The 576,716-nt window shown below is 45.7% G+C and overlaps 4 protein-coding genes across 4 annotated transcripts; 3 read left to right on the forward strand and 1 right to left on the reverse strand.

The window, feature by feature from the left end:
* Positions 1–10,541: 10,541 nt before the first annotated feature.
* On the reverse strand, positions 10,542–381,417 carry TUBGCP3 (tubulin gamma complex component 3). Its single transcript, XM_085622213.1, has 22 exons — positions 381,150–381,417; positions 290,480–290,587; positions 258,247–258,314; positions 240,515–240,592; positions 194,981–195,192; positions 189,006–189,178; positions 188,479–188,597; positions 184,602–184,727; positions 178,599–178,667; positions 158,342–158,474; positions 155,750–155,916; positions 137,345–137,455; positions 135,311–135,422; positions 130,796–130,985; positions 125,509–125,644; positions 110,906–110,974; positions 78,815–78,950; positions 54,535–54,623; positions 54,299–54,430; positions 39,865–40,005; positions 26,523–26,639; positions 10,542–13,935 (listed from the first exon to the last, which is right to left on the reverse strand). Exons 1-22 carry the CDS (start codon positions 381,223–381,225, stop codon positions 13,765–13,767), a joined length of 2,733 nt encoding a protein of 910 aa, XP_085478339.1. The 5' UTR covers positions 381,226–381,417; the 3' UTR covers positions 10,542–13,764.
* Positions 381,418–436,438: 55,021 nt separating this feature from the next.
* LOC146805077 (histone H2A, embryonic-like) lies at positions 436,439–443,276 on the forward strand. Its single transcript, XM_085620464.1, has 2 exons — positions 436,439–436,569; positions 442,764–443,276. The coding sequence occupies exon 2, from the start codon at positions 442,769–442,771 to the stop codon at positions 443,180–443,182; it is 414 nt and encodes a 137-aa protein (XP_085476590.1). The 5' UTR covers positions 436,439–436,569; positions 442,764–442,768; the 3' UTR covers positions 443,183–443,276.
* Positions 443,277–477,784: 34,508 nt separating this feature from the next.
* Positions 477,785–485,606, forward strand: LOC146805078 (histone H2A, embryonic-like). The gene is made up of 2 exons (XM_085622214.1): positions 477,785–477,909; positions 485,096–485,606. Exon 2 carries the CDS (start codon positions 485,105–485,107, stop codon positions 485,516–485,518), a length of 414 nt encoding a protein of 137 aa, XP_085478340.1. The 5' UTR covers positions 477,785–477,909; positions 485,096–485,104; the 3' UTR covers positions 485,519–485,606.
* Positions 485,607–520,711: 35,105 nt separating this feature from the next.
* Positions 520,712–528,160, forward strand: LOC146805079 (histone H2A, embryonic-like). Its single transcript, XM_085620465.1, has 2 exons — positions 520,712–520,838; positions 527,653–528,160. The coding sequence occupies exon 2, from the start codon at positions 527,662–527,664 to the stop codon at positions 528,067–528,069; it is 408 nt and encodes a 135-aa protein (XP_085476591.1). The 5' UTR covers positions 520,712–520,838; positions 527,653–527,661; the 3' UTR covers positions 528,070–528,160.
* The last annotated feature ends 48,556 nt before the right edge of the window (positions 528,161–576,716 follow it).

Genomic DNA, 576,716 nt, shown 5'->3' on the forward strand with positions numbered 1-576,716 from the left:
ATATCCCGGACCCGCTGTTCCGGTGGATAGACCCGGAACTGCATCGAATCGAGAACCGCTCCGATGAAGAGGAGCTTCTGAGAGGGACTCAGGTGTGACTTCGGCACGTTGATGGAAAACCCCAGCAAATGCAGGAGATCCGCCGTAGTCTGGAGGTGGGAGACGAGTGCCTGGGGCGAGCCCGCCTTCAGCAACCAGTCGTCGAGATAGGGGAAGACTGGAACCCCTGATCTGCGCAGATGAGCTGCGACCACCGCCATCACTTTCGCGAACACCCGAGGGGCACTGGTGAGGCCGAAGGGGAACACGGTAAACTGAAAGTGCTCTTGACCCACCGTGAACCGCAGGTAAGGCCGGCAGGACGGGGTTGTGGAAATAGGCGTCCTGCAAGTCCAACGCTACCATCCAGTCTCCAGGGTCGAGGGCAGCCAGAACCTGAGCCAAAGTTAACATCTTGAACCTCTCCTTCCGGAGGAAGGCATTGATGTTCCGGAGGTCCAAGATAGGGCGTAGGCCCCCTTTGCCCTTCTTGGGAACCAGAAATTAGTGGGAATAACAACCACGACCTACTTCTGGGCTCGGAACGTGCTCGACGGCCCCCTTGGCCAAGAGGGCCGAAACTTCCTCGTGGAGAAGATTCAAATGATCCCCCGAGATACGGTGGTGCTGCGGTGGCATGGCTGGAGGGGTCGTCTCGAAGGGGAGGGAGTAGCCCCTTCGGACGATTTGCAGCACCCACCTGTCCGATGTGATGGACCGCCAGTGGAGCAGGTGATGGCGAACTCTGCCGCCCACTGGCGTGGAATGGGCCTGAAAGCTCGGACTAGGAAGGCTTTGAGGCGGATGCTGCCGGGGTGGATGTGGGCTGACCGCGTCGTCCTCCAGAACCGCCTCGGGGGAAACCACGTCCGCGACCGCACGCAGGTCGGTTCTGCGGCTGGTGGCTAGGCGTATGTGAGGAGGCACCCCTTCCTTGGCCACGAAAGGGGCGAAAGGCGGAAGTTTGCGACTGCGGGGCCGAGAGGCCCAAGGACTTGGCCGTAGCCCGGGAGTCCTTAAAGCGATTCAGCGCACTGTCCGCTTTCTCGCCAAAAAGGCGAGTGCCATCAAAGGGCATGTCCATGAGAGTGCTCTGGACATCGCCCGAAAAGGACGTGGACCGCAGCCAGGCGTGACGTCTAAGCGCCACTGTGGTAGAAATTGCCCTATCCAGCGAGTCCGTAGTGTCAAGCCCACATCGGATAGCATGTCGCGCTGCATCCCTCCCATCGGCCAGAGCCTGGGTAAGTCGTGTCCGGACCTCCTCCGGACACAGGGGCAGCACGTCCTCCACCGCATCCCACAGAGTGGGAATAACGGTCCAAGAGACAGGCGGTGTTCAAAGACCGCAGGCCCAAACTAAGGGTGGAGAACAGCTTCTTGCCAAACTGTTCCAGTCTCTTGGAATCCCGGTCCGGCGGAGCGGTCGGGAAGGAGGATTGGGAGGTAGAGGCCTGGATAACCAGGTGTTCTGCTTTGGTTTTCGGATCGGGTGGAACCCGCTCTACAGAGCCCTTCTGACCCAAAACAGAACGTTACCCCCTCCCTAGGGTCTTTTTACACCCAAATAACCACATATATACGTACCACCTAAGGACAGGGAATTCCTATTATATATATATATATCAAGACCTCACAGCCTCACAATCTCAGCAACCACAGTCTCGTGGCCTTAGGCAGACCCAGAATCTCCTACCCATTCGGCAGCGACACACACACGATCTCGCGACCTCAGTCAGGTCCAGAATCTCCTACCCATTCGGCAGCGACACACACGATCTCGCGACCTCAGTCAGGTCCAGAATCTCCTACCCATTCGGCAGCGACACACAAAGTCTCGCGACCTGGGTCAGGTCCAGAATCTCCTACCCATCCGGTAGCAACACACAAAGTCTCGCGACCTGGGTCAGGTCCAGAATCTCCTACCCATTCGGTAGCAACACACAAAGTCTCGCGACCTGGGTCAGGTCCAGAATCTCCTACCCATTCGGCAGCGACACACTCACGATCTCGCGGCCTCAGTCAGACCCAGAATCTCCTACCCATCCGGTAGCAACACACAAAGTCTCGCGACCTGGGTCAGGTCCAGAATCTCCTACCCATTCGGCAGCGACACACCCACGATCTCGCGGCCTCAGTCAGACCCAGAATCTCCTACCTACACGGCAGCCTTAGCACGAGCTCATCCTATTAGTACACAACAGGGGAATTGGGACTATATATCAGATCACACAAAGACTATTAGTTGAGCACAACCTGTTCTCTAGTTCGAGGGGCTTGTTTTCCCCCTCATCCAGTTACCACTTACCTGACCAGGATTAACCTCTGTTCATTTTAAGGCAACTCTGACTAAAGAATAGGCTATCCTCCTATACAAAAGTACACAACACATGCTAACGTACAATAAGCTAAATACTTTATTTAAATGCCACATGCACATTTACGGAACACATCATACATATATAACCTGCAAGGAAAGTAAAAGATTAAGTTATACACTTCAAAGAAAAAGGGATCGACTTCACCTTGAGGGTACGTCGCCTGTACTCAATGGTCATCTAGGTTCCCTTCTCGTCTATGCCTCGGCTTAGCCTGGAAGTCACCCCTCTGCAGTTGTGGGTCTGCTCCCTTCTCCCTCTCCGAGTCACTGGAACCTCGTCCTTATCGGCTACTCTCTCCTCTTTGGATTCAAGTTCATCATCAGTCTTCCCTGGAATAAGTAATAGCTCTTCTGCTAACGGCCAGATGCCGCCTATGGTCTAGAAGCAAGTGCCCTTATCTCACTCAGACTTTCACTAATATAGAAGTGCATTCCCTCATGGAAATTTCCAGCTCGAAACCTGCCGCCCACCAAATTCCTGTACCTCCCCGTACCAAGGACACTTTCCCAGCCGGCCGGCCTGATGTAGTGTCTTCGGCATGAAGAAAAATACAATCCTTCGATAAGGGCCGGCCTGAACCGGTTCTCTCCGAGCGAATAACACCTCATAACTAAAACATCCCCCTCCCTCTGGAAAGGTCCCGGGCTGCCGGAGCAGAAAGAAAGATGGAGTCTCTCCCGTTTGAGGCCTACCAGGCCTGAATTCAACACAGCTCCATGAAACAACCTCACTATAGGGCAAATTATCCTCAAGGCTAATGAATCTATCCCCTAGGCTATGTGTGTAGGCCCTGAGCTAAGGGTAGGAGCACAGGATGGTGTCACAAGTGTCTAATAGATAGGCCCTACTCACTACTCCAGTCCTTAGGCTCGGATGGAAAGAGACTGAAGTCATATGGATTGCTCTGCAACACCGGAAGGCCGGGAAAATCGAGCAGTACACCAGGCTCTCAGGGTAGGGTGTTGGGACAGAAAACTGGGGTCGCCCGGAGCAGGGCGGTGGCGCCTGGCGACGTTCCTGTCCACAGGAGCAACTGTGGAGGGCTTGGACCAGGTGCCCTGCAGAACGTCAATGAGGGCCTCATTGAATTGCAGCAGAGGCTCAGTGGAGCTTGCTGCAGACTGAAGCACCTCAGTAAGGACGTTAGTCCTCACAGCCACGGCAGGCAGCTCGAGCCCAAGGGCTGCGGCCGCCTTGCGCAGCACCACAGAGAAAGCAGCGCCCTCCTCCGAAGCCACAGTCGGAGGAGAGACAAATCCAGTGTCCGGAGAGGTATCCAGGCCACTGGCCTCCCCCAGTTTATCTGCCCAGTCCTGTGACATTTGAGCCTGAACGGCCATAGGAGCCTCGGATCCCTCCCAGTTGTCCCCATCATCCGATTCCTGGTATACAGGAGGAAGGATCGGAGCCGGGCGATAGACAAAATGTGTCTCCAGCGGCGCCGAACGCGGCGTCCATAGACGCCGTATCGGCGCCGGGCCCGGAGCGGGCTGAACTGGGGCTCGACGTCGAGCGGCGTCGGAGGTGGTACCGGTGTCGACGCCGGCGGAGGAGGCGTGACGAGGTCGACCGGCGTCGGCGGGGACTCGGGAACGGGTCCCTCGGGCGCTTGCGGCGTCGAGGCCGGAGCCGTCAACGGCGCCGGAGCCGCCGGCAGGCAAGGCAGCCCAGTCGGGTCCGCGCGGCCCGAAGGCGCGCCAGCGGGCGTCGACGGCGGAGCCAGACTCCTCATGGCCGAGAGGAAGGCACTGACTTCCGCCGGCGTCGCGTCAGTCCCAGGTACCGGTGGGTATGGGGACTTGCGCGGCACCTGCGGCTCTGCTGGAGCCGCGGGGGTGGAACCACCCTGACCCTCGGCAGAGTTGTGGGACCGGCGAGGGGAGTCCGAAGAGCGGTGTCGCCTCTTGGACTTCTTGGAGTGCTTCGACTTACCCGAAGACTTGGATCCCGACGACCGATGATGACGTCGGCTGCGGCTCCGCGACCGATCCTTGGACCTACTCCTGGACCGGGATTGAGAGGCTCGCGGAGCCGAGTGGCGAAGCTCGAGAAGCTTACGGGACCGCTCCCGTCTAGCCTTCGAGGTCAGGGCCTTGCAGTCCGAACACGACTCCGCGTCGTGGTCGAGGCCCAAGCAGTAAAGGCACCGGCGGTGATGGTCCGTAACCGACATCAAGCGGCTACAGTCAGCACAGGCTTTAAAACCAGGCATCCTACCGGCACCGAAGTCGAGACAAGATCAAAAAGGATCGAAAAAGTTAGTCAAAAAATGACTAAAGGGGTAGCTCTCCTGGATCTGCGCTTACTGGCGCGGAAAAAAGAAGAACTGACGTCAGCGCGCGAGGGCGGCATCTAAGTACGGGGTATTGCTGACGAAAAATCTTCCGGATCCAGTCTGACGCCTTGGGATATTCTAAGGTGAGGAATCTAACTAACGTGTTTCTTTCAGATCTCACACATACAGAGAAATGTACACAACCTTACATACAGTCACCCACAGGCCAACAATGGGACCCAAGCATAAACACACACACTGAAATAGTCACAACCACCCTCACAACACACACTCAGTGATAAACACAACCACAGAATCTCACATGCAGTCCCCACACCTACAGAACAGACATGTACAAAACCACACAGTCACTCATACAATGCCACAAAAACAAAGTTACACATATACAAACACACCCAAAGAAACGCCCCAACACAACCATAGACACCACCACAATCTCTCACACACACATCCACATGTACAATCTCAGTCACATGTACAACCTCCAACATTCACACAGACACGTACACAATCAAACACATACACTCGCACATGCACACAACTCCACACACATTTACACAACCATACATACTCTTATACAACCACACAACCCTACACACCTAGACATGTAAACATCACATTGACATGCTCACAAACTTATAGAGCACCACACACATTCACACAATCATTAACACACACAACGCCAAACACAAATTCACAGAGGGACACTTTTTACAAACTCACTCACTCATATATAGACACACGCAACCACCTCCACAGTCCGAATAACACCCACCCTCTCAACACACAAGTGGGGACACTGCCAGCCCTGACATGCACAGACTCAAACAACCACAGGTATCTGTTACACTCAGTAACCCAGTAGCCCAACTGCAACCACTCATACATAACCTGACATGCATTTTGTACTCTGAACACACTCACTCACTATGTCATATAAAAAAAAAACCTTGCAACATTGACTGTCACACCTATAGAGACATGCATACAAATACATGACCTGGTTCTTCCGTTCCCACTCGGTCATACAGATGGACAACTACACCTGAACAAAAATACCCTAACACACACAGTCGGACAGCTGCACTGACCCTCTGGGCACAACACAATCACTTATTTATTCATATACACACTTCCATAACCAACACTCACTTACTCATATACACCCAAACGCTACCAGTGACTGTTACACCAAAACAGATACACTTCTGCATATTTCACCACAATGATCTATTCACACTCATTCACACAGATAGGCAAGTGCACTCACATAAATACCCTCACACATTTAGATAGTTATTGTTAGACTTGGAGGTCTCTAGTTGGCACAGGTATGCACTTGTGACAAATAGGGACCCTCGCCTCTAGTCAGGGTAAGGTGGCAAACTCCTAAAATAACCCCTGCTCACCCCCTTGGTAGCTTGGCACGAGCAGACAGGCTTATCTCAGAGGCAGTGTGTAAAGCATTTGTGAACGCATACAGTAATCAAGGGACAACACTACAGATTGACACCACACATGTTTTATATAAAAAATAAGTATTCTTCATATAGATTTACCACAAGACCATAAACGACAAAAATCCACAATACTGTTACTTAAAAATGGTAGTAGTTAGCTTAAGTCTCTTTAGTTCTTAAATGCGACACTTTAAGTCAATGTACCTTTAGATGCGACACACAGGGCAACTAAAGTGTTGCAGCGATGTTGATGCGATGAAAGTTTGGTGCAAAGAAATAAAGACGTGAAGATCTTCCTGATGCGGCTCGCTTCTGCGATGTTGCGAGAGATCTCGGCTCGATGCGTCAGCTGCAGCGGCGACACCCTTGTCCAGTGATGCGACGACAGCGGCTTTGGCGGCGACACTCTTCTCCAGCGATGCGAGACGCTTCCGCTCGTTGCGACAGTTACAGCGGCGACACCCTTGTTCAGAGATGCGACAGCAGCAGCTCCGATGGCGGCACGCTTCTCTGTGGATGCGAGGCGCTTCTCTTGATGCGGTGCAATGCTACAGCGGCGCCATCCAAGATGCGACGGCAGCGGCTGCGACACGCTTCTTCCTCGATGCGAGACTCTTCTCGTGATGCGGTGCAATGCGCCAGCTACGATGGCGACACGCTTCTTCGGTGTTGCGGGGTGCTTCTCGTAATGCGGTGCAATGCGACAGCTACAGCGGCGACACCCTTGTTCAGTGATGAGACGGCAGCGGCTGCGACACGCTTCTTCTCCGTGAGTCGCGCTTCCAGCTCCTTGCGACACGCAGTCCCTCAGAAGGCCCAAAACAGCAGCAGGCACTTCCAAAGAACTCTGGGGAGCTGGGGGTTGAAGCCTGTTGTCCCTGAGACTTCAGCAGGAGGCAAGCTCTTTTCCAAGCCCTTGGAGATCCTTCACAAGTTGAGCAAAAGTACACACAAAGTTCCTTTCGCCTCTCTTTGGCAGTAGGCAACCCCTGCTGGCTAATCCCCCAGGTTCAGGGATAGTCTCTCCTCAGTTTCTTCTTGGTTCCTCTCCTCAGCAGAGGTTTCTTCTTGTTTCCCAAAGTGATCTAAATTCTTGGGATCAGGGTCCCAATACTTATAACCCCAAAATCCTTTGTCCTCTGAGGGCAGAGGGGCCTTTGCCTAGTCCAAACCAGTTCTGGTCAGTCCTGGAGCACTTTGTTTACATGACTCCTTCTTTCCTTTCAGAGTGCAGGGCAGAGACATCAGACGCACCACAGGAGGTGGAGCCAGCATTGTGGAGGGAAGGCACAACCCTATTCAGGTCCCAGGTGCAACTCCTCCCTCCCATCTAGATGCAGATCTCTCTATTCACCACTGGGCTGCCTCACCCTGTCTCCTGGAATTCCCCAGCCCTGTCACTCAAACTCCAGACAAGAAATACACAGCCTAGCAGAGGCAGGTTTGAATGGTTAGACAAGAAAATACCTACTTTCTAAAAGTGGTATTTTCAAACACAATGTTAAAACCAACTTCACTAAAAGACGTATTTTATCATTCTTAGTTCAGGCCCACTAAATTCGAATTTCTACCATGTTCCCTGAGTCAGTTAGGATTATGAGATGTAATAACCAAACTGCCCATTCTGGCCTACGGAGAACAGGTAGCCTTGCAATAGTGAAAAACAAAAATGGCTGTAATTCACTATTAGAACATGCCACACACACCAGGGCATGTCCTACCTTATCCTTACAATGCACCCTGCCCTTAGTTCTACCATAGGGGTGTCTGATATGAAGAAAAGGGAAGGTGTAGGGACTGGCAAGTGGGTGCACTTGCCCAGTCAGCATGACAGTACCAGATGGCACGCAGGCTCTGCAATGGCAGACCTTAGACACACTTTTACAGGCTGCTTCTGTGGGTGGCACAACCAGTGCTGCAAGCCCACCAGCAGCATTTGGATTTACAAGCCCTGGGCACTCCTGGTGCATTGTACTAGGGTCTGACAGGTAAACCAAACCAACCAATCATGGAATCACAAATTCATACATCAAGTTACAATAGGGAGCACTTGCACTGTGGCACTGGACAGCAGTGGCACAGTGACCTGAGCAACTAACACCAGCAAAAACACATGAGGCAACAGAAAAAATGGAAGGGAGACCCATGCCAAGGTGCCAGGTCTAACAGTTATGCACACTTAGTTTGCATTCACTCACAAATATACATATAAATACACCTAATAAGCCTGTCACACTCACAGTAACATACGTGACCACAATCATCCATACTTTGACAAACTAACAAATAACATGCAGTATTTCTTTCTTTAGACCAAAATAGGCAGATCTGAGGAGTAGCATTTTTTCTTGATTTCTTTTTAACCGTTTGGGGTTTTAAAAAATTATTTTTGGGAGAATTAAAACTAACTTGGACAAAAATAATAGAAACGCACAGGACTACTGAAAACAGGAACTTAAAAAAAAGAAGGAAATCTACATTTCTGGTTGAGCACAGCCAAAATAAAATGGACAAATGCTGGCATGGATTACTGCTCTCCCACACACTCCATTTTATTGCACAGTGCAATATGATGCAATGTTTAGGATCTAGGGGACCACAGAAGGAATGTTTGAGCTTACAGAAGATGGTACTGCTTCTCCAGGAGTTACGGTTGGGTTTGCAGAGGTTGCGGCCTCCGGTGCATCCTGGGCAATTTCAGCTGTCGAGGACGTATTGTGAGTAGGTGTTTCAGCATGCAGGGTCGCATTTCACAACCCATGCAATAACTTTTGTTCTCTCCTTAAGGGATTGAGTAGAACTGCCAGTCTATAGATTTATTTTTTTGCAGGATGTGCTTACTCCTTGGTCTCCTGGTGCTCCTCCTGCTCCCTTTCTTCACCAGATGCCATTTTCCAAGGTTGTCTAGTATAATAATAAAAAAATTAAAAAACACAAGGAAAAGAACTTTCCAGCACTGCTGTGGACAGTAACCAGACACAGCCAAAGAAAAACACATGGGTAGGAATGTCCTCTACAACAGGGTGACAGGTCTTCCATGCAATCAGAATTCTTCTTAGTTTGTCACATGAGATTCGCTGTGGCATCGCAAATACAGAAAACCATTATTTAAAAACGGTCATAATTAAGAAATGATTAATGTAATATAAGTCCCTATGCTTTTTTTGAAAACCACTGTGACCAATGTTTAATAATACACTTTCCTATATATGGTAATAACTTATTTTAAAATCACTATGGATCTGCTGTAGTTAATGAATCCTGTAAGAGGAAGTATGGGCCCAAGGAGAATGCATGATCAGGCATTGGAACTCATGGTGGATCTGCAAATCAAAATCACTTTATTGACCCAAAATAATACTTTTTGAGCTTACACAAACTTAAAGTGCAAAATTTAAATATACTTATACACTACCAAAAACTTCAATTATTACAATAACACATGTAAAAGTACACCTATTGTCAATACTATTTGCACATTACCTAATAGAGACCCTATACATATTTCCTTAGAGAACATTTTTACAAAATTTGAACGGGGATGTGTTGTAACATACCATTTTTAAAAAAAAAAAACTTAAAAATTCACTGAAAAAAAAACAAAGATCAAAGTGAAGTTATAGTTAACTGGCAACGACCGCGTTGTGACAACGCATACCATTACTCCGCAAGTCGTTACAACGACTTGTGGAGGGCGGAGAAGGTTTTGGATTTGAAATCCAACACCTTCCCTACAGTCCGCAGTAAATTTTACTATTCCAACATCCAGCGCCCCCCCCCTCCCCCGCAAGTCATTGTAATGACTTGCGGGGTAATGGTATGCGTTGTCACAACGCGGTCATTGTTACGACCGCGTTGTGACAGCATGCGGGATAATGGTATGCGGAGTGAAGAGGCCTATTCTATTCACCTAACTAAAAAGTCACTTGAACCTTTGTTTTTCTCATTAAATATATATTTACCTTTGGAACACTTACCATGAATAGTAAAGGCACAAAAACATACCCGAGTGTTAAAAGCAGTTTCCACATTAGGGTGGACTATCACTTAAAGACATTTGCTGCATAACAGAAAAAAGTATGACCAAGTAAAATGATGTGAAGATGGCTGGTTAAATGCAGAAAATATCAAAACTCTGAGCGAAACACAGGTTGTAGTCCTCCTGGTTGAGAAGATGTGTGGTGAGCGGGCAGAGTATGGGGCAGATGCTGCTCTGCCCTGGTGGACTGCACTTGGCAAAATTCAAGCTTCTCCAAATCCAGAAAAGAGAAAAAGATAATGGAGCTTTGATACTCCATGGAAATTTCTCATGCTTGCGAATCAGTGAATTTGTATTCAAGATTGAAAATAGTAAACAAGACATGATAAAGATAAGTGTTTTATTAATCTAAGTGCAATCTGTGGATTAGTAAACATAATAAATGCATACTCCTATGATCGAATATGATTTCTTTATAAAAACTTGACCGACATCTGGACAATAATATAGAAATTATGTACAATGAAAAAATAGGAAACGAGAAAAAAAGGCTTTCTTTTCTTACATACGTCTTCTAATATATCAGAATGTCATCACAACATACTTTAATTTATCCTATTTACATATTCTGGACTACGTACAATGTACAAGCACTAGAGTATCGAATCCAGGTTCAGAATGTTTTATTACATTGTTATTAGACTATTTAGTGAAAAAGCTGCTCTCTAATGGAAATAACTCCTAAAATGTAAAACTCAGATCGCAGCACAAATGAATAAATTACCAATCAGTGAAAAACGTAGTGTTACCAAAATAGGAGTTCGTTGAGCATCGTTTGTGATTTTAAGGTGACAGCACTAGCAGCATTAGGAATGGACGAACTTTTAATTTTGTCGGTGAAGTTTTGCATAGGTGCTTCATAAAGTTGTGATGTTTAGCACCTGTCCAAAACTTCACCTGTGGTAAAGATTCTGACAAAAAGGTTTTTATACGAGATTTCTCAAATTTGCCAGCAAACAAAGGTTTTGTGAGCTTTGCTTCTCCTGAAAAAAATGTGTTATTTTTTTTACCTCTATTTCTTTGAAGTAATAGAACTTAAAGAAATACACAACGTTGGTTAAAACCAGTACTGCAAATATAGCAAACGCCTAGACAGAATAAAACTATGTCTGAATATATGTTACTTATAACTAAGTTTTATTTTACGCTGCATGCTTAGCTATTTAGATTTCCAACTTCTTATAAAGATATTAGGCGGAATGATGACAATGATAAAGGAAGAAGAATACATACTTTGGCCACACCAATGTACTGGCAAGAAAGCTGAAAACACCTGACTAAACTGGTTAAGAGCTATGTAATGTATGTGTTGGCAAGAAAGACGTGAGCAGCTGACATAGAAATATTATAGATCTGCAGATTAAGGATGACTTTAGGATCAGTGAAGGTGGAACACAATATGAGAGAATTAGAGGTTTTTAATCTCACATGACTGCTGGATACAACTCAGACATAAAACACATCTAGCCTGTATTCCTGATGTAGATTTATTAAACAGATTGGTATTGTAGTTCAACAAAATGAAAGCACTTTGCTAAGGATGGTGTTCTGCATCCAGAAGTGAAGGCCAATGCAAATATAAGGGGACAACTGAAGAATGGAGGACATGTTGAAAAAGGCAACTAAACTCACATCTCGCAGAAAAAATACAAAGGCAGAGACCGAATTCTAGGGTGTCAAAGTGGAATCAGTGCCACCTCATCTTCTTGAGATGTTGGACTTGCTGCAAGACCGCACAAGTAGGAGCACCCTATGCAAATGACAAGAATTCTTTAGTACGTATTTGGGGAAAGGATGTAATGGTCTGTTTTAATTCTTCCTAATAAGACCTGCAATATTAACCGGCATTTTACTTCTATAGGGTTCACCGCTAGACATTTTCCAAAAGTAGGCCACTGGAAAGGTAAAAAGTCGAGGTCTAGGGAATTAGTTTCACTTTTATTACAACCACCAGAACTTACCTTAACATACAGGCTTAGAATGAGGTTTGAGAAACATTTATACCAAACCTCAGATTGATGACTATGCCATAACTGAGAGGAAATAAAAAGGTTTATTGTTTTTCCCCTGCACGTGGTGTGGCTAAGAGTACCTGGTGAAAAAACATCTGCCAGTGAGAAATACTAATAGTGCACTCTAAGCAAATGAGTGGCTGTTAAATGCTTTCTGTCTGGGCTTTGCTTTATGATCAAAATTCAATTTTGTCCTTGAAAAGATTCTAAATGACAGACTACATTATAGTTTTCGAACTGCAGCACAGTACTTTCAACATTGACCATGAGGCTGGGAAGGATGTTTGCCCTGGTTCTGCTCAAGCATCTTCATCAGTACCTGTACAGAGAAAGATGCATTTCTTCTGCAGCTTAGGTAAAACATCATTCTATGATCAATACTGGCACTGGACCATTACACAAAGAAAAGATCTAAAACCTTTACAAGATCCTCAAACTAGGGTGCCACAATGCTTACAGGGCAGAGTTTAAAAAAACAAACCAAATCTTCACAATTCCAATACTTCGTTCGAAAGAATGAACCAGGGACTCATTCATATGTTGCGAGAACGGCATGATGCATGGTATGAACAGAGTTCACATAGAAAATATAAATACACTCAGACAAGAAAACAAGGAGGACTAAACTTACAAATGCAAAAGAAAGCTTATAAACAGCGAGTCAAACATGAATCCATAAGGAGAGCAGGATTCCGTATTTCTGCTGACAATGCATTGGTAGTGGTACATATAAATCACTATTTTAGGACTAATCAAATGTTCCCACCATGAACATTGAGAATTATGCAAGAGGACAATTTAACAGAGCTGGCATGTAAGTTGGAACAAGATGACAATTTGACAGAGATAGCATGCAAGTTGGAACAAGATGAAAATTTGACAGAGCTAGCATGTAAGTTCCCCTAACTGTTGACTGTGGAGACCTGTAGCTTTATATTTAGTCCTGGCTAAATAAAAGAATAGGAAATGTGCAGGTCAATGAAAACGTTTCCGCCAAAGAAGTCATAAATAAAAAATGTATACTGTAGCAAGTAAAAAGGCTTTCACACAGTCTCAACACATCATATTACTGAAAGGCATCCTATAGAGCTTTGTACAATTTTTAAGACAATATGCCTGATGTCAGAAGAGGTGGGTTGGTTTCACGCGCAAAAACCCACAAAAACAAACAAAATAAAATAAAAACAAAATTCAGCAACAGTGCAACCTAAAAAATTATGTGATCGTAGCTCCTCAAGCTTTTTACAGCATCACAGAGCATTAAAAAACTCCAAATAAAGGTTTTATTTTTTTTTTTGTATAAAAATGAACATTTTAACTGAAACTGGGACACCAGTGTTCTTTAGCAATATTAAACACATAGGTCGGTGAGAAAGGCCAAATAAGTGTTTTGTCCTCTGAATTATACTGCAACATATTCACAATACAAACACCCTTTTGTCAGCAGGCATGGTAATAACGTGTTGACAAAGGCATTTGTGATTTGGTTTCAGGATTACATTAACTGCTTTTTCCGATAGCACAGAGGTCCAGACTGCTAAATTTGGTTGACAAATTGTGAGCTGCGTCGCCCCTTCGTGCTCAGAGTTAAGCGGAGTCTTGGGTCTCTTGCTTTATAATGTTCATTAAAGTCCAATCTGAAGCTTAGAAACCGAAGGCTTTCGTCTGTACTTTGCGTCAGCAAGATCAAAAACTGCTGCACGATGCCCTGAAAAGGAAACAGAGTTCATTAAAAATCCGATTAAAAAGTTAATTATCAAACACTTGGCTATTACGCATGCTGCACAGTCAACATTTCCACCTCACTTTATCCAAGAAATCCAGACACAAACAACCGTGTGAATAGTTCTGCAGTTTGCCACTTTAGGACTGGCCAAACAAATGCTGGTACAACTTAGTTTGTATACAGCGAATAGACAAGATTTTACTTCTAATCACAGTTCTTCGTCCTGGGTATATTAATCACATTTATAAACTTTGTGATAATCTATGAGTTTCGAGCTGAAAATAGAACACCTTTTTTAAAACATTAAATCAAAACTAAAACTTTGTCTTAGCTTCTTTTTTTTTTTTTTCAAGCACAAAGGCAAGGGCTTTCAAGGGCTATTGGGGCGTTACGGCTTTGATCCTGTGGTCACACTAATGTCCTGCAGCCTGGTAGCCTTCTCAGTACAACTTATAGCTTGGCGAGTGAGTATGTAAATCCAACGTCTCCAACTAAACCCATTCCAGGTGTGCGAGTTCCCCCCGTCCGTCTTGGCCATACCCTGCATCGTCCCCTTCCCACCAAGCATTCAAGGGGACAATAGTTTGTGGTGTAGAAAGGCCGCAGTTTTATTACAAAAAACATGGATCATACATCTTGCAACTTACTGGTTGGTCATTCGCGACCAATTTTTTGTTTATTACATATCACTCTGAATATTGTCCACTGGTTTCCCTTCCATTTCTGTCTGACAGCACTGCCCCTGCATGATGGCCCCTTTTGCAGGTGTCTCGGCTTCCCTTGCTTCCGAACTCGTGGGTGGCCGTCAGACCCAGCCTGGGCTGAAAGTGGCGTTTTGCTTCCATGGACCCTTGCCGGCCACTCGCCTGCTCCCAGTGCCCCTGCCGTGTGGCATTTAAAGGACTCTGTCTGAGCAGCTCTTCCATTCTGGCTGTCATTATGTGCTGTCACCTGCGCCTCGTGTCCCTGACGTGAGGCATCCCAAGGACACTGTCTGAGCAGCTCTTCTGCCTAGGTTACTCTTTTCTCTAGGTCCTTTTTTAGTGCAGCGTCTGCCACGCAGCCAGCGCATTACCGATCGGTTGCAGCTCCCCCTTCTGCCCATTCGAGACAAATCCCACTATTCCGAGACCCCCACTTTCATAAGTGGGAGCGTGTCTATGCCCACCCCGGTTGAGCGGACCCCATCCTCTGAGTGATAACCTGGGATCCTGAGGTTGATACGCCCATGACGCACAAAACCCCCAGCCGTAGCCCTACGTATCTTTGCCACGGTGATCTTTGGTTCATGCTTTGACTTGTCTGCCGCCCCATGGTTGCATGACCTTTGTACCAAACGACCGAATAACATTACGCGTATTTGTAAAGTGCACGTTCATCCAAGGGTACCCTGGCACTGGATAATAGATGATTATTGTTATCCAACCCAATGGTACTCATTGTTGTGACCTCAGAAGGATGAAAGGCTAATTGGACCAACTGGTATTTGAACCTGGGACCATGAGATCGAACACAAGCCCCTACAGTGGATGCATTAGTCCACTAAGGCACCATACTCTACATGCCTGCTGGACGGGTCAGCAGTGCCGGACCGCTAGCCCCGCTGTGCCTGGCGTTTCTCCGGCTGAGCCACTGCCTGCGTTACTTTACCGTGGGCTGTCCTCACCTGTACGGCTCCACTGGTGACCCAGTCCTTAGAAACTTGTCTCCCTGGTCTCATAGTGTTGAGGAGCAAGCGTGTCGGCTGGGAATGGGTATGGTTCTCGGCCATTCTAAGCCCTTTACAACAATTAGAAACCCTTCCTGCTTTGTTTTTGGGCGAGTCGTGTATTCCTCCGACTCCGTTACCCCGGTACTTTTGTTTCACTAACTGCAAAAAATGATCAACCTAGTCTCACAAAAGGCTTCAACTTGTGGAGAGGCCCTGATGGACCCAGGAATTCAGGGTGCATTGGGATACAAAATAAAATCAGGTGCTCGGATTGGTACAGGGAGGGAGACACACAGTGATGCCCTTGCACCTTCTCAGAAGAGTGATGGGAAGGGGCCAATCCCACTTGGAAATCTTAGGTTTCATTTGGCTTTCCACGAAAGTCTGACATCGAAGTAGATCAGCCTTGGGAACACGAGAAGAAATGGGAGCCGTCCTGCACCCTCGACTTCAATTTGGAACACGACCTGCATAAGGTCTTCCGGTGCTTCGCCACATAGAGCTTTACCACTTGATCTTCAATAGCTTTCAGGCTCATTTGTGTGCAGTCGTCGAAGGCCTTGGAGTTGTGTGACAAACTCAAACACCAGAGAGACACCTCATGGGGATTTGGCAGACATTTATTGGCTCAAGCCCTGTCGTCTTTGGTAGCAACATCTCCAGCACACTGGAAAAAGCTTTGGTTAGAAGAAACAATATTTTTTCACAAGAGAAGAAAAGGACAAGTTACTTACCTTTAGTAACGCCTTATCTTGTAGGGACATGATCTAGCTGCAGATTCCTTAACATTTGAACTTCCAGGCATCAGACTGGATCCAGAAGATTTTTCGTAGCAGTATCCCTGCACACCGGTAGATGATGTCAGTCACCTCCGTGTGACGTCTGTGGCGTGGTGACGTCCGCGTTGTCAATATAATTACCACTCCGGCACGCTGACGTCAGTACTTTTCACAACTTTCCAGGCCAGAAACGCAGAGCCATGAACTGACTGACCATAGGGTGTTAAAAAAAAAAAAAGAACAGCTAGGGCCCTAAAGGACAACAGCCCTGACACTAAAAACAAGGTCAATAAGGAATCTGCGGTTAGATCATGTCTCTACCAGATAAGGTGTTACTGAAGGTAAGAAACTTGCCCATCTGATAGACACATCTAGCTGCAGATTCCTTACCTTTGAACAGATACCCAAGCAATAACTTCCCCAGAGGAGGGACTGCAGAATGTTTTAGACCAGAAAATCCTGCAGGAAAGAGCGGCCAAACAGGTCCTCCCTGCAAACCTGAGAATCCAGGCAAGAGTGTCTGGCAAACGTGTGCAGAGACGCCCAAGTGGCCGCTTGACAGATATCAGCAACTGGAACTTGAAGAGCTGTGGTGGTTGCCTTCGCCCTGCTGGAATAGGCCCTAAGGCCTATAAAGAGTTGGTCATCCAACCGGAACTTTTTAGTGCGATCAAGGTAGCTCTTTTGGGATCCAGACGGTGGAGATGCTCCTCTTCTTTGGAAGGGTACAGAGGTGCATAGAAAGTGGCTAGAGTAACAGACTGTCCCAGATGGAAGGGAGTTACAACCTTAGGCAGAAAGGTTGCCCTAGTTCTCAGTACCACTTTGTCCAGAAAGACGGTCAGGTAAGGAGGCTGCGATGACAGTGCCTATAGTTCGCTTATCCTCCTGGCCAAGGTAATTACAACCTAAAAAAGCTGTCTTGATAGTGAGCAACTGTAGAGAGCAGTTGTGCAGCAGCTCAAACGGTGCGTACATCAAGAAAGTCCCACTGTGGCATAAGAAAAGGAGAAGGGGGAAACAAGTAGGTTAACTCCTTCAAAAACCTCTGCACGAGAGGGGACTTACAAAGCAAAGGCAGCTGAAGAAAAGCTGAGAGGGCCGAAAGGTAGCCCTTCAAAGTGCCCAGAGCAGAGACCTGCTGGGCCAAAAAAATGATAAACAAGAGAATATCTGCCAGAGAAGAAGATAAGGGGCCAATAGACCGTTCGGTACAATGTTTTCAAAATTTGTTCCATCGTTCGGCATATACCTATTTTGTGGGGCGATGCCTGGCTGGCAGAATAACTTCACAGACGATGGGAGGATGGTCAAAAGCTGTCCTCTGTTGCCGGTCAAACTCCAGGCAAAGAGGCAGAGAGCGGACAGTTTCGGGTGGAGGACCCTCCCCTGCTGCGTCAGAAGATCCTCCCAAAGGGGCAGCCTGAACAGAGGATCGAAGCTCATATCCAGAAGCTCGGGATACCAAACTCTCCGTTCCCAATCCGGAGCCACAAGTATAACTTGTAAAAAATCCAATTGGCCGCACTCCGCTCGTCCTACCAGCATGTTACCCCAAGGAACTGTGGTCCATGGAGTGGCGACGGCGATTACGCCTGTGGCAAAAGTGTTCGAAGAATAACTTGTGCCCGGACGCTACTGATCTCCTTGAGCACTCTGGGCAGGAGTGGTATGGGCGGAAAGGCGTATAGGATGCCTGAGGTCCAATCGTGAAGAAAAGGGTCGCTGAGCGAGAGCTGCCTTGGAAACTCCAACGTGCAGAATTGCTGACATTGCGTGTTGTCCTCGGCATACAGATCTAACCAAGGCTCTCCCCACCACTGAAAGAGACTTTGTACCATCTCCGGATGGAGAAGCCACTTGTGATCCACTAGGCACCTTTGACCAAGTTTGTCTGCTCTGGCATTCAGAGAACAGGACAGATGTTGAACCACCAGGGAAATGTCCTGTTCCAGCCGAGTCCAGTGGCGCAGAACCTCTTGACAGAGGATCAACGACCTAACTCTGCCCTGTTTTTGCTGTACCACATGGCGGTGTTGTTGTCCGTGAACAGCTAAACTAGCCTCCCCTTGACGGATGGTAAAAAGCCTTTCAGTGCCAGTCGGATCAAACGAAGCTACAAGAGGTTGGTTGATATGGAGCTTGGCTTTCGCCGGACCCCAGAGTTCTCTGATCTCTAACTCCCCAGATGGCCGCCCCATCCCTGAAGAGAGGCATCCGTCACTACTGTGAGATCTGGGTAGAGAAGGGAGAGGGGTCTGCCTCTGGCCCACCGCGATTTGTCAGCCACCACCCTCGGATATCTAAACCAGGTCGATGAGATTTCCTCGATACTGTGCCCATTGGAACTTCAGGTCCTACAGCAGAACCTGCATATGCCATCTGGCATGTGTCACTAGCACGATGCAGGAGGCCATGAGGCCCAGCAGCCTCAGAGTCATTCTAACCGAAATTCAGGATAGAGACCGAAACATCTGTATCATAGCCTGAATATCTTGGACTTGCTGTTCGGGAGGATGGGTCCAAAACTGAACTGTGTCCAGAACAGCTCTCATGAATGGGAGCGTCCGAGAGAGAGTCAGGTGTGACTTCTGCACATTGATACTGAACCCCAGCGAATTAAGGAGGGCAGTCATTGTCTGGAGGTGGGAGATGACAGTCTGGGGAAAGCCTGCCTTCAACAGCCAGTCGTCGAGATAGGTGAAGACTGGCACTCCTGATCTCCGCAGATGAGCTGTGACCCCCACCATCACCTTGGTGAACACTCGAGGGGCGCTGGTAAGACCAAAAGGGAGCCCCGTGAACTTTAAGTGCTTGAGGCCCAACGTGAATCGGAGGTAATATTTGTGGACAGGCAGGACGGGGATGTGAAAATATGCGTCCTGCAAGTCCAATGCTGCCATCTAGTCTCCTGGGTCCAGGGCAGACAAGAACTGAGCCAATATGAGCATCTCGAATTTCTCCTTCTTAGGAAATAGTTGAAGGCCTGTAATTCTGAGCCAAAACAAAGGCCCTTTTCCTTTTGTAGGATCAGAAAGTAGCAGGAATAGCAAACTACAGCCTATTTCTGGTGCCGGAACACTCTCTATGGCTCCCTTGGCCAATAGAGCCCTGACTTCCTCCAGGAGCAAAAGTAGATAGATCCTCGGTCAGCTAGTCGAAGGATGGAGGTATGGATAGTCTCGAAGGAGAGGGAATAGCCCCTTCAGATAATCCCACCTATCAGAAGTAATGTTTTGCCAGTGTGGAGGTGATGGTGGATCACCAACTGGATGCCCATGTTCTTGAAGGGCCAGACTCGGAGGGTTTGGAGGCTGAAGTTGCGTGGGGTTGGGGGTATGTGTGTGGTGGCTTGACTGGACCTCGGGATACCCGACCTATGGGGTCAGAATGAACCGCGCCATCAACCGCGCAGGAGTAGTGGAAGTTGCGTGGCTCGGTGGCCTGGGGTAGGGTTGGTGCGGTTGATAGCCCCTTCCGTAGACACGAAAGGAGCGAAAGGCAGACTGGGGATGGAAGGCAACTGAGAAACCAAAGGACTTGGCCGCTGCCCGCGAGTCCTAGAGTGATCCAGTACTGCGTTTGCCTTGTCGCCGAAGAAATGGGTGCCATCATATGGTATGTCCATGAGCAAAGCCTGGGTATCCCATGAAAAGCCAGATGTGCTCAGTCAGGCGAGGTGTCTGACAGCCACCATTGTAGAAATCGCTCTGCCCAGCGAGTCGGTCATATCTAAGACACATCGAATGGCGAGCTTTGCTGCATCTCTCCCGTCTGTTAAGGCTTGGAAAATGATGACCTAAGGCAGCACTTGTGCAGCCGTTTCCCACAGTGTGTGATAATAACAGTCCAATACGCATTTGGTGTTCACCAAACACAATGTAAAGGCTGGCGGAAGAAAAAAATGTCTTGCCCCAACTGTCTAGCCCCTTGGATTTCCTGTCCGGGGCAGTGGCAGGAACGCGCTCTGGGAGGTAGTGGCTTGGACCACCAAACTCTCTGGGGTGGGTAGTAAAGAAGTTTGGGTCACTCCGGGCAGGGCGGTGGCAGCGGGCGTTCGTCTAGTCACAGGAGCCCTTGTGCTGGGATTAGACCATGTTAACTGGAGGTCAAGGAGTTCAGCTGCCCTACACACCACAACTGCGCAAGACGCTCACAGATGAGGCGCATGGCCTTAAAGTTCTTTAAAATGACCGAGGATCGCTCCGGCTCCCGGAAAAGCAGGAAAGCTTGGAGCCGACCCAGGTGTAGGTTCCGGAGAACAAGGCCATGAACAGAGAGAAGTAGAAGCACACTTTGACTTCTTGTGCCTCTTATCAGAGTGTCCCGAAAACCGTGAGCGGAACAAAGAGGACTTGGAACTCCTGGAGTGGGACTGAGACCTTCCTCTCGAAGAGGCTGAGCCCTCTGAGGAAACCGGCGCAGCATTGGCTGCAGGACTGCAAGCAGCTTTGGGACAGCTCCCTCAAAGCCTTCAGAGCCACGGCCCGGCATTCGGAGCACGACTTGGAGTTGTGTCACGCTTCAGGACGCCACAAAAAACCAAATGCGAGTCTGTCACCGACATGGCGCGGTGACAGGTGCCTCACGGCTTGAATACTGAACCTTCCTAGACATGACTCCTACACACCCAGAAAAAAGTCGAAAAGCCTTTCAAAGAGTGTCAGAGGGTAGCCCTCTTCATGGATCAGCACCCGACAGGTGTGGATGAAAAGAAATGACAACGGCGTATTGAGGTGGTTCTTATATAGGTGATACAGACATCATTTCCAGCGTAAGTGCCGCTGCCGTCATGCTGAGCCGACCGACGTGACCTACTGGCGCGCAGGGGTATTGCTCATAGAAAGAATTTCTGGATCTACTCCAATGAAAGGAAAATTCAAAGATAAGTATTCTATGGTAAGATGTCTCTATCAGATAAATACCATTCATATGCATAGTATTTGATTATTCAAAGGTATGACTCAACAGAGGACTGGTATATTCAGCATCTGGTATAATAAGAAAGGTGACAGAATGAGAGCTTTGGTAGAATTCAAACCCAGACTTAGTATGAGTCCTTTCATAATCCGGGAAACTACTATCCTAGTCCTGACTTAATAAGACTCTGCCATAATGTGGGACTTCACTGTATAGCCCTAAATGGACAAGTAGCTTTTTGTTACTGGGCAATTAGATTTCTGAACCAGCATGCCCGTGGTACACATAGATAATTTGTAAAATTGCACACCTCAGCAGGGTTACGTGCTTCACATTTTTTCTTTAAATGATTGAGTTAGAGTGACGTGTAAATTGAGTTCTACAAGGGCATGCAACTTGATGCTCAGACAATGTTACCTACAGCTCCCCCTTTAGAATACATCTTATCTCTTACTGGTCTGATTTACATGTCTCCTCGTTCTGACCCTCACTTTGTTCCACCATTCTGGACATGAGGGCTCCTAGGTAAAGCCAAGTGGCAAAATGCTAATGCAATTTGTACGATGAGGAGGGTGTTCGTCCTGTGACAAATGGGGAGCGAAAGGTCAGGGCAAAGACATCACCTAGTATATGTTTCCCATGAGAACCAAACCACTAGAACTATGGGCTATTAATAGATCACATTGACACAATCTGCATGAGTGCCACTATCCATATGGTAAAACAAGTTTCTTAGTACTTTCGGTAACACTCTAACCACAGTTTCCTCACCTTCAGAATATCCCAGAAGGCATATTGGAGCTGGGAAATTCTCCCAAGCAATGGCTCCTGTAAACCAACAGGTGCTAGACAGTGATCCTGTACTGCATCGGAAGTGTCAGATCAGGACTGCATATATATGCTGTGCGATGACATCAGTTTCTTAATCTTTCTCCTTCCGCACCCTCCAACATTATCATTGTAAACAAACTGTAGACAACAGTGTGCCTAAATCTAAACTGGGTCATTATTACAGCGTGCAGATTTCCCCTCCACAGATCCACCGAACAAGAGGAAGAAGGCCAGTAAGTAATATGTCTACCAGCAAGAGAGTAACTTCTGAAGGTACTTCAAACAGCAGATTTTTAACTTTAAGACTAGATGCCAAAGCAGTAACTCTAAAAGGTGTAAGGTGTGATGAGTTGAGTCAAACCAGGAAGTCTTACATAAATAAGAGAGGAAAATGCCTTCTCTGCAGACCTGGCTGAGAAGGCAGTAGTGCTCTGCGAAAGTATTTAACAGTGCACATGTTGCAGCTGCCAGATGTCACGGACAGGCCACCTCTTTGCCAGCAAAGTTGTTGTATATTTGGACCTAGCAGAATGGGTCTGTAGGCCTTTAGGGTGGCATTTCCTCACCAAAGCATAACCTTTTTATAGAAAGGACTACCCACCACATCAGAGTTCCATCACACTGCTTTGACTTTCTAGGTTTCAGCAAAACCCAAAAAGAGCTGGTCATCCACTTGTTGGTGCCGTGTATGGTCAATATAAAAGCCTGGGACTCATCAGGCAGATGAATCCTCTGTTCGCTTTCAAGGGACCTGGTGCAGTAAAAAAGTCTGGTAGGGAAACTGTTTGTAACACAAAAGGGTGACACCACTTTTGGAAGGAAGTCGTACCAAGTCCTCACTGAAAAATACAAATGGCTGGAATGCGCAAATTAATCACAGATACTGGTAATTACTTGCTGCCGCATTCCAGCCGTTTGTTATTTTGCACACCATGCTACTTCAGATTGGACCCACCCACAAGTAAATAAGTTCTTACCCTACTTCAATGGCAAAAGTCGACGCTTAACTGTTAGGCCAGGTCCTCCCTGAAAAGAAAACCAAGACGGGTTTCGCCATTATTCCTTCACCAATGTTCTCAACACCCATTTGTCTGGAGAGAAAGTGGTGAAGGGAGGCTGCACCAACATCACCTGCAGTTCACTTATGTTAACTGTGTGACAAAGAAAGTTTTATAAGTCAGGAGCATTATGCATCAGCTCAAATGGTGTGCACATGTGGAATAGGAGGACCAAAATTATTTCCCACTGTGGCATGAGAAAAGGTTTTGGAAGAAACATGAGCTAGACCTTTTAGAAACTGCATCACAACAGGTGATATGGAAGGCAGAGCTGGCAAACAAAGTCTATCTGGCCAATATACAGCCTTTAACCGTGCCCACTGCAAAACCTTGCTGGGTCAATTACAAAATACATGAGAAAAGTTGCATGCAGGGAATCATGGTTATGTGTTCCACACCAGACCAAAATCTTCTCTCAGCGTCCAGTGAAAACAGATTTTGTTGACGGACGCTTGGCTGCATAGAGGGCGTCCAGCACCTCAGAAGGTAAATCAGAGGAACTCCACTGTCATGACTCAATCTCTGTGTATTGGGAGATGATGGTTGCGGACCTTCTACTGTTGCTGAGGCAGGAGGTCCTCCTGAAGAGGTAGAGCAAATGTTCAGGCTCAAGAGATCTAGGTACTACACCCTCCTGACACAACTGGGGGCTATCAAGTTGACTTGGGCCCAGACTGATATTCTTAAGACCATGAGGCAGGAGACAATAGTGGGAATGTGTACAGAAGACCAGTGTCCCCAACGCAGATATAAAAAGTCTCCCTCTAATGCATACATGTTTTGAGATTGCGTGTTCTCGGCAGTGAGGAACAAATCTAGTCAAAGCAGGCTCTACTAACCAAAGATGCTTACTGCCACCTCTGCCTGGACCGGTAATAACTAACTGAAAGGTAAGTGACAACGTCTGTTAAATAATCTTGCCAGAAGAATTGATGAATCTGGCATCCTTATCAAGAGCAATGGCTGAGAATGCCACACTTTTGCTCTGATTAACACCCAAACTACGTGGGACGTAGCCAAACGACCCACCTAACTAAACCTGGTGCACTTGATTGTCATTACCAGAAGCTAAAGCTGGTCCACTGACCGTTGCAGCAAAACTAAGTGGAAATTCTGTCAGAGTTGAGGTGGAGTGGCAATAATGTAGGCATGGAGCTGCCATTTGTATTTAATGAGAGCATTGTCTCAACTCACCTGATCATGAGATAATTAGGCTGAGTTACCTCATCCGGTTATCTATTTAGGGCGCGGGGCGTTATGAGGCTCTTAAACATACCAGAAGGCTGTGACTACGTTCAAAGAAACACTTCACTGGAGGTGAGGAAGAACACTTACTTATCAAGTGTCAAATGCAGAGGATTGTGGCTGCACAGCAATGGTCAGCCAACACTGTTTGTGAAAAGCAAATATATTGGTCAGTGAACCTATGAGAATTAAGTTCTATTCACCCAAGTACTCTAGAGCCTACATACTCCTGAAAATTCAATAAAGTAATTAAACCAAAAAATGGAGGGGCCTGGAAAAATTCAGAATTAAATATTCCCTAAAGGAGAAAGAATCACCTTGCACTGCCAGGCCAGGAATGTGCAGCACACAATGAACGTAACAAAACAAATGTATCAGCATAAGGGAATGGCCTTAACATGATGGCTTTTCCCAAGATGGCTCAACATTTTGAAGAGAAGAACTGCAAGCTGTGGAACAATGTCTGATCATCTCAAACAGAAAAACTAAAATGGGGATTCCGACAGGCATATAAAAGAGCAGAGCAAGTTACACACGTGCTGGGGTTCCTAAAATGTTGCCTCCTTCTGTAGAGTATGTTACAGTGTCTTTCTTGTGACTGGAAATCTGGAGAAATTTCTCAGCACCTGCCTAACGCTGGGCCACAAGTAGCCAGAGCGTGACTTTGATTTGTGGTCACGCTGCAGGCACCAAAGACGCACATGGTGGGGATCCGTCACCGACATGACACAGTGACAGGCACCGCACAGTTTGAATCCCGAAGTCTTTTTGGACAGGATGGATTCAACTACACACCAATGAAATGTTTTTGACAAAGAGTAAAAGAATAAAAAAATTAAAAAAAGAAAGTCTGTCAAAAAATGACAGGGGGTAGCTTTCTTAAACGGATTTGTGCTGGCTGGTGTGGAAAGAAAAGAACTGACGCCAGCATGCCGCAGTGGTGCATAAATAGACGACCCGGACGTCACAATGACAGATGATGCTGATGACATCCCGCTGAGTCGACCGCCGCCGCCGCCACCTGCTCAAGAAAAAATTTGTCTTACGGTTGGAAACTTCACAGTTAAGGAATCTGCAGTTAGATGTCTCTATCAGCTATCTGCAAAAATTGATCTTTTCTTGCAGGCAAACAGTTATTACTTATTAGTGGCTCTGAGTTGTGTCGCGGAAATGTTTCTCCTTGAAAACCGACGTCAGCGCGCCGGGAGGGACTTATATGACCTTGCTAACGTCACGTACGTGGACATCAGGGTGGGGCCGTGTGGCGCTGTCCCCCGGCGCGCAGAGGTGCTTCTGCAAAGTTTTTTCCAGACCCAGTCTGACGCCTGGGGATATTCTAAATTAAGGAATCTGCAGCTAGATGTCTCTATCAGATTAAGAAAAACAAGCACACAACCAAAGCCCTTGAGCAATGTGATGCATGTATTTAACTGAAAGGCCAGACTACCTCCAAAATCTGGGATAAAAAAGCTCTGACTTTGAGAAGGCAAAATTCAGGAGCAGCAAAATAACAGCTACATTAAATCAAATCAATAGGGAGCACTGAGCACATCTATCATCTGGAATACAAATACAAGGAAAATGGAAATAGCATCGACTAATTGTTACAATGAACTACTATACATGTATCTACCTGGAACAGATCAAATCGAGGACGAAATATGGGTACCCCCCCTTCACCCAGCTGACCTAGATATGCCTTAACTGCTACCACTGAATTCTGAATTACTCGTGCATTCCCACAGGTAAATTCCATTTAAATACATGGACACGAGAAAGCGATTTAGAACCATTACCAGAGCTTCTTGTTTTTAAAATAATGGCTGTTAAATTCAGCCACTGAACTGGTAGTCTGAAGATTAGTGTGCCTACATTAACATTTAAAAAAAATTGTGAACTTTGTGATTTTACAACTGTCCAGGTCCAATTGACATGATCAGCTCATGATATCGTTAAGCAGTCATATTTACAGAGTTGAAGTTCAAATGTTATTAAACAATTTAATAAAGTGTTTTAATGTTTCACCTGGTAGAAATGTGTGAGTATCCGCAGCTGAGAACGCATTTTTGGTATAGATTCTTGAAAGGTTAGGATTCTTTTATTCTCTGCTTCCTCTTCTACTGAAGTGACTCCCCACTGCCCCTGTACAAAAGAAGATAGTGCTACACATTTTCATGTTGCAGACTTAATTTCCACATTTACTGCAATAGCACATTGAAAATAATACCAAGTAACAATAGTCTGGAAAAAATGAAATGTTTTACCTTCACAAATACTTAAATTTAATCATCATAAATATCCTCATAAATAGGCAAGTTCAACGAAAGCCCAGGATTTTGACCCAAGAATAGGTTCTAATACTTAGTAGCTCATGGGAGAGTTGCCAACATGATGAGGGTCAACAAGTTGGTCAGAAACATTTAAACTTGCTTCTCTCAGAAGACAATACATACATGTATATCACTGTGCATGTAACAAGTGACTTTCGTGAAAGTAACATTCTTCTCATTGTACTCTTGATCATCTTTGTAGATACCCATGAAGCAGGCAGAGGCACCTACCACATTTCAATCCCCAGAAGTGGAGTCACATATTTGCAGTATTATAAGATAACAGTCCCTATAGGCAAGACAGCTGTTCTCTAGTTATTAAAAAGCCTTTCTTTTTATCATATCGTATCCTGACCAGCATCGATCCCATCAATGAAGTAGCGACCTTACAATTTGTTGATGAAACGCTTAGAGAATTACATGTAGTCTCTCCTCAACAAAGTACCATAAAACGCGTTCTGATATAAAGTAGAAAACACCAGGCCACATATAACCGTCATCTCCATGTGTTGATGTCAGTTTTTTTCTGATATCTGTCCTCGCCATTGAACGCAAAGCCCTCATTAATCAGACTTGACAGTGTACAGATCCTAAACTGGAAACATTTTTAAAGATGGAAAAAATTAGTCCTTTCCACAGAACGAGGAGGGGCAGTGAGGAATCTACTGTTAGAGTATCCACCAGAAGAACAAGTTACTTACCTTCGGTAATGATATATCTGTAAGAAACATTAGTTAGTTAGATTCCTTACCTTAGAATATCCCCAGGTGTCAGGCTGGATCCGGAAAGATTTTGCGTCTGCAATACCCTTGCGCGTTACTAGGCGTCGTCTGCGGCTCCGCGTCCACCGTCAGCGTCGTCGTGATCACCGGGATGACGTCGGAGTACTTAGACGCCACCCTCGCGCGCTGACGTCAGTTCTTGCACATAGCTTTCTGCGCCAGAAACGCAGAGCCATGCAAGAAACCAACACTTGTGCCATGAATCTAGGGCCCTGAAAGGGATGACCTTAACCCTAGATATCAGTTCGCAGAACGGGGAGGTGGGGTGGTAAGGAATCTAACTAACTAATGTTTCTTACAGATATATCGTTACCGAAGGTAAGTAACTTGTTTATCTGAAAGAAACACGTTAGTTAGATTCCTTACCTTAGAATAGATACCCCAGCAATACCAACCCCGGTGGTGGGTCTGTGAACCAAGATCACACCAGGAAGTCCTGGAGAACGGAACGGCCAAAAAAGCCATCTCTCCGGACTTGGCTGTCCAGGCAGTAATGCTTAGCAAACGTGTGCAGCGAGGCCCACGTTGCTGCCTGACAAATGTCCTGCAGAGGGACTCCCCATCCCAGGTCAGTAGTAGCGGCCGTGGCTCGAGTGGAATGGGCCCTGAGCCCCACAGGAGGCTCCTTCTTAGCCAAGGAATAACATGCCTTAATGCACAAAACGACCCACCGAGAGAAGGTCCGCTTGTGCACTGCCTGCCCCTTCTTAGCGCCCACGTAGCCAACGAAGAGTTAGTCGTCCACCAGGAACTGTTTCGTGCGGTCCAGATAGGAGAGCCCACGTTTTGGGTCCAGATGGTGGAGCCTCTCTTCCTCTTTCGAGGGAAGCGGAAAGAAGGTGGGCAACGTAACAGACTGGCCGATGTGAAAGGCAGTTACCACCTTAGGGAGAAAGGAAGGACGAGTCCTGAGAACAACCTTGTCCGGATGGACAGAGAGGAAAGGAGGTTTAGAAGAAAGGGCCTGGAGCTCACTCACCCTTCTGGCAGAGGTGATGGCAACCAGGAAAGCAGTTTTAAGAGTTTGAAGACGAGGAGGACAATTATGAAGTGGCTCAAAAGGAGCACACATCAGATAGGTTAACACCAGGTTCAAGTCCCACTGAGGCATTAAGAAAGGGACAGGAGGAAACATATGAGTAATGCCTTTAAAGAATCTAGCAACAACAGGGGACTTGAAAAGAGAAGGCTGATCAGGAAGCCGTAAGAAGGTAGAAACAGCTGAAAGATATCCTTTGAGGGTGCCCAGAGCGGAGCCCTGCTGGGCCAGGGAAAGAAGAAAGAGGAGAACTTCAGAAAGAGGGGCGGAAAGGGGATCCACAGCCTTTGCTGTGCACCATGCCACAAATTTGTTCCACCTGCAGGCGTATATCGTTTTAGTGGAGAGACGCCTGGCTGCCAGAATGACATCACAGACTTCAGAAGGCAAGTAAAATGGCATCAACTGTCGCCGCTCAATCTCCACGCATGGAGGTGGAGGCTGGACAGGTTCGGGTGGAGCACCGTCCCCTGCTGCTGTGACAGAAGGTCCTCCTGAAGAGGCAGTTGAATAGGGGATCGATTGACAGACTGAGTAGCTCGGGATACCAGTATCTTCGTGCCCAATCCAGAGCCACAAGGATGACTGGGGCCCGGTCGCGCCTGATCTTCTTCAGCCCTCTGTGCAGAAGTGGTATAGGAGGAAAGGCGTACAACAGACCGCAACTTCACTCGCGACGAAAAGCGCCTCCGAGCGAGTGCCGCCCTGGAAATTCCAATGCGCAGAACTGATGACATTGCGCGTTCTCTTCGAGGCGAATAGATCTAACCAAGGTTCTCGCCACTGCCGAAAGAGGCCTTGCGCCACATCAGAGTTCAGACGCCATTCGTGATCCATCATACACCGGCGGCTGAGTTTGTCCGCTCTGGCGTTCAAAGAGCCCGCCAGGTGTTGAACCACCAGGGTGATGCCCTGATGTTCCAGCCATGTCCAGAGGCGCAGAGCCTCCTGACAAAGGGTCCACGACCCCACTCCGCCCTGTTTGTTGCAATACCGCATGGCGGTGGTGTTGTCCATGAACACCTGCACTGCACTTCCCCGTACAGAGGGAAGGAATGCCTTCAGTGCAAGCCGGATCGCCCGCAGCTCCAATAGGTTGATATGGAGCCGAGACTCCGCCAGATACCAGAGTCCTCTGATCTCCGCCTCTCCCATGTGGCCCCCCCCATCCCAAGAGGGACGCATCCGTCACCACCACATGCTCCGGTTGGGGTAGGGAGAGGGATCTGCCACTGACCCAATCGCAGTCCGTGAGACACCACTGCAACTGTCTTGCAGTGCCCTCCGAGATCAGGACGTGGTCGGACAGGTTGCCCCGATGTTGAGCCCACTGGAACTTCAGGTCCCACTGCAGAGCCCGCATCCGCCACCTGGCATGATGTACCAGCAGGATGCAGGAAGCCATCAGACCCAGCAGCTGCAGCACCAACCTGACCGAAACTCGGGATAAAGGCTGAAAGATCGGAATCAGAGCCTGAATATCCCGAACCCGCTGTTCCGGAGGATAGACCTGAAACGGCGCTGAGTCAAGAACCGCTCCAATGAAAAGGAGCTTCTGGGAGGGACTCAGATGCGACTTTGGCACGTTGATGGAGAACCCCAGCAAATGCAGGAGGTCGGCCGTAGTCTGGAAGTGGGAGACGACTGCCTGGGGCGAGCCCACCTTCAACAATCAGTCGTTGAGATAGGGGAAGACTGGAACCCCATATCTGCTGAGATGAGCTGCGACCACCGCCATCACTTTCGTGAACACCCGAGGGGCACTGGTGAGGCCGAAGGGGAGCACGGTAAACTGAAAGTGCTCGTGGCCTACCGTGAACCGGTGGGCCGGCAGGACGGGGATGTGGAAATATGCGTCCTGGCAGCCCAATGCTACCATCCAGTCTCCAGGGTCTAGAGCAGTCAGAACCTGAGCTAAGGTGAGCATCTTGAACTTCTCCTTCCGGAGGAAGGCGTTGACGCTCCTGAGGTCCAAGATAGGGCGTAGGCCCCCTTTGCCCTTCTTGGGAACCAGAAAGTAGTGGGAGTAACAACCATGACCTACTTCTGGGCCAGGAATGCGCTCAATGGCCCCCTCGGCCAAGAGGGCCGTAACTTCCTCCTGCAGAAGTTGCAAGTGATCCCCTGATATGCGGTGGTACTACGGGGGCATGGCTGGAGGGGTCGCCTCGAAGGGCAGGGAGTAGCCCCTTCGGACGATTTGCAGCACCCACCTGTCTGACGTGATGGTACGCCAGTGGAGCAGGTGATGGCAAACTCTGCCTGCCACTGGCGTGGAATGGGCCTGAATGGTCTAGGAAGGCTTTGAGGCAGATGCTGCTGGAGCAGATGTGGGCTGACCGGCTCTCTGTCCCCCTGCTCCGCCTCGGCGGAATCCACGTCCGCGTTCAGGCTGGTTCCGAGGCCTGTGGCTAGATGGACGTGTGGGCCGCCCCTTCCTTGGCCACGAAAGGGGCGAAAAGCGGAAGATTGCGGGTGCGGGTTGAGAGGCCCAAGGACTTGGCCGTAGCCCTGGAGTCCTTAAAGCGCTCCAGCGCACTATCCGCTTTGTCGCCAAAAAGGCGACGGCCATCGAAGGGCATGTCCATGAGGGTGCTCTGGACATCCCCGGAGAAATTAGTGGATCTCAGCCAGGCGTGGCGACGAATCGCCAACAACGTCGCAATCGCCCTACCTAGCGAGTCCGTGGTGTCAAGCCCACATCGAATCGAGTACCGTGCTGCATCCCGCCCCTCAGCAAGAGCCTGGGCAAGCCATGTCCTGGCCTCCTCCGGACACTGGGGCAGCACGTCCGCCACCGTATCCCACAAGGAGTGGGTGTAACGGTCCAAAAGGCATGCGGTGTTGATAGACCGCAACCCCAGACTGAGGGAGGAAAACCGCTTCTTCCCAAACTGTTCCAACCTTTTGGATTCCCGATCCGGAGGAGCAGACGGTAAGGCGGTCTGTGACGTAGAGGCCTGGATAACCAGGCTCTCAGGGGTGGGGTGCACTGACAGAAAGCTGGGGTCGCCCGGTGCAGGGCGGTGGCGCCGGGCCACGTTCCGGTCCACAGGATGCACTGTGGAGGGCTTGGATCAGGTGCCCATCAGGACGTCAGTCAGTGCTTCATTGAACTGCAGTAGAGGTTCCGAAGAGCTTACTGGCGGTTGAAGCACTTCAGTGAGGAGGTTAGTCCACAAGGCCACTGCAGGGAGCTCCAGATGAAGGGCTTCGGCAGCCCTGCGCAGCACCACAGAATAGGTGGCACCCTCCTCCGTAGCCACGGAGGGAGGAGAGATGAAGCCAGTGGCAGGGGAGGTGTCGAGACCACTGGCATCCCCCAGCTCTTCTGCCCAATCCTGATCAAACTGGCACTGATGTGTCAGAGGGTCCTCAGACCCCTCCCAGTTGTCCCAGTCATCCAACTCCTGGTAGACAGGTTGAAAGGACGGAGCCGGGCGGTACATGAATCGCTCATCCATCTGCGCCGGAGACGGCGCCGCTCCGACGCCGGACCCGGACTGAAACTGGGACGAAGTCTGAAGATGGCGCTGGGGGCGGCACCATAGGGGTCGTAAGGTCAACCGGCATCGACCGGGATCCAGGCCTGGATCCCACTGGGGCCTGTGGCATCAGGACCGAATTTGATACCGGAGCCCCCGGCTCGCTAGGCCTCCCAGTCGGACCTGCGGGGCCCAAAGGCACGCTGGCAGGCCCCGACGGCGGAGCGAGACTCCTCATGGCCACGAGGATGTCCCGGATCTCGCCCGGAGTCGCATTAGGCCCAGGGACCGGAGGGTATGGGGCCGGATAAGACTCCTGCGGCTCCGATGGAGCCGTGCGGTTGGTGCCACCCAAACCCTCAGCCGAGTCGCGCGACCGGCGAGGGGAGTCAGAAGAGCGATGTTGCTTCTTCGACTTCTTTTTACTGTGCCTCGACTTACCTGAATGCGAGGACTTCGAGCCCGACGAGCGGTGATGGCTACGGCTCCGCGACCGGTCCCTTGACCTCCTACTCGACCGGGACCTCTAGAGGCGCGGAGCCGACTGCCGGACCTCGAGGAGCTTGCGGGACCGCTCCCACCTAGCCTTCGATGTCAAGGCCCGGCAGTCGGGCACGACTCTGCATCATGGTCGGCTCCAAGGCAGTAGAGACACCGACGGTGGTGATCCGTAACCGTCATCAGTCGGTGACAGGCGTTGCACGGCTTGAAGCCGGGCATCCCTACCGGCACCAGGAGTCGAGGTCGACTCGAAAGATGAACCAAAAAAGTTCAAAAAGTGACTAAAGGGTATGCTCTTCCCCGAATCTGCGCTTACTGACGCGGAAAAAAGAAGAACTGACGTCAGCGCGCGAGGGCGGCGTCTAAGTACTCGGACAAATGTATGTCTGACGAAAAATCTTTCCAGATCCAGCCTGGGGATATTCTAAGGTAAGGAATCTAACTAACGGGTTTCTTTCAGATAGAGTGTTACTGAAGGTAAGTAACTTGTTGTTCTGATGGATACTTCCAACTGTGGCTTACTCACTTTGGGAATAGATAACCAAAGCAGGACCACCCCATGTGGTGGGTCTGTAGAACTGCTCAGACCAAAAAGGTCCTGCAGGCGTAAACAGGCAAAATGTCCTTTCTGCCAGAACCAGCTATTGAGTCAGTAGTGCTTCATAAACTTGGAACTGACACCCACGTCCGGGTCTGGCAGATGTCCAAGACAGGCAATCCATGTGCCAGCTCGGAGATTGAAGCTTTGGCTCTGGTCAAATGAGCCCTGATGCAAAAACTACAGTTGATGGACAGAATGCAGAACAATGTCATACATTCACCCCAGTACAGAGATCTGGACCTAAATCCATCGTTTTTTTGCTCACCATGCCATTCCAGTTTGAACCAAGCCATATGCAAATCAGTCTTGACCCTGTGCCTCATGGGAACAGTCCAGCCCGAACTGCCAAGCCAGGTCCTCCCTGGACTGGAAACAAGCATCCTAGGACCGGTTTCGGGGTTTCACCCCTCCTTAGCCAGGATAGCTTGATTCCAGTGGCATGGAGAGCACGGGACCTACGTCTAGGCATACCCGTCCCACTCGGGCTGAAAAATGCAAAAACTACAGTTGATGGACAGAATGCAGAACAATGTCATACATTTACCCCCAGTACAGAGATCTGGGCCTAAATCCATCGTTTTTTTGCTCACCATGCCATTCCAGTTTGAACCAAGCCATATGCAAATCAGTCTTGACCCCCTTTTGTACCGCTTTGTTCGCCATAAGTTGGCAGGGTATGCTCAGACGCGAGTCCCTTGCTCACTTTGCCACTGGATTCAAGCAAGCCTGGCTGAAGACGGCTGAAATGCCAGAAACCGGTCCTAGGAAGCTTGTTTCTGGTCCAGGGAAGGCATGGCTTGGCAGTTCGGGCTGGACTGTTCCCATGAGGCACAGGGTCAGAATGATTTGCACATGGCCATGTCTGACCTGGGGTGGCAGAGTGGGATAAAGAACGGTGATGGATCAAACCCAGATCTGTTGACTGGGTGTGAGTGTTTGATTTGTTCTGATGCTCCGTCCATCACCACCCCCTTTTGTACCAAATGAGCCCTGAGACATTCCAGAGGTGGTTTCTCGACCAATCTGTAACAGATCTTTATACAAAGGTCAATCTATCTAGAGATGGTCTGTTTCTTCACAGCCTGAGCCAGAGAACCCAACTAAGAGTTGAATGTCTGCTCGATGGTCCCTGGGGCGATCAACATAGACGCTCAGACAGAGCTCTCCAGCTGATTAATCGAAGCAGTCTTTCCTCCCCCTTGGACTGATGATGATCAAAGAGCACCATCAGGTGATAGGCCACCAGTTGTGGAGAGCCATGGCAACTTTTGTGAGGAACTCCGCTTTGATCCCAAGTACTAGCTTGTCCGGAAAGGTGGTGGCGTACAGCTGCTGGACAGAGTGCTTTTAGCTCACTCATGAAACCAGCTGCCATGATCGCAATGAGGAAATCTGTCTTCAAGGTTTGTGTTAGACTTGGCATCTTTTGGCGTGTTTCCCCTGAGTTTTTGCTTTCTGACCTCCCGGTTTGGACTCTGTTATTGCTGGTGTAATGATTCTGCGCACTTTTCTCACTGCTGATCAGTGGTAAAGTGCAAGTGCTCCTGTAGTAAAATGTATTATGGATTGGCGTTTCCATTATTGACCTATTTGATTTAGGTGTCAGTCCCTAGTAAAGTGCACTGCGAGTGCCAGGGCACATAAATCAAAGACTTTTGGTGGGCTGCAGCACTGGATTGTGCCACCCACTCAAACAGCCCGTAAAGTGCAACTCTGGCCTGCCATTGCAGAGTCTGTGTGCAGTCAGGGACTGCCATGTCGATTTGGCAAGTGCACACACTTGCCAGTCCCTAAACCTTCCCTTTCCTACATGTTAGTCACCCCTAAGGTAGGACCAATGTACCCGCATGGGCATGGTGCATTGTATGTGAAAGGTAGGACATGCCCTGGTGTGTGTAGCATGTCCTGATAGTGAATTACAGCCTATTTCGTTTTTTTACTATTGCAAGGCTACCTGTCCCCAATAGGCCATAATGGGCAGTTTGATTATAACATCTTATAATGCTAACTGACCCAGGGAACATGGTAGAAAAACGAATTTAGTATACTTGAACTCAGAATAATAAAATATATCTTTTAGTGAAGTTGGTTTTAACATTCTGTGTTTGAAAATACCACTTTTATCGGCATAGTCCGAAGAAAAACAATTTCTCTATTGTAATGCATCCTGTGGTGGTTACCATGACACCGATAGGTCACACTGTGTGTCTAAAACACTATGTCACATGCACCAAATAGGCAGCCTTGCTCATAATTCAGCTCTGTCTGCTCTCTCCCTATTTAAAATGTAGTTGATGTTGGCAGTATAACAGCGATCTTATTCTAAGGGAGAAAGAAGGGAGCAGCAATACGCAAACAAGGTAAAACCCGTCTACTGCCCATGCTCTCTCGCTAGTTGGTCCATACTAACAGTGCTTCATGTTTGGCCAGCAGTATCCAACTAGGTGTCCTAGACTCAGCAGAGTGACATTTAGCAGTTTCAATACTGGTCAGACAGGGTTAGCACCAGTGTGTTTGTGTGTATGCATGACAGCTTGTATTGCCAAAGGGCCAATGGCCATGTGGTGCATTTCTTTTTTTAAATCAGATGAGAAATTCATAGGTAGATTTAGTTTCAATACATGGTGATTACCAACCCTTACATTCTTAGGTATAATAGTAAATATACTTTCAGGCACGGCAAAAGAGACAAACATTAAGAAATATATATGAGGATGTATTTTAAATGATCAATTTCTCTTTCTTCTGTTGCATTTCAGGTTCAGGTAACCAGAGGAGGAAGGGTAACTCACTTGGATGTACACCAGTAAACAAAGTAAGGTGCATTTTAGTAGTATTGCTTCATTTTCTAGCATCACAGCTTAGAATCTGATATTCTAGTGGTTAGGACTCCGCGAATGGGGAACTGTCCTGATGAATGCCCATGGCAAAGGAAGGACACTTATTTGGGCAGAAGCAAGTAGACACTATAAGGGTGCACAATCTAACCTTATTTTTTAGGTTTTAATCATTTTTAAGGGAGGTGTAAAAATAAGCTAATGGTTCTACTGGACTTTGTCCAGGACTTGCCTGCTTCGCTGTGGAGACTTGGTACAATGCTGCTACTTCTAGCTAAACGTGCAGAACTGCTACTATGGTTACACAGCTCCCACTCACATCAAGGTTAATTGATGCTGATACAATACACCAACCCTGAAAATTACTCTATACTGCAACCGTAAGGAGGGAGACAATGAGTTATTTGGGACAGTAAGGAGGCTATTAAAACTAGAAGGAAGCCAGCCTGAATTAGATATGCTACATATAATAATCAAAAGCAAATGCTAAGCCACTGATGCAGCTTATTTGATCTATGGCAATTGCCTAATTGATTTGACATAGTCTCCTGTTGATGGTACCAGAAGCTATGCTGCTATGTTACGTTCTCACTTTTGAACACACTGCATTATTCATAATTAGATAAGTTCATCTTGGACTGCATGACAAATTATGGCTTGCAAACATTCTGCTTCAATAGCATATGTATGATGCGGTCTGTTAGACCTGGCATTCTTGGCGTGGTTTTCCCCTAAATGTTTGTTTTCAGACTTCCTGTTTAGCAGACTTCATTTTTACTGGCCTTAGGATTCTACACGCTTTACCACAGCTAACCAGAGCTAAAGAGCTTGTGGTCACATTGGCTTATACCCAACTGGCATATTTAATTTACTTATAAGTCCTTAGTAAAGTGGCACTACAAGTGGGCCTGCTGTAATGATTGTGCCACCCACTTAAGTAGCCATTCAAACATGTCTCCGGCCTGCCATTGCAGAGTCTGTGTGTGCAATTTTAAACTGCCATGCTGACCTGGCAAAAAAACCTTTTTATCGGGATCAAACATTCCTTGTTAATACATATAAGTCACCCCTAGGGTAGACCCTGGACAGCCCAGAGGGCAGGGTGCAACGCATTTTAAAACGTTGGCCATTTACTTTTGCATTTCACATGTTCTGGTAGTGAAAAACTCTTAAATTTGTTTTTCAGAACTGCAAGGCATACCTCTCCAACACGATAACATTGGAATTACCTTAGTACATTTTGCAAGTGTAATTTCCAAATGGGAACAGGTCACCCCTTTATGTTTGGTGTCTCCGGAATCACAATTTAAATTTGTAAATTATGGTGAGTCAGATTTTAAATTGCAATTCTGAAAATACCACTTTTAGAAAGTGGACTTTTTCTTGCCTCAGCCATTTGGTGCATGCAGGCTGTCTGGGTCACATGACTGGGTGTGGGTGACTGTGTATTCCTCCTCGAAAGCCACATACAATGGAGCTTAGGTGTGACTAGATAGGCCATCACTGGCAGGATAGGAGGGAGGGGCAGGGCTCAGCTTCACTTACACTTGAATAGACCGTGTCCTGTCCCCACACAAAGGGTTGCATATCTCCTGTAGCTAGTCTGAAGCCAAGACCAGGAAGGCAGAGTGCCTGTGCACCTTATAATCATGTCTCTAGACGCTTCTCCCCGCTTCAAAGAGACACCTGTGCATTTAAACAAAGACCTCAGACATATACTCTTCAGTACACTGCTGGACCTGTACATACTGTGACAGGAAGAATGACTGGTGTTCTGAAGGAACTGCTGCCCTGCTGTGCTGACCTGCTGCCCTCTTGCCTGGGGAGGAAAAACTCTGCCTGCAACTTCATCTTGAACCCAGGACCCCAGAGTGACTCCAAGGGCTAGTATGCTGGACTCCTGATCTGAACCTCAGGGACATAAAAGGCTCTTAAACATCCTGCACAAGCCCCTGGATGCAGCTTCAGCGAGTTCCTGATCACCAAGTGGTGCCTCTCAGGACCTGGAGCCTTGGTGTGGCTCGAGGGCACTGAAACTAAGCTTTCGGACTCATTGCGACCGCTTATGGCCCCGTTCGTACCAAGACCTCACCACTTGCACTGCAAGTTGGTGCGAAGCTCCGTAAGCCCGACTCTCCGCACTGCAGCATCGCCAACTCGGGGGAACTGCCACTGCGAAGCTTCAGCAACATCCACGACGCCTGCCCGCGCCTCGCGCTTTGCTGACAGCCTCCTGCAGTGCTCTCCCTGCTCCTCGCGGTCCTCTTCAACAGGACTCTTGGCACGAGCTTGAGAAGGTAAACTTCAACAGGCCTAACCTGGTGTCTGTATCCGACCTACACTCCACAGTGGTTAGCCTTAAAGTGTGACTTTGACCCGGTCCATTGTGATCAAATATCACAGATTGGTGCATTATGCTTTTTGGTGTGATTTTATACTTTAATCTTCAAAATTGTAGAACTCAAGTTCTACTGATTGGATGTTTGTCGTTTTGGAGTTACTGTATTTATTAAATGTTGCTCTATTTTCTAACTTGATTTGGGATCTTTTTGTGTGGTGTTTTCACTGTGCTACTGTTTGAAGTGTTGCACAAATACTCCACACATTGCCTCTAAATTAAGCCTAATTTAGGGTTTGCTTGTGCCTTACCCTGATCAGTATTGTAGCTGCTGCTTGACTAGGGCTCCCACCCCAGTCAACCAACAACCCAACTTCTCACACAGTCACAGATGTATGCTCACACATGACCAAATGGTATCTGTCAATAAATGACAAAACATTTGTTTTAAACCTACAAAGAATAACAATCGTGAACTCCTTAGACCAAAATGGATAATGGACCTTAGCTTAAGCCTAGGTCACTTTTACTCATCTTTAGGAAAATTGGGGTTCAGGTAAAAAGGAAGGTAATTACATTACCCAAGATTAAAGATATTCTCTAGGTGGAAAGAAGATTCAACCCCAAGGGCAACTCTTTCCTTAGAAAAAATGGAAGAAACCTAAAGATTACCCACACTTCTGGTCAAGGTCATGACAAGCAAACAATTGGGTTAAATAACAAAAACTTACATTGGCAAGAATTAAGGGGCTCAGACAGATGCTCCATCAGAAATGTAAGAACGAGATTTAGATGCCAAGTGGAAAAGGAGACAGACAACCTATTCTGTAAAGCACAAAAAACTCAAGACCACGTGAAATTTAAAGAAAGAACCGTGGTCAGGGCAAAACAAACAAGCAAATGAAGCTGCTAAATAACCTTTGGTAGTGCATAAATACAGTAATTTTCCAGATAAACTCATTGTAAACTGAACAGTATGAAAATGTCCAGCCTGCAAGGAATGCAAATACGTTGGGGAAGACCATTTTAGGCATTTAGGACAAGACAAATCAACAACTAGAGTATTTAACTTTCAGAAAGTGGAATGCATTGAGCGAGCAAATGCGTTCGTTTTGAGACCATCTGAGGGTCTGCTTTGTAGCTGCAGCGTTGCCCCATAAACACCCATTAAAGGAGTGGGAAAAATACTTTAGCCGTTTACAACAGTCAGGGACACCTTTAGATACAAATCTACATACCCATAAGACAGGTGACGTGTACATATTTATATTACTGTTAAGAATAATGCATTACAACCAATACTTTACCACATGCATACATTCTCCTAGTTTTTTCTGGACCATTTAAGAATGAAGTATACTTTTTACCAGCTAGTGCACATACTAAGAACAGTTTTACATTTTCATAGTTTACCCTTAATTATCAAACAGATATTAAACCTCAATGACCTGTACCTCAGTTTCGCGCACTTTCTTCCTCTCCTCAAATTGTAACCGCAGTTGAAGCTCTTCCAAAGCAGCTCTATACATAGTATCTTGAGCATTCTGAAATTCGATGATTTGATCAAAAACTGCACGCAATTGGTTAAGAAGTTCCTTGAATAAGAAAGAAATCACATTTTAATTTAATTCAATGTTTTTTTCTGGTATTCTTTCTTAGCTGTTGATTGATGAAGCCTCAATAGTTTTCAACATAGGTCTGAGATTACCATTTACCAGCGTTCTAATACTTCAAAAAGCTACAGGATGACTCCATGTCAACAGAACACAACTTTACCAACCCTGGCACGCACATACTCTGATCACTCGCCAGTGCATTTAAGGATTGATATACTGGGAGATGGAGGGTCGCGTCCTATTTGGCGACTTCAGCCTGCGGCATTGCTGGATGAGGTCTTCCGTACGGAACTGGAGGCGGAGATCCAAGGCTTCTTCCAGAGAAACAGGGGCTCTGTAGAGTCGATCGCCATAATATGGGAGGCCTTCAAGGTCACAAATAAGAGGGGTTTGTATTTCCAAAAGTTTCGGAGTGCTGCGGGATATTAGGGGACGACTCCAGAAACTGGAAGAGAAATTGAGGGCGCTAGAGATACACATGTCAGAGGGAGATGGAGGACAGGCTACAATCGAATTTAGAGAGCAATTATCGGAATATGTAGACGAGGCGAATCGTGAGGCAAGGTTTATGGGAAAATACTGGCAGGCCCGGAGATACGGGGAAGGGGAACGACCAGGGAGAATGCTAGCGGACATGATCAGAAAACCCAAGGGCTCCACCTCTATTCTTGAGATAATGGGTGGAACAGGGGATGCGCATAGGAATACAGCAGACATACAGGCCGCCTTCATGGCTCACTATACTAAATTGTACGCTACACAGCGCGGGGATACCCTGGAGCTTGAGTCCTTCTTAGGGGAAGTGGCACTGGGATGATTGGAGGATCACCAGAAGCTTTGATTATATCTATCCTGAAAGCAGGCAAGGAGCGCACGCTCTGCGACTCTTATAGACCCTTGTCGCTTCTGAACTGTGACACTAAAATATTGGCGAAGCTTATTGCAAACCGGGTACTTCTCTTGATAGACAAATTGGTGCTGCCAGACCAGGCAGGATTTATCCCTGGGAGGGCGACCTCCCATAACCTCCGCACATTGTTCTCAATAATGCAGAACGTGGCACCTGAGCTACCAATAGCTGCAATATTCCTCGACGCCACAAAAGCGTTCGACTCGGTAGAATGGGATTACCTGTTTGGGATCCTGGGCCGTATGGGTTTTCCCTTGGGATTCATCTCCTGGATACGACTACTTTATCAGCAACCCACGGCTAGAGTGTCCATTAATGGCCGGGTCTCAACTGCGGTCTCTATTACTAGAGGGACCAGACAGGGATGTCCTTTATCCCCTCTACTCTTCGCACTAGCGGTTGAGCCCCTGGCATGCAGGCTGCGGCAACATCATAACGACAGAGCGCTTCGATGCCCTCTGAGACAAATACTAATCTCGTTATATGCTGATGACTTGACGCTGTACGTTAGAGACCCTCAAAGTAATCTGAACCCGCTACTGCGCGAATTCATAGTATTTGGAAAACTCTCTGGTATATCCATAAACTGGGAGAAGTCGCAGCTATGGCCCCTGACGCCGGCGGTGCACAGGTTCCCCCTTGACTACCCGCTAACATGGTGTGACTCGGATTTGAGATATTTGGGCATCCGGATTTCTGGGGATAGGGACGAAATGATCCGCCTCAACTATGGAACGGCCGTGAGCCGGCTTGCCTCAAATATTACACGATGGATCACCCTGCCGCTGACAATGGCGGGTAGGGCTTCGCTGATTAAGATGGTGATCTTGCCGCAATTTTTATATTGGTTTCTAAACCTCCCCTATTACCCGGGACGAGCCTTTTTTTAAACGCTGCAGTCTGAACTGGTGCGCCTATTCAGGGGCGGTAGGAAGCCGAGAGTTCAGTGGGCGACGCTTACGAGGCCTGTAGCGCAGGGTGGTTTTGATATCCCGGACTTTGAATTGTATCACACATGTGCCCAGGCCCATTACTTATACTACTGGGTGAACCCACCAGCTTGCATGCCGCAGGTGGTGGCGGAGCACTGGCTGGCGGATCCGATACCCCTGGATGGGGTGATTTATGAACAACCTCGCCCTCGTAGTGTGGAACTCCCAACAATCACGAGTACAATAACAGCCGTATGTCTATTCCGTGGCCTTGCCCCTGACATACCTTCGGAATTATCGCTGCTGCAGGAGACAGGTTTTCGGCAGCTATGCGCTCGGGTACACAAACAGACTTGGGGAGCATTGTTCTGCAATGGGACCTTTTGCACCTCCGCTCAATTCTTTGGTGCCATACAGCCAACACCGTTAGAGATGTTCCTATATATACGGCTGCGGCAGGGACTAAGGGCCATTTTCCCGAGCTTCCCGCGGGAGCCGGTCTCTCTCAAGCCAATGCAACACATGCTGCAGAGCAGGACCCTTGGGCACTTGGTGTCTAACCTGTATCGCATGATTCGAACAGAAGGAGATCACCCCTGTATATGTTATGATCTCCTTGCTGCTGGCTAAGCGCAGAGTAGCGTGTAGATGGGGGAGGGGGCGAGCCCCCAAGTTTAAGGAATGGTTGCAAGACATGACATATTGCCAGGACCAACTTACAAAGTATGCGGAGACACTACCCAGGGCCTCAAGACCCCATGACATTTGGGACCCACTCAAACGCCATCTGTTGGCCCATACAGAGGGTTCTCAGGTGGGAGTTGGGGATGTCGCTCCCCTTGCCACCTCACACATATGTTGACCTTTGACTTTCCCGCTTGGCGGAGGCTCGCACAATACATTAGGATGGCGGGCTCCAGAACGTAGGGGGGACGGTCATGTTGAACCCCATGATGAGTCTAATGCTGTTAAGATATCCTCTTTGCTTACGAGAGACTAACTTGAACTTACAGCTATGCGGTGTTGTACGTGTACCCAATAGATCTAAGTACGTGTTGAGTTGTATATCTCCTGACCGAAATGTATTTTTGTCTTTGTGTGGAAAAACTACAAATAAAGTTTTTAAAAAAACTTTACCAACCCTGGGCTTTTGTATTAGAAATTACTGTTTTCAGGTGTGCGAGAGCTTTTAGTTCTTGGAAATGAATGAAGACTACAACTCTCAGAATGTACTGATTTCCTCAACTACGGCTCCAAGACTAGAACATGGTGCCTCAGTGACAATTATCGGGTAGCTCTGTTCTATCTTGGCTCAGGCCAACACTGTACTGTTGTCCGTATTACCGGAGAAACAATACACTCCAGCTAAGCTGGCTGGTCCAAGCTAACCAAGAAGGGCATTTGGTAAGAAATTAGCAGGAAATTGCTGTAAAGATACTTTAGAGATACTGCATACATACAATAAGCTTTCGCACTGAAATACTACAACATTGTTGCCACACAACTCTATTAATATAGAATACACTTTAATAATATCGGGAGATAGCGTTTTCATGTGGAATATTGTAATATTTGGATTCTATTGTTAAGCTCGGATGAAGTGACGTAAAATGTGTCAGCAATACTCAATTTTGAGACAATATTAAGGACATTTGCAGACATTACCTAGGTGACTGACACTATATGATTTGAAAATTTAGTTTTTCTTGAATTACATTACCATTTAATACTTTTTCTTTTAGATTTGTTCTGCTCAGCAGGTGCAACTTATTCTATCTTTGCACAGTCCGGACAAGCAAGGCTAGCACCCAACCTATAATAAACATGATTGGTCTTGGACAAGAAGTGTCATGTGAAATAAGTAACTCTCTTTATCTTTATGTGCTTATAGAGCGTGTGAATCACCCCATAAGGGAATCTCAGCGCTAAGACCACCTAGGAGTGCTGAGGAGAAATGATTAGAACAGCGATGTTTTCAGCATTTTCCTGCAAACCAGGTAATCCGTGCATTGATGCAGGTGTAAGGGGAGTTTGTTCCAGTAGAGTGGGGCAAGATGGTAGAAAGCCTTACCACCTTGGCGGGATTTTTTAAAGCGCGGGACTAGTAACAGGGCTTTGGCTCCGGAGCGGAGGGGTCTGGAGGGCATATAGTTAACAAATATATCATTTAGGTAGCTGGGGCCAGATCGGTTTACGGCTTTGTGTGCCACACAGCATATTTTAAATTGAATCCTTTTTCTTATGGGTAACCAATTTAATTTATGAGGCAAAGGGAGGGAGGCAGTTCTTGGGGGGCGTTGGTTACCAGTCGGGCCGCTGTGTTCTGGACAACCTGGAGTCTGTTTATGGCACTTTTGTTGGCTGAGATCAACAGCGAGTTACAGTAATCCAAGAGACTTAAGATTAGTGCCTGGATCAAGGTTTTTCCGGAAGATATTGGCAGGAAAGGGAAGACTCTTCGGAGTATGCTGAGGCTATGGAAGCAAGCTCCGACGGTAGAAGAGACATGGTCTCTCAGCGTAAGTTTATGATCTAATCTGACTCCAAGGTTTTTTACCACTTGTTTTGGACATGGGGTAGGACCCAATTCCTCTGGCCAGTAGCAAGGGGACCATTTTACAGTGGCATTGCAAAATAACATCATCTCTGACTTAGCAGCATTGAGTTGGAGAAAATACATTTTCATCCATTCCGCTATGGTCTTCATTCCTTCACCGAAGGCGCTTTAAGTATTGGGGCTGGATTTGTCAAGTGAGAGGAGTAACTGGGTGTCATCTGCGTATGATATGGGGATAAATCCCAATTTCCTCAACAGTCTCGCCAGGGGAGTGACGTAAATGTTGAACTGGGTTGGGCTCAGGCTTGAGCCCTGTGTTACTCCCTTGGTCATCTTGGTGGTCTTAGAATGATATGGACCTAGGTTAACGGTCTGTGTTCTGTCGGACAAAAAGTTGGACAGCCATTTCAGTGCATTTCCTGTGATGCCTATATCACCCAATCTTCTGAGTAGAATTTGGTTGGAGATGGTGCTGAATGCTGCGGAAATGTCAAGCAGCACAAGAAGCACCGCCTGACCCTTATCCAACAGCATCCTAATGTTGTCCGTGACTGCTACAAGAGTGGATTCTGTGCTGTATCTGGGACGGAATCCGGATTGTGAGGAGTCTAGGCAGTTAGTAGATTCCATAAAGTTGGAGAGGTGTATATTGATGTGTTTTGCTAAGATTTTAGTGTGGAGGGGAAGGAGAGAGATGGGTCGATAATTGGTTAAGTCTTCCATTGAGATTTTGGGATTCTTTCTAATCGGAAGTATCTGCGCAGCTTTCCAATCTAGAGAGAGGGCTCCTTCCTTCAGGGAGCTATTAAGAATAGCGCAAATGGGGTTGGCTAGTTGTTTGGACAGAGTGGCGGCTATTTTCGCAGGTATGAGGTCAAGTGAGGAACCTGATTTTGCGCACTTTAAAAGGGCTTTGTGCATTCTGTTGTGAGTAATGGGAAATTCTCTAGCGAACGAGATATAGGTGAGATGGGCGGAAGTTCAAATTCAAGATTAGTTTGAGGATTTATTGTGGAGAAGATTTTATTATAGATCGTATCAATTTTCTGAGTCAGATAGCTAGCAATGTTGTCGCACAACGTTTGGGATGGGTCTAATGCCGTGTCGCAAGCCTTAGGATTTGTGAATGTTTTTAGGATTTGATAGAGGCTTTTCTGAGAGCTCCCTGCTTGTTCGAGAGTGGTTGCGATGTGAGTTTTCCTTGAGTTTTTTTTAAATTGCGGTGGTAGTGAGTTAGAGCATCTTTAAATTTTTCTTTATCTGTAAGGTCATGCGAGCGTCGCCATAGGTGTTCGAGTTTTTTGCATGAACCTTTCTCTAGCCGCAAGGAGGCCGAGTACCACGGTGTCTGGCGTCGTTTTGTATTCGTAGGGCATTGTTTCAGAGGAGCTAAGCTGTCTAGGGTTGCTAGTAGGCTGGCATTAAAGGAGGCTAGGCGTACTTCAACGTGTTCTGATTCCGAGAGTTGAGGTGGGCAAAATGTGACTTCAAAGTCTGCTGGTGTGATTGTATGCCAGTGTCTGTAGCTTTTGTTTTGATAGTATTTGGGAGCAGGCTGTGCTTTGGGGCTGTTAATGCGGAACTCGACTATAGAATGGTCCGACCATGTCAGGGGAAGTGTAGCTACGTAGTATATATTGGGAGAGTTAGTTAATATAATGTCCAAAGTATGTCCAACTTGGTGTGTTGAGGATTGGTTTATTATGGTAAGATTGAGTGCAGACAGTTCAGTCAAAAGAGATGAAGCCTCTGGGTTGTCTTGGATTTCACTATGTATATTGAAATCTCCAAGAAGTAGAAAATTCCTGGAAGATGTAACATGTGGAGCAATGAGTTCCATGAGCTGTTGGTTAGTGTTCCTGGTTGGCGATATACTACAGCTCCTTTCCAGCTATGATTGTGATGTAAGTTCATACTGAAAACCAGAATTTCCAGCTGGTTATTGCTTACTTGATCTAAAATGGAAAAAGTGACAGGGTTTTTGTAGATTATGGCTATTCCTCCACCAGTTCTGTGTGGTCCATCTAGTTTTTGTATGTGGTAGCCGTCAGGGTGCTACTGCTATGTCTGGCTTGGAGTGTGGTTTTGTCCAAGTTTCTGTTAGGAACCCTATATAGGGGTTAGTGGAGGACAGCAGATCCCATATGTTGGCTGCATGTTTAGGCAGAGACTTTACATTGTCCAGAAAGCAGTTTCAGTCTTCGCTGCTATCTGATGTGGCAGAGTGCGTACTTTCTATGTGATCATGATCAGAGCCATTGCTCTGCTTCGTTTCTGTAGTGGTTCTCTGGGAGTGGGCTAGAGTGCTTTGGTATTGACAGCTGCAGCAGGAAAAAGGTCCCCTTACTTCAGTAGGAGTGGGGCAGGCCTTATTAGCTGTTACATTGTTCGAATTGCCGTTCTTGATCTCAAACAACTCTACTAGTATAAAGTATGAAGAGACCTCACCTTCTTGGACTGAGTATGGGCAAGACCTGCAGGGATTTCTGCTCCTGGCGACGTCCAGGCGCGGATGGGCGAAGACGGGCTTGCCTAAGGCGCGCCAGCGGCGCATCCGCTGCGCGTCTGTCTAGGCATATGCACTTTATACTATGATAGCTAGACTGCTAACCTCCCGTCGGGGTAGGGAGGGAAGTGGTCAAGTCTTACTTCCGGTCAGTGGCGCCTCCCTCCAGACAACCGGAACAATCCGTGCTGGACTGGGGAGGACACTGAATGCGAGGTGAGAAGAAGTATTTAACCCCTTTGACGCGCTTGACGGAACGGTTCCGTCATGCACGTCGGTTGGGCTGTGCTTATGACGGAACCGTTACGTCATGGCCCCGCCCGCGCACGGAATCTTCAGCGTGGCGTGGAAATCCGCGCCGCGCTGAAGGGGTTAAAATATTGTACAGTGCGCAGGTTTTTTAAAATAACATTTGTGAAGATGCAAGTGTCAAAAGCAGATCGGTACAGTACATTAAAAAGACATCAAAGCCCTTTCCCAGGTGCTCTCCAGTGCATTAAAAGCAAATTTCAGTGCAATTTTTAAAATGAACAAATAAAGTTGGATGGAGCCCTTTCCCAGGCGCTCCGTTTCCGTTCACAATCAATCACCTTTGTCAGCCTAAGCACGTCCACGTCTTTCCCATGGCTGCAAAACTTTCTATATGAACAACAACATGCAAACATTGTAAGGTCTCATGATTTGTAAATGTGCAGTAACCGCACAATTAACACCAATGGTTTGAGAGATCACAATCACTAGAATGAAGAAATAACGTTTACATAAAAGTACCACAAGCGAGTGGAGAATCGATCACACAATTTTTTAACAACTTTAATAAGTGACTCAGGCCGTCTTTGTTGACATCATACCGTAGTTTGCCGAATAATCATCAGTGCCAATGAGGAAATACGTAGTTCTTTTTCGCTTTGTTTTGCTGTGATAAAGCTATTCTGGGTTGTATCTATTCTATTTTAATTGCATTTATATAGCACGTCATACATCTGAGAAAGTGCCAAACAGTACCGGCATACTAGTAGCAAACTGCACCTTGGAGCTGTGCTTGGTTGGAAGGATTCTGAATTCCTGAGTGGCCAAGGTGTAAAGTATTTTGGTGGTGTTGACCAGAGCGGTGGTGGTACTGCGACATTTTGCGACATAACGCAACAGAGGGAAGACAAACTAGGTACAGAACACATGTCCGTACATTAATCTGCTGCTGGTTGTAATGGTGCTTATGAGTGTTGCCTCTTTGGGAAGTGGTTCATGTAATCTACGATGAGTTGTGGAATGCACTCCTTGTGCCGCTGCCATCGGGAAGCTGTGCTTACGCGTGAGTGGAGTAGGCGGTGAAGTTGTGGCTTATGTGAACTTGGCTATTATCCGATACAGGGTACAAGCTCTGGTTCTTGGCTGGGTTGGCAACTATGGTAAAGGATCTGAACAATGCCTCAAGAATTAACAGAGGAGCAAGTAACTACTCTTAGGTATCTCAAGACACGCACCTCTTCTTTGGGTGAAAGGATGTACTGCAGTACTAAAAAAACTGAATTTACTTCCAACATAATGTCATACTCCACTATCTCTGGATCTATTTAAAAAGGCTTTATAAAAATTGTCTTTGAAACGGTTTTTAATATGCCATAATCTCCTCATCTCTTTTCCTGCTGGGTCTAACTAGCGCCAAGAAGCTTCGGTGTTCGTGCACTCAAAAATACCATAAAGTAACATGAGACTGAACAGACATGCAGTGGATAGAGCCAACCACAGCAGAACCATGGAAGTCTATTCTGTACAGTTCTTGTGAGAGGACAATAATGCAGTTAATATAAGCGGTCCGCACGAGGATAATGCCAATAGGTCAAACTAGTACTGCCTCACTGTGCATGACAGCTTTCCTCGAATGGAGGTCTAAAGACTCTGCTTCAATGTGTTCTCTTTTGAATGGTACCCCTAGGACTTGTGCATGATTAAAAGAGCACATAAACAAACCATCTAACCTGGTTTAAAGAAAGGTGCAATTGCTGCAACTAATTTAAAGAGGCCAGTAGAGTACCTTGCACTCCGTTCAACAACTGTGCCGTCAACAGCTAGTAAGCGCACCGCTACACGACCATGCGCTGAAAATATTTTTGGGAGACTTCTGACCAAATAGCTTAAAAAAAACATTGGTAGTGCTGGCCACTTACAGCAAAATAAAGGCATTTTCAATGTTTTGGATGGAGGGGTATGTAAAACATTGCATCCTGAAAATGAAGACAAATATAAGAAGATAGCTTGGATTGTCAACACTGGACACAACTGCTTTCTAAAGTATTTGTTGAGCGGTCTTAGATCAATGGTGGCCACTGGAACAGAAACATTTGTTTCTTTGGCTCAACAAGGAAGTCCTTTAGGAGAAGGAGAAACTCTCTACCTTCAGCGTCTTTGTGTGCTTGTGTTTTTCTGGTTTCAAAGCTACACACTTCAGTATGTGGAAAACTGATGACATTCAACACCCATCTCTCAAATTTGATTTTCTTCGTAATGGGAAAGTCTGCCTCTTGAAGGTGTGGAGCAGGAGTGCTGAGATTAGAGAATAACTTATTGGGGGCCGATTACGAGTTTGGCAGAGTGGGAGCATGCAGTCATACCACCGCCCACTATCACACTGCCAAACAGGGCCACTGGGCACCCACCAGATGATGAGTCAAATCTTAGTCTGGCGGGTGGGCGGCATGGCAGTCCCGCAGTGGTGCAGTAAAAAGGCTCAAATGTGAGCCTTAATGCTGCAACCCCACATGACCGCCACAGCGCGTTCCAGTATGGCATGCCGTGCTGGAATTGGGGGGCATGCACACAGAGGGGCACAACATGCATGGGACACGGGGGACCATGTAGAGTCAATTTTGTTTCCTGCCTGCCAGCAGTTTCATGGAGTAAGAACCTCTATGAGACCGCTGGCGGCCAGGAAACTTGTAATATGCATGACAGTGCCGCCGCGGCACCACCTGCATATTGTGAACCCCTGACCGCTGCGCCACCGCTAGAGAATGCGGTTCCCTGGAGGATGCGGAGGTCTAATGGCAGTCTGACCGCCAAAGTTGTAATACAGCGGTCAGCCTGCCGGTGACCGGACTGCCACGCAACCATAATCATGCCCTTAGTGTCTTTGGTTGTGGACTGAGAAAGCCCCTCTATGCTTACAAGATGGACAGATGTACTGAAATCTTTCTTAGTAACTGTAGCATCCTTGCTGGTAAGAAGACGGACTGAAAGGACTGACGCAGGTTGTATATAACAGCACCTATTTATGGTATCTGCGCTATTCCACTTATGAACTGAAGGGAGGTTCTTCACATCCTAAAGTTATGTCACAGATATCTCCATACTAGCCTTTGTTGTTTGTAAAGCTCTGCCTACGAGTTTGTTAGTTGGGGGAGGGAAGGGTCAAGGGGTCTGCCTGTTAGCGAACATGCCTCTTAGGCTCGACTACACCTCCAGAGGAATTAGCACACAGCCAATCTTTTTTGCTTAAATCTGCTGCAGGAGCTGGACATATCACTGCTGTGCCAATAAACTGATGAGGCAAAGTACTTACCTCACTGTACCTTTCACCTAATGTGAGATCGCCCACCAGCCAATGCTTTTCACGCAAAGCTCTGAAACATGGTCAAATTTCCAGGTATAAAAGGTGATCTTTACAGCAAAGTTCTGTACCTGTTTGAGAATTGCCAATTAGTAAACAGGCAGACCGAGGTCTAGACGACTGCATTACTCTATTTCAGAGAGCAGACTCAACAGTATGGAAATAATGCTGGTCTTAGTGATAAATGGTGGGATGTTCTCAAACTCCTCAGCATGTGAAAGCATGCACTAGCCATCACACTAACCTGTGCCGTTCGATATAATTATTTAACGAATAAAACAAGCAACAACCTCGTTTTTGAAACAGGAGTAGGAAGTACTGCAATGAAGAGAGGTCCCAAGACAACGCCACAGCAGTCCTTGTTGTTGAGCCAAGCAGACCCATTTTCCCCAACATTGATTATCAGGCAGCGTGGCCCATCCGCTAATGAACTGTGCCCAATCCTCCAACCATATCATGGCAGACCTGGGAGGAGGTCTATCAAGCCTAATAATGAGATGCATGTCATCCACAAAGACAGGGCAGTGCACCCAAAAATGATTGTATCAGTCCTCATAAAGGTCAGACATAAATGCCAAAGCGGAATGGCAAGTGCAACGTATACTTGATAGTCAACTTGTTAGAACGTATGCAGGACATATGTATGTGGTATTCATAAAATGCAAACTTAGCCACAAGACAGTGGAGGCCTGTACAAGGTCAAAGACAAGCATCAAGCCAATGAGTGATAGCAGAAGTAGCTGGATTGTGGACAGGTAATGCACCGTGATATATTGTGCTTTAAAGAGGTACAACGTAAACTTGTTCCTAAATTCGACAGCTTTGGGGTAGTGCTGATGAATACAGGTATGTCCAGATCTTCCCAATATGCAGTCTGAAGGTGTGCTGGCAGTGCCAAGAACCACCAGAGATGGTGAGCTAGTTTGCAAGATAAGTAGGGATGCTGGTTGTGATGGCTTTGCAAACGATGCAGCCGTTTTTGAAGATAGCACGGGCCACCAAGGGGAGACGATGGAGATCCATACGAATAGGGGTGATGTGATCACATTGCTTCTGGCACTGGTTGGGACGTGCTGTGGCATATAGGAGGCTCTTGAGGGGTGCCAGCGTTGAATCTGGGTGGTTATTGGGCAACTCACTGGCACTATTCAAATGCAATATACAGTTCTAAAATTGTTTTCTGAAAGAAACACTTTTACTTTCCTTAGAATAGTAAAGAGCTGGTACCAAGCTGTCTTTGTTTTTTTAGCAATTTATTTCTTGAGGGCGAGGCTGGTGTCCTAGGTGAAACCAGTTGACTTGGCATCTGGGGAAAGCTGGGGTTTGTAACTGTCAAGGTTCATATTGTTCGACTTGCCAAATAACAGGCATTCTGTCTTGGTTGAGATGCACTTCAAGCAGGAGCTGGACGTCCAGGTCTGAATTATGTGCAGGTAGTGTTTGCGGCGTTGGGTATCTGAAACTGTGGAGACTTTCAAGTAGAGTTGTGTAACATTGGTGTACTGATGAATCCTAATGCCGTTATTTGTCGGCGGAGCACCAAGCAGCTCTATGTAAAGGTTGAAGACAACAGTATGGCTCCCCGGGGGACTCAGCAGGTGACTGAAATCTTTTGGGACATGGAGGCGACCGTGTGAGAAAATTGGTGTCGATTGGAAAGCTAGGAGAACCAGTGAAGGATGCTGGCTGTGAAATCCATTTGAGGTGCCAGGCTGCGTATGTGGTTGGGATGGTCGACTGTGTCAAAGGCTGCCGAGAGAACAAACAATATCAGAAGGCAGGACACTTGTCAAATCTGAAAGGGGGGTGAAAGGTTCTGAAAGCATCCTGACAATACCAAACCATATCAGCACCGCACCTTCATTTCCAATTTAAAAAAAATATATATTTTTAGATCTCGCTTGCACAAAATGTCTTTTTAAACTTGATAAACGGGCCTTTAGCCCACCCATTACTAAAAATATTCGTTAGCATCCTTAGCTACCTTCTAACTCAGCAGCTGTGTCCCAGGCATGCCTTCGGTTTCTTTGTGCTGTGCATAGACCCACTACAGATTCATTTAGAGTCCATCTGCTGCTCGTGTCTTGAGGTAATATTTTTTCTTTTATTTGCCCATTTTTTTTATATAGCGCAATGTCAACCCGAAGGTACCAGGGCGCTTTACATGAGCAACACAGTTACATTACACAGGGGCACATTACCAGTTTTTATTTTTATTATAAAGAAATGGGATATGAAGTGATTTGTCCAGAACCACAGGATATTGAGCAGACGCCAAAACTTGAACCTGGTTCTTCAGTACAGAAGTTGGCAGCTCTGGCTGTAGTGACACATCCTCCTCTCCCCTCCCACCCACTCCTTCACAATATGTGCACTGGTCGATCTTTGAAGGAGACACAACAAATTGATTTCGGATTCAGCAAATCATTCCCGGAAATATCATTTTCAATCACAGCTCGCTCTTAGCTCATTAAGCAAAACGCAGCAAGCACTCCACCTCAGTAGTTATTTCTAATTCAGGTCAGAAACAAAGTCACCAAGCGATCTTAATATATGTCAAGTAAAAATACACAACACGTGAGCACCAAATATGGAAGTTGAAGCCTCCGGTTTCCAACATACATTTAACAAGAAAGTAATATTCACATAGGTGCTCCAGTCATGTCTTGTCATTTAAACAAACTCTTGGCTTTGTCAATGTTTTTTTTTAACCATGTTGGACAGCAGGACAGGTAAATGAAAAAAAAAAGCGCTATAATGCGGCCAGCGTTGACTGCGTCATTGCACTTTTCTTTTGTTTCTTTTTTACACATTCAGCCATACAGCACAGCAGGTGGGCTGCTGTACAACATTGCTAAAAAGCACTGACACACCCAATAGAACTCGCAAAGGCGAGACCCTTTGGCTGTTGCCAATTGCATCATTTGATTGAAAATGTGTAGAGAAAGCATTGCTTTTCTATTGAAACAATAAGAATGATGCACATTGTGAAGACCCGCTGCAGTAATGAGTGGCACGGCTAATTCATTAAATAGTACTATACCATTAGATTGTGGCACTACTGGTTTGTTAAACTAGACTTGAGTCACCCAGAATGCACCAATTAGGATATTTGATGGATATACCTGAAATGGCGTTGAAGACATCTGTGACTGCTCTATTATCTGACGGTGGCCTGTACAGTGGCAGAGAAAGTAGGGGTAAGGGTACCTCGCATCAGTAGTGACTCAGCTTGATGACCATGTCTTTAGTGGTGGTGGCAGCACTTGATTCCTTTAATGTTATTGCTAATCCTACTCTAGTTTGGCTTGGTGACTGTACATTGCTTCAGTGTCCTGGTTGGGTTTGACTACAAGTGGTACGGTATCTCCTAGCCATGTTTCAATAATAAAAACAGGCCTGGTCTTGAGCCACTTGCTAGGTTGCAGATACATCATCGATTCCTGCAAACTAATCGTGCAATGATCAGCATAAAGTTTAGGTGGGGATGATGGTGTGAGGGCCAGAGAGGGCCGTCAGAGAAGTTGTGCGACACGAGTACGAGGAAGGCGTTTTGTAGGTGTGAATATGTTTGGAATGAGTCACATCTACAAGAATTGAGGGTTTCATCCATTCTCTACATCTTACCAAGTCTATTTAATAATACAGTAAACATAATATCAAACGGATAATCAATTTAGAATGAATGCAGACAAACATGAGCAAATCTTGCATATGATCAGGCTTATGGTCATCATAAGAAAGGAGGTAAGCGGCTTACTCTGGACTCCGCGTCAAGCAGGCAGCGCGAGATCACAGAGTCCAAGAAAACCTCGTGGGCAGCGATGATGTGATCCAGGTCTTGTGCCTGCTGCACTTTGTTCCAGAGCTCATCCCACGAACATTCAAGCACCTAACAAAAAACAAACACTTAACTAGTTTCATCTAAAACACATATCTGTTTAGGCAGTTTAACCTACGAGGCGACAAAAACACAGCATTTAATTCAAAGCATACCTCAAACGTGATGTAGTACTGCATCTGGTGTATGAAATGGACCATTTCCGAAGCCAGCACGTGACACTGATGAAGCACCCCAGACAGCTCTGCAACAAACGAGATAGGTCACTAACACCTGCACAATCCAGCCTATAATGGAAGGAATTACATTCTAGAAGACGATTCTTCACACAGGTTTCCTACACAACATCTCAGCTTCAACAATTATCCAAATCAAACACAGGATTATTCCTTAAAAACAGTTATTTTGGCTTGAAAATTATACAGCATGTGCCTTTTCCAGAAACCGGACACATTTCGAACATTGTTATTTACACACTGAATCGTGAAAAATCATGCAAGCACTGTGCCACATTATTAGGTTGGATCTAACATTTTAGTCTACTAAACAAGTGTCATATCTATAAACCACTTTCTCAGGGCAGCAAATGTGATTAGTAAACTGAAGCATAACACCAGTTTTTGCTTAAAAACATAAAATAAAAATTCTTAGTTTTACATGTCAGTCTGGTGTCTACTGTACAGTTTGGAGGAGTCATCATTTCGCCAGTGGAGTCTTAATCAAGGTACAATCGTTAATTCTTGAAAGGGAAACTAAAATAATGGCATGTGCATTGCAATTATACAGTGCTTTCTACCCATAACAAGGCACTATGGCGCATTTAATGGACGGGAAGCACACAGCTCCGTATGTTTTTGGCCATCATGGAGATGAATGTGAAACCGGATTTGCTGCCCCAGTCTAATAAAAAAAGGTAACCGACGGCACATTCTTACCCAGAAAGGGTTAATCTGATCCAGGTACAGGTAACTATAAACGTCGTGCAAGAGGAGTGATGCATCTCAGATAGGTCCCTCTCAAATGCCTAAATAGACCTTTTTAAGTACAGAAAAGAATAGGATCGAAACCCAATGAAGGATTTACGGATCCGATTAAAAAGATTTAACTCTAACCATGGTTAAATATTTCGAAACTGAACAATCACTGATAAGAACTGACTGATTCAAACCGAATAAAAAATACATAATACAAGGCAGGTTCTAATTTTTAGGAATTCCCTCGCATTCCTGATGGTGAGCCTTTTACTGCTCTGCAAAGGTATAGCATTCTATAAAAAATGGAATCACGTGCAATCAAAGTACTGGAAGCAAATATGTATATGAAGACAATATTTTATGGTTAGCTCTCTGGAGACAGTGTGTAAAAATCATATCTGCAACACTTTCCCTACGTTATTTTCTATACTATAGTTTCAACTCTATTATTGAGTAATAGTAATATATATATATATATATATATATATATATATATATATATATATACACACGTTATAGTTAGGAATTAGCATTTAAAAAACCTTAGAAATTCAATGAAAAAACCAAAGGTTTCACACACGTTATAGTTAGCTGGACATTTTACTCGTAAAAAACCATTGAAATTCCCCCGTTATAGTTAGTTAAGCTAACTATAACTCGCGCGCCCGCAATGCACTGCTGATGACGTCACATATTACATCACTCATGACATGGTCAGTGACATCACTCATGACATCACTGATGACATCTCAAATGACATCACTGATGACATCACTGATGACATCATCCCGTGAATGTGTGTTTTTCTGAAAATTAAATATGTTTTATATATGTATATCTCAAGGTCGATGGAAGAATAAATGGGTATATAAGTGTCTAAATGGATGATTTGTTTTTGAAAAATTGATTGTGTAACTGACTGATTAAGTGTATCTTAGTGAATACATGGCTTAGTGAGTAATGTTTAAATATGTAAATATCTGTATCAGTCTCTCACTTTGTGTATAAGTGGCTGCATGGGTTGGTGAGTAGCTACTTGAGTGTCTATATAGGTTATTAGTTGGTTTTTTGAGTATCAGTATAAGTGTCTGATGTCTGTATGGTTCGATGGGGGGTATTACGTAGTGCATAGGTGCATGAATGAGTGACTCACTGTTTGTATGTGTTGAAGATAGTATGTGTGCAGGACTGCATGGGTGGATGAGTGTGTGTATGGGTGTGTTAGTGAGTGAATGACTGTCTCTACAGTGTCTTTATGAGTAACTAAATATGTTTTTAACTAGTATATGTGACTATTGGTGTATATAAGTGAGTATATATGAGAGTGAGAGATTGAAAGAGTTCCTGTATGAATAAGTATGTGTTTCTATAAGTGATTGTTTAAAAGACTAAGTATGTGTAAGTTTTTGTAGAAGTAAGTGTGGTGGTGTGTGTATAACTGTATATGCAAGTAAATGGATGTTTGATTCTTTATTAGCATGAGTGACTATGTGTGTGAGTAACTCTACGGATGAGTGGCATTGTGTAACAGGATGTATAGGTGTATGAGTACATATGATGAGTGAGTACATGTATGAGTGACTGTATAGGACTGTTGGTGAATGAGTGGATGTGTATGTGGATCTTAGAATTACTGAAGAGGTTGTTGTAACTGGTATTGGTATGTCCATTGTTTTGAAAAGTTTAGTCTCTATTTATGAATGTGTGTATCAAAGGTTATATTAGGGTGAGAGGAGGTCTGCCACTCTATCACAAGGATGATGTCATCAGTGATGTCATCAGTGATGTCACTGACCATGTCATGAGTGATGTAATATGTGACGTCATCAGCAGTGCATTGCGGGCGCGCGAGTTATAGTTAGCTTAACTAACTATAACGGGGGAATTTCAATGGTTTTTTACGAGTAAAATGTCCAGCTAACTATAACGTGTGTGAAACCTTTGGTTTTTTCATTGAATTTCTAAGGTTTTTTAAATGCTAATTCCTAACTATAACGTGTGTGAAACCCATGGTTTTTTCAGTGAATTTGCAAGGTTTTTTAAATGCTAATTTTTTTTTTTCTTCTATTTTTTTAAACATATTTTTAATTTAATGTTCTAACCTTTTATAAAGACTATGGTTAAATTTTTAAAATTCTTTAATATGTTTTTTTAAATATATTTCATAAAATAAACGTTAGAATTTTTTGCAGTACATTTTTTCCTTTTTTTTTAGTACGCGTACCGTAAGCTTACGGTAAGCGTACGGTTTACGCAACGCCCGTAATTTATCTACGCTGTTTGCGTATAGTTACGCAATTTGCGTAGCCGCGCGTACTCCGCGTGGGACGCGTACGCGTGTACGCTACACGCGCACGTTACGCGGAAGTGTCGGGTAGTGACTGTTATGCGCATGCGCGCAAGCGCGTGTCTTTTTTACGCGCATGCGCACTTTTGCCGTAAGCGTACCGTAAGCGTACCGTAAGCGTACGGTAGGTCATGTGATCATGAAACACAACTTTTGATTGGTTGAAACTACTTTCAGTTCTAGAACTCTCCTACACCACACCCATTCCCCTCATTTCTGCTTGTGATCCCTTAGGAGAAGGAGCTGGGTTGTCTTTGTGATACGATGGCAGAACAGCAGAGCTCTTCTGAGAGTGAGGCTAGCACTAGCAGCACTACCTTGAGGCAGAGAGCGAGGAAACAAAAGACCTCTTATGTATGGGATTATTTTACTTTTCCTGAAGGCCAGCTAAAGGTAAATGCACCCTTAGTGACTTGCAAGCTGTGTAAGCGTGTACTTTCAAGAGGGAATCCTGACAGGAAGTATTCCTTTGGGAATCATACCATGATGAGGCACCTCAGGGATGTACACAGAAGGACACATGCTCGACTTTTTGGAGGTAACCCTTCAGAAAGTCAACCAAGCACATCCACAGCAGCTCAGCCTGGACCATCATCTGCAGGGCTGACTCCTTCTTCTGCAGGTCAGGTGAGCCCTTCATCTGTGGGGGGAGCATCTCCTTTTGCTGGCCCTCTGGAAATTAACCCTCGATTTCTGAGGGTTGATATTCGATGTGCCTCTTGTCATGATCTAATTTGTCATAGGGAGACCAGTGTTTCCCTAGTGAACCTCAAAATAGATCAGCACACTTGTCACAGAGACTAATTTTCCCATTCTTTCTTTCCTCTCTCCCTGCATGAACACAACGGCTCTTTTAAGAGCCAACCTTATCTTTCATCTTTTTTTTATATATGTTTTTAAAAACTTTTTTTATTTTTTTTTTACCGTACGTGTACGGTGCGCGTAATTTTTTTTTTTTTTTTAAAAACACTAAAAATCAATTATCACATTACAAGGTCTTTGAGACACTACAATTATTATTATTGACTTACCATACCCACTCAAAAAAATATTTATTCATTTGTTTTTTAAAAAAAAAAATTGCTTTTAAAATGGTTCTAGTTTTCGAAAATTTTCTATATCAATCTGAAAAAAAAGAAAAAAATATGAATATTTTTCAAACATTTTAAAATACAGTACACATATTTACATATTTACCAAAAAATATATGAATGTATTTGCATTACAGACTGAAACCTCAAAACCCCACTCGCTTGTAAATACTGTGCATGATTATACATGGAAAGGAGCTGGGTGTGTGCTAAGAGTCTGCTTCTGCACCAAAAAAATCGCTCCCCCTTTTTCCTACTAATGCAACTGTGAAATCACCAGAGCAAAACGCAATAAATCTCTGCCTGTAATTCCAATTTGCACACAGAGTCATGTTTTCACATTAGTCACAAAACGAAATTTCTTTGCCAATTTGAATGCACACTTACTGCTCTTTTTTTTTGGCAAGTGAAAATCACTTTTACAGACTGACACATTATGAAACCACTTTTCAGTTTTTTTTAAAAGCCCATGTCCAGACTGCTTTTTCAGACCACCACCATGTGTATCCTCGGTGACTGCCTACACTCCAGCAAGGGCAACCAGCCTTAGTGATGCTGAATGTATTTGCATTACAGACTGAAAGCTCAAAACCCCACTCGCTTCTAAATACTGTGCATGATTCCACATGGTAAGCAGCTGGGTGTGTGCTAAGAGTCTGCTTCTTCCCCCCAAAAAAATCGCTCCCCCTTTTTCCTACTAATGCAACTGTGAAATCACCAGAGCAAAACGCAATAAATCTCTGCCTGTAATTCCTATTTGCACACAGAGTCATGTTTTCACATTAGTCCCAAAACGAAATTTCCTTGCCAATTTAAATGCACACTTACTGCTCTTTTTTTTTGGCAAGTGAAAATCACTTTTACAGACTGACACATTATGAAACCACTTTTCAGATTTTTTTTAAAAAGCCCATGTCCAGACTGCTTTTTCAGACCACCACCATGTGTATCCTCGGTGACTGCCTTCACTCCAGCAAGGGCAACCAGCCTTAGTGATGCTGAATGTATTTGCATTACAGACTGAAACCTCAAAACCCCACTCGCTTCTAAATACTGTGCATGATTATACATGGAAAGGAGCTGGGTGTGTGCTAAGAGTCTGCTTCTTCCCCCAAAAAATCGCTCCCCCTTTTTCCTACTAATGCAACTGTGAAATCACCAGAGCAAAACGCAATAAATCTCTCCCTGTAATTCCTATTTGCACACAGAGTCATGTTTTCACATTAGTCCCAAAACGAAATTTCCTTGCCAATTTAAATGCACACTTACTGCTCTTTTTTTTTGGCAAGTGAAAATCACTTTTACAGACTGACACATTATGAAACCACTTTTTAGATTTTTTTAATTGCACATGTCCAGACTGCTTTTTCAGACCACCACCATGTGTATCCTCGGTGACTGCCTACACTCCAGCAAGGGCAACCAGCCTTAGTGATGCTGAATGTATTTGCATTACAGACTGAAACCTCAAAACCCCACTCGCTTCTAAATACTGTGCATGATTATACATGGAAAGGAGCTGGGTGTGTGCTAAGAGTCTGCTTCTTCCCCCAAAAAATCGCTCCCCCTTTTTCCTACTAATGCAACTGTGAAATCACCAGAGCAAAACGCAATAAATCTCTCCCTGTAATTCCTATTTGCACACAGAGTCATGTTTTCACATTAGTCACAAAACGAAATTTCTTTGCCAATTTAAATGCACACTTACTGCTCTTTTTTTTTGGCAAGTGAAAATCACTTTTACAGACTGACACATTATGAATCCACTTTTTAGATTTTTTTAAAAAGCCCATGTCCAAACTGCTTTTTCAGACCACCACCATGTGTATCCTCGGTGACTGCCTACACTCCAGCAAGGGCAACCAGCCTTAGTGATGCTGAATGTATTTGCATTACTGACTGCAACCTCAAACCCTTAAAGTATTCCTTATTTTTACCAGTACACCTTAATTTATCATGAAAAAATAGTCCATATTATTTTACATGTTCCTCACATTTAAATTTCTCCCAAAACAGAAAATAATAAACACAACTTCTACAAAAGGAATTCCAATTCTATTATTCATTTCTTAATTTACCATATACATCCCCTCTCAAACTCTAAACTCACCTTTAAAATTAGTTAGTTGTGAAAGAAATGTGGCACTCAAACAGCAGATTATCAGAGCCAGGATCTCTGTTCTCTACACCTCTCTCCTCTCAGCAGAACCAGATAATGGCAAACTTTCCCTCTATTTTTCCACACATATACATGTAAGTTTCAAATCTCAGTGCTTCCCCCTTTTTTTCAAATGTAATCACACATTTCTATTGGTTGAAAACCAACCCTTTTCCAAAAGTACCCTGCCCCCAACTTGACTTCTGCCTAGTACCCTTCCCCCAACTTGACTTCTGCCTGCTACCATAGCAACAGCTCATGGAACACTGCTGTGTGGAGTTAGGTCAGAAGTTCGCCACACAATGTTTCAATTCCACAGAGCAAGAGTGCTTGACTTTTCAAACCTAACAGCAAATCCATAGTACTGTTCTTTGGTAACACATTTTTCTGTACCAATACAAAACATGCTTCTATTAATTTACACATACAGCCTAGTTTTTATTCTAGAATGGTATTAAACAGCCAATCAGTTCTTTTTGTTTTGAAAAAAATATGTATGCCTCCATTTCCAAACTGTCTTTCTTTTCATATTGCCATTCTACTGAAAGACACCTCCTGAGTGCATCCAGTTCTCCTTTGAAGATGTTCACAGTGTGGATTGTAGGGCACAGCTATGTCTTCTGGAGTGAAAAGTTTGCAGAGAAAACAGGTATGGTGAGAGACCTTGCTTTGCCAAATGTAGACATTAAATGGATTGGTCAGAGAGGGTTAAAGTGGCACCAATTGATGCCATTGGTGAAATCCTTCATGCAAATCCAACACCCTGACCTCATAATAGTGCACTGTGGTGGCAATGACCTAGGCACTTTGACTGGGGTAGGTCTGGAAATGCTTATGAAGGACACCTTTGCACAACTGTTTTCACTTTTCCCTAAAACTGCCTTTGTGTTTTCCAACATATGCCAAAGGCAAAAATGGAACTGGTCCAATCATTTCTGTCCGCAAATTGACAAAGCAAGAAAGCACGTCAACAAATCTGTTTCTGCTTTCCTCCGTGACTATGGTATGGGTGCCATTTACCACAACAACTTGCGTTATGACATGCAAGACATTTATAGAGGAGATGGTGTGCACTTCAATGATGAAGGGAACAGAGTCTTCCTCTTGAACCTTAGACTCTGCATCGGTACTTACTTGTAGGTACCACTTAAAAAATCACTTCATAAACACAACGGCTCTTTTTAGAGCCCCCTAATATCTAAACTCTTAAATCTGCATTTCATTTCTTTTTTAATTTTTTTTTTCTTCCGTACGCTTACCGTAAGCTTACCGTACGCGTACCCCGTGATTTTTTTAAAAATCAATAAATGTTTTCTTTGTACTTTTCTGTCCTTCTTTGACCCCCTCACAAATGTAAGGGGGTCTGTAACTCTCCTCCTTGCCCCCTTTTCTTGTTTTCACTCTTTTTTTTCTGAGTGAAACACACAAAATGGCGGCCGCCGCTTCCTGGTTTCGGCCGATTCGAATGTTTACTAAGATCTAACAGCTAAAAATTTATGGAAGAAGACATGGGCAAATAAGTGTCTAAATACAGTATTAGCATCAGCAGAGGATTACGTTTTGTGACTATTGTGAAAAGAAATGTAGTAATATATTTAAATAAAATAAAGGATTTTTTTTTTAGTTTTTTTCAGGTATTGCTGAAGAGCAGTGGACAAAATTTAAGATGCCTACAAAATCCAGAGTTCAAAAAATGCACAAAAAAAACCTATATTTGAAGACAACTAGAGGACCAAAGTTAGTAGAAGATGCTCATGTTGGGAAAAAGAAAAAATCTTCTGGTAAGCAGAAAAAACAATTTCTAAAAAATATATTCAAAAGAATGAAAAATGTACAAAATGTCTGTACTCGAAAGGATGTTTTCAAAAAAAAAGGAGGAAAAAATTGACAATTTAGTTAATGCAAATATACCTTCAGCAACTGAAAAGATTTATATAAATAGAAAAACAGCGTTTAAAGAGATACGTAGAAAAATGTTTCAGAGAAGAGTTATGTCCAATTTGATGAAGGATGTGAAGAAATATAAGAAAAAGACAAAGTTGTATAAAAGAAAAAAAGAAATAGAAGCCATTGCAGCAAAGGCATTAGAATTAAAAAGGAAACTATTCATTTTAATTTTGAATAGGATGCGTACATTAGACAAAATGGTTAATGTACTGAAATCACATAGCAAAAGGAAAAGAGTAGTGAACAGAACAAACTTTTGTAAAGTGTTTTTAGGAAAGTGGATGCATAGTTCAAGTAGTGAACCTTTTTTTAATGAAGAGAGCTATTTTCAAAGTAATAGTTTGCTGCATGCAGTTGACACCAGAGGTCGTTCTTACGAAGTAAAAAATGGTTCCATAATGGAGAAGGAGATAATGGTTCAAGAGATGAGGTACAAGTGATGGCAGATGAGGCTATGGGGAGACGTCCTAAAGCCCCAGTGTACACTTGGAATTGTAGTAGTATTTGCACTGTGCGTCAGGAATCTATTGACAAATTTCGAGAGTTTCTAAGAGAATATAGTAAAAAAAGTATAAAACAGAAGATTAAGGTGCTTCAAAGTCTGGATCCATGCAGAGTGAGAGAGAATACTGGTTTGCAGGGTCATTCTCTGGCTTGTCTATCTAGAAAAGTGTGCAATAGTGTTTTCCATCATTTTAGGATGCTGGCTGTTCATCATACTGAAATGAGAAAGTTTGTGAGACGGTTGTATTTTGCCAAAAGTCCAGCAATAAAGTTAAATGAATTGAATAGGGCTCTGTTCCGAGGAACGGTATCAGATGTAGAGAAGGTTGTGGATGAAATTCAGTTTTGTTACTTTGGTCCTGAACAAAACAGTGCAGAGAAGGACACAGTAAATGAGGAAGAAGTGGAAGAGAATGTAGAACCCTCTGTAAGTAACACATTTAATGATCATATAACAAAATTTGCAATAGTCTCTAATGAAAGACCAAATTTTACTTGTATTTGTTGCCGCAGAACTCATTATAGAAAACAAACTAGGAATGTTGATCTCTACAGAAAGAGTGAAAATGAAGATAATTATAAGTGGAAGGATTTTGCCACATATATATTTCTGAAAAATTGTTTTGATTTGGGTGAAGATCAGCGTATTTGTAAATACTGTTACAACAAGTTAGAGGAAAATAGAATGCCGACCAGAGCTGTACATAATAATTTAGAATTGGATGCTATTCCTGCTGAACTTTCTGAATTAAATACATATGAGTCTATACTCATTCAATGTGTTCATCCGTTCCAGACCATAGTACGTATGGAGCCCAAAACTGGCAAATTGCCTCCTTCTGATTTACTGAGAGGTTTAAAAGGAAGAGTGGTGTATTTGCCCTTGGATTTGAAAAAAAATATGGAAACTATTGATGCGGATACTTTGGAAACTGAACCATTAATTATTCTGGTTAATGGTGTACCTACAAAGAATAAGAAGATTTGGCAGGAGCTGGTAGATGTGCGGAAAGTACAAAGAGCAAATTTGTATTTGAAAAGGAATAACAAATGGTATGAATCAATTTATATAGAAGAAGAAGAAGAAGAAGAAGAAGATTTACAAGAAGACACAGAAACACCAACTGGACAAATTGAAAAAGTGGACAAGTCAAAGGAAGAAGAAATTTATGAACATTTTAGCATACATCCTCTTCATTCAAAAGAAGTTATGGGAGATAATATTGATCTCTTTCAGATGAAGAAAGCAAAAGGAACTCCCGTGAGTGTATGGGAGGAGAGCTTGGAAGCTCGATGTTTTCCCCAGCTGTTTCCTAAAGGAAAAGGAGGACGATACGATGAACGTCCAGAACAGATTCCAGCTTCTGAGTATCGGACTACAAGACTATATGCTGAAGATCCCAGATTTCGACAAAGTATTCCTTATTTGTTCCATCTTTTATTTGAAAGCGACTTGTCTGCACTGTCTTATGCAGTAAATCACATTTTAAAAAGTGGAGTACATTTACAAAATGTGTCTGCTAAGGATTTTATGGAGAAAGTGCAGCACCGAGATGATCATTTGGAAACACAACTGATCAATCTGATGGCTTGTCAGTGTGGGACAAATGAATATTGGTACCGACGCCATGGTGAACTAAAATGCATGTTACGGAATTTAGGAACACCAACATGGTTCGTTACCCTAAGCTGTGCGGAGTACGCTTGGGATGATTTACTGGATTTTCTACGAGAGGCAAATTCAAACATTAAAAACATTGAATACAAGACAGCAGGAGAACTGTGCTCATTGGATCCGGTTAATGTTTGCAGATATTTCAATCATAGATTTGAGGCTATGATGTCCTTCATCTGCAATAAAAAAAATCCACCTCTTGGAGAAGTAGTAGATTTCTTTTGGAGAAAAGAGTACCAGGCAAGAGGTGCTCCTCATATTCATATGCTGTTGTGGATCAAGGATGCCCCAAAGTTTGGAACAGATACTGATGAAGCAGTGTTATCTTTCATTGAAGAATATGCAACATGTGCTATACCAAAAAGCACAGAAGAGAAAAAGTTAAAGGAGCAAGTTTTACGTTTCCAAAGTCATCGGTGTGGAAAATACTGTCGACGGAAATACAAGAGCAAAGATAAATACTACACTAAATGTCGATTTGGATTTCCTAGACCTGTTCTTTCAAATGGAAGAGTCAACAGTTTTATGTCAGCTGTGAGACATACTATCACAAGGAAATCACCTAAGAATACCTACAACCTAAAAAGAAAAGAAGAATCCAAAAATATAAATGACTACAACCCAGTCATTTTATCCATGTGGAACGCTAACATGGATATACAGTATGTAGCTGACAATTCCATTGCTGTTGCTCGATATGTAACGTCTTACATTACGAAATCAGAAAAAACAGAATTGAAGGAAATGTGGGAAGAGATTTCTCACGAGAAGACTGTCAGTAAGAAGCTGTACAGTTTCAGTTTGAAGATGGTATCGCATCGAGAAATTGGATCCTACGAATGTTCAGATAGGTTATCTTCTGCAAGTCTCTACTCGAAGTCAAGAAGAATAATTTGGGCAAGTTTAGGCCTTGCAGCAATGAGAAATCGGGTACTGAAATCTGTTGGAGAAATTGAATATTTGGCCGAGAATGACCCAGAAAGTACAGATATTTTGAAATCAAACATGTTGGACACATATTATCCCAAGAGAAGTCAACATCTGGAGAACATGTGTCTCTATGAAGTGCTGCAGAACTACATTTATTCACGGAAAGCCGCAGAAGACATCAACAATGGAAAATATAAAGTCGTTGGTGAGGAAGGATGTTTGGTGAAGCAAACAAAAGGAAGTTTGATAAATCACAGGAAGCTGAGTTGCGACACTACTGACAAGAAGGAATTTTACTACTTGGCTCTTTTACAGTTGTTTAAACCATGGCGTACAGAGGATGAACTACTGAAGTTATCTGCAAATGTTAAATGAAGAAATTGAACAGGAAACTACAATTGCAGCAGAAATAGCTAGAGACAGTTCTCAGGACAGCCAAAGTTCAGGAACACTCAGTCAAGATCCCCTAGGACAACCAATCGTTGAAAATGAAGCATCAATAGCCATGAATGAAGTGGAAACGGCTATGAATCAAGCTCAAGAAGAATTTATAGACTTAGAAAATTTGGAAAGACAACTGAATCAAGAGCAGCAACAAATTTATGAAGAGATCAGAAGCAAAATTGAACACGGATTTCTACATGAAAAAAAAGAGTGCTCATGCACATCATTTCATCCAATCAGGATGTATGTAAGCGGACAAGCTGGAACTGGAAAAAGTTTCCTTATAAAAGTCATCAGAAGCTACCTACAGCAAAAAACAGATTCTACTTTGTCTTGTGTGGTTACTGCTCCAACTGGGTTAGCAGCATATAACATAAAAGGAATCACTTTACATCGTTTGCTAATGTTACCAGTGGAGCATGAGAACAAAATACAATACAACAAGCTAACTGGAGAAGCATCCTTGGAAGTTTCAAGAGTATTGAAGAAGATGCAAGTTCTCATTATTGATGAGGTGAGCATGGTATCAAACTTAATGCTTGCCTTTGTGCATTTAAGAATGCAGCAAATTTTGAAGACAGACTATGACATGTTATTTGGTGGAAAACACGTCATAGTTTTTGAGATCTTTTGCAACTTACTCCAGTTAAAGGACAACCAGTGTTTAGTACTGTCACACATGAAGACACGAAGAAGTCATTGGGAAGCATCGGAAATACAAATATTTGGTCCTTCTTTGAGTACAAGGAACTTACTACTAATATGAGGCAAGCAAGCGATGAAGAATATGGAAGTATTCTGAAAGATATCAGAATTGGACTACTCACAGAAGTTGGCAAAAAAGCATTACAGAGTCGGCTGCTACATAATTTATTTCCAAAGGAAGAAATAGTTGCAGAGAAGATATACAAGAACATTGCAGAAAACAAAAGTGTCATCTGCTTAATGCCAACTCTACGTGAATGCTCAATATTTAATGAGGAGCTTTTGAAATTGGAAAAGGAAGAGATCAGGAAATTGGAAGCAGTGGACAAAATTGAGGATGGAAGAATTACTGTCACAGTAACAGGCAAACTGAAAAATAAATTGGACTCACTAGAGAAGAACATCTCCAAAACAGCTGGATTAGAAAAAAATCTATATGTTTGCATGAACTGTAGAGTATTTTTAAGAAGAAATTTGGATGTTGAAAAAGGTTTAGTTAATGGAGCTATGGGAAGAGTTGTGGGTTTTATTAATTATCAGAAAAAAGATGGAATTGAATGTTTAAAAATAAAATTTGATCAGATAGAAGAAGTTAAAGATATTTGTCGTTGTACAGTTCGTTTCATGCTTGTGAAAGACTTATATGTACGTAGGAAGCAGTTTCCGTTTTCTCTAGCATATGCTGTAACTATTCACAAGTCTCAAGGATTGACTGTAGATTGTGCATTTGTGAACATTGGTTCAACTGTATTCAAAGAAGGTATGGCATATGTTGCTTTGTCACGAGTGAAAACATTATCAGGTTTATTCATGATAGAGTTTGATGATTCAAAAGTTAGTGATGATACAAACTGTGTAAAGGAGTATAATAGATTAAGAAGAAGCTATGCTCCTCATTTAGGTCAGTGTCCTGTGTTGGAGAAACGTGTAGTTTCTCGTAAAAGAAAAAATGAGAATATCTGTAATGAAGATGTAGAGAAGAGGAAAAAAAAGAGGAGTGATGTAATTGCAAGCAAAAAGAAAAAGGAAAATGAAGAACAGGTTGTAGGATGTCATTTTGAAAATAGCTCTGGTGTCAACTGCTACGCAAATGTAGTGCTGAATGTTGCATTTTATCTGGAAAGTTTGCAAGAGCAGATAATAGTAAATCAGGGAAAAAGATTCTGTTCTGAGCGGAGTGTCCTTTTTCAAAAGCTGAGTAAAGATAAAACTCAAATAGAAAGTGCTACTGAAATTAGAAAACTTTTAGATATATGTTCAGGACGAACACAGTTTTCTCAAAATGTACAGCAAGATGCACAGGAATTCTTGATGTATTTTCTTCAGGTACTGGAAGAAGAAGGGGTTCCCATTGAAAATGTATTTGGTCTCTCTTATAAATGGGAACATAGTTGTGAAAACTGTTATAATATATGTGGCTCTAATGTTGATAATGAAAGGTTTATTTATTTGACATTGCCAGACAGTAAAACAGTCACTTTTGCAAAATTAGTTAAAGATGCTAATCATAGCATGAAATGCGGTGAGTGTAAATCTGACATGTTTTCAACATTAATTTTAAACGAATACGGAAAGTATGTAATTTTAATGATGCAACGATGTAGAGCTGATGGTTCAAAATTGGATACTTTAATAAAGAAGTTTACAGGACAGCAATTATCAATTTCAGGAAAAACTTTTGTAACTGTTGCAATAATTTTCCATGATGGACCTACTGTTACTTCTGGACATTACACAGTTTATCTTAAATGTGAAAAAGGCTGGACACTGTGTAATGATTCCCAATTGATTTTCAAACAACGTTTGCCTTTTGATTTAGCAAATTCCTATCTAATCTTCCTGAAACCTAAATTTTAGAGAAACTTGGCAAGATCTGGACAAAATAATTTTACCATTTTACTGGATTACCATTGGAAATTTCTAAAAAAAAGATTTTTTAAATTATCATTTGGCCTAATGGAAAGATAACCAATTGTAATGTTGACTTTTTTAATTTTTAATGAAACTTTCAAAAACCAATAATTTAGAGATAATCGGTAACATCTGCACAATTTAAATTTTGGAATGTTATTGGAGTGCCATTGGAAATTTTTTCAAAAATGATTTTAAAAATTACTATTTGGCCATGCGGAAAAGTAACCAATTCTATTGTGGACTTATTAAATTATTAAAAAAAAATTCTTGAACCAAAATGTTACAGAGAATCGGTGAGATCTGGACAAATTAAACTTTAGAATTTTATTGGATTACCGTTGGAAATTTAATCCAAATTTTTTTTTAAAATTACTATTTTGCCTAAAGGAAATGGAATCAGATGTATTGTGGAGTTATTTGAGATATAATATTGTGATTATACTTCTGAAACAAAAATATCAGACGGTATTTTAAAGAAATAAGTATTTTTTGATGATATTTTTTTAGAATATTATGCATTTCTGTAATGTTAAGTTTAAGTGAGAAGAGATTCTGGGCTTTTTTAATACAATCTTTGAGATTGTTATTTTTTTTTGCCCGCTGTTAAATGATGAATGCAATTGCTTTCACAATTTAAAGTGAAATGCAATATATTCTGAAAACAGCAAAAATAAGGCAAAAATATTTTTTTAAAAATATGTAAATACGAGTACTGTATTTTAAAATGTTTAAAAAATATTAATACTCTTCTTTTTTTTCAGATTGATATAGAAAATTTTCGAAAACTAGACCCATTTTTAAAGGAATTTTTTTTTTAAAAAACAAATGAATAAATATTTTTTTGAGTGGGTATGGTAAGTCAATAATAATAATTGTAGTGTTTCAAAGTCCTTGTAATGTGATTATTGATTTTTAGTGTTTTAAAAAAAAAAAAAAAAAAAAAATTACGCGTACGGTAAAAAAAAAAAAAAAGTTTTTAAAAATATCTATAAAAAAAAGATGAAAGATAAGGTTGGCTCTTAAAAGAGCCGTTGTGTTCATGCAGGGAGAGAGGAAAGAAAGAATGGGAAAATTAGTCTCTGTGACAAGTGTGCTGATCTATTTTGAGGTCCACTAGGGAAACACTGGTCTCCCTATGACAAATTAGATCATGACAAGAGGCACATCGAATATCAACCCTCAGAAATCGAGGGTTAATTTCCAGAGGGCCAGCAAAAGGAGATGCTCCCCCCACAGATGAAGGGCTCACCTGACCTGCAGAAGAAGGAGTCAGCCCTGCAGATGATGGTCCAGGCTGAGCTGCTGTGGATGTGCTTGGTTGACTTTCTGAAGGGTTACCTCCAAAAAGTCGAGCATGTGTCCTTCTGTGTACATCCTTGAGGTGTCTCTTCATGGTATGATTCCCAAAGGAATACTTCCTGTCAGGATTCCCTCTTGAAAGTACACGCTTACACAGCTTGCAAGTCACTAAGGGTGCATTTACCTTTAGCTGGCCTTCAGGAAAAGTAAAATAATCCCATACATAAGAGGTCTTTTGTTTCCTCGCTCTCTGCCTCAAGGTAGTGCTGCTAGTGCTAGCCTCACTCTCAGAAGAGCTCTGCTGGTCTGCCATCGTATCACAAAGACAACCCAGCTCCTTCTCCTAAGGGATCACAAGCAGAAATGAGGGGAATGGGTGTGGTGTAGGAGAGTTCTAGAACTGAAAGTAGTTTCAACCAATCAAAAGTTGTGTTTCATGATCACATGACCTTCCGTACGCTTACGGTACGCTTACGGTACGCTTACGGCAAAAGTGCGCATGCGCGTAAAAAAGACACGCGCTTGCGCGCATGCGCATAACAGTCACTACCCGACACTTCCGCGTAACGTGCGCGTGTAGCGTACACGCGTACGCGTCCTACGCGGAGTACGCGCGGCTACGCAAATTGCGTAACTATACGCAAACAGCGTAGAAAAATTACGGGCGTTGCGTAAACCGTACGCTTACCGTAAGCTTACGGTACGCGTACTAAAAAAAAAAAAGGAAAAAATGTATTGCTAATAAATTTTACCTTTTTGTATTATAAAATATTTTTAAAAAAACATATTATAGAATTTTAAAAATTTAACCACAGTCTTAAAAAAAGGATAGAAAATTTTAAAAAAAAATAAGTAAAAAAAATAGAAAAAAATACATAACTTAGCATTTAAAAAACCGTACAAATTCACTGAAAAAACCATAGGTTTCACACACGTTATAGTTAGGAATTTGCATTTAAAAAACCTTGCTAATTCAATGAAAAAACCATAGGTTTCACACACGTTATAGTTAGGAATTAGCATTTAAAAAACCTTAGAAATTCAATGAAAAAACCAAAGGTTTCACACACGTTATAGTTAGCTGGACATTTTACTCGTAAAAAACCATTGAAATTCCCCCGTTATAGTTAGTTAAGCTAACTATAACTCGCGCGCCCGCAATGCACTGCTGATGACGTCACATATTACATCACTCATGACATGGTCAGTGACATCACTCATGACATCACTGATGACATCTCAAATGACATCACTGATGACATCACTAATGACATCATCCTTGTGATAGAGTGGCAGACCTCCTCTCACCCTAATATAACCTTTGATACACACATTCATAAATAGAGACTAAACTTTTCAAAACAATGGACATACCAATACCAGTTACAACAACCTCTTCAGTAATTCTAAGATCCACATACACATCCACTCATTCACCAACAGTCCTATACAGTCACTCATACATGTACTCACTCATCATATGTACTCATACACCTATACATCCTGTTACGCAATGCCACTCATCCGTAGAGTTACTCACACACATAGTCACTCATGCTAATAAAGAATCAAACATCCATTTACTTGCATATACAGTTATACACACACCACCACACTTACTTCTACAAAAACTTACACATACTTAGTCTTTTAAACAATCACTTATAGAAATACATACTTATTCATACAGGAACTCTTTCAATCTCTCACTCTCACATATACTCACTTATATACACCAATAGTCACATATACTAGTTTAAAACATATGTAGTTACTCATAAAAACACTGTAGAGACAGTCATTCACTCACTAACACACCCATACACAAACTCATCCACCCATGCAGTCCCGCACACATACTATCTTCAACACATACAAACAGTAAGTCACTCATTCATGCACCTATGCACTACGTAATACCCCCCATCGAACCATAAAGACATCAGACACTTATACTGATACCCAAAAAACCAACTAATAACCTATATAAACACTCATGTAGCTGCTCACCAACCCATGCAGCCACTTATACACAAAGTGAAAGACTGATACAGATATATACATATTTAAACATTACTCACTAAGCCATGTATTCACTATGATACACCTAATCAGTCAGTTACACAATCAATTTTTCAAAAACAAATCATCCATTTAGACACTTATATACCCATTTATTCTTCCATCGACCTTGAGATATACATATATAAAACATATTTAATTTTCAGAAAAACACACATTCACTGGATGATGTCATCAGTGATGTCATCAGTGATGTCATTTGAGATGTCATCAGTGATGTCATGAGTGATGTCACTGACCATGTCATGAGTGATGTAATATGTGACGTCATCAGCAGTGCATTGCGGGCGCGCGAGTTATAGTTAGCTTAACTAACTATAACGGGGGAATTTCAATGGTTTTTTACGAGTAAAATGTCCAGCTAACTATAACGTGTGTGAAACCTTTGGTTTTTTCATTGAATTTCTAAGGTTTTTTAAATGCTAATTCCTAACTATAACGTGTGTGAAACCTATGGTTTTTTCATTGAATATATATATATATATTATCAAAGCTACCAAATACCCAAACGTACAAGGAGCACTCGGGCCTCAGCTGCACACAAGGAGCCTTGATAGGTAAGCACGCCTCCAACACAACAATTCCTTTCACTGTTCAAACTGCCCTGGATGCCTTAGGGCACCACCCCCTTAATTGCATAGATGCACGCCCTGGATGGGCTTATGGGACTTGTAGTGCCTCACGTAGCGCAAATGTTCAGCTGGTAACCTTTCAAGCTCACAGATGGGCCTCGTTGTGCGTGATTCGGGCAAAATCCATACGCTGCTGCCCCACGATATCGGCCCATTATTGAAGACCGCATGGCCCCCGGTTCTCTCAGGGTGGTGCTCCTCCCGCGGCAGGGTCACCGCGTAAATATCAAAGCTACCAAGTACCCAAACGTACAAGGAGCTCTCGGGCCTCAGCTGCACACAAGGAGCCTTGATAGGTAAGCACGCCTCCAACACAACAATTCCTTTCACTGTTCAAACTGCCCTGGATGCCTACAGTCACTCATACATGCAGTCAACCATCAATAAGGCATTATCATATGCACTCACATATCTATACAGACACTCACAACGCCACTCATCCATAATTACTCACACACCTAGTCAGTCATGCAAAGAATCAATCACACTCCCATTTACTCACCTATATAGTTATACACACATCACCTCACGTATTCAAACAGATACTAACACATACTTACACTCTTATACAATAACTAATACAAGTGCTCACTGATCCATACAGCCACTCTCACAATCACTCACTCTCACATATAGTCATTTATACACTCCAACACTCACATATACTACCTTTCACATATGCAGTTACTCACATGTACCACTGAGGCATCCATTCACTCACCAACACACCTATACACACACTCATCCACCCATAAAGCCCGTCACAGATGCACTCTTGAACCCATACACCCAGTGAATCATCCACTCACACATCTATGCACAGAGTCACACCCTCCCACCCACCCATACAGACACTCCGGTACCCATACATATACTCAGAGAACCAATCAAACTATATAGATACTCATTTAGCTACTCACCAACCCATGCAACCGCTTACACACCAACTGACAAACTAAACTGTGTGAATGTCTGTATCAGTCACTAACCCATGCATTCAGTAAGACGCATTTAATCACTCACTTATACAGTCAGTCACGCACCTACTAAACAATCTATCCTGACACTTATACAAACACTCATTCTTCGATACTCCTTGGCATATATATAAAACATATTTAAACTTTATAGAAATACACAGTCACTGGATGATGTCATCAGTAATGTCATTTTGAGATGTCATCAGTGATGGTACTGACCATGCTATGAATGATGTAATATGTGACGTCATCAGCAGTGCATTGCGGGGCGCGAGTTATAGTTAGCTGAACTAACTATAACGGACGAATTTCTCTGGTTTTCTACGAGTGAAATGTCTAACTATCTATAACGTCTCTGAAACCTGTGGTTTTTGCAGTGAATTTCTAAGGTTTTTTAAATGCTAATTTCTAACTATAACGTCCCTGAAACCTATGTTTTTTTCAGTGAATATATATATACATATACATACTTAGAAACTCAATACATTTCACAAAAATTGCACTTTTAGGCACAATGCTAAAAGATTTACATAATGTTTAGTGCTCTCCAATTAGGAAAACAGGTAAAGCTCTACACATTACATTCTAAAAGTAAAGAAACAAGTAATAAAGCATTAACCATTCATTACTTGGTATCTAGCCCCTCGGCTCAAGCTTCAACTACTTTAGCGATGCTAATTCTCTGGCCTGGATACACTATTGTCAGACACCACAGATCACCAGTTTATGTAACCACAGTCCTAATCTTGCCTAACTGTTCCTGATGGTCTTGGCTGCCTCAAACATTCAGGATAAAGCCGGGAATCGGATGACCAATTCCAAACTTATAAGAGTACACCCAACTGCACAATGACTGCGTAACAGGCTGAGGTCCAATACAGCCAAATTCGAACGCCTGGGAATCTGAGATGTCTCCCTTAACGACCTGATAGTTCCACCTCTACGTCCCCCCAATAACTGCAACGAATACCAGGGCCAAACAAGAGCTAAAGGTGACGGACTGCCCAAAACTCATCATTCAGGGCATATACTCCTCATGGCGCCAAGGGAGTCTACAAGCCTAGTCCAACTTCCACCCAGCCAAATAATTGTTTGCCCCTTCACCCCTCTTTTGCTATTTACAATGCCCCACAGCCTAAGAGTACAATTAAGGGCCCGCTATCGTCACCAACGAAGCTTGGAGGAGAGCATTTACCAGAAAGAAGGGGCCACTCAGCTTTTTAAACAAGACTGGCTCTTCCTCCAGTAGCCTGCCCCTAAGTGATAATTTTGGCCAATGTGCCTGAGCTAACTAGAACCCAAAGGGAAACAATGGTCCAACTTATGTCAAAAGCATGCCACTGGTTTGGTAAACATGTGGGGTGATCATTTCTCGAATCATAATGGCAAGAAGGGTGGGCAGGGTGGGGGATTCAAGGAAAAGCCTTCAGGGGGATTGTGTGATAGTAAACTTTAACTTGCATTCCACTTTTCACCAATTGTTAAGTTTATTACCCACAGGTCTCTCATCGAATTCCCAAAGATATGCGCTAAAGCTGGGTTTTTTCTACAAACCAGTTAGGGCCAGTACTTGGGAGCAAGCCCCGTGGTTCCTCCCAGTTACCCTCACCCAGAGCCCCAACTCCCCCCCCCGAGCCAATCACTCATTTCCCTCCCAATTCAAAACCGATTTACTGCACTAACAGACCTCGAAGCCTGCGATTGACAGAGGAAGAACAGGAGGACTCTCACTTCTGTACCCAGTAGTAGCATATCAGGGTAAGAGAATACCACACAGTCTATAGAATTACCTGACCAGACTCATCAGATTAAGCTAATCAGTTGTAATATTGCAGGTCTGAGCTCCAAATTGACTGATCCTGAATGGTTAAATATTGACACTAACTTTGACCTGATAGGTTTACAAGAAACATGGGAAATTGGACCTATCTACTTAGATGGCTACCGCTCTTTTAATACTCCCGCGTCAAAATCAGGCCGTGCTAGGGGAGGGATTTTGCCGTTGCAGAAAAATACCTTAAGGTTGGAAGTCCTGTCAATCTACAATGACTCCCCTTACTATAACCTCCTACACCTTTAAGGCCCAGGTGCCAACACCGTTCTTATAATTAATTATTATAATAATAACTTTACGTGCGATAGGAAAATGGTTGTTGATCTGCTGGAAGGGAAAAGTAACGCACTTTTTAACAGATACCGAACACTTTATGGGCGGGCGATTTTATCCCACACAGTTGTTCTTTTAAATAAAGCAGTATGTGGCCTAAACGATGAGGCAGGTGAGCCCATTCCTCATTTCATGCGTAACCCTTACGGGGATGCACTGAAGAGACTCCTTTATCATTAATGACCTAGAAATCCTGAACCCTATTGACACAAGCTCAGGTATGCTACAAACAACATTTGGCATTTCTAGCTGGGGGTCAACTATAGATTATTTGATAGCTTCGGACCCTCTTGAAAAAAACAATCTGTAACGTCCAAATAAAGTCTTTTAATAACAGTGACCATGCCGATACTACTGGCAAATTGGTATGGGAAGGTATTTACTCGAAGCAGATGAGGCATATCAAACCCATGATAACCAGGAATAACAGGATTATCCTTAAAAGGGCTACAACTCACAAAGCACATAGTCCCTATCATGGTTACAAATAGGCAAAATTATATAACTATTTCTTTAGAACCCAACTCTGAATCAACTAATGTAACGACTGCCTTCAAAACAGATCCTCATCGATAAAAAAAAAAATCACTTAACTAGGAAAAGCCCTACTGCTAATTTTCTAGTCCCCAGTTCGACCAAGTCTGCACAAGGTCCCTTTCAAACTTACATCAGACACTTAGAACCATCTCAAGGGATGTGGATCAAATTGAGCTTCTCTGACATCAGTATAAAAAGGCTAGGAAGGCCAGACTTAAAACCCTGAAGGAAGAAGCATGGGACCAAGTGCACAAAGCCGCCATTTCAAATAGCTCCAGCAACTTGTGGAGAGTAATCAATGCTTCCTTCCTCAAACCACCTACAGGCCCAAGTCTAGATTGTCACGTTGATGAAGAATCTTGGGTTGCCCACTTTTCTTCAATATTCAATCCATCTGGTGGAGGAGAGAACTCACCGCGGTTAGCTAACTTGCCAACAACTAAATCCACTCTTTTTTAACCACCTTGAGGTCAGGGAGACACTTGCACAGTGCTCATGCAACCGATCCCCTAGCCCCGATGGTACCCCAATAGATTTTTTTCTTGAACAGCCGGATCTATTGGGACCGGTGTTGACAAATGTTTTTAATGCAGTGACAGCCGTGGGCCAACCAGATTCATGGTCGATATCTATTTTATTACCTATTTATAAGAAAGGAGACAAATCCGAGGTAAAAAAATTACAGATCTATTTAAGTTCTCGACAGTACCGCCAATCATAACCTAGAATGCACTATGAAAGGACCCTCCCCTCTAGCCACTGAAGCATCACCCCACCTGACGATGGTTCGCACCTGAGTGGAAATGTCGACTCTTTTGGCCGAAACTAGTCGCTAGAAAAATCTTTAACAGAAATACAAAGTAAATCTTGCATATTTTATTTTGCTTGAAAGTGTAACAAATTGATTGCTTTCAATCTGCTGTCTAAATGAAATTCAAGTCTGCTGCCTGCTAATTGAATTGTTTAATAATCTAATATATTTTATGATTATGTAATCTGAAATTATCAGAGAGCTGTATTTGTTATTTTCCTCAATATCTGTTATTAAGTTAAAGGAATCCAAATAAACTATATTGAGGGACTAACATCACAATGAACCAAAGTATTAATGAAGGAAGAAACAAAATAATTCCCTTTGAGAATCACTTATGTTAAAATGATGTCACCCAAATGGCTAGAATGGATACAGTTATTGCCTATGGGTGGGATCCTTTAAGGCATGCTTTCAAAATAGAGAGGCTACATTTTTAAGTCGGTGACCTGGGGGAAAGGGTATGTGTGACCACACGCTGGATGCGTGGGGATACTTTGGTTATTAAAGAACAAGGTTTACAGCAATTGGAATGTAGAGTGTGTATTTGAACTGATGGGTGGGGAGCTGTGGACTTTCAATAAATGTTTTCCATTTTGAAAAACTGTGTCAGTAATGGCAAACAAATTCATTTTGCACCTTGTAGGTCTGTTTTATCAATGACAATTTAACTAATGTTAGTGTTTTAGTCTCTGCTTTGCCCTTCACTTCCTATTCTACCCAATCCTCTTAGTTTCCCTTATAGTTCTTATAACAAGTCTACTACGTCATTCTGCGCACTCTTTTTCTGTAATGGCAGTAGAGGCTCTGTGGACGGGCGGCAGACTAAAGATTCCCTCCTTTCACAAATGAGGACTCTGGGGGTGGACAGTAGGAAAGCCTTCCAAAGCTGCTGGGAGCTGAGGAGACTTGCTTCCTCTCCGGTTGAACCCTGGGTCTTTCATTATTAACTCAGTAATACAGCATTTTAAGTACTAATATGACCTGTCCACATTTTGAAATCTACTTATTCTAAATTATTTTTTTATGACAGGTTATTTCTACTGTAAACCTTCTACCAATGCACAAAAGACAAAAAAGTTTTATGTTTCAACACGGTTTGGAGCTCATGTTTTGAAAATAACATACTGCGCATTTCTGTTAGTGGGTCCAAACTCCACCTCAGTTTACTTGGATTTTCTCTGAAACCAATTGAGAACGAGTAATAGAGTTAGGCTTGTGTTTAGGAGTATTCATACCTGGCATACTTTTCAGCAACTTTGCATTGCACATGTGTCCTTTCCATATGTCAGTAAGAATATACTCCATCCGCTTGGCTCGCCACAGGAAGTTAAATACCCTGAGGTAATGGCTCATGCATTCCCGCGTGAACACCTGAAATAGAAACGGAGCAGGATCTTAAAGAAGAGGTCTGCTGATGTTCAATAAAAACACCTCCGCTCACGAATTGATTTAACTGAGCAATGCTTAAACCACAAAGGACAGAGTGATCAATACCGCCTTACTCTGTGGAGACAGAGCAACCGCAAATCAATACACTCAAATTAGACTGTACACAATGGTGAAGATCACTAACGTACTGGAAATGGAAATCTTCAAACTACAAGTAAATACTCTGTAAAACAAGCCCTGCAAACCTTATGAAAGAGTACTGGAAAAATTCAGCTTATTCCCCAGATCAAAAAAGTAACTCGCTTGTTGCCATTCCTTTTTTGAACTGTCCCTACAACATCAAATCCTCTTATTCCATAATAAAAAGCAAAGAGCGTTACTTCAACCAGTGGAAGAAAAAACACCTCAATCAAATAAAGAAAAATTAGTAATCTATATTAAATATGGGGCTCATCTATTTCTATCTCTTGATGAGATACTAACAATTTTGCGCAGCAATGATGCTGTTGGGCTCCCACTGCAACACACTGCTTTCCTCAAGCATGTCTCGGCGCCTAAACATTTGGATTTCTCATGACCCACACCAACCAGTTCTTAATTTGGTCCTAAAAAAAAATATCTTAAAACCTTTTGACGCAGCCAAGCCATAGAAAAGTGGTTGTACTCGAATTAATGAGACGAGTATTTTGTACTTACGGCCAGCTCTTTTCCACAGTCCTAGATTATCAGTTACATAATTTAGGCAAGACTTAAATTTATGACCAATACATCTTCTCACAGATTCCGCAGAGGTGTTGGCCCTAAAAGTAATGACGTAGCTCTATGAAGTTGCAGCGCATACCCATGATGTCAACGCCACCTTAACTTACTGCACCATGGGAGCAAGAAAAAAATATGGAGCCAGCCTTTCAGAGTTATAGTGTGAGGAAAGCATATTCAAGAATTACAAAAACAAAATAAGATCAGATTGACCAACCTCCTAGCTCTACTCTTGAGGCATGCGCTGCTCACGAGTGCCCCCCACAATGCATGGACAAAAGGAAATCTGAAGAGGAACTAAAACCAAAAATTCATTGGTAAACAGCAGAGAACATACTATAACAAGCATTTGCAATGCAATAGGTCTCGCATTATTTAAGTTTGAGCTATTGGCATTGCTAAATAATGCAACACCAATAGCTCAAACTTTAATAATGCGAGACTTATTGCATTGCAAATGCTTTTTTTGTGTGTAGTGGAGTGCGATATAAAGTAAATTGTATGATTTTTCATTAGAAGAATATCTAAACCTCCCTCGTCTCTCAGGCGACCCTCTGATATGAATTTTAACCAGCTCAACACTCCCCTTCCACTGCCAATGCGTTAAAGTGACACCTTGCCTGCCCACATTCAGCATCATTTATTTAAAGACCCAGGGTCACCATCTCTTCCAAGTCACCTGTTAATGAGGAGTGTTCGTGTGCTGAGAGCGGGCCAAGGTTTATAGCGAAAACAACTTGTTTTATACAGCGCTTCAAATCAAAGACTTGATGTCTCCAAGCGCTGTAAACAATAGGTGTTCCTTAACTCCAACTGTATGGCAGCTTATAGCTTCCCTATATAAGGACGAGCGGCAGAGAAGACCTTTTGCGGGATTCAAAGTCGTTACCTCCCGGTACTAGCAGATGTTAGTGGTGAGCGTTTAAATGTGGATCATCCTGCTGATAGTCGGGTGGTTTATGGCCTTTGAAACAGTGCGCACCTGGAGCCCTTCACTCCCTTCTGGTTCATAAAACAGCGCGGTCAATTATTGTCCGATAAAGGCCCCGCACTGTGATTTACATCGCCTGTACCGTTAATCGAAGTGGGTTTGTCCGGTCGGTTCATTCAGACGGACTGTTCTCTTGGGGGCATATATTCCCCTGTCCCAGAAATAATTTACTATGTGGCGGAATCATTCGAAATGTTAGTGAAACAAGAAGCCAGTGGATATGTTCTCATTTTTATAAGTAAACCAAGAATGGCGCCCGAAGGCTCTGTGCAGAAATAACTCATGATAAAGGCCCTATTGTCAAGAAAACATGAAGGAAATTTGGGGACAGCAATATAATTAACTTCCACTGCACGTGTGTGAATTTGTAGACGCAAATAAGAAAATTTTGATTTTTCGAGAGTTTGGAACTGCTTTGTGCTGTGTGACGTGCTGGAAAACGGGGAATTTTATTTCAGGCAGTTTTTAGTAAATGTGAAAAGTATGGACGCGCTGCTTCACACACGGAAATACATTTGGTAAAACTCCCACACCCTTACAAGTTGAATACATGCCAGTTTTATAACTATCAACTATGTTATCGGTATGTTGATATAGTAAACACACATGGGAGAAACTGACTCGCATTAGAAATGGCACCGGAGAGCGGCGCATGCCGTTATATTAAAAGGCGGGCATCTTTTATTTTACCCGATAGGGCCCAAGAAAACCCTGGCTAAAATATGTGAAAAAGACAAAAAATTGGCTCCGGCACCAGAGGAAGGAGTACATGCTGGAGATGTTGGTAATATATCATTCACAATCAGTGTAGGGTCCGTTCGTGGACAGATTAATAATGCAAACCATGTTCGGAATGTGTAAATGGGCCGCAGTGCAATAAAAACAAGATGTGGAAAGAGCGTGAAGTAAAGTTACTAGTGGCGGGGAAATAGTAAGTTTGGAAGCGCGGGTAGCCCTGCGCGTGCCCTCTGAAGTCTCTCCGTGTACATTGCCGTCCGCATTCCATGGTTGATTAATACCTAACCTCGAGAAGAAACAATTTCTCTTTGCTCAAAATGGAAAGCACCAGAAAGGCAAATATCGCACGACTTAAGCAGCAATGTTGGACGGAGTGATTACCGGAAGAAGGCACATATAGGAGCCAGCGCAGGGTGAATGCTTGTGACCGTGTTAAAACTTCCCTAGACTGCCTAATCTTCTTAATTAGACAAGCGTTGGCCGCGCGCGAGCGGCTGGAGACGCAGTATGTGGTGGGGGAGGGGGAGAAGCGGGAGTTGTCAGTTGTGTGTGCGCGTGCGTCATCGTGATCGCGATCGCTCTAAAAGCGAAAGTGATCGCGATCGCGATGACGCACGAGTTTTCAAAGTGCTGCTGGCGGCCGGCTGCGCGCGTGCACGATCACGTGAACGCAAGCATTAGGCCAGCCAGCAGCACTTTGAAAATCCCACATACAAAATGTCTCTTTCGAGCCAGCGCAAGCGCTGGGGCTCAACGAGACCTAAAAATAAATGAGGATATTTTTAATGTTGCAAAGAATTTAACACAGTCCTATTTTATTGTTGGTTTGCATTAAATGGGCCATGTTTTTGTTTACATGATACACATGTTGATCACTTTACTCACTAGTGTGCATCACACTATAAAGCTACCGAGCACTCTTTTTTGTCACTGGCACTCATCGTATATTTAGGTTTCTATATATTTGACAAATTAAAATATTTGTTTATGACATTGATGATCTCAAGTATTGGGGACCATAGTCTCTAAAAATAAATGATGACCCCAAGTCACTAGTGATACCGGTGTTGCCGATGTTTCTATTAGCTACTGTTACATACACACCACCATTTCCGTACCGCAACTGCAAAACATACACACAGACAGCAAACTGCCATAACCCCCCCCTCTTGACCGTTTATAGCCATCACAAAAAAATATTTACTTAAACTAGCCCAGACCTATTGGCTTTAGCAACGCTCGTTTTATTCGCAAGGGTTTGTGGGATTTGGTCAATCGTATTATACTGCAATTCATAATGTACCATGGATTTCCAATTTTCCACCTAAGAAAGTATTTACAATTACTCTTTCTTGGACCCATGCTTTAACATAAAGTAGCTGTGAATCTCACGCTATTTGGAGGGCTGGTTTGAGGATCTGTCTAACAGGTGCCAAGGATTCATACTCTCGTTCTGGGTCTGCGCTGTAAATCGCGGTCTGTTGACTCGCTTTGAGTGGAAGATGGCCATTCAGTGACAGCCTATCAAACTAGTGGCACCGAAGCACTTTGCTGCATCCTCTAAAAGACCATCTGAACTGGGCAAGCGCTAGTCATTTCCCACCTGCAGTGCACACGTCCATGCATTGTCCTCTGTGCAGAGCATACTGTACAAAATGTTATGCCTTAAGTTTAAATCGGTTTTATTTCTGTTTCACTAATTCTCTAATATATTGTTTGCATTTGTTCTGTGTCTTTTTCAATATGTTCAAATTAAATATCTCTACTTAATAGGTCTGTAATTAAACCAGTCTATTTAAATATTTATTATAATAAAACTGCAAAAAATTTTCGGGCAGGCAGATCCTTCTTCAGGTGGTCAAGTTTTTCCTAATCAATGTGGCCAGGGGCGTGAGACAGGGCTGAGGAATGGCCCGTTCCTGTTTTCTCTGTACATTAATGGGTTGGAGAAGCAGTTTGTGGACCTCGGGCCAACTGCTGGAGGGTAGATGGCCGTAGCGTCCCTGCTTTAATCTATGCGGACGACACAGTCTTGATGGGCTTCAGTGCTCAGTGGACTGTGTCTGTAAATACAAGACAAGTCAGAAACCCATGTTATGGTTTATGGGGCAAAAAGGAAAGAAAACCCTGCCTTTGCACACAGAGCATGTGCTGTCCCTACATTCACTTATTTAGGGGTTCTCTTTGACAACAGTCTTACATGGAGACCTATGTCAACCTCTAACCGAACGCTGTCTATGTATACCATGATGTGTGCAGGCCCGACAACGGCAATACCAATAAAACCAAAGTCAACGTATTCCATAACCTATGCCCGCATAACAATGTCAATACCCATAAATGCATTGTCAATGAATGCCATAACCTATGCCTGCGCAACAATGTCGATACCGGCTGAAACTATATCAATATACGCCATGATTGAGATATGCATAACAATGTCAAAATCAGTAAAGACAATATCAATGTACGCTGTAACAACTGTATGTATAATATTGAGGGTGTCAGTAAAAACATAAATGGCTGCCACATTATTCATAAGAGTTTTAGCCAACTTGTAACATTGCTTTCGGATTCCACCAAGGTGACCTCCCTATCAACCCAGAGTCAGAGATATGAGGACAGACAGGCCCTGCGACCCAAACACATGGTTATTGAATGACAGGTCACAGGTGGGGTGTCGCTTAGTCCAAAGAAAAACAAGCAAACAAGGAAAACCCTGAAGGATCCCACAGACAGATAGTCTAATCACAAACAGGTCAGAGGAAATTGGCCCCAATAAAACCCATCTGATCAGAGGTGCACGCTCCTCAATAATACCACAAAACTTGATGTCAGATGTAGATAGAAACACTCAGCCAATCAAGACAAGACATGCACACCACACATAGTGATCGGGGGGGGGGGGGGGGCACACACACACACCCTGCTCCCATATTAGATGACCAAAATTTTTATTTATGACTGAGATGCTTTTCCAAGACTGCAGAATTGTTTTATTGTACCTCACGAGATACATAAATTATTGGCCGAAATTTTGTACAATGAGAGACTTTCTTCAGGCGCAACTCTGTTTACTCACTCACTGGCCATTGCGTTTAATAAAACCAACTTGTTCATGTTTTGCCAACTACCTAATCTTTTCATTCAGATTTAGGCAACACTAGGATTGATAGATGTCACCATCACTATTTTAAGGGTTTTCTATGTATGATTCAAGGCAGGGCCATCTACTTTCCACTTCACCCCTCCCACAAACCCCAGTTACACTCTACTTTCCAACTTTTTGATATGGACAATTGCTCATTCCCCTCCATTATTTGTTAGGGCACCAGCACTGGTCGCCTCCGATTCTGTTTGGTCAACCCTCCCTATCTTCATTAGTTAACTTTGATCCCTACTACTCTGGTATACCTGGTTTACGTCAGAAGTCCTCATTGAATTTTGGCATGAGTGTGACCAGTGCCCTCCTTCATTGAAGGGAGGGAAGTTTGAAGTGCACGATAGCCTGCACTGTGTCCCCGAATACAAGCAGTGATGATGGGTGCTACTGGCAGACTCCTATTGGTATATATGTATGTTTCTATTTTAAGATAAACACATTGGGTTTCTTATTCAAGAGGGTCATGGGGTGGTCAAGATACCTGATGTTTCTCAGTTATGTGAAAGGTAGAACAAAAATGTTAACTACAAATCTGGTATTTTAACCAACTATGGCACCCCCACCTCCATGATGGTGTGAAAACAAAATGTTACTTTGCTTAGAGCTCTCAAACGTCTTGCACTGGCTCTGCCTGAACGTATTTTATGTCCACTGAGATGGTGCCCTGCCTTGGACTTTGCCCTGAATAGGCAACACAAAAGTAGGTTCATCACTACCAGTACTGGACACAATGATAATAAATTGAGCTCTAAAGCCTGAACAACTTGCAAGAAAGTAACTGTATGTGCAGGAACACGTTGAAGGTAGTATTTTTTTAATGGAAAAGAAGAAACCATAAGGAACTGGTCCTGAATGCATTACAATGTATGTACAAAGTAGCCATCTTCATTTTGGTGCCTTGGAAGATGCTTTTCCCTTTCCTCCACCAGTTCCATTACCTTTCACCTTATGTGGCTACAAAGAAAAGTTATTTCCCTTCTACAACCTCACCTCATCTCCAAATGGGACAACATCTAAGTAACTTCAATGTCCTAACTTCCAAAGCACTAAACACACTCCACATTTCTATGAAGTCTCCATAAGTGAAGCAACCTTTCTGGATAACTCCTCCTCTCTAAGCTTCACTTCTCATGTAACCACACAATCTTCACCAAATCCTCCTTTCTCCCTCCTCCAATCCTCCCATTAGACTTCACCAGGTACTGCCTTGTTATAGTGCTACATAAAAACATCTACAGAAGAATAGCCTACATCCCCAACAATCACCATTAGATTCTTCAGAAATGTTCCAAATGATTCCATAGAACAGGCCTAGATCATAAACAACCTCACCCAAGCTGCAGATACGGATACTGTCCTAAACAACTTCAATTCCACTCAGCAAGTCCTTCATGACAGTCACACTTCTGCTTGAACCAAGGAGAAACAAAAACTCAAATCTCTTTGGTCTACACAAGGTCTTATCTCAGCAACAGCAAAAACATAATAAGAAAGCTCAGAAAGACCTACTGGCCCTCTTAACTGTAAAAGACAAATACATGCAATACACACAAACTTAACAAATGCAAGGCCAAATATGGATTCAACATCAAGACTTCTTATGACAATGCGAGGGAATCAATGTTCAAAGCAGTCAATCACTGTGTGCAACCATTCCAACCATCTAATCCTACGCAGTATTAAAAAAAACACCAAAATCACTTCACCATGAACAAAACAAATGTCTGCCACAACACTGATCTCTGAACTGTCCACATCACCACCTGAAACATTCTAATGCCAACACCCCATTTGGCTCAGTTTCCTCTTCGTAATTAAAGACAAAGTCTACTTCCTACAATCCCTTAAAGTAACTCCATAGGATCAGCTACTACGTTCCTGACATCAAGTCCCCGTCTTTGACTATTCTCTTCCAATACATGGATATTAATGACACATCCATACATCATATCAACTTCCATCCCTGACTGAACAATGATCAAATACTCCCACTGCTCCAAATAACCACCATAGATGACTTTGCCAACTAATGGGCTATCATACGCGAATAGTAACAGCAATAAAAAACAAATTACTAGTAGAACAAAGCAACAATGAAAAGAAAAGTGCATTATATATATTTAGTAAACAGTGCTCAGGGATCCTGTGCAGGACAATTCATTGCTCATCCACCACTGGAGGACAAATACATTTAACCAGAACAGTGTAACAGAAATTAACTAAGACTATGTATACGTCACTCACAAATTCAGGCAGGGGAACAATATTGACTGATATTTGTGCAGGGTATGGTGAACAGTTAAGCACCTCAGCAGATATGCATTCAACATCAATTAGGAAGTTTAAGGTAGCAATTCAAATGAAATAGAATGCATTTTAGACCTGTTTCGAAGGACCCATTTGAGAGATTGGTTCCAATTGCTGAAAGGAAAGATTTTTACCATCAGTGAACCCCCTGGGAATACTCAAGTGTTCTTATTTTCTTGATGGAAGGGGTTTTAGGACGCAGTTTATCTGAACTCAGAATGCACCAGAATGTACGTCATATGGTGAGAGTATGGACCGGTCATTGCAGATTTACGGAATTAAACATTCTATGTATTATCCAGGCAAGGCTAAAGAGGCACCTGGTTTCAATGGTAAGTGTTTTCATATTGGTTAGACCTTCTGGTTCCTGAAACTAACCTTGGTGCTGCAAGAAGGGTAGCATTCAGAGGGGACGGGTGAAGTTTGAGGATACCGGTCAGTACTGCTTTGCAGTAGTCAGTCCTAGAAGGTAGTGAGAGAGAATGCCACAGATTTGAAATCAACCTCAGGAATGATAGATGTAATCCCTTGAGGAGTCTTTTCTCATATAGTAAGCATTTGGCAAGCAAATGTATGAAAGCATGGAGGTTCCAACACATATGCCAAACAGTTAGCACAAGGAGATTTAGTTCACTCACTGATGGAGATGGCTTGAAAAGAAACAGCCAGAGTGAAGGCCCCTGACCTCTGCTCACCTGACCGCTGCCCGAATAACCGCCCGACCGTTTGTCAGCGCCAGCTCCGGCCACAGTACGCCACCGGCAACGTGACCTGCAACCAGGAACCCGGAAGGCAGAAGCAAGAAGCGGGATCAGAGCAGTGCAAGAAGCAGTGCGTGGAGCGCTCGGGCTCTCTAGCGCCGGTAGGGGGCAGCACCTGGCGGTAATCTTGGTAAACGAGGAGGGCTGGGACCGTGAATTTGATAGCGGCAGCCAAGAAAGAAGTCTAAAAAATCCCAATCTGGGGGAGGAGGGCATGTGCAATTAAGCCCTCTCTCTCTCCGTAAGTGCCAGCAAGTCGAGTAGACCAATCTGAAAAGGTAGCCGGCGCGTAACCAGTCTGTGGTGCCGGGAAGTCTACAGAGTGAGCCCTTGGGGGTCCTGTGCCAGCCCCTAACATTTTGTCATAGGGGGCGCATTGGAGTGACTCAAAGAGTGGCACATGCAAGTGGAGTGGCCCTCAGCAAGGGAAGGAGGGGTGCTATTGCCCACGGATGGCTAGACAATAATCTTCGGATGGTCGAGTTACAAGGAGTAGACAGAGAGGCGGCAAGGAAGGTCGGTGAGCAGAGGTAAGTTCGTGCAAGAATTTGAAAGCGTACTGAGTGAGAGATAAACTGGGAATTCTCTGTGGAAGGTGAATTGCCTTACCCTGACCAATTGGGACCGGTGCAGGGTGGCTCTTTGAACAAGCATTTGCAATGCAATAGGTCTCGCATTTACATGAGTTTAAGCTATTGGCATTGTAAATGACAATGCCTTTTATTGATGTTTTAAAAACAAAAACAAAAATAAAAGACATTGTTATTTGCAATGTCAATAGCTCAAACTCGCGTAAATGCGAGACCTATTGCATTGCAAATGCTGCTCTAAAAATAAAAAATTAAGGCATACAGGAAGCAGATGTCTCTTGAAATATAAAGACAAACAAGCACAAAACCATATTGCTGCCATGCAGTGGAGTTTGGTAACATACTGGCACAGCACAGCATAACCAGTTGATACCAGGGACATCAGCAGCCACGTGGTGTTCCAAGACTTGCCAAACATTGTGGGAATCATTGGGATGTGGCACAGCAAGCCGAAACATAGGCCTTTTGCAGGGACACCATTTTGCAAAACATTTTCACAGTGTGTGCTTTGGGAATTCTAGCAATGAATACATATGAGAATCCAGGCACCAGAGGCTTTTAACAACAATAAAGTTAGTTAAACACTGTAGTTCTTAGACCGGTGGGCGATTTCCAAAAAAATACACACAGCATATTAGTCGGCAAGTACAGCAACAGCATGGGCAGCACAGCCTGTGGACTCAGCTTGTTAACTGCAAGTTGTTTATACGCATTGGCACAGATTTAGAACATGCGGGGGCAGGGCTCCCCCAGCTGTGTACTTGGGCCACAGATCCTTCGCGATTTATATGAAAACACCCTACACACCATAAATTGCACACCAACCAGTGGATAACAAAAGCATTTTAGCTTTTAAGTTAAAGAGCACTGTGCACTGTTGGAGTTATGGGGTCTACTCGTATATTCATTTGGAACTTTTGCGGATGGGTTTGTGAGTTAAAGGTAGGGGAAAGCCTCCTGCTTCCGGTAACCACTGGTTTATTAGAGAGACAGATGATAGGTGTGACGACTGACCACTCACAAGCAGCATTTTTAAGCACTCAAGGAGCAGAAAGCTAGTACAGAAGTGGCAGAAGGTATTTTTGCTTGTGTTTGCATCCCCCTCGCTTGCACACTTTGGTTGGATACTTTGAATATTTTGAAGCATCCAGCAGCAGAAACCTTGCCATGGGAAGCAAATTCAGTTTTTTTTTTCAAAAGTTGGGAATTAAACGAGGGCTTGTAAAGCAGAGATAAGAATGAGAGCAGAAAAAAAAGAAAAAAAAAAAAAAAAAGAATGAGAGCAGAGGCTGGGCACGCCGCTCCTAGGAGAATGGGTGTAATGTGCACTTACCCTAGAGATGGTGAAATGCTGGTGAAAGTTAATTCCACCGAGGAGCCTGAAGCCCTAGGGTTCGCGGCACTTGATAACTGTACGGATCATGCTGGATATGCTTCCGGTGTGCGTGCCCTGGAAGTAGGACACAAGGGGCTAGACCCACGTAATTTCCCCACAGCACGGAATGCCAGTATGAGCTTAAACAATGTCTGATTCCTGCACACTTCTCCCCAGCCGCCTTGGAGAGGTAAAAGTGTAAAGCACTGGAACACCTTAGGGTAAAGTTCATGCTATATAAAAACGCATAATAAAATAAACACACAAAGCGTGTTGCTAGCAGCCACATGAGTAAACTGGGAGAAACATCACCCCCAGAATGAGCACGGATAACCTATGGGATGGAAATCCGCACCTTACAGGAAATTAGATCTGCCCTGACACTGTTGCTGACTGTTGCTGCTGGCGGAGGACTTAAGAGTCCTCACCACCAGGGAGGTGTAGATGGTTTAAGCAGCACCGAAGGGAGTAATAGGCGCAGGATGGTTGATTGGCCACGCTGGCTGGCAAGTAGGCATTTGGCGGGGTGCTGGTACTCGAGCCGATGGCCAGGCTCATGTGTATATAGTCCCCTCAGGGCAGCTTGGGATCACTATTTTCAAGGATAGTTGTGCACTGCAGCCATGGGGGGAGCAACTGTCACGAGAAGATATCATATAGCCGCTGGGGTTGAGGTGAGCAGGCCAGCTTTCAGGATCTGTTGCAAGGCATTCATGCTGGTGGGGCTCATCTGCATGTAATCACCCGGCTGTGCGGCACCACCCCTGGTCTTAAGAGCACATATCTGTCGTACTGCGAGCTCCGTCAGGTAACAGTGTGGGGTCCGGAAGGCAGGCAGACAGCAGAGCTGTGTCACAGAAGTGTAGCCCTTGGTGCAGGTCGGGCATGGGGGTTACTGTTGGCCGGCGTGAGGCAGTTTGGAGGTGCAGATTGAGTGTGTTCACTTCTTGAAGGCTGGCATATGGTGAGCACTTTCGCGGCCGCTTTGATGTTCTCAATGGCCGCGCGGCTCACTGAGAACATCAAAGAGGCCGCGAAAGTGATCAGCAGGCTGCCAAATGGTGCACGTGCCCGGCGCACATGCACTGTAGTTGGCGGCCTGAAAAGCACGCGTTTGCACTTCCAAATCCCGCTTTCTATAGCTCTCGCCAGAGCAGCGCTAAAGCGCTGGCTCAGGCGAGACCTAAAAAGCAGGACTTTACCTCGGAAAAGCAGTTTGCAGACAGCCCTCAGGCTAGGGTGGGCTTGACATAAAGAAAGTTATGGCGCTAGGGAAAGCTAAAGCGTGCAAGGGTCAAACTACCCGGGCTAAGACTCACAGAACCCCAGAAAAGGGAAAAGCATCAAAAGGATCTAAAAATAAGAGGGGAGGAATTAATAGCCGGGTGGAGGAAGTAACTCCAGGGACAAGCTGGAGCTCACAAGCCAAACAGTCGCTGCTTATAACCCCCAAACAAAAAGTAGCAGGTATCTCAAAAGGAGCGTCTGTCACTAAATCAATAAGAGACTTTGTAGATAAACACCTTATAAAGAACCTACCAATAACTGACCCCAAATCTCAGAGGAAACACGTAGTAGACATAAGCCCAACACTTCAGGATGGGGAGTCGTGCTATGTATGCCAGCAGGAGATACCAAATATAAGCGGACTGTCGCTGGAACCAAGATTCTCTTCGTCGCCCGCCTCTGCACCGATCGTGAGCTGGGTAACTCAGAGGGTGAGGAGAGTATAGAACGCGATCCTATGAGAATGAGGCCAACAATCAGAGAAGGTGCTTTTCTGGAGACAATTAAAAGTATGGAATCAGTACCAGCTATAGGAATTGATCGGACTGAAGGATCAGTATCATACCTGGAGTTGACGGCTACCTCTAGTGCTTCAATGTTGGAAGTTATGCTGATCCTTCAAAAAGGTCTATTGGAAGTATCAGTGAGGAACAATGACATTTTAAAAACTCAAAAGGACCAGCTACAATTGATTGTGGGCGAATTGAAACAGATTAAAGATCATATGCCCACGATTGTGAGATCAGTCAGTGAAGGAATATCCTTGGAAAGTACTCACTCTCAGAGGGGAGACAGACGCCTCTTCATTCGGAAAATCACTGTGTTTACCTCATGTTATCCTATGCTCATAAAGAAACTGGGTGAACCACGGAGATATAAACATTATATTCCCAGGTCAAAGAGACTGGTGAAAAGGTGTAGGAAAGGGAACACTATGTACATAAATTACAAAGAAAAGGAAAAAACACTAATTTAGAAAGAGGGCGAAGTAGGACAGTGAAACCCCATAGAACTGAGTGCAGTGGAAGAAATGCTATGCCAAAAATTTGCACAAGCAAGATAGCGGACATGGAGAGGATCGACAATGAGCAAAATAAATTGTTAAATAGGTCACGGAATGCTAAAGCACAGGCGATGAGTGTAACAGAGGGGGATAAAGGTAGGAATAAATCAGTGGGAAGTAATGAGAGAAAAGAGAAAACCTAGGAAAAGAAGGGGAAAGGGAAAGGTAAGGAAGTTCCACCAGACAATGATTTATGGCTATTTATGGAAATAACCCAGCAAAAGAAAGCAGGAAAGAAGGCAAAGAAGCTGAATCCTTTAAATCGTTCTCAATTGCTTCGCTCTTTCTCCAAGTGTCCAAAGCTGAGTGATTTAGGGTCTAACGATTTAAGACAAGTGGGCTCCACGAAAAACAGCATGGGAAAAGAAATAAAGGTTTTGCTATACTCACATCTGGCTAAGTTAGCTATATTAAATGCTGAGATGGAGCTACTATAAGAAGGCATTAGTCTTACCCCTAGAGAAGAAACGTTGGAAGGGGATAAAGGCATAAAACTCTTCTTGCTAAATCATGCAGGTCTAGATCTACGACAAATTAGACTGATATACCAGGAATGTGGATCTAAAGAGGACATTAAAATTGTTATTAGACCCTACGCAAAGGATGCAGCTGGTGATGACTTAGTCCAAGCAAACAGATACAGTATACTAGCACAATCAGACGAGGAGGAAATAAGCTGGATGAGCAACATTGATTAGAGTGGAGGGTAGCCGCCTAGCTTGGGCATGCTTACTTGGAATATAAATGGTTTAGCAGAATTTCAAAAACTGAAAATTTCAAAAGGCTAATCAATGACCACGAAATTGCATGCCTGCAAAAAACCTGGCTATGCGACGAAACCACTCTGATACAAGGGTACGCACAACTAAACTCCCTGGCTAGTAAGGGGAAATTTGGGCGGGCATCGGGGGGCCAAATAATATTGATATCGACTAAAATAGCCAAGAAGGTGGTCCGATTAAAAGTAACATGTAAATGGCTAGTGGCGGGTACAGTGACTCCCTTGTATCCTATCTCAGAGTATGAAGGTATCATTATAGTTAACGTCTATATGCAGGGGACTAGAGACAAAAAGTATAAATTTGAAATGGATAAATTCGAAAAATATGTGCAAGATTTAATTGAAGTACATCCCAGAGATTTGTTTATATTGATGGGAGACTTTAACCATAAATTGGACCCCGGTGGAGTCGACTAAGGGTATAAAGAGCTACTTGCAGCATATAAGATCACACCCGCTTTTTTTCCCGGGGGTGTGGGGGGGGGGCGCAGCACGAGATATAGCGCTAGGGAAATTCCTGGGTTCATTGGGTCTCGTCTGTTTAAATGGAAGGATAGAACTAGATCGCCCGGAAAATCGCACATTTAGGATAGGTAATCAATTATGCCCCATAGATTATATTTTCGTCCATGCTTGGGACTTTGAACTCATTAGAGCATTTGAGGTAAAAAAAAAAGGAGGAGGGAAGTGACCATTGGTCGTTGACGCTAAAGATGTTGGTAGGCAATAACAATTCAAGTAATACAATCATCCCTCTGGAAGTGGATTGCTCCAGACAATTGACTACTCATTTGTCAGAGGAGTGTCTGGGAAAGCTTGTGGCATTCCAGCGGACCCAAACAATAGAAATAATCCCTTTAACAGTAAATATAGGATGGTTCGAAAAGGTTATTTCTGATGTAGTCCAATGCCTGAGGGTGGATCTACAATGAAATAGCCATAGGGACCATAGAAAGAGGGGACATCAGTGGAAAAATAAGAACTGGTATAATGAGGCATGTAAAACATTAAAATTGTATAGAAGAAAAAAGGAAAGACAATTAAGACTAAAGTACGATTTATATACGTGCAACAGCCTACAGAAACTAAGAAATTAAAATAAAAATATGATTGGAAAGAAAAAAAGAATCTTTAAAGAGTATTTCTGGGGCAGATTATTGGAAGCTATTTGTTAGACCTGTCAGCCCTTTGGGTGGTCCCTCCTCATCATTATTTATTTTGTCCCACTTTTGCCTCAAACCCTGTTTGAATTTTTCCTTTTTGGGAACCACCAGACTTTTTCGTGTTGCTGCAGATTCAGGGAGCCATTTTAGCTACCCCTGAACCTTCTGTCTGAGGGCCTGAAGCACAAAATGGTGGCCTCCCATGACATCACCAGCATCCACTGGAACCTACCAGCACCTTCCAGAACCTTCCAGGAGATTCCAGAACTGTGTGACAGTTGGAAACCGTTTAGAATGTTGGGAGGATAAGAGAGGCAGTTGGCAGTTGGAGCTGGCAGTTGGCACCTGACTGGTGAAGAGAGAGGAGCACAACAGTGAAGGAGGAAGGAGTGAAGCAGCAGGGGTGGAAACTTGTGCCTGGAGTGGGGTCCATAAACCCACCCTTGATACTTGTCCCTACTGATGGATCCCAGCCTATAGCCCTGTGTGGGAAGAAGACAGAAGAAAACCATCCTAAGGACCTGGACAGCAGGAACAGGCCTTAGAACCAAGAAAACAGCAAGATTCTGACCTGAGAACTGGTTTCCCTGGAGCCTGGCGTCGAGTAGCCGAAGACCTGGAGCCCGAGGTGGAGAAGCGGCGCTGACTGAGGTAGCAGACGTCGTACCCGGAGCCGCCTGAGGTCGTAAGAGGGCGCCGGCGGAGGTCGAGAGGAATACCAAGGGTCGAGAAGGAGGTGAACCGAGGTCGAGTGAGCGGCGTCATCGGAAGGGTGAAGTCCGCCCTCCGGAGTCGTCGGAGACCGAGGTAGAGGAGCACCGGAGGTCGGGAGTGAGGATCGCACTCCGGAGTCGCCCGGAACCTGTGAGGAAGAGCACCGGAGGTCGGGGGTGAGGATCGCACCCCGGAGTCGCCGGAAGTCGACAGCGAGGCCAGGCCGGCCGACGTCATCGGAGCCGAGAGCGCCATCGGACCGGAGCCGCCCGAAGTCGACATCGTGAAGAGACTGCCCGACGCCGTCGAATCGGAGGTCGAGATCGAACCGAGGCCACCGACATCGGACCGGAACCGCCTACCGGCGTCGACAAAGAACTGACACTGTGCCGAGGCCGCCGAGACCGAACCGGAACCGCCTCACGGCGTCGACACGACTCCAGCGGCGTCGGAACATCAGAAAAGGGCAGTAAGTGGAGTAGAGGGCGCCTAAGGCCCTGTGGAGACCTGAGAGACTACTCTAAGGGGCTAGGGAGGTGCTGAAACCCATCTGACTGTGCCTGGGGTGAACTGGGACTAACCTAGAGAGGTTGTGTGGAGAGGAAAGCCAGGGTATTGGAATTCCCCCCTTTGATCTACCTCAGTTTAGGCCTCAGCCTTTGCCTCAGCCAGGGAGTAGGACCCCCCAAGCCTTCAACACCCTACAAGCTGTGCCTGGGCCAAATCAGCCCTTAAGTATTGGAGTGTCATCTGATTCATGAGTGTTATTGCATACTTCTAATTATTTATTGGGGAAACTGTATTTATTAAATTCTTATCTATTTAATGCTGCACTGTATTTATAGGTCCACAGGACTTGTTGGTGTACAGTATTTATTGGTACAGTATTTATGGGTACAGTATTTATTACCTCAAAGTATTTAATTGTCTGTATATATTGCACTTGTATTTATGCCCTGTTATTTATGATCACCCCTATTTATTTCAGCAAACAGCAAATATTTATTTGACCTGCTCTATTTAAGAATTTGTATATTGTGATTGTTATTTATTTTTCCAATCAGCAACTAAGAGAAAAAGATAAAGACAGAATATTTTCATAATTTTTACGGTGTAGAGTCGTTTTTGGAACGGATGCACGCATGGTTATTGTATGGGTATATTGTATGCTTAGCACTGGGCCTGTTTCCTGACCACTCGAGCCAAGCTACCCCATTGTGTCGGGAAGGTCCACCACCACCCTGCGGAGTGGGGGTGGGCTGTTTCCAACATAAATTGGTGGTCAGTGGTGGGATAGAGCTGTGCCTACATATACTCAACAATAACTGTGGGTAGTCCATAGGCCTACACCGGGAGTTTTCTCACAGTGGCCTTCCTAATTGTGGGTTTTTGTTTTTTCCAAATTTACTCTGGTGGTGGGAGGAGGTATTACTAAAGGTACCCCCCTGCATTGTTACTGCACAAAACCTGACCTCTAACCTGAGTGGGCAAGATGGAGTTTGTACTGGAAGATTTAGAAACGTACACTGTGGCCCAACTCAGGGAGTTTTGCCAGCGGGAGGGGGTGTACTGTCCCCCAGGAGCAAAGAAGGGTGCACTCCAAACCAGCTTAAGGGCTTGGGGGGAGGCACGCCGAGAAAGCAAGGCTGAGGAGGAAGACAGGGATGGAGAGCCTAACCCCGAGGGGGCTGAGATGTACCAACCTGAGGTGGGGAACCTGTCAGCAGGGCCCAGGACACTTTCTAGGAAGGGCAGCACTGTCTCTAGCGGGGGCTTATCCAGCGTGGAGTTAGCAGATCGGAGAGAGAAAAGACAGCTCACATGGGATTTAGCAAAGCTGGAGAAGGAGAAGGAGGAACAGAGGTTGGCTCATGAGACGGAGAAAGAGAGGATGGCTCATGAGATAAGACTGAAAGAGATAGAGCTTCAGATCCTAAGAATTGGGGCACCAACTGTTCCTAATGGTGGCAGCCAAATCCAAGAGTCCACCAGGGAACCCAAACCTTACCTGCCAAAGGACATAGTAGCTAGCTATGGGGCGGGTGACGACATCGCCAAGTGGCTAGCAGCCTATGAGGTCTCGTTGAGGGCCCATGGGGTTCCAGTGAAGTACTGGGGAGGGGGATTGTATAAGTACATGCCTCCAGCTGGTAGGGATGCTTTATTGGCCCTCGAAGAGGATGAGCAGACCCACTACCCCACCATGAAACTGGCGCTCATCAGAAAGTTTGGACTAACACCTGAAAAGTACAGACAGAAGTTCAGGGGTAGTCACAAACTGGGCACACAGAATTGGGTGGACTTCCTGGACTATGCAAAGAAGGCACTGGAAGGTTGGATTCAGGGCAGTGAAGTAAGGAACTACGAGGAGCTGTTTGACCTAGTACTGAAGGAACACCTACTCGAGAAATGTTTCCCTGAACTGCGGCAACACCTGGTGGATAGCAAGCTGACCAGCCCCCGGAAGCTTGCTGAGGAGGCGGACATTTGGGCTAGTACCCGGGTGTCCACAAGGGGGACTGGAGGGGATACTCAAAAGGCCGGACAGGGCGCCCCCCAGAAGAAAGAGGGAGGGGAAAAGAAAAAGGAGTTCTCCAAAGGCCCCCAAAATAACTTCCAAGGGAAGGGAACAGGATTCACCTCTAAGGCTAACCCACCCAGAAACCCTAATCCTGGCCAGAGTCAGCAGCCAAGGGTTGTCCATTGCTACGAGTGCGGTGGCGTTGGACACTATAAAGGAGATCCGAAGTGTCAGAAACGATCACCCCCTCCCACTGGAGGAAAGCCCCCCGGAGTAGCTAGTGTAGTGCTCGGGGAGGAGATGCCCTTAACTAAGGGAAGGGAGTGGGCGGGTGTCACTCTAGTGCCCCTGGGAGAACGGGAGATGGTTCCTAAGATCCAGGTGCCCGCAAATACCGCAAAGTATGGGCAGTGGATCACCATCAACGGCCAAAGAGGGGAGGCTCTGAGAGACACAGGAGCCAGTATGACTATGGTGCGTAGCCAGCTGGTGTCTCCAGAGCAGGTAATTCCCGATGTACTCCACCCAGCCGCGATGGCTGACGGCAGAACAGGTCACTATCCAGTGGCCGAGGTTCCCTTTGAATGGGGGGGGGTTGCAGGTTCACTTCGAGTTGCCGTAAGCCCTGCCGTGCCAGTCGATTGTCTGCTGGGGAATGACATGGAGCACAACGCTTGGAAGGAGGTGGAATACCGGACTCACACCGAGATGCTGGGTACACCTGACTGGGCCTGTGTTAGCACAAGGTCCGCGACTACCCGAAGAGGGAGTTCATTCCGGCTGGAGCCTGGAACAAAGGCCCAGCCAGCTGCCAGTCAAGGGAAGAACCGAGGACAGGAGGAGCCTGCCTCGGCGTCTCCACCCCGTAGGACGGATAGGCCACCGGAGGTGGTGGACCAGGAGTCTGCGGAGGGGGACGTTACCAACCTGGAGGACCTACCCATCCCGGCCGAGTGGCACGTGGAGGGAGGCCCGTCCAGGGAGGAATTCTGCCAGGGCCAGAGGGAGTGCCCTACCCTTGAGGGGCTGAGGCGACAGGCCGAAGCCCAGGCAGCAGGGAACGTTGAAGGGAACTACAGTGTTTACTGGGAGGATGGCCTCCTCTACAGTGAACCCAAGGCACCCCTACATGGATCGTCACGAGCCTTGGTAGTTCCTCAACGTTATCGAGCCTTCCTTTTAGAGTTGGCTCACGAGATACCATTGGCAGGACACCTGGGGCAAGACAAGACCTTCGCCCGTCTTGTCCCACACTTTTATTGGCCTCAGATGAAAGTGTCGTCCGATACCTACTGCCGGACATGTGTGTCTTGCCAAGCCAGTGGGAAAACAGGGGTGAAGCTGAAAGCTCCCCTGGAACCACTTCCTGTCGTTAGCACCCCCTTTGAAAGGGTGGGCATCGACATTGTGGGTCCATTAGATCCGCCAACTACAGCTGGTCACAGGTTTATCCTGGTTCTGGTGGATCATGCCACACGGTACCCAGAGGCAATACCTCTGAGGACCATAACAGCACCTGTTGTGGCAAGGGCCCTGATGGGAATCTTTACCCGAGTGGGTTTTCCCAAGGAAGTTGTGTCCGACAGGGGGACCAACTTCATGTCAGCGTATATGCGGGCAATGTGGAAGGAGTGTGGAGTGACATACCGGTTCACCACTCCTTACCACCCCCAGACAAATGGTCTAGTGGAAAGGTTTAACAAAACCTTAAAAGGCATGATCAGAAGTCTGCCTGAAAGCCTGCGGAGGAAATGGGACGTCCTCCTACCCTGTTTACTTTTTTCCTACAGGGAAGTGCCACAGAAGGGAGTGGGCTTCAGCCCCTTCGAGCTTCTGTATGGGCACCCTGTACGTGGACCTCTTAACCTGGTGAGAGACGGATGGGAAAGAACTCCCAGAAAGCTCCCCCAGGATGTGGTGAGCTACATGCTGACAACTTGGAAGCCAGCCAAGCAGTGATGAAGGCGTGGTATGACCACAACGCTCACCCGGTGGAGTTGGAGCCTGGCCAGAAGGTGTGGGTGATCGAACCAGGAGAGCTTAGTGCCCTCCAGGATCGCTGGTCAGGACCCTTTGAGGTGTTGGAGAAGAAGGGTAAGGCTACCTACTTGGTGGACCTGAAGACCCCTCGTCAGCCCCTGCGGGTGCTGCATGCCAACCGCCTCAAACCCCACCACGAGAGGCCCGAAGTCATCTTGATGATGGTGACTGACGGAGGAGAGGACGTGGAAAGCGAGCCTCTCCCTGATCTGTTTGCGTCTCAGGAAAAGGATGGGTCGGTGGAGGGAGTGATTCTCTCCCCATCTCTAACTCCTGAACAGCAGGAGGACTGTCGCCAGGCCCTGGGGCAGTACTCTTCGTTGTTCTCCCTTGTCCCGGGTAGGACTCACCTGTGCGTCCATGACGTGGACACAGGAGACAGCCCACCTGTGAAGTCCAAGATCTACCGGATGTCAGACAAGGTGAAGGCCAGCATTCATAGTGAAGTCACTAAGATGCTGGAGCTAGGAGTGATTGAACCTTCTAGCAGCCCCTGGTCCAGTCCGGTGGTGTTAGTACCAAAAGCTGCACCACCGGGTGCCCAACCAGAACTGAGGTTCTGTGTGGACTACCGGGGACTGAATTCAGTGACAAAGACTGATGCACATCCGATCCCTAGGGCGGATGAATTAATTGACCGGCTGGGAGCTGCCCAATATCTAAGTACCTTTGACCTTACCTCTGGGTACTGGCAGATCTCTTTGACTGATGGAGCAAGGGAAAGGTCAGCCTTCTCCACGCCCAATGGCCACTACCAGTTCTGTGTGATGCCCTTTGGGCTCAAGAACGCACCTGCCACGTTTCAGCGCCTGGTAAACCAGATCCTCACCGGGATGGAGAGTTTCTCTGCTGCTTATCTGGATGACATAGCCGTCTTCAGTAACAGCTGGGAGGATCACTTGCGTCACCTGCAAGCTGTTCTCCAGGCCCTGAGACAAGCTGGATTGACGATCAAGGCCAGCAAGTGCCAGATCGGGCAGGGGTCGGTAGTGTACCTTGGACACTTGGTGGGTAGGGGAACGGTGCAACCCCTCCAGGCGAAGATCGAGGCCATCATGGCCTGGGAACCCCCCAAGACACAGACTGAGGTCCGAGCATTTTTGGGCCTCACGGGATACTATCGCCGCTTCGTGAAGGGGTACGGTACCATCGTAGCCCCTCTCACGGAGCTCACGTCCAAGAAACAACCTCGACGGGTAGTCTGGACGGAGGCTTGTCAGCAAGCCTTTGAGAAATTGAAGAAAGCCATGTGCGAGGCCCCGGTCTTAAGGGCCCCAGACTTTTCCAAGAAGTTCATTGTCCAGACAGATGCATCAGAACATGGCATTGGGGCAGTGTTATCGCAACTCAACGAAGAGGGTCTGGATCAACCCGTGGTCTTCCTATCCCGGAGACTACTTCCCAGGGAACAGAAGTGGAGTGCAATAGAGCGTGAAGCCTTTGCAGTGGTATGGGCTCTGAAGAAGTTGCGGCCATACCTGTTTGGCTCGCACTTCCTGGTTCAGACCGACCACCGACCCCTTCGTTGGCTGATGCAAATGAAGGGGGAGAATCCCAAGTTGTTGAGGTGGTCTATTTCCCTACAGGGGATGGACTTTCAGGTGGAACATCGGCCTGGAGTGGACCACGCCAATGCAGACGGTCTCTCAAGGTATTTCCGCCTTAGTGATGAGAACTCCCAAGGGGTTGGGTAGCTCTCCCCACTTTCAGCTGGGGGGGACGCGTGTTAGACCTGTCAGCCCTTTGGGTGGTCCCTCCTCATCATTATTTATTTTGTCCCACTTTTGCCTCAAACCCTGTTTGAATTTTTCCTTTTTGGGAACCACCAGACTTTTTCGTGTTGCTGCAGATTCAGGGAGCCATTTTAGCTACCCCTGAACCTTCTGTCTGAGGGCCTGAAGCACAAAATGGTGGCCTCCCATGACATCACCAGCATCCACTGGAACCTACCAGCACCTTCCAGAACCTTCCAGGAGATTCCAGAACTGTGTGACAGTTGGAAACCGTTTAGAATGTTGGGAGGATAAGAGAGGCAGTTGGCAGTTGGAGCTGGCAGTTGGCACCTGACTGGTGAAGAGAGAGGAGCACAACAGTGAAGGAGGAAGGAGTGAAGCAGCAGGGGTGGAAACTTGTGCCTGGAGTGGGGTCCATAAACCCACCCTTGATACTTGTCCCTACTGATGGATCCCAGCCTATAGCCCTGTGTGGGAAGAAGACAGAAGAAAACCATCCTAAGGACCTGGACAGCAGGAACAGGCCTTAGAACCAAGAAAACAGCAAGATTCTGACCTGAGAACTGGTTTCCCTGGAGCCTGGCGTCGAGTAGCCGAAGACCTGGAGCCCGAGGTGGAGAAGCGGCGCTGACTGAGGTAGCAGACGTCGTACCCGGAGCCGCCTGAGGTCGTAAGAGGGCGCCGGCGGAGGTCGAGAGGAATACCAAGGGTCGAGAAGGAGGTGAACCGAGGTCGAGTGAGCGGCGTCATCGGAAGGGTGAAGTCCGCCCTCCGGAGTCGTCGGAGACCGAGGTAGAGGAGCACCGGAGGTCGGGAGTGAGGATCGCACTCCGGAGTCGCCCGGAACCTGTGAGGAAGAGCACCGGAGGTCGGGGGTGAGGATCGCACCCCGGAGTCGCCGGAAGTCGACAGCGAGGCCAGGCCGGCCGACGTCATCGGAGCCGAGAGCGCCATCGGACCGGAGCCGCCCGAAGTCGACATCGTGAAGAGACTGCCCGACGCCGTCGAATCGGAGGTCGAGATCGAACCGAGGCCACCGACATCGGACCGGAACCGCCGTCGACAAAGAACTGACACTGTGCCGAGGCCGCCGAGACCGAACCGGAACCGCCTCACGGCGTCGACACGACTCCAGCGGCGTCGGAACATCAGAAAAGGGCAGTAAGTGGAGTAGAGGGCGCCTAAGGCCCTGTGGAGACCTGAGAGACTACTCTAAGGGGCTAGGGAGGTGCTGAAACCCATCTGACTGTGCCTGGGGTGAACTGGGACTAACCTAGAGAGGTTGTGTGGAGAGGAAAGCCAGGGTATTGGAATTCCCCCCTTTGATCTACCTCAGTTTAGGCCTCAGCCTTTGCCTCAGCCAGGGAGTAGGACCCCCCAAGCCTTCAACACCCTACAAGCTGTGCCTGGGCCAAATCAGCCCTTAAGTATTGGAGTGTCATCTGATTCATGAGTGTTATTGCATACTTCTAATTATTTATTGGGGAAACTGTATTTATTAAATTCTTATCTATTTAATGCTGCACTGTATTTATAGGTCCACAGGACTTGTTGGTGTACAGTATTTATTGGTACAGTATTTATGGGTACAGTATTTATTACCTCAAAGTATTTAATTGTCTGTATATATTGCACTTGTATTTATGCCCTGTTATTTATGATCACCCCTATTTATTTCAGCAAACAGCAAATATTTATTTGACCTGCTCTATTTAAGAATTTGTATATTGTGATTGTTATTTATTTTTCCAATCAGCAACTAAGAGAAAAAGATAAAGACAGAATATTTTCATAATTTTTACGGTGTAGAGTCGTTTTTGGAACGGATGCACGCATGGTTATTGTATGGGTATATTGTATGCTTAGCACTGGGCCTGTTTCCTGACCACTCGAGCCAAGCTACCCCATTGTGTCGGGAAGGTCCACCACCACCCTGCGGAGTGGGGGTGGGCTGTTTCCAACACTATTGAATCAAGAAATGTAAAAATGTTCTGGAAATTAGTCCAAGATGGCTCGGGTAGGAATCCGGGGGCTATGAATTGTGTGGTGACTGAAGAGGCATGGGAGAGTTATTTGGGAGAATTATATGGTAAAAGGAGTGGTCAAAGAAAGCAGAAAGATACATTATGGATAGAGGTGGAACAAGATATTAGGCCTCTCTTTACGTTGTCTAACGTAAGGCGGATTATATCCAAATTAACACTTACGCGGGCAGCGGGCCCGGATAATCTTCCTGCAGCAATTATTCGCACTAGACCAGATTGATGTGCTGATTTTTTTACCAAAATGTTCAATAGCATCCTGGATTCTGGGTTAATCCCGGTAAATTGGAGAGGGGCAATTATTAGACTAGGGGTGGGCGGAATTTGCGTAAACGCGTTACGCAAATCTCCGCGAAACGGTAAAAAATCTCCGCGAACACGCAGAAATTCCGCGAACACGCGGAATTGCTTGTTCGCGATGCTTTTTTCCTGTTCACAATCGCTGTTTGCGTGCTCGGGGAGAAATATCTCGCGAACACGCATTTTGAGAACGCGAACAAGCAAAACATTTCGCGAAGTTGCGGAAAGCAGAATTTTGGGCAATTTCGCGTTCTCCGCGGACCGCGAAATTACCCAAATTCCGCGAGCGGAACGGAATTTACCGCCCAGGCCTATATTAGACCCATCCATAAAAGAGGGTATATTCTGCTACCCAAAAATTATAGGCTAATCAACCTCCTGGATATCAATGAAAAGGTGTTCTCTAAGATAATTCTCGACAAACTTAAAGAGTGAGCTGTAGACAACGAAGTGGTGCCTTCCGAACAGTGTGGATTTCGGGAGGGCCACTCCACAATTGATCACTATTTTGCGTTATGGGCATTGGCTCGGAAATCTATGGAACAGGGGGTAGTTTATTCGCTGTTTCGTAGACTTCCGGGCCGTATTCGACCTGGTAGATCGTGAATGGCTATGGGAAATGCTAGGGGTCTTAGATATCCCCAAGGGGATCATATCAATAATACAAGGGCTGCATAGTCAGAATTGGGCCCAGGTTATTCTCGATTCAGAGGAACGCGGTCACAGAAGATTTTGATTGAAAATGGGCTAAGACAGGGGTGTGTGCTGGCCCCGATGCGTTTTTCTTTATTTATAGCAGACTTGCCCACCACTTTGAGATCGGTGAGGGGGGCAAGCCCAAAAATAGAGGGAAAACATATCACATGCTTACTTTACGCAGATGATTTGGTGATTATGTACCAAACTGAGATAGGTCTGCAGAGAAAGCTCAAAGAGTTTGGGGATTACTGTAACCGAAAGAAATTAATAGTAAACCTGGAAAAAACAAAGATTCTCTGCTTCGGACAAAAAGAGGAAGATTTTCAACTGGGTCTTAGACGCCGTAAAATTGGAGAAAGTTAATGAGTATAAATATCTAGGAATCTGGTTAGAGAAATCTGTGAGGTGGAAAGTTCACCTGGATGCACTAAGAAATCGGGCCCTAACCTCGGTTAGTGGACTGAGGAAATGTAATGCTTCCTATGGAGAAATGACGGATAGACCTGTCCTGAATGGCCTATAGGGCTATGGTACCCCCCCCCCCCCCTAGTTTTTATATGACGCTGAACTGCTATTTGCAAGTGGTAAGAGGAAGTGGGATGTTGAAGAAGGAAAATATGTAAAATAAATTGCAGCCCTACCTAGTTCCTCCATGATACAGGCCATAAGGCTAGAAACAGGTAGGGTCTCATGAAAGAAAATGGCGACCATGGCACTAATAAGGTTCTGGCAACGCCTGGGTGGTGAAGAGGGGCAAAAAGCATCTTCTTGGTGTAAATGTGAGACCCTACAGAGTGAAATGAAGTGGGCAAACGGGGTTAGAGAAATAGTGACTATGGCATGTAGGGCTTTGATGGTTGATGTAAGCCAGCAGAACTTCCATCCAACTGTAAGTAAGGCGGAACTTAGGACATCAGGGAAAGAAATATCATGGGTCACGGATAGGCAATACTTGGAAGGGAAAAGATCCGTACATTTTATGTTAAAATCTTGGCAAAATGGACAACAATTCCCATACATAGATTTCCTTCCCAATCGCTGGATAAGGAGAGAATTATTCAAGATTAGGACTGGGATTAATTCATGCTATGAGAATGATAGGATTAAGAGGGTTATGAGTAACCCAGAAGAACAAGTTACTTACCTTCGGTAAGAAACATTAGTTAGTTAGATTCCTCACCTTAGAATATCCCCAGGCGTCAGGCTGGATCCGGAAAGATTTTTCGTCAGCAATACCCCTTGCGCGTCGCAAGGCGTCGCCTGCGGCTCCGCATCCGTCGTCGGCGTCGTGCGCCGGAATGACGTCGTCCGAGTACTTAGACACCGCCCTCGCACGCTGACATCAGTTCTTGTACATAGCTTTCTGCGCCAGGAACGCAGAGCCATGCAAGAGACCGACACTGGTGTCAAAAAGTCTAGGGCCCTGAAAAAGGGTAACCTTAACCTTGGATGTCGGTTCGCAGAACGGGGAGGATGGGTGGGTCGGTGAGGAATCTAACTAACTAATGTTTCTTACAGATACATCGTTACCGAAGGTAAGTAACTTGTTCATCTGAAAGAAACACGTTAGTTAAATTCCTCACCTTAGAATAGATACCGCCGCAATACCAACCCCGGTGGTGGGTCTGCGAACCAAGATCACACCAGAAAGTCCTGGAGAACAGAACGGCCAAAGAAGCCATTTCTCCGGACTTGGCTGCCCAGGCAATAGTGTTTAGCAAACCTGTGCAGTGAGGCCCACGTTGCCGCCTGACAGATGTCCTGCAAGGGGACTCCTTGGCCCAGGGCAGTAGTCGCCGCTGTGGCCCGGGTGGAATGGGCCCTCAGCCCTACAGGAGGATCCTTTTAGCCAAGGAGTAACAAGCTTTTATACACAATACGACCCACGGGGAGATGGTTCGCTTGTGTACCGCCCGCCCCTTCTTAGCACCTACGTAGCCAACAAAGAGCTGGTCGTCTACCCGGAACTGTTTGGTGCGGTCCAAATAAAAGGACAGTGCCCGTTTTGGGTCCAGACGGTGGAGCCTCTCTTCCTCCTTCGAAGGATGCGGAAAGAAGGTGGGCAACCTGACAGACTGCCCGATGTGAAAGGCAGTCACCACTTTGGGAAGAAAGGAAGGACGAGTCCAGAGGATAACCTTGTCCGGATAGACAGAAAGAAAAGGAGGCTTAGAAGATAGAGCCTGGAGCTCACTCACCCGTCTAGCCGAGGTGATGGCTACCAGGAAAGCAGTCTTAAGAGTCAGAAGACGGAGGGGACGATTATGAAGAGGCTCAAAGGGAGCGCACATCAGATATGTCAAGATCAGATTCAAATCCCACTGAGGCATTACGAAAGGGACAGGAGGAAACATGTGAGTAATGCCTTTGAAAAAGCGAGAAACAGGGGATTTGAAAAGAGAAGGCTGATCAGGAAGCCGTAAGAAAGCAGAAATAGCTGAGAGATAACCTTTAAGAGTGCCCAGAGCAGAGCCCTGCTGGGCCATGGAAAGGAGAAAGAGGAGAACCTCAGAAAGAGGGGCGGAAAGGGGATGCATAGCCTTTGCTGTGCACCATGCCACAAATTTGTTCCACCTGCAGGCATATACCGATTTTGTGGAGGGACGCCTGGCTGCCAGAATCACATCGCAGCCTTCAGGAGGCATGTCAAATGGCATCAACTGTCGCCGCTCAATCTACACGCATGGAGGTGGAGACTGGACAGGTTCGGGTGGAGGACCGTCCCCTGCTGCTGCGACAGAAGGTCCTCCTGAAGAGGCAGTCGTACCGAGGGATCGATTGACAGACTGAGTAGCTCGGCATACCTGTACCTTCGTGCCCAATCCGGAGCCACCAAGATGACTTGGGCCCAGTCGCGCCTGATCTTCTTCAGCACTCTGGGAAGAAGTGGTATAGGCAGAAAGGCGTACAACAGACCGCAACTCCACTCGCGACGAAAGGCGTCCCCGAGCGAATGCCGCCTTGGAAACTCCAACGCGCAGAACTGCTGACATTGCACGTTCTCTTCGGTGGCGAATAGATCTAACCAAGGCTCTCCCCACTGCTGAAAGAGGCCTTGCGCCACGTCAGCGTTTAGACGCCATTCGTGATCCATCATGCACCGGCGTCTGAGTTCATCTGCTCTGGCGCTCAGAGAACCTGCCAGATGTTGAACCACCAGGGTGATGCCCTGATGTTCCAGCCATGTCCAGAGGCGCAGAGCCTCCTTCCTGACAAAGCGTCCACAACCCCACCCCGTTTGTTGCAATACCACATGGCGGTGGTGTTGTCCGTGAACACCTGCACCACACTTCCCCGGACAATGGGAAGGAATGCCTTCAGTGCAAGTCGGATCGCTCTCAGCTCCAAAAGGTGGATATGGAGCAGAGATTCTGCCGGAGAACAGAATCCTCTGATCTCCGCCTCCCCAATGTGGCACCCCCATCCCAGGAGGGACGCATCCGTCTCTACTATGTGCTCCGGTTGGGGTAGGGACAGGGATCTGCCGCTGACCCAATCGCGGTCCGTGAGCCACCACTGCAACTGTTTTGCAGTGCCCTCCAAGATCAAGACATGGTCGGACAGGTTGCCCCGATGCTGGGCCCACTGAAACTTCAGGTCCCACTGCAGAGCCCGCATTCGCCACCTGGCATGATGCACTAGCAGGATGCAGAAGGCCATCAGACCCAGAAGCCGCAGCACCAACCTGACCGAAACCCGGGATAGAGGCTGAAAGATGGGAATCAGAGCCTGAATATCCCGGACCCGCTGCTCCGGAGGATAAGCCCGGAACTGCTCCGAGTCCAGAACCGCTCCGATGAAGAGGAGCTTCTGGGAGGGACTCAGATGCGACTTCGGCACATTGATGGAGAACCCCAGCAAATGCAGGAGGTCGGCCGTAGTCTGGAGGTGGGAGACGACTTGCTGGGTCCAGCCCGCCTTCAACAGCCAGTCGTCGAGATAGGGGAAGACTGGAACCCCTGATCTGCGCAGATGAGATGCGACCACCGCCATCACTTTCGTGAACACCCGAGGGGCACTGGTGAGGCCGAAGGGGAGCACAGTAAACTGAAAATGCTCCTGACCCACCGTGAACCGCAGGTAATGCCAGTGGGCCGGCAGGACGGGGATGTGAAAATAAGCGTCCTGCAAGTCCAACGCTACCATTCAAGCTCCTGGGTCCAGGACAGCCAGAACCTAAGCCAAGGTGAGCATCTTGAACCTCTCCTTCCGGAGGAAGGCGTTGACGCTTTTGAGGTCCAAGATAGGGCGTAGGCCCCCTTTGCCCTTCTTGGGAACCAGAAAGTAGTGGGAATAGCAACCACGGCCTACTTCTGGACCAGGAACGCGCTTGATGGCCCCTTTGGCCAAGAGGGACGTAACTACCTTCGTAGAAGATTCAAGTGATCCCCCGACATGCGGTGGGACTGCGGTGGCATGGCTGGAGGGGTCGTCTCGAAGGGGAGGGAGTAGCCCCTTCGGACGATTTTCAGCACTCACCTGTACGAAGTGATGGAACGCCAGTGGAGCATGTGATGGCGAACTCTGCCTCCCACTGGCGTGGAATAGGCCTGAAAGCACGGACTAGGAAGGCTTTGAGGTGGATGCTGCAGTGGTGGATGTGGATGGACCGGCACGTTGTCCCCCTGTACCGCCTCGGCGGAATCCACGTCCACGACCGCATGGAGGATGGTTCTGCGGCCTGTGGCTAGGCGGACGTGAGGGGGCGCCCCTTCCTTGGCCACGAAAGGGGCGAAAAGCGGAAGTTTGCGGGCGCGGGGCCGAGAGGCCCAAGGACTTGGCCGTAGCCCTGGAGTCCTTAAAGCGCTCCAGCGCACTGTCCGCTTTGTCGCCAAAGAGGCGATCACCATCAAAGGGCATGTCCATGAGGGTGCTCTGGACATCCCCGGAAAAAGACGTGGACCGCAACCAGGCGCGACGACGAAGCGCCACCGTGGACGACATTGCCCTGCCAAGCGAGTCCGTCGTGTCCAAACCACATCGGATGGCATACCGCGCTGCATCCCGCCCGTCGGCAAGAGCCTGGGCGACCCGCGTCCGGGCCTCCTCCAGACACAGGGGCAGCACGTCCTCCACCGTATCCCACAGAGTGGGAGTAACGGTCCAAGAGACAAGCGGTGCTAATAGACCGCAGCCCTAAACTAAGGGAGGAGAACAGCTTTTTGCCAAACTGCTCCAGTCTCTTGGATTCCTGATCCGGGGGAGCAGAGGGAAAGAAGGTCTGGGAAGTAGAGACCTGGATAACCAGGCTCTCAGGGGTGGGGTGTTGGGACAGAAAATTAGGGAAGGCAGTTGCATATACAGGAGGGCATGTCCAACACACACATGGTAGTAGATGTTGGAGAATTTCAAGAGTGCTTCGGAAGGGTTATATATTTTAGATGGAATGATCACAGCAAGAACTTAAATGCCGCATGAAAATCTCCCTTCCAGCCTGGAGCACCTGCTCCAGAGGAGAAGGAATCATTCCTTTGCATTCTGATGAGACACATTAAGTAAACCTTAACACTTGTGGGTGGCTTCTAATCATCTGACCGCCTCATCACTCGCCACAGCAAGCATGACCACTTATCCACCCTGAAGGCTCTCCAGCGCTCCCACCTTTCAAGCAGGAATCTTGTAGAAATCACTAGTCATTGCCTCTGCCAGTGAACACCACTTTTAAGATAAAAACCTTATTCACCCATTGATACAGACCTGATAAAACAGTTTATCCACAAGTCAATGGCCAAGAATTTTCAGGACAGGCTTTATCATTCTGAACCCTGACTCTCCGGAATGATTTGCACCATTAGCTGAGACTGGCCACCAATTTCTGGTGAGTACACAAACCAACTTGTAACTTTCTTGACCCTTTTCCAACTATACTGTCATTCCTCTCCTAAATGCCTAGTCTTGCAATCTGTACACATGTTTTTATTTCTACCTCTAAAAATGTTATTTCCTCCAAGCTTAAGCAAATATTCTTGCATGTTCCTGTAGCCCGTGCAACTCAAAAGCAGTCACAACCCTGGAAAATACTTCAGCTGGCCAATGGTGCCCATTGCCAGAAATATTCTCTATAAATCATTTTTGCCAAAAATATATGGCCTTATATTACCCAACAAACAAATTGCACATGCTCCTGGCTCTTTCTATAGCAAGGGAAGGAATGCACAGCATGAACAAGATTAACTTTCCTAAGCAAATCTATGGCTCTTCCACTGCAGGATAGTACAACTGTAAAGGCTGGAGCGAAAGACAACATATTAGGAGGCAAGCATTACTCCATTGGCTTTAAACCCTTAAAGGGAGTTATCACTCTGTCAAAGAACATGAGCCATCTTTGGTCATAGTCTGCTGTACAATATCAGTGGAGCCAACAAAACAAGTAATGACATTCGATGCATTAACAGTATGTTGAAGAGTGTGTGCTATTTTAACAGTGCAGAGAAAAGGATTTCCCCCCTTCTACTTATTAAAAAAAAAAATGCATGGAACTGTCTTACTTGTTTGTAAAAGGTTCCTAAACAAAAGCATAGTAACTTTCTCATCAGTTCTACGGAATTCAACACTGCATTAATTATTTACATGGCAAAATCACACACTTTCTTAAACACACTTTATAGCTCCCTTCAAATTATTCAAAATTAGCTTCTGTGGTCTATGAATAATGGAACACAGTGTATTAAGTACTTTCTTGAGCTTCTAAAAGAACACATTGATAATGTAAGTTGTAAATAACAGAACACATTAGCACTCATGAATATTTTAATGAAATTAAATGTCTTGCTGAAGCACTCCCACAATAGGCGCATCACAGGCACCAAAAACTATAAGAAAACAAACAGTGAAGAAAACAGTGCCTCCAAATTATTCAAAGTTTCAAAAGTTAAAGCTAGGGTAATTACACAAAATTGCATGGTCTTACCGTGGCAATTGGCCCATCAACATGATAGTCCAAACTGAAAACATCCCAGCCTGTGTCCCCAGGCGACACCTAGGTGGAAAAGGTTTCAGAGGTTAAGTGGTTACGTCATCGGTGAGCAGTAGCACAATCATTCACATACAATGATAGAATGGGCTAAGTCGCACTCTATGCTACAATGTGTACAATTATCTGTGTTTAGTAGTGTGGTTTGAAATATCAGAATTCGGGTAAAAATTAGTTTTTACATGAAAGATTACAAATGTTCATATTGCTGAGATTTTTTAGTTTTTTACTGAGACGTCTGAAACCCACTGTGTAATGTCCCAGCATGGACTGTGATTATGGAGAGGAAAACAACCAATGAGAACGACAATACAACACAGGTTCACATAACAGTTCCACAGAAGATAAAAAGAGGACATTCATGCACTAAAAACACAACACACATACTAGAAACCAATAATACAGATCAAGAGATGTGCATGAACACAGATAAAATCACGTTTATACATACATACATAAAGAGGTACATAAGGCACCCACGTACAGATACCAAGATATATATACAACCACTCATGCACAGAGATAGGGACACCCATGCACACAGTCTAAAATACATTCAGTCATATCTGCACACAAATCAACGTACATTCCGCCACCCTACCACATGCGCCAACATAGATATCCTCACAGGCAAATTGGCATACACGCAACTGTGTGCACACAGGCAACCATGCACACAGAGAAAACCCCAAAGCACCAATATATACAATCACATACACTCACTTATTTCTTTTCTATCTATCTCTGAACATCTTCATCAGATTCTTGACAACAGAGTCACTGCCACACTAATGCTATTCGAACTCGCAGCCGCATTTCACAACCATATTTCATGCATTCTTGCTCCAGCAGCTATCCAATTTTAGTGTTTGCAGCAATGCTTTGAACTGGATTTACTCTTTCCGTGATACCCGCTCTCAGGCTGTCTCTTTACCACCTTTCTCATCCATACCTACATCTCTCCAGTACAAAGTCTCGAAACGGTCCTCGTTAAACCGCACACTGTAGAAGGTATACATGCCCCCTTTGGCACTGGTAATTTCAATCTTTCCCCTTGAAATGAGTCTCAAATGCTGACGATATCCAGCTTATTGTCACCATAGCCCAGAATACCATTCTCCAATAAAATGCAAATTCGCCCCATTTCCCTACCTAAATGCAAGAAGGAAAGCGGTCTCCAGCCCAATGTGGAGAAGACAGATATCTTAATTTTCAGTAAGTCCCAATCTATTTAATCTCACCTTCTGAACTTCGAATCCCCTCCAATGCTGGTTAAATCCGCCATAAATCTGGGGATCACATTTGATCTGGAGCTCTCCTTTGGCCTTTAGATTTTAGCAGGCTCCGCTTACAGCTTACCCTTTCTAGCGCTCACTGAAAAGGCATTAGACATCTTGCCATCTTCTACTCACAAAGATGATGTGCAAGCTTTTATCAGATCTAGCCTTGATTATGGTAATTCTCTTCATCTGGGGGATCGAACATATTTGATGAGGAGGCTTCAGTTGGTACAAAATGCCGCAATCCAACTGATTTTTAACATTCCATGCCAACAGCCCATTTTTTTCATCTAGGTAAACTTCGCTGTCTCCCTGTACATAAGAGAATCTAATTTAAAACTCTGGTTATAACATACAAAGCTAGACCAATTCAACCCTATGTTCCTCTGTGGAATTGCACTCTTTTTCGGCCAATCCAATAGTCATACTCCATTCTATCAAGGCCAGACATAACACTAACACACACAACCGGATTGTGGGAACAGACAGATGGGTGGAAGGGTTAACTGAGAAATAGATATGCAATCGATGTTGACATGGAGCAGGATTCATGTGCATTTATTCCTCAGTCAGGGAAGGAAGTCATATTTGGGATGGATAGAATAGTGGCGAGTCCATAACAATGACACTGTTTCCCTCTGTTCGGAGAAATCCTCTATAGTCAAAGGACCACTTTGCTTTCAAGATACAACTAGTACTTGCCATTTCAAGAACCTTTAAGTAAAGAGGAAGTGCACTCTGTATGCCAACTTCATCCTTTGCCTCTTTGATACATTCGTACAAATGTAGCTCTGTGATTCACTACCTGCATCTTGGTAGTCAAAAGATTGTTCCGTGTACACTGAAAGCACATGTCTAGTCTTGGAATCTCCTTTTAGCAAACATTTCTATAAGGTGTATTAGTCCAATTCCTGCTTCCCTCATGAAACTCACGATCCACATGAGTAACTGGGAATGCTGTACAGCACAGCTAAAAACCAATGGCAAAGCCAATAGGTCCCAAATCGGCTTGGCAAATGCTTGTTTGCAGAATCTTGTCTAGTTGCTCCACGTTCTGTGCTAAACTTACAAGGTTAACAAAATAGGCTCTTCCTGCCACTGTTAAAGCAATACCATTCACTTTATGACACCTAGTGTTTGTTCAGATGGTCAGCACCCATAAACAACATTCCAAGGTAGGCAATTTTACTCTGAGAAAATCCATATACGAATAATACTTTGAGGATTCAATAACTTAAACATTTCTTTACTGTTAACATTAACTGCTCTGATATTTGATTATTCATGGGGGAAATTATTATAAGAATACTAATAGTTTCTATTTCCTTGTAAATTACTGTACCTATAAGTGTACTAGCAACGTTCTGTAAAAAAGTAAATTAAAATGATATAACACTGTTCAAATAAATTTGCAAGTTATGATTGCTTGCAATAATTATCAATCGACAAGGAAGAATGCAATTTATACCAGTTACTTTTCCATTTTTACATAAGATATAAACACTGGACACTGAATGAGAGCTTATTATTTGGAAATGTTTAGCAACGCAGCATGGCTTTAACTACTACTTGGTCATAAGCCATTCTTTTTTTTTTAACATGGCCAGCCCTGCTTTCCTTTTCCAAATGATCTTGTGTCGTTGATTTTCAAAAAGCAATCTATAGGTATTTGTTCATTCTTATGTGATTTTGTAATCTTTGCACATAATACTTTGTGGGGAAAATGTACGACTTAATGATTTGACTCATCATCCATCAAGATTGACTTCATTGACACAGCCAATTGAACTAGATGTACGATAACTACTGCAGTTCTGCTGCACAGATTATATATATATATATATAATGAAAAACACAAAGGTTAAGATTAGTTCTAGTTAAAAAATTTTTTTATTATATCTATTTTCTATACAAATCAAAACCAATTTAACTATACAAACCTTAGGCATTGAAAAGGTATAGTCATAACTTGAAGTTAAAATTTGCGCACCTCCATACACAGTGTTATCAACTTGCTAGCCAGACTAAATTAACTATAACTCGGCCCTATACTGTGCAGGGTGTTCTCATAAATAATATCATTTGAGATGTTATGAGTGTTGTTATGAATGCTGTAATTTAAGATGCTAAAAGTGATGTAACAACGTCTTCTGCTTCTTCAGCACCTCTACCACCACCTGCGGAATCTGCCCCTCCAGTAGTACCTTCTAATTCTCCAGCTCCTTTAGCATCAACACGCAATGCATCTGTCTCTCCACTGGTACCTGCTCCTGGTACCAGACTGCCAATATATTTTTTGAGGCAGAATTGGGAAATTGTAGAACAATATGGCAGTACAACAACATACTGTCTCTTCTGCCATACTGTAATTGTTGCAGAAGTGAGGAATATGACCATCTATCATGAGCTTGTCATGACTCGCCACTGTCTGCCCCCCCCCCCAACCCCCCAACAGCCGTAGATTTGTATGCCTTTGTCCTCCCATTTCCTGCTGATACAACTGTTTTGATTGGTCATGTTGACCTTGTAAAAATAACAAAAAAGTACTAGTCTTTTTTTTTTTTAAGTTCTTTACAGAACCAAATTTTTCAAAACATAAGGAGAGCTTCTACCAATATTAACCATATTTTTTCAGGTTTCAGTAATAATAAATTGTTTTTACTATATAGATAAATGGTAAGTGTAAGGTAAGTTAAACACGGGCCTTATATGCACTTGGTAGTAGATGGCAAGTTACTAATAAACTAATACAATGATATCTGATTGTATTTAACAAATATAAACACAAAGTAAATCCATCATTGTTTTCCTTTTTGTGTGTTTTCAGACAAAACTGCCATTTCTCTTACCCTACTATGTCATCATTTATAACATTTACAGTTCAAGATGATCATATGGTATTTATCACGAACTTTAAATTTAAGGATTCTACCAAGTTCTTGACATGTATCAGTATTTAATTTTAAGCACTTCAGTTTGTCATCATGCGCCACAGGTAGCAAGAGTAGACGATGTAAGGTAATTCCCTTGATGTCATGTGTTGCTAAGCCAGTAGGAGCAGTAATTACGCAAGATAAATTCGAGCTAGTAATCGTGCACATAATCAGTAATCACTTTAATAACAAAGTTTTTCCCAATGCCTGCTTGTCCACTTATATACTGTAATATAGGTCCATAAGTAGTACATTAACATATTCCATTTGTATGATGTTGTCCATGATCTATAGATTCTTTCATGTATTTTTAAATTTAAATGTGGTCCCTATTCAATTGGCATACTAGGTTAATTAAATTATGTATTTCCTTTTAGACCTGGTCTATTGCATTTAGAACTTCGCACATGGCAACCGGAACTGCGGTATCAATAACTGGTTGTCCAAGTGGAACAGCAGTCCTGGAAGTAGAGGTATTATTAATTATATGGAGTATTACGTTGAATTTCTGCAATAATATTGTTTTCTTCTCCCATTTCTTAATGTAATTAGATGCATCTTTATAGCACTGAAAAGGACCTATAAAAAAATTCTTCTTTGAGTCATGGGTTAAAATAGTTCAAGAAGTTCTAAATAGTAAAATGATCCCTTTTCTCTTGTATCACAACCCAGTTTATGATAATTAATAAGAGCAGGTTTATTATGACGTGTTAAACAAACATTTGTACCTTTTACTCAAAATTTACTAGTGTTGAGATCTTCTATCACATTGTTTCTATATGTGCAAAACTGAACAACTTCACAGAGGCATAGTTTTTCTAACAATGGACCTCTGCTTCGGTAGTATGTTTCCAATATAATTGTTTTTCAAAATGTCTTTGTTTGTGGATCATAATGTGGCAGGTATTCAATTTAGGTTAAGCTTTTAAGAACTCTTTGACATGATGATGACAATACTTCTTAATTTTATTTTTTATCTAGTTTTCTATTCACTTCCATGTGACCACAAAGTGATCAAATGCCTTTCTAATACTGGTTAAACATCATTGCTGTAGACTAGTGTTTCCTTACCTCATTTTGGTTTTTCAAATTAAGTTGTTGGTATGATGTAGCTTCCTAATGGCCACACATCTAACTCTATATATTTGTCTGCTTCTGTGTTCCTTATTCTTGTATGTTAGTATACGTGCAAAATGGTTAGGGGTTGGTCTGCTGGGCCAGACAACATGTTAAGAATGTAGGTGTTGTAAAGGATTTAGGTTTGATAGGAGTTGAACTAACATGGATTGGTGAAAGAGGTTTGAAATGGAACCAGTTACTTCCTCTACTATCCTCTGTAAATGTGTGTATGGTTATCCACTGTGGTGGCAATGATATAGGACACTTAATTGGAGTTAGATTGGAAATCGAGATGGAGTCATTTGCCATCGTAATGTCTGTTTCCAAACACACATTTTTTTGTTCTCAAATATCTGTCAGAGACAAAAAGGGAAATGATCTACTGTAAATGCTGCAAAGTTTGAAAAAATGCAAAGACGTGAACCAGACATTGTCAGCATTCCTTTGAGGTCATAAAATGTCTTCTATTTTTCATCTAAATATAAAATATGCCAATGCAGCACTATTGTCCTGGTAGTGTACATTTTTCTAGCTATGGAAACCATATTTTCATTTTAAACCTAAAAACGTGACTTGACAAACCTATATAAATGTATTTCATTTAACAGGCTCTTTTAAGAGCTACCCTATATTATGTAAAAATGTATTTTTGTCATACAGATTTTATTTTAATTGCATTGCAATAAGTACTCCAGTACTTTCCAGCTAATTCTGAGGAAGTACATCAAACGTTTAAAAAAAATATAAAATCAGTAAAAACACTTTTACCTAACTCTACAGCTTTTACTAAACTGCCTCCTTTCTTCTTCCACGTTACAAAAAGAGTAAACAATTATTTTTCACCACTAAACAATATGGCTCCCCTTTTTTATTTTATTTTGTAAGGGCTTTAATTAAACCAATAATAATGTGTTTCATCATCTCCATGTACCACAGTACACCGCAAAGGTATCTGGGTATTCAGTGACCCTGGGTATTCAGTGACCAAACATATGTCCCTTATTACTAAAAAACAACCGAAAAAATTCAGATCAAATAACAAAAAGGACCCTTTCCACAGCAAAATCTATATTCCTACCAAATTTCATGCAAATTAGGTAAGCCATTTTGCCGCTATGTCTCTCAAAAAAGTCTATGGAGAAATGCATTGGTAGAAAATAATGTTTTGGGACCACTATTTTTTCTTTGCACACCCTTTACTAATCACCACAAAACTTTTCATAATCAGCCAATGAAGAAAAAAAGAATAGGTCTGCAAAGGTTCGTGAAGATTCAAACACTGACTATGTTATTAGCAACCAAAAATCTGAGCAATTCCTATCTATCAGAATGAGAGAGAGAGAGAGAGAGAGAAACATTACATTGTCACTGATATTTTCACCCAACTATAACATCACTTTAACCTTTGTTTCTTTTCAGTGAATTTCTAGGACCTTTTAACATGAAGCAATATTTTATAACCATATGTAAAGTCAACCCCCCGCCTTGTGGTTGTGTGGGGTTGGCCCGCAGGGCCTAACTCTAACCCCCACAGGCAGCCAACCTCTGCCACACATGACCTTCGGCCATGTGCAGTGTGGGGTTGGTAGCAGGGCCCTGCATCTGCATCCAACCACCCGCAGACAGGAGGCTCTCTCCAGAGAAAGGGTGTCGTATGGTCCCCCCTCCTCCAAACCACTATTAGGACTGGGAAGCCATCCCTGTGGGCCTTTTTTGTTTTTTTTTATACACATAAGAGGGTGGCGGCTGTCCACCCGCCTGAAGCCACTATTGGTCCATCAGGACTCCAATCCCTGGGCCTTTTTTTTCTCTTTTTTTTTAAGTGGAGGAGGCATGCTGCCGCCCTCCTAAAGTCTCAAGATGCAGAGGGAAACCCATCCCCCACAGCAGAAAACATTTTAGGGGAGAGGATCTCATGCGCCCCTCCCCAAGCCAAAATGGGCCATGGGGACCCCAGGCCAAAAAATCTATTATTAGGGGAAGCGGGTATGCCACACCCCCGGGCCAAACATTTTTATATATGGGAAGGAAGACGCATGGCCCCCTCCCTGACCCTAAAAGGGCCCTGGGTCCAAAGGGGGGTCGGAGTTCCGCAGAGTTGCATACAAAAAAAAAAAAAAAAAAAAAAAAAAAAAAAAAAAAATCGGTGGAATTCCACTTAGTTCTGCTCCGCCCTAGTCACCACCATGGTTCCCTCTAACCAGCGCGCCTGAGCGGGCGCGCACACCTAGGCTTCCCTCCGCGCAGACACATACAATCAGCGCGCACTTCAAAGGATTCCACGCATTCAGTAAATACTTCACTGGAGCCTCTGAAGTGCGGCTGATGGTGATGCTGCTGCGCTTCCAAATGCATTTCTAAAGACTTGTTTTTCGTCTTTAGAAATGCTAATGGTGGACGTTTAAATGCCTGCAACGCTGTCCTTCAAAAGAGGAAGAGTATTCCCAGAGCTTTCTCTGCAACCTGAGTCCCGTTTGCAAAGTCCACGGACCTCTGGCTCCTCCACATAGCTGCCAAGGTTTCAGATTGCCATGTGTGACATCTTCGTGATTTTAGAGTAATAATGAGCGCATTTCAATGACTATGAGTGACAACGAGAATGTCATTATAAATAAAATGGAGAATATTTTTTGCTGAAAGTATATAAGAAATCTTTCAATCTTTTAAAGTGAAGTAAAAGGAGGTGCAAAATATAATTAGACTGCCGTTAATCAGGACAGCGGTGCCGTTAGCCGAAATCGATTACATTCAGAAACTAAAACAAAATATATTTATCCACTATACCAATAAATCTATCGATCCAAAAAATTTGTATTGCTAAATCTCTCTCATGTAACCGATAGCGATAGCATTACATGCTGTGTCAGATACGTTTTTTTGTCGGCCAACTGATCTTAAAATGGTGCCTGCATGTTCGTTTTCGTATGTGATTCATTTTACTAGTCTGGCATAGGAAGTAGAGTGGTGTGAAAGCCCATGTATTTAAGATGCGGCACCATACTTATTTTTTAGGTCCAATCAAAAATATAGCATCCTACAACACTGAAAAGGAAACTAGTAAAATGTGCTTTACTAGAGAACCCATAATAATACGTTGATTTTTATAAAGCATTTTTTACTGCACTTTTGGCGCTTCTCACTTCTCTATATAACAGGTGTTATTGTTTCCTAAACTAATGGCATTCATTTCAGTTTATCGCGAGCAAAATCAAGCAATGAAGACAAGGGGAACACATAAATATCAGAAAGATCACCCATTTGAGCAACGAGAAACTACGTTAACTGCTGCAAAACATAAGAAATTTAACTGACTTCTCTTTATCATCTCTAGCCAAAATTGCAGACAAAAGATAAGGCACACTGAAAGCTGCGTGACTCGCTGAATCACACACAGCGACATGAGCAGCAAGCCCAGCTGCATTAGAAAGCTGAGAGTGGGACACACATTTAGGTCACAACTAAACAGGCAGCTGTGTCTTATAGGAAGGCACTGTGATTGACATGATCCACACTTTACACGTACAATTGGTTGAGCAGTTTACCTAAGTTTGCACTGTCCGTTTCCATTGGGATAATTGCTCGAAATTCTTTGTATTTTAAGAAGATGACCTAATCGAAAGTAAACTGTGCCATTTAATTGGGCACCAAGAAAAAAACGGACACAGCCTACGCTATTTAACAAGACGCTCCAATAAATATTTGTTCCCTATGGGAGATGGTTTGCTGTGCTGTGATAGCTGATCTGGCCGGCCGGGCAGACTGAGGTTTTCTGAATTAACTAAGTGAAGAATCCACCTTCATGTGCGGCTTCTGACCTTTCCCCCTCTGCATGTAAGGAAGAGCGACCTGGCACTGTCAAGAAACGGAGGGGGTGGGGGCTGCTTGACCAAGAAATAAAACAGGCCACAAACCGCTTCAGATACCCGCTCTCCCAAGGCTCCACAGAGAGACACCAAGGCACAGCGGAACACAGGCCATGAGGATATATCAATATAAAATAAACACTGACCTGACTGGGGACACGGACAACGGTGATTGGCGGCCCCGCTGGCTGTAAGCAATCATTATGCTGAGTACCGTGGACTCACTGGCTCAGTCCTGTGGCAATGATTCCTCTGCTCAGCCCGGATTACACACATGTATCCATGATGGTGCAGGTGGGGCCGGGTCCAGTAGCAGCTGCCGGATACCGCAGGTGTGCAAGGTACTAAAAGTAAGCCATTATTGTTTACGGCAGTCAGCCATGAGGACGGTATCACGATTGCTCCATCAGCGAATTTTGATCTGCATGGCAGCCTACCCGCTCCCGCCTCAGGAAGCTGGAGCCAGGCCCACCTAAAGTCACTTGTCAGTCAAGACACTAGGTAGCAATTGGGCTCTGACCCGTCGTCCTACGACATCAGGGATATCGCGGCACGTTGGTGTATTTGTAACATTGTAGCACACCACTCTGTACAGCTGAACTAAGCTATAGTTTAGCCAAAGAGCACCCTTAGTTTGCCGGCAGCAGCGCACACCGTGTGCCGCCATTGCAGCTTGTATGGTGCTTTAAAGTTATAGCAGCGCTCTCAGCTTTACTGCTGAGGCCCTATAATGCATGACTTTGCAAAAAGAGGGCAAGATACGAGCAGTGAAGTCAGAAACAGAGGGCAAGAAATGGGTAGAAAAGGCAAAAAGAGGGCAAGAAACTAGCAGAGTAGGCACAAACAGAGGGCAAGAAATGAGCTGCTTTGTTTAACTTTATTATTGCACACATATGTCTGCCATTTTTAGTCGATAACATGTTGTATTTTTTCTACTTTTATTCTTTCAATTTATCTTGCAAATGTGGCTCAACTTGTGTATGTGCTGTATTGTGGTTGTGGAAGTTGGTGAATGCAAGAATGAATAAGTGATTTATGGATACACAAGTGCAAGGATGATTGACAGGGTGCATGTGTGATGACTTATTCAGTGCTTAAACCAATCAGTGACCAAGAAGCAAGGCTTATTGACAGTGCCAATGCATGTTATTTACCTATAAGTGGTAGCGGAGCAACTTGACTTGTTGCACATCTTATCACTCTGTTGCGCACAGAGGCAGTAAAAGAGTGCACACCAACATTCTATTGCCGCACATAAGAAAGAAAAATTAGAGGGAACATTGGTCACCACTCACCATGCAGTGTGAATGTTTCCTCAAAGGAGACCTGAGGTGAGAGAGCAACTGAGGCTGCCAAGGAGAGATCACTGAAGGGAGAGGCAGGATTGGAGATGGGGGTGAAGATGGCTATAGAGAAGGAGGGGGGAGTATTTAAGGACGGTAAATGCATTGCTTGAGAAGAAAGATTGGGCCACATTATGGGGGGAGCTGGACTGTGGTGCAGGCATTCACTAGAACGTCTGGCCTTCACCTCTTTTTTCCTCCCTGAACCCCTGTTCGTTTCCAAGGGGCTGTTCCCACTAGTGCCCTTGTGACACGAGTCGTGACCTTGGAGAGCGGCAGGCCTGCCAACCTTGAGAAACACACATTCATCATAACCCTAACATTCACCCACCTTAGACATTACCCGCCCACACGGACACTCCTGCCTGTCCCACCTACCCCTCTCAGGCCCCCGTGTCTCACCCAGTCTTGGATCCACATCACATCCATTCTCCCTTTGGGCTCCGCCTATCTGCGTGCTGGGGATTGCTCTGTACGCATGCTAGAAGGGGGGCTCCTGATGCTCACGAGCGTCTGGTGCCAGCCGTCACAGACTGACAGCTGCAGGGTTCCGCTGCTGCACGCAGCCCGACGCTCCCACCTTCTCTCTGGTGGAAGTGACATATAGATCTAGAAGACATCCTCAACAAACACAGAGTTCTCCTTCTCAAACACAAACATTTCTGAAAATCTAATTTCTAAGGATGATCTACACATAGATCCTGCAGCTCAATCACTCTGAAATTAAGTGAAAGCTACCAAAACACATTTTTTGTCAGATGTTTTAAAATTCCTAGAGTGCAAAGGCTCAAACCAGGCCACCACCAGTAATAAATGAATATTAATGTGAATAAAGTACCACAAAACAAACATGTTAGGGTGAAGAGGGTTTTCTAAAATGTAAGACTAACGGAGCATTTTATAGCAAGCCTTGTTTGGAAGATCGCAGAAAAAAATCAAGCGGAGCTTTAAATCCTCTGTGTCTCACAAATTGAATTTGGCATAAGCCAAGGAAAATGCACAATTCTGGATGAGCAGGAGCTCACTTTAGAAGGGGTCAGTATCACTGTGAATCCATCAATAGGTAGACACCCTCCAGCATAGGGTGTGTATAAACTTAGTATCAGGATGCCTAGCTGCCAGCAGTATGTCCGACACCTTTTCCAGGATAACCTCCTAGCTAATCCTGCTTGAATAACTGGCTGGAATGCTTATGGTGGGATGACAATGATCCCCCAGCTCCCCGTCACACCTTGCAAGGATTGATGGTTCAACCTTAAAGGAAGCTGAAACTCAGGGGACCAGCTGAGATCCAGGATCTTCCTTTGCCAGTCTTGTGCAATCAAACACGCCTACTTTTTGGATTCTCAGTTTCTTAAAAATGTGAGGAAGGGTGGAATTTGGAGGAAATGTGTAGTTAAAACTAAAATGTCAGTTTTCAGTAAGATCTAGAATATTTATTCCCCTTGTGCAGGTGGAACGGGTCGAACAACGGAGACAAAAAATTTATTTGTGGCATTTCTCAGTAGGACCAACATGCCCGGTTCCATTTCCTGGTTCACCTCAAACTCATGAGAAGACCAGGACAGCATTCCAATGCTGATAAATAAGTAATTGCTAGTGAAATGTTCTAAGCCGTAAGCCAATTTCACACTCCAGCTTCTGATGCAAAGGTGGAAGGATCCCCTGCCCTTTGGTACAACCTCTTGGTGGTGTTTAACCAGGGGGAACCTGCATTGCTCACATCTGTGCCAAGGGAAGGATGTCAGTTAAGTGACACTCAAATTGCTCAAAGCAACAGAGGGTTTGGCCTGACCTTTGCTCTTCAGCATGCTCCACAAGCCGCTGGTTGACAGTGATCAGAGATAACCTCCACCATTAAGGAGAAAGTGTTTGTCACCTGCTAAAAGCTTTGGCCCTAGCCATCTCCTGCAAGCAAGCTGGCTTTGTGACTTTATTTCTCAAAGTTCAGATGCAAGTCTAGTACATCAAATCGGGTCCTTTAATTCTTGTCAAAACTGGCTCCAGTGCTACCTTAGGCCCACTGCAACGAACACATCTATGACAAACAAGAAATAAAACACAAGGGATGAGGCCAAATAATCAAAGGAAAGATAGCATGGACATCTATCCCTGAACTTGAGTGGCGGCTGGCCTAAACCCTCTTGAGTGTAGGAAATAGCCAGGTACACTGCAATAAATAGGAGCTGCTGGCAACCTACCAAGGTGAAAACCTGAGCTTATGTGACAGTCAGCTGCCAAGGAAGGACATAGAAAAAGCAACAGGTCATGTATGCAGATGTACCACCGATACCACCACAACCTTAGTGAAGATTCTAAACACACACACCAAAGCAAAAGGAAAGGCAGAAAATATAGCAACGTTAACACAAACTATTTCTGGAGACAGTTTGAGCTGGAATACTGAAATACCCATCTTGGAGGTCCAGGGACACCCAGCAACTCCTAGGGTTCGAACACCAGAATCACCACAGCAGGTGTCACTGGTTTGCGCTTGTCCTGGCACAAAAACTTGATCACACTAAAGACAGAAAGAGTAGGTTTCTTGGACAAGTTTCAGCAGCTACTCTGACATGATAGAAGGAAACTACGTCAGGGAGGCCAGGCAGCAGTGTGATTTCTACTTGAGCCTTGATGACAAAGGAGAGCAGGTGGAGGACCAGTGAGTCATTTTCTTATTTTGATTAATCACATGAAAGAGAATTCTACTCCCAGTCCTACGAACATCTATTATGAGAGATGTCTAATTAAACGTTTTTACCGATAACAATGACAACTACCATGAAGACTGTTCATAAAGTTTCAGTTTCTGCACCTCACAAACAGGCTGAATTCGCTCCTCAGTGGAAACAATGCACCATCAACAAAGCTGCATAAGAAAACTCAAACATCCAAATATATTGTCAAAGAGAAAGATTAGAGAAAGGGTAGAGCTCCAGATCCTAGGAAACTGTGGTGTGTTAAACCATTTAACGACTTCCTGAATGCTAGGTGTTACCTTTTAGTGCCTATCCCATATCATATCCCATGTGGCACTGACTGCTTTTCACCTCATGACCCTATGGGACCACCTAACAGCTACTGATTGGATAAATATTTCCCAAACCATGGAAATCTGCTAGATGAAGTAGCCATTAGAATATTTCTCTATCAAAAAATCATACCTACCTTTGAATGAAGCAAGAGATGTGGAAGCACAAGGTCTATTAATCAATCAGGGACAACAGTAAAGAAGTTTTACTATACCTGTTCATTGTTTTTTTGTTATTTACAGTCCAGTGTACTAATTTTGATATTATTTACTCTTTAGCTCCACGTGTTACTTTTAGTTGGAAATGTTTTACATAGACTGTCATTTACTCGCCCTACTTACGTTTAAATGCCTCCTCTATCGAACTGTCGCAACGGTTAATACCATGTAACTGTAAAGCGCTCTGATACCCAACTGGGTCATGTTTGTGATAAATAAAATCAGGACTAAAATGATTTTTATTGACAGTTCAAAGAGCAATACCAACAAGAAATAACAATTGTGAGGAAATGTATACATCAACAAGTACTGCAATCTCAAGAGACATAAAATTATATAATAAAAATACTTATTTCACATAAAAAGAAAGCGGAGATAAAGGGGGAAGATAAGAAGAGGAGAAAAAAGTAGTGAAATAGAAAATAGGCGAGGGAGGGAGAAGAGGAGAGAAAGATTCAATTAAGGTATTGAGTGCGAGGAGAGGAAGGTTACACCAGAAGATGAAATCTGATTTATATTGGTTACCTTTCACTACCTTTCTCTGAAATTTGATTTATACTTGTTACCTTTCACTACCCTTCTCTCCTCGCACTCATCTACACCTGTTCATTTTTAACCATAGCACTTATTTAATATTTTTCTGCATTTCTTCTGCTGTTATAATTAGACTTCCCTCTCTCCAAAATGGTAAGAAAATCGAATTTAATACAGAAGCCACTAAAAGGTCTGAAATTTAAAAAGGAAATTCTTACCTCCAGGAGTCGGACATCCAATCGTTTAAGGATTTCAGGATTGTCAAATTGTGCGTTTGTTGCTCTAACAGCCGTTTCCAGAATTCCAGTTAGGTTATGCTGATAAAGAGTAGTAGCCGGTCTCACAAGTTCAGGCCTGCAAGTGAAAAATGAAACGATGCTGAAAATGGAATATTGTGTTTTAGCCAGAACAAACTGATGCATTTGCGTTACAAAGAGATATAAATATGAAGTGCAAAACGTAAAAGGGAAATGTCAGTCTCAGATTTTCTAAAAACACAGCATGATCTCAGACAGTCCCTTTATTGTCCTATCAAGATTAAGCCATTCATCTCTTGATTGGGTCCCTCGACTTAGAGACTCGGATCTAAGTCTTTCAAGTTCTGCATGAGCCTTGTCAGTGACAAGACTGCAGTGGTCAAGATTTGGATCAGTCTTTGAGCCTGAAACCTTTCAATTAAAGACCGGCTCCTTCTGGTATCCCTACAGGTAGCTCAACAGTCTCCTTTTATTTCTCATTAGTTAGGACTGACGGTAGTTACATGATCAGTCCAGATATAGACTCGACTCAGCGCTTCCTGCTACTGGCTGACCAGTCTAGTGCATCCTGGATCATTTGTGTGCGCGTAGTAGGGTGATATCACTCTATGGTGGTTTCAGGGAGCAAGAAACTCTATATATCCAATGACGCTGACTGAAAGAAGCACAGTACAAAGAAGGTGTATTGTACTTTTTTCTGGCCCCATATTCACTCTTCCACTCGGAACCTTTCAATGGAAGTCCGTCCCACAAATGACCTGTGCAGCGGGTGGGGAATATAGGAGGGAGGAGTTGGCACTAGATGGAATGCCGCAGAAGGTGTGTGGCAGAGCATACAACTGAGGTAGCGTATATCATGTCTGCAGACACACTGATATAGACTGCACAAAGTTGATGAAAAATGTGGTAGTTTCAGCTACACTTTATTGTCCCATCATAATTAATGTTGATGGTGGCTTTTACACAAAGAGCCCAAAGGTCTAAATGCAAAATGTTCTGAAAATCTAACACTAAGTCTGCACTGGCACACGGATTTCCTTTTCATTTCATATGTTTTACAGTACTATAGCGAGTTATATATTAATGGGGTAACCCGGTAGACCACTGGACTCGGGTATAACTAGGTACACAAAAAACTGTCACAGTGGAAACACATTTAGAAATGTAAAAGAAACATACATCTGTTAGTAATCCAAACAAATTTTACGACAACACCTGTTGCTTGCATGTATGCACATCATTTAATATCCATTTTCTCAGTCCAAACAAGGATCAGTACTTAAACACAGCACAAAAAGCATCACAGTATCAACATTTTCAAAAATATCTTGGTGTAAGGTACGTGATAAGTGCAGGACTTTTGGGATTAGTGCAGGGCGTAGTGAGGGAGGGAGGTTGTGAAGGATTTAAGAACATCCACAATTCAATTGTAGAACCTGACCTGCCAAATAAATGGCCACAAAACTTAAATTAGATAACACAGATTTAAGACAGCAGTTTTACATTCACTGACAATCTCCTGTGTTGATTGAAGAAATGAAAAAGTCGACGTTTCGACCCCTGTTAGAGCCAGCAAATTGGTTTGCTTGGGGTTGGGGTCTTCATCAGGACCGGGGGAAGGGCTTACACCAGCAACAGCAGGAATAATCACGCTGGAAAGATTGGGAAGGGGCCAGTCAGTGCTCCCAAGGTGTAGTATTCCAATGTTCGAAAAACGAGACAAGGGAAGGCTGAATGTATCAGCATAAACACTCATCCAATAGTGTTAAGGGCTCGAGGGCCGCGAGAGTCGGTCTGTCTGCACTGGCACACGGATTTCCTTTTCATTTCATATGTTTTACAGTACTATAGCAACACAATATAGGGGAGAGTAGCTACACAGTATTTCAGCACCTGTTTGATTAATACTAGATTCAGAAAATAGAAAGGACGTAGGTCCAGGTAAAGTTTTTAAAACGAGTGTTGGCTCTAGAATGGTAACAAGTATTGGGAGATTGTCAAATTTTGTGCATCAGTGCTACATGGAGACCAAAATTAATATTTCTAGGTTCTTTTATTGATCGTAGAGCGTTATGCATGCGGGACAGGAATGGACATAATACAAATGGAAACGTTATTAAATGAAAGCTGTCCCCTTTCATTTTTGCGTGGTTCTCCTTCGTGTCTCCTTCTTGAAACTAGGGAAGCGGATTCCAGTCTCAGCTCAACATCCTGTGATCCAGGGCAAATCATGCAATCCTCCGGTGCATAACAGCAAAAAAAAAAAAAAAAAAAACACAAACAAAAAAAAAAAAAGGGTCCGTGTGTAATGTAAATGGTGCTCATACAAAGCCCTCCAATACCTCCGGGGACACTAGTGAGGGTGAGGAGGTGGCTTAAGTAGGGGGCTGGATAAAACAACATAGAACATGGAGTAGGACGTGGTGGGTTAAAGGGAGGGTGGTGGTGTTCCTTAAAAAATAACGGCGGCGAGTGGGGGTTGGTGGGTTAACACACGGAGGAGAGAAGACGGCTAGCACATGCACTCATGGAGTGCTCAAAAATAAATGTAAAAAACAAATTACCTTCAGAGTGCGTAGCCAGAGGAAGGACACTGGCCGGTGACCAGAATCCGTAATTGGGGCCAAACTCCAGGCCACAGGTTGACCAGGCAAACGCAACAGCATTAACAGGCAAACACCACAGCATGGACAGGCAAAGCAGAGCAGGAAGACGTGCAGACGACGTGCTGACCAAGCAGCAGTGTGTAAAGTAGAGCGAAATTCGAATCAACCATTGGTAAGTAAAGATAAGTATTGGGCTAGCGGTAAGCTCCTTTTAAGATTATTATTATTTTTTTTAAATTGCAAGAGATTTTGCAAGCAGAGTGCTGTGCAAGCGAACCCAAAAAATGGGCCTATAAGGGGTCAGGGTGGGCACACTGAGAATGGCAGGCCAGGTTCGGGGAACCCTCAAATAGGCTCCCTAAGTTTAAGTTAAGAAACAAAGGCAAAAAATTCACTGGATTCATGAGTCTGAAATCTGACTTGTGAATCGCTGATACCAAAAACGGGAGCCGGAGACCATAGTACGAGGACTGGTATGGTCCCAAGCAGCGATTTTTGGTCTTGGGAGCAGTAGGTGTTAGAGAATAAATATACCATAAACAAAAATCAATGAAATTCACAAAAAAAAAAAAAACTAAACAAAAACCCACAAAACTGAATTATGGTTCATAGCTCAAAAACGTAAAACTACAGAAATTCACCAGTTATGGTCATCAATACATAAAATACACGGCATAACTCACACCACATAAAGTGCTCATAACATCAATTTGCCAATGTCAAGAAGCACAAAAACAAACAGCTTCCAAGAACACATGGCAGGCGCGGATAGCTATAACTCTTCAATTTCAGCGGTTTTACGTGTGAGCCAAAACTCAAACAAAATGGAATTCAAAACCAGAAGTCGTTTTGACCTCAAAAATACGAACTGACGGGGTCCTCGTCGAGACAAGGGACAGGGACAATTTGAATTAGAAACCCATGATAGAAAACAGAACTCACAGCCAAAACCGTGCTATGTATGTTGCTACGGGAATAACTAAAAAGATGCCTTTGTGATGTTTTCTAGTTCAGCATAATGTAGTCATCTAAATTTGTTTAGCAATAGGAACAGTACAATTAAGTCCTGCAACAAAAAAACACACAATAAAAAAAATCACTAAAGTGCCAAATGTAGTGATACGCAAGGTGGCACACAAGAAAACAGCTTACCCATCGGTTTTAAGGAGTTTAACAGACTATAAGGAAAACTAGCAATCAAAAATGCATATACTTGTTTTTAGGGGGATTACCTGGTATATAGTAGGCTTCCGGTCTTACTGTTTTGTGGTCATGACCAAAGGCAAAGAAGTAAGAAACACAAGTGAGATGGATTAGGGACTCTCCTTGCAAGGTTGCTCACTGAGGTCTGCTAGGAACAGATTCTTGGACCACTGCACTACCAGAGTTGTAGTACTTTTAGTATCGTTATTAAACAGGAATAGTGTAGTGAGAAATAAAAGATGAGAACTATGCTGACCTACATGGCCAACACAACCCCCTGCCTCAGTCACCTATAATCCGTTTAGTATCGGATTTACGCCTCAGCAGTCTATCATTGATTGAGAGAGAGATGTTGGACGAGGATCTTACATCCGACGAGATAACGACAGCCATTTGTCACCTGTGATCTGGACAAATACCAGGTCCCAGCGCGTTTCATGGTGAATTCTGAAATTATTTATGTCCAAACTCAGTGACCCCCCGGAGGCGGTCCTAAAGGAGGTAGTCAGAATCAGGCAGTCACCTACCGGCTTGCGCAAGGCAGATATAGTGGTACTTCTTAAGCCAAGGAAGCTCCTAGACCAGTGCTCCTTTTACCGACCTATTTCTCTCTTAAATACCAAAGTTAAAATCAAAGCCAAGGCCTTGACGGACCGCTTACTTAGGGTGGTACCTTAATTGATCCATCTTGATCAGCCTGGCTTCCTGCCCTGACATGCCATTAGGCATCAAGTTAGAAAACGGTACAATGCACTAGTGACAGACGGAGGTCCTGCTACAATACTACTAGCGAATATAGAAAAGTCATTTGATTAGTCTCTCACTGACATTGGTCTGACTTTTCCTGCAAAAACTACAGGAATGGTTTAAGGAGACTGGCACTGTACCTCCAAGAGAGGAAGGATTATCCCTCTGAAGGGCATGCTCCACCAAAAGGAGAATGATTCTGCAAATATTTGCATCTCAAAAACGTACATTATTGACAGAGCAGCTAGCTGAACGCCATGTTTGTGCCTGGTGTTTTGGTCTCATAGCGAACAAAATAAAAAAAATACAGAATCTGGAAAAACACAATTTTTCGAAACCAATCTTAAAAGAAATGGCTCTTTAATCCAGCGCTTCAAAAATAAGACATTACTAATTTTGAAAATGTATTAGAATCTAGTTTGAGCCAAAATTAAATGGATTTCAAAAAGTAATACCAAAGATTGAATTATAAATTTTACAAAAGCAATGACTGTTTATTAAAGAAAAACTTAGAACCATTCAATGTTCTAGAAAACGACAAAACAAAAATCAAATTTGTGTTTTGTTTACATCATAAAAATGTCTTACCCACAGCCCTAATTTCAATACTGGTTTAGCAGAAAAAGAAAACAAAAAGCAGTGCGATCCAGCTCTACACGTTAAAAGTAATGTACAATTTAAGGTTTCCTTACTTGAGCAAGTCCATTAAGTGCCGTATGAAATCTCCTTGACCCAAAAGTAGATACCGCCTCATGGCTTGCATGTGCTCTAACAAATTGTAGTTCTTGTTAAGAACATCCAAAAGATATTTGCTGGTCTCGAAATAGGCAGCATCAATTTTGCCTTGAAAAGCATTTTCTAAATCTGTCAACAAGTCTGCCGCTGAAAAATAAACACAAATACATATTAAGAGGCCATTTTTTGGAGCAGAAACAAATATTCATCAATTACATGTAACAGAGTTGGGATGTAACAATATTAAATTAGCAAACAAATTTGCAGTGAAACATTATTTTAGCAAGCAAGCAAATAAATAGCTAAGCCAACTTCTGAGTGACACCCCCATTCACTTTTATTACCCCCAAAAAACAGAACTGCAGTCGAACATCTCAAATCTTGTTTAACAGAAGCAGCAGTTCTAGAATATCTTCTGCAACAACATATCCGTCACGTTAGTAGCAATTCAGCAGTGGCATGTTTAGCAAAGGGGTAGGAATGCATATATTCCCAGGAAAATGGGCTAGAGGCAGTCAAACATCCCCAATGGCTTTTGGCACCCGTTTTACACATTACAGCTTCTTGGTTTAGAAACACAGGTATTAATGTGCAAATTACATGTGGAAATTCACCTTACACTCACACCACCATAGTTTAAGGTGAAGTTAGTGAAGGGATTTTTCTACATTGAAAGATCTTCATATCAAGAAAAGTAAATAGGGCAAGAAGGAGTATGAATAGAAACAAATAATATGAGGTTTTCAGATATGTTCTCCTTGTGATTTTGTGAAGTCAAAGAAGGGCTAAATTCATTACAAACCTTAACAGAAATTTGTAATCCATTATTTCCCTTCTCGTGGATCAGATCCAAAGCCTATATTCGCGACAACAGACTTAAAAGCATATTTGCAGATGCACACATTATTAAATTGTTATTGTATTTTTCAGACTAATAATATGAAAAAATGGTAGGACAAGTTTTAAGAAACCTACATTTGAATCATTGTGTCACTTTTTGGTGGTGCTGTGGAGCATCCGAAAGATGTGTGCGTACCTAGACAGACGTTTCTTCAGATTAAACATATAGACATATTTTCCTGACAAATTGTGGACTAGTTTTTAAAAGCAATGGCACAGATGTGTAACTGGAATGAAGTTTCTGCACTACATCTTGTCTATGTGACACTGGTGACGTCTGTGCATTGGACCCAGCGTGGCTATGCTTTTATTTTGTCTTAAAAGGGTTTATTGCAACATTGGATTTTTCATAATTGTGCGTACATTTAGCACGGTTTGTCATATAACAGGTGCAAAACACCTTTTTGTACCGGGCAGAGATGTGGCACCTTATGAAGTATAATTGGAATTTTGGGACTGGTGCTCGCCTAAAGGAAAATGAATGGTAGATGGGAGACCGATGATAACATGTCATGTTCAAGTGTGCAAGCTAAATGTGGTTTACACAAGGAGCTGCATCCCTTTGTGTCCCTGAAGACGCCTCCATAGAGTGATCCCTTGGGGTACAGAGCCTAGGGTACCCGTGAGAGAGGATGCCTCAGTGTATTATCGCCCTTCTTCAGTGTAGAGCTGGAGGTTGAGGTAGAGCATGTGGTAACTAGTGCCCAGGTGAAGACCAGCAATCCACACCTGGAATCATGGAGGCCGTTTCCTAATGATTCTAGACGGCTCACAAGACTGCGCAAGACAGAAATAAACGTCACTAGTAGATGAGGTGTTAATAGAGGATTTGGCAAATAATCCATGCAGACTGTTGAAGAGAGTAAGCAAAAGTATAGAACTAATAAAGAAATTACAGACATTAAGCCAGTTGTTTTTAGCCTATAGGAGAATCTGTCATCCAGAGGATGGAGAGTTTTTTCAAAGTTAGGAACTTTCACAAGTTAACATAGGTTCAAAGTAAAAAACAAAATCTTTTGTGCACTGACCTTGTAGTAGAACTTGCACATGATAATGTAGTAGTAATCTGACTCAGTTTATTTACAGACAGGGTTCCTGGATCTATTAAAAGTGATGGTAACAAAATATGAAGCAATGTTGCAAGCTTGTCCAAAGCATTTGGGAATACGAACGCACAACAAAAATATACTTCAGAACTTTAAACCATATCGGCCTTATTTTAGCTATATTTTTGGACTTAGTTAAATAGAATGATTTAATTCCAGATTATGTGGGGACAGCATTGTGTTCCTTAAGCAAAATATTTGAAATCAATTAGGTGTTTACAATAGTTACAGTTTAGTGATTTATTTGTAGACAAAGTAGAGGCAATAGGATTAACAATATATGTTCACTCACTGCCATATACAAAATAGCTCAGCATTCTAGTTAACTAAATATGGATTGATCAGGGCTACGGTTCATTTACACTTTGCTATGCTGAGACAGTGAGACATCACTACATGTGTTATCTCACAGGGTCATGAATTCAAAATTGGAAAGACTTGTATTATCTACTCAGTCCAATCTTGTCATCATTCACTCAAGCATGCTGGATTGTTGAACATCTGCTATAACATGCAAAAATCCTTTGGGCTTCGTAATTCACAAATATCTTTAACTACACTAACACAAACTCAAACTCCTACGAGGGATAAAACTTATATCCCCTAATTTGACTTTTAAATCTATTATCGAGACTGTACTATGGGAAAACTCAAAGACCAAAGCCACCTTTCTCCTTAAAAGAGACTTCCTAGACGTTTTTCACACCTTCCAGAGGAAGGGCTTCGAGTATTAAAAAAAAACATGGGACCCTTAGACCGACTTTTAAGGTTTACTTCTAGACTTGCGGAAAGGACTCAAAGGACTGCCTGCTGCTTTTACCTGCTGTGTATTCCACAAGACTACTTTGCTGAACCTGGAAGGACTGCTGTGCTGCCAGGAACCTTCCTTGAACTCTCAGAGGCCAGCCCTGCTGTTTGAGCTCAGCATCTTCACCTGAATCCAAGACTCCCAGAGTGACTCCAAGGGCTAGTTTGCTGGCCTGTCCAGAGCCAAAGGGACACAAAAAGGCTCTCACCATCTTGAACCCGCCCCTGGACCCTGCCTCGGTGAGCATTGACCCTCCCTAAGTGGTGACCCTTAGTTGTGGCGTTAATGGATCCTAGATGGACAAAATCCAAAACTGAGGACTTAAGTTTTGCGGCTAAAAACTACCATGAAAACCAGGAGGAGACCAGAACCAACCTGCTAGTCTTTCTGACCAAGATCTATCATGGGTAGGCCTCACTTCACAGCAGCTCCCGCTACGTTCTTGTCTACAGCAGAAAATCCAGTTCACCGATCCTTCGCCAAAGAGGTATCCGAGTCCCTGGAACGGACTCCCAACTCATCCCGCAGGAGATGTGAGACTTCCAAAAAAGAAACCACATCTAAACATAGAAATCTTCACCAAGCTTCATCCAGAGGCTCCCGACGACTACGCTCCTTCTTCGCACACCATCTAGAGCTGTGTTTCAGTAAACTTTACCTACTTAGAACATTTTTCTCTGAATTTCTTCGAAGTCTGAAGGTAAGCGCTGACAAGGCCCAATCCACTTCTTGTATCCATCTTGCACTCCATCACAGTCAGCAATATTTTTTTTTACTATGACCCGTTCTCGCGTGACTAGACTGCAGTTGTTGGTGCTTTTATCTTTTAGGCCCTAGTTTTTGCTAAAAACTTTCAAAATTCATAACTTCAGCGCTACTGCTTGGATTTTTGTTGTTTTGGTGTCAAATAATATATTAAGTTGCACTCTATTTTTGTAAATTGGTTTGAGATTTTTCTTGTGTTGAGGTTTCACTTTGTTGTTTGTGTGCTGCATAAATGATTTACATATTGCCTCTAAGTTAAGCTTGATTGCTTTTTATCCCAAGCTACCCACGGTGAAGCATAGGTTAATTCAGTAGTGCACTCTGACAGATTGTGGCTGATGCTTGACCAGGGCTCATACCTCAGGCAACCAACAACCCAATTTCTCACATACACCTACAGCCTAAGAGGTTTAAACATTAACTTATCTGGGTAGAAGTTGAAATACCTTTCCCACAATGTGTGGTGGATATCAGAGGTGTGAAGACCTCTAAAAGGTGAGGCAGAGCACTCTCACCTCACTGGTTCAAGTTCAGTTCTTTTAGAATGAGATGGGCGTGTTAAAGTGTGCACTGTCTGGGCCTTTTCAACCGGTCAGGCCTTTCACTGCTATGGTAAAGTTACTGCAGGACTCTACTTCAACGACCGGGATTGATTAAAGCATATAAATCTATGCAAGATGTAATGCTCGAAGAATGTACAGCATAAGGAAGGCTCAGTTTATCATTTAGTCGCTCAAAAGTACATGTGCAATATCTACATTTATGTCAATATTGTGCTATTCATCGCTGTTTCGTGAAGAAAAGAACGTAGCAGGCCAGTAATGTATTACTTTAAATGACAACCTAATTCGGTAAATTCTTGAGAAAATGTTAAACATTAGCATTTCTCCTACCATCCTTTATAGACTCTTCCGAAGATTTGGTAACAGCTATCATCTTAGCAGCATGGGTCTGATCATGACAAACCTGATGCAAGAAGTTGATGGACTTTCCAATTAGAAGTACCTGAGAGAAAGCAAAGGGTAGGGTTAACATGTTTTACTAGGAAAAACCGTTATAAATAACCCAACAATATAAAACAGTCCCCTGAACGAAACTGCTACTAACAGCCTTTTCAAATGTAATATTACTCCCCGCCTTCAACTGCGGATGACGTACTTGTTAGTTTATACCTTTGCCTTTGATTGCTCCTTATCATTTCTCTGTCTTCTAAAATCAGCCTTGAAAAAGCCCTGGCCTGCAGGCCTCTGGGCGAAACACGCGTCGGCTGTTCCCTTGTTTTCTACACTTGTCTTTAAATAAAAAGACCACTGCAAACAAAGATTCAACCCTTTGTTGTTCATTTGACATCCAATACAAGATTGGGGGATTCATTCACCCTATAAATTACAGAAACAAGAAACAAAGCACAGAACCAATCACTAACACTAATATTACATTCATTACCACAATAAATAAACTTTGGGGTTAAGCAACTTGGAACACCCTTCTTGAAACTCACTTGCGCTACTGCAGCACCTTACCTTCAGGTTGTGCACCTCTAACAAATTACTTAAACTAAATTTTTCCTTTACAGGTTAGAAATGCATCAGGCAGATAGGAACGATAAAAAAAAGCTTTCAAATATCCAATGAGGCTTGTGTGAAAATGATCCCTTTGATCTAATAAAAATTGATAGTGGGAAGGAACAGAAAGGAAGAGGAAATACACTTTGAGCCCTACCACTTAACACTTCACAGCATACTTAACACAGTTAGCATCAAAAGAAATTAGATTCTACGCAAATCGAGAGAAGACATTTTTGGTGTGCAATGCAACCAATGTTTGAAACTCTATGGAGAAAGAACTCAATTATTTTAAGCCCAAAAGTTACATTCAAGCTTGAAAACTACGAATTAAGATTTGTGGAGTTTCAAGAACAGAAATTCCATAATATCAAACACAAAAGTACGCCCACCTGACCGACTTATCTATATAAAAAAGTCAACATTAGTGGAGGAAACACTTGGGAACTCCTACAAAAGAGCAAGGTAGTGGATATTCAATAACATTTTCAATAGAGCTACTTAGGTTCAAAGCCCTCCTAAAACTATTTCTACAACAGGCAGGAGTAGCTGTGTTTCCACGGAAAGGATGAACACCACATATTTAAAGGGGTTTGTTTAGGAACTGACGTTTCTACAGGACAGAATGTACCCATAGAGAAACAAATTTGCAGAAGAGTGCAAAACTCACTGAAAACTCTCTCCGATAACTATTGCAAGACTTTTTCTGGAAAGCTACAAATATTGTAGATTCTAAAATGTAACCCTCTAAAACGCTCAATTGCAGAACAAAACAGAAATTCGAGGTCCAATGTAGACTTTTTTTTTTTTTAAATGAGCACCTGAATTATAAACGGATTGGTTTTACCAACTCCTCGATGATAAGTGAATGTGAAATTATGAGATCTCTCTTATACACTATCTCCTATTCAGCAATAATTATTATTTACTCACTCCTACTACTATAGTTTTGCATTACTTTCAAATATGGTTATTATTCCATGAGCACTTATTAAGCATGGAATTGTTACTAGTGTATTCACCCCTTGCGAATTGTAGTGTTATATTGATTGTTTAAAAGTACTTAAAATCAGCTGCCAACCCACCCAACACCTCTTAGTAGCTAAAAGAGCTCTGAAAGACATCAGTTCCCACAGATTAACAATTTCTTCTTAAAAAAATAAAAAGTTACACAGTATGAGAGTACAATCCTGGAAAACTGGAAAATGAAAGAAATCCAAATCCAAAGAAGTATTTTATTCTCTTGGCAATGCAAGTTTAACACAAATCAGAGTCTTGCTTTGTGATCCTAGTGCACATTTCCTAGTAAATAGGCAGTCGATTCTCCAAAAGATTATAGGAACTGAGAACTTTCAGACCTACCTTCCTGGACTGATCCATTGTAATGAAGGATGGAATCATTGATTTTCGCAACGTGTATTTGTCATGCCACAACCGGTCTGTTTTGACGGTAGGATCAGATGCTACAAAAAACTGAAAAGAAATTGATTATTTTACAGTGGACAGTGCAAAGCATTTGCCTTTTTAGATGTTCAGGTCAGGTGGATTTTAGCTGTTCTTAAGCGCTACGTGATGCTTCAAGTAACTACAACGCCAAGTTAAAGGAAAATGATGGTGCCAGCGAACACAGCAACTGACGTTTTCTAACCCATGTACCACTTGCTTGCATCTATAGTCATGCTTTTTCCTTTAAACTGACATGTGTGAATCTACTCCAGTAGTACTCCTAAGCATAGTTGTATCTAAGCAAGTCATAGCACATTAGGAGCAGTACAACAATAAGTACCAAAGTAGACACAATAAGTCGATATAATAAGAATAAATTAGCACAGGTTATCCGAAGTGAATGAATTTGCAAGGTTCATAGCATTCTACACGTCTCATGCATGATTTTATTCTTTGAAAATTTCCAAGTCTTGAGATATACAAAAACAGAAGCTGCCGACACACGTTTCGTCCTTTGGACGTTTTCAAGGCTAGATGTCTTGTCTGAAATATGCAGTAACAAGCAAGGGAGCCATTTCGGTGTTGCAACCCAAAAGAAATTAAAAGATCGAGCTGGCCATAAAGACAATTGTGTCTCAAGAAGGAAGTCTCCCTGTAAATTACAGGTGAGAAAGTAATACGTGTAGGAAACAGTCTACGGCCAAGACCTGTGTGGCCGGGTCAGTCACCCCAAACAGCATTAGAAAGGCCTTAGTAAGCCTTACAGTGAACGAGAGTCTGGAGACCAGGCGAGGTCAATGACTGATGTGGTCATAGCACATTAGGAGCTGGAAGAGAACAGACAATAGAATGGTGATTGGAATGGTATGGGTGTGTGTTCTTCTAATACATTATACAGTCTGTATGGTAAAGCAATGCCAGAGTGCATGAGTGTACAAGTATGCACAGGTTATCAGGCTGAAGATGAATACATCGGCAGTGATTGTGATGTGTTATGTAATAAAAAGGAGCTCTGGTCCAAGTAAACAAAAAAGATCAAGGTTGGAATATAACTGACTTATACAGCAGCCTTATCGATTGTTTTTTTCCGCTCAGGGTTTTTGATTTTCACCATTCCGACCAACAAAATAAGGTCAGGAAAATCTTTGCGATTTCACTTAACAATACGACCAAAAGGTAAGATAACTTTTATTAAAATGGAAATAGAAGCTTGACGTTTTTTGTTTGAAAAGTGATTTCTGGGAAAAATGTATCCATCAATAAATACAATGAAACCATGTTACCTTTATCATACCAATCAAGGAAGTCCAACTAACGAAATGGAGTAAGTTGATTTTATAAAAAACACATTTGCAGAGAAACAGGATGCATACCATCTATTGCTAAGATTCTGTTAGGACTGGGTGATTTTTTTCCCCTACACAAGCAAAATCTTATATAATTCAGGACTGTAGGGTTTCTGAGAGCTTGCATTGTTTTAAAAATCATGTTCATGCTTTTTCTTGTAATTTTAGTCCATCGGAAACTGGTTCAAGAACTTAATGTCTTGTGGAACCGTAAAAGTGAAATGTGCTGTTGTCGGAAGTCATTTCCTGCTAGAAAAAGCGTTTCTGCCAGTATGCAGAATTATATGGAACAGTATTCCACCCAAACAGTGTTCATGGAGATGATCAGTGAAATCTGTTTTGCGCACTATGTATAATTGTAGCGTAAATTCCTCATATTAAACCAGAAATAAATGCCCACACGCAAATCATGCTCTCTAGTTTGTGTGCATTTAAAAAAATTATTTCCTATGATTCATTGTGCTATTAGATTGGTAATGGTTTTCACTGTTGCATACCATGCCCTAAATAAGATTTTGTAATGACTTATTTTACAAAGAGCAAACTAAAAAAGCCCCTTGGAGCAAATAAGCTGAATGGCTTGCAAGTATAGGTGATTGAAAATGTTGTGCTTTAGACTTTGCTCAAAAACCTGGTCAATCCTTTGAAGAGGATTGACATGGCCGACAGCTCAAAGCAAGAGTGTTCTTGTCTGGTGCAAAATAATGACCTGTTCAGAGAACGCGAGCACCTAGATCTTTACTCTAGGAGGGTCAGCACGTAGTGCTAGGGAGAGATAAATACTGAAGAGGACTTTAGCCAGGTGCTGTAAGCTAACCAAGATCAGTCCGACGGTGAAAGACTATCTAAGGTGGCATCTGAAATATCATGGGAGGACTGGGGTTTTAAGACAGGTGGCATGCCCAACAAGTAACCAAAAGATGTTTCTCCTACTTCACATTCATGCACATATCCCATTTCTTGTGGAGAGATAAAAGCCCGCCAAAATATGAAAGAGGTCTAGTAATGGAAACCGGTATAGGAGGAAAAAAACATGGTTTAAAAATAAAAAGCCCAGGACTATGATTGGTTCATATTAGCATTTCATACATTTTGAGTTTATATTAGTCAATCACTAACAGATCCCTTAAAGTCATTCTAGACTGGTAGGGCCCTATTCAAAATCATATAGGAAACATTAATTATAATTAAGGCTCCCGGTTTTCCGTTTAAACGGATTTTTACATACAAATACAGACGGAAAAATATTTTTCCTGTGTCTGTATTTATATGTAAAAATGGAAAAATGCCAATAAATATGTTTAACTTTGTTGTAGTCTTCGAGGAGAAGACTAGTCTGCCTGAGTGCAGGCGGGGGGAGGGCTTATCTGATTTCAGCTGAGCCAATACAAAGGTCAATGTTAAGGGGCCATTAGGTTTCCTTTTGTTTAAGTATCCTGGCTTGGAGCAGAGGTGCGGCGGGATGCACTCTGTGTGGCCTCCTCTATAACTGTTGCGCTTTCAGTCCGTTGATTACATGTCCCCAGGAGATAAAGGATGAAAGGGGCAGGGAACCCCTTCCTATGTTCGATATGTAGTGCTTCACCGATCTCTGTTAGTTAACAAGTGTTTCTCTAATTCAGTTTCATTCTGCAGTGTCGCCTTCTCTCGGCCCGGTTTTTCTATGGGGGTCTCAGACCAACATATCTTCAGTGACACTGAAACAGAGGCGCAACTAGAATGAAATTTCTTTGGGGTTGGGGAGTAATTCTCCCAGCAATCAAATTAAATCGGCAGAGTGAAGATGCAGGGGCTCTAAGGGGTGAAAGTAACAACAAAGCCTCCTGAGCAAGTAAATGGTCTTTTAAAGACCTGTGAAGTACTCGGGTGCTGCTGTGCGTGTGCCAGGGAAACTGTCTCAGTCCAGACTAACAAACACGATGGGGGGGAGAGGGGGAGGGAGGAGGGTGTGTAAATCAATGCATAGGATGCGTTACATAAGACAGCGGGGCTTACAAGGCCCTCCATAGCTCACTGTCTTATATTACAAGGTTTGCAATTCATTAATAGCAAGTAACAAAATTATCTTTTTGTTAAAAGCAGTTACCTATCTGCATAAATTTATCTAAACCTATAACAACCATCGCCTTTTTAAATAAATGTGAATTAATACTAGCTACTGCGTCCTTTTTTTGCTCGCGACAAAATAAATATGGATAAATACAGAAAAAATGACCAAAAAATAAATATGGATAAATACAGACGTAAATGTTAAAAAAATAAATACCATAAAACCGGGAGCCCTAATTATAATTAGTACGTCCGATTCTATGGTATTTTTTTTTTTCAACATTTCAGTCTGCATTTATCCATATTTATTTTTGGGACAATTTAGCTGTATTGATCCATATTTATTTTGTGTATAAATGAAGTTGTGAAACTGTTTATTTCCATATTTATTTAACTGAGAGACACACTCCTACTTTGATGTCTGTTGTGATTTAGCTATTTAACTTGCCAAATATTTTGTAACAATACAGCCACTAAATATTAGCATTATACCACAAATGTATGTTAGCATGTGGCATTACTCCAAGAAATGTCATTCTGTTTTTTAATTTCTCATGCTGTCCATCTGCTCAGCTGTTGGGCTACAATTCATGAAAGACAGCACAGAGAGTCACTTAAAAGAAGCACAATTGTCTGTATTTATCCACTTTAAAAAACATAAATGCAGACAGAAAATGTTGTGATCTCTGTAGAAAGACACCCCGAGGTATTTCACAACTTGCGCATGCGCAGTACAGCGACTTTGTGTTTGCCGCATTTACTTTCCGTTCTCTGCTGATTGACCATTGCTACTGTTTTATGGCTCGATGTTTGCATATAACTCTGATGTCATACTGGCACTGAACATAGATAGCTCTTATTCACGCTTTATGACGTCCTGGGCATAACCTCATGATCATCTATGAGCTACACTTAACATTCCTCACGAATACTAATTTCGCAATAATACGTGTGCTACGTTTTTTTGCTAATGATTTGTGGCTCATTGTATGCATTTAACCCAATTTTCTGACATGACTAGAGGTCTCTACCTCTTTATTTACAGCAGTATACCACATTGACATTGAACGGCGACAGCTCTCCCTCCACATATATTTACGCTTTATGACGCCCTGGGCGTAAACTCATGGTCATTTAAAGACTAATTTCACAACAATAAATGTGTTCTCACCATGTTCCTACTAATACTTTTAACTGTGCTAACTTTTAAATCACGTCTATCATATAGACGGTTCGAATCTCCACTTGCCTATGAAAGGTGTACACCGTTATGTATCTAAAGATTTGCCATCTATAATTGCTTCTGTATTATGATTGCAGCTAGACACTGGATAAAACCATACTAACTAAGGACATACGTGTCTACCTTTCCTCCTCCCTCACTATACATAGGTATTAACCCTACTGAAGTCCAAGCGATTAACTTAGGAACTTCCCACAGATATTGGATATTATCCACTTTCACTTCACCGGAGGTCCTGAAGAAAGCCCCCCGACCCCTTTTGGGCACTCTAGGGGCTGAAACATGTCGACCGATCACTCAGACTTTTAACTGCAGCGGATACATCACCCATCCTTTCTGCAACTAACTGTTTTTTAAATATTTTTTCCCTGCGCCTAATAGAATAAAATTGAATACAGGTAGTCAGAGGAATTTTTTAACTTATCACAAACACCTGAGCACTCCTCACATTTTTTTAATCCTTTTTTTTCCCTGATCACTACTGGAACGACCAGTGGTTCACCTCCGGGTTGGAGGAAGCATGGGAAAAACCCGATGATGCTGTCACGTATCTAAACATCAAGGCGGACAACCAAGATATACCGCCCACAAACTAACTTACGTGATTGAGGGTTTTTTACCAATATCGGCAACCACTTTCCGAACCCTGGTGCCAGCAACAAGTGATCCATTCCTTTTTGATTATTAGAAAGACACCTGGAGCCAGGAGGTATTCTTAAGCCATCTTTATTCAGTCTCCAGTTCAGGTTACATCTGTCTCTACTTCCAGCCAGCCTAGTGTGGTACCAGCCCCACCAGGAGCAGCCTCCCTAGCTGCTCAGCCCATCTTCAACTGCCAACACTCATCCACTCAGACACCCAGGCATTCCATGCATCACAGGCACACCAACATTCTATGACCATCTCACGCTCTGGCTGAGCAGCTAGTGGCAGCAGTGCTGGACTACAATGTTATTCAATTAAGTAGGATATAACATTATCCCTTTTTCTTCAACGAAAACGAAACTTGCAAATGATAAAACATGAAGGAAGAACTATCAACAAGAAAAATAAATAATAGTACAAGTCCCACGGATGCAAACATAAATCAAACATCGCAGGAGCATCAAGAAGAAAAATGAATAATAGTACAAGTCCCACGGATGCAAACTTAAATCAAACATCGCAGGAGCAAGAACCATTAAAGCAAGAAAGGACGGATAAGATACATACATTTGAACAGCAATATCTCCCATCCCTCCCTAAAAAGAATTATGAAGCAAGCATAGCATTTCCTGAAATACATTTGAAGCATTTTGCATCAACCCCTGTGACGTGATGCACTACAACGAAAAAGGGTAAAAGACCCCACAAAACCAATACCCAAAAGTATAACTAAAAGTAGCTCTAAAGATAGCATACCCTACAACTACAATCCCAAGAGAAAGGGAAACAAACAAGTATATGGATCGTCACCCATAACAACTCCCGTGAAGGGATGTACATCAGTACAGTGCGCAACTATTTATGGACTAAACCATAACCCAACCCAGTGTGAGGGTTAACCTAGGTACAAACTATTTATGGACTAAACCATAACCCAACCCAGTGTGAGGGTTAACCTAGGTACTCCAAACCCCTTGTAGAGGTTACATACCCCCATGTAGGAGTAACCAAACATTAATACGAAAAGAGCTCTTGACCCCCTTGTGGAGGTTACGTACCCCAAATGGGAGTAACAAACATAACTAATCAAAGGGCTGTTACCCAAAACCTGCCCTCGTGTATGGGAAGAATGTGATGACCACCCACAGGAAAACAATCACTGTAAAATAGAAGACCCATCCTCAAACTATACACCTGTGGCATCACAACTCTTTTTCCAGTTACAATACTAACACATAAAACCAATCCGTTAACTGTAGAACAGTAGTACACTGTGCCCCTCGCCGGTGAGCGATATCTCACCAGAGTTGTGATAGGTCTGGACTTTCCCTGCAAAGGACTTCACCATCAAACTAGAACGCTCCGACATACATGAAACGGAGGACTACACTCTGAGCTTGTCCAGACGGCGACTTAATGACTTGTTACAAGACTGTATACATGAATACAAGTAAGTAGTAATACTCCACACTGTAGCCTAAATTACTTGAGCATGTTTTGTATTCCAAAAAACCAAAATACTACAAATTCCTTAACACAGACTCTAAATAGTCTTCTCAGAATACAGTCTTGCAGAGCTTCTCGTACCTCTTGTCCTTTATACTCTGAACATGCCAATGTCACAACTGGAAGCCGCCACCCGTCTCGTTAATTTACCAAACCTTACCTCCACATACGATACCAAGGCAAGGCTCAACGGGGACTATCGTAGCACTTATGCTGACCGCTTGCATAACGAAGTAACATCTGGCGTTACGAGTCTCCGACGTCTACAGGGTGCAATTTACCAAAGAGACTCGACACAATGAAGAAGAATGGATAAGTAGAAGTCGTGCAGACACCGCGTTGTCCCTGACCCTCATGCCGACTTGCAGAAAACTTTATTCAAAAGAAACGCTAACACCATGGTTGGCAGGAAGAAACTTGAGCTCGGCAACTCTCCACTAATCAGGAACCATCAAAAGGAAAAGCAACAGCGGGAGCCAGCCACAAGATGGCGGCACGCTGTTGACGTCGCTGCAGAGTGGCTCACGGTGCGTCAGTGCACACAGAACGTCCAAAAGCAGCTAGGAAGCACAACAGAAGATTCCACAATCGTCAAAGAAAGACGTCAGCGAAGAAACAGCGCGAACCCCTAGATGAAGGTAAGTGTCCACGCGCTGATTGTAGCGCGCGCCTCAGCTTTTGAATTTCAAATGAGCAGCCAAACCAACTGTAAAGCGCTGCCAGTGACAGAAAACAAATGAAAGTCTCAACTCAAAAAAACGCCGAAAATTGTACCATTGTCATTTCTCCACTGTATCTTGCCGCATATCAATAAAAGAACAGTACACCCACTCGGCACCGACAATGTCAAATGTAGCGAAGCATTGTATGTCACCACTGGGCAGTATGCACACTCTAAATTCTCCCTCAACTGTGCGGCATCTTCAACACACTGGCAATACCGAACCAGCAAAGTCGTGCCCAAGACAGCGATCACGCACCTCGCCTCTAGTGGCAAAATCAGGGCAAGACCATTGTTTCTTCTTAGCAGAGAGTTGCATCGTAGCTCTTTGGTATAAAATACTTGTCGGGAATCAGACATTGTCCATCTGTGGTACTGTTGCACAGATATCGTTGTGATACACTGTGGTCATAAGAAATACTGCAAGTGTCAATAAATCCTCCAAAGAAAATTCTCCATCCGTGCATCCACTGCACACTGTGCATTCTTACATCTTTATGATGAAAGATATTCTCCATGTGCGCAGCCATTTCACACTTTCCGTTTTTACAATTTTTAAATTGACTTTTTCTTCTTTCTGTGGCTGGAACACCATATGCGGTTGTAGTTGAACTACTCCTCCAACTCACTGTAATTCTTTAGATATGACGTGGCTGGAACACCAGATATGGCTGTAGTTTGACTACTCCTCCAACTCACTGTAATCCTTTTGTGACTTTAGCATTCCCAGGCTGTAGTGTCCTTTGGTGATGACACTTCTCTGTGGGCTGTCCGTTGATGAGAACACTGGTGGGGCTGGCGCTGGCTTTCCTGGGAATTCTTTGTTTGTAGATTGTAGTTGCTTGTAAGATCTCTTAGTTTCTCCTTTTTTCTTTGTAGTTCCTTTGTTTCAGTGGTTCACCAAGAGTCTCACGGGTTCAAGTCCGCTCGTCGCCAAAATAAATGTTGTGATCTCTGTAGAAAGACACCTGGAGCCAGGAGGTATTCTTAAGCCATCTTTATTCAGTCTCCAGTTCAGGTTACATCTGTCTCTACTTCCAGCCAGCCTAGTGTGGTACCAGCCCAACCAGGAGCAGCCTCCCTAGCTGCTCAGCCCATCTTCAACTGCCTACACTCATCCACTCAGACACCCAGGCATTCCATGCATCACAGGCACACCAACATCCTATGACCATCTCACGCTCTGGCTGAGCAGCTAGTGGCAGCAGTGCTGGACTACAATGTTATTCAATTAAGTAGGATATAACAGAAAACACATTGTTTTCTGTCTGTATCTATAAAAATCCGTAAAAACGTAAAACAGGGAGCCTTAATTACAATTAAGCATTATACCCAAGCAACTTTGTGTTCCTCTTACCAGCAAGAGACCTGAAGAACCTAGACATAAAGGATTACACAGAGGTGATTCTACAGTTGTGCTTGCGGTCAGTACAGAAAATGTTTGGAATGGTCGAATGGGTCCTTTCTAGATAAGTTCTTGTTTAAATTTCCCCGGGGACTCACCAGGCTCAAACAGCCAACTTACTTCCAATCTCTCTGTTCCCAGAAAGCTGCTCTAACCACAGGAATTATACAACATTCTTGTCTTCATCGAAGCAGCATTCACATAGAAGCTAAGCATAAAAACAATCCACATTTGGGGGTGATAAAGGGTAGGAGTAGGACACAAGTGGGTACTATTACTTGGTATCTTGATAGATCTGAACGCAGCCGGCAGAGGTTAATTGATTTGGAGATATAGCAGAGTTTGAAATCAATACAGGGAAAATCAAGCAGCTCTACCTTAATGCAAAGAAGTCATGGATGGGTAGTGGATTGAGCTACCTTTCAAGAAAGTGGGTCACTTTAAGGAGAACACGCATCTGGATACCATACAGCAAAGGCGACCTCTACGAAGCCAATCAGCCACATCTCCTCTCCAATGAAATAGTTAATTGAATAGATGGAAGAATAGCTACGTGGAGAGGCTAGAACAAATACTTACTGTCAATATAAAAATAATTTTCTAAGTTTTACATTATGAAGCTTTTCCACTCAAGATAGCAGGCAAGATTTTGGAGATATGGAAGAAACCGATGGATAAATGGAGATTAAAGCTTTAAGATATTTTAAACTACAGAGCGATGCAGTTGTGTACTTTTGGTCAATAGACAACAGTGTAATATTGCAGACTAGACCCGGGGGGAGTTAGGAAAACGCATGCCATATATAAATATATAAAAAGCATAAGGAGAAAGGGCCCTTTGGGATATAATTCAGGAGCAAAGGAAAGGGTTTGTCTCCGCTTTTTTCTACAATCCGCACAGTCGTATCAACCAAACACTATCAAAAATGTGAGGTCTGGGGGTTTGTAGGGTAGTTCCTATATTCCTGATAGGCCCTGCGCATTGGAATAATATACACTATATCTTTGACATAGGACTGAGGTCAGTATGTCTCTATCGAGTACATTGAACTTAATTACTTGTGTGTGCCAGCTAACTCAGGGGGTCACTAGAAACTTCTCAAATAAACAAGAAGGAATTCGTTTCTGACAACAACATAAACATGACAACTTTGTTTCCCTTAGAATCGGAACAATCCCAGAATCGTGGAAACAATAGATAACCGTTTCACTCAGTCAATCGTGCATTCTTCGTTTCTACAGAGTTACACAGAAATAGATAGACGGGCGTGTTAATAAAAAGGGTTTATTGAACAGTCTTATTTCTCATGCAAGAGATATGAACTGCTACAATCGTAAGACAGAATGAAAGTAAAATATGTACAGCGTTAGCAGTGAGATAAAATAATACTGCAATAGCATAATGTGTAGCTATGACAGATATTCATAAAATACATACATAAATAACACAGGTTAAAATGCGAATACTCATCTGATGCTTCTAGCTAGTTCTACCCCAGTGTACCTAACCTAAGTGTAGTACGAGGTAAAGAAGTAGGTGCTGTTTGTCTATAGTCCAGTTTAGCTATAGTTGCCGAAATTTGCCAAAAGTCCCTCTAGGTTCTAGTTTGCTCCATACCTTAGAATGAGTGAGGTTGGAATCTCTTTCCGAGTCTCGATCTCTAACACCCCGCAAGGGGAGTCAAGCACTGGAGCTGGATTCTCTGCGAAGAGGATGACAGCGTCTGGTCAGTGCGCCAGGCGGGGACTTGACTTCCTTCCGAACTTGCTGTGGCGAGCCGAATCGTGCAAGTATGCAGCCGAACCGTGGTTTGCCATGGTAAGTGAAGGTATATTTATACCTTGAAGGTGTTTAGGAATGCCAGTATTGACGTATAAGTCAGGCAGAAGAACGTCATGTATGAACCCCTAAGGAATAGATGTTCATGCAGAATAAATGAGTTCTTGGAGAAATCAATATCCAAGCAAGGGGAAGTCCTAAAGGCTTAAGAGTCTGGTTTTCCAAGTCGTTGTGACGTAGATGAACAGATGTAGGTGGCCATGCCTGTATTTGGTTAGCATGGATAATGCCTAAATAAGGGTAGGATTTCTATGCCTAAATATGGGCAATCGAATTGTACCTATATAAGGACATAAATCGGGAAACCTGTATACAGTATCTAAATCGACACAACAGGTTCAACACTGAAGAGTTGGCAATCTTTAGTAATGAAGTAACCATGGAAGAACAGTTAAGTCTCAGAATGCAGTTTGGGGTTGAGTCTGGATGTACAGTGCACCACAGTTATTACAGGTACAATAATTATGATAAAGTCCAGCATGCGTTGCACGTTTTTTCCAAAGGCACAACACTTTATAAATATTTCTATATATAAACATATGAATACTAAAAACTATTAGAAACACATAATGCACATGTAAATAAAGCAGTAATACAGTGACAATATAGTAATTCACCAGGGCGCTGAATGAATACACTGTATGCTGTTCGACGTCACTAAACTATTGCAAATACTGGAACACAAAAGCAATACATCAGTTACTATACAGTAGTTGGATGGTTCATGTCTGTAATTGATATTTGATCGTGCATGTCATATTTTAAAGAGAAGAGTCACAATCCTCCCACATAAACGTACGCACTTTATACTGAGTTTGCCAGTCTATGCTGTTTGTGAATCAAGTGTTCGAGAACATTAAAAGAAAGAACTGTATTTGGGAAAGGATAAAATGACCATTAAGTAACTCAGCAAAAGAAATGCATCGTCTTTTGGAGTTCGGAGAGCGATATTGTGCCTGGGAAGATGACATGATCTCACACTGTAAGGCTAGAGGGGGTTAGTCCCTATAAAGGTTGCTATCCCAGGACCTGGGGATCCTATCAAATCTAGGATCGGCCCACTCCACTCTTTTACGGGGGGGGGGGGGGGGTGTCTTTTGCAATGAAGGGGGCAGACCCTGTAGACACACACATGGTGTCAGAGTCCAACAGGACAAACAGGCACAGATTGGGAGCATAACTGCAAATATGGTAAACAGCATCAGAGAAAGAGGATCAATTTCAATGGCACCAATTATTTTAAATGTAGATCAAAAGTTCATGTAGCCCAATTAAACAATATCCAGCTGTAAGTAAAGAATATTTGAAGAGTAGTGGTTTGGAACATTTTGCCAGAGTTTTGTAATACTTTTGGGAGATCTGTAAAAAAGACTGCGATGGTAAATCAAAGTAAACCGGGTAGCATTAACAATGTGGTTCTTTGTGAGACAATCCATGAGTGGGATGTGTCTGTGAAAAAAGACCCCAATGAAGATTTTGTTGTTCGTGGTTCAAAAGTGACTTTTGACTAAGGGCCTGATTACGATCTTGGGTTACTCCATCACAAACGTGATGGATATTGTAGGAAGGTAGGATCTGACTGCATGGTTACCCCCATTTTTTTCTCCTGGAGTTTTGCTGGTTTTTGACTAGTCTGACTGGGATCCTGCTATCCCAGACCACAGCCCATCTGCTTTCTCCCTTAAACTGATATGCATATACTTTAGGTACACTCCAGATTGGAATCTGGGGTAGCCTTATCAGTCCCTAGTATAGGGTACACCAGGAACCTAGGGCATAGGTTCCCCAGAGGCCTCCCGGGGGCTGAAGCACGTATTGTGCCACCCCTGAGAGGCCAATTTAACTGGCACCACAGGTCTGCTACTGCAGCCTGTGTAAGGAGGTGCATGCACCCCTTAGATATAGGTTCCCTATATCTCTTCTAAATCACTACACACATAAACCTATCAGTCACCCCTCTGGCAGGCCTTAACAATCCTGAAGGCAGGGTGATGGGTTTTGTGTGAGAGGGTACTCCTGCGTGAGTAGGGCCCCTCTGCAGCCTTCGGAACCTATTTTCCAGGGTGGTCTGTGATGCAGCCAACCATATATATTTAAGTGCGTTATAACCTCGCGTTAAATGCTAACTTTAAAACGGCTGCTTAGAAACATATCGTGTTTGGTGTCAAACACCTTGGAATCATACCTCCCCGCTAGTAACTTGCGGGGGAGGTATGATTCCACCCTCCTAGAGGGACTTATGTGAAACACCGGTATACCCGGTACCAGCTTTCTCGACCTGGGCATCACAACATGGATGCTGCCAGCCACAGACACAAGTCTGCCCTCCTGCTGCTGAGCCAAGCTCGAGCAGAGGAAGGCTTGACATTAGGTTTCCTGTAACAGAGGTGTGACCACCTCCCAGACAGGCTTTAGTGTTTTGGGGCTGGGTGGGTGCACTCCAAGTTTGCCAGAAAGTCTGCACAGGGGGCACATTTGGTGTCCCCATGCATAGTCCAGCTCAATCCAGTTGCAAGAGCCATTTGCTCATGCTCTGGTGCAAAACTGGACAAAGGACATGGGTGTAGCCACCCCTCTGTCCTTAAGGGTAGGCAGGACACGATCATCCCATTGCTTTTGCTTCGTGCACACTTAAGCCACTTGTGCACAAGTACTCTGGCATAAAATAGAGATGTTGGACAGCTGTGTAATAGTTCTAGTGTTATTTGGGAGGGTGGTGTTTGGTTGCTAAGTTTACTATTAATACATCTCAAAAATGTTTAATTCCGCTTTTAAATGGGAGTAATGTGAATTCAAGCAAAGCTAAACCCAGACTGGTACAGTTCAGTTCTAAATTCTTGAAGCATCATTTTGAAGTGAAGCCTGTTCCAGAACACAAATTAAAAGGCAGATTTGTTTCTCTCAAGTAGCGGGGTTGGCATGATGATCCAGAAGATTTTCAGCATGATGCACAATGTTAGAGCTCTTTTTATAAAAGGAAGATTGCAAAGGTATTACTCCTAACAAAGGGGCGCAGTTATGCTCTAAAGAGATTGAGGAGTTTTTAAAACTGAAACTTCAACTATAGGAGAACTTCTCTTTACCATCCAGAAATGAACTGAGTAGTGGAAAGAAAATCTCTCTCATGTGAAATGAAAGTATTCAGTTAGCAAAATGCAATAGTATGAGTTGGAGAAAAGAAATACTTAGCTTCTTCGGTGCTCATGACGAGCCCAGCTCGTCATTAAGCACAGTGGAGCTGTGCTCATGACGAGCTGGGCTCGTCATGACGGTCGCGGCCCGCCCACGCGCGATTGATTCTCCCGCACAGGCGGGGAATCAATCAGTGGGCGGGGTCGTCATGAGCACAGCTCCACTGAGCCTCATGACTAGCTGGGCTCGTCATGAGCACAGCGTCGCCGGCCTCCACCACCCCCGCACCGCGGGGATTTACCCCCGCGGCGAAGGTGTTAAAGCATGGGTATAGAGAATAACACCACACTGGTCCATCCGAAGATCTCCCTTTGATCTGTTTAGTGGAAGAGTACCCAACACAGTCTTATAACCATGTTAGCTGTGATGGAACAAAAGAAAATGTGATCAAAATCCACACGTGTGGAGAACGAGAAAGAAAGTAAGAGAATATTATGAGAAAACACAGTTTGATTAGATATAGTTTGTTGGGTGGAATAAAATCAGAGTGGTGATGCCATTGTTGAAGTTTATACAGGTAATTCTCTATGCTCAAAACATACACTGTCAATGCAAACAGTTGAAGGGAGGATCAGGTCTATTAAGACAAAGATGGAAATGTGTGGATATTGAGTTGGGTACCTAAGTGCATATAGGTTGATCGATGTGTTATAAAAGTGAAACCCAATTCTATGGAAGAAAGGATAAACAGCTGTAATTTGCAAAAAGTGAATTTCAAAAGACCTACTTTTTTTATAACAATATGTAGGAAGCTGGCTCTGTATATACTATACCAAAGTGAGGTATGGTGCACACAGAGTTCAGTGGAACCCCAAAGGTATGCAGCGGTAAAAGTAGATAGCCCCTTACTCTCTATTTGTGGTAGGGTGGTCGAGCAGTAAGGCTTTATCAGAGGACAGTGTTAAGCATTTGTTGTACACATTCAATCAGCAAATGAATTCACACACGACTGAACTTCAGACGAATTGTTTTTGCATAGAAATATTCTTTTAGATATTTTATTTTTCTAGTACCAAGCAAGTCTGGCACAGCTACGTGATAAATACTTTGCAGTAAATAAACAGTTGTAACACAGTTTGGATGGTAATTGTATAAGCACTTTGTTTTGATGTACAGTACTGTTCATGAGAAATGCAATGCTTTGGAAATACAGTACATATACTTTGAATAGGCTTTTTAGCAAAATAACCAGTACATTACTTTCAGATTACTTTTCTTACACAGAGTAGTGTACCCAGATACTACACTGGGACATCTCCTGTAAACAGGTAAGTAAAAGCGTTTTTGTTATTTAGTACAGTTGTAAAAGGCTTTCTTAGATTTTCCAACTCTACACTTAGAAACTTTTCATAGAAAAAAAGTCAATGTTATCCTATAGAGGAAAATAGTGCTATTGGTTCTAAGGTTAGTACTTTGTTGTGGGAGTTGGTATTCTGGGGTCAGACCAAGGGGTCCCCCAGGGTCAAGGATGCTATCCAACGGGGAATAGGGGGCCTCTGCTTGGTGGCTGCTGGCGAGCCGGCCACTGGGTTGAGGGAGCAAAGCTCCTGGACGTAAACTCAGGGCAAATGAGGGTATAGGCCAGCACAAAAGATTAACCCTCAGCACCACTGGGGCGCCCAGGTGCAGAGTACTGTTTGGCGTTGGGTGCCCTGCAACTTTCAATGGGGAGTTTCCAGTTTGCAAACACACTGCAGGCTCGAGGACGAAGGTCTTCTGGGTGCGATCACCACTTGGAGAGGTAAGTTGGGATGTTGGTGGTTGGTTAGGCACCGTCGGTTGGACCACCCAAGGCCGTGGGGAGTCCGGTGCAGGGGTGCCTTTTTGGGTCAGATCTTCTTACCAGCTCCTGGTCGTGGTGACCAAGGGGGGGTAGCAAGGATGCACACTTGAAGGGGCATGTGCTCAATATAGGCAGCTAAGGAGTTTGCAAAACCCTAAGAAATAGAGAAAAGCAATCTGATAAATCAGAGAGGCTTAACAGAGAAAGAAGGCGGTGACTGGTCAAGGAGAATATTGGTGAGAACTGCTGGGTCCATGTGGTGTTGATGATGGGAGCAGTAAAGGTAAACTGTATGTGGAGAGGAATAATGAGAATGTTTAACTCTAGTCATGCAGAGATTTGAAGACGAACCAGATGGATACTTAGAGGTGAATAAAGCAAACATAGTCTTTATGAACTTAATGATTACCACAGATAATTTGCAGCAGCTGAAGGTGTTCTCTGGACAAAGGTTACTTGTTGAGTTGGGGAAGACTGGTGAGCTTGTTTGTCGAAGTACAAGTGGTGGAAAGTTTTAAGAGGATGGCTGACTGAAGGAGAGAAAGCTGGAAAGATGTGGATTAAGTAGAAGAGGTTAAGAAGGGTATAGAGGAGGTGAGCAGGAAGCTAATGGAAGGCAGGCCAGGACAATGAATTAGGGTATGCAACTGTGGTCAAGACTTTGATGGTAAAGATTGGGCTCCATTGGGGTATTGCACAATGAGGAATAGGGGAGATTTAACAAACTAACTAAATGTGAATGGACTTTATTAGCGATACAAAACCCAATTAAGTTGGTGTACAAAAAAAAAGACTGATGGCAAAGTTGCTAGATGGGTTCGAAGATTGTGCGAGTGATGTGCTGGGTTGGGAGAGAAGAGATCAGAGTCCAGAACTGTCTTTGAAGGAAAGCGCAGTTGAATGTGATGAGGCTTTGGTGGTACAAGAAACAACCATGGTTTGGCTACTCTGAGAACCAGAAGTGATTATTGTAGGTTGATAGGTGGTCCGATTCTTCTGCTATCATTAAATGTGAGTGAGAATTTGGGGAGATAGCACAAGTTGGGGCGGGTGGAAGGTATGGCTCGAGATGTTACAATACGGGGTGGGGGATATTTATGGTAATAAGAAAACAATGGAATGTCTGACACACTGTCTCCTACAATGGTATACAACACAATTGTAAACAACCTATTGAATACTGAAAATTGTATCCATTGGATAACTGCCAATAAAAAGATATTTTTTCAAAAAACAAAAAGAAAAATTGTCTTTAGAGTGCAGGAGGGGTGATCCAGGGCTGTATATGGAGGAGAGGCGAGAGTAGTTGTGCAGACAGGGTAGAAGGAGTAGAGTGCTGATTTTAGAATAATAGAGTCTAGAAAAATGACGTGTTGACTGCAAAAGCCTGAGTACACATGATGGCTAAAGGTTAAGAAAATTGGTGGCAGTCAATGAGAATGCGGTCTTTGTCGCCGGAGACTTAACTCCATGTTGGCCATTGTGATTGGGCTTTTCACTGTAGGGAGTGTCGGAACCAGTTTGGGGCCTAAGGTGCAAGCAAGGTGTAATGGAGTTGAGCCCTGGTGGTTGGGGACTTTTACCAATAATGCCCCAGGGCTGACATACTAGGGCACTGCAGCCTAGGAGTCATGTAAACCATTTCCACACTGGATTCTCAGGGTAGCAAGTGTAAGATGTCTAGGGCACCTCAGGGAGATGGTGTAGAGACTAGAGACTCAGATGTTAGTGAAGCAACAAAAATAAATGCTTAACAGTGCAGTGATTTTCTTTATAGAAAAGGAGAAGCTTCATCTTATGCTATATTTTGTCAGAGGCATCCAAAAACGTTTTACTGGGCACTCGAACCAAATACTCACAAGAAACATGGAAACCTGCTACCAGTCACCATACATATCACACACATGACCTACACAGCAGGATGTCAGCGCAGGGACTGGGCATTAAATTTAAGTGGACCTTTACCCATATGAAGCTGGTGGGCACCACACTCACACCCAAGACAGGGATAAAAGGTCTTTTTAGTATGATCACTTAGAGAAAGGGAGTTCTACCACCACAGCTTAATGTATATATCCCAAGGCATGGACAGTAGACCCATGACGAGTAGAGAATGTACTTTGTGAACCCTACCCATCTCAGAGCCAGGCCCTTGGTCTCAATCAGCTACAAGCCCTAGGCATATGCATTTATGGAGGACTACTGCGCATGCAGGGCAGAAAAGGCAGCAGCTGGGGTTACTCCAGGCATAGGCGTATGTCTCTATTAGCATGCAGGGGACATTCCTGTCCCAATAGGTTGGGTGAAGCTCACATTTCTGGGTATGTTTTATGGTTATAAAGATGAACCGCTTTACAATTTAGGTAAAATGAACAACAAAGGCTGGAATAAAATGCAATAAAATGATAACAAAAATGCCCCAGGGCTATTTGTTTTTATGTTAGATGGTCGTGCCATATGACTCTAGTATAAAATAAATTAACAGTAAAGGAGTTCATCAAGTTCAGAAGTGGCAACATTTGTTAAAAACTTGTATATTAACAATTTGATGTCAAATGAAGTAACCGATCAAACGTTTTAGAGTTTATTACCTCATGATATGTATCTTCCATCTCTCCATCATAGATCCAGCCATTAAGGAAATTCAGAATAGGATGAGACACCAAGCCCAGAATGTGCTGTACTAATGATCTCATATACGGATCCCCAGTTTTAGTGTAAGCATGGACAGCAGATGCCAGCTCCCCACCTTTCCTTCCTACAGAAGGGATAAGAGAGTCCATTAGAGAAACACAGATGCTCATAATAGATTTTGATGGACATTTGGCAACAGAACATTTCAGAAATCTACCAAATACACAGGACTGAGAAATGTTGACCACATGCTTTCAAACAGAAAAGCTTACAACATTATTTGAAAGATTGTCCCAAAATGTTCTCTTTTAAATGTACAGTTTGCTTATATATCACAGTCTGCTTCCAAGAACAGATTAAATTGTTAACTGATCCTTTGTACCTTAAATATCAACTGTATAAGGCAAGGCTACAAACCATGAATATCGCTGAACATACTCAGTTGGTTGTCTCTCACTCATTGCTTGCTTCTTATTCAATGGAATTTCGTATCCATCTTCGGTCTATCCCTCCATGGAGCATTGTCAATTTACTCTTACTGCTCACTTTTGGGTTTACTTATTTCGTAAGTCTTAAGCACTCAAAAGTGTATGTGTTTTCAAGCTGTCTCTTTAGTGTTGCTCTCTTACCCATGTACTTCTCCACCACCTGATCCATGTTACTCTTTTCCTACTGCTTCTCATCTTCACCCCGCCGTCCGTTTTATTTCCATCCCTACCCAGAATTACTTCTCCCACCCTCTACTGAGTTTCCTACCACCCCCCCCCCCCTCCCCGCACCCGGTCATCCGTGTTTGCTCATCCCCCAAAAGTGCTTCAATTTACAAAAAAAAAAAAAAAAGACCCCCAAAAAAATGCTGTAGGCGTGCACGAGTGACACTCGCACCTACAAAATGACAATTGCTTACTCAGCACATTTTTTTGTACGTTTGTTTCCTTTAGCCATGCAGCACAGAATCTGGGAGGCTGTACAGCATGGCTAAAAAACATGTTTTCTCCCAAAGTGAAGACCTATTGGCTTTGCCAGTGCTTGTTCATTTTAATTATCGGCCGTGTCAAAAGCGTTGCACTATACTAAGTGGTTCTGAGGCACCACTTGTTCAGCCTTATATCTATCACACAAAAGCTTGGTAAGTAGAATTTATGTAGCATCTGGCTCACAGATTCTAGCAGGAAGGCTGTTTTTCCTTCCAGAAAGATATGTGGTAGGGTGTATATGGAGGAGGTACTTTGTTGTTCGGAGTTGGAGAGTTGACTCATTTGCCGGCTCCAATCTTGAGCTAATTTACCCTTTGATCTGAGCCACAATTTTGTGTTGCATTGAGGTACTTTGGTGCCAGAGGGTGTTGGCAGTATCTAGTGCTCTTTTCTCATCAGCAGATCAATTGTATTAGAGAGTGAGCAATCGGAGGTCTTGTAATACGTATTTATAGCTGTCCACGTGCTCTTAGTGCAAATAAATAGTTTTGTTCTTTCTCTCATGACGCAGCTTCTGAATCAGGTGACCATTTTGAACATTATTTCCTGTTTTGTTACTGGGATTTAATCTGACCCACAGTTGAGACAGTGTTTCCAGCATGTAAGAGGTAATAAACCCGAACTTGATGAATTGCATTTTACACACTGCACAAAGAGGACCTTGCATCTCTGATGGACAGCACTGATCAAGCAGTGACTAAAGGGTGAGTACCTGGAAGGGCTTAATCTAGAACAGGAAATGAGGTGAGCAAGCTGACCTGCCCAAGTAAGAACTAACACCAAAGGAACCTTTTAGTCCATAATTTGCAGCCCCACAAGGGATTTTAAATTTCAGCCCAGGCCTTGAAGTAATGTCCTTTTGGCTGTTGCAGACTGCCTTCGTTCACAAAGATTTGAATGAAGACTTGGTAAACTGGGATAAAAAAAGACCATTAAAGCCTTTTTGTGAAGTGAGTAAGATTAGCAGTGACTAATTTATTAAACGGTATCAACCCTGGCAGGAACTTAAGTCATAGAGGTGAGTCTTTACTCAGTTGAGTACAAACCGGCCAGTTGGGGTGTACTGCTATTTCAGAGAAGTTAATTGTTGGTATGTTTTCCTTTTAGGATGCCATGTGGCTTGCTTATGACAAGGCTGCATTTCGGTCTTGTTTTGGTTTGATTTTCTGTCTCATTCCCCTCCCCCCCCCCCCCACTCCCCCCTCCCAACAGTATCCTGTAATTCTGCCCCACATTCTTTGGGGGAAATGGGCCCAGGAGGTTAAGGGAATATGTGGTTCATCGTCAGTGTGTCCCCAAGGCACAGAGCACGTACATTGCCATCTCTGCGTCTACCCTGGGAGTTATAGCATTGACATTATTCCAGGGTCAACTGGAGAACTGAAGGAGTTAGGTTTATGATTATGGTATCCACCCCTCTATTAAGAAGAGGGTTAATTTGGTTGTGCTATTAATGGATCATTAACGGTCTGCTACATGAGCATTGACAATCACAGACCTACTGCCACATTAACAGTCAAGATTAAATTACGGATGCTATTAGTAGATGTACAAAATATGCATAATACGCACCTTGGCAATGGTCTACAAGGGCTGCAAGTGTCTTCAATCTTATTTTAGGATCGTATGTCCATACTAGAAGGCGACGAAGTGTTAAACTACTCTCCACTCCTAAATTCACACCCTGATCATCTTCAATCTGTAACTAATCAAACAAACATCCAGAATTAGGACAGAAAGTACTCCTGCTGAATTAGTATTTTGATTGCAAGTATTCGAACAGTACATGTTACAGTCTCACATCTAGAATACACTACTGTGTCATAAAATAAGTAATCTCTAATGCACAAGCATATTTATATATGCAATTTAATATAGCCTGTACATTACCCAAAAGACAACAGAGTATATGCTCCTAGGCAAAAGACAGCGTAGCTAGTATTGATTTAATCTCATAATCATAATTGAATAAAGAATTTCCAGTGTATAGACCATGAATTACATTTATATCAAATTTTTATTTTTCAATAAAATGAATTATAGCAGTTTAAAATCAATTTAAAAAAAAAGACGTTAAAGGAGTTGACACCCTTATTTCTAAAAAGTATGTTACTATATCAACATATATCTCATTTTACAAAATATCTTGATACATTGGTATATACAGAATACAATAAAAAGAAGAACAAATTTGTGGCAGAGGATAAGTCTTCCAGGCCTGGCTGCCGGGAATAGCTCTCGCCCACCTCAGTGCAACTTGTTGGCACCAGGTCACTCTCTTGTGCTCTGGGTGTTGCAGGGATTCTGCACAAACACAGAACTATGCGCAGGATTATAGGACCTTGGTGTATAGGGACTGGGTCTTCCTATCACCTTAGTACCCACAAGCCAAGGACCGACGTGCGGTAGTGTCTCACTTGCTCTCCTACTCACTCCCTGAGAATCAAATGATTAGATGCCCCAGAACACAACACTCCCAGATATCTCAGGAATCGTGAAACAAGACACACTTTGGTTCACACTCTTGTACTTGTCCAAGATCTGACAGACACTAATCAGTTAAAAATATTTATTTTAACTAACGTGCCCCAACATGCAGTATACGTGCCACAACAAGCATGAAAATGCATAGTACAAATATAGTCAGCAAAGCAGCTAGTCCATATATCATGAAGGGAGATGTCATCATGGAATGACAATGGAGAAAAGACTATATAGTGCCTAACCTCCCTCCCCTTGCTAAGAACAAGTATTATTAAATAACAGAAGATCTCTGGGCATTTTCAGCGACCCCCTACCTTAGCCTATAGATGGTATATCTACATCATACATCGCTCTTCTCCCTTGAAAAGTCCCTCTCCAAGTGTGTGCTATTTGTGTATTCTAATAAATCCCAAGTACATTTGTCTAAACAACTGCTGCATCGGTATGTTTTGTCTAACAGCTTAGGTCTGGCCAGAGCAAAATAGCAAGGGGCATTGTTGTTCGACCTTGCACATAATGTTCCGTGAAAATCCCAGGAACATACAGAGAGCGAACACAGTGATGAGTTCTCATGTGAAAGCAGCCATAGTAATTATTGGAAAAAATAAAGACATTTAGTAACGTGCGCAAAGCAGCAGGCAGGCTGCAACGTGCTCATGCTAACTTAGTGAAGACGACAATGTCCCTATGGGCCACGTGACAGGGCCATGCCTGGTATCGCTCTCTAATACCACCACGCCACACTGCTCCCCTGCACGGACTCGCCGAATCTCCTTTGGACCCAAGTAAACCACCCTTTGTGACGCCTGGCTTATTTTTCCCGTCCGTGCTCCCGCAGAGGAAGCTGTGTTCTGTATCTTCCCGCTTCCCTCTACCGATAGGGCTTGCTGTGCTGCATTTACACTGTAGCAGCTCCCATCCCCCTGGTGACAATCAGTGGCCTCCATTACTTTGGTGCTGGGCCAGCACTCTGCAGCATCACCTGGTCACTGCTTTGACACTATTGGTTGTTAGAGTCGCTGGACTCCACCTGTAACCATGCTCTAGCCGCTCTGGTGCGCCCCATCTTGTTCATGCTCAGCACTGCCCTGTGCGCCCCTTGCTGCCAAGACAGACTGAGTTGCTACAACTTTGATTTTGCCCTGCACATTGTTGAGCTGTAGCGGGGGCCACCCCAGTGACTTTGGCCCTCCCCCTTCTCTAACTCACAGGACAGGGTGACATATCCTTCCATCAGTGATAGCCTCTGTGATGTGAGCTACACCACTTCTTGGTTGTGACAGATCGCCCGAGCATCTGGCAGGCAGCTCCAGGCTACCCCACAGTACTCCAGTAAAGCATCAAGTGCAACCATTGCACTGAGAGATTACTGGACACAGTCACTCATGATGGGGGGCTTACGCTCTGCTGCCCAAGATACACCCTTGGATCTGACATCGACCTCTACTGTGTCAGCCAAAGATATTTCACTGCTGGAGCCCCTCCCCCCGATTGCTCCATGTCACTGCGTGATAAACTGTACACTGTCCTAGAGGCTACTGGATGCACTAGGACGTCTCTAGAGAAAAAGATAGACAATGTCGCTACACATCTCACAGTGCTACATGCCGATCATCGCAAACTAGTTCAGAGAGTAGGTTCAGTGTAAGAGACTCTTGCCGACCTGCAGCCAAAATCTCAATGCATGGACTCCTCCTTACACATACTGTTGGAACAAGTCAACGTCCTGGAGCAAAGGCCCAAGGATGCGGAGGGAAGATCTAGGAGAAACAATATCCGCATTGTGGCCCTCCCGGTGGAGGCAGAGGGTCAAGATGCGGTGAGCTATGTGGAGCAACGGTTGCGTTACCTGCTTCCTCCAAATGCCTTGGAGCAGCATTTCTCTGTTGAACAGGGGCACTGTGTCCCTGCACAGAAGCCCCTACCTGGCTTCATCCCTCGTCCAATGGTGCTCATATTACTGCATTTCCACAACAGGGACTTCGCCAGGTGGTTGCGAGCAGAAACACAAACTTCTTTGATTACCCAGATAACGCATGGTGGTGGTTGGAGATGCACGGACCTCATCCGGCCAGATTACTGCAATCTGCCATTACAAAAGGCTGCGCTTACAGTAGAGGCCACCGCCGTAGACGCCGCCTTGGGTCGCAGCATTCTCCGGCCCCAAGGCCGTTCAGATCTGGAACAGATTATCACGGAGAGCCGCCGGGTGCTACAGCATGCTGCTGCCCTTGCTGAAGCAACGCAATACTCAAGCCCTGTGGAGGAATCACTCCGCTCTTGAATGAATGAATGAATGAATGAAGTGAGTTTTATCATGCGCAGACTTAGCCCAATGGGCGTCAAGGCGCCTAAATCAAATAATGCAGCTCGCAGATCAAATCAGTAATCTCTTAATGGTAAGCCTTGCTAAAATACCACGTCTTAAGGGCCTTTTTAAATAAACCAATTGAGGGAAGGATTTTAACCTCAATTGGAAGAGAATTCCAAAGCTTAGGAGCAGCAACAGAAAAAGCTCACGCTCCCCATCTGGCTAGTCTTGTGCGAGGCACTACCAATTGAGATAAACTAGCAGATCGAAGAGATCTAGTGGGGATGTAGCGAGTAAGCAAAGACCCGAGTGCATCATCAGGACCAGCCACGAGGGCTCTGTATGTAAGGCAAAGAATCTTAAAAAAGACTCTATACTGAACAGGGAGCCAATGAAGATCTCTCCTAGCAGTCGTGGCTGAAGATGCCAGAGGAAGGGCCAAAACAAAACGTGCTGCAGCATTCTGCACAATTTGCAGTCGATGGATAAGGCCTTTGTTGGACTCCACATATAAGGAATTACAATAATCAAGCCTGGAGCCCAGAAGGGCGACTGCAATCTGCTTACGGGCATGAGGTGAAAAATAATCACGGATCCTATTTAGAATCCTGATAACACCCCAGCAAGTGGCCATTGTCCTATTTACTTGGGGCATCATAGAGAGTGAGGTGTCAAAAACCACGCCGAGATTTCTGGCTGATTGGGAGGGGGTGGGGCAAATACCGAGGGATGAGGGCCACCACTCGCCCGACCAAACATCTCGGTCGTTCCCAAAGACCAAGACCTCTGTTTTATCCCCATTTAACTTTAGGGAGTTGATGATCATCCAGTCTGCTACCAGCTGCATACAAGACCTAAAGCTAATGGCGGATGTATGGACAGAGGAATGAGCCAGTGACACCATGATCTGGGTGTCGTCGGCGTAAGACACCACCTCCATCCCCTGCGATTTTACTAGTCTGGCAAGGGGGGCCACATAGATGTTAAACAGGGTCGGGCTCAGAGCCGACCCCTGTGGCACCCCACATTGCAATGACTTGGCAGGGGAGAGAAAGTTTCCGAGCTTCACTCTCTGTTCTCTACCCAGAAGGAAAGAGTTGAGAAGATCCAAGGCCGATCCAGTAACCCCTGCCTCCCTGAGCCGAGATGTTAAAATGGCGGGGGACAGGGTATCGAATGCGGCTGTAAGATCTAAAAGGACCAATATTGTGGTTTGGCCACAATCTACTTTGCGTCGAATGTTGTCTACTACAACAGTGAGTGCGGATTCAGTACTATGGTACTTTCTGAATCCATGCTGTGTGTTATCAAGATACTCACTGGTCTCAAGAAAGGTAGAGAGGTGGGAATTGAGATGGGCCTCCAGTATTTTTGCAGGGGCAGGAAGTAGGGAGATAGGCCTAAAATTTTTGAGGAGGCCAGGATCCAAAGAAGGCTTCTTAAGGAGAGGCTTGACAATAACCCTCTTCCAGACAGATGGAAATGAACCCTGAGATATAGCCCTATTCCAGTGACGAAAACTGCACTGCCACCTGGCAGTCTTGACTGGACCCAGCACCCCCTCCCGATGAGAGTACACAAACGTCTGAAATCATTATTTGACTTGCTCAATGTTCTGTCCATTTTCTCATACAGTTATGTTGGGATTGTGGCTAATTAAATATGCCTTTTCATCCCACAGGTGTCTTTCAACATAGGCCCCCATATATTCTCTAGGTGGCATATACAGGCACCCCAAGCCCACTGATAAGATTGGTTCTGATTGTCTTCTCTGCAATTGATGACTGTATTGGACTGGTAATTATTATTACTCCCAATTTGAGGTTTGTTGGTTCTTGTGTTCCTTCCTCCCCCCCCCCCCGCCCCCACACAGACATAGTGTTTGTTAGATAAATAAACGCGTTTGTTTGGTTTGGGCGGCACTTGTTTGGTGTACTGCTCATATGGTATTCATGATTTCCTTTTTCTCCAATATGTTCTCTTGGGCTAAATCTGGTCTTTTCCCATTATCCCCAACCATGTCTGACCCAGGCCTCCCCCTTGCTGCCACCCTTCTCACCTGGCAGCCCACTGCATTTAGGTATTTAGAAATCCAAATCTATCATTCGCCCATGGATTTATTTGACAGAAACTTGACGAGTGCGGTCACATCGCTGCATGCCCAGATGGCCTTTTGGAAGAAGTTACTCTTGTCTGTGGCGGGCTGAGTGGCTCTGCTAAAGATGGTTGTGCTCCCTCGCCTCCTATATTACTTTGTTAATCACCCGTATACATACGCGCCTCCTTCTTCTGTTCCTTTGACGGCGTGATCAGGGACTTCATTTGGAGTACCTTCTGATACTGCGTGGCACTCGCAAAGCTTCATCAACCCACGGACTGCGGAGGACTTGAGTGACTAATTTTGAGCAATATTACTTGGCGTCCCAACTTCAATGGGTGGCACGATGGCTTGCTTCCTCTAAATTGCCTGACACCGCCAAAGTGCTACCACCCTGGAACCAAGTCAGAATCTTTCAGCTATTCCATCCATGCGCCAGGCCACAGCCACCCAAGCCCACACTCCTATTAGATACACATCGCTGCTTTCGACGCAGCCTCTATCTCACACGTCAGACTAGCACCTATGCACCAGTTTTGGTCCTGTTGGTTATGCCGCACGGACCACACTCTACCACTAGGGTGGAATTATCTGCCTAGCATGAGGCCGGGATCCAACTGGTAGGCAATCTCTATAGAGACAGGGTGCTCTGGTCTTCCGAGTCACTGGTAGAGGAGGATTGCCTCCTTCCTGGACAATTTATCCCGCACACCTCACTTGTGGGGGCACTGACATTGCTGGGGCGATTCGACCTGTGAAACCCCTATGCACCTTACTGTACAGTGCCTCCATGTTTTGGGGCAGGGTAGGTATTTGGTTCGCTGACTGGCTGATTCTCTATGCTAATTGAAACCGTTCTCCGACAGGGAAAAAACTAATCTTCCCGGCACTAGATTGCGTTAAAAAATGATAAATCTTTCAACAGATTACTGATTCCAGTAGGTTTTTATTTTTTGATAGTTAATTTCTCATTTCTTTAATCGATTTGCATTATTTGCCTTTATAATGTTGATTTCACATTATCTTTGCTTATCATCATTAAGCTTCACATGATTTACAGGGTCCCCAATGCATTTCAGGCCTTGCCATTCATCAGGGGGTATTGCCTAAAACAAAGAAATACCACGCGTTTTAATGCTTAATCCAAGACCTGCATAACGGTATATTACAGTGTTCACAGCACCCAAGTGAAAACTTTAGATGAAGTGACTCTGGGAAAATAGTATATGTACCTATCTTTGCATTCTGTTATCTGTAAACAAATTGTTTCCGTGCGAGGTGCATCACGAAAGTGACGTATTACCGTGCCGAACATCATTCGAGCTAAGCGAATCGAAACAATAAAAAAAAAAAAGATCCTTATAGTAGTGCTTGTGAACATGCAGGAAAATAATAGTCGTGGCATCGAGTGTGTTCTAAAGAAGGTGTGGTAATCGTACTCGGCATCATGTGGAAAGGATGGAAATAGCTGCAAGTATTCAAGAGAAAAGTATACACGCGTTCAACTAGTGGCTACATGTATTAACAATAAGCCGGAGCACTTAAAAGATCGTGCTTCGGGTACTCTAAACCTAATGTAGTGCGAATGCCGCATCTCGTACGTGTTGTCTCCCATTCCTGTGAATCCGCGTAATGGAAATTAAGTCTGTCGCCAAGAAAACTAGGGAAAGTGTACATTCCAGGTGGAGTGAGAACCCGGATTCTCTATGCTCACACCCAGAGCCATTACATACATCCCTTTGTGGGCGGTGGGAGACAGACCTCAATCGCCCCTGCACAGACGAGTCCACTCTGTCGGAAAGTCCTCTTCACATTCTCCGTAATGCCCAAACCAATTTGATTCAATTATACATTGTACACAGGGCATACCTCACCCCAGCCAAAATAAAAATATATTTTTATCATACAGATGCGGTCTGCCCCAGGTGTAAGCTGGTAGATGGGGAACTCCTATAAATGCTCTGGGCCCGTCCCCACTTACAATGCTACTGGCAGGGAGTGATGGGTCACCTGATTCACTGTACTGAGAGTTCTCGCGAATACATGGGAGGTGTGCGTTTTCAAACTATATTGTAGGAGCAAGAAATACAAGGTCACATCCTGGTTCATTGATTTGGGACTATTATTTTCAAAAAGACTAATCACCCACAGATGGAAGTCATCCAACCTTCCGCACCTCAAAGCCTGAATTCAGTCGTTCACAAACTGGATTCAGGCAGAGAAAGCTGCCCGTCACAGAGAAGACAACTTAGGACTTATCAAACACCCCCTAGCTACCAACTGGGATGCCATTACAGCCGATTACACACTGCTATATCTGATGCTTCCACAACTCCAAATGTCCAGCTGGCTTGCAGCGAGAAATGGGAGAAAGGACGGAGTGCACTTCCCAATAAGTCGAAATCCCCGACACACCCCTTTTGGGTGGTCCACATCACCAACCAGTATCAAATCAGATGGTAGAGATCAAGGTGACAGATGCATAAACCTGATTAAGCAACTGAATACATAGTAGCAGTTAACAGAGGGGTGGGATTCGATGTTAGGGCCAGCATATTAGTTAGTACAATTACCTTTTGCTGTTCTTGTTACACTTTTTCGGACTAGCAGATTGTATCCGATATTGGAAACTTGTCTCCTGTGAAAGCTGCACACCTCTACCGGATAGCGACTCTCACTTGGATTAATTTCGATAGACTGGATAAATGTCTTTTGCCGGTCTCTCCTAATTTGTTCCTACAAGTAATGTGCTTGATATGCATGGTCTACATACTGTACTTCTATATGCAAAGTCCTCCTGATACTGCTGTTCTTGCCATCTAGTAATTTACCACTGTTAGTAGGTACTGCAACTGTATTATGTAATGCAACATAAAAAGGCAATAAATAGATTTAAACAAAAACCAAGATACATCCTTGCGGCTTAGGTCACATACAAATTCCTCTGGAGTGATAGGACCAGAAATAAATAATGAAGAACTACTTCCTGAACAGGAAGAAAAGGGGCAAAATCATCGGTGTAGTTAAAACGAGGAAGCAAAACCAGTTGCCAGGTAAACACTTCAAATAGTGCTTATAATGACATACAAGTAATCAACCAGTTAATACATTTGTGAAATGTAGTTCTGTCTAAAAGTAAAACCTTTGCAATTAAATTGGATAGGAGATCCTTGACCAAAGGTTTGAATGAAGTTACCTGTAACTACAGTTCTCCAGCACAGCAATCTTTCCTTGAATGCTTGAATCATTTACTGTTGTCGAGCTGGTAGTTCCACTGTTACATTACAATAGAAGTAACCCAAATGTTCCATAGAAACACAATGAAAAGCATTCACTTTAGTACACTCTTCACCTCATCGTAAAGCTCACAAAATCCAACCAGTGAGGTGTAAGCACACTGAACTCCACTCCCCCACAGAGAAAGGTACCTTGGATTTTCAATAGCACAAGCGTCTAAAGGATGGCCACTATATCCCGCACGGTAAGAAAATGTGTCTGCAGTCCACCAAACCCACACAGCATACGACTTCTCCCGACCCCATGAGACACCAGAAGGGGTTGGATGAGATGACCAGACACTAAACAGCCTGGATTTGGGAAGCAGCGGAACAAAGAGCTATTCTGAGGCCACAAAACCATGCTGCCTCATTTAAGATGCCAGCCTGATGACCCAAGCGAGCAGAGATTGAGCAGCTCATAGCCATAGCAAGGAGCCTGCAGTATCCCACACCATAACTCCCCAAATAGCATTCGAAAGTGAGCGGACACGGGGGCTGTGGTGAAATCAGGGGTCAGGTTCCACAGTGCGCCCCGCCCCTGAGGGGTGTCAGAGATGGCAGCAGAGACAGAGCGACAACCTCCATGAGGGCCCAGCGGGAAGGCGTGGGCCCACAGATACGTGGCTGTGGCATGGCCTGCTATGTGACAAAGAGGTGAACCTCTTTAGTGTACAAGCCCACTAACCAAGGCCAAACGGGCTATGGAGCGTAGACGTTGCCGCTGGTCAACCAAAGAGCTGGAGAGGTCGATTTCAACTATAGAGTAGGATATGCGCAGAGGACAGCTTACGGCAACCACGCAAAGCATACCAGATACACTAAGAGAAGGCCTTAAACACTTAGTAAACAGCGCTCCTGCCCTACACACAGCAGATGCTAGAGGAGTTGTGGGACCTGTTGAGCATGGCGCCTATCGGCAGAGAGCTCAGTCCTACATGACCTGGGCACAGTGGGACCTACAAACATACCACGATGGGTCTAGTTCATGCCTACAAGGAATAATACTAAATAATCCCCTGAAGACTAGTTTGATCGACATCAAAACGATTTAACACCTGAGAGGTATACTGACTGTGAAGATACTTTGTAATGCTGGTAGGATGGGAAGAGGCGCCGTTTAGTGGTTTACAGATCCAGCGTGGTCATATACCACCACGGACACTTCATTACAATGGCGGTAACGAGAAAAACAGGACAAATCTGTTAAAGACCTCCTCTTACAAAGCAACCACGACCATTGCAATGATGACTACACCCCCAATGACAACCCTTAATTGGTAATCTAATTCTGAGTGCTACCTAGTCAGAAAACAATGCCTGGAAACTCTTTTCAGTGGATTGAGCGAACAATTTACTGCTAACTGCAAAAAGGAGGGAGAGATATAATCAACTTAGGCCAAAGACTCTTTGGACTGGAGAAATCTAATGATGGCTGAGAGGAAGAAATGGAATTAGTCAAGGGGGAACTTTGAGCTCTCTGGGAGCAAAATACCCTCCTGCAGGAAAAACTTGGAGATATAAAGAATAGAGCAAGAAGGAATAACTTGTGCATATAGGGAATTCCAACTAGCACAGAAGGAACAGACATCGAAAGCTTCACACTCAGAATATTGCACTCCCTAATACCAGATAGCGAAGTCCTAAATGAAATCCCTCAGTAGATGTCATTAGGACAGCCCACCATATTCCAGTGAAATGACAAATTATGACAGCAGCAAGAACTCAATAACCTTTTACATGTGACACAATATCTGCAGCACCACCAGACCCTCCGTCTTACAAATGGGGTAAGCCCTTCAAATTGTTTTGAATGGCAGGACCAACCCATACAGACCGAATGACTGACAGAGGTGCAGAAAATCCAAGGCATCCCAGTAAACGACATTGGAGAGCAGTGTCTAGTAGACATATACATAGAAATTAGGAGTTAGTTGCACTACCCCTCATCCCATAGGTCCTATGCCAGAATTAATTGTGTACTATGTGACTGTCTCCTGTTAAACATGGTTCAGGAGCCTGGGATTGAGGTGACGTTTCTTTCTGACCATGTCCCGATTACTCTGGAATTTTCATGGGACAGGCATGACCAGGGTGGAAGGCCACAATGGCAGTTTAACACAACTCAGTAATAGGGTGGCCAGGGAAGTGCTGCAATCCCATATTAAAAAGTTTATATCTTACAATGATACTGAGGACTGCAGTGATACGATGGGACTCAATGAATGCCGTATTACGAGAGACCTATATAGCAGAAAGTATTAAGCCAGCTAGGACTCAAGCAGTAATCTGGCGAGACCACCATACTGCTCTACGAAAGTTGGAAGAGGACCATAAAACTCTCTCCCAAAAGACATGGCACCAGATAATTCACATAAAGGACCAACTCATACTTCAAGCTTAATAAAGCTAAGTACTCCCTAGAACAAATCCAATAAAAATACCATGAGGGTGGTAACAAGGCAGAGAGATTATTAGCAGCCAGACTGAGAAGGAAGCATATCCAGTCCCACATTTTGGCTGACGGATGACCTTTCCAATAGACACTTCGTGCAAGGCTCCAATCTTACTAATGTAACCCCAAATAAAACGGCAGCGTTGGAAGCCCCCATAACAGTGGAGGAAATCTCAGCTGTAAAAGTTCTTCGCTTCTCCAAGGGCCCAGGACCTGATGGGCACCCCCCAGGCCTTCTATATGAGCTTCTGGCCCATGCTGCTATTATTATTGTGCAAAGCCACATGATATAGCCTTTAGAGGAGCAGTACCACCATCCATGATGGAGGCAAAAGTGTCAATCATACTTAAAAATGTGAAGCATAGGCGAACAGTTCAGCTCCTATAGGGTGATGGCTTTACTGAATGTAGATTTAAATACGTATATAAAAACAAACAGCGAACCGACAGCTGCACCTTAAACCGGACATAATCACCCCTAAGTGGGATTCATTCCCAAAAGAAGATGTAAAGATGCAGTGCTCCTGCTGGTACATTGATGGCCATTCCAAAAAGGCGTTCAATACAGTGGAATAGCCTTTTCTGAAGGAAGTACTGAAGGACAGAGGATTGGGAGACCGCTTTATTAAAATGGCCTTAGCAGGATTTACTAACCTCACTGCAAAGATTAGTGTTAATTGGATCAATTCATGTGCTGATACAAGGCAGGGATGTCCATTGACACCCCTGCTCCTAGCCCTATATCTAGAACCTCTTACTCAGCGTATTTGCCCCAACCCTAACATCTGGGGGTTCAGATGAGCAGAGATTATATGAAACACTTTCTTTGCTGATGATATTCTAATCTTGTTAGCCGGCATGAGAGCTTCCCTTGACCCCTTACTAGAGGACCTAAAACTAAACATGCTATAGGCCTCAATATAAACACTAACAATCTGCAATGCTTACAAAAAACATTCCCCCTTTCAGATATTAAACAAAAATGTTAAGTACCTGGGGCCTAACTTACAGGCAGTTCATGATGCTAACTTCCCGATATTGGTGATGGAAATTAAGAGGGATTTACAAAGTTGGCACTGCATCTCACTCTCACTGCAAGGACGTATAACAACCATCAAGATGAATTTTCTGTAGATGATGTAGTTTCATTCCAGACCATTCCTTTGAAGGTCTACCATAAAAGCATGAGGCACCTGCAGCAGGTATGTTTTGATTTTATCAATGTAAACAAAACAAAAAAATCTAGAATCACTGCACAATACATGTTCCAACCACTAATTTAAAGGTAAGGGGAGGGGGGGGGGGGGGGGGGGGGGGTTAGGGGGGCAAGAACAGGGAATTTCAGTCATCCCGGCCTATTGACAGGAGACTGTTTTGAGCTTCCCATTAGAGTGGTCCAGTGCTTTAAGGATCACCATTTGGCGGGAGGTTCCTTTACGAAATTCTGTGGCAAGATCTAAAGCAGCTAACTTGACTCGCTCCCCCATAACTAAGTCTACACAACACCTATGGGAGTCACGAAACAATTAGGCTCCTTTCACGGTTTACGATCCCAGACTTTACAACAGGCACAAATAGGAAGGCCTTTAAGGATCGGTGCCAAGTGATGTGTATCAAAATAGGAAAAATGTTCTACCATAATTAAGTAAAGTCCTTTCAGCAAATGAAGACAGATTAGCCCTTGGTGGAAAACAGAAGTTTTAGACGTACCCAGGTTAGACAACGGGTCCTAGAGAAGGAGCTTAAAGAGACAGCTAAAAGCACACTCACAGACATATGAACGAAACCCAGCTGTCCTTTATTCGAGCTATTCATATGGACACCTATTTGGGAGCATGCCACACGGCCTCTGTTATATGGTTATGGGTGGGGATCTTTGTGTGGGGTATTTGGTTGCTAATTTGTTACTTGGTTTCTTTTTTTATGTTGCTACTCTTTTAAAAGCCAATAAAATTATTTTGAAATACAAAAAACTGAAAGCCTCTGACCCGGTGGAAAGGAGATTTGCATGTGAATCTATGAAAAATACCCATGCTTCAGAACTGGATATACAGTTAAGTAACTTTTTTCTTCTCCATCTCCGACTTTTCATAGATTCACATGCATGAATTATAGTAGCAAGCAGTATTCCATATACAACAGGGATATTGTAGGACATCGCTATAAAACGGAGTCAGACCAAAATTAAATTAAAACCATTGCTAGATGAAAGAAGGAAGATTTTTACATTAGCAAAATAGATTATGGAGAACCTCCTGGTTCATAGCAGAGCATCTAGATCTCTACATCTAGGCAGCAGTGCTTCAAAAAAGTGTGACAAATCTTCCATGTAGCAGAAAGTGCACATATGAAATAGTGGGATGCATGCATACAATGATGCAGTAGCCTCTACTACACTCGTTGAGCCAACAGTGATGTCCTCAGGAGACTACTAGCTTGGAAATTACAGGTAAGAATTGCTGAGTCTACACATCTTGTGATTCTTTGAGCAGAAATAGGCTGTTCACTTTGTGGATGGAAAAAGTCTACCGTATGTCTGAATTTCTGAAAGTTTTACTTTTGCCAATATATAGTTTCAAACTACTTTGAATAGCCAGTGAATGAAGAGTTTTATCCGCAACTGTCATTGATTTGGGAAATAAGACTTCCATTCAACAAGTTTGTTTTAATGAAAGTCGGGTGGTACCAATTGGCCTGAATTTCAGATTGGCCTTTAAAGTAACCTTCTCGTTTTTGGAAGCATAAACATGGTTCCTTAATCAGGAGTGCTTTAATCACACTCACTTTCCTTGCCGTTGTTAGGGCCAATTGTTGCCAACACCTGCTTGCAGAGAAGTGGTATTTCCTCACTGTTGAAAGATGATGTTCTCGTGATCTTAGTTCAACCCCTGCTTGTAGGTTACATTTGCCTTTCTGACAAGTACATCTGCCCAGGAGTTGTCTGCTCCGGTCATATGATCTGCTGACATGTAGATGGCATCACTGATGGTCCAGTTCCATGAATCTCAAGGCTCTTCTGAGAGAGCTTGTGATGTGGATCCGCCTTGTTTGTTTATGTTTATATATGACTGCTGTATTGTCTGTTCTCACAAGAACTTGATTTGCTCAAGTTTGGAAATAAAGACTGAAAGCCTCACCGGATAGCTTTGAGCTCCAGAACATTTACATAAAGTTGGTTTGCCTTCTCAGTCAAATGTCCTCTTGCTCAAAGATCATGCAAATTGACTCCCCGTCCTTCAAAAATGTACCTTTCGTCAAAGAAAATTGGGATGCGTCCCTTTGAAAGGGCAATCTTTGTGATTTGGATTTGATTCTCAAAAAGATTTAGACACTTAAAAACAGACCGCATTCAGATCCTCATTTCAGCACATATTTTCAGTCTGCAGTAAGGAATCAGTAGAATTCACAGAGAACATCCCTTAACAGAACTTGAAGTTCCAAACAGCTGTGCTTTTCAATTGTTGAATTTTTGGCATTAAGCAGGGAAATTTTTGAACTCTTCTCCGATGGATAGCTTCCCCCAATGATGTATCCAGGATTGCACCTGGAAAGTGAGTGTATGTGCTAGGCACCAATTGAGACTGACATATTAAGGAGTGAGACACAGAGGTTGGAACATATCTAGGTTGTACGACAGAACAACTCAGGGAAACAGGTTGCAAGCCTTAGCCATGCATTTTTTACCACGCATTGTTTTACAACATGTATGTTTTTACAATGGATTCCATTACCACACATTGTTTATTCATTTAAAAACAATGTATTTGTGAGGGGAGACCCCCCCCCATACCCACAAACTTACCTTAAAAAGTCGGTAAAGGCACCCGTTGTAAAAACACACGTTGTAAAAACATGCATGCTTAAAAATGCGTGGTAAAGTCACAACATGGTAAAAACCTCATTGTGAAGGCGGTTTCCCGGCATCTATGCTCTACTTAAGATTTTGCTTCTTGAATAATTTGTGATGAATTGCCTTTGAACTACTTAGTCATATAGATCGGGAACAATTTAGTGTCCTTTTCCTGTAAAGCTCATTCTGGTCAGATTCCTCACCTTTAGAATATTCCAGAAGACACACTGGATCTGGAAGATTCTCCAAGCAAATACTCCTGCACACTGATAGGTAGCACCATGAGGCTCTGCATGAATCACGTTCCCTGAAGTGAAGGAGCAAGGCCACATATAGGTGAAACCTGTGCACACTCATGCCAGTTTGTTACTTTTTCTCCAGTAAACAATGTGCAAGTTACATTGAGCTGAAACGAAACTCAGGACCTCATTAACTTGTGCACATGCCCACGTCGCAGAACGAGAAGAAGGGATGGCAGTGAGGAATTTGCGGTTACAGAAAGGATGAATCAACAAGCACATTTTGCAAAGGAAAGAATCCTGTTCCTCTAATGGATACTTCTAACCACAGATTGCTCACTTTCTGACGATATACAATAGCAGCAGGGAAGGAAGAGGTAGGTAAATGCTGCATCAGTGTTCTCAGTCTCAAAAAGGCTGGGATGGTTATTGCCCTGGCTATGATGGTTGGTGTTGCTAGTAAGCTAGGCCTCTGGAGTAACCCCTAAGCCTTCTTTACTGCTAGTGGAGTTGGCAAGCTGGCACCAATATTTGCAAGGACTCTGCTCTTAAGCTACTTAAAGCCAGTGACAACAGAGTCATTATTTTCTTCCAAAACCTAGAACCATTAAAGGTCATGTCCAGAAGTGACACCTGGCGGTTTCGGAAAATTCAGCTGCCCGCATCCAAGCTTGTTGTTTAAGCACTAAGCTGATGCCAATACAGCGATCAATTTACTTGGCGGTGTCCAGGCCAGTGGAAAGTACATTTTTTGCTGGTCTTAAAGGATGGCTGATAAGATCTTGCTGGCCATGTCCCTAAAAGCGCAGATGTATCTGCCCAGAAGGCTCACCCCATTCAAGAAGAGCAAGGCCAGGCTACACCACAAGGATTTTAGGCGAAAAGGTGTTTTGGCCAAAAATAAGTTTAATCAGGCACAGGTCTGTGTCGCCTGGCCATGGGATGACTAACCAGAGGAGCTGACCATGGTTTTGGCCACGTGGCCACAAAGATATCTGGGGTGATACAAATGGCAATACAAGCTCAGACCAAGATGACCCTGGTTGGAGTATTTCAACAGTAAAAAACCCTCACCCACCAGGGTTGGCCATTGGTGGCATGTCACGAAGGGGCAACCCTGGCGGATGAGGGTTTTTTTTTTAAGAAAAACAATGTTTTCTTTCATATCTATTGCTGTGGAGAGTTTGTCTATTTCTAGCCCTTTCTTCTCCGGAGTTCTTTTTTGTTGAGGATATACCATGGAGGAGGGTGAACCCAGTCTCCCCCCCTTCTGATAAGTATTTCAACAGAAGGCAATTTAAAATCTACTGCCTTTACAAGTCTGCACATTACTGCAGAGGACGCACTTTCATCTGTTGATGGACCAGGAGCAGAGTCCAGCTCTGCTTCTGATGAGGTACATAGCCCACTGGCATTTTGCAAGTCTAAGCACAGCCCTTCATCAGAGTAATAAAGGAGGAGGAGATTGTCCACCTCCACCTAATCACCAATGTGATGAGAGATTAGATATGCTCTGGAGCGCACTGGAATCAAAAGCAGCGGGGGCCTCTTTCCTCATATAGTACTAGTGTCAAAGATAGGCTGAGGCAAAAGGTCTGGCTGTACAATCATTAGCTGTGCCGTAGTTATTTCACTAAGCGACATAGCTCTGACGAGGGTCATTGCTGGATTAGCCTGAGAGCCAAACAGATATTGGCCATCAGAGAAGCTGGAGGTACGTAGCCAGGCATGCCGTTGAAGAGCTACCGAAAGGGCCATGGCCTGCCCAACAGAATCGGAGGTATTCATGCCACCACAAATCAGCAATGTATCTGCCTGACGCCCATCCTTGATCAACACAGCAAGAGTGTTCCGAGAGTCATATGGGACAGAGGGGAGGATGCGCGAGACAGTATTACACAAGACATAAGAAAAACGGCCTAAAACACAAGTTGAATGAAGGGACCGCAAAGGGGAGCTGGTATCAGAAAAGATATCAGACCAAAGTATCCAGCCCTTTAGGCTCCCTATCTGGAGGGACATCTGGCACGGGACCTATGTCAGCAGAGGCTGCAGCAGCCTGAACCACAAAGCTTTGCAGAGAATGCTGGCTGAAAAGGCAGCACAGGTCTCCAGGGGCAGAACGGTGTCTATGACCAATAGACCGGTCCACAAAGGCCCTGAAACCGGCTTAGCCCCTGTGCCCAACAGAACATGATCGAGGGTTTCACTGAAGGGAAGCGCAGGCTCAGTTTTCAGCTGGCTCTACCAAAGCACCCCAAGTAGGGGATCAATGGTCACTTCCACGGAAGGAAGCTGCAGCCCCAGTACTAAATCAACTCTTAGCAAAAGCTGAGCTAGCCTCCGAAGCAAGGTGAGGAGGAGAAAACATGCCAGAGGATGGAGAAGAGTCAAGGCAATTGCGTCACCGAAGTCAGAAACCTAATGAAACTCTGGAGGTGGCTCATAAGCGTGAGCACGCACAGCACCAAAATACCCTTGTGCCATGGAGAAAAAAGCAGAGGGATGCCCGAAAGTGGAGGAAGGTAGCCCAAAGGGGACTCATCCACAGGCACCATCACAGACGTCGAGAAGACCAAACCTGGGCGTCAGGGAGAAAAGACAAAGAAGAGGCGACCAGGATCATCGACACCGGAATCTGTGCCGACGGATCCGATATAGGAGTCACAGGTAGGGACCCCGAAGGGCTTGACACCGGAACCCAAAAGGAAGTCTCGCACGGATTCGGAGGGCCCCTCTGACACAGAGAGAGGTCCCGCCGGCATGGAGTCAGTCGAGACCTCACCTACCTCCTCAACCCGCGAGGTGTACGGGAGGGAGTTCGAGAGGCAAAAATGGCATGTAGGGAGAAAAGGTCACTCATCTAAGCCACAGTCCCCTGGATACTAGGAAAAACCGGAAGGTGTGGAACAGATACCAGCTCCGACAGTTAACAAATAGGAGGTGAGTCAGGGACAACGCTTGTACATGGTAAAGTTGGGGGAAGACCAACCGCGTGACTTACCAAGCAATAGCGAGGACATATGACTTTGGGAGCTGGCCCTCGACTGGTCCTCAGAGGAAGATGATGACGTGACTGACAAGGGGCCGTCGACCACCATGTCGCATTACCCGTGTTATGCGACGCTCCGGCAGGGTCAACGACCGAAGCTGAAGAAAGGACTGCACCGCTCGGAGTCAGGGTGGGCGCCTAGACACCACATGCAAAAAGGATGAGGGCTCGACATTGCAGACCCCAGGACCTCGATGATATCCAGGAAAAACCATACTGTGTCACTGACAAACGTCAAGAAAGGCCAAAAATGACCATAGTTATCGCACTCTGGATCCGCGTGGAAGTGCAGAAAGGAAGAAACTGACATCAGCGCATCAGGAGAGGGCTGATCTGGACTCTGTCACATCTGGCGGACGACATAGTTACGGAGTCGCTCTGCACCCTCTGCCGACACGAAGAAGTACTGCTGTAGAAAATTTTTGGGATTCAGTCTGGCGCCTGGGGAGAATTCTAAGGTAATGAACCTGTGCCTAGATCTCTTTCATCTGATAGAGACGTCTACAAAAGAGGCACTTCGGGAACATCTAAAGGATTGAGGCAAAAGCTGCATAAGTTCAGGATGGTTGTATGCGATTTCATAGAGTTAATGGAATACCATTACTGAGAAAGCACTTCACCTAAACTGTGTAATGGAATTTTTCTGAATGAATGGCATTTACCAATTCATAAAATCCAATTAATGGAACGTCTGTTTTCGAAATTGGCTTTTGCATGCTTACTTTTAAAGTGTACACACAATGTTTGCATGCCTTACTTTCAGAAACATTCGTCAGAGGTATTTAATTTAGTGCTTTACTTCAAGGGGCATTATTTCGGATTTAGATCTTTTACACTGTCAAACAATTACTTCAGATGCTTTCAATTCACGGACCCTCTTGATACCCCTAAACACCTTCCATCATTGACTTCCTTATAACACAAAACACCATTGATGACTGCCCCCTATAAATTCCTCACCAAGCCTAAGCTATACCCCTTACTAACCTCCACCCATTTATGAGCTTTAAAAATAATTTCTATCCCTGAAATCGACTTCTCCCTGAACCCTAAAAAACCCTAACTGCACATAACCTCCACCCATCCCAGATCCCTAAACTCTACCCATCCAATTCTAAACCCTAAAGCCCCTCTTTACCCCTAAACTCCACCCATTCGTAAACCTTTACCTTAAAACCCCTCGCCACCTCAAAACTCCACCCAATCCTGAATACTACAACCCTTTCTACCCATAAATTCCACCCATCCCTGACCTCTAAATCACTCACCACTACACTCAACCCATTCCTTAACCCTAAAGGCCCTTCAATACCCCTTTACTCTGCCAATCACAGCACCGTGAAACCCCTCAGCCCTAAACTCCACCCATCCCTGAACCCTAAAAACCACTAACCATCCCTAAACTCCACTCATCTGTGAACCCTAAAACCCCAAATTGCACCCCAAAACGCTATCCATTCCTGAGCCCTAAAAAAACTTTTTTTCACCCCTAAACATCAACCATCCTAGAGCCAAAACAACTCTCAGTACCCCTAAACTTTATCGTAATTTAGATTTTTTTTCCTTAACATTATCTTTCCTTTAAAAGGTTTTCTTTTATTTTTCATTAAATTCCTTACATTTGTCTTTCCTTAAAAATGGTTTTCCATTATTTGGTTTCCTCCAAAGGGCTTTTTTCGTGTTTTCCTTAATTCACATTTATTAGTCCTTGACCCCTTGCTCAAATTCCATGGCCAAGCAGTTTGTAGCCTGGAGTCAAAGTGCCATTCTAAACTGGAAAGGCAGAGCAGGCTACCACAAGAGAGACTTTAAAAGCCTTTACGTTCAGGCAAATTGAAGTTATGGCATTACGCTTCAAAACAAAATACAGCTTTAAGCTCTTATGTATATAGGTCAAGTGCTGAACATAGATGTGAAACAGGTATTAAATATATATGGCAGCAGTCGTGATAAAAAAACTCAGATGAAAAAGACAGTGCGTACATTTCAAATGATTGAAGGTGGAGAGAATCCTCACTTTCAAAAGTACATTACAAATCTTCAGGGTAGGAAAGCACATACTGACCTGTGAGTGTAAAACAGAGAGAAGTCTGTAATATTCTTTCAGCTCTTGATGTAAGGCAGCACAAAAACTCTGCAAAAAAGTAATATATTAAAACCTCAATCTTGAGAACAGCCACATGACAACCAACAAATATAAGACATCAAAAGTTAAGAACACTGCCACTTTATTTTTTCAACAAAAAAACATGTATTTATTTAAAATACAAATATGGACAGTCAACAATCTAGATTTAAAAAGTAACAAAAGAAGTCATTGTAGAGCCATACTGTATTTATAATGCAGCAAAGGCACTACTTAACTGATTACAAGTGCAGCAAACCACAAGTGTCCTTTCTAACACACTGCTTTCCACAATACCTACTTCTTTGTGAACTTGTGTCAAGGTAGTATATCTACTGGATTATATATCATGTTTTCTGTGATACCAACATATATGCAATGCTGTGATAGTATGTACAATACGACTGTGAAATAAAAAAAAAATTCAAAAAAAGGTAGTGTACCTACTGTCGCATTCCCTATCCACTCAGATAATGAGATCAGGGTTTATAACTCTGAGGTCTATAAGCGAATGTACCTGTTTAGGAACACGAATGACCCAAACGCTGCAATGGGGTTAAATGCCAATTTTGAAAATGGACGATTTACCTATGGCACCAGCCTGGAGGAGCCAAAGGCATTTGCTTTAGGTTTGCTATTCTGGCACATGTCGTGTGGCACAGGGGATTACTGTTCAGAGCTCTGTCAGCAACAAATTAGAATTCAGGCAACTAATGCCGCTGACTGTTGGGGGTGGCAGACCCAGTTGCAAGAAGGCACATTCCTCAGTTTTGTCCTGCAATTAGGCCTCTTCCCCCACCCACGCAGTGGCACGATGGGAGGACTATTGCCCGGCTGTTTAGATCCCTGGCAGTCTTAACCCTCTCTGGAGATAAGCAACCCTCACACCTTCGGCCCTTTATGAGCTGTTAAGAGATGTTTCTAGGTGGCTGAGAGGGGGGGGGCTGCAGCTTCAGGAGCAGGGGCATCTATGGAGATGCAGACAGCCCTGAATGGGTCACGTCTATGCAAAATAGAGGAGCCTCGCACATTCCCCTTGTGCCCAGGGCCCCAAAAATCCTAGAACCAGCCCTGAGCAGGACCTGTGCCCGCTGCTCAGCACCGGCCCGAGAGGTGAATGCAATGAGTGTGTGTGTGTGTGTGCCCACCACACCTTGGAACGTTAAATTAACAGTAAAAAAAAAAAATGTTGCTGTAACACCGTGGTTACGTTGTGCGTGTGTATCTGTAAGTCATCACGCTTTGGCAGGCTAACCAGTAAAAAATACAACTGAATCCTGATGCAGAATTATGGTGCATACGCACATAGACATCACGATGTAGGAGCTGAACATTTGTTTTCAAATGTGTTTTGGTCAATGCTGTTCAACATCAGCAACATTTTTTTTTTCTTTGTACTGATGCTGCACAGCATCGGAAGCAAACGCTGGCCCACTGCCAAAACGTTAGCTAGCACTTTCCAAAGGCAGCAACTGATAGTTTGCCAATGCAAATGCAATTGTTTGGGGGTGGAGACTGCAGGTGTTTTACTTTTGTCAATGTGTTAGTATAAGTTTGGAAGAATGTTTTATTGGTCATTCGATGGCATACCATCCTGTTGGCCAATACATCAGTTACATAAGCTGAGATCACAAGCTTCCATTTACTCAGGCTAGGTTATATTCTATGCCTGTTGGGGGAGCACAGATCCACAATCTATATGTAAAGAGGAAACATATGCCATGTTAGAACGCTAGAGCTTTCACTTTCACTTTCACTCAATAGCAAACCTGATTTAAAGCTTGCAAGCAATTTATTGCACAGTCAGCAATAAAAGGAAAAATAAAAAATTGCCCTGTTTGTCTTGTGCCTGCAGTCTCCTTGCTCAGGGCTTATGTGGTAGAATGTTACACGGTACAGCCATTCAGCGGTTGTGGAAGAACCAGAAACGGAGCGTGGGAGCCATCAGACCTTGCCAAGAATTCCAGGCCTTCATGCCTAGGTTCCATGGGAATTGTAGTGAGCAAAAGAGGCATCCATAAAAGTTGTGTTCCCAGGAATAAAATGTAAAGGAAAGTCAGACCCCTTAGCGGATGGACCACAAGTTAAGAGACACTGTCCTAGAGGTTGTTTTAGCCATTTTAATTAACAACTGGTTTGATATGCTTTGCTAGGGGAGATGTGTTGGCCCTGGGGCTAGAGCTGCGAATCCTGGAATCGGGGAATCCGATTTGTGTCCCAGCATCGGATCCACATCCTGTGATTCTAGGCAAATCACTTAACTTCCCAGTGCCTTATAAAAAAGAAACAAATGTGCAACCTATTCTGGGGCTCATGTAAAGTACTTTAATGTTCTTGCAACAAGCTTGCATTATATAAAACCGCACAAAAAGTGTCAAATGTACCCACGAACATTGAAAGGATATCTTGGCCTCTTTGTATCAACTGGTTTCACTTTTTTCATTTCTCTTGTCATAAATCATTGAAGAAAATAGGCCCTTTTTACAGATGCACACCACTTTTTGCCCCCATTTGGACTACTTGATCCTGGTTTTCGACTCCGACAGTGCACTGAAGCCTGCTAACTAAGCCCCAGTGCCAGTGCTCTTTCCCTAAAACTGATATGTGTGAATTGGTAACCCTAACTGAAAAATAATTTTCACCCCCTTCTAAGTCCCTAGTATATTGTGCCAGTGGTACCCTGGGTATAGGTGCTAAGGAGGTCACCAGGGTCTGAAGCACAGTTTGTGCCACCCTGAGTGATCCAAGTAAACTACTACAGCAAGCGTGCCATTGAAGATTGCAGGAGCAGTGTAAACTGCTTGAACTCAACTTTGCCCTCACCATGTGTGGTGAAAGTCAATGAACTATTTTTAAAACTGCCAGTCCCCCGTAATCCTAGGAGGCAGGGTTCATTATATGAAAAGTGTGGACATGCAAGTGCAAGCTTATATGTCCTTCTAGTGGCCTTTACCATTAAAGGACACTATATGTGATAGACAGTCCATGGGATAACATAGGCTGGCACCCAGGCAAACCAGAGGTTGGCAGCTCCATTATGGTACTGCCTAAATAGGTTGTGTTTGGTATCAAACAACGTGCTTCATCACCACTGACATGAATCTCAAGTTGAGGACAATGTGGCATGCACACAGATGGCTTTCTTAGAGGTGGCCCACATGGTTGCCCCAGACTTTCCTGTGCTCTGGCTGCTAGCATGCGCTTGCTGCTGCCACCAAGTCAGGAATCTGACCCCCTGCCAGTAGTTGTGTACTCTCCCAGGAGTCAGAAACAATGGCCTGGAGGTCATACCTTCCTCCATGACATGATTGGCTAGGGAAGTGGTACATCGAGGCGGTGAGCTTCAAAGGCTGCACAGCGTGTGATGTGCAACCAGGCTGCCTCCAAAAGGAGGAAAACTCACTCCCCCCTGCCCCCAGGCACATTTGCACCCAGGTAGGCGGGAAAATTAGGTGTTCATGAGGTGTACAAAAAAAAAAAGGCAGCTGCATCATTTTCTAGGCATGCACACACACATTTTAATGTTTTTTGTTTGCATCCTTTAACCATGCGGCACAGCATCAGGGATGCTGTGTAACATACCTAAAAAACACAAGGACAAAGTCAAAAAGTCCCAAAGGCAAGACCTATTGGCTTTACAATGCTTGCTTACTTGGGAGTTACTGGAAGCAGCCCTTAAGACACACTCTGGTTTTAAACAGGCCCGCACAGGCTGTTCAGGGCAGTGGGTGTTTTTCCTGTAGACTTGGAAGGTGGGGACTGGTTTTACTGCTGGAGGGGTCCAGTTTTGATTATGGGGGCAGGGCATTGGTGCTTCAAAATCTTACAACGCAAAACAAATGGTTTTAAAGCATGCCCAGTAAGACCACACTTACTTCAAATCTATTTGTTTTTGTGTTTGTGTCTCCTGCACAGCTGTCGCAAGCAGCCCTGACCTTCAGGGGTTTTAGGGGAAGGGGGTGAAGTCTCTGCTGTTGCATGGCTTAGAGAGTCAGGTACACATGATAGACTTCAACATTCAAATCTGTATTCCTTTACAATGCAACCATTGCGATGTATCTCAGTTTAGTATATTAAATCATATTGTTGCATTGAGTGGCAATTGTTCGAAGTGATAGATTCGAATCATGAACTTAGAAACGCTCATGCCCCCACCACCACTGCCCTGATGAGGATTTTAGTTAACCAAGCGGAAAGTCAGCTGTCTTTCACCCCCTATACGTGGCTCATGACGTTACTTTAGATGGAGTAACAATATAATCTTTTGCTTTTTGTGCTGTGCACACCCTGAACTGATGTATGTTAATGTGCCCTCATGTGATGAAGGAAAAGAAGACACTGTGAAAAAATGTAATTCCCTAGGATCACACAATGTGGTGAAGTGGAAGACTGGATTGATGCAACTCATCACTACGCAGTTATCTCTGTCACTCTCCAATTATAGGTCATAGCTTAATGGCTTGCGTTTAATTCTCTAACGCACTAACTCAGTGGATTGTGTTAAATGCAAGCGGGCTCTGCCTGTTTCACAAGGATTGGTGGTGATAGTGTTTAGGGAGTGTGAGGGTTTAATACGCAAGCTAAAATAAAAACCAGTGAACAAACCTTTGGCCAGTGCATTGAGGCAGTTTGTTCCATGTAGCTAAAGTCTTTATTCCTGGTCATCCATTTTCTAATTCGTTCATCCACCCTCTCTTGACCCACGCAGGTTCAATGACTGAACAAGGGCCTAAAATAAAAAATGTGTGGTAAAGGCACTCTAAGTGCATGTTTCGGTCTCGCCTAGGCAGTGCTTGTGCTGTGTCTTCGAGACATGCTGTGTTCAGGATCTGGGTTTTAAGCTCCACCCATTGTACGCCCATGTTTTCAACTGCTCTTGTGACTGTCTTTTGTGAATGCCTTTTATTCTTTGGCTAGTTTGCTTGGTAGTCTCACCTTAGTCTCTCCTTTTCCACTCTTGTATCCTCCCGTAAAGACAGGCCTTTTTACACGTGCTCTTACTCTGTGCATTTCAATCATAATTGCAGAGCACTACTTTCTTAATAAGCTGGTGTTGCAGGCACGAAGCTACCACTTCCCGACTGCACTACCTCAACCCTAAAGGTATTTATAATGCATTTTAATTGTTCTGGTGCAGCACGGCATGCCGCGCTTTACCTTGAACTATGGTGGCTGCGCCTTTCTTTTGCTCGGCACGGCTCGCCCAAATCCTTTTTTAAAATAAAGAACTGAAAACACACTTTTACTGTCAGCGTGGCGCCAGTTTCACAAGCCCCGCGCTTTATCCTTTAGTTGCAGCTTTGGCACGCTCGCCCACCTCCATTTTTTAAATAAAGAACTTACAACATACTTTTACTCCTGTGCTGCTTCTCTTTACCTTCAACCAGCCCCTCTGCTTGTTTCTTTTGTTGCAGCGCCGCATGTTTGCAGAAACATATCCAATGGTATTTTTTCTTTCTTTATTTACTTTTTGTCGCACAGCACGATTCCTCACAGGGTGCAGTACCTTATGTGGCCAAAAGGTTTCTCTAGGAACACCCAGTGATAACATGTGGTACTGCACCCTTTCACTGCTTCGCGCACAGTAAATACAAGTTTTCCTATCCAGAATAATGTGCGGCATAGCTAAATACTTATAAGGTCCCAAAAGCGAAAACTACTGCATTGCAAAATGCTTGTTTTTTAAAAATTGTCTGGAGGGAGTACCACCCACAGCACACCACCACCCTTGTGGTCAGCTCACTCCCCGCACTCGCGGACGAGCGTATGAAGGCTTGACTAACAATTTGCCAGGGCGGCTTTTGGTTTATAGTCTGCTCTGGACTTAAACTTATCAGATATTAAACAGGTGGGATATCCACAAGTGATCCACATTACAAGAACTCACTCAATTGTAACTCAAACAGGAAGTTGAGGAAATGACTTTTTATTTGAATACCTTACCTGTCCAACAAGCCCAAATGACCGGTCCAGGCTCCTCTGGTCAGCGTATTTTCTTATTTTATTATGCAGCCAGCCAAGCTCTGCAAGCCGACTCGTCGTATCTTTTAAAGATTTGGAAACTGCAATCTGAAACATACATTCATGGACAAATGTAAAGATAATTAGGATACATGTTGCTTTAAAGAATCGCTTCTTGGTCTGATCACAAGGTGGCAGCAAAACCAAGAGCAACATATCTTTGACTTTTCAACAATAGCAGCTCTGGGGAGTTATACAGAGTGCATTGAGAAAGGGAGCAGGGAACAACAATCATGATTAAATGGGGTGATATGCAATGGCAAGCAGGCGAAGTTGCCTCAACAAGTTTATCTTGAGTTGCTGTGCCCTGCAAAACAGATTTATTTTCTCAGGGTGAAAATATGTCTTTAGATAGTTATGTGACCTGAGAAATTTGCAAGGAATGAAATGGTCTTTCAAAGAGATCTTGAGTCGATGAGATTTTTCTTGGGAGAGAAAACCACAAAGGCTGCGGGGTGCCCTAAGATAAAGGTTTAAGTCTGTTATGGCACTGCTTAAGAGCAGCGCCCAGTAATGTGACGGCACTGAAATAATGGACAGCCCTCAGTGGGATGGTAAGGACAGCTCCCAGTGTGACGGCACTGCAGTAAGGGATAGCTCCCAGTGTGACGGCACTGCAGTAAGGGATAGCTCCTAGTGTGACGGCACTGCAGTGAAGGACAGCTCACAGCATGACGGCACTGCAGTAAGGGACAGCTCCCAGCGTGACGGCACTGCAGTAAGGGACAGCTCCCAGCGTGACGGCACTGCAGTAAGGGACAGCTTCCAGTGAGACGGCACTGCAGTATGGGACAGCTCACAGTGTGATGGCAGTGTGACGGTACTGCAGTAGGGGACAGCTCACAGTGTGACTGCACTGCAGTAAGGGACAGTTCCAAGCGTGACAGCGCTGCGGTAAGGGACAGTTCCAAGCGCTGCGGTAAGGGACAGTTCCAAGCGTGACAGCGCTGCGGTAAGGGACAGTTCCAAGCGTGACAGCGCTGCAGTAAGGGACAGTTCCAAGCGTGACAGCGCTGCAGTAAGGGACAGTTCCAAGCGTGACAGCGCTGCAGTAAGGGACAGTTCCCAGTGTGACTGCACTGCAGCAAGGGGCAGCTCACACTGAGGACACTGCAATTACATCTGCTTCCAATGCGATGCCACTGCAGTGACAGCATCGCCCAGACTGACATTGCTGCATTAGAACAGCTCATAGGGTAATAGAGCTACAGTAAACCACAAATGTGATGTCATGGAAGTCGATTATAACACTGAGTGCTATATCAACATATTAAGGATGGTTCCTAGTTTTGTATCACATTATTGGCAGCGCACAGTGTGATGAGAGTAGTGGGAAGCTACGTGTGGACACAATGACATCTCTGCAGCTTTCATCACCATCATCCGTGGCACAATCCTACAATTATTTACATTCTACCTCATCAATGGACAGCAATTTTTTCAGACTCTACATCAAAATCTCCTCAAACAACAATATACAGAGACTCTAATGGAAACCTAATAGACTTCACACCCAACTGAAGTAACAGGACAAATCCCTCAGATTCACCATGGACTCGAACCTCACTCAAAAGCACATTGCCAAGAAGACCAAAACAGCTTGCTTCGAACTCTCTATCCTTAGAAATGTGAAACCTTTTCTGACAGGATAAGACTTCAGAATGACAGTTCAAACCCTGGTTCTCTGCCACCTTGACAGAGGTAACACTCTGTGCAAAGGCATCCCAGAGACCACCCTTACACCCATGAAAGGCATCCTTCACACAGCAGCACTACAGCTCATCAAGGGGCTGAAGTAATCTGACCACATCACCCTCATGTTAAAGGATCTATACTGGCTCCTCTTGCACGTCCAGATCATGATAAAGATTGACTGCATCATTTACAAGGCCCTCGACAACAAGACCCCCTCTTTCTACCTAACGACCTAGCAATATCTGGAAGTCAACGCCAGAAGAGGCCCTCCAACATCACCAGGTTTGACTTAGCTGCACGTCAGATAAAACAAGCCTTCGCAGTTTACATCCCCAAGATCTGGTACCACATCCCCCCAACACCATCAGAACAGCACACCCCTCCTACAATTCAGGAAGAAACTGAAAACTCACCTCTTCAAGGAACACTAACAAGTATAGGCTGACCTCTCACCACTCCCACTAGCTCTACCTCCTCCTTCTACCGCTTTGCCCCCTTGTAACCCCACTGGGGCATGGACCTTGTAAAGCACTCCATTGCTAAACAGCTAAGCTTGTGCTCTAAAAATACCAAAACAGACATAAGTACAAGCGTTGCACAGATTTTGGATCAGTCTCTGAAAGTATGTCAGGGCCCAGCTTTTAGTTAGTTTTTCATTCTGTCAATTTAGACTCCAACCGTCTCTCCTCCACAATGTAAGACACATGCCTCAAAATATTGTTACCGCAAACCAGTATAAACCTGCCTCAGTTAAGGGAACAGACTCACCAACTGGAGATCATTTGAACGCTATAAAGTATCTTCACCCACCAACTGTCAGCCTCTAGAGGTAGCACCGTGGCCACAAGCTACTATGGGGGCGTTCTATGGCACACCAAGTTAATGAAATAACTGAATACATAACTACATATTGATCTACTTTCTTCTGGGTATTGTTAATCACTTTTGGGGATTTGATAAAAGCATTTAAGCATTAGTGCATGTTACCCTTAAATCTGCAACACAACAGTAACCTTTGAAGCGGACCAGTTGTACACACCACAGGGGGCAACAGTTACAAAAGGGAGTTTTAGCCCTTCAGAATTATGCAAGGGAGCCTGACTTTACTTATGTGCAGTCATTAAAACTTTGCATTTGCGGTTGACAGAACAATACAGATCCAGAAACTCTGACTTACCAATAAAGATTTCTACAGCAAAGGCCTAGGTACCTTAACGGAGCCTTCCCGTACTCCCAGCTGACTCAACTAGAGGCCAGAGCCAAAATCTGCTAAACATCTACCAGCTGCAGTGCAAAGATTCTACAAGTGGATCTTTTCACAACCATAGCACCACCCTGTGCAATTCTCTACTACTGCACCTCAACTTCAAGACAAAGCGTACACAGCTCAGAAGATCTGAGACTACTAACAAATCTGTTCTAAGAATCTTAAACTTCTGACCACATTGCAATCTTATACTCTGCAACTTCCTTAATTGCCATCCCATCGCCCTCTTGCTTTGGTCCACTTTTCAGAGCTTGGAAGTGACTTTAGGTTCCACAAATACTATACAAAGGAATAAAGATCAATTAAATACGATAATGCTTTTTTTTGCAAAAGAAAAATGCAGCACCAAATATCTTCAAGGTTATGGTTTGGCCAACTCAAGCAAAGACAAGCCAAAAAAACATGGCATACATCAAATCTCTTGACAAAACACATATCAATTCACTCATGTAGTAGATTACACATTATATCAGCTTTCTGCTTCGCAAGCTTTCAGAGGCAACAAAATGAACCTCGCATTGTTAAAAACAAAAAGGAACAATTTCAAAATGAGTTTTAAGCCCATGGCAATATTTCGGTTTTCTAGAAAAGCAGATACTGCAAGGGAGTGGGATATAAAGCACCAAAACGGCAAGCCACACAACAAAAGTGCGTGCAAGATGTTTGAAGCAGCAGAAGTGGTGTGGAAACGTCTAGTAAAAAGAACCCGTACTTAAATGGCCACACTATGAAAACTACAGGTACAGTGAATGTATGTTTTTTTCACAATACTCTACTTAATATCATGCACACAAAATACAACTTTAAACACTCAAAAAGGAATAAATATTGGCATACCTTTCCTTCTACTTTATAACAGTTTTCAGAATTGCACATTTTGATGAATTTGCCATCGATTCCCTGGAAGACATACAGAATGTCTCTCACAAGAAGGGCCTCTGTGATTTCAATAGACCCTAGAACATAAAACAAAGGTATTCGTGCACTGAGGTTGCAGATTGAACAATGCAGGATCGTGAACTTGAAGGTATTTGGAAAAACAAACTGGTACAATATCAGACTCAAAGGTCTAAGATGCTACAAAGAAAACAAAACACACATTTCTCAGATGAGGGGGACGCCACCCTAACTCGCAGATGTCCTTATCATCTAACAAGAGCTTTTAGGGAAGTCCACCATACTACCAAGAGGATCAACGAAAATACTGGACTACGATGAAGTGGTAAGATTCACAATACATTAAACGGATGGAAAGAAAGTGAGTTTCTGGGTTACTGTCCCCAACTCTTTCAGAGAAGTAAAAAGGGGCCTGGGAATGTTTTCTCACAGAAACAGGGATAATCTTCCTATAATATGTTCCTTACCATTTATTTCTCCTTCTCGTCTTGTCCTTGGCATACTACGTATTAGGGTGTTTGGCAGAGCCTTTGAGGTAGAGGTCTGTAGGGAAGGCTGGCCAGCAGTCATGGTCCAGGCAAGGCGTGACCCCAGCTGCTGTCTGAGGGAATCTCCCATTCCAGGGGTTTGATAGGATTGGCTAAAAAGAATCATAGTCTTAGTTTGTTTAACTCTTACTGTTGTTATATAGAAACAAAGACATTTTACAGTAGCGTATGAAATACCAAGAAGAGGGAACCATCAGTTTGACCATGTACCTATATTAAACCCCAAACACATCAACTTAGTGACCCCTTCATATCTCATTTGATAGTGTGTGGTCTGAAGACATACCTTCCAATCATTAATTGAACTACTATCTTGGACTACCAATTTATTCAATAACGCTTTCAAAATTGTCACTTGTGTAGCAAAGAACAGGCCCTTACATTTACACTGTTAAGTACCTACAGCACATGATATAATAGAGCACTGTATAGGTTATGTGTATTTGTAAAGTGCACCATCACCTGCTCAGCATATCCTGGTGCTGAGCAGGTGTGTGAGCCTAACCTGGTCAATGGCAGGATGGTTAATTGAAAAGTCAGGTCTTCAGCTTCTTGCATAATTCAAGTAGAGTGGAGAAGGGTGTGATGTGGAGTGAGAGGTTGTTACAGGCTTAGGAGCAATGTCTGTCCTACTGATCTGGTTTTGTGTATGCGCTTGATGTATGAGAGTAGGATTCCCGCAGAGCAGAGGTGGCTGGGTGGTTGGAGGAAGATGATTCAACTGTTCAGGTAGATGAGGCCTGAGTTGTGTAGGGCCCTGAATGTACGTGTAAGGAATTTGAAATGAGCTTGCCAGTATATCATGAGCCAGTGGAACTTCCTGAGGTGTAGTGTGATGCAAGTTATGTGTGGAAGGTTGAGGACGAGTCTGGCTGCCAAGCTCTGGATGGTTTGCAGTTTTCTGGTGAGTTGCTTGGTGATCCTGGCATTGAGGGTGCTCCCCCCTAGTCCAACTTGCTGGTGAATAGGGTGTCAGTGATAGTTTTACTAGTGTTACTTGGAAGCTATTTTAAGATCTTCCTGAGCATCTTCAGGGTGTGGAAGCAGGGTCCAGTGATGGCCTGACTTACATGGTCATCTCCAGTTTGCTGGCAATGGTTATTATGAAATTCCTGGCGTCGGTGCTGGGGTGGATCAGAGTTCGGCTATCCGCCAGTTGCAGTCCCATGATGAGGTGTTCTTGCTGAAGATCCATCCTTCTGTATTGTCAGTGTTGAGCATGACACAGCTGACTTTCATCCAGTTAACTACTTCAGTCTTGCTGGTAGTGAACTACATTCTTGTGTTGGGTGTCTTGTTCGAGAGGGAGAGAAGGAGTTGTGTGTCCTCGTCATAGGAGAGGATGTTAATGTAGTGTACACAGACGACATTGGCCAGGGCGTTGAAGAGGGTGTGGTTGAGCGATAAACCTTGAGGCACTCCGCAGTTGAATATGTGGGCTGCCGAGGAGTGAATATGCATTGCAACTCTTTCATTAAAACTGCCCTTTACTGAACTTTGATTTCCCTTTATATGCATATTCGGTCCACACAGAAATCTGGTGTGCAGATGAAACAGTCACTCAATTCAGTGAGAAGTGATCTCCAACCCACAAAACATCCATAAGTGTTGAGTCAAGGAGAGGAAACCAAAAGAGACAAAGAGGTTCCAGTAAAGGCCAAATAACCAATAAACATAGAGGTAATGTGGTACATGTTTATCCAGTGTGCTTGCACGCAAAAAACGTCTTTGGTTACAAAAGTAACTTATCACACTTCAGGAAAGGACACCTCACAATTGAAGAAAATCCCTAAACTAGAACTACACCAACAACCTGCAGCCCAGCAATCTTACTGGTCAGAAATGATAACTTAAGGATGAGCAGTTACCAGAAATACACTTGCATCTAACCTAAAAGAGAACTAAGACAGCTGGGCATCGATCAATTAGTAATAAAAACATATGGACATAGCCAGTAACAAATATGTGCGGTTTTGACATATGTTTCATATAAAAAAAACACTCTTTGCAATGGCTTTGCTTTTAGAATATTGCTAACTGCTAATGGGTGAGCAGTTAACCGATTTGCCTGCCTCTCATATAGAAAATCTTATAAAAAAAATTCAGGAATATGCTACCATGCATAGGGCTAGGTCACATGTGCTCATCTCTACGACATTCAACATTTATATGGGCTCACTCATCCATTTTGGATTAGCCAGACCAACATCACAAATTATTTGCATCAACGATACTGATGAAAAACACGTCTGCCTTCAAAGTGTCAGAACATTGAGCCTGGTACAGTGTGGCACAGTGAAAAGGTAAATCTATTTACCTGGCCAATCCACTGCTTTTAAGAGCAAATATGTGCTGACTGCAATTTAACATTCTTGCTTCTGCCTACCTCCAGCTTCTGCCCTAACCCCCACCCAACCGCCCAAATACAGTGGTCAAGGGTGTTAGCTCAAAACAAATCATGCTCCAATATATGCTCTTGGAAATATACCCCAAGGTTTTAAGTATATTGAAACCCTTACAATCCCGAAGATGACACTGAAGGATGTATGGAAGCGGATCATACTTCTACCGACTTGAGGATTTAGAACTACTCATCTAACAATACAAAACCTATCGCCCTGAAGAAGTCGATGGTAATAAACTCCAACAACAAAACACTTGTTACCTGGGGGATCTATGCAGACCTCTTGGAAAGCATAAAATCACGAGAAGACAATCAAAACTCTCCCTGCTGTTCATTGTGAAACTGTTTGAGTGCTTAAAGGCGATTTTGTACAATTTGGACTTGTTCCGTTGAGCTGCAGGAGGCCGCTTCACCCTTTTTGAGATCTACCTTGTGTGCGCTAAATATAAACCAGTCATCCTTGCATCCTCTGGATGCAACAGGACCCACTGATCAAGTAAAGCACAGACTACTGGGCAATCTTCAATACGCAAAAGCAAGACTGATGGATCTTCAGAGGGCAGAGATCTAGGATGTGCAACACCTTCTGCCCCCACTTTGCAGCACGACCACACCTCTTGCTCTTCAGAAACATTTAAAAAAATTCATCCTAGCAAGCCTTCAACTGTTGATATCATATGGGAGTGACGCAACCTTTCTGTTTATGTACACCCATTACATCCCATACATTCACGTATTTAAGTGCACATCTTTCATTCATAAACGTGTTGCATCACGTATTCAACTGCATGTGTATAACATTTGCTTCATAATAGTTTGATAGTATATATATATTCAAATATATTCATATATGTTCATTTGGTTCATAATATGGGACATCATTCAGTGAAGTTGAAACAACATTAGTATGTTTATTTTGCATTTCACATCATTCTGCAAGGGGCCTGTCCTTTTCAAAATAACCAAATAAGAATATTTAATCTTGGTACGGAGAAGAATTTTCAACTGCCCGGGAGACTTGGTTTGTGCAAGTTGTAGCTGAAAACACACTCTGCGAAGGCAATCTGTTCTTAAAGCCAGCCCGGCCTTATCAACGCACTATGGAACACACCAACAGAAACACAAAGCAGCTTTCTGAAAGTGCAGAACATGCCTTTTGTTTGGCTAAGGTATGTGGGATAGAGTACTTAGACTAGCACTTTTAGTGCTAAAACAGCTTACCTAGAGGCTAGAAGGGAGGGAATGGTGAACAGAGACTGAGTCCATCACACAACAAAACGACCTTATGAAATAACTGTTATTATGCTGCAATTCTTTTTAATATTTTGTTTTTTAATTAAGTATTTGCCATTGTATTGTTTGTTAAATAGTTATATCGATACACATTATCTCCAGTAGATTAGGACATTCAGTTGAATAAATTATTAAAAAATTGTGTGTGGAAGCGTGTCAATCAGTGGATAAAAGTAGTTTGGAGCGCACTAATAAACCAATAATCCTGCAAGTCTCACAAGACTGGTCGTTGCCCAGAACGCACCATTCTCAGGTAATGTGGAGGTGGTTTGTGGGTTACAGTCCGCCACCCTCCTGGTCTTTAGTTGGTATTAACCCTGCACGTGGCAAGAGGATTTTCCGGGCCTAAAACTGGGCCATATTTAGCAGAAGATTACAATAATGCATCAGGTGGAAGCAATCAACTGATGTCAAACAGCTCATCATACCATACCATCACCAGACCCTTTTCTCACTAAGGGCCATATGTAGGTAAATTACATTTACCGATTCTTAAATACCGAATTTTACCGATTCGGTATTTATGAATCGGTAAATGTAATGTAGGTAAATTATTACCGATTCGGTAAATATCGGTATTTAAGAATCGGTATTTACCGAATCGGTAATGGCAACTGGCTTCCCATTCATTCCTATGGGCCTGGAGGCCCATAGGAATGAATGGGAAGCCAGTTACCATTACTGAATCGGTAAATACCGAATCGGTAATGGGGGAGGCAGTATCATGGGTGGCAGGGTGTCACATTAACACCCTGTTGCACCCCTGATTCGTCCATGTGTGCACATGTGGCGCACATACATGCCCTAAGGGCATGTATGTCTGCCACATTGCACACTTCAAATAGCACAATAATGCTTTTTTACAGGTATTCGTCATTTACCATCAACTTTTAGTTGGTTGTAAATAACGAATCCACACACCGACGAGACACTCCCCCCTACATATCATTTCAGGATTCGGTATTTACCGAATCGGTAATTTTACCGATTCGGTAATTTTACAGATTCTGTAAATTACCGAATCCTGAAATGTGCCCCCTACATAGCAAAAGCCTAAATACCGGTCAGTAACGGGATATTAACCGAAAATCGGCCGTTACCGACCGGTATTTGGCTTCCTACATATGGCCCTATGTCTTTTATCCTCTACAAAATGCATATTCTTTTCCAAAGGCGATCTTACTCCCAGCTCCATACGCAGCTAATTTTGACATTCAAGAATACCATAGTAATAAAAAAAGAATTAATGTAAACCTTTGATTAAGTTCATCTAACTGTGATAATTACTACACTCTAAATTCCATTGCACAGTGTCTTTCTACACTACAAATTAATTTAATTGTGAATGTCTATTGCACAACTAAAAATGCAAGATACTTTACACAAAATAAACAGTGAAATTAAATAAAATTGATATCGCCATATTGATGGCATTTTTGCAGAATACTGCATCAGTTATGCTGAAATGAGAGGAAAAAAAGATGGAAAGTGATTTCCAATTACGCACTCTGCTAACCCCTGTCATGTACAGCACACTGTCACCTAAAAGGATCTTTTAAGAAATGTAACAAGCACTACAAATAAATAAAGAACTACAATCTAGTTTCCTGCAGGTGAAATTCCAACAGAAAAAATATTTTTATATGGTTTTATATAACTATGCATGATAAATACATTTACGGTTATATATGGTTTATTTGTATGGACAAAAAAATTATACACAAAAGTGAGATTAAAGCTGTCGGCGAAAGGGCATAGTCAAAAACATTAGAATTGGCCCAAACTACAGTGTACAATTTAAATAAATTCTAGTAAATCCAGCACCGTCCGAAGAGGTCACTGTTTATCCACCAATATAAGTGTTATATTCACCTCTTGTGCGCAGCTTGTGATGCGACATGTTTTGTGTGTTGAGCACGGGAATGAGAATGTCAATGATGGAATGTTGAGGTAGAATGTGATAGACAGCTGTGACAGTTAGAGCAATGGAGTTGGCAGGTCAGAGCCAGCTGGGGTGTTCATTAAATATACTCCCTTCTTATAACTTACCTCGTGTGTTGAGAGCGTGATTAGTGTATTTTCACACTGGCGACGAGGATGGGATAGGAACCCACGCGTGCATAGCACAATGGATTAGCAATCAATAGCCTTAAAGCATGACAAGACCAAAACCTAGATTGTCAATTGGTTTACATACCTTGGAAGAAGGGACTGTGGTGGTGGGGTAGGACCATTCAAGGTGTGCGTATTTACGCTGCTGATACCGCTGCTCCCCATGGGCCCTGAACTCTGTGCAGACTGCACACCCCTGTCCTGGTAATTTAATGGCAGGCTCTGAGGTCGGGCAAAGTAGTATGGCGTAGAATGTGCATCACGTGGCAAAGCCTGGGCAAACAGTGTGGTATAACCCTTTAAACAAAATAAACAGTTTAATGAAGCAAAAATATACTCAACACTGTTCTTTTTTCTATATTGAAAAATAAAAATGCTCGATTCTTAATAAATAAAATAAATGTAGAATATACCAAGCAGTCTGCGAAAACAGTTCTAAAGTACATTAAAGACATAAAAGTTACATGCATCTATTTTACTGTATAATAATCTATCTGTATTTAAGAAACAGACATTAACCAATTCATCTTTTCACCTCAACCCACCACACCCACACAGGGTCACTAATCAAATGTATGCCTTCTTTCTGCTGCACTTCCGCTACAGTGCTCCAAGACTGGCACTTCCACTACAATTACTAACCACTGAAGAAATTACAACTCATTCTTGCCCAGAGCGATGCAGTGGGTCGGATTAAGCCAGATTTTGCTGTGGCCTTTGATATGGTGGATCATTTCATTCTGAGCAATTGTGTGAGAGAGAATGTATATCTGGCACTGTATTATACTGATTTCAATCGCTTTTTAAGTGACACACAAGAAAGGAGCCCCTCATCCTTCAGCTCAGCGGATACTATGGTTGCAACAGGGTTTCCCTCAGTGATCCTTTCTCTCCCTGCTGCTTCTTACCATCTGCACCTGACCACTCTCAAAACGTACTAAATTATTTGGCTGCACAGCATTTTCTTAAGTAGGTGTGTTAGACCTGGCATCTTTTGGCATGTTTCCCCTGTCTTTTTACTTTCTGACCTCCTGGTTTTGACTCGGTTCTTGCTTGTTTAGTGTCTCTGCGCACTTTCTCCCTGCTGTTAAGTGGTAAAGTGCAACTGCTCCTATTGTAAATTGTATTATGGATTGGTGTTTCCATGATTGACATATCTGTTTTACTGGTAAGTTCCTAGTAAAGCACACAGAGTGCCAGGGCCTGTATATCGAATGTTGCTAGTGGGCTTGCAGCACGGATTGTGCCACCCACACGAGTAGCCTTTCAAAGGGTTCCTAGACCTGCAACTGCAGTGTCTGCGAGCAGTTTTTACTGCCCTGTCGAATTGGCAAGTGCACCAACTTGCCAAGCCCTAACCTTCCCTGTTATTACATGTGAGCAGCACCCCTAAGGTAGGCCCAAGATACCCCTATGGGCAAGGTGCAGTGCATTTGAAAGGTAGGACATGTATTGGCGTGTGTGACATATCCTGATCGTGAAATACAGTATATTTTGTTTTTCACTATTGAAAGGCTACCTGTCCCACAGGATGGAATGGGAAGTACTGGGTAACATTTTAAGAGTATATTTTCCCATTGGAGCAAGATAGATAAATTGAGATTAGTATGCCTGAACTCAGAATGTAAAAATGCATCGTTTAGAAAAGATGATTTTTATGTTCTGTGTTTGAAAATACCACTTTTAGAAAGTAGGCATTTTCTTGCTTAGCCATCCTGTGTCTTTTTGCTGGGTAGTGGATTGACTGTCTGGCTTTGGAGTGACAGGGGATGGGGATGTGCATTCTCTTAAAAAAGGCACTGGAGAGGGGGCCGGGGGGTGGCGAGGTATGGACAGCCTTTCCTGGAGGAGTCAGGCTAGGCTGAATAGACCTAAGCTGCATTTAGAGTAGTGGGAGATTTCCTTGCACCGGAATGGGCCTGGTCTGCCCTAGACAATTCTTTCTCCACCTCCTGCCGGAAAGCTGGGACAGAGAGGACCAAACTGGTTTGGACGGAGCACAAATACTCTCTGCCCAAGAGAACAAAGAGAAACAGAGTACAAATGTTTTGTCCCAGACCCCAGAACTTTAGGACTGACTTGGATCAAGGAACCTGCCAAGAAGAAGAACTGGAACAACTGCCAGGAGGTGTACTGCCCCTTTCCTGTGTTGTTGCTTTGGTGGGTTGACCTACAGTTGCTGCTTCTGCTTTGCGCAGTAAAAGGACTGGACCGAGCTTTCATCACTTGCTGCCGAGCATCTCCAAGGGCTCGAAATAGAACTTGCCTCCCGGTCACGAAGTCCCAGAGACAGCAAAGACTTCACTTACCTCTGGAAATGTGGGTTTCAGTTGCCACAGAGGGGGAAAGCACCCAACACCATCACCAACACTGATGCTGGCTCCGTGACCAGAAGGCACCACCGCACTTCGCACCTCAACCCTGGTCTCACCGATGACTACGACCGCTGCGACCACCAAGCTGCTGCTTGCACCGCGTCCTGTGGACACTGCACTCCACACCAACACTTCACTCCGCCGACCTGGTCTCACCGACGATGTCGCTGCGTGCTGACCTCGACACCCGTGATTGTAACGAGGTTTGGGGGCACCACTTGTAAGTCACACAACGCACTACCCTGTCCCACTACGCAGCCTGGGCTGACCAATGCCAGCTCCCATGAGCACAGCAGCCATTGTCTCACTGACGCAGCTGGACGACTGTCAACGAACCGCTGCCTGCACCACGACTTGAGGGCACAGCACCGCTAGGCTTCACATCGCAACCGCGACTGTTGCCACGACTAGCCCGCACCGACACGGTCAGCCAGAACCAAAGGTACTGTTTACGAGTCTGCTGACACATAATCTGGTCCGCACCGACGCGGTTGGCTGGAACTGTTGGATAGTGTTGATTTCAGCATAACAGTAGCCCCGGATGGAGCTGCCGGTTTCAAGCAACTGCATTTTAAAGTTATTCTTGCAAAGTGCATATTTTTGATTACTGTATGTTGGTATTTTATCGTTCTGGTCTTATTTGCACTAATAAATATTGGTTATTTTTATAAAATTGGTGTGGTGTCCTTTTGTAGTGTTTTCACTGTATTAATGTAGGTTATGTGCAAATGCTTTATAAACTGCCTCGGAGAGAAGCCTGACTGCTCGTGTCAAGCTACCAAGGAGGTGAGCAGGGGTTATTTCAGTAGTGTATCCCCCTTATCCTGACTAGAAGGAAGCGTCCCTTTTTGGACAAAGATGCAAACCATTGCCAACTAGAGACCGCAATTTCTAACAAGGCGATACACTGCTGATTATTTCACTTACAAAAATATCACCTACTTTGCTATTTAGACTGCATGACTTCTTATAAGCAATACAGTTATAGACAGCTTTCAGCTTTTTACAAATTATTGCTAACAGAACAGAGCTCTAGCTAACTGCGAAAAACGACGACGATGTAATGACTCCGTATGGCCTTCTTGCTGAAAAATGCACATCGTCCTTTATCTAAAGTTAAATCTAATAGGATTTTTTCTGGATAGCGAGCTATCACTAAGACAACAAATCAATACAATATGGGGCTCATGTTACTTCTCACTAAGCCTCTTAAAATGCAGACAGTTGTACGTACAAGCTGACATGCATGTCTCTACAATATCGGTGTGTCATCTCAAAATTGAATTATTGCAACAGTATCCAACTTGAGCTGCTGGCTGGCAGGCTTGAGAAGTGGCACAGGGAGACATGAAGGAATAAAGCTTTTTTCACTTTAGGAAATGTGATAATGTCTTGTCATATACAAGTCAATTACATTGGTTAGTCACTGTGCTGCATCAATCACAAAGCTTTTTACCAGCCCTCGAAAAAATGATCTGTTCAAGTTCTTCCACATAGAACAATTTATGAGATCCCTCCAATCTGAAAGCCTCTTATGTGTCCTCAGGATTAAAAGATAGCGGCTAGAAGGCATCTCCTTAAGGTTCCTTATAGCTACATTTTGGAATCAACTACACCTGTATCTCTGATAAAATGATTATTTAAAAGTCGTTTCAAATCTTCATTTCGGGAATCAGCCATAAATTTACACTAAAAACGAGGCGATTCGAACAAAAACAATACCTAAATACAGAATAAAATCAGTCAGTTAAAAAACCAGCACATTACCCCAGAACACATGAAAAATAGGAAGCGACATGATGAAGACAGAACTAGATGTAACACTGTCAATACCTCAGCCAGACAAAAGGAATGTAAAATCTGGGTATCATCATCAGATAATAAAAACTGTGCAAGTTGTACAAAGTGCTTGGAAATCTCAACAGGCAGAAAGTGCAAAACTGAAGCAGCAAGCAAATAGCAGCACAGTACCATAAGGACAGGGAGTTAAGATTGTACTAGCTCACCCTCAGGTTCATGTCTTGCTACGTTTTAGCCTGATGCACCCCATAAGGAATAAAAACCTGGAGACAGCAAAGACTATATGTTAGTTAGTTTACAGAATCCTTAGGGCTTCCATGAGGAGCCTTGTCGCAGACTGGGACCCAAAAGAAGTAACCATTTGACTCTGGGCTCTGAATATGCAGTGCAGAAAAAAAAAGCTATGAACTGCTGTTTCAGGCCAGGATTTACAAGCCAACTCAACTGGAGTAGTCGGGCGAGCCCACCTAGCAGTATAGGATTTCAAAGGCAGAGACCCAAACCTGAAATGAATGAAAAGCTTCTTGGTGAAGACAGTTTGCATATCATCAAGGTACTGCTCAGCTCTAAATGTGTCCTTCCTCACAAGAAAAACATCAGTCAGAGAGCCATGAGAGGACCTGGAAAAGGGAGCTCAATTTGTGTTGTCTGTAGTCATTCCTGAGAACAGCTATGGAAGAGTTAGAATAAACCACCCCTGGGTCCTCCCACAATCTATCATTCCCCGTCTCCCTCAGAGTCTCTCTTACGTGCTTTAACCACAGGAGACCCCTAGACCCAGAGAAACTAAGGATTTCCGCCAGCCTTTGATGATAGGATTGTAGCTCAGGAGTGGCCTAGATTCTTCTCCAGCACTGGATCGGCCTAATGCCAACTCAGACGAAGCTGGGTCTGTGCCCAACATCCAGCCTCAGGGGTAGCAACAGGGTACTAATCGGAGTCCCAGCAGCTGCCAGAAAAAGCGATTCTCTGAGCTTACCAGTTAACATTCTCCAAAAAGAGCGGCGCCCTGTGCTTGGAGATTATAGATTTGAATCACCAGGGAAATAGGTTTAAAAAGAACCCTGATGTAGCTTTAGCAATCTCCTTATATGATGTTCTAATTTAAGTCTTCCCCTCGAAATGTGTGTTGCCCACTCCATTTGCTCGGTGAGGGTGATCCCAAGATACTCAATGGTATGCACCCAATCGAGAAGGGTCTCCTTCAGAGTGAGGTGGGGTCCGGTCGTTGGACAGGAATTTAAAAACCTAAATTTAGTTTTTGCCACATTAATTTCCAGTCCCCACAGTCTGCAAAAACTACAAAATTGGTGTGGAATTTTCTGTAGCCCCATAGGAGATTTTGACAAAAGAAGAGTGTCATATGTAAACGTTAAGGCTGGAACCTTCAGATTAGCTATCCTGTCGGCATCGTTCTCATATGGATTTACATGGGCTATCAGGTCATTCACATACAAGGTAAAAAGCGTTCGAGTAAAAACACAGCCTTTTCTCTCCCCCCTATTGACAGGGAAAGGTTTGGTCACTTTGCCCAGCCAACCACATCTAACCTGGCAAGGTTTTGCTGGTGGTGTCGTACGATAATCCAAGGAGATAGTCGGGTATTCCCATGTCTGTTAACACTTGCCACAGCGTGGGTCTGGTGACCAGATCGACAGCAGATCGTAGGTCCACAAACACCACATACAACCGACCACCCTTAAATGCCACATTTTTCGAGTATAGCAGCTGGAGCCTAAACACCTGATCAATAGAGGTGCAGTCACGAAAGCCCACTTGTAGGGTAAGGATGTCACTGGCCTCCACCCAATCTTGAAGATTATTAAGAATAATTCTGCAGAACAATTTTTAGCACTATCTATAAGGCTGATAGGCCTGTAGTTGGTCCTTAGAAAGGGACAGCCTTTTTTATGAACTGTTAAGATTACACCCTCCACCCAAGCTCGAGGAAAAGGTGTCCCACTCATTAAAAAATAGCACAACATATGCACCTAAAACATCCATCTCGGCAAGAAACAGGTCTTCCAGAATTTTATTGATGTCTGGAGCTTTGTTGGGGATTATTTTCTTTTTTTGCAAACACACTTCCTGATTTGTAATAGGAGGAAACTCTGCACAACCAGACAACATTGGAACCTATTCCAAAGGGCTCGACTTGACTGTAGGAAGGGGCTCTCTCCTTCCGGTAGGGCATACAGACCAGAAAAGTGTGCTATTATTCTGCACCGCAACACCAGACTGAATCTAAGACGACTCCATGGTGTGTTGGGACGCTGCCACACGATCCAGGAAGACACAATGGTGGTCTCGTTGGATGCCACAATGGCATTCGAAACACTTGAATGGACATACTTAATGACGGTCCTCAAAAAGTTGGGCTTCAGCCCTAACTTTATTGGGTGGGTACGGCTCCTCTATATGGAACCGCTGGCCTAAGTAGTCGTCAACAACAAAATATCCGAGGTGTTCAACCTAGAAAGGGGGATGAGACAGGGCTGCCCCCTCTCCCCCCTGCCCTTTGCCCTCTTCTTTGAGCAGCTTGCGGCTTGGATAAGACAGGATTCCTCACTACTGGGACTCAAATGGGCAGATGGGTGGGAGGATCAGATCTCGCTTTATGCAGACGATACCCTCTTGTATCTTGCTTCCCCTTAGAAGTCGCTGAGAGTAGCCTTGTACATATTCACCAGTTTCGGGAGAAACTCCGGCTACAGCATTAACTGTGGAAAATCGTTGCTCTACGTTTTGCATGGCAACCCCCCCTCTATATGGGGGGGGGGGGGGGTGCTATGTGGGAACGTGGGAACTTTGAGGCGGCCCTTTATTCTAAACCCAATAGATACCCCCTTACAGGGCCCACAATACATTCAGTCCAACTCTGTATTATTGTAAGCTGCAACCTGGGATGGGCTGATAACCTTACGCTGGCTACCCCACTTTGGGTTTCTGAACGGCTGGGCACACTGGGTCGAACTAAAGGGTTCGGTAAATGGGACCTGATGGGGATCTCCCGCATAAAAGACCTCTGGGGACCTAGTGGCATGGTGTTGTTTGCCTCACTGCAGCTGACACGTGAACTTGCACATACGGAGTACTTCAAGTACGTGCAGGTTAAGCACTCACTTCAGGCAAACATCCGAACAGGAACGTCCCTTCCGGAGTCCTCCCCACTAGAGGACAGGCTGCTTGACGGTTATCTGCCAGAAAAGGCCATTTCTCTCACATATAAAAAACTCATACATCACATCCCTGACCCCCTAGTCGAACTAAGGGGAAAGTGGGAGAGGGATGGACTGGAGATAGAGGAGGAGGAATGGAGGGAGGCACTTTCTACCCCCAAGGAAGTGGCAATATCAGCGAAACTGAGGCTGATTCAACTGAAGATACTGCACCGAGTATACCTCTCTGGTAACCGACTGGTGTTGATGGGCAGGAGTGAAGAGGGGTTATGGAGGAGACAGTGTGGTCTTGAAGGGACATCTATGCATGTACTTTGGGAGTGCCCTTTAATACAAGCCTACTGGAAGCAGGTACAGGAATGCATGCGTGCAGTTTGGGTGGTAGAAATGCGGCTTGAAGCCAAAAGGTGTCTCTTGAACATCGGGGAGGCCACGGACCTGACAGCAAGGGGCAGAATATGGGTGACGCTTGGTCAGACTATAGCGAAACGTAACATCGCACGCCTATTGGGGGCAGTAACAACACCAACGCTTAGCGCATGGAAAAAAGATATAGACTGGTGCATGCTGCCCCCGGAAACGGATAGCAATATGGACAAAATGGAATGTGTACCGTGGCAATCTAGGTGAGCCCCCCTTGATCCCATCCCATGACGAACCACTAACGCCTTAATTTGATAGGAAATATGACCATCTTGTAATGTACAACATCAAAAGTTGTGACATCTGTGTGCGATACCGATCATGTGACACTGAAACAAGTAATGACCTCCTGTATGTAATGACCATTATGTTTAACTGTACCAATAAAAAAAAAAGTGTGCTATCCATTCAGCAGCTGCTATGTTGTTCTCTATGGGGCAGTAGCCCTCTTTGCTCCCTGTGGCTACTAGGTTCCAAAAGGTATGTTGGTCTCCCACTTTGGCAGCTGTTAGAAGGCCATCCCCACCCTCCTTGGTCCCATTACTTTTTTGCATTGAGGAATGCTTTTTTATAAGCCGCCTATAAAAAGGTGTCATGCCCCTATCCTGTTGCTTAACAAAGGTAATGAGAGCAGCCTTTCCTTTCTACAGGTTTGGTTAAACCAAGAAGATTGCCTTCTCCTGCCTGCCTCAGGCTTTGCGGCAACAGAAGAAATAATTAAGGCCCTGAAACAATAACTTACGAACATCACCAATCTTCTGAAGGGAATCCCCCTGGTCCAATCCCAGGTCCAAACAAAGCAGCTTTCCAAGGATTCCTTCCACAAATCTATGCATTGACCCGACTTGGTCTTGAGAGTGTACTATAGAACACCATTTTATTCTACATGAGCTAGTGGAAAATCAATCCTTTAGTCGAGGGGATCTAGGTGACGATCTAACCCCCATAAGTCAGGAAAAGGGATAGTAAACTATAGAGCGTAATGGTCGCTGTCGTGTCTGGGTGTAACGGTCATGTCAGTAAGAAAAGCCCAGTGCCTTACATCAAACCTCATGTAATCCACGAGACTGGAGCAAGAGATGTGGTCAAACATATGCTTCCCATCCCTGTCTGAAGGTTCTACCATTACATACACATATACACAGATTTAAAACGAAGGCATGTGGTTGGAGAGCAGGGGGGGGCATTTTCTGATCGGAGGAATTGCTTAATCAGGAATAAGTCATACTCAATCTTCCTCCTGTGGCAGATCAGTGGAGTTACTGTCTAGGCGCTCAAATTGACAGCTAAAGTCCCCCACCACGATTTTATAAGCACTTTCAGGAATAAGGCAAGGTTTTGAGACAACAGCTCAACAGTAGGAGATTCCGGTTTATTCCCAACCTGTCTAAAATTAACAGTATATACATTAATAACTGTACTTGGGGAAAATGATAGGCTAACACAAGATGTCATCAGAGGCAACTGTGATCTCATGGACAACACACCCCAGGGTAGAACTAACCCAGATCGCAAGTCCCCTTGACGGTCTACCCTTTCTGTTTTTTGTTGTTTTGTTGTTTCCTTGCTGAAATTTGCACATGCTACTCGATGGGCTTGTGTAGCTAACCAGGTCTCTTGAAACAGACAAAGGTAATGCGGAGCTATAAAGCGACCTCAATCGACACAATCAATTTTGGAGGCCAGATCAGCCACATTCTACGAGAGAAGCTTGAGGGGAAGGGGGTGCTGGATAGCTCCTGACACGTTTTAAAGTATTAGTGCACTGCATAAATATCAAAATCAAATCAAATCATGGAGGCCCCACTTGTGTTCATAGCAGCTCTGCTGATACAGGAATATGTGAAGAAGAAAAAAACAGGAATTTATGTTAAAAAGAAGATAAATTAGGTAAATCTGTGGGGGCGTGGCCGAGCTGCAAGATGGCTGCTCGCTAGTGTGGCTCTGCTGGCCGAGCACACACTCCTTCAATTACCCGGTGCCCAACTACATAGCCGAAGCTAAGAATAACCGGAGAGACGTCATAACTAGAGGGACACAATTAGCGAGGTCCTTGAAGACCAGAGATCGTGATCTGCAGACAAAGACGGATGTGGAACTGCCTGGCAGGCCCCACACTGAGGATTCGAAAATGGCACTGGCCGAGTGACAGCGACTCAGGGAGGTGATGTGCAATTCAAGAAGAAGTCGCGCCCGGAGCTGGCTGAGCCGGGAGGCGAGAGCGCCGATGAACAGACTGCGGCGGCAGGCGGGGATATGAAACTCTGACATTGCGAGCTAATCTAGCGTGGTGCAGCCGGGTGAGTGAGCGGTAGCGGCGGAGCTCACCCGCGCGGTCAAGCAATCACAGAGAGGCCAGAGGGAACCTGTGGCGCTGCGAGACGGTGAGCGCCTGGGCCGTATTTGAACCCTCCCGCCACATGCATACTCACATGAGCCGGAGCGCAGGAGGCTTAACCGGACACCAGCTTGCGGGCTCTGGGAGACTTCGGGTAGGATAAGAAGACGGACCAAAACATTTCTCCACAGATCGGAACATAAACCGCAGGTGAACACTGACCCAACAAATGGGCCGCGAGGGGAGTGACACACTGCGGTGGAGACAGCGAGCGTCGGCAGGGGAAGCGCGCACAAGCGCGGGAGGGACACCAAGACCAGCTGCGGCGGCTGTGCACTTGCCACACTAGCGCAACCCCATACCACTGGGCCAAGAGTGGCAAAGATACGCCCCCGCTCTGATCACGATGGCAGCGCTGTGTAGGCCCCGATATCTCCACCGGATGTCAAGGTGAGGCGCGGACAGCACGCGCTGCATGCATGAGGGGTCCCACAAGCTGCACGATCTGACCCCCATAAGTGGTGAAGGAAAGAGGATGGAAATTCTCCACTATTGCCAAACCATAGCAGCAGGAAAGAAACAGAGTAAGAACTGCCCCCCAGCAATATCAGCCTGCGTGGTGCCTCAGCCTAGGAGCACAGGTCAGGGGATGCGTGGCTGCCACCTACTCGCGAAGCACCCTTCTGCATATAAATCGTAGGCTTTGCAGCTTGGAAGGGAGGAGATACTGCAACAGTTGGCACTTGTGGAAGCACGGGGCGCTCACCGTTGAAACGCTATGCAATAATCCAGACCATAGTGGCAAAGCAACCCCCAGGCATGAACGCGACAGACCATCACAACGAGAGACTACACTCCGAGGAGGGCAGAAATCCCCCTGGAAGCCGTTGAGATCGGGCGCGCTGGCAGAGAGGGTTCCCTGAGGTTGTGCCCACCATAGACAGACGATACCGGAAGAGAGAAAGCATGGGGAAACCGGATAACAAACAAGACAAAATTAACTTTGAGAAGCGCTCTTCCAGGCTGCCAGACAGACATCGACTCAACCCCAATTACGGTGGTGCCAGAAACACATATGTAACCAGAACAGGAAGAAGACATGAAAAGCATGTTCCGTGAGGTAAAGGTCAGCCTTCAAGTGATGGATGCCTAATTGGCCTCCCTGGCGCTACAAATGTACCACGTCACACAAAAAGTGGATAAACGGGAAGCCAGAACTGACACCCAAACTAGAGTCTCGGACGACCAGCAAGTTGAGACACAAGAGCAACTACTCAGGATGGATAAAGTGCTGGATGTCATCAAGGCACGCAACTAAGACCTGGAGGCTAGGTCACGGAGAAATAACGTCCGAATAACGGGCACTCCTGAGTCAACCAACATAACCAACATGGAAAATTATGTAGAAGGACTCCTGAGGGATCTGTTCGGCCAGACTTGTCGCCGATGTTCCTGGTGGAGAGAGCGCATAGAACGTTGGGACCCAGACCCTCACCTGGTGCACAACCTAGAACAATCCTAGCTCGCCTACTCAACTACAGGGACAGAGACACCATACTGAGACTGGCCCGAGAGAAATGTGACCTGAGACATCTAGGAAACAATGTTTCATTCTATCCATATTTCACCCAAGCTGTACAAGCAGCGCAGTGAGAATTCATTCCGGCAAAGAAACTGTTGCAAAAAGCTGGCACAAGATATGCAATGTTGTACCCTGCGAAGCTAAGAGTGCACACTGGGGGGAAAACCTATGATTTTTACCGAAGCCAGTGCGGCATTAAAGTGTGCCAAGAAGACAGCAACACGGCAGACATCCTGAGGCTGCGAAATCATCCAGCAGTCAACTGGGTGACAATGACTAAACACGGACAGCTACAAGAAACTGTCACTTGCTGGGGGGGCGCTTCCAGTATCGAACACCGACTGTGAAGCTCCAGGTTTGATTCGATTTAAAATATTAGATTGAGCACGCTTAATGCTCGGCCACCCTGTCACCAGAAGGACAGGGCAGTACGCCAGCAACTCCATGTCCCTACAGGATGATTCCCATTGGCCAAATACCACCCAGGTCAACATGCGCTAAGTGGGGGGTGGTGGGGGAGGTTCTGAGGAATACACAATCTGTTTGGGGGGTTGGTGTGGGTGGGCAGGGTGGGCAGGGGAAGTTCAAGTTATTTGTTGGCAAGTTCATTACACCATAGATCTGTCAGACAGCTCTACCAAGCTGGAGAATGCAGCATTCCATATGAGCACAAGTTAAGTCACAGGTCTGAACTACAAGACATGCTGGGAGCGGACACCAGGGCCCAGTCGCCTCCACACTGGGATCCCGGGACATATACAGGTCCTAAGCGCCACATCTCTCCATGTCTAAACTAACATGTACCACTTGGAACGTTCATGGTCTCATTGAGCACCGCAAGGCAGGACTAGTACAGGCATATCTAACTAGACACATGTCCGATATATGTCTCCTACAGGAGAAACACCTGAAGGATGATGCCCGAAGAAGATTGACCAACAATAGGTGGGGCAAAGTTCACACATCCAGCTTCTCAAACTACTCTCGTGGGGTGGCCATAATGATTAGGAAAGGTATACCATGGCAGACACAAAACATTATGTGATCCAGAAAGGCAGATATATAATACTGAAGGAATCGCTATACATTCGGCTGGTCACAATAGCGAAAGTATACGGACCCAACACAGACGACCCCCTCTTTTTCCAACACATTTGGCACAAGATTCAGTCACTAGGAAATGCGGTGCTATTGTGGGGAGGTTACTTTAATGCTGAGGGAATATCCCACTCACACCACCCTCTAGCTATGGCAGTACTGCAGGGGATTTTGCAAGATCACCATCTGGTAGACTCATGGCGCGAGATACATTCTGCGCAGCGGGAGGGCACGTGCATAACACAACAGTATCAGGCATGGTCCAGACTGGACTTCTGGCTCACAACCAAAGATTCTACATGCATGGGTAGTAGATGCAAAGCACAAAGCACGCACCCTATCGGACCACGCCCCGGTGATGCTGACTGGCTGTTCCAAAACCCTATATACAGTCATTCACATGGCGGCTCACGCCTAATGTACTATTGGACACAGCCTTCAGGGAAATACGGGGTCAATAGATAACATGGGGACCTTGTGGGAGGCGTTCAAAGTGGTGATACGAGGGCATTGTATAACTGGACAATCAGGGGTGCTTCGAGACATTTGAGGACGCTTGCATCGCTTGGAAGCAGAGATACAAACACTAAAAGCACAGTATTATCGCACGCCTACCCCCACGATCCTAGATGACATCAGAGCAAAGCTCACTGACTACCAAGAAGAGGCAGACAGGGAAACCAAATTTTTACACAAATATATAAAGATGCGCTGTTATGGGGAAGGGGACCGACCGGGGAGGACACTGGCGAACATGCTCCGAAATCCTAGAAGATCCACTTCCATAACTGAGCTCACCGTTCCGGATGGCTCCGTGGTGCACACTCCGCCCGATATATTAGCCACTATGACAGATTTTGACTGGAAATTGTACATCTCCCGGTCTCACCCGCCGGCTAAAGTTTTGCAAGAATATTTCGACACAGTGGATTTATTATGGTTTGGCAGAGCTCACCGAGAATACACAGACTTTCCCTTTACTGTCGAAGACGTGCTACATGCCACAGGCAGCCTGCCAGCAGACAAGGCACCTGGAGCAGATGGCCTAACGGCCACATTTTATAAAGAATACTCCGAACTCCTGGCGCCGCAACTTTTAGCTATCTACAAAGAAGCCGCGGAGTCGGGCATTTTGGCAGACTCCATGCGTGAAGCACTCATCATTACCATATTGAAGCTGGATAAAATCCCATAAATGTGTGACTATTAGGCCACTCTCACTTATTAACCTAGACACGAAGATCTATGCTAAGCTCCTAGCGACCCGACTCCAGTCATTGTTACCGCTGATAGTCCGACCGGACCAATCCGGTTTAATACTGGGGAGATCTACTTCTCACAACCTGAGAACACTGTTCGCGCTCATACACTACCTCGCCCCCCCCATGTGCGTGCGGTGGCAGAGTTATTAGATGCCACTAAGGCATTTGACTCCTTGGAGTGGGGGTTCTTATTCCCGCTTCTACATCCACTTGGCATGAGCCCCCCACTATTCATTAAACAGATAGAGCTTCCCTACACCAGACCAACGGCGCAACCAAGAGTGGACGGTCTAGTCTCCGACCGGATACCTATTACAAGAGGCACACGACAAGGATGCCCTTTGTCACCACTACTATTTGCAATAGCCACTGAGCCGCTGGCGGCCAGAATCAGGCAACACCACACAGATATGGGTACCGGATTCACCACACGTGCACTCACTGTGTCAATGTATGCAGACAATATCACCCTGTACATGGTAAACCCAAAAGACAATTTCGTGCCTATGACACGCGAGGTGGTGCAGTACGGGGGCTTGTCGGGAGTCGAGGTAAACTGGGGCAAATCCGTAATAATCCCGCTAACATCCGGGACGCAGCCCTTTGAACCGGAATACCCCATAGGTTGGGCATATGGGCCGACGCGATAGCTGGGCGTATGGGTAAGCAACAACTTACAAGAAATCGGGACATGCAATTATGGAAAAGTAACGGACTGGATAGAGGACAGGGTGAGAAGTTGGAAGAATCTCCCTCTGTCTTTAATAAGCCGCACAGCAGTGGCCAAAATGGTCATCTTGCCTAAGTTGTTATATTTATTTGTAAATGTTCCTATCCGCCTAACTGTACAATTTTTGCAAAAAACTCCGTTCCTTAATGATAGAACTGATCTGGGGAGGGAGACAACCTAGGTTAGTCTAGGAAATACTCATGCTACCGCAGGCGCAGGGCAGACTGGCATCCCCGGACTTCGGCCTATATGCCTATTGCGTGCCAGCACAGTTCCTGCACTTTTGCACACCCCACCCCCTTCCGGCCCCACGTTGCGATCGAACTGGACAGAGCTGCTCCCCTTACGCTTAGGATCGCAATCTATAAACCCTTCTAGCGTCCACGCAACGAGGTGGACCCTGTGGAGGCACTGCGGTGGGCTCTGCAAGCGTGCCAACATAGCCGTACTATATGCTCCCTCCATACCCTTGGCGGATAACCCACTGATCCCACCACTAATGAACCACAAAACGTGTGAACACGCCCAACTCCACACTGTACTAACCGGCCAGGACCTATATCCTGGGGACAACTTTCTTACACTACAGCAGATGTGCGGGCCCACACCTCTATCGGCGCTAGACATGCTGCTTTATTATCAGGTAAGAGCGGCCTGCAGACGCACCTTTGTGACATTTCCCAAGCCGCCCCCACAGCTGTCCACGCTAGAAAACATACTCACTGTAGAATCCGACCGCAAACTGATCACACGACTCTACACTATCACACAACGAGATCACCCAATTACTGTGCAGTCATCTTGCACAGCGTGGGAGGCGGACCTGGGTGAGAGCCTTACGGAGGAACAATGGGATTTCAGCTGCAGGCAACTGGAGCAGATGACCCCAAATTATCGGCTTCGGCTAATACACTTTAAATACATACACCGACTATACAGGACCCCCATGCAATTAGAAAAGATGGGACTGCGCACGGATGACCACTGTTGAAAATGTGGGGCACCACAAGCATCATTCATACATCTATCATGGCAGTGCAGACACATAGCAGCTTTCTGGACTAGATTACACTACATTGGTACCATAACGGATCAATCACTGCCCTACACACCACTGGTGGCGCTACTGGGTGTTATACCTCATATACCACCGATGTTGCGGACACTCCCAGCCATTTTACTACTGCTGGCTAAGAGACAGGTAGCAATGCACTGGGGGTCTGCTCGCCTTCACACTGCGAAGGACTGGGTTCGGGAGGTGGCTTACTGTAAAACTCAGTTGACAGAATATTGGGAGCGGATGCCGGCGTGCTCCCGCCCCAGGGGCATATGGGTCCCATTTGTGAGTTGGCTGGGCTCAGCGGATTTAGCTGAAACATAGACCAATAAAATCACGGGCCTGAAAGTCCCATATTGAACAGCGAAACATGAGTTGATCGCCTGGCCCAAATGTAAATGAGAATGTGATGTATGTGTTCTACCCCCTGTTCTATACACTGTAATGTAACGCAAATTGGTCATGTAATTTATTGCTGTAGCATACCTAATTCAAACAAAGCGAATGGAGAAATGCTCATGTTAAACCGAATTAGCTGCTACTTCCTATACTGTACTATGACAGATCGACTTGTAACGTAGAATTGTGTAAGCAATGCCACTGTTTGTAACCTTATGCAAAATGCCAATAAAAAGATGAGGCAAATCTGCTACTTTCAGAATGTTGTGTAAAATACATCAAGACAGAACATGAACTAGAATTGGAAAGCTCAACTATATATTACCTACTGGCAGTCGCCAGTAGGTAGTTATAGTTAGGACCTATTTTCCATAGGAAATCCGCAACATTCTATTTGGAATAACATTGGCGCCGATTGACGAATCTTCGCGAAATTTTCCAAACTTTTGGCCAGCTCCGGCCTGCTCCTATCCTGAAATTTTCACGGTGATTCGTCAAGCGGGGGCCGAGAAAAAAGGGGAGTCCCAAAACGCGTTTTCCCCATGCATTTGCCCATAGGACCTGTTGACGCAGCTACAGCCCGAAGTGCTGAACAGAATTACACCAAATTTGGCTAAGAGGTAGTCCTCAGTTCAGACTCGTGCTTTTTGCTTAAATGGTGTAAATCCGTTAAGTAGTTCCTGAGAAAATTAGAGTTAAAAAGATAGATATATCTGGGCGGAGCATAACCACACATCTCATCGTGAGATCTGATTGGCTGTCAGCACTTCATCCAAGAAGTGTTGGCAGCCGTCTTGGGACCAATATACATGATAGCACCTCATTAAAAAGCATTGCAGTTAATAGAAGGTTTTAAGACTTTAGTTACATTATAAATCATTTGTTGATGGTACCATACTCCTTTTAGGAATTGTGGTGTGTTCTAAGGTGATTTTACCATGTGAAAAAACCTTCTGCTGTGATATCATGAATCATGTTTGAGAGAAAACTATTTTCTCATGCTTTTCCCACAGAGGTTGGGAAGGTGATCTATAAGCTAAACTGAGAGCATATTTTCTGTAAATTCACATTATCTTTCTAAGTCATGTGAGAATGAAGTCTGGCATTCTCAGTAAAACATGTACATCCAACAAGGGCAGAGACTATCAGTTGATTCCTTTGTGTTCTACTGCAGCTTCCCAGAGTGTTCCAAAGAACAACTAGAGCGCTAACAGTCTTACTTATGACAAACGTATTGCACACCTGAAGCAATCTTGATTGGAATAAAGTGGTAACTCTTAAAACATTTAATTTACAAAGGAACAAAATGAGGGGGTTCATTTTGCCATAGAAAGTATGATTAGTGCTGCAGAAAGAAAAATTAGGGCACATTTTGACTTCTCAAATCCTCTTCTATTTTATAAAAAAATTCTGACATGCAGACTGAAACATGCACTTTGAATACCAGCAGCAGACTTCCCTGGTGAGCAGTAGCTTTACTACAGTGATCTAATGAGCAACTAGAGTGCGAACATTCAGAACTTATGACAAATGTGTGACACATCTGAATGCCTTCTTGATGGAACCAAAGTAAAAAACTGAAAGTATTTCCTACTGAGGAGACTGCAGTAAATGAGGAAATTAGGAAACTTCATAAAAAATAAATCTCCCAAGATGGCCACCAGAGACAAAAGAGCCCAAATGTAGCACAGATATCACCCAGATGTAGCCCACAGGTAGCCCAATGACAGAAGTGTACAAAACACTTATTTTTTGTGTATTTGCAGTTTAATATAGTGCAGACTTGTCAGGTATTGGAGTGCTTTACATGAGCATTGGTTACATCACACAAGATCAAATTCATTTTGGTTGTAGACATGGGGAGATTAAGTGATTTGACCACAATCACAGAATGTTGAGCTGAAGCAGAAACTCCAACCTGGTTCCCCAGTTGCAAAGTCTGCAGCTCTGGAAGTAACACCACATCCTCTCCCCTAGGTGCAATATTTAATCAAGTGGTCAACTGGATAAAAAAAACAAAGATTACAAATAATTTAAAAGTTCTTTGTCGCTATTTGAAAACTCAGAAAATATGTCCTCATTTTAGTTTTTTTAGAGCACTAACCATAATTTTGATGCAAATAAGACCCTCTCATATATGTAATTTCTAAAGGAAATGCTCTAGGTATTACAGTTTTGATTACATCAAGATGACGTCAGGCATTCCACACTTTTGTAATAAATATAGAATGATAGCAATCTAGTTGTTCATTGGGATACTGTTGAGAGGCAGAGGCCAGGGGCATGGACTCTGAAAATTGAAGGCAGGTAGGAGAGTGCAGAGGCAACAATTTGACCACACTGGGCAGGCAGGAAGGGCAGTGGCAGCACAACAGACTATGGAGGGCAGTGGAAAGGTGGGCAGGGGCAACAAACCAACAATACAGGACCGGCAAGAGAGGCTGTGGCAATATAATAGACCATTGTGGGCAGAAGGAAGAAGCAGTGGTAGTACAACCATACATGCCAACAGACCCGTTTCAGCCAGAAAACGTCCAATGTTTTTAAGCTCAAATGGGCTTTATTTGATCTGTCTCCTGTCTACAATCTCCTCTTTTTCAATGTAACTCAAAGGGGAAAATCAATACCCCAGTTTTTTTTCAAAATCTCCCTCTTACCAAGTTCAAAATGTTCGCAAGTATGGTACATTGGATCATGGTAGGCAGGAGGAATTGGGGTAGGGACATGGACTCGGATAACAGAGGACAGGAGGGACATGGAGAGGTGCACCAAACTGACCCTACAGGGCAGGCATCAGGGTTTGCAGCAGCACAATACACCACACAAGGCATGCGGGACGGGAGTGCAGCACAACAATCCATAGAAAGCAATAGGGAGGGGACAGGACCATGCACATGGACAACAGAGAACAGAGGGGAAAGAGGCAATGGTAGCTAGCTGACCATAATGGACAGACAGGAGAGAAAGCTACAGCATAACAGACCATAAAGGTCAGGAGGGACGGATCAGGGGCATTACAATGGAACAGACAAGCCAGGAGGGAGGGAGTAGGGGTCTGCACATGGAAACAGAGGGCAGGGGGCAAGGGGGCAGGGCAAGAGCAGCTAGATGACCATGGAGGTCAGGCAGGATGGGCACTAGAAACAAGACACGCCATGGAGAGCAACAAAGAGACTATGATGGTATACACACAGACCATGGAGGGAAGGTGGGAGGGGGTCAGGGGCAGCTAGCTGACCACACAGGGAAGGTGGGAGGGGCCATGGCAGCACAGAAGACCATGCACAGCAAGCGGGGGGTTAGTGGCAGCACAATGGCTGTGATGGGCAAGAAGGAGGGTGCAGGGGCATGCACAAAGGACCATGGAGGATAGAAGGGAGGGTCAGGACCTGGGCACAGACAAGAGAGTTCAGGGGAAGGGGCCACACAACAGACCGCGCGGGGCAGGCAGGAGGAGCAGTTGCAGCACAAAAGACCAGGGAGGGCAGAAGGGTGTGGCAGTAAAATGGACCATGGAGGACAGGAGGAAGGGGAAAGGGGCATGGCATGTGGACAGGCAGGGTGGAGGTGGCAGGGACAGGTTACAGTCATCTGACAATGCTAGGCAGGTGGGAGGGGAGTGGCAGCTCAGGATAACACTCACACTAGATAGGAGTGGCAGGTCCATGGAACATGGTGGGCAAAAAGGATGGAGCAGGGGCATGCACTAAGACATCGGAGGGCAGGGGGAAGGAGAATAGGGGCAGCAAGCTTAGCACAGAGGCTAAGCAGGAGGTCAATGATGGGCCATAGAATTGGGCAATGGAGGGCAGGAGGAGTGGACTGGTACATCATGCTAAATGGAGGGCAGTGGCAGCACATCAGACCATGGATGGCATTAGGGAGGAGGCTAGTCCATAGATTCAGACAACAGAGGATAGGGAGGAGGTGAATGGGGCAGCAAGCTAACTGTTCAGAGAAGGTGGGTATTAGTAACTTTATTGTTTTTACAATGTGTGTCTGTGCGAACTACTTAAAATATGAACAAGTATGCAGCATAATCTCACTTTTATTCAGGAAGAAGAGGACGTTTGTGACCGACACTGACTCCGGACTCACTTGGCAGAAACTCCCCCTAACCCTCCATCCCCAATCGCAAAATGTAATGCCCGTGAAAAGGGTAGGTGGACGCAGTGTTTTATAGAACATAGTCCTGAGACTGGGCAGTGTTGTGTAACCTAACTAGTCTCTAAAGTTGTAATATAAAATATGTGCTGGGGAGTGTAACATTGCATATGCACTGTGACAAATATATGGATCCCAGATTGTAATATGTATGGCATAGCACTGTGCGTTATAACATAGGCATCGAAGAAGGCACGTTAGATGGGGCAATATAACCTGTGCGAAGGCAGGTGTGGCATGACATATTCACGGGTGGTGTTACAGTGCATATGGGCTAGAGAGTGTCATACCATACGCACTAGCTGGTGGAATACAACACAGAGGTGTGTGGCACTCAGCGGGCACTGGTGGGTGTAACACAGCATTGGGCTCAGCCAGGAGCGTGCTGTGACTCAAGTGAGGTCCGTCTCCCTTCCAGAGAGTAAAATAAAAAGTATTACACATCCGGCGGTGGATGTGTGTTTTATGAACCGTGAGGGGGGTTTCTTGCATAGTTTGGTCGAATCCCCTTTGAATGGCTTGGTGTGCGTTTGTATTAAATGTACCCGTCAATAACTACCCATGTTTGTATAAATAAACAACAAGGGTGTCTACTTTGAAAGTACCCACCGGCGGGGGCGCTGGGATTAGGCACGGTAGGACGTCAGAGCTTCACTAGCGGTGTAAATACATTCCACGTGGATTCATTGTATGCATAGTCGCCTTTTAATAAATATCAGGCAAATCGTCATGGTGATGGGTACATACGGTTTGTCCAGCATGTCCTAGATGTTTCTATAAATATATATTTTTTTAAAATAATGAAAAACAAAGGCCGACCCCGGGGGATGGGGTCCCCGGGGTCATTAGTGGCCTGAGGAGGGGGGCAACGCAGCCCCCCTCCTAAAGAATACATTTTTTTTTTTTAAAAAGGCCATGACCCGGGGGTTGGGGTCCCCGGGGCCAATAAATTAGAAAAAGAAGGGGGGCCACACAGCCCTCCTTCTTAAAAAAATAAAAAACAATGAAAGACCAGCATCGCGCCGGAGGCCACACCCCCTCCTTGCAGTACTCTGCAAACGCGCCCCCTGGCCAGTTGTAAGTTGGGGAATTGATTCCCCTTCAATACTGAGGGTCCCTGAGGGCCAACTAGCCCAACAGGTATCTCCAGTATGTGCCAGGGAGCTGCGTTGCAGACAGGTGTTCTGAGGCCACGCCACTTTTTACACCTCTATGCAACGCAGCTCTGTGGCGCTTACTGGAGGTACCTAGTGGGCTAGTTTGACCCTGGGGACCCTTAGGATTCAAGGGGACTTAATCTCAACTTAGAACGGCCACAGGGCGCGTTTACACAGTGGTGAAGGGAGGGGACGGGGCCTGAGGTGACCTGTGCAAACACGCCCTGTGGCGCGTTTTAAGTTGGGGAAATAACTCCCTTTCAATCCTGAGGGACCCTGGGGGCCAACTAGCCCACCAAGTGCTTCCAGTAAGCGCCACTGCTCTGCGTTGCAGGGAGGTGGTGCAGGCCGTGCCCCTTTTTACACCTCTCTGCAATGGCGCTTACTGGACGTACCTAGTTGGCTATTTTGCCACTAGGGACCCTCAGGATTCAAGGGGACTTAATCTCCCAACTTAAAACGGCCACAGAGCGTGTTTACACAGTGGGGAAGGTAGGGGACGGGGCCTGAGGTGACGTGTGCAAACACGCCCTGTGGCACGTTTTAAGAGGTAGTTTTAATCCCCTGCCCTATTATATACTAGGGGCTTACAGAGGAGGTTATGCTAATCACAGGGAGACCCCAACGCATAGTGTTCCCTAGTGTATGTAGGTGTTTTCACTGTATTCGGAGTGTCTTTTAACATAGCACTGGCTCTAGGACTGGTTAGTCAGACTCAGTTACCACCAGTAACCGTCTGAAAAAGTTGAGGGTACAGGATGATTTTGCAACAAGGCTTCTTTCTGCTCTTTTGTTTGTTCTTTCTGCACGTTATCCTTCTTCCTGCACTTTTCTTCGTCTTTAAGGACTTCTGTTGCTTCTTTCTGCATTTCTTTTTTTCTTTCTGTGCGTTTTTTCTTCTTTCTTCACATGTCCTATCTCTGTAGGCATAGTTAGAAATTAGCATTTAAAAAACCTTTGAAATTCACTGAAAAAACCATAGGTTTCAGGCACGTTATAGTTAGGAATTAGCATTTAAAAAACCTTAGAAATTCACTGAAAAAACCATAGGTTTCAGGGCGTTATAGTTAGCTGGACTTTTCACTCATACAAAACCATTGAAATTCCCCCGTTATGCTTAGTTCAGCTAACTATAACTCGCGCGCCCGCAATGCACTTCTGATGACGTCACATATCACATCACTCATGACATGGTCAGTGACATCACTCATGACATCACTGATGACATCGCAAATGACATCACTGATGACATCATCCTTGTGATAAGAGTGGCAGACCTCCTCTCCCCCTAATATAACCTTTGATACACACATTCAAAAATAGAAACTACAATTTTCAAAACAATGGACATACCAATACCAGTTACAACAACCTATTCAGTAATTCTAAGATCCACATACACATCCACTCTTTCACCAACAGTCCTATACAGTCACTCATACATGTACTCTCATCATATGTACTCATACACCTATACATCCTGTTACACAACGCCACTCATCCATAGAGTTACTCACACACATAGTCACTCATGCTAATAAAGAATCAAACATCCATTTACTTGCATATACAGTTATACACACACCACCACACTTACTTCTACAGAAACTTACACATACTTAGTCTTTTAAACAATCACTTCTAGAAACACATACTTATTCATTCAGGAACTCTTTCAATCTCTCACTCTCACATATACTCACGTATATACACCAATAGTCACATATACTAGTTTAAAACATATGTAGTTACTCATAAAGACACTATTGAGACAGTCATTCACTCACTAACACACCCATGCACACACTCACCCACCCATACAGTCCTGCACACATGCTGTCTTCAACACATACAGTGAGTCACTCATTCATGCACCTATGCACTACGTAATACCCCCCACCGAACCATTCAGACACTCATACTGATACTCAAAAAACCAACTAATAACCTATATAGACACTCATGTAGCTACTCACCAACCCATGCAGCCACTTATACACAAAGTGAGAGACTGATACATATATTTACACATTTAAACATTACTCACTAAGCCATGTATTCACTAAGATACACTTAATCAGTCAGTTATACAATCAATTTTTCAAAAACAAATCATCCATTTAGACACTTATATACCCATTTATTCTTCCATCGACCTTGAGATATACATATATAAAACATATGTAATTTTCAGAAAAACACACATTCACTGGATGATGTCATCAGTGACGTCATCAGTGATGTAATTTGAGATGTCATCAGTAATGTCATGAGTGATGTCACTGACTAGGTCATGAGTGATGTAATATGTGACGTCATCAGCAGTGCATTGTGGGCGCGCGAGTTATATTAGATGAACCAACTATAACGGGGGAATTTCAATGGTTTTGTACGAGTGAAAAGTCCAGCTAACTATAACGCCCCTGAAACCTATGGTTTTTTCAGTGAATTTCTAAGGTTTTTTAAATGCTAATTCCTAACTATAAAGTGCCTGAAACCTATGGTTTTTTCAGTGAATATATATATATATATATATCTTCTTGCAGCATTTAATCCAACTCCATAGTGTGTGAAAAGAACCAGCAAGAGACATTTACAAGATGGGATCAATAACCAGACCTATCCATACAAACAAGCATTTGCAATGCAATAGGTCTCGCATTGACGCGAGTTTGAGCTGTTGACATTGCAAATAACAATGTCTTATTTTTGTTTTCGTTTTTAAAACATAAATAAAGGGCTTTGTTATTTGCATTGCCAATAGCTTAAACTCGCATAAATGCAAGACCTATTGCATTGCAAATGCTTATTAAATGCTTGTTAAATCTGAGCTGCAGAATCAAAGGACAATGGAAAGTATTTCATGATTGTATTAAGCTTCTGAAATGTAGAGCAGTATACAATTTTCTGAAGAAAAATGAAAAAACATTTTTTTAAGGTTAAGTTCCTAGAGGTATATATGTATATCGATGTTTAGCAAAATATAAAAAGGTCAAAAGAAAAAAAAAATAGAAAATATCCAGTGCTGGTTGCTCCGCGGACTAATACATCCATTGTAGGGACCCGTGTTTGACTTAATGGAACCTAGTTCAAATCCTGGCACATTCATCCACTCAGCCTTTCATCTTCTGATGTTGAAAAGACGAGTGCCATAGAGTTAGGAAACAATAAATATCAGTTATTCAGCACTGTGGGGCTCTTGCACTTCGGGGCGAAAATACACTTTCTGAATACACGTTCTGTTAATATTGGGATATTCCAAGCCATCCCTGTTCCTCCTTCCCATACAAAAGCCATACATCTGTATAACTGAGTCAATGTCTCTGATTCAAAGTTAATTACATAATTTACATTTACTGTTTTCTGCAGTGTCAAAAATGATGTGTTTAGGTTACATTAAACTACTAAGATGACAGTTTAAAGGAGCAGAAATCTAGCTTTAGGATAGGAGATGCCCCACCAAGCAGTCAGTGTACCCATCTCAAAGTGAACCCCCACAGCAACACAGTCACTCTGTCCTCGATATCGAGACGTCGACACTCATTCCATACACCACATACACAGCGCATCAGCTCCACAATCAACAATGCACACCTGCACAGCAGCAGCCAATCATTCTCGAGATCCGGAGAAACCCCACAAGTCCAGTGCACCTTGACTTCAAGGCAACGCCTACACTGCACTGACCTGTGTACTATCACAACGAACATCCGGTCCCACAAACAACATTGCAGTGTCTCAAACACACACACATGGGCAGCCGAACAGATGGACGGCCCTATCTCCCAAGCACAACAAACCCTCGATCACCCCCCCCCCCTCCCCCTACACTGCCATGTGTAAAAACACGACACAAACCCCTCACTAAGCTGCCTGCAATTGCAGCACTCCAGCCCACCATCCAACATGGTCTATACACTGAGCCGTCTATAATCACAACGCACGCATACAGCTCAACAGACTGCACCCTGCCGTGTCTCTTAACCACAACCCACACCTCCATCTACAACCACAAAACACACTTACAGTTCCACAAGCACTGCCTGTTTTGTTAACATTATAATGGACACCTACAGGGCCCTCAGTGAAGACTTTCCTGGATGCGCCCATCAAACACCCACGCCTCCCCAGCACTACCTGTCAACATCCCAATACACAGCTACTAAAATGTAGCACTCCTACCTAAAACAAGAGGGCTGCTACAGTCAGTGCAGCAGGGGCAGCGGCGCCAGGTGGTGAAGGGCCAGCTATACCCTTATTGTGGAAGCCTTTTACTACGTGGGGAGGGAGGGGCGCAGAGGGGCTAGTTTTCTTGGATTTCATCGAGGCAACCTTGTGTGAAGCTAGCAGGTGTCATTCGTGCAGCAGGTGTAGTGACACCGAGGCTCAGGGATGTAAGGGGACATTGCACCCTAGCTATGTCTGTCTTTCAATACCTAGTGTAAGGAGGAGCAGGCATCTGGAAGCCACTGCACCCAACACAATGATCACAAACCACCTTCATTTTGGTTAACGCGAATCTCAGCATTGCATGCATGCAGTGGCAAGGCTATCAATAGAGCGGCAGGTGCAGTGGCGCCAAGTCCCAATCTAAGCGGCGCACTGCATCACCAGTACGGCTGTTTTTATGGTTGGTTTTTTTTTGCTACTCAACCTGGAAGCAATCGGCTCATTTTATCTTGGTTGCATTTAGGCCTGCAGCACCCTTATTATTCACAGATGGCGCACAAAGTCTAAGAAAGTGCTAGGAAACCATAAATTGGTAAGAAGCGCGCTTCACAAAAAGCCGTGACATAACGCACACACAGGTGACATCACAACTAGGCCTGGGCAAAAATTTCGTTCCGTTCGCGGAAATTGCGATATTTTGACATTTTTGCGTTCCGCGGAGAGCGCGAAAATGTCAAAAATTCCGGTTTCCGCAGCTTGGCGATAATTTGTTTCTTGCTCGCGCTGTAAAATGATACATTCTCGCGCGCGCGCGATCGCCTTACCTGAATCCCTGCGTTCGCCGACAAGTTTTCTTGATCCGGTCGCGTTCTCCATGAGATGTTGTATTGTTTTTAGCCATTTGCGCTGTCTCGCGACAGTTCGCGCCCGCAGTGACGTCATGCGTCGCGCGATCACGTCTTTCTTCTCGCGATCATGCACCGCGAGAACAACTCAAAACAAGATGGCCGCGCCCGCAAGCAGCCACATGGGTAAGTTGGCGACCCGCAACCATGCAGAAAATCGCGCGAACATGCCGGAAAAAAACTTCCGCATCTTCGCGATATTTCTGCTTGTTTGCGTTAATTTTAAACATTGTCGCGATAATTTGCGAAGGTTAATTCCGCAAATTCCGCCCACCCCTAATCACAACTCACTCCGACAGACTCCCTCGCCTTTAAATCCTCCCACACAGCCAGCATTTTCTTGTGTAGACACACAAACACGACAGGCTCCGCCCACAAGTCATCTACGACAGTTCACAGCGCCCCTACGCGACCTGAAAGGACCTCAAAGCCCAGTCCCTAGCAGGCCGGCCTGTGCCCGCATAGTGGGCCCTCACGGGTTGCTGGCATTGCCTTGGCAATGGGCGGTGCACAGGCCGGCTGCATTCACAGGGTGCACCGGATTCGCTACACTCTATTAAGACACGTTTGCGCTGACCTATCGTTTCATGGCACGTTAGTTCAGTCTATTTTCACATCATCAAGGCAGCTCATTTTTTTTTGGCCTGCGTCCCATTTTTGAGCAATTCTGCGAGGCAAAACCCTGAGGTCAAAGCTGATTGGCAGCACAGTGGAGTGCGGTAAGAAGCGGACACTAATAGGGACAGGGCCGATTTTAACATTTCTGCAGCCCAGTTTGTGAACGACTTTCACAGAACATTTTACTACTAAATGACCATTCAGACGCAATATTTTTTTCATAGAACTGTGCAGCGAGTGTTTTTCCCCATACTTTTTGCAGCGGTAGACTCAACATAAACAAGCATTGGCATAGCCAATAGGTCTCGCCTTTGGGACCTTATAAGTGTTTAGCCATGCAACAGTTGCATAACTAAATACTTATAAGGTCCCAAAAGCGAGCCCTATTGGCTATGCCGTGCGGCCGCGAAAGTGATCGCGATTGCGATCGTGATCAACATCAAAGAGGCCTTGCGGCCGCGAAAGTGAGAGTAATTGCGGGAAAACGCGGCGCGCGCGCACGTGCACTGTAGCTCTAGGCTGGCTTGGTAGCACTTTTTGGAGCCCTCTCAATAAGTCTCGCCAGACCAGCGCATGCGCTGGGTCAGGCGAGACCTAAAAAACAAGTGCATCATTTTTTTTCAGAACAAAAATAAAATTCCATGCTGCACGCATATGAAATAGTCGTGCCACAAACCACAAATAAGAAGAAACCAGGATAAGAAATGGGCAAAGAGTGCAGGACAGCCATACCTTGACCTCTTGTTGTTGGAACCTCATTGTTGGACCTTGCATGCTCGTTGCTGGAGCTCATTATGCACCGTTGGCTTCGGGGTTCCGTCACGGGAGCAGTACTGCACCAGAGCTGTTCGCTGAGTCCGCAGGGAGAGCATCGGGCGGTCGTATGGCGCAGGAGTGTGCTGCGGCATCGTGGGATGGACGGAGCAAATTGTGTTGCATTGCTCCTGAATCAGCGGCACAAGTGGTGCCAAAAATAGAGGTGCAAGTGATAACGTGCGAGCCTGCCTGGCCTCTCGGAGGGTTGGCTTGGCGAGCGGGTGGCTCCACAAGGAAGCGAGTGGACGAGGGGGCTGTTAACACTACCCACAAAAGGCACAAGTCTCTCACACGCAGCAGCGTGCAAGCCAGCTTTCCTGCGATCCAACCAGGGTGCCAAAAAGCAGGAAGTAATGCCGGGCAGGGAGCTGCAGGAACGCCGTCGGCCCACCCGCTTCCCAGAACAAGCGGCACTGAAAGCAAAACAAACACCCTAGTGAGTGGTTCGCGTGCGCACCACAAGTAAACATGTGCTTTCAATTATCGCGCCCGTGTCTGGGCACGATAATTGAAACCACATGGCCTTTGGTGCGCGTAATAGACACCAATAGGCCATGGGCAGAGCAATGCGCCCGCCTTTGGCCTATTGCATGCTCTTTTAGTAAAAAACACGCACGCAAAAGCCAATAGTGTGCCATTCCTAGGTACGTTTTCAGACCCCCTACAAGAGGTCTCTCGCTGAGAGAAGCTTTTATGTGCAGCACTATAAGGGAGGCAGAATTATAAAGCATTGGAAAATCCAATAGATCAGGCGTTAAGTTGGCAGTGGTTTGTTCATTTATTTTTGCAAACAAATGCAACATGCAAAAAAAAAATTGGCAAACATATACAAAAGTATAAAAATTAAGGAATAGCCAAGGGGCCCGCCCACCCACACCAGCCCTAGCACTAAAGTCTACTCCTTTTCAGACAGCTGAGCACATGTCATCAGGCAACATTACTCTCAGTGCAAGACAGCCAACAGATGGACTGTGCCAACCCATTATCCCATGCTGTATGCTGTGGTGGGTAGAAGCAAAACATGATACTTGAACAGACCAACGAATAAAAAGGGCTGATGGAAAGTTTGTATTCATATAAGTAGGCATTTTTAGATGGCTTCTTGGAAAACCTGTGGCAGGTGAGGAAAGCAATTTCTAGGCTAGACTTTTATATATTAAAAAAAAGACAGACAAAAGTAAAGTAGTACTAGTACAATAAACCTGTCATTCTGCTTCAAATGTTAAACAATCAATGCTTGGCGGTGTCTCTAGGTACTGAAACTGAGCAGAGAGGGAGTTAGTATTTATGTCAGTGTTTTATAAAGCACTGCCTGCCTGTCCAATTCGGTTACTTCAGAGTGCAGGGCTGATGGGTGAATGGATAGACAGAATCAGACGGTGAAGCGGGGGATTAGAATACAGTCAAATGGATGGTGAACCATGTACGCAATTTTTTGATCATCGAGCATTCTTTGTTGATCTCCAGTAAAGGCGAATTTGAACAATACAGATTACGCATTTTCAGTAGGGTTGTGCGAGGTTTACGTAGACTGCAGCACAGTTCTTTCTTGTTTACTGTTATGCAATATGAAAATCCATTAACAGATTTATCAAAAAAACATTTTGAGAAAATTAGTTAGATTTGGCTCTTGAGTTCATTTCTTGTACACCAAGTGATCCTCTGCCTTGTTTCAACCTCTTGAAATGACGGTTGGTTGATTCAAGGGGCAGGTGTTGAATAAAGTGCTCTGGTAGATCCACCTGGCTAAGATGATAAGGATGGCGTTGAGAACAGCGTTATACATGCAAAGTGGATGAGAAATTAACAAATATGTAACCTGTAGGATTGGGTCCTCCGTATGGACTACGTTAAATAGAAATAAAACAAAAAAAACTGGAGAGGTAGTGACCAGATGGGAAAAGAGTGGGTGGCTTAGGAATTACAATGACGAGGCTTTAGATTGAGGGTGGAGCGAGTCGCCGATGAACAAGTTACTTACGTTTGGTAACGATGTATCTGTAAGAGACATATGCACTTATAGATGCCTTACCATGGAAATACCCTCAGGCGTCAGATTGGATCCGGAGAAACATTTTCATAGATGTACGCATCGTTAGGTGGTGTCAGTCGACTCCACGTACGTTGTCATGGTCGCCGGGATGACATCACTGTGTCTACTTAGGCGCCACCATCAGTTCTGACACGACTTTCCACGCCAGAAGCGCAGAGACATGCAAGACACTGACCACGGGTGCACATTAAAGCCCTGTAAGGGAGTCCCTATCCCTAGAAGTCAGCTCGCAGAACGAGAAGGATGGGTGGGGCGGTAAGGAATCTATAACTACATGTCTCTTACAGATACATCGTTACCGAAGGTAAGTAACTTGTTCATCTGAAAGAGACTGTAGTTATAGATTCCTTACCTTAAAATAGATGCCCCTGCAATGCCAACCCCGGAGGTGGGTCTGCGAACTAAGTTCACACCAGGAAGTCCTGGAGAACAGAATGTCCGAAAAAACAGTTTCTCTGGACTTGGCTGTCCAAGCAGTAATGTTTTGTGAACGTGTGCAGGGATGCCAACGTGGCTGCCTGGCAGATGTCAATCAGCCGGACTCCACGTCCCAAAGCAGTAGTGGCTGCCATCGCCCTGGTAGGTTCCTTTTTTGCCAAAGATTAGCAGATCTTGATGCATAAGATGACCCATCGAGAGATGGTACATTTGTGCACTGCCAGATGTTTCTTGATGCCCACATAACTCACGAAGAGTTGATAGTCCACCCGGAAGTCTTTAGTTCCACCTGGAAGTCTTTAGTGCGATCAAGGTAGAAGGACAACGCACGTTTTGGGTCAAGCCTGTGGAGTCTCTACAGAAGGTAGGCAATGTGATGGTCTGACCTATGTGGAAAGAGGTAACCATGATGGGTAGGAAAGAGGGCCCAGTACGAAGGACAACTTTGTCCGGATGGACAGCAAGAAAGGGAGGCTTGGAAGACACAGCCTGAAGCTCACTCACCTTGCGAGCAGAGGTGATGGCTAGCAGGAAAGCAGTCTTTAAAGTAAGAAGACGAAGAGGACAATTATGTAGTGGCTCAAAGGGAGCACACAAGATAAGTGAGGACAAAGTTCAAGTCCCATTGGGGCATTACGAAAGGAGAAGGAGGAAAGAGATGAGTAATGCCCTTCAGAAATCTGCTACCAATAGGGGACTTGAAAAAGAAGGCTGATCAGGAAGACGAAGAAAAGCTGAAATGGTCGAAAGATGGCCTTTAAGAGGGCCCAGAGCAGAGCCCTGGTGGGCCAAAGATAGAATAACGAGGAGAACCTCTCAAAGAGGGGCAGAAAGGGGATCCACAGCCTTTGCTGTGCACCGTGCCACAAATTTGTATCATCTACAGGCATATCCTGGTTTAGTGGATGGACGCCTGACTGCCACGATGACATTACAGACTTCAGGAGAAAGGTCGAAAGCTGTCAACTGTCGCCGCTCAATCTACACGCAAGGAGTTGGAGGCTGGATAGGTTCGGGTGGAGGACCGTCCCATGTTGCTGCAACAGAAGATCTTCCCAAAGAGGCAGTCTGATCAGAGGATCGATGATCATGTTCAAGAGCTCGGGATACCAGACTCTTCGTGCCCAGTCCAGAGCCACAAGAATGACTTGGGCCCAGTCGCGCTTAATTTTCTGCAGCACTCTGGGTAGAAGTCGTACAGCCGGAAAGGCGTATAGGAGGCCGCAACTCCACTCATGACGAAAAGCATCGCCGAGCGAGCTCTGCCTTGGAAACTCCAACACGGAGAACTGCTGACATTCCGCGTTCTCTTCAGGGGCGAACAGATCTAACCATGGTTCTTCCCACTGCTGAGTGAAGACGCCATTCTTGATCCATCATGTACAGGTGGCTGAGTTAGCCTGCCCTGGTGTTCAGGGAACCTGCCAGGTGTTGAATCACCAGGGATATGCCCTGATGTTCCAGCCATGTGCAAAGGCAAAAAACCTCCTAACATAGGATCCACGACCCCACCCCGCACGGTTTGTTGCAGTACCATATGGTGGTGGTGTGGTCCGTGAACACCTGCACTTCTCTTCCTTTGACAGAAGGAAGGAATGCCTTCAGTGCCAGACGGATCGCCCGGAGCTCCAAAAGGTTGATGTGGAGACCGGACTCCGCCAGAGACCAGAGACCCCCGATCTCAGCCTCTCCCAGGAGGCCGCCCCATCCCAGGAGTGACACATCCGTCACCACTGGGAATTTTGTTTGAAGAAGGGAGAGGGATCTGCCGCTGACCCAATCCTGGTTCGTGAGCTACCACTGCAATTGATGTGCAGTCCCCTCCGAGATCTGTATCACATCAGAAAGATTCCCCTGATGCTGCGCCCACTGGAACTTCAGGTCCCACTGCAGAACCTGCATATTCCACCTGGCATGATCCACCAGCAGTATACAGGAGTCCATAAGGCCCAGCAGCCTCAGGGTAATCCTGGATAGAGGCTGAAACATCGGTATCATAGCCCAAATATCCCAGACTTACTGCTTGGCAGGATAAGCCAGAAATTGCGCTGTATCAAGAACTGCTCCGATGAAAGGGAGCTTCTGAGAGGGAATAAGGTGTAACTTCGGCACGTTGATGGTGAACCCCAGCAAGGGCAGGAAGTCCACCATAGTCTGGAGGTGGGAGACGACACCCTGAGGCGAGCTCGCTTTCAACAGCCAGTCGTCGAGATAGGGAAAGACTGGAACCCCTAATCTGGGTAGATGAGCTGCGACCACCGCCATCACTTTCGTGAACACCCGAGGGGCGCTGGTAAGGCCAAAGGGAGCATGGTAAATTAAAAATGCTCGTGGCCTACCGTGAACCGTAGGTAACGCCTGTGAGCTGACAAGACAGGGATGTGTAAATAGTTGTCCTGCAAGTCCAATGCTACCACCCAGCCTGCGGTATCGAGGGCAGAGAGGACCTGAGCCAAAGTGAGCATTTTGAACAACTTCTTCCGGAGGAAGCGGTTGAGGGCCCTGAGGTCTAAGATAGGATACAGGCCTTTGTCCTTCTTGAGTACCAGAAAGGAGTGGGAATAGAAACCACAACCAACTTCTGGCCCAGGGACCCGTTTGATAGCTCCCATGGCCAAGAAAGCTGTTACTTCGTGGCGGAGAAGGGCCAAGTGATCCTACGACATGCGATGGAGTACTGGTGGCATGTAGGGAGGGGTACTCTCGAAGGGGAGGGAGTAGCCCCTTCGGATTATCTGAAAAACCCACCTGTCCAACATGATGTTTTGGCAGTGGGGGACGTGATGGTGAATCCTGCCGCTCACTGGCGGCCCTGAAAGGTCTGACTAGGAAGGTTTGGTGGCTGCTGCGGGGTATATGGGTGGACTGGCCTGCTCGCTGGCAACAGACCCGCGTGGCTGGGTCCAACGTCCACGGCCACACATAGGCTGGGTAGCTTGCGCTTCCTGTGGCTCGACTGGTTGAAAAGTGATAGGGCACCCCTTCCGTAACCACAAAAGGAGCGAAAGGCAGAATGCATGGGGCGAGAGGTTGCTGCGAGGCCCAAGGATCTGGCCATAGTCCTCGAATCCTTGAGGCGCTCGAGCGCTGAGTCCGCCTTGTCACCAACGACAGCCATCAAAGGGCATGTCCAAAAGGGTAGATTCCACAGTCCCTGAAAAACCAGACGTCCTCAACCAGCAGTAGCGCCTTAGGGCTACCGACGTGGAAACCGTTTTGCCCAGAGTTGGCGGTATCCAGCCCACACCCTCAGCAACTGCGCAGGTGAGCACAGCCCGGGCCCCCTCCGGGCACTGTGGCAGCAATTGCACAACCATATCCCAACCCGTATGGTTATAGCGGCTCAAGAGGCAAGAGGAAAACTCACTGTTGGCCCCATGCCAAAATGTTGAGCAGGTAGACTCAGTAGCCTTTTATGGAAGGCTATGGACATGAGAATCCAGACAACAGCGCAAGGGCTGGGCCCAGCTTTAGAAGTAAAGAGTGTGGCACATTAAGTGCTCGGAGTAGTACAGGGAGTTGCGACTAGTTTTGATACACGTTTCCCTTCACTCTGATGGACTCTGACTCATCACAGAATTAACAAACTCTCTTCTTCTCTGCCCTCACCCTAAGAATAGGTAAGTACGGTGCATAAGGTAGCAGAGTGTGTGCAAAAACAAGGCTGGCAGAGGACGTTAAGTTCGGCAAATACTGTGACGGCCATAGATCAAAGAAAAGGAGGGTTTAGGCAAATTTTTTGTTGGTTTAAAATTAGAAGTCCTTAAGTGCTACTCGAAGGATGTAAAGATGTGCCCTGATTTACATTTATCAATAATGCTCTGCAGAGTTTGGATCCAATTCATATTTCAAACCACCCGAATATCTGTGAAGATTAGGATTTCCATAATTAAAAATAATTGCCGGTAAAGAAAATATTCCTGAGATAAAGAACTGTGTGCAGAGTCCTATATCGCTTCACGTGCAAACATGATGTGTTAAAATTGGTGAGGTCTACCATAACTTTAGACATGGTTGGAGCTTAGGGAGTGCCTGGCTTCATATACCTGCAATCATCAGTCCTTTCAAATACCCTGTGAATTTGTGTACTCCTGCCCACATTATAAATCCATATATATGGCTTAAATTGTTTTGCCGGCAAAATTGCTCTGTATCGCCTCAAAACCACATCTGGATGGATAGATTTCATTTTTCACAGGAAATGTATTTCTCTCTATTATCCTCGTGAATCGTATCCAGCTAGACCAGAGTTACTTTCTTGGGAACTTTGCCTTTATCTCTGTTCTTTATTAAATTACATTTGGGGTAGGTAACCTAACAAGAATTTAGTAACTCTCCGAAATCCTTGTAAATCACGTTACAAATGATTCTGTTAAAGCTACTGGGCACTCATCTCTGGCCCAAGTCTTGACCAGATAAAGTACCCGAAAGTCCACTTGCAGATAATCTCCATTGCTGCTAGAAGAACACAGAAGCTAGGTCACATTAAAGTATTAAAAAAAAATCTGGTCTACTTCTCTGCTAGTTAAAGGAAGAGTTGATATAATTTATAAGTTCTCAAACACCAACTTTTCACCATTCTGTGTATGTCTGCTGGAATTTATATTTTATTTTGAAACTGCCAGGTCCAACCTTTTCATTTCTGTACATTTCGAAAGTTTATATGCCTTAAATACAAAGTACTGATGCAACGTCACCATCTTTGTTCAGTGAGATATCACCAGGATAACATGAGACATCCTATCAAAAAACGATTTAGCAGAAAGTAATCGAATGTAAACGCAAGTGTATTAAAACATCCAGTAATAACACTTCCTGCACATGGCGATTTGGGATGTATTGTGGCTTATTGCAGACAGTCATTATAGCTCATACATTGCTACAATCTTTCAGCTTACAAAAAAAAAAAGCCACTAAGAAACACCATACTGGATAATCCAACAAAACACATTAAACAGACCACATTACATAAACAACTGAGAATCACTATGCTCACAACAGAACACCATCATAAACCACACACTAGCATCCAACAGAAAACATTTGACAGAATTATTAATATACACTCGAGTTGGCTCAATACACCACGTACTTGGCTATCACAATACATAGGAGGCTCACCATCTCCGGGGCAACCGGAATGTCTATTAACCTGGAAGATGGCAAAGCAATTGGCAAGGTTTTCGAGCTTTAGCCAGTAAGCACCATATTCATCCTCACTATCAGAACCTCTATCAGAGGGCAGCGGGAGGCACATGGGCTACTTACTGCGCCCCACTGTAGTGGTTGAGGCCTTTTACTCCCGATGTCCCGGGGCCAACCTACTATGGATCCCGCTCAACGGGGACAAGTATCCCTTTTGAACTTGATTCTCAGTGGTAGCTATGGTAGAGCAGTCATGGCTCCCTCGGGAGAGATGTAGATACAGGTAATTGAAAGCGACTTATAACTCAAGTGCAAAACGCACGCACAATAAAAAAATACCCAGCCAAATTCTTGCTTTTGGAAGAAAAAGTAGTATTTTATTTCCAACTCTTCACATGCAAAGAAATTGTTGCAGGGTGACAAAAACTCCCAATACTGGAATAACCAAACAGACACTTCTTGGCAATGCAATGACAGTATTTACTAACTGATGAAACAGGGAGAAAAACCTTCAGCACACAACATGAACTGCACCTCAGCCCTGCTCAGGCTTTCTCTCCAATTCCTGCTCGCAGGCAGGTCTTTTCATACATGCTAATCACAATGCTTTATTACACATAGTAATTAATAGTTGACTTGCAAATTACATATTTAGCATTAAAAAAATATATGTGACCTCATAACCGCAAATTCCTGAACTAATCTATTACACATTCTTAATTACACTTCAAACAATGCTTAAGAACCGAGCATTCATCTGCTTATGAATGCGTGTGTGTTTCATGGTAGATGCACTTTACGGGACGCGTGTGCTGCCAGCATTGTGCACCTAAGCCCTTCATGTGCTCGGAACTTAGTTACTTCCCTGCATCCATTGTTTAATCAAGCACCTGTGTGCTCTGGGCTAATTCGATTATATGAACCTATTGTCTAATCAGGTCACAATCTGTTTGAAGGCAAGGGGTATGTGCCAGTGGACTTACTTGCTGATGTCATAAATGCTTTCAAGTCTATTAAGCATGAGTTAGTCTTGTAGTGAGGGGTTTCCCCAAGTAATCCAGGAAGAATCAGTAGATTTGTTGAAAAGCTTAGTTTTATTTATTTCAACACGTTTTGGCGGACATTTTGCCAGATTGGGAAGATCCTCATTAGTATATATTACGGACATGCTGTAAATTCAAGGGCCAACACGATCGGTATTACCGAATCCATTTCTAAGTCACGAGGTTACAGATATAAAGGATTTTATACACTATTTTTGCATTTTGGACAATTTATGTTCGTAATACTTATATAAGTTCGTAATACTTGTATATAATTAAAAAAAAAACTTTTTTTTTTTTTTACCTTTTGATTCTGGTGTTAATTCTTAATAAACATGGATAATTCGAACACCACCATTTTGGCTCCACCATGTTTCCTGAAAGTTTCTGGCAAACCACCCACACCATGGCATAAGTGGTTAAGAGTATTCACTAACTATTTAGAGGCCATAGACGCTTTGGATTATTCGCCTTCCAGAAAGAGAGCTATTTTTTTAATCACCTAGGAGACGCAGGTCATTAAATAAAATAGCTCTCTTTCTGGAAGGCGAATAATCCAAAGCGTCTATGGCCTCTAAATAGTTAGTGAATACTCTTAACCACTTATGCCATGGTGTGGGTGGTTTGCCAGAAACTTTCAGGAAACATGGTGGAGCCAAAATGGTGTTGTTCGAATTATCCATGTTTATTAAGAATTAAAACCAGAATCAAAAGGTAAAAAAAAAAAAAAATTCTTTTTAAATATATATAGGTATTACGAACTTATATAAGTATTACAAACATAAATTGTCCAAAATGCAAAAATAGTGTATAAAATCCTTTATATCTGTAACCTCGTGACTTAGAAATGGATTCGGTAATACCGATCGTGTTGGCCCTTGAATTTACAGCATGTCCGTAATATATACTAATGAGGATCTTCCCAATCTGGCAAAATGGCCGCCAAAACGTGTTGACATCGCGTTATGAGGCGCATGACGTCTTCCACACATATTGATGATCGCGCTGAGCGCGTTGAGAAGGTCGGGTGCAGAGAAGCTAGAGCGTTTGAAAATAGCACGCTCGCGACGAAGAAACGGTGAGCTTCTGTGCTTTGCCCAAATATATATACAATCCCCAAAAGTCATAAGCAGTTGAATGAACAGTACTCACAGGGCCACACTTGTCCTAAGAATAAGTTTTGCGAAGCATCCAAATTCTGACGATCATGCAAAGTCGGTGGGTCACAGTCTTATCCTCTATTCGGTTTAAAAAATGCGTGTTTCCGGTCAATACATCCAAGCGTCGCCAAATAATGAAGTGAGGGGTTTCCCCAAGTAATCCAGGAAGAATCAGTAGATTTGTTGAAAAGCTTAGTTTTATTCAGGAAACAGGACCCACGACTGATCGTAGTTAAATCCAATAGCAATCTGACAATTCAGTAAACATTCCAGAACCGAATGATGTCAAGCACCATTGAAATGTACACACGTTTCTTAAAGGCACATTGCAACATTACTAACAAATTATAATCTACTACAATACTACAAGTCTTTACCTGAAAACCCTTTTAAGTTTCCCATTCCATTACATCCTTAAGTGAACTTTTCAACTTGTTGGTGTCAGTGCAGGATTTGAGCCTAAACTGGTTTTTAACCACAAAACACTGTTGGTTTTCTGCTTGGGCCTGGTATTGCGCTATATTTTAATGTTTTACGTTTTCTACAGCGTATTAATGTTTTACATTTCCTACAATAAACTGCGACATTCAACTGCAATAACACAATCCCCTATGAGTTCGGTGCTCTAGTAGTTGTCAGGCAAATCCCACCCTCTTTGTGTAACGTGTTTAGGGTTATATCCCCAATCACTGGTGGCCGCATCAGGTAATGTTTGCTATTTGGCTGCACTAAGGAGTTCTCTCTTCTGACTTTTTAGGAACTTAGTCAAAAGTATCCATGGTGCCACAGCACTATTTGCAGCGAGTTGCCCCAGGGCTCTGCTGGCCCAGTTCTAGTCATTTCTGCTTTGCAGCACAGAAGAGTTCAGCAATGCCGTGGGCGTCTTCAAACGCGCACCTGTGAGTCCTGATCAGTTCAGAGAGGCCAGGCTACTTGAGGCCCACGTAGCGGCATCTAGCAGAGGATGCTCACTCTCAGAAGCAATGCTGCTGGAGGTCTCTTAGATGTCAGAGCAGCTCCCGGATCACGAAGAAGCAGTACGTTGACTTTGTTCAACAGGAGTGGAGAATCCTTTATTCAGCTTCCAACTGGAGCCAGCGCGGATGAGACAGCATCCACAGGGTCTCCGCAGTCCTCCATGGCGAGTGAGAGGCAGTTCCATTGCCAGTCGAATCCAACCTGCAAGTTGTAGCCTAAGTCTCTCCTTCGGCAGTGACCCAAATCGTTTGGCAATGATGGTAATGGCTGCCGGTTCTGGCATACAAGCTTGCTGCTGTACCTGGTGACATGTGTGCATGCTTTTCCAGCCTTGGTACCCAGGCCCAGACAGTCCCAAGCCTTGGCCTTTTTGGACAGGAAAATTTACCGGTGACTCCTCTGGCATATGGGGCCATCGCAGCATAGCGGTACCAGTATAGCAAGACCCCGTACAGTGCTCAACATAAGGCTCAGTCTACGGCAGCCCTCCCCTGGCATACGGGGGCTGCCTAAAACAATCCTGCACACAAAGGTCCAATCAGCGCACAGCCAAGTTCCCATGGTAGGATCCCCATTGGACCTTGCTCCCTTCCAACACGCTAATCTTCCTCACAAGGCAGACTGGTCTTGGCAAGCAGGCAGGTGCTGGTGCTCCAGGGCAGGGGGTCTTGGTTTCCCTGGGTGACCTCACCCATCAAGGAGACTAGCAGGCCTGATTTCCCAGTCCTGGTCACAGACAGACGTCTTGCAGAACTTCCTCTTCTCACACATCCCATATGGCTGCTTGGCAGATGACACATTGTGCGTTACCACCTTTGGCACTGAATCTAACAAATTAAAGGGGATCATTTCAAGACACTGGAAGACCCTAAATTCGGGAACCCTGAAATTACCAAAACCCCTCTTTGCATTTAAACGTGGCAAATCCCTACGGGACTCAATAGTACACACTCGCCCCAAGAAAAGGACAGGAACCAGTGAAAACACAAACACACTATGGGATTTACCTGCAGTTGTAGGACACTTTCCTTGTGGAAGTTGTAATGTGTGCACCCTAACAAAAGCGAGCAAAACTATCGATTTGGGGCTACAGACCCCATGGGAACAGAGGTCATTTTCTAATTGTAACAGCCAGAATGTGGTGTATATCATGACCTGCAAAAGCAATCTGAGGTATATTGGCATGACTTCACGGAAAGTGAAAACACGACTAAATGAACACCTTCCGGTGTGGTAAAACGGTCACCAAAATGATGCGCCATTTTTTAACGCAGAGACATAGTGAGAATGACTTCACTTGGTCAATTATTGAAAAATTGCCAAACCATTGCAATGAGAAACAACTGTTGAAAACAGAACAACGTTGGATTTACAGATTGTCCAGTGTCAGCAATGGGTTAAATGAGGAAATCCCGTGGTCTTCCTTAACCTGAGCAGGATCCCATACATATGTCTGAATGTCAGAATTATGGACTGGTATCCGCCCCTCATAGTAGGTACATACCAAGGATGAGAACAAATTAAACAGATCTGGGAAACTCATAGGGGCATGTAAGTGGTTAGTAGAGACATCACTGACTCGAGCTTTTCGTGGAAACTAACCTACACCACATGTAACGTAGATCATATATATGTATACAGCGACCGTTTCTTGACCCTTGAGGTAGATATACGGATCACTAGTCTAGATACTGATAACAACTTCAGATTGCAACAACAACTGGGTACGAGAATAATTACCAGTTAGATACATATGGGAACAAGCTAGTACCACTAACATACATGGAATACAGGCTCCCAAAAGTATCCAACAACGACAGTCCCACACCATACATCCTGAGCTAAACGATCAAGCAATACAACTTTACCGTAGGCGACACTGATCCCCTTCGGTTAAACATCAAGGGTGCGAACATATTAACTTCGGATCCTTAGCCTACAATTCCCTAGAATCCACCATGGACGCAAGAACAGTACCTATTACGTATGCACGTCTTAGTTGAATTTCCACGTGACACACTAAATCGAATCAAACTATACGCTGTCTACGTAACCCGGAAGACAGCCGGAAGTCCGCGAACTATTCAAAAACGCCTCATACATTCAGAATTTACACGGCGGCGGGCAGTGAGCACAACAGGTGTACCCACGGTGTCCGAGCTTTGACGAAGTAAGACGCAGCAAGTTTGAATGATGTGTGCTTGTGTGGGGGTGACTCACGATGTCCGAGCTTTGACGATGCAAGACGCAGCAAGTCTAAATGATGTGTGCTTGTGTGGGGGTGACTCAATACTGTTATACACATGCATGTGGGTGTTACGAGACCGTCAAATACCGAAATCACTTTTGGATGGATTAGGCAACCATGAGAATGTTGAATAACTAAATAACACGAAGGGTTGATGTAAACGGGTTATTGAGATACCTTTTGGGATTGGTCTCACTATCAGTAGACCCGAACCTCTAGAATCAGAACTGCTGCGAAGCAAGACGCAGCAAGTCTAAATAATGCGCGTGTGTGTTGGGGGTGCCTCAATACTGCTATATACATACATGCGGGCATTAAGAGACTGCCAAATGCCTTAACCGCTTCAGATGGGTTACGCTATCAGGAGTGTTTTGAAGAATTGAATGACGCTAATGGTTAAGGTAAACGGGTTAGTGAAATACCCCTTGGGATTAGCCTCACAATCAGTAGTTTCGAACATTTAGACTCGGAACCGCTGCAAATACCGGTGTTGTGGAAATATTTTAAACGTTAATATTTGAGAACACTCGAAACACTATGCATATGATAATAATCAGTGTGTCCAGAGTATGGGAGATGCAGCACAAAAATACGCGGCTCCCAAAACTTCACGGAAGCACATGAAAATTCGAGTGTGTAACTAATTGCTCACTAACTATTGTAAACCTCCACTGTTTTATATTTCCAGTGTGTGACTACAAGACAGCACCTAATTTCACGTGACCCGCATGGTGCAATTCAGCACCATCCAGTAGGTGAGATTGGTTAATGGATGAACACATTTTTTACATCTAGTAGATGCAGGGTTGGAGAGGTTATCAGGTTCACATATGTGGCACCTATTGAATATTCCTCAGTTTTTTTTTTTCACCCACCATTTTCGCACTTGAGCGCAGGGTATATAGAAACTACACTACCATTACCCCACGGACGAGTTAGATATATTAGTTGAGAGTTTTGAGGAGTGACCGGGCAAGGTTTGAAATTGCTTATTGGATTGGACACGCTCAAGTTAGAGGTGTGAATTATGACACAAAAAGTGCAATACAACAGACGATATTGCACGTATCACGGGTGGAGTGATATAGCCACTTAGATGATCAATATAGTCGTCACCACGGGTGTTAGTCCAGAATAGAGTGCTAACATGTTGCTGACACTATTTTCTTCTTCCAGAAAAACTACTGGATTTCATTTCGTAGGTGAGTGCAATAGGCCTCATTTTTATTTGGGTTTGCATGTAGTACATGATCAAACTTAAGTCAGGGAAACCAAAAAACTAAACCATACAGCCCTGAAGAAGGCCCCAGACCCTTGTGGGCTCTGTGCGCGGGCCGAAACATGTTGGCAGAATAAGTGGGTATATTTGAAACAAAAATTTCAAAATAACCCCATCACGGCATAAAGCCTTTTATTCAGTACCCCAGGTACCCCAAGAATAAAGGTTTGAACGAGGGGACACCTTGAGGTATTTTTAGAATTAATCACTGAACTGGTTCCCTGCATAACCAGAGAAAATTTATATAAGAACTCCCAGCACATCTTTTGGTTGAGTCCGCCCAGGTAGTATCATCTTACCTGGGTGTGGAAAGACGCCAATGATGAAGCATGTCACTACTAGTGAGTGAGGCGTCTTCTCCAATATCTTGGATATCCCTACTCCTCCCATGGTTATGCGTAATGACAACATCTGACATACGGGTCAATTTATAGATTCTACAATTGACTCCCAACATCTATTGAACCTACTTCGGGGATATAGGAACTAGCAGTTGCTTCTGTGTTTATTGTATCTTTGGGAGATTGCAACTGCTTTGCTTTTCTCTCACTCTCCTTAGTGTTATAACATTTTGGGGACTCACCTTCCACTTCTTATAGTCCTTTTCCAGACACCAAATGAGATTTAGGAAATGGATCTTTGAAGTTTTATCTTGGGGATCAACTTCTATTGTAGTGGGTACTTCTCCATTTCATCTTCGTTCATGAAAGGGGTCCGCCAGAGCAGGCACGAGACTTAAGCAGACTGTCCACATCACAATCCATGGGAGTGACCAGAGTTCACACCTGGATGTCAGTCACAGTGCTATATGCATCAAAAGGTAAATCCCAGACCTCCAGCCCTACTCATTATGTCTCTCTTATCAGCCCCATTTCCCTTCATGAGAAGTGTCCAGGCCGGTTCCTTGTGATCGATCACTGAATCTAAAAGTAGCCCTTTGAGATGTAAAGGGAGTCTCTTCCTTCCCTCCAGTGTGTCCCCACCCAGCTCACAGGAATGCAGCAACCCACAAATCTGTCTGGGGGGATTCCTCTTCTCCTCGTGCCTTTACCAGGCAGACCTGGGTTTCCCGAAATGGAACCCAGGGTTCTGCTTAAAATTTACCATTTCATGCACATTTACTCGGTGGACACTCAGGACACTTACTGTCCAGCACAAATACTTCTATGCATTGTATATTTACATGTGCACACGCATTTAGTACACACGCTCAATCTGTGTGCACTGTTCAGTACTAAAGCTTGCCTGCATTCATGCAGTGTGTGCTTACTTTAAAATACACTGCCGGCACACTCAGTCACTATGAATGCTCTGCACAAAACTTCACCCTTTATGTATTGTACTTTATGTAAGCACACACACACACACAGTAATGCTGCTCCTGGGCATGTGGGCATGCACTGCACAGCAATACAATTAATGTATTCCTCTCAGGTATACATACACCCAGTAAATGTACTAACCACGCATTCACTGCATAGTGCTGGTCTATCCTTGCACTGTACCCTTCCCATGCCCACATACTTCAAGCACGGATTTACTACTCCTTCAACACTCCACATCTACCAGATGTAGGCCAATTTTTTTAATTGAAATCTGATGGAAAGTCCAAATAAATTGAGCAAGTAAAATGTATATATATCTATGAGAGAAAATAGCACAATGAAATAAGTCTTTACACAAGCAATTAAGATCAGAAAAAATAAAGTGCCAGACTCTGCTGAAAAGGCAAAAGTCTAGCCTGAAAAAGTCTGGTCAGAAAACACAAATTTTAGATCACAAGTGAAGGTTTCAGGAGACGCAAAAATGATGTAAACATATCTGAGAATTTTAGAAGACTAAAAACAAAAACAAAATCTGAACACGTGCCTGAAAAGGACAGGAAGATTAAACAGAAGGACCTAGAGCTTATTCACAGAGACTTTGATGAATAGGAGTGATTTAATCCTGCAAGCCAAGTATCAAGTCATAACAAGGCAACATCATGAGGGGGAATTAGAGCAGGTCCCTCCTGTGATGAGTGATACACTTATAGAGAATAATGTGTTCAAATGCAACAGAAGTGAGAAGATTAAACAAGCAATGCAGATCAGTCTTGCTTTGCCAGTGCTGTGCGGGCGATGCTATACAAGCTTACATTGTTTTCTATATTTTTAACATGGCCTGTCACCCCAATTACTGACTTTTCCAGTGCCGGCAAATTTTAAAATGACATCCGGGAATGGCAAAGTCACTAGTAGCTACTAACATGGAGTGGGACATAGGCATTACGGGAAGGAGACAATAGTAAAAAAAAAAAAAAAAAAAACACACAAAAAGAAAAAACACCAAAACACATTGAAAGAGGGGCGAGACAACATCCAGGCCAAGGCCACCATTTAGGGAGTTACAGCAGTTCTGTGTTCTCTCTTTTTCTCCAAGCAGCGGGAAGGGAATTTTGCAAACAAACAGTGGTGGGTGGCTGGGAAGGAGAGAGAGAGGGGAAAGGCCAGCAGCAAGAAAGAGCGCAGGTGACAGTCACACAGCTCAGTGAGTGTCAAAGAGCGAGTGGGACGAGAGACAAGGGATGGGGAATTTTGGGAGGGGGAGGGGGGGGGGAACAGCGTGAGCATGCTCATCTGCAGAGACCAGGAGGAAGGAGCAGAACATGCCCACCCATAGAGGGCTAAAGAGCTCAAAGAAGTCAGCAGTTGAAGGCTACAGCACTTTCAAAGGAATAAGAGCTATGCTCCACAGGAGGAGTGACAACCGTAGAAAAGGGAGAAAGGGTACCAATAAAATGCAGGGAACTCAGACTGACTGGAAAGCCATCTAATGAACATGCATGGACAAGTACTGCATGTAATGCTGGTCTGTGACAGACAGCTAGAACGGTCTGTAGCTTGACTGCAACAAAAATGCAGTGTCAGAGTTCCATCTCCCAAGGTCAGAGGATATTTGAATATTTGAAATCTCAGGCAATGGAAAAGGCCATGCTAAAGGAATGATCACTGATCGAAGCAAAAATCATCTTCATAGTAGACTAGGTTCTCCTAGTCCAACTTCTCCCTTCTTCTGCTACCCTGCTATTCCCCCGGTTTGCTGAGAGCAAGGTTACCAAATAGGTTTTAACGGAAGAAGAGCAAGACAAACATACCTTAGCTAGTTAATTTACACATAAAGCACAGCTTGGAAAAAAAGTTAAAAAATAATTTTATTTTACCTTGTTGGACCCTCTACGCGGATCTTCACTAAGGCTGAGCAAGAGGTAGAGGACTGACCATCTGTTCTTTAATGTACCCTTGACATGAGAAAAAATAAAAATGTTTTACAATAACAATACAGAAAAATGAAACATATCATTTACACCTCACATCATTTCACAAACTTCACATCCCTCAAAACATCTTTAGTATTGCTATAATTCGCACTTTTCCATAGTTACTCTCCATGGGTTACACCCTTCTTCAATCAGGTTACACTTTATTGGTGGTATTCACTTTCGACAGCGGTGTGGATTTGGGTGGGTAAAGAAGTGTCTTCAACATATAACCTCTAATCAGTCAGAGGTTTCCCTACTTTGTTGCCTAGTTTTGCCGAGACGTACTGTAACACACCATTCACTGATCCCTTTTAACCAATGTCCTGCTACAGAGGTCTCATTGTGCAACTTTTAAATTGAATTCTTGTATTTCGCCAGTACAACGTCTTGATCATATCCCCTTTGGAAATAGATATTATCAGCAGCAAGCTTGCTTTAAAAGTAAATGGGCCCCACAGTCACAGGCATGTTGTAGATCACTTACAGACCAAAGGAATTCAAAGATCTTTGGGCACTGACACATTAGATGAAGGGGGAAGCCCATTGTTGCCACACATTCAGGGCAATCATCGCTCCCTATCAAAATGTATTCTATATAGCAGAACATACCTGTATGGGGAAATCGCAAACAATTGAATAGGTTTCATTTAGTGCTGCTTAGTCAAATGCAAACCTGCCTTTCTCCATTCTATCCCAGACATTTCAGCAGTACAGTTGGTCTCACATTGTTCCCTCATCACAAGTAATGTAAATTTAATAACTGCCCATATAAAAGCATAGATATTTCTGCACCCACTACCAACTCCACTACGCAAAACTCCGTCCTGGACTCATGGAACTATCTGGGAATGAGTGAAGGTGCCTTCACACGCTATAACTATTTTCCAATATTTAAGCAATTAACCTCAGAACGCACAAATCATTTCCTGGGTCTCCTCAAAGACTATACATTTCTATATGTCATCAAATCACCCATCCTATAGCGAGTCCACTCCTCGTCTTATAGCCTGGAATTTTGTCCAGAATCACACTCATATTGATCACACGCAGAGTTCAGGGTTTGGAGTTGGAAGATTCACTGGATTGTGGCACCTCTTTAGTCAATCGCTTTGGGTCTTTTTGTTTATGCGTGCAAAAATGCTGATCGTAACTATTTAGAGACAACAGATCAACTGGGTTTGAAAACAGTGTCAATGTGAGGGCCTAGTCACATCACATTCCCAGAATGACTGAAGTAGATTTTGATTTGTCACAGGCACCCAACACAATAGACTTTGAGGGCCACATGGAAGAATACCCAGAGGGGTCAGCATCAGTCCGTTTGTTTTCGCTCCGATCTCATTTACTGTCTCATTTATTGTTCTTCTTAAACTATTGTGTGTATAAAAAAATCTGATAAATTTAAAATGAATTGCAATGCCTCCCTTGTTTTCATAGAGTTGGAGATATCAAAAAGCAATTAATGTCAAGTACACCATTTGTATATCAGAATAAAAAGATCTTTCTGCTACCACTGCTAGTCCCTCACTTTTGCAGAAGAAGAGATCAGGTTGAAAAAAAGAAGACAACTGGTGAGGGTTGCTAAACACTTGGGAGTGATCCTACACCAAGATCAACATTAGAAAAACTTGACCAACATTTATTTGAGAAACTGGTTTAACTTGGTCCTATCTCCTGGAGTCTTAATTTCAAGAAAGTGAGATAGAAAATTGAATCCATTTAATTCGACTCAACTCTACACAAAGTACTTTGATCGCTGTTGGATATGACTGGCAGTCACTGAAGCTTCTTTATAAGAAACAAAAAGCTGTCTTCTCTATTATACACCTTCTTTAAAAGACACAGTTGTCTGAGGGTATCCCAAGTACAGCGCATGAATGTTATCAAGAACTCACTAAGCTGTTAATCACAGCCATGACCAGAGAGAAAAACACTAAGAAGATAGGAAAGATGATAGTAGGAAGACAAGTGAAACAAAGAAACTATGAACTAGAAGCATCTTTTTCATTTGTCTTTGTTTTTCCCTGCAACAACATTGTTTATGTGAGCACTACGTGTTAACTTTATTTTAGCAGCTAGGCTTTATTTACAGAACTTTATTTTTATAGCATTCTTAAACTAAATTATGCTTAGATCCCCCTTTATGCGCATGGCTCCAGACTCTAAGTGGTTGAGCAGTCTACCATCTTGTTTATTGGGACTTCATTCTCTTCAGCCATCTTTACTAACCTACAAAGTCAAAATCATCTTTATTCGGTTTCGATGTTAAAACCAACTATACCTATTTCCTCATCTGATTGGTAATTGCAGGGGTTTATTATCATGCCCATTACTGGTAATACATATTTGAACAAAGTCATCCGCCTGTTATCTGGTATTGCCTAAGCAACCTATTCTCTTCCACACGCAGCACTTCACACTCAGTTTGGGCCATTGTTGTTCTATAGAGCTTCTCCATCTGGAAAGTGGGGGTCCTCCCTTGGACTCCCATGATATGGCTAATGTGCTTGTCGGTAAGAGGATCTCAAGAGCCAGGAACTTGGGGATTGCTCTCTTCCCCCCTTTCCCAACCAAGAAGCCTTAACACACAGTATTCTACCTTATTAGGCCTTTTTGTCCCAACTCTTCCAAACTTCCTTGCTATCTCTCTGGAATATATCAGATACTGGGGATACCCACACAATGCCAAAAGCTTGCTTCTGTACACCCGCTGCGAGGACAATCAGAGCTAACAATCGGAAGTATATTATGGATTCTCCTTGGGGTAATATATAGGCCTTGCAAAAGATAAATTATATTGACTATACTTGAACATGCATTTTTTAAACTTTGTAGGGGTCACACCCATAATCAATCCCATTGTCTCTGATGACTCTTCCCAGGTCTGTCTACTGTTTTAACGCATTACACATCCAGGGTGATTCCAGTGATACTCAATAGTGTCCTGTTTCTCAGAAAATTCTGTCTACCCTGCCTCATGATGCATTCAGTAGAAATTACCCTTTGTGGAGCCTGTAGTTTATCAACAATTAATCAATCATCAACAGGATTTACCCACAGCCCCCTTGAACAGATCCCTCACAGTTGCCTACTGCCTCCTATTTTTCAAGTTGCTTTGTAGCGTAGTAACCTCGGTGTTGGGGGAGCCCCTTCAATGGGATTTCTGAAGCACTGAACTTCATGTATTCCAAATTGCACTTCAGAAACAGCCAAAGGCCACCCTCACACATCTGGGAAGCAACAAAGCTCTGGGTGCAGGTTAATTAACAGATGGTTTACCATGCCACCTCCACTCACTGAAGCTTAATTTCAGGGGGTGTCTGTCTCCAGGAGGTATCCGTCATTCAACTTGCATGAACTCCATTGCAAGTGGGAGGCAAAATGGTATATTTAAAAACCTGGAGCTCCCAGCTCACTCTTGAGTCAGTGGGGATTTAGACTAGATAACAACAGCACCCTTCAGTGACCACCTTTCTATATTAGGTCACCGAATAGCACATACAAGTTTATGAAAACTGACCTTGGCACTAGCACAGGAAGATTGGCAAAATACTGAGGGAAGTGAAGGAGCATTACCATTTTGGATAATGTAAGCCACCACCACCCCCCACCTTAAAACCTCTATACAGTCAGAAGTAGAGAATCAGTACAGAGTTATGTAGTGTTTCAAATGATTTAACCTAGCAAATCTGCTTCTTCTAGCGACTGATCTTAAAAGATTTCCAGTTGGGTCTAGACCAGACCATGTCCTTATCAGAAACCATGTTACTCAGACAAAGGTTTCTAATCGAAGTCAAAGACAAACAATTTTCAGAACCCAGAACAACTACAGATCAGAAGCTTGCCCTATTTGATGAGATAGTTGAAATCTTTGCCCAATGGACATCAAAAGCACCTAGAAGGAACCATAACAAAATATACAAGCAAAACCCAATTCCAGCCCTGACAGTTACCTGGCTTGATGACGACGGTGTTCTAAAGAAAAAAGTAGTAAGGTGGCAGGACGCAGGACACCCAAATGATAAACTTGCGAAAATAATTTAAGCTGTTCAGTGAAAGAAAACTGAATTCTTCCACAGTTAATGGAAAGGACTCCACCAGGCTGCCCTGAATAAGAATGGAAAATATTCCTGAAATATAGAGGTCTGTGGCTCCTCAAAAAGAAAGCCTGTCCTAGAGTTCAAAATCTACCAAATCTATTGAGTTCATCAATTTTAGAGTGTGTTCCAAAACAAGCATGAGATGACGATCTGCTAGAAAAAGGAAAGTGGAGATGGTGATAGAAGTCTATGACCACCCGAAACTCACTGCCCAGGAAGAGGGCAAAACGGAAATCAAAAACTCGCTCTCTCCTAAGCACAATGAGGAGGTAATAGTCACCATGAGAAATTAAAAAGCTCCCGAGTCAAACTTCTTCCTGAATGAAATATTCAAATGCTATCCAAACTGGGGACAGACGATCTTGTAGACTTTCAGCACTGCATTGAAACCTGTATCATCCCAGACTCGTGGTTCAATAGCATTATAGTGCCAATATGTAAGAAAGGCAAGCCATCTGACTAAAATTCATACAATTCCTTTTGTTTAATAAACACAGCAGCCAAGATTTTCATGAGAATAATCCCGAAGAAAATGAAGGAATCATTACTACAAACTAATGCAGATTTAAACCTTGCCTTTCCACCACTGACCTGCCTTCATTTTCCAACACTTGAGGCCAAAATATTCGAAACAGAAATTTGCAGTTTTCTTAGATTCTCATCTACGTTTGACCATATCAACCAGAACCACCTATGGTTGAAGCTGGAAAAACCTTTCTAAATGTACTCTTGATGTTACTGAAAGAGAAACCATACACAGATCTCTGTAGGTGAGCTATGTAAACAATTCTAGCTGGTTCCTTTCCTTTTCAACATATATACACGATTTTCCGGAGGAATTCTTGAAAGCATCAAAATACAAAACATCTCAATGCCAATTCTACTCTATGCTTGGCTTGCCTCTGATGTGCACCCCAAATGGTCTCCACCATATGCACCTTCTACAGAAAACTACTGTAAAGAAAACAATATCATAATTAAATAGGGTAAAAGCAAGGTTATGGTCTGAGGCTTCCAATCAACGAAATCAAGATCCAATCAATTCTTTCTGCAAGAGGAGCCAACAGAAATGGTTTCGGCCTTTACTACCAGGGCAGAATGTTGCAGCCTCAACCTTCTGAGAATCACACAAAGAGAAATCCTTTGGGAAGATGGAAGAAATTGCCAAGGGGATCCTGCGATTCACAAGCCAATTTGGAGAAGTCCTGCAATATGCAACCACAGCTAAAGCTAATATGGATTTGATCAGCACATATGGTGCCGAGGTACATACAGTTTTGAGAGAACTCTGATCTGGAAACCTCACAGATGAGACTGTGGAAGCTGTGCTCCAGATACCACAGTCAATGCCAACAGCAATGCTGAAAGAGGGTGACAGGTTATATGGCAAAACGCAACAATGCATGCTCTGCTCACCTTACTGATCTATCCCATGAAAAATGTATGACCCCCAACAACAAAGCTTCTAAGAAGACCAGCTGGCCCAAGAAGCAAGAAAAATGAATTTGCCCCAGAGGTTGCTTCCTTGCAGATTATCTTCAAGGCAGGTGGCTCACTAATTAACACTCAAAATGGAATACACAACTCAACCTCTATGAATGGCAGGAGAAAGTGAACCTTTCAAAAGTATTCTGTGTATTGAGGGCTAGGAGCTGTAACCATAACAACCATCATACCACATCACTCCGCGAGGCAGGGATGCTCATAGAATGTTTGTTAATGCACGATACAATATGTTCGACACACGCAGATGGAGTAGGAACTCTCTGAGAGAATGACTTTACAAAGGGAAGTTAATTAAAAAATAATGTCCACATCCTTCTAGATTGTGAATGGTACTCTTATTATGAATTTGTAAAGCGTGACTTTCACCCATCGGGCATCCTGGTGCTGCTAATTTATCAGAAGAGAAGAGGAATTGTCGTTTGTTGGAAATGGAATACCCTTTCTATTAATTACCTATTTCCAGGTCTAGAGCCAGGTTTTCAGTTTCTTTCTGAAACTAAGCAGATTTTGTTGGTTCTGAGGGAAGCGAGGAAGTTTATTCCAGAGTTGTGCACATTGTTCCTGTAAGGTTATACCTACTACTTTTAAAAGGAGGGAGTAGACAAGACGGTAGCCTGGGTTGATCTTAGAGTTCTAGAGGGACGATATAGCTCAAACATTTTCTGACGAGCTATATGTCCTTTGCCATTTACTGCCCTATGAGTAATACACAGTGCCTTAAAATACCCCTTTCCTTTACTGGTAGCCAGTGTACTTTGTGTAGTGTTTGTGATGCAAAGTTCCTTTTTCTCATGTTTAGCGCTAGTTTGGCTGCAAGCACCTGGAACCTGTGGAGCCGTTTGAGGAGGTATTCAGGACTGCCTAGTAGCAAGGAGTTACAGTAATCTAGTCTGTTTAGGATTGAGGCCTGTACCACAAGTCTTCTAGAAGCTTTGGGGAGTAATGGGACTACTTTCTTCAGGGTTCTGAGGAGTCCATGACAGGTTGCTACTGTTTTATTGACATGGACTTCCATTGAAAGTTTGTCAATTTGGACTCTGAGGTTGCGTACAGGCTTTGATGTATTTAGGTCTGCGTTATTCGCCCATGGCCAAAAGTTTGTAGGAAGTTGCTGTTGTAGGTTTGCTGGAGAGCAGCAAAGGAATTCGGTCTTGTCTCCATTGAATTTTTTTTTTTTTTTTTTTTTAAGTTTTTATTGTGCAGAGAAAAAGGGTACAAGCACGGGCCTACAACCTCCTAGGCCGGCCGCTAGTATTCAGAAATGATCGAGCAGGTCAAAAAACATTGACTGGCCCACAGGGGCTCCGCTAAATTACAGAAGATCAGACTGCACAAAAGGGACGTCAGGATATACCCTTTTTACATAAATATCAACAAAAGTAAAGAAAAACAAAAAGCAAGGCGAAAAACATTGAAAGGGCGTCTAACTACAGTAGAGGAACTCCACACCCGACCACCCTAGGGTGGTCAATAAAAAGGAGGGGAGTCTGAGAGGGGGAGGGGAGTCTGAGAGGGAGGGGGGGGGCCACGGGAAAACCAAATCTATACACAGATGAACAAATTAAGCAAGGAACCCTCAAGGATCAGGGGGACAAGGCAACCTCAGACGTATCCACCAGGGGGGGAGAACAGATAGTCCCTCGATACACATTCCACTGACCCCAGATTCTACCCCACGCCCCCGGTTTACCACGAGCCACATACACCGTCTTCTCCCTGAACATGCACCAGTCCATGTTCTCCTTCCATACGGACACGGTGGGAGGCCGTTGGGAACCCCAAAGCTGCGCAATATCTCTCTTCGCGATCATGTTCCCAAGGGCCGCCCACCGAGCCGGGCCGCATTATAGTCATTGGGCTCCCACACATTCAGAACACATCGGCGCACCTCCGGCAACAGAGCGACCCCAGTGACTCGTTTCATAACATCATGCACCTGGCGCCAATATTCCGCCACCTCGCGGCACTCCCAGAGGATGTGGAGAAAGGTGGCACTGAGCCCGCAGCCACGCTTACAGAGCCCGTCGTCAGAAAACCCCATCGAGACCAAACGGGGACCAGTCACGTAGACACGATGGAGAATCTTAAGCTGGACCAGATGGAGACGGGCCGGGATGGCAACCTCCTTAGGGGATGACAGCGCAGACTGCCAGTCCTCGTCGTCCAACTCAACCCCATCACCCGTCCACGCCTCCCGAATTCGCACCAAGAGATCAGCCCGATTATTTATTAATTTTTTATAAATCAGGGAGATAGTACTGTCGGGGACATGTCCGTCGAGTATACGGTCCTCGAGAGGCGAAGAAACAGGGACCGTGGTCCCCTCCCCAAAGACCGAGAGCAGGGCGTGCCGAACCTGGGCATAGCGGAAGAACTCCCTTTCACTAAGCTTGTACTCGCTCTGAAGCGCCGCGAAGGATTTAACCGCGCCTTTAACCCATAGGTCCCCCCCTCTGCTAATGCCGATCGTATCCCAGTGCTCAAAGCCTTTCGTTGTCCAGAGGCTTCCCAAGCACACGTTAAACGCTCACTCCAGCCCACAGCTACATTCGCCGCCTTCCACACCCGTACCGCAATCCTAGTAGGGCCCGTGAGGGTCCTTCCGACAGATCGAGAGTAAAGCGCTCTGTTATAGTTACCGCCGGGAAGCAGGAATTTATCCATCTCATATGCCGGGTTCGAACCAGGAGCGTACGTAGCATGGTTAATGGCAGCCAGCTGGGAGGCCCAATAGTACCTTCTAATGTCAGGAAGCACGATGCCCCCGTCATACCAGGGAAGAGTCAGCTTTGCCAAAGCGATGCGCGCACGACCGTCCCAAACCAGTCTCCTCTGCAAACTCTCCACTTCCCTAAAGTAGGCCGCCGGAATGATATCGAAGGAGTTCTGGAGTGCGTAAAGAAATCTGGGAAGGGACATCATTTTAATAAGTGCTGCGCGACCAAGTGGAGACAAGGGCAACTTACACCACCGAGCCGTATCCACCCTCAAACGCCGGAGGGGAGACAGGAGATTCTGCTCGTAGCGGGCCGCCGGGTCCAACGAAACGTACACCCCCAAGTATTTAAAGCCGGATTGAGATGTTTGGATCGGAAGCCGAGGCGGCAAGAGAGGAAGGCCACCGGAGATAGGATACACGCAAGATTTGGACCAGTTAATTATCAAACCCGAATTTCTCCTGAAGGAAGTAAGAACATCAAAAAGCACATTGAGCGACTTCCGCGGCGAGGTGAGGTACAAAAGAATGTCATCCGCGTACAACGAGACCCGATCCTCGAAGCCCGGGGCCAACCGGATCCCTCTGATCGAGGGCTCCCAGCGGAGCCAGGCAGCGAGCGGCTCCAAGGCGAGAGCAAAGAGCAGAGGGGACAACGGGCACCCCTGCCTAGTACCCCTCCCGAGAGCGAAGGGCCGAGAAACCCGCCCATTGACAACAACCTGAGCCATTGGTCCAGCATAGAGGAGCTTAACCCAACTAATAAATCCCTCCCCAAAGCCAAACTTCGCCAAGACGGCCCAAAGGAATGGCCACTCGATGGTATCAAAGGCCATCGTGGCGTCTAAGGAAACCAATATGGCCGGTTCAGAGAAGGACTCCGCCCTAGCGAGGACGCCATGGAGACGCCGCAAGTTGAGAGCGGTATTACGATGCGGGATAAAGCCGCATTGATCCGGATGTATCAGATCACATATAACTCTCAGCAAGCGATTAGCGAGGACCTTGGCAAGGATTTTCGGTTCGGCATTTAGTAGGGAAATAGGCCTATATGAGGCACAGCGGTCTCGTGGCTTACCGTCCTTGGGAATCACAACTATGGTAGCCAGACGCTGGTCGTCGGGAAGAGAACCCCGCTCGAGCGACTCCAGAAACATACGACGGAGGAAGGGCGCGATTTTATCCGGGCGTAGTTTATACAGTTCAATCGGCAGTCCGTTGGGGCCCATAGCCTTGCCCGAGCGAAGGGAACGAATCGCGGTAGCGATCTCGTCGACAGACAGGGAGGCCTCCATCTGCTCACGATCCTCGACGGATAAGCCGGGCAAGGCAATATCCCGCAGCAAGAGACGAGAGTCATCCTCATCTCTATCAGATACCGGGGAGTACACCGCCCGGAGGTGGTCAGCAAAACACTCCACAATCTCACCAGGGTCAGTCACACACACTCCATCCGAAACCCGAAGCTCCGGGACCACACGATTCACTCTCTCCTTCTTGTCCAACCAAGCAATCAGTTTACCCGCCGTGTCCCCGGCATCATACAACCTACCCTGCTGCTCCCTATACATGGTCTTGGCAGCGTCAGTAACAAGAGACTTATATTCAAACTGCTTCAAGCTGAGGGCGTGAAGCCCTTCCTGAGTGACACCCGTCTCCAAAGCTGCCTCCAGCCCCGATACTTCAGTCTCCAGCTTCACCACCACCTCATTCTTAACCCTCTTAGCCTCCACTATCTGGGATAGGGCACGCCCGCGGAGCACTGCTTTGAAGGCTTCCCACAGGGACACTGAGGACAACACCGACCCCTCATTCTCGAGAAAATACAGATCAATCGACTTAACAAGGCTAGCACGAATTTTGGGGTCTCGCAAATACCAAGGGTTAATAGGGGCGATCCGCCCAGCGGACCGCGTCCCGGTGTCAAAAAGCAACCACAGTGGGGAATGATCAGAGATACCCCGGGCCAGGTGCTTAACCTCTCGAATCCGGGCAGTCTGGGCCGCGGGCATAAGAAAATAATCCAATCTGGAAAGACTCCCATGGGCCCCAGAGTGAAATGTGTACTGACACTGTGTCGGATGCGTTAACCTCCAACAATCCACCAGACCGAGGGTATCCAAGAGCCCGCCGAGCCACGCCTGGGCAGCAGGGAGGGCCTTGGGCGGGTGGCGATCCAGATCTCCCGAAACGACCAAATTAAAATCCCCACCCAAAAGCAAAAGACTGTCAGGAAGCTCAAGCAGCATACGACCCAAGTCTGAGAAAGTGGAGTTCTGGAGGCCCGGGGGAACATAAACCGAAACCAAGGAAAGGGACTGTCCCTCCCACCTCCCAGTCAGGGCCGCATAGCGCCCTCTATCGTCTAGGACAACCCTGGTGATCTCTAGCGGAAGTGAAGATCGTAAGAGAATGCCCACCCCTCTAGAGCCGGTGGTGAAACCGGAATGGGCCACGAGTCGGTAGCCCCCCCTGTTCATGGCATGACAAACATTACCAACCAAATGCGTCTCCTGTAAGAATACCACATCAGGAGTCAAACGACGCAAATATTGCAGCACAACACCCCGTTTGATACGATCCCCCAATCCATTGACGTTCCAAGACATCAATCTCAACCCGTCCCCCCCCATCCCCTCCAGTAGATAAAGGGTCCCCCAACAAATAGCGCGACACCTGAGACTGAAACAGAGCCAATACCTCGCCTTGAAAACAAAAAACACAAATCCAAACAACCCCTCCCACCCACCAACCCCCCCCCGAATTCAACTCCCCCCACCCTGCACCCCTGCGGTCCAAAAAACCACCCCAACTTGCAGTGTGCCCGTCGCCCTAGCAACCCCATTCTACGAAAAGACCCCGGAGGAGGAAAGGGACCCGTCCCTGCCCGCCCCCAACACAGATCATAATTAAACAAAATGTACAAAAGAAGTAGAACCCAGCCGAACCAAACAAAATGTCAAAGTCAAGGACCAAAAGTCACCCCAAAAGAGGCCCGCCACCCTCGGCACCACCAGAAGGCCCAGGCCGGTCACCCCGGTCCGGTAGAGAATCCAGCCAGTCACTCACAGTCGCAGGACAGTCAAAAAAGGTAGTCCGGTCTTCGTATTCCACTCGGAGCCTAGCAGGAAAAAGCATAGAGTACTTGAGACCCAGGTCCCGGAGACGGCGCTTCACCCCCTGGAAGCCCATCCGCTGCTTCTGGACAAGTTGGGTGAAGTCCGGGAAAAAGTTAACGGATGAGTTCTCATATCGGACCGGGCCATGTACCCGTGAGGCTTGCAGGATCGCATCTCGGTCTCTGTAGTGAAAAAGTTTTGCAACAATAGGCCTCGGGGGAGCCCCCGGTCGCGGCCGACCGCCCGGGACTCCATGGGCCCGCTCCACGGCAAAGAACTTACTCAGGCCAGTGGGGGAAAGCTGGTTGAGGATGAGATCCTCAACCATAAGATCAACCGGGCGATTGTCGGAGGTCTCTGGAACACCTATGACGCGGATGTTATTGCGTCGAGCCCGTCCCTCGAAGTCCTCCAGCCGCCGGGCCATCAGGTCGTTGGCCGACTTGAGGTTGCCAAGAGCAGTCTGCAGGTCCGACACATCCGTACCAAGGGTGGACGTCCGCAAATCCAGCGATTGAACCCTCTCATTGGTCTTAGAGAGATCCGCCCGGATTAGCGTAACATCAATGGCCACCGTGTCGATTTTACGGGCCAAGGCCTCGTACTGCTTAGCGATGGTCTCCTTGATGCCATTAATGGCGCCCATGATGTCCTGCAATGACAAATCCGGAGGGACGGACGGAACACCACCAGCGTCATCCGGGAGAACACTGGCCGTCCCAGGGGACCCTTTACCTTGAGTGTAGCGGTCCATGTTGTTAGTCTGGACCGGTCCCCCACGTAGGGATGTCTTGGTCTTGCGCCTCTCGGGATCCCCCTTGCCACCCATGTTGAACCACGCTCGCCGAAGGGGACCACCGAGCAAGCGGCGAAGGGGCACAGGCGAAGCAGACAAGAGCCGTACCAGAGACCGCAATGTGGCGGTGCGAGAGGATCAAAGTCAATGGGCACACTGGTATCAGGCGGAGGCAAAGGCACCAAGCGAAGGCCGAGTGAAAACCCCAGCCACACAAAGCAACTCCACGGTCCAGCCACTCAGAGATCCAAAAGTGAAACCGAAAGTGATGGGGCGGCCGCTGGCACAGCCCCGATGCCGTTGTTGTTCAACTATGCCCCAGCTCCACAGTTCACCTTCGCACCGGGCACAGCCATCAGTTGGGCCTCAAAAGTTCAAACCACCGTAGATCAGGTCTCCCAGGTCCGATTTGGTTTCTGAAAAGAGTTTAGGGTTCAGCCAACGTTCATCTTCCAGAATCCGTCAACCAAGTCAGGATAAATTCCGAGGAGCAGCGAGGGTCCGGGGAGCCCTGTGCTCACGCGACCATCTTGGATGCGTGCTAGGCTCCTCCCCCGTCTCCATTGAATTTTAGTGTATTATCATCCAGTCATTGGGTCATTCTTTCAGACAGGAGCTGAGTTTATTTTGATGGTTAGGGTCAGATCTATTCAGGGCTATTATTAGTTGGATCTGTCCGCATAGTTTAGGAATGATATCCCAAAAGATTTCATCAGGGTTATCAGTGGACTTCGGTATATGTTGAACAGTATAGGGCTCAGGGCGGAGCCTTGGGGACTCCATGCTTAATTTCCTTATATTCTGATATAAAAGGTTAGAGGATTATTGCTTGTAGTCTGTCCAAGAGGTAGGACTTGAACCAGCTGAGCATTAGATCTCTTACCCCAATCTCCCTCAGGCGCGCAAGCAGGATTTGATGATTCCCCGTATCAAACACAGCGGATAGATCTAATTGGATCAGTACTGCTGTTTTGCCGTCAACTTGTTTTCTTATTTCGTTGGTGGCCAGAATTGATGCAGTCTCTGTTCAATATGCAGGCCTAAAGCCCATCTGCCCTGGCTCTAGCAGATTATTCTCATCGAGGTAGTCCTCTAGTATCTTGCTAAGGTATTTGAGTAATTTGATTGGGAAAGTGAGTTTCCAGATTGGGCGATAGACGTTTGATTCTTGGATATCAGCCGAAGGATTTTTCAGGAGAGGTCTCACCAAGGCCTTCTTCCAGGCTACTGGAACCTTCCCTGTGGCAAGGGATGGATTACAGATTTGCCATAGAGTGGGGAGGAGTTAATTCGTTCTTTCTTTCCATAACCTAGTTGGTATGGTGTCTAAGGGGGAGCATGAGGCGATTGATGCAACAAGAGTTTTTTAAAACTGTGTTTCTTCTATCAGGTCAGTCATCTCTAGGTTTGCCGCCTTAAGTCAGTCTTAGTCTAGGTTTCGCCTTTTGATCATATGGTCATGATTTTTGCTTTGGCTAAGATTATCTTTACTTTTTAGGTCTGTTAAAATCCGGTTGATTTAATGATCGAATTAATCAGAGAGATTATCACAAAGTTTGTGTGAGCGTTCAACCTTGTTTTATACATTTGGGGGGGGTGAGCACTTTTAGAAGGTTCGAGACCTTCCTTTTTTATTGGATGCTTTGAGGATGGTAGTGGAGAGGTAGGAGGCTCTAGCCTTTCTTATTTCGGTTTTATATTCCCTGTAAACCAGTTTTAATAGTGCTTTGTCACGTAAGGATTTTCTCCACTGTCTTTCAAGTTTTCTACACTTTGATTTTAGGTCTTTTAGGGGTTCTGTTTACCATGGTAGGGAGATTCTAGTTTTTCGTTTGCTTGCTTTTAGCGGGACTATTTTATCTAGGGTGGCTATGATGGACTTTTCGTAATTCGCATAATTTCTATTGTGTTAGAGTTTAGAAAACAGGTGGTGGTGTCAAATATTGGTTCCTTGTCAAGTTTCCTTAATTTAGCCCAGGGTCTTTTCAGCGATGGGTTTCTAATAGGTTTAATATTACCTTTAGTGGGTATTGTAGCGTTAAGACTGGTCAAGTAATGGTTTTACCAGCTGATGGGGATGGGAAGATTAACTGTAAACATGTCTGGGGAGGCTAGAATTATGTCCAAAGTATGCCCACCTCCGTGAGTGGGCCCCTCAACCTGTTGTATAAGATTCATACCATCATAGGAGCTTAGAAACTCCCTCGTTTGATTATGATGGGTGTCTTCTGCCCAGATGTTAAAATCACCCAGGACGAGAAAGTTTGAGTGAGACATTAGAAAATTTGCTGTTGCATCCAGGAAGGCTTGGGCGAATTCGGTTAGTATGCCTTGGGGTCTATTGCACCGTAGTCCAGATAGAATAGCACCTTCCTTTTCTTTTATTGAGAAGCCTAGTGTATCTTTTCCTTGGCTTTTTTCTGTTTCCAGTTTTATTAAAGCCCATTTGTTCTTAAAGAGGATTGCCACCCCACCTGCTCTCTTTTTTGTCCTAGATTGGAACAGGGCTTTATAGTCTGGGGGGGGCATACACTTTCCAGGATAAACAGAGGTTCCTGGGGGAGCCAGGTTTGAGTGATAAAGAGTATGTCCCAGTCATTGGAAGTTAATAGCAGGTTTAATTCGGCAGTGTGTTTCCCCATGGATTGGGTGTTAAGCAGTCCACAAGATTTGCAATTGTTTCTCGTGCTATTGATGCGTTGTGAGGCTTCAGAGCTACTAACTTTATAAGCTGCAGCTTCCTCTGGGTCTCTTGAAACGTTTGTCATCTGTGATAATGGGGTTCAAGTCATGTATCGTTTTACTGGTGTAGATGATTCTCTTCTTATAATACCAGCATTTGTAAAGCGCACAGCTACCTCCGGAGAGGTGTCCCGGCGCTGGGGGCAGTCGGGAAGATTAAGCAAGCTATTGCCCAGAGTCACATGGTGCTGAGCTAACCTGCCGCCTTCTCCGGGGATCGAACCGTGAAACCTGTGGTCCAGAGTCAAGCAACCTGGCCACTGCGCCACACCTCTTACCTTGTGTTTTGTGGGGTTTACATCAGGCAGTATGGCTGGTGGTGGCCGCTTCCTAGTGCAGACGGGCTTGCCTTTGACGCTTCACTGGTGCCCCCGCTGCGCAGTTGCTCTTTGATGCTGACTAAATAGCCCACCCTCTTTAGTCTTGCCAAAACGACTAGACCGCTAACACAGAAGACCTCAAAATCAAAATGGCAGCTGTCAAAAAGTTCTTAGAGAAATAGGGGGGGGGGGGGGGGGGGGGGGAGGAGGGGGAATCAAGAGCAATTCCCGCAAATGCTCCCAAGTATTTCACTTCATGTACAAGGTAGTGCAATGCAGTTAATTCAGCTCAGATTCAAATTCAGTTTTCTATTTTAAAAAAATCTACCTCAACTTTAAAATTCAGCTTTAAAATCTTACTCAGTATTAAAACATGAATGACTTTCCCATCAAGTGCAATATTTTTCGTCTGTTCTCCGATTATTGTACCTCTAAGAGTAGAAAGACTCTTCTGTCGGAAGCCTTGAGACTAATGCAATCTGAAGACCAATACAATACTCCATCACTTCTACTGTGAGACCACTTCCCAAAAGTAACTTCGAAAGTTGGAGTCTTCCTCAAGGCAATTCAAAAACTTAGGAACTCAAAAAATCCCCATGATGGCGACAACCTCGAGGGAGTCAAAAATTTAAAGAGCAACTTTACAGGCATGGGCAGAGAAAACCACTCCGTAAAATCTCTTTAAGACATGTACATAAACCAAGCCCAAGATAAATACCTACTAGTGGAGCAGTCTATCCCAATCCTGATTAACTCTACCCTGCAATCTACTACCAGGTACCTGGCTCACATCCAAACAGGGTAAAATTCACTAATCTCTGAACCATAACAAAATACACTAATGTCATGGAAAGAAAGATCTTGATCATAATACAACTCTTGCATGCTTAGGTGGAGGGTCCCTATCTCTACCATGGTTACAGACATTCGCTTCTTTTATGATTTCCCTCTCTCACTCTAACAACGGTTTTAATTTCTCTATGCAAAAGTATAAATAACCAAATGCTAAATGAAGTGAAAAAATGTAAAGACAATATCCCGCATATTGCCTAGATGGCAATAGCAAGCAGGACTATACAAGTCCCCAATAGAAAGGAAGTGCCACTTAATTCAGTATTCGTTCATCCTTGACCAAACAAGTCATAAATCCTTGGGCCCACTGGCTAGGTTAGGTTATGGAATTTATAAAGGGTAAACTGTCACCATGGGGAGGGGCCCCCTGGGGCAAAGGGATAACCAGAGGGTAGATGTAACAGTCTAGCAACCAAGAACAGATGGCCGCAACCAACGATAATGGAGGAAATAACTTTTTATTTGAGGGCCACATCCACCGAGAAGGTTTGGCCTCCAGTAGAGAAACGTTGAACACGAGGGATCGCAAGTACTGAACAATCGGAAGATATGAGAGCACACACAGGATGGACCGTTTAAAAGTGTGTATGAGAGCAGAGCAAGTGGAGTTGTACACTGCTTTGTTAGCCCAACAACTTAAAATTGATGCGCTCTTTGACAGTGAATCAATGAAGAGAGGCCAAAGCGAGTGAGATGTAGTCCCGGGTCGTGGGTCCCAAGAGTAACCTGGCGGCATAGCTTTGGACCAGTTAAAGCCTATGTTGCAAGTAAGCTAGGAGGTCAAGAGACACAGTATTACAGTCATCACTGGTGGGGTTGCTATGCTAAAGTTTATCTGAATAATGTGTTGAACGGCCAGCATGCACAAAAGGATCTGGAGTCAAATCCGCTCCTCTCGTGTGAAGCTCTTTTGCACATTTAGAAAAGACAGGGAGGCAAATACACTTTAGTGATCAATGAATGCTTTTACGGTATGTGATCACAAGCATTTCTGAACCAAGTCTACATACATAAAGTAGCAAGTACAAACCCTTGTCACATAAAAGCTCAAATGCTGAAAAGGCCATTATTTCCATCAATAAATCAATGCATTTTTTAAGTACATCCTTCTAAAATAAGCAGCAGTTAAAGTGATTAGCTCTCAATGTCAAACACAGGCAAGTGAAACAATGTCGACTTCTGAAAAGCAGCTTGCATCCAATGACATCATGTAGCTTTCAGCACTCTAAACCACACTGTACAATGTGCTCGCTGTGCCCACGGGGCCATGTCCTTCCTGCTGCTGCAGAGACTCTTAAACACTCAGGACAAAAATAGTTTTCCAAGAATAATACAGTTTTGCGGCGTCTTCCAGATAGCAAACATACGGTATGTTTTTCAACATGAACTTGAGTGAATTCATAGGAATGGCTCCTCCTGCAGATTATGGAAGTGAAAGCAGGCCTGCTTTTTACAGGATTGGATAAATCAAGCAAACGGTACCTGTGACTGAAGTTTTCTGTACAGTTCCAAGAAGCTGGCAGCATCTGCTTCTCTCCTCTGGCGGGAAACTAGAATGAGGAAAAAGAAAGGACCAATTATATGAAAATTCTTAGTACAATAAAATGTCACCTTAAACAGCATCAGCGCTTTTGATATTGGGAAAACTGCAGGTTAAGAGTAAGTGAAACAAATAGAGCTTTTGAGCTGGCAAAGACAGGAACGTGGACATTTGTTACCAACTTTTATCAAGACTACAGTAATCCCTAGAACCGTTCCCTGGGTGTGTTGCTAGCCTTATGAAGACGAGCATCCACGTTCCAGATCAGTGATAGTTAAAGCCTGGCTGCTTTAATCTCCACTTGCTGCTCCAGCACCTTATACCTTCCTCGGACACACCATCATCTCAGCGTAGTCAGCCAAGGCCTAGTTCTCTCCGGACAAAGAGGACATGGTGCAATCCGAAAGAAGTTGATCAAGACAATTTCATCGTCTTTTCTCCTGCAACAACTGAATATTTTCGAAACTTATATCCCCACTGATGTTCATTCATTTGCAGCTGACCTGAGGCTGAACACCAAGATCGATTACACGATCACCTCCTAGCCTGGCCTTGTGTACCATCAGCAATGGGTGCAAAGCACTGCCAGCAGATAAACTAGCAGCCAGAACTAAAATATCCAATATATTCTGCACTAAGCAGTATCTAAAACTTTAAATTCTCTACCGCGCTGAGAAATGTCCACAAGACCTATCCCTTTCTCGCTTACCGAGCAAACTCTGTATACATCTTCCATTCAGGGCCATCAATCTCCCAACACCACCTCCACACCAGACCCACCTCTAGGCTAATCAGAAGAGGGAGGCAGTCATTCCCACTTCTTCCAGCGCTCCAATCCTTCGTTCACGAAAGAAATTTCAGTCATCCACTTCAACTCCTTCTCTCTAGTTTTCTAATGCCTCATACCTTATACTCCACTTCTTTGATGGGTCTACATGCATTATATATTCTGCACAGGTTTACAATATCATACGTCTGTTCTAATAACGCACAAACTTAGTATCATGTCTCATCATACAAGGAACAGGGAGCATTTGAAAAAGAAGAAGAGACAGGGTCACAGATGATGACATGTCAGATTAAACATTGGACCTTAGGAGGCTATTACACAAAGTGTCCTGCTTGCACAGTGGACATGTGTTCCCCTTTTTACACCCAAATGACAATTTAGTACTACAGAAGGGTTGGCAGGTGCTTGTGCAGTCCCTTCCATAATATGAGTCGGGCCGGTGCAATACCAAGGGGGAGGTTTCCTCATTACATGAGAGCAGTCATCCAGTATTCCAGACATAGCCACAGGAGCAAACGTACAAGTTACTTACCTTCGGTAACGATGTATCTGGTAGAGACGATTCTAGCCGCAGATTCCTTACAACAGAATTATCCCCAGGCGTGAGACTGAACCCGGAAAGCTTTCTTGCCCAGCATCTCTGCGCGCTGGGGGGCAGCACCACGCGACTCCGCCCCGACGTCCTCCGCGGGCGTGATGTCAGCGAGGTCACATAAGCCCCACCCCGACGCGCTGACGTCAGTTTGCTTCGGAGAACTTTTACGCGCCACAACGCAGAGCCATCACAACAAAACTGAGGGGAGCATGGGAACAGGGTGCGAAAAAAACAGAGAAACAAAATAGAGAGAAACAAAAGGTGAGAAACATCACCAGGTGGCACCAAGGCCCCGGAAGGCGACAACAGCAGGCCGGAGCAGGAAAAGAGCAGAGCACCACTCTGAGGAACAACTATGCAAGCCAAGGCGAAAGCATCAGGTGGCAGTAAAGCACCAGAAGACCAGAGCAGCGAAGCCAGAGCAAGAAAAGCGCAAAGCACCACTCCATGGAACCACCTTGCAAGTCAAGGCGAGAGCCATCCTGGAGGCACAAGCATGTGAAAGCGCAGTGACAGAAAGAGATAGAGAGAGAGGGTCTGCAACCACAACCACAAAGGGAAGGGCCACAAGCCCGGAACAGAGGAACAGCAGCAATCCATCCCCAGACTACACTGCCAAGGATGGCCATACCCCCAGAAAGGAGTGGGAGGTCAAAGGACAGGTAATTCATCCGCAGACTACATTGCTAAGGAGGGCCATATCCCCTGAAAGGAGTAGGAGGTCAAAGGACAGGTAAAAGAACCCCCAATGAAGAAGACCGTGTAGGGATCAGAAACTCAAACAAAAGGGAAAAGGGAAAAAGTAGGACCTCACGCTGGAGAGAAACCAGCTGGAGGGATGCCTGACCGGAAGAAAACGAAGAGGACACCCACAGAAAACAAGCCACCCAGAGGGAGGCGACTGCAGAAACCCAAGCAGAGGGTCCTCGCAGAACGGGGAGGAAGGGCGGGTCGTGAAGGAATCTGCAGCTAGAATGGTCTCTACCAGATACATCGTTACCGAAGGTAAGTAACTTGTACATTTGATAGAGACTACTAGCCATAGATTCCTTAACGTAGAATAGATACCCAGAAGGGAGGAAGGCCTGCGAGAGAGCCTCCCCACCAGGAGAGACACAGGGCCCCAGCAGGGGACATGTCACAGGGACAAGAAGGGAAAGGCCAGGATATTCTAAGCCCAACCAAGGGAGAACTGCCCACATCCCGCAGGGGAAGACAGCGCCTGAAAGCCCCAAGGAACACAAGGACCACCTCATACCCTAGGGAGAAGAGGAAGAACCGGAGGCAGGGCCCACCGTAAAAAACAGACACAGTGACAGAAAAAGCTGAACACCCTTAGCCGCAAGCAGCGGACAAGGCAGGAACGGGTCCACCGCCAAAGCGCAGACGGAAAAGAAAGGCACAGTTGCGCAGAGCCTCAGCGGAACCAAAGGCAGGGGCACAAGGTAATACAGTAAAAGCCACAACGGTGGAGTAGAACAAACAGGCCTGCACAGGCATGAGCAGCCAGCAGCAGGCAACACCACGGAACGGTGCACTCAGGACAAGCCAGACTCCAGCCGAAGGCAGAGGCCAGGAAGGGCTAGGACACACCCAGAGAGAGGGGCCAGTCCAGAAACACACACACAGACCCACGAAAGAAGTGGAACCAGGCAGAAAAGAAAGAAAGAAAGAGACGGAGGACGGACTAAGCCGTCCACCAGAACACAGAAGCCAAGGAAAGCCAGTTCCCCCCCGAAACACCAGACAGAGGACCAAGCGGAAACAAAGGACAGAAGTGCAAAATTGCTACAACACGATGCCGCAGACAGCAGGCCAGACTGGGCTAGCGACGTAGCGAACCAGGAGATGGACAGACCTGGGCGCAAAGCAAGCTGCTTCAAAACAATCGGCAAGAAGATCGCACCTGCGACATACCATGACGCCACGGAGAGCAAGGAGCCTAAAGGGCGACCACACCTCCCCAGCACATGACAGAGCTATGTAATAGCTACCATTACCCCACATAGGGTATGTTACGTCCCAAGAAACATGGGAACACCTCTTAGGAAAAGATTTCCGCAGCAGAGGACAAACATAAAGACCTGCGGAGAAAACCGCTGACGGCTTGCCAATCGGCCAATAAAGAAGACACAGAAACCCTAATGTCAGGACCTACAGGGGCTTCCCAACAGCCAAAACCACAAGTCAAAAAAGGGCCGGACCAGCAGCCAACAGCATCAAAGGGCCAACGGAAGGACCCTGAAGGCACACCAACCAGGGCTCCTCGTTACTAGGCCCCAGAAAACGAGGACGATGAGGAGGAGGAGGAGGAGGAGGAGGAGAGGACGACTCTGAATGGCAGAATCAGCAGGGGCGTGGAACAAAAGAGTGCCATCGAAGGGAAGGTCAACCAGCCATTCTCTAACGTTCTCAGGGAAAACACTATCCCCCAGCCAAGCATGGCGACGAAGGTCCACTGAAGAAGCCATGGTGGGACCAAGCACCTCAGAAACGTCCAGAGCCGAGCAAAGAATAAATGCCGCCACTCCCGGCCATCCAACACATGGTGCCACAGATCAGCGCAAGCACCCTCCTGAGAAGCGGAAGACAGAAGGGACTCTGCCGAATCCCACAAGCAAGAAGTGTCTCTAACCACCAGGCCTCCCGTGACGGGGGAGAAAACACCGATGGCAAGGAGGGAAAGGCAGTCTGTAAAAGAGGGCCCCTGGTAGAAGGGTGGAAGGAAAGGCAGACAGGATCATGCAGAGCAGGACAGTGGCGGTGCAGAAGCAGCTGGGGCACCGGGTCCCCCGTGGCAGGATGCCCCCAAGAGAGAATTATGGAGCGAAGCCTCGAAGGGCAGAAGCAGCTCCCGTCCACCAGAGCCCTGATGGAGAACCTCCAGCAAATGATCTGTGGGGAAATGGGCAGCCGGATCGCCCATACGCAAGATCCCCGCAGCCGTGTAGACCGCCCGGGCGAAGGCAGCACTCGCCTCCGTAGGGCAACGCGGTGGGGAAAGCAATTCCTCCGTGGGTAATGGCTGTAAGCTAAGCCGGCCGTCCCCCAGCCCAACCGGAGGAAGGAATGGCCAAGCTCGGAACGGGGGAAGGTGGACCGACGTGTGGGGAACCTGAGGTGCCTCTGGGGAAGACTGCGGGCGCCGTCCTTGGAAGACGCCGGGGAAAAGGCCACGATGCGGCGTCCCGTCTCCGGAGAAGATGAAACAAACAGTTGCCGAACTTCTGGAGAAGAGGGGGCGTCCGAAGACGAATCAACGAGTCTGCCATCGACGTCAGCTCGACGTCGACCGGCGCCGAAGGAGACGCCGAAACGACCTCTGCCACGACTCGCGCAGTAGGAGAATGGGATGGGGTCGGAACCGGGGCGGCCAAAAGGCGTCGATTCGACCTCCCACGAGGCAGACGCCTGCGCGGAGAGACAAGGGGGGCCAGGGACAGGCCACGGCCCCTAGCCAGCCCCTGCGGCGCTGCCAGTGCCAGCAGCAGCCGGCACCTGTGCGGCATCAGCTCGGCCTCGGACAAGGCTGCCGCCTGCCCAGAGAACCGAGGAGGACTCTAGGACGAGCCTCGGCAACCTCCCGCGACACCACAGGGACCCCCGCGGGGTTTGCGGCAAGGCAGCGGCACCGTGGTCCGAAGGAGGGAACCTCGGAGCGCCGCAACCTGATGACACCACATCTCCAGATCCTGGAGCCAAACCTGTCGGAGCCGGAGCCACCGGCAACACCGCAGAAGGCCCCCTACATGGCAAGGGATCCGCAGACGTCCCAGGAAGATGAGGAGAAGAAGGAAGAGCCAAAGAGGCCTGCAAGGCCGCCGCATAGGCCTCCATTTGGGCTCTGGTCGCCCCCGCGCAGGGAACGGAAGGTAGGGTGGCGACACGTTGGGCCGCACAACCTGCAGAGAACCCGCGCCCCCCACAGGCCGGGGACCGGGCCTCGGGGACAAACTGCGACACTTACCAACAGGTGAGCGGTGTCCTTGCGGCCTTGGAGAGGGACGATGTCAGAGACGGAAGCAGCGGTTCTTGAACCCCTCCACAGGGGACGGACACGGCGGCGACGACGACGACGCAGACCTGGACATGCGGGCCGAGAGGAGTTTCATCCGGTGCTCCCGCCGGGACTTGGCCTTCATCTGCTGACCAGCCTCGCAGTCCGTGCAGTCGTGGTGCTCCCCCAAACACCACATACAGATGGGGTGAGGGTCTGTCCCCGACATCTGGCGTACGCAAGACGAGCACGTCTTGAAGCCCGAAGGCATTCGCACACTGTTCTCAAGAAAACGCAAAGCGTAAAAAGAAGGCCTGAAAACAGGCCAGGAACACGATCCGGATCCGCGTTGCACGCGGAAAAGAAGACAAATGACAACAGCACGCAGGGGTGTGGCTTATGTGACCTCGCTGATGTCACGCCCGCGGAGGACGTCGGGGCAGAGTCGCGTGGTGCCGCCCCCCGGCATGCAGAGATGGTGGGCAAGAACGTTTTCCAGGTCCAGTCTCACGCCTGGGGATACATCTACTTTAAGGAATCTGCGGCTAGTAGTTTCTATCAGATATGCTGTATGGAGATACACCAGTAGTTTATTGCATATGAAGTGTTTTCCTAAGAGCAAACAAAGGTGTTGGCCCCCCCCCACCTCCAACAAATATCACCCAAGAATGTGGGTGCAGTCACACACTTTCTGCAGGGCCCTTCCTAAAAGTGCTGCTCGTTCTTCTGCATTGAAAGACAGATTGTTTCAACCCAACAGTCTGTCCGCAATACTGTGCTGACTTCAGCTCAGGTATAAGCTAGCTACATTGGGGACAACAATTTTTAAATGTAATATGGCAGACTGTCCCAATCTGAACTAAACACACAAGAGCCAGTCAGAGACCAGGATAATGGGCTACTTCACATAATATGGTGCCTGAAAGTACTGAGATGCCTTTTGGTGTAACTCAAGACTACTTTGGCACCCACAATTAATTCAAGCTGTAGCTTATGCCTCTGAGTTCGCCGATGAACGGTATGAGATTTCTATTTATTACCTAAAATCATTGCCTCTTTAGAACACTTTCACCTTTCATACCTAAACTGCAAAACTCCAAGCCAGGGCAAAAGAGTTTCCTAACACTCAACCCACAGAACACAAAGTTCCTACTCAATATTATTTTCAAACTCAAAACCAAATTTGACTAGTAGCTTTTCAAGAAGTTGAATATGAATGCCTTTTTGCAGCCACTTTGACACACAGTGAAATCTCAGGGATTAAGAACATACTCTGCCATCATATTAAGGGAATACCTAAACTTTCAATCTCTCTCAAAATATCTAATGTCGCCTACCGACCTTGAGAACAGCAGTGAGCTGTAGAGACCTCTTGTTTAGACTTTAGCGATTAGTCACTGGCAGGTGAGCCCGACAATCCTGATTTGCTTTGCTTGAGACTGTACTACACTCCATAACCAGCCCGTCATCTCTCCAATACTAAGCAACCAAACTTCCAGTACGCTTAAGGTCAACTCAAAGTAAAACTCTGTTCTCTGATGTGTAACGTCATTCACTATAAAAATAAAACCCTATCTCAGAAACCATCAGGGGACAGGAATGGTATTTCTAGACATATAAACATCCAGTCACGCTATTTTAGATTAAGGGAATCCAGCCTTGGTTCCGTCTTTGGACCAGGTGTTGGCTTCCAACACCCTTGACCACACTACCACAATCCAGAGAATGGGAGGGAGTGGTTGGACTGTCTGGGCCTGTTAAGAAATGGTGTAGGCTCTTCCTTATTGGTCAGGCTGGAGTCTGTACTGTCAAACAATGATGGCATCAGAAGTGGTTTCATATGGTGTACCACAGAGATTTTGCTTATCCCACCTGTGACTCAAACGTGTATGTTAAAACACAACAATACCAACTTACACAGTCATCTATTTTCCACAACTACATTGAAGTTGTTTGTTCAGTGGTATGGGTTTTCCATTCACTACCTCAAATTATTGTCTCTTAACAACATTTTCAAGTTTTGCGCCTACATTGCAAAACTACAAATCTGGATGCCCGAGTTTCCTAATACTCAACCTACAGTACACTGAGTTTGGACTCGTTACTCCCCAACAAAAACAAATTGTACCCAAAGCTTTTCAAAGACATTAAAATTAAAGGATTTCTGATGTCATTTTGTAACACTGTGAAATGTCCGGAACTTCTATCAAACTTAATTCGCCCGTGATATTAAGAGAATAGCTAAATCTGCCAACTTTCACCTTTATAAGTGGAAGGGACATCTCTTATTAAGGCAAAGGCTAGATACTCGGAATTTCAAATTGCTAGGACTATCATTCAGCATAAAAGCAAAGCCAAAAGTCAACATTAATTTGACTCAAGCTGAAATGATCGGGGTTACCTCTATCACTTCCTCTACTAATTGTTACACTAAGATTCTAAGAAAGATGCAACCACTTCTATCAACAGAAAATTGAATTCCTGCTACTTAAATAGCAGGTGCTAAGTTAGATTACTGCAATGACCTTTATCTATGGATGTCAAAACCACAACTTCAAAGCTGCTGTCCTGCAAATTAATTCAGTTGTGTAAGTTGCAGATATCCCACCAAGTATACGTATTGCTCCTGTGTTGAGAAAATTACATTGATCGTCAGCAAAAGGTAGAATCAAATTCATTTTTTTAAAGTTAGAAGATTACAATCTCGGAAGATCCTTGCAGTCCAGACAAGATGTTTTTGTTCATCAAGAAAATACAGATTATCAGATCATGAGGGAAGGCCTTACTAAACCAAGAAGGCAACCTCTAGAACACCATTCCAGAGTATATAAAAAGTTGCCAAGATCTACTTACTTTTAGGAAGGCAATAAAGACATACTTATTTTAGTGGTAAATACCTTTTCAACTGGAAGTGCTTAGTTGCCTTCAGGCAGCTCAGCGCTGCAGAAATATGTTTGGGGCTAGGATTAATGTATGTAGGAATCAGTTTGCATCATTAAACAATTTGTCATTTTCAATATAGATAGGTTAGTTCCCATTTAGGTAGGAGCTTACTAAGTTCTCCACCTCCATTGATATCTCGACAATTACACCTTTATACGGTCTTATGGGTAAGATAGTCCCTTATTATTATTACTTTAGACTAAACTGTTTACATCTCTATCTCACCAACTGATTATTGTTTCAACATAGGTAGGAATGATACTTAGTTTCCACCTCTTCATGCAGAAATATTACATGCTGGACGATTTAACTTTAGCATAAGGTCCAGAGTTAAGGAACTTCTAGTGTTCTCTTTAAAGTTGTTACCGTGCACAGTACTCAAATCTTGACTGGTCAATTTTTCTTGCAACTGACTAATTTAATCCTAAACTTGATGCTCGACAGCTGCCCTACTTTTACCTTTACAGGTTATTGTATATAGACTTTGAGGACTTTCAGAATAACTTATACTATGCCCTTTTCGTCCGCTCCCCGCCCTTTTTTATTTTTTTCAAATTTTTCTTTTATTTTGAATGTAGATGTATAGTGTTGTATTGTCTACCTTATTCACTTGGCATTACCCGGATGGGCCACCAATTCACTTTACTAACGATAGGTGGGTCCCTTATTATGCCACGTCAATTTGACATGTATGGAGTTTATTTATTCTATGTAATATTACTTTCTGTAATATGACATTTTTCTCTTCATGATACGGCTCCTTGATAGACATCCCCTTTCGGGTACAAGATTTTTTCGCATAATAGAGGCAACATTAGAATACTGCTGGTAGGCTATATTTCCCCCTTTTTTTTTTTTTTTAACTGCTACATTTTTCCTCTTTTTTTCTTTCCTTGAATAGTGACAAAATTGTATTTTTATCCAGTTATTTTGGGATTTTGGATAATTGCTACGGATATACTTTGAGCTGCAGTTTTCGACTTAGACTGCTGCATTGCTTAAAGGATCACATGTTTATCAGATTTTATACAGATTGTCGCTTTTGGAGAGTGTGTGTGTGTGGGGTGTGTGTGTGTGGGTATAAACATAACCTACTGGCGGTCGCCAATAGGGATATAGTTAGGACCTATTTTCCATAGGAAATCCGCAACATTCTATTTGGAATAACGTTGGCGCCGATTGACGAATCTTCGTAAAACTTTACAAACTTTTGGCCAGCTCCGGTCCGCTCCTATCCTGAAAATAGGGGGGGTCCCCAAAACACATTTTCCCCATGCATTTTCCCATAGGACCTTTCGACGCAGCTACAGCCCGAACTGCTGAACGGAATTACACCAAATTTGGCAAGGAGGTAGTCCTCAGTTCAGACTCGTGCCTTTTGCTTAAATGGTGGAAATTCGTTCAGTAGTTCCTGAGAAAATCAAAAGTAAAATCATAGATATATCTATGGCCTCGGAGGATCCGTGCACCCTCCCCGCACCCAGCGCGCACCCTGCCGTGCACGAGCTGTATTCTAATTGGCTGTCAACACTCCAGATCAGGAAGTGTTGGCAGCCATCTTGGAAACCTATAAAACAAACGCGAAAAACGCAAAAAGGGGGCAGGGTAGACACACCCTAACCCCCTAGGCCTGCTCAGTGGGTCCCACAAGGAACCCCAGGGCCAAAAAAAGCAATTACATTTTTTTTTAAATCCGCGATATTCGCGCACCCAGCACGAATTTCGGCCGAACATAAAAAAAAGAAGCGCGGGGCTCCCGCGCTTCTTTGGTAATTGGCCACCGGGGGGGGGGGCCAAATCCCGGGGGCAGAATTTAAAAAAGTGTGGGGGCTCCCAATCCCCCCCACACTGCCCCGGGGACCGCCACCCCCCCGGGGCTGAAAGATAGTATATGCGGGGGGAGGGGGGGCTCACAGCCCCCTCGCAGCCCCGGGGAAAGCCACCCCCCAGGGCAACTTGTCAATGTGGGAGGGGGGCCACGCGGCCCCCCTCCTGGAGCCTTGAATAGGCCCTGGGGACCTCCACCCCCCAGGGCCGGCTCCTGCAGTGTCCTGGGGTGCCCACCCCCAGGACACTGTAGTTTGCAATGACAGGGCAAGAGCCTCGCTGCTCCCGCCCTGTCATTGCAAATTGCTTTGCTTCATTGAAGCGAGAGCAGGGAAACCTGCTCTCGCTTCAATGAAGCAAAGCCGATTGCTTTTCCACATGGGGAGCAGCATGTTAGCTGCTCCCCATGTGGAAAAGCAATGCCGGCACCCGCAGGACGCGGGGAGCCGGCTGGGTGGGACCGGGCCCGGACCCTAAGTGGCCTAGGAGGTGGGCCACGCGGCCCCCCTCCCAGATTAAAGAATTTTAAAAAACAATGTCCGGGCCCGGGGGAAGGGGTCCCCAGGGCCTTAAAGTGGCCAGAGGAGGGGGGCTACGCAGCCCCCCTCCATAAAAAAAAAAAAATGGGCCATGCCTCGGGGGATGGGGTCCCCGGGGCAAATTATGGCCTCGGGAGGGGGGCCACGTGGCCCCCTTCCCCATTTTTTTTTTATAAACAAAAATTGGAAAAAGAAGGGGGGCTACACAGCCCCCTTCTAAAAAAAAAAAAAAGAAAAACAAAAAAGACCGGGATCGGGCCAGAGGCCACGCCCCCACTCTGCAAACACGCCCCCTGGCGCGTTTGCATAGGGGGAACTAATTCCCCTTGAATACCGGGGGTCCCTGGGCGCCAACTACCCCACCGGGAACCTCCAGTATGCGCCAGGGGGCTGCGTTGCAGAGGTGTAATGAGGCCACGCCCCTTTTTACACCTCTCTGCAACGCAGCTTCGTGGCGCTTACTGGAGGTACCTGGTGGCCTAGTTGGCCGCCAGGGGACCTCAGGATTCAAGAGGACTTAATCCCCCAACTTAAAACGCGCCACGGGGGGGAGGAGCCAAGATGGCGACCGGAGCAGACGCTTGAGCGCCCGGCTCCGTCGGCCCTTGGCCTCGGACTATCATCCTGATTCCTATCCTCGCCGATTTTCGAGGTGCAACGTGTGCGACGATGCGCTGACCGCGCCGCCGCTTTCCCGGAGTCTTAGCCCGCCCGGACGCCGGAGTTCTTGGTGCTTTTGTTCTCCGCACTGGACCCCTGCTCTATTGTGGCCTTGGCCGGCCCCCTGGAAGCTCCGCAGTTACCGGACCCGCTAGCGTACACCTGAGCCCCGAGGTCCCGGTCCCACCTCACACCACGGACTGTCGCCGGATGAGCCGGGGGAGGGACGCCCGGACCCCTCCTGCACCCGGCACCGGATGGGCTGGAGCTATAGGGTAAGCCCCGGTGCGGCGGGTCTCCTGCCCCGTTCTGTGGACCGCGCTGTGGGAGGCTGCAGACCCCCTTCTTCTATTGCCTAGTCGGCTGCAAAGAGAACCCGAGGGAAGGGCAGCGACTGTTGGCTTTTCCCTGCTGCGGCGCAGACCTGAGGGGAATTGCCTCCTTGCTAAGACCCCCCCCCCTGGCCACTGTACCGTTCTGCGGTAAAACATGGCGTTGATTGCCTGCTCGCGGCTGGTGGATGCTACTCCGGTCTCGCCCGCTGCCCGCTTCGCCCTCCCTCTACCAGACACCAGCTCCGCAGTGCCGTCCCGGATTGCTACCGATGTGGGGGCGCAGCCTCCGCTGACATGCGGCTCCGTTCTGGCTGCCCTACGGGACTTTCGTCTACAAATGTGTCTTGGCTTGCAGGCGCTGAGTGAGCGGTTTGACTCCATACTGTCGGCTGCGGGTCGTGAGCACCCCGTTTGTCATCAACAAGGCGTGGGTCTGCCAGTGCTTTTGTCCTCTTGCGGGGACGCAATGGCTGTTTATGATCGTGCTACACTGGTGCCTGCATCTGGCTTTACCGGCACCCAGGATCAATCGCTCTCCAGCTCAATTGCGGATACTTTGTCTCCCCGTTCATTGTTGCCTGCTTCGTTGTTGCCTGCCTCACCGTGCCCGCAAGAGTATCCAGCAGAGCGACACCCGACGTCCTCGAGGAACCGTTCATGGTGGCCTACTGCTTCTTTTCTGTGGAACTCCCAAGCGGCCATATTGTCTTTGTCTGCACGGGGTGCGGGGCCTTCATGTAGGGGCTGGTGTAATCTTAAGCCCGCGATCGGGCCAGGGCTGAACTGATTTATATCGCCATGGTCTCACGGATGGACTGGACTGGATTGGAACTGTTTGCATATGTTGTGCGCACTCGTCGCGGTTTTGTTCGCCTTCATTTAAATTGTTGTGACACGTTATCTTCACACGACCGCTTTTGGCGTAGTGGGTTCTCAGTGTGTGGAGGCCATAGCTGGCCGATGGTTTCGGGCGCTCTGGGGTAACGTAGGCTCCTCCCCACTTACCTCTTTGTTCTCTTATTTTTCTTTACTCTATTCCTACTTTCTCTCTTGTCTATATTTCGGGTTCATTGGGCGACAGGCACTATGCTGGGGGGGGGTAGGCCGTAGCCTCCGCATTGGTGTAGGGTGGGGGGGGTAATTCACTGTTTCTACTTAGTTCTATGGGCCTTTTTCTTTTATGTTTCTGTGCTATACTTGTTTCGATTCGGGGTCCGGGTGGATTGAGTGGGGGCGGCTCTGGAGGGGTGCATATTTACTCATGTGACTATCCTGTTATATAACTGCATCGCCTCACTGCCTGAGATTTTCCTTCCATGACCGTTTTAATGATGCTGCTGCTCTCCCGTGTGGTGAAGCTATTTTGCGGACTCGAATCTCCTTGGTTCTTATTCTTTACTGATTTTTCCCTGATAAAATTATTTTGAAAACCTTAAAATTAACCTTCACTTCTCCTCCCCCCTGGTGTCAAGGATCTCTCCAGTGTATACCTCATGACTCGTTGCTAATCTTGACCGTGGATGCTCAGGGGATGTAATGTTTGTATCTGTGCTTAACCGTACCGTGGCCGGCCTGACGGTTGTAGGCCCGTATTTGTTCTTTTCATATGCACAAATAAAGGTTTTTAAAAAAAAAAAAAAAAAAAAACGCGCCACGGGGCGCGTTTGCACAGTGGTGAAGGTAGGGGGCGGGGCCTGAGGTGATACTGTGCAAACACGCCCTGTGGCGCGTTTTAAGTTGGGGAATTCATCCCTCTTCAATCCAGAGGTCCCCTAGGGGACCACTAGCCCACCAGGTACCTCCAGTAAGCGTCACGGAGCTGCTTTGCAGTGTTGTAAAAAGGGGCATGGCCTCTGAACACCTCTCTGCAACGCAGCTCCCTGGCGCATACTGGAGGTACCTGGTGGGCTAGTTGGCCCCCAGGGGACCTCTGGATTGAAGAGGAATTAATTCCCCCAACTTAAAACACGCCACAGGGCGTGTTTGCAAACGTCACCTCAGGCTCCGCCCCCTTCCTTCACCATTGTACAAATATTCCTCTAAAATGAGCCGAACTACGAATTCCGATTTACTCACCTGTTATCAGGAGAGAACCCAGGGCTGCATCTTTTAGCCCAGCACTGACCCTGAAAAGTAATTGTAAGCGTACTTACTAGTAACTTGTATTTCCTTCCATAGGAATCCATTGTGTGGTTTTCACCAGAAAAGTTTCTAAGTGTCCATATCTGAAACGTACAAATATTCCTCTAAAATCAGCCGAACTACGAATTCCAATTTACTCACCTGTTATCAGGAGAGAACCCAGGGCTGCATCTTTTAGCCCAGCACTGACCCTGAAAAGTAATTCTAAGCGTACTTACCAGTAACTTGTATTTCCTTCCATAGGAATCCATTGTGTGGTTTTCACCAGAAAAGTTTCTAAGTGTCTATTTTCACAAACAAAAAATATTCCTAAAAAATCGTCTGTATGACTTAAACACATTCTTTCAACTGTTTACAGGAGATTGGCCAGTGCTGGATCCAGGATCCACCACTGAGTAAGAAAAAGTAACGATAACACTACTTACCTGCTAAGTGAATTTTCTGCCATAGGATAACATTGGTGATTCTATGTGAAAAATGTTTTAAGTGTCAACTTTTAAAATACAATAATAATCCTTAAAAATCACTACTGTAACCAAAAGGCTTTTACTCAACTGTTTACAGGAGATGTCCAAGGACAATCTAGGATCCAGTCCTCTGGTTAGAAAAGTAATGAATAAAGTAACTAATTGCATTTGACTAGAAATTGACATTGAGCTCAATGTTGCATTGTGTTTGAAATTGTGTTGCCCATTGCAACAACTGTAACTACTGTACTTAAAAGTCTATTGCCTATTTGCAAAGTATTTAAACTAAAGTAATGTATAATGTAATTAAAAAAATAAAATATCTAAAAATAAATTGTTTACAAAATGTAGTAAATCAGTATCAAAATAATCAGTATAACAATTAATACATTGAAAATTGTCATTTACAAAACCTTTGAAATTCACTGAAAAAACCATAGGTTTCAGGCCTGATATAGTTAGGAATTAGCATTTTAAAAAACCTTTGAAATTCACTGAAAAAATACTGATATAGCACCAACCCAAAATACTGTCAAGTGTTTAAAACTACACTATACCCACATGACTATGCATATTTAAAGGTGCGATTGTAAGCCACTACTACCAAGTTTTTGTCAGATATCTTTGTCCTCAGGAATCGATCTCCTATGAGATCCGGGTGAAATACAACACAGAACCAGTTGTCACTAGTCTCTGGTTACAGCAAACCCAGACTTTTTCCTTAAATGAAGCTGCAGTGGCCTGTGTGAGAAGATGCTCTTTATAGAGCCCACCCCCCTTCAACGTCGTGTCCTACTGTTTCTGGAGTTAGTACTGGTGTACTTACTGCACTACACTGAGACCTGCATTCCTCAGAGCAGTGGTTGGGACCCCATTCACAGTGACATTGTGAAAGTCACTACTACCACCCCCAGGCATCACCAACTTACTATCTGGCCCCACCTTCCATTTAGAAGCTACTAGGATCTCCTCATCTGAGGACTCCTCTCCAAAGGCTATACTAGTCATTCCAGAGGTAATATTCCTCTTGAGGCATGAAGCATTCCCTCCATTGTGTCCTGGCTGCAGGCAGTCAAAACACCTACCATTCTGAAAGGGCTTCTTACCCATGGGTCTCGACTACTCCGTTTGCCAGAAGTGGGTTGGGCCTTGACCCCCCTCTGTAGGATTCTGGGGCTCTGAGGAGGTCTCTTTTGTAGGCTTGGTAGGAAAGTAGGATCTGCTTCTTATTGTTACCCCCACTTTTTGCTTGATGTTACACTGTTTTTGACTAGTCTGACTGGGATCCTGCTAATCAGGACCCCAGTCTATCTGCTTTCTCCTTAAAATGTTATGTCATGTACTTTGGTACACTCCATATTGGATACTGGGGTACCCTTTTAAGCCCCTAGTATATGGTACACATGTACCCAGGGCATAGGTACCCCAGAGGCCTCCCATGGGCTGAAGCATGTATTATGCCACCCATGAGAGGCCATGCAAAATGGAACTACAGGTCTGCCATTGCAGCCTGTGTAAGCTGGAGCTTGCACCACTTACTTTAGATATAGGTTCACTATATCTATAGGTCACCACACTTAAAACATATAAGTCACACCTATAGCAGGCCTTAACAATCCTGATGGCAGGGTGCTGGGTCTTATGTGAGAGGGTGTCCCTGCATGAGCAGGGCCCCTCTACAGCCTTCGGAGACCATTCTACCGGGTTGTCTGTGATTCAGCCAGACATACAGGTAGAGGTGCATTATAACCTTGCAGTAAATGCGATCTCAAAAACGGCTGAAACAAAACAGGTTGTGTTGGGTATTAAACACCTTGGAATCAGACCTCCACACTGGTAACCGGTGTGAGAGTGAGAGGTATGGTTCCACCCTTCAGAAGCGAGCTTTGTGGGGTCACTGGTCTTTCCTGTGCCAGCCTTCTCGTCCCAGGCAACACAAAATGGTTGCTGCTGACCAGAGACACATTTCTGCCCTCCTCCTGCTGAGCTAAACTCGAGCAGGGGAAGGCAGGACAATAGCCATCCTGTCACAGGAAGGTGTGACCACCTCCCAGACAGGATTTAGTGTATAGGGGCTGAGTAGGTGCTCTTCCAAAATGCCTGAAAGTCTGCATCTGGGGTACACTTGGTGTCCCTGTGCATAGTCCAGTTCAAACCAGTTCTGGGAGACGTTGGCTCCTGCTCTGGCGCAAAACTGGTCAAAGGACATGAGAGTAACCTCTCCTCTGTCCTGACCCTCCCCTAGGAGGGTCCTCTGAATCCATCCAACCTTCTCCTTAGGTATATATGGGCTTACCTGGCTGTAGGACCTTAGATTTGATGTGGAAAAGATTCTGAACATGAAACCATGGACCTTCGACCGTCTGGACACTCTGGACTTCAACTGGGCCCGACTTTGTCTACCTTTCCGTCCAAAGCATCGTCTGTGCCCTTGCACCATACAGGCTCCGTGCAAGACCTGTGGAGCATCAAGGATATCTGAAGAATCTCCCTTGGGGTGAAGGAGTCACTCCCCTGCATTCGCAGGTACCGTAACACAACTGACCGGTCTGCTGATCCTGAGCTCCTGGAGACTCCAAAGGCTCCAGCAACACATGAGGTGGGTTCCGACGTTCCTTGAGGTTGAGCTGCCCTCTCATAGAGTTTGAGGCCAGTATCCTTTGTGGGGACCGCATAACCCGAACCCCTGTGCACCGCATACTTTTGCAAGTGCATATGCTTGCTGGCGATTCCCGAGCTTGTGCATTGGACTCAGTGTTGTCCTGACCCCGAGCAGTATTTCCACAAAAGGACTCCGGCCTGCTCGCAGAGTGCTCCGTGGTCTGGTGCATTGTGCTCTTGCTTGAGGTCCCCTCACGACTCCTGGTCATTCGGCCTGTGGGTCATCCCAAGGGTCATCCTGAATTCTGCTGGCTTTCCTGGTTACTCCAGACGTGCCTCGACTCCCCATTGCTTGGTGAGTCCCCTGGACCTTGCTGGTTCCCACCGTAACCTGCTTGACCTTCCTGCGTGGTTTGCTGTTGCCAAGGATAGTTGGTGCTCCAGCCAGACGGCGACCCCTCAGCACTCGACATCCTTCGTGAGACAGCTAGCATCCGGCTCCTGGTCGTCCTCGTCGTCTCCTGGTCCTCATGGCTGCAGAGTCAAACATCCCTTCTTCGCACCTGAAGCACCGAACATCGGTGGGCATTCGTCTACCGAGCCCCTGGTCACCCAGAAGTGACCAAGACTCTGTCCCCTCTGCTTTCAGGCTCCTTCCATCACAAATCCACCCTTGGATTCCAATGGACACTTTCTCCCTTCCTGGCAGCAGCACTTCCTTGAAGCTCCCCATTGAAAACGACTGCAGTTTCCAACACCACTTCAGACCTATGCACCAGGCTCCCCTGGGATAGGTAACTCGGGTACTCCGGTATCCACGGGAGGGGTGGCTCTCCAACCTCCTAAGTTCCAAAGGGTTTCCTTGAAGTCCACCGAGATGGGTCCTCGAACATTAAAATTGTGTTAGCACACTGCACACATCCTCCGTGGGGTCCCTGTTTATTCACCTTGGGTGGTTCCTTGGGGTCCCAGCGATTCTACGTGTTCTAGACACTGTCTCGATTCAATTCGTGGTTCTTATACCACTATTTTAGTATATGGTTTGGTCTCCCCCTGGAGCCCACTGTGTATTGTGCTACTTACAACTGTTTCTTTGCTAAAGTATTGTGTGCTTTGTGTTGCATCCTCGTGTAGAGGATACTAGAGAGTGTTATATAAATAAATACATATTTTTTATAACTAAAACATTCCTTCAAGATTAAGCCTGAAGGCTGCTCTCCACAGCTACCACTAGGATAACTTTCTTAAAGATTATCTTTGACCTCATACTTCATAAGGGTCGTTTGGACTGGTGCAAGATGTCCCTTGACCCCTTTAATTAGTGGACAGCATATACCAGGCCAACTTCTCACATTGGTGTACATCGGTTGGGATTCAAGCCTGCACTGTTTTACCATGTAAATCTTTGTATTGATTAACTGAAAACCACTAAGTACTAGGTACATATAATACCAGGTTAGAACACGTAAGTTGTACTGAACTTAGCATTGGGTAATTCAAGGGTCTAGCACACCCTTTCTCCAACCTAAGAGAGTTTAGTTTCGCACTAGGTTAGGTAGGTACATTCCTTCAAGATTAATCCTGAAGGCTGCTCTCCACAGCTAACACTAGAATAGCTTTCTAAAAGGTTATCTTTGAACTCATATCATGAGGGTCGTTTGGACTGGTGGAAGGTGCCCACTTTAATTAGTGGATAGCATATACCAGGCCAACTTCTCACAGGCTTGCTACCCCCCACCCCCTTCCTTCTGTGACTCGGACACCTCATCTTCTAGGTTCAGAAGCCTCCACTACAGGTACTAGCTCCAACAGCAAGGAACCCCTTTGTTGGGCACCCACCCTCCTCATCCTAAGAGCCCTCTCAAAGGTTGATTGACACTGGATATCCCCTTCTACAAACTTAGGCATAATTCCTTTGGACAACTGTGGATATCGGGAACCCCCTACCGATGGCTCATTGCCCTTTTTGCTGCCACCATCCCAGTTGGACTGCTAGGCTGCAGGGCCAACTTTACTCTCCACCAGAACCAGTCCCCTCTCCTTCAGGGCCAGTATCCTTTTCTCCAAACCTAAGAGGTCTCCCCACGACCCCTCTTGAGTGTTGAGCTCCTATTTTACAGATTTTGAAGGAGCCCTGGTACTGGTAACTGGGGTGGGGGGGGGGGGGGGGGGGGGGGGAGTGGTGTTCAGGGTGGCGTTCCCCATCCTCTCTGCCGATGACCAGTCTTTAGTCATTCTCTTCCTCAATGTCTGAGGTAATGTCTTCCTGTATGAGAGCTTGGGCTCTGCAAAATTTCTCCCACGCCCTGAAGATCTTTCTTGGGAGAAGAGCTCAAGTTCATCTTTCTGCCCTTACACAAAGCCCTCAACTTGCTGATTACGTGTGGACAGTGTAGACCATCTATTTCCATTGTTTCTGAACTTCTCAACAACTTTTCAAAACATTTTACAGCTTTTTCCAAACTTTTCAAAAGTTCAGTAACTATTGGAAACAGTACATTAGAGACGTCAAAGAATGATACAATAAGCAAATCTGATTAACACTCAAAAATACTTTTGTCATCTCAATTTGGAGGATTTTTCGATTTTCTAACTTATTAGCTGAGTGGTACTGCGAAACACAAGATTTCGATCCCACCGCTGTACACCAATGTGAGAGAGTGGATTATGGTGTGGTTGTGCTACCTCAATGTTTAAGAATTGACACAATTTAGTATCAGGTTAAGTTAGGCTTGTTTGTAAAACCTTAGCTCAGACCTGGATAGGTGTAGCACAGAGCAGTCCTGCATTATCAAAGAAACGAGTGTAAAGCATTAAGTACCAAAACAGCAAATAAGAACTCTACACAATGAAAATCTGACACCAAGTTATAAATCTAGGTTATATTTTTATCTTTAAATAGACACCTGAACAAAAATCTACCAGAGGGATACGGGGATAGAAATTTTTGAGTTAACAATAAACCACCACTTTTTCACTCAATGCATTAAATCATTGTAATCGACCGCAAAAGCAGTTTGAGGTTAGTCAAGAAAAGCAAGTTGAAAACTGCTATCTAGGCACTTTTGAAATGGAACCAGTCATAGGGACCAACCAGTCCAGGGGGGACAATTACCTTTCGCTTTTAGCAGTCGCCAGTCCAGTTCCAAACCCTTAGGGAGGACCACTATTGAAGTTAATTGAAATGAAATGAAATGAATTTGTACTTGTATAGCGCACTTATACCCCAACCGGGGTGTCCTGGCGCTGTACTCATACCGCTGTGGAACCCTTCCTGGCTTTTCCCTGTGAAATGTCCACTCCTGGGCACCCCCAAGGTGAAGCCAGGCATCCCAGCGCTGTTGGGGCTGTTGTGGAGATTAAGCAAGCTGTTGCAGAGTGGGACCCATGATTAGAATAGGCACCGAGGCGAGAATTATCAGGTCAAAGGAAATTGAGCCCAAGACCCGCTGAGGCAGGAATTGAACCCTGGTCCCGGGCCAGACCTCTGCATCAATTGAGTGGTCCTGATGCATGGGATACAGTATGATAGTGGATGATGAACATGCTGAGCTAGTGCTGTGGGTCCTCCTGGGGCCACTGCTTGGTACTAGAATTTTGGAGGAGGTCTTTGACCTCAGGGATCAATTTCACACGGGGTCAAGGTGAAATTAAGCGCAGGTCCAGTTGCCACTGTTCTTCGGTTACAGCAAACCCAGCAATTTCCTTTAACTGGTAATAACTTCTTTGCATGGAAACTTTAGGACACTATGATGGCTTCACATGTCTAGCAACCTCTGTGTACACTCATGAGTCAGGACTTTGTCTCCCAGGATGCACCTCAGCTTCCAGAAGTGGACAGGTTTCTTGGCGCTGGGCTCTCAAGGGCGCAGGCTTCTCCGCTTTTATGGCCCTTTGGCCGTAACTGGGAGATCACCAACTGACTCACGAGTCACTCCTTCTGCCTGGCAACCGAGGGCACTTATTTCCAACGACGAGGGCACCACAAGCACAGCCCTCTTTGTCAATCTTAGGGTGCAGCAGGTGCAGTTCAGTCTTTGGTGTAGCATCACTCTTCTGGGTGCAGGGAGCATGAGGGCAGTCGTTCTTTCGTCTTCTTTCCAAGACAGTAGTGATTAGAGGTCTTAGTGCCAGGGGTGCCACTTTTATTCCCAAGAGCTCAGGGTTGGTGGCGACTAACTAGCAATGGGCAATCGGGCCCCATCCTACCTGATGACTACTTCCTGCGAAGTGCAGCATCTAGCTATCCCACAGTGCACTATTCTGCCCACACCCAACAATGTGATATCCTTATTTCGGTGTGTGAAGCTCCCTAGCCAAACCCATTGATGTGGCTACCTGGGAGATACACTCCCCTTGAAAAAACAGTTTGACAAGGGCCTTTCCCTCCCTGATAGAGATGCAATCTTGTCTGCCTAAACAAAAGAGCAGCCAGTTCTGAGATTGACTACCATTTGTCCGTCAAAGGCAGCACTACCATTTGTCCGTCAAAAACAGTTTCTGACTGAAGCGCGCCACGTGGGCTCTCACCCACTCTGGTCATCATGCGAGGAGGTCACACCTTTTCTCTCTGCAGGTCTTTTGTTCCTCTTCCTGAGAGTCGATCACATCTCTCCCCATGAGGGCAGCAGGCTGCCTCGGGGGCAGCAGCTGTTTGCAAGAGAGACCAGCCACTGCAAAACTTTGGCAACTAAGTGGAAACTTTCTTAAGTTGCCATTTGCGAAACAGTTATATTAAATTTGAGTTCAGCAACAAGTCGGGTTTATTGCAACAAGTCTTTTGATACCTTAAGGTATCAGATTTAGCAGTTCCATCTGGAAGTTACCACAGCCGAGTTGTCAGCATGTAACTTCATACTATCCAATGGGGTTACTAGCCTTGCTACAGTAAAAAAATTAATAAAGGTCAGGACATGTAAAGTCATCAAAACCTATGTCATTCTTTTTAATATAATGCACACTGCCTTTACGGCGTGTTCTTTGGGGTGACTTATAAATCTTAAAAAGAAAGGTTCTGGCTTTGCAAAGGGTGTAAATGGCAAAGTTGAGGTAGGAGTTTAAAAACCACTCTGCCAGTCTGGAATGGCTTTGCCACACTTGTGGTGGCCCAATAAGTGCTTCAGTCCACGAAGAACATTTAACTGACAGACCGCCTGTGCCGTATACTAGGGACTTACAAGTAAGTTAACTTATGCCAATTGGGGACTCGGTTGTTTTTAAGTGTAAGAGCACTGGCACTGGGGCCTGGTTGGAAGGTCCCAGAACAATACAGAGGCATTAAACCAGTATTAAATCCAGCAAAACTAAAGCAATAAGTGGGGGCTGAGTCTGCATAAAGGATATCTCCTACAGAAGGCCTTTCTTCCCCTAGCTCCTCTGGACAAAACTCCCCACCAACCCCCCTAGAACTGCCAATGGTACGACAGAGTTGGAGTTGAGGAACAAAGAACATTCTCAGTCTAGATCACCTCTGCATTATTCAGCAGCTCTGGGCCTATTGTAGGAGGTCAACAGGCTACTCAGGGAGTATGTGAGCCTATGCTGACAGATACTAATCTACTATTTACTTGTAAGGGAAAAGAGTGGAACGCTCTACTCCATTCAAGATCTGTTCCATGTACGTAATCTCCTCTTTTTGTCCGAATTCTGGCAGCTGTCTAGAAATGCAAACAATGAGCTCCATGAACCTGCAGGAGGCTTATTTTGGAATTATGTATATGTGGTATGTAAGGTGCCTGCCCTGCAGGATCACAGGAAGTGCCTCCATTTCTTGTAGGAAATTAAGAATACGAGTAGAAGGTGCTGCTATCAAACCTGAAAGGCAGTAGAACAACAGTGGGTTGGAATGCTACTCAGATTGATTGTCAGTGGTTTAGACTATTTACAAGCATTCCCCTCATCAACTTTTGTATGTTGATTATCTGACCTGGAAGCAGCCCTCTAAAGCCTTCTCTCACCTGTAAAACATACCAGCTGCTCGGGAGACTGCGTCTCTGTTATAGAAAAACACCTCTTGTTGTTCGAGCTACTTCTGGGACTGCAGGTGCTTTTCACCCTGGTGGATTCCTATGTAAAACTACCATCCATACTTGCAGCAACTCACTTGATGCAAAATTGACACAACTTGCTTAACAGACACAACTTGCTTAACAGAAAGTCAAAGACGGTCCACTCCATCCAGTTATCCATCCATCACGGGGGCGTGGCTAGCCGCCTAAGATGGCGGTCGACTCCTGGTAGAGCTCCGGCGCCTGCGATGGGCGTTCATTCCTGGTGCCACCTTCCCCGGCCACCAATCGACCGGCGCACCCGATGACTGAAGCCCTGGAGTCCCCCGCTACGCTGGAAGCCCTGGGGGCCCATCCAAAACGTGGCATGGAGCGGAGGTGAGCCCGGGTCGACCTGCTGTGACGTTCGCGCTGAAGCCGGGACCTGCACTACGGAGAAGTCAGAGCGCGATGCAGGCGGCCTGGGGTGCTGTGAGGCGGGGCTCCCGCTCGCTGCGATCTGGAGAGTCTGGGACACAGGCACACGCTTGGGAGCACAGCCCGCCCGGTCGCACGAAAGGATTGCGGGAGGCCCGACGGGTCGAAGCTACGTGCACCGGGCGGCAGCTACGGGGAGCCGCGCTGAGGCCCGGAAGAGACGGACAACGTGCAGCTCTCCCCAGGCGATCCACCAAGGGATAGGCGGTGAGTGGGGAGGATTGTCTCAGTGTGCCTACCATCCAATTCAGAGGCTGAGGCGCGTGGCTGGACTTCGCCTTTCCCCCACCCCCCCGTGACTCCACTGGCACGACTTGGAGCCTGGTGGGACTTTGCCACACTGGATACAGGGGGTTGATTCCTTTTGGAGACCAGGACAGGTCATGGACCATGCCCAATGGAGCACTGCATAATTGTCCTTCCTCACCCAGTTTCACTCCCGTGGTGACGCTGCTCTCCCTCTCACGTGCGCGCCTGGTGGCGGGGCCTCCATTGTCCATCTCGGGTTCCCCTGCCGGCCGGGACGAGTAGCGGAATCGCTGCTGGGACCAGCGGGACTGAGCCAGTGGGGAGGGGAAGCGGCACCATCACTGTACAGTTTGCCCTGGCTGGCCGACCGTGCGAATCTGGGACCTACACCGGCCAGCTGGCTCGTTATGAGGCAGACCTGTTCCTCTGACCTGTCGATTTGTGAGGCCGACAGAGGAGTGCCATCGCTAACTCAGATCCAAGACCCTCCCAGCTGATAGATCCTACCACCCCTTCTATACAACAGACGTACTATGGACAGGGTCATGCACCGGTCACCCACGTAAGGGTGGCCTGGACCTCTCCCCCCCCGCCCGACCATACGGAGTCCCATGAACAGTAATTTCGGGCGCCACCGGAGTGGAGAGCGCACTACCCACTACAGTGATCCCACGTCATGGGCCGAACCAAAGCGAAGACGCACGAGGGCCGGCGAGAGATGGGGCCCCCCCTGCCAGGGCGGCCCCCTCCGGTAGACGGGATGAGGTCATCTCCCCTGTTCAGACTGGGGCTGCTCCAGACAAATTGGATCTAATCCTGCAGGAAATCTGCGATTCCAGAGCGGAATTTGCGGTGCAGCTCGGTACACTTACAACCGGCATTACGCTCCTCAGGGCGGACCACGGGAAACTAGCAGATACCGTCAAGGACCATGGACAATCCCTCAAGGACCTGAACCCGCGAGTGACCACGAATTCCACTGAGATACGACAACTGCAGCAACAAGTATCGGGCCTTATGGACAGAGTGGAGGATGCGGAGGGTAGAAGCAGGCGCAACAACATCCGCGTGATCGGCTTGCCAGAGCGCAGCGAGGGTAATAGGGCGACGGACTTTATGGAGGCGTGGTTCCGGGACCATGTAGCACCGGAGGGACTCTCCCCGTACTTCTGTGTCGAACGGGCCCATCGAATACCAACCGGGCCGCCTAGGCCAGGCGCGCCACCCCGCCCACTGATAGTGAAAATCCTGAATTATAGGGACCGGGACGTGCTGCTACAGAAAGCGAGGGAAAAATCCATAATCCAGTTTGGAAACCATCGCATCTCATTATACCCAGACTACACTGTCATGGTCCAGAGACAGCAAGCGTCCTACCAGGCGGTCAAGAAAAAACTGCAAAAAGCGCAACTCAAATACGCATTACTCTACCCGGCCAGGCTCAAGGTCATCTATGACAAAAAAACTCACTTCTTCGACAGCCCTGCAGATACCGAGGAATGGATGGAAGTTATGGGTATAGGGTCTAATCAGCTCAGCCATCCAGATTCATCACCGCAAGGCTCGGGGAAAATCCCAGACTCCTCAGAAATCAGGCTCTCGCCGACCCCGGACCCCCACCCAGGAGAACAGTGGAATGGGGCCATTGCGCGAACAACAACGCCGTGACCAGAAGAGGGCTCTGGCCGCTGCTGGAGCTTGCCGCGAGGACCTCCTAAAAACCACCACAGACTCTGAGGACAGTACCCTGAACTCGGATTCTGAACAAAGCATTATCCTCTTTCCTACAATCACCCACAGGGCGGCAGCTGACAATCTATAGTCAATAGCCGCAGGACCTACTTGTTGAGTGCAGAACCTTTTTGAAACATATACCGGCAAGTGAAATGCAGAGGACATAGAAACTGACTATAGAAGCATATGGTTCGCAGGCTCTATTTACATAGTAGCTTCTCTTTACAAATAGTATCATGCCAACAACGACTACCACCTTAGGGTCTTATAATCTAGTCACATGGAACGTACGTGGGTTGGGGGCGATACAGAAGAGACATCGCATACACGCTTATCTCCTCAGGCGTAAAGCACACATCGTGTTTTTACAGGAATCCCACTTACTAACGGTAAAACACGCAAAAAATGGCAGGGACATATGTACTCCACCAACTACTCGGTGTGCGCCAGGGGAGCGACGGTCTGGGTACGTCATGGGGTCCCCTTTCTGGAACTGGAGCGTCGGGTTGATGACCAAGGGAGGTACATATTACTGAAGGGAACATTAGATGGTGCCCTGATAATCCTGGGTAGTGTATACGCCCCTAACTTTGAACAGGATCGTTTCCTGAGCCGCCTGGGTACTGCATTGGCGGACTGGGATGGTATCCCCTGGGTGCTGGGGGGAGATTGGAATGCTGTGTTGGATGTTACCCTAGATAGATCCCTACCCCCCCCCCTTAACTGCGCGAATACTACTAAGTTGGCCGCACTGTTTGCTAGCCTGGGTGGATGGCTGGACACTTGTGGACGTATGGAGATGTCTATATCCTGCCCACAAGGAGTACTCTTTCTTCTCCCCATGGCTCGGTTTCCATACTAGAATCGATAGATTTCTCTGCTCCCGAGCCAATATCACACAGGTCTGCCACGCTACTTACCTAGCTAAAACCTTCTCAGACCACAACCCCCTAGAGCTTACACTAAATTGGGGTACTGTGCCTACCCCTGTGCCCACCTGGAGGCTACATCCGCAGCTATTAGAGGACGCTCATTTCCGGACAGCCCTCTCCACCACCATTACTAATTATCTAGCTGACAATTGGAACACAGCCTCTTCTAACTTAATCGAATGGGATGCGCTCAAGGTGGTAGTACGGGGGGCATCGATAGGACAACAAGTGGGGGCTCGCCAGGAAACGCACTAACGATTACACGCAGTTGAGCAACAGCTGACTATATTGGAACAAGAAGCGGTGACTGACCCTGATAAACAAACGGAACTGCAGACCGCCCATATCGAACACGCTGACACACTAGAAACACTACGGATAATTGATCAGAGGGTATTCCTCCAATGTAAACACACAGAAGCAGACAGGTCTGGTACACTTCTTGCCCGCATAGTTCGGGATAGGCCCGACCCTCCGGTAATAACTAGTGTCCGTACAACCCATGGCAATATTGTCCACACCCAGCAGGACATCAACCTAGCCTTCCAGGACTATCTTACCACACTATATGCGACGCCCCCACCTGTCGAAAACTCCTCTATCGTGGAATTCCTGCAGGATTTACCTATGCCGGTACTTTCCAAAGAGACACGTGCGGGTATAGATTGTCCCATAACGCAACAAGAATTACGAGTTGCAATAAAAGATAAATCGAAATAAAACGCCTGGGATTGACGGGCTACCCACTGAATTTTACCACACGTATTCTGAGGTATTGGTGCCGTACTAGAAGCAGTATATAATACAGCCTTCGCGAAAGGCCACTTACCACACTCTACCATGCAAGCATTGGTCATATCCTTACCCAAACCAGGACGTGACAGCCTAGATCTCCATAATTACAGCCCCTCTCCTTACTTGCAACTGGGTATAAAATCTTAAGTAAGGCTCTTGCCAATCGAATACAGTCCTCCCTCAATATGCTCATACATAGCGATCAGTGCGGGTTCCTGCTGAATCGTAGTACATCCCTCTACACCAGGCGACTGCATTATGTAATGGAGGCCACTCCGCAGGCTCATCAGTCGGCGGGTTGCATCGCCCTAGACCTCCGTCAGGCCTTTGATTCTCTTTCCTGGGAATTTATGTTCGCAACCCTTCAAAGATTTGGATTCCCAGACACATACCTGAAATGGGTACGCCTTCTCTATACGGCCCCTACGGCTCGGGCGGGATGCTACATCTCTAATCAATATCCTATTCACAAGGGCACACAACAGGGTTGTCCCTTATCGCCATTATTATTCGTACTCGCACTAGAACCTTTAGTGATAGCACTCAGAAGGTTGGTAGACCGGCTTGGTATACCAATCGATGGAGTGACCCACCTGACCATCTACGCAGACGATATCCTGTTGTATTTACGGGACTTGTCGGCCGACAAAGCTCCCTTACCGGATTTCCTTGACACCTTTAAGCGCCTCTCGGGACTGGCTATTAACCCGGAGAAATCTGTGGTCTTCTTTTTCAGGGATAGACCACGTCCAGATACCCGGCGCTTTGGGGATTATACCTTGCCAGTGGCACCCACCACCTTTAAATACTTAGGTATTCAAATATATAGAACACAGGCAGATCAGATAGAAGGTAATATCACACAAGCCATAACGGGACTCCGGGCCAGTGTGGCCTTCTGGGCCTCCCTACCTCTCTCAGTAATGGGGCGGGTTGCCATCTCTAAGATGGTGATGCTCCCTCGCCTATCATACTACTTTGTGAACCTACCGGTCATAATACCACAGTCTACCTTTAAGACATTAAACACCTTGTTGTTGGACCTTATCTGGGGCAAGGGCCGCAGGCGTTTCAGCCTTCGGAAACTTCAACTCGAGAGCGGAGGTGGGGGTCTGGGAGTTCCCGACTGCCGTGCCTACTACTATGCTAGTCAGCTCCAGTGGCTATCCTATTGGACCGCGGGGAGACATTTACAAGAAATTGGGTACTCATCCGGGGAGTTGGACCGGGGGATGCTACACTCTCCGCTGTTGCCCAAGGTTAAGATCCCCTCGGACACCCCGCCCCCCTTTGTATACCGCTTTACAATGCTGGAAGAACGCATTGACATACACCTCCATGGCGACTCCTTACTCACCGAACATCCCTCTTTTAGGTATCCCCACACCACAGGGCAGGCTAGCGAAGACCAGTATACAGGATTGGATGGATGTTGGGAGTAGAGGACATTGGAGCGTTCTTTACTGACGGACACTTGATGGACCACAACATCTTTTTGCAGACCACAGGCGCCTCGCCACGTTTATATTTATTGCATGCCACTACATAAAGAACACATGGGCACCGCAGCGCAGTGAATCCCAACAGCACAACCTAGTACATCTGTTATATCATATGGGGAAGGAGGGACATTTGGTGCATTGGTTATACACAGGAATACGGACGCACGCTGTGATCTTGCTAACTTCACTAAGAGAGCAATGGTCTGGGGACTCTAACTCGGAGATTACTGATAAGGCTTGGCAGTGCATGCTAGAACACCCCAAAAGAGTTTCCCGCAATGCCAAACTAAAATTCATCCAGACCATGATCTTACATTGGGCATATCTCACCCCCAAGCGGATCCATCGTATGTTTCCTGATGCCTCACACAATTGCCCCCGCTGTAAAGAGTATGAGGCGGACTTTCTCCATATGCTGTGGTCTTGTCCACATCTCCGGAACTACTGAGAGGGAATCAGTCAAGCTCTAGGCGAAACCACACAAACCCCTACATCAGATGACGCCCTGAACTGCCTAATGGGCCTCCGCAAACGCTCGAGAGTACGACTGAGATTCATAGACCTAGCCCTCATTTTAGCGGTAAGAACTCTTACTATGAGGTGGAAGTCCCCCAGGTGTCCAGCGTTATCCAGTTGGCAAGCTGACATGATACAATGGGGAAAGGCCGAAGGGGCGGCACTTAGGAGGGAGGAGGAGAAGGGGCTTCGGAAGCAGCCCATTTCCATGGACTGGGAGGCAATGCTACACGAGTTTGAATCACTTGACTTATTGCCCCCTCCGGGTACTCCGGTTTCGTAGACACTTGGAGGGAATAGGTCACGATACCACAGTAGGCCTCATGTTTGTGACCCATACATCGCATCGCATGATTACTGAGTACCAGTCCGTGCTACCCTGTTAGTACTTCCCCTTGAGGTCCTACTGGACACAGAAAACACTGTACAACCAGGAGTGGGAGGGATGGGAGGGTTAGGGTGGGAAGGGACAAAGTTGCATTTGTTATTTATGTTAACTGGAAAAAGTAATAACACTATGCTATGCATTTATTTGCCATTCCTGCAGTGGGCAGCTATACGCGAGGTCACCAGACCTTATTAATACCCCCCTTTTTCAGTCTTGTGGAGGGTGGGGGGAAAAGATGGTAACCCTGTGAAGTATTTAAGCTGTATTTATGGTAAGAAGAAAATGACCGCCCCTATGCAATTTTTCACTGCATTGGATTTTGATATGATGGTATCTAAATAAAGTCTGTTAAAAAATCCATCCATCACAGATTTGAAGGGCCCGGGTCTCATGCTGTTTGGGTGACCCTTCCACCTACTAAAGGCGCAGACTGTAGTCATGAATAGCTCAGAGCTCAAGTGAGGTACAATATGCGGTTCTTTCTTTAAAGACTCAATGGGACCCACTACACACCTCCTCATAAATTTGCTGAAGCTAAAGACTGTCAGGTCAAGGTTGGTAATGGTTCACACAGACTATACCACAGGCCCCTTTTACTCTTGGAAACCTGAGGCACTTAATGTTCTACAGCTTTGCGAGCTGGCACTTGAACATTTATCAGGGCGTGCTTCTGCTGGTTTTGCTCACACCTTAGGTTCACAACAATGAAGCACAGAGCACTAACTGGAATTTACACTCACGCTGTGGAAACTCCACCAAGATGTCCTTGACACCATCATAGAGGACTGACAGCAGCTAGTCCTAAAAAAGCTTTGCAACTCACTGGAACTCCAGGTAAAAATAGGAAGTCTCTTGGAGAGTCATGGGTCCAAAGTAAGCAGAGGGCGGCTTTAAACTGGATTGGACTGGACTAGAGTACACAACCTGGTTCCTTTATGTCTTTGCAACCAACTCCTCAGAAATCCAGGCAAGTTTCAACAAGAATGTTCAACAAAGGACTTGGAATGTTTGGTTCATGCCAAGATAACTACCCACCTAGGTTCATTGTTTGCAAATGTCACGGCCTTCCTAGATTCGCATGAAATGTTGCCCAGATGGTAAAAGAGCGGTGACTGATCGGAGTTAGCGCACACATAATCTAAACAATCATGAAAGTAATCAAAAAGTACACTCGTATGTGTGCCAGCCAGCTAGAGGGTGCCAACCTCTCTATAAACACGATATGCAAGTGAAGGTTCACTTCGGTGCTGGATGCACAGCGTGTGAATAGACTAATTCCCTTAATCCGGATAGCTAACAAATTAAACACTGATTTGTCACAACAAAATGTTGACACATGTAATCTGTGAATTATGCATTTATATGTTTAGGCTTTATTTGGCTTGTTGATACACGTTCTCAAAACAATCAATCGTGATCGCCATGTACAAAAAACAAAATATGTACATAGGAACATGAAGATTATATTCCAGTCAACACAACTTTCAAATTTTCTTTAGAAGATATGCCGAATGCATTTCGGGATTTAAAGCATCCCTTCTTCAGGGGCCACTGTGAAAATACAAACAAACCATAAGAACTGGTATGAACAAGACTCTACAAATCTATGAAGAACAACATATAGGAGAGACAAGTGGAGGTAATGAACCCTAATGTGCTTACGCATGGCAACAGAAAAGATGTGCACTGATGTGAATGATAGTGAACCCAATAGGTGGCCAGAGGCAGAGAAACAAATGATGTATCAGAGTATGGGTAATAGATAAATTGGATAGTTGAGACACAGTTGAGGAGTCCCCCATTAGAAAGCTGGGATAGTTGAGACACAGTTGGGGACTCCCCCATTAGAAAGCCGAGTTGTGCTGCCATAAAAATGGTGCTTGTGCCATACAAGTGCAAAATAACATTCTCAAAATCAGCCATGAGTCCTGTCCTCACTGACCTGGAAACCTCAGATTCACATTATGCTGCTCTTTTACCATTTAGAGCTTTCGAGGCAGTCATGAAACGTAATAAAAACACTTCAGAATACCAGGGGCTGTATTACAAACAGTGTTCCGAGGGTGCAGCAGGAGTGAGCACCAGTTTTCTGCACCCCGAGCACTGTAGTATTACAGAAGAAGGCGAAGGTGTTTCTGCCCCTTCTTTAATACAGATAGCGCTGGTGCCTTCAGAGAGTTCCTCATTATTAGGAGGTCCAGACCCATGCTAATGAGGGAAACAAGTTGAATCTGTGCCCTATTATGGATGAGCACACAGAGGCAAAGAGGCCGTCAGAAGGCAAACTGACTGTGCACCACAGAGGAGTAGCCACCCGAGGGCATCCCCTGCATCCCCACCAGACATCCGCCTGCAGGCGAGTGCAGTCACTCACTTCACCTGCCTCCAAGGGAGCCTCTGCCTCTTCAAATTCCGATCGGGTACCACCTGCTCAGAGAAAGACATAGCGGCTGAATGACTGCTGCCCTCGGGGCAGCACAGGTTCACAGCTGCCCTGGGGGCAGCGCATACCTTGCAATAGGGAGACCCTGTGTAAAGGTGCGCCATGGCACAAACATGGAAAGTGAGCCTGTTACTTAATACAAGCCCACTTAGCCTAACCCGCCTACCAAATAAAAGTGATCACTTTAAAAGAAAAACCTTGTAAATCAGTCACTGAAAATAAACAATTAACTTACGTTCTTTCTTGATTTTTTCCGCTACAAGGAACTCATCCCTCTCAACAGTTGGGGCAAAATTACTTCCAATGACCCTCACGGCATACTGGAACTGCTGGGCTACATCAGCTGAAAAAGAAAAGTGTTGGGTTAGAAGCCGTATTCATACAGAGCAAGACTTCCGATATGAATGTCAGTGGTTACGTGCAGTCGTGGTCGGTGCAGGTAAGTGCAGTGAGGCTGGGAGAGGGGGGGGGGGGGGGTATGAGTTTACGTCACCAGACGACGGAATAGGTTTTATTTATTTAATTTTACCTGTTCGTCGTCTGTCGACTTCCACCCAGCTTCATCGCGCTTACCTGCGCCAGCCGCCGCTGTTTACGTGTACCACAAGAGGGGCCTAAATCATATTAACACGATTGCTAAAGACCTACCATTTAACACATTTTGATCTACATCAATTAATAAGCAAGAGTTATATTTGAATTTAGTTAATCCTGCAATTAATCAATGAGTATTATTTACAACTTACCCCATCCCTACAGTTGAAAGGAGGCCATTAAACAACTCACAGGATGAAGGATAAGGAATTCTTGACTGAGGTAAAACTTACCTTGCTCCGATTTAGCAAAGAAATTATTTATTTATTTATTTAATGTATGGAGTGTTTCTACCAATAAGCCGTGCTATCGGGTTATATGGGGAAAGTACAAAACGATAAGTGGGAATTGCAGAGCTGCTATAATTATTGTGAGAAGTAAGTAGAGAAAATCTAATCATTTAACAGTGAGTGAACAAAGAAAACAGCGTATATAGAGAGAGATAGAGTAGAAAGAAAAGTTACAGTGTTCAGGGACAGGCAGCAAAAAATGATTGCGACACTAGTTATGCGTACACAATGGCTAGCGGGGAGGCAAGAAGAAAATAAGATGCAGGGCACAGTGTACAGGAGGGAATAGAGAGGGACAATGAGAGATGGGAGGTGCAAGCCCATGGATAAGATTGACGGTGATACACAGAAAACAAAAGAGGATGCAAGAGTGGAAGTCATCAAACAAGGCAGAGGTAGAATAGGAAGACTACAGAGGTGGGGAACGATTTAGTCTTTATGTTTTTTAGGACCCAAATGGGACAGGAGAAGTAACAGAAAAGGGGATATTAATATTATATATTGATGTTAAAAGAATCACAACCATGCCTTAAACATGTTAAAAAGCATAGTCAAGAGGTTTAAAATAGGCAAGATCTGTATCACATACATAACGCCTCACTGACATCAATAACTTCCAAAAGCGAAACAAGAGGGAAGGTCAATCCCACGCGACCACCAACAAGACCGTATTGATCCATTACATGATGTAAGATGAGGCACTTCCACTCCCAGTGGTGGGGGTGGTGGGAGAGGAGACAAGTGTTCAGGAAGTCTGGAGTCAGACCAGCTATGAAGCACATCCAGCTCTTAACCCAATGACTACAAATGCTATATACAGCACCTAAATGATCCTTAATGTCAATGGTACACCTTCATAAGCATGAGGTCACGTCAACCCGTTAAGCCCACTCCAGTCTAGTGAATCAGTAATCAACAAACAGAAATGAAGTGTCTTACGAGGCATAGTTCTGATTGTAAGACTATCTTTTTATCTTATTTGGCAATTTCTTTCCTGAATTAAATTATGGGTCACAATGTCCGCATGTTCAACTTTAGGTGTACAGTGGAGTGCGATTATGTTATCAACCTACTGGACTAACTTAAAATTGTAAAAGTTTTGATTTTCCCACGGAGAGAGAGTCGAGAAGATGCTTACAAAGTTTGCTTGGAAGCAACACAAACTCCGTTTCATGGAAGGGTTGGATCTTAAAGTTAACATCCATAAAACCTTCGTTATGTCCTGCGATCTGAAACGAGCGAACAATCCAAACTTTTTCTTGCATTCTAAACCCATCCAAACCGCAAAAAACTTCAGTTACCTGGGTATGGTCTTTAATAACTCAGGGTCTTGGCACCAGCAGCCGGAAACCAGAAACAGTGAGTTTGTGTGGTGTGAAGTATTAATGTCCTTTTCGATATGCCATCAAATTAGGAAGGACACCAGTCCATCATATGTTAGCCATCTATTTGCCAAAATGTGTGGCTGCTTATGAGGTCAGGGTCTAGGCCTTTGATAAATTAATTGGGCTTCAGACAAACGGAAAATAGGTTTGCCTGACGGCTGCCCGCCCTCTCTTAATGCACTGCCACTTTTATATGTCTTAATAAATTGGCGTTAATCCCCTTGAAGACTTAAATATGGACCCGTCCTCTTATGCTGTGGCAGCGAGTTTGGACCAATGAGGCTCTGAATATTAAACAGAGCGATCATTAAAGACTGCCTGCTATTGGACCGGGGCTTGGAGATCCGTTGGCTGAGGGTGATTAAGGACTGGACATTAGCTCTGTCCAGGTCAGAGCTGTTTGATAATCCTTTTACCATTTCTTCCTGCAGCAAAAGGTAATTGAGGGACTTGTGTTATGCAAAGTATGGGGCAGCAAGGTGGGATAAAGTTAGGAACAAGCCCTCCATAATATCTTATATTTCGCTGGCCCTCTTGAAAGGAACGCAGGCATATTTGCTATTCCGTGCCGAGCAACAACAGAATTTCCTCTTATCAAAGTTCAGGTTCAACCTATTCCATCCACTCGTGGCTTTCCCTTATTGCAATAATTGGGCTCGTAACCTTGATCCCTGCTCCTGCGATTCGATCTCTCCCCTAAGCAGTTTACATGTTAAGTTCTTTTGTAGACTTTATTCTAAACCCAGTTCATGGTCTATTGAAGCAATTTTGAATACTCCCTAAGACATTGCATGCAGGCATCTTACTTCCTTTAACGCCTAACCTCAGACAAAGTAATTGTGACCGTCTATACCTACCTCAGACAGGTAATAAAGATTAGGTGGCCTGAGGGTTCAGCGGGGAAGTTACCACTGGGCCATCCAATGGTTAATGATCCACAAAATTCTGATTCGGTAGCTTTGTGTTGGTCCATTGTGTGAATCTCTCACCCTTCCGGTTATGTTTACCTTACCGTGTCTACATAAGAGATGACCGTATTAAGATCGCCTCATTTATTGCATCGCAGTACCGGCATCTTAAATCATTTTCCCCTCTGTCGCCTCCTTTTTGCCTCTACATCATAGGGCTGTGCCTTCATATATTTGTTTCCTGATCTACACAGCATTGCATTGCACTACTAGCACCCTTCTTTGTCCTTTTTTAGTCCTCTACACCACTGGGCTGTGGCTTCTTCTATTTGTTTCCTCTTCTTGAGGTGTGAGCTCACAGTCTCTCTTCCCGGTGTTGAGGTCCCCACTTTATGCCACAAACGTGGGCCATATCCTTGGCCTAGCCCAGTACCCATTCCTCTTGGAGTCAACATCTGTGGTGAGCCGGCTTACTGGCATGCCCTTTAGCACATTTGGATAAGTGGAAGTACAACTAGACAGGCAGGAACACATAGCGGACCCATAGTTAAGATTTTTGCCCTTCTCCCTTTTCTCTTGATTTCAATTCAAATATGCAATATCACTATTTAGACATCACAGACATGGGTGTGACAGTGCAATCCAGTGCTCTATATGAACTGTCTTTATAATGTATTGTAAAAGCCACAGTTGAATATTAGTTAAATTTTAACTTGTACTTTTATGGCTTATTTATTTAGATCAAATAAAGTGGATTTCGATTCAGACAACCCAGAGCAAAGCAGTACGATTAAATACTGTCAAAAGACTATTGGTTAATACAGCAACTTGTAACAGTAGATTGACTAGTGGGATGGGGATTGTGAGCGGAATGATGGAAAGGAGGTCCACTTTAACGCACAGTTTATTTAATATACCTGGTCCACTGTAACTTAAATGTGCAAAATACACATAAAGAACGTAAATACCACATCCTAATTCACATAATCAAGCTTCAGTAAAATATACATTTGTAAGGTGCACTTAAACACAGGAAACGCACCTTTTTGCCACATGTGCCACAGCCACAAATTGGAAACGGAATGTGGGCAGTTCTGGGTAGAGCACCCTGCAGAGGTAATTTGAAACCCCTTCAACGTGTACGTTTATGGATATTTATATACAACAAGCAAGCAGTTTCTCACACCGGAAACTAAACATATTTCTTCTTTAAAGCAAAAGTTTGTTGGTTTCTTGGCACTATAGATTACTAATATTTTTGTTAGCAGCGTCAATGGTAGTCTTTTTCGACCTCAGCAGGATGAAATCAGCTGTCAGCACACGCTAAGAATTAAACCTGTGAGGATGGGGTCATCCTCAGATCCCTGTCGTGGATGTTCTCCACTGAGCCTACAGCTTGTAAATGTACCTTGGTCCAAGGCACAGAAACTGCTTTTCCTGAATAAGGAAGGAGTGAGTATTCCATATTTAATGTTTGCATAGAGGGAATCGGTTTTCAATGGGGAAAATATTGACAATCTGAGGGAACAAACAGAAGTTACATGAGTACATGCTCATTTCTACTCTATTTGAGCATGTTTAATTTTTCACATGGTGGACATTCTCATGTGCTAGTACTCAACGGAAATCTAGGACTACATAAAATCTTCTTACGTAGTCATGAAATTCCTTGGGAAAGCCTACAGTTTTAAAAATCTGCTCCAAACGTTTAAGAGTAACCAACCAGAAGTAGACTTTTTAACTTGGGAATTTGGCCCAATAATACAGACACTCTCCCTTGCCCAGAGATCCCGTTGTCCGTACAATCTGCAGCCATATGTTTCCAAGCCCCCGAGAACCTTTGTACAACTGATTTCACTCCATCTACTGCGACCTCTGCTTCTGTGGTATTTTATATAGTGATACATTGATGTGAAATGCATTGTCAAAAGTAGGTATTGGATAGGATCAATTTAGCACCAGAGGAAATTATGGTTTTCCTACACATTACAGTCCCAACCAAAGGCTAAGATAGCGTGGAGGCCCAGGCCTCTGACACCAAATAGAACATTAGGCAATAGAACATTAGGAAGAGGGTGGACATTTCTTCAACTTACTAAACAATTAAGAAAGTGAATAATAAAAAGAAAGCAACATAGGCAAGATCACTACAGGGGAAATCAGTTCTATCCACTCAAGTTTGAACCGAACCCGTTCCTTCACTAGGAGAACACTGCAAATTATATATAGGGGATAAGATCCTAGTACAAGAAACCGTAACATGAGTATATATACAACTACTATAGTTCAAACTCCTCCTTCTCACAAGGCTTTTCTTAAAGTCTTCATTTAGAAGTATGTCAGCAGACATATCAATAACATGGATCATTAATAAACCAACTGCACCATGCACTAGGGAAGGCCGCATTATGTGGCAGCAATGCATATCCCTATTCAATACAATCTCACAAGGCTTTATGAGCTTGGGTTTAACCTTGTTTCTGGCTTTAATAGTTTAAGGACAATCACCGCAGCCAAGAAAACTCTGCACCTTATGGCCCTTGAAAGACATGGGTGAGAACCCCAAACCTAGCCCCTGGCTGATAGAAACCACCAGCCCTGAACAGTCTTGACCTTCAGTCTAATGATTTCTTGATCACCTGTCCTATCTGGATCAGCTCTCATTCCAGGTCCCACACGTCACTGCCAGAGGCCTTTTTGTACCACACCTTCCACACACTACTTTTCTGTTTTGCTTCCAGTTAAGTTTCATGCTTGGTGTCTCTGCTTTAAACCTGCTCCAAGTCTCGTTCTTGACATCAGACAGCTAGATGCAGATCTTGACAAATGCAGTCATTAATAGCACGTCAAAATTACAGACGTCGAGCCACCGACATAGGGGTCTTTCTTCTGTTAATTGTCTTTCTTTTGTTTATGGTCAAGAAAAGCCAAAGCAGACTTAAAATGAAAAAGTTCTCCTTCGAAGAACAGAAGCAGCGGTTGGATGTTCATGAAACTAGTATAGTAACTCAAATCGTGCATCACTCCTGTTAGAGGTATAATTTCTTCTCGAGTGGACAGAATTCTACAGAGATTGAACCGGAATAAGGGAAAGCTTCTTAATAAGATAAAAGAAAGCAAATTAAATTAAATTTAGTAAGAGCCACCTTGGATATGAAGCAATGCTCTCAATTTGGATCAACTTTAAAAAAGAAAAGTCATAGAATATAGACTGTCTGTACTGGTTGTAAAGCAGAATATATGAAATTGCTGCCATCATTCATAGCCTCAATCTTTAGAATCCAGCTTTATGAGGAAAGACAGACAGTAGGGGCAAAGGGGTTAAAACATTTTTTTTTTAAAAACACTGGGACCTTCACACAAATAATATCGCCTGTTGAGATTGATGAGAATTTAACGATAACAAGAGAAAAAATCTTCTGCCCCACGTACCAACTACAAAAAATACACAGGACAAACACCCTTTATAGGTCTCGCCTGAGCCAGTGCATGCGCTGCACTGCGTGACATTTAGTAAGCTGCTTTTGAAAGTGCCACCACAGGCTTTTGGTGGCCTCAAGCTTGCGTGCACGTGCGCAGCCGCCATCTGTCTTTACTGCGTCACACAACTCCTGCTTCTCCCCCCTCCCCACCACAGATCGCTTCTCGCGGCCGCTCACGAGCACGCAGCCAATGCTGGCATCGCTCGCCGCGCTTGATCGCGATCACTTTCGCGGCCGCGTCTCTCTCACGGCCGCGCGGCCAATGCTTGTTTCAAGGTGATACCAGACTAAAGGTGTCTGCTTGGTGCAATTGCGAAGCCATTACACGCACGCACACTGCTTCAGAGCAGTCGTTTACTGGCGGCAGTCCTTACTGACTACCAAGAAGGTTACATGTACCCACACAGACTTCTTTCTAACCCAGCTTCTTTGGAACTTGCTTACCTTTAGAAACAATAACAGTAAGGCTTAGTAGCAAAATTCCAACCACTGCACGAAGGGGCATCTTGAGATGAGGGCAATGTCGCTGCAACGGAGCATCTGCAACGTGAGGCGCGGTCATTACAACATTCAAGTGCCCTCTCGACACACAAACACGGTTTGACCAGCTCACCACAAACGTGAAAACGTCAACCGGAAGTTCACGTTCTAGATGCCTTAACCAATGGCCCGCTAATCTCCTGAAAAGCATGCGCACTCCCCAGCAGGAAGATCCTGCCAATGTGCTGTCGACGCAACTAACCGTGCAGATCGTCTGGGAAAGAGCGTGCTGCACACGAGAGAAAACAACAAACATTGGCATTGTCAACCATTTTAGATTTTAAACGCTTAAAACTAGTTTTCGGGCCATAATAAGCCTGTTAAGTGGCATGCTAGTATGAAACAGCCAGGGTTTATTTCTACATCAATAAGAAATCTTGCAATGCTGCTGCACATCGTGTAACGGTAGTGACAAACAACGCGCTATCACGTGTTAGGGAAGCTTGCATTGAATTGCTGCCTGGGGAACACCTCTCATTTGTACAGAAGGCAAATTATTTCATTTTTCAGTAGAAGAGTAGTGTTGTAATTTACTATACTTGATCTAATCCGTCCCGTCCTCCACCCTTCCCTTCCCCAGAATGTTCTTTCTCCACTGTCATTCGAAGGTTCTACAGCTGACTCCAGCAGACTGGAACCTGTGATGATGTATGATGCTTAATAAAGACTTATCATCAACTAGCCATAGCTGCCAAGGTTTCAGATTGCTATATGTGACATTTTCATAATTATGAGCGACATTTCAACGACTATGAGCGACACTTTCTTGCAAGGAAAACAAGCATTGGCATAGCCAATAGGTCTCGCTTTTGGGACCGTATAAGTATTTAGTTATGCAGCACAATATCCTTGGTGCAACAACATCAACTGTTGCATGGCTAAACACTTATAAGGTTCCAAAGGCGAGACCTATTGGCTATGCCAATGCTTGTTTGCCTAGTAACGGAACCAGGGTACAATATGGGTAAAGAAGAACAGTTCTTAGTCTTGTTAAAGTATCAAAACAAGGCTATTTTCTTAACGGCCCCTCGCAGTTCAAGTCCTTCTTTATAAAGACGTACAAAACTACACAGCCTTTCATGAAAAAATCTCCCTTTTAATCTCGTAGATGGGTGCTTGTATATTACATTGCTGCAGGTGGCACAGTGCTCTACACTAATATTGTATGATACACATATATACACACAGGGAATGTCACATAATTCCCAAATATATTGTCCAGTATTAATTCTTTTTTTGTGATTAAATTGAGTCAGCATTGGACAGTCCCCAACACTATGTCGACGTTTCGACCCACACCCCAATTCCAGTAGGTTTCCTGAAGACAAAACATGTCTTGCAAAACACCCCACAGCTACATTGAACCTTTGTACATGCTGAGGTTACCCATTTTCCATGCCCACAAGAGGTTTTGCTAGTCACAATTTAAACTCACTTGAAGACACAGACCCGGTTCTGGCAGGGTGGACCGGGTGGGCCAGGCCCACCCAAATATGACCTTTGGCCCACCGAGTCTCAGCAGAAGAGGCCACGGAGAAAGCACCTGTTAAGTGCTTCCTCCATGTCAAGATCGGAACATTGTGATGTCTTTTCACAGTCTTTACTTCAATTATCAGTCATGGGTTCTTAAGGAACCAGTAGAAAACATTTTCAAAAACATAGTTTGTATAATTAGTATTTTAAGTGTGTACTGAAATGGGGAGAAAATAATGGCTTTAGGTGATTTTCCCTATTTTTGTACTGGCTGAGACATTAAAATACCATACATGTTGGTAGAGAAAAACTTCCAGGTGGGAAACCTAGCTGGTCTCTCTCTGAAAACTGCAATTGGGTGATGTGTGTAGGGGGTACAGGTGGGCGAGCCAAAAAATTAGCAAGGAGAGCCAAGCCAAGGGTCTAGCTTGGCTTTTAGACCAAGGGTCTGGTTTAGCTCTTAGAGTCCACGCACGAGCCGAGCCCTTAAAATGTTTGCTATGTAAATCATACAACAAACCATGTAAAATATGATAACGTGTCTTCAAAATTCTAAAAAGTGTATTTCTTTAACACGTGGAAGCGTTGACATTCACACTGATGAAGCAGATAAACTACTGAATCCCTACTTGACATATAAAACCAAATTATGACACCCTTTAAAAGAAAACGACCAACATGTACAATTGGTGCTCATTTACGTTGAAGAATCTTGAGAAATAGATCATAAAAGAAACTTACTTGCTGCATGATAAAAGCATGGAGAAAAGAGTAGACTAGACATAAATTGCTCAGTGTCCATCAATCCAGGTTATTCTTTTAACGTGAAATAGAAATGTGAAAGTGATAACTCACGAGTGGTGGAAGTTCATTAACCAGTCTTCTTTGGATAAGGATATATGTGAAGAATTAACAGAACTCAGCGTAAACTAGATAACTTTATGAGCGATTATTGAAGAATTGCTCTAATACTATTCTTCCTCATGCACCAACCGAGAAAAAGAAATAGTGTTGCATATAAATGTTGATTCCAATTTCACTGAAACTTTCAGAGAATGGTCTTCATACATGTACTGATGAGAATTACTAGAAATTATTTAGTAGTCTTACATTTTTAAATTATTTTATGTTAGTAAATTTGAAATGCAGTAATGTGCCATAGTTACACGTGCAATTTGCAAATGAATTCAAATGCTTTATCAACTACCTAGACTTTAGAAAGAATATAGAGGTTCAAACTTTAGAATGGAAAATATATTCCTATTAAATTCTATTGTGTATATCCTGAACTAAATTCACGTTAGACTTGCATTTTATTTCTCGATTCTGTTCTCATACATTTGCAGTTTGGGATGAAACTGTTTCCGAAAACAAGTTCCTGTGCACATATCGGAACAATTCGTAACAATAGGAACATCTGCAGGGAGAAATTGCCCTTTTCAACTCACTCATGTGCCTTTACTAAAAGCGGATTGTTTGTAATTATACATTTGGGAAATTTCTACAGCTTACGTAATGAGTTTTACCCTTTGCCATAAAAATGGGTCTTCTTTATGCTACAAGACAATCATCTAATACAAACTGACCAATGGACTGAGTGGTCTGATCTGATGAGGCAACCCAGGAGGGTCACCCCGGAGGAACAGTGAAATTATATTTTCCGTTGGATTGAGTATCGGGAGGCCCACTACTTCACCCACTTCTTCTTGCCATCTTTCCCATGAGGATTGCTTTCAGACAGACGACTTTCGGACTTGCAGACTCGCCTAGCCAGGGCTTACGCTGTGTGCACTATACCAGGACTTCTTTCCCCATGGGAGAGAATCTTTGTGCTGACATGATCTGTGTCCTTTCCTGAACTCTCCTTCTAGAACTTTGGTGATTGACGGCCCAAAGTGATCAATTTGATTATTAGGTATTCATAACTCTTAATGCCTGATGTTGGTGTATTTGCTGGCTAATGATACTGAAAATCTGACCATTTAGAAATCCTATGTCTGTCTCTCTGTGACTGGTGTCCAAGAATTGATTGTGTAGTTCCATAGTCTAAATGAGGGATGGGATTTCTAATAGAGACATCTCTGTGCAACAGATCCTAATGTTACTATTTTGTATAGCTTTACCTGATCTACTTGTTTGTATGATCCTAGCCCGTCTTAATTTCGTCACAAGACTTGGTTTAGCAATATTAACACTGTTCCTGTATGGTGTAGCATTGAGAGTCATTAACATGAATCTAATTACTAGCTTATAAGTCAGTTATTCAATTCCTGGTCCTCCGCGGATAACTGAATTGGAGTCCCTATGTCCGACCTCTCTTGGCGAGGTTCAAGATCCATCGGAGGACCAAGTAAAATGATACTGAGGTGTAGTGCTAGATAAACTTAAGATTCAAGTAAAAGTGCCCAGTGGTGCTACAGCAGATCAAAGTACTCATTAAAAAGCGATAGTTTTTAAACATGAACTTGCAGTCATTCCTGCCCCAGTTATCACACTGATGACAGAGCCAGTAGTGAACCAAGGGGCAATAGAGTTGTCAAGTTGATCCTGAATTTAGTCCAGAGTATTACAGAGCAATATTAGTCTATTAAATTAAACACAATAGGTTTTTGTATGGTTGATATTCTGATTCACGTATTTGAACGTGCTTTCATGCACAAATGTGAAGAAAAATGCGTTTTGCTGAAATAAAATATTTGCCGAAGGGCATGCAAATTAAGTGGGGTAGCTGCAATTTAGCCAGGTTTTATTGCTTCACTTCCAACAAATCAGCCACTAAACAGCTATCTATTTGTCTCGCCTTTTTATGTTAATGCTTTGTTTTTACCTCTTTGTGCAGTTTTTATATAGTGCAAACTCGATCTGGAGGTATTGAAGCGCTTTACATGAATAACATTTGCATCGCACAAGGTCACATTCATTTCTTTTAGACACCGGAGATTTTCGTAGAACCACAGGATGTTGAGCTGAATGGTGAAGCTCGAACCTGGCTGGTTCAGTTCCAAAGTTGGAAGCCCTAGCATTAACATCACATACTTGGCAGATTGAGGATGGCAGGCAGAAAGTACATGAAAGCTCGCCAAATTATGAGCTCGAAGTTCCAACTGGACTTCAAGTTCAGCCATAGCCAGGCTTGAGCTTTCAGTGGGTCTCCATCTCGAGTTGGGAGAGTAGGGACAAAGGTTTACCTGCCGATGATGAAGCAGGTACAGTGACACCAGGGCCCAGGCCCCTGAACAGCCTTCTGCACCTCAATTATGGTCTGTGTGGGGGGTTCTGAGAATGTTTATGTATTTTAGTTTGTGTAATATGTTCACAGTAATATACTGTAGGATGGGGCATGCATTTTACTATTCAGATCGTGCCAGTGCATGCTTCATCAGGTGAGCAGCCACGAGGGTGTAGGAATCAGAAATGTATCCATTACCTAGGAATGAATGTGCGATAACAATGCCTAATGGAGCAAGGGCCTGATTCACAAAGGTAAACTTACACTTTTGTTTAAATTTACTACTCACAAACTACAATTGTATTTCTACTAACAGTAGTTTTACCACGCAAGAGATTCTGCAGTCGGGAGTGGATAGCTTTTCACATAGAAAGCAAGGACATGGATAGCTCCGCACATAAAAAGCAAGGACAGGCCTATCCTTTTATGTGCAGAGTCTCTGCAGTTGCAAAATTACCATTAGTAAAATGAAACTTGTAGTTTATGAATACCAACAAAAATAGTAAACTTACACAAAACTGTCTGTTTTCTGTCAGGTGCTGGGGCAAAGAAAATAACTGTGTCATCGCAAGTAAGATATTGTGTTTTGCTGAATTTATTTTCTCCAGTATGGCAGCGTTACAAATGTGAGCATTTCCTTACCTGATATCTTGTTATAGAGCTTTGCACATTCCCAAGTTATAGTCGGGACCACTTGAAATTATCCAATTTTATGGCTTTGGTGCTTTCCGCAAAGTTATGGATTTGCCGCAATTGCCACGTAATCTATCATCTGCTGCATACATTGCCAGATTAAAAAAAGAAAATCCAGCTCAAAGGGATCGAATGGTACTAAAGAAATGCTGCAAAACATATTGCAGTGCAGTTGAATACCCTTTGCAAAGGTTGACCGGTCACCTTTCAGTTGCTTATTGTAATACTTGCGTGTTAAATTTGTACTAATGAGGTGCAAACTAGGACTAGATAGTGTTAAGAGTAAACAAAAATGACAAAAGAATGAAGTAATACTATCACAAAATGTCGCTGTATTACACAACATAATTTGCCTTTTCATGCTTCATAATTTAGTCAACTCTGCCACATTATTTGGTTTCTCCCCTACCGCATAAATTCAGTGGACCCGTGATAGTGATACTCTTTGTCAAACTATATCTACTTGCAATGGAACTGATCATAATTCAGTTCAATAATAGACACACAGTGACATTATGCTAATTATCTACACTTACCTCAGAACTAAATAAACCACACCAAGAACCTTCGTCATATCATGGACAACAAACTCAACATCACAGCCCAAGTCATTGCCATCATTGCCTTATGCTTCCACATGCGGAAGATGCTGAGGAAAATTTTCAAATGGCTCCTAGTCAACACCCGGAAAATCAATCACCCACACTTTTGCCACCAGCAACCTAGACTACAAGATATGGGGCTGGTGTGTGGGGGTACCAAAATAGAAAGTGTTAGACAGAAGAAAATGGTCCCTCAAATGCCTTCTCAGTCTGCCCACCTCCGCTTCTTCTGAGATCACTCACAGAGAACCAAGGCTTCAGTACCTCACAGACATAGTTGCATCTCGCCCCTTTCTGCTCTGGAGTTCCATATGGTCCAAAGAAGAAACTAGTTTTACAAAATCAATAATTTTAGACTGTTTTACTCGGACAATGTACTGGCGATACCCTGGTTAAGCTACATTAATTTTTAGGTCGAGCCTAGCGGCAGTGCGCAGGCTCTGCGAGGAATGCAGCAGTCGAGTATGCTGTGGAAGCCTCGCCTTCTCTCCGCCAATATTTTTGATTGGCTGGTCTCATTGTCCTTGGTAAATGCTGGCTTCCGATTGATAATGGTTAGTCCCTCCTTGTTACCGCCCTGTCGCCATTTGTTACCTCCCATGAGGACTGGAATTTTTACTTGTGGCGTTACACGGTCTCTTTTACTTTAGCGGCTGCGCTTGTTTATTTAATTAATTTGCTTGGGGCCTGAAAGAGAGCGTTTCTACTCACTAATCTAACAAGCATTTGCAATGCAATAGGTCTCGCATTTACGCTAGTTTGAGCTATTGACATTGCAAATAACAATGCCTTTTATTTTTAGGTCTTGCCTGACCCAGCGCATGCGCTGGTCTGGCGAGACTTATTGAGAGGGCTCAAAAAGTGCTACCAGGCCAGCCTAGAGCTACTGTGCATGTGCGCGGGCGCGCGCGCCGCACTTTACCGCGATTACTTTCACGGCCGCTTTGATGTGTGATCGTGATCACTTTCGCGGACGCACGGCCGCTTTGCATAGCCAATAGGTCTCGCTTTTGGGACCTTATAAGTATTTAGTTATGCAACTGTTGGATGGCTAAACACTTATAAAGGTCCCAAAGGCGAGACCTATTGGCTATGCCAATGCTTGTTGTTTTTGTTTTTAAAACATAAATAAAAGGCATTGTCATTTACAATGCCAATAGCTTAAACTCGTGCAAATGCGAGACCTATTGCATTACAAATGCTGGTTTGTCAGCAAATTGTTCAAGATGTCAGTCCGGACTAACCCCCTATGAACAATATCACTTAGTAAGTTGTCTATCAGAGAAACGTTTATAAACCATAAGAAGGAAGTTTGGCTGGATTGTGAGAGAAGGAAACCAACTGTTAAGTTTTACCTAACACTTACTTCAACAGAGAGCTGCCAAGATTATTTAATTTATATTCACAGTCCCACGCACTGTTTTGTACTAGTTAGATTGGGAATTGCCCACAACTTAGGTTCCTTCCCAAACATGAAAATCTGTCCTCCAAATACGACACCTTGCCCATGTGATGGTCAAAGTAAGCAAAGCAAAGTGCACTTTATAATGTTCTGCGGCTTTTATTCTGGTTTTAGAAGTTACTATTTAAAACCACTTCTGCTTGCGTATGGCAATGGATTGCATCTTGCTGCTCTAAAATACGTGTCCGAACTAAATGATGCTAGGGTTTGTCTTAATGTAGCACTTTTTATTACAAACATATTTAATATACGCAAAAGTACTGTTGTACCGACAGAGTTGACCCCATAATGATTTTAAATGGAGACTGAACACCTTTAAAAAATATTTTACGTGTTTTCATATATAATTGGCTCCATGTTGCATATCAAGCGTCAATTGCATTGTCTTCTACAATTTGATACTATTTACGTGTAATGTAATCAGTTTTCTTTTATCCATGTATACTTTTATGGTGGTTTTATATATACCGAATAAGGTTTCTTGAATAAATTTAATGACTACAAGAACACCCTCTACACTAGGATCAACAAGAAGCCAGAATCTCTCTCGACCTCCCATGACACTCATCTAACCTCACCTCAAGGAACTACACTGCCTACCCATACACAAAATGAGCACATTTCGAACTCCTCGCCCAAACTTTCAAGGCACTGTAGCTCAGCATACCTCAATACCCTCTGCTTTCACAAACCTTCCAGACACCTCAGCTCAGCAGGACTGCTATTTGTACACATCCCAAACATACAGAAAACCAGATCTGGGGGTTGAGCCTTCTCCTGCATCACTCCTAAAGCATTAAATGAGGTGCCGTTGCACATCTCTCCTCTTCACTTCTTAAATTCCACAAGAAGCTGAAGACCTGCCTTTTTGTGTAGTCACATTAGGGACTAGGCTTGGTTAATCTCACACCTGCTCAGCGCCGGAATACCCTCCTGGGTGAGAGTGTGTTTTACAAATCTAAATAACAATACAGGACATGACCCGAGAGAAGCAAATACACTTTATGGAGCATTCAGTTCAGACTGGTACAAAACCCAAACATGGCTTGAGTATTCGGTTAGTCTGGATGATTGCTTTTGTTTCTCATGTTGAGTGTCTGTTTGCCTCTGCATTCGCGTCCCTGATATGGGACAGGTTCAGAGGTATTGTGAAGGGATTCCCTAATTTGCGTTGGATCAGCCCAAAGCAGATGAGGGAACACCCTCTGAATATAGCGCTGGCTATATATGTGTGCCCGCACTATCAATATTACAGAAGGGGCTGCAAAGCATATCCGGTCCCTTCTATAACCGGGGCACTCTGTGTAATGCGGCCCCAGGTGGTTACCTGTTTGACTGTAATTACCGGTTTTACACTCGTCAGGCATGAAAACTGCTCTTGGTTGTCAACAATACTGCTTATTTGTTTCCAAATGCGTTGCTGTTTTTTTGTTGTTCTTTTTTTTTACTTTATCAACGAAAGTACACCGCAAAAGAATGACATGAAAATAAACAAGTTACAAAGTTTACAGTGTGGAAAGAAATATATGTTGGGCAAATTGCAAGGAGTAAGTAGCCAGTCTTCTTAGAGCAAAATGTCAAGGCTTAGGAGTGGTTACAGGGACCACCTTACGCTTGAACTACTCTTACAATCTGCTTGGAATCCTGGTGCTTGTGTTGAAGCCTGACAAGTATATGCGTCAGGTCTTACTCTCAAATAACTCTAAATGCACTGTATGCCTGGTTGGAAGAAGATATGATGTATATCTAGGGCTTGTAGGCTACATCTAGAATTGACTAAATGGAGCCCACATTGGCCCACCCAAACATACCCTTGGCCCATCCAGATGAAAATGCCTGAGCAGAGCCTGACCAGACGTCTTACTCTTTAACAGATCGTCTTAGACCGCGCTCTGCAATCAGCCAGACCACAAGCAGCTTCTGACAGCAGAGACTAGCTCCACCAGCCTCAATAACTTTCCTTGGCATCTGACAAGCAACTCATTGGCCTATAATCAACATTTTGTATTAAATTCACTAATTTTAATCATCTTGATAAAGAGAAGAGAAAATAGATGAGAACTTAATAGTAACATCACAAAAATGGTGGTGCCGTTCCATCGCGCCCATCCTTTACTAAACAATGACCACAAAAGACTCCAGTGCCCAACACACCACGCACACAACGCCTATGTTCGGCCTGGTATATATTTTGCAATAGATTACAAGTCACTCACGCTCTTAAGGAATCTTGAGAAACCAGGAATAGTATAGTGAAAACAAACACTTCAATTTACAACATCGTAAGAGAAAGTGGGTTGGAAAAGTACGGCTCGCCAGCTGCTTCTTAACATCAACATCACTAATGTGACCCAAGTGACCGAATTTACAATCGGATTTACTGCAATTCTGCATTATTGATGGGCTCCTGAAGTAAACAAAGTAGCAGTCAAACACAGATCTATGAGGTGAATAAATCGAGACATTTCTGAAATAACAGGATGCGGCACCCACCACAGTCCGGTTATTGGCATAAGAGACAAAATGACTCATTTGACGCATTATAAATAGCGAAAGATCTATAACAGCTATATTTGGCGAAGCTCTTCTAGAGTTTTGGTGGCTGCGAGAAACGTTTATGTCAGATAAAGTTGATGTATTGGTGGAGTCTGCGGATGTATGCCGCAACAACAAACAGCATAACGTCCTTCAACTGAATCGGCTCGGTTCATCGAAGGTTATTGGTCTCAAAGGCCTCGTGCGCATCTATGCTGAAGAAACAGGCCTTCGAGAACGGACAGAAGAGGGCAAGGAGGGTGCCTCGAATATGGATTCTGAATCCCTTCACTGGAAAATGCAGATTTTCCACAGTTTTAATGGGTAGAAAATCATGATTTTATTAAAGGCACGGAATCTAATATTATGCATATCACCTTTATTGCTCCTCAAACACAGCAGCAACAAACATTAAAATTTAGAACACATAATGCTCTAGAACGCTGAACATACATATATTGACAGAACAGGCAGACATTTTCCTCTTTAGGTGCTTCGAAAGAAATAAAGTCCAGAAACAACAATTGTCCATCTTCTGAATCCCAAACCTTAGGAACGCTTCAAAATCTGATCCAGACGACATGCGACCAAATCTTCTTCTTTAACCAGCGTAACAAAGAGATAATTAATAACCTGGGAGGGAACAGAGGCGGGATAATATTAGCCTCTGTGCCTTTAATAAAATCATGATTTTCTACCCATTAAAACTATCGCAAATCTGCATTTTATGGCCAGGCCCAGAGGCCAATATTATAAATGGTCAAAGTTCATCAATAACCTTATCCAACACATTTTCCACAGGTTCAAAGCAGAACTTTTTAAAAGTTAAATCATTAGACCAATCAGCTGCTTTCATGATCCCACTCAAGCTAAAACCCCTCATAAAAGCCTTGCTAGCCATTGCTCCCCTAACAGAATGTGCTCCAAAAATACTCACATCCACACCTGCCTTAGACATAACTTCTTTAACCCACCTTGCCAAAGTAGGTGAAGAAACTGCTTTAAAGGGTTTCTTATAAGAAATCAAAAGTTGAGAACAATAACCCTGTCTTAAAGCAACGGTCCTCCTCTCATACTCTCTCAGACAACACATCACACACAAACTATCATGCCCCTCCAAAAGAGGGTAAGAAATGGTCTTTGACATAGTCTTGGTCTTCTTTCTCAACTCAAAAAAACACCTTCTGGTTGATAAAACCTAGAATCAGCTTCTAGTGCCCTAATATCCGAAACCCTTCTAAACAAAACTAAACAGAGAAGCATCGCCAGCTTCCAAGACAATAACTTAAGATCTAAAGAGGAGTTAGCACCCCAACTGGCCACTTCCTTCAGAACTACCATAACATCCCAACGAACTCCATACTTAGCACAAGGAGGCAAACCCACTTTTAACCACTCTTCTAACCAAGGCTTGTTGCCCCACTGCCAAACCATCCACCAACACATTAAATAGCTGACCTGCTTAAATGTACTGTATTGTAAGCCAAACCACTTCTGTACAGGCCCGATAAAAAATTCACCACTTCTACTACAGGAGCGGATACGGGATCCATATCCCTCTCAAGACACCAACCAGACCATCGTCTCCATGCTGACCTATAGACCTTTGTGGTCCCCTTTGACCATTACTCAGCGATAAGATCCACAGCCTCCTTTGATAGGCCATGCACTTGCCATACTCCTGAAGTTATTATTATTATTTAATTTTGTAGAGCGCGTAGTCACCCGGAGGTATCCCAGCGCTAAAAGATCCTATCTCCTAAGTTCAGTGGGAAAAGGGAGAGAAAGAGGGAGAGGGAAGAGGGAAGAGGAGGGGGAGGGGGGCACAGAGGATCAGGGTTAAGGACAAGCATGATTCACTGAGGGAAGAGGTGAGTTTTGAGCCGTTTCCTGAAGCGGAGATATTGTGGTTCGAGTCGCAGGACGCGGGGGAGTGAGTTCCAGAGTCGTGCAGTATGGACTGAGAAACGTCTTCCTCCTGACCGGGCTTTCTTGAATCTGGGGGTAGCGATGAAGTTTTCCGTGTCCGAGCGGAGAGGTCTTGAGGATTTGTAGGATGTGATGAGTTCCTTAAGAACAGGGGGGCCTTGATTTTGTAGTAGTTTGTGAGCTAGACACAGGGCCTTGAATTTGACCCGCTCTCTTATGGGAAGCCAGTGGAGGAGTTTTAGGGCCGGTTTGGCCGACGCTCTGGCAGGGGTCTTTGTGAGAATCCGGGCCGCGGTGTTCTGAATTCTATGAAGTTTGTTCAGCGTCGCTTCAGGGGCACCCAGGTAGATCACATTGCTATAATCAAGCCTCGAGAGTACTAGGCCTTGAATTAGCAACTTTTGGGAGATGGTGGGCAGGAGGGGCAGGACTTTCCTTAACGATTTCAAGAGCCCGAAACAAGTCCCGGCTACTTTCTTTGCCTGCACGGTAAACGAGAGGTCGGTGTCGAGCCACACACCCAGACTTTTTACTTCTTCTTTGGGTTCAGGGGGAGGGCCCAGACAGGCTGGCCAGATGTTCGGGGAGAGTATGGGTCCTTTCGGGCCGAGGAGCAGAACCTCCGTTTTCGATCCATTTAATTTTAGGGCTGAGGTGTTCATCCAGCGATGGACCTGTGCAAGGCAGTTAAATAAGTCTGCTGGTTGTTGTCTGGGGTGAGATAGTGAAACAACTAATTGTGTGTCGTCGGCGTAACTGACGACGCTCACTCCGAATGGGATGATGACCTCCTCCAATGTGGACATATAGATATTAAATAATGTGGGGAGGAGCCCTGAGGCACGCCACATTGGAGGGGAATTTCGGAGGAGCGGGCGTTATTCTCCCAGATCTGATAGGTCCGTTGAGCCAGAAAGGATGAAAGCCAGGCTAGAGCAGAGCCCTCTACACCAGCTCCCTTGAGTCTTTTGATGAGAAGTTGGTGGTTGACGGTATCGAAGGCCGCACTTAGGTCGAGGAGGATCACTGCCACTGATCCTCCTCCGTCCAATAGCGCTCTGGCCTCCTCTACCGCTGCCAGGAGGGCGATGTCCGTGCCCTGCCCTGGACGAAAGCCCGTCTGGGAACTTTTTAGTATGTTATTGACCTCCAGGAACTGGGAGAGTTTTTTATTAACCAGTTTTTCAGCAATCTTGCTGATTCCCGGAAGTAGGGAAATGGGCCTATAGTTAGCCAGGTTTTCGGGATCGAGGGAGGGTTTCTTTAACAGAGCTTTCACGACTGCCGCCTTCCAGCTCGGGGGTACAACTCCCTGTTGGAGTGAGGTGTTGATCAGATGGGTCACGGGGGGAATAATCGTGGGGGCTACCTCCTTAAGGATTCGAAGCGGGCGGAATCCCTGGGAGAGCCGCTTTTTATGGATTTTAACGTGTTTCCCACTTCTTCGGTCGTAACTTGACCCCAAGAGGAGAGACAACTGGATGTTGGGGGGTGCGGGAGATAGTTTTCCTCGCACGAAATCGCGGGGGGAATTGAATCGAGAATTTTTGGGATTTTGTCATGAAAAAAATCCGCCAATTGTTGGCATTTTATCTGGTCCGCTTTAGGGTCTGTGGAGTGTCTCGGTCCAGGTACTGGGGTTTTCAGAAGATCTTTTAGGATGGCGTAGGATTCCTTGCTGGAGCATCCTGCTTTCTCTATTCTTTCCTGGAAGAAAGCGCTTTTAGTTTTTTGGATGGCAGTTTAGTAATTTAAGAGAGAGGTAGAATAAACATCTTTGTTTATTTCCGATTTGTCTTTCCTCCAGGAGCGTTCCGTTCTCTTGCACTCTTGGCGCAGGGCTTTAAGCTCTGGAGTATACCAAAGGGCCGAGGCTACTCTTTTAGAATGTTTGAAGGAGGAAGTTTTGGGGATGAGTGCATCTAGAGAGGAGGTGATCCATTCATTAAACTGCTTATAGGCTGTGGCAGGATCGGTGGAGAGCTCAGGGGTGGACTCTGCAAGGGCGGCGGCCCATTCCTCAGGTGCGAGTTTGTGCCACCGTCTGTCAGTGACCTGAATTTTAGTGGTTTGGGGGTTGGTGGTGGGTATTTCCCAGGAGATAGGGACAAGAAAGTGGTCCGTCCATGGAAGGACCAAGGGTGGCCTGGTGGTGATGGTTGCCACATTAGTGAGGACGGGATCCAGTAGGTGTCCCTTCTCATGGGTGGGCTCATTGTTAACCAGTCGGATATTGAGTGACAATAGGTCTTGAAGGAGGTCGGCAGCTATCCGGTCCGTGGGGTCTTTGAAGTGTAAGTTCAGGTCGCCTAGGACGAGGAAGTTGGAGGCGGAAGATGCTAATTGTGAGACTGATTCAGTGACAGCATTAAGGAATTTCCCAGGGGTACCCGGGGGGCGGTAGATCAATAGCCCTGACAGTCAACCAAGCTACCAACCTTAACGAACAAGTTACTTACCTTCGGTAACAATATATCTGTAAGAAACATTAGTTAGTGTTAGATTCCTTACCTTAGAATTTTCCCAAGCGTCAAACTGGATCCGTAAAGTTTTCGCTAGCAGTATCTCTGCGTGTCAGTAGGTGGCGTTGTACGGCTCCCCGTCCGTCGCTGGCGTCGTATGTGCCGAGATGATGTCACGGAGACTACTTAGGCGCCACCTATGCACGTTGAAGTCAGTTCTGTACCCGACTTTCCGCGCCAGGAACGCAGAGCTATGCAAGACACTGACCACTGGTGCATAAAACTAGGGCCCTAAAAGGGATAACCTTAACCCTAGAAATCAGTTCGCAGAATGGGGAGGATGGGCAGGGCGGTAAGGAATCCAACAGTAACTAATGTTTCTTAAAGATATATTGTTACCGAAGATAAGTAACTTGTTCATCTGAAAGAAACACGTTAGTGTTAGATTCCTTACCTTAGAATAGATACCCCAGTAATACCTACCCCGTGGTGGGTCTGTGGACCAAGATCACACCAGAAAGTCCTGGAGTACAGAACAGCCAAGTCACTCTGGACTTGGCTGTCAAGGCAATAATGCTTGGTAAAGGTATGCAGCGAGGACCACGTAGCTGCCTGACAGATATCCTGCAAAGGGACTTCCCGTCCCAGAGCAGTAGTGGCTGCCGTCGCCCGAGTAGAATGGGCGCGCAGCCTCACAGGAGGCTCCTTTTTAGCCAAGGAGTAACATGCTTTAATATACAGAACGACCCACAGAGAGATGGTTTGTTTGTGTACAGCCCGACCTTTCTTGGCTCCCACGTAGCCAACATAGAGTTGATCATCCACCCAGAACTGTTGTATGCGCTTCAGATAGAACGAGAGCGCACGTTTTGGGTCCAGACGGTGGAGCCTCTCTTCCTCCTTCGAAGGATGCGGAGGCAGAAAGAAGGTGGGCAAAGTGATGGCCTGCCCAATGTGGAAAGGCATGACAACCTTGGCCAGAAAAGAAGGACGGGTCCATAACACCACGTTGTCCGGATGAACAGAAAGGAAAGGATGTTTAGAAGAAAGAGCCTGGAGCTCACTCACTCATCTGGCAGAGGTGATAGCAACCAGGAAAGCAGTTTTAAGGTGAAAAGAAGTAAAGGACAGTTGTGAAGCGGCTCAAAGGGAGAGCACATCTGATAAGTCAACACAAGTCCCATTGAGGCATTATAAAGGGGACCGGATGGAACATGTGGGTAATGCCTTTCAAGAGACGACTAACAACCGGGGATTTGAAAAGAGAAGGCTGATCTGGAAGCCGTAAAAAGGCAGAAATGGCCGAGAGATAGCCCTTGATAGTGCCCAGAGCAGAGCCCTGCTGGACCAGAGAAAGGAGGAACAGAAGAACTTCTGAAAGAGGGGCAGAAAGGGGATCCACAGCCTTCGCTGTGCACCATGGCACAAATATATGTCTGCAGGTGGAATACACCGTTTTAGTGGAGGGACACCTAGCTGCCAAGATAACATCACAAACTTCGGCAGGAAGGTCAAAGGGGGTCAGAGCCTCCTGACATAGGGTCCACAACCCCACCCCTCCCTGTTTGTTGCAATACAACATGGCGGTGGCGTTGTCTGTGAACACCTGCACTACCTGTCCCCGGACAGAGGGAAGGAAGGCTTTCAGAGCAAGTTGGATCGCCCGCAGCTCCAGAAGGTTGATATGGAGCCGGGACTCCGCCGGAGACCAGAGGCCCCTGATCTCCGCCTCTTCCACGTGGCCACCCCATCCCAGGAGGGACACATCCATCACCACTGTGAACTCCGGTTGGGGATGGGAGAGGGATCTGCCACTGACCCAATCGCCATTCGTGAGCCACCACCGCAATTGACGTGCAGTGCCCTCCGAGATCTGGACGTGATCCGACAGGTGGCCCTGATGCTGTGCCCACTGAAACTTCAGGTCCCACTGCAGAGCCCGCATTTGCCATCTGGCATGTTTCACTAGCAGGATGCAGGAGGCCATCAGGCCCAGGAGCAGGAGGTTCATCCTGACTGAAACCCGGGATAGAGGCTGAAAGATCATCATCATCGCCTGAATATCCCGGATCCGCTGTTCGGGAGGATAGACCCAAAACTGCGCTGAATCCAGAACCGCTCCGATGAATTGGAGCTTCTGAGAGGAACTCAGGTGCGACTTCGGCACATTGATGAAAAACCCCAGCAAATGCAGGAGGTTGACCGTAGTCTGGAGGTGGGAGACGACCGTTTGGGGCGAGCCCGCCTTCAACAACCAGTCGTCTAGATAGGGGAAGACTGAGCACCCCGATCTGCTCCAGATGAGCTGCGACCACCGCCATCACTTTCGTGAACACCCGTGGGGCGCTGGTAAGACCAAAGGGGAGCACGGTAAACTGAAAGAGCCCGTGGCCTACCATAAGCCGCAGGTAACGCCGGAGGGCGGGCAGGACAGGGACATGAAAATACGCGTCCTGCAAGTCCAACGCTACCATCCAGTCTCCTGGATCGAGAGCAGACAAGACCTGAGCCAAAGTCAACATCTTGAACTTCTCCTTTCCGGAGGAAGCGGTTGACGTTCCGGAGGTCCAAGATGGGACGCAGACCCCCCCCCCCCTCTGTCCTTCTTGGGGACCAGAAAGTAGTGGGAATAACAACCACACTACTTCTGGCCCAGGAATGCACTCGATGGCCCCCTTGGCCAAGAGGGTCGTGACTTCCTGCTGGAGAAGTACCAAGTGTTCCCCCGACATGCGGTGGTACTGAGGTGGCATGGCTGGAGGGGTGGACTGAAAGGGAAGGGAGTAACCCTTGCGGGTGATCTGCAACACCCACTTCTCCAATGTGCCCTTGGCCCGCGAGTCCTTAAAACGCTCCAGCGCACTGTTGGCTTTATTGCCAAACAGGCGAGTGCCATCAAAGGGCATGTCCATAAGTGAACTTTGGACATCTGGTGAGAACCAGGTAGATCTCAACCAGGTGGGGCGACGAAGCGCCACAGTCATAGCAATTGCCCTACCTAGTGAGTCCGCGGTGTCCAAACCATACCGAATGGAGAACTTAGCAGCATCTTTACCCTCAGCAACAGCTTGGGACAGCATAGCTTGGGTATCTTCAGGACACTGAGGCAACACCTGTGCAACTGTATCTCACACCGCGCGGGAATAGCGGCCCAACAGGCAGGCGGTGTTCACCGACCACAGCCCTAAGAAGAAACAACCGCTTGCCGGACTGCTCCAGCTTCTTAGTGTCCTTATCCGGCGGAGCCGTGGGAAAGACAATCTGGGATGTCGAAGATTGGATGACCAGGCTCTCGGGCGTAGGATGAGTGGTCAGAAAGGCAGGGTCACCCGGCGCTGGGCGATGACGCTTGGCGACGTTCTTATCCAAAGGAGCCCCTGTGGCTGGCAGCGACTAAGTGCCCAAGAAGACGTCAATGAGGGTGTCATTAAATGGCAGCAGGGGCTCCGACGAAGTGGACACCGTCTGGAGCACCTCAGGGAGGAGATTAGTCTTTAGGGCCACCGTAGGGAGATCAAGGTTGAGGACCTCAGCTGCCAGACGGAGCACCACTGTGTAAGACGCGCCCTCCATGGTAGGCGGAGGAGAGGCAAACCCTAGGTCAGAGGAGACCTCAAGGCCGCCGGCCTCCTCTAACTCGTCCGCCCAGTCCTGCTCTGAGTCACACTGACGAGCAAGTAGGTCCTCAGACCCCTCCCAGTCGTCCTCTACCTCCGCCGCATGTGGTACAGACTGCATCGGCAGGGCAGGGACTGGGGAATGAACAAACGGTGCTGCAAACCGGCGCTGGACGGGGCCGAACCGGTGCCGTGTCCCAATGCGGACCCCAGGTAGGGACAAAATGGTCCTGGAACCTGGCCAGGGACGGAACAAATGGCACCCACTGCGGCACCGGAGGCGGAGCAGAGGATGGCGCTGAGGCAGGAGCCGGCAGCGAAGGACCTTGTGGCGCTGTGGCTGGAGCCAGCGGCGCAGGATCTTGCGGCGTCGATGGCTCGACAGGATCCTGACACGGGACCGCGGGGCCCAAGGGCGCGCCGACGGGAGTCCGAGGCCTAAACAGGCGGTCCATGGTAACAAGAAATTATTGCACCTGTGCAGGAGTCGCCGACGGACCCGGATACGGTGGGTAGGCCGCGGGACTCCTGGGCTCCGAAGGAGCCGCAGGGGCAGAACCCCTGTCTCCCTCGTCCGCATCTGGTTACCGACGGGGGGACGTCGGAGAGCGGCAACGCTTCTTCGACTTCTTTTCGTGTCGTCTCTTACCCGAATCAGAGGGTGAAGACTTGGAGCCCGAGGAGCAATGATGGTGGCCCCGCGAGCATTCTCTGGAGTGGCCCCTGGACCGTGAACGGCGCGGGGACGAGTGCCGGACCTCAAACAGCTTCCAGCGCCGCTCTCTCAAGGCCTTCGGGGCCATGGCCAAACAGTCCATACAGGACCGAGAGTTGTGGTCGCTCTCCAGGCAGGAGAGACGGACGTCGTGGGGGTCCGCGACCGACATATTGCAATGGCAGGCCCCACAAGACTCAAAACCAGGCATCCCTACGTGCACCAGAGTAGACGCAAACTTACAGGAGACAAAAGTTTCAAAAATATGGTATGTGCTCTAACCCGATCTGCGCTTCTGGCGCGGTAAAAGAAAGAACAGATGTCAGCGAGCATGGGTGGCGCCTAAGTAGTCTCCGTCACGTCATCTCGGCGCATACGACGCCAGCGACGGACGCGGAGCCGTACGACGCCACCTACTGATGCGCAGAGGTACTGCTAGCGAAAACATTCCGGATCCAGTCTGACGCCTGGGGATATTCTAAGGTAAGGAATCTAACACTAACGTGTTTCTTTCCGATTGCCCCGACACCACCATCTCGTGAACCTTCCCCTGCACATCCAGAATTACCTCTTCAATTCAGCAACACTGGATCCTCCCACAAAAGACTCATAACATCTGGGAACCACACCTGTGTCCTCCAAAAAGGCATTATCAAGACTAACTCTGCCTTCTCCCTTTCGTCAAAACACTTTGGATCATTGAGAACGGAGGAAAAGCATAGTTCCTCTATATCCTCCAATCCTGAAGGAAAGCATCTATTCCCTTTGCTTCCGGATCCGGTTTCCAGCTGGAAAAATCCTTTAGCTGACAATTCAGCCTGTTTGCAAATAAATCTACCTGCAGAGGACCCCATCTCTGCTGTAATCTCTCGAAAACTTCCCTGTTCAACCTCCAATTGCTCACATCCTTGAGATATCTCGAATACCAGTCTGCTTCTACGTTGCTCAACCCTGGAATATACTGAGCCTGAACCATAAACTCCTTCTCTAAACAAAACCTCCAAAACTCCTTCACCAAATCTGCTAAGCCCTTCGATCTCGGACCTCCCAGCTTGTTCACATACCTCACTGCTGACAAGTTGTCCATCTTCAAAAGGACACAGCATTTCACCTGATCCTTCATAAAACTCTTTATTGCAAAAGATCCCGCCAGGAGCTCCAAACAATTTATGTGCATGACTCTCTCCTATTCTGACCACTGTCCCCCTGTCGACACCATGCCATACCGTGCTCCTCATCCGTGCAAACTCGCATCCGATTCCATTTCTATCTCCGGAACCTCTCCAAAAATTGCCTTCCCATTCCAAGCTTCCAGACTCATCAACCACCAATTCAGTTCTTCTACTGTCTCCCGATTCAACTTCACCTTCTGTGAGTATTTTGCTCCTTTCCTCAAGTAATAAGCTTTCAACCTCTGCAACGCTCTGTAATGAAGGGGAGCTGGAAAGATCGGTTGAATCGATGCAGATAACAGACCCAGTAACCTAGCTAACTGTCTCAACGTAATCCAATCTACATTCTTCACTCTTTTAACCTCCTTCCTGATTTTCCTCACCTTTTCCATAGGTAATCTCAACACACATTCCAACGTCTGTATCTTAAAACCTAAAAATTGCATCACCTGCATCCGTTCCATACAAGATTTCTCCTTGTTCACCACAAATCCTAGATCCTCCAGAACCCTCACAGCAAACTCCGTTTGCTCCATCGCTAAACTCCTTCCCTCCGCCATTATCAATATATCGTCCATATAAACAATCAAACGAATTCCTCTGGACCTCAACTAAGTCGCTACTCCTCTCATTACCTTCATAAAGCACCACGGGGATGATGTTAACCCAAATGGGAGACTCTTGAATCTCCAAAGTTTTCCTTTCCACCTGAACTGCAGGAAATCCCTTTGCACATAGGAATTGTCAGGTAAGCATCTTTCAAATCCAACCTGGTCAACCAATCCCCTTTCCTTAATAGATCTCTCAACATGTGAATACCTTCTATCTTGAAGTGATTGTAACAAACCCAATCGTTTAACGCTCTCAGATTTATTACTGGCCTCATTCCTTTTTCTTTCTTCTCCACTAAAAACAAATTGCTTATAAAAGTAGCCTTGCACCATTTGTGCTGCCTCTATTGCTCCTTTTGCCTCCAAAGCCTCTACTTCCTTCGTCACAAGATCTTCCATCTCCATTGAAAATCTCAAAATATTGGGAGGCCTCACCTGCACCGAAGTTTCTAAAAACTCTATTCTGTAACCAGACACAGTTTGCAAAACCCACGGATCTTGTGTTATTTCTCTCCATCTTGTAACAAACTGCCCTAGTCTGTCGCCCAATTTTAACTGGATAGAAATACGGTCTAGAGAACATCTTACCTGAGGCACCTCTTGTTCACCTCTCAGATCGCATGCCTCTCGATCTGCCCCTCTGCCTTTCAGGGAAAAAAACTTCCCTGCTCCTGCCTTGAATAGTTGTAGCTTGATCCAAAACTGGTTTCATAGGGTCTGTAACCTCTTCCAAAGCTTCCTCTGGACACACCTTGACCCCGGCCGGGGAACCGACCCTGCATTCGCCCGGCCATGCCCAAACCTCTGCTAATATCTTTTTGCACCTTCTGAAGCAAGTTGAACGTACCCACATATTTGGCCATATCCACTATCTTCTCCAAGCTCTTTACTCCGCCAACTTTGGATCTATCTTGAATAGAATACTTTTTCTTCTTTCAATACAAAGCGCAGCATTTGAATTACCTAGAAGGCAAATTGCCCTCTGGACCCACTGCCGCATCTCTGCCACATCTATGCCAGTATTATTAGAATGTGCCTCGTCGCACTTATCAAATATTTTAGTAAGAGGCCCCAGCACATCTAAAAGTCTGTCCTGGCAACCTGTTAAACTTTTGTCAAGACCCCTTCTCGGATCCTTGCCTGTCTTGTTGATGAAAGCCAACATCTTCTGAACCAACTCAGGAGTGTAGGCTACTTTACTTTCCAGAGTCGGTCTTGGACATTCAGACCTCAGTCTGGTTCTTACATCCTTTGGGATTTCTCTACGAACCAAGTACCTAACATACTTCACCACATGTTCCACAGGAGTCCACTGTGGTGAAAGGGGATGCCGTATTAGGAGAGGATCGAACATCTCTCCCTGTGGATCAACAAAATCTCCAATCTCTAATTTAACCTCTTTCTTGCCCCTTTTTCTTTTTTAAAGGAACCTCCTCTACATCTGAATCATCAATACTAGAACTACAAGTTATCTCTACGTCCCCACTCATAGAGCTTGAATCACAAACCACCACCATGTGCTTTCCTTTACGCGCCTTTATAGCACAGCCTTTCGCCTTTATAGCGCTGTCTTTCTGAACCTTACGTTCATTTTCTTTTCTCAACATTTCCACACGTTTCCTTTTTGGGCTCTTTTCCTTTCCTCACAAGAGCCTCCTGCAACCACCTCAACTTCTTCTGTGGTCCAGAAGTTTTCATCTTCTCCTGACTTTTGCCTGGACTCCTTTTTTAACATTGATTTTTCCACTGAATTCTTTCTTTTCTTTTCGAGAGATGCATACATCTCTCCAAACATCTTTTCCATATAAATGTTAATCATTTCCTCAGCACCTGCCTCTTTCCATTTTCAAAAATTATTTAATTTATTCACCAGAAAACTCCCAAAAATTACCCCACTAAATAATAATAATTTATTATTTACTAAACGATTTTTTCTAAACTACAATTACAATCCTTACAACAATATTTTGAAACTTCCAAAATAATTTTAGTCCGATCACCTTGCCACTCGCGGTCGCCTCATGAACTATTGACCGAAGTCTTTTAGAATACCAACTTGCGATCTGACAGACTTCAAATCTATTCCCAAAATATGTCCGTCCTAAGTCAAGTATCCCTAATGGGTCTTAACCCAAAGTCCTAAAATGGCCACCGCACGTTGCGTGCGTACAGCATCTCTTCTAGGCCAAAACTAACTTCCCAAAGCGTCTCGAACCTCCGACGTTGAAGATGCGAGTTAAAAAACCAATGCGGTCAAGCTCACATCCTGCTCGTCATCCTGCGCGTCAACAAGGAGAATTTTAACCTCGCGCACTTGCGAGTCCCGCATTTTAAATTTCCACCAACGGTAAACCTTTAATAAATGACCCTTTGCTTTCTGCTCGGCCTTCAAATTCAGCAGAAACTTGATCCTCACATTCTACATAGACTGCTACTGCTCCTTAATAATTAATCAAACATTCAAACAAACAATCTCGTTTACATTAAAAAAAATAAAAAAAAAAATTACCGTTTAAAAAAATTACATTTTTTACAAAAATACAAGAAAATAATGCCTCATTCCCCATTAAAAGTAGAAATCAATCATACTATATTCATACCATATACTTAAACTCTACTATAAACCAATCTTACTACATTCATTATGAATCAAAATATTCATGGACTTATCTGTGTCTGAGCAGCAACAAAAGAGGAAAATGGCTGCCTGTTCTGTCAATATATGTATGTTCAGCGTTCTAGAGCATTGTGTGTTCTAAATTCTAATGTTTGTTGCTGCTGTGTTTGAGGAGAAATAAAGGTGATCTGCATAATATTGGCCTCCAGGCCTTGCCATGAAATTGGCTACAGATGCCACTACTTCTTTCGCCACCACTGCGCTTTTAGATGAACTATCCAAGTTCCAATAAAAAGTCCTCCTGGACTCAGGGGGTAGTGGTACGAACTTCTGGAGTATGATGGCTGAGGTCTCAGACCATGGATTCCTTAACACTGAAGGGGTTGTCTGCTGATCTTAGACTCCATTTTAAGTCGCTTCTAACCCGCACTTGTGCCAGAGAAATCGGTAAAATTAACTTTTGTATTTCCCATTATTCTGGTAAAGTGCAACATGTCACGTGCAGGTATCAAGGCGCTAACAGCAAGAATGATCACTCTATCGGTTACAGACAGTGGCCAAATTTAAGAGTCTCACCAAAGGTTCAGTCCAGCACAGTGCCCTTAATAAATCTGATACAAGAAGGTATCCAGATTAATAGTTGTGCTTTTAAAAAGTTCTAGCTAAAGATGGAGCCAGAGAGTGTTTCACATACAGCACTCCTTCCTTCAGTTGGTTTATTCGAAGAAGTGGAAGACAAACCATAAAAAACATGAGACTGAACGATCTGTTAGCCTCCGCTGTAGCACGGAAATAACGTATTCCTCCTGGAATATGTTTCTGCTCCTTATAAAGCATCACCCACCATATAAGACACTATACTGCAACACTTACATTGCCTAAAGGGACAGACTCCGGCTGTCTGTCGGGCATAGGTTTGACTGTACCATCAGAACTATTTTACATGTTTTTGATAGAGGGGCAAAAAAACAACTATGTGGACTTCATGTAAACGGGGCCCAAACATGCATTTCCACATTAGAAGGGTTTAAAAGAAAAAGGGACAAGAAATGTACCAAGTGACCAGGGATTCTGCTGCACCCTTCATCGGATACTTCTCTAGGGAAGAAGGTCCCATACCTAAGAGTAATAAATCTATATGTGTACCGGAGTTGACTGGGCCGACTTGAGGGCAGTGGGAGAGCTAAAGATGCAAGATGCAAAGAAAAGGTTGTATGTGCCATGTTCAGGTACACGCGGTTTAAAGTCCACAGAAGATTTGCGTGTTCCTGTAATATGTTACCAAGACCAGCAAAGTTGTTTGTCTATTTTTCATCTGATACGGTTGGTTGCCCATGGGAAGGTGTTGTCGAAACATACATGCCTGTAAGATGCATAGTTCAAATATAGTGCAGCATCTGGGCTGAAGCACAAACATGCTTAGGAACGGCATAAAATATAAAAACTCTATAAACGTATATTTATTTTTACTAGAGCACTATTAACTGTTATTGGGGTCGTTTGCTGTCACTTCCATGGTTTACACATGTGGGCCAAGCCTGAAAACACACTACAGGCAGATTATTATAAACCACCCTGTCCTTTGACCCAAACCCCACACCCCTATGCTCTACATGTGCCTTGAAAGAAGAAAACTGTCAAATGAAGTGGATGCCATAGTCGCGTTAAGACTTTGACAGATAGCCAGATCCTGGAGACCAGAGAGTACAGATGCACCCTCAAGACGACGGCAACAATACCAATCTCCACTATTGAGTGAGCATGTCTCTTAGGCTGCAGTTCGACTCCTCTGCACAGCTTTCTCCTCCATCGGTGTGTTATAGCTGCATCTGGGGAGGAGACTGCATATAATCGATAATCATAATAAGAGAGTGGGGGAAGTACACAAAAATGTTTAAGTAATTGGATTATTGGTTGAGAGGGGTGGAAGCCCTGATTAATCAACAACCACAATCCTTGTCAGAGTGAACCACTAACAGTCACTAAATTAACCTGTGCTTAACCTTCTGGTAGCTTGGAACAAAAGGAGTCAGACTTAACTTAAAGTCACTGTGTGTAGTATTTATGCAGCACACAAACAATAATAAAGTGAGAAAAAACAAGAAAACTCCCAAGCCAATTTAGAAACAGTGTGCATTTTAATAAATAAAATTATACCAGAACAACAAAAATCCAATCAAAAAACCTGATATAGGAGGAGGAGCCTAGCGCGCATCCAAGATGGTCGCGTGAGCACAGGGCTCCCCGGACCCTCGCTGCTCCTCGGAATTCATCCTGAATCTATCCTGGCTTGGTTGATGGAATCTGGGAGGCGAATGCTGGCTGAACACTAAACTCCTTTCGGAAATCAAATCGGACCTGGCAATCCGGAGTTATGGTGGTTTGAACTTTTGAGGCCCACCCGACGGCTGTGCCCGATGCGAGGGTGATCTGTGGAGCCGGGGCGTAGTTGAACAACAACGGCAGCGGAGCTGTGCCAGTGGCAGTCACATCACTTTCGGTTTCACTTTTGGTCTTTGAGGGGCTGGACTGTGGACTTGCTTGGTGCGACTGGGCTTTCATTTTGCCTTCGCTTGAAGCCGGTGGCTTCGTCTGCTGCCAGTGTGCTCATTGACGGTGGTCCCTTCGCTCCGCCATATTGCGGCCTGTGGTGCGACACGCGTCTGCCTGGCCTGTGCCACCTCGACGCTTCCTCGGTGGTCCCCTTCGGCGATCGAGGTTCTCATGGGAGGCAAGGGAGACCCCGAGAGGCGTAAGACCAAAACATCCCTACGTGGGGGACCGGTCCAGACGAACAACATGGACCGCTACACTCAGGGTAAAGGATCCCCCTGGACGGCCAATGTCCCCCCGGAGGACACCAGTGGTGGCCCGTCCGTTTCTCCGGATCTGTCCCTGCAGGACATCATGGGCGCTATTAAGGGCATCAGAGAGACCATCGCTACACAGTACGAGGCCTTGGCCCGTAAAATCGACACGGTGGCCATTGACATTACGCTAATCCGGGCGGATCTCTCTAAGACCAACGAGAGGGTTCAATCGCTGGATGTGCGGACGTCCTCCCTCGGTACGGACGTGTCGGACCTGCAGGCCACTCTCGGCGATCTCAAGTCGGCCAATGATCTGATGGCCCGGCGGCTGGAAGACTTCGAGGGACGGGCCCGCCGCAATAACATCCGCATCATAGGCGTTCCGGAGACCTCCGATAGCCGCCCGGTTGATATCCTGGTCGAGGAGCTCATCCTCGAACATCTTGCTCCCGCTGGCCTGAGTAAGTTTTTCGCTGTGGAGCGGGCCCATCGAGTCCCAGGTGGCCGGCCGCGACCAGGTGCCCCCCCGAGGCCTATCGTTGCGAGACTTTTCCATTACAGAGACCGAGACGCGATTCTGCAGGCCTCACGGGTCCATGGCCCGGTCCGACATGAGAACTCGTCCATTAACTTTTTCCCGGACTTCACCCAACTTGTCCAGAAACAGCGGATGGGCTTCCAGGGGGTGAAGCGGCGTCTCCGGGACCTCGGTCTCAAGTACTCTATGCTTTATCCTGCAAGGCTCCGAGTGGAACATGAAGATCGGACTACCTTTTTTGACTCTCCTGCGACTGTGAGTGACTGGCTGGATTCGCTGCCAGACCGGGGTGACCGGACTGGGCCCTCTGCCGGTACCGAGGGTGGCGGGTCTCCTTTGGAGTGACTTATGGTCCCGGACTCTGCCAGGTTGTACTGTTCGGCTGGGTTCTACTTCTTTTGTGCATTTTGTTTCACTAGGTTGTGTGTGGGGAGCGGGCGGGGACGGGTCCCTTCCCTCCTCCGGGGTCTTTTCGTAGAATGGGGTTTGTAGGGCGACAGGCACACTGCAAGTTGGGGTGGTTTTTTGGACCGCAGGGGTGCAGGGTGGGGGGTGTTGGAGTTGGGGGGGGGTTGGTGGGTGGGTGGGGTTGTTTGCATTTGTGTTTTTTGTTTTCAAGGCGAAGTATTGGCTATGGTTCATCCTTGGGTGTTGAGCTCTTTGCTAGGGGGCCCTTGATCTACTGGATGGGATGGGGGGGGACGGGTTGAGATTGATGTCTTGGAACGTCAATGGATTGGGGGACCGTATCAAACGGGGTGTTGTGCTGCAATATCTACGTCGTCTGACTCCTGATGTGGTGTTCTTACAGGAGACGCATCTGGTTGGCAATGTTTGTCGGGCTATGAACAGGGGGGGATATCGACTTGTGGCCCACTCTGGTTCGAGAGGGGTGGGCATTCTCTTGCGAGCTTCACTTCCGTTGGAGATCACCAGGGTGGTCCCAGACGATAGAGGGCGCTATGTGGCTCTGACTGGGAGGTGGGAGGGGCAGTCCCTTTCCTTGATCTCGGTCTATGTTCCCCCGGGCCTCCAGAACTCCACCTTCTCAGACTTGGGTCGTATGTTGCTTGGGCTTCCTGACAGTCTTTTGCTTATGGGTGGGGACTTTAATTCGGTTGTTTCGGGTGACCTGGACCGTCATCCGCCCAGGGCCCTCCCTGCTGCCCAGGCGTGGCTGGGCGGGCTCCTGGAGACCTTCGGTCTGGTGGACTGTTGGAGGTTAATGCATCCGACACAGTGTCAGTACACCTTTCACTCTGGGGCCCATGGGAGTCTCTCCAGACTGGATTATTTCCTCATGCCCGCGGCCCAGGCTGCTCGGATTCGAGAGGTCAAACACCTGGCCAGGGGTATTTCTGATCATTCCCCACTGTGGTTGCTTTTTGACACCGGGTCGCGGTCCGCTGGGCGGATCGCTCCTATTAACCCTTGGTACCTGCGAGACCCCAAGATCCGTGATAGCCTGATTAAGTCGATTGATCAATATTTTTCTGAGAATGAGGGGTCGGTGCTGTCCTCTGTGTCCCTGTGGGAAGCTTTCAAAGCAGTGTTCCGCGGGCATGCACTGTCCCAGATTGTGGAGGCCAAGAGGGTCAAGAGAGAGGCGGCTGTGACGCTGGAGACTGAAATATCGGGGCTGGAGGCAGCCTTGGAGGCGGGTGTCACCCCGGATGGGCTGCATGCCCTCAGCCTGAAGCAGTTTGAATATAAGTCTCTTGTCACTGATGCTGCCAAGACTATGTATAGGGAGCAGCAGGGCAGGTTGTATGACGCCGGAGACAAGGCGGGTAAGCTGATTGCCTGGTTGGACAAGAAGGAGAGAGTGAATCGTGTGGTCCCGGAGCTTCGGGTGTCGGATGGAGTGTGTGTGACTGAGCCTGGTGAGATTGTTGAGTGTTTTGCTGACCACCTCCGTGCAGTGTACTCCCCGGTGTCTGATAGAGATGAGGACGACTCTCGTCTTCTGCTTCGGGATATTGCCCTGCCCGGCTTATCCGTCGAGGACCGCGAGCTGATGGATGCCCCTTTGTCTGTCGAAGAGATAGCTACTGCGATTCGCTCCCTCCGCTCGGGCAAGGCTATGGGCCCCAACGGCCTGCCGATTGAACTATATAAGTTGCGCCCGGATAAAATCGCGCCTTTCCTCCGTCATATGTTTCAGGAATCGCTCGAGAGGGGTTCCCTTCCTGACGACCAGCGTCTGGCTACTATAGTGGTGATTCCCAAGGAGGGTAAGCCACGTGACCGCTGTGCCTCCTATAGGCCTATTTCCCTGCTGAATGCCGAACCCAAAATCCTTGCTAAGGTCCTCGCCAATCGCTTGCTGAGCGTTATATGTGACTTGATACATCCGGATCAATGTGGCTTCATCCCACACCGTAATACCGCTTTCAACTTACGGCGTTTGCACGGCGTCCTCGCTAGGGTTGAGCACTTCGCTGAATCGGCCATATTGGTTTCCCTAGATGCCACGATGGCCTTTGATACCATTGAATGGCCATTTCTTTGGGCCGTCTTGGCGAAGTTTGGTTTTGGGGAGGGGTTCCTTGGCTGGGTGAAGCTCCTTTATGCTGGACCAATGGCTCAGGTGGTTGTCAATGGGCGGGTTTCTCGGCCTTTCGCTCTCGGGAGGGGAACTAGGCAGGGGTGCCCGTTGTCCCCGCTGCTCTTTGCTCTCGCCCTGGAGCCGCTCGCTGCCTGGGGCTTCGAGGATCGGGTTTCATTGTACGCGGATGATATTCTCTTGTATCTCACCTCACCGCGGATGTCGCTCAATGTTCTCTTTGATGTCCTTACTTCCTTCGGGAAAAACTCTGGTCTGATAATCAACTGGTCCAAATCTTGTGTGTATCCTATCTCTGGTTGTCTTCCTCTCTTGCCGCCTCGGCTTCCGCTCCAAATATCTCAGTCCGGCTTTAAATACCTGGGGGTGTACGTTTCGTTGGATCCGGCGGTCCGCTATGAGCAGAATCTCCTGTCTCCACTCCGGCGTTTGAGGGCAGATACGGCTCGGTGGTGTAAGGTGCCCTTGTCTCCGCTTGGTCGCGCGGCGCTGTTTAAAATGATGTCCCTTCCCAGATTCCTTTATGCACTCCAGAACTCCTTCGATGTCATTCCTGCGGCCTACTTTAGGGAGGTGGAGAGTTTGCAGAGGAGACTGGTTTGGGACGGGCGATCGCGTATCGCTTTGGCCAAGCTGACTCTTTCCTGGTATGACGGGGGCATCGCGCTTCCTGATATTAGACGGTACTATTGGGCCTCCCAGCTGTCTGCCATTAATCATGCTACGTACGCTCCTGGTTCGAACCCGGCATATGAGATGGACAAATTCCTGCTCCCCGGCGGTAACTATAACAGAGCGCTTTACTCGCGGTCTGCTGGTAGGGCCCTTACGGGCCCTACCAGGATTGCGGTCCGTGTATGGAAGGCGGCCAACGTTGCGATGGGCTGGAGTGAGCGTTTAACGTGCGCCACTCCTCTTTAGACCGCTTGGGAAGCCTCTGGACAACGAAAGGCTTCGAGCGCTGGGATACGATCGGCATCAGCAGAATGGGGGACCTGTGGGTTAAAGGTGCGGTTAAATCCTTCGCGGCGCTTCAGCGCGAGTATGAGCTTAGTGACAGAGAGTTCTTCCGTTATGCACAGGTTCGGCACGCCCTGCTTTCGGTCTTTGGGGAGGAGACCACGGTCCCTTCTTCTTCGCCTCTCGAGGACCGCATACTCGATGGTCACGTTCCCGACAGTACTATCTCCCTGATTTACAAAAAACTGATAAACAATCGGGCTGACCTCTTGGTGCGTCTTCGGGAGGCATGGACGGGAGATGGGGTGGAGCTGGACGATGAGGACTGGCAGACTGCGCTGTCATCCCCTAAGGAGGTGGCCATCCCGGCCCGTCTCCGCCTGGTCCAGCTTAAGATTCTCCATCGTGTATATGTGATGGGCCCCCGCCTGGTCTCGATGGGGTTTTCAGACGACGGACTCTGTAAGCGTGGCTGCGGGCTCAGTGCTACCTTTCTCCATATCCTATGGGAATGCCGCGAGGTGGCGGAATACTGGCGCCGGGTGCATGATATTATGAGACGAGTCACCGGGGTCGCTCTGCTGCCGGAGGTGCGTCGTTGTGTGCTGAATGTATGGGAGCCCAATGACTGCAATGCGGCTCAGGCTCGGTGGGCGGCCTTGGGGAACATGATTGCAAAGAGAGATATTGCGCAGCTTTGGGGTTCCCAGCGGCCTCCCACCGTGTCCGTCTGGAAGGAAAACATGGACTGGTGCATGTTCAGGGAGAAAACGGTGTATGTGGCCCGTGGTAAACCGGGGGCTTGGGTTAAAATTTGGGGGCAGTGGAACGCGTATCGTGGGTCGATCTGTGCTCCCCCTTTGGTGGATACGTCCGGGGTTGCCTCGTCCCCCTGATCCTTGAGGGTTCCTTGTGCATCTCTTACTTTGGAGTACAGATTTGGTTCTCTCGTGGCCCCCCCCTCCCTCTCAGGTTTTCTTTTATTGACCGCACTCGGGTGGTTGGGTGTTGACTCCCCCGGCTGGTGTTCGCCGCCCTTCATAAGTCGTTTCGCCTTGTTTGTTGTATTTTTGTATTTTTCTTTTTTGTTGTTATTTATATTAAAAGTGTGTATGCTGATTTCCTTTATGTGCAGTCTGATCTACTGTGATAGTGCGGAGCCCCTGTGGGCCAGTCATTGTTTTCTGTTATGCTGGAACACTTCGACTACTAGCGGCCGGCCCTGGTGGTTGTAGGCCCGTGTTTGTAACCCTTTTTATGCACAATAAAATCTTTTCAAAAAAAAAAAAAATCAATAAAAAAAAAAAAACCTGATATATTGTAATTTAAAGATTTTTTGAGTGAAAATAGAGCCTAAAAAGCATAAAGCACCACTCGTGGTCATCTGGACACGCTAGATCGGGGGAAAGTCACAAGATCAGGCTGAACGCGAATGATTGTGGGTTGGACACAGGGACCAGGTTAGTTACCTTCTCAAGTTGGGCGCAAAGTGTTCTGTTCAACTTGGAGGAGGCTGCACGGAGGGGGCTGCAAGGAGGAGGCTTTCAGTACAAAGGGCAGGTTGCGTGTCAGGCACAGTTGCTGCTGTAGCACAAAGATCCAGTTGTCGCGGGCTGTTGGTGCTCTAGCGCAAAGTGCAGGTCTTGCATTGCCTGCTTTCTTTGTTATATTGGTTCTTATTGCAATGTTTTTGATCAAATGTTTAGAGTACCGTACTTCCTCACATTACTGTAAAGCGCTCCGATACCCCTGGGTCTAGCCAGCGCTATATAAAACCTTTAAAATAAATAAAATTGCTGGTCATCGCAGATGGTCATGGTCAGCACAAAGAGAAGGTCTCACCAGAGCTTTGTGTTGTTAGTCGTCTTGGGCAAAAGTTCCCAAAGCCCAAACTTTAGAATTTTTGCCTCTTCTTCTTGGACGAGCTTCCCCTGATGCCAGCCAAGGGTCCAGGACCTTAGGGGCATCAGGACTCAAGCCAACAGAGGTCAGCAGCAGGGCTCAGACAGGTCCAGTTGCAGTTGGTCAGCTGGGCCGCTGCAGGGAGGCCTCTGAAGCTTGTTGCGCCTGTAAAGCTTGCACATGTGGTCAGCCAACTGACCTTTGGACTCACTATGGGCAGCATGGAATAAAGGCAAGCACGTGCAATCTTCCTTCTTCAGACAGCAAGGCAGTCCTTCTGCAACAAGGCAGTTGTCCTTCTGAATCATCCACAGTGCCATGCGTGATCTGATAAGTATGTCTGGAGGTCTAATATTTATCCCTGGTGGCAGTATTTTTGTGGGGACTCTCTGTATTACCTCCACAACTGGTTCTGGAAAGTTCTTACCCCTGGTCAAGGCTCCAAACTGTGGAGGTTATCAAAAGGCAAGGTAGGCCTGGTGTCAGTTTTCTTTGTTTGTGATGTAGGAAAATCCCTTTGCAGTTTAAGTGGAGCTGGGTACAGTCACTCCCCAGACATCCTGCCAGGATGGCTGAGCCTCTCCACAGCTAAGGCCCCTTTGTGTCACTGTCTGGAAGTAATAGACAAACCCCAACTGCAGACCCATTCACACTCATGTGGCCCAGGACACTGGCAGAAGGTACAGTTGGTTGGGAAAAGAGAACAGCAGCTTTCTAAAAGTAGCATTTTCAAAAACGTAATTTAAAATCAGACTTCACCATTAAAGAGGAATTTAAAGTACAATTCCTTTGAATGTAAACAACATCTGTCTGCTCTCACCCTAAAGTTAGCACTTATTAAATGTAATAAGATAACCCTGTATTAGTCAATGGGAGAGATAGGCCTTAAAACTGTGATAAACGACTGTAGGAGTTTTTCACTGTCAGGACATGTAAAAAGTAAGTACACATGTCCAACCTTTTAAATACAATGTACCCTGTCCCAAGATCCTTTAGGACCTACCTTAGGCGTGACTAAGTATTAAAAAGTAAAGTGTAGGCCTGACAAGAGGTTTATTTTGGCAGGTTGAAATGACAGTTTAAAACTGCACTACAGACTGCAGGGCAGACCGGAGACAGGTTTTGAAAGTACTACTTTAGTGGGGGGCACAACGAGTGCTGCAGGCCCACTAGTAGCATTTAATTTACAGGACCTGGGTACAGATCGTACAATTTACTAGGGACGTATAAGCAAATGGATGTGCCAAATTAACATGTTTGAAGGAGAGGGCACATGCAGTTTTGCACTGGTTAACAGTGGTAAAGAGTCCTAAAGCCAACAAAAAAGAAAATCAGCAAGCAGGAGGAGCGAAGACAAAACGTTTTGGAGATTACCACGCTGGGGATGTCGGGTATAAGAAAATGCACACACAAAAAAAGGAATAAGTAATTGGGCACAAGAACGAATTGCTGAAAAGGTTCGGTCAAAGAATACAAAATACATTTTTAGTCTAAAAAGGGAAGTATGAATGGGAGAATGTATGCAAGAGACAGATGTGCCCAAGCTATACCTCAAGACTAGCGTTAGCAGAACCCTTTTGAATGCACTAAAATTAGATGAATAATATATTTGCTTAGAGGGGCTTTCAGCTGGCCCTGTTAATCCATTATTCCATTACAGTATCATTCACATTTTTCTCCGGCTCGCTACAGCATGGAGCAATAGATCAGCTCACTTCAGCCACTGGCTAACTTTGCTGTGAGTGTTGGCAATCACCCCTTGCACAAGGAGCGCACACACACAAATAGTTCCTTCAATGCCAGATAACACAATAGCAATAAATGCTATTGAGACATAAAATATTTTTGCTTTCAGTCGATTTTATTTTTGTACATTGCCGACATTCAGGCAGCTTCCCAACAAACTTTTGCATAGACCTTTAGAAAACACAACAGGCATTGGCAAAGCCAAAGGCTTGTAGCAAACGTCTTGCAGCCAATGCCAAACCGACTGGCTTTGCCAATAATTGTTTTTACTGGTCTTTACCACAGCTGAACTCATGCATGCTCGCAGGTGATTTTCTCCAAAAACCCTCTGTGATCAGTAATAGGACAATGTTAAGACAATGCCCATTTGAAATGGGACTGGATTTAATGTCAGCTATGACATACTATAACCAGCCACTGAGGGGGACGGCGGTAAAATATATACCTATTTATTCAAAAGTGTTTAGGCTGTCATAAGTCATCGGGAAACTACTGTGTAACAAGGCAATTCTCTTAATAAAAAATAATAAAACTTTATTTCATAACTTAATATGCTGGAGTAATAGTTACATTTTTGTTTACCATTCAATACCTGTGACGTGCTGTGTGCGTCCACTGCATATGCACAACATGAAAAACGGCATGTTGTGCTGTTCATATTACTTTGTTTCCTCTTCCAAATAAGTATCACGGTGGCAATGCATCCAACTCCAACAAAATCATAGTACAAGAAGCTATCCTAAAACACGTTCTTTAACATTATTTTTAAACTAATGCTAATGAGAGTGTTTAAGTAATCAATGTCAAATGGTTTTGAAAGCTTCACTAACAGTGTGTGGAGGGGAAGTATTTCTCTATTTTAAGTGTGTATAAACGTGTGTGGATGTTGTGCCTTTAGGTAAGACATATAGGATAAAATACTCTTTAATGTACGTGATAAGGATATTGCAAGCCATTGAGGAGTTCTGTGACCATATAGAGGAACGAGGTCATAGGCCACGGTCTCTTTATTAGGTCATGGAACTTCACTGTGATTTGCAAACAATATCCTTTTACTGTATGAATGGTGAATTGTAATCCTTATAATCTATGGTCACACCATCACCCTTCCCACAAAGCACTTAAATCCTTGGTGTCTTGCTATTTCATGTTCACTGTAGATCCGAAGAGTAAAATACACTGTGTAATGTGAAATTAAAACACACCAAAAAGCAATGTCATTTTTGCAATATTAGCGTCACATTAATGTAATTCAAGTTAAAAAAAATGCTGTGACTTAGAATGTGTAGAAACATGCAGAGATTCTATCTTTCCGGTAATGACGTGAATGTAGCAATGGAAAAAATAAACATGCCGCAATTAAGGAGTGTCAATAAAATTAAAATAATTTGGGTTGGACTGGTGCATGCTGCAGGAAAGGACAGTATATGTGGCGAGAGGGTGCCCTCGTAAGTGGGTTGAGGTGTGGTCCAAGTGGAATGATTTTAGGGGGGGCATTTGCGAGCCTCCTTCCATTGTGCAGGAAGAACCCGGAGATGTCTAGACTCCTGCCATTGCTGCTTGGGGAGCTGGGAGGGGGGTGAAGGTTGCAGGCCCGAGCCATGGACACATAAGATAGCGCAGTGTTGACCGGTATTTAGGGGGTGGGGGGGGGGGGGGGGGGGGGAGTTAGACTGTTCGGCACCTTATGCCTACTAGGGCATCATGCCTTTAATTTGTGGTTGTTCGGTGAGAAACTGAGACCTGCAACATTCTTCTCTACCTCTCGGTACGCTTGCATCCTTCAACGCCGCCGTACCTCCGGGTTGACGGCACAGGGCTGTGTGATCTGAGATAATTGCAAATGTATCCTCCGCGGCCGGCCCGCAGGGTTGTAGGCTCTCTGCTATGTACCGTAAAGTTTAAATAAAGGTCTTTAAAAAAAAAAATAATAATAATAATTTGGGTTCAATAAACGAGTAGAAAATTAACATGTAAGCAAAAACAGAAGATGATACTTTAGAAATTATGAAAAATGTATGCAATTATCACATTAAAACATGCGAAGACTTAGCAGTTTTACTCCAATGTTAAAAGTGGTTCATTTAGAAATGTTAACGAAACAATTGGGAAAAATTAGTTCATTTAAAAAGAAGATACAACAAATCTATACTTTGGACCCTCCCTAAAAGATGCTTTTTATTAAAATATTAACATTTTATAACATGATTTGCATATTTTCTAGAAATCTTGCTGTTTGGTAAACGCTCATTGGTAAAATCGATCAGGATACAACTTTAGAATGGAAAATGTTCAACTTTATGAGAAAAATCAGAAGAAAATGTTGAATGCTGACCTCCTGAACTAAACTAGTTTTTTCCTTTCCAGGTTAGGTCATTGCAAATGGTTATAATTTTTCCAGTAGATGTTTCAAATCCTGCATAACTTACTTTAGTTTGCAGGACATTCTAGTACAAGTATCTGTGGGAAAGGGCAGCTAATGCCTTGCTTGATATTAGTTGAAAGAAGTTTAGCTAACATAGTGGATAGTTTTTTGAAGATTCCAAGAGGAGTAACCCAGTCCCCAGGAAAACCTCGGACAATGACTGGATTGAAGAAGACAGGAGATGCAACAGTTATTGAATCTAACAAAAATGTGTTGTTTATATAGGTGCATGTTCCTAGATTAGAGGAGGGTTTCTCACATTCCAATCCTTGCAGACCCATGCAGCCCAAGCAGACATATCTCTCTGTACCATTGCTTGCCTACCTGGCAAATCTCATGCTGGCTCACACTACAGACATTGGTCCGTAGAGCTTTGTATGAGATCCTTTACCTTACCCTGACCCTCTGCTTAGTTCGCAGAGACTCAGAGTTTCCTGAACATCTCTTTATGAGACTTTCTATTTTTCCTTTCTTATAATTTTGAAATGAACCTATAGAAGCTTTGTCCGTGCTCTTACTCTCTCGAAATAGAACTCTTTATAGGCTTCTAATTGACTCCTTTCTTATATATTTAGAAGAGGGATTCATTCCTTATAGAACACGCTTGTTAATGATTTATGCGATGTATTGATCCTAACCTGGTTTGACATTGATGATAAAATAAAGCTTTCTGAATAAAGATAAAACTCACTAAATGATTTGAGAAATAAAACCCTCTAAACTTTACCAAACTCTCTTCATTGATTCACACCGAGTGTGGATTATGGCGTTAAAAGTGATGAGAGATTAGATTTTCTCTTCTCGCTACAACGGCCACAGTCCATCGGCTGGACCATGCCAGAGTTAGCCTGAATGATTTTATCATAAGCAATTTATTTCAAACCTGAACCCACGCACCAACACCATAAACATCTCTTTTCTGATGATCACTTTCTTTTTAGAAAAACATATCGGAAAAAAAAATCATTTACAGTTTTCTAGTTTAAACTCTAATTATGCTTTGTGACCTGCCTTTTACTGTGGCTGTTGGCAATGCCACCAGAACTCAACTGTGTAAAAGGTGAAATTTGAAATAAAAACTAATTAACAAATCTGATAATTTGCCTTAGACATTAATGTGAAAACATACTGTACCATAACAATCGGCAAAGTTGTGAAAAAACGCATAAGGCAGCCATATGCACTAGTAGGCCGCTGTTAGATTTGCCTTTAACAAATAGAAGCTTTAAATATTGCTAAACCATGCACAAATGTATTTGATAGCTTGATCTTAATGTGCCTTGCTTAGAATTTTCATAACTGCAGAATGTTCTGGTTTTATATTGAATTATCTTTCTTAAGCAACATTGGCTGCTAGGATTGAATTTCCTATGTATGACATGTTGATATAATGCTGAATAGAATGTTGCATAATTTAACAATAACTCTCGCTTACCTGAAATACAGAATTCATTACCTAACTTGAAATTTGTATGGGGAGTTAGACTACCTAATTTGATTTCAAACATAATGCTCGATTACTGCAAAGGATTGGCTGATGTGGTCCGTTCTGTCTCTAACGAGGTTACAGCTGCTTCAAGAGATCCCCACCAAGATCAGTGCTACAACCTCAATCCTAGTGATTAGGTTGTGATCAAGAAGCACATTCGGAAGACGTGTTTAGAACTGCGATGGAGGGGCCCCTTCCAAATTATACTGGCGATAAGTGTGTTGAAGTCCTGAGGTGGGTCTAAGCCTAGTCTAAGTGAAAAACCCAGAATTGTGGTCTTCGATCATGAACGACGGTCATTGGTGCCAGGTCCAACACCTGAGAGACCATCAAGACCAGTGGTACTATTCGCACAACAGCCAGAGGAAATAAAAGTGTGAAGTTTCAGACTTTGCAGAACAAATTCAAGTGCCTGACACTAACCAAAGTGGTAGCAAAGTCTCTAACGAAATAGAATCAGGGACTGTTTCTCAAGACGAAAACACTACTGATATTTCAGCAGTACAGCTAGAAGATCCAGGTGGAGGAACAAGAATAAGGATCATCACCCATGGCTTCATGTCCACAGAATTATCGACAGGAAAGATTAAAGAGTACGTTAGTTGATCGGATACCAGCAACTACACCTGAAGAGACAATCAATTAATAAAAGTGATAAAGAACAAAATCAACCACCTTTAAGAAGATCAAAGAGAGCAACAGTTCCTGGTCGGTGATATTCAGCACCTGAATGGTCATATTATGTGGACAGAGTACTAAACATCACATTAGATGATTTGTGGGATGTGAAATTTGAACTGTATGAACCTCCATGAAATACAGCTCAAGCTTTCTTGAGCAAATACGCCAAGAGAATTAAAAAAAACCAAAAGAAAACTTCACTCTATCATTTATAATTCTATCACACAGGTGTTTTTGCCGCTGTACGCAATGCACTTTGGTTATCATTTGAAAGCATGTAGTCTTTCTCTTGATACACACCAAAGAGTAGCAGCTTGTTGAGGTCAGCACAACTCTGGGTCCGATTACAAATTTCACCATAATGGTGGCATTGTAAACCAACACCCGAAATTACATTTTCTGTACACTCTCACCACTCCATTAGAGCGCAATTACATGTTTTTGGTCCAGAATAGATTATAACATGCCAGGTGCAACATTACCACATCTGTTTTGCATGTTTTCCCTCATTACCAGACCATTTAACAGGTATGTATTTCACCTGCTTTTGATAGGTGGACTGTACTTGGGCTTTGCACACCAGTAATCCTAGGTATGATAAAACCACACAATTTCTAACTCTATTGCAGCCAAAAACAGTAGTTTTGACAGCTCTAGAATTACCGCTTAACTACGAATATGTCACTCTATATGCAAACTGTGACTTACCATAGGAGAAAATCTAGAGAGTTGCATTAAGGCATTAGCACATCTATTCATCTGCTCTATGTTCTAATGTTTTACATTTACAGATAGCATGACAAGCACGGTTGTCGCATGGTACAGAAATAAAGGGTAAAAATACAAAAAGTAAACCGCAGGCTATGATCTTTAGGTCAGGATGGCACTTCACAGGTGCGGCAAACCAAACCTGGAGTAAAACATTTTGGGCTTGGCGTCATTCTAATAATTACCACATTTCATGTTGAAATACTTTATGTGTATGTTTATTGGGCACTTGATGAAACAGTGGATTTATAAACCTTAGTTAAGCACCTCCTGCTTGCATACCCACAACAGCGGAGGATGTACCTTGTCCATCCAGCCACAGATGTTTGGCACAACCAATGAAAGTCACATCGGAGATGTTGTTACAAGAAAGGATCTGCAGCCAAGGGTCTTCCAGGAGTAGAAAGAAGATGGGGAAAGATTATGGGAGCTCTTGTCTGTCCAAAGTAATTATTATAACTTTGTTATAAACATAAAACATGTCACATTAGGGAAACCAATATCAAATGTAATGTCATTTAAACTAAAATTCATAGATAGCAAGGTTACTATTAAATTATATTACGTTAATTACGTACATATTATCTATATTATTAATGTCACAGAATAAGACCAGTTTAAAATACCAGTTTAGAGGGTGGATTAAGCAGTATATCAAAAGTATCTCTTGCAATGTTGCTTCCCACTTTTCCCACAGGGGGAGAAACGGCTCTGACGGAGTAAAAAAACGAAGTCAACCTACAGTTTCCAACCTCAGGCCCTTTAAAAGAGGTAACGGGGCAACTATAGAATCATAAACTGGATTGGCAAAAACAGTTAAAAAGTACAATAGTGGTCTCGAGTGTTACACGATCACACGTGCAGACTGAGATCAGTTTTCAACCGCCTACTCTTGATGTAGGAAGTAAGGTCAAAGGCAATCCTAAAAAGCAAAGCAGGGTCGCAAACTAGGACGTTTGCTTCCGATTTCCCAAAAATACTGTTTCAGTACCATTTTCGATCAAAAAGTAAAAAGTGTTGAGTCCATTTTCTATTAGGGAGCTGGCTGAAACAAAGGCTTTAAAAGTGTAAATTCTCAGTTCCTGATCGTAGGACAGAGACAACACTGTGCTTCACAACTTAGCTTAGAGGCGTGCCCATGAAGGTTACATCACTGTACCAGTAAGTTCCAGACAGCTGCAGCGAGTCTGGGAATTAAATCTCTCGTCTTCATCTTGCTGGTAGTTCTAAGAAACAAGCAATGGCAAAGCCAATCAATCTCACCTATGGGATCCATTAGCTATGTCAAAGTTTTGTTTTTCTCCTATGCTGGGTAGTGTCACTGATGCTGTACAGCAGTGCTCAATTTTGTGACCATGTCATTTTGTAGGTGCGTTCACCACACCTATCTCGAATCGGCAAATAAAAAGAAAACACGTATGAAAGTAGGTTTCTTTTCTGGAAAGTGAGTGAGCAGAAGCAACACAGGCAGGGAGGGGGTGTAGAAGCAACACAGGGAAAAGTGAGTTGGTGGAAAACATGGCCCGTGGAGTGGATGCAACGTAAGAGGCCGGTGGGGCTTGAAGCATCATGGGGGTCCTGTAGCAACACGGAGGGTGCGGGGGAGCAAACAGGCGCGAGGTAGAGCAACATGGAGTGCAGATGGCAGGGGAAAATTGATGAGAAAAAGCATATGGAACTGGGAAGCTGTAGAATCACACAGGCAAGTGCATCATGGAGATTGTGTCGGAGAAGCACACTGTTGAAGAGAGCAGCGTGGAGAAAGGAGGAAAAGCACACTTAGGAGACACCTGGAAAACATGCACTTTTGTAGAGTGAATAAACAAAAAGAAATGAGCAGTGCCTGAAAAAGTGAGCAGGGTAAGGGCACAGTAACGGGTCCATGCTCCAGGAGAGGGACAAATAAGCGGAAGAAAGGCCCACAAAAGCTAACGAATAAGAAGCAAATGAGAGTGACAATGAAGACAACCAATGGTAAGCAACTGACTGGCTCTAAGCCCACCGTAAGCTAACAACATATCTTGCAAAAGATGGCGCATGCACCGTTTAGTAGACAAGACCTAAAAATTGTGTCCAAAAGTGATTTCCCACCATCTTTTGCACTGTACAATTAAAAACATCTCTGGCTATTGCCAGGAACTGCAGTGGTAACACCAGGAGGTGATCTGGTGCAAGGCACACCTCCGTCTAATTAATCTGAGATATGCCTGGCAACCTTTTGCTTTTAAAGAAAAGCTGTGGAAAACACCAGCATCAACAGTACAGCCACTGGTTATTGCCTGAAATATACAGATTTTGATTCTAAAACGTAATTGTATTATAAGGCCCGTCTACTGTACTTACTAGCACATTTTTTACCAGGGCCTTGATGTGGTAGGACGATAAGAACTCTTGCCAATTCATGTATACTAGGAGAGCTTTCAGAATGAGGATAGGCATGCTTGTCTAAAAGAACTGTCCTGAGTTAACAGCATCATTGTGCTTAATGTGTGTGCTACATGCAAACGAGTCACACTCCTTGGAATAGTGTATGTACGGTTGTCTGTTGGTATGTGCAATGCACTAAAGTTACCCTTGAAAACATTTGGACATGCACAGGAGTAAAAAACAGAGAATTCTAAAAACGTATTCATATGCAGGTTATGCACATGTACGTTCAAGGAATATGACACAGGCACATTCCCCTTCTCTTCATTTGTCTTTTTCTTTTGCCACACCAACAGACACTTCACTTTCTATTACCAGGTTATGTTATTGTGTAAACATTTACAGAAATTGCTATGTTCATGTAATGGCTTGTGTGACTAAACTCCAATTATGTCAGCCAGTTTCTACACTTTACCGCATCTGAAACAGCTGCATAAATTGACGCCTAATGTAACGCCCCCTCAAAAGCAGAGCATTCCACAGTAAACACACAAGTAGTATGTAGGGCTTGCTGTATTTCATTGAGAGATTTCACCATAACTCTATCCCTAGAGAATCTGGATCAAGTTATACTGAGATCAATTAAGCAGCTATTGAGTTTGGCTATTGCACACTGCCACCGTTCGCTGCAGACAGACTTCAGATTAACAGAGACCCGCTACATTTAAGCATATTTCTAAGCAAAGGGAAAGCATTTAATTCCTGAAGAGTTAAAGTATGTTGTCATTTTCTTTAATTACCAAAGCTGCAAATAAATCTTTGGGAGAACCTCAATCTTTGCCTTATCACAAGTGGTTTAATCTAGGCCACTGTAAATCAAAAGTTAGAAACAGATTTAGATATATGGCTTGAGGTTAAAACAAAGGCTACCTGTGACTCACCATTCTTAATTTCTGCTTTAATTTTCCTTACATTTTCTTCATGTAGGGCCCATACCAACTAATTAACATACCTTCTTGGCATCTTTAACATTTCTGACACTTTAATAGTTACTTTGTTGTGACTTGGATTCTTACTGTGCCTCCCACCATCATTCCAATTTTATTTTCAGGTGTCCACTATAAAGCATTGATTTTGGGCACAGTTGGAGAACACATTTAATGTCATGGTGCAATCACCCCTTTTGTGATATTCATGTAATTGAGTATCTTGGCTAAGCAATACGTTTAGATATTCCCAGGAATGGCAATAATTATACCAGTTAGTAAATGTCTTCATGTAATTGTGACTTTATGTTACTCTGAATAAGTACTACTGATGATCAGTGCTTTTCCACATTTGAGAAGATCTTTAAAAACAAAATGGAGTCCCTTATGGCACACTTTCAAATAAGGAGCACCAGCAGAACTAGGCTAAATGGCTGGAACACCCTGACAATGAGCATCCAAGCCTGGCTACAGACAAACTCATGTGATGCGTAATGAACATCAGGACATGTCAGTGCAGAAACAGCAGAACTGCCCAAACTGCTCTGCCTGCATCTCTCTACCTCAGGACACGTGCCCGTCCAGCCCATCACATGTGGTGGACGTCTGACAGCAAGACAATAAGAGCTTTGCGCCTATCTTGGGCCTCACTCAGTGTCCCACCCAACTATTCTCCTCGCAAGTACAAAACAGACTAATGCACCAACCCAAAGGAAAATCCTTAATAAGTAAGCACGTCCTGTGGACGATGCAGAATGATGTGCATCAGAGAAAAAGTGTCCCTCGTTGTCATGGGACATGACCACATGCAAAATAAGGCAACACCCTGTGTAGAATGTGCCAGAGGAGGAACCCTCTATAGAAAATCAGCAGGACCCCCAAGTTATCTATATTATTTTTGGAAAAGAATTAAAGTCTCTAGTGAGTCCAGAGCAGGGGTCTCAAACCTTTTCTATAAGAAGGGCTGCTTACGTTATTATCCCAAGCACTAATATTCTTTGTGATGTAATAGTTACTATATCAGACAAGATTACATTAGTGGCCCCCTCATGCAAGATTGTCAGCAGTGATCAATTCAGTGAATCAGGCAGCGTTGCCAACACGAATATAAAAAAGGCTTTACAAATTTGGAACGTCTCCACATGTATAAGGCATAACAGCCACAGCTGTAACGTCCCTGGCACCAGGGTAATACTAGGAGTCCAATGCTGCATTATCACTCATTAGATTGAAATATAGTTGGCAAATTCATCTATTTTACCCCAAATATCAGCTTATGAGTTCTGAAAAATGAACACACTTATCTGCACTACATGCTTTCCAGTTCTAGTAGATATATTAATACAAACAAGCAAAACCTTTTGATTTACACAAGGATTACAATCAATTTGAGACTGTTCTACGACAGAAATGAATTCTTGGGCTGACTTGCACAGCAGGTATGGAAGAAAAGACCAACAACTTGGTGCAGTTGTATGGCTTGCACACAAATCTAAGAGGAGTCTAGCAAAGCACAGGCATTCCCTTAAAATACGATAAAAAAGCATTAACACATCATACTGATGTGTAAAATTAATTGAAACATACAGCAAACAAATATTGGGTCTTAACCAACTAGGTAAATATTCAGAGGTCTTTGTGCACTCTTGGAAGAAAGATAATTTTGATTATGGTAACTAAACACGCACAAAGGTTTAGAGGGTGAACATTTGTGGATAGATCTATGGACCCACAAAGAATGAAACATTTTTACATTTCAGGGGAGAAGTGTTTGTAGTTTTATTCTTGCTCACTGAATAGTAAAGCCAGCGGTTCCTTCATGGAACTTCTATTTCCGCACACCACATAATTTACTTCCTAATACTGTGTATAGATCCACTCCACCTCGATCTCTGGAACAGGCGCATGGGACTACTGCACCCCCTGCCCCCATCCCTCTTGATCTTCACTGCTCTGCCAATCAACCACATAATTCTGGTAACCTTGAAAGAGGGCGAAATGTGTTACATTATTGAATCTCTGGAAAATGCCTGCTTTCTCGAATCCCTTTCTAAGTGCCACTGTCTATGAACGAGGAAACTAGTCTGGATTATTGCTTTGGATCCTTTTCAGTCCATATCTTAATTTTGTAGTTAATTCATTGTTATTGGGTCTGCTGGACACGAGTTCATCGATTTGAAGGAGACGTTTTTAGGTCTCGCCTGACCAGCGCTTTAGCGCTGCTCTGGCGAGACTTATAGTAAGCGCGTTTTGGAAGTGCAAACAGTAGCTTTGCAGGCCTCCAACTACAGTGCATGTGACCCGTCCGGGCGCGCGCACCATTTGGAGTCCTGCAACCACTTGTTTGCTTTCACTTTAGCCGTGATTCATCGCACCATTTGGCAGCCTGCGTGCCCGCCCCCACTCCCCCTCCCACTCCGTCAGCTTCAGTGCGCGCTTGTTTTCTTTCTTCCTCTTTAACTTTGCATCTTCTTTCCCCGTTCTCTTTTTGTATCTTACTCCATCCTCTTTCCGTTATATTCCACTTTCTCTATTTCTTTCCTTTCTCCGTCTCACGCTTTCTCTTCATTTTGACCCCTATATTTCTTTCTTCGCTGGTATTCGTTGTTTTTCTCTTTGGTTGTATTTCACTTTCTCCATTTTACTCTTTCTTCGCTCTCTGTCTCACACTCTTTCCTTTTTCTTTGAGCTCTATATTTGTCTTACTTCCCTTGTTCTTTTTCTCCCATTCTTTTTGCATGCCTCGCTCGTTTTTTTCTCTCTTTTCACCTCCCCTTTCTACCTTGCTTTGTTTCTCTCTCTGCCCTTCTCTGTTTAACCCATCCAGGCCCCCGTTGCCTCCATCTAAGCCTCTCTCTTCCTATTTTTTAAGTTGTGCGTCGTTGCAGTATCTGACTTCTCCCACACTCGGATACATCGCCAGGTAGGAGGCAGCACGCGCCTCCCGAGGACGTCTCGTGACCATCTCTTTGTTCCATGATATAGTTGAAATTGATATGCCTACAACAGGCTTCCTGGAAATAGCATATATTTCCAAATCTTCCTGAAATAAGACAGCATCCGCCTAGGCGCTGCATTGAACTGCATTAAAATTACAGTTATGTAGCGCTTGGCACCCCTGACGAGAGGCGGCAGCGCTATATGTAGTGTTAAGTAAATGAAGCACGTGCCGTGCTGATCAGTGTTGATCAAGGTGGGATAATGGCATTTTAATGGCAGCTGGTGTGTGACAAGTGTATGACCGGTCTCAGTTTGTTACAAACACCAATGTCGTGGTCCAGGTATATCCACACAGTGCGCACAGCCCGGCTGCCCGGGGGAGGGGTGAGGAGGGGGTGTGCTGAGCACGGCTCTGCAGCTGAGTTCTCCGTCTCACATTATCAGGTACAACATTAAACTAGGGTAAACCGTACATTAGTGCAGCCTACCAGCTGTCCTTAATCACGTGCGCCCCCTGCGTGCAACAATTCACTGTCCCCCCCCCCCCCCCCCCCCACTGCCCTCGCGAAAAATATTTCGGAGTAAAAACCTAGCACAGTGGTCAGATTTCTATCCTTGTGATATAGATTTGCCCACGTTTAATGCACACACGAGTGAACTTTTCTTACTGACTCCTGTGGGTACGTGTAGTTTCTTCCTTCTTATGTAATCACCTCACGTGCAATATTGTATATATCTTGTTTCACATATGTTATTGGGGTATCTGTCTATTAGGAAACAACTGATTCATAAAATGATAATTTATTTTTCACTGAAACATTTTGAGTGTATTAATGAGAAGAACTAATTAACAGATATAAAAACACTCTGTGTAAGATCTAGGCAAACGCAGGCGCAGAACAAAACTCTCAGCAACACCCAGGCTTCAGACAAGTCCATACCTTTTTTTGGAGAAAACCACTCCATCCCTAAAGGTTGCACTTTCTTCCTCAGTTCCATATCTGTTCTTTTCCCCTGTCTCTGTTCCTCTGTTTCATTTCGCCTGTCCCTCCTGAAGGCTTTGAGTTAATCTTACAGAGTGCATAAAGTGCTGGGCAAACATTCAGCATAACTTAACTAAACACACACACACGCAATCACTCTCTCTTTTCGCTCCCTCCCTCCATCTTCCCTCTCTCTCTCTCGCCCTAACTCTCTCTCTCTTCTTCTTCTTGTTCTCTCTTTCTCCCTGCCTCTTCCCCCTCTCTCTCCCTCTTCCCACCTCTCTCCCGCCTCTCTCCCTCCCCCCCCTCTCCCACTCCCCCTCCCACGGCACGCCTCACACTGCTGCATGCCGCACACTGCTGCACACCGCACGCTGCTGCACGCCGCACACTGCTACACACCACACACTGCTGCATGCCACACACTGCTACACACCACACACTGCTGCATGCCACACACTGCTGCACGCCACACACTGCTGCATGCCGCTGCACGCCACACACTGCTGCACGCCACACACTGCTGCACGCCGCACACTGCTGCACGCCGCACACTGCTGCACGCCGCACACTGCTGCACGCTGCAAACTGCTACACGAAACACTGCTGCACGCCACACACTGCATGCCACACACTGCTGCATGCCACACACTGCTGCACGCCACACACTGCTGCACGCCGCACAATGCTACACGAAACACTGTTGCACGCCACACACTGCTGCACGGCACACACTGCTGCATGCTGCACACTGCTGCATGCCACACACTGCTGCACACTGCTGAATTACTCACTGCTGCATGCTGCACAACACTGCTGCACGCAGCACACTGCTGCAGCCGCACACTGCTGCACGCTGCACACTGCTGCACGCCGCTGCATGCCACACAGTGCTGCATGCCTCACACTGCTACACGAAACACTGCTGCACGCCACACACTGCTGCACGCAGCACACTGCTGCACGCCGCACACTGCTGCATGCCGCACACTGCTACACGAAACACTGCTGCACGCCACGCACTGTTGCACGCCACACACTGCTGCACGCCACACACTGCTGCACGCCGCACAATGCTACACGATACACTGCTGCACGCCACACACTGCTGCACTGCACACACTGCTGCATGCCGCACACTGCTGCTCGCCACACACTGCTGCATGCCACACACTGCTGCACACTGCTGAATTACTCACTGCTGCATGCTGCACAACACTACTGCACGCAGCACACTGCTGCAGCCGCACACTGCTGCACGCTGCACACTGCTGCACGCCGCTGCATGCCACACAGTGCTGCATGCCTCACACTGCTACACGAAACACTGCTGCACGCCACACACTGCTGCACGCAGCACACTGCTGCACGCCGCACACTGCTGCATGCCGCACACTGCTACACGAAACACTGCTGCACGCCACGCACTGTTGCACGCCACACACTGCTGCACGCCACACACTGCTGCACGCCACACACTGCTGCACGCCGCACAATGCTACACGATACACTGCTGCACGCCACACACTGCTGCACTGCACACACTGCTGCATGCCGCACACTGCTGCACGCCACACACTGCTGCACGCCACACACTGCTGCACACTGCTGCATTACTCACTGCTGCATGCTGCACGACACTGCTGCACGCAGCACACTGCTGCACGCCGCACACTGCTGCATGCCACACACTGCTGCACGCCGCTGCACGCCACACAGTGCTGCATGCCTCACACTGCTTCACGAAACACTGCTGCACGCCACACACTGCTGCACGCCACACACTGCTGCACGCCACACACTGCTGCACGCCGCACACTGCTGCACGCCGCACACTGCTGCATGCCTCACACTGCTGCACGCCTCACACTGCTGCACGCCGCACACTGCTGCACGCCGCACACTGCTGCACACCGCACACTGCTGCACGCCGCACACTGCTTTTATGCAAGTTTATGCTACTGACATTATAAATGACAATGCCTTTTATTTGTTTTAAAACCAAAACATAAATAAAAGGCATTGTAATTTTACAATGCCAATAGCTCAAACTCTTATAAATGCGAGACCTATTGCATTGCAAATGCTTGTTCTTAATGCACTAAAATTGATCACATTTCTTGCACGTTATTTGTGCTACGGCACACTCGGCAGCCAGGTGCTGGTTAGATATTTTGGAAAATGAACAAACAGAAAGCACACGTCTGCAGTGGATTGCACAAATATATACAGAAATATTATTCCATTCTCTATGGATCCTCGGTTTTTTCAGCTGTCTCACTTTGTGGTTTTCCCCATAACGGATTCTGCTGTTCAATTGCACACAAAGTGGGGAACCAAAGAAGCAGCTAGAGTGTCTACTGCCAGCGCTGAACAGAGAGAGTTTGGTTAGAGTTTCAAAGAGTATGGTGATGGCTATATTAAAACAAATCAGTCACTGTGCTGACATGCTTTTCAGGTAATTTCTGGTAAAAGGGCTGCACGTAGACTACATATAAGTTCTGTACCTTCACCAGATGGGTGAGCTCCGTATACTTACACCCCTGTTAGAAAATAGTTCCCTCTGAGCCTGCTCAGCAGCTCTTCGGTGGATTCAAGTGCCCTCTCCTGCATACTCAATTACTACTGTATATAAAGAGGAGGGCCCTCAATAAACCAGACAGAGAAAATTCAGGGACCCATGGGGCATATGTACAAAAGCATTTTTGCTGGTGAAACAACCCCAATTTGCAGAATCTGGCCATTACTGACCGCAAAAATGCTTTTCCATATGTACAGAGCAAAAATTGTGATTCAGTAACATATCACTGAATCGCAATTTGTGTGTAGCCAGTCGGTATTTAGAAGGGGTGTGTTTAGGGTGTCCTTTCCTAATACCGATTCGCAGTGGGATGCATGAGTGTTTTGCGACTAAATTACGGTTGCAAAACATTCATTTTTTACTGACACCTCAAGGGTGATAACCATACGCAAATGGAAACAGGTCCCATGGGACCCCTTATCCCTTTGTGTATGTTAATATGAATATTTTTTAAGAGCAGGCAAAGGTCCAAGGGATCATGGCCTACTCTTGAAATATGAAACTTAAATGTTTCATTTCATTTTTTTTAAACACATCCCATTTTCCTGGAAAATGGGCTGCATTTAAAAATAAAAACAGATTGCTTTATTAAAAAGCACAAGCAAGAAGGGTATGCAGTTCCTACAGGAGGAGAATGAGGGATGAAACCAAAAAAGAAATAGAAGGTTGTCCTCTAGAAAGGAAGATAAAGGGGAATCCGTCCTTTCGGAATTAGGGCCCTACCACACCCAGCCCGCTGGGTGTCATGCTTCATCATAGGGCATGTTCCTCGTCAGGGGGCACTGCAATACCTGACGGGCACCCTATGAAGGGGCTCTTTGGCGGAGATCTTTTATTCTTTGCCGTTTGGTGCCGTGGGTGTAAGGGACTTACAAAGTGTAGATGTGTTTAAAGTGAAGGTCAAAAAGACCGAGTGTATTAAAACAGGAAAGGAAGACACTCTAAGGAGAAAATATTTCTCTTTGGTAAAACCTTACCGCCAACTACACAGTTCTAATTTTGGTAAAAGATTTGTGTTCTTTTCCCCAACCCCCATTCAGAAAGCATTAACTAACTCAGTCCAGTAAACTTTATTCGGCAAAAGCCATAAAACAACATAAAACATATGTCATAAGATTGTTAAAATACAAGATCATCAAGCTCATAAATAACAGATCTAAACAGAAATATTCATCATTAAATTGATAAAATGTCTCTTCATAGCTTATCCTAGGTACTAAAAGGAGAAACCTATAAAATGAGTTAAAACTACACAATGAGTCTCCAATATAAAAGGTATTTACGATCGTACCATTTATCATATATAAAATGGTGTAAAGTGTTGTGTACTTTAGAACTCTATTCCGTTGTGGCACAGGAGGGTTGAACAAGCCATATTGACAATTTAAAAGACCGACTTAAAAGTGCACATTATTCAGATGGATATGTCTTCGTAGCGTTTACTAATCATCAAGGCCGTCTTTATGAAATTTAGGACTGCAAATCAAATCTCCAATGTAAATAGTCTCTGTAAAAATTCCAGTCCCAATTTGTGATGCCTGATGTTTGAACTACCCACCAGGGAAGAGGAGTTCGGGGCTGAATATAATGAACAAAACAGTATAAAGGGAAATGTGCTTTGTTTTGCAACATTATTGCAACAACACGGGGCTAGATCATGCTCCCAAGCTTTTTGCAAAGGGAAAGCCACCTTAAAATGGAGAATGTTCAACCTGAAATGGGTGAGATAAAGTCAATGAATTGGGTCAACAAGTCAGGATAAATATGGTTCAAAGGTTCTAATAGTGGACACCATTGAATAATTTGCAGCTCCTGGGCCGTCGCAAATCTCACTTCCATACGTTGCTCGAGATAAAAAAATTAATTATTCTCTTTAAAATGGAGTTTAAGTTTGTGTGGATTACTATATGCTTCCGCCATACCTAGTTTCCCAAAAGTTTTCTTCAAATATGCAAGCCAGGGGATTTGATTGGCGCCATCTAAGGCTAAACAGTCAGCCATGTAACATCTAACTAGGGCTGCCTCCAGTTTCGCCCAGCAGTTGATCCATAATAGTAATGGAGACAGCCAATTTAGTCTTCAATATATGGCAAACCGAGTTCCTCGTGGGAAATAAAGGCTGTGGCGTTTTTTGGTACTGCCAGCAATCTAGGAGCAAATCCCTTTTCTATCCGCTGGAGGGTTCCCACATTACAATTCCCCAGAGGCCTGCTCTATATAACCCTTCTGAGATGCTTTTACATTTATATAAATTCATGATCTCCTTAATGGGTTTCTGCTTTAACTTCTGGGTGAGGCTAAAAATGGCCTCCCTATTCCTCCCAAGTTGTTGCTCACATTATGAAGCACTTTCCAGAAGGATAGAGATACGCTGAAGACGATTCCTAAATAGTTAAAAGACTACTTTCTCCAGAGGAGTGCCCCCCATTGAAAGGACTTTATCTTTGTATTGGGATAGACACAGGTCATCATATATGTTTTAGAATAGTTTACCCTTAAATCTTTCAGGTCTTTCATGTAAGGCACAAAAGAAACAAAAGGCACCTACCTGTAGGAGAGGTGGCGTGGCATGAACGCCGATGGAGTAAGCGGCGGAGCTTGCGCGCTCCGTCCCGCCGGCCGCTTTTCGCACCCATCCTGACTGCCCACGGAGGTTAAAACAAACAGAACTGAAAGCCTCACATCCCAGGAGCAGAAGGGCGCCATTGTGGACCATTCAGAGGTGGCAGCGCGCCGAGAAAAACGCTGAGAACGTGTTAAGAGGTGGGAGAGGTGCACAGAGAAAATGGCGGTGCCCGCCTGCACTGCAAATCTCCCTAACATGGCAGGCGCACCTGCCGCACCTAGCTGCTGAGGAGACAAGGCGGAGACACGGCGGAACAAGGCAGTTTCGAACACACAGCGCAGAGACAGCTGGCAAACAGCAAGAGGGGGCGGCGCAACGGTGGGATGATCGCTGCAGAGGAGCGAAGTGCCAGAGAGAGCTCCGGTGATGCTGTTTATGAGAAGAGAGGGCTGGCGCCCCTTCCCCAAAGCCTGAGCGGCTGATGCAACAAGCCATTACAAAGACACTATATTGAGGCCAGGAGCACGATTGCAGCAAACAGGAGGCCGAGCAAACTGCAGAGAAAGCGTAAGCGGCGGGAGAAGCGGGTGAATGAGCACAATGGCGACACCCGCTGGCACGGTAAACCTCGCCGATGTGGTGGACGCGCCCGCCATACTCTGCTGCTGAGGAGACACTGCGGCGACGCGATGGACCAAGCTGGCAGCATCTGTACGGCCGGCCTCGCACAAGCAGCGCGTAAACAGCCGGTAAGCAACGAGGGAGCCGGCGCAGCAGCGAGCTGATCACCGCGAAGGAGCGGGGTGTTAAGGAGAATATAGGCACCTGCATGGAGACAGGGCCGGGCCCCCCGCCTCCTAGGCGCCGAGGCAGGGAGCCACAAAGGAGGGGGTTGACCCGTGGAGTGCCTGCAACAAGCAGGGGACCGGCTGTCCCTTAGGTGACCTGCCGGCAGCTCTGTGAACTGACGGCCACGGCTCAGCTGATAGGGAGGACCAGACCACAAACGAGCAGCCTAGACGTGGAAGGGGCTCGGGCGCGGTCTGTGTCTGCCTACCCCATACATGGTCGCCCCCAAAAAAGAGGGATCCGCGTAGAGCTCCCCAATCCCAAGACAGCAACACAAGGAGGCGACAATAGAGCAAGGCGCCTCCCTCACCAACCCAGACAGGAGTCGACAGGCCACCAAATACGGCCTGCCTCTGAGACCAAGGAGCATTGCCCAAAGAGAGGCGCCAGGCCCCTTTGCACGGCGACGCCAGCTCGGTCTGCGGCGGGGAATGGTGGGGCCCCCGGCGCCACCGGAGCCGCAACTGGAGACATGTGGCATATCTCAAGCGGAGTTGCCACGACATTGAGCGCTCCCCAAGGGGGGAACACAGATTCACCCCCCCTACCTAAGAATAACAGGATGCCTATAACCATAACAGGAGCAGGACACTCACGGACATAACAAACAGAGAATGGGGAAACTTTGTAGGAGGAAGGAGAAGGAGGATGCGCAAACGGACATACCTCCGGAGGAGGGAGCGGCGCAGCCTCTGGCACCGAATGCGCCTGAAAGCCCGACTCTACAGGATATCCTGCAGGCCATTAATGCCTCGAGCGAGAGGCTGGAGACCAAAATTGACTCAATACGGGCAGATCTGGGATTGCTGCGAGATGATCACCGACGCCTCACGGAAAGAGTCACAGCCTATGAACGCCACCTCTCAGACACGGGCCCAGCACTGATGGAAATGAAAGAGTAGCTCGCGGGGCTGGAATCGAAGGAGAGAGTGCCGGAACTCAAGGCGGGAGATGCGGAAAAACGCTCTAGAAGAAACAATGTGAGAATAACTGAGCTCCCCAAGAAAATAGAAGGAACGGACATGGTGGAGTACCTTGAGGGGTGGCTTCATGCAGCGGTGGCACCAGAGGGTCTCTCGCCATTCTATGCCTTAGAAAGAGCGCACCGAGTGCCGGCAAGGCCACCTGTGCCAGGGGAGCCGCCGCGACCGGTGATAGCGAGACTATTGCACTATCGCGACAGAGACCATATTTAAGCACAAGCCCGACGGAAAGGCGAAATAAAAGTCAATGTGGTGGTGCGCCTCTTCCCAGACTTCCAGGGATGTTCGAACAACAAAGGAGCTCCTTCATGAATGTCAAATCCAAACTACACCAACTGGAGTTCAAATATACAATGCAGTACCCTGCGAAACTATGAGTGTCCACCCCGGATGGAACGGAATTCTTCACCTCCCCACAGGAGGCATAGACTTGGTTGGAGCAGCACCGGAGAATATCACCACCAAAAGGCCCAGGATGCCAGGAGAAATCGACGAAGGAGGTCTTGCAACAAGAGCGCTAGGCGGAGCACATTAGCACCGACGCAGCAAGAGCGACGGAATGCTATCCGAGTGGTAGCTCCCCAACATGACACCTGGCTCGGCAGACAAGATCATCTGACGGCGCGGGTAGGAAAGTTTCAATGAGGGGGAAGGCGAGAGAGACACTGGGGCACACAGATGAACTAATGAAATGTGTGCTGAGCGGTGGGCGAACGCACCAGAAGTGTCCATAGACTTACCCCCTAACTTTGTGGATGACCGTCCAAGACTCTGACTTTATGGTTTGGATGAGAGGGTTTTGCCTACTTGTCCTGGGGATGGGGCGTTGGTGACTTCGTTATAATGCTACTGAATTGTTGAAAGGGGAAACACGAGTTGCACCATACACTCATTTTAGTGTTTGTGAGAGGACACATCCGATTTTGGTGAGAGGCATGATGAAGTCGGTGGGATGGGCGCTAAAAGGAAGGACTGGGAGATGGCAGTCGCCACAAAGTACAAGTGCCTAAACTGGAATGTGCGGGGCATGCACACAATGACCAAACAGTATAAAGTATTTTCTTACCTCCACTGACGGGGAATACATACGGGGAAGACACACCTTACGGCAAAAGAGGGCCAAGCTCTGCAGAAGAGATGGCGGGGACAAACATTCTACACTGCATACTCTGCCTTTGCCAGGGGCGCCATGATCTGGGTGAAGGAGGGTGGTCCATTTCAGGTTACCAGCAAATTAATAGACCCAGAGGGCCGATATGTGGTGCGGAGAGGGAGACGGGAGGGCAGAGAAGTAAGCATCGTCAATGTGTATGCCCCGAACGAGGACCAATCACCATTTCTGGCGCGACTATCTCGACTGCTGGCTCCATGTCCGACGACCAAAGTGCTCATGGGCGACGACTTTAATGCCATTGCTGATGTGGACTTGGACAGGTCACACACGCCAATACCGGACTCCCCGACGGTCCGCCATGCGAGGGCGTTTCGAGACTGGCAGGGACATTGGGGACTGGTGGACTCATGGAGAACCCAACATGCCCAGGACAGAGACTACTCATTCTTTTCATCGACACATGAGGTACACACACGGTTGGGTATGTTCCTATGCCCACCAGACACACATGGACAGGTGACAAGTACTGAGTACCTGACGAGGACGATATCCGATCATAACCCCTTGTTGCTGGGCCTCAGCTGGGCAAGTCAAGCTCCGGCCATCCCTATTTGGCGACTGCACCTCGTGACGTTGGAAGACCAGATCTTCAGGGAAGGTACCAGAGAAAAGATCACACAATATTTCCATGACAATGAAGTGAAGGTGTCCTCTCCTTGAACGGGATGCCTTTAAGGCAACCATCAGAGGCAATAGCATAGTAGAAATAACAGGGGTAAGGCGTACACTGACTGCAGAAGTCATAACTGCTGAAAAGGAGCTACAACGGATAGAGAGGGACAGACCGGGGCGCTCCGAAATCCAAGAGGCACTCCTAGAAGCACGCGAGACAGTAGCATGACAGACGGAAAGACTACGAGCCTTTGATTTTCAACAATATATAGACCACACACATGCGGAGCGTGATAAAATCAGGCGCACTACCGGTGTGGCTTGCCAACCCACACAACAGGGGGTCATTGACGATGGAACTGGAGGACGACAATGGGTGCAGGCGGTATACACAAGACGATATCAACAACATCTTTGCCAAGTACTATACCAGGCTATACAGCAGTATCATGGGGAGCGGGGGAGAGGCATAAGTTGGAACTCCCTCAGCTACAGCCCGAGGAAGCGGAGGACCTGGGGCGGACATTTTACTGCAGAAAGTGAGGGTAGCCACTAAGCATATGGCACGGAACAAAAAGCCGGGGACGAACTCCCGGCAGAGTTCGACATGACATATGCTGAAGAGCTGGCCCCCAAGTTGGTTGTCATATACAGGTCAGCGAGAGAACAGTACCATTTGCCCGATACAACAAAGGAAGCCCTAATAATCCCAGTACTTAAGCCTAGAAAACCGCCCCATAATAAAACCGCGTATAGACCACTGTCCATCCTGAACATGGACTATTAAATATTAAGCAAATAGATTGCTTCCCCACATGCCCCAGTTAGTGCACGCGGACCAAACTGGATTAATACCACAACGGAATTCGCCCATTAACATCAGGCGCCTCATGGCCATACTGAGTGCAGAGGACTACGCCAAAGACGAAGCTGCAATATTTGCAGTAGACATCGAAAAAGCATTTGACAGCCTAGAATGGCAATACCTCTATAGGGTTCTGGAAGCGATGGGTCTAGGGACGGGGTTCATAGGCTGGGTGAAACTGCTATACGCAGATCCCAGGGCGAGGGTGTGGACGGGGAAAGTAATCTCCCAGAGCCTGAGAGCAGAGAGAGGGATTCGACAAGGATGCCCTCTCTCCCCTCTTTTATTCGCGCTAGCCATGGAGCCACTGGCGTGACGGGCCAGAACGGGACAGGACTACGCAGGGCTGGCGATCAATGGCGTGTATCATCACATAGCACTCTATGCGGATGATTTACTCCTATTTCTGCAAAATACAGATGAAGATTTGAAGGGGGCCAGGGGTATGCTGGAAGTATTTGGAGCACTATCGGGATTACGAGTAAGCTGGCAGAAATCTGAGGTATTTCCTGTCACACCTACGGGACGCCCTCCAGAAGATCTTGGAACCTTAAGATGGAAGCCCGCATGCCTGGAATATCTGGGAGTGAAGGTAGATCATGACACGGCGGACCTAATAGAGGGCAATGTGGGAAGGGGAATATGCGCTCTCCGTACCTCCATGGACTTTTGGGGGTCCCTTCTGCTGTCGGTGGCAGGTAGGGTGGCCCTCCTGAAGATGGTGGCGTTGCCCCGCCTGCTCTACATATTTGGGACGCTCCCGATTTGGATCCCATGTGCGACATTCTGCGAGTTGAACTCACAGATCATACATTTGCTGTGGGGGTCGGGACGCAGAAGAGTGGCTCTGCGCGCCCTGCAGCGCTCCACAGCTACGGGAGGGCTAGTTGTCCCTGACCTCGAAGCTTACTACCTGGCAGCACAGCTGCAATGGTTTGTAAGATGGCTAGCGGGCAGTAGAGACCCAGAAAGGGTGCATTCACCGTTTGCACCAGAACCCCAAGGCCTAACAAAAATACTGTTAAGACTGAGGCAGGGGGCCCATAGGAAGACGGATGAAGAGATGGTAATCACGAAGTGCTGGGCGAGATGGCTACAAAGATCGGGCTGCAGGGTCCCCTACTCTCCATACATACCTATTGATATGCTCTGCCAACCACCGCATGGAGGGAACTGAGCTGGGCTAGATGATTGTAAGGAAGCAGGGCTGAAAGTAGTCGGAGACCTTTTCAGAGAAACCCAAATGGTTCCATTCGAGGATCTACAAGAGGAGTTCAGCCTCCCACAGGGATATTTCCTGCTACACAGGGCTATTACAGCGGCATTCCAAAAGCACTGGGCGACGGGGGCGACAGAGCCAAGAGCGTTAGACTGCTGTCGATATGTAGTCCTTTCTGCAGGTAGAATTAAAAACAGTCTCTTGCATATACAGAGCCATAGGGCGGGACATTCAGAGGCTCATGGAGCGACTGCGAGCATAGTGGGAAGAAGATTTAGGGGTACCCATTATAGAAAAAGATTGGGACGCTATTGTGGAACACACCCTGAAGGTCTCTAGGAATACAAGGTTCAAACTTATAAACTATTATGTGTTTCACAGGGCGTATTTAACGCCAGCCAGAATCAGGCACTACTTCCGAACGGAGGAGGCAGCATGCCCACGATGCGGGGATGAAGAGGCACACATCCTGCACATGCTGTGGGATTGCCCAGGCTAGAGAGAAGTCTGGGAGGAGGTACTAGCGACTGTTGAGAGCGTCATAGATAGGACAATCGATCACACCCACGGCCGCTGCATACTGCACTGGTTCCCACACACGGCCAAGACAATGACAACTGGGAGATTACAAGACTTAGCATTCGTACTGGCGAAAAGGGAAATCACAAAGAATTGGAAATCTGCAAGAGGCCCCCAAATAGGGTGCTGGAGAAGGGAAATGGAGAAATGGGCAGCTGCAGAACATAGAGTCTTATTGCGTGCAGAGGCGTAGGAAACCTAGAAACAGCAAGGGCCTGGGGAAACCTAGTGAATGACCTACAAACACCAGATCTAGATGATACAGCAGATGACCAGCAGGATTCACTACCGCAGAACAGGCACTGGACAATTCAATAGAGACGCTGGAGGTATGAGGGAGGTGAAGACCCCACGCATTGGCGAGAAACGCAACAGCACCTGCTTCCCCCAGTTCCCACCCACCTATCGAGCACAGCCAAAAGTACGACTAGCACGGACAGCCAAGGAAATAGTACACATCGCTGACACATTCAACTGACACTAAGCAACTTGTTTACGGGAAGGGGGGGTGGGGGGGGGGGAAGAGTTGAAAGTTAGAACTGTCTGGAACTGTTGTACAATTTAAACTAAATGGATATTAACATGGAAGACTCAATACTGCAAGGTAAAATGTGGAACGAATGTCTGATACTCAAGATGTAGAAAACCTCTGTGAATGTTATGCGCACTAAATGTCAATAAAATCTGTTAAAACATTTTTTTTTTTTAAAAGGCACCGGTAGGCCATTTGCGGTGCGGGAGACTATTACTGTGTCATCTAGATACAACAAAATGGGTATATGTTGGTGCCCCATCCTAACCATATCCTTTCCTGTCTCTATTAGATGTCTGCAAGAATCGTGTATCTTACCATCTCCATCCGGTTATTTACACGAGCGATTACCTACTCAACTAAGAAAGGTGCCCAATGAGAATTGCCGTACAGTAAGGGATGGTCCCAGTAAGCACTATTTGAACAGAGAAATAATATGAACAAAACATCAAAAGACAATACATACAAAGATTTAACTGAGTAGTGTTATTTAATCACACCCTAATTTTCACAATTTATATGCAGAATACACTTTTTAATATTAGCAATGTGCCCAGAAAGGAAGGACAGGGATAGGGGGAAGAGAATTGCCTGTACCTGATGGACCAAGCTAAGGGTACTGACTCTTGTAAGTTCCGTTCCTTTTTCCCGTCAACTGAGCTGGAACCTGTGAATGTTTCCCTTGTCAAGACTACATATAAAATGTTCCTTTTAAATTGTAGATCCCTCACTCATTACAAATAGGAAATTCTCTCCCTTCTCCAAGGCAATAACCCGGATGTTGTCTACCTGACTGAAACCTGGCTCCATGTGGAGTCAGGTCCTGACATTGTCCAGGCTCTTCCCTCTGAGTATTTTATATTTCCTAAAGATGGAGCAGACAGGAAAGGTGGGGGCTTGCCATAATTTTAAAGTCCTCTTCTACCTGCTGCATCGATCCCCTCCTACTTTCATACTGTGAAAGTCTGGTATTTTCAGTCTCCCTATCCCAGACGTCTTCCTTTTCGGAAGTTTAAATCTATCGCCGCATCGGGTCCTCCATGCCATTTCACCAACGCTTTACCAAAGGTGTTAGCCAGTCTGACAGTAAATAAACTCATTTCACAGTCTGAGGTGATCTGAATCTCCACCTGGACCAACCAGAAGACATCCAGGCGTCGAGCCTTCTGGCTGACCTGAATACGTTCGAACTGGGGCAAATTGTTTGTGGCCCCACCCACAATAAGGGTCACTTGCTTGACCCAGTCTTTTCTAATAACCCCATGCTCCAAGTCTCGGACCCTCTCCCTCCTCCCTGGACGACCATGTATTAATCCCCTTAGTTCTTATGGTTCTAGGATCGCCTCCATACTCGAAATAAGTGGTGCTGGAAGGCAGTCACTGGTCGAGATTAAATCTCCAGAATTGGAGAAGTATCCTCAGTAGGACTTTACCTATACTAAGCCCTAATCTACAAAACACTGACAAGAGAATAGCTAAATGGATCACCTATTCCTTGGATCAGACGATTCCCAGCACATTTTTTAAGCAAAGACAAATTCTGCCCCCTGGTAGTATTCCCACCTCAAAACATTAACAAAACATAAAAAGAAGCAAAATCGAAGAGTGGGAATGGAGGAAGGACTAAAGAAATTCTAAAAAAAAAATCATATCGGGAGACAGTAAGAGTCCATCACACAAATGAAACATGCTCATTCCTCTTACTATGAAACCAGAATCACTGAAGTAACCACATCCAAGAGAAATGTTCAGGATCACTAAAACTCTACTTGAACCCTTGAAGGACAGAAGTAATGCACTGGCCACTTTCTCGGACTCCAAAATCTTTGATATCTACGTTCCTTCCAAAAAGGAGAAGTTAGCCATGTCCCTACTCCCTTAAGTAGCATTAATGAGATGGTCTCCCCCACTCGCTCCTATTTTCCATCTTTGACCTTGGACAAGTTCACAGTCCTTTTTAGACAAATAACATTTGGGTTCCCCTTTGACCCACGCCTCTCCTAACATTCTGGGTCAGTGAGCAGATATAATTTTTCTAACCCTGCTTCACTTGGTGAATCTTTCCTTGGATCTGGGTACGGTCCAGCAGCCCTGTAAACATGCCATGGTCTAGGCAATTTTAAAGAAGCCTAACCTTGATCTTTTATATTCCGGGAATTTCCGCCCCACATTCTTGCTTCCTTGCATCAGTATAGTGGTTGAGAAACATGTAAACATTCACTCTAAGACTTACTAGAGACCAACTCACAAACTGCGTTTCGGCCAAAGCACAGCACCGTGACTACTCTCTTGGCTGTAGTTGAGGAAGCACAGAGAAGATTAGATCAAGGGTCTACGGTCGCAGTTGTAATTTGGGACTGGAGTGCGGCCTTTCATACCGTTGACCATCCTATACTGCTGGAACGGATCAGCAAGTCCAGTGTCTCTGGTAAGGCCCTGGATTGGTTGGGCTCTTTTTTAAAGGAGAGCTCCTTCCAGGTATTCGATAAAGGCTGCTACTCAGAGGTCCACTCAGTTACCTGTGGAGTGCTGCAGGGGTCTTTGCCCAGACTCATGTTATTCAATGTGTACCTACCACCCTTGGCCAATATCATTACGCCATTTGAGACAGATGGTTTCCTATGTGGAGGATACCAAGATGCTTTTTCCTGCAGGATCCACACTATGTCCTTGTATGGATCAGCTGGCACCTGGATAAATTGTTCCTGCCTTAAGTTCAATGCCTCAAAGACAGAACTCATGATCCTTGGGAGGAATTCCTCCCCTCAATTGGCTCTCGGCTGGCCCGGTTGCCTTGGTCCCCCCGTAGCTAACACAGCCATAAAAAGCCTGGAGGTCTGGCTGGATAAAGCCTTAACAATGGATGATTAGGCCACTAAACTAGCTCCCAGTTGTTTTGGTATCCTGCACATGCTTCACAAAATACTACACAATCTTCCTCAGTCAGAAAGGAAGCTGGTAACTCATGCCCTGATCCTCTCTCGCATCAACTACGACAACTCATTCTACTTGGGCACTCCCATGGCAGTCACCCAGAAATTACAAGTGGTGCAAAACGCAGCAGCATGTATTTTTCTGGGTATTCCCAGACATGAGTCAGCAAGAAATGGTCTGAAATCTCGGTACCAGTTATCAAGAGGATTGAATTTAAGTGTCTGTGTACAGCCCATAGACGCCTACACGTGCATGCCTCCCTCCATCCTTTGACACCCCTTATAGTACTAACAGGCCACTCCGATCTTCCAATTTACATTTAGCCATTGTTCCTTTGGTTAAAAGAACCAGAAGGGTAGGACGTTCTTTTAGTTTCAACGTACCAAAGCTTTGGAACCCTCTCCTCTTGGCCTTTCAATCCATGAACAATGAGCTAGGCTTTTAAAAGGCCTTAAGACCCGTCTCTTTAATGCATTCTCTGCTTTGGTTGAGTACCTTTCCTCGACCACTGCTGGGACAGATGCCTGTGGATCGCCATGCTCTTTATAAATCCCGCTTCATCATCAACCACATTTATATGGAGAAGAAAAAGAAAAAGGGTTAAAAATGCACCCCTGTCTTACACCTTGTCAGCAGCTAATCTGCGAGGTGTTTCCACCCCTCAAACCAAAGTGGACTGCAACTGTTGGAAATCTGGTGAAGACGTTCAAGTCAAATGTTCTGTTTCTACTCACAAATTTCCCATTATCCTCCAAAATTGTTCCCAGTTGACTAGATCAAAAGCGCTGGTTAATTCTATAAATGCCATGGATAGAGCACCCTTTTTGGCCTTAACTGCGATGATTGCTCCACTGTGCCAATACCTGGTCTGACGCCAAATTGTGCATTGGACAAGGTTTTGTTTTCATTGGTCCCGGACACCAGACGGGACAAAAGCACTCACCCCAAAATCTTGACACTTGTATCTAAAAGGGATATCGGCCTATAGCAAACAGGTGTAGCTCGATCTGCTTTTTTAAAGATAGGGACGATAATGGCAGTCCTCCAGGATATCGAAAACATTGCTCCTTAATACTTTGGTTAACAACGGGACCCATAGGTGAACATTCGATTTATACAAATCAGTTGAAACCCCGTCTGGCCTGGTGCTTTCCCCAAGGAACATTCCCTAATAGCTAGTGCTACTTCACTAAGTTCTATGGGAGGTATGAGGCCCTGTGTATTATCATCCACAGTATGCCCATAAACTGCTACATCAAGAGTTTGTGGCAGCTTGTTTTATGGTTGCAAGATCTTCGTAAAGTGAGACTCTCCCTGTTCTCCTGAGATCAAACAATCGACCTTCGGGGAATCAAAGTCTGCAAAAACGGGGTGGTTCACTACTTCCCAAAATTTAGAGCTGTCCCTTACTCGGCTGCAACCTGGAAATCTTCCAAAACTTTAGTCCGAATCTCATTTTTCCTTTTCTCCACTTAAGTTTTATAGGAGCTTCTGGCATTTCTCACATTGCCTAGTGAACATGGATTAGCTTAAACAGTGGCCTTCAGATGTTTATGGGCAGCTGTACATGCCTCATTAAACCAACTATGTAACTTGGGCTCTGAAGTGGCCCAATTTGTGGTCAGATTTTTTTTAGACAGACCTGCATAAGCTTTCAAACCCCGCTAATATGAAGGAATATTCCAAATTTTCCAATAGACAGGTAAAGATCGACTGCATATTTTCATTGACAATTTGATTAAATGCCACTGGATTTTTTTTAGACCATTTGATTATCAAACTTTTACTTTTTAAATAGTCTCTCTCAACATGTTGTTCCTTTGATACCAATCCCGCGTGACACTTTAAAATGAAGGTAAGTTGGTTATGGTGACTAAAACATTTTGGAATTATTACAAAATCAAGGAGAAAGGATTTTAATTAAGCTGATATCAGTATGAAATCAATTGTACAACCTTCAATGTTTCCCACATAGGTAGGGGCAATATTAAGTCATATTTCAATAGGACAGCATTTAGAGCCTCCCCCAATACTGTATGCCTATAATGTGGCCTGTTTTCATCCTTTCCGTCTGGGAAACCACACAGCTCTTTTCCACTAAACTAACAAAGAACGTTAAAATCCCCAGCTCATATTTACATAACCCTATGAGTCAAGAGTGAGAGGGTATCCTCCAAGAAACAGTTAAACTTGTCTGTTAGGTAACACACACTTTCATTTAAAGTTATTATAATAAAAAGTTGATCACAAGAATATCGGGTTCAGTGGGAAAGGATAACAACGTAGCCAAGAAAAAAGGGGAGGACACCCCCAATGAGGATTAGAAGCCTTAATGCTGGATATAAAGAGAGGTAGCTAAGCCATCCCTGGCTTTTCCAGCAGGAAACGGAAGGGTGGTCTGTATCAGAGAGTAATACCATCAATATGAATTCGCTCCAACATCCCATGTTTCCTGGCAGCAGATAAGATCAAGGGAGGGCACAAATCCTAGCCAGTCTTACTTTTTTTTATTTTTTTTAACTACTATATTCCAAGAAATCAAATCTAAGCCTTTTTGCGACACTAAGGGTTCTATGTCTATTTCTGATTCTCCATGGACCATGTCAGACTGGGCTTCCTGTGTTACTGAGCCCGCATCATTTATAGTCACCTTCTCCTCAGTGTGCGCAGTTACGTCCCCCAAAGAAAGCAGTCATTAATACCTAGATCACTCATTGGCTCAAAACGGTTACGCACGGGGACGCTAAACTGACATTGCATATGTGAACAAGCATTTGCAATGCAATAGGTCTTGCATTTACGTGAGTTTTAGCTATTGGCATTGTAAATGACAATAACTTATTTATGTTTTGGTTTTTAAAATGTAAAAAAAAAGGCAGTCATTTACAATGCCAATAGCTTAAACTTGTGTAAATGCGAGACCTATTGCATTGCAAATGCTTGTTTAAAGTGTCAGAGGCTGCAGTGCAGTTTGTCCACCGCCCAGGATGACTTTTCCTGCTAGCAGAGAGCACTTAAAATATAATTGGACACTTGTGCTCTTGGTGTAGTAGAATTAGATAATAACAAGTACGTTTGAAGGAGAGCGCTTTAATGATTCATCTACTGCTTCATAGGCGTAGATATGCTTTTTTTATTTTCAAGATGATACTCGCAGGTACCTGCATTGTCCCTTTTTTCTGCCCACTGTCCAGGTTCCTAGGATAGCCAGTCTCTTTCCCAGGATGGCTATCCCACCACCATTTGCCACTATTCCGACTGCGTCCCTGCTCGGCTCCCATCCCTTTGAAGAAGCCATGCTAGGGGTGGCGGGGGCAATGTACTATCTGTGTGAAAGACCTTACTCCAGGAGGTGGACGCCCCCCAAGATTTGCCTCTCTCAAGCCTGCAGCTGACTTCAGAAGAGATATCTCTGTCCGCACACCCCTAGCAGTCCCCATTACTCAATCTGTGGTACTGGGACGGTACCTCACAGCTTGGGTTAGCACTGCACCTTTGATTGGTAATGTTCTTTGAATCAGATAGTGTCTATGAGGAGGGCATTGGTAAGTGAAAGTGATTTTTTTAATACAATTGCCTATAGCAGAAAGTGAAATCAGATTTAAAAGGACAGCAAACTCACCAAGCAATTTTTTGACAAGAGTTGAGTGTAATATTTTGCGTTTTATTTTCCTTATATACTTTGATGGAAGCCAAGGCTCCTGCCATTTAGCTAATGCCATATTATCTTCCCTCGCTGCTCTTCCTACATTACCCTAAGTAAAAATCACGGTTGGGTTTGAGGAAGCAAAAACGCAGTGACATGATGTTCGCACGACACGCAAACCCGCATTAGGTTATTTACTATAAAATAAACTATACTTGAGGTCCTGAAAGATTCCTAGAGCCTTAACAACACTCCTTTTCTCTATAGTGGCGTTTTTACTGCCAGCCTTAGTTTAAGACTTCTAAAGCACTCAAGCTGAATGTCTCTGGTGATATTGGGCGTGTTTATCAGCCATTTCTGTGCCTAGCAGTACATTCGCGGTGATGGCGCTTTTGCAGTTGCCGTTCAATGGATGCAGGCGCCTTGAGGTGTATTTTCTGTACATATGGCTATGCATCTGAAGAGGAACGTCTAATGTTGCATTCAACATTTTGTTGTCCTTTTGAAATCTTCCAAATTAAACATTAGCATTTGAACAGGTGAACCCGTCGGCCCATCCACAAACTCTTTAGTGCTCAGTATAGTGTCTGCCTCTGCAGTGTTTGCAAGCTGCGCCAGCCTGGGATTTGGCACTCTTTAAGGTACTTTTGCTCTTGCTAAGGCGAAAGGTAATCAGTTTATGTAACACAGGTGGCATTGCATAAAATGTACAAGATACAACAAAGAAATATATCTCAGTTTCAAAGCCCAGGGTGAGCTTTGACACCTCCTCCGTTAGCAGTAAAACATACGAAGCTGCATCGAGGAGTCGGCGTGAAACCCAAGCAGCGTTTAATGCTGAGACGCCCCTAATAAGGCTTTCCTTCACTGGGATCCTAGTCTCAGAGGGGCCGAGGTTCAACAGCAGACGCCAGTAACGGAGAGCAGAGGGGGCACGCGGGCCTCGCGCAAGAAGGGGGTGGGGGTGAGAGTGCGGCCGAGAGCAAGCAGCCTTTCCCATGCGGAAGAGAGCGTGATAATTGCTACCATATGGCGCCGCTCACTCCCGCAAGGAAAATCGCCAGATGTGCACGCGTTGCCATTGGAAGCAATGCAACGCGTGCACGTTTTTGCCTGCAAAGCTGTGCCAATGACTAAAGGTGTCTTTCCTATGCAACGCATGCGCGCTGCGTAGGCGAGACCTAAAAAGGAGTCTGGCCGCTATGGGTATTTAAGGGGTTGAGTTCATGGAATTACAGTGGTGTATAGAAGAATCCAAATCACTGGATCCCCTCGTGTTTTCAGCCAAATAACTTAGCCGCTGTAACAAGTTACCAACAAGGTCGGGGTCCTTAAAATTGGCTATCACACAGTCACCTTTTGAGGTCATGGCAGATCGGCTGATTAGCCTACTCCAAGAGTGTAGAAGATCTTACTGTTCAAGTCATCACAGAAATCGGTTTTAGACCGTAGCCAATGTGCAGTCTACCTTTTCAACGCTTCTTCACCTTTGGTCACCCCAGAGTCTAATAAAGGGACATTTTCCAATACTATCACATATGGGGTGCAATCAGGTGGCAATTGCAGGGACCTTGCGCCAAATTGTTGTCTCTTGTAAATTCAGGGCCAGCCTCCTTGAACGTGTATTCATGGTATACATCTCTTCTGAGATGCCCTTGGTGATGAACTTTTTCTTGTGATCCTACCTAAATTGCACCTTTCCCAGGCAAAGAAGAAAGACTTGTAACAGGATTTCCTGTGGGTTCCGATGGCTGCAATCTTGCGCACCCGGGTATTGCAGCATGATTAAAGAGGACAGGTTGCTTAGCTAGAAGTTCCAACTCCTTTTTAATTACTGCTTGGATTCTACTTTTTTACTAACCTAATTTAGTAAAACCTCAGCTTTAGTCAAAAACTACTCCATATACTCTTTTACAGATCTGCAATGTTCTTTTATGGGAGTCATGTCCTCTAATGTTCAATTAGGGGTCCCTGTTTAGCAGCCTACAGATTAACAGGTGGCTTATTCTTTACATTCCTTATCTTTTTTTGGTGTTGCAAACTTGATAACAGCGCGGTCTCTGTTCTAGTTGTAAGAGGGAGGGAAACTTCACAGCACGATTTGGCCCCTGCTCCAACACACTGCGAAAGAGGTGTGGCGCAGTGGCCAGGGTGACTGACTCCTGAACCCGGGGGCTCACAGTTCAATACCCGGTGCCGGTGGCAGATCAGCCCAGCACCATGTGACTATGGGCAATAGCTCACTTAATCTTCCCAACAGCCCTCAGCGCCTTGACACCCTCGAGTAATCGTTTGCGCTTTACAAATACTGGACATTTACAATCTCCATAGCAATCCAAGGTCAGAGCTGGAGGATTTGTTCCCCTACTTATTATCATGACATACAGTTCCAAAGGGGGGTTTTGGGCCTGCTTATGTGCCCCAGGAAAGAACACGTATACTGCGACCGTAGAGCGCATCCCACAGGGCTGAAGGCACTTTAAGCGCAATGTCACTGCCAAGCACCTCCTCGCTGGGCAGCAGTATCCTGGGGATGAAGTCCCACGCCGCAGGGGGGGCAGTGAATTTAAATTTGGAGGTATTATGTAAGTAAGGCGCAGAGAGGACAATTGTTGGCTACAGAATTTGAGTATATGTAGGGCCTGGGTACAATGAATCATTCATAACACATTCTAAGGCGAGTTAACTGAGAGCAGGCTGTGAAAGTAAATAGTCGAGCTATGATCGCAAGTGTTTAATGGAGGCTTTGTGACGTTCAGAAATGAAATATTCTTTCTGGGACTTAATATTTAACAGTGACTATTCTGGATGTTCACAGACACGAGGCCAGCACATTTATTTCAGTCAATGAATAGAGTTGCTCAGTTGATTGTGCTGTTTGGATGAATAGTAGTTTTTTTGTGAGTCTGCTCACAATTATCTAATTGAAGGCCTTTGTATCTTCTTAGAAGACTAAATAATACTCTATTATGAGCACTGGCCTGCAGTTATTAACTACTGTCGCTTAGATTTTTGGGATTAATTTGGTACGAATCGCTACATAATTTACATGCAAATGATGTGCAATGTCTTATAATGTTATGGAGGATAGGAGGATGCGTTAGTCTGGTCTTGTAGTGACGCCCCTTTGAGAAAGCATATTGATGCGATCCTTGGGTTTTCAAGTGTTTCTCCATCGGAATCAGTAGTGCAAGCTTGCTCTAGCGGATGGGTCTCATACAGTAAATAGCAGATGCCATGGGAGTCAGGATGATTTAGTTATGGTCTCTTTGTTTTCGCTATTAATTAGAATGCATATAGATCCATACATAGGGAGTGTAGATGATATAAGTTCAGGCTCTTTTTACGATTTAAACTAGCCTCATTCCAGAAAAATCCTGCATGTTACTAGTACGGTAATGTCAACAAGCTGGGTGAGTATTTATATAGACGTGATCAGTACACCAATAATTTTATCCCACACATGGATTGGCTTGATTATAACAGGTACATTTTGGTGGCCACATAGCAATCAAATACCAAAACAGTGATGTTACTATAGACCTTATGTATGTCTTTAGGTCACATTTATTATACCGTACTATTTCATGTAATTCGAGCTGCCCCGAGTACTGATGTCTCCTCATCTTGTTGCTACTCGATTGAAATGCTTGTATAACATCAGCGCATTATATTGTACAAGAGATAAGCTTTTTTATGATTATTCATTAATACTCATAAAATAAGATGGATATGAACATTATTTATTGCAGGTAGTTATTAGTATCAATGATCAAATGTTAACGCTCGAAAAATGATTAAAATGTTAGTAGACCCACAGGTCTAGTAACTTGAATTATCTACTCAACCTAATTTGTAATGAACTTGACCCGTACACTGGTCTCAAATTGTGTAATCCTAGGGAGACATTTTGTCTTATGTAGCCACCTTTTTCTTCCTTATCACACAAGACAGCGCCTTTAAATATGCAAGTTCAATATTTCTGCTGTACAAAAAAAAAAAACAATCTTTATTTACTATCCTAAGCGTTTGCTCCATCGATAATAAAAAAATCAAGCCCACATACAAGGTACACATTGTCCCTGGCTTCACTCTTAGTTCACTAATAGCATTGTCATCTGGGCAGAAGCAGGAATATTTTCAAGTTCATGTTTAAAACTCACTTTTCATAAATATATTACTAAAGCACTATGTGGTACTGCACTGTCATTTACAGATAGCAGATTTCCATTGAAATGGTCACCAACCTTTCCCACTAACAAGTAGTTTCACCGAAGAAACGATATAGCACATAAACAATGTTTGGAAATTGGGTTTCAGCAAAAATATTTTAAATATTGCACATCACCATGTAAAGTGTTCTGATCTGTTTTGAGCCTATAAAAGTTTTTTTTTACACCACAGAATTACAAACATGTGTTTTCATAACTAGTGAAATATATTTGAAATGTTTGACCAGTTCACTTGTTAGCTATTTCAGTGTTGTGTTAGAAAAAAAGCCAGAGATCTTACAGCCTTTCATTTCACATGATTTGCACAGTGTGATTGTCACATAGTTCACTTTACAAAATCCTCTAGCTTCAGTCACAGAAAGAAAAGTAAATGTAGAAAGACAAACTGACTTTTGACCTCTAGCTCTGAAAGAGCAAATGTGACAAGATAAGATTTAAATGCATCTTTATTGCTCATTCTCTTTGTGAGCAAGCAGAACACCTGTTGTCAGCTCACCTTCTGGCAAGCAAGTAGGCCCTAAAAATAACTGTGCTGTAGGGAGTGGGGTTTTTCAATCCCCGATATCGGTTAATTTTGTGAATTTGGATGCAATGGGAAATTTATGTAGCCTTTAACAGGGGTGTGGAATTTAATAAAACATCTACTTGTCCATGGGGCAGGTTGCTTCCTAAATCTACTTGCCCTGTAACAAAATCCACTTGTCCCTTTTGTGCCATGTAATGCGGTGACAAATTATGGCAGTAATGTCATTATATAAGAGCTCAGAAATACCCTCTCTGATTATGCCAGGGCTCCTTCCATAGTAGGGCTTGAATACTAGCAATTCCCTTCTGTTGCCACATTTCTGCAGATCTACATACTGGCGCTGAACGTAATGGTAAGCCAGAGTTCCAGTGGTGGAATGCCCTTTTGAGTCTGTGCAAACCTACTAACTTGCATGTTTTAAGGGTTTTTACCAACTCTTCTCTAATCTTTTCCTATACTGAGAAAGGTTGGAAATTTACTCCTGACAATTACAGACCTAAAATGTCTTCCTAGGTTGGGGGACAAAGTGCTTGGAGGGGTGAAGTGAATTTGCCAACACTCAGATTTTCATATGAGCAAATATACACCAGCATATTTGCTCATGCTAAAATGCTGTTAACTAATATTTTCTAGTTGTTCTATTTCTTGGCCTACTTCTGTAAAGTCTTGGGAATTCACAAAAGTTGTATATCTGCTTTTAATGCAGGGACATGAGCGCACTTTTGAGCCTTTATTTAATAATTGGGCCCCTAATTAGGTCTGGCGCTAACCATGACCTTTTGTGTTTATTAAAATTCTGTCTCTCTCTATCGGCTAGCTCCCCTGTGAGTGACAGCATTCTATTCTTTCACAAGGTGCATAATCGACAGTTTTTTGTTCAGTGCCATGAACTACTGTGGCAATGTGTGCTTTTTGGGACCAAAACTATTTTTGCTTTTGCCAATGTTTGTTATAATGATGAGGGCCCGGCAGCTCCCACACTAATAAGGTTTTACAAAAACCATGCCAAAACAAGTCACGCATTGACAAACCCAAAAGTCTGACCAACGATTTCAGACCCATTGGCTTTACCAATGCTTGTTTATTTTTTATGTTTCCCATGACCCTATTAAAACTGGTTACACTAATTTTCCATTCTGAATATTTTTGGGGAAAACTTGCATACATCAACACATTTTACCAAATGATGCTGCAAAAAACTATCTAAAACGTTACAGTAGTTTAGCGAAATGTTTTTGCATTTTTTTGTAAACATTTTATTTTGGAAGCAAAGAATAATCAATCTTGCTTTCAAGCTTCTGTATATATTTGCATCTAATCAGAGAGCATTCTGGGAGCTGTATACATAGCCTCATATTGCTAAACAATGCAAAAGTGTATACACATTTTTATACTGGAACCACTGTCAGTAGTGCAGTCAGAGCTTACAACATGTACCTAGATCACTCACCCTACTAATAAAGGTTTTGCATTAATGAACCATAAATACAAGTTTGAACAGCATTAACAAATTGACACAAATATTACCTTAACTGCAGGCAAGGCCTTTCCCCGATTCATAATGTGGTACGGTAAACTGGCAGTCAAAGGATTTGTGATGTAAGGGGTAGAGCCTACTTGTCACAAGGACAAAATTCACTTGAAAACTTGTTGCCCTTGATCCCAAACAATATGTCCCGGGCGGCAGGCTATAGGAATTTCACATCCCTGCTGAATACGTTTTCTCTTTTTACATGTTATACTTTAAAATTGTGTTTTTCCAGACAAATAACTAGGCCAACCTAGGCAAAACCAGTTTTGGGATGCTTGTGTTCCAGTTCAGAGGATCTTGCTTGACAATTATGCTAGACTGTTCCCATCATCACAGGACCAAGATTGATTTATATATGGATCAGGCCTACACTGATGTACCATAGTGGAAAAACAATGGGTTGGAATGCTATTTTGAGGGAATGTCAGTGGTTAGACTATTTGCAGGAATTTCTACCATAACTGAGCATTTTCGAAATTATGGTTGTTGCACTGATTTTTCAATTTATTCCTATAACATAGTAATTTGTATGTTCTGGCTTGACAGGTCAGCTGGGCAGAGGTTGTGTGCTTCCACAAAAACGTGCTTGCCATCCACCAGCTGTGATCATTTTGTTTAGTTATCCAGCTGACTGTGTTTGAACATTCAGGGGCAAACATGTGACATTGTTATGCTGTAAAAAAGTCTTTGATATTTAGATAATTTATGTTGCTTGTCTTTCTCTGGCAGCAGTACAGATAGGGACGGGCAGTCGTTGACCTACATGGATTTTTAGGCTAGACAGTACAACTGTCATCTAACACTTTTAACCTACTACAATATTATTCTATAGTTCTTTGCTCCCACACAAATACATATGCTATTTATTTATGATGCTTCACACAACAATCCTTTAGAGCCTGATCTTTTGCCATTGCTTGCTGTAATTTATTGCGACATGGTACTAGGGGATCAGGTTAAATAATTATATCTTCTAACTATAAGAGACTAGTACTATGGGTTAGCTCTTCAGTACTGATGATGGTCCAAGAAAACTGAAGGAGTAGACAAGCGTCAAAAATTCATTCAGTGGACAACTGTACAAATTGATAGAATCTTTTTTTTTTATATATAACATGGAGATTGTTGTCCAACTTTTAACATTTTTTAAGGTGTTATATGAGGTGTTAAATGTAGCTTGTTTTGCTATGCTTCTGTTGGTGCCACTCCTTTCTCGACTATGAAAGCAAAATCATTTATTTTTGATAAATGAAAAGGGTTTGTAGCAGTACCATATTTTAATGATCTTTGTTTTCATTCTTAGATTACTTATTTGAATAGATTGACATTTGCTATAATTACAGCTGTAAAAATGTTAAAGAATTGTTTTTGCAATGAAATGATGCCCTCATGGGTATTTACTGCCTGTTAAACTCGTATCTTGCTGGGTTTTCTCCAGCTTCAAATTTGTTTACACCTGGCCTTCTTCCTTCACCTCATGTTTGCTATTTTCCCTGCCTCTCTTACAGTTGACTTAGTGTGTGTAGCTTTGCTGTGTTGTGCATGTCTGTAGTGCTTCTACAAGGGTTACTTGGTGCTCTTGCTGAACCCATTTCCCCGTCTTCTCTAAGGTCAGCAGTAACAGTTTCCCTGCCTTTCCGTTAAGTCATCCGTACACAGATTATGTAATTAAGTGCATTAGCATTATCAAAAACACAATATATGTACACTATTGTGTGTGCATTGAAAATAACTAATGTACCCATTTTTCCTTGACTGGTTTGTTCAGCTTGTTTATGTCACCACTGTCCATCCTCCTAACTTACTGTTGTTTTGATCAACTGCACTGAGACTAGTCCGCTAAGGCACTGCATAACAAATAGTTTCCATGCAGATCTAGGTTCAGGAAAGCCAGGAGATGGCAGCAGTAAGTCATCGTCATCAGGTGGTTGTGACAGTAACACCTCGAGTTACACACTTTGATGATCCGCAACGTCTGTCAACCAATACCAACATACTCAGCGTAATGGTATAGTTCAGCTCAACTGGAACACCACTCTCCACAACTTGTAAGTGCACAGGACTAAAACTCCACTCCATGAGTGGACACAAGTATCTCTTAAACCAACTTTGCCAAGCAGACCAGGTGTGACTGGTCAACAACAGGTTTTTTATGCATCGCTTACACAAAGATGGACCCAAGGGACTGAAATATCTGTTAGGACCACGCACATGACTGTAAAAATGTTTGAGAGCAAGCTATGTATTAATGTGCAACTATCCGCAAATTCTTGCTAACATGATCAAAGTACATTCTCAATGGGCACGATTCGGAGCATTCCACAGAACTTCATACACTACACTAAGCCCTTCCCTCAAAGGCCACAGTCCATGTACAAATATTTCTAACCACATATGTGCGCATCAGCCCGCAGCAAAACAGGCATGTTTAAATGCTCTGAAGCCGCATAAGTGAAAGCAATGTACGGCACACATTTCAAGTTATAATAGCAACATAAAAACACCACTGGAATACATTTAAGGCTGTCAAAAGTATTGCATAAACCAGAAACGCCCCAAAAACCTATTTATATTTAAGAATATATCAGGGTTGGCTCTGACAAACTGGCCAAAAACAGTTCTTTAAAACGAATGTTAGGCTTGACCATCGTGTGGCATTTTGGTTGCATATGTGTTAATTACAAACAAGTTCCAAGGACGCACAGAAGCACCACGTGATTACAAACCAAGATAGCAGTAGGCCCACTGAGGGGATAAGAGGCCCCATACTTTAGCTAGAAGTAGTCAAGAATTCGGTGGTTCCACCTCATATTAGGAAATCCATTAAATCTACAAGGAAAGGTTTTCCCAAAATTAAGAGTTTGAACCCACACGAGGGAGACTCCCATATTTAAGTCCTGGCTGCGGATCGGATGGTTCTGTGATTGAGATCCCTGTTAAAGTCTTGAAGAGAGGTAGAAATAGTAAAATAAAAAAATAATAATAAAGTACATATACAACAGGGACCAAATAAGAGGCTCGTTAGGTGCCACTGATACAAGAGAGATAGAGTTGTTGTCTTGAAGAAGGTGGTTTGAATCAGTTCGATACACTGAAACGCATCGACGCATGGAGGCTAAATTTGTGGAGCATGCTGGCATACTAGATGAGAATTCTGTATTGATCATGTGCCGGTATTGATTATTTGCGCAAACTAGCAGATGAATTATGACAAAGTATACTTTCTTGGGTGTTCTCTCCGGTATTTGTGATGTGTATTTTTAATTACGGTGAAATAGTTTAATAATGTTTTAAAGAATATGTTTTTATCCTTCCTATGAATTGCATTTTATATATATGAAATTACAAAGCTACAAGTGATGTGTCTTGATTTTTTGTAAAATCATATTTAAATATTTGATACAGTCAATAAGCCTGTGGAACTACATTTGAGTGTAGGTGTTGTTATGTGTAAATTTTGTACTTCAGTGTATGTAACCCATGGTGAGGATGGACACCGAAGGAAATACTTTGTGATTTTACTGCATATGCATTAGCCAAATTAATTTGATATGCAATACTTTCTTTCCAAGAGTCATAAATCAAAATCTTTGCATAAGGATTTGAGGCAATAGATCCCAATGGTCTTGCTTGACGATGGTTAGTCAGGAATGCAGTTTTATTGAGGGATGGCATTTGAATCAAGATAAAAGCAATCCATTTATGTATATATGTTTTGGTACTTCTAAAGTACGAACCTAGCTGGCTACCAACGGAGATTTACACAGGGCAAAGCCCCAATGTAGATACATGGGTTAAAGGGGGACAGAAGGAGGAGGAGGAGGGAGAGCTTGTGAAAAGGTTGAGAAGTCAGCTATTATATTCTTTTTTTTTTTTTTTTTTTAAACCGTTTATTGCATTTTGAAAAAGTTACAGGTATGGGCCTACAACCACACGGCCGGCCGCTAGAGTGACAAAAGCATATGACATACATACAGTAAGAGTCTCTTGGCGGTGCAGATTGGTAAAGCAGGAGACATCCATAGCGCAGGTCGCATAACTCCAAGCCCACAATACGGTTTCCTTTTATCAAAAACAGAACAACACAAAAACCCACACCCGCAAGGCAACCCGCAATCCAAAGTGACGGCACGTGCTCCGTAAGTGGGGGATCCCAACCAGCAGCAAAACTCTGAAGAGGGGAATGGGAGTAGAGCAGGGACTGGGGAACCACGTGCCCACGGCTGAGGGAGGGGGGGTCGGCTAGGGGGACGGAGCTGGCGAGGCAGCCGGTAGCAGTGGCGGCTCACAAATACCCCCGCGGTAGGCGTTCCAGGGGCCCCAGATTTTCACCCACGCCCCAGGCTTACCCCTCGCCACATACACTACCTTTTCACGGAACATACACCAATCCATATGTTCTTTCCAGGCCAACACCGCCGGGGGCCTCTGGGATCCCCACAATTGGGCAATGTCACGCTTAGCTATCATGTATCCCAGAGTCACCCACCGCGTCTGCGGGACCGAATAGTCATTTGGTTCCCACACATTCAGCAAGCATCTCCTCGCTTCAGGCAACAGCGCGACACGCGTGACCACACGCAGAACCTCATGCACACCACGCCAGAATCGCTCCACCTTTGGGCACTCCCACAGTATATGCATGAAAGTTGCCAAAGCACCACAGCCACACTTACACAATCCGTCACCAGCAAAGCCCATACGTAGAAGCCTTGGCCCCGTCACGTAAACCCGGTGAAGGATCTTAAGCTGGACGAAGCGAAGGCGAGCCGGGATGGCCACCTCCTTCGGAGAGGCCACCGCGGAAATCCAATCCTCGTCGTCCAGTTCCAGCCCGTCGGCAACCCAGGCCTCGCGGAGACTAATCAGCAGGCACGATCTGTCGTTGATCAGTTTTTTATATATAAGGGAGATTGTGCTGTCTGGAACATGGCCATCCAGCACTCTGTCCTCCAGGGGGGAAGACTCCGGGATGGACGCGACATCCGGAAAGACGGAGCCCAGCGCGTGGCGGACTTGTAGGTACCGAAAGTACTCACTGCCTAGCAGCTGAAACTCCGTCTGCAGCGTCTCAAAAGTTTTGAATCCCCCCCTCGTCCAGAGATCTCCCACCGTGCTGATTCCGATCGTGTCCCACTTCTCGAAGCCCTTCGATGTCCACAGGGAGCCCAACCTCTCAGACGCATATAGCGGTGACGCCCGGGTCAAACGGTCCTTCCACCCCATAGCTGCATTAGCCGCGTGCCAGACACGCACCATGACACGCGTCGGTCCCGTCAGACGGGAGTCGGGCGCGCCAGAGTAGAGCGCTCGATTGTAATCGCCACCGGGCAGGAGCATCTTGTCCATTTCAAATGCCGGGTTCAAGGCGGGCCCGTAAAGGCCATGATTAATTGCAGCTAGTTGGGAGGCCCAGTAATACCGTTTAATGTCCGGGAGGGCGACCCCCCCATCGTACCACGGGAGCGTCAATTTAGCCAGAGCAATGCGCGGCCTCCCGTCCCAGAACAGGCGCCGCTGGAGGCCCTCCACCTCACGGAAGTAGCGCGCCGGAACCAAGTCCATAGTGTTCTGGAGGGCGTACAGAAAGCGCGGCAAGGACATCATCTTAAACAAGGCCGCTCGGCCGAGCGGCGAAAGCGGAAGACGCCGCCAACGCGCAACGTCCTCCTTCAGGCGCTGGAGGGGGGGTAGCAAGTTCCGCTCATAGCGGGCCTCCGGGTCTCGAGTAATATATATACCCAGGTACCGGAACCCCTGGGAGGCAATCTGGATCGGGCAGTCCCGTGGTAGGGCCGGAGCCTCCCCGGAAAGCACATATACGCAGGATTTCGCCCAGTTGATGACGAGGCCTGAGTTACGACCGAAGGAGCGCAAAACATCAACCAGGACAATCAGCGATTTACGCGGGGAGGCGAGATACAAAAGGATATCATCGGCGTAAAGGGACACGCGGTCCTCATGCTCGGGGGTCCAGCGGAGACCACGGATAGAAGGGTGCCACCGTAGCCACTCCGCCAAGGGCTCCAAGGCCAGTGCAAACAGGAGCGGCGACAAGGGGCAACCCTGACGCGTGCCCCGCCCCAGCGCGAATGGGGCCGAGACTCGCCCATTCACCACCACCTGCGCCAATGGGCCCGAATACAACAATTTGACCCAGCTAATGAATCCCGGTCCAAATCCAAATTTCGCCAGCATCGCCCAGATGTATGGCCATTCAAGCGTATCAAACGCCATGGTGGCGTCCAAGGACGCCAAGATGGCCGGCTCCCGCACAAACGGGACACGCGCGAGCACCCCGTGCAAGCGTCGCAGATTAAGAGGCGTGTTGGGGTGGGGTATAAAGCCAGATTGGTCTTGGTGGACCAAATCGCCCACCACGCCGACCAACCGGTTGGCCAACACCTTGGCGAGGATTTTGGGCTCCGCGTTCAAGAGCGAGATCGGCCTATAGGATGTGACCCGCTCACGGGGTCTCCCCTCCTTGTGGATCACCACGATTGTGGCCAGACGCTGGTCCGGCGGGAGGGAACCCTGCGAGTGGGCCGCCAGGAACATCGCGCGCAGGTGGGGCGCTAGTACATCCGGGCGTAGCTTATAAAGCTCGATGGGGATACCATTGGGGCCCATGGCCTTGCCGGATGCAACCGAGCGAATAGCAAGGGCAATTTCGTCCGAGGTGGGAGGAGCGTCCAGCAAATCCCTGTCCTCCACCGTAAGGGAGGGCAGCGCGATGTCCCGAAGCAGGGCATGGGAATCTTCCTCCGAGCAGGGGGAAACCGGGGAGTACACCTCGCGGAAGTAATCCGCGAAGCAGGAGACAATGGCTTCCGGCTCGGTGACACACGCACCATCCATCCTCTCAATCAACGGAACCACACGACTCGCTCTCTCCCTCTTATCCAACCACGCAATCAATTTGCCAGCCTTATCACCCACATCATACAGTCGCCCCTGCTGCTCTCTACTGAGGCCCCTGGCCGCCTCCGTGACGAGGGCCCTATAGGCCGCCCGCTTGAGGTGTAGAACATGCAGCTTGGCATCCGTTACCCCGCTCCCCAGGTCACCCTCCAGTTCCGCAATCTCAGCCTCCACCCGGGTCACTTCCTCCCGCTCGCGCCTCCGGGCATGGGAGATAAAGGAGAGGGCCTCCCCTCTGAGAACTACCTTAAAAGCCTCCCACAGGGAGATGGCCGAAGGGACAGACCCCACATTCTCGTCAAAATATCGCTGTAAGGATTTGATCAAGTCGGCACGAATGGTGGGGTCGCGCAAATACCATGCATTGATTGGAGCCACCCTGCCCTCCCCCCTCGGGAAGACATCGAAATGTAACAGCAATGGGGAGTGATCTGAAATACCCCGCGCCAGATGGCACACCTCCCCCACCCTCCCAGCATAGGCCGCCGGGACAAGGATGTAATCAAGCCGCGAGAGGCTACCATGGGCACCCGAGTGGAAGGTGTATTGCAGCTGTGCGGGATGCTTTAGTCGCCAGCAATCCACCAGGCCCAGTGTGTCTAAAAGGCCGGACAGCCACGCCTGTGCCCGGGGGAGGTCCCTAGGGGGATGACGATCCATAGACCCAGAAGCTACCGCATTAAAGTCCCCCCCCAACCACCAGCAGGCCACCCGGAAGGTCCAGGAGGAGGCGCCCCAGGTCCGCAAATGTAGTAGCTTGTAACCCAGGCGGGACGTACACTGATATAAAAATAAACACTCTACCCTCCATTCTACCCACCAGGACAGTGTAGCGTCCCCTCTCATCATGGCGCACCTCATCAATCTCCAACGGGAGCGAGTTCTTGATCATGATACCCACCCCCCGCGAACCCGAAGTGAAGCCCGAATGGGCCACCAAACGATAGCCCCGCCGATTCATTGCATGAAAGGAGTTACCTATAAGGTGTGTCTCCTGCAGGAAGACAACATCTGGTGAAATACGTTTCAAGTACTGCAGGACCACACCACGCTTAATCCTATCCCCCAGGCCGTTAACATTCCATGACAACACAGTCAAATCCCTACCCCCCATCGTACGTAGAAGCAGTCAGTCGTCCCCCACAGAGCATCTTGAGAGCAACAATACAGTAGCGGGTTTGCCTTGCGGTGCAAACAAACAACACACCCCCCCACCCCCCCATCCCAACAGAACTCCCCCCTCCCTGCACCCCTGCATGAGCCCAGACAGCCCCCCCAAAGTGCAGTGTGCCTGTCGCCCCATAGATGAAAACTAACTAGTCCCCCAGAGGAGGAGGGAAGCCCCCAACAGACCCCGAACGACCTCCATAGGAGGGGAACATATACGATCAATAAATGGTAAAGGAATGTTGTCCAGAGCAAGGCCTATTATTCACCCCTCAATTCTGATCCGGCGGGCCCTCCCCGCTGACCGCACCCCCCCCACCCCCTCGGCCCCGATCTCCAGGCAGAGTGTCCAACCAGTCCCCAGCCGCCTCGGGCCGGTCAAAGAAATGCGTGCGACCATCCACCTCCACCCTCAGCTTAGCTGGAAAAAGCATTGAGTACTTAAGGTTCAGGTCACGTAAGCGACGTTTAACACCGAGAAAACTCAGTCTCTGCTTTTGGACCGCCGGAGTAAAGTCTGGGTAGAAATGCACCTCCATGTTATCAAGCTTGACCGGTCCCTGTTGCCTGGAGGTCTGCAGGATAGCGTCTCTGTCCCGAAAGTTAAAAATCCGGGCAATGAGAGGCCGTGGCGGGGCACCGGCCTTAGGTCTGCCCCCAGGGACCCGGTGAGCACGTTCCACCGCAAAAAGCTTACTCAGCCCCCGGGGCTGGAGATGGGTAAGGATCAGTTCTTCCACAAAAAGATCCGCCGCCTCCGCCTCTCGTCCCTCCGGCACCCCCACAATACGAACATTATTCCTCCGGGCCCGACCCTCGGAATCCTCCAGTCGCCGGTCCATCAGGGCGCTCGCCTGGCCGAGCCGGCGCACCTCCTTCTGGAGGGCCACCACATCCGTCGTGAGGCTCGTTGTAGTGTGGGCCAGGGAATCGACCCTGTCGTTCGTTTTCGACAAGTCAGCCCTCACGAGGCTCACATCCACAAGGACCGAGTCTATTTTTTGCGCTAGGGTGTCGAAGCGCTGGTCCACCGAGGCCTTCATCTCTGCGATGGCGCCCATGACGTCCCGGAGGGTCAGATCCACCGGCTGAGCGGATGCCTCCGTCGGGCCCGCCGGGGATGTGCGCGATGTCTCCGGAGATCCCTTCTGGAGAGTGTAGCGGTCCATACTGTTGGATTGGTGCGCCGGGCCACGGCGGGTCGTCTTCACCTTCGCCCAGTCGCCATCTTGTTTGGTGGACATGCTTGCTCTCCCACCGTCGTGCCAATCTCCTCGAACGGGCCGATAAACCAGTTCACGGGTTCCGGGGGGGGGGGGGGAGGGCGACCACTGGACCGCAGGACGACCCACAGCCGGCGGGCCAGCCGGGCACATGGACAAGGCCAAGGAGGGCGCAAAAGCGAAAGTGAAAGCGCGGGGTACGCGAGTCGCCCAGCCTTGCCCGCCGCTGTTGTTCACTTTGTCCCCGGATCGCCCCACTACCACAATCCGGGGGGCCGGCGCGGAGAAGGCCGCAACCTTCGATCGGTGCTCCCACCGGTGTCCGGGGTCCGATTCGAACCCAAAAAACGGGTGGCGCCTCAGCTCGGGTTTACCGACACAGTCCCCTCAACAAGGACAGGATATCGCCAGGATTAACTCAGGAGGTCGCGGAGGTCCTCGGGAGCCTCGCACCTACGCGGCCATCTTGGTTGCGCGCTAGGCTCCTCAGCTATTATATTCTTAAAGAGTTTGTAAAAGTGTTGGCAGAATTTGTAAAAACTTCCTTTACTGTTAGTGAAGAATTATTTCTGGCCCATAGAATCTCTGGAAATGTGCATAAAGTACCTTTCTAGCCTAGGTAGGGCAGAATAACTTGATCCTGATACAGCAAGGTGGCTTCAAAGAGGGCCACTCAACAATAGACCATTGCCTTAGCCTATGGGCAATAGCACAAAAAGCAATCAAATTACTAGGTAGACTGTTTTGTCGATTTCCGAGCCACCTTTGATTTGGTCGATCGCAAGCTATTGTGGAATATGTTAGGACAGCTTAGAATCAATAAAACAGTGCTCTAACTGTTTCAGGAAATGTACTCGCTGAACTGGGCCAGGGTAATCTTGGACACCCTTGGGACCCTATCTAAGAAAATTCAGATAAAGAATGGACCATGCCAGGCTTGTGTTCTAGCCCTACTGCTATTCTTTTTGTTCCTGTCTGACTTACCTAATACATTACGTAAGGCTGGTGGGTTAAGCCCTAAGATGGGGGGGGCCCACATATCATGTCTACTATACACTGATGATCTAGTGATAGAGGACATGACAGAATTGGGGTTGTAAAATTAACTGGACTTTATGATTACTGTTCAAAGAAATGCCTTACGGTTATTATAGAAAAGACTAAAATAATGGTGCTGGGGAAAGGAAAGGCATCCTTTAATTGGCAACCAGGAGAAGTCAGAGTTGAGGTGGTGTACAAATATAAATATTTGGGTACGTGGTTCGATACCAAACTAAATTGGAAGGAACACATAGAACCATTAAAAGCAAAGGCTCTTTCTTCAGAATGGGACCTTAAACAATTTAAGCTGAAATATGGTGGCCCGCCTCGGAGGCCAATTCTATCCGCTTTCAATGCAATGGTCCACACACAATTCCAATAGGGAGTGGAGGTTCTATCTTTAGGGGGGAAATTGGAATGGAATTTAGAGGGTAAATGTGTGAAACAGCTCCTTGCTCTCCCAGTATCAACTATGATCCAGGCAGTTCGAATAGAATGTCAACTTACTGCGTGGAACTATCAGGGATTGCAAGCTACACTGAACTTCTGGCAGAGCTTGAGTAGAGAAGGGACCCCCAAAATATCACACCTTTGTAGAAGAGAAATAGAGGAAAGTGGAATTAATTTGGCATAGCAGGTTCATACACGCTAGGCAAGATTTGAGTTAAACTTTCACGAGAACCAGAACAATGGAAATAAGGGCAGCAGATCCCCAAACAGGTGCTACTACAGCCAAAAAGGCTCAAGAAGAAGATCTACATTATCTGGGGACCAAATCGTCCACCCAGTTCCTGGTAAATTGGTGGAGTAATGATCATATGTTCCCTTACATTGAGTCCATGCCAAGTCCTCAGCTTAAAAAGTTGTATTGAAGTTTTGAGTTGGCTAGAACCCATGTAATGTAGACAGGATGATAAAAACTGCAATGAGAAATGAACTGGGTTTGTGTACATGCGGGCTACTGGTAAAATGCAGTGTCCCACATATATTGCTGGACTATTTGTGGCTTCTAGAAGAACGGAAGGAATTTTTAAAACCTCTTTTTATTACTTATAAAATTATTAATAAGGACCTAGTCTGTTGATAATAATGAGATTTTTAAAAGTTGTATGTGCAATAGGAAGATTTTTAATTGCAATACAGGAGTCCCTGAAAGAATTGTTAATATAATGTACAATGGGATAAGGGGGAGGAACGAGATTCTCCCCACTGTTTAAAGACGTGCTGGAGTCCCCATATTCATACAGAAATGCACACTTTATTTATGTGATTCTTCCCATAACTAGTCATGAATTAAGAGCTATTTGTTGTGGAGCGGCACTGCTCCCATTGTAAGTTTTATCAGATTGTTGCTGTGCTTTGTATTGTTTTTATGGCTGCATTTTTTAAATTGTACGTTGGATTGTGGCGCCTTTTATGACTATATTAGCTGAATAAACTATCTTGATGATAACTTTTCTAGCCCCAAACAGGTGTTTCATATTTAGCTCTCAGTGCAATTAATATGAGGGTTTGTTATGATCTTTGGATCAGTACTTATACTTTAAATAACGTGTCAGTGTATTTGTTAAGTGACAAGACATTGACAAGTTTTCATACATTTTTTTAATTGGTTTATAAGGTGGACTTTACGATATTCGGATGCTGTTGCGCAGAATGAAAACAGCTGACAAAATAATGCTACTTGCCACTACTGGTATTACTTGTCATCTGTAAGTGCACCCGGGTCTTTAACCTGTGCCTGTTTTGTTTTTATCACCAGTTAACCTTTTTAGGTATGGGGCTGGCAAAGAGCCCAGGAGAAAACTGATGCGCGAGACTAAAGGTTCTGTGTGTACATCAAACGCCAGAGCTCCCAAGATTCCCAGGTCTATACATGCATGAGCAATTTAAATAGTCCATGATTCTCACTTTGCAGTCTTGCTCATAAAACCAGAACTACAAATCCCATGATGCAAAGAAAAACCTGGAACGGATAAGCTTCTCAACCAATGACATGGGGAAACTCGAGAGCTCTAAAAGCTGGTGTGGATCATATAAATAACTGGGCATAATAGTCAATGATGCTCAGGATCAACGAATGAGCACAACAGGGTAACTTCCGTGTGACAAGCAGCACAACGGGGCAAAACAACTGTGCAAGGATCCTAGCTCCCCAACAGCACCGCACTTGCAAACGCGTTCACCCTATGCAGTTCACATCACGGCAGTTGCTGCCAAGCTGTCTGGGAGCCGGTGGCCTTTTACCTTCGCTCTTGCCCAGGATCCGGCAGACCAGGTTCTGCAGTAGAACGTTGGGGGAGCGCTGGTCCGGGTTCGCCATTCTAGAGCCCGGGGAGCAGGGCCCGCACACCCACCGGGTCCCTCCTAGGCTTCGGTTCTACAGTTAGCTACGGCTCGTAGCAACGGCGCCATTTTAACAAAACCCGCCGAAAGCAACACCGGTGTTTCGCCCACAAGCTCCCTCCCTCTACTCCCACAACTGACAGGGTTCGCTCTCATCACTTCCCCCTACGTCCAGTACGTTGCAGTGAGCGCGATTACTTAGTTCCGGGGAAGAAATTGGCCGGCGGCTTCCTTTCTCTTGCTGCTGAGTAAAAGCCGAGAAAACGAAAGGAGTGGCAATTTCGAGGTTTCTTGATAGTGGTGAAGCAGGTCGCGGGATGATTGTTTAGTAAGGGACGGATAAAATAAATTGACACTAATCGGAATTTGAACAACATTCGTATTAAAAGGGTAAGAGCTCACGTAAGAGAAGAACTAACAACATAGCTGGCAAACGCAGGCGTGACTGGTAATGTAAACCAGCCCTGGACTTTTTTTATTTTTTCTGTACATAGGCGAGAATTGTACGTTTCTATTCCGCGACGCCAACCTTTTCCAAGAGTATGCGGGAGAATCTACCCCCAAGGAAAGTTTAACAAGCCTTGGCATAGCCAATAGTTCTCACCTTTGGGACCTTATAAGTGTTTAGTTATCCAGCACAATATCCTTGGTGCAACAACATCAACTGTTGCATGGCTAAACACTTATAAGGTCCCAAAGGCGATCCCTTTTGGCTATGCCAATGCTTGTTCAGTTTACAAATGACAGATACAGCGTCCTGTGAGAGATGTCTTGAGGATGGGGCCTCCTTTTTTTTTTTCCTTTTTTTTTTTAAAGGGCCATTAGTGCACCAGATGCAGTGGCATTTGTGCGAAGATTGTGAGGGGCCACCTCATCACAATTTTGTGTGTCTTAATAGCAAAAATGGAGTGGGAGATATTTTCCTTGCTAACTAACATTAAGGGATGGTCATCCTTGTGCATATGGACAAGGCCCAAGCAACATGAGGCAAGAAGAGATCGGACTTCAGCACACTGAAGATGGGAATTCGAGCACACTTAAGAAACGAGAACCATCCATCACAGCAGGCGCACACGTACGCTGTAATTACCTGACAGCGGTATGTGATAACGTTTGTAGACTCTTACATCCCGCACAGGCGAGGAGGTGCAGCAAGTACCAGTGACGTATACTGTTAGTGGAGTCTTTGTGGGACCCCACCTGGGATGCATTTGTGGGCAGGGCAGAGGGTCTTCCTAGTGATTTGGGACATTGACAGGAAGCCAGGATAGTGGTTTGATGATGGGCGGGGCAATAAAATGTCAGAGCTGCAACAACATTCTTGAGCCCTAATCACACAGCCACTAGTTTGAGCTCATTCACAAACTCCCCCATTCCGTTAACACCCTGGAAATGGTTAAAAAATTACTGCTGACACAGGCAGGGTTAAACCTGTTACCAAGTTGTGAAGGGGAATGGTGCACACTGAAAGGTGACAGGGAAGGAATTTCTTCTCCACGAAGAAAAATATTTTGTCTGTAAAAGAAAAACCACACAAGGCATCAAAAAAAGAAAACCCAGACACAGCCGTCACCTCCACCGGTGCAACCAACAGCACATAATTGCATTACAAAGCATAATCAGGGAACAGCACTGTGACCCCACCCATAAGACGAATTTGAAGAACTAAACACACACCCACACATCCAAACACAAAGAAAATAACACTCACACTGAAAAGTAGGGGCAGATTCCCACACTTCCAAACAACTATAAGTGTTTTATCTAAAACTGTTTTAGTCTCGGAGCATCCTGCAACTATAGTAATATTCTCACTGAAATTCCGAAGAGGTTTGTCAACCTTGGAAGGATGAACGCCCGTGACGCCCCTACAAACAAATCAGCAGCTAGCACTCAACCCGCTGAGTCACCTCATCATTTAAAGTGATAGTGCCATTCTGCGCGAAGCCTGGTCTCCAGGGAAGTTCCCAGTACTGGGCTCGCCTTACCTTCCTCCAGCACGTTGTCCAGCTGTAGGTTCCTGTTGCAGTCTTCGTCCATCGCCCCATGTGTGCTCCAGCACTCCATGGCCCCCTTACACTCCGGCCCACCCCCTGTCCAGTTCGGACTCAATGGGGGACATATTACAGGGGGAGGGGAGCTACCTTCAGTGCCAGATGGCAACGGTCGCATCTAAGAGATCTGAAAGAGTAAGGGAGGCAAAGAAGGGGAAACCGAGGGCCGAGTGGGATTTGAATGAGCTCACTAGAAAACAGGAGAGAGAAACCGAGAAAGAAAGGGGTGTACAAGAATTCCAAGAGAACGGATGAAGGAAGAAAGCAGGAGTGGCGGGAAGGAAACTAAGTGAGCCATGCGAGAACTGTTGGGGGGAAAGGAGAGTTAGGAAATAAATAAAAGCAGGGGGAAGGCTGAGAGGGAAATTGAAAATAATAAAGAGGGAAACAAAGAGTCAGAGGAGAAAGTAGCGAGGAAACATGGATTGGGAAAGGTGGGACAAGTGCCAAAACAATACCTGGGAGAGAGAAACAAATGAAACAATGGTGGTCAAAGCAAAAAAAATGAGAATGTGAAGGAGCAAGGAAAAATAAATCAGGGATAAAGTTAAATAGGAACGCAAAGATGGGGGCTAGAAAGGGGGAGCTGTAAGAAAGGATGGGGCAATGAGCAAAATATATTAGGAAGGACTGAAACGGAGGATATAAGAGCTTAGGAAAACACAAATATATGAGTGCACAGGGAAGGAGGGGGTGGGGGCTGAGGAACAACTAGACTTGTTACTTTTCGCCATAATTTGTGGACCTTCCACGCTCTGTGCAATGCAATTTCTCTGGACTTGCTCCCGCTCGGCGCACAGAATATTAATTTTGATGCCACCAGGGGGAGGGAGTAACATGCAGCAGCTGTTATGAAGCCCTTTAGAAATCGGTCTGCTCCTTTTCAAGCACACTCGTGCTTGTGCTGGCCTCCGCCTTGCGGGAGTGAGCAGTGGCGGCGCAAGAGCCATATGTTTTCAATTAGCACGCGCGCCGCTGCTCGCTCCCGTATGGTGGATGCCAGCACAAGCACGAGTGTGCTTGAAAAGGAGCAGACCGATTTCTAAAGGTCATCTCCTAGAGCAGCGCATGCGCGCTGCCTCGGTGCGACCTAAAAATATGCAGCCAAACGATGGGCTTATATGCAAGCCCTAGCTTCACTTTAGCTAGGTCACTTTTTTGACGCTCGGGTGGCGCTGTGGGCTAGCCCATATTTACAATGTCGCAAAGCCATTTTGCATGGCTTTACACAGCCTTGTGAATATGGCCATCTTTCACGCAGAGTTCTGCGTCAGAGGGCCGTGTCATGGGTGTTGCTGTGGGTGTTCCCAAGCAACACCCATGGCTTTTTGACACTGCCTCAGATTTACAAGTATTAGTAAATCTGAGACAGCGCCATACACTAACGCCTTTCCAGGGGAGGTGTTGAAGTGGCGCAATGAGGAGAAATACTTTTTGTTTCTCTTTTTTTGCTCTTTCTATGTGTGCTGCATCATACATAGAAGGAGCAAAACACCATTAATGATTGTTTTTGTGCAGGAAGGTACCCCTTCTTGCACAAACACAATCATCCCTGCAACAAAGGCACCCTTGTACCATGGTGCAAGGGTGCATGCGTTCGTGCATGATTTGCAGTTTGTGCGCTGGTGCAGGGGAGAGCACGGGCACACTGCATTCCTGCAAATACGGTGCATCCCTGCTTTATTTTTATGACACAGCTCGACGCAGCAAAATTGCTTTCAGTACTGCGCCATTTCATTGTAAATATGCCCCAATGTATTTAACAGAATAATTTACCAAATATGTTTTACAGGCAGTTCCGAAGAAGGATGGAAAATTGTACCTTAACACGCCCTTGTTGCCTCGAACGGTCAGGAAGCAGGATTAAGGACAAGTGTAGGAGCCTCAAGATAAATAACAACTCAACCACAGCGCATGTATAAATTCTAAATGCGAGACACATTGAGATGAACTCGCATACATTTCACACATCTCCCTTTTTTATTTGCAAACAAAAAGAATTGCTATCCATCATTCTCGCATTCTTGAACCTGAATCGCAAAAATCTAAGTCACTCTACCTTCTATTCACACCTACTTTTCTGATCACACCCTCATCAAAACCTGTTGGAGCTTTGCACTAAATACATTTAATACATAAGGCCAAGGCTGTGTGAGTCTCAAATTACGATGGCCCAAGGGTAAATAAAGGAAACCATCACAGGCCAATATTCAAAGTCAAAACCATAAGGGCTTATTCAAATATCAGAATCATTACAGGAAGCAAAAAGATTAGCCTGTCAGAAAATTCAATAATTCACATTAAGCAAGAGGTAAACATATGGTCACTGTTAGAAATTGGGTTTCCAAGTGGTAGATGCACCCTTTCCAAAAAGAAAACACAATCCTAGTGAGGGTAAGTTCAGCTGGAGCAGCCGGTCCATTGGGACTGAGTGGCCACGCCCCTCCACCTTTCGCCCCTCAAAAATAGCACTTGGATGCAAATAGCGCTCAAAGAGTTAATTGGTCTCGCTGGACCAGGACAAAGTCAAGAGTTCAGGCCTCCCTCAATGGAATGCATGCCAACCCACACATGGCCCTCTGAGCAAAAGTACCTTAATCCTTGTCGCAGTAGGTTACCATGCCCGAGAAACTTCAGACTCTGGACACTGAGGTTGGGGCTGGTGCTTCTTGGATGTCTTTTACCTTGTCAGGGTCAGGGCCGATGCCCTTATCGGAGAATCATACTTCTCTCGATGTAGTGTGAGCCCACAGTCTCTGAGATGGGGGAAGATGGCTTGGAGGCGAAGGAGGTGTTCTTCCAAAGTGGGAGCATGCTCCAGAATGTCGTCGCTCAGGTTGAGCACTTCACTCAGCCCATGGAGGACGTTTTTGATGATATTCTGGAAGATCTCGGCAGCGCTGGAGATCCCAAAGTTGAGCCTGATGTACCTACTGAGCCCTGCGTGAGTCGAGAAAGTAGTGATGGGGCGGTAGTCTGGGTGCAGAAGTATTTGATCGTAGCCAGACCGGAGGTCCATCTTGGAGAAGCACTTGGATCCTGCCAGCTCACCGATGATATCATCCAAGGTCGGAGTGGGTTGCGTTCCCGCTTAATTGCTAAGTTTGGGACTCATGTCTACACAGATGTGTACAGCGTCGGGCTGTTTATGCTTCTTTGCCACGATGATGGGGGATATGCATGGCGTTGGTCCTCGCACCCGTTTGATGATGCCCACTCTCTCCAGGAGTCAGAGCTCTGCCTCCACCTTCCGCCGGAGATAGAAGGCAATTCTTCGGTGCCTGAGGGCTACTGGAGCCACCAATTTGTCAATGTGTAACTGGATGGCTGGTCCTTTCAAACACCCAATCCCCTCAAACAATGTTGTGAAGTCCTGCAGTATGGGGTCCAGTTCGTTTGCATGCACATAAAATGCACACTGGATCAGGTTGAAGACTTGAGCTGTGCGGCAGCTAAGTAGGAATCCTGACCCTTCCTGCGACATGTACACCTTTGCACGTTGGTGGGTAGTGTCATGAGAGAGATCTGCTTGGAAGATGCCACACAACTTCAACGGTGAATGGTTGTCGAATGCGTATATTTGCACGTTGGTGCTGCAAAGTGCTGGTGGATTGGGTAGGCTGTGGTAGATGTTTGTGGCCATGAGGTTGATGGTGGCTCCTGTGTCAATGAGCATGGCGACGGAGTGGTCTTGCACTTCGATCTTGCAAATCGGCGTGGTCTGCCGGGTGGCCATGAGCGTATCCAACATCCTCACCACGTGGACAATGTCTACGTCATCTTCATCCAAGTCACTGCTGGAGGAGTCATCTGGGTACGGTTCGACTGCGCACACTTGCTTCTGTGGGTCTTTATGCCGTATTTTCTGTGACGAGCAACAGACTTTGGAGAAGTGGTTCTGCTTACTCCATGCACTGCAGGATTTGCCACTTGCAGGGCTGGTTCCGTTGTGGAGGTATGGCCTTCCGCATCACCCACATGTACAACTCTGAGGGCTTTGCTTGGCCAAGTGTGGGGCTGATTTGGTGAGCTTGGGTCTGTTCCCGCATGTCTCTGTGTGTATGGCATTGACGGGTTTTTCTTGACAGGTTTTGCGAAGTTGGGGTCCATGTGGGCCGCTCTCGCCTCGGACAGTTTTTTGGAGTGCCCAAGCCAAGCATCAGAATGTCTCTGATAGGCATGTAATGCTCCTGCAGGACGCTTTTGTGCAATTTGGAGGAGGCGCACCATTGAATGAACTTTGCCCGCACCTGGTCATATTTGTCCGGAAAGGGGCAGGTGCTTGTCAGTTCTCTCAGCCGCTCGTAGAAGACGGCTAAGGATTCGTCCGTTAGGTGTCATGCTTGGCGGAGGAGAAACTGCTCCTAGTCAGGGTTCAAAGTGTGGTGTGATAGCATCACGCATGGTGGTGTAGTTTTCGGAGGTCCGGCCTCCCGTACTGTCTCGGACATCTTGTGGATGTCAGCTCCTCCCAGGTGAAGGAGCATGGGCTGTCTACGTGTTACCGGGATTTCTGCCGCTTCGAAGTAGGTCTCCAGGCATTCAACCCACGCCTCCAGGTGCTCCGCTTGGGACAGGGGGCCCATTGCTGGTGAACAGCTCCAGCAGCAGGACTGATGTCATGGTGGTGAGTGGAGGGCCGCGGTGGTGGGTGTTTGGTGAGAACGCTGTGCTGCTGCAGTTTTAGGCGCACTTACTGCTGGTGGTGCTATGGTACAGGCCTGCACATGCAGTGAAATGGCCGTGACCCTGCACAACCTTGCAGGGGCTCTGGCAGGGTGCTAAGGGATGTGAGTCCTCTGGGAGGGCTCTAGGCAGAGCAGGTTATGTCCTTCTGGGCTTTGTGGGCTAGCAAACTATCTGTGCTGTGGGGTTGCAGGGCTGCATAGTGGTCCCTCCCTGCAACAGTATGGCAGAGCGCCGGCCTGAGCATTCAGGGCTTGTGGACACCTGGCATGTCCCAATAATCTGCTGGCTAGGGTGTTGCAAGGAAGCAGGCACACCGCGTGGGAGGCTTCCCGCCGAGTGGCAGTGGCACCACAGGGATGGCAGCTGCAGCCGACTGCTTTTCCGGTGTCGCCAGGTAAACGGTGGGTACGCTGTGGGGGTGTGGCCACCTCGTCGCCAGTGTGGTGTTGGACTAGGTGACAACAGGCCTAGCCAGGGGCACCCAATTATGAACAGTCGGGCTCTTTCTTGGCTCCCCTTACACTGGACTAACGTACGCCAGTCCAGCCCATTATAATCACGTGCAGGGGCTTCCCAATTAATCTCTCCCCTACGTAAATGGGAGAGGTGGTCTCGTCCTACATCAGCAACACTACAGACTGCTGGCCTCTGTAGCGCCAGGTGAGGCCCGCCACAAATCACTAACACCCTTTGGAAAATGGTGTTGGACAATCCAGGAGGCAGTAGTAGAGCCAAAGCAGCAGACAGTCAATGACCATGTGAATAATGGACAATAATCAGTCTCGCCTCCCGTTTGAGCCCTGCAGAAGCATAAGGCAGCTATCACAGGTTGAGGCAATGGGAGATTGCACAGGAGCAGTATCCATTCCTACTGGACATGGAGAAGAGATTCCATTCATACAGGCCGCTTGGAGGACTACACAGAAAGATGCTGTTGGAAATGTTAGGACCAGAGACTTTTTCGGACTTCTTGGGAGTGGGAAGGGCACACAGGTCCCTGGTGGCCAGGCACCCTCATGGCATGCTAGCCCGACCCATCATTGCGTGCTTGCTGAACTTCTGGGACCGTGATACAGCACTTCCTTTGACTAGCTAGAGAGAAAAAGCAACTCTCATTTGATAGCAATAATACATCATTATACCAGGCCTTCATGGAGGCAGTATAGGACGCAGGTGGAAATTCCGACCCATCCAACAACAGCTCCGTAAAGCCAACATACAATATACTATAGTATACCAGGCCCATCTCTAGACCCTTCATAATGGCAAGCAGCAGGTATTCCAGGCTCCTAAGTACCATCAGACTTTCTTAAAACGCTTCCCCCACAGTGATGAGCCAAGCAGGAGAAACTCACCACCATACCACACGGTCTCTAAATAAGAGTGCATACGTGACGCCATTGAGGGGCCACATACCCCCTCAGAGCCCTCACACATACGTATACATATAATGTTGCTTTTGAGGGCACAACACCATCTCAAAGGTGTCCGAACTAGAGATCCCCCCAACATCTGCATGTCCTCGGTGCAGGCACACCCGCTGGACGATCTGGCATCAGTGATGGGAAATACCCCTCTATGCCTTGGTCCTAACTAATCTGTTTTGGTTGTTCGGAATGTTTTTTTCATTAAGGGGAATGTGTTACATTGTATGGGGGACATGTATGGATACTGTCCTGAGGGGTTTGGGCTATCAGTGAGGGTGTGTTAGGTTGGGAGAGTTTTCATTTCTCAATTATGGACACAGGATAGGAACTACAGAGCACCACCAGCAAGCAGTACACTACAGTCAGCACAATAATTTCCCTATTGTCCACATATGGCTCAGCTGACAGCTCTTGACCACCCACTACCATTCCAGAGACAGATGCCAATTGTAATGCAACTATTTGTTGTCTGACCTGGAATGGCAGGGTGCTAGGCAATCCACATAAGAAAAGGCAAGTGCTAGCCTATAGATAGACATCGCTTCTCCATGGTGCTACTGCAAGAGATGCACTTTGATACATGCTCAGACCTGTCTAACATACCGATGGGCGGCATACTGTTGCATATCATCCTACTCCTACAACCAGGGTATGGCTATACTCACAAAAAAGGTACCCCCTTCATTAAACTGGGCTCATACTGCAACGATCAGGGGCAAAAAGAACAATTGATGGACAGAATGCAGAACAGTGTCATACATTCACCCCGGTACAGAGATCTGGGCCTAAATCCATTGTTTTTTTGCTCACCATGCTATTCCAGTTTGGACCCAGCCATATGCAAATCAGTCTTGACCCTGTGCCCGCTGGGAACAGTCCAGCCCAACTGCCAGGCCAGGTCCACCCTGGACTGGAAACAAGCATCCTGGGACCGGTTTCGGGCTTTCGGCCCTCATCAGCCAGGATAGCTTGACTCCAGTGGCATGAAGAGCACGGGACCCACGTCTGGGCATACCCGTCCCACTCGGGGTGACAAATGCATAAAGAACAATTGATGGACAGAATGCCGATCAATATCATACATTCACCCCAGTACAGAGATCTGGGCCTAAATCCATCGTTTTTTTGCTCACCATGCCATTCCAGTTTGGCATGCCGCCCTCTGGGGCAGGTGGGGCTCCGTGCGTGTCACATTTGTCAATTGTTATGGCCCAAACACCATGACCCTGGATTCTGTGAAACACTATGTAATAGGGTATGAGCCATCAGCCCCACAAGCCTATTTTGGGGCGGGCCTTCAACTGCACCCTTCACAATTACATTGATAAATCTTACACAGCCCCAAAAGAGGACACACTTATTTCCATGTGCTTACGCACAATTATAGAGGGGTCATGTTCTAGTAGGTATATGGAGACAGTGCAATACCCCAACAGCAGGAAGGTACACACTACTCTGCCGCACATGGTTTATGGTCCCGACTGGACTTTTGGCTAGCCATGAGGGATGTAGCCACATGGGCTAGGAAAGTACATCATTTGGTATGCACAATGTCTGACCACTCCCCCGTACTGCTGATCATGCAGATCCCGGGGTAGCTGACTAGTGGGACACAACAGTAGCTAAATGCGCAAGCCCTGCTGGGTGAAGTCTTCGCAGCAGAACTTCAGGCAGCCGTAGCTGAATATTTTGCACTAAATCTGGGGTCAGAGGATAAAGGTTATGAATTATAGGGAAAGCCTTTAAGGTTACTATCCAGGACATCTGTATCTCAAAATTGTGCAGCATCCACAAGGGCCTGAGGGCCCATATGGACAAACTAGAGCTAGAACTGAAAGTTCTGGAGAAGCAATTTTAAGTGGGACATTGTTTCAAACTCCAAATAACCATTAGGGATAAACTCTTAGAGTACATAGAGGTAGCCAACAGAAGGCCAAGTACACCCGAAAGTACGCCCGGGCCTGAGCCTTTGGGGAGGGGGAATGCCAAGGGTACTCACTGACAAGCATGATTAAACACCTATGGGCAGCCAGCTCTACTGCTTCCATTATAGAAGAACAGGGTACGGAGCACCATGCCACGCCTCAAATCCTGCACATGTTTCATTCATATTAATCGGGGCTCTACTCTGCCAGGGATCGCAGACTTGGAAGCAAATTGGTGCCTATCTGGAAGAGACTGCACTGGTGTGGCTTAACAATGCTCAGGGGCTATTTCCAGCACAAACCTTCAAACCAGACGAAGTACTAGAAGTAGCAGATGGCTTGCCCACATGCAAAACTGCAGAGTCAGACGGACTCCCCGCAGAGTGCTATTAGCGTTATAAAACTCTTCTGGCCCCACACCTCTTGAGCATGCGTGAAGAGTCTTGCAAAACCTGATTCCCCCCCCCCTCAAGAAGCCATCCTGATGCCTCTTCTGAAACCTGTAGGTAGGCGCAATATTGCGATGCTCATCGCCCACTATCGCTCCTCAATGGTGATAATAAACTATTGGCTAAGTTAATCGCAAACAGGATAAACCTCATCATTCCTGATATGATCTGACTAGACCAATCTGGGTTTATTACAGTTCGTTTCACAACACATAATATTTGTACATTCTTTGTCTTGATTCAAGACCTCTATCCAGAACTCGACACAGTTGCAATCTTTTTAGATGCCGCTAAAGCTTTTGATTTGCTGGAGTGGGGCTATCTCCTTCCTATTTTCTCTCAAATGGTATTCTGGAGTTCCCTATGGTCTGGATTCAGGTCCATTATAATGCCCCAACCACAAGAATATGCATTAATAACTGCCTTGTCGACCCCCTAGCGATCTCGAGGGGCATGCTGCAAGGTTGTCCGCTCTCCTTATTTTGTTTGCCTTCGCTTTGGAGCCCTTGACTATAAAATTACGCCAAAAGTATGTGGACCATGTGCTTCACTATACATAGCACCCTATCCTGATATTGCTGTAAGCGGATGACATGACCCTACTCTTACGGAACCCTGGTAACTGTCTTAATGAGATACTGAGAGAATACATTCTATCTGGAGTCTCAAATAACTGAGGTACATTTGTTATCTTTGCTCTAACAGTGGGGATGTGGCTCTTCACCCCTGGCTTCCCCCTGAAGTGGTGCAGGGGTTCAGTGAAATATCGGGGGGTGAGTTAGCTAGAACAGGAACATAGTAATCAGAGGCAACTATAGCTGTACAGTCAGCAAGATTAAAGACAAGGTGTCCTGGTGGGTCACTCTCCCTTTAACATTGGCTGGCAAGATAGGGCTTAAAGAAAGGGAATTGATTCCCCAGCTGCTCTACCTGTTTATCACTATACCGCTGACACTTACCAGGTGCCTCCTCCATCGGAATCAGTCTCAGTTCCTAAAATTAGCCTGGTCCAACAAAACTCCACAACTAGGGTAGGGCCAACGTGCATTGCCATTTCACCAAGGGGGGGTTTGAGGCTCCCTGCCCAGAACTGTACTACCTCTGCGCACAAGCACATTATGCATATTACTGGTATCCCCACACATAGCGATCGAGACGGATGCGATGGCAACCGTATCTCTAAGGGCACTTATATAGGTGGTGCACTCCCCAGGTATGCACTAATTATGCCCCCAGTAAACTGCACGCTCTGAGGCATGGACCGAGCTAGGCAGAAGAGCAGAGCTGGAAGTGCTATATTCACTCTCACTTCCACTTCGCCAACACCCATGACTTTCAGCCACACACGAACCAAAAGCATCATTCCAGCTGCATGACTTGGGACTGTAGGAGAGTAGGATCTGCTTCTTATAGTTACCCCCACATTCTGCTGATGTATCGCTGTTTTCGACTTAGTCTGACTGGGATCCTGCCATCCAGGACCCCAGTCTAGCTGCTTTCTCCTCTAAATTGATTGCATGTACTATAGGTACTCTCCAGATTGGATTCTGGGGTACCCTTATCAGTCCCTAGTATATGGTATACTATGCACCCAGGGCATAGGTACCCCAGAGGCCTCCCAGGGGCTGCAGCATGTATTATCCCACCCCTGGGAGTCCATTCAAAATGACACCAAAGGTCTGCTACAACAGCCTGTGTAAGGTGGTGCATGCACCCCTTACTTAGATATAGGTTCACTATATCTATTCTATATCACTGCACATATAAACCTATCAGTCACCCCTATGGCAGGCCTCATCAATCCACAAGGCAGGGTGTTGGGTTTTATGTGAGATGGTGCACCTGCATGAGCAGAGCCCCTCTGCAGCCTTCGGAACCTAATATTCCGGGGTTGTTTGTGATGCAGCCAACCATATATATTTAAGTGCATTATAACCTCGCAGTAAATGCTAACTTTAAAACGGCTGCATAGAAACATGTTGTGTTTGGTGTCAAACACCTTGGAATCATACCTCCCCACCAGCAACTGGTGGGGGAGGTATGATTCCACCCTACTAGAGGGACTTATGTGAACACCGGTACCAGCTTTCCAGAACCTGGGCATCACAAAATGGATGTTGCCAGCCACAGACACGAGTCTGCCCTCCTGCTGCTGGACGAAACTAGAACAGAGGAAGGCCTGACAATAGGTTTCCTGTCACAGGGAGGTGTGACCACCTCCCAGACAGACTTTAGTGTATTAGGACTGGGTGGGTGCACTCTGAGAGTGCTTTGAAGTCTGCACTGGGGGCACATTTGATGTCCCTGTGCATAGTCCAGCTCAAACCGGTTGCAGGAGCCATTTGCTCCTGCTCTGGCGCGAAACTGGACAAATGACATGGGTGTAGCCACCCCTCTGTCCTGACCCTCCCATAGGTGGGTCCCCAGAGTTTTTCCCACTCCTTCCTTGGGTATAAAGAAGGAACCCCTGACTACAGGACTTTAGATTTCACCTGGACTAAACTCTTCTACAGAAACCAAGTACCTCTATGATCTGCGCGACGTTGGATAACTGAAGAAACTCCCTTGGAGTAAAGGAGTTACTCCCCTGTAAGGCAGACACCTAAAACGCATCTGACCGGTTTGCATCTCCCAAGCTCCTGAGAGCTCCGAAGATTTCTGCAACACAGGAGGTGGGTTCCCGAGGTCTCTGAGATTGATCTGCGCTCTCAGGAATTCTGAGGCCTGTATCCCTCGTGGGGACCATGCAACCCGAACCCCTGTGCACCACGTACTTTTGCAGCAGCATATGCTTTTTGGCAACCCCAGACGCTGTGCTTTGGGCTTCTTGTAGTCCTGACCAATGTTCCCTCTAACAGTGTAGGGTCTGTGTGCGCTGCAGTCATGGCTATGTGCGCTACGAACCACACCGCGCGTGTGTGCTGAGCCAAATATCACTACAAACGTTTGCTTAAAACCCTAGCAGCCCAGCTCTGTTAAGAGACATTTTATTCCTCTGTCTGATGTAACATTTCCTATACATTGATTTACACACTATGATTCAGTGTCTCTGTGTAATGTGTATTCGATGTAAAGTGCTTAACACCTTACACTGGTATGAGTGGCGCTATTAAACAAAATAAATATGAAAGGGAGAGGGGTTATGGAGACTTGAGGGTCACTGTTAAAGGCTGGTAATGAGAGTATCCGTGGCGGAGGTGGTCATTGGGGCGCCAACAACATTAACCCTCTGCTCTTCCTTTCCATTAGTCAAAACGTCCACTAGACAAAACGCCATCTCTCGCAACTAAGAACATTAATCACCTGAGTTATCGTTACATTTTTATTGTTGCAGAAAATTGTTGGAGGCCAAGAAACTGACAGCAAGTGCTTTTAAAACCATATTATACTTGCAAACATGACGCCCCCACCTGAAGTCAGCGCCAGCCGCGGTCTGTGCAGGTAACAGCGGTGGGGCCAGGTAAGAAGGGATTTCGAGGGACGATGCCAAGGGAAAATGAATTATTTATTTAATTTTCAACTCGGCATCGTCCCTCCCAATCCCCCTTTACCTAGCCCCTCTGCCCCACCGCCTTTACCTGCACGGACCTCGGCTGGTCAGCACCTGGTGCGGGCACACTGCCCTAGAGCCACCCTGCTCAAGGGTCCTGTGACCTCAGTGACAGAGTCACAGTCACTCTATGGTGTGCTCCTTCATAGGCCTGCCTGCAAGACTCGAGGTGAACTTCAGAATAAATTGTGGCGGACAGACCTTCAAGGTTAACCCACACTTGCCACTGCTAGGGTCCACCTGCTGATGCTATGACACCAGGGATTTTAAGATCTTGCGGGGCCTTCTAAGGTCTAGCATAGGAATGTGCTACCTCAGGGGGAGTAATCTGGTGGACTGGTCAGGAAGGCTAAACCTGGTTCCCCAGTTTCAAATTCAGCAGCTCTGACCATAGTGCCACATCCGCTCCCCCACTAAACACCATACTGTTCCACTGAGAGAAACTTGCACAGCAATGACCAGCTATAAACACCTGGTTGTGACTCAATTCAAATTACGCACTAGACAAGAGCAATATGCGGCCTAAAGAACAATTAATATCCTAAAAAAAGCAAACACGCATAAGGAATGCAAGATTAATTAAAGCATGTGAAATGTAAGCAGGAACAACATAGTTACCTTTTTCTTTTTACACTAATTATTCAGAAATTAGTGAGTGCGTTTGCCTGAAAAGTTAAGGCCAGACTACAAGGTCCAGAAGGGACCCGTTTCAATGCCTATTGCTTATATCCTTACAAAACATAAGCAGTACGGTTTAAAAAGACCACATTCGTGAACACAAAGCCGCTGTACACATTTTGCTTTCCAATTCACCCATCAAGCAGGTATTTCAGTACCTCCAGGAATAGTGCACTTTCCCACCCAGGGAAAACAATGTTGTTCAAAGAGCGACGAGAAAACAAAAGTAGCGCTTCACTGGCAAACACTGTAAAGTGGCGCTAATGTGTTTAGGTGTGAAGAAATCCATCTGGCCCTCTGTTTTGCTTTAGTTACTTATTTTTCATATTTTTAATGTTTTATTTCTCTCCACCTCGAGACTGCACTTAGAAATTGAAAAATGGCAGAAGAGTTTCCAGCAAAAGTGTTTCTTTTTTTAATCCATTTCACAGGGGAGCAAATAAAGGAAAGGAGGAAAGAGAAGGTAATACCTGTTTCTTGAAGTCTCGGTTTTCACTAAATGAGGAGGAGCGAGACAGAAAGAGAGGGAAGAGGGGAAACAAAGGGGGAGTGGGGGGCGGCAGCTGCCAGCGGCAGGAGAACTGAACATGGTCCTTGTCTTCTCTGGGCACAAAGGAAAATACAGAGTCCTTTTCCTTCTCTGCCCGCTCCGCCCGTCCCCAAAAGCCAAGCCTTAACAATCGAGCTTGGCGATTTCTGCCGTCCGGGATGCATATTTTAAATAAGAAAGTAGGGGAACGGACTTCATGAAATTGTAGAAGTAGGGGCACGCTGTGCCCTGCCTTCCCCGCCCACTTCGACCACTGCTTGTTGTATGATATAGCTGGATGCAATGACAGAAACAGGAAAATACAAGTAGGGTGGCACACTATGCCAAACACAGAAAAGTAAGTGTAAGTCACCCCACAGCTGCGCCCTATTAAGAGAAATTCAGCAAGTCTACCAACACGACGTGTGCTTTTCACGCCGTGTTTGTAGAGTTGATGCATTTCTTTTTGTAACAGAGCTGGGCTGCGGGGTGAATGTGGGCCTTTGTTAAAGATTTCAGGTTAATCACAGCGCCCATCTGGAGCTGCAATTAACCTGAAAACTTTAACAAAGTCACACAATCACCCCGCAGCCCAAGAAGAGAAATTCAGCAAGTCTACAAACACGACGTGTGCTTTTCACACCGTGTTTGTAGACTTGCTGAATTTCTTTTCATAATAGAGCGCAGCTGCAGGGTGATGGGCAGATTGTGTGCTTTTGTTAAAGTATTCATGTTAATTGCAGCTCGTGACGGAGCTGCAATTAACATAAATACTTAAACAAAAGCACACAGTATGCACCGCAGCCACATGGAAGAAACACACGGTTTTCGCGCCGCTCTCTTTTTAAAAGCAGCGGCGCGAATGTTCTTCGTTGATGTGCTGTGTGTGTGCGCGCTCCACACACAGCACTGCACGCTTCTTGTAACGGAGGTGCGCGCACGCCCAGGCGCGCCCGTTATTGGGAACAGTGGTCCTGACCCTGAGCAGTATTTCCACCGAAGACTTCCGGCCTGGGTTGCAGTTGCCTAGGCTTGTTGGTGTTCAATCCGGACACTGACCCCCCAGCACTCGACATCCTTCGTGGGACAGCTCACCTCCGGACTTTGGTTGTCGTCGACGTCTCCTGGTCCCTGTGGCTGCAGAGTCAAGCTTCACCTCTTCTCACCTGAAACACCCGACATCGGTGGGCATTCGTCTATGGTGCCCCTGGTCACTGTGAAGTAACCAAAACTCTGTCCCCTCTGCTTTCAGGTTCTTCTCACCTCGGATCCATGCTTGGATTGGACCGGACACTTTTCATCTTCCCAGCTGCAGCACTTTTCCGCATCACGCCATTGAAAACGACAAAGGTTCCCGACATCACTTGACCCCTATGCACCCGGCTCCTCTGGGATAGGTAACACGGGTATCTTGGTACTTTCAAGGGTGCTGGCCTTAGAACCTTCTATGTTTAACTTGGTTTGCTTAAAGTCGTCTCCGAAGTGTCTTTAATCTTTAAAATTCCAACCGCGACTTTCCCATAGGATTGTACGGAGCTCGTGCCTGTGTTCACACACTGCACCCCTCCTCCTTGGGTCCCCTGTGTCACTACTTTGGGTGGTTCATTGGGGTCCCAGTGATTCTACATGCTCTAGGCACTGTGTCTAGTCAAGTCGTGGTTGTTATACCACTTTCTTAGTATATGGTTTGGTCTCCCCCCCTGGAGCCCACAGTGTATTGTGCTATATACTGTCTTTCTAGTGATTTAATATTGTGTGCTTTGTTCTCTAATCTCATAAAGAGGTTAGTAGAGAGTGTTTAGTAATAAATACATACATTTTATATGTTCCTTGTGTTGTTCTCCTTTCATTTGGTCATTCAGGAGGTTCTAATCTGGTAAAACAAGCTGCTTTACATTCCTTCGAGACTTAGCCTGAAGGCTGCTCTCCATAGTACCACTAGGATAGCTTTCAATAAAGGTTGTCTTTAACCTAATCATCAATAAGGGTTGTTTGGACTGGTACAAGGTGCCCACTTTAATGAGGGGTCAGCATATACCAGGCCAACTTCTCACATTGGTGTGCAGCGGTTGGGATTCAAGCTTGCTATTGTTTTACCAGATAATCTCATTGAGTGACTAACTGAAAACCACCAACGGTATTTGGTACATATAAATCAAGACTAGAATAAGTAAGTTCTACTGAACTTGATGTTGGGTAAGTCAAGTGTCTAGCACACCCTTTCTCCTACTCAATAGAGTGTGGCTCTCACTAGGTTAGGTAGGCGCCTACACCACATAACTCTAGTATGTCTTCAAGGCCTGAAGCCAGTGGCTCCTTGCCAACTAAGTATTACCATCTCTCATTTCAGGAATTGAGAAATATGTGTACATCTAGGAAACTGAAGTCAGAGAGACATGCAAGCACCCAACGTCTCATAGAGATGTTGCCTTTAGATGACCTCAGAAAGACCCCAGGGTCTGATGAGGCAGGCAAATTGGGTGGGACAGCAGATGAGGAAAGGCCAGGGAGTGAAAACGTATATGACCTGGACTCAGATGCTGGCCAGGAGGATGAAGATGATTCTAATCTGAACAATCCAACTCTTCCCTCAGGTGGGGGAGAAGGCCCCAGTGGCCCTCTCTTTACTCCACCTGGAAGAGTGTTGTAATGGCTTTCTTCTTCTGTATTAATATATATCTACGTATCTCACTCTGAGATGCTTGGTGTTCTGGAATGTCAGGGACAAGCTGGATCTAGAATGTTGTAAGAGGGAGAGAGCATTAACCTGTTGGCAGTTGGGTGGATGAGCTGTATTTACCTACAACTGAGAATAAACTAATAACTTCACTCATTGAGCTTCAACCTCATTCTTCTCATCAAGAGACTACCTTTTAACACTGGCGACGACTGGGATCATCATCAGCTCAACTCCAGCTCCTAACCTGATATTATCAACAGAATTCATCTTCTATGCTTAAGAAAGACAACGACTTCAAGTAAGATATTTGCTATCTTCTCCCAAGAAAGGCTTTGGCTGTTATCTCTGACGTTTCACACACAGCGTCGCTTATCCTGAAACTTTATTGACAGCGCGCTCTGCTTCGATATACCGTTTGCGATTTCTTCTACCTAGAGGAACTTCCGGTGTTGAGGGCGTTTCATTTGGTGTTGTATGCGGAGACTGGGCACATAATGTAGTTTTCTTATATTTGACAACTCCTTCACAACGATCTTTAAAGTAATTAAAAAAAAAGAAGAGGAAAACTTACGCTAGCCCTCGCGCTATCACGCGCGAAATCTTCGAAATTTTTTACTCCATGGTAGTGACGCTTCAACGTTCCGAGTCCCTTTCTCTCTTCATGGCCAGGATACAAAGCATCTGAAACGCATCGTGAGAAGACGTGGAACGCAACGCTGACGTTGTTTGTCTTACCCTGGATTGGCTAATCAAAAAGCGTTGCCCGTATTGGTTGAACCTGTTAGTCATCTCGTGAACTGTATCCTGATTGGTTTATGGGCCATAGCGTTTGCAGAAATTAACACAAGTTGAACGTTGACAGAGAACATAGGATTATTTTCTTACAGGAAATTCAAGGTGGACATTCAGACTTCGCATTCAAGTAAGGCATGGATTGTGTGAGCTTCTTAATTAAAGCGTGTCGAATCGTTGCATCATCGCATCTGGTCATATCACTGACACGTACAGTTAATTTTCTTGATGGTCTGCGTGTCGAGGGCCATTTGCTAAACAGCGCTGCAGCGCTGACACGCACAGCTGGTTCTTTGAATCTTAATTTCGTTCAGATTTGCTTAACAGTGCTGACACGCACAGCTGGTTCTTTTATTTTAGTTTAGTTCAGCACTTCTGTGTAAGTTCATAATTCAGGTGCTCTCAGGTCACATCACTGACTCATACTTATATCTTGTATGAAATCACAACTCGGACGTGCACAATTTTTTTTATTTGGTACCTGAAATTGTGCAGCTTTTCAAGCACGGAGTACTGCCAAAACTTTAAGCGTTATCAGAGATAATCCTCACAATTGCAAGTGTGTTTTATCACCATAATGATTTTGTACAGTACATGCATTAGCATTGATTTTTTATTCTGATTCTTTTCACTGAAAATTCACATTTTTAAATTTTTTTTCCCTAGTTTAAATTCTCTGAACAACCTTTACCATGCAAAATGTCACAGCAGCTCCTTTCTTTCTACAATCCCCAGGTGACCCTCCCATTAAATGGTCGAAATGGAAGAAAGTTTTCGAGCGCTATGCTCGAGTATGTGGTACTTCTCTAAGTGTAGAGAGAAAGACTGCTTTGTTGATGCACTGTCTGGGATTGGAGGGCCAAGATGTTTTTGACCATTTGCCGGATGTCCCAAGTGGAACTAGTTCTAGTCTTAATGAGTATGAACAATGTATTTATAAGTTGGATGCTCATTACTTGCCAAAGGTTAGCACTATCTTAGAAAGATATCATTTTGGCAAGCGTATGCAAAAAGAAGAAGAAAGCATAGAAAATTATATTACGGAACTTAGACGCTTAGCGTCCAGTTGTAAGTTTGATGCCCTAACGGATGAAAGAATACGAGATCAGTTTATGCTTGGTTGCGTATCTGAGAAAGTACGTGATGAACTCTGGTTGAAGGATGAACCTTTTTTGGATGAGGTTCTAGTAGTGGCTAAGAGAATAGAACACTCTCTACAATGTGTAAAGGTGATCAAGAAAGATCTTAATAAAGAAGTGTTGGTGATTAATACCAATTTAGCTTCGAAAAAGGAAGCAGATAAGTGTGACTCTCATGCAAAGTCACGATTTAAAGAAATAGGTGCAAATAAACCTCGTGACAATCCTAACAAGGGTGGGAAGTGCTACAGATGCAATAGCACTTCACATTGGGCAAATGATAAGTCGTGTCCCGCCCTAAATGTTACATGCTCTCATTGTAAAAAGAAGGGCCATTTTGTGAGTGCCTGCAGGTTCAAAAATCTAAAGAAAAAAGTGAGTGAGGTCTCTGATGGTAACACATCAGATCAACATGATTTCGAGTGTGGACAAATTGTGGTCCAGGTTGGGGCTGAGGGACCTCTTGATTTCATTTTGGTGGAAGGTCACAGAACTAAGGTATTGTTTGACTCTGGGGCCAAGATTACTATCATTTCTAGCAAATTTCTTGAAGATAATTTGTGTGGGAAAGTCAAACTAATGAAACCAGACATCCGTCCTACTGCATATGGTGGAGATGCCATTGAATTAAGGGGATATTTTAATGGTCTAATTGAATACGGAGAGCGTTTTCACTTCTGGGAAAGTTTATGTTTCGAAAAAAGGTGATAGCATCATCAGCTGGTGGCACCAAAAAGATCTTGGTGTCATGTTAGACCCGAACAACAATCCTCCCATCATTCTAAAAGAGAGAGGAAGTGTTGAGTCTGTGGTGGAGAGTTCTTCGCTACAAGCTCTTTTGATAAGTCAATATCCACTGGTTTTTGGTGATAAGCTAGGCTGTCTTAAGGGTTACTGTCATAAGATTAAACTTTCTCCTGGTTCAACACCAGTTTCCTGTAAAGTCCGAAATGTTCCGTTCACTGTCAAGGAGGATATGCTCAAGGAATGAAATAAACTAAACTCCCAGGGCATTATTGAAGAGGTAGAGGGAACATCATGGCTTGCTCCGGTGGTGGCCGCAAGGAAACCTGACAATTCTTTGAGGCTCTGTGTTGATCTCAGACAACTCAATAAATGTGTTCAGGTAGATAAGTATCCCTCCCTAACATATCTGAGCTGTTGAGTATGGTGGGTGGGGCAAAGATATTCAGTACCATTGATCTAACGTCAGCGTACCATCAAATCTTGCTTGATGAGTCCTCAAGGGATCTGACTGCCTTTATCACTCCGTTTGGAACATTTAGATTTATTAGACTCCCATTTGGGCTAGTATCTGCTGCCTCGGTTTTTCAACGTGTCATGGATAAAGTTTTAGTCAACATCCCTGGGGTTTGTGTGTATCAAGACGACATCTTGGTACATGGGTCTACTGTTGCAGAGCATGAAAGAAGGGTTAGGCAAGTGCTGGACAGGCTTACTTCTCACAATTTAACTATAAAAAAGGAAAAGTGTAGATTTGGCCTCAGTAAAATTGACTATCTGGGCCATACTATAAGTGCGGAAGGTGTGGTTCCTAAAGCTGATCTTGTAAACACCATTAAAGACCTTGTCGTTCCTTCTTCCAAGGAGGAGCTCATGAGATTTTTAGGAATGGCTGAATACTATAATAAATTCATAAAGAATTTTGCTGAGGTCACGTTCAACATGAGAAATTTGTTAAAGAAAGGAGAAAAATTTAGTTGGAATAGTTTGTGTGACAGAGAATTTAATGACATAAAATTGAAATTACAGAATGCTCCTAATCTTAAGAATTTTGACCCGAGCAAGAGCTCTATCATTTCTACTGATGCAAGCCTGAAAGGGATTGGTGCGGTCCTGTATCAAGGGGGCGTCCTGCCTGAGAATACCATCATGTTTATATCTAGGTGTTTGAAAGGGGCTGAATGTCATTATTCAGTAATTGAACGTGAAGCCCTTGCGGTATATTGGGCTATTAAGAAATTAAAAAAGTTTTTGTGGGGCACTTCATTTGTCATAAGAACTGATCACAAGCCTCTTTGTGAGGTGCTAACTAAAAAAGGCATTGACTGTCAGGTTCACGGCTTCCTTGCCTGCTGTTCTCCCTGCTTGCCGGTCACGAACGAATGTATGCGGGACGACCTCCTCACTTCCGGGTTTGTCGATAGCAGTCTAGTCGTTCAGGACGTCAGCGGAACGTCACCAGCACTTCCGGGGAATCCGCTTATCAGCGGCGGCTTTTTCCCCGGCCGGTGCTTCTGATTAACGACCTTGCCTTTGCAGCCGTCAAGACGCCGTCCCTGGTGGGACTCAGCAGCCCGTTGGATCTTCATCCCCGCGACGCTGAAACAGCCACAGCCCCTGAAGTTGCGCTGTTTGCCTTCCGCATATGTACTCGCGCCTGTAGCGCCTGGACCTTTTGCCACAGCACCTGAAGCGCTTGCCTTGCCACAGCGCCTGAAGCGCTTGCCTTCGCCATAGCGCCTGAAGCGCTTGCCTTGCCACAGCGCCTGAAGCGCCTGCCTTTGCCACAGCGCCTGAAGCGCTTGCCTTTGCCACCGCGCCTGAAGCGCTTGCCTTGCCACAGCGCCTGAAGTGCCTGCCTTTGCCATAGCGCCTGAAGCGCTTGCCTTTGCCACAGCGCCTGAAGCGCTTGCCTTTGCCACAGCGCCTGAAGCGCTTGCCTTTGCCACAGCGCCTGAAGCGCTTGCCTCTTTTCCTCCGTGCCTGAAGCGCCTTGCCACTAGATCACGGCACTATACGCACCTACAGACAGCGCTCCCACACCGGTGCGTCAGTGCTGATTCGGAACTCTTGATCAGCGTGGTGTGGATTGGCACCTTCCTGTTTTCTCTTATAAACATAGCACGGACGTGCTTCTATTCCTCAACCGTCACCAGTTGGGGGGTCCTTATTGTTTGGTTAACCTATAGCGCAGGAGCGCTTGCCACATCAGCGAAGCAGCCTGGTAGCCTACTCCTTCTGGAGGAGTCACGGAGGTGAGTGTCGTTCCACATGTGTGCATGGTATGAATGGTCCCGGTCTGCCATGCGGTAGTAACCATTTCCTTATCTTCCTCTGCAGTTGGGGTTCCCCTTCCACCCGCACCGAGGGACGTTCACCACTCCCCGTGATCCCACATCACTCTTATTGGCTACCATCCCAGCTCGAATCCTTGTCCTAGTTTGTATAGACACTCAGAGTGGGATAGGGTGGGAGTGGGAGAGTTAGCTCCTGCCGTCTCTGCGAGATATCTCCACTGGTAACAGGTAATCGGTGGGGAACCTGACATTGACTCTATATCTCCCAGAATCTCAAAATGGGTGGTTGGTTTACAAGGGTTTAATTTCATTGTTAAACATGTTCCTGGGTCAGATAACGTTGTTGCAGATACTCTTTCGATGTTTGTTCCGATGAACAACAAGACATATTAGACACAAATTCAGATCCATCTTTTAGTCTTCCACAGGACTTTGTCTGTGGGGTGGATTATAAAGTGATTTCTCGTGAGAGGTGGCTAGATGCTTGCAAGTGTGATACTACCATTCAAGAAGTCTCCAAATTGATCTGCGATGGATGGCACCATAAAGGTCAAGGTGGTGACTCGGTGAGAGATTTCTGGTTAGTCAAGGATCAACTTTCAAGTTGTGAGGGGCTGTTGTTGAGAGGTCATAAACTAGTACCTCCGGTTTCTTTAGGGAAAGAGATCTTGGATTTGGCACATGAGGCAAACTTAGGTATTTCCAAAACTAAGGAGAGAGTGCGTTCTAGCTATTGGTGGCCAGGTCTGGACACACAGATTGAACATTTGGTCAGGGAATGTGTCCAATGTACTCTCAGCGAGAAGGTTTTGAAAACTAGGACACAGCCCATGGAAAAAAGAGTTTGTCCGTGTGGCCCCTGGAAGGATACTGCTCTTGATATTTTAGGGCCTATTCATGGAGATGGTTCAGACACGTTTGTTATAGTAGTCATGGATTTTTTTTCAAGGTGGCCAGAAGTATCTTTTCTGAAGAATATTAATTCAAATACGGTAATTAAATGTTTAAAAGACATTATTGCCAGGGAGGGAATTCCTGAGACCTTACTTACAGACAATGGTGTACAACTTGTTTCGAGAGAAATGGAGACTTTTCTTGGTGATTGTGGCATTATTCATAAAAAATGTTCTTTGTATCACCCGGAATCCAATGGGACAGTAGAGAGATTCAACAGGGTCTTGAAGGAAACGGTGTCTTTAGCAAAATCTAATGGTCTTAATTGGCAGGATGAAGTTTTGAAAAGGGTGTGTGTGTATCGTTTTACCCCACATACCACTACAGGCAAGTCTCCTTTTCTTTTGTTTCGTGGAAGAGACCCTGATACTTTTTTAGATCTACCATGGGTAAATAAGTTTCTTTCTAACAGGTCTCAAGAGGTTGATCCTACATCATGGCAAGAGAAGGAAGATTTGAAATGTTCTAAGAGTAAAGAAAACTATGATGTTCGTCATGCTGTTAAGTCCACAAAGGTTAAGGTGGGTGATTGGGTTCGGATTAAAAGACCAGGCTTTGCTGTTTCTGGATCTAAATTCACTAAACCGTTAAAGGTTATTAAAGTTTTCAACAATGCTATAAGAACAAGTGATCACAGGGTATGGAATCTGGGTCGTATTGTCATATGCAATACTGTCGTGGGATCAAGCTTTCCTCACACCGTCACAGAGGGAGAAGGAGCTCCGGATGTCATTATGAGGCCCAAGAGAAATTCTTGCCTTCCCTCTCATTTGAAGGATTATGTCACTTAATTAATGTCACATGATGTTAGATGTGTATATAGAATATGTGTTATGTGTTTTGCTGTAAAAGTGTAAAGGAGGGAGATATGTTGTAATGGCTTTCTTCTTCTGTAATAATATATATCTACGTATCTCACTCTGAGATGCTTGGTGTTCTGGAATGTCAGGGCCAAGCTGGATCTAGAATGTTGTAAGAGGGAGAGAGCATTAACCTGTTGGCAGTTGGGTGGATGAGCTGTATCTACCTACAACTGAGAATAAACTAATAACTTCCCTCATTGAGCTTCAACCTCATTCTTCTCATCAAGAGACTACCTTTTAACAAAGAGTTAACAGTTTACCAAGAAGATCAAGATCTACTTCTCAGGAATCTAATCATTCTGGTACTTCTGTGGGGATCTCTGCTTCTCACAAAAGAGAATCCTATTATAAGAAGAATTGCCAACTGCTTGAGTTTGAGAGAGCTAAGCTCAGAATCAAGAGAGAACAATTGGCCTTAGATAGGGAATCCTTAGAGCTCCAAAGAGCTTCCAAAAGGTTGGGGCTAGAGCACCATGGTAGCAGCAACAGTGTCCCTAGAGGTAGGGAAAATACTCATGACCATAGGAACCTGAACAAGATTGTCCCTCCCTACCAGAGTGGGGATGACATCCACAAATGGATAACTGCACTAGAGAGTGCCTGTAAAGTACAGGACTGGGTTGACTATAGATTGTGCTACTAAGGCTCTGGAAGGCTGGTTACTTGGCAGTAAAGTGTGTGATTTTAAAGGATTGTACAATTTAATTATGAGGGAGCAGATCCTTAATAATTGTCACAACCAGCTGTTGCATCAGTACCTGGTGGGCTCTGATCTGACCTCTCCCCAAGAATTGGGCCAGAAGCTAGACAAATGAGTCAGAACCAGGATGAGGCAGAAAGTTCAGAACCAAGGTGGTGACTCCAAGAAGCAAGATTCTAAAAACTCAGATAAGGGTGGGGAGAAGGGTAAAGGCCAGAAGTCTTCTCAAGGGCCCCAAAAATCTTCATCTGGCGGGGAGTCACAATCAAACAAGGGTAAAGGCAAGAATAAGCCATGGTGTTAAATCTGTAAACAGAAGACCCATTGGACAAGTGATTGTACCAAGTCCAAGGACTCAACTCCAGCCACCACTGCCCCTAAGGCAACTGTTCCCCCTAGTCCAAGTGGTGGTACACAGAATAAGGGTGTAGTAGGGTTAACCCTGGTATCTGAGATGGACTCTGGCCTAGTCAGAGTTCCCACTCAGGCTGTGTTGATCTGTGATGGGGGCATTGATATTGCCTCCTTATTTGTCAGTCCCAGTAATCTGGGCAAATACAGACAGCAGCCTTTGATGAGTGGAAAAGAGGCCTTGGCATTCAGGGACACAGGTGCAAGTGTCACAATGGTGACAAAAGATCTTGTGGCCCCTGAGCAAATCATACTTGGTGAGATGTACCAATTGACCAATGCAAGCAATGTCAGGACAGACCATTCCTTGGCAGTTGTTAATTTCACCTGGGGAGGGGTAACTGGCCCTAAGAAGGTTGTGGTAAGTGCAGTCCTCCCTGTTGAATGCTTGTTGGGCAATGATTTAGAAACTTCAGCTTGGGCTGAAGTGGAACTTAGGGCTCATGCAGAAATGTTGGGTATCCCTGCAGATGTGTTTGCTATGACTAGGTCACAGGCAAAAATGTCTTCCACTGAACAGGCACTGGATCCTGGAAAAATGGACCAGGCGCTTTCCAAGAGGAGGAGCAGTAGGGGTAAAGCAGTGTCTTCCCCCTGACTCAGAGTGCTGATAAGTCTCTTTAGAGAGATGACCTTAGTCCCGAAGAAGGAACTGTCTCAGAGGAGCTTGAGCCTGATCAGGTTGAGTTCTTGGGGACAGGGGGCCCTTCCAGGGCAGATCTGAGCCAGGAGCAGCTGAGCTGCCCCTCTCTTTAACCCCTCCGACAGCAAGCTGCTGCTGAGGCTTCTGGGAGTGCAAGTGGGTCCCATAGGATCTACTGGGATGATGGACTCTTGTACTCAGAGAGTAGAGACCCCAAGCCTGGTGCTACCAGGCGGTTGGTTATACCTCTGAGGTTCAGGGGCTTCCTATTGACACTGGCACATGACATCCCAGTTTTTATGTACTTTTATGGTTATCATTGTTTTATAACCGAATAAAGTCTTAATGAATGAATGAATGACATCCCATTAGCAGGTCACCTATGCCAAAACAAGACTTAGGACAGGATTGTCCCTCACTTTCATTGGCCTCACATCTCAGAAGACACCAAGGAGTTTTGTCGCTCCTGTATCACCTGTCAAGTCAGTGGTAAGGCAGGTGGTACTACAAAGGCCCCCCTGATACCACTACCTGTGGTGGGGGTCCCTTTCAGAGGGTTGGGATTGACATTGTTGGTCCCATGTATCCTCAAACAGCATCTGGGCACAGATTCATACTAGTGGTGGTGGATCATGCCACTAGGTATCCAGAGGCAATTCCCCTTAGAACTACCATAGCTCCTGTTGTGGCCAGAGCCCTCCTGGGAATCTTTTCCAGGGTGGGTTTTCCTAAGGAGGTAGTATCAGACAGAGATGCAAAATTCTTGTCTAGTTACTTGACTGCTATGTGGAAGGAGTGTAGAGTAAATTAGAAATGTACCTCCCCTTATCACCCACAATGCAATGGGTTAGTTGAAAGGTTCAACAAACCCCTCAAGGGCATGATTAAAGGTCTCCCAGAAAATCTTAGAAGTAGATGGGACATACTTTTGCCCTGCCTTCTCTTTTCCTACAGAGAGGTTCCTCAGAAGGGGGTTGGTTACAGCCCTTTCGAACTTCTGTTTGGACATCCAGTTAGGGGTCCATTGTGTTTAGTGAAGGAGGGATGGGAGTTACCTCTCAAACCCCCTAAACAGGATATTGTGGACTATGTACTTACTCTCCATTGCCGGATGGCTTAGTACATGAAGAAGGCATCCAAAAACCTTGAGGCTAGCCAGGAATTGCAAAAGGCCTGGCATGACCAAAAGGCTGTGCTGACTGTTTACTAGCCAGGGCAGAAAGTATGGGTGTTGGAGCCTGTGGCCCGAGCAGCCCTCTAGGACAAGTGGAGTGGCCCTCATACAGCCATTGAGCAAAAGGGAGAGGTTACCTCCCTGGTAGACCTTGGAACTCCCAGGAGCCCCCATAGGGTGCTCCATGTGAACAGGCTCATACCATATGTTGACAGGGCAGACATGGACTTTCTTATGGCTACTGTTGAGGGACAGGAGGAAGAGAGTGATCCACTCCCTGACCTACTCTCGCAGAACCCTGATGATGGGTCAGTTGATGGTGTAGTCTTAGCAGGCAGCCTCAATGACCAGCAGCAAGCTGATTACAGAAGAGTTCTGAATCAGTTCAGACATATGTTCTCACTGACTCCAAGTCAGACTACCTGGTGCACTCATGAAGTGGACACAGGTGACAGTCTGCCTGTTAAAAATAAGATTTACAGTCAACCTTACCATGTCAGGGACGGCATCAGGACTGTAGTCCAGAAGATGTTGGATTTGGGTGTGATTGAACCCTCAGATAGCCCTTGGGCTAGTCCAGTAGTCTTAGTACCAACACCTCACACCCAGAATGGCAAGAGAGAGATGAGGTTCTGTGTTGACTACAGGGGTCTCAATGCAGTCACTAGGACTGATGTCCATCCAATATCCAGGGCAGATGAGCTTATAGATACTTTGGACTCAGCCAAGTTTCTGAGCACATTTGACCTGAGAGCTGGTTACTGTCAAATCAGACTAGCTGAGGATGCAAAGCCAAAAACAGCATTCTCAACCCCTAGTGGGCACTACCAATTTGTGGTGATGATCTTTGACTTGAAGAATGCACCTGCCACTTTTCAAAGGTTGGTGAATAAAGTCCTTACAGGCCTGGAAGCCTATAGTGCAGCTTATCTAGATGATATTGCTGTCTTTGGCTCCACCTGGAAGGATCACCTGGTCCACCTGAGAAATGATTTGGAGGCCCTGCAGAAAGCAGGCCTCACTATCAAGGCCACCAAGTGCCATATAGGGCCGAGTCAGGTTGTATACCTGGGCCACCTTGTGGGTGGAGGTCAGGTTCAACCATTGCAGAGCAAAATCCAGACCATCATGGACTGGGTTGCTCCAACCACCCAGACTCATGTCAGAGCTTTCTTGGGCCTGACTGGGTACTACAGGAGGTTGGTCAAAGGTTATGGATCCATAGTGACCCCTTTGAATGGCTGAACTTCCAAGAAAATGCCAAAGAAAGTTCAGTGGATAGTTAGCTGGCAAAAGGCATTTGATGGCCTGAAGCAGGCCATGTGCACTGCTCCCATTCTGCAAAGTTCTGACTATTCCAAACAATTCATTGTTCAAACTGATGCATCTGCGTTGGGGTAGGGGCAGTCTTATCACAACTGAATGATGAGGGTCAGGATCAGCCAGTAGTTTTTATTAGCAGTTGGCTGACCCCCAGAGAGAAATGTTGGTCAACTATTGAGAGGGAAGCCTTTGCTGTGGTTTGGGCTCTGAAGAAGCTGAGGCCATACTTGTTTGTTACTTTGGGTGGTTCCTTGGGGTCCCAGCGATTCTACGTGCTCTAAGCACTGTGTCTAGTCAAGTCGTGGTTGTTATACCACTTTCTTAGTATATGGTTTGGTCTCCCCCCTGGAGCCCACTGTGTATTATGCTATTTACTGTTGTTCTAGTGATTTAATATTGTGTGATTTGTTCTCTAATCTCATAAGTAGAGAGTGTTTAGTAATAAATACATATATTTTATATATTCCTTGTGTGGGTCTCCCTTCATTTGGTCATTTAGGAGTTTCTAATCTGGTAAAACACGCTGCTTTACATTCCTTCGAGACTTAGCCTGAAGGCTGCTCTCCATAGCTACCACTAGGAAAGCTTTCAATAAAGGTTGTCTTTAACCTAATCATCAATAAGGGTTGTTTGGACTGGTACAAGGTGCCCACTTTAATTAGCGGTCAGCATATACCAGGCCAACTTCTCACAGGGACCTGGTAAAATGGGGAGATCTATAAGTCAATTAGAGGTTTCTGAGCCTGGACGACTTTGCCGATGCTGCACGCCCACCCCTTTGGACACTCTCTGATATTACTGCCTAAAGATTGCATTGGGAGTGCTGGGGCTGGAGTTTCCCAAAGAACCGGTGCTCTGCAGAGAAGTGGATACACTCCTCATTGCCACCTCAACGTGACATCTGATTACTAACCTTTTGTTGGGGAGCGTCAGAGGTCATGCCAGAGACAGCATGATCTGCACCCATAAAGTAGGAGGAGGAGATGGGGCTGGAAGGGTGGGGGCCCGTTTCGGAAATGTGGGGGCCGTTTTTGCTACAAAATCAAATCCCTGTAACAAAGGCGCAGCAGCAGTGCTTGACTCTGAGTTTGTGCTTCTCCACACTAAGCACTCCTAAACTACACTGCCCACCAGTATGGATGACATGTGGCTCCTACACTTTTAGTCCTTTGGCTTATGTAACATTTCCTACACACTGATTTACACACGTATGATTGATTGTATCTGTGTATTGTGTGTGTGATGCAAAGTGCTCTGACATCCTTTACTGGTATGAGTGGCGCTATATAACAAATCCAATGCATCTGAGAGAGAGTAGTTATGGAGATTTGGTCACTGTTAATGGGTGCTAGTGAGAGAATCCATTGTGGAGGTGGTCATTGGGAGAGCCCACTAACATTGTCGCACTGGGCGCCACCAGCGCTAAAGCCGGCCCTGATCCCGAGCACTAGTTTTCATACCATACACTATAAAATTCTTCAACGAGCATACCACAACCCTATATCACTTCATAAGTGTGGTCTCAGGGAAGATACAAATAGCGCTAGATGCAGCAAACTGAGGCCTACATTTTCACTTAGCGTGGTCCTGTCCAGCTGTCTGTGCATACTGGGTGCTGGTGGGGGGGATGGAGAGAGGGGAACTGACTCTACTTTCCACTGTGATAGCTTATGAGTTGTCTGGAGACCAAAGAGTCGCTGTGCTGGGGAGGGAATTGGACATCCTGGCGTCCTACCGCCAGTACACTGCTTTAGCCTAACTGCAGGCACTTAGATTGGTAGCTTGCTTTTGGGCCAGAAGACGATCCCTGACACAAGAACTGGATTCAGTCACTGACCTAGTGTAACAAACGCTTTGATATATATGCCATGATGCTTCCACCGTCTTCCCAGTCAAGAGATATTGGGGGCCCCCACAGAACTTTCATACTGACGACAGTCGAATGATACACTATGAGACACTCGCGGAGCCCTGCGACAGGCTGTGGAGCGCCACACTGTGCAAGCCCCAATCAAGGTCTCAGACTGGTCACTCACAGCCAGTTATACTGACTGGTGATTTGGGGGAACGACAACAGATGAGCCTTCGCGGGCTCCTATTTCACCCACGTGACGGATAGACACATATACTGCTTGCTACTACTGATTATAATCCAGTGGTCCTTCTTGTAGGTTTTTCTGTTAATGCTGTTACCTTTCTGGTGGCTTGGTTGTATTTTCTAGTTTTCTACTATCAATAAAACCTTCAATAAATAGATAATTAAATGATATACATTGGCAAGTGTCACACATGCAACAGGGTCCATTCGGCAGCCATGTACCTCTTCGGTACATTAAAAGGATGCTTGCCTTTATTCTGCTCATACATCACATTTGCAGTACCTGTAAATTACATCTTCTACAACATTTCATTGCAAAAAAGTATTTTATTCAATTTTTTATCTCCCGCTTGTCTAATTAATCTGTATTAATAAATCTGCTCTAACACACCTTTCATGGCTACTCATGTGGTAACCTGAAGGAGCTAATACTTATTTCTTAATACTTAGGGTCCTGGTTAGAAGTGCCTTGATAATGGTTTGTTTCAACAGGCACCACAATTATTAGTAGTGCAATTTTAATTGCATCTGGTAATTACCGTATCAAACCTGCACGAATTTAATGGGTGGAAAATGCCCAATAAAAACAAGCATTTACAATGCAATAGGTCTCGCATTACTGAAAGTTTGAGCTATTAGCGTTGCACATCTGTCATACCCACACATATTACATAAGGTACGCATACACAGAAGAGACAGAGCGTACACACACACATACACAGAACAGATCAGGTATACACACAGAGGATGCAGAAGGTACACACCCACAAAGTAAAGAGTTTGTAGTAACCATGAGAGCATAAAGTGGCTACAACTCCAAAGTGGACACAAAATGTGTGGCTCCTGAAGATACAGAGGGTACATAGATACTGAAAACACAGAGGATACACAAACACACACACACACTGTGGATACTAAGGGCCTATGCCAACAGAGGATACAGAGGGTCTATGTCCATAGAGGTTTCAGAGGCTGTACACACAGTGGATACAGAAGGCATGCACCCACACAAGACACAGAACATACACCACTGCAGAGTGTGCAGGCACATAGAAGATACAGAAGGCACACGCACAGAGGGTGCAGAAGGTATACGCTGATTTAGGATTGAGAGGCTATACACCCACAGATGGCACGGAGGGTATACACACAGAATACAGAACACATGCACCCATACTGGACACTGAGCATACACAACCAGAGTACAGGCACACACAGGAAACAGACATACATACCCACAAGAGATGCATAGGGTATACTCTCACATGGAACGGAGAGTACACGCAGAGGAAGCAGATGGGTTACCCATATATATACACCCACAGAAGGCAGTGGGCAAACACCCACAGAGTATACAGGAGGTAGAAATCCGCAGGATGCACACACCCACTGACAGTACAACGGCACGGAGGGCAGACAACCACAGAGCCCTGCCAAGTCACACATACGCCTTCTTCTCTAAGAGGAGTTGCGTTAGTCTGTGACCTCCTGGTGCACCAGCCTCACCCGGGCAATAACGGGCCACAATGCCCACAGATGGGACTCCCTCAGTGGGTAAGGCGTGGAGGCTGTTCCTGTCTGCCTTTCAATACAATAATTACAATACACGATGCCAAAACGTTGTATTGTACACCGCGCTTTCTGCTAATGTTGCAGCTTCATGGCGCTGTAAGATATGTAATCGCCCATCGGAGGAGTACTCTTTTCATCGACAACAGGAGGAGTAAAGCATCCATCGGCCTTACGGGTACAAACCTGGGACCTGCAGGCTGCAAGTGGCCCTCTGCAGCAAGCAATAAACTCACTGAGCTATTTCCAACCAATCCCACCTTTCCTCAAAAACAGCAAAAGGCCACTTCAGCTTTTTAGGGTTTTTGCGCTCTTTTTTAGTGTTTTGTGATATCTTTTTAAATATTTGCCTTTTTCATTATATTGTATTCAAAATAATTATTAATATTAAGTGCTGGACAATAACGAGAGGGGCGAGAAAGAGAGCCCGCTGCAGAGAGGGAGACCGGCAGAGAGAAAGAGAGAGAGACCGCGTGAGAGAGAGAGAGCGCAAAAGAGAGAGGCAGGCTGAGAGAGAAAGCGTGAGAGAGAGAGCGACAGAGAGAGATAGAGACCGCGAGAGAAAGACTGCTGAAGAGAAACAATTGCGGCTACAGGGAGATACTGCCATAAAAGTGGGTCACAGAAAGAGATTGCTGCAGAGAGAGCGAGAGATTGCTGCAGAGAGAGAGAAGGCTGTAGAAAGTGATACCGCCAAAGAGAGAGAGAGAGCAAGAGAGGCTGCCGTTCTGTTAGAAGGTATTACATACAGTGCAAGCAGAGACAGAGTACAGTGCTGTTCGTAAGCAGACAAACTGCGTGTGCTTTATGTGAGCAGAGACAGGCTGCAGTGCTGTTGTAAACAGATATAGATTCCACGTGCTATTTGTAAGCAAGGATTACAGTGCAGGTGGCAAACAAAAACAGACAACAGTACTGTGTGTAGACAAGGATTACCGTGCTGCTGCACATGTGATAAGCAGGATTCTGTGCACAGATGGACTCGCCGCTCTTGCCACCTAATCCACTGCCTGACGCGCATGTGAGAAGCAGGATTCTGTGCACAGATGGACTCGCCGCTCTTGCCACATAATCCACCGCCTGCCGCACATGTGAGAAGCAGGATTCTGTGCACAGATGGACTCGCCGCGCTTGCCACATAATCCACCGCCTGCCGCACATGTGAGAAGCAGGATTCTGTGCACAGATGGACTCACCGCTCTTGCTACATATTCCACCGCCTGCCGCACATGTGAGAAGCAGGATTCTGTGCACAGATGGACTCGCCGCTCTTGCCACATAATCCATCGCCCACCGCACATGTGAGAAGCAGGATTCTGTGTACAGATGGACTCGCCGCTTTTGCCACATAATCCACCGACTGCAGCACATGTGAGAAGCAGGATTCTGTGCACAGATGGACTCGCCGCTCTTGCCACATAATCCACCGCTTACTGCACATGTGAGAAGCAGGATTCTATGCACAGATGGTCTCGCCGCTCTTGCCACATAATCCATCACCTGCCGCACATGTTTGAAGCAGGATTCTGTGCACAGATGGACTCGCCCCTCTTGCCACATAATCCACTGCCTGCCGCACACTATGCAGATTTCAACAAATAATGTTTCTGATCCAGTGGATCAACAGTGATTCAAGTTGCTGCACAGAGGATGCGGCGCTGGGTCTGAAATATTTGTACATGTTTAATCTTCACTTTTAGGCCATGGATTGGTGCACTCAGGGCATAGAAAGGTGCTAATGGCACAGGGACAGATGGGCTGGGGGAAGAGCCTCCGTCTGCAGAAAGAAACAAGCACTTAAAGCGCCTCAATTGACTTCAGAGGGTGTGAAAGCGCTGTCCTTTTAACCATGGAACTGATGCTTGTTCACTGCTCACACACCTTATGTTCTCTGCACGGGAGGCAGTTCAAAGGGCCAGGAGAGAAAGCCCAGACGTGTCGACTCTTTCAGAGTTCGATATCTTGAATGCGAAGGGGCCTCCCAAGGGGACACGGACATGATAAACATGAGAGGTCCCACGGCCCTGCAGAGCTGTCCCTCTGCCAGAGGCCCTGCAGTGCGAGCATGAAATGCAAGTTTTAGACAGTCACTCGGATGCGCTGGGTACAAGAGGCCCTTACAAGAGTGTACAGGTATACAGGGGTGATGCAGAGTGCAACCCTACAGCATTCCTACAATCTATTTTACTCTGAGAGGCAGTTCATAAAACAGTGTTTCTGTGCTACAGTGCAGGAGAAAAATACATTGCATTATTCGCGAATAACATTGTGTACAAGATCTGAAACGCTGAAGTGTTCTTTTTTTAAGAAACGCATTGAGATTTCTTTTGTATCGAACTCTGTTATACGGTCAAAATAGCTATTTAATAATATCACAGAACACTTGGCGATAATGTACCTTTCATTTCATAATGAGAAACATCATTTGTAACAACAACAAAAAACAAGTGATGCGCGCGCCACAGCGAGCCATGTGGTTTCAATTATCGCGCCACATGGCCGCCGGTGAGCATAATAGACACCAATAGGCCATGGGCAGAGCAATGGGCCACCTTTGGCCAAATGCGTACAGTCTTTGTTAAAAAGACGCACGCAAAGGCCAATAGCGTGGCCCAAAAGGAAAAACACACGCACCAGCGTGTGCGATTCCTAGGGTCGTTTTCAAACCCCCTACAAAAAGTCATGCGCTGCGCGAGCAGAGCTACGCACCACAACGTTAGGCACGAGACCTAACTAGGATGTATAGATTTGGTATGGTAAGCATGGTCATTTACAGGTTGTTCCCCATTTCCAGTGAAAACTCATGGTAGGTGGAATTGCTGCAAATGATATATTCTGAATCCAGCAGTGTTAGATTTTGTCAGGTGGAATAAATAAATTCCGATTACCCCCCAGGGCACTCTTTATCAGGCCCTTAACAACACTCAACTTAAATTGGGCCATCTTTGTTGGGTGATGTCCTTATCCAACTGACTATAGAGATCTTTAGGTATCAGCAGGTGTCTTATAAGGTCATAACACGAAGTCTCTGAACACGTACCACTTAGGTCCAATTCACTGGTCTTGAACTGAAAATGTTCTCTTAGTAACTCTATATTATTTAATCATGTACTCAGCGATCTTCTGCAACCCCGTAACTTTTACTCATTTGAGTAACTCGACCACACTCTAAATGTCATATTTGATGTTCTACAACCTTTTCAACTTTAACCCTCATACACCTGGTTCCTGAGTATGGCTATCCTCGGACATTCAGTCTCAGTGGTGGCTCCTCCGCTGAGAAGCGTTGCTCCTCTTCTTTTAGCAGTGGCAATGAAGAAAAAATAAAATGATGGATAACTGGACGTTATTATCATTTGATTAGTTCCTGTGTCTTTTCGGGCGGGGCTTCTCTGCTCTCAGAGCAGGGGAAGGAGTGGTGGCACTCTGTAAAGTGCTCATGAATGTTTGACCGGCCCTCTCGAGCCAGCCAAACAGTCATGCTCACTTTGCATGTTCTCCATGCAGGCTGCATTACAGCCTGAATTAGGAACATGCTCAGGCCCCCATTCCCCATCTGAGCGCCGAACTACAGCGCTCAGACCAATCACAATGCTGCATTGATGACAAGGAGAGACAAAGGAGGTACGTTTTCTTTTTTTTGTCTTTACCCCCGCCCACCTCGCCACCTCCGATCCATGCCAGCCGCTACTTAGTCTCATACAAATGTATTTCTGTGGTATTCGACTTACCAGCTTCAGTACTGTCATCAACACGCTCTCGACGGCTGCACCACCGTTAGAGTAAAGCCATCTGGAAGGTGTCAATGGTAGCATAAAAACAAATGCTTCTGGAGAAATCAAGAGAAGCATTTCCTTGGCTGAAATTAAAGTAGGAATGTGAAGGAGAAGCCTCCTTTGCAATCTGATAGATTTTGTTTATTTTAGGTTTGCGGTAACGTGAGCTCACACAGGGCATGGACGATGCCACAGCAAAACAAAGTGAAAGTAGTTAGCTCTCATGGTGCAGTCTACTTTCACTTTTGATTCTTACCGTGTTGGGGGCATAACCCTGTTCTCCTCAGCACCTATCTCTGTGTGGAGTCCATTTTAGAAAGATGGCAATCACCCCTTTTTAGCGCTCCTTATCCCTAGTGCAACCCTTGTCCTCCACTAAACAACATGGAAGGGCCAGTTCCCCTCCCTCCCAACACAATACAGTTTTCTGCCTCCCTATAAGTGGCAGATGGTGGTATTTGCCTCAGTCCCCCCTACAGGGGGTAGAAAGCCATCTGGACATCAGGGATTTCTGCATGGTGCAATAAAATAGGCTTGTGAATGCCTCTCCTTGGCATAAGGCCATGACACCACTGAAAAGGGGCCAATAAGTCTTTCTGCCCTCCCCCCCACCATAGGGCAGTATGAGTCCAATCTCCCCCTGCCCCATGGTTGATAGGAAACCAACTAGACACCAGGGATTTCATTTTGTGGGGTCAGTGGCAAAAAAGTGGTGGGGGCAGTGCACCCAGACATTAGGTTGTGATCCCATTCCAGAATGGGCCTAACAGTCCTTCTGTTACCCCTGTGACAGTGTTAGATAAGAAGGGTTTCTCTAAAATCCTAACCTTTAAATGTCACCACTTCAAAGTGAAATATCAAGTCATATAAAATTATTAACAAAAATATTGTTCCAGTGGATGTAGATTTTCTGTTATTAACTCCAACCGTAGAAGAAATATATTTGAATAGCCATGATTATAATAAAACACTTGTTTTCAGGAGAATACAACGGCCAGGGTATATAATTAAAAGTTTTGTGAGTGAAAATATATCAAAGAAGTCCATCAATCTTGCTGCTTCAGATAACAATTCTTTTATTTAATTGTCCAATTTTTGATACAATTACACTTTCTGGTAGTAATCGTACAATCGTTTTCACAAATATTGCATGACTCAAAAAAGTAGCCATCCAGCTAAAAAGTGTTTTGCGATATAATTTCTTTATAGCCGATTTCACAAATTTGACGCTGGTACCCAACCTCTCAGATCTTCTTGACAATTTAACTTGTAAATGGTAAGCCGGACCTCACAATATTATTATCTAGTTGATTTAGCTAGGGTGTATGGCCCTTGGACCCTGTTCACCTTCCTGTGGGCATGTCGGTGGATATGCTTATCATGCTCCACATCTGCTTACTCAGCTAAATGGCAGGGAGGTTGGGCACATGGCCAAGCTCAGAGTAACCCAACAAGACAAGTGCTGGGAGAGGCATCAAACCCAACCTGGCTGATGCGAACCGAAGTACTGAATGCTTCCACCAATTAACACTCATCATCTGGTAGGTCAATCTTCTAGTCTCAAGAATAAACTGCAAGTTGTACAAGAATTCTAGACCCAATCAGATAAAAACTAGGATTTCACCAAACAAGTTTACTGAATACTTTTCAAGCTGTTCCTTGGAAGAGGATCTACCCTCTCTCTAAGAGAAAGAGATGTACTGGAATGAGATTGCCTTCGCGATTAGAACCCCATCTAGACTTTACTTTTTTTAGCTCATATTCCATGAGGAATAGAGGACAAGCGCTCAATACAAATCTGATGAAGCCCACAGATGTAGGTGAAACTGTGTGTGTTTGTGTGTGTCTGTGGTCACTACCCACCAGTATGCTTTTAATGGAATGAAAGAACCTTGAGAAAAACCATGAATATGTATAAACATTGAGGGGTGCGGGTATGCGTATGTCAGCGTGTGAGCTCTATGCTTTTAAAATATTATGTGTACGTCTTCGTACCTCCTTTGACTACAGAACCTTGTTTGGCGACTGAAGAACTTGTAGAACATTTCCAGTTTGAAGATTCAATACTGCTGGGATGATAAAGTGATGTGAGGGCACCACCATCTGCGAGCAATCCTGATCGCCACATGCTGTACTCTCTCATGATATTAGGATTAAATGCCTGGCACAACTGTCCCCAAAGTTCCCTGTGAAACCAGCAGCCTCAACATTTTGTCTAAAGTCGCCCCAACTAAAAGACCTTAATCTAGTGACATTGGTGTTTTGTAAAGGATTGTACTACTGAATATAGACACCAACAATATTGTGGCATACTAATATCAAAGACAGTATATCAAAGGACAAAATATCAAAAGGTAAGTGCATATAAGGAAGTATAGATTTACTATTCCAAACACCACATCTACATATCTTGAAGATATATGAGCTGTGCAGGTATATATATGTAGAGTGAGATATAAAAAATCTAGATATTCTCATCCATCATAATTATTGATTCAATATTCAGAGGACACAACATTGTAAAGCACACATTCACCAGGAGAGTATCTTGATGCTGAATAACAAGTGTTTATTTCTATTCAATGGCACTCTTTCATTTTTCTGAGAAGCATTTGAAGGCTAAATAGACCTGCGTGGATTTAAACCTGTTACCATGAAGTCAAACACACATTCCTGAAGTGGATGCATTAACACACTAAGCCACTAAACCTGCTCGTTAATGCTGCATACTTTATTTCATCTCTTCCTGTAACTGGACAAGATAGGGTAGGGTATTTAGCGGGGAACAACCTTTACAACGCAACTTTTACAACGCACTACCTTTACAACGCATTTTTTACAACGCATAATCCATTACAACGCATGACATTACAACGCATGACACTACAACGCATTTTTAAAAACTACCTTTACAACGCATTCCATTACAACGCATACTACCATTACAACGCATACCATTACAACGCATAATATTACACTACACTATCCAACACTTACCCTACTGTTGCACCCCCTGGAGTTAGAATAGTAATTTTTACCCCTATACTATCCAACACTTACCCTACTGATGCACCCCCTGGAGTTAGAATAGTAATTTTTACCCCTATACTATCCAACACTTACCCTACTGATGCACCCCCTGGAGTTAGAATAGTAATTTTTACCCCTATACTATCCAACACTTACCCTACTGTTGCACCCCCTGGAGTTAGAATAGTAATTTTTACCCCTATACTATCCAACACTTACCCTACTGATGCACCCCCTGGAGTTAGAATAGTAATTTTTACCCCTATACTATCCAACACTTACCCTACTGATGCACCCCCTGGAGTTAGAATAGTAATTTTTACCCCTATACTATCCAACACTTACCCTACTGATGCACCCCCTGGAGTTAGAATAGTAATTTTTACCCCTATACTATCCAACACTTACCCTACTGATGCACCCCCTGGAGTTAGAATAGTAATTTTTACCCCTATACTATCCAACACTTACCCTACTGATGCACCCCCTGGAGTTAGAATAGTCATTTTTACCCCTATACTATCTAATACTTACCTTAAATGTAATTTAATATAATGCGTTGTAATGGTATGCGTTGTAAAGGTAGTATGCGTTGTAATGGCAATGCGTTGTAAAGGTATTTTTTAAAAATGCGTTGTAGTGTCATGCGTTGTAATGTCATGCGTTGTAAAGGATTATGCGTTGTAAAAAATGCGTTGTAAGTGCATGCGTTGTAAAAGTGTGCGTTGTAACGTCATACATCCGTATTTAGCTGGTGTTCCTATCCATTTCCACATTGAAGCCTGATTGGTATTTTATTTGTTAATATAATGTGAAAGCTTGTAGCATTGTTATCTCTTAGCAAGCTGTAAGGTTACCAGATGACTCCATGTCACCTAGACTCAAAGCTCCAGCCTTGGACTTTAATTTTACAAATAATTGTTTTCAAATTCCTTTGTTCATTTTGGACAACTGTAAAGAGTACCCTGACAACGACTATTAGACTACACAGCCTTGATAAGTGTAAAAATTGCATGAGAGCACTGTGTGAGAGCGTGGAGTATTATGTTAACAGTAGCCAATGAGCACATGAACTTGTTGAATAAACAGTAGGATGGAGGCACCTATCACATGTTATAGTAGTCTAGTTTCCTCTATTGTTGGACCTGGCCCTCTTTACAGGATCATCACTGTGGTTCCCAACCCACCCTTTTTTTCTCTTAGGCGTATGGTATGCAGAGACACTGGTGTATTAAGTGTTTCCTTTATTTGGATGCTGTAGAGGGGGTCCAAGACAGGAAGGAACCAGTGGCTTGTAGGGCACAGAGACCGGGAGAGAAAAGAGAGTTTGTTGGACGCTGACTCCGCCTTTGTGTTTCGGTGGGGACGTCTTCTGGACAGGGAGGAAGCTGTGGTGGTTGTCAGTCGGCTCCTCTTCTTCGTCAGGGGTAGTGATGGGTGGCTGGTTCCCTCAGGAGAATAAAAGCGACAACAGGGTCAGCAATCAAGACACAGGTTAATGTATATACCGCCACCTACACCTTCAAGGTGTGTATGTATTTAAGAAAGGAGGGGGTGTTGTGTTGTGAGGGTGGAAGTGCATAAAGAAAATACTGGTGCGGTACAGAGGACCAGGGGGTTATTTACAATCCTGCCCTCCACCAGCCCAACGTGAGGTAAGTAAACAAAGGTACTTGCCTCCAGCCACGGCCCTCCGGGGTCATGGCTGTCGGAGTCTTGCCGCCCTCTTCCTCCTCTCCTTGGGGCCTGCTTGATTCGTGCGTGTTGCCACTGGGCGGTTCAGTGCTCACTTCCTTGGTCTTCTCGGTATCTTCCTCCTGAGTTGCACTTTCGTCTGCTGCTTCGTGTCCGTGGGTCTCTGGGACGCTGTAGGACGCCGGGCTGTTCTCTGGCTTCCCTCTTTGAAGTTCCGCCTCCAGCCTCGGCGCACCATGTCTGGAAAAGACTAGACCACCTCCGGCTTGCTCCGGCGGTCTAGTTGCGGGCGCCATCTTGGGAGTCCTGCTCGCGAAGAGCGCGGGACTACATTGCTCCCCCTTAAGGCATGGACGTTCGGGCCATGTTTCTGATGGATACTGTGAAAGAAAGTCCACATTTCCTTGAGCACGGCCCGGGGCATGGATGGTCTGAAAGGAAAAAGGTTGTAAGGATAGGAACCATCGGAGTATTTTGGGGTTTGTGCCCTTGTGTGTGGCAAGCCAAGTGAGAGGGGCACGATCAGTAATTAGAAAAAAAGGCCGACCCAATAGGTAGTATTGCAGAGCCCCCATAGCCCATTTGATTGCCAGGCATTCTTTTTCCATTGTTGATTAATGGGTCTCACGTTGGAATAACTTACGACTGAGGTATAGTATAGGCCTCAGTTCGCTTTTCTGGTCAGGTTGAGAAAGGATTGCCCCCAAACCACGATCCGAAGCGTCCGTCTGTAGGACAAAGGGCTTTTCACAATCGGGACACAACAATACCATGGCCTGGCACAACAAGGTCTTTAAGGTTTTAAAGCTATGGTCTTGGGCGTCCTTCCATTCTAGCCTGTTATTGGGGTATCGCTGTGCCAATAAGTCGGTTAGAGGGGAGGCTATGGAGGAGAAATTAGGAATAAAGCGTCGGTAATAGCCTACCAAGCCAAGGAAGGCTCGTACATCCTTTTTAGTGGCCGGTCGGGGTATGTTCTGTATTGCTTCTAATTTGGTGCGTTGTGGTTGTAGTGTCCCGTCTTGGATGGAATACCCTAAGTATTCTATATGGTTGGTTCCCAGGGTAGTTTTTTTTGGATTGAGTGTTAGACCTGCCTGCTGTACGGAGGAGAAGAGGCCTCAGAGGTGTTCTAAATGTGTCTCCCAATCAGGGCTGTATACCACAACATCATCCAGATATGCTACTGCGTATTGTTGGTGAGCCCGTAGAACAACGTCCATTAACCTCTGGAACGTTGCGGGGGCTCCGTGTAGCCCATAGAGCATGACTTTGAAGTGGTACAGGCCTGAAGGGGTGGAGAAAGCCGTTTTCTCTCTAGCAGCAGGATGGAGAGGGATCTGCCAGTACCCCTTTGTTAGATCGATAGTGGACATTACACGTGCCCCTCCGAGCCTCTCTACAAGTTCGTCAACTCTCGGCATAGGGTAGCTGTCAAATTTGGAGTGGGCATTTAACTGGCGGAAGTCAATACAAAACCGGAGACTGCCGTCCGGTTTGGGTACTAGTATGACCGGGGAACACCAGTTGCTCTATGAGGGTTCTATGATGTCGGCCCGTAACATTGACTCTACTTCTTGTTCCACAGCCTGTCGCCTTGCGGCAGGTAGGCGGTAAGGTTTTAGTTTTATGACTGTCCCTGCTTCTGTTTTTATATCATGGTGTACTAGAGTGGTTCTTCCGGGGGTGCTGGAACAAACGGCCGGATATTCCTTCAATAGACAGTATAGTTGGGTCCTTTCTTTATGGTTGAGCGTTTCCCCTACATTGGGGGGTTCCAGGGGTGATGATTTCGAGGGTCGGTCGGGTATTTCTAGAGTTTTCATATAGGTTATATTGTTCACTGACGCCACAGGGTTCCTAACTTGAGAGGGCGGATCTACCCTTTTTTTAGTAGGTTGATGTGGTAGACCTGTTCCCGGGCTCTGGTTCCAGGTATGGCTATTCTATACGTGACTGGGGTTACCCGCCTGACTACGGTATAGGGACCTTGCCAGGTTACTAATAGTTTCTTCTCGGAGGTTGACATTAGTAGAGGAACCTTGTCACCAACGGCCAATTGACGGGCCTGAGCACCCTTGTCATATTGTTTCTTTTGCTTTTGTTGGGCTTCTTCAAGGTGTTGGTGTACCTCCTCCCAGAGACTCATAAGGTTCTCTTTTAGGGTAGTGGAGTATGTTAACAAAGGTCTTCCTTCCTCTTCTTCCTCAGTCCATTGTTCCACTGTCATATCTATGAGGGTGTGAGGTTTGCGACCGAAGACGAGCTCAAAGGGACTGAACCCGGTTGATGATTGTTCATGTGTGCGTATAGCGAATAGGACCAGGGGGAGTTTTCGATCCCAGTCTTTCCCTGAACCTGTGATACATTTCCTGAGTATGGTTTTTATGGTTCGGTTATACCGCTCTACCAGGCCGTCCGTCTGGGGATGTTAAACGACGGTACGCAGTTGGCGGATATTCAATAAGGTACAGACCTCCTTCATCAACCGGGACATAAATGGGGTCCCTTGATCAGTTAAGATCTCTGAGGGAAAACCAACCCGTGAAAAGAAATAAATCATAGCTTGAGCAACCACAGGGGTAGTCGTGCTTGAAAGGGGTATCGCTTCAGGGTATCGGGTGGCGTAGTCGACCAGGACTAGTATATATCGATGCCCTCGGGATTAGGGAAAAAGAGGGCCTACCAAGTCCATGCCTACCCGTTTGAAAGGGATATCGATTATAGGTAAAGGTCTTAACGGGGCCTTTTTGTCTGTAGATGGGTTAATCAACTGACATCTGGCACAAGAAGCACAGAACCTGGCAACCTCCCTATAGACCCCAGGCCAATAAACATTTTCAAGTAAATACTGCAAAGTGTGTTCTTGTCCATAATGTCCACCCCCAGTCTGGCTATGCGCTAAGTGCAAAGCTTGTTCCCTGAACGCAAGGGGAACCAGGTGGTGTTCCCTTTTTGAAGTAGATGATCCACTGATTCTATAGAGGAGTCCCCGCTTGATAAGGAAATATGGTCCTACCTTGTTGGGGTCTTCTTTGTAGGCCTGTTTCCATGCCTGGGTTAGAGTGCTGTCATCTCGTTGGGCGGTGCTGAAGCTACGGGCCGGCCATTCACTGTTTTCTGGGGAGGAAAGAAAACAAGTAACAGGGGGACATAGGGACTTTGCATGAACTATCCGGCCTTTTCTTTTCTCTGACCTAGACTTTGGAACTTTGGGTTTCGTCTGGGGAAACTCAGAGGACGAGAAGGGTGCTTCTTGTAACCATTCTGTCTCGGGGGACTTTTTGGACACGCTAGTCAGGTACTCATCAAACTGGGGAAGATCTGTTCCTAATATAACTCTTTCTGGGAGAGCAGGGACTATGCCAACCTGTCGCACCTGGGTTTCCCCATCTATTTCCATAAGAACAATAGCTATGGGGTACCGGCGTACGTCGCCATGGACACAAGATACCTGTATGTGGGCCTCAGTCTGGACATGGTTAAGGGGGACAAGATCTCGGGATATCACCGTGTGGTGACACCCCGTATCTAACAGGGCGTCAATAGGTCGGCCATTAAGGCAGATGGTCTTGCTGTATCAGGAGACGTCTCCTCCCATAGCTAACACCCTTCCCCCAGTCAATCCAACCTCCATGGGTTCTACTGTTTCTTTCTTTTCTGGACAATTTCTGGCTATATGTCCCCACTCCATGTATTTGAAACACTGGGGTCCGGAAGTTGAAGGGAAGAGCTGTGCAGGCAGCTTCGTCAGTCCCCTTCCTATGCTAGAAGCTTTACATTCGGTCGGTTTGAGGGATGTTCTAAAAGTGAGGGGTGGTGGTGCTTTTACGGGTTGTGCTTTAAAGTCTGGGGACCGGTGGTAGGCACAGGCTAGGTCCACCGCTGTTTGAACAGTTAAATGGGGATGTTGTTTCAACCAGGATCTAGTATTGGTAGGGAGGGCATCTAGATACTGTTCTAGATAGATCTTTTCTGTAACCTCCTCCATGGTGGAGCTGTTAGGTTGCAGCCATCTTTCCCCTAAATCTCTGATTCGGTAGTTCAAAGCGCTGGGATTGTCGCCCATCCCCCATTTCTCCTTACGGAATTTGGACCTGTAGTATTCCGTATCATATCTCAACCTTTCAAGGATCATTTTCTTTATGTCGGGATAGGGTGTGTGTCCAGCAGGGTTAGCAGCCTGGTACGCGGCTTGCATTTCGCCGGAAAGGAGGGGAGCTATATATTAACCCCATCGCTCGGGAGGCCAGCTAACAGTTGTGGCCACCCTCTCGAAGTTTATGAAAAAATAGTTGGGGTCCTCCCCTTTCTTTTACTTTTGGAGCACTGAACTGGGGATGTTAGGATGGCCTCGGGCTGTTGTTATGGCGTCGGTTAACCGCAATATAGCGGTGTCCTTGACTTGCTGATTTGTCACTAGTAGGGTAGCCTGTTCTTTCAGAGCAGACTGAAAGGCTTCTCTGTCTTTCTAGGCGGCCAGCATTTGGCTTTCCAGGGACAGCTGTAGATGTCTCTGCCCCTCAGCTAACTGGGCGATCATCTCCTCCATGGTTTCAGGTTGGGTCATAGTGGCTTAAATGACACACCACTGTGGTTCCCACCCCCCCCCCCTTTTTTTTCTCTTCGGCGTATGGGATGCAGAGACACTGGTGTATGAAGTGTTTCCTTTATTTGGTTGCTGTAGAGGGGGTCCAAGAAAGGAAGGAACCAGTGGCTTGTAGGGGACAGAGGCCGGGAGAAAAAAGAGAGTTCGTTGGACGCTGACTCCGCCTTTGTGTTTCAGGGGGGGACGCCTTGACGGTCTTCTGGACAGGGAGTAAGCTGTGGTGGTTGTCAGTCGGCTCCTCTTCTTCGTCAGGGGTAGTGATGGGTGTCCGGTTCCCTCAGGAGAATAAAAGGGACAACAGGGTCAGCAATCAAGACACAGGCTAATGTATATACCGCCACCTACACCTTCAAGGTGTGTATGTATTTAAGAAGGGAGTGGGTGTTGTGTAGTGAGGGTGGAAGTGCATAAAGAAAATAGTGGTGCGGTACAGAGGACCAGGGGGTTATTTATAATCCTGCCCTCCACCAGCCCAACGTGAGGTAAGTAACAAGGGTACTTGCCTTCAGCCACGGCCCTCCGGGGTCGTGGCTGTCGGAGTCTTGCCGCCCTCTTCTTCCTCTCCTTGGGGCCGGCTTGCGCGTTGACACTGGGCGGTTTGGTGCTCACTTCCTTGGTCTTCTCGGTATCTTCCTCCTGAGTTGCACTTTCGTCTGCTGCTTCGTGTCCGTGGGTCTCTGGGACGCTGTAGGATGCCGCGCTGTTCTCTGGCTTCCCTCTTTGAAGTTCCGCCTCCCGCCTCGGCGCACCGTGTCTGGAAAAGACTAGACCGCCTGCGGCTTGCTCCGGCGGGCTAGTCACGGACGCCATCTTGGGAGTCCCGCTCGCAAAGAGCGCGGGACTATATTCACCAAACATTTTGTCTTCACCCTCCTGTTTTCTGAACTTGGTTTTGTTGGTTTTTAGGACTCTGTGAAATTTACCACTGCTAACCAGAGCTAACGTGCTTGTGCTCTCTCCTTTAAACATAGTAAAATTGGCTTACACCCACTTGGCACATTTAATTTACTTGAAAGATTCTAGTAAAAAGGTGCTACATGTACCCAGGGGCTGTAAATTAAATGCTACTAGTGGATCTGCAGCACTAATTGTGCCACACAGTTAAGTAGCCTTTTAAACATGTCTCATGACTGCCATTGCAGCCTATGTGTGCAGGTTGAAGCTGCCATTTTGACCTGGCAAAATAAACCTTTTATCAAGCTTTAACCTTCCTTTTTAAATACCCATATGGTAGGCCCTAAACAGGCAATAGCACAGCATGCATTGTATTTAAAATGTTGGACATGCACTTTTAAGTTTTACATGTCATGGTAGTGAAAACCTCTCTAATTTGTTTTCCTCTTTTGAGTTACCTTATTACACTTAATAAGTGATAACTTTTTATTGGAAGTCGGGAGTGTTAGAAATGGAGGTCTCTAGTTTGCACCCTGTCCAAGTAGGGGCCCTCACTCTAGTCCGGGTAAGGCAGTCACACAGCTAAGATAACCTCTGCTCACCCCCTCGGTAGCTTTGCACGAGCAGTCAGGCTTATCTCAGAGGCAATGTGTAAAGCATTTGTACATATACACACATTAACATAGTAAAAACACTATACCAGTTTAGAAAAATAACCAGTATTTATCTGAATTAAACAAAACCCAAACGGCAAAAATCCAACATACACAAGTCAAGATATCTCTTTCAAAAGGTTCAAAATAGTTCAGTCCATAGAAAACAATGTATATGTCTGTCGCGGGACGAGTGAATGCACGAGGCAGGGTTTATGCTGCAAGGGGTTTTATTCAGGTATTTTGCACACAAAAGGAAAATACGCCACAGTTCACAGGTTCTCCACGGGGAATTGGCTCTTCGTTCCTCTGGGGTCGCGTTGACTCTCACGGACTCTCCCAAACGGTATGAAACGACAAAAACAAAAAGGAGAAGACAGCCTTAGTATCAGGCGGTTTTGTGGCTACTGGGGAAGGGATAGTGAGGGAGCACCAGTACGACGGGTTGTGAAGGGGGGGGTCACCACCACCGAAATGCGAGTACGCGGTGATACCCACAAGGCTATGGATCCCGCCCGTTAAATGCCCTCCAGGAATGAAACACCCGCCCGTCTCCCAGGCCCCCGGAACCTTTCACGCACCTGTTGGAGCCACGAACCTCCAGGTCCGTGGCTGGGCGCTTGGCGGGGAGTGCCTCCTGGCTCCTTGCTGTCCTGTTCGGCGTCGAGGTCTTGCTCCGCAACAGTCGTCTTTCCCTCTCCGCGTTCTGCTCCTCCGGGCTTCTCCTGCGCGTCCTCTCCGCTTCCTTTCGCCTCCGCTTCCTGGTTGAAAGTCCCGCCTCTAAGAAGGGGCGAATCCTGTTCGTCGTTTTCCTTGGGGGCGAGGCCTTGCCGCAGATCAGCTCCGGTCTTAAAGGGCCAACAGCCCGGGATATCCGGAATTCCAGGGTCGCCAATGGCAACCTCCCCTCCCGGAAGCTGCAAACAAGAAGAAGGGTGTGTGACAGGTGAGTCTCTGGACTGGTCCCAGGGGGCGGGAAGGGGCGAGCCCTGACAATGTCACTTTTAGCACTAAGTACCTGGAATCCGTCAAGATCAAAGACAAAAACATGCGCAAGGGTGGTGAGACGCCGAAAAAGCAAAGCGACGTGTCAGTTCCTCATTACCAGGGGAGATGATGCGTTTGTTCCTTACTGTCGGGAGGTGATGTGTCAGTTCCTTACTGCCAGGGGAGGTGATGCGTAGGTTCCTTACTGTCTGGGGAGGTGATGTGTCCGTTCCTTACTGTGAGGAGAGGTGATGCGCTGATCTCTGGACATGCACCCTCAGTTCCTTACTGCTGGGCACTGTCAATGAAGAACTTGGCTCACAGGGACGATGCGTCGAAAATCCGGATACGCTTCCATAGCTGGCACTTACTGGCCTTGATAGTGAGGCCTGCCTTCTGCAGGGCCTTCTACACTTCCTAGAGGTGGTGCAAGTGGTCATCCCAACTGGAGTTGGGAGGACCACTTTCAATGTCATCAAGGTAGGCGGCACTGAAGTTCTTAAGCCCAGACAGGACCTGGTTGACGAACCTCTGAAAAGTGTCAGGGCATTCTTCAACTCAAAAGGCATGACTCGGAACTGGTAGTGCCCTTCTAGTGTTGAGAAAGCTTGCCTCGCCTGTGCCCCCTTGGTCAAGGCAATCTGCCATTATCAAGACGTTAGATCAAATGTACTGAGGAACTTGGCAGCTCCCAGCCAATCAAGGAGCTCATCAGCTCAGGGGATGGGAAGCTAATCAGTCTTAGTGACAGCATTGAGCCCACAGCAGTCCATGCAGAACCGCAGTTCTGGTGTGGCACCAGGCGCAGCAGCTTTGGGAATCAAGACCACTGGGCTGGAACAAGGACTGCTACAGGGCTCATTCACCCCTAAAGCTAACATCTTGGACATCTCCCCCTTGATACTAACCTTCACTCTGTCTGTCAACTGCAAATCTTGTGCTTCACAGGTGGACTGTCCCCAGTGTCAATTTCAGGAGTATACCAATGGGTGACTCCTGGGGTGAGTGAAAACAGAGCTGCAAACTGCCCCAGCAACTGGTGACAGTCACTCTGCTGCTCCAGGGTCAGTTTTGGGAAGAGGATCACACATTCTACTGACCCATCCTGCTCCTTGGCAGACAGGAGGTCGGGGAAAGGTTCACTATCCTTTTCCACCACATCATCTGTATCCAAGAGCATGGTCAATTCAGACCTCTCAGAGTGGGATTTGAGACAGTTTAAGTGTAGGACACTTAAGGGGTTCCTAGGAGTCTGCAGGTCCAATGGAAAGGTGACATCACTTTACCTCTTATGGGCCAGGTCACCTGTCTTGTAGAGCACAGGGCTCAACTGGCTTTATCACCCACACCTTTTGACCAGGCTGAAACTTAACCAGAGTGGTATTCTGGTTGAACCAACGTTTCATGTCTTCCTCGCTTGCTTCCAGGTCCGCCTGAAGGAGTTTCCTGAAGCGGGCTGTCTGGCTTGGGAATACCAGCATGTAACTGAATACATTCTGGGGTGGCTTCCTAGGAGCTTCCTTCGAGCCCTCCTTCACCAAACTGAGAGATCCTCTCACAGGGTGCCCATACAACAGCTCAAAGAGGCTAAAGCCAATCCATTCTGCAGTACCTCCCTGTAGGCGAAGAGAAGGCATGGCAAGAGGAGGTCTCACTTGTGCCTCATGGGTTTTGATAGACCCACCTTTCTTGCCGTTCAGGGTATGGTTGAATCTCTCAACCAATTCATTACTCTGAGGGTGGTAAGGGGTGGTGAATTTGTAGTTCACTCCAAACTCCCATCACATGGCCTTCAAGCGCAGCAACATGAAGTTGGCACCCTGGTCAGATACCTCCTCATTGGGGAAACCCACGCGGGTAAAGAACCCCATCAGTCCCTGGCCCACGACTGGTGATTTCACTGTCCTCAGAGGGATACCTTCAGGGTGGCATGGTCCACCTACACCAAGATGAGTCTGTTGCCCATGACTGTCTTGGGATCCAGAGGTCCCACAATGTTAATGCCCACCAACTCAAAAGGGGTGCTCATGACAGTAAATGGTTGGAGGAGTGCCTTACATCTCCCCCAACTCTTGCCACTTACCTGGCAAGTCTGACAAGACCTACAAAAAGCATCTGATTGCCTTTGCATTTGGGGCCAGTAAAAGTGGGTGACAAGCCTGTCAAAGGTCTTGGTCTGCCCCAAATGTCCTGCTAAAGGCACATCATGAGCCAAAACCAGTAGGAAGGTTCTGAAGCGCTAGGGTACCACCAGCACATGGGTTGCCCCAGGCTCAGCAACCCTAGGCTCACTATAAAGGAGATTATTGTCCGGGAAGATCAAGTGTGACTTGGAATCTTTGCTAGCTGCCCGGTCCTTGGCTTGGTGCCTAAGACCCACGAAAGTAGGGCATGTCTTCTGCTCCACGCAGAACTCTTCCCTGGTGGAAATCCCCTTCTTGCTGCTAACAGGTCAACTCAGGCAGGTCTCTCTGTTCAGCCACTTCTTCTTCTTCTATCGGTTCGGGGAAGTGTCCCTCAGGTTCAGCCTCCTCCTGTGCTGTGGGAAATTCAGGAGCCACTCTCATTCTCAGCTGATTCCCCACACCTGAGATCAACTATTCCCAAAGTGCTACACTGGCCATCCCCGGTGTCTGCCCCCCAGTGGGGAGCTGTGCCCTCTTGGGACCCTTGGGATCCCTGTTCATGTCACCCTCCTGATCACAAGCAAAACATTTCTGGAATCCCCTCTCTGCAGTTTTACTTGAAGAGAACCATGTTTTCCAATCTCCTGAGGAGCATTAATCCTTACCCTGGGAACTAGATTGGGGCCTTTTAGAGAACTCTCTCTGTTTACCCTTGTCACCTCCATTCTGCTGCTGGGGACCCTGCCAACCTTTGGCACAGTCTCCCCTATAGACCGTTCTGTAGACCCTGGTACTCACCCAGCACTCCGCCTTCTGAGCAAGATTTCTGGGGTCAGTCAGCTTGCTATCCATCAAGTGCTGGCTCAGCTCTGGTAAACACAGACCAGACAAGCGCTCCCATACAACAAAATTGGACAGTCCCTAGTAATCTATTACCTCACTGCCCTTCACCCAACCATCCAGCGCTCTGCGAACAAAATCCACATAATCAAGCCATGCCTGGGAATCAAGCTTCTTACTCCGTCTAAACTGATCCCTCAGGGTAAGACCATACCGGGTAAGTAGGGCTGCCTTCATTTTAGGGTGGATGAGGTCCTGTGCACCCCCTAAGTTTAACAGTGTGTCCCTCCCCTCCACTGTGAAGTGATTCGATATTCCTGCCCCCCCCCTCCAATTCTTCTCAGGGACTCCATTCATATGAAACGCAGCACCATAGCCCTGAAACCATCTCTGGATGTCATCTCCGTTGGTATACTCTTTCCCTACATGCTTTGGCCAGTGCATCACTTTCCCAGATTGTCTGTATGAAACACTGCCACCATCTGTGCTGGACTTGGCCTTCAAGTCGAACTCCTTTAAGGTCACCTCCTGAGCTAGAATCATTGTTCTCTCCTCTACTGCCAATGCATCCTTTTGGAGCTCTTTCATGCTCCATCTTGAGTCTTTCCAGCTCAAACTGATGCCTCCTGGTCTCCGCATGTCCTCCATCTCCTCTGGAGACAGACTTCTGGAAGAAACAGTGCTGCTGCCCTGGACTGTGCCTTCTTCCCAGGCGGATCCCCGTTCACGAAATCCTATGGCAGGCTCTCCACCTCCTCATCCACAGACTCATCCCCTACCCCTCTATGTGATCACCAGCCTTCCCCTTCTCCACCCAGGCCCTCAGCAACTTTTGGAGCCCCTTCTTCTTAGTGAGGCATGTAGGACATTTGGGCTTCTTGCGGAATATTTTTAATTGAGGTACCGTGTAGGATCCCAACTTTTCTATCTCAAACACTGACTCTGAAGCTCCCCAGACTGAGACATTATTTGTAGACCAAAAACTCAGGAGTTGGAAAAGAAGAGAAAAATCAAAAACAGTATGTAGTTGCGAAGTGGTCTGCAATCTGGTAGTAGTGTTCACTTATCACTGTATATAAAGTACAAACACAAGTCCTATCCTCACCGCTGACCACCAATGTTACAAATGGAGGTCTCTAGTTGGCAGCAGTATGCACCTTGTCCAAGTAGGGACCCTCGCTCTAGTCAGGGTAAGGGAGTCACACAGCTAAGATAACTCCTGCTCACCTCCTTGGTAGCTTGGCATGAGCAGTCAGGCTTATCTCAGAGGCAATGTGTAAAGCATTTGTACATCCATACACAGAAACACAGTGAAAACACTACACCGGCTTAGAAAAATAATCACATTTTATCTGAATAAAACAAGACCAAAACGACAACCAAAAACATACAAAAAACATAATACATGACATTGGATCTAGTTTTGGATGGCAATAGAAAGTTGACTCCATTCATCAATTCATCAATCATATTAAGGCCTGTGTCCATAGATTTCAGAAGTTCAATCTATCTGTATTTCTGTATGAGTAGTTTGATGCTGTGCTTGCTACCTCATGGATTTCGTTTGGGAGCCTCATTACTTGCCAGGTTATGTCCTATGTAGCATGGCCATGTTGTGAAAAGTGCTCCACTAAAGGGGCTCCTATTGTTCCTCAGATGATCCTACTTTGGTGTTGGAGTATATATGTATTTTTGTTTATACATGTATAAATCAATTACCTATTGATTAAATCACTAGCTTTACGAGAGTAATGTACATTAATTGTGTTAGCAGGGCCATTGAGTCAGTTAGCCCCTGGGGAGGTGTTTTGAAGTATTCCTACTGGAACTTTGTTTTGTACATATGGCCTTAATTGCCCAGGTTCCATTGGAATACAGGGTGCCTAGTTTTTAATTTTGATACTTTTAGAAAATTTGCATTTTCTTGTCTTAACCATGTGGTGCCTGCAGCCTTTTCCTGGGTCACATGACTATGTGTTGTTGGCAGTTGGCCTTTGTGCATTCCTCCCAGACAGTATCACAATCGAGGGTCTGGGCATTGGCAGGATGGGTCATCCTGGCTTAATGAGAGGGCGAGCTGTCACCTACCACACTTGCACTTCACACTCACAGAGTACTTCACACTAGCTGATTGTGGCTCCAGACCGACTGGGACCAGGGCAGGGAGGCAGGAAATTCATTACACCTCTGTAGGGTGGGAGGGGGACTCCAGAAGCTTCTTACACTTCAAAGTGGGCACCAGGTATAAATATTGGACCCTGTGACCCACTCTTCAGATCACTTCTGGACCTGTGGAAGACTCACAAGAAGGACTTCTCTGCTGCCCTGCTGTAAGAACGACTGCCCGGCTGCTCTGCTTCCCTGTTACCCTGATGCAAGAAGGACTGGCCAGCTGCTTTGCTGCCCTGCTCCTTTGCCTGCAAGAAGAACTGCTCTGCTGCCTGGGGAAGAAGGACTGGACCTACACCTTGAACCCAGGACCACCAGAGTGAATCCAAGTGCCCCAACACCCTTGAACCCTGCATCTGAACTCTGGTGCTAACTCCTCAACTGGTGCGTCCCCAGTCCTGGACCCTTGTAAGTGGAGAGTAATAACCTTTATTAGGAAACTGGATACTGCCCAGTGGGGATAAAGATATTATGCCAGCCCAGCTGTGGTCCCCATCAGAACAGACGAACCGCAGTGCAACCCAACGCAGCCATTGCAACTCCTTATCGGAACTGACACAAAGCGATGTAACTCGACGCATGATCTCGCCAAGTGACGCATCTCACCGCGGACCTCCGCAACATCCCGTACCCAGGACATAAGATACAATTCTCAGCCTCCTAACATGGTCCCTGTAAGTGGCCCCATTCTATTGCGGTCGACCTGAACTTGTGACATTTGCTCCGGTCCGGCGTGACCAGATAACGACAGTTGGTGATTTGTGCTTCTAGGCACTATTTCCAGCTAGACATTCAAAATTGCATATCTCCGGTTTTACTAATTGGATTTTTTTTGTTTTGGTATCAAAAAATGTATTAAATGTTACTCTATTTTTTTAATTGGTGTGGGATCGTTCTTGTGTTGTGTATTCACTTTATTACAGTTTAAGTAGTGCAGAAATACTTTACACATTGTCTTTAAGTTAAGCCTGACTGCTTTGTGCCAATCTACCAGAGGGTTAAACCCAGGTTAAATTTGTAACTTTTTGTGTTTCCCCCTAAAAAAGATTGTAGCTATTGCGTGAGAAAAGCTCACCACTGCCCCCTTCCCACTCAACCAAGAACCCAATCGCTCACACCCATAATCAGGTCATTTCAAAAAGGTGTTGCCTTGGTTGTTGTGAAACATGAACAAACGCCTACTGGGTAATGTGGGGCGAACTCGGCTTCAAAAAGATAATTAAAATTAAGAATGCAAGTGCCAGAATGCATAGTGTTGTACAATTGAATATCAAGAAACGGAGCTGCTTTTCAGTGACTGGGCGTTTCATCAAATTTCATTAAATCACATTCATTAATATTCTGAGTATGCATGTTGAGATTTTAGGTAAATAATAATTTCAAATCGGAAAGAAACTCTGAAAGAAACTCCATTGAAATGACATTGTGCTGATTTAAGGAAGGTCAAAATAAAAAAGTTCCAAACACCACTTCCCCTGTCTTTCTTCAGTCCACTCCTGACCTCCTATATTCAGACGAATTATTTATTAACCCTTGAAAGCAAGAAGCCTCTGTTTTCTCCTAGAAATATGTTGGCGCGTAACTGCCACACGCAGGATTGACATATTACAAGCACATAGCTTCTCTTCCCTTGCAATCACGATTCAAGTTCCGTTTCCTGGTACGTGAATGTGTGCGAGCGAGAAGGAAAAGGGGCGAGGGAGCGCGAGGAAGACACAGGTGGCAGCAATCAGCATTAATGTGCGCTGGAGCAGGTGGGAGACGGTCTTGGGAAGGTTTAAAAGGAGCGTGTCCGGGTTATCGCAGGCAGTAGGCACTTGAAGTTGTAATCGTTGGTGTAACTGCAAGTAAAAGGTAAGTCCCTGGCCCCTTTCACGTGGCTGGGCTTTGTGATTTGGATCCCATCGTTTTTTAGCTGCTAAACGCGTTTTTAAATGTAAATTTATTTAAAGCCTGTACTGTGAGTAAAATTTCGTTTATCATTTGATTAGTGGCAAGTAGGTTAGGCGGGTAAAGTACATAGCCATAAGGTGCAGGTGGGGGCTGGCTTTGCCCACTTGTATAGAGTGTGTACTTTTTTTATTAATTTATTTTTTCTTACACCAGTGAGATGTATAATTTTTGTTGTTTACAGAAATAAAGGTTAAACTTTTTTAATACGTGGGTAGCTGACGTGACTTTAAAGCACGTTTATGGGTCTAACTAGGGAATGTCCCCAGCTAGTGACTCATTTTGTTTCAGAGAAATATCAAGCTGTTGAATATTGGCGTTTTTTACATACTAAACTTCCTATGGGGCATATTTACAAGCAGGCGATATAAAAATTATTGCTGATTTTGTGGCTGCTTTTGGCCAAAAAGCGGCGATAATTTTATCGCCTAATTATCAAGGCCACGCAACACGTGAAACCTTGCTTTAGCGTCAGGATTACTAACGCCCAGCTTTGCATCTCTAATGAGATGCAAAGTGGGCGTTCCTGACCTAACATGACAGGAGTTTGGTGACATTTCTCCTATCAAGCCCCATGCTATGAAGCATAGCATCACGAAAAGTAGCGATAACCCCTGTTATCGCTACTTTCCTTATGCCTGCTTCAGGACTGACTTCGCTATGATATCCTATGGAAGGTGGATATGATGGCTAAGTTTGTGAGTCCCTATCAGCAAGCTAATGCCACATTGCGTGAGATTATTGCTGGGTTTCCTGCGATAATCTCATGTTAGGCAGTTAGCGTGAGGATTTTTATTGCTGAGGAGATAAGCGTTGCTAATAGCACGTGATCTCAGCGATAAAAATCCACGTTACCCGGCGATAATTATCCTCACGCTAAGAGCGCTGAGTGATAATTATCACTGTGTGTTGCTGATATGCCCCTTAGTTTTCTGGCAATTGTAGTTCGTCATTCTAAGACGCAAATCTGCAGTATCTCAAAACTAAAAAACAAATGAGGAGCACTACTCGCACCTGGCAGGTGGAGGTAACTTGGGAAAACTTTGCAAAGATCTTTTCCTTCTTTCTTCAAAGGGTAGGGTGCTTGATGCAAGCTTAGGTAAAATGTAGCACGCCGTGTTGATTCTGATTGGTTATTTACTTTTCTGGATGTGACTTTCTAAGCTTGGTGTGGTGTTTCTTTATTGCCACCCAACTTGCTCCGTTGTTAGTAGATGGTCATTTAGGGGCTTTTCAGAGAAGGAAATTCTAGTAGCCAGCTTATCACTAAAATATTTTACCTTTGAATTTTTGGTTTTTCTTTTCCCAAAGCGCTATTGAAGGTATTACTGGTGTAGACCGACTTGCTTTTTCTCTAGCAAAATGGAGGCTAACGGACCACTACCTGTGAATATTCTATTAACGCTAGTCTCAAATTGACCCACCATAAAGTACCTGTCGCTTTTTTTTAGTTCAGCAAGGTGTGAACAAGACAAAGGACTTTTACAATGTTACCTGGGGCTTTTTTAGTCAGTGGGTGGCGGGGATTGGTGCCGCTGTCTCTTGTATGGGTGTTTGTGTTAATTGTCACATTGTTTGCTAGGTAGAAATGGAGGGATAAGACTAACGAAAAAAGTACCATACTATGACTACATATGAATTTCTTTCGAAACTTAACTCCTGCAAGCGTAGGCCCAAGATGTAGTTTAATGGGGCGTGTAGACTGTAGCTAAATATTTGTCTTGGGTAGCTTTCTGTAGGCCTGCAAGGGGGGTATGGGGTAAGGAGGCTCCTAGTACCCCATAACGTTTGAGAACGGAGTTGGGCAGGTTACCAGGTCAAAGTATGTAAGGCTGAACTTTGAGTGCATTACAGTCTGAGGCGTTTTAGATAGTTGGACTAGGGAAGGTTAGTTTTACACTTCGAATGAAGCTTGCACTCGCTGGCCTGTAAGCTGTAAGGCCAGCAAAGCAAGTAATTTAATTCAATGTGGACTGCCCCTTAGGAAGAGCTGTTGCACGCTTCATGTATTTCAAAGACCTTCGGGCTATCTGGCTCCCTGTCATGCCTTACTAAAACTGTGAGTCCAATCTTGGGTCACTTAAAATGGGATCCATAGTGGAGGAGATTGAGGGAAGAAGCCGCAGCTAATGCTTGCGGAGTAGGAGTGGTGGATATTTTACTTTCCTGCTCTTAGCCCAGTTAAGAGCAGATGACCACCTAAACTGGAGCACAGCCCACTCTAATGTGGATACGGGACCGGGCACAGACCAGTATGACCACCATTGGTGTAAAGTGAGATGAAACCTGCACAATGTGGGCCAGATATCAGCAAGGAAGCAGATTTAGCAAAGTTATAGACTTCTAGTGGGTTATATGGCAACCCCCCCCCCCCCCCTCCCCCGGACTGCTGTGGTGGTCCTTGTGGTGCAGCCCAATCACCTGCTCATTTGTATTGCAGCTCTGGTTTGACACTGCCTCTTGTGGGCAGTTTCCTAATAAAGGTTATTACTCCAAAACTGTACAGGCTCGACCAACCCATGTAGCTAATCCTAGCATATTACATGGCAAATGCACTTCAAGGGGCTGTTCTCCTCATACTGGGATCAACATCCCTGAGCCAAGGTGGAGTGAGGTCTAAAGGAAACGATTGCTCATTGTAGCGCCATCGAGATTAAGCTAATCGACAAACGGTTTTAACTTCATAGGGTGGCGTCTAATAAAATGTAGCTCATTAAGTCTTCCAGAATGGGAATAAAGTGGTTGTAGGTGTGCCACTCTATTATAAGCTAACTTCTTAGTTGTACGTTCTGAAGACGTTACAGTTGCCCCACTGCCACCCTAGTGGGGTTCAACATTGATTAGCGGGCTGCAACCTGTCACAGGGAGAACACATCAAGCAGGGCTAGCTTTACCAAAACTGTCTGTAGCTAGCTACGATCTGGTAGTGGCCAATCAAATTTGCTTCTTGCAGGGATTATTGGTGCAGAGTGGGCAGGCAGTCTCGAATTTTAGTACCACCTCTAAGATTTTAGATTTGCCGCCCCCCCCCCTCGGGCTGCATATGCTAAATAATTCTTTACGTCTATCTGTAGTTTCTCACCTAGGACAATGGGCAATTCTGGTGTATAGCCCTTAATTTCTGCAGGTGCCACATCAGTCCTTGCCAACCCATACGATCTCCAGTTTCCTCTGTCCGAGTGAATGGCTCACCGATTTTATTTTTTTGCTTTCTGATCTTGTATTCGTTTGTTCCCTTATATATTCAGGACAAAGTCCAAACCTTTAATGGGCCTGCTATTCTTGTGTTTTTTTTTTTTTTTTTAGGTTTTTCCACTAAACTCCTCAAAACAAACTTGCCTCTTCCAGTTCTTGTATCCAGTGGAATGGTAAGGGGTGAGCCGACACATAAATGCACCCAGGCTCTGTTTGACCTATGAGTGCAGTCCTTGCCACAATGATGATCCTATTGCTGGGTCACTGTGCTGAAAAGCGAGGATTCCAGGTGCCTGCTGTGAGCAGCTCGAGTAGATGTGGCAGTGAGACCCACCCCTGACTGGGCTGGCAGAATTAGGGACTGTGTAGACTGGCACTCGCTCATCTGCCTGGATTCCAGTAGCTGTCTGGAACCATGTGAAGGGCAGAGACTGACTACAGTCAATGCCACCAAGCAGTTCTAAGAAACCGTTCTGGCAGAGTTCGTCCCAATTTTTTTTAAACCACTCTCCTCTAACGTCTGACTGTTCTATCGCAAACTTATGGTCTAAGGCTCGATATTTCAAGTCAAAATGGAAGGGAGCATGGTCTAATGACATAGGCTGGCTTTGCAAGCGAGTGGGCCCTAAAATGGGTGCTGAGGTAAAAGGGGTATAATCCGGAGGTGTGACTCTAGGAGTCAGCAATGTGTTGGCATACAGGCCAACAAAGGGTGCCACAGCTCTAGCATGGCTGGAAGCACCACTTGATGTACCCTGAGACCACTCTAGTTACTGGGACCTTGAGTGAACTGTTTGCATAAGCTCCTTGTTGATGCTGACTTATAAAGTGACACAACTGTTCCTAAAGCCTGTAACGACATGCCCCTCCACATCAGAGCTCCCTCCTCCCTTGTTTTCTGGCTCCAACCCTGGCTTGGCACAAGCAGCTCCTGCTTAAATGCCAGGATACCCGCCTGGTAAGTTGTCTGCCATACTAATGCACACATTTGATTTACATCTGGTGACTCGGCCACATTTTCCAGATTCTTAGAAAATCTCCTGTTTAGTTTCTAACCTGAAAATTGGGGGTGGGTGGTTTCCTATTTTGCACAGCAGTATGGGGGGAAAAAGACCTACCTCTCCCAGCTTGAATCTAGGAACATTAAGAAGCTGATGTTCTCTTGACCTGAACCTTTCTTGGTTGGTAGTGTGCTAGCTTATCCAAAACTCGTAGGACCAGTTTTGTGGAAGGCACAAAGAGCTAAGCCCTTTTTTTTTTTTTTTTTTTTTTTTTTTTTTTTACTTTCCTGGCTCCTGAAGCGGAATCCAAATTTCGCCTCCCTGTCATAAGCTGGGCAGCCCAGTTCTGAAGTCTTTTGAGGCCCAGTTGCAGAGCAGTCCAATTGTAATAAACTTCGTGCATGGATCATTGGGTTATGACCCTGCTTGGGTAATAAGTACATCACCTTGTATATCATCCTTGACTACATCAATTCACCCTGAGATCTGACGTGCTGTAGTTCAGTCAATTTCTTCCAGGCCTTTAGCTATCGGCACTGGGGTTGGTGTATCTTCACTCTTTGAGCCACTAAGTGGGTGCTTGGCTTGAGGATAAGGAGTCAGAGAATATTACTGTAACTTCAATCCAAGTGCATTATTGCCCATCACCTGAATCTAACTTCCTGTTGTGGACGTTCCTAGGCACCATGGCTACTTCAGCCACTTGGATAACACTAATTGTCGTCATGCGACAGTGACTGTCTAAAATCTAAGTATCTGAGAGACTAATGGGGAGAGGTACAAATTAAAGATTCTGGGGAACTCAAAACCTTTCTAGCCAATGAGTGGTCAGATATAACAGACTGAATAGAATTATGTAGGCAGTGTAGCCATGTTAATGTACTATCGAGGTTTCCAATCTATGAATCCAAATCTTATGGGCAAACGTGGAAAGGTGGTACATGATCTACTCTAGAAGAGTGTACATAATTTAGTACAGTTGTCAATGCCCTCTACCATGCAGGGATCTAAAGCCAACCTAATTAGTTGTTGGCCTCACTGTTCCTCAGGTAAAAGGGCCTATAATCTAAGATCTTCACTACCGTATCCTACTAGCCCTTTCAAATTTTGCACTTTGTTCTGGCTCAAATTGTTCAAGTACCATAGTACCATAGTTTTGAGGGACTTTATCTCTTTAAATTTCTTTGTAGTACACCTCTCTAGCATCCAAAGCATTATTGACCCAGAGATTAAATTAATTTGCGTTTTTGAGAAATCTCCTCCATATTGGGATGTTTGTGTTGAGGGGCTCTCTCGAATTGATTTAATGCTGATCTAGTAATTTTAGACCCGCCTCTACCCAGTTCTCCAAGATTCCTTTGGAAAACAGTGTTCCTAGGTAGTCTTATGGTAAATGGGATCCCCCTAGAGATCTGATGATTTCATTGGTGTTCTCCCAACCCCCTGCTATCAAAGCCTCCTCTTCACCTGAAAATGAGATCAATAGTGTTCTCTTTCCTGTGTATGAAATGTTGCCATTTGCTCCAAGTTCAGACCAACAGTCGTTTCACAGCTGTTCATGCATTTTATATTAAAATTGCATAGTAGGATAAAGTTATCAAATTTCAATGGACCATATTGATAAGGTTTTGGTTGCATGTATTCTTACTCTTGATCTTTGCAGTGTGTGCACCTTTATGTAGTTTTCTCCTTATTGCATTTAAAGTTCTTAGTTTGTAACACAGAATATAATCTGGGACTGCTTTTCAAATTCTTTAATTTGCCATTTTTTCTTTGCTTCTGCTGCAATAGTCTGGCATTTGGCGCAGTGGTCCTACTACAATTAGGCATTGTTAGGCAAGCAGCTTATTTTGCTTTAACTTTATCTCTAACTGCAATTAATCTGATTTTTATTTTTTTAAGGTCAAATGTCTGGACGTAGCAAGAAAATTGTGAAGCAGAAGGCTGGTCCCAAGACTAGGTCCTCCAGGGCTGGTCTGCAGTTTCCAGTCGGCCGCATCCACAGGTTTCTGAAGAAAGGCAACTACGCAGAGCGGATCGGCTCCGGGGCTCCAGTGTACATGGCTGCTGTTCTGGAATACCTCACTGCAGAAGTACTGGAACTGGCAGGAAATGCTGCCCGGGATAACAAAAAATCCAGAATTGTTCCTCGACATCTACAGCTGGCGGTCAGGAATGATGAGGAATTGAACAAACTGTTTTCTGGTGTGACCATTGCTGAAGGCGGTGTGCTACCCAACATACAGGCCCAGCTTCTGCCCAAGAAGACTGCCAAGGGATCTTCAGCTGAACCAAAAGATGTCCAGTCACAGGAGTTTTAGTACCCTTCTGTCTTGACCACTTGCATAATGCACTTTTTTTTTTAGTACAGTTACATTTTTTTAAAAGCTTTAAATTAAATACAATTTTATCTTTCTGGTGTCTAAGAGTGGTACTTTAACAGTGTCTATTTTGTCTGCCTAGTGGCTGAGCAGTTTCAACAGTAAACCTGTACCTGCTGTTTGACTGCTTTATTGCTGGTGTCCAACTGTCCACCCCAAACAGCAATTGTATTGAATACCCTGGCACTAGTACGTTCTCATACGCTTTGTTCAAGACCTCGCGTCCTCCTGTGTTTCCATTCTAACCACTTGACTTGCATTCCTGAATACTTGGGTTGATTAGGAGTTGAAGAGCGAAAACCTACCCAAAGGAAGCATTGTACTAAATTCCAGGATGGCTGGCTGTGGAGACGAGACTGCATTGGTTTCGAAGTGGAGGAAGGTGGTTAGTGGTGAGCTTTGTTCATGAGGTGTTCAGTGATCTTGTAGGCATGGGTTTTAAAGCTACTGGTATTTTGGTCCAGCATCTGGTTGTAGCAGGACCTTGCTATCTAGTCAAGTGTTGCATCTGTTATCAATTCAGCACTGGGACTGGGCGGGGTTATGGTCTCTGGGTAACTGGTAAATACTGCAGTGCCTACTGAAAGTAAATCAAAGTGATTGAGAGCAGTTGGGGTCTTAGCGCAGATTTTGCCTTTTTAAAAAAAAAAAAAAGAAAATTATGGACCTACTAAGAGGATCTACAAAAAGGGGGTGGTATTCTACAACTCCTGTCAAAAAGAAATTTCCTCTGTAGGTGTGGAAGACTCCTTTCCCAATGCCAGGGGTAAATTTTTGCACCAGACATTTGTACCATGGAGACTAATTGGCTCCAAATTAGCCTTTAAAATGATGCACTGACTTGGTAAGGTCGATTGGGGTGCAATGCAGATTAGTCTTTTATAGCAAGTTTTGTGTGTTAAAAATGTGAGTTCATGAGATTTAGACATCACGACCCACCCATTGGATGAGTACAAAGCAGGTCCATCTCCATAGAGGGTGTATCCTTCTCACTGGCTGACTCTGATCCCTGGTCAAACATCAATTGCAACCCTTGTAGGGTTAAGACCCCAGCAAACCCCCAAATTAACCTGTGTTCAATCTCCTGGTAGCTCGGCACAGAGCAGTCTGGATTAAACTGGAGGCAATATGTGATCCTTGGGTGTATTATGAAATTGATTTGTCGCCTTGGCGCACACTCAAATTCTGCCCTGGGTCAGTATGTTTTTTGGTTTTTTTACCTTACTTAAACTCTGGGTAGCTGTGACTGCAAGCAGTACTGCTTGGCAAAACTTGTAAAACATTTAATGGCACCAAACACCAGAAGTCGCACAACGATACACTACAAATTATAAAATGGAGCTTACTTTTATTAATTTTTAGATACCTTGATCATCCTCCACCAGAGAATTGCAGGATTAAAGATTTGTGTTTTACCACTTTTAAATGCAACCACAAACCTGCATTGTTCACCAGAACTCTCAAGTTTGACAGTTATGCAGGTACGTTTGGGTGACCAAATCCAGTACAGAAAGTCTAGGGGGCCCAGATAATACCCAGGATAGTTATCTGACCACTAGAGCATTTTAAATTAAGTTACAAACTTTACAGGATACTGCCATAGGCCTCAATTTAAGTATTCCTGATGCTTAGAAAAGAGGCAAAGGATGTTCTGTCTACAGGGGTGTCTCTGGTGGTCCTTCAGTCCACAGGTGAGGGGTGACTTTTGCCATAGGACTGAGCTAAGCTATGTTGCAGAAGCTGACATCCAATGCTGTGCTACTGGTCTCCTTACGGGGGGGGGGGGGGGGGGGGAAAACCCCATAGGTGGGGTCTAGTGTCACTAGAGTACAAAATTCTGACTTTGATAGCAATCCTGAGTCCAGTAAACACAGGTGCAACTTTTTTTTGTTTAAATCATTTTCATTAACTTGTGGTGGTGGTTTTGCACATGAATCAGTAAAACATTAGGCAAAGCAGCACTTGTGTAGTAGCGGGAAAGAAAGGGGGGTGGGGGAAGAGAATTAATTGCCAGCAGTAAGGTACACTTAGGCTAGCAATGACAATGCAAATTCCGGGTGTGATGATACAACCAAGCTTATGGCAATCTCTCGAAGACAAAGCAGTGCTGCTAATTCTATACATCAGGTGGTACATGAGTAGTACAAGAACAGTGCAGTTCAAACAACCTGGGACATGGGGCGTGGCCGAGCCGAGCTGCAAGATGGCCGCCGTGTAACGGGGCTCTGCCGGCCGGACAACCAATCCGTTAGCCCATCCGGCCTCTGCCTAAATTTCCGTGCAGGGAAGCTACGGCGGGAGGTGCCCTGACGCCGAGGATGCCTCTGCCTAAATTTCCATGCAGGGAAGCTACGGCGGGAGGTGCCCTGACGCCGAGGATTCCGGCGGTGCTCCTGCGGCAGAAATCGGCTGCGGAGATACAGGCCCTCGTGGCTCCGGCGGCTGGGGTGCGCCGCGCTGGGCGGCGACATCTGCAACGCGAGGCCCTGGTCGAGGGCCGTTGACCGGTGGGCGCGCAGAGACCGGCGTGGACGCAGAGACCGGCGTGGACGCCTGCGGAGCGTTGGATGCCTGGCGATTGGAATCCGAGGTGAAGCGGCGGGCCCCTGCTGGGCTGTGTGCGGCCTTCGTGGCGGCTCTGGAGTGCATTGTGTGCTGGCCTGATAAACTGACTGCCTGGGCCTTGCCGGCGTGGCCGCGATCTGCGCTGCTGACTGGGCCGGTACTCCTGCTGGCGTGAGGCGGCGGAAAAAGGACGCTGCGAGGCCCGTTCCGTACCTGCGATGAGGGGACTCCGGCTGTCTGGCCTGTGTTAATCCGTGCCCAGGCCTCTGAATGTCTACGGCACTACGAGGTGGTGGCAAACAGCGCGTGAGAGGCCGGGTGACTTTCCGGGCTGCTGCCTGACCGCGGTGAGTCTGCGATTGGTGCGTGGCTGCTGCCGACCCGCTGCCCGGGAGGGCCGAGAGCTGGCTGGGCCGGGCCTACCTGGAGAGGTCCCCTGAGGTGCGTGAGGGCCGCTTGGAGGGACGAATACCTGACCTCTGCGACCTGGCGCTGGTTGGGGCCCGTGGCCTGCGGAGTGCCAACTGCCCCTCTTCATTGGTGCCGGTGTGTGAAGGCCCCTAGTAGGCGACATGGGAAAATCCGACACCAAGCAGCGGAAGCTCCACTTTGAGAAGCAGGCTTCCCGCGGCGGTTCCGCCATCGCCGAATGTGGTCCCTGAAATGCAGCTAGACCCAACACCGGAGGACAATGTCAGAAGCATGTTCCGCGACCTTAAAGGCTGCCTCAAGGAAATAGATGGCAAGCTCGACTCCATGGCCCAGCGGCTTGATGGCATATCTCATAAGGTAGACCAGCACGAGGAGCAGATCGCTGCGGCGGAGGCGCGGATTACCAACTGCGAGGAGAGCCAAGGAGACACCCAGGAGAGGCTACTTCGCATGGACAAGGTCCTGGAGGTGATCAGAGGGCGCAATGAGGATTTGGAAGCCCGTTCCCGAAGAAATAATGTGCGTATTATTGGCATTGCGGAATCCACAATCATTGGCAACATGGAACAATTTATTGAAGGAATGTTCCGCGAACTGTTTGGGGCGGACCTGTCGGCCATGTTCCTGGTCGAGCGGGCGCACCGCACGCTGGGGCCGTGACCCGTGCCTGGAGCTCCGCCGCGGCCGATCCTGGCACGGGTTCTGAACTACCGTGACAGGGATACCATCCTGAGGTTGGCGCGTGAAAAAGGTGAGCTCCGATTTCAAAATATGGCCATCTCCTTGTTTCCGGATTTTATGCAAGCGGTACAGGCTGCGAGGCGAGAATTTATACCGGCTAAAAAAAATATTCCAGAAGGTGGGGACTAAATATGCCATGTTATACCCGGCCAAGCTGCGGATACACCACAAAGGGAAGCCAATGATCTTTACAGCCGCGGCGGATGCGCTCAAATTTGCGGGGCAGGCAGAGCGCTCGCAACGTGAGCGAGGAGATGAGCAAGGCACTCCTCCGCTGGGCCAGTTGAGCGACACTGAACGACACAGCGCGCTATCACTTTGAGATGTGCGGAGACGCTGGACACCGCGACTGTCAGGTACGCGGCCTGTAGCCGCAGCTGGAGGTCCGTGGGGCCTGCAGGGGCCGAGGGATCTGTCTCGGACCTGTGAGAACTGGTTTGACTTGCCACGGCCCACATCGCTGATACCTTACGGAGCGTTGCGGGGGGAGGAATGTTGGGCCTCCTTTCGCTGTGGATTGTTGTACTGCGTTGACAAAAGGCAGCAATGTTCAGCCACCCTGTCGCTTTTCGACGGGGGTGTGAGCCGGTGACCCCACGCCCTGTGGGATGATTCCCGAGATTGTTACGTGACAGTTATTGTTGGGTGGGGAAGAGGGGGTGGGGGGACTGTATCTCAACCTGATTGGGGGGTTGGAGTGGGTGGTGGGGGGTTTTGGTTGTTGCTATCTCACTGCGGTTTCTTAATGCACCACGACATGACGACGTGACCTTGCCACAGGCTGACTGTATATGGTTGCTGATCCTGGGGAATGGGCAGCGGGGGGGACCCCCGGTGGCCCCTGGTAAGTGGGACATTGATATCCTTGCCATTGTATGGGACACACACATATAAGCCTCCCTGACCGAGTTGCGCTGCCTTACATGGAATATCCGCGGTCTTAACGATCACCGCAAGATACGCTTGACTCATGCACATTTGTCACGACACCACATTGACATGTTTCCTACAGGAAACTCATTTGCCTCGAAACGCCGGGGACAAGCTGCGAGGTGCTAGATGGGGCGAGATACACACCTCCGGCTGCTCCAGCTATTCCCGGGGAGTGGCTATTCTTATCCGTAAAGGCCTTCCTTGGCAAACGTTTAAGGTAAATGCTGACACTGAGGGGCGCTACATCATACTGAGCGGGAAACTATTTCACATGCCGCTGACGTTAGTAAATACATATGGCCCCAACTCGGATGACCCTGGGTTTTTCCGTCACGTCTGGCACCTGGCACAATCACTGGGTGAAGGGGATTGCGTGTGGGGAGGAGATTGCAATGCCGTGCTGTCGCTGGACCTGGATAGGGAGGGGGCTGCTCGCGCACATCACCCGCAAGCTGCAAGTCTCATACGCGGCCTAATGGCTGATTATAATCTACTGGACTCGTGGCGGGTATTGCATCCCGCGGTTAGGGAAGGCACCTGCTTCACCCCGCACAGAGGAGCCTGGTCCCTCTTGGACTTCTGGCTCTTGACCCCGCAGGTTCATGCTTGGGTGTCTGCAGTCACTCATAAGGCGCGTACCCTCTCAGACCACTCCCCTGTTGAGCTAACTCTGCGTGTCCCCAAGCCATACATCACACCCTTCACGTGGCGACTGCCGCCACAGGCCCTGTCAGATCCGGTGTTTCGGGAGGATATCCATCAACACATACTTGACTACTTGGAGCACAATGAGGGTTCCGTGACATCGTTGGGCACCTTGTGGGACGCGTTTAAGGTGGTGATAAGGGGCCACTGCATTGCGGGACAGGCCAAAGTCCTAAAGACTATAAGGGGTGCGCTCGGTAAATTAGATCGCCTGCACTCACTGGAGGTGCAGTACTGCTCGGACCCCTCGACTGCCACGTTGGCGGACACTCGCGCCACGCTCACTGAATATCAAACAGAGGCCGACAGGGAGCTCAAATTCCTGACTAAACATGCGGTGGCCCGCCGATATGGGGAAACCAGATAAGGATGTCCAGCAATGCGACTCCTACAGGCCATTATCATTAATCAACACTGACGCTAAGATCTTTGCGAAAATGCTTGCAACTCGTCTACAGCTGGTGTTACCCCTGATGATCCGCCCGGATCAGTCGGGCTTTATACCGGGCCGATCGACGTCCCATAACCTCCGCACCCTCTTCGGTGTACTGCACTATTTGGCCCCACATGTTAAGGCTGCGGCAGTGCTGTTTGACGCCACCAAAGCGTTCGACTCCCTGGAATGGGGGTTCCTGTTTCCTCTGCTGCAGCGCATGGGGGTGAGTGAGGCCTTTATGAGATACATTAGACTGCTTTATACCGGCATTACTGCTAGGATAAGGGTCAACGGGTTGATCTCTGAGCCATTTGCCATTCGGAGAGGCACGAGACAGGGTTGCCCCCTGTCGCCTCTGCTTTTTGCCATCGCCACAGAACCTTTGGCTGCCCGCATTAGACAACATCATGCGGCCAGAGGCATTGGCTTCTCGTCAAGGGCGCTGACCATATCGCTATATGCAGATGATGTTACGCTATATGTCTCTGATCCTCAGGTTAACCTCTCCCCTCTGACACGAGAACTACTGGAATACGGACAGTTGTCGGGTGTCAATATAAATTGGGAGAAGTCAGTCATTCTACCCCTGACTACCGGACTCCCCGCTTTACCCCGGACTGCCCACTGAAATGGGCGAATGGGCCGGTGCGATACCTGGGGATTTGGGTGAGCACAGATATGCAGCAGATATGGACTGAAAATTATGGGCGTGTGACGGGTTGGGTAGAGGAGAGGGTTGGTCTCTGGAAGCATTTGCCCCTTTCGCTGGCTGGCAGGATTGCTGTGGCTAAAATGGTGATCCTGTCCCAACTCCTCTACTTATTCGTGAATATCCCGCTGCCCCTGACCGCACATTTTCTGCGACGGCTGCGCTCCTTGATGGTGGAGCTGGCCTGGGGGGGGTAAACAGCCGAGGGTGTCCTGGGAGACCCTCACTCTCCCACAGAGAGAGGGCGGCCTGGCTGCGCCAGACTTCTCATTATATGCCTACTGTGCACAGGCACAGTTCCTGCACTACTGGGCGCACCCCACACCATTTCAACCGCACGTGGCGATCGAGACCGACAGGGCGGCTCCACTGCCGCTGACTGTTGCACTCTATGCGCCACACGTCCGGAGGTGCACGGAAATCGACCCGGTGCACGCACTCAGGTGGGCCTGGAATGGTTTGAGAAGTAGGGCTGGCTTAGATATGCTTTATACCCGCTCTGTGCCCCTGCGCGGGAACCCGATGTGGCCGCCGCTGCGGACTATGCGGAGCGGGCCGCGGAGCTAGGCCTCCACACTGGGGGCGATCTGTTTCCGGATGACACCTTCCTCACGCCGGAGCAGATGTGTGGATCGGAGGCACCGACGCTACTGGACGCGCTTCTTTATTACGAGCTCCGCCACTCAAGCAGGAGGCTGTTCCCCACTTTCCCGGCGCCACTGCCGGATCTGCTTGCTTTGGAGAATGTGTTGTCTGTGGACTCTGGCCGCAAGCTGGTTTCCCGATTGTATGTGCGAATGCAGACTAACCACCCCGTGATGCTTCCGGCGGCGCGGGGCCTGTGGGCGGCGGAACTGGGAGCGGAAATTTCTGATATACACTGGGATCTGTGCTGTAAGCTACTTGAGATTCTGTCCCCCAACTACAGGCTGCGCCTGATCCACTTCAAGTACATACACATGACTTATCGCACACCAAGCCGGTTGCACCGCATGGGTTTAAGGGACACCGATGAATGCTGGCGCTGTCACGCCTTGGGGGCCACCTTTATACATATGGCGTGGGGCTGTCCTGCAATAGCGTTGTTCTGTACAAGGGTAGTGGAGATAATATGCGCTATCACGGGCATACCGATCCCATGCACACCCCAGGTTGCATTGCTGGGGATTTTGCACATGGTTGAGCCCAAACACCGTAAACTGCCAGCAATGCTATTATTATTGGCCAAACGACAAGTTGCTATGCATTGGGGAGTTGTTACGTCACCTAGCATTAAGGTATGGGTTAAAAGCGTTGTCTATTGCCAGACCCAGTTGACCCTGTACTGGGAGCTCATGCCGATGCGATCCAGGCCTAGGGATGTATGGGGGCCCTTCATACACTGGCTGGAGCTAACTCCGCTACAAACGCTGTAGCTCGATGTTATCCCCTAGGACGGGAGGGTGAGGTCAATACTTGCTGCTGCCCGGGTGGCGTGTTGGCGGCTGTTGGGGTGGGGAGACACGGGTGGGCAGATGTGGCGGATTGACGGTTGGGTAAAGCGAAGATTGACATGTAACACTGAATTGATGTCCTTGCCATTCCGTAATTTGTGCCTTGTTGGAGGGGAGACGTGTCGTCATTGCCTGAAATATGTACGCAGCAGTGTGAAGCATTGTTTTAAGTTTGTTATTGAAAATGCCAATAAAAAGAATTAAAAAAAAAAAACCACCTGGGACATGGGGTACAACAAAATGAGGACAAAGTGAAGGTCGCGTAAGACCTGCTGCCAAATCTAAACTCGCTAAGGGGCCTAGGACACCTCCAAGACAAAGTAGTAGCAGGAATCTGTGGCACAGGGGTGGTGACTGTCCAAGTGCCAGTGTTATGCCATATTTATGTCAGTGGGGGAGGGTGCAAAGGGGGGGCTACTGTAATGAAAGGTCTCAGATCTCCCTTGGACCAAGGTATGTACTGTCCCTTTCCCAGGGAGAGTATCCGTTCCAAACTTATGGAATATAACATATACACAGCCCTTCCAAAGGTGGTCAAACATTCAACACTCCCCCCCCCCCCCCCCCAAGGCAAGGAAAGAAAACAATATATACTCAGCACTTCTCTATAGCGAAATATACTTTGCACATCACTTGCCAGGAGTAGAACAGCTTCCTATAACACAATTACCTGCTAGAAGGGAGTTCACCCATCCTTCTACAACAGAATACTTGGCCAAGAAGAGTCCACACCTCCTGCTACAAGGAAAGACGAATTGGAATATCTGGGATGTATTTATTAGTAAATAGCACCACACGGTAAGCTGAATGCACCTATCATAGCAGACTCTAACACATCAATAGTATGATTTAAACACAATCAAGGCAAACCTATATGTAGAAATATATATGTATGGATATTAGAATCAGAAAATAAGAAGGAAAGAATCGAGAGACAGTTAGTAGCAGACACCTCACAGACTGCTTCATCATTTCACCCCACTTTGCTCAAGGGCAGTCCATTGCTTGAACCGGGTGAAAGGTCAGAGGTGACACCACTCTTCCGTGACAAAACACGTCTGCTCCCCGGCGTGAACTTCCACCAGGCCCGTGTAGGCTCCCCTTTTTAATACAAATTCAAACACAACAAAGCTTCTAGCAAGCCTCCCCCCCCCCCCCCCCCCCCCCCCCCCTGTTCTCATGAGAGCCCGTACCAGCCTGCTCCAAGGCCACTGCATCGGTGAATCAGGCCTTTGCTATGGCTCAGACAGACCATGTACATTCCTCTGATAAGAACCAGTTCTCTCGTCAGTAAAGTGCGAAAAACCGGAGAGGAGCAAAACATGCCCTCCCCACCTCTATAGCTTCGTGCAGGCACAGAAAATAGCTTCAGTCATGAAAATGGAGTTAGTTAAGCCATGCACACAAAGGCCCAAAGCAAGATGCAATCAGAAAAGCAAGGATGACATGAAACCATGTCAAAGGCAATAGTCAGCAAATTCAGATAACAGAATGACAGACCATGTCAAGGTCATAATTCACCTAACCCAAATAACATTATAGACTTTATCCCTCAGTATACAACATTGAGCACATGTGTGCACCACCAACGACAACACTGCACCTCAACATCCCATTCTTGGCAAGATTAGTCTACTAAAAGACAGCAAGATTACAGGACAGAAGAGAAGCAGGCATATGCAAACCCGTCCTACATAAAGGTTAGGGTAATATAACACACTTAAGTCAGTATAAAATGGTGGTGGTTGAGGGTCAACACAGGGTGTCAGACCACAAACGTGGCTCATTCACTACATTGCACCACATGACCCTCGATCCTCACCATTCACATATGTCAAAAACAAAACTCTTAACTGAAGGCACAACTATGAACGAAGCACTGCATTTCTTAATTGAAAGCAAAACCATTTAAAACCATTTCTAAATTGAAAGACCCAAAACTGCAGGTCATCATTGAAAGCATACCTACAATGGAAAAACTACATTTCACAATCAAAATCACAACTGCTAAAAAGCACAAGTTGAAACAAACTCTTGTGCTAAAGTGGCTACACAAATATATATTTCAAATCATGACTAAAAGACAACTCTAATCAAAATACTAAATTGCAACACAAACTCATCAAAAGTACTTGATAAGCACTTTAGAGCAAATAAAGACTGCATTCTCTAAATACATGTAAAAGCAATAACTCGGGTGCATCTAGAAATAGCTCATAGATATCTGGATATATGTTGAATGGATACACAAAATAAATGAAACCAGCTTTTGAATGCGCCTAATGGTTAAACTGAAAACTCTACTGCCAAACTTGTATATTCTAGCATCAGCAACAGGGTTTTTTTTCTCTTCAATCTCTAGCTCAGAAAATATCTACTCTAAATGCAGCAAAGCGTCTCTATTGGTCTCCGTCCCTAAGAACAAAAACAGTCCTCCTGTGTGAAAAACACACAGCCTTCTCCCATAGCATCTGAACTTCATGTTGATAAAACAAGTCACAGTTCTGGCAAAGCACATCCTGTAGTTCCCTCGTTTTTTTTCGTCACTTGTACACAAGCAGTTCCCCCTGTGTGAAAGAGACACAGCCTTCATGCATGTAAAGTCAATCTCACGTAAAGGAAACCGTGCCAATCGCAGCACTCTCTGCTAATCCCTCTTCGCTTGGAAAGAAGCAGTCCATCTGTGTAGGACACAGCTCTCCGGCATCTATCTTCATCTCCTTGACAAAGGAGGACCCCATCCGGTCCGGTCAGCCACAGGACATCAGCTTCCATCAGCTGCCATCGTCTGGTCTGGCGATCACTCCAGGCTTGGGGGGGGGGGGAACCCACTCACACGGGGGAAGGGAGTCCCACTCACACGGGGGGACTGGGCGAATCTAAAAAAGAAACAAGCATCACTCTTCTTGCAAAAAACATTTTTCAAAAGCACACTTTTTCTGTCTTGCGTTTCTGAAAGTACAATATTTTCATTTCTGTCTACATAGCTCTCCTGTAGCTCTGGGGAATTGTCTAAGAGTTCTACCAACGCGTTAGCCTCTGAATTCTTGGTAAAATCTCTTTCTTTACACAGCAAGAAGGGCTGGGGCAGTCTCCTTCACTCACTGCACCCCTCACAGGTCCTGCCCCCCTTCACAAAATATCTGCGGACACTAATTGGACCCTTGCCAAAAATAACAAGCAGAGCCTTCTTCCTCTGCTGCCTCTAGCTCCCACCTTATCTCCTCCAAGGCCGAAGTGCCATGCAATCCTGCCAACTTTTGTCTGCTCCACAACTCTCCTCAATGGGGGGGGGGGGGAGAAGGAAACCTGCGCCTTTGCAAGCCTCCCAAACATCTATCTCCAAGAAGCTGTCTGTCTACTGGGTAGAGGAGCTGGGATGACCCCTCCCATAGGAATTCCTCCTCAGTCTTCACAAAGCCTGAACTCTTCTCGGTGTTGCTGGATGATCTCACTGCAAGCCTCCAAAACATCCATCTCAAAGACGCTTTCAAATGATACACCAACAGTGTATTTCATTTCTTCCCGTGTGCCAGATTTCTATGTGCACCCACTCCCAGAACAACTCTTTACATGTCTGAGAGGAAAAACAGCTTAAACCTCTCCTGACCTCCAGCAAGACTTCACATTCTTTAATCTGAAAATGCTCCACCATTCTGTCTAATTCAAGCATATTCTTAACTGTCATTAGTCTATCACCTCATGAAAAAAAAGTAAACTGCTCTTGACATTCAGGGGCTATTGGGATCAAAAACAAAAAAGCATTGGCGACCCTATGGGCCCTCTCCGTGCGAAGTGGTCCCGTGATGTGGGGGAATTCGACGACCCGGAGTGGCGGGAGGCGTTGGCTTCACCACGAGAGGCAGGTAGATCATCGAGGCTCCGGTTAGTACAGCTCCGTATCCTGCACCGCTCCTACTACACCCGGCATACTCTTCATAGTATAGGTAGTGCGCCGCATCCGTTCTGTTTGCGCGGTTGCGGGGAGGTGGGTAGCTTCTTCCACACCATATGGGACTGCCCCGTACTCCAAGACTACTGGAAGCAGGTGATGCGCACGCTGTCACAGTCAGGGGGAGTCTCGCTGGTACCAGAACCTAGACGCTGCCTGTTGAACATATGGGAACCTAACGACCTCTCGCGCCCGGCACAGAGCTGGGCCACGCTGGGAATGATGATAGCCAAGCGCAACATAGCTCAAAAATGGGGGACGGGAGAATTGCCGAGGCTCACAGCATGGGGGGCGGACATGGATGAGGCCATGTTTGCTGAGCGATCAGCCTTTGTTAGACGGGGCTGCCCGCGCAAATGGAGTAAAGTATGGGGGGCGTGGAATGCCTACAGAGGGGGCATCTGTGACCCGCCCTCAGATTCAGAAGACGATGCCTCGGACTCAGACTGATGCGGGAGGGCCGAGAGGTATAGGTGCAAAGTGGTGGGTATCGAAGATGGGTATTGTGGCGAAACTGTTGCCTGCAAATTTGTCTCTGTTGGTGGCTGATGTACTGCTCAGCCTTATGAACAACTGCCTGTATGATTGCTGTGTTGTATTGCTGTTACTTCATAAAATAAAAACAAATTTAAAAAAAAAAGCATTGGCAATATCAAAAGTCACATACCAAGTCCCATTCTACTTCTGTAACAATATCTGGGACCGCAGCAGTCAAAGAAGGTATATGTTTGTTCAGTTAATAATAATCGACTGTCATACGCCAAGAATGATCACATTTGTGCACCAGCTACACAAAATGATTTTAAGCATTAGCGATTGGGGTCACCAAACCTACCTCTATCAAGTCCTGTGCAAATTGCTTTTCTGTCTATATAGGCCATTTAATAACCATTGCAATCTCCCATAGGCACATCACATTTTCTCTAACTCTGTTCTGTCCAGTATCTCTTGGTGCGCAAAAGCACACTCATCTGCATTTGTCCAGCATCTGAATTTAAAAGTGACCTCTTCTTACCCTGCACTTCCCTGTAACTAAAAAAGGGACATTGCTCCTGAATTAACTCACAAAATACATTTTCATATTTCTTAATTACACATCAGAATTATTGTACACAATCTGCTGTTGTTCACATTCAAAATCATATTGTTGCATTTCTCTTTTGAAGCAAAATGTATCATTCACTGTTGTGTCTAATTTATATCCGCAACCGGTGATCGTTAAGTCTAAAACACTGGTCTGTTTATCTCCCTGCACATTCCTCTCTGGCTGAAAAACCTCTTCGGAAGAATTAATTAAAGCTGTCTGTGCAGCTTGTAGTCTGACTGGATTCTCTGTTACATTTATCACATCTGAATCATTCTGGCTGGTCAAAGTAAACCGCTTCAGAGCCTGGTACACGTTTAATTCTGTCTTCAAAGATATATTTTCAAAATGGGCATCAACTAGCTCTGTTTTCAAGTCACTACGTTCTTTTTGCAAATGCTCACATTTTTTATGCATATTAACCAACACATTTAAAATAACACCGCTCTCTCTGTCTAAAATGTCATTAATCTCTTGCTGATTAACACTGTTCATCGCAACTCCGGAGTCTGTAATCTCGGAGGAGTCCCACATTTCAGGGTTATGCTCTGATATTTTACATTCACTTTGCAACTGAAAACATTTTATATGCATTCCTTAACAAACACTTGAAAGGGATCCAGCCCTTTCTGCCTATCGTAGCAAGCTATGTATAAGCACTTTTTACAAAACACACCTAAACACACACACACCCCAATTCTAACTCCGCACAATTAGTCATGAAAATGGAGTTAGTTAAGCCATGCACATAAAGGCCCAAAGCAAGATGGAATCAGAAAAGCAAGGATGACATGAAACCATGTTAAAGGCAATAGTCAGCCCTTCCATAAAGCAAGGTAAAGTCAGAAAACAGAATGAGATTAGACCACGTCAAAGCCAATAGGTCAAAGTCATAATTCACCTAACCCAAATAACATTATAGACTTTATCCCTCAGTATACAACATTGAGCACATGTGTGCACCACCAACCACAACACTGTACCTCAACATCCCATACCTTCTATTCTTGGCAAGATTATTCTACTAAAATAAAGCAAGATTACAGGACAGAAGAGAAGCAGGCATATGCAAACCCATCCTACATTAAGGCACATAACATAGCACACTTAAGTCAGTACAAAATGGTGGTGGTTGAGGGTCATCATAGGGTGTCAGACCACAAAAGTGGCTCATTCACTACAGCTACTCTGTGTGATGCTCCTCTATGACGCGATTGGGGATCCCGTGCCTGCCCCGAAAAGTTTGGAAACCATCACATCCCATTGAGGCATCGGAGGAACATACAAATGCCAAGCAAGTCCTCCCTGCGCAGTACCGCGCCCTTGCCCAGTTGAGTAGGGACCTGTGCCAAGCAAGGGGAAGCGGTACGGGAGGGGGGAACTTCCACTGCCTGGTAATCAAGCGTTTGGCTGTTATCAGACCAAGGTCTAAACCGTGTGGCCACTCTGTATTTCTTGTTTCTGCTGAAGAGATGTAACACATGTGCTTCCCAGGTCGGGGGAAGGGTGTGGGAGGTGCAGCTAATGAGCATAGTGGTCACAGCAGTCCAATAGTCAGCCAGGACTGGGCACCCAAAAGCATATGAACTAGGTCAGCATCCAATTGCCGGCAGCGGGGACAAGCTGCATCTATGCGGAGAAAATACCTGTTGATGCGGCCTGGGGAAAGGTAGGCCTGATGGAGTATGAAAAAATTGTATCTGTCAATCGTTGATTCTGGGGGATGCGGGTCAGACTGCCATGAGCAGCCAGCCACGCCCTACCCAATGCCCCCTCCCAGTGGAGTCTGGTGAGATCTGCTTCCGTGTGCTGTCGAAGTGAAGATGCAAACCAGCGTGTATGATGTTTCCCTCTTCCCATCACATGAAGATACTGCAGTGTGTGATGTATGGGAGGTTCCTGAGCCAGCAAACCCCATTTGGACGTTAACATAGCTATGAGTGTTCTGTGTAGGGAACTGCCCAGGGTGTATATTCTCCCCTGCTACAAGTTCCTGGAATGGAATGAGGGTGCCCTCTTGAAAGAGGTCCCCCACATCCTGTATCCCCTCCGAGGTCCAGTGATGTAACTCCGCTGCTGTTGTGTAGGTGTCCCCCACATGGAGTTCCCAATAGCGGGATGGTGGTCCTAGTGAGGGAAAGACACCTACGGAAACATTTGTATGCTACAGTGAGGAGAAAAGTATCTGGGGGTCTAAGTGTGGAGCAAGGGTGAAAAATCTCGAGGAGGGTTTTCAGTGATGGGGGAAGTTGCATTGAGGCTGTATCTAGCAGGTAACAGGAGGACATCCACCTGGCAATCCATTGCAGCTGGGAGGCCAATTAGTAGTGTTCAAAATTGGGCACCGCAAGGCTGCCCAACTCAGTAGGCAGGTAAAGTTTTCCCAAGGATACTCTATGGCATGAGGCTCCCCATATAAAATCCCGCACTACACTTTCCCATTGCTTAAAGAAGGGGGGAAAGATGAGGGGCAGGGTGGCAAAGTAATAGAGGAGGCGGGGGAGAACTACCATATTAACCAAGGCAATTCCAGAGATTGCCAATGGGAGGGTCTTCCAGAACCCCATCTGAGACCGAATCGCCGTGGTAGTGCAGACGTTTCCATCAGAGGTCAGCCTTGGCTGGATAAACCTGGACCCCAAGGTAATGAAAAGGATCAGTGCACCAGGCCACTGGTGCCCCCAGTGTGTAGCCCGGTTCAGGTACTCTCCCTAAGAACAGGGAGAGTATGGACTTTGTCGGGTTGACGTGTAGCCCGGAGGCTCACGCAAAAAGGCTAAGGGTTCGATCAAGGGAAGGGGGTAATAGCATGAAGGTCCCTGGCATATATTAATAGGTCATCTGCGTACAGCGACATGGTGTGCATGCCATCTCCTAGTTCGATTCCCCATATCTATGTGCATGCGGACATGAGCCTCCACCGCTAACACAAAAAGAAGCTGGGACAACGGGCATCCCTGCCGTGCCCCATGTCGTACCCGTATCTGAAATATATGGGTCTGTCCGAACCTGGACCGAAGGATTATTGCATTAAGCCAAGGAAGTAGGGACTTACTCCAAAACGAGTCAGGGCAGCAAATGGAAATTCCAGGCCAGGTAGTCGAAGGCCTTCTCAAGGTCTAACACCATGCAACCAGAGCGTGGCCAGATGGTTGGGGCATATTCCGCGACCCAAAAGTAGCGGCGTAGGTACAGGGCTGTACTACGCTGTGGAACAAATCCATTCTGGTCAGAATGTACCAGTTCAGGGACTAGTGGGCTAGCCGCTTGGCCAAGACCTTTGCCAGGATCTTATAATCCAAATTCAATATAGCAATCTGCCAATAGGAGCCAGGAGACATGGGGTCCTTACCAGACTTCAATAAGGACACCACATTAGCCGTACACATGGATGGGGGCAACGTCCCTTCCAAGACTGCCTCCAGGAATACAGAGTGCAGTTGCGGTACCAAATGTTACGTGTAAGTTTTGAAAAATTCCGTTGGGAGTCTGTCTGGTCCTGGAGTTTTACCCGAGGACAAAGCACGCAATGTGTCCTGTATTTCTTGCTCTGCTATAGGAGCGTCCAGTTCCAGAGTCTGATCCAATGTCAGAGTAGGTAACTCCACAGTGTCCAGGAAGGAACCCACGTCGCAAGCGTTACCTGTCAGGAGGGTGTCGTAGAGGCGGGTGTAGTGTTCAGTCATAAGTGCATGAATGTCTCTCTGAGTGTTGTGTTCTCGGCTGAGGTCGTCTAGGAGGAAATGTATGGGCCGCTGGGGATGGTCCTGTCTAATCAAGTAGGCCAGTAGTCGCCCGGCTTTGCAGCCGAATGGGAGTGGGTAGAGTGCGCCAAATAGTTATGGCAGTGCAGGCGGTCTAGAAGTGTCTTCTGCTCAGTGTGGGTGGCATCAAGGTGCTGGTGTCGGGTCGATGACAACCTGCGACTCGAGCTGGAGCAACCGGTCTTCAATGCGGGTCAGTGAAGTGTCCAACTGCCTGCGAATGCTCCAAGTCTGACCCAGACAATGGCCCCAATGGTGCAACTCATTTTTTAATCACTTCTCTTTAAACAGACGTTGGTTCACCTTTACAATAGCTTAGATGCAGGGTAACACTGGGTATAAAGCAGTAATACACATCACATACAAATGTTCATACGGGTGCAACTTTTGGTTATCATGTATTTGTCCTTGTGTGCCTGGTAGTGGCAATGTCTGCGATTGCTACCAACTTGTCAGTTTGGGCTTTTTCACCTCTTGTGCCCCTGGGAACTGGTTCCAGGGGGATCAGCTGACAGCCTCGCAGTTGCTGTTGTGGGTGGAGGCAGAAAACCAACTCCCTGCCCTTCCCTGATACAAATGCTGTAGGCACAGTAACAATCTCACTAGTTCTAAAGTGCATCGGGAGCAGTCCTCAACAGTGCAGCCTCTTTGTGCAGGTTAAAGGCAGCAGGTCAGCTCTTTGGTTTACAGCATGATCCGAGTGGCAGAGTGCCATATTTATCCCAAGAAAGAGCCCTGAGGGGGTTCTATGTGGTCACTAGCCAATAGGCTACTGGGTCCCCTCCTATGTAGTGATGTTGCCTTCAATGTATGGCATCCTGCTATCCCAAAGTGCCTATTTATTTTTTGTGTTGCCCCTTTCAAAATGGAATGACCCTTCCTTAGTCGTCTGGAGCATGGTAGCACACCCTAGAGGTGTGGCTACCAGTGGGCTACACGCCCATGAGGAAAACTGGTTTGGGGTTGGATCTCTCCTCTCTGGATCTCTCCTAATTGTCTGTAGGAACAAAAGGCATTCTGCTAAGGGGTGTTGCAGTTGGTCCTTCAAAGGCAGCTTCCCCCTTGAAGCTTGCATTTTGGTCTAACGGTTCAAGTAGCCATCCGCTGCAAGGAGGTAACTCCTTGCTCTGTGGCAACTGGTCTGTTTCTGGACCGGGGATTCATTTACATGTCCGCCCTCTCCCAGCAGCCAGAAAGCTGTCCACTTGCCAGTCCTTTGTGAAGTCACTTGAATGGCTAGAGTGCAGAGTGCCAACTTCCTAAGTGTTGCTTTTCTTAGTAGTGATATTAAATCCAAACTGGGCCTCAGGTTGAGTTTAAAACCCTGGTTAATTTGATTTTGTTTGACTCACTTGGGTAGTCTCCTTCAGTAATGCCCTAACTAATAATATAGAACTGCCTTCCATAGGGCTCAATAAGCCTTAAGAGGGGACTCCATATAATATTGGAAGTGTCAATTTTGCCATTAGTTTTAGTGGCTAAGTCAAACTAGCTGTGTAAACACTGATCTTTCCGTTTAAAGTCGGAGGCTTCTCTTTGAAGTACTTGGGTATCCTGTGGTCTTCCTTGGCTCCAGACTAACTACAGGGGGTATTCAGCAATTTAAGCAGTGTTTGACAGTGTCCCATAAAATCCTGCTCCAGTGCCTTCAGGACATTGGCATAGGTGGGTCTGCTCTGTCATCATTAGCTTCCTGTCAGCTATCTTTTCAGATTACTCCCTCCCAATCCATTACAGCTCAATTGCATGTTCTGCACCATGGCATGCCCAAGGGCTGTTCTCTGACCCCTATGTTTAATATTTACATACAACCTCTGGCCCAGGTGGTGAAATGTTTGAGTCTTGGGCTGGTGTCCTATGCGGATGACACCCAGCTCGTTCTTTTTTTCTTTTTTATTTCTCCCCCAACAGCCCCATGCCAGATCTGCCCAAGGAGAATGATCATTGTTGTAGAGTGTATGGACACCAACTGTTTACATCGAAACACAAGCAAAACCATGTTTTCTATTTGGAAAAGGCCCACATTTAGGAAGACCATTGGTGGCTCTCTTCCCTACAGCTGCCCACCCCCAAGACCACTGTTAAAAATCTAGGTGTTTGGTTGGATGGCACCCTAAATCTTAAAACACATGCAATATTGCTTGCAGGCATGTGTTTTGGGCTACTAGGAGGTCTTATCACTACTTTTTTTCAATCTATGCACTCAGCAGACCTTGTTCAGGCAGTGATCCTATCACAGCTGGATTGCAACGTTCTATACATACAAGTAATTGCAAGACCCAGCAGATTCAAAATGCTGTGGCTAGGCTACTGTTCGCCCTTCTGCCCTGCTTCTAGCTTCCTTCACAAACTGCACTGACTCCCTGTGAAGAAGCATGTGCACTTCAAGACCTTGTGTACAGTCCATAAGATCTTACACACTCAGAAGCGGGACCCTATTGTCCTGTTTGCTATCCCTGTACCTACCTTCATGGCTCGTTTGCTCAGCCAACCTTAGAATGGGCCACTTTTCCTCATTAAGAGTAAGAGGCCACTCATTTTGTGACAACGCCCTAGTTCTCTGGAATGTGCCCCCCATCTGGAATATCCAGAACCACTTTTTCTTCAAGCAACTTCTGAAGACCTGGCTTTTCTCCACATAGGACTTTTCTTGGGGCATTCTGCCTCCCTGGCGTTTCTGCAGCAAGCTTAGATTTTGGGATTAGTGGGGGGGGGGGGGGAAACCCTGTTGCTGGGCAGCTACATGCTCTAAAAAATTTACATTTTTGTGGAGGTCTGACACCACCTATTCTGGTGTAGGTGGGGCTGTGCACAGTTCCTCCCTCCCATCCTGCCTATGATGGTTCATACAGGCTCACCTAAGCTCCCTATTGATTGGCTAGGTGGAATACACCAAGCCTGGTCAACTACACCCAGTCAAGTGACCAGAGACAGGCTACAGGCACTAAATGGTTAAGGCAATAAAATGCAACTTTCAAAAGTGGCATTTTCAGAATTGCTGTTTAAAATTCAACTTCACCGTAAGTTAGGATATCAAATTGTGATTTCAGAGACACCAAACATGAACTGGTTTTCTCTTCCTATTTGGAAATCACACTTAGCATTTTATATCAGAGATGGGCTTTGCAGTAGTGGAAAACTAATTTAAGAGATTTTTCACTACCAGGACATGACAACTTAAATGCATGTGTCGTACTTTTTAAATACGTTGCACCCTGCTGTTCAGGGCCTGGCCGAGGGGTGGCTTATATGTATTAAAGATTTGGACCAGTCAAAGTTTATTTTGCCAGGTAAAAATGGCAGTGTAGAACTGCACAAACAGGCTCTACTATGACGTGCCTGCCCCATGTTTAATGGGCTACTTGAGTTTGTCGCAATCAGTACTGCATGGCCACTAGTAAAATTTAATTTAACAGCTTTGGGTACATATCTCCATGTTTAGAGGAGCGAGTGCACACACACGTTAGCACTGGGAAAGTGCAGAGTCCCAAGGCCAGTTCAAACTTGGTCAGTAGAAAAAAGAGGGGTCAACATGTTTGGGGGAAGACTACCCCTCCCCCTTTAGGCTGACCAGTTATATTTTTGCTCTCTCCTTTAAACGTAGTAAAATTGGCTTACACCCACTTGGCACATTTAATTTACTTGAAAGACTCGTAAAATGGTGCTACATGTACCCAGGGGCTGTAAATTAAATGCTACTAGTGGACCTGCAGCACTAATTGTGCCACACACTTGTACAGGCCTGCCATTGCAGCCTATGTGTGCAGGTTTAAGCTGCCATTTTGACCTGGCAAAATAAACCTTTTACCAAGTTTCAACCTTCCTTTTTAAATACAAGTTACCCCTATGGTAGGCCCTACACAGACAATAGCACAGCATGCATTGTATTAAAAGTTTTACATGTCATGGTAGTGAAAACCTCTCATTTGTTTTCCACTATTGAGTTACCTTATTACACTTAAGTGATAACTTTTTATTGGAAGTAGGGAGTGTTGGAAAGGGAGGTCTCTAGCTTGCACCTGTCCAAGTAGGGGGGCTCACTCTAGTCAGGGTAAGGCAGTCACACAGCTAAGATAATCCCTGCTCACCCCCTCGGTAGCTTTGCAGGAGCAGTCAGGCTTATCTCAGAGGCAATGTGTAAAGCATTTGTACACCTACACACATTAACATAGTAAAAACACTATACCAGTTTAGAAAAATAACCAATATTTATCTGAATTAAACAAAACCAAAACGACAAAAATCCAACATACACAAGTCATGATCTTTCAAAAGGTTAAAAATAGTTCAGTCCATAGAAAACAATGTATATGTCACTTTTAGCAAAAAGTATCTGAAATGCGTCAAGATCGAAGACAAAAACATTCACAAGGGAGGTGGGGCGCTGGAAAAGCAAAGCGACCTGTCGGTTCCTCACTCCCAGGGAAGATGATGCATTGGTTCCTTACTGTCTGGGGAGGTGATGTGTCCGTTCCTTACTGTGAGGGGGAGATGATGCGCTGATCTCTGGCCATGCACCCTCGGTTCCTTACTGCTGGGCAATGTCAATGAAGAACTTGGCTCACAGGGATGATGCGTTGAAAATACAGATACACTTCCATAGCTGGCACTTACTGGCCTTGATAGTGAGGCCTGCCTTCTGCAGGGCCATCTACACTTCCTAGAGGTGGTGCAAGTGGTCCTCCCAACTGCAGTTGGCAGGACCACTTTCAGTGTCGTCAAGGTAGACAGCACTGAAGTTCTTAAGCCCAGCCAGGACCTGGTTGACCAACCTCTGAAAAGTGTCGGGGTGTTCTTCAACTCAAAAGGCATGACTCAGAACTGGCAGTGCCCTTCTAGTGTTGAGAACGCTTGCCTCTCCTGTGCCCTCTCGGTCAAGGCAATCTGCCATTATCAAGACGTTAGATCAAATGTACTAAGGAACTTGGCAGCTCCCATCCAGTCAAGGAGCTCATCAGCTCAGGGGATGGGGAGCGAATCAGTCTTAGTGACAGCATTGAGCCCACGGCAGTCCATGCAGAACCGCAGTTCTGGTGTGGCACCAGGCGCAGCAGCTTGGGAATCAAGACCACTGGGCTGGACCAAGGACTGCTAGAGGGCTCAATCACCCCTAAAGCTAATATCTTGGACATCTACCCTTTGATACTAGCCTTCACTCTGTCAACCTGAAAATCTAGTGCTTCACAGGTGGCCTGTCCCCAGTGTCAATAGCAGGAGTGTACCAATGGGTGACTCCTGGGGTGAGTGAAAACAGAGCTGCAAACTGCCCTAGCAACTGGCGACAGTCACTCTACTGACCCATCCTGCTCCTTGGCAGACAGGAGGTCGGGAGAGGTTCGCTATCCTCTTGCACCTCATCATCAGTAGCCAAGAGCATGGTCAACTCGGACCCCTCGAAGTGGGGTTTGAGGCAATTCACATGTAGGACCCTCAAGGGGTTTCTAGGAGTCTGCAAGTCCACTAGAAAAGTGACATCACTTCACCTCATATGGGCCAGGCCCCTTGCCTTGTAGAGCATGGGGATCTACTGGCTTCATTGCCCACACCTTCTGACCAGGCTGAAACGTAACCAGAGTGGTATTCTGCTTGTACCAACGTTTCATGTCCTCCTGGCTGAGTGAGTTTCCTGAAGCGGGCCGTCTGGCTTCGGAATGCCAGCATGTAACTGAAAACATCCTGGGGTGGCATCCTTGGAGCTTCCTTCCAGCCCTCCTTCACCAAACTGAGAGGTCCTCGAACAGGGTGCCCATACAACAGCTCAAAGAGGCTAAAGCCAACCTATTCTGCAGTACCTCCCTGTAGGCGAAGAGAAGGCATGGCAAGAGGATGACCCTCGTGCGCCTCATGGGTTTCGACAGACCCCCCCCATCATGCCTTTCAGGGTATGGTTGAATCTCTCAATCAACTCATTACTCAGAGTGGTAAGAGGTGGTGAATTTGTAGTTCACTCCTCACACATGGCATTCATGTACAGCGACATGAAGTTGGTACCCTGGTCAGATATTTCCTCATTGGGAAAACCCATGCGGTTAAGGAGCCCCATCAGTGCCCGGACCACAACTGGTGCCGTCATTGTCCTCAGAGGGATAGCTTCAGGGTGGCATGGTCCACCAAGATGAGTCTATTCCCAATGACTGTCTTAGGATCCAGAGGCCACACAATGTCAATGCCTACCCACTCGAAAGGGGTGCTTAAGACAGGGAATGGTTGGAGGGGAGCTGTACATATCCCCCACTCTTGCCAGTTGCCTGGCAAGACCTACAAAAAGCATCTGATTTCCTTTGCATTTGGGGCCAGTAAAAGTGGGTGACAAGCCTGTCAACTGTCTTGTTCTGCCCCAAATGTCATGCCAAAAGCACATCATGAGCTAAACCCAGTAAGAAGCACTAGGGCACCACCAGCACACAGGTTTCCCCAGGCACCGCAACCTTAGGCTCACTATAAAGGAGACTTGTCCCGGAAGATCAAGTGTGGCTTGGAATCTTTGCTAGCTGCCTGGTCCCCAGCTTGCTGCCTAAGACCCACAAGAGTAGGGCATGTCTTCTGCTCCGGGCAGATCTCTTCCCTGGTGGGAAACCCCTTCTTGCTGCTTAAGGGTCAACTCAGGTCTCTGTTTGGCCACTTCTTCTCCTATAAGTTTGGGGCGTGTCCCTCAGGTTCAGCCTCCTCCTGGGCTTTGGGAGCTTCAGGAGCGGGTTTCCCATGCCCCTTGCCCCGCCTCTTCTTGGCAGACACCTGGGCCACTGTTTCAGGCTCGAGCTCCTTCTGATTACCCTGGGCTGCCATGATCCGTGTGGATAAGCACGCCCATTCAGACAATCCCAACACCTTCAAGTGGGACCTGTAATTCCACCTTTCTCCAGGAGGTGTGTTCCAGGTCATTTCCCAGCAGAGAATCCACAGGCATGGAGGGGATCACAGCTACCCTTAAAGGACCTGAGACCCCTACCCCCCCACACTCAAAGGTAACCTGAGCTACTTTACAAAAGTGCTTTCTGTTATCTACTGCAACTACTTGGTGAAGTACTTTAGTGACCACTTGCTCTTCAGACACCAGGTGATACCTGACAGTACTCACACTGGCTCCAGTCTCTCAGAGCCTCTCCCCTCTGTCCAATGATGGTCACCCACTGCCTGTATTACTTAGTGCTATCAGGCATGAGGGTTCTCTGGACCATCTCACTGTCCCCTAGTGAGACAATGGTCATCTCAGCAAATTCCCCACACCCAGCTGAGGCCAGCTATTCCCAAAGTGCTACACTGGCCATCCCAGGTGTCTGCCCACCAGTGGGGGCCAGTGTCTGCTTGGGAACCTTGGGATCCCTGCTCATGCCACCCTCCTGATCACAAGCAAAACATTTCTGGGATCCCCTCTCTGAAGTTTTACCTGAAGAGACCATGTTTTCCCATCTCCTGAGGAGCATTAATCCTTACCCGGGGAACAAGATTGGGGCCCTTTGGAGAACTCCTTCTGTTTACCCTGGTCACCTCCATTCTGCTGCTGGTGACCCTGCCCACCTTTGGCAGAGTCTCCCCCTACACCTTCCTGTAGACTCTCATACTCACCCAGCGGTCCGCCTCCGGAGCAAGCTTCCTGGGGTCAGTCAGCTTTCTATCCATTAAGTGCTGGGCCAGCTCTGGAAAACACAGACCAGACAAGTGCTCCTAAACACTCAAATTCTACAGCCCCTGGTAAAAGTTTTGCCATATTAAAACTTCTTAGAAGACTTTTCCCATGGATTCCTTTAAATTGTAGGAAAACCGTGACACAGGCGCTACTGGTGAGTAATTTGGACTATGGTAATGCATTGTATATGGGAATGGCCGACTATCTTTTCAACAGATTACAAGTAGTGCAAAATGCAGATGCTAAACTTGTATGCAATAAGAGTAGATATAGTTCTGCCTCTCTCTGCATGAAAGAGCTACATTGGCTACCCGTATGTCAACGAGCCAATTTTAAGCTCATGTGTCTTGCACAGAGAACGCTATACAAAACTGGCCCTCAAATCTTGCATGGGAGACCAAAATTTCATGCACCTTTGTGTAATTTGAGATCCCGCCATCAGGCATTGGCATCAGTCAAACGTACGACCAAGGCTAGGATGGGCGATCGATCGTTCTCGAAACTAGCAGCGGTCAATTGGAATAAACTCCCTTTAGAACTACGTATGAATGAAGAATGCTTAATGTTCAGGAAAAAACAAAAAACACATTTATTCCCCGGCCACTAAACTGCTAGCAGGAAATCTCCCCCACCTACATTCAGTTATTGTTTTTTACCGCTGTGATGTCCCCTGGGATGAATGTTGCGCTTTATAAATAAATAAATAAAAAAAATTAAAAATCTATTCCCTCACTGCCCTTCACCCAACCATCCAGCGCTCTGCAAAAAGAATCCACATACTCAAGCCATGTCTGGGAATCAAGCTTCTTTATCCGTGTAAACTGATCCCTGTACTTCTCAGGGTAAGACCATGCTGGGTAAGGATGGCTGCCTTCATCTCAGGGTGGGTGAGGTCCTGTGCACCCCCTAAGGCTAACAGTGTGTCCCTTCCCTCCACTATTAAGTGATTCGATATTCCTGTCCTCCAGTTCTTCTCAGGGACCCCATTCATATGAAATGCAGCCTCATAGCCCTGAAACCAATTCTGGATGTCATTTGCCTTAGTATACTCTTTCTATAAATGCTTTGGCCGGTGCATCACTTTCTCAGATTGCATGGATGAAACACTGCCACCATCAGTGCTGGACTTGGCCTTAAAGTCCAACTCTTTTAAGGTCACCTCCTGAGCTAGAATCATTGTTCTCTCCTCTACTGCCAATGTATCCTTTTGAAGCTCTTTTATGCTCCATCTGGAGTCTTTCCAGCTCAAACTGATGCCTCCTGGTCTCTGCATGTTCTCCAGCTCCTCTGGAAGAAACAGTGCTGTTTGCACTGGAATGCGCCTTCCTTCCAGGCAAGATCCTGGTTCACAGAATCCTAAGGCAGGCTGTCCACCTATTCATCCACAGCATCACCCCATGTGATCACCAGCCTTCCCCTTCTTTACCCAGGCCTTCAGCGCCTTTTGGAGCTCCACCTTCTTAGGGAGGCACCATGTAGGACATTTGAGCTTCTTGTAGATTTTTTCGAGATGAGGTACCATGTAGGATGCCAAACTCTGTAGCTCAAACACTAACTCTACAGCTCCAACCACTGGCTCCCCAGACTGAGACATGGTTTGTAGACCAAAAACTCAGGAGTTGCAAAAAAAGAGAAAAATCAAAAACCGTATGTAGTTGCGAAGTGGTTTGCAATCTGGAAGTAGTGTACACTAGTCACTGTCTGTAAAGTACAAACACAAGTCCTTTCCTCACCACTGACCACCAATGTTAGAACCTTCATTAGTTGGCAGTAGTTTGCACCTTGTCCAAGTAGGGGCCCTCGCTCCAGTCAGGGTAAGGATGTCACACAGCTGAGAATCACTGCTCACCTCCCTGGTATTTGGGATGAGCAGTCAGGCTTATCTCAGAGGCAATATGTAAAGCAATTTTACATCCATAAACAGAAACACAGTGAAACCACACTGCTGGTTTAGACAAATGACTAATTTTTATCTGAATTAAACAAGACCAAAACGACAACCTAACACATACAAAAAAATAATACGTGACGTTGGATCTTGTTTTGGAATGCAATAGAAAGTTGACTCCATTCATCAATCATATTAAGGCCTGTGTCCATAGATTTCATGTGTTCAATAAATCTGTATTCCTGTATGAGTAGTTTGATGCTGTGCTTGCTACCTCATAGATTTCGTTTTAGAGCCTCATTTTGCCAGGTTATGTCCTATGTAGCATGGCTGTGTTGCAAAGAGTACTCCACTAAAGGGGCACCTAATGTTCCACATTGATCCTACTTCGGTGTTGTAGTATATATGTATATTTGTTTATACCTATACAAATCAATTAACTATTCATTAAATCACTCCCTTTGCGAAACTGTAGTATATTAATTGTAATAGCAGGGCCATTGAGTCAGCCCCTTCAGAAGTATTTTGAAATATTCCTTAGTGATTCCTTCTGGAACTTTTTTTGCACATATGGCCTTAATTGCCCAGGTTCCATTGGAATACAGAGTGCCCAGTGTTTAATTTGGATACTTTTAGAAAATTTGCATTTTCTTGTCTTAACCATGTGGTGCCTGCAGCCTTTTCCTGGGTCACATGACTAAGTGTTGTTCGCAGTTTGCCTTTGTGCATTCCTCCCAGACAGTATCACAATAAAGGGTCTGGGGGTTGGCAGGATGGGCCATCCCGGCTTAATGAGGGGGCAAGCTGACACTTACCACACTTGCACTTCACACTAGCTGATTGTGGCCCCAGACCGACTGGGAACAGGGCAGGGAGGCAGGAAATTCAAGACACCCTGGGGGGAGGGGGGGGGGTACTCTAGAAGCTTCTTACACTTCAAAGTGGGCCCAAGGTATAAATATTGGACCCTCAGACCCAACTTTTTAGATCACTTGGACCTGTGGAAGACTCACAAGAAGGACTGCTCTGCTGCCCTGCTGCAAGAACGACTTCCCGGCAGCTCTGCTTCCCTGATGCCCTGATGCCCTGATGCCCTGATGCCCTGATGCCCTGATGCAAGAACGACTTCCCGGCTGTTCTGCTTCCCTGATGCCCTGATGCAAGAAGGACTGACCAGCTGCTTTGCTGCCCTGTCCTTTGCCTGCAAGAAGAACTGCTCTGCTGCCTGGGGAAGAAGGACTGGACCTACACCTTGAACCCAGGACCACCAGAGTGAATCCAAGTGCCCCAACACCCTTGAACCCTGCACCTGGACTCTGGTCCTAACTCCCCAAGTGGTGCGTCCCCAGTCCTGGACCCTTGTAAGTGGAGATAAAAGATATTCTGCCAGCCCAGCTGTGGTCCCCATCAGAATGGACGAACCGCGATGCAACCCAACGCAGCCGTTGTAATTCTTTAGCAAAACTGCCAAAAAAGCAATGAAACACGATGCAGGATCTCACATCTTAGCTTCCCATCGGAACCGATGCCAAGTGACGCAACTCAACGCGTACCACGCATCAGTCCTTGGTTCCGCCATGGTGCAACACCCCGCACCCAGGACATAAGATACAATTCTAAGCCTCCTAACATGGTCCCTGTAAGTGGCCCGCGTTTCATCGCCGTCGGCCTGAACTTGTGACTGTTGGTCCAGTACGGTGTCACCAGATAACCACAGTTGGTGCTTTGTGCTTCTAGGCACTATTTTCAGCTAGATCTTCAAAATTGCATCTCTGGTTTTAATAATTAGATTTTTGTTGTTGTGGTGTCAAATAATGAATAAAATGTTACGCTATGTTTTTTTAAATTGGTGTGGGATCTTTGTTGTGTTTTAACTTTATTACTGTTTAAGTAATGCATAAATACTTTACACATTGCCTCGAAGTTAAGCCTGACTGCTTTGTGCCAAGCTACCAGAGGGTTAAACCCAGGTTAATTTTGTGACGTTTTGTGTTTCCCCCTGAAGGGGGGACCCAGGGGGTGCAGGGCGCGAGCCAGGTCTCCCCCTGGGTGGCTTCGCACAATGGAGCGGACACCCAGGTGCCAGGGTAGAGTGCTGATTAGGGGCGCGAGGCGCGCCGAAGGTGATAAGTAGGGGGAGGCAGGGGCGGGAAAATCACTGGGCCCTCGGGAGCGGGGAGGAGGGGCTGGTTTACTCTTTTTTGGGAGTGGGAGCTTTCTGGGCACGATGGGGAACAGTGGGGCGCCTTCGGGTGTGTTGGAGACATTGGGAAATATGGAAGTGGACAATGAGGAATTGGAGGATGGGGAAGTGAGAGATGGGGATGGTGCCGGGGGGAAAAAAGTGGGGAAAGCGGTGAAGGGGCAGAGGGGTTTTGTGGGGCAACCAAATGTGCTTAGTTTTTTGCAGACGTCTAGTGCGGACAATGCAACGGACCAGGCTCTGGAAGATACAAGTCGCAAGCAAGCAGCGTGGCCCGGCAACACTCTTCGAACAGCTCCTTTGCCTTCAGGTACTACGGGGTGGTGGTCGGTTTGGCAACAGGGGGGTCAACCAACAAAAGCGACCAGGTCTATTGGTACTGGGGGAGATACTTTGGGGGACAAGACAGTGCCTGCGCAGCAAGGTTCCTCCTTGGGTGTGGGGCAGGGGGGGGTTGCCCCCGTCCCTGGGTCTCAGCCTCTTCCGGAGCAAGGTAAAGGGGTCCCGGAGGTAGTGGAGGAAGATAAACATATCCACAAGAAATTGCCGTACATGGGGATTGCCATGCCGTTGGGCTCACATCTATCTGATAAGACAAAAAACAGGATTTGGAGACATGAGTTTGTAGTTGTTTTTAAACTGTTGCACCGTGACATTCAGGCAAAGGAGGGCTCCAAGGAGGAGGAGTGGGAGCTGGCGAGGCGTCCCAGGGTGCCTAAGAATATTGAGAACTGGTCGTCTGCTTTCCTGATATATGCCAGTGTATATTGTGAAAAATACCCAGATAGGGCGGTAGCGATTTTCAAATACATGGATATTATTCGGAAGGCTCAGAGTTACTTTGGGGGTTTTGCGTGGCTGTCTTATGACGAGGAGTTTAGAGCCCGGCTAAGTGTGTCTCAGGACAGACCTTGGGGTGATGTGGATTCCGAACTGTGGCTTCAATGGATGGCGTCTTCTCAGCCGCCTGCTACTACGCACACGGCTAGTGGTTTACCTATATCCTATCGGCCCTTTCCCGCTCGTCCCGCCCAGCCTGGGGCGGGGTTTGGAGGCAGAGGTCAGACCCCTATTTTTGGAGCCTGTTGGAATTTCAACAGGGGTTTCTGCAATAGGCAGTTTTGCCGCTATAAACATGAATGTTCTCAGTGCGGTGGGAGGCATCCCCTCACGCAATGCTTCGCCGGCCAGAGGTTCAGTGACCTGGGGAGGGGACAGAGGGGAAGGGGCAATGCTGTCCAGTTTGCAGGAAAGGGGTCCTACTCCGGTTAAGGTGGAGATTCTGGGGCAATGGTTGCAGGAGTATCCTGATGTTGAGGCCGCTAGTAGGCTTTTTTGGGGTTTCAAGGACGGTTTCAAGATAGGTTACCAGGGGCCTAGACTGGGTAGGTGGTCTGATAATCTGAAGTCAGCTAAGGAGTTGCCACAGGTGGTTCAGCGGAAGTTGCAGGGTGAAGTAGACGCCGGAAGAGTGGTTGGTCCTTTTTCCAACTGTCCAATGCCCAATTTGATTGTATCTCCACTGGGGGTGGTCCCTAAAAGGAAAGCGGGGGAATTCCGTATGATACACCACCTGTCATGGCCTGAGGGCTCCTCCATTAATGATTTCATCTCGCCCGACGATGCCTGTGTGTCATACGCTTCGGTGGATGATGCCTTGCGTTTGGTTAGATCGGCAGGGAGGGAGGCGCAATTGGCCAAGAGTGATATCCAGTCTGCTTTTAGGCTGTTACCCATTCATCCTTCTGATTTTGAATTGTTGGGGATGCAGATGCAGGGAGCCTTTTATGTAGATCGAATGCTTCCTATGGGCTGCTCTATCTCTTGTGCCCTCTTTGAGCTTTTCAGCTCATTTCTGCAGTGGCGATTCACTCAGGTTACTGGCCATGCCCTCATTTGTCACTATTTGGATGATTTTCTTTTCATTGGAGTTAAGGCTACAGGTCAGTGCCAGGGAGCTCTGCGGGCTTTTCAGACGCTGGCGCAGGAGCTGGGTGTGCCATTGGCCCCGGATAAGACAGAGGGTCCCAACACGACGATGGTTTTTCTGGGTATTGAAATAGACACCATTGCAATGGTAGCAAGGTTACCAGCGGAGAAAGTTCAAGAAATCTCTGCATTTTTGTCATCTGTGATTGAAGAGCGCAAGTTGGAGCTCAGGAAGGTGCAGAAGCTGTTGGGTTATCTCAACTTTGCATGCAGGGTGGTCCGGGCTGGGAGGACATTTTGCAGGAGGTTGGGCATGGCTATGTCTGGGGCTTTTCTTCCGCACCACAGAGTGCGTATTTCAGCGGCTACGAGGGCTGATCTGGCTATATGGTTGACATTTCTAGCAGAGTTTAATGGGGTGTCTTTGTTTTTTGCGGATGAAGACATGATTTGGCAAGTGCAGATCTACTCGGATGCCTCTGGGGCGCATGGATTTGGCGTATTTTGGGAGGGCCGCTGGTGCGCTGAGAGTTGGCCACGGCATTGGATGTCACAAGGGCGCAGTATTGCTTTTCTTGAGTTCTTCCCACTTTTGGTTGCTCTATATGTCTGGGGCGATGAGTTTCAGAATCGGTCAGTGCTTTTCCACGTTGACAATTTAACGGTGGTTCAGTTGATTAACCAGCAGAAAGCCAGGGATTTGAGAGTTTTACGCTTGCTGCGCGCTTTTATGCTCAAATGTTTACAGCTCAATGTTGTGTTTAAGGCGCGTCATATCCCGGGTGTGCATAACAGTATAGCAGACTCTCTGTCTCGTTTACAGTGGGCGAGATTTCGCAGGCTGGCTCCTGGGGCGGAACACAACAAGACGCCAATCCCACAGTGTGTCTGGGAGTGGGGGGATTGAGACTTGCCGCATTTGTGGAAAACTCCATAGCGGTTTCTACACGACGGAGTTATCAGCAGGCGTGGAAAGAGTTCTTGCACTATGGTAAACTGTGTGCTGAGAATAGGGGGAGTTGGACCGATGCTCAGTTGGTGCTAGGTTTTGTGTTACACTTGATTGACAAGGGCCTCTCGCATACTACCATTTCCGGCAAGTTGGCGGGGGTTTCTTTTTACGGGCAATTGTGGTGGGGGAGGGATTTGGTTCAGGGGGTTTTGGTGAAAAGGGTCCTCAAAGGCTTAAGCAGGGTGCAGGCGGGGACAAAACAGTTACGCAGGGCAATAACTTATGATTTACTGCAAGGAATGCTGCGGCAGTTACCTTTGGTATGTTACGATGAGTCTGAGTGCAGGCTGTTTAGATTATGTTTCTTATGGTTGTTTTTTGGGGCTTTCAGAGCTTCTGAACTGCTTGGGCTGCGTAATAGGACAGGTATCCGCAGTGATGAGGTATTTATTGAGGGGCACAGGTTGAGCCTGTGGTTGAGAATGTCAAAGACGGATCAGCTGGGCAGGGGTAAATGGGTTTTCTTAAACAGAAGTGAGGATGGGTTGTGCTGCCCGGTAGGGGAATGGGAAACTTTCAAGACTTCTAGTGGTTTGGCCATGGGGCTTGTGTTTTGCCACGCCTCAGGGCAGCCTATTTTGGTGGCTCAGTTGCTAGCGGTCATGAGAAAGGTACTTCTTCTTTTAGGGGAAAACCCGTTATGTTTTGGGACACACTCTTTTCGGATCGGGGCGGCTACAGAGGCGGCCAGGTTGGGGTGGTCCTGGGCAGACATACGCCGTATTGGGAGGTGGAAGTCCAAATGTTGTGAGAAATATGTGCGGAAAGTCTCTGCATAGGTTCTCGTTTTTCTTTGGTTTATCATTGTTTTCTGTCTAGGTCTGGCTCCGGGGCCCGTAAGTTTGAAAAAATCGACATGGATAGTAGGACACTCCTTCGTGAAATGGGCTGCAATCTATGCCGAACAGCAGATGTGTGGGCGTTCCCTTGGACTGTGCAGTGCCAACCACGAGGTGGTATGGAAAGGAAAAGGGGGAATGCGTTGGGGGGTTTGTTTCCGATGCTGGCCACGATGTGCTCTGGAAGGGGACCGCCACATTTGCTCATTCTTCATTTGGGGGAAAATGACCTCGTTGATTTGTCAGGGCTGTCATTAATAAAGTTGATGAAACATGATTTGGAAGTCCTCCGGGCTACCTGGGAGAGCACTCAGTTGATCTGGACGGAGTTCATTACGAGGTTGCACTGGAGAGGTGCACGGCATCATGCAGCAATGGAAAAAGCGAGAAGAAAGGTTAATCGTACTATGAGACATTTTTGTGAGGGTCATGGGGTGCAGGTCCTAGCTCACCCCAACATTAAATGCACGGAAGGGTATATGTTTCGGGAGGATGGGGTGCATTTATCTACGATGGGGCAAGCATATTACCTGCTGGAGTTGCGGGATTTGATTGCAAAAATTTGGAAGGAACAAATATGGTGCGCTTGAAAAGGTTTTGTGCACGACCACTAAGTTGCGGGGTGGGGCAGGAAAACTCTGTGGGTTTTCCTGGATGGCGGATTTTTGCTGGGGGGGTGGGCAGCCTTGAGCGGGTTAGCCTATCCTCCAACGGGGGAGGGGGGGAGCAGTCACGTGATCAGGAAATGAGAAGTAAGGGAAAATGCACACAGGGGTCGGGATTCTGTTTAGGGGTAGGGTTTTTACATTGGGGGTTAGGTTTGGGGTGATTTGTGGACAAACTGTGGAAAATTATTGCATTGCAAAAATTATGATTTGGCACCTGTCTTAATAAAGTGGCCTTTTTTGCTAACAAGTAAGTGGTGGTTGGTGATTTATTGTGCGAGGGGGGACCCAGGGGGTGCAGGGCGCGAGCCAGGTCTCCCCCTGGGTGGCTTCGCACAATGGAGCGGACACCCAGGTGCCAGGGTAGAGTGCTGATTAGGGGCGCGAGGCGCGCCGAAGGTGATAAGTAGGGGGAGGCAGGGGCGGGAAAATCACTGGGCCCTCGGGAGCGGGGAGGAGGGGCTGGTTTACTCTTTTTTGTCCCACCCACCCACCCTCTGGTTTATTTAGCATTGTTTTCTTCACCAATTTTTCCTGGTGTTGTCATTACATCGACGTTCTTTTTCCTTTTGCCACGCTAAGACAGGTTTTCTTGTGTTTTGTTTTTACGGCTGTATAGTGTCCTGGGTAGGCGGATTTTTGCTGGGGGGGTGGGCAGCCTTGAGCGGGTTAGCCTATCCTCCAACGGGGGAGGGGGGGAGCAGTCACGTGATCAGGAAATGAGAAGTAAGGGAAAATGCACACAGGGGTCGGGATTCTGTTTAGGGGTAGGGTTTTTACATTGGGGGTTAGGTTTGGGGTGATTTGTGGACAAACTGTGGAAAATTATTGCATTGCAAAAATTATGATTTGGCACCTGTCTTAATAAAGTGGCCTTTTTTGCTAACAAGTAAGTGGTGGTTGGTGATTTATTGTGCGAAAAGATTTTGTCTGTTGCTTGAGAAGGGCTCAACCCCACCCCCTAACAGAGAACCCAATTTTTCACACCCATAATTAGGTAATTTCAAAAAGGTGTTGCCTTGGGTGTTGGTGGCACATGAACAGACGCCTACTGGGTCAAGTAGGGCGAACTCTACTTCAAAAGAGATAATTAAAATGGAGACTGCAAGTCCCAGAATGCATTGTGTTGTAAAGTGGAATATCAGGAAAGGGAGATGCTTTTCAGTGACTTTGTGTTTCATGAAATTCCATTAAATCACATTCAGTAATATTTTGAGTAATATGCAAGTAAATACAAATATAAAATAAGCTCTGAAACTCCATTGAAATGCCACTGTGCTAATTTAAGGGAGGTCAGAATAAAAAAAGTTCCAAACAGCACTTTCTCTGTCTTTGTTCTGTCCACTTCTGACCTCCTAAATTGAGACGAATTGTTTATTAACCCTTGAAATCAAGAAGCCTCTGTTTTCTCCAAGAAATATGTTGGCCCCGTAACTGCGACCGGCAGGACCGTTGACATATTACAAGCACATTGTTTGCCTTACAATCACGATTCCAGTTCCGTTTCCTGGTAAGTGAATATGTGTGAGGGCGAGGGAGCGCGAGGAAGACACAGGTGACAGCAATCAGCATTAATGGGCGCTGGAGCAGGTGGGAGCCGGTCTTGGGAAGGTTTAAAAGGAGCGTGTCCGGGTTAGAGCAGGCAGGAGGCACGTGAAGTTGTAATCGTTGGTGTAATTGCAAGTAAAAGGTAAGGCGCTGGCCCTTTTCATGTAGTTGGGCTTTGACGATATAGGTCTCTTTATTTTTTAGCTGCTTAACGTACTGTTAGTTAAATTTCGTTAATCACTTGATTGCTGGCTAGTAGGTTAGGTGGGTGAAGTACGTAGCCATAAGGTGTAGGTGGGCGTCTGGCTTTGCCCACTTATAAAGTGTGTGTGTGTGTTTTTTTTTACATCATAGTGAGATGTAGTATTTTTAGCTGACTTTACTTTAAAGCACGTTTAAGGGTATAACTAGGGAATTTTCCTAGGTAGTTACTCGTTTTGTTTCCGAGAAACATCAAGCTGTCGAATGTTGGCTCTTTTTTTTAACATATTTTTCTATGCATTCTGGGAATTGTAATTCGTAATTCTAAGACGCAAATCTGGACTCTTGCAAAATTTAAAAAAAACAAATTTGGAGCACTATTCACACCTGGCTGGTGGAGCTAATTTGGGAAATCTTTGCAAAGCTCTCTTCCTACTTTCTTCGAAGGGTAGGGTGCTTGATGCACGTTTAGGTCAAATGGACCGCGCTGTTTTTGATTCAGATTGCTTATTTACTTTTCTGGATGTGTGCCTTTTTATTAAGCTTGGTGTGGTGTTTCTTTACTTTCTCCGTTGTTAGTGGCTGGTCATTTAGGGGCTTTTCAGAAAAGATACTTCTACTCGCCAGTATATTTGACTAAAATATTTTACCTACGAATTTTTGGCATGTTCCTAGTTTTTCTTTCCTTAAAGAGCTAGTGCAGCTATTGCTGGTGTAGAACGATCTAATATTTCTCTAGCAAAATGGAGGCCAACGGATGATTACCTGTGAATGTCCTAGTAAAGCTAGTCTCAAATTGACCCACCATGAAGTACCTGTCGCTTCTATTTTAGTTGAGCAAGGTGTGAACGAGACCAAGGAATTTTACAGTGTCATATGGGTCTTTTTAGCTAGTGTTTGGCGGGTATTGGTGCTGCTGTGTCTCCTGTATGGATTTGGGTGTTAATTGTTGCATTGTTTGCCAGGTAGAAATGGAGGAATGCTTAACTGCATTCTGCTCAGCAGTCCCATTGTATCTGGGTCCCGATCTCTAATCAGGAAATTAAGATCTTAAACCTTTTCCCTTTAATATCCTCCTGAGTATTTGCTTTTTCTCCTTTCACTTCCGGTTCCACCTCCTTCGAAAATACCTATGTCAGTACTTGGCAAGCATGTCCCTTCCGCCCCCTTCCAATTACCAAGTGCTACTCCTGGCCAGTAACTGCTGGACATTGCTATTTCAGTCCATTGCTAAGCATTTTGGGCAGCAGTCCCTTTGTTGTGGCAATGATACTTGTCACCTCAGTTTCCCACCCACAGATAAACTGCACCTTGTACGGATTCGCATCCAGTGTTAGGACTGCAGCAGCGGTGTGTCCGTGCTGAGCACAAGCTAGCTACTGCTCAAACCGTGAAGTCTTCAGCCATGTTCAATTTTTCTTGCCCCCCCCCTCCTACAGCTTGTCTGGTTGAACTATTAGAGCTGCAGAAATTGCAGCCTTATTTCACTGTAGGGTATCTAGTCTCTGCTTAAACAAAAGGTTTAAGTATCCTCGGGAGGGGTTAAGACTACTGAAATAAGTACCATACTATGACTAAATATGAATTTCTTTAATGTTTCTTTCGAAACTTTACTCCTGCAAGAGTAGGCCCAATATGTAGCTTAAATGGGGCGTGGAGTCTGTAGCTAAACCATGTTTGTTGTGGGTAGCTTTCTATAGGCCTGCGAGGGGGGGATATGGGGTAAGGAGGCTCCTAGTACCCCATAACGTTTGAGAATGGAGTTGGGCAGGTTACCAGGCCAAAGTATGGCGAATTGTAAGGCTGAACTTTGAGTGCATTACAGCCTGAGGAGTTTTAGATAGTTGGACTAGGGAAGGTTAGTTTTACACTTCGAAGTAAGCTTCTGAAGCTTGCACTCGCTGGCCTGTGAGCTGTAAGGCCAGCAAAGCAAGTAATGAATTAATTCAATGTGGACTGCCCCTTAGGAAGAGCTGCTGCACGCTTCATGTGATTAAAAGACCTTCAGGCTATCTGGCTCCCTGTTGTGCCTTACTAAAACTGTGAGTCCAGTCTTGGGTCACTACAAATGAGATCTGCAGTGGGGGGGGGGGGTGAGGGAAGAAGTTGCAGCTAATGCTTGCGGAGTAGGAGTGGTGGATATTTTACTTTCCTGCTCTTAGCCCAGTTAAGAGCAGATGACCACCTAAACTGGAGCACAGCCCACTCTCCTGTGGATACAGGACCAGGCACAGACCAGTATGCCCACCATTGGTGTTAAGTGAGATGAAACCTGCGCAATGTGGGCCAGATATCAGCAAGGAAGCAGATTTAGCAAAGTTATAGACTTCCAGTGGGTTATATGGCCGCCACCCACCCCTCCCCAGGACTGCTGTGGTTGACCTTGTGGTGCAGCCCAATCACCTGCTCGTTTGTATTGCAGCTCTGGTTTGACACTGCCTCTTGTGGGCAGTTTCCTAATAAAGGTTATTACTCCAAAGCTGTACAGGCTCGACCAACCCATGTAGCTAATCCTAGCATTTTACATGGTAAATGCACTTCAAGGGGCTGTTCTCCTCATACTGGGATCAACACCCCTGAGCCAAGGCGGAGTGAGGTCTAAAGGGAACGATTGCTCATTGTAGCGCCATCTAGGTCCAGCTAATCGACAAACGGTTTTAACTTCATAGGATGGCGTCTAATAAAATGTAGCTCATTAAGTCTTCCAGAATGGGAATAAAGTGGTTGTAGGTGTGCCACTCTATTATAAGCTAACTCCTTTTTTGTACGTCCTTAAGGCGTTACAGTTGCCCCACTGCCACCCTAGTGGGGTTCAACATTGATTAGCGGGCTGCAACCTGTCACAGGGAGAACACATCAAGCAGGGCTAGCTTTACCAAAACTGTCTGTAGCTAGCTACGATCTGGTAGTGGCCAATCAAATTTGCTTCTTGCAGGGATTATTGGTGCAGAGTGGGCAAGCAGCCCCGAGAATTTTAAGTACCGATTTTAGATGCATCTGTAGTTTCTCACTTCGGACAGTGGGAAATTCTGGTGTATAGCCCTTAATTTCTGCAGGTGCCACATCCGTCCTTGCCAACCCATACGAGCTCAAATTTCCTCTGTCCGAGTGAATGGCTCACCTGTGTTTTTTTGTTTTCTTTTCTTCCCCCCCCCCTTTCTGGTCTTGTACTAGTCTGTTCCATTATATAGTCAGGACAAAGTCCATAATGTGAACCTTTAACAGGCCTGCAATTCTTGTGGTGGTTTTTCTTTTTTTAGCTATTTTCCACTAAACGCTTCAAAACAAACTTGCCACTTTCAGTTCTTGTATCAAGTGGAATGGTAAGGGGTGAGCCGACAGGCCAAAACACATAAATGCACCCATGCTGTCTGACCTACGAGTGCAGTCCTTGCCACAATGATGATCCTATTGCTGGATGACGGTGCTGAAAAGCGAGGATTCCAGGTGCCTGCTGTGAGCAGATCGAGTGGATGTGGCAGTGAGACCCACCCCTGACTGGGCTGGCAGGAATTCCTTGCAGAGGAATTAAGAACTGTGTCGACTGCCACTCGCTCAATCTGCCTGGATTCCAGTAGCTGTCTGGAACCATGCGAAGGGCAGAGACTGACTACAGTCAGTGCCACCAAGCAGTTCTAAGAAACCGTTCTGGCAGAGTTCATCCCAATGTGTTAAACCACTCTTCTAACGCTTGACTGTTCTATCATAAACGTCTGGTCTAAGGATGAATATTTCAAGTCCAAATGGAAGGGAGCATGGTCTAACAACATAGGCTGGCTTTGCAAGCGAGTGGGCCCTAAAATGGGTGCTGAGGTGAAAGGGGTATAATCTTGAGGTGGGACTCCAAAATCAAGTGCCAGGTGTGACTCTTGGTGTTGGCATACAGGCCAACAAAGGGTGCAGCAGGTCTAGTTTGCATGGAAGCACCCCTTGATGTACTCCGAGACCACTCTAGTTACTGGGACCATGAGAACTCTCATTGCATGGGCTCTTGTTGATGGTGACTTATAAAGTGACACAACTGTTCCTAAAGCCTGGAACGACCTATCCCCTCACATCAGAGCTGCTTTCTCAGTTCTTGTGTTCTAGCTCCAACCCTGGCTTGGCACAAGCAGCTCCTGCTTAAGTGCCAGGATACCCTCCTGGTAAGTTGTGCCATACTAATATACAACTGATTTGAATTAAATCTGGTGACTTGGTCACATTTTCCAGATTCTTCCAAAAGCTCTAGTGTTTCGTTTCTAACCTGAGAACAAGGGGTGGGTTGTTTCCTATTGATTACGCTAAATTGCACCCCTGTTGTCGTCCTTGCATTTAGCGCCAATGGTCTTTTATTTACCTACTAAAAGTGGTGGAGGGGGAAGAAACCCTTCCCTAACAAGATGTCAATATCATGCCTGAAAGTACCACAGACTCCGACTTTCAGCTTGTCAATTTATAAGGCCAAGAATAATAGGATGTATACACATTGTAAAACCAGCATATACAGATATAGAAAAATCAATACAGAGCAGATTCTACAAATATAATTTATTTGGCATAACAAGAATACAATTGTAAAGCCCAGTATCCTGATACAACTCAGGATGGAAGCAGTCTAAATCTGTTTATTAGAAATAAAACCATTCTGTCCCTACACTATACTAAAAGGAGACGATACCCTTCCAGCTAGTCCCAAAGGCATCTTTTGACTTCCTGAGAAGTACTTGCGTCAAATGGGTTAAATTGCTTAAGGCTAGGAGCTCGTTCTAAGATGCTCCTTTCTCTCCGAATGCTAGCAGAAGTCTGGGGTCTGTCCCTGTGCATTATACAATATAGAATTTGATTTTCAGCTTCATCCTGATAATTTCCATTGCAACTGTATCTATGTGGGGAGGTTCATACTCTGTTAAAGTTCTCTGTTCACCAAGTCGACCTGGTTTCCCAGACACGAGACATCCTCCCTTCTCGCTTCCAACTGTCTTCATAGCATTCTTTGTATTTTTTCCAATCTCAGAATGAGTTCACATTCTGATACCTGCAGTAGGATAACACTAATTCTTGAAAGCATGCATTTAATTCTCAAAGCCAAGGAGGTGCAAAAACCATTACAGTTCTTGGGCCTAGAAACCGTTAAATTGTGTGGTTATAAGACTGTCCTGCTCTCGCTATATGCAGGCATAACGATACATACATAATCGTACTATAACAATTCACTAATGAATGTTGAAGGAGTCTAGTGGATACATGTTAAGGATCATCAAACACTGCAAACAATAGTAATATGTGGAGGTGCATATCAACCATGAGTATAGTGCACCCATACAATATAGTGGTGAAAGCACTCTCACTATCTTGTACAGCAGCATAGGAAAAAGACCTACCTCCCAGCTTGAATCTAGGAACTTTAAGAAGCTGCTGTTCTCTTGAACTGACATCAACCTTTCTTGGTTGGTATTGTGCTAGCTTATCCAAAATACCCGTAGGACCAGTTTTGTGGAAGGCATGAAGAGCTAACCCAGTTTTCTTTAGTATGATTCAAAGATAGTCAATGTGAATCTATCCTGGCTCTTGAAGCAGAATTCAAATTTTGCCTCCCTGTTACAAGCTGGGCAGCCCAATTTTGAAGTCTTTCAAGGCATATTATAGATTTTGTCTGGAGTTCCAGATGCAGAGCAGTCCAATTGTAATAAAATTGGTGGCTGGATCACTGACTTATGACTCTGCTTGGGTAATAAGGGCATCACCTTCCATATTGTCTTTGAATAAATCAATTCACCCAGAGATCTGACGTGCTGTAGTTCAATTTCTTCCAGGCCTTTAGCTATCGGCACTGGGGTTGGTGTATCTTTATTCTTTGAGCCACTAATTGGGTGCTTTGCTTGGGGATAAGGAGTCTGAGCAGATTACTGTAACTTCAATCTATGTGCATTATTGCACATCACATGAATCTCACTTGAGTTGTGGAGGTTCCTAGGCACCATGGCTATTTCAGCGACTTGGACAACTCTAGGTGTCGTCATAAGACAGTGACAGTCTGAAATATTAGTATCTGGGACACTAAATGGAGAGGTACAAATGAGAGATTCTGGTGAACTCAACCTCCCTAGACAATGAGTGGTCAGATATAACAGACGGAATAGAATTTGTAGGACATGTAGCCATGTTACTGCATTATCCTGCACTACCAAAGCTTCCAATCTATGAATCCAAATCTGATGGGGAAAGGTGGTACTGGGTTCTAATCTAGAAGAGTGCGTACATAATTTAGTAAAGTTGGCAATGCTCTCTAAATTGTGCAGGCATCTAAAACCAACCTGTTTTACCCAATTCATTGTTGGCTTCACTGTTCCTCAGGAAAAGGTGAGATGGGCTTTTAATCTGAGACTTTCCCTCTTCCCTACCTTATCCTACAAGCCCTCTCAAATTTTACACTTTGTTCTGGTCCTCTCTAGCATCCAAAGCATTTTTGACCCAGATATTGAATTTGTTTGTTGAGAAATGTACATATTGCAATGTTTGTGTAGTTGAGGGGCTCTCTCGAATTGATTTAATGCTGATCTCGTAATTTTAGACCTGCATATACCCAGTTCTCAATGAGTCCTTTGGAGAATAGTGTTCCTAGGTAGGCTTATGGTAAATGGGATCCCCTAGTGATTTGATTTAATTGGTGTTCTCCCGCCCCATTATCGAAGCCTAATCTTGTCCTTAAAATTAGATCAATAGTGTGCTCCTGTGTAGGGAATGTTGCCATCTGATCCAAGTTCAGATAAATCGTTGGTTTCACAGCTGTGCTCATTGCACTATATATTAAAATTGCCTAATAGGCTGAAGTTCTCAAATTTCAATGGACTATATTAAAGTTTTGGATGCTTGTTGCTTGTATTCTTCCTTTTGAGAGCTTTGCCAAGTAGCAGAATGTGTGCACCTTTATGCAGTCTTCTCCTTATTGCATTAAGGTTCTTAGTTGTAACCCAGAATATAATCTGGGTCTGTTTCTCAAACTATTTAACTTGGCTTTCTTTCTTGATTTGCTTCTGCTGCATTAGTTTGGCATTTGGCACAGTGGTTATACTACAATAGGGCATTAAGACAAGCAGATTATTTTGCTTTTTTAAATTTTGTCTAACTGCAATTTATCTTTAAAGGTCAGGAACATGTCTGGACGTGGCAAGAAAATTGTGAAGCAGAAGGCTGGTCCCAAGACTAGGTCCTCCAGGGCTGGTCTGCAGTTTCCAGTTGGCCGCATCCACAGGCTTCTGAAGAAAGGCAACTATGCAGAGCGGGTTGGCTCTGGGGCTCCAGTGTACCTGGCTGCTGTCCTGGAATACCTCACTGCAGAAGTACTGGAACTGGCAGGAAATGCTGCCCGGGACAACAAAAAATCCAGAATTGTTCCTCGACATCTACAGCTGGCGGTCAGGAATGATGAGGAATTGAACAAACTGTTTTCTGGTGTGACCATTGCTGAAGGCGGTGTGCTACCAAACATACAGGCCCAGCTTCTGCCCAAGAAGACTGCCAAGGGATCTTCAGCTGAACCAAAAGATGTCCAGTCACAGGAATTGTAGGGCCTTCTGTCTTGACCACTTGCATAATGTACTTTTTTAGTACAGTTACATTTTTTTAAACTTTAAATTAAATACAATTTTATCTTTCTGGTGTTGTCTAAGAGTGGTACTTCAAACGGTGTCTTTATTTTGTCTGCCTAGTGGCTGAGCAGTTTCAACAGTAAACCCATGCCTGCTGTCTGCCTTATTGCTGGTGACTAACTTCACCCCAAACGGTCATTCTATTGAATGCCCTGGCACAAGTACATTCTCATACTTTTTGTTCTCAAGACCATAACTATCTCCTGTGATCCCATTCTAACTGCTTGACTTGGTCTTGCATTCCAGAATACTTGGTTTGATTTTGAGTTGAAGAGCGAAAACCTACTCAAAGGAAGCATTGTACCAAATTCCAGGATGGCTGGCTGTAGAGGAGACTGCATTGTTTTCGAAGTGGAGGAAGGTGGTTGGTGGTGACCTTTTTCCATAAGGTGTGCGAAGTGCTCTTGTAGAGCAATATGCATCGTTTCAAAGCAACTGGTATATTGGTCTGGCATCTGGTTGTACCAGGACTTGCAATCTAGTCTTCAGTGTTGCATCTCTCTGATTTCAATTCAGCAATGTCCCTGTGGGACTGGAGGGGTTATGGTCTCTGGGTGTCTGGTAAATACTGCAGTGCCTACTGAAAGTAATGCAAAGTGACTGGGAGCAGTTGAGTTCTTGGTGCAGATTTTACCATTTTATTGACCAACTGAGAATGTATGGAACTGGGGCGGAGGTGGTATTCTGCAACTCCTGTCCTCGGGAAGTTTCCTCTGTAGGTGTGGAAGACTCCATTGCCAATGACTGGTTCACTTTTGAAATGCCCATCTGTACCATGGAGTCTAATTGCCTCAATCAGCCTTTAAAATGGTCACTGTAAAAGCGCTGACATGGTACGGTCGCTTGAGGAGTGAATGTAGACTAGTCTTATATAGCAAGTTTTGGGAGTAACATTTTTAAATCATTGGATTTAGACCCCCTCCAGATTGGATGAGAACAAAGCAGTTGCATCTCCTTACAGAGGGTGTAAAATTCTCATTTCTTGATTCTGAGCCCTGGTCCAGCATCCATTGCAATCCTTGTAGGGCTAACTCAAGCAAACCCTAAATTAACCTGTGCTCAATCCCCTGGTAGCTTGGCACAGAGCAGTCTGAATTCAACTGGAGGCCAGATGTCGTCCTTGGGTGTTTCTGAAATGGGTGTGGGGCCTTCTCAGAGTACACTCGGATACACTCTGGGTCGAGTGTCATTTTCTTAACCTTAGTTAAACTCTGGGTAGCTGCGACTGAAAACAGTACGGCTTGGCAAAAACTTGTTATAAAGCATTTAACGGCACTAAACCGAATAAGTCCCACACCAATAGACACAACAGTTCATAAAATGGAGCTTATTTTTAGATGCCTTGATCATCAATCCACCAGAGGGTTCCGGGATTAAAGTTTTTCGTTTTTAACAACTTTTAAATGCAACCACAAACTAGCATAATTCACCCTAAGTTTAACCATTAGGCAGGTGCTCTGTTGCAGGTTGGGTGACCACATCTGTACAGAAATTCTAGGGGGCCCGAGAGGATACTTTGGACAGTCCTGACCACTAGAGCATTTTAAATCATAACTTCTCTTTACTAAACAGACTTTGGTAAACCTTTACACTATCTTAGATACAGGGTAACACCTGGTATAAAGCAGTAATTACACATCCCATACAAAGGTTTACACAGGTTCAGCTTTTGGCTATCATGGATTTATCCTTTTGTGCACCTGGTAGTGGCAATATCTGCGATTGCTCCCAACTTGGCAGTTTGGGCTCTTTCAGCTCTTGTGTCCCTGGAAAATGGTTCCAGGGGGATCAGCGGACTGATCATTGGAGTTACTGTTGTGGGTGAAGGCAGAACACCAACTATCTGCCCTTCCCTGATGCAAGGCACAGTAACAATCTCACTAGCTCAAAAGTGCATCAGGAGCAGTCCTCGACAGTGCAGCCTCTTTGTGCAGGTTAAGGGCAGCAGATCTGCTCTTACAGCATGATCTGAGGGCAGTGCCACATTTATCCCAGGAAAGATCCCTGAGGGGGTCTACATGGTCATTAGACGATAGACTACTGGGTCCCCTCCTATGTAGTGATGTTGCCTTCAATGCATGACATCGAGCTATCCAGAGTTTTTTTTGTTGTCTTTTTGGGGCCCCTTTCAAAATGTAATGACCCTTCCTTAGTAGTCTGGAGCACCCTAGAGGCGTGGCTACCCGCCCATTGGATAAGTGGTTTGGGGATGGATATCCCTTCTCTGGATCTCTCCTAATTGTCTGGAACAAAAGGCATTCTGCTAAGGGGTGTTGCACTTGGTCCTTCAAAGGCAGCTTCCACTTTGAAGCTTGCATTTTGGTCTAACGGCCCAAGTGACCATCCTCTGGGAGGGGGTAGCTCCTTGCTCTGTGGCAACTCGTCTGTTTCTGGACTGGGGAGTCATTGACCTGCCCCCCAGCAGCCAGAGAGCTGTCCACTTGTCAGTCCTTTGTGAGGCCACTGGAATACGGAGTGCCAACTTGCTAAATGTTGCTTTTCTTAGTAGTGACATTAACTCCAACCTGGGCCTTGGGTTGAGTTTAATGCCCTGGTTAACTTGATATTTGACTGACTTGGGTAGTCTCGTTCAGTAGGTTAGCCAGGCTGGTATGCTAGCTGGTAACCCCATGTTGGCCAATGGGGCTACTAACCTTTCCACAGCATAAAAAGTTGGAAGTGTGGCTCTTGGGACATGACACTAAAAGTCCTAACTAATAATATAGAGTTGTCTTCCTTAGGGCTCAATAAGCCTTTAGGGGAGACTTGCCTATAATATGGGAAGTGGGGACTTTGCCATTAGTTTTATTGGCCAAGTCAAACTAGCAGTGTTAACACTGCCATTTCAGTCTGCTTGTGTTTTTTTTTAAAAAAGTATCATTGTCTAATGCAGGGTGGCACAGTGGTGTAGCCCTGTGAACATTCAGCCTTGTATACCTGCTGTACCATAGTCTAGGGACTTGGAAGTAAGTCGGTGCTTGCCAATTGGGTGTATTCAAATCAGCTGATCTTTTGTGTAGTTGGTGGTCTGGTTAGCAGACCTTGGTGTGCTTTCACAGTAGGAAAAAAGCCAGCAGAATCTGCACAAATGTGGTGAAAATGCTCCTGGTGTAAGGAAATACCTTTTTTGTAAAGTATTTGAACACGTCAAATGGTGAAACCACCACACCAAGTTAGTAAAATAGTCAAATTTAATAAATAAAACCAAAGCAACAAATTACATTAGAACAACCAGAGTCATTCCACTTTAAAGACTTTAGTAAAAAATGGTGACAAAATGCATAATTCATAAACTGAATATACAGTTGTGCTGTACCAGGACAGTCACATTAAAGTTGACACGATGGAGTGCTGGCCAGGTACAGAGACCCAGTTGGGCCCAGTGAACAAAGTACTGTCAATCCTGGTTTGCAGAGCATTGTGAAGATCTGAGTCGTGCAGCCGAAGCAATGCATCAGTTCAAGGTATGGTGAGGCTGCAGTGTGAGATCTTGTTCCATTGATGTGGGGTTGCTAGTCAGTCTGATATGTCACACAGGCTGTGCAGGGTGTTAGTTCTGAGGTACTGCACTGTAGGGCCTGACATTGGGCTGCTGATGACTAGGGATCAGAGTGCCTATGCCAAGGATGCATTGAACAGCAGTGGTTCCAAATGCGAGGTGGGTCGTTGCAACGGGTCTAATGCACACAGCAGCAGAGATGCACTGGTTCTGCTGGAATTTGCACCACGCAGAAGATACTATCCCATGGAGTCACTGGTCATCTGCGTTCAAGAGATGCAGGTCAGCGGAGTGGCAGCCCTTCCACAGCAGTCTGTCCTTCCTGGCAGAGCATCTACAGCTACTGAAGAGTTGGTGTCTGAAGTCCAGTATATACCCATTTGTACCCTTAAAGACAAAGGCTTCTCTTTGAAGTACCCAGGTATCCGGTGTTCCTGCCCTGACTCACTACAGGGGTTTTCAGCAATTTAAGCAGTGTTTGACAGTGTCCCATAAAATCCTGCTCAAGGGCCTTCAGGACATTGGCGGATCTGCTCTGTCCTTGTTTGCTTCCTGACAGTTATCTTTTCAGATCACTCCCTCCCCCACCCATTACAGCTCCCAATTGCATGTTCTGCACCATGGCATGCCAGAGGGCTGTTCTCTGCCTCTCCTTCTCCTCTTCCCCCCCCTCCCCCCCCCCCCCCGGTTTAATATTTACCTTCAACCTCTGGCAGTGTAGTGTTTGAGGCTTGCTCTGGTGTCCCTTGCAGATGACACCCAGCTCGTGCGCTCCTTTTCCAACAGTTCCATGCCAGACCCGCTTGAGGAGAATGATCGTTGTTGCAAAGTAGGGGTTGCCAACTGTTTACATCTGAACATAAGCAAAACACATTTTTCCATTTGTAAAAGGCCCACTTTTGGGATGACTATTGGTGGCTCTGTTCCCTTGAGCTGCTGCCCCCACCACCAAAGACCACGATTAAAATTATAAGTGTTTGGGTGGACGGCACCCTAAACCTTGAAACACATGAAATATTGCTTGCAGGCATGTGTTTTGGCCTCCTACAAGGTCTAAAATCCTTTCTTGGATATTTTTCAATCTGTGCACTCGGCAGACCTCATTCTCTCAGCCAGATTGCAACAGTCTATACCTACAAGTCAGTAATTGCAAGACCCAGCAGATTCAAAATGCCTTGGCTAGGCTACTGTTCTCCCTTCTGAAATTCTGCCCTGCTTCTAACTTCCTTTGTCAACTTCCTGTGAAGAAGCATGTGCACTTCAAGACCTTGTGTACCATCTGTAAGATCTTCCACACTCTGAAGTGGGCCCTTATGTTGTCTAGTTTGCTGTCCCTGTATACCTTCATGGCTCCTTTGCTCAGCCAACCTTAGACGGGCCACTTTTCCTTGTGTTAAGAGTAAGAGGCCGCTCATTTTGTGAAAAAGCCCCAGTTCTCTGGCATGTGCGCCGCCCCCCCCCCCCCCCCAACCCGCCTATGTAGAATATACTCAACTGCTTATTCTTCAAGACATTTCTGAAGACCTGGCTTTTCTCCACTTAGGACTTTTCTTGGGGCATTTTGCCTCCCTGGCATTTTTGCAGCCACCTTAGAGTTTGGGGATGGTGCAGGGAAACCCTGTTGCTGGTCAGCTATGTGCTCTACAAATGTACATTTGTATGTCGGTCGGACACAGCCGATTCTGGTGTAAGTGGGGCTGTTAACAGTTCCTCCCTCCCGTCCTGCCTATGATGGTTCATACAGGCACAGCTAAGCTCCCTATTGACTGGCTAGGAGGAATACACCAAGCCCTGTCAAAATTCAACTTCTCTGTAAGATAGGATATTAAATTGTGATTTCAGAGACACCAAACGAGCTGGTTTTCTCTTCCCATTTGGAAATCGCACTTAGCATAGCATTTTATATCGGAGATCGGCCTAGCAATAGCGAAAAACGAATTTGTGTCTTTTTTTTTTCACTACCAGGACATGTACAACTTAACCATGTCTTACTTTTTTAAAAATAAGTTCCACCCTGCTCTCCGGGATTTCCAGGGCCTACCTGAGGGTGACTTGTATGTATTAAAGATTTGGCCCAGTCACAAACTTTATTTTGCCAGGTCAAAATGGCAGTTTAGAACTGCACAAACAGGCTCTACTGTGACGGGCCTACACCATATTTAAAGGGCTACTTGAGTCTGTCACAAACAGTGCTGCAGGGCCACTAGTAACATTTAATTTATAGGCTTTGGGTACGTGTAGTAACACTTTACTGAAGACTAACAAACTAATTACGCCAATTGGGTGTAAGCTATTATCTCAATGTTTGGAGGAGAGAGCGCACACACGTTAGCACTGGTAAAGTGCAGAGTCCTAAGACCAGCAAAAACTAGGTTAGTTAAAGAGGAAGAGGCAAAATGTTTGGGGGAAGACAGGTCATATTTTCTGAACTGATGGCTCCATGTGAGCTATTTATAGCTGGGGGACTAGTCTGTGTACTAACGCAGAGATTCCTTCTGTTCTGGAGATGTGCATCCAGACAAGTTGAGTGACCAAGAGTTTGTTTAGCTATTGTTGTGCACAAGCTAAGCACTGGAACAGCTCTGCAATGGGAAACTGTCTTTACCATGTGTTTGCAAGTATATATATCCGGTAAGTGAAACCCTATATATTTGTGTGTATTAGGGTAAGGGAGTTTTAGGGGTGGATATAGGGTGGTACAGGTATCGTTAGTGGTGGGTGGGGGTATTGAGTGGGAAGGTGGGTGTTTGGTGGTAAGGGTGTATTTAAGGGTTGGTAAAATTATTGGGGTTAAGGGTGTTGTGGGGGTTTAGGGGTGAGGAGGGGTATTGGGTGGGTTTTGGGGTGGGGGTGTTTGTGGGTCTAGGGGTGTTTGAGATTAGGGTTCAATAAAAAGAATGTTTATAAAGGGGTATCACTTACCTGGCATATAATTACAATCTCGTAAAGGGATGTGCATGGTAATGACATAGAAACCTCTGCAATACCTAAATAGTAAAAGGGTGGCAGGCTGCTGTCTATACCGAATTACACTGTCATTCATATTTACTGACTCCTCTCAGGACTGTTATATTCTTATCCACTTTTGCAGACCATTCCTAGCAACGGGTTAACGAACACTAGTGGCTGCTGCTAAAGTTCTGCAATTTTAGATCCAAATACGCGCTTGCACCCAAAATTGAAATGAGGACGCATTTCTCACTAACAAAGTAGTGCTAAATGATTACCGGTTTGTGTACCTCTGCATCATTTTCCTTTAATTTAATGTCTTTAGGAAAAAGTGCAGGTTTTTTTGACCAATCAGAACAAGAAGGTGGATTATGTAGCAAAGTGTTTTCTGAAATGAGGAATCGCCCATGTTTTTACTCCTGTTAAGCAGTTGCTTTATAAGGTCTTGCCTAGCGTTGCAGTGCATGCGCTGCTCGCTCTGCAAGACATATTGTGGATGAGGAGACTTGAAGCCCCACTCCTCATTTTCATTGGCTGCTGTCATCGTTTATGTAAAACGGTTGCCTCTGATTGAAACTGAGGCTGTTTGGTTTCCGCTCTTACCCCCTTTTCGTCCAGCTCATCTGGACTGGATCGTCTGCTTTTCAGTTGTTGTGAAGCAATTTTTTATCTGTAGGGGCCATCTGTTTCTAATTAGCGTGGCCTTAGCGCCGTCGCTTTCACTTTTGTGATTATTCACATATGGCTGGGCGTGTTTCAGTGGGGATGAGTTTATGATGCTTTTACAGTGGCTGGGGCTCCGCTTACGTTTCCTGCTCCTCAGCCATTAAAGCCGTCAGTTCCTCCCTGGAGCACGTGCGGCTCTCGGACAGGGCGAGGGCTGGTGGCAGCACAACCCCCTTCTGCGTGCAGGTCTCTGGTGACGAGCAGGAGCTGAGGGGAGCACTGACCGCAGTGTCTCGGGATTGCATTCCGGGCACTTGACTGGTGGCGGCACCTGGGACTACATCATAACAGCGTGCGCGGCCCCTGGACTCTGTTCCTCGCCGTTAGGTATGGTGTTATTTGTTTTTTATTATGCCAGGGGATGATGAGTACAGGCCCCAGCTAGACCCGCAAGTACAAAGGGTTCGCCCTTCTGTGTACGAAGTACTAGAAGGAAATTGGCACGGAAACTGCAAATACAAAGACAAAGTTTATTAACCCTCAAAGGTGGTCCTACAACCTACGCAACACTCTACAGTATTGCACAGAGTAGCACAAAGAACTTGTGCACATGGTCCCCTTTTATACACAATAGAGGGGCTCATAAGTAGGCAGATACAACATGAAGCAAGATTTATGGCCTTATATGGACATGTTCAGTGCATAATCAATACATGGGTGGAGTTAATGTTTCCTGAGACCCGCGAAAACACATTTGAATAAAGCCTAATTAGTGACAGATGTGGTCAGTCTTGAACATACACCAAACGCACAAAGGAGTTATTTATAGACTGTTGCTAGGCAGATCTCGGGATTGACTAATGAAGAGGTAAGACTCTTCTCGTGCGGAGCACGTGGTTTCGTGGCCATACAAGATGGCGGACGGCTAAACAAAATGGAGTCTGAACATTAGTCAATATAAAACAGGAAACGTAATTAAGACATGAAGAGCACAGGTCTTCAGTGAATGCTTAATCATATCGCTGTTTTATTTACAACAGACGACCCTTTCAGCATTTGCTGAAGACATCCGGCTTGCTAGGATAATTAAGATAATCATTATATAGATTTTCATCATCTCAGTTATTTCTTTGTTTATGCTCTTTTGATAAGTGGCATCGGCAACAGCTTTCTTATTGGGGATACAGAATGAAACACATAGAGAACTTATCATAGGACCACATTGAATACACATACATGTGAACAAAATTGCTACAATAATACATAGACCAGTAAGGACTTTCCATCCCCATGTAGTAATTAAGGTCCAAAACCATCCAGAAAAGGTCCAAGTGCCATTTTCTGTGTGAATGTCAGCAGCGATTTTATGCAATTTATTAATAGCTTGATAAACCGATGGTGTGTGATCAGGGATGAACACACAACTACTTCCTATAATTCTACATGTTCCACCCCTATCTGCTAACATAACATCTAATACCATACGATTCTGTAAGGTAACAATTCTAGTGATCTGCAATTCTTCCGTAATGTTCCCGAGAGCAGCAGCAGTTTGATTCGTCACAGCCTCTACAACCCTAGTTAATCGTCGAACCTTCCTACTATTCAGGGCAGCTCCAACAAAGAAAAACAGTCCTAGATTAAAATCAATATATTGTTGCAAACTGGTGTCCGTCTGGTCAACATCATCAACAGAGTGCGTTTATACCTATTTACGGTTACGTTGTTTAATAACTTCAAATCTTTATGATAAGACGCAGGTGCTAAGAATACAGGGGGTAATAAAAAGGCCACATAGCATACCCCAGACCATCCGGCAGGCAAACGATAGTAACCTTTATTACCACACACAAAATAGGTATTGTGGGAGGCCAGAAATGTACTGTTATTTAATCCGTCTATATTTAGTACAACAATGCAATCACTGACACCAACAGGAATATGACCAACGCTTTGGATACACATGTCCGCTTGGGCTTGTGCCACTGAAATTACAAATTTCTCGTTTCCATGAGTGTCTCTAGTATCGTAAAGACGTAGGGAATTAATTCATTGTCTGGTCGATATTCTTCCCATTCCCATATTGCTCCATTGGCTTGTGCATAGCCTTCTTTATCCTGATGACACTCTTTGTTAAGTATGAAGAGTAATCGTCTCACTGTAGGCTCTCGTGTGGCAAAAAGCAAAGTGTACCATGCTCTACAAGAGGCATTATGTGAGAAAGGGAGAGGTATAAATGGTGTTCCCCCCTTTCTTCTGATGGGCTGGCATCATACCACAGATCCAACAGTTTGTAGCATTTGTAGCAATGTGGGTATGATGCAGCATCTGGATAAAAGTATTATTCAGATAGGACTGGCGATGCTTCAATTCTTGGTATGGAAGAGTGTAAAAGTAGTGCTCCTCAGGCACCGGAGTAGACACAACAAGCAACTCACGGGCAGGAATTACATCCTCAACAAACCATGTGGTTATAGCAGCAATTGCCATAGCAACAATGAAAGCTATCGCACAAAAAATTTCCTTCTTCTCCATTTTCAAACAAATGTCAATATCTTCCTGAAACTAAAAAGGCTGTCAGAACTCTTCCCCCTAGGCAGCGGTTGATTTCTTCACCATCGGGCCAAGACGGGTGTCACTACACTAATGCAGGGCTGATCCCCCCCCCCCCCCCCTGCCTCATTGGCTCTCCGTTTCACTAACCCAGAGGCTGCTCTGACAATGTATTTTGATACTCAGAAATTCACTTCCTCGGTCTGAGGTGATATCTTCTTACTCCAGGGGTCGCTTGGTCCGGGAAGAGCTCCTCAGTGTCGTCCGGGTCCACAGCACGGCCTTTCTTCACAGTCAGGATTTCTCGATGGTCGGTCAATACGGCAGGCTCCACCAATCCGGGTGGCACTCTACGACAATGTATAGAGTGGATCCAATTTTTGCGGTTGGAGACCCGGACAGCCGTTCTTGTTGCAAGCAAGACCTGCTCGGGACCGCACCACCTCGGCTCTAGACTGCTCGCTCTCTCAAACGATTTCACCAAAACGAAATCTCCGGGCCGGAGATCATGGCCTTCACCTGTGGACCGGTCGGGGAGCGCTGCTCGAACCTGTTGATGAATAGAGACCAACTTATCGGTTAACTGTGCCAGATAATCACTCATCATTACACAAGGTACATCAGACACTGACTTTGGTTTCGGTGGGCCCCAAATGTTCATCGGACGTCCAAACACGATCTCATATGGCGTGAGACAGGTTCGAGAATGCGGCACTGATCTGATTGACAATAATGCCAAAGGTAAAGCATCCGGCCAAGTCAGAGAAGTGGAAGCTTGTATTTTCGCTATCTTAAGCTTCAGCTCAACCAATCCCGCAGACTGAGGGTGAAACACTGCGTGGAATTTTTGTGTAATTCCCAATCCTTTCAAGACATACTTGATAACGTCCGCTATAAAATGAGGTCCATTATCGCTCCACAACAATCTACAAACACCATATCGAGGGAAGAACTCCTTCAATAACACCTTGGCTGTAGTAATTGCAGTATTGTCTTTCGTAGGGTATGCCTCAATCCATTTGCTGAAGGCGCAAACCACTACTAGGACATACTTCAGATTATTACAGCGTTCAAGCTGAATATAATCCATTTACAAAACTTCAAAAGGTGCAGTGGGTGTTGCAAATCCTCCTGCTGGAGTTTGTGTCCCTTTTCCTGGATTGTACTTCAGGCAAATCATACAAGTCTGCACCACTCTCTTTGCCGGGCTAGCAATCTCTGGATGCTCCCAAACTGGTGTGAGCAATTTTACAATTGCGGAAGCTCCAACATGAGCTAGCCCATGTGCCATCTGAACCATAGGTTGTACAAAAGCTATGGGTAACTTCCATTTATCCATCTGCTTATTTCTCCAACAACCTTCATCGTCCAATTCTCCGTCAGTAGACCATTGCTCCCGTTCTTTATCGGAAGCTGTCCTCTGTATCTCTAACACTTCTCCCCTAGCATCGTGCCATCTTTCTGCCTGCGACTTCACAACATACATTGCAGTGGAGTCAGGCTGCATCGCAGTGTCTCGTGCTACTCGATCTGCCAGAGCATTCCCTTCTCCCACCTTATCTATCACCTTTTTATGTGCATTGCATTTAACTATGGCAATCTTCTTTGGATATGTCAATGCAGTCAAAAGGTTGTGAACTAACTCTCCGTTCATTATCTGTGCTCCATGTGACGTTAGAAACCCTCTCTCCTTCCAGAGTAAGCCAAAGTCGTGCGCTACCCCGAAGGCATAGCGGCTATCCGTATAGACATTCACACGCAATCCTGCACTAAGCTCACATGCTCGTGTTAATGCTATCAGTTCCGCTGCTTGAGCTGATTTCTGCGGTATGCGTGCTGTCTCCACTACTGTTTGTGGCGTGGTGATTGCATACGCCGCTGAAGTCGTACCATCTGGTAGCTTCAGGCACGACCCGTCCACCCACAATTCTCCATCTACATCTGTAAAGGGCGTATCCTGGAGATCAATACGGCCCTTTGTCTGTTCCTCAGTTACAAAGGTGCAATTATGTGTTTCTTGTGCCTCAGGCTGAGTCTCCGGAAATGGCAACAATGTGGCTGGGTTTAGTGTTGCGCATCTCTTCAATGTGATATGAGGAGCCAACAACGTCAGCTCATATCCTGTTAGACGAGCACTAGTTAAGTGCTGCATCTTTGTCTGATTCAACAGGGTGTCAACAGCATGGGGGACCAACACCAATAGCTTATGGGATAACACAATTCCTTCGCTTTGGCGTATTGACACAGCTGTCGCCGCAACCGAGCGAAAACAACCAGGCAACGCTCGGGCAACAGGATCAAGTACTGCCGAGAAATATGCACAAGGGCGCTGCTTGTCGCCGTGCATCTGTACTAAAACCGATAACGCACATCCATCTTTCATGTACATACAATATAAAGGGCTTCGTATAATCAGGGGTGCCTAACACTGGTGCTGAACAAAGGGCTTGTCGTAATTGTTGAAAAGCATTTCCACACTCGTCTGACCAGGGAAGGGGAGTTGGAGTGTCTTTCGTCAAAAGTGCCAGCAGCGGTTTAACTATGTGTGAAAAAGCCAGTATCCATTGCCTACAAAAAGAAGTGAGTCCCAAAAATGCACGCACGTCCTTCTGTGTGGAAGGTACTGGCGTGTCCAAAATTGCTTGAATGCGATCTAATGTGAGTGCACGCCCCTCCTTAGACAAAAGGTGACCTAGGTAGGTTACCTTTGGTCTACAGAATTGTAATTCTTTCTTCGATACTTTGTGATTGTGCAATGCCAAAAAAGAAAGCAAAGATAACGTGCACTTCTCACATTGCTCAGGAGTATCGGCCGCCAACAAGATGTCATCGACATATTGTATGAGGGCCACCCCTTCAGGTAAAACAAAGGAATCCAACTGTCGTTTCAATGCTTGACTGTAAATGCTAGGACTTTCTGTGTAGCCTTGAGGAACTCTACAAAATCGATATGAACGATTATTCAAAGTGAAGCCGAAAAGGTATCGGCTATCAGGATGAATAGGAATCGAAAAGAAGCATTTTTCAAATCAATAACAGAAAACGTGGTTGCCGTTGGCGGGACCAAAGTAAGCAATGTCGTGATGTCGGAAACCACTGGGTATTGAGGTATCACTATCTTATTCACCTCCCTCAAATCAATAATGAAACGATAAATCCTAGTATCAGTGTCTTTTTTCAAAATCGTAAGGATAGGACTATTGCAGACATTGTATGGAACTTCCTCCACTACCCCCACCTTAATGAGATCCTGCACTATCTGCGTGAGTGCCTCCTCCCCCCTCCTGCGAAATACGATATTGAGGTAGGCGTGGTAACACAGCTCCCTCCTTTACCCTAATGTGTACCGGGGGGATAACCATCTGTCCCACATCAGTATCCGAGGTGGCCCACAGAGTGCGGGGTAGAGAAGCCAATGCGGTAGCCTCTGCAACCACACACATCCTTCCTGTCCTTGGATAGTTATCGTTTAGAATCACACGCACTCCTTCAGGGGAGCAACGGATTGTGGCTCTGAAATGTTTGAGCATATCCAGACCCACAATGTTATCAGGCGTGTTCGGGGAAAGCAAAAACGGACAGGGTGTAGGAAACTTATTAACATGAAACGCAAGGGGTTGTGATAGTGGGCTAAGTGAAGGTGTGCCATCGCACCCTATCGATGTAACCGTTAAGCCAGACAGGGGAGCCCTCAGAACCAATTGTTTGGACAAAGCGCTACGAGTAGCTCCTGTATCAACCAGAAACCGATCAGTAGAACCCAAAACATGTGCTGTAACATAAGGACCCCTCTGATCTACTGGCACTTCAACTGATTCCTCCCCCCATCCTACGCAATCCTATGCATGTTGCGAATCGTGATACCCAGGGTGTTCATAATCAGACATTTGATACTGGTTTTGTCGATCAAACACATTAGGCCCCTCACGTGGCCGCATATTAGAATCAAATCGAGCACGCTCAGTTAAATGTCCTTTAGGGCCCGAAAAACCTCCTTTACCTCTCATCGGCCCCTGACCACGCCCCTGGCGCTGCGCATGTAATACCGGACAATCCCTGGCCCAATGACCCAACTGTTTGCAATACGCACATTGATCCTTAGTTACATCTGGGCGACCAAAAGGGGGACCATAAAATCCTCTTCCACCCCTCTCAGCACCCCGGCGAGGCGGACCATACACTTGCGCTAACATCACCTTTGTTTTTAAATCTTTCGACTTTTTCTCTTCGTTACCCTTCGCTTCTTGTTCCTGACGCTCATAATACTGAGCCATCGTCAGGAGGGATGCCGGAGACGATGTTGTCAAAGAGCTTTCACTCGCTTTTAATCGAGCTGCTACTCCTGGCAATAAATTCAACACATATTTATCAACAAAAAGATGTCGACCCGTATCATCCGTAAGTGACTGACCGCTAAAATCATGAAACGTTTCCTCAAGTCGCGTAAAGAAATCAGAAACTGATTCATCAACCTTCTGTTTACATGAGGCTAACATATTCCAATCAATCTTCTTAGGGGGGATAATCGTTTTCAACTTAGTCAAAATAGCAGCTGGGAGATCTAAAATAAGCTGAGGCGGCTTCTGCGCGGGTTTTCTTTTTCTATCCTCATCTTCTATGTCAGACCATTTCGCCTTAAAAACAGCTTGATCATCTACTTTCCGTACGGATCTCCACATATCCGGTGGCAAAATAAGCCCAAAGAACAAATCTATGTCTGCTAAAGTCATAGTACAAGAATTTAAAGCCGCCTCAACTTCCTCATAAAAGGCAGCAGGATTCTTTCGGCGATCGGGTAGTGCTTTCTTCAATGCCATAACATCAGCCCTATGCCAAGGAGTATAAACCCAATTGTACACAAAATATCCTCTAGCATCGGGGGAAGACCTATCCGAACTAGTTCCGCTCCCTTAGGAGGAACGTACAGAGGCGCTGCCTCTCGCATCGGCTTAGCATGCACTAATTCAATCTTATCTGAATGAATGATAGACTGCTTTCTGCCTGCATTTGGATTCGATTGCTCCTCCTCCTCTTTCTTTTGGCGCGCTTTCTCTTTGAGTTCAAACATCGCGTCCCGTAACGCAAACGGCCGTCAAACCGCATAGGGTACCTTAGAGGGAGAAAGGACACCGTTACGTAATACTTTAGAATCTAATACTATATCATCAGGCTCTAAAACATCGGAATATTTCCGAAAAGCAGTAACCACTTCATCAGAAAAAGCTTCAGCAAAGTATAACTTTTCCCTATCCTGCCATCCTTCCAAAGACGACAATAATTCAGCGAGAGATAGTTTATCTTTAAGCGCACGAAAAGAAACTTTCCGAAGCTCACCCATGTGATCAGTTGATAACATAGACCGCGTGTCTACCTTCTCCTTGAGCAATCCAGGATCCTTGACTCCCGGAGCGGACGGGCCAACATAAGGTGGCGGAGAACGATCTAATAGAGAAAAATCATCTTCAAGATTAGTAAGGACAGGATAAAGAGGCTGCCGAACAGCATATTGACCCGAAATTTGCAACCTGTGCTCTTTCTCCTGTTTTTCCGCCAGTTCTTTTTCCTCACGCTTTTTCGCTTCCTGTGCTTTCACATGATCATTTTTCCGTTGTTCTTTGTCACTCAGCGCTTTTTCACGTTTCTCGCGCTCACGCACTTCTTTCACCCACAATCGTATACATTCAAACATGTCTTGTCTCGCACGCCGCTTACATATACACTGCTCCACATACTCAATCTTACGCATATCAAACGATCCATACAAAGGCCATCGCAACTCAGGATCCTTCTTGGTATATTTCCTCCACAATGTGCTGTACATTATAGGGGAAAGACCGTGCTTCACGTACATATCCCTATTAGGAGCCCCCTCTGGGGGGGCTGGTTCAGATTCCTCAAGACTTAAACGGTTTCCAAAACAGCAGCACCACTTACGGAGTGCGCTCAAAGCAGGCATGTTCAAGAATAGTGCAAAATATGCAATATTATCCAAAAGTGGCACTTAAACGCTGCGCCGTTCAAATTCAAACAACCCCGGAGAAATATCTCCACATTACCTGCCTATATGTGTTGCAACGCATATATTTTCACATTATTCATTTCAAAATATGACCGGTCATCACAAATCAAATCAAATAGCCACGACAAGCGTATCCTAAAACTGCCTTGCCAACCCAGGCTTCAAAAGCTCGCAGCAAGTACCGTACCAATCAAGAGCGTCCAGATTCCAACTGCCAAGTTCCAAATTCGCCTAAATGGCTATTGCACGGCAAAACCGACAGAAGGGGTCTCAGTCGAGGACCGGCGCCACCCAGATGGTCAGCTCAGAAGGGAAGGAAGAAAGCCTCGGGATGCCAGGACTAAAGACGCCGCTGGCAGTGATCACATCCCCGGCAAGGTTCCACTCCTTCGTCGCGACCAATCCTTCGAGTATCCGATTCGCCGATGAGCCCCACGTGACGGGCGCCAATTGATGAGTACAGGCCCCAGCTAGACCCGCAAGTACAAAGGGTTCGCCCTTCTGTGTAGGAAGTACTAGAAGGAAATTGGCACGGAAACTGCAAATACAAAGACAAAGTTTATTAACCTTCAAAGGTGGTCCTACAACCTACGCAACACTCTACAGTATTGCACAGAGTAGCACAAAGAACTTGTGCACATGGTCCCCTTTTATACACAATAGAGGGGCTCATAAGTAGGCGGATACAACATGAAGCAAGATTTATGGCCTTATATGGACATGTTCAGTGCATAATCAATACATGGGTGGAGTTAACGTTTCCTGAGACCCGCGAAAACACATTCGAATAAAGCCTAATTAGTGACAGATGTGGTCAGTCTTGAACATACACCAAACGCACAAAGGAGCTATTTATAGACTGTTGCTAGGCAGATCTCGGGAGTGACTAATGAAGAGGTAAGACTCTTCTCGTGCAGAGCACGTGGTTTCGTGGCCATACAAGATGGCGGACGGCTAAACAAAATGGAGTCTGAACATTAGTCAATATAAAACAGGAAACGTAATTCAGACATGAAGAGCACATGTCTTCAGTGAATGCTTAATCATATCGCTGTTTTATTTACAACAGGGAGAAGGGGCCTGGTGAGAGGGAAGGGTGGGTATGACAGAGGGAGAAGGGCCACTTTGTTACTTTCATGTTATTTGAGATGGTTTTCACAAAAGCCCTAGGCCGCGGCGCCCAGCTTGGTGATGTCAGCAGCCGTTAAGATGTCTGCATGGCTGGGGTCACATGACAGGCTCCGCTACTTTGTGAGCACATTGGCAGGTAAAGGAGCAGCGGCAGAGCGAACGGCGCCGGTAACCAAGGCACCGGGGTGGGTGGGCGCGCCTGAAGGGGGGCTGAGGGGTGTAGTCTGTTATTCTTAACTCTGAGGGACATTGGGGCCGTGTACTGGAATGGAGCACTTGGGACAGGAGAGGGGCATGAAGAGGGGAAAGCAGGCATGGGTGGTCACTGGCATTCTGGAAGCTGTGGGGTGATAATTCATGCTCCGAAGTTGGGGTTTCAAACCAAAGACTAACTAGACTTTAAGTGGAGTAGAGGCCATGTCAGTTTTGTGTGCTTTCACTGGTATGAGTCCTGGTATATAGTGTGCATGGGACTGAACTTCCATCCCTAATTGTGGGGAACCGAGCCGAAAGCAGCTGGTAGTGTGGGTGAATATGGACTGCCTTGCAGTTGTGCAAGGAATGCTTTTCGGAGGAGTGTTTGATTTAAAGAATGGAAGAATACCCATATTTCTCTTAACCTGCAGGCAGGTGTACACTACGAGGAAATGTGCGTGTTGTGGAGAGGAGGCGGATGGGGATCTCCAGTCAATGGCGACCACACAGCTCTGTTCACACAGACAGATACCCCAGCTCAGACCTGAATCACAGTGCACAGCTCTGCACACACCCCACCGCAGACCTGAATCACAGCACCAGCTCTGCACTCACACCCCCCCCCACGCACACAGCTCTGCACACACCGACACACCCCGCCACCTTGGACCTGAATCACAGCACTCTGCTCTTCTCACACAAACATCACTTGAGCCATGTTCGTAGCAGTGAAAGTCCCACAGTGTTTCGTGTGATCATCTGGTTTGCTTTTAAGGGGCATGTGCTGTGACATTGCTTTGCAGCATCTACACCATGTTAAAATAATTTATCTCTCCATTGTAGAGCTCAAATGACGGTGTATTTTAGTCACTTCAGGTAGCTTGTCGATGCTGTGGAGTGCAAGCCTCCCAAACATCCATCTCAAAGACTCTTTCAAATGAAGCACCAACCGTGTATTTCATTTCTTCCCGTGTGCCAGATTTCTACGTGCACCCACTCCCAGAACACCTCTTTACATGTCTGAGAGGATAAGCAGCTTTAACCTCTCCTGACCTCCAGGAAGACTTCACATTCTTTAATCTGAAAATGCTCCACCATTCTGTCTAACTAATTCAAGCAAATTCTTAACTGTCATTAGTCTATCACCTCATGAAAAAAAAGTAAACTGCTCTTGACATTCAGGGGCTATTGGTATCAAAAAGAAAAAAGCATTGGCAATATCAAAAGTACCAAGTCCCATGTTACTTCTGTAACAATATCTGGGACCGCATCAGTCAAAGAAGGTATATGGTTGTTCAGTTAATAATAGACTGTCATGCGCCAAGAATTATCACATTTGCGCACCAGCTACACAATCATTTTTAGCATTAGTGATTGGGGTCACCAAACCTACCTCTATCAAGTCCTGTGCAAACTGCTTTTCTGTCTATATAGGCCATTTAATAACTATTGCAATCTCAATAGGCAGATCACATTTTCTCTAACTCTGTTCTGTCCAGTATCTTTTGGTGCGCAAAAGCACAGAATCATCTGCATTTGTCCAGCATCTGAATTTAAAAGTGACCTCTTCTTACCCTGCACTTCCCTGTCACTAAAAAGGGGACATTGCTCCTGAATTAACACACAAAATAAATTTTCATATTTCTGAATTAAACACATCAGAATTATTGTACACAATCTGCTGTTGTTCACATTCAAAATCCTATTGTTGCATTTCTCTTTTGAAGCAAAATGTATCATTCACTGTTATGTCTAATTTATATCCGCAACCGGTGATCGTTAAGTCTAAAACACTGGTCTGTTTATCTCCCTGCATATTCCTCTCTGGCTGAAAAACCTCTTCGGAAGAATTAATTAAAACTGTGATGCAGCTTGTAGTCTGACTGGATTCTCTGTTACATTTATCACATCTGAATCATTCTGGCTGGTCAAAGTAAACCGCTTCAGAGCCTGGTACACGTTTAATTCTGTCTTCAAAGATATATTTTCAAACTGGCCATCAACTAGCTCTGTTTTCAACTCACTACGTTCTTTTTGCAAATGCTCACATTTTTTATGCATATTAACCAACACATTTAAAATAACACCGCTGTCTGTCTAAAATGTCATTAATCTCCTGCTGATTAACACCCTTCATCTCAACTCCGGAGTCTGTAATCCCGGAGGAGTCCCACGTTTCAGGGTTATGCTCTGATATTTTACATTCACTTTGCAACTGGAAACATTTAAATGCATTACTTAACAAACACTCGAAAGGGATCCAGCCCTTTCTGCCTATCGTAGCAAGCTATGTATAAGCACTTTTTACAAAACACACCTAAACACACACACACACACCAATTCTAACAGCACAATTAGTTCACTTCACGAGCCAGCACATCATACGGGCTACCCCCATGCAAATAAATCAATTGATATCTAAGAGTCTGCTTTCAATGTCTAAAAAACATATTTTTTTCCCGTTAATTCAACGTTCACATCCTGCAACTGACTACGCCAAAATGTAATGAAAGGTCTTAGATCTCCCCTGGACCAAGGTATGTACCGTCACTTTCCCAGGGAGAGAATATCAGTTCCAAACTTATGGAAAACAACATATACACAGCACTTCCTAAGGTGGGCAAACTTTCAACACTCCCCCAAAGGCAAGGCAAGAAAACAATATATACACAGCACTTCTCTAGAGCGAAATATATTTTGTACATCACTTGCCAGGAGTAGAACAACTTCCTATAACACAATTACCTGCTAGAAGGGAATTCACCCATCCTTCTACAACAGAACACGTGGCCAAGAAGAGTCCACACCTCCTGCTACAAGGAAAAGACAAATTGGTATATCTGGGATGTATTTTAGTAAATAGCACCACACGGTAAGCCGAATGCACCTATCATAGCAGACTCTAACACATCAATAGTATGATTGAAACACAATCAAGGCAAACATATATGTAGAAATATATATGTATGGATATAAGAATCAGAAAATAAGAAGGAAAGAATCAGTAAAAAATCAAGAGACAGTTAGTAGCAGAGACACCTCACCTACTGCTTCATCATTTCACCCCACTTTGCTCAAGGGGAGTCCATTGCTTGAACCGGGTGAAAGCTCAGAGGTGACACCACTCTTCCGTGACAACACGTCTGCTCCACGGCGTGAACTTCCACCAGGCCAGTTTAGGCTCCCCTTTTTAATACAAATTCAAACACAACGAAGCTTCTAGCAGGTCTCGCTCCCTCGGTCTCATGAGAGCCCGTACAAGCCTGCTCCAAGGCCACTGCATCGGTTGATCAGGCCTTTGCTATGGCTCCGAGACAGACCATATACATTCCTCTGATAAGAACCAGTTCTCTCTAGTCAGTAAAGTGTGAAAAACAGGAGAAGAGCAAAACATGCCCTCCCCACCTCTGTAGATTAGTGCAGGCACAGAAAATGGCTTCAGTCATGAAAATGGAGTTAGTTAAGCCATGCACACAAAGGCCCAAAGCGAGATGGAATCAGAAAAGCAAGGATGACATGAAACCATGTCAAAGGCAATAGTCAGCACTGTTATAAAGCAAGGTAAAGTCAGAAAACAGAATGACATTAGACCACGTCAAAGCCAATAGGTCAAAGTCATAATTCAACTAACCCAAATAACATTATAGACTTTATCCCTCAGTATACAACATTGAGCACATGTGTGCACCACCAACCACAACACTGCACCTCAAATCCCATACCTTCTATTCTTGGCAAGATTATTCTACTAAAAGACAGCAAGATTACAGGACAGAAGAGAAGCAGGCATATGCAAACCCATCCTACATTAAGGCTAGGGTAACATAGCACACTTAAGTCAGTACGAAATGGTGGTGGTTGAGGGTCATCATAGGGTGCCAGACCACAAAAGTGGCTCATTCACTACAGCTACTCTGTGTGATGCTCCTCTGTGACGCCATTGGGGATCCCGTGCCTGCCCCAGAAAGTTTGGAAACCATCACATCGAGGCGTCGGAGGAACATACAAATGCCAAGCAAGTCCTCCCTGCGCAGTACCGTGCCCTTGCCCAGTTGAGTAGGGACCTGTGCCAAGCAAGGGGTTGCGGCGGTGGGGGGGGGGGGGGGTGGAACTTCCACTGCCTGGTAAGCAAGTGTTTGGCTGTTATCAGACCAAGGTCTAAACCGTGTGGCCACTCTGTATTTCTTGTTTCTACTGAAGAGATGTAACACATGTGCTGGTGTGGGAGGTGCAGCTAATGAGCATAGGGGTCACAGCAGTCCAATAGTCAGCCAGGACTGGGCACCCCAAAGCATATGTGCTAGGTCGGCATCCAATTGCTGCCAGCGGGGACAAGCCGCATCTATGCGGAGGAAATACCTGTTGATGCGGGCTGGGGTAAGGTAGGCCTTATGGAGTATGAAAAAATGGTATCTGTCAATCGTTGATTCTCGGGGATGTGGGTCAGACTGCCATGAGCAGCCAGCCACGCCCTACCCAATGCCCCCTCCCAGTGGAGTCGAAGTCTGGTGAGATCTGCTTCCGCGTGCTGTCGAAGTGAAGATGCGAACCAGCGTGTATGATGTTTCCCTCTTCCCATCACATGAAGATACTGCAGTGTGTGATGTATGGGAGGTTCCTGAGCCAGCACACCCCATTTGGACGTTGATGTAGCTATGAGTGTTCTGTGTAGTGAACTGCCCACGGTGTATATTCTCCCCTGCTACAAGTTCCTGGAATGGAATGAGGGTGCCCTCTTGAAAGAGGTCCCCCACATCCTGTATCCCCTCCGAGGTCCAGTGATGTAACTCCACTGCCGTTGTGTAGGTGTCCCCCACATGGAGTTTCCAATAGCGGGATGGTGGTCCTAGTGAGGGAAAGACACCTACGGAAACATTTGTACGCTACAGTGAGGAGAAAAGTATCTGGGGGTCTAAGTGTGGAGCAAGGGTGAAAAATCTAGAGGAGGGTTTTCAGTGATAGGGGAAGTTGTATCTAGCAGGTAACGGGAGGACATCCACCTGGCAATCCATTGCAGCTGGGAGGCCAATTAGTAGTGTTCGAAATTGGGCACCGCAAGGCCGCCCAACTCAGTAGGCAGGTAAAGTTTTCCCAAGGATACTCTATGGCGTGAGGCTCCCCATATAAAATCCCGCACTACACTTTCCCATTGCTTAAAGAAGGGGGGTGAGATGAGGGTCAGGGTGGCAAAGTAATAGAGCATGCAGGGGAGAACCACCATATTTACCAAGGCAATTCTGCCAGAGATTGCCAATGGGAGGGTCTTCCAGAACCCCATCTGAGACTGAATCGCCGTGGTAGTACAGACGTTTCCATCAGAGGTCAGCCTTGGCTGGATAAACCTGGACCCCTAGGTAATGAAAAGGATCAGTGCACCAGGCCACTGGTGCCCCCACTGTGAAGCCCGGATCAGGTACTCTCCCTAAGAACGGGGAGAGTATGGACTTTGTCGGGTTGACGTGTAGCCCGGAGGCTCATGCAAAAAGGCTAAGGATTCGATCAAGGGAAGGGGGTAATAGCATGAAGGTCCCTGGCGTATATTAATAGGTCATCTGCGTACAGCGAAATGGTGTGCATGCCATCTCCTAGTTCGATTCCCCATATCTATGTGCATGTGGACATGAGCCTCCACCGCTAACGCAAAAAGAAGCTGGGACAACGGGCATCCCTGCCGTGCCCCATGTCGTACCCGGATCTGAAATATATGGGTCTGTCCGAACCTGGACCGAAGGATTATTGAACAACTACTGTATTAAGCCGAGGAAGTAGGGACTTACTCCAAAACGAGTCAGGGCAGCAAATGGAAATTCCAGGCCAGGTAGTCGAAGGCCTTCTCAAGGTCTAACACCATGCAACCAGAGCGTGGCCAGATGGTTGGGGCATATTCCGTGACCCGAAAGTAGCGGCGTAGGTTCAGGGCTGGACTACGCTGTGGAACAAATCCATTCTGGTGAGAATGTACCAGTTCAGGGACTAGTGGAGGTAGCCGGTTGGCCAAGACCTTCGCCAGGATCTTATAATCCAAATTCAATATAGCAATCTGCCAGTAGGAGCCAGGAGACATGGGGTCCTTACCAGACTTCAATAAGGACACCACATTAGCCGTACGCATGGATGGGGGCAACGTCCCTTCCAAGTTTGCCTCCAGGAATACAGAGTGCAGTTGCGGTACCAAATGTTACGTGTACGTTTTGAAAAATTCCGTTGGGAGTCTGTCTGGTCCTGGAGTTTTACCCGAGGACAAAGCACGCAATGTGTCCTGTATTTCTTGCTCTGCTATAGCAGCGTCCAGTTCCAGGGTCTGATCCAATGTCAGAGTAGGTAACTCCACAGTGTCCAGGAAGGAACCCACGTCGCAAGCGTTACCTGTCAGGAGGGTGTCGTAGAGGCGGGTGTAGTGTTCAGTCATAAGTACATGAATGTCTCCCTGAGTGTTGTGTTCTCGGCCGAGGTCGTCTAGGAGGAAATGTATGGGCCGCTGGGGATGGTCCTGTCTAATCAAGTAGGCCAGTAGTCGCCCGGCTTTGTCTGCGGCCGAATGGGAGTGGGTGGAGTGCGCCAAAAAGTTATGGCAGCGCAGGCGGTCTAGAAGTGTCTTCTGCTCAGTGTGGGTGGCATCAAGGTGCTGGTGTCGGGTCGATGACAACCTGCGACTCGAGCTGGAGCAACCGGTCTTCAATGCGGGTCAATGAAGTGTCCAACTGCCTGCGAATGCTCCAAGTCTGACCCAGACAATGGCCCCAATGGTGCAACTCATTTTTTAATCCCTTCTCTTTAAACAGACGTTGGTTCACCTTTACAATAGCTTAGATGCAGGGTAACACTGGGTATAAAGCAGTAATACACATAACATACAAACGCTCATACGGGTGCAACTTTTGGTTATCATGTATTTGTCCTTATGTGCCTGGTAGTGGCAATGTCTGCGATTGCTACCAACTTGTCAGTTCCGACTTTTTCACCTCTTGTGCCCGTGGAAACTGGTTCCAGGGAGGATCCGCTGACAGCCTCGCAGTTGCTGTTGTGGGTGGAGGCAGAAAACCAACTCCCTGCCCTTCCCTGATACAAGAGCTGTAGGCATAGTAACAATCTCACTAGTTCTAAAGTGCATCGGGAGCAGTCCTCAACAGTGCAGCCTCTTTGTGCAGGTTAAAGGCAGCAGGTCAGCTCTTTGGTTTACAGCATGATCCGAATGGCAGAGTGCCATATTTATCCCAGGAAAGAGCCCTGAGGGGGTCTATGTGGTCACTAGCCAATAGGCTACTGGGTCCCCTCCTATGTAGTGATGTTGCCTTCAATGTATGACATCCTGCTATCCCAAAGTGCCTATTTATTTTTTTTGTTGCCCCTTTCAAAATGGAATGACCCTTCCTTAGTCGTCTGGAGCATGGTAGCACACCCTAGAGGTGTGGCTACCAGTGGGCTACACGCCCATGGGGAAAACTGGTTTGGGGTTGGATCTCTCCTCTCTGGATCTCTCCTAATTGTCTGTAGAAACAAAAGTCATTCTGCTAAGGGGTGTTGCGGTTGGTCCTTCAAAGGCAGCTTCCCCCTTGAAGCTTGCATTTTGGTCTAACGGTCCAAGTAGCCATCCTCTGGGAGGAGGTAACTCCTTGCTCTGTGGCAACTGGCCTGTTTCTGGACCGGGGATTCATTTACATGTCCGCCCTCTCCCAGCAGCCAGAAAGCTGTCCACTTGCCAGTCCTTTGTGAAGTCACTTTGAATGGCTAGAGTGCAGAGTGCCAACTTCCTAAGTGTTGCTTTTCTTAGTAGTGATATTAAATCCAATCTGAGCCTCAGGTTGAGTTTAAAACCCTGGTTAATTTGATTTTGTTTGACTCACTTGGGTAGTCTCATCTAGTAGGTTAGCCAGGCTGGGATGCTAGCCGGTAATCCCTACGGGCCAATGGTGCTACTAACCTTTCCACAGCAAAACAATTTGGAAGTGGTGTTGGAACTTAACATATGCCCTAACTAATAATATAGAACTGCCTGCCATAGGGCTCAATAAGCCTTAAGAGGGGACTCCATATAATATTGGAAGTGTCAATTTGGCCATTAGTTTTAGTGGCTAAGTCAAACTAGCTGTTAAACACTGATCTATTTGTTTAAAGTCGGAGGCTTCTCTTTGAAGTACTTGGGTATCCTGTGGTCTTCCCTAACTCCAGACTAACTACAGTGGGTATTCAGCAATTTAAGCAGTGTTTGACAGTGTCCCATAAAATCCTGCTCCAGTGCCTTCAGGACATTGGCATAGGTGGGTCTGCTCTGTCATCATTAGCTTCCTGTCAGCTATCTTTTCAGATTACTCCCTCCCCATCCATTACAGCTCAATTGCATGTTCTGCACCATGGCATGCCCAAGGGCTGTTCTCTGACCCCTATGTTTAATATTTACATACAACCTCTGGCCCAGTTGGTGAAATGTTTGAGGCTTGGGCTGGTATCCTATGCGGATGACACCCAGCTTGTTCTTTTTTTCTTTTTTATATCTCCCCCAACAGCCCCATGCCAGATCTGCCCAAGGAGAATGATCATTGTTGTAGAGTGGATGGACACCAACTGTTTACATCGAAGCACAAGCAAAACCATTTTTTCTATTTAGAAAAGGCCCACATTTAGGAAGACCATTGGTGGCTCTCTTACCTACAGCTGCCCACCCTCAAGTCCGCTGTGAAAAATCTAGGTGTTTGGTTGGATGGCACCCTAAATCTTAAAACACATGCAATATTGCTTGCAAGCATGTGTTTTGGGCTACTAGGAGGTCTAATCACTACTTGGATTTTTTTTCAATCTATGCACTCAGCAGACCTTGTTCAGGCAGTGATCCTATCACAGCTAGATTGCAACGTTCTATACCTACAAGTAATTGCAAGACCCAGCAGATTCAAAATGCTGTGGCTAGGCTACTGTTCTTCCTTCTGCCCTGCTTCTAGCTTCCTTCACAAACTGCACTGACTCCCTGTGAAGAAGCATGTGCACTTCAAGACCTTGTGTACAGTCCATAAGATCTTACACACTCAGAAAGGGGACCCTATTGACCTGTTTGCTATCCCTGTACCTACCTTCATGGCTCGTTTGCTCAGCCAACCTTAGAATGGGCCACTTTTCCTCATTAAGAGTAAGAGGCCACTCATTTCGTGACAAAGCCCTAGTTCTCTGGAATGTGCCCCCCATCTGGAATATCCAGAACCACTTTTTCTTCAAGCAACTTCTGAAGACCTGGCTTTTCTCCACATAGGACTTTTCTTGGGGCATTCTGCCACCCTGGCGTTTCTGCAGCAAGCTTAGATTTGGGAGTAGTGGGGGAAACCCTGTTGCTGGGCAGCTACATGCTCTAAAAAATTTACATTTTTGTGGAGGTCTGACACCACCTATTCTGGGGTAGGTGGGGCTGTGCACAGTTCCTCCCTCCCATCCTGCCTATGATGGTTCATACAGGCTCACCTAAGCTCCCTATTGATTGGCTAGGTGGAATACACCAAGCCTGGTCAACTACACCCAGTCAAGTGACCAGAGACAGGCTACAGGCACTAAATGGGTAAGGCAATAAAATGCAACTTTCAAAAGTGGCATTTTCAGAATTGCTGATTAAAATTCAACTTCACTGTAAGTTAGGATATTAAATTGTGGTTTCAGAGATACCAAACATGAACTGGTTTTCTCTTCCCATTTGGAAATCACACTTAGCATTTTATATCAGAGATGGGCTTTGCAGTAGTGGAAAACGAATTTAAGAGATTTTTCACTACCAGGACATAACAACTTAAATGCATGTGTCGTACTTTTTAAATACGTTGCACCCTGCTCTCTGGGCTGTCCAGGGCCTGGCCGAGGGGTGGCTTATATGTATTAAAGATTTGGCCCAGTCGAAGTTTATTTTGCCAGGTAAAAATGGCAGTGTAGAACTGCACAAACAGGCTCTACTATGACGGGCCTGCCCCATGTTTAATGGGCTACTTGAGTTTGTCGCAATCAGTACTGTATAGCAACTAGTAAAATGTAATTTAACAGCTTTGGGTACATATTTCCATGTTTAGACGAGCGAGTGCACACACACGTTAGCACTGGGAAAGTGCAGAGGCCCAAGGCCAGTTCAAACTTGGTTAGAAGAAAAAAGAGGGGTCAACATGTTTGGGGGAAGACTACCCCCTTCCCCTTTAGGCTGACCAGTCATATTTTTGCTCTCTCCTTTAAACATAGTAAAATTGGCTTACACCCACTTGGCACATTTAATTTACTTGAAAGACTCGTAAAATGATGCTACATGTACCCAGGGGCTGTAAATTAAATGCTACTAGTGGACCTGCAGCACTAATTGTGCCACACACTTGTAGCCTTTTAAACATGTCTCAGGCCTGCCATTGCAGCCTATGTGTGCAGGTTTAAGATGCCATTTTGACCTAGCAAAATAAACCTTTTACCAAGTTTCAACCTTCCTTTTTACATACGAGTTACCCCTATGGTAGGCCCTACACAGACAATAGCACAGCATGCATTGTATTAAAAGTTTTACATGTCATGGTAGTGAAAACCTCTCATTTGTTTTCCACTATTGAGTTACCTTATTACACTTAAGTGATAACTTTTTATTGGAAGTAGGGAGTGTTGGAAAAGGAGGTCTCTAGCTTGCACCTGTCCAAGTAGGGGGCCTCACTCTAGTCAGGGTAAGGCAGTCACACAGCTAAGATAATCCCTGCTCACCCCCTCGGTAGCTTTGCAGGAGCAGTCAGGCTTATCTCTGAGGCAATGTGTAAAGCATTTGTACACCTACACACATTAACATAGTAAAAACACTATACCAGTTTAGAAAAATAACCAATATTTATCTGAATTAAACAAAACCAAAATGACAAAAATCCAACATACACAAGTCAAGATCTTTCAAAAGGTTCAAAATAGTTCAGTCCGTAGAAAACAATGTATATGTCACTTTTAGCAAAAAGTACCTGGAATGCATCAAGATCAAAGACAAAAACATGCGCAAGGGAGGTGGGGCGCCGGAAAAGCAAAGCGACCTGTCGGTTCCTCACTCCCAGGGGAGATGATGCGTCGGTTCCTTACTGTCTGGGGAGGTGATGTGTCCGTTCCTTACTGTGAGGGGGAGGTGATGCGCTGATCTCTGGCCATGCACCCTCGGTTCCTTACTGCTGGGCAATGTCAATGAAGAACTTGGCTCAGAGGGACGATGCGTCGAAAATCCAGATACACTTCCATAGCTGGCACTTACTGGCCTTGATAGTGAGGCCTGCCTTCTGCAGGGCCTTCTACACTTCCTAGAGGTGGTGCAAGTGGTCCTCCCAACTGCAGTTGGGAGGACCACTTTCAGTGTCGTCAAGGTAGACAGCCCTGAAGTTCTTAAGCCCAGCCAGGACCTGGTTGACCAACCTCTGAAAAGTGTTGGGGTGTTCTTCAACTCAAAAGGCATGACTCGGAACTAGCAGTGTCCTTCTAGTGTTGAGAACGCTTGCCTCTCCTGTGCCCCCTCGGTCAAGGCAATCTGCCATTATCAAGACGTTAGCTCAAATGTACTAAGGAACTTGGCAGCTCCCATCCAGTCAAAGAGCTCATCAGCTCAGGGGATGGGGAGCGAATCAGTCTTAGTGACAGCATTGAGCCCACGGCAGTCCATGCAGAACCGCAGTTCTGGTGTGGCACCAGGCGCAGCAGCTTTGGGAATCAAGACCACTGGGCTGGACCAAGGACTGCTAGAGGGCTCAATCCCCCCTAAAGCTAATATCTTGGACATCTCCCCTTTGATACTAGCCTTCACTCTGTCAACCTGAAAATCTAGTGCTTCACAGGTGGACTGTCCCCGGTGTCAATAGCAGGAGTGTACCAATGGGTAACTCCTGGGGTGAGTGAAAACAGAGCTGCAAACTGCCCTAGTAACTGGCGACAGTCACTCTGCTGCTCCAGGGTCAGTGTAAAGGAGAGGATCACACCTTCTACTGACCCATCCTGCTCCTTGGCAGACAGGAGGTCGGGAGAGGTTCACTATCCTCCTGCACCTCATCATCTGTAGCTAAGAGCATGGTCAACTCGGACCTTTCGAAGTGGGGTTTGAGGCAGTTCACATGTAGGACCCTCAAGGGGTTCCTAGGAGTCTGCAAGTCCACTAGAAAAGTGACATCACTTCACCTCATATGGGCCAGGCCACTTGCCTTGTAGAGCATGGGGATCTACTGGCTTCATTGCCCACACCTTCTGACCAGACTGAATCTTAACCAGAGTGGTATTCTGCTTGTACCAACGTTTCATGTCCTCCTGGCTGAGTGAGTTTCCTGAAGCGGGCTGTCTGGCTTCGGAATGCCAGCATGTAACTGAAAACATCCTGGGGTGGCATCCTTGGAGCTTCCTTCCAGCCCTCCTTCACCAAACTGAGAGATTCTCTAACAGGGTGCCCATACAACAGCTCAAAGAGGCTAAAGCCAACCTATTCTGCAGTACCTCCCTGTAGGCAAAGAGAAGGCATGGCAAGAGGATGACCCACGTGCGCCTCATGGGTTTCGACAGACCCTTCCCCCCAATCATGCCTTTCAGGGTATGGTTAAATCTCTCAATAAACTCATTACTCAGAGTGGTAAGAGGTGGTGAATTTGTAGTTCACTCCTCACTCCTTTCACATGGCCTTCATGTACAGCGACATGAAGTTGGTTCCCTGGTCAGATATTTCCTCATTGGGAAAATCCATGCGGTTAAGGAACCCAATCAGTGCCCGGGCCACAACTGGTGCCGTCATTGTCCTCAGAGGGATAGCTTCAGGGTGGCATGGTCCACCAAGATGAGTCTTTTGCCAATGGCTGTCTTAGGATCCAGAGGCCCCACAATGTCAATGCCTACCCACTCGAAAGGGGTGCTTAAGACAGGGAATGGTTGGAGGGGAGCTGTACATATCCCCCACTCTTGCCAGTTGCCTGGCAAGACCTACAAAAAGCATCTGATTCCCTTTGCATTTGGGGCCAGTAAAAGTGGGCGACAAGCCTGTCAACTGTCTTGTTCTGCCCCAAATGTCCTGCCAAAAGCACATAATGAGCCAAACCCAGTAAGAAGCACTAGGGCACCACCAGCGCACAGGTTTCCCCAGGCTCAGCAACCTTAGGCTCACTATAAAGGAGACGTGTCCCGGAAGATCAAGTGTGACTTGGAATCTTTGCTAGCTGCCTGGTCCCCAGCTTGCTGCCTAAGACCCACAAGAGTAGGGCATGTCTTCTGCTCCGGGCAGATCTCTTCCCTGGTGGGAATCCCCTTCTTGCTGCTAAAAGGTAAACTCAGGTCTCTGTTGAGCCACTTCTTCTCCTATAAGTTCGGGGTGTGTCCCTCAGGTTCAGCCTCCTCCTGGGCTGTGGGAACTTCAGGAGTGGGTTTCCCATGCCCCTTGCCCCGCCTCTTCTTGGCAGACACCTGGGCCACTGTTTCAGGCTCCAGCTCCTTCTGATTACCCTGGGCTGCCATAATACGTGTGGATAAGCACGCCCATTCAGACAATCCCAACACCTTCAAGTGGGACCTGTAATTCCACCTTTCTCCAGGAGGTGTGTTCCAGGTCGTTTCCCAGCAGAGAATCCACAGGCATGGATGGGATCACAGCTACCCTTAAAGGACCTGAGACCCCTCCCCCCACACTCAAAGGTAACCTGAGCTACTTTACAAAAGTGCTTTCTGTTATCTACTGCAACTACTTGGTGAAGTACTTTAGTGACCACTTGCTCTTCAGACACCAGGTGATACCTAATAGAACTCACACTGGCTCCGGTGTCTCTCAGAGCCTCTCCCCTCTGTCCAATGATGGTCACCCACTGCCTGTATTACTTAGTGCTATCAGGCATGAGGGTTCTTTGGACCATCTCACTGTCCCCTAGTGAGACAATGGTCATCTCAGCTGATTCCCCACACCCACCTGAGGCCAGCTATTCCCAAAGTGCTACACTGGCCATCCCTGGTGTCTGCCCACCAGTGGGGGCCTGTGCCTGCTTGGGATCCTTGGGATCCCTGCTCATGCCACACTCAAGATCACAAGCAAAACATTTCTGGGATCCCCTCTCTGAAGTTTTACCTGAAGAGACCATGTTTTCCCATCTCCTGAGGAGCATTAATCCTTACCCGGGGAACAAGATTGGGGCCCTTTAGAGAACTCCTTCTGTTTACCCTTGTCACCTCCATTCTGCTGCTAGTGACCCTGCCCACCTTTGGCAGAGTCTCCCCCTACACCTTCCTGTAGACTCTCATACTCACCGAGCGGTCCACCTCCGGAGCAAGCTTCCTGGGGTCAGTCAGCTTTCTATCCATTAAGTGCTGGCCCAGCTCTGGAAAACACATACCAGACAAGTGCTCCTAAACACTCAAATTGTACAGCCCCTGGTAATCTATTACCTCACAGCCCTTCACCCAACCATCCAGCGCTCTGCAAAAATAATCCACATACTCAAGCCATGTCTGGGAATCAAGCATCTTTATCCGTGTAAACTGATCCCTGTACTTCTCATGGTAAGACCATGCTGGGTAAGGATGGCTGCCTTCATCTCAGGGTGGGTGAGATCCTGTGCACCCCCTAAGGCTAACAGTGTGTCCCTTCCCTCCACTATTAAGTGATTCGATATTCCTGTCCCCCAGTTCTTCTCAGGGACCCCATTCATATGAAATGCAGCCTCATAGCCCTAAAACCAATTCTGGATGTCATTTGCCTTAGTAAACTCTTTCCCTAAATGCTTTGGCCGGTGCATCACTTTCTCAGATTGCATGAATGAAACACTGCCACCATCTGTGCTGGACTTGGCCTTAAAGTCCAACTCCTTTAAGGTCACCTCCTGAGCTAGAATCATTGTTCTCTCCTCTACTGCCAATGTATCCTTTTGAAGCTCTTTTATGCTCCATCCGGAGTCTTTCCAGCTCAAACTGATGCCTCCTGGTCTCCGCATGTTCTCCAGCTCCTCTGGATGAAACAGTGCTGCTTGCCCTGGAATGCGCCTTCCTTCCAGGCAGATCCTGGTTCACAGAATCCTAAGGCAGGCTGTCCACCTATTCATCACAGCATCACCCCATGTGATCACCAGCCTTCCCCTTCTTTACCCAGGCCTTCAGCGCCTTCTGGAGCTCCTCCTTCTTAGGGAGGCACCATGTAGGACATTTGAGCTTCTTGCAGATTTTTTTGAGATGAGGTACCATGTAGGATGCCAAACTCTGTAGCTGAAACACTAACTTTACAGCTCCAACCACTGGCTCCCCAGACTGAGACATGATTTGTAGACCAAAAACTCAGGAGTTGCAAAAAAAAGAGAAAAATCACAAACCGTATGTAGTTGCGTAGTGGTCTGCAATCAGGAAGTAGTGTACACCAGTCACTGTCTGTAAAGTACAAACACAAGTCCTTTCCTCACCACTGACCACCAATGTTAGAACCTTCATTAGTTGGCAGTAGTTTGCACCTTGTCCAAGTAGGGGCCCTCGCTCCAGTCAGGGTAAGGATGTCACACCCCTGCTCACCTCCCTGGTATTTGGGATGAGCAGTCAGGCTTATCTCAGAGGCAATATGTAAAGCAATTTTACATCCATACACAGAAACACAGTGAAACCACACTGATGGTTTAGACAAATAACTAATTTTTATCTGAATTAAACAAGACCAAAACGACAACCTAACACATACAAAAAAATAATACGTGACATTGGATCTTGTTTTGGAATGCAATAGAAAGTTGACTCCATTCATCAATCCTATTAAGGCCTGTTTCCACAGATTTCATGTGTTAAATATATCTGTATTCATGTATGAGTAGTTTGATGCTGTGCTTGCTACCTGATAGATTTCGTTTCAGAGCCTCATTTTGCCAGGTTATGTCCTATGTAGCATGGCTGTGTTGCAAAGAGTGCTCCACTAAAGGGGCACCTAATGTTCCACATTGATCCTACTTCGGTGTTGTAGTATATATGTATATTTGTTTATACATATACAAATCTATAACTATTCATTAAATCACTCCCTTTACGAAACTGTAGTACATTAATTGTGTTAGCAGGGCCATTGAGTCAGCCCCTTCAGAAGTATTTTGAAATATTCCTTAGTAATTCCTACTGGAATTTTTTTTGCACATATGGCCTTAATTACCCAGGTCCTGTTGGAATACAGAGTGCCCAGTCTTTGATTTTGATACTTTTAGAAAATTGGCATTTTCTTGTCTTAACCATGTGGTGCCTGCAGCCTTTTCCTGGGTCACATGACTAAGTGTTGTTCGCAGTTTGCCTTTGTGCATTCCTCCCAGACAGTATCACAATAAAGGGTCTGGGGGTTGGCAGGATGGGCCATCCCGGCTTAATGAGGGGGCAAGCTGACACTTACCACACTTGCACTTCATACTAGCTGATTGCGGCCCCAGACCGACTGGGAACAGGGCAGGGAGGCAGGATATTCAAGACACCCTGGGGGGAGGGGGGGGTGGAGAGTACTCCAGAAGCTTCTTACACTTCAAAGTGGGCCCAAGGTATAAATATTGGACCCGCAGACCCAACTTTTCAGATCACTTGGACCTGTGGAAGACTCACAAGAAGGACTGCTCTGCTGCCCTGCTGCAAGAACGACTTCCCGGCTGTTCTGCTTCCCTGATGCCCTGATGCAAGAAGGACTGACCAGCTGCTTTGCTGCCCTGTCCTTTGCCTGCAAGAAGAACTGCTCTGCTGCCTGGGGAAGAAGGACTGGACCTACACCTTGAACCCAGGACCACCAGAGTGAATCCAAGTGCCCCAACACCCTTGAACCCTGCACCTGGACTCTGGTCCTAACTCCCCAAGTGGTGCGTCCCCAGTCCTGGACCCTTGTAAGTGGAGATAAAAGATATTCTGCCAGCCCAGCTGTGGTCCCCATCAGAATGGACGAACCGCGATGCAACCCAACGCAGCCGTTGTAATTCCTTATCAAAACTGCCACAAAGCAATGAAACACGATGCAGGATCTCACATCTTAGCTCCCCATAGGAACTGATGCCAAGTGACGCAACTCAACGCGTACCACGCATCAGTCCTTGGATCCGCCACGGTGCAACACCCCGCACCCAGGACATAAGATACAATTCTAAGCCTCCTAACATGGTCCCTGTAAGTGGCCCGCGTTTCATCGCCGTCGGCCTGAACTTGTGACTGTTAGTCCAGTACGGTGTCACCAGATAACCACAGTTGGTGCTTTTTGCTTCTAGGCACTATTTTCAGCTAGATCTTCAAAATTGCATATCTCTGGTTTTAATAATTAGATTTTTGTTGTTGTGGTGTCAAATAATGAATAAAATGTTACGCTATGTTTTTTTTAAATTGGTGTGGGATCTTTGTTGTGTTTTAACTTTATTACTGTTTAAGTAATGCATAAATACTTTACACATTGCCTCGCAGTTAAGCCTGACTGCTTTGTGCCAAGCTACCAGAGGGTTAAACCCAGGTTAATTTTGTGACGTTTTGTGTTTCCCCCTGAAAAAGATTGTGTCTGTTGCTTGAGAAGGGCTCAACCCCACTCCCTAACAGAGAACCCAATTTTTCACACCCATAATTAGGTAATTTCAAAAAGGTGTTGCCTTGGGTGTTAGTGGCACATGAACAGACGCCTACTGGGTCAAGTAGGGCGAACTCTACTTCAAAAGAGATAATTAAAATGAAGACTGCAAGTCCCAGAATGCATAGTGTTGTAAAGTGGAATATCAGGAAAGGGAGATGCTTTTCAGTGACTTTGTGTTTCATGAAATTCCATTAAATCACAGTCAGTAATATTTTGAGTAATATGCAAGTAAATACAAATATAAAATAAGCTCTGAAACTCCATTGAAATGCCACTGTGCTGATTTAAGGGAGGTCAGAATAAAAAAAGTTCCAAACAGCACTTTCTTTGTCTTTGTTCTGTCCACTTCTGACCTCCTAAATTGAGACGAATTGTTTATTAACCCTTGAAATCAAGAAGCCTCTGTTTTCTCCAAGAAATATGTTGGCCCCGTAACTGCGACCGGCAGGACCGTTGACATATTACAAGCACATTGTTTGCCTTACAATGACGATTCCAGTTCCGTTTCCTGGTAAGTGAATATGTGTGAGGGCGAGGGAGCGCGAGGAAGACACAGGTGACAGCAATCAGCATTAATGGGCGCTGGAGCAGGTGGGAGCCGGTCTTGGGAAGGTTTAAAAGGAGCGTGTCCGGGTTAGAGCAGGCAGGAGGCACTTGAAGTTGCAATCTTTGGTGTAATTGCAAGTAAAAGGTAAGGCGCTGGCCCTTTTCATGTAGTTGGGCTTTGACGATATAGGTCTCTTTATTTTTGAGCTGCTTAACGTGTTTTAAAATGTTAATTTATGATAAGATTGTACTGTTAGTAAAATTTCGTTAATCACTTGATTGCTGGCTAGTAGGTTAGGTGGGTGAAGTACGTAGCCATTAGGTGGGGGTCTGGCTTTTCCCACTTATATAGTGTGTGTGTGTGTGTGTGTGTGTGTGTGTGGTTTTTTTTTTTTTTTTTTTTTTTAGTTGAGCAAGGTGTGAACGAGACCAAGGAATTTTATAGTGTCATATGGGGCTTTTTAGCTAGTGGTTGGCGGGTATTGGTGCAGCTGTGTCTCCTGTATGGATTTGGGTGTTAATTGTTACATTGTTTGCCAGGTAGAAATGGAGGAATGCTTAACTGCATTCTGCTCGGCAGTCCCATTGTATCTGGGTTCCGATCTTTAATCAGGAAAGGATGATCTTAAACCTTTTTCCTTTAATATCCTCCTGAGTATTTGCTTTTTCTCCTTTCAGTTCCGTTTCCGGTTCCACCTCCTTTGAAAATGCCTCTGTCAGTACTTGGCCAGCATGTCCCTTCCAATTACCAGTTTGTTACTCGTAACTGATGGCTTTCATCACATTTCAGCTGGTGCAGATGCTCGTTGAACGCCCACCTGAAATGCTGCTGTGGTACTTAATTGCAGGAAAAGCGCTGCTTATTTGTGCTTTTTATTGGTCCTTCCTAGCTCCCAGGTGATGCACAATAGTGCTTCCAAAAAATACGATGGCTTCTAGTTTATTTTCTGGCAGTCCTCTTAATTGCATGCTAGCCTTGGTCTATGCAGAAACCAGGGTTGGAGCCACTAGCTGGTCCTCCTAAAGTGCTAGTCCTGGCCAGTAACTGCTGGACATTGCTATTTCAGTCCATTGCTAAGCATTTTGGGCAGCAGTCCCTTTGTTGTGGCAATGATACTTGTCACCTCAGTTTTCCACCCACAGAAACTGCACCTTGTACGGATTCGCAGCCACAGTGTTAGGACTCCAGCAGCGGTGTGTCCGTGATGAGCACAAGCTAGCTACTGCTCAAACGGTGAAGTCTTCAGCCATGTTCAATTTCTCTTGCCCCCCCTCCTACAGCTTGTCTGGTTGAACTATTAGAGCTGCAGAAATTGCGGCCCTATTTCACTGTAGGGTATCTAGTCTCTGCTTAAACAAAAGGTTAAAGTATCCTCGGGAGGGGTTAAGACTACTGAAATAAGTACCATACTATGACTACATATGAATTTCTTTTGAAGTTTATTTCGAAACTTTACTCCTGCAAGAGTAGGCCCAAGATGTAGCTTAAATGGGGCGTGGAGTCTGTAGCTAAACCATGTTTGTTGTGGGTAGCTTTCTATAGGCCTGCGAGGGGGGGATATGGGGTAAGGAGGCTCCTAGTACCCCACAACGTTTGAGAATGGAGTTGGGCAGGTTACCAGGCCAAAGTATGGCGAATTGTAAGGCTGAACTTTGAGTGCATTACAGCCTGAGGAGTTTTAGTTAGTTGGACTAGGGAAGGTTAGTTTTACACTTCGAAGTAAGCTTCTGAAGCTTGCACTCGCTGGCCTGTGAGCTGTAAGGCCAGCAAAGCAAGTAATGAATTAATTCAATGTGGACTGCCCCTTAGGAAGAGCTGCTGCACGCTTCATGTGATTAAAAGACCTTCAGGTAATCTGGCTGCCTGTTGTGCCTTACTAAAACTGTGAGTCCAGTCTTGGGTCACTACAAATGGGATCTGTAGTGGAGGGGGGTGAGGGAATAAGTTGCAGCTAATGCTTGCGGAGTAGGAGTGGTGGATATTTTACTTTCCTGCTCTTATCCCAGTTAAGAGAAAAGAGAAGATGACCACCTCACCTAAACTGGAGCACAGCCCACTCTAATGTGGATACGGGACCGGGCACAGACAAGTATGACCACCATTGGTGGAAAGTGAGATGAAACATGCACAATGTGGGCCAGATATCACCAAGGAAGCAGATGTAGCAAAGTTATAGACTTCCAGTGGGTTATATGGCAACCCCCCCCCCCCCTTCCCCAGGACTGCTGTGGTGGTCCTTGTGGTGCAGCCCAATCACATGCTCGTTTGTATTGCAGCTCTGGTTTGACACTGCCTCTTGTGGGCAGTTTCCTAATAAAGGTTATTACTCCAAAGCTGTACAGGCTCGACCAACCCATGTAGCTAATCCTAGCATATTACATGGCAAATGCACTTCAAGGGGCTGTTCTCCTCATACTGGGATCAACATCCCTGAGCCAAGGTGGAGTGAGGTCTAAAGGAAACGATTGCTCATTGTAGCGCCATCGAGATTAAGCTAATCGACAAACGGTTTTAACTTCATAGGGTGGCGTCTAATAAAATGTAGCTCATTAAGTCTTCCAGAATGGGAATAAAGTGGTTGTAGGTGTGCCACTCTATTATAAGCTAACTTCTTAGATGTACGTTCTGAAGACGTTACAGTTGCCCCACTCCCACCCTAGTGGGGTTCAACATTGATTAGCGGGCTGCAACCTGTCACAGGGAGAACACATCAAGCAGGGCTAGCTTTACCAAAACTGTCTGTAGCTAGCTACGATCTGGTAGTGGCCAATCAAATTTGCTTCTTGCAGGGTTTTTGGTGCAGAGTGGGCAAGCAGCCCCGAGAATTTTAAGTACCGATTTTAGATGCGCGCCCTCTCGGGCTGCATATGCTAAATTTTCTTTACACCAATCTGTAGTTTCTCACTTCGGACAGTGGGAAATTTCTGGTGTGTAGCCCTTAATTTCTGCAGGTGCCACATCAGTCCTTGCCAACCCATAAGAGCTCAAGTTTCCTCTGTCCGAGTGAATGGCTCACTTTTTTTTTTTTTTCCTCCCGCTTTCTGGTCTTGTCCTGCAATTCTTGTGGTGGTTTTTCTTTTTAAGCTATTTTCCACTAAACGCTTCAAAACAAACTTGCCACTTTCAGTTCTTGTATCAAGTGGAATGGTAAGGGGTGAGCCGACAGGCCAAAACACATAAATGCACCCATGCTGTCTGACCTACGAGTGCAGTCCTTGCCACAATGATGATCCTATTGCTGGATGACGGTGCTGAAAAGCGAGGATTCCAGTTGCCTGCTGTGAGCAGCTCGAGTAGATGTGGCAGTGAGACCCACCCCTGACTGGGCTGGCAGGAATTCCTTGCAGAGGAATTAACAGCGTAGACTGGCACTCGCTCCATCTGCCTGGATTCCAGTAGCTGTCTGGAACCATGCGAAGGGCAGAGACTGACTACAGTCAGTGCCACCAAGCAGTTCTAAGAAACCGTTCTGGCAGAGTTCATCCCAATGTGTTAAACCACTCTTCTAACGCTTGACTGTTCTATCATAAACGTCTGGTCTAAGGATGAATATTTCAAGTCCAAATGGAAGGGAGCATGGTCTAACAACATAGGCTGGCTTTGCAAGCGAGTGGGCCCTAAAATGGGTGCTGAGGTGAAAGGGGTATAATCTTGAGGTGGGACTCCAAAATCAAGTGCCAGGTGTGACTCTTGGTGTTGGCATACAGGCCAACAAAGGGTGCAGCAGGTCTAGTTTGCATGGAAGCACCCCTTGATGTACTCCGAGACCACTCTAGTTACTGGGACCATGAGAACTCTCATTGCATGGGCTCTTGTTGATGGTGACTTATAAAGTGACACAAAACTGTTCCTAAAGCCTGGAACGACCTGTCCCTCCACATCAGAGCTGCTTTCTCAGTTCTTGTGTTCTAGCTCCAACCCTGGCTTGGCACAAGCAGCTCCTGTAAGTGCCAGGATACCCTCCTGGTAAGTTGTACCATACTAATATACAACTGATTTGAATTAAATCTGGTGACTTGGTCACATTTTCCAGATTCTTCCAAAATCTCAAGTGTTTCGTTTCTAACCTGAGAACAAGGGGTGGGTTGTTTCCTATTGGTTAAGCTAAATGACACCTCTGTTGTCGTCCTTACATTTAGCGCCAATGGTCTTTTATCCACCTACTAAAAGTGGAGGGGTAAGAAACCCTTCCCTAACAAGATGTCAATATCCTGCATGAAAGTACCACAGACTCAGACTTTCAGCTTGTCAATTTATAAGGTCAAGAATAATAGGAAGTATACACATCGCAAAACCAGCATAGACAGAGCAGATTCTACAAATATAAGTATTTTGGCATAACAAGAATACAATTGTAAAGCCCAGTATCCTGATACAACTCAGGATGGAAGCAGTCTAAATCTGTTTATTAGAAATAAAACCATCCTGTCCCTACACTATACTAAAAGGAGACGATACCCTTCCAGCTAGTCCCAAAGGTGTCCGCATGTTTTGACTTCCTGAGAAGTACTTGCGTCAAATGGGTTAAATTGCTTAAGGCTAGGAGCTCGTTCTAAGATGCTCCTTTCTCTCCGAATGCTAGCAGAAGTCTGGGGTCTGTCCCTGTGCATTATACAATATAGAATTCGATTTTCAGCTTCATCCTGGTAATTTCCATAGCAACTTTATCTATGTGGGGAGGTTCATACTCTGTTAAAGTTCTTTGTTCACCAAGTCGACCTTGTTTCCCAGACCAGCCAGACACGAGACATCCTCCCTTCTCGCTTCCAACTGTCTTCATAGCATTCTTTGTATTTTTTCCAATCTCAGAATGAGTTCACATTCTGATACCTGCAGTAGGATAACATTTTTTCTTGAAAGCATGCATTTAATTCTCCAAGCCAAGGAGGTGCAAAAACCATTACAGTGCTTAGGCCTAGAAAACGTTAAATTGTGGTAATAAGACTGTCCTGCTCTCGCTATATGCAGGCATAACGATACATACATAATCGCACTATAACAATTCACTAATGAATGTTGAATGAGTCTACTGGATACATGTTAATGATCATCAAACACTGCAAACAATAGTAATATGTGGAGGTGCATATCAACCATGAGTATAGTGCACCCATACAATATAGTGGTGAAAGCACTCTCACTATCTTGTACAGCAGCATAGGAAAAAGACCTACCTCCCAGCTTGAATCTAGGAACTTTAAGAAGCTGCTGTTCTCTTGAACTGACATCAACCTTTCTTGGTTGGTATTGTGCTAGCTTATCCAAAATACCCGTAGGACCAGTTTTGTGGAAGGCATGAAGAGCTAACCCAGTTTTCTTTAGTCTGATTCAAAGATAGTCAATGTGAATCTTTCCTGGCTCCTGAAGCAGAATTCAAATTTTGCCTCCCTGTTATAAGCTGGGCAGCCCAATTTTGAAGTCTTTCAAGGCATATTATAGATTGTCTGGAGTTCCAGATGCAGAGCAGTCCAATTGTAATAAAATTGGTGCCTGGATCACTGACTTATGACTCTGCTTGGGTAATAAGGGCATCGCCTTCCATATTGTCTTTGAATAAATCAATTCACCCAGAGATCTGATGTGCTGTAGTTCAGTCAATTTCTTCCAGGCCTTTAGCTATCGGCACTGGGGTTCGTGTATCTTCACTCTTTGAGCCACTAACTGGGTGCTTTGCTACGACTCCTTATCCCCAAGGCGATTACTGTAACTTCAATCTAAGTGCATTATTGCACATCACATGAATCGCACTTGAGTTGTAGATGTTCCTAGGCACCATGGCTATTTCCGTGACTTGGACAACTCTAGGTGTCATCATAAGACAGTGACAGTCTAGAATCTAAGTATCTGGGACACTAAATGGAGAGGTACAAATGAGAGATTCTGGTGAACTCAACCTCCCTAGACAATGAGTGGTCAGATATAACAGACGGAATAGAATTATGTAGGACATGTAGCCATGTTACTGCATTATCCTGCACTACCAAAGCTTCCAATCTATGAATCCAAATCTGATGGGGAAAGGTGGTACTGGGTTCTAATCTAGAAGAGTGCGTACATAATTTAGTAAAGTTGTCAATGCTCTCTAAATTGTGCAGGCATCTAAAACCAACCTGTTTTACCCAATTCGTTGTTGGCTTCACTGTTCCTCAGGAAAAGGTGAGATGGGCTTTTAATCTAAGACTTTCCCTCTTCCCTACCTTATCCTACAAGCCCTCTCAAATTTTACACTTTGTTCTGGGCCTCTCTAGCATCCAAAGCATTTTTGACCCAGATATTGAATTTATTTGCTTGTTGAGAAATGTACATATTGCAATGTTTGTGTAGTTGAGGGGCTCTCTCGAATTGATTTAATGCTGATCTAGTAATTTTAGACCTGCATATACCCAGTTCTCAAAGATTCCTTGGGAGAATAGTGTTCCTAGGTAGGATTATGGTAAATGGGATCCACCTAGTGATTTGATGATTTAATTGGTGTTCTCCCGCCCCATTATCGAAGCCTAATCTTGTCCTTCAAATTAGATCAATAGTGTGCTCCTGTGTAGGGAATGTTGCCATCTGATCCAAGTTCGGATAAATCGTTGGTTTCACAGCTGTGCTCATTATACTTTATATTAAAATTGCCTAGTAGGCTGAAGTTCTCACATTTTCAATGGACTATATTAAAGTTTTGGATGCTTGTTGCTTGTAATCTTCCTTTTGATAGCTTTGCCAAGTAGCAGAACGTGTGCACCTTTATGCAGTCTTCTCCTTATTGCATTTAAGGTTCTTAGTTGTAACCCAGAATATAATCTGGGTCTGTTTCTCAAACTCTTTAACTTGGCTCTTTTTCTTGATTTGCTTCTGCTGCATTAGTTTGGCATTTGGCACAGTGGTTGTACTACAATTGGGCATTAAGACAAGCAGCTTATTTTGCTTTTTTTTAAAAATTTTTGTCTAACTGCAGTTAATCTCTTTAAAGGTCAGGAACATGTCTGGACGTGGCAAGAAAATTGTGAAGCAGAAGCCTGGTCCCAAGACTAGGTCCTCCAGAGCTGGTCTGCAGTTTCCAGTCGGCCGCATCCACAGGTTTCTGAAGAAAGGCAACTATGCAGAGCGGGTTGGCTCTGGGGCTCCAGTGTACCTGGCTGCTGTTCTGGAATACCTCACTGCAGAAGTACTGGAACTGGCAGGAAATGCTGCCCGGGACAACAAAAAATCCAGAATTGTTCCTCGACATCTACAGCTGGCGGTCAGGAATGATGAGGAATTGAACAAACTGTTTTCTGGTGTGACCATTGCTGAAGGCGGTGTGCTACCAAACATACAGGCCCAGCTTCTGCCCAAGAAGACTGCCAAGGGATCTTCAGCTGAACCAAAAGATGTCCAGGAATTGTAGGGCCCTTCTGTCTTGACCACTTGCATAATGCACTTTTTTTAGTACAGTTAAATTTTTTTTAAAGCTTTAAATTAAATACAATTTTATCTTTCTGGTGTTGTGTAAGAGTGGTACTTAAAACAGTGTCTTTATTTTGTCTGCCTAGTGGCTGAGCAGTTTCAACAGTAAACCCATGCATGCTGTCTGCCTTATTGCTGGTGACTAGCTTCACCCCAAACAGTCATTGTATTGAATGCCCTGGCACAAGTACGTTCTCATACGTTTTGTTCTCAAGACCATAACTATTTCCTGTGTTCCCATTCTAACTGCTTGACTTGGTCTTGCATTCCTGAATACTTGGTTTGATTTTGAGTTGAAGAGCAAAAACCTACACAAAGGAAGCATTGTACCAAATTCCAGGCTGGCTGGCTGTAGAGGAGACTGCATTGTTTTCGAAGTGGAGGAAGGTGGTTGGTGGTGACCTTTTTCCATAAGGTGTGCGAAGTGCTCTTGTAGAGCAATATGCATTGTTTCAAAGCAACTGGTATATTGGTCTGGCATCTGGTTGTACCAGGACTTTGCAATCTAGTCTTCAGTGTTGCATCTCTCTGATTTCAATTCAGCAATGTCCCTGTGGGACTGGAGGGGTTATGGTCTCTGGGTGACTGGTAAATACTGCAGTGCCTACTGAAAGTAATGTGACTGGGAGCAGTTGAGTTCTTGGTGCAGATTTTTCCATTTTATTGACCAACTGAGAATGTATAGAACGGGGGCGGAGTTGGTATTCTGCAACTCCTGTCCTCAGGAAGTTTCCTCTGTAGGTGTGGAAGACTCCATTGCCAATGACTGGTTCATCTGTACCATGGAGTCTAATTGCCTCAATCAGCCTTTAAAATGATGCTGTCACTGTAAAAGCGCTTACTTGGTACGTTCGATTGAGGAGTGAATGCAGACTAGTCTTTTATAGCAACTTTTGGGGAGTAACATATTTTTAATTCATTGGATTTAGACCCCCCCTCCAGATTGGATGAGAACAAAGCAGTTGCATCTCCTTACAGAGGGTGTAAAATTCTTATTTCTTGATTCTGAGCCCTGGTCCAGCATCCATTGCAATCCTTGTAGGGCTAACTCAAGCAAACCCTAAATTAACCTGTGCTCAATCCCCTGGTAGCTTGGCACAGAGCAGTCTGAATTAAACTGGAGGCCAGATGTGATCCCTGGGTGTATTCTGAAATGGGTGTGGGGCCTTCTCAGAGTACACTCAGAAACACTCTGGGTCTAGTGTCATTTTCTTAACCTTAGTTAAACTCTGGATAGCTGCGACAAAGCAGTACGGCTTGGCAAAAACTTGTTATAAAGCATTTAACGGCACCAAACAGAGTAAGTCCCACACCAATAGACACAACAGTTCATAAAATGGAGCTTCTTTTTAGATGCCTTGATCATCAATCCACCAGAGGGTTCCGGGATTAAAGTTTTTCGTTTTTAACAACTTTTAAATGCAACCACAAACTAGCATAATTCACCCTAAGTTTAACCATTAGGCAGGTGCTCTGGTGCAGGTTGGGTGACCAAATCCGTACAGAAATTCAAGGGGGCCAGAGAGGATACTTTGGACAGTCCTGACCACTAGAGCATTTTAAATCACAACTTCTCTTTATTAAACATACGTTGGTAAACCTTTACACTATCTTAGATACTGGTATAAAGCAGTAATTACACATCACATACAAAGGTTTACACAGGTTCAGCTTTTGGCTCATGGATTTATCCTTTTGTGCACCTGGTAGTGGCAATATCTGCGATTGCTACCAACTTGGCAGTTTGGGCTCTTTCAGCTCTTGTGTCCCTGGAAAATGGTTCCAGGGGATCAGCGGACTGATCATTGGAGTTACTGTTGTGGGTGAAGGCAGAACACCAACTATCTGCCCTTCCCTGATGCAAGGCACAGTAACAATCTCACTAGCTCAAAAGTGCATCAGGAGCCGTCCTCTACAGTGCAGCCTCTTTGTGCAGGTTAAGGGCAGCAGGTCTGATCTTACAGCATGATCTGAGGGCAGTGCCACATTTATCCCAGGAAAGATCCCTGAGGGGGTCTACATGGTCATTAGACGATAGACTACTGGGTCCCCTCCTATGTAGTGATGTTGCCTTCAATGCATGACATCGAGCTATCCAGAGTTTTTTTTGTTCTTTTTTTGGGGCCCCTTTCAAAATGTATTGACCCTTCCTTAGTAGTCTGGAGCACCGAGGTGTGGCTACCCGCCCATTGGATAACTGGTTTGGGGATGGATATCCCTTCTCTGGATCTCTCCTAATTGTCTGGAACAAAAGGCATTCTGCTAAGGGGTGTTGCACTTGGTCCTTCCAAGGCAGCTTCCACTTTGAAGCTTGCATTTTGGTCTAACGGCCCAAGTGACCATCCTCTGGGAGGGGGTAGCTCCTTGCTCTGTGGCAACTCGTCTGTTTCTGGACTGGGGAGTCATTGACCTGCCCCCCAGCAGCCAGAGAGCTGTCCACTTGTCAGTCCTTTGTGAGGCCACTGGAATATGGAGTGCCAACTTGCTAAATGTTGCTTTTCTTAGTAGTGACATGAACTCCAACCTGGGCCTCTGGTTGAGTTTAATGCCCTGGTTAACTTGATCATATTTGACTGACTTGGGTAGTCTCATTCAGTAGGTTTGCCAGGCTGGTATGCTAGCTGGTAACCCCATGTTGGCCAATGGAGCTACTAACCTTTCCACAGCGTAAAAAGTTGGAAGTGTGGCTGTTGGGACATGACATTAAAAGTCCTAACTAATAATAGTTGTCTTCCTTGGGGCTCAATAAGCCTTTAGGGGAGACTTGCCTATAATATGGGAAGTGGGGACTTTGCCATTAGTTTTATTGGCCAAGTCAAACTAGCAGTATTAACACTGCCATTTCGGTCTGCTTGTGTTTTAAAAAAAAAAAAAAAAGTATCCTTGTCTAATGCAGGGTGGCACAGTGGTGTAGCCCTGTGTGAACTTTCAGCCTTGTATACCTGCTGTACCATAGTCTAGGGACTTGGAAGTAAGTCGGTGCTTGCCAATTGGGTGTATTCAAATCAGCAGATCTTTTTTGTAGTTGGTGGTCTGGCTAGCAGACCTTGGTGTGCTTTCACAGTAGGAAAAAAGCCAGCAGAATCTGCACAAATGTGGAGGTAAAAATGCTCCTGGTGTAAGGAAGTACCTTTTTGTAAAGTATTTGAACACGTCAAATGGTGAAACCACCACGCCAAGTTAGTAAAATAGTCAAATTTAATAAATAAAAAAGCAACAAATTACATTAGAACAACCAGAGTCATTCCACTTTAAAGACTTTAGTAAAAAATGGTGACCATGCATAATTCATAAACTGAATATACAGTTGTGCTGTACCAGGACAGTAACATTAAAGTTGACATGGAGTGCTGGCCAGGTACAGGGACCCAGTTGGGCCCAGTGAACAAAGTACTGTCAATCCTGGTTTGCAGAGCATTGTGAAGATCTGAGTTATTCTGAAGGCCCTTGACTGCCTCCCAATCCTCCCGGCTCATGTTGTTAAATTTAGGGATTTTACTTTGCTGTTCTATTCGAGATATATCCTGTAATACCTTGTTTTCAAATACCATTACTTCGGGGCCTACCATTGCGTTAGATGGACAGAAGTTAGATGGCTTTCTAAGTGTAGTGTTGAACAGGAGTATGGGATCTTGTGGTTTATCAGCGAAGAATTTTTTCAGTTTTACTCTTCGCAAGGTTTCATGGAGCTCTATCCTACATTTAAAGGGGTCATGTGTGGGGGTGGGAACAAACTCTAACCCTTTATTTAAAACTCTTTCTTCATTAGTGGTGAGTACATGATCCAATAAGTTCACCACTATGTTGTTTTAGATCATAGCTGGTTCCGTTCACAACTCCGTGTTATCCTCGGAGTGGGTTTGCCATTGTTGGTTTTGGTTGCCCCTCCCTCGACCCCTGCCACGTGGACCTCCCCCTCTGTTGCCCCTGTGGCTCTGTCCTAAAAAAGAGCGGAGGAGAGCGCCTAGGTCTTCGTTGTTCTTCTCCTGTTCGTTGAATCTTACTCTAGGGGGGTTGGACTGTGGGCCTAACTCTTCCTCTTCACTGGAGGTATTATCGAAAGTCCAATTATTGGGTGTACGTTTGTTCTGTTGTCTCCCGCCCCTACCTCTACCTCCTCTAAATGAATATTCTGCTACAGGATCATAATATTTGTCTTCCACATAGGGAAATGCCCATTCGTGGGAGAAGCGATCCAGATTCCTTTTCAACCCCTTGATTTTCTGGTTGATCATATCATTTTTGTAATCACTCAGATCTTCCTGGATCCTCGAGCTGTTCCTTTATCAACCAGGGTAGTATCTCTCTTTATGCTCTCTTCTAGGTCCACAATTTCTTTGAGTAAATCTTCGCTTAATCTCTTAGCAGTGTTAATTATAAGGATTAGCCAATCTCGTGTACATTTATTGGCTATATAGCTCCAATCTAACCTAAATGTTTTGTCTTCTAGGAAGATTTTGGGTTCAATCCTTACTAAAAGACTTGCCGGGGCTGCTCCTGCTCTTAAATATTCTGTCATTAGCTCTCCATGGGGCGTTAATGACAGAATATTTAAGAGCAGGAGCAGCCCCGGCAAGTCTTCTAGTAACAAAAAGAACCCAGAGTGTAACCCTTAACTCCGGAAAAATTTGGCATTTGAAGTGTTTTAGTAATTGCAATACTGCGAATGTGGTCTACAGACTGACGTGCCAATGTAACCTTCAATACATTAGACTTACAACGAGGAAGGTGAAAGTCAGAATACAGGAGCATCTTAGTACGATGAGTAGGAAAGCTCACGACTAAATTAGTACAACACTGTCATAATACCAAGCATACCTTTACGTGGGTGGTCTTGGAGAAAATAACGGGTTCACCCCAAAACGTTTAAGATCTACTGGCTTCAAAAGAAGCTAGATGGATTTTCCAGGAGAAGTCTGACCAGTTTGGACTGAATGACCAAATTGAGTGGGGTAGGGCAAGGTACTGAGTGTTCATTAAATGGACGATTTGTCTTCCCCCCCCCCTTGTTTTCGCCAACTCTTGTTTTGAAGAGGTGTGTTTATGAGAACATCTAATATCTTGATATCCTTTATATCCCGACCCTACAAAGATTACACTCCAATAAAAATTGTATTTTAACAAAAAACCATATTTTAAAAGATGAACAAGATACATTTTCTACAATGATAGGGTGTATTTAGATTGTAGTTATATGTTGAGAGATATAGGTATAACACATATGAGGAGAAAACGAGGCAGAATGGTGAAAAAGAAAGGTATAAAGACACGTAGGGAAGCACACGTGTAGCATCCCACTATGAATCATTAAGGAAACCTTTAGAGAGGAACCTCACCTGGTAGTTTCCATGTTGTCGTTCATGATACAATCAGAAACACCATATAGTGAGTTACTCGTTGTGTTTAATTATGACTCTGGACACATAATCTCCCCAATTCAAAATAGTCCCCCTTAGAATCACTAAGGCGATGCAATAGAAATCTGAAACTAAAAATTTAACCGGCCAGTGAATAGCCAGGTCACTTATTCTACTAGTCAAAGATGGCGCCCAAAATGGTAAATATAAGGCATATAGACATGTAAGGAAGCGCACGTGTAACACTCCATTGAGAATTACCAATGAACCCTCTGGATTTCTAGACTTAAGTCCAGGACTGAACCATGCAAGAAAAGTTTTTAAAATTGAATACAGATCGGCATGTGCAAGCGTTTTACTGGGATCTATAGCCGCCCCAATCCAAAATGGCGCTTGTATTTGTTCCGTGAGACGGTGGGCGGTCCTGGAGAGGGAATATAATCAAACGCGAGAACACAACACACTCGACTGGCGGAGATAAGGAGCTCCGTGAGGCTTTGGGTGGTAAGGAGGTGTTGAATGAGAAGGAGGGGTCTTTGCATGACATCACTGATTCCATTGGTCTATGACCCCGTTTTTAAATACTGTGCTAAATGTCTATCTATGGGCAAAACCTCTATAAAATCCTGAGAGGAGGGGGCCAGAATTGATAACCTTTTTTGCCTCTCGATGCTGGGTTGATGTGTTCGCAGTAGCGGGGGTCGTGTGGCCTATGAGGGAGGACCCATTAGTTTATACGAATGTATACTGGATATTTGTAATCCCAGCACAGTGCTGGGAAGTATACAGAGAAACCACTTAAGGAGAGAGGAACATTAGAACAGTGATAATGAGGGATTTGCTGTACTATTATGGGACATTATGTGGTTGATAAGAATGTGTAAACAGTAATCTGAGTTTATTGAAATTGCCCTATCTATAGATTGGCATTACAGCTGAATGCTGAACCACCACGAGGACTCACTAGAGGAGCCCTAGGGTGATCTGTATGAACGAGCTGGTACGCGAGGCCATGGCTCTACAAGGGTAATTGATGGACTCAAATTGAGAGACATTTATTCGTTCATGTGAAATGAGTTGTGGTAATAGTTAAGTGTTGTGTCTTTTTACCTCTGGCAGTCCCCAAATGAAACTCTAAGAAGTGTCCCTGACGTGTGCCAAGCGACTATATTTGCCCTGACGATCGCTGCAAAACACATTTGGCGTTAAACATGTTGGCACAAAATAATGGTATGCATATTTAGCAACCTTTTAAGTCTTGAACTGGGTGCACATCTAGGGAAGAATAAAGTTGGAACCCATAGAGGGTGCACCGTGTTCATTTTTTATTTTCACTATTCACACTACCTATCGGAAAAAAAATTCTTTGGGTTTATATTTTGTTGGACACTTTATTATTTTCGGAGTGTGATGGCAACCAATGATGAGAGTGGGCAGAGCTGATGAGTACCAGTCAGCAGGCTCAATTGGTGTTGCACACGTGAGGTGCCATCTCGCCTCCCTCACATTTTTTCTCTTCACGTCTCTATCACTATTGGATATATTTCTCTCTTCACGTTTCTTTTCATTATTGGATTTGAGAAATACCAGGTGTAATTTACATGAGCTTATACACTGTGAGGCTCATTGGGGAGACTGCCTGAAGTAAAATCCTTAGTAATTAAAAATTGAAGGTGGCGAGCAGGTTGGTTACTACCTCAAAATCTAGAAATATGGGGAGTATAAAATACCTTAAGCGATAGGGTTTGAACCACGTGCTACGGCCAATATACCTTCTAAGACCTAGGCCTGTGTAGAATAATATTGATTGAGAGGAGGGCGACCTAGGCCTTTTCTTTCCCTCTGTAGCTCCTAATTGTGTGAGTGAACATAAAAAGATAGGCCCGTCCTATCTTTTTATGTGCTGAGTTCTCTACCCCCACTGTGGAGTATCCACAGTCGTAAAATTACTATTAGTAAAATTAAACTTGGAGTTTGTGAATATCAAAATCTAGAAAACTTACACAAGTGTAAGTTTACTTTTGTAGATCAGGCCCTGCGTAATTTTATGTTTTATGGGGAGAACAAAAACTCAAAGTGGGGGGAAAAACAGGCTCCACTGTCCATAAATTGAATGTATTACTTTTATTTAATATTTCCTCGTCTGTGGTTAAAATGAAAGCTTCTCAGGTTAAGGGTATCAAGCAAGATGTTTCTTCTTCCAGTGTTCCAAAACCAGTTCCACCAACAAAAGGGATAAAGGCATTTTGTAAAGAGTCTACAGGTAATACAAATGGGTTTAATAAATAACGAAAGAATGAGACTATTCCCACTAAACTTGGAAATAATTTAAGAATGGGTATTTTTTGTAGTAGATTAGGTTGCTAAAGGAATTTCTGAAAAAGATTATATATGGTCAATAATGGAGTGAAGGGTGGCTGTGATTTAGCAGCGAATAAGTAAAGCTGAGGATAAATTGAAAAGGTGGCTAAACCGGAGTCTGAAGTTAAATCTCTTGGGAAATAGTTCAAAACTCTTTAAAACAGGAATCAGAGGAACAATGTACTCATTTATGAAATACCTGAATTGTTCAAGAGAACCAATGCTGTGGCCTCCATGAAGCATTTCATATCATGTTTCAGTCACTCAATTGCCTGTAATAGCCAAAGAGCCCAGGGCCTGGGTGCCAGCTAACGTTCTTTAGGAAACAAACAAATACATTAATTGTACTCTTTCTGTAATCACTGATCTCATGAAAGTCCTCCAGGTGGCAAAGGAAAGGAGACATTTGAAATAGTCTGGTCAAAAAAAATCTGCATCCAACAGGATGTTGCAATAAGCATGGCTGATAGAAGGAAGCAGTTTTTGGCCCTGAGACCCACTCAAAGGTAGATGAATGCTGGAAATGGTCTGGTTCATCCTTGTGTGTTCAAATTACTCATAATAATAGAACTATTTTGTTCGAGGAACTATCAAAACTTTAGGATTATATAAAGAACTGTTGTTGTGTAATGCAAATGTGATTGTATCACCATTTTAATCCTATGGTGAGGTTTACTAATGCATGTGTTTTAATCCATGTTCTGTTGCTTGTTTTGTTCCTTGTTCGTGTTTAACATTCTTGCTTAATTAATGTTCTGACATTATTGCTGTTCTTAGTATTCTCTTTCTCAGTATTTCTGCTAAACTGTTCTCTTTGTTAATCCTTGTGCTCAGGTTTGTGTTTGTGGGCGTTTGATCTTTCAGTACATACACAGGGACCACTTATTCCATATAGTTTGAGGAGCACTGTTTGGTGGTGAGGTGCGTTGCCATTGCCAGTTCTCACACTCCTTCTTTATTTTTGCTACGTTTTGACATTACAGCCACCTTAGCTCTTTTGCTTTAGACTGCTTTTAAACTTTTCATGTTTGTCTCGTCTGTCTTTCTGTGCATTTTTTCTTTCTTTCTTTTTGGTTATAAGATTTTACCGTATTTTTTTACATACTGGTTTCTTGTTTCCAATTTTTAATGCAATGTCATATCTTTGTCATGTCCTGAAAGCAAAGTCCATTCTTATTTCAAATCTTCTAATGATTAAAATGGCAAGAAACGTTTCAAGGGACATCAAAGGTCTAGGCACTCTCTCGTTTGGCCAAACTGTATTCGAAGATGGCCTTAATTCAGGAACCACATGTCTCCATTAGCAAGGCTATCCAATTGAGAAGGCAATGGGTAGGTCACGTGTCTGTATCTGCTGCATTAGGTAACCAGAATGGAGTACTGATTTTGATACACAAATCTCTTAGTGTTGATTTAGTATTTAAAAAATCAGTATAAGAAGGTAGATGCTTATTCTATATTAAAATGGGTGGTGTACCGTAGATGTTTAACGTTTATGGTTTTACTGTGGCAATGTTTTAATTCTATTTTATCAAAATTTTCTCTCTATCTGACCATTGACTTGACCCTAGGGGCAGGGCAGGATGAGATCACGTGCCCCAGTCGAAGGTGGGGCAGCCTTATTGATTTTATCGCCCTCTCTGACTATTACATACCCAAGTTGGTAAATTTTTCAATTTGAAAAGTTCCCTTTAGCGACCACTTCCTGCTAGATGTTCAAATCGAGCCACAAAAACAAGAATTTTCCCTTGGTAGTAGTAGCACCACCCGTTTTTCACCTTAAAAACAAGGGTCTCGTGTAAATGGGCATTGATGAACCCTGAGGTGGTCCTGGGTAAACTAGTGGAAAACAAAAGGCCGCAAATTCTGACTTGTCTGGAAGATGAATTAAACCCAAAGACCATGTTAGCAGCGTTTACAGAGATCTCTTCTACTTTAAATAAAATCTTGGAATGTAACAGAAGACTATTGGTCCGTAAACAGTGTAAGTGGTTCAATAATGACTGTACCAGGAGTCATAATAAGGTTGTTGAAGCTCTAAAACAGAAGCCCAGAGATCTAGCACATGTGAGAGCCTGCAGATCCCAGTATAAAACTTTTTTTTAGAAAACCGCAGGGAGATTTTCAGGAAGGAGGCATGTGAGAGGCCATACGAAGCGAGTATTACTAATAATAGCAGCCTCTTCTGGAAGACCATTAATGCCCCCTTCTTTCAAGATAATCAGAACACCACTGATGCAATAATTCCCCCAAACAAGTGGGTTGATCATTTTCAGGCAATATCCACTAATGTGGGGGGCCCGTCTGATACTTTTGAGGGTGCTATCATGCAAAAGGGGACGCGAGCAAATTAGATCCACCGACAATTAAGGAAGTCACAAAGGCTTTATATATGACAAAGAAAAATAAGGCTGCCGGTCCCCATGGCATACCAGCTAAACCTGCCCTCTGGCTTCCAATATTAACCTACATTTTAGGTTGTCACAGTTACTGGCACCCCTGCTTCCTGGTCAAAGGCAATAATTGTCCCTATTTTCAAAAATGGAGATAGGTCGTACCCTAAATGTTACCATCCCATTTCATTAATTGACACAACATGTAAGCTGATGGGCAGGGTTCTACTAGACCGTCTCGAAAGTTGGATAGCAGAAAAGGGGAAATTTGTGGATTTCCAATACGGCTTCCAAAGGGGCCTTGGCACAGTGGACCAATGACTCAACCTTCATTTGGTAATTGGCAAGTACACCATGGCTTAAAACACTAACCTTTATTTGGGCTTCATGGACCTGACATCGGCTTTCGATTGTGTCATGAGAGGAAAACTATGGCAAAAAATGTTAGGTATGGGCATAGATGACCCCTTGGTTCACTTTCTAGCGCAAATGCACCAGTATGTCATGGGCAGAGTAAGATATGGGGCAGAGGGAGAACTTTCGGGACCGATTAAAATGAATAGTGGTGTCCGACAAGGGTGCGTGTTAGCCCCCTTTTTGTTTGTTTATATATAAACGATTTGGAAATCTCTCTGAATGAAGGAGCGATTGATGTGTTAAAGTCGGGGGAAGATCTCCCTGCGCTAATGTATGCAGACGACCAGGCGCGCAACACCCATTGGGCTCACCGGGCTTCAGCCCCCCCCGTCAGGTGTGTCAGCCCGGCTGAGACAGCCTCGCGGGCTGGCGTCTGTCTAATTGCAGCCGGACCTGAGTACTTCACGGGTCTTTAAAAGTCCATTTACTCGTTAATGAGGCTTTTGTTGTGTTTTCACCCCTTCTTACAGCCACTCTGCCTATGGCTGGAAGACTTAGCCCCCCCCCAAAATCTTTTTCAGCCCCCCCTGAAATTTGGCTCTAGTTGCCTGCCTGCAGACGACTATGTATTGATCGCAAGAACAGGCGTGGGTTTGCAGACCCTTTTAAACAGATTTGATAATTTTATGAGCGGGCTGGGTCTACAGACCAACACTGCCAAGTCACAGGTTATGCAAAATGCAAAATGAAACCCTGTTTTATTAAAAATGAAAAACGCGCTCAGGTGTTAACCTTTTTCTACTTAGGCATTCCATTTGATCAAAAAGGTTCTTGGACCCACCTTGTAGATGTCAAAAAGAGGAGTTTTGATAGGATGCTCGAGGCCCTTTTTAGGTTTTCGAGGAAACTCGGTGGTAGTCCAACTGAGTCTCTCATTAACATCTTTACTGCTTGATGCTCTGCTGTGAGTTTGTATGGTGTGGGGTTTCTGTAGTTTCTCCATCTTACACAGAACCGGAATATTTTTTCTCAGAAGATTAGTGTCGCCCCCCCCCCCCCCTCCCCCTTATCATCTATTATTTGTCATCGGGATTTAGGATTAACCCCCCCTGGTGGACCGCATAGAAATCGCTCCTATCATGTTGTGGCGCTTGATCTGGGTCAATGAAGAACTGTCCCTTAGCCGGGATAAAATCCAGGATTGTTTAAAATTGCGATTATGCCTATAAAATACCGTGGCTAAACTATGTGAAGACCCAGTTGACCTGTTTGGGGAATGCAGGATTTCTTTGAAAATCCCCAGTTTATCATCTCTGTTACAAAATCACAATTGAAAAGAGTTTTTGAATATCTTAAGAAACCATAGAGAATATAAGGAGCGCAGAAAAAAGCAGGTAGCTGAGTAGTTACCCCTGATTACAACAGAAGGAATTGAGCGATATCTCTTGTATCCTTTCAGTCACTTACTTTTTTTTCCATACGATTTAGATTTAGCTCCGCTTGCCTATTGGTCTCGTATCCGAGCTGAACATTCCACGAGGCCCTTTTGGATCCTTGTGATTCTAAATCAGGCCAAAACATGCAACACTTTCTTTCCTTCTGCAAGTTACACAATAAACCACGCAGGGAACACATTCTACCAATTTTGAGGGTCTTGAATATAAAAAAATGCAGGCCAGCGTTGTTTTATCACCAACTTCTCCAATCAGAATACATTTGCGAAATTATATAGATTCATTGCTGCTGCTATCTGCTGAAGGAGGTCGGTTTGGAAAATAAGGGATCCTTTTTACTTGAGATCGTGTTCTATCTGTTATCCTCTTGAGGGGAGACTCCCATATTGTAGATATTGATCATTTTTGGCTTTCTTAAGCATAATTGCTTTTTAATGAACTGACTGATATCAAACTAGCATTTATCCACCAGCTGAATCTTTATAGAATGAATTCCGATTGAATCGTGTTAGCTTCACTGGAAAGCCACTATACACTTTATTTAATGTTTGAAACCTGTAGTTCCAGTGGAAAGTGTTTATGCACTTCATCAAGTGTCCACATGCTCTAGTTTACACATTGTCTCCTGGTTTAGAAAGTTTGCACAAAAAAATCCCACTATGCACTTTTGAATAATGATTGTTTAATTGCTGAGGCCCGGTGTCTTGAAAATTGACAATTGAAAATGTTTTTATTGATGTGTTGTACCTGGGCTAGCCGCTTATGGTTGGTTTTATATCTTCTACTTGTGTTTTTAAAACATGGCATCTTTGTGTGTATAGGTGACTTTTGTGGTTTAAAAAAATTGGTTTCACTAGTGTTGAATTATCTTTTTTGGGAAAATCTAAAGATAAACTTAACTAAGTTGCAAGCGAACATCTGGTCCAGATAATGGGCACACTTTTGAGCAGGAAATGTAAATGTAGATGTAGAAAGCTTTTTACTCATGATATATGCGAGTGTTAGACCTGTCAGCCTTAGGGGTGGATTCTCTCAATTTATTTACCTTTACCCTTCACTTTTTGATTACAATAGTTTTTGTTGGCCATAGGACTCTGTGCACTTTACTACTGTGTTAAAGTGCTTGTGCTCACTCTCTAAATTAAGGTAACATTGGCTTACACCTTATTTGCATATGTAATTTACTTGTATGTCCCTAATAAAGTGGAATGCCATATACCCAGGGCCTGTAAATTAAATGGCACTAGTGGGCCTGCCGTACTTATTGTGCCACCCACTGGATTATCATCTCAAAACATGTCTCAAGCCTGCCATTACAGCCTGAATGGAGTTTTAAATTGCCAATTCTACTTGGTAATATAACCCCCTTCCCAAGACTTAAACTTCCCTATTATTGCCTATAAGCCACCCCTACCTTAGGGTGCATTGTAATAATAAGGGTGGACGTGCACTTTTGAGTTTTACATTTCCTGGTAGTGAAAACTCTTAAATCTGTTTTTTTACTACTGTGAGGCCTAATTCTCCCAAAGGATAAACAAAATTTAACATGTGGTTGCCTTGTTACTTTTAATAAATGCCAACTTTCAATTAGGAACAGGTAACATTTCCTGTTTTGAGCCTGAAACATTGTAATTAACAATCCTCTTTAATTGTAAAGTGCAATTTTTAAGTTATAATTTTGAAAATGCCGCTTTTGCAAAGTTGGCATTGTCCTGCTCTAACCATTTTGTGCCTGCAACCTGTTCCTGCATCACATGACTGAGTGTAGTTGGCAGTTGGTCTTTGTTTACTCTTCCCAGTGAGCCACACAATAGAAGGATTAGATGTGTCTGGCTGGGCCATCAAGTGGCAGGAGGGGGCGGAGCTGGGCACAGCCCTACTTATAACTGAATAGGCTATTCTCTACCTTCACACAAATGACTTGTCACCCCTACATTGTTTAAGCAGCCAGTTTGGAGCCAGGGCAGGGTAGTCTGAAAACCTCAAGCATTTCAAAGGGAATTCTCTAAAAACCTCTTCTACTTCAAAGAAGGCACAGGCATAAAAATAGGACCCTCAGGCCCGCTCTTTAGTTCAGTTTTTGTTTCTGTACCTGCGGAAGGACATTTTGCTGCCGTGGCCTGTCTTGAACCCGCAGAGACCTGCCTTGCTGCTTAAGCCCTGTTTCTTCACTTGGACCCAAAGCTACCAGAGTGACTCCAAGGGCTAGTTGGCTGGCCTCCTGATCAGAGCCTCCGGACAGAAAAGGCTCCAACCATCTTGCACTGGCACCTGGACCTAGCGAGAGGAAGTCCTAACTTCCCAAGTGGTGCCCCTCCAGTCTTGGGCCCTTGGTGGTGCTGCTAAAGGTGCCCACATAGCCAAATTCCAAAACTTGTGACTTAACAATGTTTGACTAAAAAGTGCTCTGAGTACCCAGAGAAGACTGGGACCAACCCTGCTTGCCTATCTGCCCTAGGTGCATCGCTGGTCGGCCTGACTTTGCAGTAGCCCCTGCTACATTCTTCTCCACAGCATCAAATCCTGTTCAGGGGTCCTTTGTCATATGGGTATCCTTCTGGAACTCTTGTTGGGTACAGCCTCCAGGTTTGTCCATCTAGAGACCTAAAAAAGAAACTACGTTTGAACGTAGAAATCTTCACTGCGACTTCATCCAGCAGCTCCCCGACGACCATGTTCCTTCCTTGGACATCGCCTGCAGCCTTGCCCCGCTGAACTTTTCCTTCTCCAAATAGTTTTCTTCAAAATTTCTTCTAAGTCTGAAGGTAAGCACCAACTGGGTCCAAACCACTCTTTATATCTGACGTGAGATCTATCACGGTCGGACATATTTTTCGATTTTGACCCGGTCTCTTTCGACTAGATGTCCAAAGTGGGCCCTTTGATTTTTTTTTTTAGCACTAGTTTTTACCTTAATCTTTAAAAATTCATAACTCGCGTTCTACTGGTCAGAGTTTTGTCATTTTGGTACAAATATGTTATTAAAAGTTACTGGTGTGGGTTTTTCTTGCATTCAATTTTTATTTTATTGCTGTTTTAGGTCTGCATAAATACTTTCCACATTACCTCTAAGTTAAACCTGACTGCTTTGGACCAAACTACCAAAGGGTTAAGAACAGGTTAATTTTGTAACTTTTTGTGGTTCACCCTGACAGTCATTGTGCCTGTTGCTTGAACAGGGGTCACCCCCAATTCAACAAACAACCCAATATCTCACATTGGTGGCAGCATTGGTATCCAGTATTTGTGTATTATCATACAGTGATTAGTGTCACACAAAAGTCTCATAAAATTATTTGACTCCAGAGTAGACCTCTTTTTAAATTCTTTATAGATTTCTATTGACTGTTTTCTCCTCTTTCTAAAATGAAGTGCCCTACCTCCCTTTTTGTACATTGGAGATCGATTCGATGAATTTTGACACCTTCAGCAAGACTGAGCTGTTGAAGCTTAGCAAAAGAGAAGGGACTGAAGGCAGGCAAGAAGGGCCACTATATGGATCTCCAGATAGCTTTAAGGGCCTTTGAGGAAGTCCAGAAGTGGCAGACCACACCAAAGGAGGCTGATGATGAGGAAGGGAGCACACTTGGAGGAGGATGATGAGGAGGTGGAGGACCCAAACCTGAGTACCGAGCAGCAGGATGAGCACAATTCACCCCTGAGAGGATGTACAGGATGGGGCAGGGAGCAGTGTCTGCCCTGGGTGTACGCCCACTCTACATGAAGACAGAAAGGCAGAGAGGGAGCTCAGACTGCAGTTTTCCAAGATGAAACTGGAAGCAAAGGCCTGCCTGACTTCCTGATTCGGAAACTGCTGGTTGGTCCAAAACATAGCAGCCCGGACACTTCTCGGTCTGTCTTTGAGAACACACATTCCCCTTATTCATTGGCACTGCACTGGCTTCCTATAAGGAAGAGTATCCTTTTAAAGACCCAGCTGTTAGTACATTGGGCTCTTCATCAGTCTGGTGCTGTCTTAGAGCAAAGATCAGCTTTTATGTTTCACCCGAGCGCTTGTGTGAGATGGTGGCCTGATATGTGCTGTCCACTAGTTCTAGTGGGCACCTTGTATCAGTCCAAACAACCCCTTATGGTGATAGGTTAAAGACAACCTTTATTGAAAGCTATCCTAGTGGTGGCTATTGAGAGCAGCCTTCAGGCTAAGCCTTGAAGGAATGTAAAGCAGCTTGTTTTACCAGTCTATAATCTCTTGAATGAACAAATGAAAGAACAACCACACCAGGTATATATTCAAAATATATGTATTTAGGTTAAAACACACCCCTCTAGTCTCTTTATGAGACTGGAGTTCGAAGTACTTAATTTACAAGTTAGCAATCAACAGTAATAGCACAAATACACGTTTGGGCCCAAGGGGCGTACCAAACCATATACCAAAAAAGTGGTATAAGAACCACGACTGAAATAGACACAAGGCCTAGAGCCTGTAGAATCGCTGGGACCCCAAGGAACCACCCAAGGTAGTGACACAGGGGACCCACGGGGACTGTATGCAGTGTGTAAACACAACCGCGGGTTCCCGTTAGCTTCTATGGGCAATGTTGCGGGTTGAATTTTAAAGATTAGGGAAACTTAGAATCGAGTCAGAACCAAACCCTTTTGGATTTAAGAAGTTCTAGGGCTAGCACCCACGGGAGCACTTGAGTACTCGAGTTACCTCACCCAGAGAAGCCGGTGCATAGGTGTCTTTTGATGTCTGGTCGCGTCGTCGATTGCAATGGAAACTGGCAAAGAACTGCTGCTGCCGTGAAGAGGAGAAGTGTCCGAAGCGATCCAAGCCTGGATCTAGAAAGGAAGGAACCTGAAAGCAGAGGGGACAGAGTCTGGGTCACTAGCCAGTGACTGAAGACAGGATGGACCAATGCCCACAGATGTCGGGTGCTTCAGGTGAGTTGATGGGTATCTTGACTCTTCAGCCACGAGGTCCAGGAGGCGTCGACTAAGTCCATGAGCCAGATTCGAGCTGTCCCACAAAGTCTGTCGAGTGCTGGGGTGTCGGCGACCAGAATGGACCCAACAAGCCTTGGCAACTGCAAGTAACTGGAATTCAGAGAAAGGACTGCGGTGCAGACCAGCAAGGTCTGAGGGACTCACCCAGCAAGGGTCTGGAGCAATCAGAAAAGCCCAAGTAGAAGAGAAGTTGCCTTTGTGGGGACCTGCTAGCCAAGGGGCTAGTGATCGCAAAGGAGCCTCAAGCGGTCGCACTTGAAACTGGCCCACGGGTCACTCGTGTAGTGGAAGCCAGCAATCTTCGGTGCAGGAGGTACTCCAGGCAGGGGCTACTCGGAGCCCAAAGCACAACTTCGAGGAAGTCCCAGAAGATAGTGTTGCTGCAAAAGTTCACGGTGTCCAGGGGTCACGGTTCCACGTCACCCACGATAGCCACGGGCCTCAGCTTTGCTGTGGACTCAGAGTAGCCTCATGGAAGTCTGGAAATCCACCTCTGGTGAGGCAAAGACTTCGGCGTACGGCGGGAGCTTCAGCAATGCAGACTGGTCAGTTGCTTCTTTGGTGCCTGCCAAGTAGGGGAGTCACTCCTTGACCCCAAGGGAGATTTCTTCAGTCTTCTAGTCAGGATAGAACGTCGAAGGTCCAGGATATATGTTGCAGAGTTTCGTCCAGGGTAATCTAAAGTCACAAGGACTGGGTTCCCATACTTATACTAAGTTTGCGGGTCGGGCATACTCTAGGGACCCACCTATGGGAGGGTTTGGAAAGAGGGGTGGTTACACCCATTTCCTTTGTCCAGTTTCACACCAGAGCAGGGGCAGGTAGCCACTGCAACCGGTTTGAACTGGACTATGCACAGGGACACCAAATGTGCCCCCAGTGCAGGACTTCAAAGCACCAGAGTGCTCCCGCCCAGCCCCAATACACATCTGCCTGTCTCGGGAGGTGGTTACACCTCCCTTTGACAGGAAACCTATTGTCCAGGCCTCCCCTGCCGGAGTTTCGGTCGGCTGCAGGAGGCCAGGCTCGTGTCTGTGGCAGGGGCATCCATTTTGTGATGCCAGGGCTCAGGAAAGTCATACCGGGTTAGACCAGTGTGAACATGTCTCTACTTCTAGAAGGGTGAAATGCTACCCCCGCCGCCAGAACTGGTGGGGGGGGGGGGGGGGGTAGAATTCCAAAGTGTTTGACACCAAACACAAGATGTTTCCGTGCAGCCATCCCAAAATTTCCATTTACCGCAAGGTTATAATGCACTTAAGAGTATATGGTCAGGCTGCACCCCAAACAGCATCAGAGGAGATACTCCGAATGCTGCAGAGGGGCTCTGCTCATGCAGGGGCTCCTTCTCACATAAAAGCCAAGCACTCTGCCTTCAGGATTGTTAAGGCCTGCCATAGGAGTGACTTATAGGTTTTATGTGTGTGCAATGGTAGTGATATAGGTAGCCTATACCACTGTAAGGGGTGCAAGCACACCCTTACCCAGGCTGCTGTAGCAGACCTGTGGTGCCATTTTGGAGTGCTTCCCCGGGGTGGCATAATACATGCTTCAGCCCCTGGTAAGCTTCTGAGGTACCTATGCCCCAGGTACATAGTATACCATATACTAGGGGCTCATAAGGCACGCCAGAATCCAATTAGAAATGTAGCTATTGTACATGGAAACCATTTTACAGAGAAAGCAGATAGACTGTGGCCCTGAATAGCAGGGTCCCAGTCCAACGAAGTCATAAATCAGCAAAACACCAGGAAAAAAGTGGGGGCAACCATATTGTCAGATTCCACCTTCCTACAGCCTGCACTCTGCTCACCTTTTTTCTGGCCAATATTCAGAGGATATGGTAGTCCGGGATGGGAGGCAGGTCCTTTACATTCTTAAGAGCTTCAACATGGAATAAACTCCCTCTGGAGTTATGGAGCACCTCCCAGTTCCAGAAGAAACTGAAAAGATGGCTTTTAAATCATAACTTATATTGAGGTCCTTCAGTTGTTGTTTGCCTTGGATGCGTAGCACCAGGACACTTCCCGGAGTAACAGAGTGCTTTATCAATGACCGTTACATTACATAGTTTATGGAAGTACATGCCTACAGTAGGGAGGGACACGCTTCTCACACTTGAGGTAGGTGACCAGGCAAAATAGGCACCATGAAAACCATACTCGTTGATAAATTTGGGTAAACTTCTGAGAAATAACATCAGAGGTACAAGGATAGCCACAAACCCCGAAACCACTCTTGGGTGGATTTCTTAGACGAGTCCAGCAAGGCACTGAATGGTTGGGTGATGAGCAGCAAACTGGATAATTATGTGGTGCTGTACAACTTGATTTTTAGGGAGAACATACTCAATACTTGTTTTAGAGAGCTGCACCAGCACCCAGTGGATAGCATGCTCACTGACCCTAGGAATATTATGCAGTAGGTGAACCTCAGGGTCAGCACCAGAATGTCCAAAGTGTTCCCACCAGGAGAAGGAAGGGGAGATCAAAATAAGACAGAGTTGTCTCAAACCCCCCAGAATGTTTCTCGGGGGGAAGGGTCCCAGCCACAATCTGACCAAAAAAGGGTTTTATTGATAAGAACACTGGTAGGTTTGTCCCAAGTGTTATGAATGTTACCAGTATGGGCACACCAAGGGAGATGTCAAGTGTCCCAAAAGGGCACAGCTCCCCAGTGGTAGACAGACCACTGGGTTGGCCAGTGTAGCACTTGGGGAGAAGATGGTCCCAGTTAGTGTGGGGGGGGGGGGAAAGCTCAGTTTATCCAAGTATCCCTTGGTGACAGAGACATGGTGCCCAAAGCCCATATACCTTCAAATAATTCCAAGTTTAGGCAGTGGGTCTTCATCAATGGGTAGTGGGTGGAGGCTCTGAGGGACACAGGAGCCAGCATGACTACTGTCAGGTGTCATCTGGTGTCCTCCGAACAAGTGATATCCAATACATTCCACCAGATTCCAGTGCCAGACAACCAGATAAGTTACTACCCTGTGGCTCTGATTCCCTTTGACTGGGGGGGGGATGAGGGACTCAGGCCACCTTAAGGTAGCTGTGAGCCCCACCATACCCATGGACTATGTGCTATGGAATGATCAGAAGCAGACTGCCTGGAATGAACTGGAGCTCAGGTCACACCCGCAATTGTTGGGGTTGCCTGGGTGGGTCTATATGACCACCTGGTCCATGTTCCCTCCAAGGAAGCCTGGTGCCTGGAAGATTGGCCCAGACAGCTGCCAAGAAAGGGAAGGACAATGGATGTTGGAAACCAGCCCCTGAAACTCCCACAGTACAGGAGAATGGGGCACCAGAGGAGGCCACCCGGGAGCCTACCGGGTAGGACACTGCCTCCTTTGCCTGAACTTGCTGGATAACAAGTGGAGGGTGGGCCCATCAGGGAGGGGTTCTGTAAGGCACAGAAGGAGTGCTCAACCACAGAGGGCATGAGGTGTCAGGCTGAAGCCCAGCCAGGAGGTGACACCTCTAGAGATCACCTCATATACTGTGAGAATTACTTCCTGTGTAGTGAGCCAAAGACACCACCGCATGGGGCATCAACTGTGTTGTGGTCCCCCAATGCTACAGGGCCTTCCTACTGGGGCTGGCACATGACATTACCCTGGCAGAACATCTGGGACAAGACCAGATCTTTTCCAGGCTTGGCTCCTACTTTTATTGGCCACAGGTGAGGATAGCCTCAGATACTTTCTGCAGGACCTGTCTCACCTGCCAGTCCAGTGGGAAGACAGGAAAAAAGCTAAAGGCACACCTAACTCCTTACCTGTCATTAGCACCCTCTTTGAAAGGGTGGGCATCACCATTGTAGGGCCTTTGGACCCCAGGACTTCCCTAGGCAACAGGTTTATCCTGGTTATGGTGGACCATGCCACTAGATACCCAGAGGCAATCTCTCTGAGGTCTGTGACTGCACATGCAGTGGCTCCCCGAATAAGGTTCCCCAAGGAAGTGGTGTTTGACAGGGGAACCAACTTCATGTCTACAAACATGAAGTTCTCCACACCACACCATCCACAGACCAATGTGCTTGCTGAAAGGTTCAACATGATCCTAAAAGGTATGATTATGGGCCTGCCTGAGGCCACGAGGCATAAGTGAGACATCCTTCTGTTATGCCTGCTGTTTGCCTAAAGGGAGGTACCACAGAAGGGAGTTGTGTTTAGCCCATTTGAACGCCTGTGTGATTACCCTGTTAGTGGACCTCTCAGTCTAGTGATGGCGAGATGGGAGGAAGCTCCCAAGCATCCCCTCCAGCTTTTGTCAGCTACATACTAACCCTCAAGAACCAGATGGCCAAGTTCTAGAAGACAGATTATCAGAACTTGCAGGCAGCAAGAAAGTCATGAAACAATGGAGTGACTAGATGGCCACCTTGGTTTAGTTTCAACCCGGCCAGAAAGTGTGAGTGATGGAGCCAGTGAAGCCAAGAGGCCTGTAAGACCATTGGACTGGGCCCTATGATGTGATTGAGAGGAAGGGCGAGGCCACCTACTTGACAGGCCTCAAGACCCCCAGGAACACCCTAAGGGTACTCCACAGCAATCGACTCAAACGCCACTCTGAGATGTCTGAGGTCACCATGTTGTTGTTGATGACAGCTGATGGAGGGGAGGAGGAGTGTGAACCTTTGTCACAATCAATCAATCCGTATTTGATAAGTGCAACTACTCACCTGCAAGGGACTCAAGGTGTGGGGGGCAGCTGGTCCTACTGGGCGCTGAGGTTCAGTTGAAGAGCCAGGTCTTGCGATCTTTCCTGAATTGGGTCAGTGACGGGGATAACCTGAGGTGAAGAGGCACGGTGTTCCAGGTTTTGGCAGCGAGGTAGGAAAGAGATCTTCCTTCGGTCCTGGTCTTGCCGATCCGAGGGACTGTGGCAAGGCCCAGTTCGGTGGAGTGAAGCTGTCTGGTGGGTACGTGGACCGAGAGGCGGTGGATCAGGTATGCTGGTCCAGTATTGTAGAGGGCCTTGTAGGTGTGTGTGAGGAGCTTGAACAAGACACTTTTGTTGACTGGGAGCCAGTGGAGTTCTCGCAGGTGTTTGGAGATGTGGCTGCGGTGGGGGATGTTGAGGTTCAGTCTAGCTGCGGCGTTCTGAAAGTTCTGTCATTCCCTGAGGAGTTTCTGGGTGATGCCTGCATAGAGTGCGTTGCCGTAGTCAAGTCTGCTGCTGATGAGCTCGCGGGTGACCGTCTTTCTGGCCTCAGTGGGGTTCCATCTGACAGCCTTTTGAAGCAGGCAAAGAGTGTGGAAGCATGATGAGGTGATGGCATTGATCTAGCAGTTCATCGTGAGCGAGGAGTCTAGTATGATGCCAAGGTTTTGTGCGTGGTCCTTGGGTGTTGGGGGGTTCCTAATACGGTGAGCCACCAGGATTTTTCCAAAGCAAAGGTGTTAGGCCCCAGGATGAGGACTTTGATCTTGTCCGAGTTGAGCTTAAGACAGCTGTCTCTCATCCACGCAGTGGCAGCCGTCATTCTGTCATGAAAGTTGTTTCTGGCTATTGTGGGGTAGTTGGTGAGGAAGCGGATCAGCTGGGTGTCGTCGGAATAGGAGACAATGTTAAGTCCGTGGTTCCTGGCTATAACTGTGAGTGGGGCCATGTAGACATTGAAGAGGGTGAGGCTCAGGGAGGAGCCCTGGGGGACTCCTCAGCCGATCTCTGTGGGTTCTGAGAGGAACGGTGGCACTCTGACTCGCTGTGTTCTACCAGTGCGAAAGGAACGGATCTAGTCCATAACTTTGTTGTGGATGCCGGCGTTGTGGAGTCTTCTGCTTAAGGTGCGGTGGGAGACAGTGTAGAAGGTGGCCAAGAGGTCCAGGAGGATGAGGGTTGCTGTTTCTCCCTGGTCGAGGAGGGAGCGGATATCATCAGTGGCAGCGAGGAGAGCGGTCTCGGTGCTGTAGCTTCGGAAGCTGTATTGAGAGGAGTCCAGGAAGTTGTTTGATTCGATGAACTTGGGAGAGTTGGGTGTTGTTGGCCTTCTCGATGAGCTTGGCAGGAAGGGCAGCAGGGAGATGTGTCTGAAATTCTTGAGGTCTGTGGGTTCGGCGGACGGTTTCTTCCGCAGGGGTTGATCCCCCCTGACCTCCTGTCATCCAAAGGGAAAGATAGGTTTATGGAAGGTGTCAACATCTCTCCTACCCTGACTCCAGAACAGCAGAGGGACTGTTGCCAGTTGCTGGGATAGTTTGCCTCATTTCTTTCCCTACATTCCTGGGCTTACACATTTATGTATCCATGACATAGACACTGGGGACAGCCTGCCGTTAATAAACAAAATATACAGACGGTTAGACAAAGTGAGGGCCAGCATCAAAGAGGAAGTTTCTAAGTTGCTGGAGTTGGGAGCAACTGAGCACTCCAGTAGTCCCTGATACAGTCCAATGGTGCTAATACCCAAGGCTGCCCCACTGGGTGTAGCCTCAGAACTCTGGTTTTGCAGGGACTACAGGGGGCTCACCTCAGTCACCAAGACTGATGCTCATCATATCTCCAGAGCCGATGAGCTCATAGATTGGTTAGGGGCTGCCACGTTTCTGAGTACCTTTGACTTGATGTCTGGGTACTGGCAGTTTGCTCTAAATGAAGGGCTAAAGAGAGCTCAGCGTTCTATGCCCCAGAGAGCCACTTTCAATTTGAAGTGATGCCCTTTGGTTTGAAGAATGCCCCTGCTTCCTTCCAGAGGATAGTGACCCGGGTCTTAGCAGGGATGGAGACCTTAAGGGCTGCTTATCTGGATGTCATAGCTGTCTTCAGTAGTAGCTCGGAGACCCACCTATTTCACCTGCAGGAAGTGCTTCAGGGCCTGCAAAAGGCAGGCCTGACTATCAAGGCCAGCAAGGGCCAGATAAGGTAAGGTTCCGCGGTGTACTTGGGACATCTTGTGGGCAGAAATAAGGTGCAGGCCTCCAGGCTAAAACAGAGATTATTCTGGTCTGGTAGCCCCCCAAAACCAAGAAAGTAGTGGGGTTCACTGGTTATTACAGGAAGTTTGTCAAGGGATATGGAACCGTTGTTACCCCCTTGACTGAGCTGACTTCCAAGAAGCAGCCCAAGAAGGTGATCGGGACAGAGGCCTGTCAAAAAACCTTTGACTCCCTCAAACAGGCCATGTGAACAGCCCCTATGCTCAAGGCCCCTAACTTTTCCCAATGAATTTATAGTGCTGACTGATGCCTTAGAACATAGCATAGGGGCAGTCTTATCACAGCTAAATAAGGAGGGCCTGGACCAACCTGTATCTTTAATCTCTAGGAGGCTACTTCCGAGGGAACAGAGGGTGAATGCTATTGAAAGGGAAGCCTTTGTTGTGATCTGGGCACTGAAGAAGCTGAGACTGTACATGTTTGGGACTCATTTCCTGGTTCAGAGAGACCACAGGCCACTCAGATGACTCATGCAGAGGAAGGGTGAGAATGCAAAGCTGTTCAGGTGGTTCATCTCCCTCCAGGAAACGGACTTCACAGTGAAACACCGTCCTGGGACAGATAATTCAAATGCTGATAATCTGTCCAGGTTCTTTTGCCTTAGTGATGAGAACTTCCAGGAGGGTGGGTATTTCTCCCTATTTTCAGCTGAGAGGAGAGGGGGCATGAGTTAAACATGTCAGCCCTAGGGTGATCTTCTGTCAAATAGTTTACCTTTACCCTCTGCTTTTTGCTGAAATTCGTCACTTTTGTTTTCTGATAATCAATGCTAAAGTGCCTGTGCTCATTCCCTAACCAAGGTAACATTGGATAGCACCTGATTGGCATATTTAATTTAGTTAGATGTCCATAGTAAAGTAATATACCATATACCCAGGGCCTGTAAATTAAATGCTACTAGTTGGCCCATATGTCACGGCGGCCAGGGAATTCTCTCCTCAGGATGACGCTGATGCTTTAATGGGGTCCACCTCCCATCCGTCCCCAGTCCGGAGAACGTGTAATACACACGGACTAAGGAGACAGGTGGGCGAGGGAAGGAAGGGAAGGAGCAGCTGGGAGAGGGACCTGGAATGAGACAATCACACCATCAAAACACGTTACTTGTAACCCTCCCGTTTACCTCCCCACCACTCGGTTAGTCGTTTTCTCACCTGCTACCTTCCCGCCCTTATGGAGGAAGGCCCCCCCAGCCTGAGAAGGCGTGTAGCCCAGTTAAACAAGAGCACTGGCTAACGGTCTCAGATCCAGGGCTGGCCTTAGCGACTGGTTCAGCTGGTCGCTGTAGCGCGACCTCTCTGGGAGCAATGGTCAGCACTTCCAACTCAGTGCTTAATGCTCCAGAGCGCGGATCAGGGTCAACAAAGGAAACAAACGGAAGGCTTCTCCCTGAAGGCAAAGATAAACTGTACTCACAGTTCCGAAGGGCTGTGAACGGAGTGGGCACTGCGACTCTGAACCCGGAACTCCGTGGGCAGAGGAGCGCACCTGTTCGCGCTGCTACTCTGAACCCGGAACTCCGTGGGCAGAGGAGCGCTTCTGTTCGTGCTGCGACTCTGGACCCGGGGCTCCGTGGGCAGAGGAGCGCCGGAGGTCACTTCCGGGAGTCTGGAGTGTTGAAGGCAGAGGTCTCTTGGACGTCCTTCTAGCGTCGGAGGTAGCCGGCGAGGTTTTCACCTTCGCGCTTCTACTCTGGACCCAGCTCGTCGTGGGCAGAGGAGCGCTGGGGGTTTCCGCTGGAGAATGGACCGCTGCGGGCTGCGGTCTCCCTGGAGTCTTCCTAGCGTCGGGGGCGGTAGGCAAGGTTCCCACCGCTGGGGCACGGGATTCCTGGATGGAACGGCGAGGGCTAGGTCGAGGATACTGGACCGGAGCAAGGCGTCAGCATACGGGTATGCGGAGCTGGCAGGAATCATCGGCACCGCTCGTAGTTCGGGAGCGGCTTTATCCGCTGTCGCGCCGGTCACGTGGGGCGTGACCCGCCGGGTGGTCTGGGAAATGGAGTTCTCATGGAGGCCGTCTGTTGGGAGGGGCGCTTTGGGTGCGCGAGCAGCGCGTTACCGGTTCTCGCCACCTGACAGTACACCCCTCTCCCCACCGACTCCAGCGCTGAGAGCAGCACCGGGCTTGCCGGGGCAGCGGCAGTGAAAAGCGGCCACCAGGCGGGAAGCGTGGATCGCTGCAGCTGGTTCCCAAGAATGTTCTTACGGCCCATACCCCTTCCATGCCAAGAGATACCACACCCGGCCCCTCACCAGCTTGGAATCAAGTACCCTCTCTACCACGTATTCCCGCTCTTGTTGTACCCATACAGGGGAAGGCACACGCTTCACAGGACAATGTGAGGGTTTGAGCAAAGAGACGTGGAACACTGGGTGTATGCGCATGTGCGCCGGGAGGCGGAGTCGCACGGCTACGGGGTTAACGTGACGGACCACCGAATAGGGACCTATGAACTTGGGGTCGAACACACTGGGTTTCTTGAAGGCGAGGTTTCTTGTGGACAACCAGACTTTGTCCCCCTTGTGGTACACGGGATTGGGTCGACGGTGCTTATCCGCCTGTGTTTTGTACCTCTCTTTTGCAAGGCGAAGGTTTTCGCGGGCAGCTGTGAGGGTCGAGCGTATCTGTGCAAGACGGTGTTGGAGATCAGGCAGAGCGACGCAAGAGCGTGGGAGCAAAAAAGGGGTGAAACGAGGGTGAAACCCAGAAGAGAGGTAGAAGGGAGTGTGTTGCGTGGATGCATGGACGGTGCTATTATAAGCTATCTCAGCTACACATAGCCAGTCCACCCAGGCCTCAGAGGCTTTGTCCACATAGCAACGGAGGTACTGCTTCAGGGTTTGGTTGAGGCGCTCTGTTTGTCCATCGGATTGGGGGTGGAAGCTTGTGGCCAGGGATGATTGAATGCCCAACTCGGTGCACCAGACCTTCCAAAAGCGGGCGGTGAATTGGGACCCTCTGTCTGACACGATCTCCCGGGGCAGGCCGTGTAGCCTTATGATGTCTCTTAACATGAGTTTGGCCAAGGCACCTGTCGTGGGTACCTGCTTGCACGCTATGAAATGCCCCATCTTGGTGAGGTAATCGATAACGACCACGATAGCCGTGCAGTTTTGGTCTTTTGGTAGTCCGACTATAAAGTCGACGGAGATCTTTTCCCACGGATTCGTAGGGGTTGATAGAGGAAGCAGGAGGCCTTGTTTTTTGCTGTGATTGGTCTTCATCTGTGCGCATATGGAGCAGTTCTTGACCCAGCGCAAGACATCCGGCCGAACTGACGGCCACCAGAACTGTCGCAGGACCTTTTCCAGGGTCTTGGGGCCCCCCATATGACCGGCGCTAGGGGCTTCGTGACACCAGCTGAACACGAGTTTTCGGAGGCGGAGAGAGGGGACCAGAACCCGGGATCCACTCATCGGGAGGCCTTGATGCATTCGCCACTCCCTGTGGCTGCGCAACCAGGACAACCAAGCGAACGTTCTGATGCCTCGTTTCACTCCGTCTATGAAGGAATCTGTTTCCACTCTTCCCACCACGTTGTCGGGGGCTACAATAGAGCGTTCTGGGTCCGCTGAGGGGAGACCGGCCATGCCCTGTCGGGACAAGGCGTCCGCCTTTTGGTTCCGTGTTCCAGGTCGAAACGTGACGAGGAAGTGGTACTCAGCAAAGAATAGCATCCACCATTGTTGTCTGGGAGAGAGATGCCGGGCAGACCTCAAAAACTGGAGGTTGCGGTGGTCGGTGTAGACCGTCACTTGGTGTTGGGCTCCCATCAGCCAGTGTCTCCATTCCAGGAAGGCTTCCCGTATGGCCAGCAGCTCTTTCTCAGCGATGGTGTAGTTCTTTTCGGCGGGGTTCAGTTTTCTGGACAGGTAGGCCACGGGATGGAGCTGGCCGGTGTCGGGATGTCTCTGGGATAGAACCGCCCCTACTGCGATGTCAGAGGCGTCTGCCTCTACTATGAACGGGAGCTTGGGTTTAGCGTGGCGTAGAACAGGGGCAGTAGTGAAGGCTGTCTTGAGGTGTTCGAACGCCTTCTGTGCCTCGGAATCCCAGGAAAATGGAACCCCTTTACGGGTCAATCGTGTGAGTGGTGCCACCAATTGGGAGAAATGGTGGATGAACCGCCGGTAGAAGTTAGAGAAGCCGAGGGAACTTTGAATGTCCTTGACAGTTCGGGGTGGAGGCCACTTCACCACGGCTTGCACTTTACGGTCCGACATGACTTGGCCGGCGGGGGTTAGAAGAACGCCCAGGAATTCCACCGTAGTCACGTGGAACTCACACTTAGTGAGCTTACAGTACAAGCGATGTTCCCGTAGGGCTTGCAAGACTTGTCTCACGTGGACGACGTGTTCCTTCGAGTTGGACGAAAAGATAAGGATGTCGTCGATATATACTATGACGAATTTGTCCAGGAAGTCTCTCAAGGCCTCGTTGAGGAAGAACTGGAAGGCGGCCGGGGCGTTGCATAGTCCGAAGGGCATAACAAGGTATTCGAACAACCCATACCGCGTCTTGAAGGCCGTCTTCCATTCGTCCCCCTCTCTCATCCGAACTAGGTGGTACGCCCCACGCAGGTCCAGCTTGGTGTACAAGGCCGCCTCCCGGACCTGTTCGAGTAGCACCGGGATCAACGGCAAGGGGTACTGGTTCTTGATCGTTACTGCATTGAGCGCGCGATAGTCAATGCAGCAGCGCAACTCGCCGTTGGCTTTCGGGATGAAGAAGAGTGGAGAGGCTGCGGGCGACCGGGAGGGGCGTATGAATCCCAACGCGAGGTACGTGTCCAGGTACTCTCGGAGGTGACTTGTTTCGGGGACGGTGAGGGCATAAACTCAGCAACAAGGGATGACTGCTCCAGGTTCCAGGTCGATGCGGCAGTCGTAGGCCCGATGGGGTGGCAACTTCTCGGCCCTCTGTTTGTCGAAGACATCCGAGTAGGATCTATACCAGGCCGGAAGAACCACTTCTTTCTCCGCTGCCGTGGCGATGCGTTGCGGAGGGGCCAACGGAGGGGTTGGCGACGACTCGGCCACCGTGCAATGTTGTTGGCAAAAGGTGGAACGAAAGGATAAGGTATTCGCGGACCACTCTATGGTTGGTTCGTGTTTTCTCAACCAGGGTAGCCCCAAAATGAGTTTACACCGGGGAGCGGTGATAATGTTCAAGGCCAGCCATTCGCCGTGGGTTTCGCCTATGGTCATCCAGAGGGCCGGCGTGACGTAGCGGATGGGCCCTGAGTCCAACTCCTTGCCGTCTACCGCGTAGACGAGTTCAGGCGTATGTTTGGTTAGAAGAGTGACCCCCAGCCTCTGGGCTTCTGCTCCGTCCAAAAAGCAGCCTGTGGCCCCGGAATCTATCATGGCTCGTATGAACCGAATGGTGTGGTCAATCTCCACTTGGAGCGTAAGGAAGAAGTGATCCGGTTCTGCCTCAGCGTCGGCCTCCACAGAAGGGATGGAGTGGTAGCTTGAAGGCATCCCTTCGTGGTCCTTCAAGCCCGCGCGTTTCCCGCCTCCCCATCTCCTGTCACTGCCGCGGCTTGCCCTGCACGAGGCCTCCCGACCTTGGGTCGAACGGGACATTCTCGGAGATAGTGGCCTTTTTTGCCAAAGTACAGGCAGAGGCCCTGCTTTCTGCGGTAATCCCTCTCGCTCAGCGTTAGGGACGCTCTTACCGCCCCTATGTCCATGGGCTCGGGCCGGGCCGATCCGTGTTCTGGTGCTCGCACCAGGTCAGATGATGGAGGGGGTCTGTCCCTTCTCCTGTGGTCCCCTTTTCTCTCTCGGAGGCGGTATTCCAACCGTGAGGCTAGCTCCACCATCGCGGCACAAGTACGGGGTTGAGGGTCTACTTGGGCGATGACGTCCTTCAGTTCCTCCGTTAAACCTCGATAGAAGATAGCCGATTGTTTCGACTCTGGCCAGTCCGTTTCTGCCACCAGTCTCCGGAAACTGTTGAGATATCCTAGGAAATCGGAACTACTTTGTTTGAGGTCGAGAAGATCACGGTCCGCGGAGAAGGTGTCGGCTCGTCGATCAAAAGTCTTCTCGAACTCCTCGCGGAACGTATCCCAATCATAGAGCAGGGCGTCGTCCCTCCTAACGATAGGGACCGTCCATTGAGCCGCATCTCCGGTCAGGTAGGAAATGAGGAACGCCACCCTGGACTGGTTGGTAGTGAACAGCTTGGGTTTACAGTGGAAGTGTAATAGAATTTGTGTCATGAAGACCTGCACCTTCTGTATGTCCCCATGGAACCGCTCGGGAGGGGCCAGGGGAACGTGCGCGGGCATCTCAACCACTACTTGGGGCGCTGGGGCAGGCCCGATGGGCCCGGCGTCAAAGGGATTTCTTTGGAGCCGGTCCATCCGGGAGTGTAGCGCAGCAGTTTCCTGCCGGGACGCAGCCAGCTCTCCCTGGACAAGGGCCAGGGCTGCCAGCTCATCCTCTAAGGTGGCCATCCCCTAGGTCAGCGCAATCGGGAGGAGCGTTAATTCGTGGGCCGATGATTCTGTCACGGCGGCCGGGGAATTCTCTCCTCAGGATGACGCTGATGCTTTAATGGGGTCCACCTCCCATCCGTCCCCAGTCCGGAGAACATGTAATACACACGGACTAAGGAGACAGGTGGGCGAGGGAAGGAAGGGAAGGAGCAGCTGGGAGAGGGACCTGGAATGAGACAAGCACACCATCAAAACACGTTACTTTGTAACCCTCCAGTTTTACCTCCCCACCACTCGGTTAGTCGTTTTCTCACCTGCTACCTTCCCGCCCTTATGGAGGAAGGCCCCCCCCAGCCTGAGAAGGCGTGTAGCCCAGTTAAACAAGAGCACTGGCTAACGGTCTCAGATCCAGGGCTGGCCTTAGCGACTGGTTCAGCTGGTCGCTGTAGCGCGACCTCTCTGGGAGCAATGGTCAGCACTTCCAACTCGGTGCTTAATGCTCCAGAGCGCGGATCAGGGTCAACAAAGGAAACAAATGGAAGGCTTCTCCCTGAAGGCAAAGATAAACTGTACTCACAGTTCCGAAGGGCTGTGAACGGAGTGGGCGCTGCAACTCTGAACCCGGAACTCCGTGGGCAGAGGAGCGCACCTGTTCGCGCTGCTACTCTGAACCCGGAACTCCGTGGGCAGAGGAGCGCTCCTGTTCGCGCTGTGATTCTGGACCCGGGGCTCCGTGGGCAGAGGAGCGCCGGAGGTCACTTCCGGGAGTCTGGAGTGTTGAAGGCAGAGGTCTCTTGGACGTCCTTCTAGCGTCGGAGGTAGCCGGCGAGGTTTTCACCTTCGCGCTTCTACTCTGGACCCAGCTCGTCGTGGGCAGAGGAGCGCTGGGGGTTTCCGCTGGAGAATGGACCGCTGCGGGCTGCGGTCTCCCTGGAGTCTTCCTAGCGTCGGGGGCGGTAGGCAAGGTTCCAAGGTTCCCACCGCTGGGGCACGGGATTCCTGGATGGAACGGCGAGGGCTAGGTCGAGGATACTGGACCGGAGCAAGGTGTCCGCATACGGGTATGCGGAGCTGGCAGGAATCATCGGCACCGCTCGTAGTTCGGGAGCGGCTTTATCCGCTGTCACGCCCGGCGCCGGTCACGTGGGGCGTGACCCGCCGGGCGGTCTGGGAAATGGAGTTCTCATGGAGGCCGTCTGTTGGGAGGGGCGCCACCTGACACCATAGCACTTGTTGCACCTCCCACATTTGTAGCCCCCTCAAAACGTGTCCCAGGCCTGCCAGTGCAGCCTAAATGAAGTTTTAATCTACCAATTTGACTTGTCAAAATAAGTTTACTTTAAAATTTTAAATGTCCTAGTAGTAACAAACGGCTAAATGTATGTTTCTCTACTACGAGGCCTACTTCTCCCATTGGATAACATTGGGTTGCCATATTACTCTTAATTCGTGCTAACTTTTGATTGGGAACAGATAAACATTGCATGTTTGGTGTCTCAGAAATTGCAATAAATAATCCTCTTTAATGGTAAAGTCAGATTTTAAGTTACAATGTTGAAAATACCACTTTTAGAAATCATATGGTGCTGTCAGATACCTGATGAAAATGTCCTAAAGAGCAGAAGTCCCCTCAACCACTACTAGTGACATATATACACATCTGTCTCCAGTACCAGCAGGGGGAAAAGGGGATAACAGAGAGACTCCTCAAATCAGGTGCGTCCACTTCGTGAATGGACAATCCTCTTTTTATGGCCGCTTTTAAAGCAGTACCTACAAAACATAAGACAATAGTTAATAGGGACACTCAGTGTTGCACTGGTCTTTTATTAAAGTATCTAACATTAATTACCTCTTAACTCTTTACCCGATCTCTATTGAGAAATAGCCTCTCTGTATATATTAATCTGCATTGGGTTGATATTGAGCCTGCAGATGATTGCCTTCTATCAGAAATGGGTTTGTGAAAAATTGCTGCTCTGTGCTTGTAAAAGGAGTTACTCTTTTGAATGTATAGTTTCTAGTTTCTTGAGTCTCTTAAACAGTTGATATATCTATTCATTCTTCAGAAGCTTGTTTCCGTTTGTAGTAATAAATGTTTCACCTTTATATAAATTGCATTGCCTGAGTTATTTCACAAAGAAACTTGTGTGCCACCTAGAGCAGTATTTTGTCACTCAATACTTGAATAAAGGCTTGTGGTTGGATTCTTGAAATTCCCCCATACAAACACTCCCTGTGGTTTTAAATATATCAATTACTTCATCAGAAAAAAAGATGCTATTTATCACATACTACTCAAATACTTCATACACCAAACACTGTGCCCATATGCTGTGTGGAGACACTACTCACGACCACCTTTCAAGGTTTTGGGAAAATTAAACTCTGCACAAGGCTGCTAAGGCCCATGCGTGGAAAATAAACACTTACTGGAGATTCTTCTTCCTCAGCCCACATGCACACCAAGACTTGAATCTGTGCCAACCACTAGACCGCACAGAGACCTTCTCGTTAACAATGGCAACACTCGTTAGAAGTGTTCAAAACAGCAGCTCACTGCAGGAACATAGTCTCTTCCACAAAGGGTACTGACATGTAAAGAGGAATTTGGCATTTTTCAGTTTTCTTTTAGAAACTATAACATTGCAATGCATTGTTTTACTGACATTACCCCCTTCAAAAAGCGCTCCTCCATTTTAGGTTTCTTGGGGTAATTTTTATGAAAGTCTTGCACTAGTCTTGGGACATGTACATTTGAGCAAGGTTCCCACGATCTTTCTTCAGGCCTGAACCCTTTCCAGCAAATTAAATACTACAGTTTCCCTTTTCTAATCTTGGAATCTAAAATCTGATATACTTCAAACTCTTCTGCTGAGTTCACCGAAACTGGAGCCGGATGAGCATTCTGTCTCAAATAAGGGGGCCCTTTCTTTAACAATGAGTATGAAAAACTGGCTGCCCTTTAAGATAGGAAGGTAATTGTATTTTCACTGCCACTGGGTTTATCATTCAATCTACTTTAAGTGGGCCCACAAATCGTGGTTGGAACTTGCGGTTCCCTTTCAAACATAAGTGGCGAGTGGATAGCCAGACCTTGTCTCCTTATTTAAAAGTAGGACCTTCTCTTCTCTTTTAATCTGCCTGAGTTTTGTACAAACGTGTTTTCTGACCTTCAGATAGGAATTCTGCACCTCTTTCACAAATTCTTCAGCTGAAGGGACTGGCTTCTCTTCTTTCCCTATAAGTATATGGGATGCCTACCATGGTTTACATAGAAAGGGGTGAACCCTGGGGAACTATGACTCACATAATATTAGGAAAATTCTGCTGCCCACACTAAATCTACCCATTCCTTTTCCTGATCTAAAAAACAAAGTCATAAATACTGCTCCAACTCCTGATTAACTCTCCCAGTTTGCCCATCTGTTTCTGGATGGTAGCTGGTTGAATAACGTGAATCTATTCCCAATCCTTTAGTGAATGCCCTCCAGAAATGTGAAATGAACTGGGACCCCCTGTCTGAAATTAGAATTTTGGGGATTCTGTAAGCTTTTATTATATGGTGTATGAACAACTGTGCTACTTGTAATACACACGTGACATTCTTTAACAGAAGAAAATGAGTCATCTTAGAAAAGGTGTCTACAAATACCATAATCATATTGTAACCTTGACTGGGAGGAAGTGCTACAATAAGATCCATGGTAACAATGTGCCAAAGAAGTGGAGCAGTTGGCAATGGTATCAATAACCCTTGAGGAGCAGATCAATTTGGTTTTCCTTTTAAACATTTGTCACTAGTTGGCACTTTGTCATATCTGAGCTTCCATTTTCGGCCACCCACCAAAAATTCCTTTTAGTCAATTCGGGAGCCTTTTGCATCCCTTTGTGACCGGCCAGTTGATCCCCATGGCAAACTCGTAGGACCGTTTCTCATAGCCCAGTGGTTGCTAAGTACAGGGTTCCTTGATAAAATGGTAATATATTTTGAATTTTTCTCCCTAAGGCATCTTTAGACCCGGTTAGCATTTCTTCTTTCGCTAAGCCTATTTGTATTTCATCCATCAAATCTGAGTATTCAATTGCCAATGCAAACTTTTCACCTAGGATGATGGGTTTCCTCTCAGGAACTAAATCAATGATTTCTGTATCAATCTGAGACAGAGTATCTGCCTTGCCATTTCCAGGTCGATATGTGATATAAAAATCTGCAAAATACAGCGACCGGCCCAACTGTCTAGCCGTCAAGCTTCACGCAGATTTTAAAAAATGTAAATTTCAATGATCAGTATACACCGTGACTTTATCTTGGGCCCGCAATAAATAGTGTCTCCATCCGAAAAAAGCTTCTTTTACTCCCAAAATCAGCAATTTAATAATTTATTTCTGGTGGAGTAAGCTTTCAGGAGTAAAAGGCCACAGGATGTAATTGCCCAGTGCTGAGTATCGCTGGGATAGAATTCCTCCAATTGCAGAATCCGAAGCATCTGCATCCACATAATAAGGCTCTTCTGGATTAGGGTGTAATGAAATTGGAGCAGTAATGAAATATTTCTTTAACAATTGAAAAGCTAGATCTTTATCATGGATCCAATCAAACTTGACTCCTTTTTCCAGCAAGCGAATGATGGCACTAAATTAGGAATAAATCTTCTATAAAAATTTGCAAATCCAAAGAAGCTTTGGATTTCTCTGACACTCTTTGGGGATTGCGATTCTGGACAACTCTAACTTTAGCAGGACCATGCTGACTCCATCTGGAGACAAATTTAATCCCCAAAACTCCACTTGCTTCACATGAAAAGCACATTTCTCCATTTTTACATAGAGATTATTTTCCAGTGGTCTTTTCAATATAGCTCTAACATGTGACAAATGCTCTTCATCGTTGTTGGAAAAAATGTAAATGTTGTCAATGTAAACCACTGCACTCCCATCCAAGTACTCATGCAGGACATCATTCACAAAATCCTGAAATGCTGCAGGTGCATTGCAGAGTCTATAGGGCATCACTTGGTATTCAAATAACCCGAACCACGTTCGAAAGGCGGTTTTCCACTCATTAACTTGAGCTACACGAATCAAGTGGTACGCCCCTCTTAAACCACATTTTTTTGTAAATTGGACACCTTTCACTTGGTAGAGGAGTACTGCAACCAAAGGCACTGGATATCGATTTTTGATGGTCACTTGATTGAGTGATTGCTCGCCAGTCAAAGCATGTGCAGAGTTCTCCATTCTTCTTGGGAATAAAAAACAAAGGAGAAGAGACTGGGCATTAGGAAGGGTGTATGAACCGGTTGAACAAATACTGATCCAGATTTTTCTTAAGGTATTGATTCTCCGCTTCGGACAAGGCGTTAATTCGACTGAAGGGCAACACAGCTCCTGGCTCCAGATTTATCTTACAATCTTAGGACCGGTGTGGTGGTAGTTTCTTGGCCTCTTTTTTATCAAACACTCTCGCCAGATCTTGATACTCTGCCGGGATTTCCTTAATTTCCAAAGCACAAATTGTTGCAGGCATAGCTGCTAAACAAACTGGTGGAGACTCTTCTGCATTTTCTGAATCTTCATGAAAACAATTTTCACTGCAATATAATGAGGCCATAACCACTGTTCTTTGATTCCAGTCAATTTGGGGATTATGCTCCATGAGCCAGGGCAAGCCTAAAATCAATTGAAATTGTGGAGCCTCAATTAGATTGAATACAATTAATTTGTTCACGCTGACCATTTATACCTTTCAAACATATTGGTTCTGTCTCATGAGTGATGGGTCCATAGGAAAGGTTGGTGCCATCTACCGCCCTCGCTGCTTCTAAAACCATCTTCTTAACAAATTGGCTTCCAATCTTTGAGCGTATTTAATATCACAAAAGGTGCTTGTTGCACCTGCGTCTATCATGACTGAGACTAGTTGAAGTTCTGTATTCTGAAATTTGGCTGTAAAAGCACAAGAATGGGTACTGCAGACTATCAAGTATTAGCAATATGCTGCATTGTTGGAGTTGACCTGGGATCCACTTCCATCAGAGCAACTCGCTTTACTGATGGAGCTTGCCTTTTCCCTACTGACCAATGCTGGGTTTTTTAGGACACTCTCTGATCAAATGTCCAGAGACCCCACAATACAAGCATAGTTGATTTCTTCTTTTTCTTCCTTTGAAAGGGGTCCTCGAATTGAGCCAATTTGCCTTGGTTCATCAGTCGCAACCTTATCTGTAGCCATATTACTATCAGTCCTAATTCTATAAAATCTGGATGGGAGTGGGTTAAAATCCTGCCATTTTCAGACCTTTATCCATATAAACAATAACCTGTTTGCAACACTAGATCAATTAGTTAAAAAAATATCTGTAGGTCTTTTAGGCTTTTGCTATAATGCGTCTTTCTACTCGTCTTTAAGCCCTTGATAGAATATGGCTGTTCTCTTAGCATCCAACCAATTTTTCTCTTTAATAAGTGTGAGAAGTTGGCCTGGTATATGCTGGTCACTAGTTAAAGTGGCCACCTTGCACCAGTACAATTCGACTCTTATGGTAGATAGGTTTAAGACAACCTTTTAAAAAAAGCTATCCTAGTGGTAGCTGTGGAGAGCAGCCTTCAGGCTAAGTCTTTAGAGGGATGTAAAGCAACTTGTTTTACCTTATGCTCTCTTGACTTACTAAATGAAAGGACACCACACAGATATATATATCAAATATATATGTATTTATTACTAGACACACTCTACTAATCTCTTTATGAGATTAGAAGCCAGGAACATATGCATAAATCAACGTTTCACAATAAATTAAGCACAAATATGGCTGGGGCCCTAGGGGCGTACCAGACCATATACTAAAAAAGAGACTTAAGAACAACGACTTGAGAAGGGACAAGGCCTAGGGCCTTCAGAAAAGCTGGGGCCTCACTAATCCACCCCAGGCAGGTAAGTAAAGGACCCACGGGAGACGCATGCAGTGTGAGAACACAGCCGCGGATCCCAATAGACTTCAATGGAGCAAGTCGCGGTTGGAATTTTAAAGTTTTAGGATACTTCGGGAGAGTCTACAAGCAAGTCACTTACAGGGTAAGTAGTTCTAGAGCCAACACATACAGGAGCACCGTAGTGCAGGAGTTACCTCACCCAGGGAAGCCGGGTGCATAGGTGTCTTTTGGTGTCGGGTCGCGGCGTCGTTTTCAATGGGAGCCAAAGAAGACTTGCTGCTTGTGAAGACAGAAGAAGTGTCCGGTGGAATCCAAGGCTGGATTCAGAAGAAGGAAGACCTGAAAGCAGAGGGGACAGTGTTCAAAGTCAGTTGGCAGTGACCCGGGGCAAGGAAGCTGGATGCCCACAGTCGTCGGGTGATTTCAGGTGATCACGGGTGTCTTGACTCTTCAGCCACGAGGTCCAGGAGGCGTCGATGACAACCAGGAGCTGGATTCGGCGTGTGCCACAAAGTCTGCAGCTTACTACGGTTTCGGTGACCAGATTGGAGACAACAAGCATTGGTAACAGCAAGTCTCATGGAAAGTGTAAAAAGTCAGCGGTGCAGACCAGCAAGGTCTGAGGGACTCACCCAGTGACGGTAAGTCAGGGCGGGCCTGGAGCAACTAGGAGAGCCCTTTGGAGTTGTAGAAAAGTCTTCAGGGGACCCACAAGCCAACCGGCAAGGGATCGCAAAGACGCCTCGGAAGGATTCACTCAACAGGGGCTCATGGTCACTCGGGATGGAGTAGGCCTCTGATCTCCGGTGGAAGTCCTACTGGAGGCTGGGACCACACGTGGTCCAATGCACACGTTTGTAGAACGTCGTGAAGGGGTTGCACTTGAAAATAGTGCATGGTACCTAGGGATTGTGGTTCCTTGTCACTCGTGGGGTCCACTTGCCTCAGCGTCACTGGGGACTCACAATAGCCTTAGAGTAGTCAGGAAATCCTCTTCCTGGGCTGCAGGGACTTTGGACTCCGGCAGGAGCGGGAAAGTTTGCGACCATTGATGCAAAGTTTTGGTGCCTGCCAAGCAGGGGAGTCACTCCTTGACTTCAAGGAAGATTCTTCCGTCTTCCAGAGGTAATGGAACGTCGAAGGTCCAGGATTCTTCTTCAGAGCATCGTGCAATGGCAAGGGTTCCCTAACTTATACTACAAGGGGACTAGCTCTATGACCCCTCCTATGGGACGGTCAGGGGAGTGGGTGGCTGCACCCACTTCTCTTTGTCCAGTTTCGCACCAGAGCAGGGGCAGGTGGCCCCCTGAACTGGTTTGAGCTGGCATATGCACAGAGGAGCCTACTGCTCCCCCAGTGCAGGACTTCAAAGCACTCTAGGAGTGCACCCACCCAGCCCCAATACACTAAACCCTGTCTGGGATGTGGTCACACCTCCCTGTGATAGGATACCTATTGTTGGGCCTCCTCCACTGCGAGTTTTGGTCATCAGCAGGAAGGCAGCACAGTGTCTGTGACTGGTGGCATCCATTTTGTGATGCCAGGGCTCTTCAGGATTCTACCGCGTTTCCACAGTAGGTACATATCTATCCCTCTAGAAGGGTGGGATCATACTCCCACACCAGTTACTGGTGTGGGGGTATGATTCCAAAGCATTTGACACCAAACACGACATGTTTAGATGCAGCCATTCCAAAGTTAGCATTAACCGCGAGGTTATAATGCACTTAAGAGTATATGGTTTGACCGCATTCACAAACAGCCTCAGAGAATAGACTCTGAGAGCTGCAGAGGGGCCCTGCTCAGGCATAGGCACCCTCTCACATGGAAACCAAGCACCCTGACCTCAGGATTGATAGGGCCTGCCTTAGGGGTGACTGATAGGTTTAAATGTGTGTGCAGGGAGAGATATAGTGAACCTATATCTCAGCGAGGAGTGCTAGCACTACCTCACCCAGGCTGCAGTAGCAGGCCTGCAGTGTCAGAATTAGTCTGCTTCCCAGGGGTGGCATAATACATGCTTCAGTCCCTGGTAGGCCTGTGAAGTACCTATGCCCTTGGTACCTAAGGTACCATATACTAGGGACTCATAAGGCACCACAGTATCCAATCACTAGTGCACCTAATGTGCACACCATGTCGTGTAAGGGAGTAAGCAGATAGGCTGGGGTCCTGAATAGCAGGATCCCAGCCAGACTAGTCAAAAACCATCAAAACACCAGAAAAAAAGTGGGGGCAACCATGTAGTGAGATTCCACCTTCCTACAATAAGTTTGTTGAACTGAGCTATATAGGCCACTAAGTCTCTATTTCCTTGCCTTTACTCCGGCAATTCGTCACTGACCATGTCATGAGTGATGTAATATGTGACATCATCAGCAGTGCATTGCGGGTGCGCGAGTTATAGTTAGCTCAACTAACTATAACAGGCGAATTTCTCTGGTTTTATATGAGTCAAATGTTCAACTAACTATAACGTCGCTGAAACCTATGTTTTTTTTTGTGAATTGCTAAGGTTTTTAAATGCTAATTCCTAACTATAACATCTGTAAAACCTATGGTTTTTTTCAGTGAATTTCGAAGGTTTTTTAAATGGTAATTTCATATTTTAATGATTGTAAAACCTATATTTTTTCTATTATATTTTTTTAAATATTTTGGAACTCTATTATACTTCTTGTTTTTAACTTTAAAAATCATGTAATGTTTTATATCTTCCCCCAAAAATATGTATATATTTTTTTGGGGGGGCGAAATCTGCACTCCCATACCGGTAGCGTACCAAGCTCCATCACCACACGAATCCTATCCGCCATATTACTAAACTCGTAAATGATGCGCATTTCGTATCCGACGAGTTCGTGGCACCGCGTCCCGCGTAACATCATATACGCATGAAGTCACCCCAGGTACTAATTTGGTATCCGACGGGTACGCAGTACCAAGTGACATGTTACATCATGTACGTATGGGGTCGCGCCTGCTGCGTATTGCGTATTCGGCGAGTACACGCTGCCAGGCCCTGTGTTACGTCACAGACGCATAGTATGGCGCCCGGTACGCCATTCGCGTAATTTTTTTTTTGTCTCAAAAGATTATCTAAATAACTTTAAACAGTATATGAGAGCACACGAAAATCTAAATTATTTTAAATATTTATATATTTATAACTGTAATAAACTTATGTTATGATAAATATATTTTGTCAAAATCGCGTCGGGTGCGGCCTCCTTGCGCGCTTGGTGCGCGATTGCCTTGTGACGTTAAGAAAAAGCATTTGATTGGTTCATAACCTTTCCCATTGTAACAGTTGTACGACCCCACCCATTTTACTCATTCTCTCTACAGTGTTTGATGAGAGATACCTCTTCTGCTTAGAAAGCTTTTTTGAAAAGTATTTTCCTGTATACACATATCTTATACTACACACAACATGCAACGATCATCTTGATCAATATTCATGCTCTGTACATTAGCCTTCCATGTGTGATTGCCATGCATCTCAAACATTCCATCAGAAAACAAATATGTGTTACACAATGCCCCTAGTGTGTGTGTCTGCACATTATTGTGCTGCTTTTCGGCCTGGGTATTGCTGGCTCTAAGGAGCATCATCAGCCACGGGCAGACTGCACATCCTAGATCACATGCCATTGCTCCAGTGGGAAAGGGCAAATTTACATATCCTCCCTGCTTCACAGACCCATCATCACACTAACTCATTGATACATTCATTCATTGGTGGGGCCCATAACACCAACACTCATACGTTTCACCCGAATCTGCACACAGGAGGAAAAGAGGCGCATAACATGTGGGGGGGTATCTTATTACCTATGGAAGGAAATGTTACATTATTTTCATAATATACAACTGCACTTGTAGAATCCTAACTTTAACATCAAGGTACTCCACCACTTGGTCGATCAACCAATTAGTTGGACTGGTTGATGGTGATTTAGAACCAGCTGAAACACATTAAAGCTTCGGAACCTGTAATTAATCAATACCTTATTAATACTTATTAAATTACTCATTTCTTGTCAATCAATGTTTTGTTTATCTAATTAATTCTCATTTGTTGGCATAGTCAGTACGTAATCAGCTCAGTTTCAATGAATAATTTGACACAATTTGCATAACAATTATATTTACCTAAATCTCGGCACCGGTGACAATTTCCCGAAAACCCATCAGCCCTACACGAATCAATAATCCCTTCTGGTAGTATTGCTCAGTCAAATGCAGGTTACGACCCAAATGAGTCTGGGAAAGTTCTTTTCGCTCGGCACGACACAGCCCCAAAGGTATCAAATGGACCAGGCAATCGTGTTTAGCAAACCAATTCTCCTCATTAGCAGTCACCAACAGCAATTCGGAACACATTTCTCGAACGCACTAGTCTATACCCTCTTCTAAAGTTCCCCTTTTATAGTAAATTCTAAGATAACCTGCAACACTTTCTAAAATCGAAGCGTCCTGATTGCTAAGCTACTAAAATTTGAAATATTGGACGTGGTTCCCAGGTTTTCTTGGTTCTCAGGGAATTGAATATGTCATCCTTTAGTTTGTACAGTTCTCATGCGAAAAGTTCCGAAGTAACAATATGTAGACCTCTGGATACAGGTCTCCATTGTTTTTTCATGTCATTCACATTAGCCGAGTTCTGGCAATCCTCCACGTTCCTATCCTTGAGGAGGAACAGGATGCCCCTAACGAGGGTCGCCTGGAGATCTTCAGAGCCATCCGAGTCTGCGCAGTAGACATCACGCTCACACGACAGAGGCCACTTCCGAACTCCATTTTGAATACTGCGGCCTAGTAGGCCCGTATGCCAACTTTAAGCAAAACAAACATAAAAGAAATGCATACACGGAAATGAAGAGTCTAATTGTGGTAAATAATTTTTCCTTTACCGGGACTGAATTTGATACAGAAACATTATAAAATAGCTCAGTAAAATGAGAGGCAGAATCCGTGGTATTAGAGGTTCGGAATGGGCTTTATTCCAATAATCGATTATAATCGGATGCTTCAAGTTCCATCACCACGGGGGTTCAGGAAGTGAAGTACATACTTTATTGACAAGAAGTAACTTTTATAGTACATACATTATAATGAAGTGAATACAGTAGGCGTAACAATTGATAAGGAAAATGACGTGTTGTCTGCGTAACCGAAAATGGGTGGAACAAGGAGTAAAAAGGAACATAATTGGTTGTGATGTCACCTATAGGTGGATCTATAAGATAATACTTGGCATAGATGCGCGCGCAGCAGCATGACGTGTAATTGACGTGTAACTAGGGGGTGACGGGGACTTGACATTTAGCTCTACATGTGGAGACGAAAAGTCTGGGGGGTCAAGTCAACCTAATCCCAAATCATATCTAACATCCTATGTTTAAAGAACTATGTTATCCAGGAAAGAAGGATTCTCGGACAGAATCTATTCTATACTGACTGTGCGTGCGTGTACAAGCGTCTAAGTGTCTACACTGAATGCGAGGGGGTAGGAATATTCCATGGTAACCGGGCTATGAATTACTTGCATGAGGACAGAGAAGTCGGGCCTTTTGCTCGGTAACTGGAAGAATGTTTACTTAAACTACTAGGCAGGAATGCATCGGCTGAGGGGGAAGCAGATAATTCGAAGGTGAAATACAGTTCTTGGCAGAGAATAGGCTGATGTCAGGCTTCGTGAGCCGCGCAGAGAATGAGACAAAGTTCATGGTCACAGATGCAGGCTTAGACTGGAGCTTTCAGAGGCAGAAGGCAAGAGGAGTTTTTGATGACAGAATCAGGGCCTACTTGCCTGGACTGTAAAATGGCATAAGTGAACCATATAAAGCCGGTGGCCTTTCGTACTTAGGAATGGACTATCCGGCCTATTCATGGCGGATCTGACAGAGGACATGTTGACGTTGGACGCACATGTATTTGCGTCTTCATAACTGGAACTGGAGGGAACATACATGTACTTGTGACATGCACATAGAACCGTTGGGGTCCAAGATAGGGGACATAACTGACCAGAAAAATCCATATTTCCACATTCCCTCCTTGTCCCCTACTTGCCCTTCAAGAGATATCAATCTTCATCAATCCATTGATCTGTTCATATAGCATCATTTGTTCTTCTTTCTTCTTCCGTGACGAATAAAATCTTGGTGGTGGAATACACGATGTGGCACACAGACCACAGATCGCTGGTCCACATTGTAGACATAGACAGCAACTGAATAGTATGAGAAGGCCAATACCTAGGAAGGATAAAACTCTCCATCCCCAGGTTGATATCACACTCCAAAACCAACTGGACCAAGTCCAGGTGCCTGGGTTCTGGTGTATCTGGCTTACAATCTTATGAAGGCGGGTGATGGCTTTATATACAGATGGCGAATTTTCTGGTATGAATACGCAGCAGCTTGATCCGATGACCCTACAAGCTCCGCCCCTATCAGCCAGGATGACGTCAAGGACAAGACGATTTTGAAGCACAACAATCCGCATAGCAGACTGCTCTTCTGTTAAATTGCCTAAGGCGGAAATAGTTTCATTCACTACTGCTTCAAGGGTTCTAGTTAATCTACGTATCGGCTTACTATTAGTAACAGTACCTATATAGGGAAAGATGCCTTTATTAAAATCTACATACTTGTCCCATGCCGTTTCAGTGTAATCGACAATGGGGAGATCTCTCCGCTCTCTGGTGTGTACTAAATGAATATTTCTGTAATAATCAGGAGGAGCTAGGAAAACAGGTGGCAAAAGGAATGCAATGTAGCAGGTACCATCCCAATCTAGAGGTAGACGCATATATGCAGTCTGACCACATACAAAGTAGGAATGGCGATAAGCTCTAAATGAAGATTTGCCTTGATCACTGAATTCTACTGTAGTAGTGCATTTACTATGGCCCATAGGTATGGAACCAATCTTTCTTACACACAATTCACCCTTCGCTGGGAATACTGACATGGTGGGTAAGACTAGTTCAACTTCGGATACGACATTTAGAATCATGAGATTAGGTGTAAAATTACCTAGTCCATATACTTCATTTTCTAGATCAGTTCCTGTTCTTTTGGGGCGACCCTCCTTGTCAGGGTAACAGACCTTGAGTAGAACTAGGTTCAGGTTTCCCCATACCCAATGATCTTGGTAAACTGCTGTGTCTGAGTCTATGGAATTGATTAAACTGAACCATGCTCCACAGGAGCCATTATGTGTAAATGGATGTGGAAAGAAAGGCAGGACTCCTTCATAACTCTGGTAGGGAGGGAGTCGGCCACACACCCAACAATTGGTGGCATTACTAGTCTGATGGGAATGATGTAACATACTAATGAAAGTGTTATTGCGCAGCGCAAGTCTATAAGACAATTCATGCGGAGGTAAGTCACTAAAAGAATGTTCAGCAGCAACATTATAAACATGTCTAGAAATAGGGTAATATATGTGCAACAACATACTTGTAATAATTATTAAAAGACTCAATAAAAACAGAATTAATAATGTCACTATACAGTGACTACGCAGTGATTTACAATACGCCTGTCGTTTCAACATTTTCCGGGTATTTTCTCTACTCAGGTCCAAGGGATACATGTCAGAGACAATTCAACCGCTTCACCTTGGAGAGGACTTAAACAATCAAATTGCTCGACGTGTTGGGCCTAAGCTTTAGTTTGTAAAGTTCAGTTTCAGTCCTTTCAACCAAAGGAAGTTTTGAATCAGTCTGTGAGGGAGTGCAGGGCACAATGTCTATATCCGAAGATAGTCCATGAAATTTCTTGATATGACTTGAATGAATCCAGCCCTTGCGGCCCTCGATCTTCACGGCTGTTCTTGTGGTCAGCAGGACCAACTTGGGTGCTTTCCACCTGGGCTCCAGCTGAGTCTTTCGTTCGAAATTCCGCACAAAGACAAGATCACCCGGAACAACGTCATGGGGTTTCACCTCAGTGTTGTCGGGAAAGGCTGCAGCTACCTGTGAACGACAAGATTGTAGTGCAGACATCAAGGAAGCCAAATAATCTGTCAGCATGTTACAGTCAATATCAGTTATTTTGCGTGGTACAGGCGTCCCCCACATATTCGGTGGTCTGCCGAAGATCACCTCATACGGGGATAGCCCTGTTCGAGAGTGTGCTACCATTCTCATGTAAAAGAGTGCAACTGGTAACGCTACTACCCAGTCGACACCTTTCTCTCTGCATATTTTGGACATTCTGATTTTCAGTATCTGGTTATGTCTTTCTACGAGACCTGCTGCCTCGGGGTGTCGGACACAGTGGAATTTCCACTGATATCCTAACAGAAGTGAAACGTGTTTCATTAATTCGGATGAGAACGGCTGGCCGTTATCTGAGTGAACAGCACGTGGTAAACCGTATCGTGGGAAGAATTCTCGAACCAACTGTTTGGCAGTAGTCGGGGCAGTGTAATCTGAAACCGGGTACGCCTCTGTCCAATGGGACAGAGCGCAAACAACTACGAGAACATATTTGAATCCTCGACATCGTTCCATCTGGATATAGTCCATCTGGAGTACTTCAAAAGGATGATTAGGAGTATGAAATCCACCCTGTTCTACGGGAACGCTTTTTCCTGGGTTAAACTGACAACAGATCATACAGGTACGGACTTTTTGTTTGGCTGCTGCTCGTAAATGTTTATTGAACCAAATGTGTTGAATGCTGTCTAGCATAGCTTTTTCTCCTAGATGTGCTGGACTATGTATAGTGTTAATTATAACTTGGACCATTGAATCAGGAAGGAACCATACAGACTTTTCCTTCATCATCCATCCTTGGTCCGTTTGGATCCCTCCTAATTCAGTCCATTTCTTTATTTCGTCTGGTGTAGCATGTGTCTGTATGTCAATTACGTCAAGAGTAGGATCTTTAACTGTCATACAATGTGTCGGTGTCGGGACTATTGTCTTTGTCATGTCGGGGGTTTGAGTTTGAGCAGTCTGTTTAGCTGTTCTGTCGGCTAGATCATTGCCTTGGGAAATGATATCAGTAACCTTCGTATGAGCCTTACATTTCATAATTGATATTGCAGTGGGTAGATGTATTGCATTTAATAAGGCATGAATGAGGGGTCCGTGCTGAATGTGGGCACCGTGAGAAGTTAAATAACCTCTCTCTCGCCACAGCACGCCGAAGTCATGTACAACTCCGAATGCATAACGTGAATCAGTGTATATGTTGACTTTTTTATTCGTGGCTTGAATACAAGCTTGTGTCAGAGCGATGAGCTCTGCGGCTTGAGCTGACAAAGTATTTATACGATTAGTTTCAATGACTTCAGTATCTGTTGTGACTGCGTAAGCGGCCACTAACTCTCCTGTACTTGTTCTCATACATGAACCATCTACATACAACGTTAGGTCTGGATCTGGCAATGGAACATCTGTCAAGTCTTGTCTTGGTTTCGTCGTGATTGTAATAACTTCAATACAGTCATGGGCTAGTGGATCTGTTCCGGTTACTGGCAAAAGTGTGGCAGGATTCAATGTGTTACAGCGTCTGATTTCTATATGTGGCTGAAACAATGTAAGTTCATATCCTGTAAGTCGCGCTATAGTCAAGTGTTGTGTTTGCGTTCTATTTACAAGAACCTCTACTGCATGTGGTACTTGTACTGTCAATGGATGTCCTAACACTATGGCATCGCTTTGTCTGATTGCTAAAGCTGTCGCTGCTACTGATTTCAGGCACGCAGGCAAAGCCTGAGCTACGGGATCTAATGTACTAGAAAAATAAGCACATGGTTTGTGTGCTCCTGCTTGTTCCTGTGTGAGTACTGACAAGGCAGTACCTTCGCGTTCTGTAACAAAGAGTGTAAACTGTTTTCTGTAACATGGCGTTGCTAAAACGGGTGCTTGACATAAAGCTTTCTTTAGGTTTTCAAAAGCTTGTGTATGTTCCTGAGTCCAAGGGAGAACAGTCGATGTGGCTGCCTCCTGTGTGGTTAACTGAATGAGTGGTTTTGCTAGAAATGCGTATTGAAGGATCCACTGCCTACAGTATGAAGTGAGGCCTATGAAAGCTCGTACCTCCTTTTGTGTCTTGGGTATTGGCATGTTAGCTATTAACTGAATGCGGTCGGGTGTAAGCTGCCTTCCCTCCTTGGACAGCGAGTGTCCAAGATAAACAACTCGCTGGACACAGAATTGCAGCTTAGAAGGGGATACCTTGTGCCCCTTTTCGGCTAGGAATTGTAAAACTGTCAGTGATGCTTTCTCACATTCCGGTTCGCTCCTAGCGGTGATCAGCAGATCATCGACATATTGAAGCAAGGCAGTGTTAACTGGCATGTGGATACTATCTAGTTCTCGTTTCAGTGCTTGGCTATAGATGCTGGGGCTTTCTGTAAATCCTTGAGGTGCGCGTGAGAATTTAAAGCTACGCCCATTTAAACTAAATCCGAACAAATATTGGCTTTCCGGATCTATTGGGACGCTGAAAAAGGCATTCTTGAGATCAATTACAGTAAAGAATGTTGCTTCAGAATCAATAGCTGTCAGTAATGATGAGATATCTGGGACCACAGGAAATTGTGGCACAATGCATTTGTTTAGCTCGCGCAGATCAATAACCAATCGATATACTGGCGGAGCTGTGGGATCTGTTCGTTTAAGAATCGGAATTATCGGTGAATTACATACATTGGAGTCTGTCTCTACAACTACTCCTTGGGCAATAAGCTCGTCAATGATTTGTAGTAAAGCCACTACAGCATCTGGTGGTAACTTGTATTGTCGCATTCGTGGTAGCACCACTCCTGCCTTTAGTGTGACTCGATATGGTGTAATATTCATACAACCGACATCAGTAGGGCCTTGTGCCCATAGATGTGTAGGTAAAGTCTGCAGTCGGGGATCCATGTCTCTAGACACATAGTGACCTTTAAAATCACGTAAAAACAACCTTACTCCTTCCGGAGAACAACATATTATGGCTCCTAGAGCTTTCAACGTTTTTATTCCTAGCAAGTTTTCTGGACATGATTTAGTAAGCAATAAATCTGTAGTTCGGGTCAGAGGTCCTATCGTAAGTGGCAGAGGTTGTGACACTTCATTAACAATAGGTTTTCCTGAAAAACCAAGGGAAATATTCTGAGAGCCTGAGAGGGGTGCCCCTGGAACTTCACTACGTTTTATGGTCGTTCGACTTGCCCCTGTATCGAGTAGAAATTTTCTGTCTTGGCCTAATAATTCACTATGTACATAAGGTCCTTCTTGATCTACTGGGATTTCAATAAGGGGTAAGTCAACTTCCCTCTCTAGGCTAGTTCATGCGTAACGCTGATACTCAGGATATTCATACTGTGCGGTCTGATACATTTG

This window comes from Triturus cristatus, chromosome 8, assembly GCF_964204655.1.
Source record: "Triturus cristatus chromosome 8, aTriCri1.1, whole genome shotgun sequence".
NCBI classification, from domain to species: domain Eukaryota; kingdom Metazoa; phylum Chordata; class Amphibia; order Caudata; family Salamandridae; genus Triturus; species Triturus cristatus.

Bases quoted from the DNA above. Each gene is read 5' to 3' on its own strand.
- LOC146805078 (XM_085622214.1), top strand. From the start codon at position 485,105: ATGTCTGGACGTGGCAAGAAAATTGTGAAGCAGAAGGCTGGTCCCAAG.
- TUBGCP3 (XM_085622213.1), bottom strand. From the start codon at position 381,225: ATGGCGAACCCGGACCAGCGCTCCCCCAACGTTCTACTGCAGAACCTG. The intron at 188,598-189,005 runs GTAAGGAACATA...TTTATGTTCTAG, and splicing joins ACGAGAAGGAGAAATAAATG to GGTCTATTGAAATCACAGAG. The intron at 110,975-125,508 runs GTAAGAATTTCC...TTTTCCACCTAG, and splicing joins TGGATGTCCGACTCCTGGAG to GTGTCGCCTGGGGACACAGG.
- LOC146805079 (XM_085620465.1), top strand. From the start codon at position 527,662: ATGTCTGGACGTGGCAAGAAAATTGTGAAGCAGAAGCCTGGTCCCAAG.
- LOC146805077 (XM_085620464.1), top strand. From the start codon at position 442,769: ATGTCTGGACGTAGCAAGAAAATTGTGAAGCAGAAGGCTGGTCCCAAG.